This window comes from Pelodiscus sinensis, chromosome 6, assembly GCF_049634645.1.
Source record: "Pelodiscus sinensis isolate JC-2024 chromosome 6, ASM4963464v1, whole genome shotgun sequence".
In the NCBI taxonomy this organism is placed as follows: domain Eukaryota; kingdom Metazoa; phylum Chordata; order Testudines; family Trionychidae; genus Pelodiscus; species Pelodiscus sinensis.
In genome coordinates this window covers 117,907,778-118,484,493 of record NC_134716.1, presented here as the reverse complement: position 1 = coordinate 118,484,493, position 576,716 = coordinate 117,907,778, and the positions used below count along the sequence as shown (strand labels likewise).

At 44.9% G+C, this 576,716-nt stretch overlaps 3 protein-coding genes and 2 long non-coding RNA genes across 15 annotated transcripts; 3 read left to right on the top strand and 2 right to left on the bottom strand.

The window, feature by feature from the left end:
• The first annotated feature begins 25,916 nt into the window (after window positions 1-25,916).
• On the top strand, window positions 25,917-138,770 carry ARK2C (arkadia (RNF111) C-terminal like ring finger ubiquitin ligase 2C). 2 transcript variants are annotated; one of them, XM_006136768.4, is made up of 8 exons: window positions 25,917-26,205; window positions 109,553-109,862; window positions 116,889-117,014; window positions 122,469-122,598; window positions 126,962-127,066; window positions 127,969-128,064; window positions 130,365-130,471; window positions 133,091-138,770. In XM_006136768.4, the coding sequence occupies exons 1-8, from the start codon at window positions 26,145-26,147 to the stop codon at window positions 133,206-133,208; spliced, it is 1,053 nt and encodes a 350-aa protein (XP_006136830.2). In that variant the 5' UTR covers window positions 25,917-26,144; the 3' UTR covers window positions 133,209-138,770. The 2 variants fall into 2 exon arrangements, with proteins under 2 accessions (XP_006136830.2, XP_075788843.1); XM_075932728.1 differs by lacking the exon at window positions 25,917-26,205 and adding an exon at window positions 54,824-55,084.
• A 14,519-nt stretch (window positions 138,771-153,289) lies between these two features.
• LOXHD1 (lipoxygenase homology PLAT domains 1) lies at window positions 153,290-441,701 on the bottom strand. 3 transcript variants are annotated; one of them, XM_025178253.2, is made up of 46 exons: window positions 441,469-441,701; window positions 439,276-439,434; window positions 436,352-436,479; window positions 434,815-434,958; window positions 428,105-428,278; window positions 426,763-426,958; window positions 360,587-360,701; window positions 346,328-346,408; window positions 344,700-344,884; window positions 324,616-324,714; window positions 322,511-322,659; window positions 314,143-314,266; window positions 310,364-310,614; window positions 309,187-309,322; window positions 305,569-305,729; window positions 303,645-303,731; window positions 299,069-299,204; window positions 288,830-288,984; window positions 284,615-284,775; window positions 274,944-275,020; window positions 273,482-273,678; window positions 272,912-273,104; window positions 271,111-271,271; window positions 264,389-264,689; window positions 262,255-262,409; window positions 260,536-260,669; window positions 258,586-258,734; window positions 255,655-255,759; window positions 254,250-254,378; window positions 252,809-252,973; window positions 244,324-244,505; window positions 240,107-240,223; window positions 222,257-222,419; window positions 218,215-218,369; window positions 215,686-215,895; window positions 212,732-212,855; window positions 210,590-210,798; window positions 204,623-204,808; window positions 199,419-199,546; window positions 191,226-191,343; window positions 181,140-181,317; window positions 172,326-172,511; window positions 163,645-163,815; window positions 162,578-162,716; window positions 161,291-161,452; window positions 153,290-153,985 (listed from the first exon to the last, which is right to left on the bottom strand). In XM_025178253.2, the coding sequence occupies exons 1-46, from the start codon at window positions 441,611-441,613 to the stop codon at window positions 153,505-153,507; spliced, it is 7,461 nt and encodes a 2,486-aa protein (XP_025034038.2). In that variant the 5' UTR covers window positions 441,614-441,701; the 3' UTR covers window positions 153,290-153,504. The 3 variants fall into 3 exon arrangements, with proteins under 3 accessions (XP_025034038.2, XP_075788841.1, XP_075788842.1); XM_075932726.1 differs by lacking the exons at window positions 258,586-258,734; window positions 264,389-264,689; window positions 271,111-271,271; ... (20 more) ...; window positions 439,276-439,434; window positions 441,469-441,701 and having other exon boundaries at window positions 153,297-153,985; window positions 262,255-262,390; XM_075932727.1 differs by lacking the exons at window positions 258,586-258,734; window positions 260,536-260,669; window positions 262,255-262,409; ... (22 more) ...; window positions 439,276-439,434; window positions 441,469-441,701 and adding an exon at window positions 257,586-257,700 and having other exon boundaries at window positions 153,297-153,985.
• On the top strand, window positions 262,435-294,151 carry LOC142829993 (uncharacterized). The gene is made up of 3 exons (XR_012904994.1): window positions 262,435-262,654; window positions 263,282-263,414; window positions 293,701-294,151. It is a non-coding gene; the product is annotated as an uncharacterized LOC142829993 (long non-coding RNA).
• Window positions 441,702-461,054: 19,353 nt separating the features above from the next.
• Window positions 461,055-558,429, bottom strand: ST8SIA5 (ST8 alpha-N-acetyl-neuraminide alpha-2,8-sialyltransferase 5). Of its 8 annotated transcripts, XM_075932720.1 has the most exons (12): window positions 558,272-558,424; window positions 531,064-531,129; window positions 529,234-529,342; window positions 526,225-526,927; window positions 503,325-503,432; window positions 486,615-486,707; window positions 483,742-483,801; window positions 481,850-481,936; window positions 480,292-480,436; window positions 473,776-473,888; window positions 465,260-465,352; window positions 461,055-464,386 (listed from the first exon to the last, which is right to left on the bottom strand). In XM_075932720.1, the coding sequence occupies exons 4-12, from the start codon at window positions 526,353-526,355 to the stop codon at window positions 463,918-463,920; spliced, it is 1,299 nt and encodes a 432-aa protein (XP_075788835.1). In that variant the 5' UTR covers window positions 526,356-526,927; window positions 529,234-529,342; window positions 531,064-531,129; window positions 558,272-558,424; the 3' UTR covers window positions 461,055-463,917. The 8 variants fall into 8 exon arrangements, with proteins under 8 accessions (XP_075788835.1, XP_075788838.1, XP_075788837.1 ...); XM_075932723.1 differs by lacking the exons at window positions 529,234-529,342; window positions 531,064-531,129 and adding an exon at window positions 544,995-545,122; XM_075932722.1 differs by lacking the exon at window positions 529,234-529,342.
• LOC142829992 (uncharacterized) lies at window positions 509,084-529,384 on the top strand. The gene is made up of 3 exons (XR_012904993.1): window positions 509,084-509,220; window positions 510,514-510,561; window positions 529,247-529,384. It is a non-coding gene; the product is annotated as an uncharacterized LOC142829992 (long non-coding RNA).
• Window positions 558,430-576,716: the final 18,287 nt, after the last annotated feature.

The window sequence follows — 576,716 nt, the reverse complement described above, 5'->3', positions numbered from 1 at the left end:
AATATTTTGATTTCAAAACTAAGACTGGCTGCTGAAGGATGATTTCTGTGAGTCAGATCCAGTTTATTTTTAAGCCAGGGACAGGCGGCAAAAGAAGCCGTTTATAATAAGCAATTACAAAGCCAGCATTCAAAACAGACCTATGAGCCGGTGAATAGTCCCTCAAAGACAGCTGCAAGCTCACTAACGTATCCCAGTGTTCAGGGAACATAAAGAAATGAGATTCGGAGTTGTGAGAAAGGGCTGGGCAATCTATTGGAAATCTGTTCCAACAAAGTATCCACTTTCAGCCGTATAGAGAGCCTTTCTGTGCAGCCTTTCTATTTACTCTTTGTCTTCCTCTGGAGAGATCAGTTCCTGGAGGATGGATCCCTTTGGTGTGTCATACAATCTCCCTCTTTCCCTCCCCCACCTCCATTACCCAACCAAAAGCTGTACCCCCACTTCATAAATGGGCAGACAGAGCAGACAGTGCCTTGAATTTGCACTACTGCTTTTTCCCTTCCCAGCCTGGAACAGGTGGGGAGCTTCCAAGAGAGAAGGGAGAGAAGCACGTGAAATAGCAGGGAAGAGTTTTGCTTCGTTCCTGCTCCTTTCGGCAGGGAGAATGTGGCTTTCCTAGCACTGCTCGGAGGAAGCTGCTTCCCCCCTGTAAAAGGGTTTGTCCTGGGATACCCCCCCATTTCTTCTCTACTTTTGTTTTATACAAACCCATACAGAAGGGGAGAGGGAATGTGCTGTAAACTGCAGATTAGCTTCTTCCTGCCTGGGGATATGCTGATCTTCCATGTACCAAGAGCCCTGCTGTCTTTTCAGGGTGGCATTTACACCACACCCAGGCCTGCAGGGGGGCGGGAGGGAGTTAGCACGAAGCTGCATCACACCCGGAGGAGCCCTGGAGGGAGGTGATTGGGGTGGCAGCAACACTCTCTCCACATGCTGCTCTGTGTGCACTCCCCCGCCCCCCCCCCCCCCATGCTGACTACATGCTGAGGTGGCAGGGGGAGGGGTTATGACCATGCTTTCCCACTCCCAGGCCTCCTTTTTGGTGACTCCCTCCCAGGAAGATGGAGGTGTGTGGGGGGGGGGAGGGGGGGAGATCAAAGCGTCCAGATGCTTCACAGGGTTGCTATTGCAGGAAGCTCCTGCTAGGCCCACAGGGAGCTGCTTGCATAGCTGAGCAAGGCCCATCAGGGATCCCTGCCTCAGCCGGACTGGAGCTTTCATTTCAGATCAAGGGAAAGTCTCTGGGGAGAGCACAGCGTGTGCATCTCTTCAGGCGCACGCTGCATGAGAATGGCAGCAGGCTGGGCTTGGGAATGCTCTGCATTTAAAGATGCTGGGCCACAGAACCGAAGTCTATTCATTAACAGGCCTCTCATCTGTTGTCCTGCTTTTTCCCTTGCTCCCTGCCATGGTACCCCCATTCTTAGGGAGTGTCCCACAGGTACAGGGTGGGTGACTGGAGGAAGAGCTGCTCTCCTAGCCACTCAGGGTGTCGTGAACTGGCACAGCATGTGCGTCTGGAACTCCTCTGGTGGCCTGAAGGCAACTGGGAGTAGGTGTAGCTCTGTGGCACCCGCACAGAATGCAGTAGAGCCAAACGCTGCTGCCCTCCCAAGCTAGTGTATCTCACATGCGCACAGCTGCTCTGGCTGGCACAGAGGGCTGTAAATTCCATGCCCCTCCTCTAGAAGGGGAAAGCCCATACTTATAGCTTGGATAGCATCTTGCAGTCCTGTTGGCTGAAACATACCGAGATGTTTTTGTTCCATTTCATTTTTTAGCGTTAGACTGAGTGTTAAGAAATTCACGTGAACTTAAGATGATCCCCTACCAGGCAAGTTACAGCTGGCAGGGATGTGTGTCTTGGGTAGCACTCCTGTGTTTGTAATTTTTACTTTTCTGTGACTGACTTGTACCAAGCAGACGTGGACTGGGTCCAAGCATGCCCTTGTTATGTTGAAATGACAATAGGTTCCTCACATCATTTTAGAAACCCTGATCCATTCCATGGGGGATAATTGCTGAGGCAAAATATGGAGTAATATATTTTATATGGTTATAAAATTGTATTTTCTATGGTTCCCAAGGAAGATCCATTACTGCGCTAGAAAAGAAGTATAGGGTATTTTTTCTTAGTAATTGGCCTTTTAAGAATACGTTTAATAACAAGCGAATGATAATACAGGTCACAGGAAGTGGGAAAGCAATATATGAGGACTAGGAGGCAACATCCGTTTCATAGGGCAGCCATACTCACGTGCCTTGAAAAGGCAAAAAGATGACACCAGTTGAAAATATCAAATATATAAGCTGCAGAATCATGATGTGGATTCATCAGTTAGGGTATGTCTACTCCTCCTGCAATGAAGTGTAATGGTAGTTCGAATTAGGAGCTTTAATTTGAACTACCTAGCCTGTGCCGCGTGTAGCAGCAGGCAGGTACAGGCAGTCCCCGACTTACGCGGATCCGACTTATGTCGGATGCGCACTTACGAACGGGGCTTTCTCGCCCCGGAGGTCAAGGTGGCGGATTGCTACCTGCGAGCTCCGGGGCGAGAAAGCCCCGTTCGTAAGCTGCTCCGGTGCCCCTGGTCTGCTGGAGACCGTCTCCAGCAGACCAGGGGCACCGGGCGGGTTCCCGCGCTTCTGAGGCTTTGCCAGAGCAAAGCCTCAGAAGCACGGGGAACCGCCGCTGCTGCCGCTTCAGTCCGGGTGTCTGTGGTCTGCTGGGGACCGTCCCCAGCAGACCACAGGCACCGGGACTGAAGCGGCAGCAGCGGTGGTTCCCTGCGCCTCTGAGGCTTTGCTCTGGCAAAGCCTCAGAGGCACGGGACCCCCCCGCGGCTGCGGCTTCAGTCCGGGTGCCTGTGGTCTGCTGGGGACCGTCCCCAGCAGACCACAGGCACTGGGACTGAAGCTGCAGCCGCGGCGGGGTCCTGCGCCTCTGAGGCTTTGCCAGAGCAAAGCCTCAGAGGCGCGGCACCCCGCTGCCGCTCTGCTCCCCGTGTCCCTGGTCTGCTGGGGGGGGGGGCGCAGCTAGTGTGCCCCCCCCCAGCAGACCAGGCTTTTGTTTTGGACCCTGGGGCAGAGCAGCTGGGGCGCTGCCGATTGGTCCTGCAGCGCCGCTCTGGGCACTACTGGACCAACCCGGCAGCACCCCAGCTGCTCTGCCCCAGGTCCTGATTCAGCCGCTGCTGGTCAGTTTCAGCAGCGGCTGAATCAGGACGCCTGGGGCAGAGCAGCTGGGGTGCTGCTGGGTTGGTCCAGTAGCACCGAGGAGCGGCGCTACTGGAGCAACCCAGCAGCACCCCAGCTGCTCTGCCCCAGGTGTCCCCAAGTCAGCTTCTGCTGAAACTGACCAGCGCTGACTACAGGAAGCCCGAGGCAGAGTTGCTCTGCCCCGGGCTTCTTGGAATCAGCTGCTGATCAGTTTCAGCAGCAGCTGACTTGGGGACGCCTGGGGTTCTTAAGTTGATTCTGTATGTAAGTCAGAACTGGCGGTCAGTTTCAGCAGTGTCTGAATCTGGACGCCAGTTCCGACTTACATACAGATTCAACTTAAGAACAAACCTACAGTCCCTATCTTGTACGTAACCCAGGGACTGCCTGTAGTTCAAACTATGGGGCATTTAAAAATGGCGACGCCCGGGAACATGCAAATAAAGCCCGGGATATTTAAATCCTGGGCTTCATTTGCAAGTTCGAATGAATACATTAGCCACCGTAGTTTGAACCTGAACTATTATGAGGTTCTCAGAAGTTCCCTACCTCTCAAACCCCATCTTCCAATCTCTAATAGGGTATGTCTACACTAGCCACCCTAGTGTAGACATACCCTTAGAGATTGGAAGATGGGGTTTAAGAGGTAGGGAACTTCTGAGAACCTCCAAATAGTTCAGAAAGTAGTTTGAGGCCACTGACTTTCCCACCCGTTGTTAAAATCAGTTTTATTTTCCACTGGGGTAGGTGATTCAACTGAGGAGAACAGGTTTTTCAGGTTAATGAGAAACTAGTGTGGTGTAATAGGGATAGACTAAAACAACCGAAAGCAAGGTTGTTGGCACAATGCTGCTATTATGTATTTGATCTGATTGAAATTTTTAGAACAACTTTTTCTCTAAAACAATGGCCTTTTTTGAATTGCACCAAAGTGTTTCTTCCACTCTTTCATTAAATTGGAAAATGAAAAGTTCAGTCTTGTTTTAGTAGTCTTTAATTTATTGTTGCTCCTCTTTTGCCTTCTCCCCTCCACCTTTTTAGTGACAAGAAGAAAGGGGAAATAAAATGAAAAGTAAAAGTGAATAGTGTTGCAAAAAATCAAAACCAAAATTATTCTTTTTTTAAACACGTGGAACAAACAATTCCTCAAACTCTTCCATAACATGTCTTTTTTCCTCATGTTTTAATCATCTCTGCTTTCATGGTGCTGCTGCATTTTTTTAGTTGATTCCCCTCCCCCCCCTTATAATGCCAGCAGTTTTCAATCACTTTTTCATTCCATTCTCTCCTCCGTTTACAGCCTAATTTTTCATGGTATATTTTCCTCTTCTTAGTCAGTTCCCCAAGTGGAATGTGGCCCTTCTCTTTCCCTTTGAATAGTCAAGTCTGAATTAAACCCATTCCATTTGATAGTTTGAAGTTGGCAAAGCAAGCTTATTCATCCTGCGATTGCTCCTCACCATAAGATAATCAAGACATAAGGGGAGGGGGCTGTTATGACTGGTAACACTGAATTATAGCATTGGATACTATTGAAGAATTTGTTGCTCAAAGAGTAGTTCAAGATCAGAGGATAATCAAATATTAGCCAGTTATCTACCAGAAAGGGAAAGACTCATATATAGTAACCATTAGCATTTCATCAAATATGCCCCACTCAAACATCACATGGCTTTAAACTACTTTTCCCTCTAAATTGACTTGTTCTTTTGTCCTTGTCCAAGATCTACAAAACAAGCCAAGTCTGAGCAAAATTGACTCTGCTAGTTAGGAGTATTGACTCAATGAAACATGAGAAATGGGTTGGAGGATTTTGCTCAAACTTTCAAAAACAATTCTCTACTGGTTTGGTAAAGTGGAAAACATTTCAGCTTCAAATAAATATCTGAGCACTTGAGGGGAAAGGAGGAAGGAAGACTCAGATTGGAAGCTGGTGTCACAACCATGACTTGGTTACCAGATCAGATATCAAGCCAGGGGTTGGAGTCAGATTCTTAGCTCAACTCCCAATTCTGAGTTGACATGAGGCAGGAAGCAGGAAAGCCAGGCAAGAAATCAAAGTCCAATGTGCCATCCAGACAGGAATTCATGTGGTTGCACGGACAATTTTTTGCGCCTCTTTCTTACTTAAATAGCACAGCCCATCCAGCTGGCAGGGTGCTCTTCTGGTGAGGACGCCCATGAGTGGAGATTGGTGGGGGTAGGATTCCATTAGCCACTCCAAAAAACATATCTACGCTATAAAATTGAGTCAACCTAGTTTGTCGCTGTACAACTGCTGCAGTAGTAAGTAGTTACATCTTCTGTGCATGTCTATGCTTTGTGCCCTGCGTTGCTGGTGCGCATCTTCACCAGGAGCACTTCCTTCCATTCAACAGTCTGTGTGGGGCATTGTGGGACAGCCTCTGAAAGCCAGCAGCAGTTCAGGTACGCAATGCAGTGTCTACAGTGACACGGTGTCCACCTAACTACATCAACATTGACTTTGCCTCTTCTGAAAGTGGAGTAATTCAGTCGGTGTAGCAGGCGAGTTAAGTAGTGTATTCCTTTTCAGTTGGGTCAAGGTAAGCTTCTGTAGGTCAGCCTAATTCTGTAGTGTAGCAGCCCACTCTTTACTTTTGAGACACCTGGTGGCAGCTGGAAGTCAAAGGTTGCCTAGGAATCCATAGAGTAGGGTTAGAGATCCCTGGATCCTCTCAGATAGACTGCTGGGCTATGTCTACACTTGCGGCTTCTTGCGCAAGAAATATGCAAATGAGGCTAAGCATGCAATATCGCCGAGCCTCATTTGCATACCTAATGAGCTGCCATTTTTGCAGAAGAGGCTCTTGCGCCAGAAGGAGCTGTCTCCCCGGCCCCTTCTTGCGCAAGAAATACCCTCTTGCGCAATGCCATTATTCCTGAAAATAATCAGCATAGCGGCATTGTGCAAAGGGTTTTTCTTGCGCAAGAAGGGGCAGTGAAGACAGCTCCCTTTGGCGCAAGAGCCTCTTGTGCAAAATGGCGGCTCATTAGGTATGCAAATGAGGCTCGGTGACATTCCACACTTAGCCTCATTTGCATATTTCTCACGCAAGAAGCCGCGAGTGTAGACATAGCCTCGGAGTTTTGAGGTAATACAAGGATAGCAGCCACCACCTTTAAATACAACGCAACAACAATTCTGGAGTCAAAGTAAAGAATTCAATATCTAATTAAAATTAGAAAGGAATTTTAGGTAGGGAGAATGTAATAATGCACACAAGAATTTGGACAGTCTTTCTAGAGTGGCACTTCTATTGCAAACATGATAAGGGATGTATAATTACTTTGTGGCCTGTTAGGACTTTGGGGTGTTATAGTGTGGTATTGTATCAAGAGGTCCTGAGGCACTTTGTGAAACATCCACAACAACTGAGTAATGTCATGCACAAGTGCTGTGCTAGCAGCTGCAATCTTCACTTGGAAATCAGAATTAAAGAGTAGTAGCTCCCCAGATGTTTTATGACACAGGTGCTCCTTGTGATATTGCAAAATGCTTAAAGCAATGGCTAGCCAATGTTTCACCGGCACAAACAGAGGTGACAAGTAAATGAACATCACATTACTGCAGCTGGTGTTTAGGGTTGTAATGGAGTGACCAGATCAGAGAAAGCTCAGATTAAGATTCCAAAGATGTTTATAGGTCTGGAAGTTAATTTGGAATAAAACTGCCAAGGGTGTTCCCCACTTTGGCATTCAGAGTACGGAAGACAGGGGCCCACAAGAGACCTTAAAAACACCTTGCCTCTATAGGCTTCTGCTTAAAAACTCCCCAAGCTCACAGATTCCCTGGCCTGGGAAGATAAGCTGCCACCACCAAGTGAAACCCCTTTCATCTTGAACCGAGGAAGAAAGCACTTGGACTTGTTCCAGAGGGGTACCTCCATGCTCTTTTACCACAAGAGAGCTTGGGGTGTGGGGAGAGAAAACAAACTGAAATCTCTGATAGCTGACATCTCAGTCTTACACATGCAGGTACAGACCTCCTATTACCTTCCAGGACACAAGAACCAAATCATTGCCTTAAAGGTGCTTTTATTAACAAAACAAAGCTATGCTTAATAAAGCATACAGGCAGTCCCCGGGTTACGTACAAGATAGGGACTGTAGGTTTGTTCTTAAGTTGAATCTGTATGTAAGTCGGAACTGGCGTCAGCCGCTGCTGAAACTGATCAGTTTCAACAGCGGCTGAATCTGGACGCCAGTTATGACTTACATACGTATTCAACTTAAGAAACCCAGGCGTCCCCAAGTCAGCTGCTGCTGAAACTGATCAGCGGCTGATTCCAGGAAGCCCGGGGCAGAGCAACTCTGCCTCGGGCTTCCTGTAGTCAGCCCCTGGTCAGTTTCAGCAGCGGCTGACTTGGGGACGCCTGGGGCAGATCAGCAGGGGTGCTGCTGGGTTGCTCCAGTAGTGCCACTCCTCGGCTCCCCCCCCAGCAGACCAGGGAGATGTGGAGCAGCTTTTCTCACCCCGGAGGACGGGGGCGGCGGGACTGCAGCACATCTGGGCGTCCCGCCGCTTCAGTCCTCCAGGGCGAGAAAAGCCCCGTTCGTAACTGCGAATCCGACATAAGTCGGATCCGCGTAACTCGGGGACTGCCTGTACTTGGTTGCTAGGTGTGTTAAAGCAACTAAGAACAGATTAAAACATCAAGAATTATATCCTTGGGATTCAGCTTAATACAGTGTGGCTACGTCTAGACTTGCATGATTTTCCGCAAATGCTTTTAACGAAAAAGTTTTCCATTAAAAGCATTTGCGGAAAAGAGCGTCTAGATTGGCACGGATACTTTTCCGCAAAAGCACTTTTTGCGGAAAAGCGTTTGTGCCAATCTAGATGCGCTTTTCCGCAAAAAAGCCCCGATCGCCATTTTCGTGATCGGGGCTTTTTTGCGCAAAACAAATCTGACCTGTCTACACTGGCCCTTTTGCACAAAAGGTTTTGCGCAAATGGATTTTTGCCCGAACGGGAGCAGCATAGTATTTCCGCAAGAAGCACTGATTTCTTACATTATATTGTCAGTGTTCTTGCAGAAATTCAAGCGGCCAGTGTAGACGGGTGGCAAGTTTTTCCGCAAAAGCAGCTACTTTTGTGGAAAAACTTGTCAGTCTAGACACAGCCTGTATGAGGTGGATGTGGGTGGAGGCACATAGATTTAAGACTATTCACTGTTTTTTACACAGAGAACAACAAAACAAAGAAAATAACCTAATCAGGTCTAAATAGGGAATGAAATGTCTATTAACTTACGGATTCGTGCTGTAATAAGATGAAGACCTAAAACAAAAGTCCATGTAGCACAGGCCTGGTTTGAGGCCTAGCTAACAATGGACAACACTTGGCTAATATAAAGCAAAGCTAAGCTGTGAGCAAGAGGCAGGCCCCTGCTCTCAGAACGTGGCAGGAACAGGGCTGAGAGTGTAAAACACTAATTGGTAATTGGCCCAGGTGCAGAACAGTAATTGGTACTAGGTGCCAACCATAAAACAGTAATTGGTATTGGTCGTAAGTTGAAAGCATATGGTACCAGCAGCTCATTAAAAAGACCTTGGTACCCACACTTGCCACAGATACAGACCCAGGTTTAGGAAAGGGTCTACAATGACAGCATGATGGATAGAGATGATTTAATCAAACCATGAGGTACAAGGTGACGGATGGTATCTCAGTAGTGTCAAGGCGTGGTAACCTGACAACATCAAAGGGTGGTAAGCTGACCCATCAGGAGCAATGTGTAACTTGTTTGCACCTGTATGTAAAGTGGTGTCTTGAGAGGTGGGGGAGGGGGAGGAGGGACAGTCTTTGTCTGACCGAGAAGGCCGTGGGGGTCTCCCGCTGAGTCAGTCCATTGTTCGGGGTACATATGCGCAGAGGTTCAACAGTGTCTACTGACAACTCTTGCTGTACTTTGCTTAACAATAAACCTGGCTGGGTGCCTTCAATCCTTATCTGATTTGTGGTCTTTGGGGGCTCTCTTGGGGGTCTGCTGTGGTGACTAAGTGCGTAAATCAACACAGCACACATCACTGAGCACACATGCAAGCAGCCTTCTGGTTATCATCATCAATGGAGCCGGAGACCTGTCAGGACACCACAACGGTAAAGCCTGACTAACTATATTGCTGACCTTACAACATATGCTTTAAGGTCCAATCTATTTCCATGCCCAGTATTCATTGTAGGTATGGTAGTTCTGCCTGGTTCAATTCATTTTGTTCCTCCAACTCCTGGCTTAAAACCTCACACAAAGAGCAGCAGCAGGTTACTGTTCCATTCCATGGAATCTCTTCTATTTCAAATTTCAACGCCTTCTCCCTTTTCCCATTGGGTCTCCTGGCTCCTGGCCAACACCCCCTCGCTACCTGGCTGTGTCTACATTGGCACCCTTTTCCGGAAAAGGGATGCTAATGAGACACTTCGGAATTGTAAATGCCGCGGGGATTTAAATTTTCCCCGTGCATTTGCATGAACATGGCTGCCGCTTTTTTCCAGCTCGGGGCTTTGCCGGAAAAAAGCGCCAGTCTAGACAGGGATCTTGCGGACAATAAACCCTTTTCCGGAAGATTCCTTATTCCTGATTTTAAGTAGGAATAAGGGATCTTCCGGAAAAGATCCCTGTCTAGACTGGCGCTTTTTTCCGGCAAAGCCCCGAGCGGGAGAAAAGCGGCAGCCATGTTCATGTAAATGCCACGGGGAAAATTTAAATCCCCTCGGCATTTGCAATTCCGAAGTGTCTCATTAGCATCCCTTTTCCGGAAAAGGGTGCCAATGTAGACACAGCCCCTGAGTTTAGCCTTTCGTTACCGAATGGTGGCCAGCACAGTGGAGCCAAAAGTGGCTATGTATTTACATGTGAGATAAGACATCATGGAAACATGATAAATGAGTACATTCTAAATACACCATGGCTATGTCTACACGGGCATGAATTTCCGAAAATGCTTTTAACGGAAAAGTTTTCCGTTAAAAGCATTTTTTGGAAAAGCACGTCTAGATTGGCAGGATGCTTTTCCGCAAAAGCACTTTTTGCGGAAAAGCGTCCGTGGCCAATCTAGACGCAGTTTTCTGCAAAATAGCCCCGATCGCCATTTTCGCAATCGGGGCATTTTTGCGGAAAACAGTACTAAGCTGTCTACACTGGCCCTTTTGGGCAAAAGTCTTTCAGAAAAAGACTTTTGCCCGAATGGGAGCAGTATAGTTTTTCCGGAAAAGCACTGATGATTTTACATTAGATCGTCAGTACTTTTCCGGAAATTCAAGTGGCCAGCGTAGACAGCTGGCAAGTTTTTCGGGAAAAGCTGCTGATTTTCTGGAAAAACTGGCCAGTCTAGACACAGCCCATGGCTGATGCTCCTCTCTTGTACAACAAAGTAATGTCTTTGAAGCTAGTAGAGCTTTGAATGAAAGTAGACCTGAATCTGCTCTCATAGTAAGCTCCATTGGGAATGCTGCTACAGGTTGAACCTCTCTAGTCTGGCACCCTCAGGACCTGCTGCTGCTGAACCAGAGAATTTGCCTGACCGCAGGAGGTCAATACAGTCTAGCAGCATTCCCACCACTTCCACTGCTTCTTGGGCTCTTAGAAGACATTTAGGGGTAAGTCAGAGCTAACTAACAGCACAGAACACTCCAACCACCGCCAGTCTGGCTGGTGAGCCTTGCCCACATGCTCAGGGTTTAGCTGATCGCCATAGTTGGGGTCAGGAAGGAATTTTCCTCCAGGGTAGATTGGCAGAGGCCCTGGAGGTTTTTCGCCTTCCTCTGTAGCATGGGGCACCGATCACAGCTGGAGGATTCTCTGCAACTTGGGGCCTTCAAAGTATTTGAAGGCTTCAATATCTGAGATATCGGTGAGAGGATTATTCTAAGAGGGGTGGGTGAGATTCTGTGGCCTGCACTGTGCAGGGGGTCAGACTAGATGATCATAATGGTTCCTTCTGACCTTAAAGTCTATGAGTCTATGAGTCAGTCCTGGCTCTCAAACTTTATGGGATTGTGGGAAACATGGCCACACTCATAATAAGAGGACAGCCAGATAACTAAAATCATACTGGACCATCCATGGATGATGCCGGGCCAGGGAGTGCTGGACTAGAGAGATTCAGCCTGTAGTAGCAATTTGTACTAGGCATGGGTGTAGCACTGCTGCAGACCAGTAGTGCTATATGGCAGAAGGAAACACTGAACTCCACATTAGAAAGAAGAAGGAAGGGACCAAGATCTGGCTGGCAGTGCTCTTTAAATGGTAAAGCACAGACTTCATTGCCACAGAGGCAAACAGTTCAAATCCTGAACCGTAATCCAGCTGAACACATTTAACTGGGGGGTAAGAGGCAAGTGATTGTAGTGGCTAAGGAGATGCTGAAGCCTTGATATTGACTGCACAGAGGCAGCAAAAGGAGTATTATGGCTAATTTTAACATAAATCTGTGCCTTTGGCATCTGAATGAAATGTAAAGCCAAAGATCAAATTGCATAGGGAAAGCATGCACAGATTAAAAGCAGAGGACCGAGGACAGAGCCCTGTGAAATACCCAAGACAACTGATTCACAAGCAAAGATGAAGCTGTTGAGACATATGAACTGTTTGTGATAGGCCTGCAAAGGGGAAAAAAAAAAGTTCCACTCAAGCTAACAGATGTCATCAGTCATTTGAGGAGAATCAAATGTTCAGATATGTCAAAAGCACCTGTGAACGATGACAAGAACGACAAATGTGGAAGGCTGCTTGCTAGCAGGAGTTAGAAAGAGGCTGTTGACAATCTGAACTAGGGCACTCCTGGGGATTTTGCAGTGCTCGACCACCAGTCCTGTAACCAGACTGTTAAATGATTGTAGAAAAAAAAATTGTTAGCACTGGTAGGCCCCTGCCAAGATTGGGGTCCCAACATGCTGTGCACACAGAATGAAAGCTGGTGCTTGTCCCGAAGATCTTGCCATCAAAAGAAACATGATTAATAGGTGGGGAAACTTAGGCACAAAGAGGCAAGTGGCTTTTTGCAAGGTTATACAGCACATCCGTGCCACAGGCAGGAACGGAACCCAGCCTCCTGCATACCAGGCAGCCTGCCTCCCAACCAGACGGGGTTAGTCAGAAAGGTGAGATACTAGTCTCATTCATGGCTGTTGTAAGCAGGTAAATCTCTACTGGTTTCAATGGAGCTGTCTCCACTAAAACCAGGTGCAACTGAATTTCCAGCAGGGCAGAAACCTGAAAATACTGTAACTCTCTTCAAAAGTTTCAGCACATTGCAGCCTAAGAAGGATCAGCTAATGGTGAATAAACGTCATGTAACCATCTGCATTTTCAGATAATTCTTTGGTAGCTTGTGTGTTGTCTTTTCACACCTTCATTCGTTTTGGTTTCTTTGAGCATTCTCTTAAGTCAGTGCCCCTCTGGCATGTTTACCATAAAGAGATCAAATTCCAAAGGAAACTGATGGCATCTCTTAAGTAATGAACTCACTGCTCAGGGTGTAAAATGAACTAGCCTCACTTGAGTGAAATGAATCACCTGCATTTCTAATCAGTTTGCAGCCTGACCCTGGACCAGGATTACTCCACAGTAAGATCTTCTTTGTGATTAAAGAATGGGGGAAATCAGGTTGAGCTTCCCTTCTAAAATTTAAGGCCAGGCTCTTAAATTCAATTTACCTTAGAGCCAGTACTCAAATCCTCCTCCAAGGCCAGTGGGCACCATTCCCCCAGAGGGCTGTGGGGTCTCTGTGTAATTTCTCCTCTGCACGTCCCTTGGCTCTGCCTGTCACTCCCTCAGGCAATTAAAAACCTGCTAGGAGGAAAAGGGGGCTTCCTTCTGGCAGCTCCATGCAGCTGCCAGCACATCCCAGTGGCCACAGGGCAGTTGAGAGCTCCTGCTGCAGAACACTAAAAGATTATTACAAATCTGCAGCCCCCAAGAAATGTTAGGATGGTCTTTATGCTCCATGTGTTGGTCACTCAGAACTTCATAGCAACAGCAAGCGATAATACGATCCAAATGTTCCTGTTCCAAAAGGTCTCCGGCTGCCCACACAATCTTCCAGGGATTACAGGGAGAGGAGACCTGAATTTCTAATGTAACAAATAAATACACATGATGAGGTAACTTTAGTTTTTGTTTTTATTAAAGGGCCCTCTTTAGCTCCTCCTTGTATCTCTTAAAACCCCCCGACTCTTTCAGGACTTCTTTATACATCACAAAAAGGGGACAATTTTTATTTTAATTTCCTGTTCCCTTCACCTTTAACATACAGGGATTCAAAGGAAGAGCAGCTACCTGACTCTAACCATCAGTGAGGTGCTGACTGCTGCAATGCTAGGTTCCCCACTGGTGTGTTTTTCTGACCAGAAACTGGGTGAACTTTAAAAGAGTCAGCCTCCCTCTCTCTGAATTTAACAGCCATAAAAAGGCAAACAAGGGCTTGCCAGCAGTTGTCTCTACAGTAGTCAGATCAGCTTAATCCATTTCATGCTGGGAGATGGCATTTGCATTAGTGCTAAGGTCCAGCATGCTGCTGCCACATAGCAGGGTGCAAAAAGAGTTAATCAGATGCTGGTTGCAAATTCCTATTTTCATTCAGATCAGAAAAATTAAAATAATCCAGATTAATAGTACATATATAGTCTGAGACCTACTGCTTAAATCTTTCAGATGTACCCAGATGTATGCTATGGATAAACTAAACCTGGATTAAACAGGCCTCCCACTGATGTGAAAATGAGAGTATTGGTGCAAGTTAGGACAGAGCAAATCCCAGAAAACAATATAGTGCTCGTGCACGCACACACACACACACACACGCACACATACACACACACACACAGAGAGAGAGTAATGGCCTGATGAAGGTAAAGAATTGAAAGTAAAGTAAACGGGACTAGTAAAGTTCTTTGTTTTATCATTCATGCAAACTATAACCCAGAATGCTTTACAGAGCTAAATAAGACAAAGCACACAAATCCTAAATACTACAGTTCACTTGCTTAGTGCCTTTTTATCAAAGACTTCAAAGTGTTTTACAAACATTTATTAATCAACTCTCAACCCCAAATGGTGGATGTTGTTATCCCTATTTTACAGGTACAAAAATTAAATCATGAAGGTTAAGTGACTTGACCAAGGTTACACAGCAAATCAGTGCTATGGCTGGGAACAGAACATAGGGTCTTCCCTCAACCAGTTATTAGACTTCCTCTTGTGACAGCTGACTTTATACACCTGGGCCCTACAGTCAGCCTTCCTCTCTGCCTTTAGAGCTGGGGGAAAATTGGACTTTCCAGTACTAGGAAATTCTAGTATTTTGACACTTGTTTCCAATCTGAATTGTGATAAAAAACTGTATTTGACTTTATGGACCGGAATGGACCAACAAATTTAGTTTCAGAAACATCAAAATGGTTTGGATTAACATTGAATTGCATTCACCTGAGCCACCCCCTGCCTGATACATCTTGCAGTTCAGCTGTCTTGTGCCTCCCTTTTTTATTCTGCAATCTGCCCTCTCCGGCTGGACCATCCTTCCCATGGTGGACCATAGTCATGGGACATCTGTGATGCGGATGACAGGGCACAGATGTTGCTGCAGCATGAAGAAGGCTGTTGGCTCAACTATGAGCAATTAAACACTTTCTGTTGGGATATGACGTGCACCTTAGAGGTAATCAATGGGCTATCAATGTAAGGATGTAAGTGGAAGGCCAAGGAACAGGAAGTAATGGCAGCTGACAGGATGAGCTTGATCTGAGGAGTGAAGGCTGCAAGGAAGCCTCCCTTTGCTGTAAGCCTGGTACATTGTAAGAAAAAGAATACATAGGCACCTTGGCAAAAGACACCAGCTGGTGTGGGGTTGTGACCATGAGATGTGAGACTACATGAAATGGCCAGGTAGTGAAATACAAGAGCAAGAGAAATGCTCGGGCAATGCACCACAGTGGTTCAGCTCCTGGAACAGGTAGTCCAGTGAAGGTGTGCAACCCGCAGAGAATAACGGGTACATGAGGCAACTCATGTAATAAAAGTCTGTTCTACCTCCCATGGTTACAATCTCAGCATATGATGGGGATGGGGGAAACAAAAACCAAACAGGTGGCTATAAATAAAGAATACTTCTATGCAGAGAGCAAGGTAACAGTGAAAGAACTGTTTATGTAACCATCGCTTGGGCAGATTTGAACCTGGGACCTCTGGAGCCTAGTGGCAGAGTCTCTACAGCTGGAGGTATAAGGCCAGCTAGTGCTCAGCTTAGGTCCGTGGTCACCAACCGGTCGCTCGCGAGCGACTGGTCGATCTCGACGCCTCGACCAGTCGCTCGCGAGGCGTCCTGTCAGCCCCGCCCCCATTTCCCTCCCGCCCCCCAGAAGCCCCACTACTTACCTCCAGAGAAGACGGAGGTAGTGTCGGCTTCCGGCGCGCTGGGGTTTGGCGCGGGGAGGGGGTTGGCGCCGGGACAAGCGCCCGCGGGGCTTCCCTGCGCGGTTGGCTTCCTGGGCGGGCACACGCGCGAGGCTTTCCTGCACGGGGGGTGGGGTTTGGCCCCTGGGCAGGCGCCCGCGCGTGCGAGGCTTTCCTGCACGGGGGGTTGGCCCCAGGGCAGGTGAGCGCGCGCGGGGCTTCCCTGCGCGGGTGGGAGGGTCGGCTCCCTGGGCAGGCGCGCGCGATGCTTTCCTGCACGGGGGTGGGGTTTGGCCCCTGGGCAGGCGCGCGTGCAGGACTTCCCGGGGGGGGTCGGCCCCGGGGCAGGCACGCGCTGGTTTCCGGGGGGGGGGGAAATGCTGGGAGGAGGAAGATGCAGGGGACTCTCTGCCTCCACTGGCACCCCACTCCCCTGTCCCCACTCCCCTGTCCCCTACTACAGAATGCTGTTCTCTGTCCCCACTCCCCAAACTCTGTCCCCAGCTACAGAACTGTCCCCACTCCCCTGTCCCCACTCCCCGAATTCTGTCCCCATTCGCGTCCCCACTCCCCGAATTCTGTCCCCATTCGCGTCCCCACTCCCCAAATTCTGTCCCCATTCGCATCCCCACTCCCCGAATTCTGTCCCCACTGGCACTCTGTCCTGTGCTGCAGAATCCTGTCCTCTGCCCTCCCAGCACCCTGTTCCCTCTCCCCTGCCCCCAGCCACAGTACTCCATCCCCACAAACTGTATAAGGGGATAGCAAGTGATGGACAGGAGGAGAATAGAGAGGGCGGGGCTTCAAGGAAGGGGCGGGGCTTCAAGGAAGGGGAGGGGCTTCAAGGAAGGGGCGGGGCGGTAGATCTTCGCCTGTTCTGAGATTTAAAAAGTGATCTTGGGTGTAAAAAGGTTGGAGACCACTGGCTTAGGTTGTAGAGCTCCCTTGTTCTTATCTCTTGCTGTAAGTGATCTAAGTGCCACTACATGGGACAGTGTACCATACTAGGACTGTGTCTAGACTACACCTCTCTGTCAACAGAGAGATGTAGGTTAGGCATGTTGAAATTGCTAATGAAGCAGGGATTTAAATATCCCACGCTTCATTAGCATAAACATGGCCACCTCTTTTTTTCGAAATGGAGCTTTTTCGAAAAGAAAACAGCAGTCTAGATGCGGATCTGTTGAAAACAAACCCTTTTTCGACAGATCCTGTAAACCTCATTTTTGGAGGAATACAGGGTCTGTCAAGAAAGGATTTATTTTCGACAGATCCACATCTAGACTGCTGGGTTTTTTCGAAAAAGCTCTGTTTAGAAAAAAAGCGGCAGCCATGTTTATGCTAATGGAGCACGGGATATTTAAATCCCTGCTTCATTATCAATTTCGACGTGCCTAATCTACATCTCTCTGTCGACAGAGGGATGCAGTCTAGATGTAGCCTCTGTGCGTGGGTTACATTTGCATAATAAGCAACGTTATCAGCCTAATCATTGTCCAGTGGACTTGGGTCAGCAAGCCCTCTGGACGTGGATCTTCGGACCTTGCCGGGGTGTGTGTGTGTGTGTGGTCAGAGACCAAGTCCCACCGTGACTCCATTCCAAGCCTTCTGATCCTGCTGTGTGGACACGGGTCAATCCACAGATCAGTCACAAGGGCTGCATAGTGCAGAACGGATGTTAGCAGAGCGGTGAGACACAGATCCAGGTTTACAGCGTAGCGTGGATGCTCAAACATGGGCTTGGAAGCAACAGAGTCCCCAATCCTGTGTCCCACAGACAGGCCCCAGGGACCAGAGATTCAAGGAGCTTCCGGGTACCACCCAAGCCCCAGGCCCATGTGAGTGCTAGAGTGCTGCTCTGAGGGCCGAAGGAGGGGCATGCCGTGGTCTGGCCGGTGCTAAAGGCTGACTGCCCTCAGCCCTGCCCCTTCCTCCCTTGGTTCCACTTCTTCCGGGGTCACAGAGCCAGCCTCTCCCCGGTGGCTATCGGCCCCACTGCCCACAGACTTAGGTTTACAGTGCAGAATAGATTTATGTCCAAGGATTGTGGGCAAGAAAATGGATAGACAAAATGAGGGAGGAAGGCTGGCAATAGAGCATTTGGATTCACCAGTAGATGCCAGCGCACGGCACAATGGAGCAAAATCTTTTTTTTTTTTGTACTTACTTAGCAACCAGATGCAGCTGATGACCAGGATCTTTTATTCCTTTGTATCACCATAGAGCCCGGGAGCAGACATGGACCCGAACCCCGTTACAGTAGGTACTGTCCCAAACAGCCTACACACAAACTGTGTCTTTAAGGAAGGGAGGAAAGGAGCAAATGCAAGTAAAGACATGCATGCTCAGGTGGGGGAATCTGCACCACTCTGGGTCATGAAGCGCGATCACATTGTCATTGTCCCCACCCCATCAGAGCCGTTTGCTTGGTTCTTTCTCTCCCTTCGCCTACGCAGCTGAGTGGCCTAGGCAGAGCAACATCCTCTGGTATCCCATTAACTCTGTGTCCCCTCTCCCAGCAGGGTCTGCCTCATGCGGGAACTTCATCCTCCCTTTGTTCTTTTCTCCCTGGAGTCCTGTGGTGTGGCTCCCCATCCACCAGCATTTTGTCTCCCATTCGCATTCCTGAGGCATGTCTGAACTTGTCCCTCCTGGGCCTCCTTTTTCTGGGAGTCTGCCTGTATAAGAAATCTGCCCTTTCCCACTTCAGTGGCGTCCAAGAAGATTTCACGAGGATACAAACACATAGACCATGACAACTCATGTGGTCAGATGTGTTCCCCAGGCACTACTGCAGGCCAGTATAAACAGGAGCAGGGCTACAGCATGACAAATAGAAGGAAGCATTTAGCTGTATAGCTAATAACAAAGGGCTAGAGACAGATCAAGATTAAATTGGAAAAAGAGACAGAGGGGGAAGAATGGAAGAAGGCCGATCCAGATGGTTGGGTCTGCAGAAGAATGATATTCATGCAGCACTAGTGACTGACTTGAGCCTTGTTTACATGGGAAGCTTTTACCAGTTTTACTGTGGTAGTTATGTAGGTAAAACTCTAGTTCTACTAATATAACCCCCTTATGGATGCCGATCCAGGGCAATCGTGGCTTTTTTGGCATAGCTTGAACCTCTTCCCAAAAGTCATAAAGCTAAACCAAACTAAAGGCACTCAGCCTTGGTCTGTGTTAAAAACGTAGGTCAGCCTAGCTATAGAGTGGTGGCACGTCATGGTCTCCTGCCTCCTGCACTTCCATAGTAGCCCGAACAGACTCCACCAGCCAGTAGAATTGAGGGAGTTTATTGCTTCTCCAGGATACAGCACAGCACAGATGTAATCTGGTTACAGGAACTGTGGCTAGGAGGCCTTAGTGCTTCCCCTTGAGATGGGGGGTGGCTGGGCCCTACAATCCCAGCCCCCTCCCTAGCTCCTTCTCCCCTGCTTCCCAGACAGAAACTAAAGACCGTCCCTTCCAGCCCTGCCCCCAGCCAGGGGTGGCATTCCACCTTCCTTTGTTCCTCTCCCTGTCCCATCAGCTACTCAGCTGGGCCATGGTACAGACAGCAGCCAGTGGGGGTCACCCACAGCCCAAGCCTAGCAACCAGCAAGGTACCCACACTATGTCACATAGCACTCAGGGGTATGAAAACTGACCCCTCTTCCCAGCCGTAGTTAAACCTACTTAGCCCGGGTAGAGATATCGCAAGGCCGAAGGAAGCATTCTTCTGTTACCCTAGCTACGGCGCCTTCACCGGCAGGAGAAACCCACCTGTCGTCACACACTGACGCCATTGCAGCATTGCAAGTGGGGTCAAGCAAACCCTGAGTCTACCCTTCTTCCATGTGTTCCCTCCTCCCCACGCACCCTCCCCCATTTGGGGAACAGCAGAGAGCCATCAGAAAGAGGTGGGCTAAACTGGACAATCTGTTCCAGGATAGTGCTTCTGTGCTTTCCCTTGGTGCCTGCTTCCTCCATGAGGAAATAGGGCAAAGCCAGTTTTCATTCTCTTCAACACTTCCAGGCCTGGGCAGTGGTTGAAGGTATGGCAGAGGGAGGCACGCCCCAGCCTGGAGCATGTGGAGGAAGGACGATGCACAACCCCACCCTCCCCCACCCGTAGCATGGGGAGGGCGGGCGCTCTGGGGCAGCAACACTCCGCCCCCACTTCGCCTACAGTTCTGGGGGTGGAGTGTGGGCGTGGCCAGGCTGACGGTTTGGGAAAGCAATGCCTTCTCCTGCTTAGCATACCTGCTGCCCATGCTCCCAGGCATCTCTTCAGTGACCAGGTCAGCCTGGAGAGGCAGGATGTGGAAAAGAAGGGAAATAGATTTGGTCATTTGTGCCCATCATAGTTTCTATTCTTACAAACTTCCTGTTTTCTAGAGTAAAAAATGATCTGAGAAAAGGCTGAGTAAACAAGGACAATCTCTGCCTATGAGGTCAAACTGTGTGAAGAGCAGGAATTTGAAAGTTGTAACAATACCAAGCCCCCCAGCAACCCACAATGGTAGTTCGGTTTTTAGGATGATACTTAGGGAGGATTTCCTCTTCTTACCCTCCATTCCATGGCTACTAATTAAATGATAGTCCCCCCTTCTCCTCCCATACCTACTGCTTCCAAACTGCTGGGTCATTATAAATTACTGGGTGCTTCTTCAATGTGTTCTTACTGACATTTCAGGAGGGATCTCTGCTTGGTTTTTCCCATCTGGGATAGACTGGAACCATTTCAGGTCAACAATGTGCCAATTAATAAGTCCTCAAAGTAAAGAGGACATCAACACAATAGAGCATAATTGTGTATTGTGCTAAGAATTCATGATTTTTTTTAAACCTACACCCTCTTTAGAGTTTGTTCTTGCTCTCACTGAAGTCTGTGACAGTACTCCCATTGTCTTCTACAAGGACAGGATCAGAACCTTTATTTTATATGTTTTCTAGTTATAAAACATCCTAAGCAATTGTCAATGGTAACAGCCTAGACAGTGGGTGTTTTGTTAAAGTTATTACCATTGTGTGGGGGAGACTGATGCTATTTTAAGGGCTGATATACATATAGGCTGCGTCTAGACTGGCAAGTTTTTGCGCAAAAACTTGCCAGCTGTCTACACTGGCCACTTGATTTTGGGCAAAACCACTGACGTTCTACTGTCCGAAATCAGTGCTTCTTACGCAAATGCTTTGACGTTCCCGTTCGGGCAAAAGCTCTTTTCCAGAAATGTTTTTGCACAAGAGGGCCAGTGTAGACAGCTAAAAACTGTTTTGCGCAAAAACGCCCCAATGGCAAAAATGGCGATCGGGACTTTCTTGCGCAAAACCGCGTCTAGATTGGCACGGACGCTCTTTTCGGCAAAAAGTGCTTTTGCGGAAAAGCGTTCATGCCAATCTAGACGCTCTTTTCCACAAATGCTTTTAACGGAAAAACTTTTCCGTTAAAAGCATTTGCGGAAAATCATGCCAGTCTAGACGTAGCCATATTGTTGATAGGGGAAAAATTGTGTTTTCTCTTTCCACATATAATATCCTTCAGATGATATAATATGATTTGCATAGGAAATAAACCCATGAGCTCAACCACAAAAAACTATATTTAGGAAAGAATAAAGGTTTTTCCTAAATCAACAACAGAACAGAACTGTAATTCAAAATTAAAGCTGAAAATCCAGATGGACACTTTGGCCTTACGTTGCTGTTGTATTAGTTCCCTCCTCTTCCCAACCTCCTCCATCCCACTCTTCCTCCCTGTGCCTGGGGGCGAATTCAGGACAGAATAGATGCCTAGTTTTTTTTCAGTGCTGAAAGTCTGTGCTTTTGTGTGTTTTAAATGAAAGCTGAAATGCCAATACAGCTTAAATGCTATTTAAAAATACATGTATCATAGTTAAATGGCACATTTGCAGGGATGTTTTTGATGATTCAGGAAGGGATGTTTTGCCTGTGGAAGGCTGGTACAAACCAATCAGATTAGCTCGCCCATTTTTAAAGGTTGGCTTTGATTATGTGAAGGGGCAGAAATATATCCCTTGACATATAAATACATTCAGAATAATGTTGTGCATGTGTAAGTTTTCCTGAGTGTGTATCCACTGAATTCAGTTAATTTTATTAACAAGACAAGCTAGGTGATGTAATACCTTTCATTGGACTGCTTCTATTGATGAAAGAGATAAGTTTTCGAGCTACACAAAGCACTTCAGACCAGAATGTCTCCTGGGACCAATACAGCTAGAATACCATTGCAAAAAACAATGACACATTTTATTGGCACCATAAGGGAAACAAGTGACAGTCAAATTAAATACTATACAGAATCATCAAGTATGTACCATGTTTCTAAACCATGGCCAAAGTTGTCTGGCTAAAGTTAGCTAGCTCCTTATCTCTGGACCCCTAAAGAAGGTCCTGATTCTCCAAGCAAGTCTGTGTGGGTGAGGGCCTGCAGACTGTGGAGCCCCATTGAAATCAGTTAAAGGAAGAAGGATGGTCCCCAGGATTGGGATGCTCATCTAGAACTTGGGAGACACAAGTACAAGTCATTGCAGACTCCCTGTGTGATGGGGGGGTCAAGCCGCTTCCCAGTGCTGCTGCAAAATGCAGATAACACTTCCCTCCAGACAGGAATGTGATGAGGATAACTACCGTAAGGACCTCAGACACTACAGTAATAGCATCCTTGTGTTAGAGATAGAATGGGGCTTCAAGGGGGGGGTCAAAAAGTCACTTACAGGTTATTGGCATAACCTCTGAAACATGCGCCCCTCCAATGGAGAGAGGAGCAAAGCTGTGACGGAAATATGACTGGTGCTGTAGGAGGTAGAAAGAGATTTAGATGGGAGTTTGCTCGTCTTTGTGTAGCTACCCTCACCCTCTTTAATTCATCCCTGAAGGTAATAAAAAGTGGGCAAAACACAGTGGAGAAGCAGCGCACATGCAGATTTGTGGCTAAGCACCCAGAAAGTTAATTCTGCTTGAGGGAGCCGTGACTACCGAATGCCTCCCTGTGACTGCCCCTGTAGAGACACAGAGCAGCATGGCTGCTGGGCCCGTCATGCCACCATGACGGGGGGAGGGAGGGAGTAGAGGAATTGCTCCATTCAGCTGGGCAGGAGCCATCCAGTTGGGGGGCAGCTTACTTATGGATCCCAAATCCTCCAATGTCTGTTTTAGCCCCACCCACTTGACACCTTCTAGTCCTGCCAATGGAGCCATGGGGTTTCTGCATATTAATATATTTCCTTCTGAGTACTTTTTGCTGGAAGGAAGCATGTGGACTAGTATTACTCAGGCTGGGATTGAAATGACACGCCAGTGAAGAGGCATTTTTTGCATTTATCTTGTAGCTCTCAATTGCTTTTGCTGTTAGTGAGGTAAAACCAGGAGCACAATACATGGTTTTAGATATCGATCAGTAGGAGGAACGGAACTGTCCTAGTTTTACTCTCCTCTGCTGTTGGAAATGTCCTTGTGTGTACGTACTACTTGCTTACAGAATTGCTGAAGGGTTTTTTTCCCAGGGTTTTGCTCCATTATATATATTCTTGAATTAGAGGTGATCTTGTTCCAACATAGTGACTAGTTTGATTTGTACGGTCACACAGCATCAATGATAATGGTTTTTGACTCGGTCAAAAATGTCAGTTGGTTTTCACAGATTTTTTTTTAAACGAGGTGTGATTTTTTTTTTGTAGCTGATGCAGTTTTTGCAGAAAAACTGAAGCCAAATATGATTTTTTAAAAATGAAAATGTTGGGATGGGGAGGGGGTTGGTTTAAAATGTTCAGTTTTCCAGGAGAGAGGGGGAAAGAGAGAGAGAGAGAGAGAAAGAGAGGGGCATGTTTGTATTTGATTGGGAAAACTGGGAAATGGATTTGTTTGGGTGTAGGTGGAAGGCCCTTTTCAACCAGCTTGAAGTGGCTTGTATTTATCTAGTGGTTTCTTTATATAGTGGGGTCCATAGAAGTTTTTCTGTTTGCTTGTTTTTTGCAGTGCTTATATGTAGCTGATCTGATACTTCATGATGCATTTATTATGAGGTTCAAGAGTGTATAATTTAGGATGGTGTCTATTTTGTATGTTCTTTCCGTGTGTCTTTACATTTCCCAGATTTTACCATTCTATATTGCTACTTTTTGTTCCTTTTCACTGGGATTATGTTCTTTCCAAGTCTCTTCAATTAGTTCCACTAGCATCAGATTTTATGAAGGAAAAAATAACTTTTTTCTGCTATAGCCTCAGTCAAAGTTATGTGCCCTGTTTCTTTAAATTGGTATCAGGAAACCAGACCACAGAAGGACTGGGAAAAAGCTCTAGCTTGAGGCAAAGAGGGAAGAAAAAGGAAACCAAATAGCGTTGGGGGGGCGAATACAGTTGTCCTTATTTTCATAACTTTCCTGGTTCAGTATTAGAAGAAATTAAGAAAGGAACTACATTGTCACATGACCAATAATTTATGCTTCTGTAGTATGTTGTGGTATGCGTAACACAGAATGGCCTCCAAACAGATTTCAGGCAGTATTTTCAAATGGAGATTTCCTTCATTTTCTTGCTGTTTTATGGCAATTCCAAACCATAGTTCTTACCATTTTTGTCTTGTTCAGTAGAATATTATTTTCCTGAGAGAGCAGAGCTACACAGTGACACACACACACACACACACATGCACATTGTGTGAGTATAGGGTATATGATATGTAGTGTGCATGTTGTGTACCACTGTCTAGATGCAGGCATAGTGTACTTATTTGTGCCCTCTCTGTGTGGGTTCATGCCTGTGTGTGTGCATGCACTTCTGTATATATTTGTGTAGACTATGTATAGACTGTGTTTATGCCTCATTGTGTGTCTTTATATGTACCTGTCTGTGCCTTTATGGAGAATACCTGTAGAATTCAACAGGAATTAAACCAAAAGAGATACTTCATTGGATTTTACAGAAACTACTTTGAAAAGCCACATGATTTAATAAAGTCTCAAAGGGGTAGCAGTGTATAACTTTTAAAACGAGTAGTCCTTTGGCACCTTCAATACTAGCGCTCTCTCTCTCTTTCTCTTTATATATATATAATCATGAGCTTTCATGGACAAAACCCTTCAGATGAGATGATCTTCTGAAGAAGTGGATTTTGCCCACAAAAGCCCATGAAAATATATACATATTTTTGTGAGTCTCTAAGGGTACGTCTATATCTCAGGGCTAAAGCAGAAATAAACTACACAACTTGAGCTATGTCAATTATGAAGCTTAAGTCGAAATAGCTTATTTTGGCTTTGGGCGCTGTCTACACAGCAGGAAGTCCGAGAAAAGGAACTCTTCCTCCAACTTCCCTTATTCCTTGTAAAAATGTTACAGGAATCTGAGTAAGAAGTCCTCCAGCTCAACATTATTTTATTATGTTGAAATAACTGCTTGTAGTGAGATGTGGACTATGTTATTCCCAAATAACTCTGCTGTGTAGGCGTACCCTAAGGTGCTACAGGACTATTTTTAGGATTTAATAAAGACATTTCTGGAGTCTCCAACCATTCTTCAGAGCTCCATAGTACGGTTACCATTCTCTCAGCTTTTATAGGAGTTTTTCATAAGAGTAGTAGTACATGCGTTTGTGTCTGTGTTCATATGTTGGGTGTGTCGTGTCTGTATACTTGTGGATCTCTTGATGTATGCATAGTGTGTGTGTGTGGGCGTGTGCGTGCCTATCAGTGTTTGGGGGGAGGGTGTCTTTGTGGACTGTTACATACAAATGCCTGCAAGTGTGTGTCTGTATACAGGCTGCAAGTGTGAGTTTGTATATAGGGGTGGGTGAGCCAGATTTGTAAAGGTATTAAAGTGCCTTGTTGCCTCTTTAGGCACCTAAATACCTCACACAGTCTGGCTCTGCATGCTTACAAATGCATGTTTCTCTCTGCCTCCTGCACACACCATTTTCTGGGACTCGGCTCTGGAGCGGGTGTGCTTTCTGTTCATCTCTGTGTCTCTGGATCCCCCCATGTGTCTCTGTGGGTGCACACGCCTGCCTCTGTGGTGTAGGGTGTGGTGTCTGGTGTGCGCCTGGCGGGGGTGCGTGTCTCTATGACCGCGGGGGTGAAATCCCAGCCTTCCAGACCCTGGCCCTAATTTGTTTCCATCTCCTTGTTTGGAGGCAGCTTAGCCAGCAGGGCGCAAGGCAGGCTCCAGCCCAGCCCCTGATTGGGTCTCCTCCCTGTCACAGAGACCCAGGCTGGAGATAATAATAATTAAAAAAAAAAAAAAAAAAAACCCCACACACAGCAAGAAAGAACCCACCACCCCCTCCTCCCAGGCCTCCCTCCCATTGGCTGCCCGTCCCTTTGTGTGCCAGGCAGCTGCAGCCCCAGCTCCACATTTGAATGTATATAGGGGATTCGAAGGGACCATTTCCATGGGCCATCTGTCTCCCAGCCAGCAGCAGCCTCGGCCGTCAGCAGCGCCGCTACCCCTGCCACCTCCCGCGAGGAGCCGCACAACAAAGGGAGCGCAGCCGCCGGCAGGATGGTTTTAGTGCACGTCGGCTATCTTGTTCTTCCAGTGTTTGGCTCTGTACGAAACAGAGGTATCGCTTTATCCTTCGGGGCTTATTCTCGGGGCGGCGGGGGCGCTGGGGAAAGGCACGATCCTTTGGTTGATCTGCAGGGTACCGTCCCCTCTCCCCCCCCCCCCCCTCCCTGCCCAGCTACCCTTGTCTCTGTTGTTTGCGGATCAGACGGGGCGGGGAGGAACGAAAGCCCGAAAGGATCCGAGCGGTGGGACGATTTCAGATTTTTCTCCCATGGATTCTGAGAGCCTCCTTCCTTTCACTCGGATCCCCTCCCCCACCTGATAAAAATCGAGATCTCCGGGGAAAAGCCAAGCCTGGCTCTGCCTCTGTGCCCAGGTGGGGTCGGGAGCGAAATAATTTTTTTTTTTTTAAATTTTGTGCATTCAGGTGGTAGGAGTTTTATGTTGGGTGTGGGGCGTGTGCTCTGTTTAACCACTGTTCTGTGCTTCTATTATTATTTATTTACAAGCTGAGGTCTCTTCATAGCTTATCTCTTCCCTCCCCCGCTCTCTTGTGAGCCGAGAGCATGTTCACCCTTTTTTAATCCCCCCCCCCTTTTTTTTGTCTCTTGCTGTTTCTTCTGTAATGGACTAAAATAGCCTTGGAATGAGCGGGCCGTTTTTTAAGGGGCCTTTTATTTATTTTTCTTGTTGGACTTTCACCCTTCCACTCCCCCTTTGCCCCTTTCCTGCAATGTGTCCTCCTCTCTTTTGGGATTCTAATTGTAACCTTGATTATGGAGAGCAGCATATCAATCCACAGCAGACCTCAGCTCCATGGTGCACTTTTTGCTCAGAGATATTTTTTTTCAGAAAAGCAGCATGATTTGGGTTTTTTTAAACAGATATTTTAATATGGGATGTGTATGGCCATCGCATATTTTTTCCACCTTCCCATCCACCCACCCCACATTCTGCTACAGACAATGAACTTAAACCTTTTCCCCACCCCCTTTCTCCTTCATTCCTTCCATTTTCTTTCTATCAAAATCAGGATGCATTAAAAACCATTAATATTTCTAAATCAGCCTTTCTGTCTCCTTGCATTTCTTCCCATGGAAATGTACTCCCAGCCTGACCTCCCAGCCCCTTTTGGCCTATTGTTGGTTTAGACCCTATAGCTTTATTTCCATATAAAATGCATTTCCTCTTAAAGATGATGCACTGCTGTAATTCCCATTGAGATCTTGATCACGGGGGAGGGGGACCCAGTAAAAGATGGGTTAAAATCGAGCACAATTAGACTCCTCGGAGCAGAATCTGATCTGAGTTTACATTGCTCTAAATCCAGAGTAAGTCCACTGACTTCAGTGCACGGATGGCTTCAGATGCATTGATTTATCCTCAGTGTCACTAAGATCAGAATCTGGTCTTTCTTTCCTGCTGTTGCCCAACCGCTTTAAAATTTATTTCCCTTTACAGTATGTGTTCATATAACCCAGGTTGAACATAGTGGCATTGTTAACTGCAGTCTCTATTGTGATGATGGGATGATGACATTTTGCATTTATCAAATCTTTATTTTTTTTCTTCATTGTGTAGCACAGTGAATGGTCAACTTGCTGCTGTGTGCTGTAGCCCTCTGCCTCTGCATTTAGCTGTATTGTGACACCCCTCTCTTAACCATTTCCTGTATCCATCTGAGGAAAGCATTGATATTTAAGCTGCAGTATCCCCTCTCTATGGGCTGTCTGTCAATTTCCAAAAAGGCTTAGATTGATGAGACTCCACTGTAACACTCTCATCTGTGCAATTATTCTTATTTGAGAATGTCTAAGATTTTTTTTTACTAGGAATACATTAAAATAATTAAGACTGATGTTAAGCCCCAAAGTATAATTATCCCGATTAAATCATTATCATCATTAATTACACTGATTTTTTTAATACCATTACAGGATGCAATTTAATGTTTTCAATTTCAAATTAGTTTTAGTGAGGGGGAGGGATTTTCTGCTTTTCTCCCCCAAATTTACATTTCATTTTGAGCTCTTTCATTTTACTTAAATCTGAACATATCCACAGAGAAACTGTAAAGGGGCTGATAATACATGAGCCATAAAAAGGAGCCATAAAAGACCCTTGTGATAGAGGATACTAATGCTTAAACCTGAAGTCCTAAACCACAGTTTTCTTGTAAAACTATTAGACAGACTGTAAGCTTAAATCTGCTCTTTTTAATTTCATTGTAGTAGTGTAGAAAATAGGCCATTTCAGAATAGCTGTAGATAATAACAGCCATTTTTGTATCTTCATCTTGTTTAGCTAAGTACATTGCACTGTAAATTCCTGTTAAGTGGATTCATTTTGCTTTAGTTGGTGGATGCAGTATCTTATGAGTTTTTCCCCCCCCCAGTTATTTAGACAACCATTAGTTTTCCATCTAGAATGTGCTTATGACAAATTACAGTCAATCATAAGTAAAAACAATAATAAAATCTGCAGTTAAATTTGCCTTAATTTTAAAAAAGACTTTGAAAAATAGCTGCAGAATAAGATCTGTGAATAAGTGGGGACACTAAAGCATATGAATGTCTGAATATTCCTCCACCTTGAGTGTTAACAAGGATTATTCGAAGACTTTGTCATACAAAGGGGTACTGCATCTTTGTACATTATATATCACACATACTCTTGGCCAAAATTACACCACTTTCAACAGCTGGCCTCCATCTGTTTCTTTGAAAGCTGAAACATCCAGTATATACAATTGCCTGTTATAGAAATGATCTAAACACTTTATTTAGTGTGTGTAAATTGGACATAAACCTCTGATCAATTAACACTACTCCAAAGAAGCATATTAAATGGCAATTTTAATGAAATTATTTTTTTTTAAAAGAGACTACTGGCAAAATGGTTTTCCATTAAACAGGGATAACATTTTCTGCTGTGCTAAATTACTTCCTGTTCTTATTTTGTGGGTAATTTTCTGTATCAAATATCCTTTGGTTGTGTATCTTCACCTTTTTTCTTGTACTAAAACTAAAGCATGGTCTGTATTTTTTTACATTACCTAGTTTCTGATGTAAATCTCTCTGTAGAGACATACCCTGCTGAAATGTAATGTGCTGTAGCCTATACATCTGCTCATTGTATGCTGCTTTTGTTCTGTTGCCCCTCCATAGCATGGTGGGCCTTGCCTTTTTGTATTGTGTGCATGACATTGTTACACACAATTCCACTAATACTAATATACAATCTCTCAATAAAGAAACTAGTTTTCCTATATTAACCTAGTGTGCTTTTTCTATTGCTGTTTTCCCATTTATTGTTGTATCCTGCTGTTTAGATTTTTTCCTTGCTTTCCCCATTGTAAGATTTGAGTGGATGAATTTTTCAATACTACAGATATGGGAGTCTATAATATTTCTATCCCATATCTATATTCAGCATTAGTCTGTGTATATCTGATGCACAGATACACATCCTATATTATCACTCTACCTATGTATAGTCCTATTTTATTTCAGAAGGGGAAAAAAAATAACTGTATGAACACACCCACACTCATTAATTATCACAAGTGATTATGCTATTTACTGCATTTTTATTACAAGGTTACACACTGGTGATGATATTAGTCCAGTAATGAGAGGTGCAATGCCAAGATGGATGAAGGGAAAAGACATTTTATATGTGGCTGGCTTTATTAGCAAGAAGTAAATGAATTTGAAAAAAAAATCCCCCCTCCTTTTTATAACCCTGCCCTTTTGAATATGACTGTCTTACCCACCATCTGGTAGGAGAGGAGTCTTTAGTGCCTAGGTACTGTGATGACTGGCACACTATAAATACCTTAGACAGCTGGAGAACTAAAGTAGTAAATGTGTCCAAGATGCTAAGGTTGTAACTACACTTCCTGCTTTAAGTATAGTGTGAAAACTTGAGGTCCACTCTCTTGAATATCTGATTTGACTAACAAGTTAAATATTTACTTAGAAACTAAAGTAAATAAACATGTGCTTTGCAATATAGGTAAGCTCACAGAAAATTTTGAATTAGCTCACACTTAAGTCAGTAGGGGAGTTTATTGCAGAGGTAATGAAATAATAATACAGATCACCCATCTTTGGTATCTCACCAGAGCCCATTAAGAGAACTATTTTCCAGATGTGCAAGAGAGCATTATTACATAATTTAAAATTGATTACATTGTAGTACTCAGGTGCCCCTACAATGGACAAAATAAAGTCAGGGCTTCCAAAAACATTTTTTTTCACTCACTGCATTTCAAAAGAAGATGGAGAAATGCTGGTTTGAGTTATTTGTCTGTAAAATAGAGCAAAACCTCAGTAGTTGACAGTTACACCCATCATTTCAGAGCAAGACAAGTAATCTTACATTTGCCCCATAGAAAGTCATGTTAGAAACAAATGAAATCAAGGGATTAAAGCAATCCATGTTACCTAAACAGTTGTCATTTGAAGAAACTCATCATTTTGCAAGGCAGTGCCTCTTCACTTTTTCCTAGCTATATCCTGAGTTTTTTTTTCCTTCTCCATGTTCCTTTTCCATGCACCTTAGTAATTGTTTGGCCATCATGTCCCTCCTGTATGACCACACACAATATATTTCTCTGCTTCCCCCTTTTGGATGTACTGTATGCTTTGGCCCTTTGGTCTCTGCTTGAGCCTATTCCAGATTTGAAAGCTTAGCTGTTTGCTGTGACACGTAAATGTACACATATGTAAGTAGGGAAGATGTGCTTTTTTTTTTTCCTTCTAAGCTTGCATGAAGAGAGACATGCATGCCTGTTGGAGCTGGTCATTCTGTTACATGATTTTCCCCCCAGTACAATTACATTTTGTTTATAGTTTCAGATAGTTTAAAAAAAAAAAACCCCACAAAAGCAACCAACCAACAAATCAAACCCATCTCCCCAAATCCTACATTTCCAATCCTTGCTAAACAGAAATATTCAAGCAGCTGTCCCTTTGTTACAGCTAGCGGTTTCATCATTACAAACCACAAGTTCCTATTTTTCAAATTAGGCTAATATAGATCAAAATTGTTTGATCATTACCTTTTGAGAATAGTTTAGTAATCTAATAATACTGAAAGCTGCTGGGTTAATGGGAACTCATGCTAAGCACTTCATCAGCTGCATCATGTTTTGACCTATCTTGTTAGAAACACATTCTTAGGAGAGAGAATATTTCTGCCCTCTTCTCCCAACACTTTGCTAGTAAACAGTCACAAGGCTTCCATAGTTCATAATTCATCTAATGCATCCACTGTTTAATAATTTATACCTTTGACACGATAATTCAGAAGAGACACCTGGACACGAGACAGCCATATTTTTTATTTCAGTAACACGGTGGGAAAGTTGGAGACAAATAACGGGTCAGGGCTGCTGTGTGTGTGAAGGGACACACAATGGTTCATTAAAAGTGTATTTTTCTCTCAGATGCCACTATGCAGTAATGGGCTGCTTTTAAATAACATCTTTCTATAAGAGGGGGAATGATTATCCAGACCATGGACATAACTGGGATGGATTCGTATGCATCATAAGGTGTTTTTACACTGCGCTGGCAGCTTTAAAAGGATCCTAAATAATTTATTCTCACTTTAAGCCCCTTTATGCTGCAAGAGAAGTTTAAAAAAGACTCAGGTCCATCTGACCCCCCTCTCCTGAACCAAGCTGAGGTGCTTGTCTTACTATAATCTGTCTGGGTCTGGTTTTTTCTTTGTGGGGGGAGGGAGCGGGTTGATTTGTTTCAGAAATAAACATACGGGGCCAAAATCTATTCTCCTTTACTGTGGCATAAATCTGGAATCGCTCCTGCAAAGCTTAATGGATTCAAACTGGATTTACTCTAAGAGCAGAATTGGGCCCATGTTAAATGCCATGTTTAAAAACTAATGACCCTACCTCCAAGAGAAACCAGAGAATAAATGAATTTGTGAGAGGCATGTGGTAAAAGCCAATCCCTGGCCTAATGAAGCATGAGTCGAGTGGTTTGGGTTCACTCCTGCCAGGTGCTGCTGAGTCTCTCCTAGAGGCTGCTGAGCTTCCTGTCTCATGTGGATTTCAAAGAGAGCTGTGTATCCTCACAACCTCTGAAAACCAGGACTCTTTGATTTAGGTTCCTAACTGGATGTACCTGCCAAATTGGTTTTAGGCACTGAATTTCATGCTGATAGGCTTAGTGACTATAACATTTAAAACCCCACAGACAGATCCAGATTATATCAGTAAATACAATTGTTTAATAAATACCAGTTTTTGTAATGTTAACAAAGCCCAATGCATTGCACCAGACATGTTTCACTTAGCTGCATCATCTGCATATGTGCCTAAGAATCTCTCAAGGCATGTCTACACAGCAGGGCTAAAGTCGAATTAAGCTATGCAACTTCAGCTACGTTAATTGCATAGCTTAAGTTGAAATAGCTTAATTTGGCTGTTGGAGCTGTCTACACAGCAGGAAGTCGAAGGAGGAACACTCTTCCTTCGACTTCCCTTGCTCCTTGGCTACATCTAGATTGCATCCGTTTTTCGTAAAAGGGATGCAAATTAGACGTATTGCAATTGCTAATGAAGTGGGGATTTAAATCTCCCCTGCTTCATTTGCATAAACATGGCTGCTGCTTTTTTTCAGCTCGGAGCTTTGCCGGAAAAAAGCGCCAGTCTAGACGGGGATCTTTCGGAAAATAAAGCCTTTTCCGAAAGAGCCCTTATCCCTCTTAAAATAAGGGTTAAGGGATCTTTCTGAAAAGGCTTTATTTTCCGAAAGATCTGCGTCTAGACTGGCGCTTTTTTCTGGCAAAGCTCCGTGCCAAAAAAAAGCGTCAGCCATTTTTATGCTAATGAAGCGGGGGAGATTTAAATCCCCGCTTCATTAGCAATTGCAATACGTCTAATTTGCATCCCTTTTACGAAAAAGGGATGCAATCTAGACGTAGCCCTTGTGAAATGAGGGTTACAGGAGTCAGAGTAAGAAGTCCTCCAGCTTGATGTAATTTTGAAATAAAGGCTTGTAGTGTAGACACGCACTATGTTATTTCAAAATAATGTCAGTATCCTCAGTGCCACCTGGCCCCTGTCAGACTGCATGTGATGTTACTCTGGTTAGCTGCATGCTAGCTGCTACAGCAATCATTTATCTCCACAGCAAATGAAGGCCTGAGTCCTCAATCACATGAACAGCATCATCAGATTTTTGTCCATTTCAGCAATTTTTTGGGTGCTGAACATAGGGGAAAACGTAAGACACAAGGAATCAGTGGGAGCATATGGCCCCTTCTCTTAAACTCCCGTGTACCTCACATGAAAACATTCACTGTAATGCCACGAAGAACATGCAAAACATTTAGGGCCAGCTCCTCCCACCTTCCTTGTCATGGAAAGAGTGGAAAGGCCCACTCCTTTAGCTAAACGTTGCAATAGTACGACTTACGACTGTGAGTCAGCCCGCCACAATTGTCCCCCACTTCTGCACCAGCCCCTCCAGGCCAACTCTGTGTGTGTTTAGAGCTCTGTGATTTTGGGGGATGTGGAGAGCTGGAGCGAGAGGATCTGTATCGTGCCACTCTCTCCACAATCAGCTTTTTCCTAAGTCCGCTGTAATGCAGCTTCTGCTACTTTATCTTAAGCAGACTCTCATTCCATGCTGTCAGCACCTCGTCCCCAAGGACTTTTGGCTTAGTCACAGTCAGGGACTCAATGGAACATAGCTCCTGAGGGAGTTTGAAGGGGGCCCAAGGATGGGCAGAGAGGGATGAGGCCTCCGTTTACATGCCCTGTCTCTCTGTGGATGACCTGGATCTCAGATTGTCCATAGGCTGAGGAGGACCACACCTCCTGAACACACTGCCTGAAAGATGCTGAGTTTCCCACCTCATTTTGACTTTCCCAACATTTGTCTGTGTGTGTGTGTGAGGGAAAGAACGAGGTGTAAGTGTAGTGAAGAGATCATACTGCTGTCTGGATGTCTGACAGGCCTCGGTCCATTTACATGTGTACTCCAGGGATGGCCCCCAACCAGGCACATCAGCTGAGTTCATGTTGTATTATTCATACAAACAAGGTAGCCATTTAACAGCATCTGCTCCATGGCCTATAGCAAAAAATAAATGTACCTGATGCTGAGGAGACCTGCCCCAGCAAACTCACCTTACAACTCTAGATCTTCAAACTGCAGTCCATGGCAGGAAGGGCTGCTTAATATCTTCTCAAACCATTCCTGCTAACTAAACGCATCCCAATTCTAGTAAAGTCTTTGCTCTGGTCAGGCCCGGCCCTGGGGCAAGATGGGCAAGGCAAATGCCTTGGGCCCATGCTTTTCAGGGCCCCGCGCTACTAAGTATTCACCATCCACTGGCTGGGCCCAGGGCTTTGCTCCAAGCGTCCTGCCTTGGGCCCCGCAAACCCTTTGGCCAGGCCTGGCTCTGGTTTCAAGTCACCCTGGTTAAAACAACTTCTCCCCAACTCCAGTCACGCAGGACTTCATCTGTCCTCAGCGATGTGTGTCCTAGGGGTAGCTGTGTGTGTCTATCTGAGGGATGAATTAGGTTTATGTAATTTCAGTGTGTGTGGCGGAGAATGGCACCTACGTAACTCAGAGGCAGAAAAAACTTCACTTATGTCCACACTGCAATCGTGTTCTTTTGAAAAAACAAAACAAAAGACCAGAGGGGTTTTTCCGACATTGGTAAACCTCTTTCTACAAGGAAGAAGGCTTTTGGTGAAAGCTCTTTTGGAAAACGGTGTGAGTGGACGGGGAAGAGGGAGTTCTTTCGAAAGAAGAGGAAAGAGGAAAAAGCACAGGTGCCTTGGTGGCCACTCCATCCATAGTAATCACAGCTGAAATGCGAGATAGTGTCCATTCAGTGTGGACGCTATCTTTCAAAAGAGCAGATCGCTTTTTTGATGTGCTTTTGCAGTGTAGACGCTCTCTTTTGAAAGAAGTTTTTTTGGATAAATTCTTCCGGAAAAGCTTCTTCTGAAAGAAGCCTGTAGACTACATGTGGCCTGAGAAGGGAGAGCAAAGTCTGCTCTATAGCCTTAGCTAAAAGGCAGCTGGCATTTAGCTTTTGGATAGAGGCTCACGCTCTAAGCTCTAGACATCTTAGGCACAATCCCACCTGCCAATGACCTGGGTCTGTTGGGTTTACAAATGGGGGCCCATCCAGGATGAATTGCTTGGAGGTCTTTGAAGCTCAGGACGCTTCCTTAGCCAAGGGAAGTATGTAAGACAGGCACCGAGACCCCTGCAAAGTCTGCTTTGGGAACAGGCAGCTGGCTTTTAGATCATGCCCTGCCAAAGACTGGAGTTTGTGGGCATTACACCTGCAAAACTGGGATGAGTATCTGACCCAGAGTCTTGCTGTCAGGCAGGAAGAAATAAGCCAAAGCTTGCTTTGTGTGATTGCTAAGAGAATCATCTGCTTTGCCATATCTACAACTAAGGATTGCCGCATTTCCTCCCAAAGGCCAACTGTTTCTGAAATTGCATCAAATGGGGCTCTGCAGGGAAAGTGCCAACCCCGGGGTCTGCAGATGTGTTTCCAAAAAATGGATGAGAAACTAAACTGACCTTTGGATGCCAAGTCTGATGCTGCTGGGTAACTGTCTTGACTCCGGTGAAGTTACTTTGGGAGGAAGAGCAGAATCAGGCCCTATTGGCTGATTCCAGTGGTCTGTACTCAGTCCTCCATAGTTCGGTTAAACCCCTACGATAGCCAATGAACCCAATTCCTCTCTTTGCTGTGCTGCTTTGTGCTGCAGTGTGGGTGTGACAGACCCCTAAAGCGTAGGGGGTTAACTGGTGTTAGGATGATCCCCACTATAGGCTGAGCTGGTGACTAGAAGGGAAGAGGTCTGGCTGTTCTTAGCAAGCTTCTGAAACTCACACAGGGCAGCTGCTAAGCCAGCCCTGATTTGGGGGAATGCAAAGGTAGCTGAAAGGCCCCTCTCCAATCCGCCCAGCTGCCCATGGTGTGCCGCATGCTCCTAGGCGGCTGCTGCAGACCGAGGTCACTGTCAGTGGGAATTTGGCACCTGTGCCGATGACAACTTTGGGCTTGATATAATAAACATAATGGAGTGGCAGTAGGTGATGTCTGATGATAAGGATGTTGCTTAATTTAGATTTATCTTATGCTCACTTAGACCATTTGCTGTGACTTTAGTAATCACAATGCAATTACAGGCTGGATCTCCCTTGGGACCTGATCAGTCCTGAAGGAGGGAGTTGGCTGGACGTGGGGAGATCAGCGCCCTGGCAGGACTCCTGGCCACTGGTCCCCCTGCTGCCAGACTCCAGTTGCTGGGGCTTTCCGGTCCAGGAACCTCCATGGTTCTGCCAGACCGCGGATGTTGCCAGACCAGAGTCCCAGTTTAGAGAGGTTCAACTTGTCCTGAGATTCTTGACATTTGCAATACTCTCCAAGCATTAGTCCTGCTATTACCAGTCTTCTCGGGGTTGGGCTATGCGGAGGAAGCAGTGCATGAACAAAGGCTACATGGACTAGATTCTGATCTCAGTTATCCCCTGTGACTTCCTACTATGAATGGTGCTACGCTGGGCTTAGACTGACTGCCCAGTCCTGGCATCCTTCCCTAAGCTATTGGAGTTCTTTTCTTTTCTCCTCATGCCCACCATGAAAGGTGGATCACTGTCTTTAGTTAGCACTCATCTAGACTGTAATGGGCTCCAACTGCTTATCATTCTCATGCCCTTTTTGGCAATATGTCAAGTCTGAGTTAATTGCCATTTCCTGGGGAGATTTTGCTTGCATGCTAAGAGCCAGTTTATTAAGCAAGGTTTTCCAAAACTGCTAAGAATACATTTTATCAAGTCACTGTGCACTGTTTAATAAGGGCCATAATTCAAGGAGCCATCCCATAAACATGTTAAAGGAGAGTGATTGGTGTTCCTAATAACCATCTGGGTTGTTGAAACTGCCCTAGAATTATCCCTTCTCAGCTGCCTAAAGGCTTCCAGGCTGCTTCCTTAATAATATGGCATGTGTATCAATCTAGATATAGTGTTAGTGAAAGGTGCCAAACAAGCAGTTCTGAAGGATGCTGCAGGACATGTACTGCACAGGTTGTTGCAGCAAAGTGGGCTAACCTGTTAATGTGGAGGAATGACCTCTAAAGACCGAAGGTGTAATTTAGGGTATGTCTACACGGGAAAAAAATGACCCTTGGCAGTGCGACTAAGGCCTCATCTACACTACGCTCCCCCCAAGTCGATATAATATACACAACTTCAGCTATGTGAATAGCGTAGCTGAACTCGACATACTGACTGCAGAATCTTCCATGTAGTAAGGTCTGTGGCTATGCTTTACTGTCGACTCTGCCTACTCTTCTTGTCCTGGTGGAGGACTGGAGTCAATGGGAAAGCACTCGCTGGTTGATTTATCGCATCTAAGCAGACGTGATAAACTGACCACGGGTGGATCAATCACTGCAGCATTGATCCATTGTGTAGTGAAGAGGCTGGTACTATGGGGCTCAAAATAACAGTATAGACATTTGGGCTTAGGGAAACTTGGTGAAGGGGGTGGGCTTCAAAATCCACTTGAACATCAAGGGTGCATCTACACTGCACCATAGGCCGAAATAAGATATGCAATTTGAGCTACGCAAATTGTGTATCTTATTTTGATGTTATTTTGAAATAGCTTATTTCGAAATTTGGCGCCGCCTATACAGCATTTATTTCAAAATAAATCACTATTCCAAAACGTCCCTTACTCCTCGTAGAATGAAGTTTATAGGGACGTTGGAATAGTGAGCCTGTTATATTTCGAAATCATGGGCGTGCTCAAAAGACACAGAATAGCTATTTCGGGATACCTCCTGTCCCCTGAAATAGCATTGTAGTGTAGATGTAGCCCTACACTGCTATTTTGAGCCCTGTAGCACAAGTCAGAATCGGTTGACCCAGGCTCTGAGCCTAGCTGCCCTGGTAGTTTTGTGTTGTTTTGAAGTCTAGATATTTCTGAGTCCCCATCCCATCTCTGACCTTTGTGCTACGACTGCCATTTGTCAGGGTGGATTTTATGCTGTGGAGGCAAGGAACTGGAATGAAATCAACTAACTCATTTCCCATAGGCCATCAGATGATAGTAACAACTTTTGATTAGTAATGACCTGGGCTAGATTCTAAGTCTCTAACAGGTGACCTGGAGGAGAAAGACTCTGTACCTCATTACCAATTCCATGAGCCATCCGGCTCCCAACAGAGCTGTATTTTCTTTTATTCCAAACAGATCAGTTCAAAGCGTTCCCGAAAGGATTATGAAATTCACTCTGCAGTTCATGCTGTTCAGATCTTAAAGTATTGCCTTCCCAACTGCTGTGTTCAAGCGCTCTCAAGAGAAATCTTGCTATGGATGGGGAGAATGCACAATTCTGCCCTCCGATACTTTTTTCAGACATGTTACCGTGTCATTCTGACTCCCTCTACTCAACCAAGCTATTAGGGAATACTACATTTAAACATTCATCACAGAGCGGCATGCATTTATAGTCAGTCCATCTGGGCTTGTGGGCTTTGGTACTAGGCTTTGACTATTAAAATAATTGCAAGTCGAAGGTTCCTTTTTTTTCCCTGGGGGACTTCTAAAATGAACAGATACTATGCTTTGCCAGCAGAGAAAAATAAATCCCTCTCGCACTTGGAAAGCCTCATTTGGGAAGTCTAAGTAGGAGAATACACTAGAAATATGTGAACAGCACGCCCTGATGCATGAAGTGCTGTAACCTAGTCTGTCTGGGGATCTGCCACAGAATCTCACAGTCTGATCACTCCAGAAACATTAAAGTTCACGGCTTCATTCACCATCACCCTAAACTTTGCTGCTTAAATAAGCAAGCCCCTTTGCAATTAAAAAAATTAATTGTGTGATCAATTGCTCTGATAAACAATAATAGAATACCATTTATTCAAATATTTTTGGATGTATTCTACATTTCAAATATATTGATTTTAATTACCAAACAGAATGCAAAATGTACAATGCTCCCTTTATATTTATGATTGATTACAAATGTTTGTACTGAAAAATATATATTTTCCATTCACCTAATACAAATACTGTACTGCAATCTTTTTACCATGAAAGTTTAACTTACAAATCTAGAATTATGTATAAAACCCCCTGCATTAAAAATAAAACACTGTAAAACTTTGGCGCCTACAAAGTCTACTCAGTCCTATTTCTTGTTCAACCAATTGCTCAAACAAGTTTATTTACATTTGCTGGAGATAATGTTGCCTGTTTCTTGTTCACAGTGTCACCTGAAAGTGAGAACATGCACATGGCACTGTTATATATGGCAACACAAGATATTTACATGCCAGATGCACTAAAGAATTATGTGTCTCATCATGCTTCAACCACCATTCTAGAGGACATGTGTCCCATACTTATGGAGGATTCTGCTCAAAGCAGTGTGAACCACACATGTTCATTTTCATCATCGGACTCATATGCTACCAGCAGAAGACTGATTTCCTTTTTTTTTTTTTTTTTGGGTGGTTCACCTTCTGTAGTTTCCACATCAGAGTGTTGCTCTTTTAAGACTTCTGAAAGCATGTTTCACACTTCATCCCTCTCAGGTTTTGGAAGGCACTCCAGATTCTTAAACCTTGGATTGAGTGCTCTAATTATCTTCAGAAATTTCACACTGGCATGTTGTGTTTTGTCAAATCTGCAGCAAAAATGTTCTTAAAACAAATGTGTCCCAAGTCATAATCCCAGACTCCTTTAACATGTACTATATGGCAGAATGCAGGTGAAACAGAGAGGGAGACATCCAATTCTACCCATGAGGAATTCAGTCACAAATTTAATTATCACAATTTTTTTAATGAGCATCATCAGCATGGAAGGATGTCACCTGGAATGGTGGTGAAAGCAGGAAGGGGTATCTGGCACGTAAATACTTTGCAATGCCAGCTACAGAAGTCCCAGGCAAACGCCTGTTTCCACTTTCTCATGACATTGAATATAAAAAACGAGCAACATTATGTCCTGAAAATGTAAACAAACTTGTTTGTCTTTGTGATTGGTTAAACAAAAAGTAGGACTGAGTGGACTTGTAGGCTCTACATTTTTGCATTGTCTTGCTTTTTAGTGGAGTATGTAACCAAAAAAATCTACATTTGTACGTTGCATTTTCACATTAAAGAGATTGCACTTCAATACTTGTTCGAGATGAAATGAAAAATGAGTTTTTATTTATCATTTCTACAGTGCAAATATTTGTAATTAAAAACAATGTGAAGTGAGCAGTGTACACTTTGTATTCTGTATTCTTTGTATTCTGTGAAATCAGTATATTTGAAAATGTACAAAAAGACCCAAAATATTTAAACAACTTCAATTGAGATTCTCTTGTTTAGAAGTGTGATTAAAACTGTGATTAATCACGATTCATTTTTCTGAGTTAATGGCATGAGTTAACTGTGGTTAATCAACAGCCTGAATAATGTTTGTTGGGTAGCAAAAGTTAGTTCAATGCTGAGATGTATTGATGAGCATGCCTAAGGAAGCCCTCAGTGTAGCCACACAACGGCTACGTCTAGACTACATCCCTTTTTCGGAAAAGGGATGTAAATTAGATGTATCGCAATTGCTAATGAAGAGGGGATTTAAATCTCCCCCGCTTCATTAGCATAAACATGGCTGCCGCTTTAATTCGGCACAGAGCTTTGCCGGAAAAAAGCGCCAGTCTAGATGCGGATCTTGTGGAAAATAAAGCCTTTTCTGAAAGGGATAAGGGATCTTTCAGAAAAGGCTTTATTTTCTGCAAGATCCGCATCTAGACTGGCACTTTTTTCCGGCAAAGCTCAGTGCCGAATAAAAGCGGCAGCCATGTTTATGCTACTGAAGCGGGGGAGATTTAAATCCCCACTTCATTAGCAATTGCGATACGTCTAATTTACATCCCTTTTCCGAAAAAGGGATGTAGTCTAGATGTAGCCAACATGTATAGCACAAGAGTCCCCCTTTTCTACCAATGGATTTTACTCTGATCTGTCAGGGCAAGAGGGGAGTTCTGTTTCAAGATCCGTCCAGTCCTTTGCTTTTCTGCAGAGACTGGCCAACAGAAAGACATATAAAGACGGTGTACAACTGAACCAGAGCCACCTGTTCACTTTCTGGAGGGCACCCAACAGCTATCTAGAGAAATGACTCTCGTGACTGACTTAAGCTGGCTTTAAACCAGCAACCTAGAAGTGAAAAGCTCTGAATGTCTTTGCCAGCCACTCCTGATTGCTTTATTAGTGTTGATCTATGCTTCATTAGTCAGAACTTTCTCTGTACTCTGATGCTTTTCTAATTTAATTTTAAAATAATTTCTTTATCTTCTCTGGAAAGCAAAACATTTCCACTATTTTCTTAGAGGCTTCAGCTTATATGCCGATAACATCGTGTTCTCTCCATAGTACTCCAGTGAGCCTGGGAAGCTGCAGACCATATGGGCTTCCGGAAGTTTACAATATGATTTACTGTCAGTCCCCTCCCCGCTAATTGCAGCCCTCAGAGACTACAAGTCCCAGAATGCCCATCTCCAAATCAATCCCAGTGGAGATTGCTTCTACCAAGATGGAGCACTCTGGAGTTTTGCAGGCATCCAAAGCTATGCTGAGAATGAGCGCAGCTGCCACCCAGCTCCACTTCTACAAGTTCAGGGCCATCTGCAGTTTCTTAGCAAGTTGCAAAGGAATCCTTGTGCTGGGTTAGGGTTGGATGTCGCTGATGTAATATTCTTACAAGACATGCTCTTTTGCAGGAGGGCCCTGAGCACCTTCTGTCTGTCTGCTAAATGTCCCCAGCCAAGGCCCCGGTGTGAATCAAGAATATTAAATCAAACATTTGGGCATGTCCTGGGATTTTGCTAATGCTCTCAGTGGAAGTGACCTCCCTTGCCAGCTAGTAGCACCACAAGTAAGAGCCACAGCATTGCCAGCTCTTTTGCTTTTAGTGGAAGTCTCACAATATTTGCTGTTTTCCAGAGTACCCTGCTCCTGTGACCAGGTGATCTGGTGAGAATCTCAGCTTTTATTTTAATAAAAAGTTATTTCTAGCCCTCAGGGCAGTGGAGACAACCTTGAATCCGTGACCCAACGGTTCCCTAAAGCCTCAAAAACTGGAAGGCAAATAAAAAAAATTACGGTTGATCATTTTATATATATTTTTTAAATCTCAGAATTTGAGCGGGGAGGGAGAAGACTGGCTTATGAATGTGTGTGGTTGGCCATACTGAGGCCAGGTTCAAATGCATGGATAAGGCAGAAGGGTCTAGCAGTGAGTTTTCCCCTCTTCCTGGGACAGCTTGCATGAAACATGGTTCCAAGCAGCCTCTTACTTTGTGTGTGCTTAATTACTTGCTCTCCGCTCTCTCCTATGCAGGGAGGCCAACAGGTGTGAAGGTGTGTGGGATGGAGGGGAGGGGCGGCTCCGTGCTTCTGGAAGGGATGGGGTCTTGGGCGAAAGGGGCAGAGCTGGGAACAGCCAGTCCTCAGCACTGCCTTCGGTTTTCTGTTGCTTCCTCCCCCCTCCCTGAGCTCCCAGCCAGCCCTGAGAGCTGCCCAGAGCATGCCATGTGATGCTCTAGTGGTGATTTAAAGGGCCCAGGGTTCTAGCCATCGCTACTCCAGTGGTGGCCAGAGCTCTGCCCCCTTTGATTGCCCATTGGTGGGTCTGTTCCCATGGAAGACCCCCAGCTTGATTCCTGCTCTCTGTAGTCTGCTCCTAAGAGGGAGGGAGAGCACTTGGGTCCTTCCCCTCCAGAACAAACAGACACACAACAAACTTTTCTGAGCCTGGTCGCCGTTAGCTACAGAGAATCTTTATCACAGACTCCCCTTCCACTGTAGGTGCGGAGTGTAACCAGCCAGGCTGCACACACAGCCGGAGTTTCCAGAATTGGAGTTACGCTGGTGATAGGTAGAAACAATCCTCACGCCCCAGAAGCATCTACGCCCAGATCTACCAAGGGACCCAGCTCCCCTCCCCGGGGAATCCACAGACTCTGAGATAGGCACTCACGCTCCCTATACCCCACACGGGGAGAGACAGACAGGTCCTGAAAATGGCATTCACAAAGCCAGCACATTAGGCGAGGCGTTGGCTAAGCTACCTAAGATCAGGGGTGGATCTCCAGCCATCCCCTCTTGCAGAGGTAGGCACTCCTGTCTGGGATCTGCACTCTCTCCCGAAGTCAGGCACCTAAGCTGTTGCTTGCAAGAACAGCATTGGCACACCCCTAACCAGAGCCACCCCTACGGGGGTGCAGGGCCTGGGTCAACTCTTCCCCCACAGGCCCTGCCCCCGCTCCGTCCCCATCATGCCCCTGTTCTGCCTCTTCACCCACTGTCCTGCGCTACTCAAACTCAGGGATAACTGGGGAGCAGGTTACACCCCTCACTCCCCAAACCGGGGGTGCCAGTGGCTTGGTCTGCTTCACCCTGCCGCCTCTCAGCCCACTGCACCTTGCTTCTCTGTGGTGGCAGGAAGCAGAGCACCCTGGAGCTGGGCTCTCTGCTTCTGGCTGCCATGGAGAAGCCGAGCACAGCAAGCTGGGAGAGGGACGGGGGCGGAGAAGGTTGCCGGGCTGCTCCTGATCCTGCCACTGTAGTGAGTGTGGGGAGAGGCTTGGTGATGCAGCTGCCGCAGGGCACCCCAATGCATGGGATCTGGGGCAGCCTCTTCAAACCATGCCTATAAACGGGACAGCTCTGCCCCTAACTGTCAAGGGAGGCTGGGGAGAAAAAAGGACCTCTAAAATAAGTTAGCTCAGGGGTCAGGACACTCACCCAGAGAGTGAGCAGTATTAGGGCCTGCCTGCAGAGCAGGGCTTTGAACATAGGTTTCCCACTTTTCAGCAGAATACTCTAACCACTGCACTGCCACTTCCCTGCTGCAAGAGGCAATACCCTTAGGTGCATCTGTCTGATCCTGGGTGAGGTGCTGCAGTGGTCATATGACCTTTTTCCCAGCATGCCTTTCTGGGTGCTAGCCCTTTAAACTTTTCAGACACAGACAGCTGCAGCTCTAGTATGGCCATTTTGTTGCCTGCTGAGGATCTCTCTTGCTTCAGCTGGTAAGCTTCCCTCCTTCCTGTCATGGTCTCCCTTCCTCACATGTTTACTATGTAGGACTTGGTCTTCTCCTGCGGTAATCGTTAATTCTGTAGAGCTAACTGTATTGTGGTAGGGTTCCAATATACCAAGGACGCTTTGCCACCTGCCTAAAAGCACTTTTACTTTGGATTTAAAAAAACCAGGAGCATGAAAATATGAAAGTGAAGACTCTTAAGAGAGAGCACAGTGTGTGTGTCTCTGGTTTTGGGCTGCAGTAATGCTGAGGCCAGGCTGGATTCGAGGGGCAGTGTATGGAAAACAAAGCACAACTGTTTAAAATGGCATTGTTGCGCTTTGGGAAGGGTTTTTGCATTTCGTGCACCATTTCCTAGTTCACTCTGGGCAGTCCCAGTGGCCCGCCCAATTTCTGCAATTTGGGCTTGGCTTTTCCCTGCAATCTTGTGCAGCCATTTGCACCTGTGGCAAATGAGTGCGCTATGCTACTACGGGGGAATGTGAGTAGAGAACTCCCGTTCGGTAATGTTTTATGCCATGTGGCACAGGTGTAAATCAGCACACAAGCTGAAAGATAATGGAGAATCAAGCCATTTCTGTTCAGAATCATATAATTATAGACTGTCCTGGGAAGAATAGCTGAGTGGTTTGAGCACTAGCCTGCTAAACCTGGGGATGTGGGCACAATCCTTGAGGGGGCCATTTAGGGATCTGGGGCAAATCTATCAGGGTCAGGGGTGGCCCTAGACTAGCTGCCAGCAACTGGTGCTCTAGGCAAACCATGCAATCGGTGCCCCCACCTCCAAACCCCTCAATGATATTGCGCCACCATTTGGTGCCCCATTTAACTTGGCGCCCTAGGCAACCGCCTAGTTTGCCTATATGGACAGACCGCCCCAGACTCAGGGATGGTACTTGGTCCTGTCGTGAGGGCAGGGGATTGGACTTGATGACCTCTCAAGGTTCCTTCCAGTTCTATGAGATAGGTGTATCTCCGTATATTTAATTAATCCTAGGGCTGGAAGAGACCTCAGGAAGTCATTGAGTCCAGCCCCCTGCCCAAAGCAGGACCAACCCCAACTCAATTATCCCAGCCAGGGCTTTGTCAAGCTGGGACTTAAAAATCTCTAGGGATGGAGAGTCCATCACCACCTCCCATTCCAGTGCTTCACCATCCTCCTAATGAAATAGTTTTTTCTAATATCCAGACTTGATCCTTTTCTAATATTCAAGGGCTGAACCTTCTGGGATTTTTTAGACTGTGTCTACACTGATGCGATTTCGTGCAAAAGTGGCTGCTCTTGTGCAAAAACTTGCTGCCTGTCTACACTGGCCGCATATTATTGCGCAAGTAAACTGACGTTCTAATGTATAAAATCAGGGCTTCTTGTGCCATAACTCTGATGCTGCCGCTGAGGAATAGCCCTCTTGCACAAGAGCTCTTCCAGAAGAGGCCAGTGTAGACAGGCAACATGAATTTCTTGCGCAAGAAAGCCCTATGGTTAAAATGGCCACCAGAGCTTTCTTGCGCAAGAGAGCGTCTACACTGGCATGGATGCTCTTGCGCAAAAGCACATCTCTTGCGCAAAAGCACATGCCAGTGTAGATGCTCTCTTCTGGAAGAGTTTTTGCAGAAGAACTCTTCCGCAAAAGAGTTTTTGCGTGAGAACACACCAGTGTAGACGTAGCCCCAGGGTGTTAAGTGGCTGCATGGATTCCATGCTAGTTTTAAATCTGTCCTGTATGTTATAGAAGGTACAAATTCATACAGACTCAAGTGTGGGTCATGGAATGGACAGCATGGCTTGTGTTGGGCACACAGTCAGGCTACATCTACGCTGCAGGCTTTGGTCTTGCACAAGAGAGCGTCCACACCGCCATGTGCTTTTGCGCAAGAGCACCCATGGCAGTGTGAACGCTCTCTTGCTCAAGAAAGCTCTGATGGCCGTTTTAGCCATAGAGGTTTCTTGCACAAGAAATCCCTGTTGCCTGTCCACACTGCCTTCTTGTGAAAGAGCTCTTGCGCAAGAGGGCTTATTCCTTGTGGGGAGAAGAATAACTCTTTGCACAAGAAGTCCTGGTTTCCGACGCTTTACTGTAAATGTACTTGCGCAAGAACGCGCATGCAGTGTAGACACTCTGCAAGTTTTTGCGCAAGAACGACTGTTCTTGTGCAAAAAGCCTGCAGTGTAGACATAGCCTCAGGGTATGTCTTCTACACAGCCAAGAAAAAACCCAGCACGCTGAATCTCACAGCTCGGGTCAGTTGACTTGGGCTTGCAGGGCTCGGGCTGGGTGGCAAAAATAGCAGTGTGGCTGGTCCCACACAACCTGGAGCCGAGGCTCTGAAACTGTGCAAAGGGGCTGGAGCCTGTGCTGGGAATGTTTACACTGCTGTTTTGAGCCCTGTGAGCCAGAGTCAAGTGACCTGGGCTCCGAAACTGGGTGCTGCAAGGTTTTCTCTGCAGCGTAGGCACAACCCCAGTAACCTGTGCCAGTTCTAGATGAGGTTCCAAATTTCATCAGCATAATGACCGGAAAGGACTAGGCATGTGAATGGTTAAAAGGTTAACCAGTAAGCCTCAGACTTAATGGGTGAGGCTTACTGGTTATGGTTAACTGGTGGGGGCTGGAGTGGCCCCCAGGGGCCCACTGTGGGCGTGGGGCACTCCAGGCCAGGTAAGACAGTACTTATTTATGGGGGGGATGCTCTAGCCTGGCTGTGGTGAGCGGGGGGGGGGGGGGGGGCTGGACCAGGCCCCCTGTCTGCCCCCATTTAATTGGTTATCTAGTTAAACATAACATTTAACTGGTTAACTAATTAAATGAGATTTTACATCCCTAGAAAGGAGAAGAGTGTGTCTTGTGCATGTATTAGTTAAGCAAAGGCACGGCCAATGGGCCAGCTGTGAAACAGCCCAGAGGTCATGAAAATACAGAGGACAGGAAATGCAAAGTCATGTGGTACAAGTGTCACTGCAGAGGAGGTTTTTGTCAGTCATCTGGGAGAAAACATAAAATTGCTGCCAATAAAGTTTGCAGTTGAGACAAAGGTTGGCCAGCAAGTGAGTAATGAAGAGGACGAGTGGATCAAGCTGTTACACCACTCAAGCTTGCAGTGTGATACTCCTCAACCCCATCTCCAGCCCTGCAGAGTCACTGCCCAGCCATGCCCCGCAAAGTATGACACCAGTTGAGCTAGATGTAATCAAACAACCTGCGCTTTAATACAAAAGTGAGACAGCTAGGACCAAGAATGAGGGTTTCACTTCCAGACTGGGAACTGGGGGAGGGAGGAGTGTGTCATGAGAGGCAGGGGTTCTGAAAGTGACTCAGGAGTCCAGTAAACATGAGCTCCCAGTGCAATTGTGGTGAAAAGTGACAATGTGATCCTTGGATGTGTAAAGGGGAATATTGAGCAGGATTGGGGACGTGGCGTTCCCTACGGATGTGGCGCTGGTGAGGCAGTTATTGGAATACTGTCTCTAGTTCCAGTCCCATGTTTTAAAACGAACGTTGAAAAAACAGCAGGTTTAGAGAAGGTTACAAGAATTTTTCAGTGGCAGGAAAACACACGTTGTAGTGGGAGGCTTACGGAACTCAATCTGTTCAGCTTATTGAAAAGAAGGTCAAGGGGTGATTTGATCAATGGTCTGTAAGTACCTACTCAGGAGGATGGTTTCTGATACCATCACTCTCTTCAATCTATCAGAGAAAGGCAGAACAAGATCCAGTAGATGAGAGCTGAAGCTAGAAAAATTCCAACTGGAAACAAGGTGCAAAATGTTAACAGTGAGGGTAATTAAGCATTGGGACAGCTTCCCAAGCTGTGGACTTGATTCTTTATCAATTGGAGTCTTTTAATCAATAGCAGATGTCTTTCTAACAGGCGTTCTTTAGTTCCACCACAAATTAACGGCTTGATGCAGGAATTGCTGGAAGAATTCTATGGCCTATGTGATGTGGGAAGTCAGATCAAATGAACATAATGGTTCCTTCTGCCTTAATATGTATGGAAATTGTTTTAGGAAAGAACAACAAAGCTAGTGTACAAGGACATGTATTTGAGAAGCACCCAAATAGGGGAGAAAGAGGAGTTGCTGACAGCATAGATCCACCCTGTGACTAAGCCAGGACATGACCACTGCCAGTTGAACATTAACGATCAGTACTGGTTTGAGGGCAGTGTTCCCTCTAAGCTGTGCACTCATATGGTTGCTCAGGAAAGATTTAGATGCCACACGGCTGATTCACAAAATGCTCACAGCTAGATTTTTTTTGTATCTATTGGTACACATTCACACATGCCTTGGTGCACAAAAGCAATTATTCTGCACATGGGTGGAAAAATCCTCACTTGGATAGAAAAGATTAGTGGGAACATTAGTTGAGGAATCTGAAGGGTACCCTGCTAGTCAGTTAGTATAAAGCAGCACTTAGTGGTCAGCGCATGGGACTGACAGCCAGGAACAACTGATTTTCTGTATTACTTCTGCCGCTGACTTGCTGTGTGACCTTGGGCAAATCACTCGAGCCCAATATTAAAAAAAAAATCTTGGCACTGGAAAAAGTTCAGAAAAGGACAACAAAAATGATTAGGGATACAGAACAGCTGCCATATGAGGAGAGATTAATAAGACTGGGACTTTTCAGCTCAGAAAAGAGGAGACTAAAGGGGAATGATAGATATTTATAAAATCATGACTGGGGTGGTGAAAATGAATGAAGAAAAGTTATTTACTTGTTCACATAACAAAGCACTAGGGATCACCAAATGAAATTAATAGGTAAGCCGGCTTAAAACAAACAAAAGGCAGTATTTATTCACACAACACACAGTCAAGCTGTGGAACTACTTGCCAGAGGATATTGTGTAGGCTGGGACTTTAACAGGGTTCAAAAAAGGTGTATCCAAAAAGATACATTCATGGATGATAGATCTACCAATGGCTATTAGCCAGGATGGACAGGAATGGTGTCCCTAGCCTCTGTTTGTTAGAAGCTGGGAATGGGTGATAGAGGAGGGATCACTTGATGATTACCTGTTCTGTTCATTCCCTCTGTGGCACCTGGCATTGGTCACTGTTGGAAGACAGGATAATGGGCTAGATGGGCCAGCATGGCCATTCTTATGTTCTTATTCAAAATACCAATGCTAAAATTTGCATGGAGCTTTGTGCATGCAGAGGGCTTTGGGTGTGTGTGATTCAGTGTTATATTCACACACCTCAATACCTGTGCATACCAATCTCAGACTTGTGTACTCTTATTGTTCGAAAACTGGACATGCACAAAAGTGTGTGGGGACTTTAACATGGGCACTTTTGAAAATGTTGGGCCTTAACCTCTCTGCCCATTTCTACTTGTGTAAAATGGGGGTGGCTATGGGAATTCCCTAATTCTCATGCAGCACTTGCAAGAGCAGCCAAATGCTGTTGCTGTTTTTGTCATGCTTTCTAGAGTGGTTCACCATGATGAGTGCCAGTCTCAGGGCAGGCTGTGATAAAGTAGGACAGGTACCCCAACTGGGTGGCATGTTCTACCTCTAGATTTCACCAACCCAGTAACAAATGTAAGATCCAGAAGCACACTAACAGTCTTACCATGGAGTCAGAAACAGTCCCCTTGGGCATGTGGCCACAGGGGCAGATGACCGTTTTGCGGGGCCCAGGGCAGCATAATCTTGTGGGGCCCCCCTTTGCCCCGGCGCATGCGTGGGGCTTTTTGAAGCGCGGGGCCCGGGGCGGCCACCCCGCTCACCCTGCCGTATATCCGCCCCTGTGTGGCCAGCCAGGCAAGCTGGACTTAGTGATAGTTGGTTGCCATAAATCAAAGACCACAAAAAATTCAGGTGGCTCCTGGTCCCAAGAAACTAGTCCCTTACCTCAGGTCAATTTGTACCTTAGATCTCATACCAAAGACAGTGCTTGTACCCAGGCCTGTAGTAAAGGGTTTATTAATCAAGGGTACATCTACACTGTGGTGCTATTTCGAGATACTTCCAGTATCCCAAAATGGCGTTTTCCGTGTCTTAACAGCATGCCCATTATTTTGAAATATCTTAAATATCTTTCAAAATAACGAGCTTGCTGTTCTGATGTCCTGGTAAACCTTGTTCCATGAGGATTAAGGATTAATAGACAATTTCAAATTAAGCTTGAAATAAACTACATCATTTGTGTAGCTCAAAGTGTATATGTACCCCAAGAAAAAGCAATGAGAGATATTTAGAGGTTAAAGCAGGTAACACATATACACAAATAAGTTATAGTCTATGATTCTGAAAGGTGAAAGAATTGTAAGCAATGAATGTCTTTTAGGGCTAACCCAGGTTGACCCTAAGGATCTCTGCTTCTGTTTCCTCGCTCCAGCCCTGTGAGAGACCAAATAGCAAAGGGGGAGAGAGAGCAATTTTTCTCGTGTTTCTGTTTTATCCCCTTTTTCCAGCATTCAAGCTGATGGGATGGACATTCTTTCACATAACACCAGTGTTCCCTGTAAACTGATTGCTTGGGTGGCCACCCAGGAGAGATTCAAATGCTGCCCAGCTAATTAGCAGAGCGCCCACAGCTAGCAGCGTGTGTTTCTACTGGTGGTTCAGAGTAGGGATGTAAAGGAGTAGTCAACTATACTATTAACCAATAAGCCTAGGTTGACTTCTCTCATTCCCGCCGCCCCTTGTTGCCTCTGTAAAAGCCAGTTCCCCTTCTGCTGGCTTGGTGGTGCCCCAGGGACCCCCTGGGGACGGAGGCTGCTCCGTGAGAGACTTGGACCCTCTGTAGACACTCCACACTGCCAGCTCTGTTTCGGAAGCAGCAGCACGGGGCAGCAGACAGCCGGTCCATGAGGGGAGCTGGTTTTTAAACTGGCTCCCCTCTCAGGCCGGTTCCTGCCTGGCACCCCACACTGCTGCCTCGGATAGAGAGGCAGCAGAACGGGATGGTAGGGGGCTCCCCGGGAGTGGGTTCAGGAGCACACTAGTTGCCAGCACTGCACCCAGGGACTGTAGAATAGTTGACTAACCACTGAGAATTCATGCAGTTACTTGACTATTCTATTACCTGTTATCTAACATTCCTAGTTCAGAGCTGGCATTTTTACAGTAATAAAGCAAATCACACATATCCCCTTATAGCACAGGATACAGACATTACAAGCGAAATTAACGCAACTTACTGGCATTCTGTAGAATGGCAATACTAAGCACATTCTTACAGATCTGACTCCTGTCTTGAAGAATTCTAACATCAAGGTGAGCTGATCTGGTTTCCAGCTATGAGTTTGTCAGTGTTCATCTGACACCCGCAGTTTTGGCAAGAGCTGTCACAATTGTATTAACCAGTGTCATGGCAACCAACACATGTAAATGTTGTGCATGACGTGGTCTGTGTAGACCCCTCTGGTGTGCTTTTGAAACAGGGTCTCATCGGACCATTAAGGTCTAGATGGATCAATTAATGCGCAGCATATAAATGCACTTTAGAAGTCCCACCCCAGAAAAGCACATTACCCCATTGCATAGACAAGTCCAAATACTTGATTTTAGACCTGCTGACCTTGTTGTTACCATACAAAAAGAGCTGAACAGACTGCCCATGCTCCAAAACATAGGAAAAGCTGAACTCGGAGAGACAGAGACCTTTGAGACCATAGAGAGATGGATGATCCAGCGGTTAGGATTCTAGCTAGATACTGGGCCCTGTCACGTGGTCTCTCTGTTCCTTGTGTGAAAACTGAGGAGAGTTGTGCTTTACCTCACAGGGATCTTGTGAGAATTATTATACTAAGGATTGTGCAGTGCTTTAGCATTGTGGTAATGGGGCCCATATAAGTCCTATAGATGGGTAGTTTGTATTTATTTAGAAATGGTCCTGACTAGCTTTAAAAATCTGATCTGGATTAAAATTGCAGCTGTTGCCAGGTTTTCTCTAGCCTCACCGGGGTAAGTTCTCCCCAGTGTTATGTCCTGGCCATTCCTGTTGTTTTTGACAGAAGGCTGTATTCTGACTTCTCTTATAGCACCCATCCAGAGCCACTCCACTGAAGTCAAGATCAATGGAGTTATTCTGGATTTCTATCCACGTCACTAGGAACAGAATTTGGGTCTGCCTCATTTCTTCTTCCACCGGCAGTGCTGATTAAGGAGCTATTTTTGGCAGTCAAAACAACAGTCCATTAAAGAACTGGGCCTACCTTGCAAAGCAGAGTCCCAAGCAGACTGGCCGGATTTGCAAAATGACATGTACATCTTGTGCACACACATTGTATAGTGAGGGCCTTATCTGCTCAGGAAGAATTTAAAGTTATTTAGCTGTTCGGAAGGTCCCCCATGAAAGGGAGAGTGGGAGGCAAAATGAGAGCATTTTTGTTGATAAGAACTGGCAGCCCTGGAGGAATCAAGTTCATTAGACTCTCATATGGAGAGGCCATTTGACTATTCACTCAAATGCTTGGCTGATTTGATAAAGCTGAGGCATCTGTTTTGGTTGGGATAGATTTTGATAAACAGCTTCCTTGTGTATCTAATCTAATGCACAAGCGCTTTCTAACAGCTTCCTAAAGGAAATCTAGGGTTCCATTGAGCTCCTCTACGCGAATAGCCTTGACCCTTGCAACTGGGGTTTTCCCGATCTTTGAGAGGCAAAATGCCACCAAGCATGGATTACTATTTTCTAACCAAATCCACCGACAAATTTTGTTGCTGCTCTCGGTGACCTCTTTGTTAGCAGATCATGATTTCCTTTGTGGGCCATTAACTTCAGTAAAGCAGTGAGCAGTTGCTAGTTTCCCTCGGAGGGCCCAGGGGAAACCACCGAGGTGTGTCAATATTAGTTTCAGTGCAAACAGCAAAGTGGTTTAGGTTTTTGGGTTTTTTTTAATTGTTTTGTTTTCATTTGGGACTGAATGAGAAGGCAAGTAAATAAATTCTGATAGAAAAAAGTTGAGCCATAGACACACCATCTGAGAGTTAGCGTATTCTTTTTATTTTCAAGGGTCCTACATCTGTACTTCCGCCTTTGTACCCACCATTGCTTGCAGGTAAAATTTCGTTCAAACTAGGGATGTGAAATCCCATTTCATTGGTTAACTGGTTAAACATTACATTTGGAGGGAGGGACAGCTTAGTGGTTTGAGCCTGCTAAACCCAGGGTTGTGAGTTCAATCCGTGCTGAGGCCATTTAGGAATTTGGGGCAAATATTTGTCAGGGATGGTACTTGGTCCTGCTGTGAGGGCAGGGGACTGGACTCAATGACCTTTCAAGGTCCCTTCCAGTTCTAGGAGATAGGCAATCTCCATTAATTTAATTTATTTAATCGGTTAACCAATTGAACAGGGGGATGGCCAGGCGCAGAAGCGTCCCCTCCTTCCTGCACAGATAAGGGCAGCTACGAGGCTGGAACAGGCAGGGAGAGGGGCTGCTTTAGCCCCTACCAGTTAACCATAAGTAGTAAACCTAGTTCAAATATGTGAAGGCACGGCTAATGGCATTTAGACCTGTTTTGTGGGCACAGGAAGGTATTTAAGGGATTTTGCCTGAGCTCCTCACAAAGGCACAAGGGAAAGGAAAAGGGCAAGGATTTGGGAAAAAATGACAGTTCTTAAGCTCCACAGAACAGAAGGCTTTGCTTTTTGCTGGCACCTGTATTAAAGCCAGGCATTGCAGAAAAGGCAGGGTGACCTAGGCAGGAGGAGGGGTCATGACTTCATGTCTTCACTGCAGAGCTAGCCCAGGTGATATGCTCTGAGGTTTGAGAATTCAGGGGAGCAGCCACACTGCAAGCCCCTCCTCTAGCTAGTGTCTTCACTGGTGCTGTCGCCCCCGGGTGTTGCTAGGACTGTAGGCTCACATCCCATGGTTCTTGGTGCTGCAGTAAAGTGAGCTGCTCTATGAAGTGTGGGAGAAGAACTTGTCTACCCTTCTGGGTACAAGAGGGGAATTGTGGGAAGGCGCCAGAGGACGTTCAGCGCTTGAGTGACTTAGCCTGCATCCTAACGAGCAGGCTACTGGCCCAAGTAAAAGTACAGTGTAGGTGACTGGTGCCTCTCGGGGGATGGGAGAGCAAGGGTTACAGGGAGGGCCACCTAGAGAACAAGGAGGGGGCATGAGGAGGCACCCCATTTAGCAATTAAAATTTTTTGGGGACACAGGTGGGCCATGCACTTCCTGAGTAATACCACGAATCACCTGTGAGTACAGGGGCTGTCGCTCACCCCCCTAATAGGCTCAGGTAGCCTGGGATAAAAGCACCACGTAACTCCGGTTAGAGGTTTTGTGTATGGACTGGAGAGGTGTTGGGAGTAGCACCCAAATGGGAGCCCAAGATTATCTTTGCAGTGAAGACAGACCCTGGGAACTCCAGGTAGTGTGATGCCTGCTTATTTGCACACACTTTTTACATTTATTTGATTGCTCGCTCAAAATGGAGCGAGAGGAGGCTTGTTTTAAAAGGCCTGTCTCTTGTGGGAAAGCGGAAGATTTACTATCAGCTAAAGAAACAACTATTGGGAAGGGGAGGTGAGAGTGGGAGAAAAGAAAGAGCACTTACAACTGGCATTGCAGCCCAAGGCACGTGCTTCTAGTTAGTACTAAATTTAACTTGCATAAGCTTTAGGCATGTACCGTGAGGCCGCACATCCACTCCCTCCTGTTTCCTTTTCTCCAGCAATGTGAGAGGGCAGTGGGAAAAAGTAAAATGCGAGCCGCCTTCCATGGCTAGAGGGGGAAGATGGTGTTTTGATTGGGTCATTGGACTTGGGAGGATGGAGACCTGCGATTCTGTTCCTGACTCTGCTTGTGGCTTGATGTGTCCCCTTGGGTGAGTCACTTCCTCTTGCTTCAGTTTCCCCGGCTGCAAGATGGAAATAACACTTAGCGCAGCTGCTCCGCTGGAAAGGTGGCAGTTGCTTAAAAATTGTTACCTAAGTTTTTCCTCGGCTTCTGCATACCCATGACAGGGACTGCCTAGGATACTGAAAATCCTGAGGTCTCTGAAGTAAGTTATTACAGGCAATCACTGCCTGTACTTTCAGGGGTGGCAGGTTTGCAGACATTTTGGTGGATCCCAGCGCTTGGCACTGAGACCTCGCCTCCCCCCCTCGGCCGCAGGACTACACATCCTGGCAGCTGCGGGGAGAGGCTGGAAGCCGCTCTAATCCTATTGCACTGCAGGTGGTGGTGGCAGGACTCCCTGGGGCATTTTAAATCGCTGGGGGTGGCAGGCAGAGCAGGGAGTCATGTTGGGGGAGTACGTGGGGTGGCAGAGGGACCACGAGACCCAGGGAAGAGGGAGCACAGATAGCGAGTTTTGGTGGAGCCCAGTCCTGGGCCAGGAATATTCCTGGTGTCCGGGCACCACGGGCCCATGTAACTTTCACTGCCTATGTATACTTTCTGGGGTTATTGTGAGGGGGAATTCACGAATGCCTCTAAAATGCTTTGAAACCCGCCTTCTCATTCTGTCTATCTCATTTCTAGGCTTGTGAGGGAAAGTAGCATTGGTTTATAGAAAAGAAAGGAACCTAGTGCTTCCCCTCCTGCATAGCTCTTGAGAAGAGGCAAAGCTGCCTCAGTGTTATTCTGGCAGCTTATCATTTCCCTTTGTGTAAGTGTTAGGAATGGATCTGTAGCAAAATCTTGATCCAAAATAGAGGGGAGTTCAGATCCAGGATTTTGGTGAAACCCACTAAGGAAATAGGGCTGGTTATGACCTATACCTCCCATCGGAACATCCCTAAAGGGATCATGTCAGGGTTTTGCAGGTGGCCCATGTCTCATAGGTATATCTTATCCGAGGCTGCACTTTAACCGCACACCTGTCCTGCAACATTTGCCAGAGGTGATCGTTTTCAACAGAAGCTGCCTTTGGAGCCCAAGTTCCTGTGAGAAGTCATGGTGAAAAAGAGCTCTGGCTCCTAAATGAAGCTCTCACAATGCAGTATCCGAAAACAAGACCTCAGATTCTAATCTTGGACATAGCAGCATCAATCCAGAATAAACATCCGCTCTGGATTTATGCTGTTGTAAGTGAGATCAGAATCTGACCCAGGATGTTTTTTAAAAAAATCAGTCTTATCCCAGCTGTAGTCTAGAAGTGCTTCACCATCTCTCTCATCAGCTGTCGTCTAAAAGTGCTTTACAAGAGTTGGGAGATGCCGAATTAGTCTTTAGGAATCCCATCCTATGCTCAACTCTCCCCTGCCATGTGGTGCATTACTGATGGAATGTGCTCCCAAGAGTCCAAGCAAGAACTTCTAAAGCTCGGAGTGATCTTGAAGATAATCAGCCCCCTTCAGAAGGTACGTCTGTCAAAGTCAGTGAGTTACCAACGATTTCCACATTCACTGAGCTGCAAACATTGTGACTCGTTTGCCTGGCAGGAAAAGAGCTGTGAAATCTATGCAGATTCCTCCTCCTCTTGTTGTTCCTGCTAAATCCACATTTTTTTTAGCATGGCCTTTAATAGAAATCACTTAATAACATTTATAAACTCACTTATAATAAGCATTCATTAGTCATCACAGTGATGATCCTAGGCAAGAAATTTGTAATTTGACGTCAGAAGGGAGATTAAGAGACTGCTGGAGCCTTGGGAAATGGCTTCATTCTATAGTAGAATTACAGTGGTTGGTGGATGCGGCTAATATGATGTATAATTCGCTTCAGCTGCTCAGGGAGATGAGTGATTATTTTATATATTTAGCAGAAAATCAGGGCATTTTAAAATCGTGAATGGTTTTATATTCTCTGCACGCTGCAGTATTATGAATCATGAGTCTATAAACAATTTATCTCCCGCATGCTCGGTTTTTCATGCTGAAACCTAAAGGGCTAGATTTTTATTACCTTTGCTACATCTGAGTAGTATTCTACTCTATGAATAGACTCAGTGAAACCAACAGGGTCATTCATAGGGCCAGGTTCTATACAGTGTGGGTAAAAAAACCCTTGAAAATCAATGAATGGTCCTGCAACACCTTAGGCTAAGTCTACACTGCACAGTTATTTTGGAATAAGCTATTCTGGAATAGTTATTCCAAAATAGCTTATTTTGAAATGGCACTTCTACACTGCAGGGAAGCCTCAAAATTTGTCCGAGGCAGGCTTCCCTATTGTAGGCGTGCTATCTTGATTTAGAGTCCCTGGAGGAATAGCCCTGGTGAGGGGCTATTTCAAAATAGCAGAAGTGGAGCATCTACACAGCCCCCATTCCGAAATAACTATTTTGGAACAGGTGTTATTCTTCGTAGAATGAGGTTTACAGAAGTCGGAATAAGTGATCTGTTGTTTCAAAATTATTTCCAAATAACGGAATTGCTGTGTAGACGCTCGCATAGTTATTTCAGAAGAACAGCCATTATTCTGAAATACCTTTGTTGTGTAGACATGCCCTTAGTGACTAACAAAAAATATATAGACAGTAACATGAGCTTTTTGTGGGCACAACCCACTTCTTTAGATGACAAATAACGTGAGTAAAGATAGCAGAATCAGGCTTAGTGTGCATTAGGTTTGACCATGCCTGAAGTTAAGCATTTTTCTCTCCCACTGAGATCCCATAGTTGATGGGTGTTCCAGCATCATGGATTTAGGACCTGAAGTTAATGGGATTTTTACTTCTTCAAAGGGAGCAGGGGTAGACGCTGAGCAGGCAACAACGGACCTGTTTCAGAAACTGGCTGCTTTAGCTCACTTGATGACTGGAGAAAGTACTTTATGTGTCTGTGGTGGCTATGTAGCACATCACGGATGTGCTAAGGCAGAAGCTGTACTGGAAGAAGCCTTATCTTGAACAGATGTTATTTATGACAGCCCACAAATCTCTAGGAATCAAGATAAGGAGAGGGTTTGTTTGCTGTGTAGGGATATTGGGGAAACTGCATGTAATTTACAGGAATCTCTGATGGGTCTACAGCATTGCAGAAGGCAAAGCCTCTGTCTGTCTTTATTTATGAAGCAATGTTGGGTGAGGGGTGGTATTTTGAAAAGACATACAACTCTTTGATTCTGAGGGATTTGTATAGCACCTAGCCTCTTTGCCTGTCGCTTTGTAACAGCAGGAAGGTTTTGTATGAACTGAAATCATTTAGAAATTATTATTCTTTGGCTATGACATGTGAATTTGAGTGAAGTGCTGACAGCCTTTGGTCAAGTCTACACTAGACCTGGAATGTTGGCTTAAGGTACACAAAGGGAGCTGGAGTTGACATACCTGAAGTTGAGCTTGGCGCCATCTTCACAGTGGGAGGCCAATGGGAGCAAATGCTCCTGTTGGGTTCCCTTATACCTCATGACTGCGAAGAGAACCATCACCGACTGGAGGCACCTGCAGTGTTCAATGTAGGGCGTTTTAACTAGACCCAATACATCGAATGACAGAAGATCGATCTCCAATGCGTCAGTATAAACGTAGCCTTGGACATTCTTTTTTTGATCCACAATGGGGAGTAGCATGCAAAGTAACAGTGCCCAGTAATGACCTGATATGACAATCTCTCAGAAAGAGAAAGTAGTTCAGCCGCAATGTCGCATTCAGTCTTTGATCACTTCTGAGCCTGCCAAATATCAGGTAAAGGGAGTCAGATTAGATGATCCTGGTGGGCCCCCTCCTAGTTCTATACTGAGGTGCTTGGCATGCCTATTGGCTAGTGACACTTATCATAGAATCCTAGAACTAGAAAGGACCTTGAGAGGTCATCGAGTCCAGTCCCCTGTCCTCACACTAGGACCAAGCTCCATCTAGATCATCCCTGACAGATGTCTGTCTAACCTGGTCTTAAATATCTTCAGTGTTAGAGATTCCAACACCCCCCTAAGCAACTTATTCCAGTGTTTAACCATCCTGACCATTAGGAAATTTTTCCTAATGTCCAACCTAAAACTCACTTGCTGCAGTTTAAGCTCATAGCTTCTTGTCCTATTCTTGGAGGCCAAGGAGAACAATTTTTCTCCCTTCTCCTTGTAACACCCTTGTAGATACTTGAAAACCGCTATCATGTCCCCTCTCAGTCCTCTCTTTTCTAAACTAAACAAGCCCAAGTCTTTCAGTCTTCCTTCATAGGTCATGTTTTCTAAACCTTTAATCATTTTTGTTGCTCTTCTCTGGACCTTCTCCAGTTTCACCAAATCTTTCTTGAAATGTTGTGCCCTGAACTGGACACATTACTCCAACTGAGGCCTAATCAGCGCAGACTAGAGCAGAAGAATTACTTCTCATGTCTTGCTCACAACACTCCTGTTAATGCATCCCAGAATCATGTTTGCTTTTTTTTTTTAACAGTGTCTCGCTGTTGACTCATATTTAGCTTGTGATCCTCTATGACCCTTTCTGCACTACTCCTTCTGAGACAATCAATTCCCATTCTGTATGTGTGAAACTCCACTCCTAAGTGGAGTTCTTTGCATTTGTCCTATTTACCTCAGACCATTTCTTCATTTTGTCCAGATCATTTTGAATTATGACACTGTCTTCCAAAGCACTTGTAAGCCCTCCCAGCTTGGTATCATCTGCATATTTAACAAGTGTACTCTCTATGTCATCATCTAAATCGTTGGTGAAGATATCAAACTGAACTGGTCCCAAAACAGACCCCTGTGGAACCTCACTTGTTATGCCCTTCCAACATCACTGTGAACCATTAATAACTACTCTCTGAGAACAGCTAGTTATGCGCCCACCTGATAGTAGCCCCATCTAGGTTATATTTCCCTAATTTATTGATTAGGAGGTTATGTGAGACTGTATCAAATGCTTTACTAAAGTCTAGGTATACCATGTCCACTGCTTCTCCCTTATCCACAAGACTTGTTATCCTATCAAAGAAAGCTATCAGATTGCTTTGACATGATTTGTTCTTTACAAATCCATGCTGGCTATTACCTATCACCTTATTAACATCCAAGTGTTTGCAGATAGATTCCTTAATTACTTGCTCCACTATCTGGCACAGATGTTAAACTGACTGGTCTGTAGTTTCCTGGCTTGTTCTTATTTCCCTTTTTATAGATGGGCACTATATTTGCCCTTTTCCAGTCTTCTGGAATATCTTCCGACTTCCATGACTTTTCAAATATCTAAAGGCTCAGATACCTCCTCTAGCAGCTCCTTGGGTATTCTAGAAGCAGTTCATCAGGCCCTGGTGACTTGAAGCCATCTAACTTTTCTAAGTAATTTTTATCTTCTAAATCTACCCCCTTCATACTAACATTCACTATGTTAGGCATCCCATCACGATAAATCTTCTTGACGAATACCAAAACAAAGACATCATTAAGCACCTCTGCCATTTCCAAGTTTCCTGTTATCATTGCTTCCTCTTCACTGAGCAATAGGTTTATCCTGTCCTTGGTCTTCCTCTTGCTTCTAATATATTTGTAGAATGTCTTCTTGTAACCCTTTTTGTCTCTAGTTACATTTAGCTTGCTTTGTGTCTTTGCCTTTCTAACCTTGCCCCTGCATACCTGTGTTGTTTGCTTATATTAATCCTTTGAAATTTGATCTAGTTTCCATTTTTTTTATGAGACTCCTTTTTGACTTTTAGATCACATCCAGATCTCCTTGTTAAGCCAAGGTGGTCTCCTGCCATACTTTCTATCTTTCCTATGCAGTGGAATAGTTTGCTTTTGGACCCGTAATAATGTCCCTTTGGGTATGTCTACACTACAGTGTTATTTTTAAACATCGTATTTCGAAATAGTTATTTTGAAATAGCTTATTTCAAAATAACGCGTCTAGACACAAAATGCATTTCAAAATAGTGTTTTGCTATTTCAAAATAGTGCATACACACTGATAGGACGCTGAATCGCATTTAAGGTCATCCAGAACCAGTTCTGGCAGGGCATCAGGTCAGGAGTTCCCTTGTGTGGCTGCTGCCTGAGGCTATCTGAGACCTGTGCTTAAAGGGACCCCTCCCGGTTCTAAGATTCTAAGATTTCCCTGCTTGCCGGTTCTAAGGTTTCCCTGCTTGCTTGCCTACCTCTCTGAGGGAGAGCAAAGCTTTTTTTTCTCTGTGTGCTCTGGTTGCCCTCACTCAGGACACCACAGCACTCTGCAGCATGGAGCCAGAGCCGCCCCTGGGCACTCTGGTGCTTCTCCTGGACGTATTGCTTTGAGCCTGGCAGCATGTTCTGCAGGCAGTAACAGTATCCCTGGTCTGCCCCATTGGGGGCTTGTGTCTCATTCCTCCCTCATGTCCTTCCATTTACCCCTCCCTAATCCCCCTTCCTGCTGTCCAATAAAAGACACGTGTTCATAACAACAAAGCCTCTTTATTGAACAAAATTGGGGTGGGGGGAAGTGAAACTGAGGTGAGACTGGGAAAGAAGGTGAGAGAGGGGAGGAGGGAGGGTGGAAGAGAGGAGGGGGAAACCTGGGAGGAGGGAGCTGGCAGGGGGAGGCAAGAGGAGGAAGGGGAAGGAGAAGCTCAGGAGTCAGGGTTATGGTTCTTGCCAGCCCAACTGTCTCCCAGCACCGTGGGTGTGGAGGCCTCGGCATCCCTGGAGGTGTGGGGAGTGGGAGGAGGAGCAGTAGCTGGGGAGGCAGCAGAGGCTGGAGGAGCAGGAGGCAGCAAGCTCTGCCCCAGGGTCGATGACCACCTAGGGGGCACGGACTGTCCCGCTCTCCAGGATGCAGTCCACGGCATCAAAATAGGGGCAGGGGTCTGGGTCTGCCCCTGGTTGGGAGCTGCCCCCGTGGCCCTGGCATATGCCTGCTGCAGCTCCTTTGTTTTCATGCAAACCTGTTCCTGGGTTCACATGTGGCCTTTGGTGGCCAGGCTGGCAGCCATCTGCCTGTAGACGGCTGCGTTCCTCCATTTAATGAGGAGATCATGGACATTAGAGGCATCCCCCCCAAACCTGAATTAGGTCCCTGATCTCCGCACTGGACCAGGCAGGCACCTGCCTTTTCCGGCCTCTGGCAGGCTCCTGGGAGCTGGCAGACTGGTCCTGGGGAGTGGTGGAGGGCTGGCTGGCACTGGCTGCCTGGCTTATGCTGGGGACACTGGGTCAGGGACAGCAACTGCTGGCTCTGGGCTGGCAGGCTTGGAGCTGGCACAGGCCCTGTGGCCAGAGTCTACCCCTTTAAGGACTCTGGGGAGGGTGGGAGGGAGAAGAGTTTTCTTGGTTGTGCCCAGAATGGCCACCAGGGCATCCTGGGAAGGGCTGGAGGCCTCCTATTGTGAAATAAGCATCTACACAGCGCTTATTTTGAAATAGCAATTCCTTGTGGAATGAGGTTTACCAATTTCGGAAAAAGCCCTCCGCTTTCGATTTAATTTCGAAATAGCGGTTTGGCTGTTTAGACGCTGGTAAAGTTATTTTGAAATAACGGCTGTTATTTTGAAATGACTTTGCTGTGTCGACATACCCTTTGAAAAATTGCCAGCCGACTTCAGTTGTTTTTACTCTGTCTTGTTTTCCATGGGACCTTACCTACCAGCTCTCTGAGTTTACTGAGTTTTTCCTCAGCTTCTATGAATTTATGATCGGGAGTTCCTTGGATAATGCAAAACTGAGGCTAGCAAAATGCCTCCATCATTCTAGCTACCATCACTCAGAGAGGAGGAGTTCCTACAGGGATAGAAAATGCCCCTTCCGTTGCCTTAGTCTTCATCTCCACTATGGGATTACAACCGCTCAGCTATGCCACTGTAAATAAGCTGCTGTCCTACCTGTGATGTAGGCAGGGCCTGCACCAGGGCGATGTGGCAGGAGGGGAAGCACGAGGGGACACGTGTCCTCAAATGCCAGGGGCAGGAGGAGTAAGGGGATGGCCAGCAGCCAGCGGGGCCAGAGATTCTGGGGCTACGTCTACACTGGCGGGTTTTTGTGCAAGAACGGCTATTCTTCCGCAGAGTGTCCACACTGCCCACCCATTCTTGCACAAGAAGATTTACAGTAAAGCGTAGTAGGAGAGGGCTTCTTGCACAAGAGCTATGCTCTTTTCTAACAGGTGTAAGCTCTCTTGTGCAAGAGCTCTTGTGCAAGAGGGCAGTGTGGACGCGCGGCAGGGATTTTTTGTGCAAGAAAGCCCTATGGCTAAAATGGCCATCAGAGCTCTCTTGCGCAAGAGAGCATCCATACTGTCATGGGAGCTCTTGTGCAAAAGCACATCTAGCACATGGCAGTGTGGACGTGTTCTTGTGCAAGACTTCTTGCAGGAGAACCTTTGCGCAAGATGTTCTTGCGCAAGAAGCCGCCAGTGTAGATATAGCCCAGGTGTCCAGAGGGACTAGCAGAGAGGAATCTGGCACCCTCAACAGGGGTCCGGCTCTCCCGCACTCATCAGCAGTGGTGGGGGAAGCAGAGTAACATGGCTGCAGCTTGGTCAGCTTTCCTGGCCCTTTGCCCAGGGGGGACCGTCCCCCCACTTGATGGCAGGAAGTGGCGAGTCGCAGCTGGGGCAGAGACTGAGTAAGGGCCGCATTGCCCTGCTTTTGCCGCCACTGGCAGTGAGCACAGGAGGGCCTGGCCCTAGTAGTCTAGGAGTGCATTGCTTGTGGGGAGGCCCTGGAGGAAGCGATGGAGTGGGGGTGGAGCAAGGGCAGGGAAGAGGAGGGCACAGGGGGGAGCGGGGCAGGAAAGGGGCAGGGCAGGGAGAGGCAGGGCTTCGAGTGGAAGAGGATTGTCTCAACCCTTCCCTAGGCTGGGAAGGGCAGTCACATGGCCAGTGTCCCCTCCATGTTTCCCCTCAACCAGTCACCCCTGGCCTATACTGTTGTACCCTGTGGGCTGGTCTACACTAGAAAATTTGATTGACCCAACTACATTACTTAGGAGTGTGAAAAGTCCACACCTTCATCAACAGAGTTAAGCTGACCTAAGTCCATGCATAGACAGTGAGAGGCCGACAGAAGAATTCTTCCATCACTCTAGCTACTGCCTATTGGGGAGGTGGGTTACCTCCGCCCATGGGAGATCTCCTCTTGTTGGTGTAGGCAGGGTGGTTTTGCTAGGAAATGGGTCAAGATCATGTAAGCTACTGACTAGTCACAGCATCATAACTCCCTTGTAGTCTACTAAGCTAAGAATTTCAACTGAGATGCAGAAGGTTCTATAGCCCATTACTCATCCTAGTCTGCGTTTGACTTATGCATTTAATATATTAATGATTGGCCACCTACGCCTCCAAGGTGAAACATTCACTTCTTCGCCTACACTCGCGAGGTGAAACGTGGCAGCTGTTTACCGGCGAACAGGAATATTGCACAGCAGTTGAGACAGGAAGTGACTAACACACTGTAGCCAAATGAAACAGCCAGGGAAACGTTTAGGAAAAGAGCATATAAGAATTTAGAACCTAAACTCCATAACACAGGGCTTCACAGTATCAAGTCAGTTCTGTACAAATACAGAAAGACGAATGCTACCTACTGAACTACTATTTTCTGTATCTCTTAGATGTTCCTTGGAGAAATCTCAGCCTAATCCTGACTAACTACAGGCTCACAGCAGAAAATAGCATCTCTGTTATGTATTGATAACAGATGTGGCTTCCCTTAGAGCAAACCGTTCCCCTTAACAGTCTGCCTTAAAACTGTAGGCTGCCAACAGCTATCTTACATGAGTCTATCTGGAAAAAAAAAAGACAGCTTATTGGTGACGTGCAGCTGATGTTCTTTAAATTACTCCAGAATTCGGAGTGTAACAGTTGCTACAGCTATGTTTCCTTCACTGTGATCTGACTGTAATATCATTTGGTGCAGTGGTTGTGTTTGTTTTACAAACAATAAGTCCTTTTGGCTCTCCCAAGACTACACTGAATCTCAGACTGGGGCAAAGAGTGTAAACATTATTATTACCCCCTCTAAAAAACATTCTAAACTCATGTCATCTCCCCGAAATCACGAGACGTTTAAAAATGGCATTTGTTTAGAAGTCATGACAATTTATTTTCTTTCTGGATTTTGAGTCTTTAGAGTTCACTTGCGCCGCGTTTCCATGTATTTCTCTGTGACCTGGAGGGTCAGACACTTACTTTTTTAAAAGCCGAGATTCTTACATAGTCACATGCATCTGGGAGCTGAAACTTTAGGAAAAATGTTGATATGGTGCTGCCCGTACTTGCAGTTTTAATTATCGATGTTTAATTAACACCAGACTCACCTATGTAAAGTGCTCAGACTTCTGCCAGTGCCATGTATGTGGACATGGGCCTTATTTTGTTATGATGAATAATAACATATTTTGAGACCCAACCACACAGGACTATGTAATTTGGAAATGGAAGTCACAGAAGGCAATGAAAAAGACCCTAAAACATATTTAAAACCTCACCGTTTTTAAGCCCATCTTGTGGGGTTTTTTTGAGGACCTGACTCATGACAGAATTGGCAAGACTTAGTTCAGTGCCACTGACTTCCAAATTAAAGGAACTTAGAGGTATAGGAATTTGGGGAATGGGTAAGTCTATTCATCTGCCAGCTCCAACTTTGATCTAGCACAGCTCCAGGCCAGGGGAAAGATTTCCGTACAACCCCTCCCTTTTCAGACATGCTCTCTTCTTCACTGAGCTTTCCCCCTTGGTTTCTTCATGGACTGCAGCCATCAGCTACAGCCACCGGGGCTGGAGTTTTACATTTGTTGCTAATAGTTACCAACATCGGGCAGTTTAAAGATCAGCAGCCAAATTCACCCCTGAAGGCAGCTAACTGACATTAGAGATGACTCAGGATTGGGATGCCGGAACCAGAATCCTTTGGCACTTTGGAGAAGTTCAGAACCAAACTGGGTAGCCGGGGCCCTTTGTAATTTATTATGATGATTTGTATCGTGGTAGCACCTAGGAGACCCAATCATGGACAAATTGTACAAGCAGGGCTGCCGACGGGGAAAGGGGAGGGAGGCAAAGGGGACAAGTTTCCCCTGGGCCCAGAGATTTAAAAGGACCCAAGTTCCAGGTTGCTGCTATCGTGGCTGCAGCAGTAGCTTGAACCTTTTAAAATCACCACTGGAGCCCCTCGTATTGCTGTTCAGGCAGGGCTGGGGGCTGGCTGCTCTTAGCCCCACCCCTTCTGCCCAAGACCCCGCCCCTTCTGGAGGACCCAGACCCAAGCTCCACAGCCCTCATTGCCCAAGGCCCGGTGAAGTCTGTCGCCAGCCCCATGTCCAAGCATCAGCGATTATACAAACATATAACAGAGACAGACCCTGTCCCACAGAGCAAGCGCTGGCTTTGTGTGCAAATGATATTGCTCATTGCTGGCTGACACAAAAAGGGGACAAAAGGCCTACGAATGGTAGAGCTAACCGGCCTTTATATTAGCTGACGTGATTAGGGTCTCATGCATGTGGGGCTCAAGGATCAGCACTCTCCTCCGCTTAGCACCTGGGAAGCATGTACAGGTGGACCTCCCTGGTCAGGCACCCTTGGGACCTGAGTGGTCCTGGAGGAGGGATTTTGCAGGACCAGAGGTCATTTTTGTCTCCCTCCCAGCAGCCCCCCCATCTCGGCTTCACTCCTTTTATGGCCTCCTGATGTGTGACCATCGCTGGTGCCCTGATACGGCATCCCACGGCCCCGCTGCTGGGGCTCTCAGCTTTGCCGCGACAAATCACTGACCCGCCGCTTGTGCTCCTGGCTCTTCCAGCTTGCAGTCCCACTGCCAGACCTGCTGCTCAGCCACCGGGGTTCCCAACCCAGCCAGACCTACTGGGGCAGCACCAGCCCCACTGCCAGGGCTCCTGGCCCCGCCAGCCCTACTGCGGCAACCCCACAGTCCTGCCGTCAAGGCTCCTAGCCCCATAGAAGCAGACCGTTCCACTGGAGCCTGCTGGCGTTCTGGCTGCTCTGCCGTGGGCTCAGCCAAACTCGCGTGGCAGGGCTCCTAGCCACTGGCCTTTCTGCAGCCAACCTGGTTGAGTTCCTGCTCCCTGCAGGGCTCCTGCCTCTGATCCTTCTCTCTGTCTCTTTGCTCTAGCAACATTCGTGGTCCGTCCTGAGAGTCCTGGTTCAGAGGTTCAACCTGTATATGAGATATGTAATAACAACATCTGTTCTTGGGAGCACACTGATGTGCTAGACCAGTGGTGTGCAACCTGTGGGTCATTACCCCCAACAGGTCGCGGATATCTTCGCGGGGGGTCACGATGCTTAGATGTTGGCGGACCCTAAGTGTGGTGCTTAGATCCGGCTGGCTGGTGGCTGGGCCCGGCCATGTGGCGCCTAGATCTGGCTAGCCGGGGGATGGGCCCAGCAGTTGGCGGCCCCCGTGGCGCAAGGGTCGCAGATCAAAAAAGGTTGCGCACCACTGTGCTAGACCATCTGTAGTAATAATACTTACCACCCTTCAACCAGAGCTCCAAAGCACTTAATGAGAAAAGGAGCCTCCACAAGTATGTGGTAGAACCTAGTCTCCCCATGTTTACGTTGTGTACCACATCTACTGAATCAATACTCCACCTACCTCTGCCTGGACTTCAGTTGATAATCTAAGGCTTTGTTCTGCAAACGGGTTGAAAAATTTCTGTCAAAACTGTTTTTCAACAGAAAATTGGGGGTTATGACACAAGGCATTTTTTGTAACGCATGTCTACTTTCCACAGAAAATTATTATTGTTGTTGTTGCTGTCAAAATCTGTCAGCTGAAAACGTGCATATTTTAACTGAAAAAGGGATTGTAATTTGCTCATTATTCCCCATTTTCTTCTGTGGACAGGTTGGACCTCCCTGGTCCTGCACTCTTGGGGCCTCAGTGGTCCTGAAGGAGGGATTTTGCCAGACTGAGGGGTCATTTCTGCCCCCCTCCCACCGGCCCCCCAACCTGGCTCTGTTCCTTGTCCAGCCTCCTGGTGGGCTCCCCACGTCTGGCCTGCCCTGCCATGGCAACCCACAGTCCCACTGCTGGGGCTCTCAGCTTTGCCGTGGCAAACCACTGCCCTGTGGCCCGTGCTCCCATACCGGCTTTGGCAGCACTGGCCCCGCCAGCTCACAGTCCTGCCACTGGGAGTCCTACCCTCCCCTCCGCCGCCAAGGTTTCTAACCCTGTCAGCCCTCCCAGGGCAGCACCAGCTCCACTGCCAGGGCTTCTGGCTTTGCCAGTTCTGCTGTAGCAGCCCCGCGGTCCTGCTTCTGGGGCTCCTGGCCCCACCACAGCAAACCGCTGCCCTGCCGGAGCCTGCTAGCATTCCAGCCACCCTGCCACTGGCTCAGCCGGACTCCCGTGGCAGGGCTTCCAGCCACTGGCCTCCCTGTAGCCAGCCTGTCTGGGTTCCTGGCCCCTGCAGGGCTCCTGCCTCTGGCCCTCCACTGGGTCTCTTTGCCCAGCAACATCCATGGTCCTACTAGACCCTGAGTGTTGCCGGACCAGGAAGTCCCAGTTGAGAGAGATTCAACCTGACCTGGGATTCTCCAGGTGGACTACATTTCCCATAAGGCATCATTGCTAGGAACTTCATTATGTCTGAGCTTCTCATCACCAAGAGGATACGCCTTGGTGCAGTGTGGGAGATATAGTCCAGCTGGACATGAGGCACAAATCTGTAAATCCCATTTTCAGTCAAACTATTTCTGATGTGACTGTGTGAGAATCTCAGCTTTCTGCTTAAATCTTAGGTCTCTCACCCTTGTAGTGCAGAGAAATGCACGAGTATGTCATCTAACTGCATTGAAAAACTCCAAATTGCAGCAGATAAATAAAAAAGAAAACCAAATGTGGTGTTTCTATAAAAATCTCCCAATTTCAAAGCCATACTCATGATTTTGGAGGATCCGATTCATGATTTTTTTAATGCTTGCTGCTGGCAGTAGTCTTTATATTCTTAGCACTATTTTCTCAACTGCTCAGAGCACATGTTCAGTCTCAGCCTGGTAGGGCTATTGCTCCTTTCCCTATGCACACTTGTGCACTCAAAGTGCTTACCTATTCAGAAAGCAAGCCTCTAGGTTCCAAACAGTAATCCCACAACTCTGGAACTAGAGCTGTTGTTCTTGCGCTCAGCCTAGGGTTTTTCGGCCTTTTTTCTGAAACAACTTCACTTACGTCCACACTGCAATTGCGTTCTTTTGAAAAAAAAAAATCTAAAGAACAGAGGGTTTTTTCCGACATTGGTAAACTGCTTTCTACGACGAAGAAGCCTTTTGGAAAAAGACATGTGTGGATGGGGACGAGGGAGTTCTTTCAAAAGAAGAGGAAAGAGGAAAAAGCACAGGTGCCCTGTGGTCACTCTGTCCATAGTAATCACAGATTAAATGCGAGATAACATCCACACTGAATGGACACTGTCTTTTGAAAAAGCAGATTGCCTGCAGTCTAGACCTAGCCCCAGTATTAAGAAACAAAACGAGTCCCACTGCGATGCAACCTGGGTGACAGTTAGAATTGTTCCTCATAAGTGTCTTTCCCCTATAAGAAGCTGAATGCATCTTGATGTCTGTTCCTTAACAAATCACAATTGTCTCTGACTGATTAACAGACAGAAACATGTCTTAAACACCTCTTGCTGTGTATTGCTTTCCTTTAGGCACTGCAACAAGAAAGCCCTTCCAGAGGATAAGAATGGCAGCCCACAGGGAATGTCCTGTGGGTCTCTCAAGAACATAGCTCATTGCCAGGAGAGACTGCCAACAGGCCAGAGTTACTTGTTCAGGCTATTCCAAATTCTTAGGTATACCTACGGCCCCCATCACAGTAGCATGTTAGCTCCTCATAATCATGTAATTTATTTATTCTCACCCCACGTCTGTGAAATAGGGAAGAGCTATTATCCCCATTTTACAAGAATTGAGACCAAGAGAGGTCTAGCAACATGTCCAAGATCATAGACAACATCTATGGCAGAGTAGATAACCTCCAGAGTCCCACACTAGTGCTCTAACCATTGGGTCAGCCACTCTTTACTGCTGCCTTCTTCATTCAACCTTTTCCATGACAATTTTCAAGGCTTGGAGCCTTAACATACTGATGACAACATCTGATGCTTTAGGCTTGTGATGGTCCACAGAGATGAGATTCAGTGGCAAAATTGCTGTTGGCTCAATAGGGCTGGAGTTTCACCCACACATTTTAATTTCAGACATTCATGCCGATGACCGCTAATGTCCAGATTTTCAAAAGAATTCAGCTCTTATTTAGGCACCAAAATAAGAGGCCAGAATTTTCAGGCGAGCCGAGCCCATGATGTGTTGAGCTCTTATGACAAGAGTTTCAAAAGGGCCACAGCATGTGAGGGGCTGTATTAACAATTGGCCCACCATTGTGGATGTAGATTACTTCAAAATCTGCCATTAATTCCAAATGAGATACTCCACTGTGTTTTACAGTGGAGTGTATTTTTGAAAAACACAACATGAGTTGGTATAAACCCTGCACATTACACTTGAAACATTTCTTTATCTTTGTTATGAGACTACTTGATTGATGACCTAAGTTGTTATCTGAAATGCAGACCTCTCCTAGTCTGCTTAGCTGCCTGAAAAGCCCAGGCCACAAACTTAACTGCTTTAAAGAAAGAATTCTCGGAGCTGGATGAAGGAGAATCTTGTGCAACCAAGACGTTCTTCTCATGAGAACCGTTAGGATACGTCTACACAGCAATGTTATTTCGGAATAACTGATGTTATTACATCGTCTGTGTCTATACTACAAGCAGCTGCTTCGACATAATGTTAAAATAATGGCGAGCTGGGGGACTTCTTACTCCAACTCCTGCAACCCTTATTTTATGAGGAGTAAGGGAAGTCGGAGGAAGAGTGCTCTTTCTCGGACTTCCTGCTCTGTAGACGGCTCCAAAAGCCAAAATAAGCTATTTCGACTTAAGCTATGCAATTGACGTAGCTCAAGTTGTGTAGCTTAATTCAGCTTTACCCTTATGGTGTAGACCTGCCCTCATTGTCTATTGGTGTTTTTTACCTTCTTGTGATGTACACGTTCAGCCTTCCCGGTCTGGCACCCTTGGGACCTGACCAGTCTTTAACCAGGGAATTTGCCAGACCAGAGGAGGCCAATGCTCACTTCCAGCTCTGCTTTTCTACAGCTGCTGAGGATTCTGCTTTGTCCTCACTGCCCTGCTTTCCCCTGGCCATCAGGGACTCTGCACTCTCCCAGCTGCTTTCCCCCAGTTGCTCTGCTACCAGTGGCAACTCCACTGCTGTCAGGGGCTCTGCTTTCCCCCGGCTACCAGGGGCTTCACCTTTTCCTGGCTACCAGAGGCTCTGCTCTCATGGCCCCCTAGTCTGGCAATGGTCTTGGCCAATGTTCCCTCTAATTTTTTTTCCATCCAAGTGCAGAATAAATTTTATCTGCACCAAGGCATATGCAGGCATGCACCACCAGAACAACCTGGCTGTGATCCAGTATATCTGGTCCTATGTTCCTAGGCAGGAATTTTTCCACTTAATATAGCAACCCAAATACTAACTTCTAGTTAAAGACAACTTTTTCCAGAAACCAGCCCCATCCAACTAACTTGCACATTAATGGAATTAGATATTGGCATGCCACTTGTTAACAACGTTTGTGGAAAACTGCCTCTACTTCAGTGTTTCTTAACTGATGGGCTTGCTAGCGAGTGGAATCTGTGATAATTGTATGGTCACAGTGAAGTGATGTAACGCACTGGTCAGTGTTGTTACAGGTGCCCCTTTTTGCCTGATCCCTAGACGATGTGAGCCTGTGAGAGGCCTCTTTAGACTTCTCTAGCTCAAACTGTAGCAGCTTGCGCTTCGAACTGTGGTGAGCCCTGGTGTCTGTTGACAGCACTGGTGGCTGCAGTGCTGTGATTGAACATAGCTCTATGATTATGCTGGCCAGAAAGAGGGGAAAACAGTTGCCCTAGAGCAGTGGTTCTCAAATGTGGGTCAGGACCCCAAAGTGGGTTGTGACCCCATTTTAATGGGGTTGCCAGAACAGGCTTAGACATGTTGGGGCCCAGGGTCAGAGCTGAAGCCGAAGCCCAAGCCCCACTGTCGAAGGGCTTCGGCCCTGGGTGGTGGGGCTGAGGTTACAGGCATCTTGCTGGGCATTCCCAACTGGACAATGGGAGCAGGGCTTTGAATTAGGTTTCTGTGCTTCCTTCCGGGTCATGTAATTTTTGTTGCCAGAAGGGGGCCATGGTGCAATGAAGTCTGAGAAGCCTGTCCTAGTGTAATCATGCTGCAGAAGGCTAAGGCGTATCTAAGGGAATGTCACTTGTGGCCAGTTCTATGTTAGACCTGGAAGGTGGGCCTAAGGTATGTATTCTACGTAGCTGTAGTCAGCTTATTTTAAGCCAAGCTTGGCGCCATCCCCACCGCAGGAGGCCAACAGGAGCAAATGTTTCTGTCGGCTTCCCTTGCTCCTCGCAACTGTCAGGAGTGCAGGTGCTGACTGGAGCGGCCCTCAGCATTCGATTTATGGGTCTTAACTAGACCCACTAAATCAAATGCTAGAACATTGACCTCCAGTGCCGCGAGTGAAGACATGCCCTAAATGGAGTTACTGTTTCACAGGAGAACTTACAAAGGGTTCACAGAGCGGAGAAGCGAGGCAACTCTTAGGTCAGTACAACATTTACATTGAGTGATAAGACAAAAGTAGGGCAGTAAAAATAAATTCTCAAAACAATAAAAGAATTTGATGCGCATGATTGCTCCTTGCCAGCTCATAATGGTTACAGCCATGCGTGCAAAGTGTCATCTGTCATGTCATTTTTTGTGTCTCGCATTGTACTTAACGATGTCAAACTTGCGAAAAGTTCTGCTCCATCTCAAGGTCGGCAGTAGGCTTGAGAAACACATGAAAATGAAAGATAAAACTCTACATGTAGTACACGCACCAATAAGAGCCACAGTCCAATGATACATCATTTCCATTACCGTTCGCACCATTGATTGATGGGCCTTTCTGTAGGGGATGAGAGCTGTAATTCACCTTCATCCCTATCTTGGTTCTTTGACTGTTCTCTTCTCTATGTCTTGTATGATAAAATGCACCATGATTTCCAAAACAGCTCATACGAAATGATGACTTTGCAGCAAGTTAAGAGTAACAATACCTTTTCATGCATGCAACTCACCTCCCTTCAGTATGTCTTTGCTGCAGCCAGAGGTGTGACAGCAGCATGCGCAGACAGCCCCAAACTAGCTTTGATCTAGCTAACTCAGGTAGCAGTAGTCGTGAAACTCAGTGAGGATCTGTTTAGAACTCGGGTGTGTTCTCTAGTGGAGGCTAGCCCATGCTGCGGTGGTTTCATTACTATTGTTATCTGAGATAGCTACACCAAGCCAGCTCAGATGTGTCTACTGATGTGCAGTCAGACATCTGATTGCAGTGTAGACATGCCCTAAATCAGGGATGCTGGAACAATGTGTATAGCAGGGGGTGCTGAGCAGTGTTCCCTGTAAGCTGAGTGCTTGGGCGGCCACCCAATGGAGATTTGAATGCTGCCCATCTGATTAGCGGAGCACTCAGAGCCAGCAGCACATGTTTCTACTGGTGGTGCACATGTCTGGTGCACACCACCAAATTTATTCCATACGTGGATAAAAAAAATTAGAGGGAACATTGGTGCTGAGGGCCATTGAACCAAACTGTAATCCCTGTATACAATGGAGACCACTTCAAACCAGGAGGTGCGGCATCATTCCCTGGAGCTCTAGTTCCAGCATCCAGGCCCTAAGTCTGATTGTAATAGTGTCTTCTGAGTTTACACACAATATCGTGTGACCTCTGTGGTACTGCCAACCTCAAGTTCAAAACTCATAACTCAGGGCCCCAAAATTATGAGGTTGGCTTAAAAATCATCTGATTTTAGAAAAGGATAGATTTGGAGATGGTCACTGTGTGCCTTCTGGTTTTCGAGGTCCTGAGGGTTCACTTTTTCAAGCTCTTTTCTGCTTTGGAGGATAGAGTCATACTTCAAAATGATCTGGAAAAACAGGAGAAATGGTCTGAGGTCAATAGGATGAAGTTTAATAAGGACAAATGCAAAATACTACACTTGGGAAGGAACAATCAGTTTCACACATACAGAATGGGAAGTGACTGTCTAGGAAGGAGTACAGCAGAAAAGGATCTAGGAGTCATAGTAGGCCACAGGCTAAATATGAGTCAACAGTGTGATGCGGTTGCAAAGAAAGCCAACATGATTCTGGGATGCATGTTGTGAGCAAGACACGAGAAATCATTCTTCTGCTCTACTCTGAGCTGATTATGCCTCAATTGGAGTATTGTGTCCAGTTCTGGGCACCCCATTTCAAGAAGGATGTGGAGAAGGTCCAGAGAAGAATAACAAGAATAATTAAAAGTCTAGAGAATGTGACCTACGAAGGAAGAATGAAAGAATTGGGCTTGTTTAGTTTGGAAATGAGACTGAGAGGGGACATGCAACTGTTTTTCAGGTATCTAAAAGGGTGTTACAAGGAGGAGGGAGAAAATTGTTCTCTTTGGCCTTTGAGGATAGGACAAGAAGCAATGGGCTTAAACTGCAGCAAGGGCGGTTTAGGTTGGACATTAGGAAAAACTTCCTGTCAGGGTGGTTAAATACTGGAATAAGTTGCCTAGGGACGTTGTGGAATCTCCATCTCTGGAGATATTTAAGAGCAGGTTGGATAGACATCTATCAGGATGGTCTAGACGGTGCTGTGAGGGCAGGGGACTGGATTCGATGACCTCTTGAGGTCTCTTCCAGTTTTAGTGTTCTGTGATTCAATGATTCTGTGAAAACTGCACGACTGACAACCTTACTTCTTGTGGAAGGGATGACTCTCTTAATATATAAATGTGCATCACTGGAAGGAATATTTGTAGTAGCACCCAAGACTAGTTAAAAGTCAGGGACTGGGGAAGAAGGAATGAATTCTCTTTTTCTGATTTCTGTTCATAGGTTGCACTCCTTCCATGTGTGAAACTGCTACAGACATCTGTAACGTACCAAGGTCTTGAAATCACACAGCATATGCAAGAGAGACCCACAATTTTAAGAAGAAAATCAGTGTTATGGATTAATTAAGTTTGCCTAAGATGAAGTAATATTATTACATCATAATATCTGGCTTTACTCAGTATCTGCCAAACCAAATAATCCCAGAGCTCTTAACGCTTTACTTACAGCTCCACTGTGATAAAGCCATTTCTGGGTTGACGGGTGGCAGCTAACTAATACAATAAACAACAAAGGGGGAGGGAAACTTTGGCCAAGCGCTTTGAGCAAGCCTCCATGCCTAAGAAAAGAGCCCAAAGGATCTTGAATTGCCATGGGTTTAGTTAGCAGATCTACTCACAGTACAATGCATGGAATTCAGAATGCTTCAAGCTTGCACGGTTTGAATCTATGTTTCCAAGGAGTTTAGGTATTTATAGCTTGAAATTAAGACCACTAAGTTGTTGGCCTTCAGCTGAAGTGTTGATATCAGTTCTGTTAGGCTATGTCTACACAGCAGCGTTAAATGACATAGTCTGCATCTACACACAAGCAGTTATTTTGACATAAATGTTGAAAAAATGCTCAGCAGGAGGACTTCTTTCTGGATAACAGGTACTGGCAGATATAAAGCAGAGATCTGAAATTTTGCAGGGTTGTAGGTACTAAATTTTATCTGTATCCACATCCACACCAACGGATACCAAGCAGATAGCTGCAGATTTGCAGAGCCTGTAGAGCTCTAAACGTAATTCCATAAGTACTTGAGCAGGAAATTGACTGATTTGTCAACAAAATGGAATTTTCTTGTTCATTTTTTTATCGTTGCTAATAGACAAGTAGATTGGGGCCTGATACAAAATGTGGATTTAGGTTTGGATCTGTATTTTAACATGCATACTCCAGGAACTGGAGGTATTCAGTTTTGGGCTACCATTTTGGCCCATTGCAGATAAAAGGCTTAACTGATGTAGGTCAAATGATCTCAAAATCTTCCGTTTTGGAGATATCTGGTCAAACCCATCTTTTAATGAAACAACATCTTCCGGGATTGAATCAGAGTATATCTAGTTATACATTTTCTTGTTCACATTCCATATTCTAATGAAGTCACATTCCAATGGGTCTGACATGCCAGTGCTAGTGATGGCAGGGTGAGGCATTACATCACTTGTAATATTAAATGTCTGCCATTGCAAGGGAAATTTGAGAAACTGACTATACGAGCCAAATTCTGCTCTTGCTTATGTGGGTGTAAATCTGGAGTAACTCCTCTGAAGTCCTGATTCTAGTCTCACACTGGTTTGATTCTATGGTAGCTCCATCGTGTTCCCCTTGCTCTGAACAGGAAGAACAGACTTTCTGCCCTAGAGATGTTGCTTGGAAGTGGATCTAAACCAGAGCTGAAACTTGTAAAATATTTTATGTCTGTACTTGGGTGCGGGGGGCAAGGTAGGGGGATGAAAAGCCCTATAAAGTACTCCTGAAATTGACATGCAATGTAAGTATCCGATATTATTATAGTATTATTTCATCTGGTACAAAATTATCCACTTTGAGCTATGGCATTATTTGCATTGCAAGTGACTTATTACATATATAGTACCTGGTTTTTCCACAAGGAGAGTTTCCTTCTGAAGGGCAGCACAGCTCGTAATTACACAGTTAATTTGAACAGATTTATTTTTGTCTTGCCTTTTTGTATCAGATGCATACTGCTCATGGTGCAAGCGTGCACATGCACGCGCATGCACGCGCACACACACAAACATGCACACACAAAAGCTGCTACTGTTTGAATAAAAGGAAAACCTTTGTAAGTCAGACCTATAATATATGTCGTTCTGATCACCTCCATTAGGCTACGTCTAGACAGCAGCGCTATTTTGGGATACCAGAAGTATCCCGAAATAGCTATTCTGTGTCTTTAAATGCACCTGTTATTTCAAAGTGTATTCTGGTGTCCCTGTAACCCTCATTCCACAAGGATTAACGGACGTTTCAAAATAAGCTATTTCGAAATTACATTGACATAAGCTACGCAATTTGCATAGCACAAATTGCGTAGCTTATTTCGAGGTAAGGGTGCAGTGTAGACACACCTTTAGAGGGTAAGGGGCACACATGCAGTGCCAGTTTGCTGTATGGCTACAATATTTTCCACACAAGGATGTAACATGTTGGCAGACGTTAGTTTATTTAGCTTCACAAATCCTCCGTGAGGTAGGTCAGTATTATCAGTCCCTCATCAGAGCTGTCACCGAGAAATAGTCTGTGTCTTTACCAAAGCAACCCTTTAAACAGAGCCAGGAATTGAACCTTTAGTCTTCTTTTCAGCCACTGCATTCACTCCCACCTCACCTAGACATGCTGTTCCTAAAGTGTTTCCTGATGTTAGCCCCTCTCAGGAGGGAGCGTTGGTCTGGAAGGGCCAGCAAATGTTTGTGCAGTTGGGTGATGTACCTGATGGGTTTACTGCACAGCACACTGTAGTGTAGGGTTGGGATTAGTCAGCGGAGAGTGCTGTGTAGGCCCCTGGGATCACTTAGCACGGACTAAGCCACAAGTAGAATATCTTTCACAATTAGTTTCATGAGCTTTTATTCCCCAAAGCAAGATGAAGATTTTTGTTGACATGAACTCTGCTTTCCTCTCCCAGTCAGACATTTCTTGTGTTTCAGAGGCAAAAAATGTACTTGAGGAGATTCAAGTGACCTGTTGTGATTTAAGCACTGCGCTTTCTTCCTTCTTTCTTAGGCTGACTCAAATGGGGCCCAAGCTCAGGGTGAACAATTACCGTCTTAAAGGGACGGTGTCAAGATCTTTAGCCCAGAATTGCAACAGTCTGTGGTAAAGACATCTAAGTGCTCAGAGGAAATACAGCCTCATTCCAATCCTCTGCAGTGTTGCCTCTCGTTGTCAGTTTTTGTCCTGAACTAACTATGAATGCTGTACATATTTTACATCCTAGGCACAAATAAAAGCATGTGCATGTGTTTGTGGAGGTAGCAGAGTTGGATAATGCATTAGCCTTCTACCTTCAGATCACAAGAGAAAATGGGTCAGATTCATCCCTGTTGTAAGACCTTTGACCACCGTGGGATTATACTGAGGAAGAATTAGGCCCCATGAGTTTGGCTTCTGTCTCATCCTTCCCTAATTTATTAACATCATTTAAAAAAATCCAGTGTAAGGACTGATGATTTTGCTGGAATGATGGACTGTTGCTGCTCCAGGCCTGGAGCTCAATTTGGGGCCAGACTGACTGAGGGGCTGTGTCAGTGCTCTGTACAGGCTCACAACAGGAGCGAGGAGTGGGGTTGTTAGTCTGAAGTGATGTATCTGTGCATGGGTGTCTAGGCACTAAGAGGAATACTAAGGGGTGAGAATGGGGGGAGGGGAGGGAGAATTGCAGTCAGACCTAGCAAAACAAATTACACTTAAAAGCCTCCTCACCCCTCAAGAAAAACTTGGTGCAGGGCAAGGAGTGAGCAGGTGCCAGGTTTTATTGGTCTATTGGCCTTTTGGTGCCGAACTATGCATGTAAGATGGCATTTGTAGAAGGTCTTAGGGGTGGTCTGACTCCATTCCCACTGTGAAACTTCAGTTGACTTCACTGAGAGTAAAATCCAGCCATTGCTGAGTGCTTTTGAAACTCTCACTCTTAAGCTACAGCTGCCTTTTTTTTAAATGGCTGCCTACTGTGATTCTTTCAAAAAGAGTTTTCCAGCATTTGTTCCAAGGGGCCTTGCACAGACAGGTTTCAAGGGATGAATTTGTTCAGCCTTGCAAGAAAAAAAAAGTCAGTTGAGAGGTGACTTAATCATGCTTTACAACTTCTTGATGGGTTCACACGAGGATCTAGGATAAGGCTCATTCATACCACAAAGTAAAAGAGTCACATGAGGTCAGGAATTAAAACTGAGGGGGAGCTTTAGGCTGGATTGCAAGCAGGGATTTTTATTTCAAAGGTGGATGATCAATAGGTGAAAAAGCTGCCAGGGAGCTAGGTAGCATAAAGCAATCGAAGCTCATGAGAGCTACTACTCGGAGAGACACACTCTAGAGATCTGCCCAGAGAATGGTAGAGAGCCAAGCTTTGGAGTTCTGTTCTTGGCTCTGACACTGCCATCCTGTGTGACTTTGGACAAGTCATGGCACTTCTGTGCCTCAGTCTTTCCATCTGTAAAATAGAGCTAATAATATCAGCCTCACAGGGATGAATTTATTAATGGCTCTGGAAGATGAAGGTGCTGATTATTATTCTGGAAATGCTTATATCTCTAAGAAGCATGGTAGAAGTGTTGTGTGGTAAGAGCTGAGAAAGGTTGGCGCTCTAGGGCTCTTTATCTTCAGATACTCCCTGCTGCTCTGTATCCTTAAAAACATGAGAGTAAAGGATGTGTAGCAATGTCCGGGCCACTCCTGCTCCTGTTGAAGTAAGTGCAAGGTCTACTATTGACTGCAAGAGTCACTCTGGCCACCTGGGAAAAACATTTTTCATTATCGCATCTCACACATTGCAAATAGGTTTTGTGTTGTTTTATAGGAAATGTATTATGCAGGTGATTAATATGAGAATTTGAAATGAAATTCTTAGTGCAGGACTGAAGTTCTTCATAAAACTTTGTTTCCAGTTCAGTTGTGATCAGAAAAGTTCAGTTAGGATCAAAACAGCACCTTCTTATTCACTGGACCTTATTTTTGTGGATATTGAGGTTTTATCTCATTCCTCTGCAGATAAAACCAAGTTTTTGCTCCTATTAGAACTGTGGAGATAAAACTGATCTGGAAAACCCTGCTGGGTTCTACTCTACTTTATGCATGGCCAGCAAAATTGTCCCCTACGTTCTGATTGCAGAATCTCTTTTGACAATGATACTTTGCGTCCACGCAGCCTCTTTCCTCCAAGGATCTCCAAGTACTTTACAAACACCATAGTAGAGAAACATACCTTTTTACTAGATACTGTCAGAAAAAGGGGGTTTCAATTTTTGCAGAAAATTTCAGGTTTTTTGAAAATGTCAGCCAAAAAAGGGAGTTACGGTTTTTCAATGAAAATTTGCAATGCTCTGTGGAAAGCAGACACTTTTCTTTTTGCTTAATTGAAAACTCAATTTTCTGTTCTCCTCCCCCCCCCCCCCAAAAAAGGTGTAGACAAAATTTTGACCAGGCCTAGCTATTATACCGATTTTTATCAGTGGCTAGTTTAACACATAAGTCAGGAGGTAGCCCAAGACCAACACTGTATCAATGGCTGATTTAACAATAGAACCCAGTTATTTTGGTACCTCATCAAGTTAGTCTGGCCTTCAGATTAACTTCGTATGTGCAATTTTCCAGTCTTCATCTTCCTGATCCAAGATTTAGTTTGTAATGCTGGCAGGTACAGGACCAATGTCGCTGTGCTGTCTCACAGCAGCAGAGAATTTGGCTCATAATGTTTATTTTAGTGGGCAAATCAGATCTGAAGTAATTGAAAGGGAATGAATATGAGATGCTGTGATGCTATTTTAACAGTCATTTTAATGAACATGACTGCACTTCTAAATTGACTTCGCTATTTTTTTTTAATTACAAAAATGAAAGGGCTGCCTTCAGGTTGGAGCTGGTAGCTGAGTGCTTTTATAAGAACATATTTTGTGGAGGGCAAAGGGATAATATTTACAAAGCATGTAGGCAACAACACAATAATTGTGCCGACAGGGTAAGTGGATGATCTTACCATCTGAATTACAGGGTTCTTAGTTGCTTTGATGGATGCTTTAGCGTTTTTGTTTTTTCAAAATGTATGTTTTTAAAAAAAATGTCACTGAAATGGTAGAGTCAAAATCAGGATTTGTTATTCTATGCTAGAATATTCTATGCTAGAATACCTGGGACCTGATTTTGATCACACTGCAGTTGAGTGACTCCTGTTTTACAATGCAATGCAATACAATGCAATGACCCTCTAACTTTTCTTGTTATAGTGGTTAATTTTAAGGAGAATTTCTCCATGCTCCTATATAAAATCACAGCCTGATGCTGTGCTGATCTGATATAAAGCTATGTCCCGTGCTGTATTGATGCACTTTTCAGTTTGAAGTCATCAAGTTAAAGCCACTGTTTCCACTTTGATGCTCCTCTCTGGTGTTATGCACATAAGAGCAGTTCCATTCCTCCATCAACATGTGGCACTAGCTCTTTCTACCTTCTGTATAATAGGGAGTCAAAACCCATTCCCCTCATGCTGGTTAACTAAAGTTCAACCATGCCTTTAGGGTGGCAAAATGCTCAGCTTTTAAAGGGCTATACCAGAATTCCCATCTCTGAACAGTGTGGCTGGGATCATGTAGCTGCAACATCTCTGAAGACCATGTCTCTCTGGCTGCAGAGTTGCAAGTTGCCCCAGGACTTGGGGACAGTTGGGGTTGTAAACAAGGCAAGCAGAGTTAACCCCTTTAGGGTTTAATCACACTTAATCTGCACATGTCAGTTACACCTAGGATGGGAGAGTGAACTGCAGCAACGCTTTGATTGGATGCGAAGGGAGCACATGGCTCTCACAGTCAGTGTTGTGGGCAATCAGCACGCACCTCAGTTCATGTGCTGTTGTTTTATGTCTGTGTCATTCTAGTCATACCGCGAGGAAAAAACGACACGCACGAAAACCAGCGGAATCTGGCAACCCCGCAGCTGGGCAAGAGTAAACAAAATGCGTGGCAGACCACACATCAAACCCCTATGGGCAGCAGGTTGCCCAACACTGCTCTACAATCCCTCCTCCATCATCGACTCAGTGGTGATAAGCATCAGCCAGCAGGAATCATATCATCATAGCATACTAGAACTGGAAGAAACAAAATACAGGACGATGTAGCACTTTAAAGACTAACAAGATGGTTTGTTAGATGATGAGCTTTCGTGGGCCAGACCCACTTCCTCAGATCAAATAGTGGAAGAAAATAGTCACAGCCATATATACCAAAGGATACAATTAAAAAAAATGAACACATATGAAAAGGACATATCACATTTCAGAACAGAAGGGGGATGCGGGGGGAAGGAAGGTAAATGTCTGTGAGTTAATGATATTAGAGGTGGGGAAAGGTAGATGTCTATCACACAGCTACATTTCTATCACTAGAACTGGAAGAGACCTCAAGAGCTCATCAAGTCCAGTCTACTGCCCTCATGGCAGGACCAAGCACTGTCTAGATCAGGGGTGTCCAACCAGTTAGAGATGAAGAGCCAAAATAGTGGGGGATAGAGTGCAAAGAGCCTCGTATTATGTATTTATTTTTATATATCTATATATTGAAAGATAGATAGATAAAGTACACAAAAAGTAGTGATAAAAATAACATTACAGGATGTTTCGGACAAAAACCAATAATAAAGTCTTTAGTCACTTAAAAAATTCACAGCCAGTCCATAGATCTTCAGAGAACTTGACAAGGAACAAACATCAAATTTAAAAAAACCCAACTCTTTAAAAATACAGTAATATTTTCTCACTTAAAAAAAAAAAAAAAAAAAAAAAGGAAAAAAAAAAAGCATCCCCACCATGTATTTTAAATTTAACACTACTGCCCTATTATGTCCTGTTAGTTATTTAAAATTAAACTGAACTGAGAAGTAAATTAGCACAATTTGAAGTGCCTGTTTCACTCCAGCTTGTTGATCTCTGGTATGGTTTCCTCATTTTTTTTTTACTTATGAAGATTATGGCTTTTTTATAGTTCTAAAAATCCAGGTCTGTCCCAGACTGCAAATATGACAGGTTCAAAAACAATAAGGGAGCGACTCATATCTCAGAATAATTGCTTCAGCCTGGCAAACAGTAGCCTTTGAAGTTTCTTTAAAGAATCACAGTGTAAACCAGCAAAAGTGACGAGGAGTCCTGTGGCACCTTATAGACTCACAGATTTATTGGAGCTTAAGCTTTCATGGGCAAAGACCCACTTTGTCAGATGCATGTAAACCAGGTATAAGCTGATACTATTTTTTAGCTGGAATTTAAATATGACATCTGTGTTGGCTGCCTTATTCTGCATCCATGAAGACTTTGAGTTTAAGGTACTTCAGCCTCCCCCCACTCTAACCCAGTGCCCCACTCCTCTCCCCCAGAGCCAGGTACCTCCAGCCTCCCGCTCTAACCTAATCCTCTTCCTCTCCCTCAGAACCAGGCATTCCCAGCCCCCCTCTCTAATCCAATGCCTCCCCCCTCCCCCAGAGCCAGGCATTTCCAGACTCCAAGCTCTAACCCAATGCCCTCCTCCTCTCCAGAACCAGGCCTCCCCACCCCCCCGCTCTAACCCAATCCCCCTTCTCTCCTCTCCCCGACAGCCAGGCAACCCTCTGCTCTAACCCAATCCCGTCCCCTCCCACAGAGCCAAGCACCTCCCCTCCACTCTAACCTAATGCCTGGGTCCCAGAGCCGCCGCTGCTGCCACGCACTTCTCCCTCCAGGCCATGCGCAGAGCGGCCGTCCGTGAGCAGTCTGGGCGCTCGGCTCAGAAGCAGCAGGAGCCGCTTTTCCTTAATCAAAGGGCCACATGCAGCTCGAGAGCCGTGGGTTGGTCACCCCTGGTCTAGATCATACCTGATAATGTCTGTCTAACCTGCTCTTTGATATCTCCAGTGATGGAGATTCCACAACCTCCCTAGGCAATTTATTCCAGTGTTTAACCACCCTGACAGTTAGGAAGTTTTCCTGCTGTCCAACCTGAATCTCCCTTGCTGCAGTTTAAGCCCATTGCTTCTTGTTCTATCCTCAGAGGCCAAGGAGAACAGTTTCCTCCCCTCCTCTTTGTAACATCCTTTTAGATACTTAAAAGTTGCTATCACGTCTCCTCTCAGTCTTCTCTCTTCCAAACTCAACAAGCCCAATTCTTTCACTCTTCCCTCATAGGTTATGCTTTCTAGACTTTTAACTCATTTTGTTGATCTTATCTGGACCCTCTCCAATTTCTCCACAGCTTTCTTGAAACGTGGTGCCCAGAACTGGACACAGTACTCCAATTGAAGCCTAATTAGCGCAAAGTAGAGCAGAAGAAAGGCTTATCTTGAAAGACTTTCCCTTGGCATCAGCCCAATTCTCTTACTGAGAATTCCCCCCAAAACCATGAGGTGCAGTGGCCTTTGGTGGCGTAGGAAGGTGCCGTTTGAACATCCCTTAGCCAGGGAAGAATTCAACAGAAAATACATGTTTTTTCCCACCTGAGACTGCAGATGCTCAGACGTGAGGCATGTCACTCTGAACCTGCCACTGAACACTCAGCAAATCTAGGGGAGCAGCCAGATCTTTTCTGAGTGTGAAGGGCAGCATGGGCGAAAAGCTAGAGATGAGCGGGGGAAGTAGAAAAAATGGACATTTGCAGCTGGCATGACAGTGTGTTGCAAGAAACAGAGCGGGCTGGAAAATGGGACTTTCTTTTAAAAAAATATAGGCTTCCCGCTTTTGCTGCAAAAGTTTTAATTTTGAAATTGACTCAGATCCAGTGATAAATGTTAATAGTAATATCACACTCATGCTGTTTATTATTCATATCATTTCACTGCTTATTTCTGGAATACTAGCCACCGTCAAGATCAAAGCAGTGTTGGATAGATGCTGTGCAAACACATAGTAAGAGACAGTCCTTGCTCATAAGGTCATAAATTCTAAATAGACAAGGGAGATAAATAGAGCTCTGCATGGATACAGAATGGGTATCTGCATCCGCATTTGCAAAAATGATCTGCAGATATCCTCTACGGGTGTGGATACTCCTAGATATAAAGCAGATATCTGTACATTTGCAGGATTCTGAATACAAAATTGGTATCTGTTTCCATGGTTGTGGCTATCCGTATCAACCCAAGGATATATAGTGGATATCTGTGGATTTGCAAGGCTCTGGAGACAAAGGATGTGGAGGAGGAAACAAAGGTGCTGCATCACATAGCTGGCTAGTCTTTTTTTTATCTGTCTTTGTACAGCATCTAGTACAATGATGTTCTAGTCCAGGACTAGGTAATGGTGCAACTATGGTAATACAAATGATACACTGCAGTAATACAAATAATCATAAGCCAGGAGTAGAATTCAGGTCGCCTGACTCTCAGTCCAGTGATCTAGCTACTAGACCATACAGCCTCTTACACATTGACTTATTTCTTTTTTCTGTGCAGCAGCCAACCATAGTAGAAAGAAAAAAATCTCTAACCTCCATTACAAAATGAAGTACAGATATATAATAGTATTGCAGGGAGTAAGACTGGAAAGCTGAGACTGAAGGGCCCAGCTGAAATCCATTTCTCTTGTTTTGTCTTTCAATTGATACTCAGACAGATTTGTCACAGGTCGGAATCATTTCAGATGAGATTTCTTGGCAGATGAATGGACTTTTTGAATCAATTCTGCAATCCCCTGTGTCAGCAGGGTGCCAATCATTGAATGCCGGAGCTAACTGAACTGCCCCGTTTTTCTCTCAGGATCATTAGGAGGTTATAGACTGTTCATTATATGGAAGTTGAATCTAGCTGCCTGTTAATGGAATCAAGCTACTTGACCTTAAAGCTGTGATTGATATTTAATTTGAAGTTGCTATGGTCTCCGAACACTGGCAACGGAAAGAGCCATGCAGAAACTGAGCTCCAAAGACACTGAAATTAAACTAAATTAACTAAATTAAAGTAATTGACAAAGTCCTTGGGACAGAGAGGTTACATTCAGAGCTAAAGGCAGTGTATCTTTCTCCTTAAATCCATTGCATATCCTACATGAGGGGCTGTAACTGCTTGCATACCAGAGTGATCAGAGTGATATAATTGGTCAGTCTTTGGGTTTACTGCAAATTGGTCAGTCTTTGGGTTTATTGCAAATTTACTGTAAATTATACAGTAATAGCCCCATGTCTCTCTGTTTGGGATATTTTACCATGTTATGTAAAGGCCCACAACCAGTAATCTATTTGTCCTTACAGCACCCTGTAGGGAAGTGTTGTTCATGGGTGGCGGGTGAAGGCCCAGCTGGGAAAGAAACCCCAGCCCTGCTCCTTCTGCCCCATCCCTGGAGCCCATCCCTGCCTACCCCCGTCCAATCAGTCCTACTCTGTAATCACCAGGATCTCCTTTAGGGCCTTTTAAAAAAAATCAGTGTTGTATTGACTACCTTCCAGTCATCTGGTACAGAGACCAATTTCAGTGATAGGCATGCTCAAAGCCACCTGACTCCTGATGCTCCACATAGTAACAGGCTACTTCTCCTGGGAGGCCTGGGAGAGGTACCTAGTGCCAGACCTGAAGGCCCAGACCTATGTGAGTTATGCTCTTTAGTACCTTTGTGGCTCTCACTCTAAAACATTACTCCTCTCCTGTGTATTTTACTTCTAGCTAGCTTAGACTGCTTCCCACTGATCATACCAGCTTCTGAGAATCCTTTTCTGAGTCCAGTCTGCACTGAGAAGTTATATCAGCCTAATGTATCAGTCAGTGGCATGGAAAACTCACACCCCTGACGGCTTTAGCTATGCAACATCCACCCCTGGTGCAGAAGCAGCCACATCAACAGAAGAGGGCTTCTGCCAGTAAAGCTAAATTTGGGGAAGATGGCATTCTTTCGCTGACAGAAAAGCCCCTTTCTGCTGATATGGGGTGGTCTGCACTATGGGGCTACTCATCGCAAAAACATACTCTTTGGCATGTCTCTCTCTTCACACAATGCACAAGGTGCCTACCTCAGAATGTCACTAGGTAGCAGGACACCTGGGAGCTGCAACATCAAAGCCCCCTTTGTGAATCAAGGCCTGAGGGACTGAGACACCCAAGCTTGTGGCAGAAGTCTACAGCAGAACAAGGGACTGAAGCTAGCTCTCCAGTGTCCTACACTAGCACCCTAAGCACCCATGCCCTCCTTCCTTCCACCTAGTGGCACCAAGGCCACTTACAGAGAGAATGAGTCTGCTCTACAGCCTTACCTGAGAGCTGGCTGACTTTTAGCTCATGCACTAAGCTCCCAGCTTAGATTCTGCCTGTTGGGGGGGGTGGGGGGGGGGGGGGGGTGCACATGCATTTTCATGTGCTTGCAGCATGAGTCCTCTTACATCTGAGGCTGCAGAAGCAACAGGTGGTTGGGAAGCAATGCCAGGATGGATGCACCGCTGCACTGGGTGAAACAACTCCTGGCATAAGTTTGTAATATGCTCTGGGATCTTTCAGGCAGAAAGTCTCTAGGGGAGATCCTATGTCTGCAGAAATTGCTTCAGCATTGAAGTGTTCAATACTTGTAGAAAAACATAACTCGGAGTCTCTAACTGCTATCATCGTGGGGAAACCACTAGATGGCATGAAGGCACCAGTAGCCTTCCCATGTGACGTGCTGCCCACGAAAGCTCATGATACCATCTATTTGTTTTGTTAGTCTTTAAAGTGCTACTGGACTATCTGTTGTTTTTTAAGTTTAATATTGTGTATGTTAGCGCTAAGGGTATCCAGACCCTGGCTGTTGGTATGCGCCCCTCTGTCATGAGTACTGTGTTGGCATGATCTGGCTGGCGCACCTAGACATTAGTCAGTTCTGTAGATCAGAGTATGGAGCTATTTATCCATCGTTCAGTCAAAACTTTACCTTCTCCAAGTGACGGATGTTTTCCTTCTTATGTAGGTCAGTCAAGCTAGTTCCTAAATGTATGGAAATTGTTGTCTTCCCACTCATCGCCAAGACTTGGTATGGTAGCCAACTCAATACCAACAACCTAATGTTTGTTGTGAAACAGAAGGAGACTGAACAGAGTGAGATGGGTCTGGGGCAGAAAGACCATGTCCCTGGCTCTGCCACTATGTTGGGGTATGTCTACACTACCACCCTCGTTCGAACTAGGGTGGTTAATGTAGGCAACCGGAGTTGCAAATGAAGCCCGGGATTTGAATTTCCCGGGCTTCATTTGCATGTTGCCAGGCGCCGCCATTTTTAAATGCCGGCTAGTTCGGACTCCGTGCCCGCAGCTACACGCGGCACAGACTAGGTAGTTCGGATTAGGCTTCCTATTCCGAACTACCTGTACACCTCGTTCCACAATATGAGGGGCTTATGAAAAAGGAAAAAAAAACCTGACTCCATTTCACATTTTATCAAAATCAGTTGATAAATAAAGGTGATGGGGGGGAAAAAAGAAGATCCTCTCTACAGATATTTTCATTCAAATGTGACAAAAATATACACATCTGGCTACATAAATACCCAGACCCTTCACTAATTGTTCATTATCGAGAGGTGGGAGGCCAGTACTGAGAGAAAATGATAACTGCACTTGTAAAATTAGGATTTCTCTGAGCAAGTTGGCTATCTATGTCCTAAAACAGACTTTTATTGGCCAGCTGCTACTGGTAAAATTCTGAGCATGCTTTTATAACTTATTTAAATACATAAATAATCTCGCTGCCAATAAAATCATGGGACAATATGAGGTCGGAGATGGCAGTGTCGTGAAGCAATCCTGCCAAGCTCATACTCCTATGGGACTGGTACTTGAAGTGACATCATGTATAGCGTCCCCCTGAGTGGTAATAGCTGAAGGCTGCCATCTTTTGTTTATGGTCTGGCAACCTCAGTCATGTATTTCACCTAAGTTTCTTCATTTTTAAAAAATGTTGGTGTGTTCTGTCTTTCTTTGAGCTGTACATCCGTACCATTGTGTACTGAGCTTTCTGCTTCATGGGCTATCCATATGTCACATGATTGAGTTTTCAGGTGATTGTTTTTTGGACTTGGGTCGAGTGAATCCTGAGGAGAATAAATTTGTGCTGCCTTCCCCCCGTCAGTTTTGGAAACCTTCAGGCTGTGTCTACACTGGGCCACTTATTCCGGAAAAGCAGCCGCTTTTCCGGAATAAGCTGCGAGCTGTCTACACTGGCCCCTTGAATTTCCGGAAAAGCCGTGACGATTTACTGTAAGAAATCAGCTGCTTTTCCGGAAAAACTATGCTGCTCCCGCTCAGGCAAAAGTCCTTTTTCCGGAAAACTGTTCTGGAAAAGGGCCAGTGTAGATAGCACAGTAGTCTTTTCTGGAAAAAAGCCCCGATCGCAAAAATGATGATCGAGGCTTTTTTCTGGAAAAGCGCGTCTACATTGGCCATGGACGCTTTTCCGGAAAAAGGGCTAAAACTGTTCCGTTTTAAGCATTTCCGGAAAAAGGTGCCAGTGTAGACACAGCCCCTCTGTACTTTTCTAGGATGGCAAAAGACAATTTATAGTGAAAATTTTATAGTGAAAATTAAATTGGAATAAACACTTGTGATTATATTTTATATAGAGTCCGGATAAGCTTTTTATTTCCCTAAAAAAACACAAAACCCACCAACAGTGTTTCATTTATTCATAAGAAAAAAAGGATAATTTTCCTCATTCATAGTGTAAAACAGATCATATATCCTCTTGTTCTCCTATGAGAACATAAAGCTGTCGTGATTAGTTATTCAATATCCTTTCTGAGAAACTAATAATTTCATTTTTTTTATGGTATGAGGCCACTTACACTTGAATAGTTTAGGGCCTCAGAATGTCATAATCCGGCCCTGGCAGAACTCCTGGTTCCAACCTTGGTGCAGGAATCAAAATCTCAAAAATATTAAATAAATTCACAAATGAAACAGAAAGGTCATAACAGTACAAGGCAGGTGGCCATGTACGGCAGCTACAAACCTCTATTAAACATCAACCAAAGATTAACCTATCGACTATAAAAGGCAAAGAGCTATCACAATTGCCAGGCTTTGAATTCCTATGGTCACGTATTCAGACAATCCGCTTCTGAAAACTGACCCTGACTACCTTCCAAAAGGAGGAACTTCAGGAAAAGCCACTTCAAGGGGAAGGGTCACATGGTATGAGAAATGTATCAAGCCATGTCTACACTAGATGGAAAATTGCTGTTGTGATCAATTTCGTGGGTCTTATAAAGCAGGGGTGGGAAACCTTTCTTGGGTCGGGGGGGGGGGGGGGTGCTGACCCACAGAAAAATTAGTGGGGGCCACACACAAGAGAAAAAAAAACCCCAAAAAACCACAACAAAACCCTTTACTGACATGGCCCCGACTGAGAAGAGAGACACTCCCAAAATCCCCCCCATGCACCAGAGCCTCAGGGGGCCCAGGCTAGTCAATTTTGTGTGTTCCAGCCCTGCGGAGGGTTGGCATGGAGGGACAGGGCGGGTGCACCAGTGTGGACTCCTCAATACTGGGGAGAGAGTTCTAAGCTTTGGGGGCCGGATTCAGGCAAACCAGGGGGCACACCCAACCTGTGGACCTTAGGTTCCTCATCCCTGGAGTAAGGGAAGCCTATGGGAGTGTTTGCTTCCATCGGCCTCCCGCTGTGGAGATGGTGGAGAAACTTGAAACAAGGTACATCGACTCCAGCTACATAATTAACATAGCTGAAGTTGCGTATCTTGATGTGACCTTCTTTAGCGTAAACCTGTCCGAAGTAAATTTGGAAGAGCAAGGGATCATGGGTATAGCAATTTCTGGAAGGGCTAGGATTGGTGAAATGAGTTCCGCCAGTTTGTCCCGAAAGAATCCTGCCTATTGAAATCCTGGCATGGTGGGCGGAGCTCACCACCACAAAAGACGTACCTCCTGACGTTGAGGGAGGAGCCACAGGATTGGCAGACTAGAACTAAGAGTGTAGCGTAGGCCCTTATCAATGGCAGGTTGAAACTTTCTAATGTTTGTTGGCAGGGGCTCCAGGTAGGTCACACAAGCTGTTGAGATAAGCTAATGACCTGCTTGGATATCTATGGAGTGAGCCATTTGTAGCAGCATGTTTCAATCTGGAATGAATATTTTCCTTTTGTTTTGCTGCCTTGGTTCGCCGCATCCTTGCAAGGAGGGCATAATAACCTCAGGCGCGGAGCTTGCTCTTTCTTTTAAACCAGAACTCAAGGGCTTCCCCTAAACCAGGATGGGATCCAAAACTTGCACTCAGCACAAATGCGCTACACTGGCTCACCTTTCTCCAGTCAGTTGCTTTGGTTCCTACAGGGCTGCTTGTGTGACTGAGGTGAGTGGGATCAGGCCTTTGGAGTGAATCATAGAGCTGGAAGAGCCCTCAGGAGGTCACTAAGTCCAGCCCCCTGCCCAAAGCAGGACCAATCCCAACCCAAAGCAGGACCATATTGCAACTGGCTTTCCTACTCTGACGAGCAGAGAGTTGGGCTTTAGAGCTGTCTTCAGAAAGCGTCACCTTGTGCTTTCCATTCAAATCCCTGCCTGTTCGCCAGTGAGGGGGAGGGCAGAGGCATTTGGTGCCACATCCTTGGGTCCAGCAGTGATGGCAGAATTTCCTCTAAGCCAGGAAAGATGTTTCACACAGATGGAGGGGGTGGGGGAGTACAAATGAGCAAGAGAAGGATCTGAACCCGAACCAGGCCTCTCCAAACTTTGAAGCAATTCATACTATTGTTTATTTGTGTTATATCCAGAACAGAATTTCATGGCTGGTCCTTAACTCCATGGCAGAACCCAAACTTTGTCGGCATTTAGATTTGTATCCAACCGTTGCCCTATCTCTGCACCTGAATGAGTGATATTGAGCAATCCGGGCATCTCTGTATCATCCCAATGTAATGGATGGGGAAAGAGAGGCAAAGAGACTTTGCCATAGTCACACAGTGAGTCTGAGTCAAGATTAGTGCCTGGCTCAGAAACCAAACTGTCTCTCTAGTTGTTATTGTTTATTGAGTGCGCAAGCCATGCAGCTGTTTCTGTACAAATCTATCGATTGACTCTCTTGCTGTTTCAATTAGAGCACGGTCCAGCAAGCAGTGATGGAATATCCTGAGCAGGTACAAGTGTGAGACAGTGTAGCATCCTAGCAGAAGTCCTCCTTCAGAAAGGGGCTGTATGTAAGAATTCTCCAAAGAAGGATTTTTAAGTAGGAGAAAGGAGGTCATTTTGTGCACAAGATCATTTAATTACTACTTTTACCAGTGATGGAAGGAAGTAATAGCATTTGGATCCAGCTGTGGATTTCAAATCCTTGTACCTTGGTGGTGGTTGGATTCAAGGATTAGCTTTGGACCATCACAGACTAGCCACAGAATTCAGAGCGGGATCAAAGGTCAGATTCAGAATGCCCCAAGTTTGGTGTTTTTCATTTCAAGGCTTTGGTTTTGTGCCCACCTCCAGCTTGCACAGAGGTTTGAGTTGGCATGCCTACAGCACTTTCTATCCAAGTACTATTATCACTAATAATAGTGGTAATTAATGTGTGCATGGTTGTAGGAGTGTCATTAAAGGTCTCGTTAGAGCTTCAGCAGTGCCAACTGGCCTTTCAAGCACTGCACAGCAAACCAAATGTCAGAAAACCATTTATTGAATTCCCCTTCTAAAACAACTGGTAGCAGCTTACTGCTGCTTGTCAAATTCTGAAACATTCACAGGCACAAGTCAGCACATTTTATGTTCCCAGGGGTATGGCAGGGAAAGGACTAAGATCTAATGCTTCCCCTTTGTGTGTGTGCTTCTTCACTTTATTGTGTCATTCTGTGAAGGCAGGTTTGCTAAAAAGTTTCTCTCTCATTCCTGAAACTTTTTCAAGTGTAGGATGAAATCCCTTCCCTTAGTTTATTTTTCTGTAGCTCACTTGGAGAAAGACAATAAGGATAAAGTGGTTGAGACACAGGCCATGTCGACACTAGGAAACTATTTTGAAATAACAAAATTTCACTTAATAATTCCCGATTTCACAAAATCTAAATAGCGTGTCCCCACTATGGGGAAGCCTCGAAATTAGTCTGAGGCAGGCTCCGTTAATATGGATACACTACCTCGACTTAGAGCCACAGGAAGCACTGGGGAGCAATTAGTTTGAATTATTCAGGGAAGTAGTATTTTGAAATAGCAGCCCCGGAGCGTCCACACTCATGCTATTTTGAAATAACTCTTTTGAAATAAGCATTATTCTCTGAGAAAAGCAGGAGTACAGATTTAAAAAATAAGCGGACCTTTATTTTGAAATAACAGATGGTAATGTGAACTCTTTGCTTATTAATTCAACCTAAGGGAGGTTCTTTCAAAATAACTCCCTAGTGTAGACCAGGGTACAGTAAACTATATCCCATGCTTGAAAATGCACTTAATACCTTTGTGCTCTGTATACCCCAAGATACATTCCTGTGATGTTCACTATCTTTTCTAAGCACATTATTTAAAACAGAACCAAAAGAATGTTCTTGTCACTTAGTTCCATGGAGGTTTAGCCCAACTAATAATTATTAATAGAAAGAAGAAGAAGAAAAAAAGACAGAAAGATAAACAGGTTGTCCAAAAGGCAGGGTATTGTGATTAATAAACTGAGCAGCCATGAAGAGACACAGGGTATGAGCAGTATTTTACATGGATGGGTCAGAGCATGCTGGTTCCAACCAATCCTCATGCAGTTTTTGTAGCACTTTATATGTTAATTGGAGAAATATGTATGATTGTTGAGAGAACATTTCTGAGCTCTGGAGTTTTGCCTTGCATTCTGCAAAAGCTTTGTTCAATGTTTTCATTCATTGGTTTGTTATTTACAGGCTGATGTCATGCTGCAAATAGGAAACTGTTAGAATGAGTGCATGGAAGAGATTGGCCATACAGGCAGAATGACTGGTCGATAGCCAGATCTTCAAAACTGGCTTGCAAATTGGCGCACTCACATTTATGCACATGTGCTTTGGAGGTGTTCATTTTGGGGCCTATAGAATGTGGGTTGATGTACATAGTTGACATTTGAGTGAGCAAATCATGTCCAACTGTGTGCAAATCTTAGTCTGGGGATGTGCAAAAGGGGCTTGCCCAAAAAATTATGCATGCAAGTTTAGGTGCTGAAAACGGTGTTGTCCTGAGAACACTCCCCTGCAAGCGTTGATGTAAAAGACTGATGAATGCAGTGGGAATGCATGCCACTGGTAGAGAGCAGGAGGGGAAGAAAGTCAAGCCATTCATTTAAAACATCTGTTGTTTAGGGGGCTGGCTAGCTCAGGGATTTAGTAGCGTGATCTGGAATTTCTGAATCTCTCGGTGGCTGCTTTAAATCAGGAGCGGCTGAAAGCTGTTACCTTCTGATGCTAAAATGAATTGAGGTTCTTGTTTCCACAGCAAACAGGTGTCCAAATCAAAAATCTGTAGCCTGACTGGAAGCCATCTCATCAAACACAACCATGACTGAATTGCATGCTGTCTGAACTACCTTTTGGCCTTGGGAGTGGTTGTTAATTTTGGAACTTGGACTCTCAGGGTGAAATGTTGGCTCTGCTGAAGACTCTCCCGTTAATGTCAATAGGGCCAAGTTTTCACCCCTGGATTAACACAAGCTGCTGATCAGCTAGAAATGCTGCTGAGGTGATTTTTCAAAGAGACAGGTATAGTCTCTGTGTACTTTCACGTTGGGGAGTATACAGCCGGTCCCTGAGTTGTGAACGGTCGACTTACGACCGTTTGCAGTTACGACTGAAACTGTCATAAATGGCGGACCCCGAGTTACGAACGCGATTCGCGCTTCCGAACAGTGCAGTCGTGTGTAACTCAATGGGGTCTGATTTACAAACAAACCGAGTTACGACCAATTGCTTGGTCCGTAACCGATTCGTAAGTTGGAGAGAGGCTGTAATTTCCAGCTCATGAACATGTATGCAGTGTTAGCTATGATTGAAGTATGATAGGAGTGTTATGCTGTGGGAAGGGCAGTGACACACAGAATACCGGTAAATAATATAAATCCCTCCAGATTATGATGGAGGTCTGTCAATTGGACTATGTGAATAAGCTTACATGGCTGCCATATCTATTCTGTCAGTAAAGAGATTTCAATCTGTTGGTACCTGTCCGTTCAGTCCACTTTTTAAAAAACCCTTCTCTAAACTGCACACTTGGGGGGAAATTTGTTATATCCACAAACTGAAAAATTAGTTAAGAAAGAGTTCATCTTCCTGGTGTGTTTCAAAGGAGTATAATTTCAAGGGCCAGATACTCAGCGAGCATAGATAACATGGTTCCCCTGAACAGAGAACATAGCTCCCCTGAAGTCTATGCAGCAGTGCCAAAGTTTCTCAGCTGAGGTTCTGCCTGATAATGCTAGGAAATCTGGAAATGAACAGTTAAAGGATTCACTCCATTCTGTTAAAAGCTGATAAAAAGTGCACTGCAAATAATCCTCTCTCTGAAGCCCAATTTTTATTGGTCCTTTAAGGCCTATGAATAATGCTGCATGTTCTTGTGTGCCACCTACTGGCAAACTACTGTTCACTGACTCAATACTCAGTACCGAGTTCTGGTTTAAAACTGGAAATGATGTTTTTGTAGGAAATTCTGACACATACAACTTGGTTCCAAATTAGAATGGAAAAAACAACATTCCAAAATCTCCCCTGGAAGAAAAATTCCAAAATATTTCAATTGAGGAACAGTGAAATATTTTGATTGATTTGGGGTCAAGTTGAATATTATAATAATATGTATATTAAAATACTATAATAATATAATAATAAATACAGTATTACTATAATATTAACAAGAATAGTTTACTATATAAATAAACAAAATTAATCTAAACATTTTGTCATTGCCAATTCTAAATATTACTGACATTCCCATGGGAAAAGTAGAGAAATCAGCATAGTCTATAGGATTGAAAATGGTCTCATTGAACTTTGTTTAACCATATATACAGACCTCTCCTTTTGTAGAACACTCTTGTAACATGATTCCCAGTGCCAAAGAATCCTTTATCACTTTATCTCATTGTTCCCAATTTACACTGCTCAAAATTAACTTCATGCCTATGCTTGATCTTCAATGGAAACATGCTGTGAGAGTGGACTATCAGTTTTATACATTGTCTATTACATAAATAATAAAGATTTAGAAAGGAATTAAATCCTCCAGACATTTTTAGAATTCTATACATTCTGTGGTCAAGGTAGAATATTGTTACACATGTCAATGAAATGATTGGTCGGTGTTAGGACCTATGTTGACTGTAGAGGACCAGTGTGTTATGAGACTGCCCCATTTACCGCTTTGTATTTTAACTTGTTGTGTAGCAATGAATGTTTAATCCCTATCGTATGTTATGACTTAGCATGTGCTAGTATTTAGCATGTGCTAGTGTTTATAGTACTTGTACTGGTATAGTACTGATTCTTTGCATAGAAAATGGGATTCTAGGATCTTGTAGTCATATGTTGTGAATGTTGCACTGATGTTTATACATTCTAGGACACACGATGATTTTATATTGAGATCTTGGACACAAGCAGGTGCCTGTGAAGTTCTCAGTGGAGGGAATCAACTGAATTCCTAACTGTACATTTCTAGACATGACTGCTAGTCCATGCCCCCCATAAATTGGGTGTACTTGATACAGAAGATACTGAGGGTGATAAACAAGCCAGGGGACCCTTCCCCCAATGCACTCCATCCCTGGGGAAAATAGTGTTGGCTGTCCGGCTGCTCCAAGAGTAGGCAGGACTCAAGCAGTACAGTCACTTTCCTGAGTAGAACCACAGTAGCTATCAGAGGGTCAGTGGACACTGTCCCTGAGCAACCTTCCCATAGCTCAGGTAGGATATAGCGTCACTGTTAGAGGAGGAGCTGGAGACTGACTTGTCCATGACTTTCAGTGACTCAGTTTAGCGATGTGGAGCAGAGTTTGCTTATCTGATACATGGGCATCAGACCTAGTCCCTAGGGTAATCTGAAGTGGAAATAACTGTTTGCATAGCACAATGAGATAATAATTGTGAGGCCAAAGGACTAGATCAGCTAGTCTGAGTTGCTGCATAACACAGGCCAAAGAATTTCACTCATGTACCTAAACATTGAGCCCAATTACAGTAAAACTTCAGTGGTCCGGCATCCAATGGTCCGGCACTCCTGATGGTCCAGCACCATCTGGAACCCGGAAGTGCTCCGGGCAGCCGGACAATTGGAGCTGCTCTGCCCCCGGCTTCCCCGATTCGGCCGCTGCTGAAACTGACCAGCGGCTGACTCGGAGAAGCCGGGGGCAGAGCAGCTGGAGTGCTGCCGGGTTGGTCCCATAGCGTTGCCCCTCAGCGCTGCGGGACCAACCTGGCAGCACCCCAGCTGCTCTGCCTCAGGCATCCCCAAGTCAGCCGCTGCTGAAACTGACCAGCGGCTGACTCCAGGAAGCCTGGGGCAGAGCAGCTGGGGTGCTGCCGAGTTGGTCCCGCAGCGCCGAGGGGCGCATCCCCCCCACTGCACCCCAGACCGCTCATAGCCCCCCCTTCCTGTAGTCTGGCATATCTGATAATCCGGGTTACACTAAGCACTTATAACTAATTGCCATTGTGGGTGGTTATGGCTCTATACTAAGTTTGGTTATTCACAATAGCCTGCTGGATGCTCATCAGACTTTTTTCATGGAGACTGGTTTGGTTTGTGTTTTTGGCACAATTCTCAGAATTTCCTAAATGAAATGGCAATGCTGTTGTAAAAGACACTGAAATCTAGAGAGAATGACTTCCCACCCTGAACCTCACACCTCCATGTGTACTGACTGTTGCAGAATCTCCCCTCTGTACTCAGTTTCCTGTTTTGTAACTTGAAGTAAATGGGCATATCAACGATATAGCATCCATGGGTATGTCTGTTATGGGTACTTTTATGCAATATAATCTCCCATTTCAGATCACTGAATGAATTTGGGCTTTCTTATAAGGATACATTTACAGATAGTTTGCAAAAGATTAAGATGTGATTAATGGATGTTATAAAATAGTATTAATCAGTACTAAAGTTCGACAGATTGCTTGCAACACACTTGCTGATGTATTAAGCCCCATATATAGCCTATATTATTCATATCTGTAATGTACTGCTAACTCTAGTAATCATTATTAATGTATGACATAATCAATATTAATTTATAACTACAGGTTAAAACTCTATAATCTGATACCCTCAGGACCCAGCTGGTACCAACCCAGAGAATTTGCCGGACTATAGGAGGTCAATATAGTTTATATATCACCAACACTTCCACTGCTTATGGGGCTCTTAGAAGATATTTAGGGGTAAATTAGAGCTAAATTACAGCACAGAACACTGAGAGCCTGTAAACAAACTTTATGGGACAACAGGAAACTTGGCCACACACATAAGTGGACATCCAGCTAACTAAAAACATGCTGGACCACAGGTGCAGCCTGACCCGAGGGTACTGGATTAGAAAGATTCAACTTGTATTTCTAAATAGAAGCTTCATATAAAATGTGAGTGTTTCTAGGATAACAAACCCAAACTGGAGTGAAATCACAGTCTCTCATGGTTGCTGACTTCCTAGTGTAACCTGGCAATAGTTTTGTTTAAAGACTTCCAAGCTACATAGCATCTCTGACTCAATCAGCTTTGCCTAGACTGGTGCTTTAAGAAACAACCTTCAGAATATAGCTGTAATGACTGTAGCTGTCTATGCCAGTCTTATCTGGGCTTTTTTATTTATTTACTTGTGGAGTGGGGGAGATTTTGAGTTGGAGTTTAAACAACAGCAAAGGGCCAATATCAAGATATGTAGCAGACTTCTTTGAAGCTGCCAGCTCCCATCGGGTCTGCCTTTCCAATCTGAGCAGATTGTGAGAGACAAATGAAGATCTTTTGCAGCTCCAAAATCTGTCTGTGACTGTGTCCTGTGAGTCAGAACTCACCAGAAGCTGCCATTTCCCCATCCTCTGTGAGTGTGATCTAACAGAGATGTATAAATAGGACTTCAACTCCCTCCACCCTCCCTCACTATGGTCATGCACACTCAGCACTCTCGCTCACCCACAGGCTGCTAATGTCTCCTTACACTGGCCATGGTTCTTTATCCAAGGGGGGAAAATATCACATGCATCATGGGCAGTTTTAACAATATAAAATGGATTTTTGTTTTCCTTTCAAATGCATCCCAGTGGCAGTGTTCCTTGGGCTGCATTTATTATAACTTCTTTGGGATGCTTATTTTCAATTAAAAACTAAGGGCCTGGTCATGAAACTCTTACTCATACGAATAGCCCTTCTCAGCGTAGCGCCATTGCATTCAAAAGAATTGTTCATGTGGACTAACCTGAATTTTGGACTTCATTTCTTTTTGGAAGCTTGAAACACCTATGTCTGTGTTGGGAATATTAGCTATGGATTTTACATCACAAGCACTGATGATTTTTTTTTTAAATATGCACGTTATGCATCCCATAATTTTATGAACACTGTGAATAGAATATTGGTGGTTTAAAACAAACAAAAGGAAGTTTTTCATCACTCAGTGCACGGTCAACCTGTGGAACTCCTTGGCAGAGGATGTGGTGAAGGCTAGAACTTTAACAGGGTTCAAAAAAGAGCTAGATAGATCCATGGAAGTTAGGTCCTTCAGTGGCTAATAGTCAGGATGGGTAGGAATGGTATCCCTAGCCTCTGTTTCTCTGGAAGTCGGTGATAGGAGAGCGATCATGTGAGGATAAACTGTTGTGATACCTCCCTCTGGGGCATCTGGTATTGGCCACTGTCGGCAGAAAGGATGGACTTTAGTCTGACCCAGTATGGCCGTTCTTATGTTTTTATGGTGCATGGTAATAAAATGTGCATATTGTTCTTTCCGTGTAAATGTTGGCATATGGAAAAACTTGACACAGTCTCAAGTTTGCATATGCACAATCAGACTGGGAGTGGCTAGCTCACTACAAAAAGTAATTGTCCTCCTTTTGGCATTCTCATTTTCTCATCAGTTGTTGGGAGTGGGCCTCATCCACCCTGCTCAAATTGGCTTTGTTAGCACTGGTCTTCCGCATAGTTAGCGCTCCCATCTTTTCGTGTGTATATGTCCATGCCAAACTGAAGCTTCCACTCCATGCATCTGATGAAGTGGGCTTCAGCCCAGGGAACCTTATGCCCAAATAAATTCATTAGTCTTCAAGGTACCACAGGACTCCTCCTTGGAATATGGAGGAGTACATGGATTTGAGCCTGCAAAACCTGAGTAATCCCATTGACTTCAGTGAGAGAAGGGTTGTAGAACTGAAGCATGTACTAGCACTATTAATCAAACTGTCTCACGGTGCTTTGTAAACATCCATTAATTAGTCCTCACAAAATCCTCCTTAGTTAAGTATTTCTTCATTTAACAGGTGGGGAAATTGAGGCACAGAGCAGTTACTTGCCTCAGGGGGACACAGTCAATCAGAGTCAGGGCCAGGGATAAAGTCCAGAATTCCTTATTCCTACACCTCTGCTTTAGTCAGCAAACTGTCTTCCCAGGTTGTGTTGCTATGACACTTGCTTTGTACCAAAATGTGTGGCAGGGAAAGTAGTAGAGGCAAATCAGACGCTTCCCAATTAGGGCGTCCTTTGATTCTGCAGCAAAACTAATCCTTAGCACTGTTGCTCCATGACAACTGCAGGTGCTCAGCGGCTGAGCTAGCTGCACTGAGAAAATACAACAGCAACAGAGCAGCATTAGAGAGCATTGTGGTATCCGATCATCAGTGTAGACAGCAATGCCATCAATGGAGTGTGAACGTTTGTGTAGTGGAGCCGGTTGTGCCAAAAGAAGTGGAATAATTAGTTAGCAGTACTCAGATTTTGCACCAATGTAAATTAATGAAATGCTGGGTTCCCCCCAATCTCCTACAAATGCCTTCAGTTAGCCTTGACTTGGAGATTGTTGCTGGGACAAGACCTGATTCATTTGTTGTTGGTATTTCTGTTGCTATCTTACTATTCTGCCCTTCCCTTCCAGGGAGCCCAAAGCATCATTCTAGGATTTGTGAATCCATCTCCCACACCTCAGGGAGAGAAATATCATTATCCCCATTTCACAGGTGAAAAAACAGAGGCACAGAGAGTGGCAATCTCACCTACATCTAGAGACTCAGATAGGCCTGTGTGACAAGTGCAAGGCTGGTTTTACCCTTCAGACTAGAGATTTAAAATCTACGGATGTTTAGTTTAATCAACTAGTTGATGGATTTTCCATTGACTAGTTGATTTGTTGATAATTGAGGGAGCCACAATAGGGTTAGCTCAGCATAGCATCTGTAACTGGGCGTGAGCTGAGAATCAGGTGATCACCTGATTCCCGGCTCACGCCCGGTTCCCGCTACCATCTTGGCTGTTTTGTTGCAGGGTAGACACACTCTCTGAGCCCCAGTGGGATCCTCACACCACGTGGAGACAGGCCCCTCCATTTCACCTGTGGGGCTCAGTCTGGTCAGTGTCCTTAACACATACCTCGATCCAGGCAAAAAGGTGGGGAGAGGAGCTGCTCTGGTCTATAACCCTTAGGTCAGTGGTTAGGGTACTCACTCCTGAGAACATAAGAATGGTCATACTGGGTCAGACCAAAGGTCCATCCAGCCCAGTATCCTGTCTGCCAACAGTGGCCAATGCCAGGTGCCCCAGAGGGAGTGAACTGCACAGGTACTGATCAAGCGATTTCTCTCCTGCCATCCATCTCCACCCTCTGACAAACAGATGCTAGGGACACCATTCCTTACCCATCCTGGCTAATAGTCATTAATGGACTTAACCTCCATGAATTTATCTAGTTCTCTTTTAAATCCTGTTATAGTCCTAGCCTTCACAACCTCCTCAGGCAAGGAGTTCCACAGATTGACTATGTGCTGTATAAAGAAGAACTTCCGTTTATTTGTTTTAAACCTGCTACCCATTAATTTCATTTGGTGGCTCCTAGTTCTTATATTATGGGAACAAGTAAATAACGTTTCCTTATTCTCTTTCTCCATTCCTGTCATGATTTTATAGACTTCTATCATATCCCCCCTTAGTCTCCTCTTTTCCAAACTGAAAAGTCCCAGTCTCTTTCATCTCTCCTTATATGGGACCCGTTCCAAACCCCTAATCATTTTAGTTGCCCTTCTCTGAACCTTTTCTAATGCCAATATATCTTTTTTGAGATGAGGAGACCATATCTGTACGCAGTATTCAAGATGTGGGCGTACCATGGATTTATATAAAGGCAATAAGATATTCTCTGTCTTATTCTCTATCCCTTGTTTAACAATTCCTAACATCCTGTTTGCTTTTTTGACTGCCGCTGCACACTGCGTGGACGTCTTCAGAGAACAATCCATGATGAATCCAACATCTCTTTCCTGATTAGTTGTAGCTAAATTAGCCCCCGTCATATTGTATGTATAGTTGGGGTTATTTTTTCCAATGTGTATTACTTTACATTTAACCACATTAAATTTCATTTGCCGTTTTGTTGCCCAATCACTTAGTTTTGTGAGATCTTTTTGAAGGTCTTCACAGTCTGCTTTAGTCTTAACTACCTGGAGCAGTTTAGTATCATCTGCAAACTTTGCCACCTCGCTGTTTACCCCTTTCTCCAGATCATTTATGAAGAAGTTGAATAGGATTGGTCCTCGGACTGACCCTTGGGGAACACCACTAGTTACCCCTCTCCATTCTGAAAATTTACTCCTACCCTTTGTTTCCTGTCGTTTAACCAGTTCTCAATCCATGAAGGGATCTTCCCTGTTATCCCATCACAACTTTGGTGAGGGACCTTGTCAAAGGCTTCCTGGAAATCTAAGTACATTATATCTACTGGATCCCCCTTGTCCACATGTTTGTTGACCCCTTCAAAGAACTCTAAGGGTATGTCTGCACTACCACCCTAGTTCGAACTAGGGTGGTAATGTAGGCAACCGGAGTTGCAAATGAAGCCTGGGATTTGATTTTCCCGGGCTTCATTTGCATCTCGCCGGGTGCCGCCATTTTTAAATGTCCGCTAGTGCGGACTCCGTGCCGCGCGGCTACACACGGCATGGACTAGGTAGTTCGGACTAGGCTTCCTAGTCCGAACTACCGTTACTCCTCGTTTCACGAGGAAGCCTAGTCCAAACTACCTAGTCCGTGCCGTGTGTAGCCGCGCGGCACGGAGTCCGCACTAGCGGACATTTAAAAATGGCGGCGCCCGTCTTTATGCAAATGAAGCCCGGGAAATTCAAATCCCGGGCTTCATTTGCAACTCCGGTTGCCTACATTACCACCCTAGTTCGAACTAGGGTGGTAGTGTAGACATACCCTAATAGATTAGTAAGACATGATTTCCCTTTACAGAAACTCTGACTTTTGCCCAACAAATTACGCCCTTCTATGTGTCTGACAATTTTATTCTTTACTATTGTTTCAGCTAATTTGCCTGGTACTGACGTTAGATTTACTCGTCTATAATTGCCAGGATCGCATCTAGAGCCTTTTTAAATATAGGTGTCATCTTAGCTATCTTACAGTCAATGGGTACAGAAGCTGATTTAAAGGATAGGTTACAAATCATACTTAATAGTTACACAATTTCACATTTGAGTTTTCAGAACTCTTGGGTGAATGCCATCTGGTCCCGGTGACTTGTTATTGTTAAGTTTATTAATTATTTCCAAAACCTCCTCTAATGACACTTTAATCTGTGACAATTCCTAGGATTTGTCACCTACAAAGGACGGGTAAGGTTTGGGAATCTCTCTCAAATCCTTAGCCATGAAGACTGGAGCAAAGAATTCATTTAGTTTCTCTGTAATGACTTTATCGTCTTTCAATGCTCTTTTTGTATCTCGATCGTCCAGCGGCCCCACGGGTTGTTTAGCAGGCTTCCTGCTTCTGATGTGCTTAAAAAAACATTTTATTATTACCTTTTGAGTTTTTGGCTGGCTGTTTGGTTCCATACCCCTCCTACCTAATGAACAAAGGGATTTAAACATCCATCCCCTGCTTCTCAGGTGAGTGCTATGGCTACCGAACAAATGGGTTGCTGTTCTGTTGCACATAAATAATGACATATGTGTTGGGTCAGAGAGTATGAGTGAGGCTCTAGAGTCCCATGGGTGGGGCTTTCTCCTTGTTATCATTAATAAAGCTATTACATAAGCCCATGCCTAACACCTGTGCCATGGGCCAGCCAGCTGTCTGAGGTATCTGGATCAGGTGTTTAAGTAGCGTCTCCATCTGCCTGACTGGCTTTGTCTGGTGACCTGACAAGCCTATTTTGTTTTTCAGATTAAATACAAGGGGAGGACCCAACATCCCAACCCGAGTCCCAAGTGGCCTGGTGCTTCCAGTCCAACTGGTGTGATTTTCCTCCCCCTCCCCTTCCTTTTTGACTGTCTGCCACAAGTTCTCACATGGCCCCCACTATAGTATGTGAGCCCCTCACAGGCTTCAATGTGTGTATTTTCTCAACCCCCCTGTGAGGCAGGGAACTGTGAGTGTCTCCATTGTAGGCTTAGCAGCCTAATGCTTAATTGCTACCCTGCGGCATTCTCAGCCCCGAGCTAGTTGCCCAGGCTCTGTGTCCAGTGCCTGAGGAGAACGAGGCACTTAAGGGAAGGGATCCTGAGAACAAACCCACTGAAGAAGTTGCTGCCTGTGCTAGCCAGCAGTGCAATGCCGAGGGGAAGGGGTGTAGCTGAATCTTAGATGATTCACGCAGTGTGTCTGGCTGGCAGGCCAGAGATCAGTGTCTCTGTCTGCTCAGGGGTCTCAGCAGCAAACCCTGTGCAGGAGTGAGGGAGTTAAGCCAGGTCAGCATGTAAGTAGCTCATGCCCCAGTCTCTGTGTCTGTGCCCACGTTTTCTCTACATTCCCTGTTCCCCAGCTGCTGCGCTTCTGCCCCCAACCTAAAGGTAGCCTCTGCCCAACCCTCCTGCTGCAGTGTTTGCCAAAAGTGGCGAGGAGTCCTGTGGCACCTTATAGACTAACTGAGTTAGTGTTTGCCAAGTTTCAGGTGTTCAGCGCACTCCGAGCGGACCTACAGGATCATGCCCCCCTGTGAGCCAGGCATTCCCCTGCCTCTTGGGAATGCCTCTGCGGCTTTGGGGCCTCTGCGGCTTTGGCTTGATCTAGAGGTCTGAGCAGCTGGTTAGCTGTGGGATGGTGTGAGAGCTTAGGTGGTTTTGCAAGTGCCCCCTGGTGGGAACTTGGGTGCCCAGGGGACTTAGGCACTTGCAGTGTTAGGAGGCAGCTGAGCAGCAGTTTTGAAAATGTCCATCAGGCCCCTAATACCTTGTGGGCTCTGGCTTCAAGTGATTTGCCCCAGCTCAGAGAGAAACAGGAGCTTGATCCCAGGCCTCCTAAGTCTTTGCTTGCGTCTGCTCACTAAGCACAGCAGCTAGGGTGCATGATGTAGCCACTTCCTACAGCTGTGGAAGAGGGTTTCCTATTGTAGGTGTAGTTAGGTGGATTTACTGCCGTGACATCCTCACAGGTCTCTGGTTCCGTCGATGATGGTAACCAGAAGGCTGCTTGTGTGTGTGCTCAATGATGTGGGCCCAATGACCACAGCAGACCCTTATAGGGCCCCCAAAGACCACAAACCAGATAAGGCTTGAAGGTGCCAGGCCAGGTTTATTATTAAGCTAAGAACTGTAACAGTTGTCAGTACACTTTACTGAACCACTACACACGTGTACATGCCACAATGAAATGACTCAATCAGTGGGAAATTTCCACTGCCCCCCAGTCATACAAAGACTGACCCCCCCCCCAAGACACCACCTTATATACAGGTACAAACAAATCACACCTCATTACTGACGTTGTCAGGTTGCCACCCTCTGACACTACTTAGATACCACCCATCACCCTGTACCCTGTGGTTTGATTAGATCATCTCTATCCATCATTCTGTCATTTTAGACCCTTTCTTGAACCTGGGTCTGTATCTGTGAGGAGTGGGTACCAAGGTCTTTTTTAATGAGCTAGTGATATTCTGTGCTTTCCACTTATGACTAGTACCAATTAGTGCCCCTCAGTAGTGTGGAGGGATGGCTGTCCCAGCACCTCCCCTTCCACTTGAGGCCCCGCTTTTTCCAGGGGTGCAGAGCTGGCCCTCTCTACACCCTGCCCAGGGGCTCATGGAAGCTGTGGGCTCCCCTGAATAGCTATATTCACCTAACTTTTAAATTCAGACTGAGCCTCAGTTGGCAACAAGGTGGGGTGTCAGTCTACCCTGCACTAGCATGTCTTGCACTAAATGTCTGTCTGAACCCTGCTGCTTTGAAACAAAGCACTTAGTATGTTTGTTAGACAGCCCTGTCGGCTACAGTCCTAACCACTGGACTCACCTTCCTTTCTGCTGAGTATCTGGATAAGCACTTCGATTCAAGGCTGTTTTCCTGAGCCATACCAAATCTTTGCATTGTGTTCGTTCTACTTTAGCCTGAGCTAGCTCAGGGCCAAATCGCCACATTTGGCTTCCACACGGTCACACAGCCATAACGTGGTGCAGGATGCAGCCTGCCCTCGGATGTTGGAAAGGGGAAGTTATGAAATGTCGAGGACTTTGTGATGAGCCAATGCACAAGGACAAGGAGACTGAATTTGAGCAATTGCAAAAGGAAAGACAGGAAAGGAAGGGGAGAAGATAGTCAAGCCATTACGCTGACAGGTCGCATGCAGGCAGTGTAATTTATGCAGGCCTAGCCCAGAGATTTCTTATCCTTCTAGTGCTCAGCCTTTATCAGCTAAATGGGACCTGGTGCCTCTGGCTAAGTTGTGATATCTTATCTCCTGCGCTGGCATAGCAGAATGTATTGTTTTCAGTAGACTGCTGATCCAATATCCCTTCAAGGTACTATTTAAATATCATAGTCTGATGAGGAAAATATGGATAAGAGGCAAAAGGGGCAAACGGGGGGAGGGGGGGAGAGAAAAAAAAACACAAAGTGCTAGTAATCTGGAACCTCCTTTCACGGCTCAGAGACATCAGAGGAGTACTAGGAGTTCCAGTTTAGGGAGGCACATAAATAAACTGGACACAGTGAGGTGGGTTTTGTATCCAGCTGGTAGAGAAATGTGGGGCAAAAGCTGTTTTTCCAGATTTGTATCCGGTCACAAGCAGCAGCAACAGCAGCACATCATCTCTCAGCGAGCTAAGCGTATGTGTTACCATTTTCCCAGTCCGTCTGGAAAATAAGGACCAGATCCAAAGGCCATTGAAGTCAGTGGGAATGGTGCAGTCAATGTCAGTGGGCTTTGGAGCATGCCCTAAGAAAGCAGCTGTTAATGCAGAGACCAGTCCTGTAGGCTAAGAGCTGGCCAGTTTCTCACTGTAAGCTCCCTGCATGCCTATCAGGAGATCAAAATGCATTCATGGAGAATAAAGTCTTTTGTGGTTGGTCCATTCAGGGGCTCAGATCTCCCATTCACCTCAAGATAAATATAAGGCCCTCTGTGACTTGACACAGGTAGTATCTGAATCACCCTTCCCCCCCCCCCCCCCCCCTTTAATCCTAGAACTGCATCTCCTTTTTGCAAATTCCTACTGCAGGCAGGTTATGCTGAGCACGGCACATGAAGGATGCAATTAGTGGCTTTTGAGTTTGATTTGCACATTTTCCAGCATCATCTTTGCAGTACAAATGTCCTAGAAGCTCAAGAGCAATGTGTCTGTGGTATGGAGCACTGTCTGTCTCAGGACGTGGGCTGTACGAAGTACATTTAACTAGAGCTCTTTCTGAGGACTTCTGCAAAGAGAGTTTGGTCCAGCAAGACCCATTACTGTATAAATCTGGGGTTTGTTTTATTTGCTTTTTGGGTGCTGAGCCTTTTGGGTGAATTTGATTCAGTCTGAGGGCTTTAAGCTGAGATTTTCATGAGCTAACTAGGTGCCAGGAACCAGGGCTTGACAAAAAACAGTAGCGTAGTTTTGCAGAAATGAGTTTTTGCCCATGTCTCATTTAGGGAACACGGAGTTCAGTTTATTCATTACCTTTTTTTGATAAAACCGTGAGCATTGGCAACAGGGATAATATCACCTACCTACACACGTGTTGTGAGGCCAGATGCAAGCAATGTTTGATGGAAAGCACCACAGAAGGGCAAATGATTAGGTTTTTTTGTCTCTGATACTGATATGGCCCCCAATACAGTTGTGTCTGAGCATCACACGATATTTAGTGCACCTAGGTAGGGAAATGCTATTATCTCTATTGTACAGATGGGGATTGAGACAAAGCGAAACTTAGAGCTTGTCCTATGTGGGACATTAGTGAATCTACAGTGCAATAGCTTGCCAGGCTGTCATGTGCTACGTGGCAAAGGATGCAAGTGTGTACTAGAAGGGGAGTATGGTCAGAATTCACTTTAGATTAACACTCTGGCTGGCAGTGCACCAACATTCCATGTAGACAAGTTCTAGGTGACTTGCTTAAGATGATGTGGGAAGTCGGTTGTAGAGAAGGAAACTGAACACTGGTGTCTGTTGGACAATTACTAGAATTAACTGTGGTCCACATGAGAGAGAAGGACGGGGTCTGTATCAGGTTGCACCTAGTTTATTGTTAGTTTAGGCAATATCTTGCAGATGTGACTGAAAAGCTATATGAGAACCAGGCCTCCCAAGATGAAACAAACAAGCTGGATGTCATTGGTGTAAGGTTTCACATGGGCCAAACGGGAGAGATGGCCTTAGGCTTCGAGGATAAGAGATTCTATATTTTCGGCTTTCATCTGCACCGGAAGATTTATCCTAATAAACCTCTGAGGTTATTACAAAGATTCATCTTGCCGCATGATACACATTTAAAAAATAAGTCATTTGTGTGATGTCATTGCTGCCTTTTAATTTCCTACATGAAGATGTTTTTTTTCAGTGGGTGTGTAATGTGCAGCCAAGAGGGCAGCTATTATGAAGGCAAAAATGCTAAGGAAATAAGTATTTATGTGCTGGATCAGACCAACGGCCCGGGTAGGCCAAGATCTGATCTCAGATAGCAGCCAATGCAACATGCTTCCAAGAAAAGATGTAAAACTTCCACCGTGGACATTGATGGCATGTGGAAATGCACCACATTTCTTCTGAACGCCCAGGAGTTTGTGACTGGCCTGTGGTGAAAGGAGGGGGGTTTGTATGCTTTAGAGATTTCACGTCCAGCTTCATGGAGTTATCCAGCTTGGGCACACACAATGCAACTGCTGTCTTTTGTGGAGGCATGTTTGGAAACACTGGTCACAGGTGTGCAGATGACTTTGATCATTAATGCTAAGAGGGGGAAGACATTTATTAGGCTATATGATCGGTTTGCCCCCAGGCCTTGGCCCTGATGGGGTATTCTAGAGCAGTGTTTCTCAACCTTTTTTTATAAAGTACCCCTTAACAATAAGTACCCCCAGTACCTAGAGTTTTCAGACACACAATTTTTTTGTCTACCATTTCAACACATTTGTTTAAACAACTTAATCGTAGCCGGGCGGGCGCTGACATTTTTGGGTGTAAAAAGTACAAAAATAATAAAATGCTGTAAAACTTAAAAATTCAGTTTTCTCCAAGTTTCAGTTTTGTTGATGCACCCCCCAGACTTCTCTCGAGTATGCCTAAGGGTACTCGTACCCCTGGTTGAGGAATACTGTTCTAGAGGGAGTCCTGTTGCATAGCCTTTGTGGCTGTATGTGCATGCCTCTGTGATAGACTTGCTTTTCTTTTGCAGGTGCTCCTTTTCAAAGGTCTCAGCATCCTCATGCTACCTCCTGCCGGCACTTCCATCTGGGCCCCCAACCTCAGATCTCGGCTGATTTTCCTCTCCCTCACCCTGTCCAGCCACAGCCAGGCCTGAACCCTCACATGGCGACAGCTCACCAGCATAACGGCCCGCTACACCAGCCCCTCCCACCTTTGCCAGCCCTGCCGTTTCAGGATGTGACAGGACCCTCCTTCCTACCTCAAGCGCTACACCAGCAATACCTCCTCCAGCAGCAGCTCCTTGAGGCCCAGCAGCGTAGGCTCATGCCTCATCCCAGGTAAGTGACTTTTCCATCAAGAAATAGGGCAGCCAGCTATAAGCCAAACTAACCCACCCCAGCCAGCCCATGGCTTTCAAAGACGATATCTCTTCTTCTGTACGAGACCTAGCAAGACAAGCTTAGCTCTAGAACAGCTGGGGCTGCCGCTCAGTGCTGTCAGTAAGGCTCACACACATTTAAATCAGGGCTGAATTTGGCTCTCTATCCTGTGCAAGGAGTGCAGGGAAACAAAGAGCTTGAGGTCAAAGTAGACTTGTCCAGTTCGATGTCAAAGGATGTTCTACACGGGTCTGACCTGCTGGAGGGGATATATACAAGGAATGTGAATGGTTAACTGGTTACCCAGCAAGCATCACCCTTAATGGGTGATTCTTGCCAGGTATTAGGGATGTAATACTGCAGTCAATTAACCAATAAGTAAAAACGTATAGGTTAATGCTATAGACTACATGCATTCTCCTCCTAGGGTTGCCAGGTGTCCGGTATTCATCTAGACAGTCCAGTATTTTTGCCTCCTGTCTGGTGGAAAAAAATTCAGAAAATACCGGACGCCTAAGATGTCCGGTATTTTCTGAATCCCCCCCCCCCCCCCCCCCCCCCGGCTAGGAGGCAAAAATGCCAGGCACCTGGTAACCCTACAAACAGCGGCGGATTTAGGGCAGAGCGAGCGGGGCGGCTGCCCCGGGCCCCGCGCTTCCCGAGGTCCTGTGCATGCGCTGTGGCACCACGGCGCATGCGCCGTGTCAAAGGCGGGGCCCCGCAAAATTTTGCTGCCCAGGGCCCTGCGGTGCTGCCCTGAGCCCCGCGGCACTCTTATCCGCCCCTGCCTACAAACACTCAGAACCCGGCCTCCCCACTCAAGTCACGCCCCGGTCCTCAACACCCCCAGTCCTCCCTACTCTAGACCCTATATTTACCTGGTTCCGCAAGGCTGCTGCCACAAAATGGCTGCCGGCAAAAAGACCAAGGGGAAGCAATGACTCCCCTGGGTCTTAGTGCTCAATTGTTCCCCTGTTCCTATCTCTGCACTCTTAAAGGGGACTTGCTGTTTTAATTCTGCTTTATTTTATTTATATATATATATAATATTTTGCTCAACAGCTTTGGTCTCCCCCCCCTTTTTTTTCCTGGTGTTTTTTTGGGGGGGTAGCGGCAGCAGCACAGGGTGACAGGCAGCCATTCTGTGAGGGGAGCTGGTTTTTAAACTAACTTCCCTCACAGACCAGCTCCCGCCTGGCACCCCATGGAGTGGCAGAGAGTTCCTCAGGAGTGAGGCTGGAATGCACTGGCTGCTGGATCTGCCCTCAGGTACTGTAGAATAGTTGACTAACCGATAAGAATTCAGGAGGTTACTCAACTATTCAATTAATTGATATTTAACATCCCTACCGGTACTGGTTAATTGGTAACCAGGAGCAGCCCCCACATGTGGCCTGCCATGGGCAGAGGGCTGCTCCAGCCCTGCAGGGGTTGGGAGCTCCCCCCTGTATGGGGAAGTTGTGAGCAGAAGCTGGCCACCCCGCATGCGGAGGGGGGCTGGGAGCAGGAGCCAGCTGCCGTGTGTGTGTGTGTGTGTGTGTGTGTGTGTGTGTGTGTGTGTGTGTGTTGGGCGGAGCATAAGATGACCTCCTCTGTGCTTGGCGCTGCCCGCTACTGCTGCCCACCCCCTGCATGGGTTCCTACTTAACCGGTTAACCTTAGTTTTAACCGGTTAACTGATTAACTGGGTTTTTATATCCCTAGTATATACCCATGGCCTGCATTTTAGATGTAGACGTTGATGAAGCATCTCAGATTAGGATGGAAGGATGTCCCTGTCCTCTTAGGTTCTAAAAAGGGGTTTGGACAAAGAGTATCCGGGGGCAACATCTTTCACTAGCTTCCTATGACATTTGGGGTGTGTCTAGACTACATGCCTCCTTCGACGGAGGCATGTAGATTAGCCAGATCGGAAGAGGGAAATGAAGCCGCGATTAAAATAATCGCGGCTTCATTTAAATTTAAATGGCTGCCCCGATCTGCCGATCAGCTGTTTGTCGGCAGATCGGGGCAGTCTGGACGCGATGCGCCGACAAAGAAGCCTTTCTTCATCGGCACAGGTAAACCTGGTTTCACGAGGCTTACCTGTGCCGATGAAGAAAGGCTTCTTTGTCGGCGCGTCGCGTCCAGACTGCCCCGATCTGCCGACAAACAGCTGATCGGCAGATCGGTGCAGCCATTTAAATTTAAATGAAGCCGCGATTATTTTAATCGCGGCTTCATTTCCCTCTTCCGATCTGGCTAATTTACATGCCTCCGTCGAAGGAGGCATGTAGTCTAGACACACCCTTGGTTTCTAACTGCTGGTGCCACAGATTCAGCCAGCACTAAAGCTGTGGTTGCTCAGGGTCGGGTCATCACGAGGGAGAGAGTCTGCAGCCCAGATGTTCAACTTCTGTAGCACCTAGGCCACTGCATGGAGAACCTCAGTGCCAGCACCTAGATCCAATGAGATATGTAGAGGCGCAGCTGTTCTGAAAATCAGCCACGAGAGATTTTTTTTTTCAACTTACAAACAGTAAGAGAGGAGTTCACAGTTTTGATTATGTAGGAAGAAATCACGGAGCGGTTTCTTACAGAAGACACCTGACTGATCTGCCCCCAGTGCTCAGAAAACTCAGACTTGTGAAGGAAACACATTAAGCATATACACTATATCGCCGTGTTTAATAATGATGCCTAAAAGCTTGTGGGATATTGGAGTAGGCGAAAGTTACACGAAGATAATGGGGAAAACATTTGGCTTCTTAATTATAAAACCGTTGGGGACATGAATTTCAAAGTACAAAGACAGAGTCTTCTCTCAGACTAGGGTAACTCAACTGAAGCCACTGGAAGTATGGGTGCAATCAGTAACTATACATAATGTATACTGGGCAACAGAGAAAATGAGTAGTTTGCCTGAGAACTATGAACATTTGTTGAAGATTTCATAACCATGAAAGAGACTGTATCATACATTCTGGATCTGTTCAGTTATACATGCATGTTGTGGGAAGACAGAAGATCATCATTCTGGATTTAGGCTTGATGGTGATAATCTAGTTACAGGCAAAGTAAATGCTTCTGATTTTGAAGAACATTCACTCAAGAAAGGCAACTTGGCTTCAAACTGGACTGATGACTGAAGATAATTTTAACTCAACGGAGATGGAAGTCGATGTCTAGACTGCATGTCTTGAGAGAGTGGTTTGTATAAAATATAGGAAGGGGAGACCTATTTGAAAACGTATGGAAACCATTTGTGGGTTATACCAATGGATCAGGAATTCGAGTATGAAACTTTGCAATGAGGCTGTGTTTGGAAGGATTGATATGGAGTGAAACGTTCCTCCTTTCCATATGTTTTCTTCCTTCAAGAGGTTTTCTTTTACTTTACTTGTGCATATTTTGTTTTGCACAGGTTAGTTCTTTAAGTGGGTTCAAGGCAGTGGTTCTCAAACTTTTTGGCCTGTGGCCCACCTGGCTCAATGCAAACCTTTTCCATGGACCACCAATTGCTAGTGAAAACTCACCATTAATTACATAATTACACCCGTGCCATTTTGCTAGTGCTGCAGCTAGGGAGAGCGGTTTAATTTAATATTTTCTTTCTTACTGGTTAAGTTATCAAACAAATTAAGCACTTTAACTTCTCATGTTAGCTATCAGACTTCATTTTAAATAAAGTAAAATACTAATTTATATCCAACACAAAAGGTTTTAATGTTTTCTTTATTTGTGACAGCGGTGGGGAAACTTTTTTGTAACGGAGGGCACAGAAAAATCAGTTTGGGACCACACAAGTGAAAAGCAAGAAAAAAAACCCTCCAAAGCTCCCCAACCCTCACTGATCTGGCCCCCAACTAAGATACCTCATTCCTCTGGCGCTGCCAACCCCCTGGGTCGAGGGAAAGGGACACAGAAGACTGAGGTTCAGGGCTTCCTATGGGCTGGATTTACTCCTCTGAGGTTTTGTGGACCACCCCCCCCAGGCTCTGAGGTGGGGACAAAATTAGGGGTTCAGTGTGCAGGACAGGGTTGCCAGTGAGTGGGAGAGGGGTGAGAGTGCAGGATCTGGGCAGGAGGTGGGGTACAGGAGTGGGGTGAGGGTGCGAGGGTTGGGTGGAAGGTGGGGTGCAGGAGTAGGCTGGAAGTAGAGTGTCTGCCCAGGGGCGAGGGTGCAGGAGTGGGCTGGGCGAAGGGTATCTGGCCAGGGGGAGAATGCAGGAGCAGGGTGAGGCTAGGATGTTTGACCAGGGGGAAAGGTGCAGGAGCCCGCTGGGGATGAGATGTCTGGCTGGGGGGGAAGGTACAGAAACAGGCTGGGGTTGTGGGGTCTTGGGGCGGTGCAGGAGCACAGTCGGGGTGTGGGGTTGGCATGAGGAGGCGGGTGGGGGGGCACTTACTTGCTTTTGCACCCCAGGCCTCTCCCAGGCATTGTGTTTTAGGCATAGCCTTCTGCTGCTCCTATTGGCCTGTCAGTGCCACACTCAGCAAGGCGGCCCCAACTCACTCTGCTCTCCCCTGGCGTCTCTCATAGGGAGGGAGCAGGACCATCGCTGCACTCATTGGAGGGAAGCAGAGCGACACGGCTGGGGAGCAGAGCAAGGGCAGGGAAGAGACTGCCAACGAGTGTGGGGGAGGGTGGGCCCCATTGCTGGCCCCAGAACCCTATACCTGCTAGTCCTCCTAGCCGCATCAGTTGTGGGAAGAGGCAGGCTGGGAGTGGAGCAAGGGCGGGAAAGAGGTGGAGCAAGGGCAAAGTAGGAGCAGGGAGGAGGTGGAGCTTGTAAACTAAGAAATGTGGATAAAGTGCTGGACAGCGACCAAGGAGACCTGGTTTCCTTTACTTTTGGCTTTGCCAGTGACCTTACATGGGATTTTTGGGGAAGTCCCATCACCTCTCTGCCTGTGCTGCCCTTCCCTCTCATCCTGTCCACATCTTGTCTGTTTAGTCTGTAACCCCTTAAAAGGGGTGTCCATTTCCATCACTGCTCTTTTGTCGCCTTATTTACTACTAGCAGAAATACCCGGTGTCACCCGGGGAAAATCTAGTAAAAGGTGTGATGAATGAACTATGTCAATGACATTAACATAACATATTGTATTGGAAATACTTTTCTCATATATATTACTGTAAGAAATTAACATAGCTAGTACTTTTTCTGTTATCATAAGGAAAGGATCTCGTAGTTGCAGTTTGTGTGACATGCTTAAAAGAAGAGTCCAGAAAATGCCTATGATCAGGTGCTACTAAAAGCTAATTAGTGGCCCAATTGCGGCTCTGGGGGCCCAATTGGGGCTCTGGGGGAACTGATTTTGAGATATAACCAATCCAATGATTGAAGTTAGGAAATAGGAGTATCTGTGGAACATTTTGTGTTTCTATGCTCAGGTGCTACTAAAAGCTAATTATCAGTGGGCCCAATTAGGTCTCTGGGGGAACCAGGAGAACCGATTTCAAGATATAACCAATCTAGTAATTTAAGTTAGGAAATCAGTAGTATCTGTGAAAAATTTGGGGTTTCTAGCTCTTACCATTTTGGAGATCTTTTGGGACAAACAAACTTTCAGAAATATTTATAAGATTATGTGCTTAGACTGTGACATAAAAATAAAATTTCATAAAAGAACAAGATCTTTTCCATGTCTAATTTAAAGAAAACATTAGATATTGGCACAGAGAGTACACTGATAAAGTTTGCAGATTATACCAACGCGGGAGGGGTTGCAAGTGTTTTGGAGGACTGGGTCAAAATTCAAAATGATCTGGATAAACTAGAGAAATGGTCCGAGGTAAATAGGATGAAGTTTAATAAGGAAAAATACAAAGTACTCCAGTTAGGAAGGAACAATCTGCTTCACACATACAGAATGGGAAGTCATTGTCTAGGAAGGAGTACTGCAGAAAGGGATCTAGCAACCATAGTGGACCACAAGCTAAATATGGCTACGTCTACACTGAATTGCTTTTCTGGGATACTGTCCAAGGAGTGCATCTGCTTTTTCAAAAATATTTTCAAAAAAAGTGGACGTGCTCTGTCTCCATCCCAGTAAACCTCATTTTATGAGGAAGAAGGAATATGTCGAAAGAAGACTTTTTTTCCAAAATTTGGCGCTATGTAGATGCACCAAATTTCGGAAAAGCCTCTTTTGACGGTAAAGAGGAAAAAGAAGCAGAAAAATTGTTTCTTTTTTCGATTTATCTTAGCAGTGTAGACCTAGCCTATGAGTCAATAGTGTGACACTGTTGCAAAAAAAGCAAACATGATTCTGGGATGAATTAATAGGAGTGTTGTGAGAGAGAAACGAAAAGTCATTCTTCAGATCTACTCTACGCTGATTAGGCCTCAATGAGAGTGTTGTGTTCAGTTCTGGGCACCACATTTCAAGAAAGACGTGGTGAAATTGGAGAGGGTCCAGAGAAGAGCAACAAAAATGTTTAAAGGCCTAGAAAACATGAGCTATGAGGGAAGACTGAAAGAATTGGGCTTGTTTAGTTTGGAAAAGAGACGCCAGAGGGGACATGATAGCAGTTTTTAAGTACCTAAAAGGCTATTACAAAGAGGGAGAAAAATTATTCTCCTTATCCTCTGATAGGATAAGAAGCAATGGGCTTAAATTGTAGCAAGGGAGGTTTAAATATGACATTAGGAAAAACTTCCTAAAGAGTGTTTAAACACTGGGATAAATTGCCAAGGGAGGTTGTGGAATTTTTATCATTGGAGATATTTAAGAGCAGGTTAGATAAATATCTATCAGGGATGATTTAGCTAGTGCTTTCCCCCTCTCTGAGGGCGGGGAACTGGACTTGACCTTTTGAATTCTCTTCCAGTTCTAGTGTTCTACGAGTCTATGGAAGGAAGGAAGAGGCATTTGGTGAGGGAGCTCTAGGTGCACAATATTTCAGCTGGCAGTCTGCCGATATTGTACCCCTCTGACAGCATTTGGCCCTGTCCTTCTCACCTCTAAACCCTCTTGCCCTTCTCTACACCCCTGCAGGCGGACTCAGGAGCGCATGTCTGTTCAACCTCATCGGTTACATCCGGGCTTTGACTTCAGCCATCAACTGCAAACTCCTCAACCCATGGGGCCCCAGCCCAGGTATTTAGCTGAAGGCACAGACTGGTAAGTTTTTTATTTCCCCTGGTATTTTGGATGATGCATAAAACCAAAGCTATAAGCAGATGTGGTCATGGAAGATCATGGCCCCTGGATACCATGGGGAAATGTTTATACTTTGACTTATTATAGTAAATGAAAGATAACCTTCCCGTTATAACATAATAAAACGTTGCACTTGTATAGCAAGTAGGGGTGTTGCTGGAGAATTCTGCCCAGAGATGTAATCGAATAAGGGACTGGAAATAGAAGAAAAGCCGCCTACAGTACCTGGGATTCCCAGGCAGTCTCTCATCCAAGCGCCCAAGGTTAGTGTAGCTTGCGAGGTCAGCTGAGATCAGGTGCATTCAGTCAGGTGTGGCCTTGGAAGCTGTGTAGTGCATGAGGCAGGGATTGGAGGAAGAGGATGGAGGGTCTTATGGTGAAAGCCGAGGGAGGTTGTGGAATCTCCATCTCTGGAAATATTTAAGAGCAGGTTGGACAGACACCTGCCAGGGATGATTTGGAAGATGCTTCATCCTGCTGTGAGAGCAGGGGACTGGACTTGACAACCTCTTGAGGTCTCTTCCAGTTCTAGCGTTCCTTGACTCTATGAATGCTGCCCTGGAGAACTGGAGTCGACCTTGCCTCTGTGGCTGACCTATTGTGCTGCACTGGGAGGCAATTCATTTAAGCCCAGCTGTTTGCAGGAGATTATTTGTGTGCTCTCCATCTGCTGGGTGCCTGGGGCAAGGGTGCCAGAGCCTTCCCAAAAGTGGGAGGTGAGGACTTCCACCTCTGAACCCCACCCTCCTCTTCCCCTGACCCCAGCCAAGTGGATAGCTGATGTGGAACCAAGAGCTGCCCCCTGCAGGGGGGAGGTGGGAGCTGAAAGCAGCCCCGTACCCATGTCCCTACTCCCTGGGGCTCCTGCCCAGGGCAGCAGGAGGGTCCACAGCTCCTCACAGCTGCTCATGCATCTATTCCTATGACCTGGCTGCAGCTCCAAGGCCCCTCCCCTGGCTAGAGCTGGGCCAGGGACAGCTATGCAGACAGCAGTGGGGAGCTGGTGCAGAGTTGTGGATCTTTTACCTACCCTGGGCTGGGTGGAGAGCTGGGGGTGGGGGGGGGGGGCAAGGGCACAGGTTTGGGGGCTGCTCTCAGGCCCCCTGCACTGCAGGCAGCTGGAGGGTCCACACAGCTCCCAACCACAACTGCCCGGGCTCCATGGTTGGGCTCCTCTCGGGACTGACTGTGGGTGGAGAAGAGAAGGAGAAGAGGACAGGGTGAGGTGCACTGTCCTATCTGAGACCATCTACAGTGAGAATAATCAGTCTGGTCTCCTGCCTTAGCTAATAGCCAGCTGGCATTGAGCTTATGCTGTAGAGGCTCATGCACTAAGCTCCAGAGGTCCCATGTTTGATTCTACCTATCGGCATTACACCAGGCCTGCCTATTTTCAAAAAGTGGGAGGGTACAGCCCCCTGACCTCACCTCCCCGGTTCCGGTGCCAACGGCCTGGTGTCTGATTTGTGGAAATGCTGAGCGCTCACAGCTGAAACTGAAGTCAGTGCAACATGTAAAGTGCTGTGCAGTGCTAAGTATTCTGACACATTAGGCACTAGATGTCTCCAGTTGGGCGCCCAAAACTAGTAGATACATTTGACTTTAATCTCTTTGTATCCCAGGTCTCCTTCTGTAAAATGGGGATAGTCGTACTGCTCATCTCTGAGGGGTGTTCTGAAAATGAAATAATCCCTACTTGTGAAGATACTGTAGCGATGAAAACCACAAAAACCAAATCCCACAAGGAAATGAATAGTTCTGTTTTCAGGAAATGGTTCGAATAGCATGCCGTACAAAAGGCACACGTATTGCATAGCTGCTCAGTAAGTGAGCACCGCCCATTCTACACACTGAATGTGCTGGGAATGCTGCAAAAAATATAATATGTGATCGTGTCATGAAAGACTGGATCATAAATTACATATTCACAGAAGGGATGAATTAAGGTTGCATAGGTGACCTGAAATGCTGGCATTTCCTAGTGTGTGACCTTTGTAACCTTGAAGTTCAATATAAATGTGGTCTGATTCATCTGTCACTTTTTCTCAAGCTTTCCCTTTGAAACTAGTGAGGGCAGAATTTGGCCCACTATGCCCTGATAAGTGCTTTGGATTCTCTCTGAATGGAATCTCTCTCTCTCTCTTTTCTCTCTCTCTCTTGTGATAATTATGTTCATTATAACGGACCACCATAACCTCCTGATTTTGCCTTGGTTGTTCAGTAGTTTCATAAAACCGAAGGAGTGGCTGTCAGAAAATCCTATATGTGTGTGTATACGTTTGGGTGAATCACATCCCCTCAGGGTGCTTGTACTAGTCTACCCAGTGACAGATATAAAAACATTCCTGTAACCTATTAATACATCAGTGGAGCTTGCGTTCACTTGAAGGTAAGGGAGTGTATTTTTACATGAAAACGGCATGGGTGGAATTGCTGAAAGTGATCAGAGATTTCCAACAGCCATATCTTTATTAAAACCCCTTTGATTCCACAAATTGGCCTGTGAATATGCATTTAGTGAACACAATCTAACCTATTATCCTGGCTCTAATCCTTCAATTATTATTTCCAAGTGAGATGAGTCCTACCAGCATTGCAGGAAGATGTGAATCTGTGATGTCTGAGCATCAAAAGGTTGCACCAATACTGGCTTGTGCTAGAATAGTGTTGCTGGTGATGATTTTTGCTTTCTCCAGCTACTTTGTCATATTTATTCATTTTAAAAAAATGCTCAAAAAAAATCCAATATGGTCTGTTAATTGGGATCCTCCTGCCTGTGAACCAACATCAGGTAGTAGGCCTGATCTTTTTAAAGTTAGGTGTGCAATTGTATGGTTAATTTGTTGATGCCATTGTAATGCTGCAGTAATGTGGGTAAATTATGTAATTATACAGAGAAGTGATGTGCACTTGAGAGCATGCCTTGTCCTATGAATAGGGTACACATCTCTGAGCCAAAAGACCAGGGCTCTATTTCTGACTCTCTGAGTGGCAGGCTGTATACAGACAGACAATTAATATTACCTTGGTGTGTGTCTGTTTCTTTTGCCCTGTATATAGGCTGTGAGATCTTCAGGGCAGAGAGAGCATCTCAGTGTGTGTTTATACAGCTCCTGGCAGAATCGGGCCATGATCTCATTTAGGGCCTCTAAGCGCTAAAGTGACGTCCGTTATAATAAATGGCGGAGGGAAGGGGATTTGACATGTTTGGGGTGGACCTGTCATGAAACCATTTGTTTGCTGTTCCTTACTTAACTTCAGCTTCCTCACAGCACCATGGTATATGGGCCTAAGGATTTAGGGAAGATTAGCAAACCATTCTTTGGGATACATGCTTAACTCAGACTACAGTTATGCTATGAGCGAGGATTGTGATTGCCCTGCAGCCTGAGTATAAGAACATCCCAGTCTGAGCCTCTTCCTGCAGTTCCCATTGGCTGGGGATGGCAATCCACAGCCAATGGGAGCTGCAGTCACCAGTACCTGTGGAGGTGCAGGTAAATGTAGTGACAGCAGCCTGCCAGGGGCTAACCCTGGCAAACTGACCCTGTTTTAGTGTCTACCCCGTCTTAGACCCTCCTGCGAAGACATCCGTGCAAACAGCTTCCTGCACTTACTCCAGGTTCCTACGGCTACAGTTAGGCATCGATGCAGCAGTCTGCCAGGGCAGATGTCATTGCATGAATGGAGCCTTAGATTATAATAAGCTCCTTGAAAGCAAAGAGTCATTACCCTCTCTGTATAGCATCATGAATACCTGTGAAACTATTATGCATATGTAACTAGTATCAGAGTCACGAATAGACCACTGGACTACACTGTTTCTCCCTAAACAATGAGAAGTCCTGTGGCACCTTATAAACTAAAGTTGTGTCTACACTGGCGTGATCTTCGCAAAATCGGCCGCTCTTCCGCAAAAACTTGCTGCCTGTCTACACTGTCCGTGTGTTCTTGCGCAAGTAAACTGACGTTCTAATGTATGAAATCAGGGCTTCTTGTGCGAGAACTCTGATGCTCCCGCTCAGGGATAAGACCTTTTGCGCAACTGTTCTTGCGCAAGAGGCCAGTGTAGACAGGCAACGTGAATTTCTTGCACAAGAAAGCCCTATGGTTAAATGGCCATCAGAGCTTTCTTGCACAAGAGAGCGTCTACACTGGCACAGATGCTCTTGTGCAAAAACACATCTCTTACGCAAAAGCACGTGCCAGTGTAGACACTCTCTTCTGGAAGAGTTTTTGCACAAGAACTCTTCCACAAAAGAGTTCTTGTGCAAGAAGCTGCCAGTGTAGACGTATAACAGATTTATTGGAGCAAAAGCTTTTGTGGGCAAAGACCCACTTGGTCAGATGCATGTAGTGGAAATTCCAGAGGCAGGTATAAATATACAGGCACCGATTAGGTTCAGGTATGTGCCATCTCACGTGTGCTGTGAACCCCTGTGCTCTCCTAAGCAGAGCAGCAGTGGGTGAGATCAGCCCTCCAGTAGGGACTCTCCAGTGACTACACAGGTGTGGCAGAAAGCACTGTAGAAGGGTAGTTTAGTCAGCATTGGACTGTTGCCCTTGTGAGCTGTTGGGCAGCTCTGTTCTGTGAGCTGGGCCAGCTTTTGAATACTGTATAAATTCCAGCTCCATGATTTCATGGTGATGTGAAAGCTCCCATGGTCATAATTGACCAACGCCTAATGATGTTCTGGCTTCCTTCCAGTTTGAGTGATTGATATGCTGCCTACCTAAAATTCTCCTTGTAGTGTCAATTCTTCTCTCCCTGTGCCACTGTTATTAAATAGATACCTGGTTTCACATTCAAAGTGGCTACATTTTAGTGGCAGGTGAGGCATCTCCCATGTCTGTAAGGTGTATAAGCAAAGTATGAGTAGTTTTAATAAAAAAAAATACAGTGGAAGGGGCATATTCTGTAGCCAGTAGAATTCAGATTTACATTGGCATGAAAGAGCAAAATCTGGCCTGTTCTGAACCAGTTGATTCACATCCATCATATCCTGGAGGACTAATATGGTTAGACAATTATTCTTCTTCCAGCTATGAAGCCTGTGGGCCTATTTCTCTACTGCCCTGAACATATGAAAATCGGGACTCTTACCACCACTATGCACCCACCTTGACTAGGTGTAAATGACTTGTACAAAGAGCAAGGCAGTGTAGAGTTAGACCTAGTTCTTCTCTCTTACATTGTTATAAATGTGGGGTGACTCCTGCCCTCACTGGCCTCATTCAGGATTTGAGCCATGGCTGTTGAGAACGGGATCTAAGGAACCGCGTGCTCAGAATGGGAGAGCATGCTATGAATTTTACCTGGCTCTGTGTACGGGCTCAGAAATAACGTGTGGCATTTAAAAGGAAGATTGGATTTGCATTTTCTGCATGTATGTATTTTTGGTTTTATTCTTACAGGGACCTTAGTGTTGATGCTGGACTGACGCATGCCCAGTTCCAGGTCAGGCCAGTCCCCCAGCACTATCAACATTACTTAGCTACGTCTAGAATGCACCATTTCCCCAGAAACACATCATCAGCGCAGATGGTAAGTGAAACGCTTTGGCTGGAATATGTTTTATGCATTGTCTGCCAGAAGGCAATCAAAATAGAGGCTGTTGTCTTTCCATCACCTGTCTTCTAAGAGTGGGAGGAAGTCTGCCAGAGAGGCTCAGACTGAATCATTGTACTCATCGGCCAGGAAGAGTAACTAGGATGAATTCTGTTACCTTCAGTGGAGCTACACCAATTTTACACTAGCCAGTCCACAAAATTTAGACATAATGGAAAAGATTTGGAATGAACAGTGGATACTAGGGTAAATTCTGCTACCAGGTAAACCACTGTAAATCCAAAGTAACTTCACTGAAGTCCAGTTATTCCAAATTCATATTAGTTTAGCTGTGAGCAGAATTTGAGTCATTGGTGCTGGGACTCATTTAGACTAAACACTGTTTACATTATTCTGGCAATGGAAAGTGACTTGGAAGTGGATTTAAATGTAATTTAATTTCTTTTTAGTGCCAGAGTAGCTTGAAGGGACTTTAGGAGGTCAGACGAGATGATCATGATGGTCCCTTCTGACCTTGAAAACTGATTTTATGAGAATCATTCCCATTGTATTTCATCCCACTCAAAAGGGTCCTTGACACAAATCTTTAAAACCTATTCCTATTTAAATTTTAAAGGAGACCAGCAGCACAACGAGTACAGAGTTTCTGGGGTTTTTTTTTTGAGGTATTACTAATATAACACTTATAAAAATTTAAAAAACAACGAATAGTCTAGTAGCACCTTAAAGACTGACAAAACATGTAGATGGGATCATGAGCTTTTGTGGGCAAAACCCATTTCCTGGATTTTGCCCACAGAAGCTCATGATCCCATCTACATGTTTTGTCAGGCTTTAAGGTGCTATTAGACTGTTCGTTGATTTAAAAAAAATGTCCAGTTACAGACTAACTCAGCTCCCCCTCTGAAGCTTTTTAACACTTAGTCTACACTAGGTTGTTTTTGTTTTGTTTTGTTCAGAAAAGGCAGTGCAAATGAAGTGCTCATTAGCATTTTCTCGCACTTCATTTGCATAATGTCTTCCAATGCTTTTTGTACAAAAGCTAGCAGTGTAGACGGATCCATTTTGCGCAAACCCCCCCTTTTGCACAAGATCCTTATGCCTCAAAAAAGGAGGTATACAGATCTTGCGCAAAAGGTTTTTTTGGTGCAAAACGGATCCATCTACACTGCTAGTTTTTGCGCAAAAAACCTCTTGTGCAAAAAGCATTGGAAGAGATTATGCCAACTAAGCGTGAAAAAATGCTAATGAGCGTTTCATTTGCATTGCTTTTTCCACAAAATAACCCCTAGTGTAGACATAGCCTTATAGTATGCTAAAACTAAATGCATTACAAGAATCTAATTTAGTTTTCATCATTTATGGTCTTAATGGTATGAGTTCAAAATTGATCAGTCCGATCCTCTCCCACCCCCCAATCATGTTCTTAAAAACAAATGTTCTTCTGGGTCCATCTCCTGATTCATGACTCTTTAAGAAATCCCTCCTCCCCTGTTTGTGTGTGATGGTTTCAAGATGGAAATTCAAGATGAAATTTTAATAACTGGGAATCTGTTATCCTTTATGGGTGGTTTGTAAATCTTAACATCAACACTATGCTGTTTGTAATTCTCTGCTCTTTACTTGACGTGGATGATGACCAGTTTCACGTGGGTGATGTCTACACTAGAGACTACTGCAGCATATCTGTCTCACTGCAGCTGTAAGATTCCACATGTAGCCACTCTATGCCGACAGGAGAACACTCTCTTGTTGGCATAATTAAATCACCCCCAATGAACGGAGGCAGCTACATCTGTGGGAGAGCGTCTCCCACTGACACAGAGCTGTTCACACCAGTGCTTCTGTTGGTTTAACTTATGTTGACCAGGGATGTGTTTTTTCACAGCCCTGACTGACAAAGATTTTACCAACTAGTGCTAGTGTAGCTATAGCCTTGGCAACAGTCAACAAATCCTGTGTGTAAGGGGGAAGTGGTAGATGTGGTATATCTAGACTTTAGTAAGGCATTTGATACAGTCTTGCATGACCGTCACATTAAAAAACTAGGGAAATATAACCTAAATCAGGGGGAGGTAGGATACAGCTGGAGCCGGATCCACCAGGACCCTCAGGCACAGAGCAGCCCCAAACTGCTTGGTTTCTGGCCAGTAGGCACAGAGGGTACATCTACGCTAGCCCCCTTGTTCGAACTAGGGAGACTAATGAGGGCGACCGAAATTGCAAATGAAGCGCAGGATTTAAATATTCTGCACTTCATTAACATGTTCCCGAGCGGTCGCCGTTTTGGAAACTGAATAGCCCGGAATAACTGCCCACATCTACACGCGGCAGAGAAATGGGAGTTCGAAGTAAACCCCTTAACTCGAATTAGCTGTTTAAACCTCATTCCACAAGGAATAACAGCTAATTCAAGTTAGAAGTTTACTCACCCCCTCCCACAGCCCAATTCCCTGCTCCCAGCTACCACCCCAGGTCACCTCCCAAGCCCTCTGTACCTCTTTCCCCATCTTTAGGTCACAACTCCCTCCTAGACCCTGCACCCACTCTTACATCCCTCCCCAGACCAAAATCCTCTCCTGCACACCAAGCCCCTACCCCTGATCACAGACATTCTGCCCTCCTTCACCCAAGTTCCCTCTCGGACCCCACACCATCTCCTGCACCCCAGTTCCCTACCCTGAGCTGCCTTCTGCACCCCCTCCATAGAAAAATGTGGCCACTGCCCACTTACTAAAATCTAGGAGTGGTCCCCCACATCAAAAATTATTGCCCAATCCTGACCTAGATGAATCTGGTATAAGGTGGGTGCACAATGTGTCAGGTAACCATTCCCCAACAGTAGTTATCAGTGGTTCACACTCATATTAGAAGGGCATAATGCGCGAAGTTCTACAGGGGTCAGTTCTGTTCAATAACTTCATTAATTATTTAGATAATGGTGTTTGGAATACACTTGTACAGTTTGCAGATAATTCCAAATTGGGAGGGGTTGCAAATGCTTTGGAGAATAGGTTTATAGTTCAAAATGATCAGGAGAAATGGGAGAAATAGTCTGAAGTAAATAGGATGAAGTTCAAAGTACTCCACTTAGGGAGGAACAATTAGTTTCAAACATATACAAAATGGGAAGCGACTGTCTAGGAAGGAGTACTGCAGAAAGGGATCTATGGGTTACAGCAAACCACAACTAAAGGTAACAGTGTGACACTGTTGCAAAAAAAGCTAGCATCATTTTAGGATGTATTAACAGGAGTGTTGCAAACAAGACACGAGAAATAATTCTTCCACTCTACTCTGTGCTGATTGGTTCAGTTGTGGGCACCACATTTCAGGAAGGATGTGGAGAAATTGTTAAAAAGTCCAGAAAAGAGCAACAAAAATGTTTAAAGGTCTAAAAAACATGACCTATGAAGAAGATTAAAAGAATTTGGTTTGTTTAGTCTGGAAAATAGAAGACTGAGAGGGGACATAATAACAGCTTTCAAGTACCTAAAAGGGGGAAGAAGAAAAATTGTTCTCCTTGTCCTCTGATGATAGGTCAAGAGGCAATGGGTTTAAATTGCAGCAAGGGAGGTTTAGGTTGGACATTAGAAAAAAAACTTCCTAGCTGTCAGAGTGGTTAAGCTCTGAAATCTATTGCTAGTGGTTTGTAGAATCTCCATCACTGGAGATCTTTAAGAGCCGATTTAGAGAAACACCTGTCAGGGATGGTCTTGGTGTTGGTCGTGTCATGAATGCAGGGGACTGGACTTGATGACTTCTTGAGGTTCCTTCCAGTTCTATGATTCTCTCTTGCTAGCAGGATGTTGTGTTTTGGATGTTGACCCAGTTTTCCGTATCGTGTGCATCTTGTGATGCATCTGATGAGGTTTTTGTTTGTTTTTTTTTCCTTTAAAGGTCCCAGCTCCTAGAATCAAGTCACTAGATAAGAACCCAAGCTCTCCTCTTTAAAATTCTCGGTTTCTAGTTCTCCTAGTTTAAACAAAAAAAATTCAAGGTGACCCGAAGGCTGCCTGAATGGTTAAAAACCAGAGGACAAATAAAGAGAACCCCAAATGTATTGTTGGATTAATTTTAAACTGATAAGTGATTTTTGAATGTCTAGGCAATACTGTGTCCAGTATTGTAAATGTACTCTGAGTAAATATGATTACTAAAACCCCTATGATTTCTTTGTTTAAAAAATCTTCATTTTGGGCTTAAAACTAGTAGTCACTCTGCTTTGAGGTTTTTCCCCTATAAAAAAATGTGATTTGAAGAAGGCAGGCACCTAAAGGATGTGTAGATTATGTGTTAATACAGGTGATTTGTCTCTCTCCCTACCCACCCCTCACAGGTTGTTCATGAAATCAGAAACTACCCTTACCCTCAGCTTCAGTTACTTGCTCTTCAGGGACTGAATCCAAACAGGCACACATCTGCTGTAAGGGAAAGTTATGAGGTAGGTACCTTCTGGTTTAAAAGATTGTTTAACCCGCTTTTGCGTCCCCTGGAACCTGTGTAAGTCCTGTCATAAACTTTTTAACATTGTTGTCTCTAGAACAGCTGTTCCAAACTGAAGCCTACGTGGCTCGTTAAATAGATGCTGTTAAGTTCCCATTGAAAGCTCCTTGAAGTTGATGGAATGACGGGGGAGGGGAGAGGGAACGTTGGATCAGGCTCTTCGTTATTAGCACACACATCCAGGTGTGGTGCACACAACAGCTGAGTACACAGAATTTACAGATGCACTTACAGGCCAGCAGTTATTTAAAACTTTGACCCAGCTTATACCCTGTCTGGAAAACAGATGGTGACATTAACTCTTATTTGGCAAAATATTGCTGTCCAGATTATTTTAAAACATGTGATTTTAATATCAATTCGGGTGGCGATGAAGTCTAGCAATTACAGTAAGAGACGATTGGTTTCCGGACTCCTGGGTGCTATTTTTGACGCTGGTTCAGTGCAAGGCCATAAACACATCACTTAATTTCTGTTTTCTTTTTCCTGTCTGGAGACAAGACTCCATCTACTCCACAGGGGTGAACTGAGAATTAACTAATGTTTTATAAATCACTAATTGGTAGAGAATAGCCTGACAGAAAACTGTTGTTTCAAACACCCTGAACTTGTGAGTGTCGGAAATCCACATCTGGATTCTCGGGCCCATGTCTGTTAATTGGAGATTCTTTGAGAAAAGACCTCATGAAAGCACAACACAGTATTAACATGAGCGTGCATTTTCTGTGAATAAATGGTAAGAAAAGAACCTTACATTCCATGTTCATTGCAAAGCAGAATGAACCGGCAGGGATTGTCTTGGGAGATTGTCATATGCCTTGTGGATGTTTTCTGCTTAAGGAACTGCTGCAGCTGGAAGACAGATTAGGCAGCGTGAACCAGGGAGCTGTGCAGAACACCATCGAGAGATTCACTTTCCCACACAAATATAAAAAGGTGAGAAATCAGCCAGGGTTAAGTCTATAGGCAACTCTCCCAGAAGGCCTGACTTGTGCTTCCTAGAGAAATGAGTGTAGCTGCTAAAAAACACATGTAACAATGCTTGTCTCAGGATTACTCATGGATAGGAAATGGGAAGAAATTCGATGGAGGCCCAAACCAAAGCCTCAAAACCAGGTGGGAGGAATTTGAAATCCAGAGTCGCCTTGGTCCATCCCATGTATTGTGTGGACCGTAGGCTGACGTGCCAGTGTAGTTCAGTCGGATGGGCCTCAACCTTCTCCCATTCAACAGCCCTAGTTTTCCTTCACTGACTTGTAGACACTTGCTAAGAAAGTGTCTTACATGTGTGCAAGTGCATGTAAACTCTTGTCATTTCTGCACGCACATGATAGTGCCTGTGTAACACCGGCAGACCCTTGTCCTCTGTGGGTGGATTTGAACCTGGGACCTTTGTGCATGAGCCTCTATCACATGAGCTAAAAGACAACTGGCTCTTAGTTAGGCTGTGGAGCAGACTCATCATTCTCTCTGTAAATGGCCTCGGTACTACTATAGGGTTCAGTGCCCCATACCCAGTAGGTGTGTAGGTTACACCTGCAGCTTACACACATGTAGGCAAAGCTGTGGGTGTATGTTTTTGTCCCTTTTGAGTCCAAGTCCCTCACCAGCAAGACTCACACCGTGAAAAGAGACTCTGTGCTCTCCTTTTGGAGGAAGTAACATCTCCAGATTTTATGCTCAAAATGCCAGGAGGTCACTTTACTTTTGATCTATGAGGGAGGAAGAAGGAAAGTGGGGCCTGAGACTTTGACTCTGTTTTCCTTTCTGGGCTGTGTTCAGGCCTGCTGATGGGGAGTGGGGGAGAGGGAAGGGGCAACTGCCCCAGGGCCTGGCAATACAAAAGGGCCTGGAGCGTCCCTGTAAATCACTGCCAGAGCGCCATAAGGCTGTCACCTCAGCCCTGCCCCTTCCATGTGAGGCCCCACCCCTTCCAAGGGCACAGAGCAGGCCCTTCCCCCCCCCCCCCCCACCTTACCCAGGGGCCCACTGAGGCTCAGGGAGGCCGTCTGTCCCATTGGCTGGGTTCCTCTCTCAAGGAAAGGGAATGTGAGTAGAACTGGAAAACAATGGGAAAAGCTCATGGGCTGAATTCTACTTTCACTTAGGGTGCATCTATAGGGCACCCTTACCTCGAAATACACTTATTTTGATGTTATTTTTAAATAGCTTTTTTTGAAATTTGGCACTGTCTATGCAGTGCCCAATTTTGAAATGAGGCACTATTCCGAAACGTCCCTTGTTCCTCGTTACAGGGATGTCAGAATAATGAGCCCGTTATATTTCGATATAACGGGCTTGCTCTTAAGACGCAGAGTAGCTATTTCAGGATACCGTCTTTGAAATGCGCCCGTTATTTCGAAATATTTTTCAAAATAACAGGCGCGCTCTTCTGGCATCCCTGTAGCCCTTGTTCCATGAGGCTTAAGGGATGTTTTGAAATAACACGTTATTTTGAAATTTGGCACTGTGTAGACGCACTAAATTTCTAAATAAACTATTTTGAAATACAATCGAAATAAGATATGCAATTTCCATAGGGCAAATTGCATATCTTATTTCGAGTTTAGGGCACTATGTAGACACTCCATTAAAGGCACTTTTCTATCTGTACAGTGCCTAGTACAATGGGGCTGGGGTTGTTGACATTAGCCCAAGACAAATAACAGTTGCCACTCCAGAGTGATTGTGGTACCAACGTATTTTCATTAGTATGGAAGTTACTGCAGTGAATGCTATTGTGTAGAAAGTCACGCTTCTAAAGTCTACAGGAAACCACTATAGCTGGGGCAAGTATGTGCGTGCGGATATCTCCTGGGATATCCAAGTGCAGCATCTGTGGAAATTCTGTTGATATATCAGAGGGTTGATCTGACATTGTTACTGTTCACTGGAAATGCTCAAGAAGATGTGAAGGCTTCAGCACCTACGAATTAATTGTGATGTTAATCATGACGTTAATGTCTGTGACTTGAGTCATGGAACTCATGAGGAAGTGGCTTGTGGGCTCTTTTGGGACACCGACATTATTCCGACTGCCTCTCCTCTCCTGGTACGATTTGACAGTTGGTGCATGAGTAGGAACTGGCCTCCATCTTGCTGTCGATTTTGGGCGAGGTGGGTGGTGGGTCCATGCATTGACTATTCAGATTCGCTGGCTGCAGAGGCTTTCCGGAACATTAGAGAACAGAGTCTCTGCTTTTGTTCATTATGTTACATCTTTACCTTTGTCACAGAGAAGACCGCAGGAAGGCAAAGCTGAGAAGGAGGATGGGGAGGAGTCCGACACGGATGAGAAATGCACAATCTGCCTGTCTATGCTTGAAGACGGAGAAGACGTGAGGTATAATCTTCCCCACCGAGATTTCTGGCTCGTAGATGCCTCCTTCCTTACTCCCATTCATTTCCTGCTTGGTTTGGATTTTATTTTATTGGAAATCATTCACTGCTTCGTGTGTCTGTTTTTAAGACCAGGCCACCAGCGTTATTCTGACTACTCAGAGCTCCCTTTGGCTGTGTCTACACTGGGCCACTTATTCCAGAAAATCAGCCGCTTTTCCGGAATAAGCTGCGAGCTGTCTATACTGGCCCTTGAATTTCCGGAAAAGCAACGACGCTCTACTGTACAAAATCAGCCGCTATTCCGGAAAAGCTATGCTGCTCCCGCTCGGGCATAAGTCCTTATTCCGGAACACTGTCCTGGAAAAGGGCCAGTGTAGACAGCCCAGTAGTCTTTTCCGGAAAAAAGCCCCGATAGCGAAAATGACGATCAGGGCTCTTTTCCGGAAAAGCGCGTCTACATTGGTCACAGATGCTTTTCCGGAAAAAGGGCTTTTTCGGAAAAGCAGCCTGCCAATGTAGACGCTCTTTTTCCGGAAATACTTATAACGAAAACTATTCTGTTTTAAGCATTTCCGGAAATTCATGCCAGTGTAGACACAGCCTCTGAGTATTCAGAGCGCAGGGTCTATAGTTATCAGCACACAAATCCAGGTGTGGGGCATTAGGATTCTCTCAAAGTCCATTTTATAAACAGTGGCTAAAGGGTGCTATGCTGCAACACTAAGGCAAAGCTGTCAGCAGTGCCCTCTGCTTTTGGTCACCTCCTTCTGGGTCCCTGTGTTTTTAGGCCCATGGCACTGCAGATTTTAGTGCCACTCAGTATTGGTGTGGCAGCAGGTGCCACCTTGTTAGGTTGCTAACTCAGCGGCCAGTCATCCAGTTTTGGTCTGTATGCAAATCTCCATAGTTGCAGGGTGTTTACATCTGCATTTTGGACTCAACCCATTCTGGTGGGAGGGGCTATTGGCAAATCTAGATTTCCAGTCCAGGGACGCTTGGATCTGGGGTTTGTTTCTGGTTCTGCTTTAGTCCAGCTGCGCAGGACATGAGTATTTGTGAGGCTTGAGGAGACTGGCAACCAGAGTTTTAGGAACCCTAAATCGAGTGCCCAAAATTAGAAGCTGGATCGTGGCCACTTAACAAATTTGGGGGTTGTTGGTATAAAGTTCCAGCTGCTATGAGCCAGAATGGCAACACAACCTGCTGCAGACAGCACGGAACGGCTGTGACCTTCCGTTGTGCCCTGAAGTCACCAACCTGCAATAAGCTTTACTTTGGCTGTGCTTGTCATTGAGGTCCTATCTTGTGTCCCAGCACAACTTTCATACAGCACCGATGAGACTGAATATTCAGGGCCTGCTTCTGTTCTCCCAGCAAGATGGCTGCAGAACCCTCACTTCAGCGGCATAAAGGCTGTGGAAACCTGGGTCCAATCACGGCCAACGTGTCAGCACAGCCCTTTGCTGGGGAGCGGTGCAGAGCTGCGCTGAATGCAGAAGGGAAGAGATTGCAACTCCTAAGTCGGGGGTGGGAAACGTTTTCTCGTTTGGGGACCACTGGCCCACAGAAAAATCAGTCAAGCAAAAACCCCCCCAAACAAACCCTCACTGACGTGCCCCTGACTGAGAAGGAGAAAGACCCTCCCCGCATTCCCCTCACACACCAGAGCCTGGGGGGCTCAGATTTTGTGTATTTCAGCCCCCCTGGGATGTACAAGGGGGCTGGAGAGCCAGCACAGGCTCCCCAATGCTGGGGGAGGGGACCCTGAGCCTTGAGGGCCAGATCCAGGCAAGCCGGGGTCTGAACCTGGCCCCTGGGTCTTCGCTTTCCCCACCCCTGTCCTAAGTAATGAGCTTGATGGACTCAAGAAAGGGGTAGCCTGCATCTGTAGGTAATCCCAGTCCAAGCTGCAGGAAGCCATGGCGCTCTGGCTTCTCCCTCTCCCCACCACATACTTTTTCTGGGGTGCTGTGCACCTTCAATGATCCCATGGAGGGAGCAGTCGCTGCCATCCTCCATACACCAGGGTCATACAAGGCCACATGCGCAGGAGTTAAAGGTATTGGCCCTTTGCTTTTTTTTTTAACCCTAATTTTCTTATCTATAAGATGAACAGATGTGTGTGGGACACTTTGAAAATCTTAGAATTCAGGTGCTGGGTGCAGCCGGTGGCTGTTGGTGCTAGGGCTGTGTGTGCAAGGCAGTGTAGTGTGGCCATGCTTAAACAATACTGAACTGCAACCAACAGGCCAGAAATGTGACCAGCGCAGGCTGTTAACCATTGGAACAACTTGCCCAGAGATGGGGTGAATTTTTCTATCCCTCATCCCATCCAGCCTGGGCTAGCTTTCTGAAAGAGTGGCCATAGCTTGAACAAAAGATGTGGGCTTGATGCAGAAATTCCCGGGTGAGGTTCTTTGTTTTGGGTTATGCAGGAGATCAGACTAGATGCTTGTAACGGCCCCACCAGGCCTTGAAATCTGTGAATGTACAAAACCTACTAAGTGCAGAATGCTGGACACTGTCCCTCACTGTGTCCTATATTGTGTTTGTGCCTTTTCCACCCGCCTCACGCACATCACGGCCCCCGCTGTAACAGGCATGTAATTCTCTCTTGCAGGCGTTTACCCTGTATGCATCTATTTCACCAAGTGTGTGTGGATCAGTGGCTAGCAACCAGCAAGAAGTGCCCGATTTGCAGAGTGGACATTGAAACACAACTTGGCTCGGACAGCTGAAAGAACCAATGTGACGCACCATTTTCCTTACCAGGTCATATGGCCATAAGCCCTTGCAGCAAAATTTTGCCTTCTGAGCCATTTGATTTAGAGGAAAAAGTCTGCAAGCACATTAGCGAAAAGGAGGAAAAGGTGGTTCAATATCTAGTGGTAGGAGAGGTCCTCACAGCCATATTGGTCTAATGCATGGGAGCTGGTATTCCCACAGCTAGAAGGCCCTGTGCTGCAGAAGATTTAGTATCGAACATGAAGGAACTAGTGTGTGGTTAGTCTGGCCTGTCAATCCTGAGTGTCACAAGGATTGTATATATACCTCTCGAATAAGTAGACACATGTTAGGGGGTCTTTAGCTATTTCTGTGGACAGCAACTGGAGCATGTTAGCTTAAGAAATGTTGTGTTTGGTGCCCTAGTCATCTTGTGGTGGACATGTCGCTGTTAACCTAATTTGCACCAAATATTTTTTTCATAGATTCCTTATTTTGGTGCCTGACTGAAATGTGGCGGAGGGGGACACAAAAGTTCAATCTTCCCACCTTTAGGGGAAAAAAATAGAGGTGAAAAAAGCAAATCCCTGTTTGCAGTTAGAAGGATCGTGCTCTTTGCCTCGTCTGTGTTGGTTTCTTTGATTATGTTTACAGTGTGTTACCAATTGGAGATGCCTAAAAATAATAATTGGAATGAAATGAACAAAATGGTAGAGAGAAGTTTTGTTCTTGCTTATCTGCTGGTGCTGGACATTTTATATAGGGCAGGATCCTAGGATTATATCTGCCACTATAGTTTAATGAGGAATCTTGGGGTGCAGTAGCGACGGAGGGCCACTCGGCATTTTAGTATTGTGATTTTTTCCTATCACCATCTCATCTTCTAGGGCAATTGCAAAGCCACTGTAATCTGTTGGGCCCTGATGCCCATGGGAACTGCAGGTTGTTCCGCATTTCTCCAAGACCAGGCCCAGACCCCCACCTCCAGAGGAGGATGGATCAGATGCTAACCTTACACCACACCTGTGGTGAAAGATCCATTGTCTGCCTGCTGGAGAAAGAGAACCTATTGAACGGGTCAGAGTCATTAGACCCTGCAGGTGTTCTTTGGAGGACTAATTGGCCTAGCAATACGCTTGCAATGTGATGAAAAATGCATTCTTCCATCTCTCCAAAACAAAAGCACCAACCATATTCTCTGCTAAATCAGGCATCCACTCCGGGGAAAATTGAACATGCCTTTCTTACAATTAAATTCCTAATCGCATGGTCTTCTTTGGCCAGCAGGCTAAAAAACTTCAAGTGACCTAATTAAACACCCCGGAGCTGTGCTGCCATCTAACCTCCTTTTCAGGCTCCCAGAGGGAAGGGAGAAAAAAGATTGATTCAAGGTGCATCCTGCGCTAAATTCCTTTCTCCTGTTCTTTCCTTTATGATTACACGAAATAGCAACTTTTCGCAGTAAGAATGAGAGGAGATTACAGCTCCGGGGGCATGCTGAAGGTTTTTTATAAAATCCACCTTTTTTTCTTCATCCCTAGCTGTGGAAAATCGCAGATCGTTGTTCTAATGACAAGAGGCAGGGGAGAATAACAGGCTAGTTTAGTCGTATTGCACATAAAAATTGCTGACAACATGAAAGTGTCAGTACAGGAAGGGAATTTAGATATATGGGATAATTTACTACTTGGCCTGAATTTTAAAATATAGAAGTGTACGTATATACAAGCACACAGCCATACCGATATATATATGGTATGATCGCTAAAATGAAACAGATGCTCATTTGGCAGGCTCAGTTATAATTATGAGAAAAATAAAGGTTAAAAGTAATCAGTGACGTGCCAAAATAATGGAGCTTTCTGAGCCACATTCCTTTTGTAATAAATATTTCAGATTATTTGCCATGAGAGACATTGAATTAAGTGCATGTTGACTCTTTACTCAGTCTTCTTTATCTGACAGCCCCCTGGAGGTTTGGAATCAACAGCCAATATTCTCCAGGCTTTTAATACATTTTTCATGTACTAGGAGAGCAAAAAAGTGGCTAGAGGATTTTTAATCAGACACACGTATTTAAAATGCTTATATGGAGGAGGATTTCTCATTCCCACGAGTGCCCATTTCATAGGCGTTAAGTAATGGTCTGTAAGTGAAGAGGAACATAAATTACACTTCCTAGGAGAGATCATAGAATTCCTGCGAGCTGTAATTGGAAAGTGCTGACCTCCCAGATGCCCATGATATATTTTCTTCCAGTCTGGAGTATAAAGTTAATGATAGGGCCAGGAGTGACTGCATCAGCATGCACATGGGAGATGCTCTCCAATTCACTGCAGTAATTTCTCCCAGGGTCGCCATCTCTTCAGCAGATCTGTCGTGCTAGGCACAGGTAAGTGGTGTGGGGAGGAGGGAAAGCTAATAACTTACAGTGGCAGGTGAAGAAGACGGGCCCTGTAAATATTTATTCAGAATCCCTGTTCTCGTCTAGTGTGCGTGTGATGAGAGCAGTGTTTGGGAGAGGTGTATGTGTGTGTTGGGGGGGGGGGGGGGGGAGAGAAAGGATTGGGGCAGGTAACCACCTTGCTAAACTCTGCTCTGAAAAATTCTAGCATGGTTTAACTTTGCCTCAGGATGACAGTAGGCACACGTGGTTGTTTCTCTTCTATTGGGTTGAACTGGATGGTGTGAGCCCTTAGACTAGAAGGACTGAGTACCTAGGGCAATAAACTGCCTGGGCCTCTCTCCAGCAGCAGCAGATTCGTATGTCATTAAAAAATAATATGAAGGAGCAAAACAAGATGTTGCTCTTTAGATGCACTGTAACCCACGCTGTCCATCATGCGTTCTAGCCTGGTCCTGCCAGAGCTCAGCATGTCCAGGGAGGGGCTGAGGATCCTCTAATGGAGTGAATGGGAATTGTGGCTATTCAGCACCTTGCAGAAGGTGCTCAGAACCTTCCAAGACTAGGGTCTTACTTGGAATGAACCATTCAGTGGGAAGGAAAAGGAGCCATTCAGGCCCATGCTTGGAATGAACTGTTCAGCGGGGAGGAAATGAGCTCTTCCAACCCGTGTTTTACGTCTATGCGAAAGTATTATTATTTGCCTAATGAACAAGCACAGTTTTTAAAAAGGTGAAGAAAGCACCAAACTTCCATGGTCCGTGTGAGTGAGTGATACAGTGGCACGCGAGCGCTTGTAACGTCTGAAATTTGCATTTGGTGTGTCCGGCTCCCTCGTCTTTAAATAGCTTGTATGAGTAGAATGAGCTACTAGAGTGATTTTTTCAAAACAAAACAAATCTCTAGAAACAAAACATAGTTTACAGGGTTTTGTGAGTTTAAATGCCTTATATTTAACAATCATAATTTATGACTAACTTGTAGATATTGTGGGTTCTTATTTAATTATTTTTATAGTTGTTTTTGCATTTTTAATTATAATTTATTTATTTAGAAATTAATACTAATTTTTTTTATTACTCCTATTACCTCATTTTTGCATTGTTTCTGGGAATGGAATGCTTTGCATGCATCGGTACTTAAAAAGATATTAAACCTGGGGGGGGGAGGGAGGGAGGGAAAGCTTATCATGTCAAAAGAAAAATCAGGGTGTGTGATTACAAACTGTATTACTGTGGTGCTGTTTGTTACCTTGGATACATTCCATAAAAATGCAAACCTTTGATTCTGTATGCTGTGACCTAGTGGAAAACTGCAATATAGTGACTGTGTTTAGCACATATATATAAATATTATTTGCACTCATAATCAAACTATGGTGATCCTTTCACTCATGCCCGTCAGCACTGGAGGAAAACAGCACTCCTCAGAGCCAAAGAATTCACAAGCCCCATGGAGGGTCTTCAATGGGAGTTCTTTGCTCAGAGAGCTGGCAGGACCAGGACCATTGTAACACAATATAGACACAGAAGGTGAAAGCAAATTAGCTCAGTGCAGGTGATTCCCTTTAGCCAATGAGCCCCGACAGGCCGTATTCCTCTTGGTTATGCCGTGGTCACCGGCGATTGCCAACTGTAGCTCCACAGGTGGCAGCGCAGATTCCAATGTTTCCTCCTGTACATAGAAGAGGCAGTCGGTCCTACAGCCCTTACGCAGCTGTTTGCATGAGAGAGGCGGCAGGGCAGAAGTGTGGCTGCTAGGTCTCGGATGCCACGGTGCAGGAGCTGCTATGTTCTTATTTGTGTTACGGTACCGCCTGAAGTCCCCTGCATTGAAACGGGTCTTGTGCTAGGCATTGTACATGCACATAGTGAAAGGGAGACCCTGCTCCAAATTTCTTACCATCTAAATGGACATGACCAGCGGCGCTGACAGCCTCCGTGGCCCTTGGGCAAGGTGGGGGGAAGCCAGGCTCCGCACTCCCAGAAGGGGTGGGGCCTTGGGTGGAAGGAGAAGAGCCAGGGGCAGCCAGCCTGGAGCATTTCCCAGCTTGGAGCAAGGCACCCTTTCCAGGCCCTTAGCGCTGCCCAGAGTGCATGGTGTGGTGCTCCAGTTCTGATTTAAAGGAGCCAGGGCTTGCTGCAGTAGCAGCGGTGGTGGCAGCAGCAAGACCTGGGCCTCTTTGAATTGCTGGACCTCAGGGCTACTGTCTCCCCCCCCCCCCCCCCCCATTGGCAACTGTCCCCCTCCATCGGCAAGCCTGGACATGACCGACAAAGGGAAACAGGCTCACAGATCTATTTTTTCCTCTGTCTTCGATCACAGGCTGGCCTTCCATGTTCCCCTTTAATCGAAATTTTCATGGGCTTTCTCCTTCCCACGGTGTCTCTTGTCTGGCGTCCATTTGCACGTGTGAAGAGGTTGTCCATTTGAAGAGGTTGTTAGGTCGTATACTGAACAATCTGGCCAACTAAGCATTTCAATGAGGCTGGGTTAAAACATAGGGCCTGCCCTTCGTGCTGGTCAAACTCTGCTTCTAAGTGTACAGCCCGACCTGGCGACTGGTCCCATGTGTTGAAGGCCCTTGAAGACCGGAAGCTCGTCAGGGAAGTGGAGAGCGATTGGGCCCTAGAACCACACAGCGACACAGGCAGACCCCCTCCGCATTTCCATTATGGAGGTGCTGAGTCCAAGTCTGGGTGGAATTTGAATGCTGGTTAATGAAGGGCACTTTTTGGACAGATCACTCCATTGTTGTGCTGCCAGTGGGGGGAAGTTGCTGTTGCTCTGAAGCCCCGTAGTGGAAGGTGCAAGTGCACACATCACAGACACTGGCCTCATAAACAACCATGCGTCCAGCGAAGGATATGCACTAAGTAACTCCCCCTCCCCTGTAATTTTATTGTCTCCCCTTTTTCAATTCCAGAGGGGTATCCGTGTTAGTCTGTAACTAAAAAAAAACTCAAAAAACCCAACAATGGTCCTGTAGCACCTTAGAGACTAACCAAAAAAATATAGATAGTATCACGAGCTTTTATGGGCACAACCCACTTCTTCAGTCATCTCTGTATTTTTTGGTTGGTCTCTAAGGTGCTACAGGTATTTTTTAAGAGAAGTGGTTGAGACTTTGACCGCTTAGGCCAGACTCTAGGGTGTAACTTTTCACAAGGCTGAGGACACCTGCACAATTTGCATCCTCATTTGCATACACAGTAAAATAGCTGGGTGCAAGGCCTCCGCATAGTACTCAAGAGGTCATTGCAACCATGCAAGTACACATTTTTCAGGTGTAGATGGAAAATCTCTGTCTAGAAAACATGGCCCCAGATGTTTGATTTAATTGGTGCACTCAGAGTAGAGTGGAAGCCACTTAAAAATTGCCAATTATTTCACTAGCTGTCTCCTGTTGTATGTAGAGCTATGGCAACTGCTGGCAAATGTTGCTGTTTTAACGACAACCACTGTATAACCTACCCCGGTTTGCTAGCTACATTACAGAAATAATGGTCTGGCATCATTCCACTTGAAATCTTTACTCCTTAGGAGTAACTCAGTGTAATCAATGCAAATGATGTTTGGTTGAAATTTGTCATGCAGGCATTTTGCTAAGCAGGGGGACACACGTAGGTGTCTTGTGAATTAGAGAAGTCAGTCGATATACATAAAGATGATAATTCTAGCTGACTGTTGGTTTTCTGTGCAACTGATGAGTTTAATTATTTTTTAATCGTAGAATCCTGCCGGGGACTTACATAGACCGGTTCATCACCAGTACAATTTCCAAATAAAAAGACCACCTTGCACCCCAAAACTTCACTGCAGTTAGAAAAAAGGGGATTCATGAACCTGAACCACTGAGTTGTTTAGCATCATTTGTATTTTGCGTGCATGCAGACACACTGTGTGACAGACCCATCACCATACGCTATCGTGGCCCTGAGGGCTCTGTTGAGCAAGATGTTTCTACCCTTGAGTTGCTGTTCCACTCCCTAAACTGCAGATTAGCAAAAATTTCATCCCATTCCTAGCTGCCATTCGCAGGTGTCAAATCAAACAGTGTAGCCCCCTCACCCCCAACCCACCACTTCCTTTTCCAGGTGAAGGTGCCAGGTGAAGGAGCTGTGCTGCTCTTCCAGACAGTGCAGGGCATATTCCAGTAGGGGGCATCGCAGCAGCAGCAGCAAGGCCAGTAAATCGCTTACCATAGCAGGGCAAAGAGGAGCACTTTTAAACAGGCCTGGTCTGTAACAAGCAAACAGGTGGCTAAGGAGGCTGAAGCACTCGCTGTGACATGTTAAGCTTGGGCCATAGCTGCTATGTCCATGATTCGCGGTTCAACGACACGAGACTCTCTGTGAGAAAATAATTGAGAAATTATCCCTGCTGTGAGCTAATTTTCCCCGTAGGTTATTTCAACCTGACTTTATTTCGGGCAGGAGACCGCCAAACGGCAACTATTTTAATCACCGTCTTTTGGTCCTTTAAAGGTGCTGCTTAGCTTGCTTTGTCATTGTGATTTAAACATGTCCACCACCACCTCGCACGTTCTTTAACATGCACATGCCATCAGGTGGATCTGTTTTTGTGTTTCCTACAGGCCTTGTCGGAATATAACAGGGATAACTAGCACAATGAGTGGACAAAAAAACACACACATACAAAAATCACCTCCTTTAATGGCTTGGGCAAGTGAAAGGATTTTCCACATTTTTTTTGTACTCCTACTGCTGTTCTGTTGTGCTGTGCAACATTTTGCTACATAGACTATTTTATAGAAGAAAGCTAGACAAAATATTTATTATTAATATTAAAGCAATAGTGCATTGAAGAAAAGAAGAGACATTAGAAATTGTGTAAATGCTTAGATTCACTTTTGGTGGATTTTTGTACTTTATTTATAACTAATAAAATGAATTGCATTGCTAACTACATCCTAGGCCTACGTGGAAGTTGTTTATTTCTGGTAGGTTTCTTTCGTTTGTGACTCATTCACTCTCCTGCTTTTGTATCTTTACTTTTCTCACCTATTGTATTTCAGACTTGCACCCCCTGTTAAACAACTGGGGTGCGTCTAGACTGGCAAGATTTTGCGCAAAAGCAACTGCTTTTGCGCAAAAACTTGCCAGCTGTCCACACTGGCTGCTTGAATTTGCGCAAGAGCACTGACTTTGTAATGTACAAAATCAGTGCTTCTTGTGCAAATACTTTCCCACTCCCACTCGGGAAAAAGCCTCTTGCGCAAGAATACTTGCTCAAGAGGGACAGTGTAGACAGGGAAAAATTGTTTTGCGCAAAAAAGACCCGATGGCTAAAATGGCGATCGGGGTTTTCTTGCGCAAAATCGCGTCTAGACTGGCCACGGATGCTTTTGCGCAAAAGCAAATCTTTTGCGCAAAGGCACTTGCCAATCTAGCTGTGCTTTTGTGGAAATACTTTTAGGGTCTGCAGAGGCTATACCAGAATTAACCACCCTGGGGAATGGCCAGGACATCCGTCTTATCCTGCAGAAAACAGCAAGTGAGCCTTTAAAAAGTGTCCTAAGGAAACAAGGTGGAGTGGATTTCCTCTCTCATTGTTCCATGTACCAAGAAGTTCTGAAGTCTTTGCATTTTGGGGGACAGAGCGAGGGAGTTAAAAAAATACTTTTTTTTGGACCCACTTCATCAGATGCATCTGACAAAGTGGGTCTTTGCCCACGAAAGCTTATGCTCCAATAAATCTGTTGATCTATAAGATGCCACAGGACTTTTTGTCGCTTTTGCAGATTCAGACTAACACAGCTACTCCTCTGATACTTGACACTTTTCTTTTGTTAGCTTTGGAAATACCAGGAAAGTCTCATCTCTGACTCATTGGCAGTGATCGATGCAACCTGCCTTTGGACTCAGGTCCTGTATGTAGAGATCACACTGGTGGAAATACATCAGGGCTGCGTCTAGACTGGAATGATTTTCTGGAAATACTTTTAATGGAAAAGTTTTCCGTTAAAAGCATTTTCTGAACAGAGCATCTAGATTGGCACGAACGCTTTTCCGCAAAAGCACTTTTTGCGGAAAAGCGTCCGTGCTAATCTAGACGTGTTTTTCCGCAAAAAAGCCCCGATCGCCATTTTTGCGATTGGGGCTTTTTTGCAGAAAACAAATCTGAGCTGTCTACACTGGCCCTTTTGCTCAAAAGCTTTGCGCAAAAGGGATTTTTGCCTGAACGGGAGCAGAAGAACATTTCCGCAAGAAGCACTGATTTCTTACAGTAGGAAGTCAGTGCTTTTGCGGAAATTCAAGCGGCCAGTGTAGACAGCTGCCAAGTTTTCCGGAAAAGTGGCTGATTTTCTGGAAAAACTGGCCAGTCTAGACACAGCCCTATTGTTTTAAACCATATGAAGTTCAACGTTCTCGCTAGAGGAGAGCTTTGAAAAGACTGCCAAAAATGAGGCAAAATAGCTTCATGGTGCTTGATCTGAACCTCTCGGTTTGCTCTGAGGAGACCTTACCAAAGGCCTTGGAAAGGGTAATAGTATTGGGAGAGCTCAGTTTAGATCACAATCATTTTATCTTTAAAGCATCAGCAACAAAACCTAATCCCCGCCGCTTTTAGAGGCCCAGCCAATAACACCCTACTGCCCAATTACAGAACATAGAAACAAACAAGCGGTGGTGATGAAATATCTCAACCCATTACGTTAGGGTAGAAAGGGACAAATTCCTAGCATCATCTGGCCCCAACACTGGAACTTTGAGTGACAAACTTTTTGGGATCGTATAAAATGAATTTGGTTCTTTTGTGTCTTTTTAGCATCATGCAGCAGATTAAAGGGCCTGTTTGGACAACTTTATTGGGAAGACAAGTAGCCTGCTGGCCTGCTGCTGGTTTCTCTTATGCAGTCCAACATGGGTATAAAATGCTGACAAATGAAAATGACAACACTTTGCACCCACTGTCTCAGGTTTTTGAAGCCAGAAAGAATAATTATGATCACCAGTGCGTCTATACCACTAGCGTTATTCCCAAATAACAATGTGAGCGTCGACACAGCAATTCCATTATTTTGAAATAATATCAAAATAACAGGCAGCTTCTTCCGACTTCTGTAAACCTCATTCCATGAGAAATGACTCCTCTTCCGAAATAGCTATTTTGAAATAGCTGCAGTGTGGACGCCCCACTGCTGCTATTTCAAAATAGCTCCTCATCAGGGACATTCTAAGTAATTTCTCCCCAGTGCTTCCTGGCGCTCTAAATTGAGATAGCGCGTCCACATTAGGGGAGCCTGCCTCAGACAAATTTTGAGGCTTCTCTGTATTGTGGACGCTCTATTTTGAAATAAGCTATTTTGGAATATATCTTCTGGAATAGCTTATTCTGAAATAAGCATACAGTGTAGACGTACCCGAAGAGAAGTAATAGAGAGGTAGCCATGTTAGTCTGATCTAGCTAAAACAATAGGAAAAACTATGTAGCACTTTAAAGACTAATAAGATGATTTAATAGGTGATGAGCTTTCATGATCTGAGGAAGTGGGTCTGGCCTACAAAAGCTCATCACCTATTAAACCATCTTGTTAGTCTTTATAGTGCTACATAGTTTTTCCTTCTGTTTTACCAAAGAGAAGTAGCCACTCCTGTATCTTAGGTAGCACAGGAGTTTTAATGAACCTGTCAGTTACAACAGTTTTCAGTCTAATTTCACGTTTAAGGCCAAAGAACTCTTGGAAACTCCTTTTTCACCAAACAGCACCTTCCTAGCCAGGGCTCATCGAATACAAGGCTGCTGAAGAGGAAGCATTAGAGAATATTTTCATTATCAAATGAAGCCAGATGCAGCACAATTGGCCTCATTTGTTGGCTGCCATTCAAGCAGTGGTTGTAATTTTTAACTTGTCAGAGTCTACACAAGAAAATGTGCCTGTCCCTCATTAAGGAGTAAATAATTAGAAAGCAATAGGGTAAAGGAAGGAAGGAAGAAGAGTTACACAGCTGAGCAATTTACAGGTCCAACAGGAAGACCTTCAGCCGGTGTAAATTGTCCCAGCTCCTTTAAAGTAAATGGTACTTGGACAATTTAGCTCAGCTGTGGATCTGTTCCTAGCTTTGCAAAGAATGTATTCATTTTAGCTACAAACTGCAAATCCCTACACTGGAAAAATTCCATTGAACCTTATTACTTTCATAGCATTAGTTGTTGTAGCAACTGAATAAATAGCTCCCTAGAGATGCGATAGTGTCTACCTCTGGTTTTCTATAAAACTAAATTTTAAGGCTGCTTTGAAAAATATTTTTCTTGCCACAACTGTCCTATTTCCTCACAGCAAGATTGGTGACCCTTGATATTAACAGACTCCCAACTGGCTTTTTATTAGCAAACTATTGCCTGTAGTTTACAGCAGCTATTAGGCTGCCTTCAGTACAGATAAAACCTGCATGTGATTACCTCTGTCCACAGCAACAGGTGTGTTCTGTGCCAAGAGTGAGGTTTTATGGCTCTCATTTGGGAACTATGCATCACCTTGGCAACGTAATACTTGTTGACTTAGCTGATGTTATTGAAATCAGTGAACTAAGCAGCCATTTTTCTTTCCAAAGTATTTGGGCAATTTTGGGGTATATACATATGTACAGGGGGAATGACATTGGCTAGAGCCAGCATAATGGGGATGGAAGTGATGGAAGGCAAGTTGCTGTGTCCCATCCCCTCCTTAGATGTATGCACCCCCTTCCTAACCAGCAACTCTTATGTACAGAGCTCTGCGTGGATACAAAAATGGTATCCGCATCCTCAGCTATAAAAATGAGCCACGGATATCTGCATCCATGTCTGCAGTGGTACATACCTGCAAATATAAAGCGAATATCTGCAAATTTGCAGGGGTCTAGAGAAAAAATGTGTAGCCACATCTATCTCCAAAAAAATAAGCCATGGATATCTGCAGCCACGTGCACAGATGTAGATACCTGTGCATATAAAGTGGAGATTTGTGGATTTGCAGGGCTTTACTTATGCACTGGGATTTTCATGGGACTAGCTAGTCTTTAGTCCCTTAGGCTATGTCTACACTGCAATGCTATTTCAGGATACCAGAGTATCCCAAAAGAGCTATATCTTCACAGCAAGTCCGTTATTTCAGGCTCGCTATTCCGACATCTCTGTAAACCTCATTCCACAAGGAGTAAGGGACATTTTGGAATAGTGCTTTTTAAAAAATTTGGTGCTGTGTAGACAGCGCCAAATGACAAAATAAGTTATTTCAAAATAGCATTGAAATAAGATATGCAATTTGCGTAGCTCAAATTGTGTATCTTATTTTGAGTTACAGTGCAGTGTAGATGCCCCCATAGGGGCCAGTACCAGATTCTTTAAAAGCAGATGTCCTAAACCTGCAATGGCAGTTATGTCACAATCTGGCCAGGGGAAACACACTTCATTAGAGGTTGGGTTAGACTCTGAAGTATGAGGATTTATATTTCTTCCTCTGCCTTTGGAATTTATAGACGTTGCAGTAAAGATGCATAAAAGAAAGTCGCTTTCACTTGTAGCACTTTTGCATTTGTCACAAAACAGCCACAGGGAGACTGAAAATTAGCTAATTTGATCCAGGACTAAATGTCACCATTCTGGTTAAGGGCCACAATTATAGGCGGCTTAGTCCACCACTGTCCAGTGTGGAGGTCCCCCTCTTCCCCTCCCACCCTCCTATGTCCTCTAATGCAGATGCTACTGGTCACCTGCCAGTGGACTGGATGGTTCAGTGAGCTTATCGTTTCCAGTGTTCATTAAAACCATGACAAAGTCATGCTCAAAGGCCGGTTTTCTTTGGGGGAAAGTTTCTGTCAAACTTTTCACAGAATTGGCATCCATTTTGGCCCTTGCGGTACTTCTGTATGGCCACATCTCCATACTGCCAGATATGTATAACTGGTCTTCCCAAAACACTCTTTGGGGGAGGGAAGTAGAATCATAGGGTGGAGGAGACCTCAGGAGGTCATTGAGTCCAGCCCCCTGCCCAAAGCAGGACCAATCCCAACTAAATCATCCCAGCCAGGGCTTTGTCAAGCCGAGACTTAAAAATCTCTAGGGATGGAGATTCCACCACCTCCCTAGGGAACCCATTCCAGTGTTTCACCACCCTCCTAGGGAAATAGTTTCTCCTAATATCCATCCTATACTCCCCCATTGCAACTTGAGATCATTGCTCCTTATTCTGCCATCGGTCACCACTGAGAAGAGCCTCTCTCCATCCTCTTTGGAACCACCCTGCAGGTAGTATATGAGAAATGCTACAGACGGGAAACTGAGTAACAGGGAATTAAATGACTTTCTCATGGTCAACACGGGCCATCTGTGGCGGAGCTGGAATGAGCTCATCTGATTCCCTGCTTACCTTACCTGGGATTGCCCGGTATGCACATGAGCACACAGCTAGGAGCTGGCCTCATGGGCCTGCTGAATTTATAAAGCAAGACATTGGTATTACAGCATGTTTAACCAAATCCTTACAGTTGTCTATTCTGTGAAACAATGGGCAGCGTTGAGGAAGCTTGTACTGCTGCTGCCTGCTGTGTTCCACCACTTTGGGGAATTGGGCATCAGTCACCTTGCACAATCTGTTGTTCTTGTGAAAGGTTTCAGACAAAGCATCCATTCACAACATCCTGGAACTGCAGCCTGCTTGCTTTAAGCGCTTGGCTGCCTGATCATCTCCAGTGGCTAGGAAGTTTTGCTTTATTTTTCCCCCCATAGTATTTATAGCTGCTCTAGACTAGCAGAACACTACCTACCATCGAATTATTATCCAAAGTATGCTAGATTAAATTCGGTCACATAGGAAAGCACAAAGTCAAACTGGATGACCACTGTGGTTCCTTCTGGCTTTAAAAAAATTTCTATGAATTAAAATCTATGACCTTCCAAACTCAGATCAGGAATCCATGGTGGGAGGCCCAGCATAAACACATTGAGAGGGATGATCCTCTCCCAAAGAGGTTACAATCTTAAACATACAATGGAGAAAAGGGGTAGTATCTCCATTTTAAAAATGGGGAATTCACAGCCAGCGAAATTTAAGTGAGTTGCCCAAGGTCATCCAACAAATCTGTAGCAGAGTTCAATATAGATCACCTGAGTTCTAGGTCAGTGCCTTAACTCAGGTTGTCAGGGTCTGAACTGGGAAATGAGCTTTTTCCCATGAAATTACTTAGGGCCAGTCTACACTGCAGGACAAAAGTCAAACTAGGAGACTTAACTTCATCTACATCAATTGCACAACTGAAGTCAAAATACCTTAATTCGGCTTGTGTCGCAGTCTACACAGCAGGACTTCTAAGGAAGAACACTCTTCCTTCAACTGCCCTTACTCCTCGTGAAATGAGGGTTACAGGACTTGGCATAAGCAATCCTCCATTTCAACATTATTTCAAAATAACGGTTTGCTATGTAGACATATCCCAGAGACATTCTCTGGCAAAGTGGATATTTGTCTACTAGCTTTCTTCTAATTAAAAAAAAAAAATTCCCCCTTGTCGCAAACCACCATCGTGTATATCTGTTTAAAAGCCACACTGTATTGTCGCAGTGCCATTGGTCTGCCCGCAGGGCCAGGCTAAAACTCAGTTCTCAGCGATGTTTTATTTTACCCCCCAGTTCCTTGGTGAAAGTGACACTTCCATTATTTTTGGAAGAGACCATACATGAGCATCTTTTTATGCTACACCTGGGCTGTGTCTAGACTGGCAAGTTTTTCCGCAAAATCATCTGCTTTTGCGGAAACACTTACCAGCTGTCTACACTGGCTGCTTGAATTTCCGCAAAAGCACTGACGGTCTCATGTAAGATTGTCAGTGCTTTTGCAGAAATACTATGCTGCTCCCCTTCGGGCAAAAGTCTTTTTCCGAAAAACTTTTGGGCAAAAGGGCCAGTGTAGACAGCAGAGAGTTGTTTTCCGCAAAAAAGCCCCGATCGCGAAAATGGCGATTGGGGCTTGTTTGCAGAAAAGCGCGTCTAGCTTGGCCACGGATGCTTTTCCGCAAAAAGTGCTTTTGTGGAAAAGTGTCCTGCCAATCTAGACGCACTTTTCCAAAAATGCTTTTAACAGAAGACTTTTCCGTTAAAAGCATTTCCAGAAAATCATGCCAGTGTAGATGTAGACATGGCGTGCGTCAAAAAACATAGTTGAGTTATTTAAGGATGAGCAGGCCATAAAGTAGGTGTATGGTGCTGAATAAGTGACCAGAAGATTTTTTTTAATCTTTTTTTTTTTTTTTTAAACAAATAAAGCAGGCAGCATGTCCATTACACTGGGCCAAAATATTCCCATTATCAGGTCTGAGCCTCCAGGGCGCGCTCAGCGCCCGTCCATTGCAATGCCCAGCATTTTGTAGCATCTGGCTTGTAGCCGGAGGGCATAATGACAGTTGTAGACAGCTTCGGGGAGTCAATTACTATTATTAGTCCCATAAGTGAGTACTTGATCAGTTATGAAGTTGGTTATTAGGTAGATTTCAACAACCCGCTGTTCTCCAAAAACCACTATTTACCAGAAAGGAGTGAATTGATTTAAGCAATTGCCTGCTAACTAGTACAGAGTAGACATGGGGCTGAAAATGCTTGAAGACATGCACCAGACGGAGCTGGCTACACTGCCCCTTTTTGCGCAAGAAAAATGCTTTTGCGCAATGCTGCTACGCTGATTATTTTCAGGAATAATGGCATTGCACAAGGGGGGGGGGGTTGCACAAGAAGGGGCAGTGTAGACAGCACCTTCTGGTGCAAAAGCCTCTTTTGCCAAAATGGCGGCTCATTAGGTATACAAATGAGGCTCAGCAATATGTCACGCTTAGCTGCATTTGCATATTTCTCACACAAGAAGCCACGATTGTAGACATAGCCCGGTAGTGTGAAATTTTCCCAGGGCATTGTAGCTTGTAAGGTCCGGTGCTATTCCTTAGGATGAGGCCCCATACTAGAAGAAAAATAACTCAGATACCAAAAATGTACCATTTAGTAGGCTCAAAGATGGGCCATATGGTAACTTCTGTACTCTTGCTACTGACTCTAAGAGGAAGGATGGTCCTGTGCTTAAGGTATTGGCCCAGGCTGTAGGAGCTAGGGGTTCACTTAAGAGTCTCAGTGGGTTGGTAGAGCTGGACCTTAGCCTCTCTGTGCCTCAGTTTCCTGTTTGTAAACTGTTTCCATAGCTCCGAGGGGTGTAGGTACCTAAAATGTCTATGTAGCTACAAGCAATATAATGAGGCTGCCCAGGAGGATGGATCCTGCCTCTGGTGTGGTAAAGATAAAGTGTGTGTGTGTGGGGGGGGAGAAGTGGGGAGATGCTCTAGCACAGTGTTGGGCACCCTGGGGCCCACCCGTGGCTCATCAGAGTAAGCTGCTAGTGGGTTGCCAGACAGGATGTTTACCTTTGTGTTCCTAGACAACAGGAGCCGTAAGGAAAGCGACTGTCAGGAAATCATAGAATCCTAGGACTGGAAGGGACCTCGAGAGGACATCGAGTCCAGTCCCCTGCCCTCATGGCAGGACCAAATACTGTCTAGATCATCCCTGATAGACAGTTATCTAATCTACTCTTAAATATTTCCACAGATGGAGATTCCACAACCTCTCTGGGCAATTTATTCCAGTGTTTGACCACCCTGACAGTTAGGAACTTTTTCCTAATCTAAACATCCCTTGCTGCAATTTAAGCCCATTGCTTCTTGTCCTATCCTCAGAGGCCAAGATGAACAAGTTTTCTCCCTCCTCCTTGTGACACCCTTTTAGACACCTGAAAACGGCTATCATGTCCCCCCTCAATCTTCTCTTTTCTAAACTAAACAAACCCAATTCTTTCAGCCGTCCTTCATAGGTCGTGTTCTCGAGACCTTTAATCATTCTCGTTGCTCTTCTCTGGACCCTCTCCAATTTCTCCACATCCTTCTTGAATTGCGCTGCTCAGAACTGGACACAATACTCCAACTGAGGCCTAACCAGCGCAGAGTAGAGCAGAAGAATGACTTCTCATGTCTTGCTCACCACACACCTGTTAATGCATCCCAGAATCATGTTTGCTTTTTTTGCAACAGCATCACGCTGTTGACTCATATTCAGCGTGTGGTCCACTGTGACCTCTAGATCCCTTTCTGCCGTACTCCTTCCTAGACAGTCGCTTCCCATTCTGGGTCCGGGCTCCATGCTGCTTCCTGCAGCTCCCGTTGGCTGGGAATGGCAAACTGTGGCCCCCAGGAGCTGAGGGTTGTTGTACCTGCAGACACCAGGAAACCAACCTCTCTGATGGCCTGGCAGCAGCTAAGCCTGACGACGGGCGTGCGGCCTGCAGGTTACCGACAACGGCTCGAGCTCATTATATACTCTGAAGAGACACTGTGCTTTGGCTGTGCTGAATGTTTCCTCACCACCTTCAGAGGGGTGACCAAGTTAGTCTGTAACAGGAAAAACTTAAAACACAACAAATAGTCTAGTGGCACCGTAAAGACTAACAAAAAATGTAGCTGGTGTCATGAGCTTTCATGTGTACAACTTGCTTCTTCAGCTGACCGGAGTGAAGTGTGTTGTTCCCACAAAAGCTCATGATATCAGCTACATGTTTTCTTAGTCTAGTAGCACCTTAAAGACTATTTGTTGTTTTTCAAGTATTGCCTCACCAGTTATCAGCAATTCCATGCAAAGCAAATCCATGTGGCTCTTTGTCCTACACACTGAAATTCATTCATTATTCCCAGGATTTAATCTGCCTTTCAATTCCCTCCCCTCCCCACATCCTGCAGGGAGGGAGAGCAGAGCATGGTAACCCAAGGTGGCAGGATGTGTTTAAGAGCAGAACCCTGAGGTAAAGGAAAAGCTGAGCCTACATGCTTCATTTGGAGAGGGCCAGAAGATGTTTCATAGGATGCGCTGTGCCAGGCTAGTAGAAGGGCTGAGGCCCTTGTGGGCCGGGCCAGGATGCAAGGAAGTAGGGATTTATAGGATCCTCTCTTTTCCCCCACAGCCCCCCCCTTTGGTACTCTGCAGGCCTCTGATTCCATAAGGAGTTGTCAGCTTGTGTAACTCTCTGATGAGCAAATCATGATTAATGTGGGCAGTTTTCGCCAGCTAAGGTGACCATATTTCCCTATGCTGAATGTGGGACAGCGGGTAAAATTACTCATATTAAATCGAGATGAGTGGCAATCAATCAGAACGATGCAGTACAAACATTCAAATTAACATCAACCTGACAGCGCCCCCATTAAAAAAGAAATACTGCCTCACTGGAGGCGTTTATCTTCTTATCTTTAAAGCTTTAGCAGTGACACTGTGAGGGGTGACACATACACGCCTACCCCTGCCCCACACGCACAGGAAGAGGGGTCTCTCTCGTTCAATCACACCCTCGCTCATCCACTCCTCTGGGTGGGTAGGGGGTGCCCAACCTACCTGACCCTCCCTGGCCAGCGCGCTCTGCCCTCCATGCCTGACTAGGCCCCTGGATGACCCCACCTCTCCTAGTACCAGGTGCCACACCTCCCCAAGGCAACACATGAGAGGGGCGCATGCAGGGTCACATATCCCCCCTCTTCTGTCAGGGGTCACAGCAGACTGTGCTAGCAGCAGCCTTTTGGCACCATGCGGGAGGAAAGGGATGGGCAGTGCTTCCAGCCACAGGGGAGGAGGCGGGGGAAAGGGCTGCTGCAGCCTATGTCTTCGTAGTGCTCATCTCTTCTTACATCCCCCTCCCCCTGTGGCTAGAAGCGGCTTGTTCCTTCCTGCCCACAGTGTCAAACTCCTCCAGGCTGCTGATGGCCAATCCAATCACACCCATAACCCAGCCAATTCCCCTGCACCCCACTTCCCCCAGCTACAGCCTGGGCAGGAAGGGGGTTCAGCCTTAAGGATGCGTTTGTGCCAGGCCTAGGGAACCTGGCTGCAGTGAGCTTGGGCAGAGAGCTGGCTTAGCAGGGGAGGGTGCCTAAGGAACAGAGCAGTGCGGTGCCCCCTGAGAGCAGCCCCCAGGGCACATGGGCGGGTGACTGTATGGAGGGCTCCTAAGCAGCTTTGGGGCATGAACAGGATGGCAATTGTGCCTCCTCCCCCCCCCCCCATGTTAGAGCTTAACCGAGGGGTTGAGAGGCTTCCCCGTGCCAGCGCTGTGCAGGTGATGGCTCTTCCTGGCCAGTGCCCCTGGCCAGCGAGTCTTGGGCTCTTCCTGGGTGCCTGCTCAGCCAGAGACAATGGGGGGAAGGGCCCAGCGTGCGGCCAAGCTGTTGGTGAGCTGAGCACCCACCACATAGCACTGGGAGCAGCATGTGCCCTTGCCATGTATGTGTGTGGGCAGAAGCATATGGCGGAGCAGCAGTGGGGGTTTGGGGGTGGAAAGGGGCAAAGCAGGGAGAGGAGACGGATGGGGGGGGTGTACAGAGCCAAAGGGTGGGCAGCAGAGGCTATACATAACTGGCTGCTGCCTGGCACCTGCCTGTACTCACCAGTCTCCTCAGCAAACACTGTCCGGAAAAAGGCCAGGTAGAGGGGCAGGGCCGTGCTAGCTGAGAGCTGGCATGCAGTGTAGGGCTGTGCTGATGGACCAGCAGTGTCAGTGGCCAGCCTCATGCACTACATCTTTGTCCCATCACCAGACTTGCACCCCCCCCATCATTGGCCACTGGACCCCCTCCGCCCCCGCCAGTCCCTACTGGAGGGTGGGCAGCTGATGAGTAGTGATCTGACCAACAGCAGAGCCCACCAGGAAGTAGAGGCCAATTGGCTCACTTGTAATAGAAAAGGCAGGATGCCAGCAGAAGGGCTTACACATGGGACTCTCCCCTTAAAAATGGGACGTCCGGTCACTCTGCCCCCATTTCCTGAGTGGGAACTGAAGAGGCATGGGCTAGCAGAGAGGCCTGTGGAAGCACAGCCCCTCCCACTGGGCCAGAGGATGGCCAGGAAGCAGTGCATGGAGCAGACTGGATGGACGCCTGCCTGGGATCGGCAGGTTTTTTTGAAGTTGGAACCCTTCCTCAGCTGGGCAGCCCAGTCGCACGTGCTCACCTAGCTTGGGAGCGGGGCAGCCACAGAGGTGAATGGAGGCATCCCAGGGAAGCACAGTGGCGGGTGTCGCCTTTTTGACTCTGTCCATGAAACTATCATAGGGTACATCTAGACTACATGCCTCTGTTGCCAGAGGCATGTAGATTAGGCTACCCGACATAGTAAAATGAAGCGGCGATTTAAATAATCGCCGCTTCATTTAAATTTACATGGCTGCCGCGCTGAGCCGACAAACAGCTGATCAGCTGTTTGTCGGCTCAGCGCGATAGTCTGGACGCGTGGGTGTCTACATCAAAGGTATTTGTCGACCACCCAGCTGATCAGCTGCTTGTCGGCTCAGCGCGGCAGCCATGTAAATTTAAATGAAGCGGCTGACTTTTAGTGACAGTGGGGAGGAGAGAGCGAGAGCGAGAGCGAGAGCGATTTGCTGTACAGCCTTAGCTGAGAGCTAGTTAAGTGATGGAGGCTCATGTATTAAGCTCCAGAGGCCTCAGGTTTGGTTCTGCGTGTGGGTGTTACACTAGTACAACCTCCTTTACTTAGGGGATCCAGCCCACTTCTCAGTTGGAATTTCCAGCCTTGGTAGCTGAGCAACCCTGTCCTCCCACCCCTTGAGCCAGGAGGTAAGCAGAGTTGGTATGGACAAGAAGTGGACCAGAAACATTGTCCATTCAGATTTAAAAAGTATGCTTATTTTTTAGAAAATGTTAATCCAGGGTGTACACATTCCTACTGAAATCCTTTCAATATAAAATTCCATATTTTAAAACGTAAAACATGATACAAAATGATGTAAGAAGTGAGTAAGAAAAACCCATTTTCTGTTAATATAAATGTCCCCGCTGCAGCTCCTTTTACTAGCTGCAGATGCATCCCTGCTAATATCTTGGAAATAGCTCCCTCGAGATCAAACCATCTCCTCTATTCTGGTCCAGCCACTTCCCACAAGGGAAAATCGTGGTCACTCCAGTAGCTGAATTGGTGATCTCCACCCTTTCCACTAACCAACCGGTTGCTAGGCCACTGTTGTCGTGTTCAATCTGTACTTTTTTCAACTCCCCCAAATCCAGGGTTTCCAGAGAAAACCTATTAGTTTTGCCACGTTCAAAGAGGTTCCGTAACTTCTGCTTGAGAGCACGTTTGCCCGAATCTCCATTTTTTCCAAAGATGGTGATGAAGACATTGGCATCAGTCCCGGCTCCTTTTTCAGACCCTGTAACCACAATGATCTCATATTTGACTGGCACCAAGCTCCGGGCTTTGCTGGCAAAACTCTCTGTGACCTTGGCACACTCGAAGACTTTGTAGTCAGCTCTCTTGCTCCTCAGTGGAATTTTTGCATTGCACTGGAAAAAGTATCTGCCAAAGAAAGGTAACAGTCCATTAATGATAGGGCCTTATGCTTTATACTATGGTATAATAGGGACAGGTGATTTTACCGAGTCACATGCTACTAATGGTTCAGCTTTGCATTTAGAATGAGAAGAACATATTGTTTCTTGTAGATTCCCTGGAAACACAAGTGTAAATCAGAGAAGGTCACTTCAACCCTTCTACATTTTGGCATTAGCCAGATTAACACACCCTCCATTGACTATGCTGAGCTGAAACATGTGGCTTGAGTTACACAGAATGTGTATCAGCACTTACAGTTTTTCTGAAGTTCAGAAGTTTGGCAGCAGCTGATTTCCCCAAACTGTAGCAATTTCTACTGCCCTCTTGCCTTCATACAGCCTTGGCTCCACTCTTTAGTCAGAGTGCAGGAACCTCATTTTACTTGTACGTTACTGGAATTTTTGGCACGGGTGGTGCGTAATGGACGCCAGGGAAGGCTAAGCCTCCTCAAACCTCATGCTGCCATGCAGGAGGGGCAGTGGTGGATTTGGGACCCCCTGAAAACTCACCCCCTGTTGCAGCCCTGGAGCCATGGAAGGGGCACAGAGCTTTTCCAGTCTCAGGACAGTGGGGCAGGGAAGGAGTGACGGGCACGGCCATGGCTGCACTAGGTGGTGTTATGGAGAAAAAAGGTGGAATGGGGTGGGGCCATGGGCGGGTTGGGATCTGAAGGGGCACAACACTTCACACTTGGCTGGAGAGCAATATCACAGTCCCCAGTGAGCATAAGAACATAAACATAAGAACGGCCATCCTGGGTCAGACCAAAGGTCCATCTAGACCAATAGCCTGTCTGCCGACAGTGGCCAGCACCAAGTGCCCCACAGGGGGTGGACCGAAGACAATGATCAAGCGATTTGTCTCCTGCCATCCCTCTCCAGCCTCTGACAAACAGAGGCCAGGGACACCATTTCTGTCCCCTGGCTAATAGCCTTTTATGGACCTAACCTCCATGAATTTATCCAGCTTCTCTTTAAACTGAGCTCAATCCCATCTGGGGCCAAGGGAGGGGCCAAAGGGTCATTGGGGGTGGAGGAGGGTGGCTGAGAGCAGTGAGTGGGAGTGGGGCTGCATCCTGCAGAGGTGGGCCCAGGGCCAGAAGACACGGGGGCTGGCCTCCCCAAGGGGAAGCTTCAGCTACTGTCCATGTTTTTTCGATCTTATGGACTGATTCTCAATGCCGTTGTAGTGCTACGGCAACTCTTAAAGTAACAACCTTAAATACTGGTTTAATGAGAGTTTTCAAATCCTCTGCTTTCAAGCAGATGATTTAACCTACTTCATTTTTCTCAGCTGCACCTTGAGATTTCCCACCTTTTACATGTAGCAAAGGGAAGGGGCTTCCTAGCTGAATAGCCCCTCTTTGGATTTCCAGGTTGAAAGCCTGTTGTGAGGCAGCCATGTTGCAGGTTCAGTGTTGCTCTCTGGTAGGCCAGGCACCCCTGAGAGGATTATTGAGGGAGCTGAGTAATGACAGGAAGGACTGTGCTAGTACATCTCAGCCAGGTCTACACTAAGGGAGAAAATCGACTGAAGATACGCAACTCCAGCTATGAGAAGTTCTGCGTCATTCCCACTGTGGGAGGTTGAAGAGAGAAACTCTCCTGTCAGCTTCCCTTACTCCTTGCAACCCCATGGAGTACCGGGTTGATGGGAGTGCCATCTGCAGTCAATTTAGCAGGTCCTTACTAGACCTGCTAAATCAAACCCCGAAAAAATGATCTCCAGAGCATCAATCTCTGGATAAGTATAGATAAGGCCTTAGCTAGGCATTACAACTAAAGATCAAAAATGACAGACCAGGCTGCTCCCTATGCCTAAACCCCTTTAAAAATATCTTTCGGGCAGTGTCCTTGATCTTGCTGCTGAAGTCACTTTAAAGTCCTAATTTCATAGATTTTAAGGCCAGAAGGGCTCATTGTGATCATCATATTTGGCTTCCTGCATCACAGAGACTATAGCTCCTTGTCCAGTTAAATTCTCACCTAGCAACTCCTGCATCAAGCCCATGACTTCTATTTGAGCTACAACCACTGGCGTGCATACGGGGTGTGCCGGGTGTGCCCAGGCACACCCTAATGTCTTAGGGTTGCCAGGTGTCTGGTTTTCTACTGAACAGGCCCGTTTTTTGGGGCTCTGTCCAGTAAAAAAATCCAGAAAATACCAGACGTGCAATGTCCGGTATTTTCTGGTTTTCCGACTGGGCACCCGGAAGCCTGGTGGGGGGAGTGGCTGGGAGATGGGGCATGATCGGTGCTGGGATCCCTGGTTGCATGTGAGGAGGAGGGGCAGCCCTGTCCGTGCTCCTGTGCGCTGGTCAAGCACGTGGTGGAGCCGCAGCCAGACTGACTCGCACTTCGCCTGGACTGTGCGGGGGGCGGGAGTGCTCTGGGATCTGCACTGCCTGGATCAGTCCCGCTCCCCACTGGCTGATACGCTCCTTCTCCCCCAACTCCCTCCTTGCTGGCTGGTTGGTTCTCCCCCACTTCTCCTCCGATCTTCCATGGCCAGCCCCGCTGCACCCGCCACCAGCCCTGCTCCCAGTGGCCAGTTCTCCGCTCCTCTCCCGGTCAGCCCTGCTGTACCCAACCCCCACCCCTGCTGCCAGCTCTACCTCCTGCCGGCTGGTTCCTCCTCCCGATCTTCCCCGGCCAGCCCCGCTGCACCCCCTGCCAGCGCTGCTTCCGGCGGCCAGTTCTCCGCTCCTCCTGAGCTCCTCCGGCCAGCCCCGATCCGCCCTCCCCCCTGCCCCAAATGACTAGGCCTGCTTCCCGTCAGCTGCCCCCCCCAATCTCCTCCAGCCAGCCTCCGACCCCCTCCATGCCAGCTCTGCTTCCCGGCCTCCCCCTTCCTTCCGGCCAGCTCCGCCCTCCTAGCCGGTCCCTCCTCCCCCTCCCCATGAAGTGTGTGCAGTATTTTTTTTAAGACTACCTGGTAACTCTATAATGTTTCAAAAAAAAAAAAAAAAGTGGCTTTGCATTTTAATTTAATCGCATGATACGCTCGTTTCGTTTTAAAGTATGGATTGCTGTACTATGCAAGAAGAGCTGAATTGCACATGTAAAAAACAAACTAAGAAGCACAATGTCTCATACTTAAGTTGTATTTTTTAAGTAAAGTTTAGTTGTTAATCTAAAAAAAATTAAGTTTAGTTAAGTTTTAGTTTCTTTAGTTTGTTTGATGAATAAAAATAATGTCCTTTAGGACTGAGTATTCAATAAATGTTCGCCTTTAAAAAAAAAATTCCCTGGGTTCACACCCTAATGAAATGTGCTGCGCATGCCTATGGCTACAACATTGCTTTCAAAAAAACATCCCGTGAGTTAAAGAATTCAAGTGATAGAGAATGCAACGCCTCTCACGGTAACTGATATCACTCCACTTATGCCAGACTTGAGTGTGGTCCACTGGTCATCTTATTTGCCTATCAAGTGTCATGTACACTCACAGAGCTATAAAATGGCCACTCCTGGAGAGCCCAGCAGGCTGCTGCTTCTTGATTTAAAACAAACAAACAATCTCAGGGTTTTCAAAGTTAGGTGCATCACCTATGCTATCATGTATGAAGGTGAAGTTTAGCAATTGCCACCATCAGTGGGGACAGCAAGGAAAGTGCCAGAGGGGAAGGAGAAAAGCGGATATATTATGGCTGGGTGAGAAATAGTGCGTGTCCCTTTCTCTTCCTGTAGAACTCTCAGCTCATCCCGAGCAGACAAAGGAAACAGCAAGTACTAAAATCATATGTACCAGATGCTGAAAATCCATCACTCCACTGGGATGCCCCTGGTGATGTACGGGAAGCACATAACATATTCATAAATTAGTGTGCATCTGGCAATCAGCCAGAGGTTTGAACATTGTGCTTTTAATGATGTATTTTATTTGAAGTGATGCAAGTTGTTTCCAACTGTGTTTCCTCCCTCTCCAGTCCAAATGGCAGCAGGCACTCCCTGAAGGAATTCAGATGGATTGCATTATGCATGGATAAAATTAAGAACCGAAGAAAGGGCTTCTTCAATGCCACAGTGTTTAAGTGCCACATTTCTGAAGGCCTTACACCATTTCTAAGCATCGGAAACCACAGACATACTTGCCCATGTTTGGAAAGAAGATTTGTATCTGGGAGGGTCTTACTTAGGGGAGGAGCCATATACCCCGGGGGTGTGCTTTTTTAACTCTCTCACAACTGCAGCGTTGCCAGCTCTTGTGATTTTTTCCTTTGGCTATGTCTAGACTGCAAGCCTCTTTCGAAAGAGGCTCTTTCGAAAGCATCTTTTGAAAGAGCCTCTTTCGAAAGAGAGCGTCTAGACTGCACGGAGAAATTTCGAAAAAGCGGCTTGCTTTTTCGAAAGAAAGCATCCAGTGAGTCTGGATGCTCTCTTTCGAATAAGCCCTATTTACATTGAAGAACGCCTTCTTTCGAAAGAGGAACTTTCGAAAGAAGGCGTTCTTCCTCGTAAATTGAGGTTTACCGCCATCGAAAGAAAAGCCGCGTTCTTTAGAATTAATTTCGAAAGAACGCGGCTTGAGTCTGGACGCAGGGGAAGTTTTTTCGAAAAAAGGCTACTTTTTTTCGAAAAAACCCCTGAGTCTGGACACAGCCTTTGTGAGTTTTGTGATATTTTGAGTTTTCCTTAAAACCTTGGCTTGGGGAATTGTATCATTAGGTATCAATTTCTTTCTTTCTTTCTTTCTTTCTTTCTTTCTTTCTTTCTTTCTTTCTTTCTTTCTTTCTTTCTTTCTTTCACAAGCACATCTAGATTTGCTTTCACTTTCAAAAGAAGATATGCAAATGTGGTGTGAATTTGCATATCTTCTTCTGTTTGCTTTTTTGAAAGAGGTTCTTTCGAAAAAGAAAGTATTCTAGACATAGTTCTTTTGAGAAAAAAACCCCTTTTTCGAAAGAACCGTTCTTCCTAAAAAAAAAATGAGGTTTACATGGCTCAAAGTTGCAGAAAATAGCTAGAAAACAATTGTATGCCAATGGCTCTAAAATTAAAGGGCAAAGAAAAAGAACCCAAACGTACTATTCTTTAAAAATCATGACTGTTAAGCTAATCTTTTAATTTTGTCTGGTTTCTTGGGGAGAGGGGAGGAGAAAAACAAGGGGTTCCAGTCATCATTTTGTAACATCTGGGATAGGCAATACTGAAGGATCAACCCTGCAATGTGTCTGTAGACACCATTCAAGAAGGCAGGGTTCTGGGCAAGCACTGAGCAGAACAGGCTGCATCTCATAGTAGAATCGTGTTGCTGCACTATTGAAATGTTTAAATCAAAGGCTTGAATTGTGCTTTAAGAAGACTTCCTACCCCTTTGTGGGGCCACATTGGTTTCAGTGAGGGTCTTCGGATGCACAGTAGCCTGGGGGCTGTGATTGCAGGGTTGAGCATTAAGAGTCATAGGTTTTCCCTGATTGCAAGACTAGAATGTGGCTGGCTGAATTTTCACTCTGCAAATATTAACCCGGCCCTTCTACAGGCTGATTTGATTTAGCTGTTGATTAATTTGCTGGAAGAGACACTTAACATCAAAATCTCACTTCAAGGACTTCTTTTTAAACACTAAACTGTCTCAGCAGGAATGAAGCCCTTCAAGTTAAGTACTTTAATGGTAGTGGAAATATCACAGAGAAAAAAAAAGGAATCGGTTAATATTTTGGATGTGCTTGCTTAGCTATTTTTGCTCTAGATTGACAGCTATTAGGCATTTGCTTTTTGGATGACCAGTTCTTTTCCCGCTTACTCTCCATGCTAGTAGCTCATTAGTTCTGCTTGAACATTGCCACTTCCAAATGAAGGACACAGGCTGATGAGCCCAGGGAGTTGAAGTGCTAAGAGATTAGCCAATCACACAAGAACATCAAGGAGATCTGAAGTCTCTTGAAAATCCTGGAAGGTTTCTGCCATCTCCAAACCAAAGAATAAAAATGTCTTTTGGTTTTTGTGACCTTTGTGACTCCCTGCTGAAGAGCCCACAAAAGGAGTAGTGAGCAGCAAGGGTGGATCTTCCAGGCATGCCTAGAAAGGCCGCATGAAAACAGCCAATCAGAGCCCAGAAGGTTCAAATAAAGGACACTCTAGGGCCTGAGCAACTCCATTCCTGGGGTGGATCAGAGGGGCAAAGTAGGTATTTCCACAACCAAAGGAGCTTACAGGATAGCTAGGGTCTGTTGCTGGCTGCATTTTGCTTAGCTAGGTTTGCAAGCAGAGAGAGGCCCTAAGACCTGAATGCTGAGATATGAGTGAAGCTAAAAGTGTCCAGGTAGGAAGAAGCCCAGGAAAGATGCAGCAGCTAACTGAAATCAGCATGTGATGGCAATTCACAGGGTTGGAAACTGGTATAGTGGGCAGATCCAGTTCCGCTCCCGGTTAAAAGCAAAGGGGGCAGGACTGAGTTAGAAGCCCAAATAAACGACTGAAGCCACCATTAAGGGCAAAGACACTGTTTATCTGCCTGATGACGTATACCCCAGAAGGTGTTCATCTGGACTTACTGACTTGGTTAGAGAGCCAAACCACAGAAGACCTGCCAAGCAAGGCTATCAATAATGCATACAGCAGCAGGAGGCTCTCCCCTGCTCAAGTTTTGTAGATGACTCACAAGGTGCTTTTGGATCCAAGGATTCATACTGGAGCAATCCCAAAATGCAAAGGGAATCAAATCTGAGGTTCAGGAAGCTTTCTCCCATATTGACTATTGACTTGTCTGTATGTAACTTTCACAGAGGTAGTTTAGGGGCCAATCTTTGAAAAGTGGCCCACAGAATCTAAGGGTATGTCTACACTACCACCCTAGTTCGAACCATGGAAACTATGCATACAAAATAATCTTGTCTGCCCTTAGTTTTTAAAACATACTAAGAATTTTTAACATGTATGGTTAGGAAAGTTTGAATATGCTATACAAGTTGAACCTCATCCATGGTCCAGCATGATTTTAGTTAGCCAGATGTACACTTATCATGGATGTGGCCAAGTTTTCCGCAGTCCCATAAAGTTTGTTTACAGCCACCAGTCCTGGCTGTGTTCTGTGCTGTTATTTAGCTCTAATTTACCCCTAAATGTCTTCTAAGAGCACAGTAAGCAGTAAGAACTAAATTCTCTGGTGCAGCACTGGTCAGATCCCGAGAATGCCGGACTAGAGAGGATGAACCTATACCTCAGAAATATGATGACAGTACTATTTAAATCCCCAATGCCAGTCTGTCTTTAGCCCCTGGAGTTCTTTCTTGCACATGCTACATCTGTTCTGAAGGAAATGACTTACTTGTTGCAAAGTTCCATTTCTGTTATGATTATTTCTTGGACATGCCAGTACGCATCAGCTTTTGTGGTTGACTTCTTTCCTTCTTTTGGACAGTGACCAACACAGATGGCTGCAATATCACCAACATGCTTTGAAGAAAACAGAAATTTATCTGTTGCTCCCCTGCAGGAAACATAGAAGAGTTTCAATTAACATCTCGGAGACTGGCATTGACTTGTGCCATGCTGCCATTAAGTAATTTAGGCATGGCTTTGAAAGATATAAAACAAACCTTCATTTAAAATCATTTGATTTAACCCATAATTATTTGACACAAAGTATAATTTCTGTATTTAAATTCAGGATTTTTCTTGATTAGGGTGACACTTTAAATTACTACGACTGGACCTTCCAGGGCATGTTTTAGCTACGTCACATCCAAAATCAATTTGCCTTGTTATAGAGAAAGCTCAAGAATGGCTCATTTCCCCCTAAAACTTTCATTTTTTTCTTGACAGATATTGTATCTACCAATCATAGCTGCCTTTAAAATCACTAGTGAAACTACTCTGCCTGCGTCTAGACTGTTCTCAAGATGAACTTTTCAGAACAATGTAGCACTATCAAACATTGGTCCAACTCTTCTATAGTGTATCTTTAATTGCACCTTAGTGGACTAAACTACTAGCTCTTCCAGTTGTCTGCCTCCAACAGTAGACAATGCTTAGTATATCAGAGAAGGTATCTCCTCCTAGCCCTATTATAACCCTGGTCAACTGTGCAAACAGAGGGGTTTCCTTCTTGACCACGACATACAATATGCTTAATCCCTGAAATATGAGAGCTAAATTGCTAACTGTGCCAAACCACTTCATGACAGGAACACAGCATAGTATAACAGATGGAGGTTTTCTCTTATCTTGGCTGTTTGCTGTTGAACCACTGATGTTTAAAATAGATACCTGCACACTGATGTCATTAATATTAGAGTCTGTTTTGCAAGGAACTCTCTTGCGTTTAAGTTTCAGGTGTGATCATGTGAAAGACATGTGCACACATGCATGCATGTGTCCAATCAGCAGATGGACATTTCTGCTCATTCTTAAACTTGGCTTCCAGAAGCAAACATTGCATCTTTCTTCCAATTTTCTGCCTGTTGTACTTTTTGAAAGAGAAAGTGAGAAATGGCCTGATGCTCTTAATGCCAGACCATGGATTCCCCAGAAGGAGGGACGAGGGGTCTTTGTAAGAGAGACACAGCATGTGACATTTCCTTCCTGCTCACTCCTCAAGGCCTATGCTACTTACCTTGTGAATTTCCTTTTTTTGGAGGAGTTTTCCAGAAGGAATTCTTTGGAGCGGCCCTTCTTTCCTTCTAAGATGATCCAGATGTTTTCCTTGGTTTCTGCATCCTCTGTGTTACTCGTCCTTGTGGCAATCTCATAGGCTTCCAAGGCAAAAACAAAGCACAGGTTAAGCAGCCAGAGCAGAGGAGATGTCATTAATGACTGTGGCCAAAGAGAGACTTGTCTACTGGACAGTCACTTTGGCCTTCAGATAATTTCTTCATGTGTCTTATGCTAAACTACAAAGCACTGGCAAACTACACACCAGCAATGAAAGCCTTGCAGATTTTGAAATCTATGGGAGCTTTGCCATTGATGCCTGTGGGGGACCAACATTTCATCTCAAGGAAGGAATAAACAGAAAGCCTATTAGACTTATATGACCAGTGAGTGGGAGAGCATGGAGCTGCTCTTGAGAGGCTCTGTTCTTTTAGAGAACTCAAAGGGCAGCTGTGAGCCATTGTTCCTCTGTGGGGGTTGATCTGGTACCCTCTCTTGCTCCATGTGGCTATGAGGATGCTAGGGAGGTCAGAGAGGAGACGGGGCTGCAGTGCATTCAGAACACTGGCGACATCTGTAGCTCCATCTTGTCCCACCTGGCGAGATAACCTTGTGCCTAGGTGAATGTGCCGTTTGGGTGAGCGCTAACTGGAGGCAATGCCCTCCAGGCTGAGATCATCTTGGTGGGTTGTGGAAGCAGTGGGGGAGCTTGTGGAATTCACAGGGACTGAGGGAGTGTGTATGAGAAAGGGTAGGGGCTTGGTATTAGGCCATGGGCAACTCCTAAATACCCAGGCAGTGGCTGTAGCCAAGAGTTCTCTCTTCCATCTCTGCCTGGCAGAATGACACATTTTGTCACAATTACCCATTCCTTGGCCACCGCCCAACTACATCAGCCTCAGTGGGCTTCTCCCTCATAAATCTTCTCTCATGAAAAGGCGGTGCTGTGTTTCTACAGGCACTGAGGTAAGACTGAGATGTACCAAGTGCCAGTCACTTATGACCCTCAGCGGGAAGCCTCTGACTTACAGGTGCGCTCCTTTAGTTCCAGGATGTCATTATTGGCACAAGCCAAGTCTCTTATGAGCTGTCCGTCATCTTCGCCTTTTGCCAGCCAGCGATCACACTGGAAGCGGAACGTCTTATCCAGGGTGTCATCTTTCACTTCAATGTATTCCAAGTGCCAGCCGGGTCCGACTCCTTTTAGGTGAAAAATAAAAAAATACATAATGCTTGGGTAGGGGACATATTCATCTCCAGAAGGAACCTGTGGGCTCTGAAAAGGTATATCCACAGCAAAAAGGTCCATCAGTGGATCTGGTGCTTTGCAGAAGCAGGGAAGACCAGGTTATGAAGCTTATCCCATAAGGACCATGTTCTGATCCTCTTACTCTGGTTGAGCAGCACTTTACCCAGACCTAGTTCTAAGCTCCTGCGAGCTGCCCTGCAGTGATCATTTAAGTAGCTTTTCTCAAACTGGGGACCCGAAAGAAGGGGTATTGTTTGCATGTGTGTGAGTGGGGGAGGGGGGGGGAGGAGCGGAGAGACATGAGAAAAATATAGGGTTTCATGTGTAACACTGACAGGCACAATCGAACCTGGGCCCCCAGGAACTTAGTGTATGAGCCTCAACTGCAGTGGTCTCCAACTTTTTTAACCACAAGATCACTTTTTCAATTTAAGTGCAATGTAAGATCTACCTCAAACCCAAATACCCTTGCCCCCTTCCTTCCCACCCCTTCTTTGAGGCCCTGCCCCTGCTCCATGCCCTCTCCGAGGCCTCACCATGCTCACTCCATCCTCCTTTCTCCCCCTCCTCGCTCACTTTCATTGGGTTTCGGATAAGGGGTTGGGGTGCAGGCTCTGGAACAGCAATAACCACAAGGATAATTACTCCAGACACAACAGGTTAGGCATTGTAGAACTCACTACTCAAAGAATTAAATGTAAGACAAGAGAGAAATGAATATTATGAAATGCACACACCAGTCACAAACCAAAAATAACCCACTTTGCAAGCAGTAAAAGAAGTAACTTCAACTCCCCCCTCCCATGCAGTGTGTGTTTCTGAGAATGACAGAGATTTGCATTGCCAAGCTCCCTCCATCCCCTTCTCCCTGTGTGGAGATGGGGTACAGGAGTTTGGGGAGGAGGTACTCCCTGATATCAGCAACCCCCTTTTCTCCCTCCCACACCCAGCACAGCAAGCAGGAGGCTCCCAGAAGGGCAGCTCATGGCAGAGGGCAGGAGCAGCATGACAGTGGGTTGAGAGGCAACTGAAGAGCAGCACATGCTAGCTCCGTGGCCAAACCAGTCAGGATCACATGTCAGGGGCTCCAAAAGCTACCAGTAGAGCCGGATCTACTGGTTGGTGACCCCTGCTCTACTGCATGAGCTAAAAGCCAGCTGGCTGGTAGCTCAGGCTGTAGAGCAGACTCATTATCCTCTCTGTAAGTGGTCTTGGTGCCAATAGGTGGGACAGTGCACCACATTCACAAGGAGTGGGTGACATACTTTCCCTAGCTAAGGAAGCATGATCTGAGCTTCAGAGACACCCCAGTTGAAATCCTGGACTAGCCCCCCACTTGTTACAGGTGGCACCGAACCTGGGACCTCTGGAGCTTAGTGCAGGGTTTTCAAACTTTTTTTCTCATGATCCAGTTGAAGACAATTGTTGATGCTCGTGACCCAACATAATGTGACTGGAGTGTGGGCTCTGGGGCGGGACTGAGGGTGAGAGCTTTGGGCTGTAGGAGGGGGCCCCAGCTTTGGGAGGGTCAGGGCTGGGCCAGGAGGAGCTCCCGGTCAGCAATGGTGCTAAAGCAGCTTCCAGCCTCTCTTGGCACTGCAGACCATGTTGCACCCAGAAGCAGCCAGCAGCAGCAAAAAATGAGGCGTACAGGATCTTTCGAAAAAGGGTTTTTTTTTTTCCAAAAGAATCGCATCTGGACAGCAGTTTTACATTCAAAAAGCCCTTTTTCGGAAGACCGTGGGCCACCATTATGCTAATGAAGCATGGAAAATTGAAATCCCGGCTTCATTTGCAATTTCGATCAGTCTAATTTACAGCCCTCTTTCGAAAGAGGGATATAGTTTAGACATAGGCAAACAGACCTGTTCCTGTATTCTTTGAATACCTAAAACTGATGTCAAGAGGACCCTGGGATACCCAAGTGCTGGGATCGGGGCCAGTACACTGTATGAAAGCCCAGAACGACTCTGTTGACATGTTAGGGATGAACGCAGGCCAATATGGGTATCTCTGCTGCAGTTTTGTAAGATGTTAAGTACTAAGGGTATGGCTACACTACCACCCTAGTTCAAACTAGGGTGGTTAATGTAGTCAATCGAAGTTGCAAATGAAGCCCGGGATTTAAATATCCCGGGCTTCATTTGCATCTTGCCGGGCGCCACCATTTTTAAATCCCCGGTAGTTCGGCTCCGTGCCCACAGCTACACGCGGCACGGAGTAGGTAGTTCGAATTAGGCTAATTCAAACTACCGTTACACGAGGAGTAACGGTAGTTCGAATTAGAAAGCCTAATTCGAACTACCTACTCCGTGCCGCGTGTAGCCGCGGGCACGGAGTCCGAACTACCGGGGATTTAAAAATGGCGGCGCCTGGCAAGATGCAAATGAAGCCCGGGATATTTAAATCCCGGGCTTCATTTGCAACTTTGATTGACTACATTAACCACCCTAGTTAGAACTAGGGTGGTAGTGTAGACATACCCTAAGTGACTGACCACACATTGCTTTTTTTGTGCACAATCTTACTCTTAAAAATAGTCCAGGGCCATGCTGTGCCTTTGTCAAACATGATTTTTTCTGATCTCCATAACAAGCGTTGATTGCCCAGATCAATGTTTTAAACAAAAGGTACTTAATTCCGTGCTTGTTCTGCTACCATTGAAATCCCCAGCAGCAAATCCTAAAAAAGCCCATGGCTATGCCACGTAGGCTTCCTGCATGGTCCCACTGCTGGAAGTGACATTTTCAATAGCATGCTAAACATTTCCAATGTAATTAGAGGAGGAGAGCAGCTTTGGGGAAAACAAGACTCACTTTTCTGGCTTGACTCTGGCAGTGGTATAATTTAGTGTCATGTAGGGAAATGTATTATCTCTTTCAAGCCTCTTTATCCACAAGGAGCAGTTCAGTTTTTCTATCTATTTTCGGGGGGGGGGGGGGGAGGAGAGGGAGAGTAAGGTTGCTGGAGATGGCAAGTGTGAGGAGGGTTGGGGCTCTGGTATCCATTTCTGTGTAGGTCTGAGCTGGATGTTTCTCCACGCACTTGGAAAGAATCTGCAGCTACAGAAGAAGACATGACTACTTAGTGTATGGGGCAGGGATCATTTTTCCATTATGCCTGGGCAGTGCCTACCCCTGTAGGGTCTGATTTCCAGATGCTACCACAATGCAAATAGCTCCCATGGGAACGAAAAGACAGCTCCTTCAATCTGAAGCGGTAGGTTCCTTGTGTGGGCTAGTCGCAGGGGCAGCAGATATCATAGGCAGGAGAAGGCTTTGCCTTCTCAAACTGCCAGCCTGGCCCTGCCCACACTCCACCCCCAGAACACCTACAGTAGGCACTCCGGGGTGGGGGAGACTGGGGCTGTGTGCTGCCCTCTCTCTCCAGAGTGTTGGGGGGTGGGTTGGGCTGCACGCCACCTCATCGCCCCATGGTGCAGAGGGGCGGGGCCTGAGCAGAAGAGGTGGGGTTGGAGCAGGGATGGTGAGCTTGCCTCCCTCAGCCCTACCCTCACTCACCGACCCATGGCTAGTCGTTATTGGGCAAAACCAGAACCCTCCCTATTTCTGGCCCCCAAATCATTTGGCAATGCACATCCTGAGCAACTGAGGTTCACTGGCATTCAGACTAATGGCTGCCACTGGAGGGGGACAGAGCACCACACCGCACCAGCATGGGTGACAATAGCACTAACAGGCTGAGGTATCTGGGTAGCAACCCCTAATCCTTGTTTAAAACCGATTCCTTTAGGACAGTGACTGGGTTATGTTAACACCTTTGACTCTTTGGGCCCATTTATTCCCAAATTAACAGGGCAGCTCACACTACACTGTTTCATACTGAGGAGAGAAAAAAACTAGATGCCTCTGCTAGCTTTTGTCAAGCAGTGAGTTTATCTTGTATACTGCTCTTAGAAACAGGAGTATTTTTATTCTCCACTGCCTATAAAATTTGGGCATCACTGAATTTGACTCAGGTCAAACCTAACAATAAACACTATGCAGCACTGAGACGGAAAATCTTACCTCTGAAAGATGCCTGTGCAAAAACACTTTACTACTCTGGGTGAATATGTAACAGTGTTTTGAGGATGCTAAAGATATTCTTGTGATTGAAGCATATTTCATGTTTTATTGAGGAGCACTTTATGTAAGAGCACTTAGCATGGGTTAAGAGTAATTTGTAGGCAAGAATAACAGATGAAGTTCATAGTAAAGATATGCTTTTAAAGAACAGATAACTTTATAGCTACTGTATGGGATAGTGTGTTACTTTAACCTTATGGGGCAGAGAGAAAGAGAGAGAGTTCTGATATTACAGCAAGGAGCTAAATTAGATAGACATGAGTAACCATGTAGCATTATTATGCGAGCCTTGTCCTACTTGCCTCAATTTATTCCCTTAAATCTTTTTTTGTATCCTATCTAAAATCCAGATTATAAACACTCTGGGAAAGGATCATTGTTTTCTATTTGTTCTCTAAAACCCATAGCACATTTTTGTGATAGACAGATGCAAGGAAGGGGTCTTTTCCCAGCTGTGAATAAAAAGAGAACATGAGAACAGCCATACTGGGTCAGACCAATGGTCCATACAGCCCAGTATCCTGTCTGCCGACCGCGGCCAATACCAGATGCCCCAGAGGGAGGAAGCACAAGAGGTAATCCTCACATGATCCCTCCCCTGTCACACACCTCCAGAGAAACAGAGGCTATGGACACTGAAATAGGAGCTCATTTTGTTCACTCACGTCTATGTGATGAATCTCAAGAAACATTTAAGCAAGCTGATTTTAAAAAAAAACCAACAGGAAATAAAACTGGACATTGACAGATGTGCAGAATTTGTGGACTACCATCAGAAGTTTTCAACAAGGATTTCAAAAAGGTGGAGTTTGAAATTTGAACAATTTTTTAATAAGGCTTGGAGAATCCTTCATTTTCTTTTAATAATCTGGTGCTTCTCCTGGACATGTTGCTTTGAGCCTGGCAGCATGTTCTGCTGGCAGTAACAGTCTCCCTGGTGTGCCCCACTGGGGGCTTGTGCCTCATTCCTCCCTCACGTCCTTCCACTTACCCCTCCCTAACTCCCCTTCCTGCTGTACAATAAAAGACACGTGTTCATTACAACAAAGCCTCTTTATTGAACAAAGCTGGGGTGGCGGCGGCGGGGGGGAATGAAACTGAGGTGAGACTGGGAAAGAAGGTGGGAGAGGGGAGGAGGGAGGGTAGGAGAGGGAGGGGGAAACCTGGGAGGAGGGAGCTGGCAGGGGGAAAAGGGGGGAGGAGAGGCTCGGGGCTCAGGGTTGGGGGTCTTGCAGGCCCAACTGTCTCCCAGCACTGCGGGTGTGGGGGCCTTAGCATCTCTAGGGGTGTGGGAAGGGTGGAGATGAAGAAGCGGGAGGGGGAGAAGGAGTGGGAGGAGGAGCGGTAGCTGGGGAGGCAGCAGAGCCTGGAGCAGCAGGAGGCAGCAAGCTCTGCCCCAGGGTCGATGATCATCTGGGGGGCACAAACCATCCTGCCCCCCAGGATGCAGTCCACGGCATCAAAATAGGGGCAGGGGTCTGGGTCTTCCCCTGGTTGGGAGCTGCCCCCTGTGACTCTGGCATACGCCTGCCGCAGCTCCTTTATTTTCATACAAACCTGCTCCTGCCCCTCTGCCAATCCCCCTGCAGAGATCATGGATGTTGGAGACATCTCTCCAAACCTGAATTAGGTCCCTGATCTCTGCACTGGACCAGGCAGGCGCCCGCCTTTTCCAACCCCTGGCAGGCTCCTGGGAGCTGGCAGACTGGTCCTGGGGAGCAGTGGAGGGTTGGCTGTCACTGGGCTGCCTGGCTCATGCTGGGGCCACTGGGTCAGGTACAGAGACTGCTGGCTCTGGGCTGGCAGGCTTGAAGCTGGCACAGGGATTCCGGGGAGGTGGGGAGGGAGAGGAGTTTTTTTTGGTTGTGCCCAGAGTGGCCACCAGGGCATCCTGGGAAGGACTGGAGGCCTCCTATTGTGAAATAAGCATCTACATAGCACTTATTTTGAAATAGCTATTTTGAATTTGGCATTATTCCTCATGGAATGAGGTTTACTAAATTTGAAATAAGCCTTCCGCTATTTCGAATTAATTTCGAAATAGCGGTTTGGCTGTGTACACGCTAGGACAGTTATTTTGAAATAACGGCTGTTATTTCGAAATAACTTAGCTGTGTAGACATACCCTTACAGACTAACTTGGCTACCTCTCTGAAGCTTTTGAATATGCATAATCATCAGCCTCCTTCCCCAGGCTGTTGTTATATAGCACTGTGCGGGAGGACTACCCTCAGTTCCTTCTCTGCTATGAAACTCCATGGCAGAGAAGTCTGAAGCAGAGGGAAAGCACAGCAAATACTGGAACACCTGTAGGGACATGAATCTTGAAGAACTACAGTTACTGCACAGAGTGAGTAACCATTTCTTCTTCTGCTTTGAGTACTGTCCATAGGGGTGTCAAGTATCAGAGGGGTAGCCGTGTTAGTCTGAATCAGCAAAAGCGGCGAGGAGTCCTGTGGCACCTTATAGACTAACAGAAGTGTTGGAGCATAAGCTTTCGTGGGCAAAGACCCACTTCATCAGATGCATGTCCATAGGGGTGGTTCCACTCCAGGTGACTACTGAGCACTTCCCTCTAAGATGGTGAAAAAACTAACTCCAAGTTGAATCCAATATGGAAGAAAGCAGAGCTGAGCCGAACACAGTATCAGAAACAGGGTTGTAAATTATTACATAGACATCCAAGAAGTGCCCTTACTTATTTCAATCATCAGCACATTTTTGAGTAATGCCACAGAAGTGTCATACTGTGAATACGTATGTCTGAAGGTGTTTGACTATTACAAGATTTGTAGTGAGAATTTATGCAATCAGATGTCCGCTTGGAAAGTCTTTGATTACAGATTGCAGATATTTTCTAGCTATCTGCAAGCAAGACAAACAGTTGGAGAGGGGGAGGGGTCTTTCTAAAGAGTTTGTCCTATTCAGATAAAAGACCAGGGTTTTCCTGGTGTCAAGGAAGCACAGCAATGTTTCTGATTAGGTAGGGGAGGTTTAGGGGTGGAAGACTGGCATAGGATGGTAAGCATGGAACTCCGAAGAAATGTTAGGTAAAAATCTGAGTGGAGATGCAACCTGATCTTGTTTTAAAAAGATACCATGGGCCTCGATTTACCCAACCTGTTGCACCAATCAGGAATGCTATTTTCATTCATGCAACTAACATGACTTTCTAAAATGGGGAGGATTCTAAAAGGATTATTTTACTTTAATTCCATGTAGGTCACAATCTTCCCCATTGGCTGTGCGTTGCCCATAAGAAGAGAGAAAATAAGAGAATTCCTCATTGGATTCATTTACATGTGCTGCTATCAATGAAAACGAAGTGTGAATGCGAGATCTTCCTTTTGAGATGAGAAACTCAATTATTAGCCATGAAAATGCAGTCACAGTGGCCATGGCCATGTCTTCTTGGATAGTTTCCTAACATGCTACTTGGCATCTGAATACGTTCCCTAATGAATAGAGCCACACAGAGTGCTCTGCTTCCCAAGGGTATGTCTATACAGCAGGGCTAACTAACAGGGCTATGTTAGTTGCATATCTTAAGTCAAAATAGCTTAATTTGGCTTTTGGTGTTATCTACACAGTAGGAAGTTGAAGGAAGAACACTCTTTCATCAACTTCCCTTCCTCTTCGAGAAATGAGGGTTACCACGAGTTGGAGTAAGAAGTCCTGCAGTTCGACATTATTTCGAAATAAAGGCTTGTAGTACAGATGTGCACTGTGGCATGGCTTGTAGTATAGAACGCTGCTGTGTAGACGTACCCTAACTGATTAAAGATTTCAAACAGTAAAAGGCAAAGCACTGGCAAATAATTTAGTGATTTTAATCAAGACAGATACAGACATGCTTATGGTAAATGTTTGTATCGTCCAAAGCTCAATGCATTACTCTGCGCTACATTACTTAGTTGTTTGTTAGTGTCTGCCTGTTGCAGTTAAATAGCTGGAATGTGGTACTGTCACGTTACTAAAGTTCTCCATTAACCAAGCCATGTTGCTAGGACGACAGAGGCAGGATGTCTGGCACTTTGCAGAATATCAACCCAACTACAGAGATTGTTATTGGTATGACGGTAAAACTCCTAAGTCCTCACCGAGAGAGGATCCCCGTTGTGCTAGGCGCTGTACAAACGTATGGTAAGAGAGAGTCCTTTCCCTGAAGAGAGCCCAACTAAACAGACAAGACAAAGACTGGCAAGGGAAACAGTGGTCCAGAGAGGTGAAGGGACCTGCTGCAGTTCACACAGTGGGTTAGCAGCCGAGCGGGGATTAGGACTCTAAATCCATGCCAAATCCACTAGACCAGCTGCCTCTCCTCACTCAACCCATCCCACCCTTCACCAACCCATGCACATCACACTAGTTACCTTTATTGTCGTGCCAGACTCGCACTTTACACAGGTCTCCAAGGCTCAGCATGTCAGGAAAATTGAAAACATCCATCTGGTTCCTTTCAAACTTGTTCGACTTGGTCGACTCCTTCAGAGCCAGAGTCCCGCTGTCCCCGTTCTCCCCAAACATAATCAAGTACACATTGGCGTCGGTACCAGCTCCTGGAAGAAGATGGCAAAACACAACCCAGTAGCTGCTACGGTGTTGCCGAATGATCACCAAACTAATCAAAGTGGTGACAGACTAAAAGGGACTGGGAACCTTGCTCTAATGAGCAAATCTCTTAGGGCAAAGCTGACAATTAGAACACATTCTTGCATGATTCTGTTGGACCAGAAAAGAGAGTCTGCACAACAGGCAGGTAAAAAGCAAATACTTTTAACTTCTCCCCCACAAATTTAGTGTGAGTGGCAAGTCATTATATGTAAATTGTCATGATAATAATGATAATACCCCTACCTCTCATATTCCACATTTCATCCACAGCTCTCAAAGCATGCTACGAAAGGAGATCGGTATCATTATCCCTATTTTGTAGATGGGGAAACTGAGGCACAGGAAAGTGAAGTGAACTGACTTGCCCAAAATCACCCATCAGCTGCCTGGCAGGACTGGAAACAGAATCCAGGTCTTCCTAGTCCCCGACCAGTAGTCCCTTCTAACATGCTGGGTGACTGTACCAGAGTAATACAGGAAGAACCTGGCTGTGTCAGCCAATGCAGCCATGCAGTTCTAGTATTTGGTCCTGCCATGAGGGCAGGGGACTGGACTCGATGACCTCTCGAGGTCCCTTCCAGTCCTAGTATTCTATGATTCTATGATTCATGGGACAGCCTGGGCTCTCCCAAATCGCATGCCACGATAACATGGGCCATTGGGAGCCATGCCAAGCACCACCACAGGCCGAAGTACACAGCTGCAAAGGAGGCAGGCAGCACTAGGGCTCAGCACACAGGCTCTTTAAAGAAGGGCAGGGAAGCCGAGAGTAAGAGATTTGTATCATCTTTGCTTAAAGAGTAGCATGCCCAACAACGTGGAAAAATTAGTGGTCAAGGAACTAATATACATTGGGATGCTGCATGTGGGGCTTGTAGGCTGGCTTGGACACCTCCCCCCTCACTGCCATAGGCCTCTCATGGCCTGCCAGAGCCCCTTCCCACTGTGCCATCTCCCTCGCCTGGTCCCAAACATGCTCCCAGGTGGGACACAGCAGCTCCTGCTCCATGGGCGGACACTCTAGCTACGGCCCACCGTGCTGCTGCTCTTCTCAGCATGTGGCTTGCGAGCAGGGAGTGTTCCTCATTTCTGGCCAAATCCTGATGTCCCTCCCAGAATTCCAGCTCCTCTGCTTTCCCCATGCTTCAGCTCAATGCCCACCATCTGCTTTGTTCAAGTGCCCTCAGTCTCTCCCCCGGCAGCACTGCCATTCACCTTCCTCCAATCTGTCTCTATCCTCCTCCTCTGCCTCGTCTACATTGCACGGTGTCTACACACAGCTGTGCTTATTTAACAGATATACTGTGAGTGAGATTTTCAATGGGAGCAGAATTGGGTCAATACTGAGTGCCTTTGAAAATCTCGCCTATTATGTGTCTCTCCTACAGCCCGCTCCAGCACCATCTAAGATAGCCTGTATACCAACCTGTTACCCAGTGTGGAATTTCCCTGGAGCATGAGTAATGTTCCCTCTCTCTTTTTCCATCCATGTGTGGAATAATTTTTATGTGCACCAAGTGCAGCTGATCACCCCCAGTAGAAATATATGCTGTTGGCACTGCATCTCTTTGCTAATCTGGGTGGCATGTGCATCTCTCCTGGGTAGACACCCAAACACTAAGCATGAATGAAATTATGAGCATTTTATCATTTTGCCTGGCACCTTCTATAATTCCTCCAGGAACTGGGAAATGTTTCATTATTGTCTGATTTTTTCTGACATAATAAAGCCCAAGTTCACAGAATCAAAATTTCTTTTCTGAGCTTGGACTTTTATTGGCTATATAAGAGCGAAGGGGCCTTCTAATTCTGGCAACTCAGATCGTGACTATCAACCCGTTTGCTGGCTGCAAAAGAAACTCAGCCTCTGCCACTCTTCTCTAAACCCCTCCATTTTTCAGATTTCAGAGGCCTCAAGCCAATTGTTGTACAAGAATGTTGCAAACCCAGCAGCCGCACAATAATTTTTGTCCAGCTTTGCTCAAGTGCCAAGGGGAAAATATCAAGAACCTGGAAAGCTTGTGACAAAATAAGTTTCACAGCAGAAAATGCATTATACTTCATTCCCCCAAATGTGCATTAACCACATCCATCTTTACAAGAAGACAGACACGGAGTAAAAGTGACTCACTTTCACACACAAGGAAGTCAAAGACAAGTCTCACAATCACATGGCATTTTGCTTATGTTAAATCGGGACTAATTTTCAGCAGTTTCCCTGAGAAAAAGTTAAGGAAGGAAGGAAAGCACCAGGGATTCATGCAGTTCATTGGCAGTACCTTTCATGCCGCTAAAACTTGCTGAGGTGATGAACAAAGCAGAATAAAGTCTACTTTCTTATAAGAAGCAGGTGCCCAATTAATGCAAGGTCTCCAAAAGCACAGAACCAACTGGCTTCTAGCAAAACCTTCATGGCAGGAAGCAGCTTATGAAGGCCTCATGCTGTGACAGTTACCTCACAAGCAATTAGCATGAGATGGGAAAGAAAAGAACAGAAATTGCTGAATCAATGAGCATTTCACCTAGCTGACTTTTTTTCCCCCCCTTGAAACATCCAGGCACTCTTAGGAGCTGCAGCAAATTTGCCATGGATTTGACATACAAAACAAAGAGGTGGAGTCAGTGTCGTGCTCTTCGTGGTAGAAGCCAGAATGGGTCTTTTCCTCTTTCAGATGCTGTTTCAGTTTAATCAGACTTTGACCTGATCCAAAGTCCACTGACATCGGTGTGAGTCTTGCCTTGAACTGAATTGGGCTTTGGATCAGGAACTAAGAAACAGACTAATCACCCGATATTAGGTGACCTTAAACTGTAGCTGAACTTACAACAATATAAATGGACCTTATACAGTAGGGATATTAATATTTACCTGTCAGCTGTATTATTTAATGGGTTTTGAAGACAGAGAGTGCAATATTTATTATCAAACCATAGAATCATAGAATGCTAGAACTGGAAGGGACCTCAAGAGGTCATCAAGTCCGGTCCCCTGACCTCACTGCAGAACTCAGCACCGTCTAGATCAGTGTTTCTGAAAGTGTTCTGTGGAGTCACTCTCAGAAACACATTAACTGGTCACTTCGGTTTGTGTATTTATGGCTCCCATTGGCTCCGTTTCATCCTTTGCAGCCAAAGGGAACTGTGGGGAGTGATGGACTGGCCTACGCAGCTTCCCGTGGCTCCCCTTGGCTGCAAAGGATGAAATGGAGCCAAAAGGAGCCACGAGGCTCTGTGGCTGCAGCGCCAGTAAATAAACAAACTGGGGTGGCCAGTTAATGTGCTTCTGAGAGTGATTCCGTGGAACACTTTCAGAAACACTGATCTAGATCATCCCTGATAGATGTTTGTCGAACCTATTCTTAAATATCTCCAGTTATGGATTCCACAACCTCCCTGGGCAATCTATCCCAATGTTTAACTACCCTGACAGGAAGTTTTTCCTAATGCCCAACCTAAACCTTCCCTGATGTAATTTAAGCCCATTGCTTCTTGTCCTATCCTCAGAGGTTAAGGAGAACAATTTTTGTCCCTCTTCCTTGAGACACCCTTTTAGGTACTTGGAAGCTGCTATCATGTCCCCTCTCAGTCTTCTCTTTTCCAAACTAAACAAGCCCAATTCTTTCATAGCTCATGTTCTCTAGACCTTTAATAATTTTTATTACTCTTCTCTGGACTCTCTCCAATTTGTCCACATCTTTCTTGAAATGTGGTGCTCAGAACTGGACACAATACTCCAACTGAGACCTAATCAGCACAGAGTAGAGTGGAAAAATGATTTCTCGTGTCTTACTCACAACACTCCTGTTAATGCATCCCAGAATCATGTTTGCTTTTTTTGCAACAATGTCACACTGTTGACTCATACTTAGTTTGTGGTCCACTAAGCCCCCTATATCCCTTTCTGCAGGACTCTTTCCTAGACAATCACTTCCCATTTTACATGCGTGAAACTGATTGTTCCTTCCTAAGTGGAGCACTTTGCATTCGTCTTTATTAAACTTCATCCTATTGACCTCAGACCATTTCTTCAGTTTGTCTAGATCATTTTGAATGCTGACCCTATCCGCCGCAGCACTTGCAACCCCTCCCAGCTTGGGATCATCTGCAAACTTTATAAGCCTGCTCTTTAAGTCAGCTGTTCCCAACCGCTGAACTGTGGACCTCTGGCTGCCGGGCTGCGGCGACTCTGGGGGCTGGAGTTGGGGTGCCCTGCTCTCGCTGCCATTGTTGGGAGAGGCGTATCCTACCCCAGCTAGTGCAGGCAGGAGCAGGGTCTCCTCCTGGTCACAGAAGAGCATCCCCCTGCATGTGGAGCCGCTCTATGCGTACCTCATGCTGCACAAGGAAGTGCTCTAGCTTGGCGGAGACCCTGCCGCGACCCGGTGCTGGTTGGCATAGGCGGGGCAGGACATTCCTCTCCCTACAGCCGCAGTGGGCGGGGATGTGCTGGGCAGTGTTCCCCAGCTTCAGCCATCAGAGCTTGCGCGACGCAAGCAGAAATGCAGGGCTAGGTGAGGGGGTCAGGGCAGGCACTGGGGGCTCGTGCTGGGAGGCTCTGGAGGCTGAGCTAGCAGTGGGGTGGAGAGGGTTATGGGAGAGTGCTGGAATTAGGGAACTCTGGTGACAGGGCTACTATTGGGGGCAGGCACTGGGGGAGGCTCTGGGGAGTTAGGTGCAGTGGGGTGCTGGAAACAGGAGACTGGTACCCAGGGGTCTGATAGTGGTGGGCACTAAGGGATGGAGGGCTGGCACTGAGGCATTTGGGATGGGGGGCTGGCACTGGGGGGCTCTGAAGGTAGAAGGCTGGCACTGGGGGAGTTGGGTGCAGGGGACTCTTGGGTCAGTGGCTGGTGCTGGGGGGTAGTGGAGGAGTAGAGGGCTCTAGGGGTTAGGGCTGGCACTGGGGGATCTGGGGGTTGGGATTTTCACAGCCTGGTAGATTTAAATTTGCATATTTATATATGCATCATTTGCATAATGAATATGCAAATATGCAAATAACATGATTCCAGTCCCCCAAAAGTTTGTGAATGCGTTTGTCAGTCCCGGTTATCAAAAAGGTTGGGAACCACTGCTCTAAGCCATTATTAGTTCAGGATCTTTATTTCTGCAGTGCCACATATTTGATGGATACCAATAAAAGAGAGAAACATGATTTAAATCAAGTTTACTAAGGAGAAAGAATGGTTTTGAGAAACCAGCTACTGTTTCCAGCTACAGTGCTGTCATATCTTGAATTAAATAGTTTAAACCCGAGTCAGTAAAAAGTAATGGCTCTTGCCATGTTTTTTTTCCTCTCTACTGACTCCCTTCCCAAAACTCCCGCTCCAATATTCTCAAGTAAAAAATGCCTATACTCGCTGCCTAGTATGGCACTTCTGAATCAAACAGACCCATCATTACCTTGGGCAAGTCTCGTAAAGACAAATTTTCAAAAGTTTCTTTAATTTTGAATTCCTTCATTGTTTGGGTCCCAAATACACCCTTCAGTAGCTGCATCTAAAATTGGGAGTATTCTGCACCTCTGAAAGGCCAGCTGAAGTTTTCCAAGGTTTCCATCTGATGTGCTGGGAGACCTGCTTTTTCAAAACCCAAACCACTTATTTAGGTACCCGCAAGAGGACTTAGGGTAATTAACCCCAAACAGACATGCCAGTATTTGCAAAAAAGGATGCCTCTAGATAGGGTCCTGACATCATAAAAACACCCACATCTTCTTAAAAGGTCACTTATAGCTAGCACCCAGAGGCATCCAGTGAGTGTATTACTGTATCAGAATTCTAAGGCTCTTAGAACAGGCCCTTGTAAACTATTATTCCTGCATTCGTGCCCGGGACTGGTATCCTATCGGCTTTAGGGACCAATTCAAGATGTTGGTTTTAAGGGACAGTCCGATATAACCTGGGACCTGACTGCTTTAGAGATGCCTTCTCTTCCTCTCTGCCTTCATGCTGATGCTTGACAGCTGAAGTACTTCTACAGCACCTAGATTTGACTGGAGTCACGTCATTTACAGTTGAGGATCGTCACTTGCAACAAGGGCGCTAGAATCATCTCAATTTCTTGAGCACAGCCTAATTTTGATGACTTTCAGAGCACAGTAGAAGGCTTACCTTTTACTTGAAGCATTTTCTTGAGCCTGAATGGCAGCACTAGGATATTTTAAAGGGTGAGTAGTAAGGTGGCTTGTAAGTGCTACTGCCTAAATTAATCAGCATAGTTTGTGTTATTATTTAAATTACTCAAACCCATCCAGGGCTGTGAAGATGGATGCAGAAAATAACTTTATAATAAGAAATCAATGGGCCTGATTCTGCTCTCCTTTACACCAATGAGTTGAGAGGAGTTACTCCTGGTTTACATCAGTGTGACAGTGGCAGATGCACCATGCTCATTATATCTAGCAAGGAATTTATTACACGGAAAGAAGAGCTTGTCCTAAAGACAAGTGGTAACCACAAAAAATGCAAGGCAAACTAGTGGTGGTTGACAACTTGAACCCTTTCCAAATACGTTGGCTAAAACGCAGCATCCTGCCAGCCCAGTGTATAATCTGATCCAAACAAACTCATTGTCATTGTCATCTGTTCTCTCCCACCGGCTGTCACAGCTCATAATGAAATAAAATGTTTCATCATAATGCCCATCACCCTTCATTCAACATGAGATGAGTCTGCCACTGCTGCTGTCATCTCCCAGATTGCTCTCCTTCCCATTCCCCTTACTGTTGTGAGCCAAGGCTGAACTGCAGAAAAAGTTCACACTGTGATTAGTGCTCCCTCATATTTTTCTTACAATATGTGGAGTAAATTTTTTTATGTGCACCAAGGCATGTGCAAATGTGCACCACCAATAGAAATACATGCAGCCAGCTGTGGGTGGCTGTGGGCACTCTTCCAATCAGTGGAGCAGCACCTGAATCTCTCCTGGGTGGCTGCCCAAGTGCTCAGCTTATAGGGAACACTGACTGTGATCATACTATTTATTAGGGGAGGGGGAAAATGTTAGGCACACAAACACATTCCCCCCACTCTCGTTTTTAGTGCTTCACTATATGTTACCAACATTTTGTAGCAAGGTTGGTCCCAGGTTATTAGAGAGATGAGGTGGGGGAGGTAATCTCTTTTATTGGACCAACATCTGTTGGTGAGAGACACAAGCTTTTGAACTACACAGAGATCCTCTTCATAAAAGATATCTCTCACACGCTTTGTCTCTCTACGGCTGTGTCTACATTGGCACCCTTTTTCGGAAAAGGGATGCTAATGAGACCAGTCGGAATTGCAAATGCCGTGGGGGATTTAAATATCCCCCGCGGCATTTGCATGAACATGGCTGCCGCTTTTTTCCGGCTCGGGGTTTTGCCGGAGAAAAGCGCCAGTCTAGACGCTTGAAAGTAGGAATAAGGGATCTTCCGGAAAAGGCTTTATTTTCCGCAAGATCCCGTCTAGACTGGCGCTTTTCTCCGGCAAAACCCCGAGCCGGAAAAAAGCGGCAGCCATGTTCATGCAAATGCCGCGGGAGATGTTTAAATCCCCCGCGGCATTTGCAATTCCGACTGGTCTCATTAGCATCCCTTTTCCGGAAAAGGGTGCCAATGTAGACACAGCCTACATGTTTTAAGGCAGCAAAATGGTGAGATGTCACTAAGACACCTTAGAAATATAGAATCAGAGAACACTAGAACTGGAAGGGACCTCGAGAGGTCATCAAGTCCAGTCCCCTGCTCTCACGGCAGGACCAAGTACTGTCTAGATCATCCCTGAGGGTATGTCTACATTGCCACCCTACTCCTCATTGCAGGAGGAGCAACGGATATTTAAATCCCGGGCTTCATTTGCAAGTTTGAATGCCTACATTAGCCACCCTAGTTCAAACTAGGGTGGCAGTGTAGACATACCCTGACAGGTGTCTGTTTAACCTGATCTTAAATATCTCCAGTGATGGAGATTCCACAACCCCCGTAAATAATTTATTCCAGTGTTTCACCACCCTGATAGGCAGTAAGTTTTTCTTGATGTCCAACCTACACCTCCCTTGCTGCAATTGAAGCCCATTGCTCCTTGTCCTATCCTCAGAGGTCAAGGAGAACAATTTTTCCCCCTTCTCCTTATAACACCTTGTCAAAGGAGATCTTTATATTCAGGTGCTTGGCCTACTATGAGTACAGGGAATTGGACTTGATGACTACTGAAGGTTCCTTCCAGTTCTAGGGTTCTCTGATTCACAAAACCATCCTGGTGTACATAACAGCAGGACCTGATCAAGAAAGAATCAATGGCAGTGGCAATATGTCTAGCAATTGTTGCCTATTGACTCTTTAATGGGAAAGAAGTTGCAGTCAAATACAGACCTAGAGTTTGCTCTGTAGCAGATTTCCTGTTCTTCCCCAAGTATTGTTGAGTTCCTGTAATAAAGACAACCCTATCCTCCAGGAATTTCAAGGTGCCAGGACTGTAGGACTAAACTCTGCCCTCAGAAATTGAATAATTTCCACTGAAATAGGAGACTGTATCTGTAAGTAAAATATGAGTGTAGCTCTAGAAAAACAGAAATAGCCAACATGACCCTACCTCCAATATCACTGGTTTTAACCTGAACTGTGTACGTTGTATTCTCCATCATCTGCTCTTCATTGATCACCGCCGGCAACTCACACACAAGAGTTCCCTTGGTATTTTTGAGCTTGGACAGCCATTCGCTGTATGTAAATGTGGTCAGTTCTTGATTTGATAGGTTCTTCATAATGATCTGGGGAAACAAAGGAATTTCAGTCACAGTGAAAATAAGGGCAGAGGTCAGGCTTAGAAGTAGCACAGTGCAGTTGAGGGAGAACACACTGTTTGGTGTAATGCTGGCCACCGACCCGATGGAAAAGCAAAGGAAGAACTGGAGAGGTATTCCAGAGGACACCAAACAAAAATCCAACAGGGTTTTTTAATGGCTTAACCAAAGTGGCCTCAAAATGGCACTGACTCCAGTATAGGCCAGTGATGGAATTTCAGCAGTTTTTAACCATTGTTTCGGGCTGTGATAAATAGGTTAAAATGTGTTTAAAATGCTACTGCCTACTTTGGAGTGGGGCAAGGCATATAACAGTGTGTATGACTAACTGGCAGAAGCAGAGAGTACACAGAAGCGAAGCAGAACATCCGGAAGTGCTGCATGGTTGCATGAGCTCTGTGCAAGAGGGGGTATCTGGGGATACGCCCGGAGCTGTGAGTCAGAGGTGCTTGGCATGGTGCTGCCTGATCAGCATGTGGCGCTGTTGGCAAACTGGAGAGATTAAAAAAATCAAATGTTCCTGGAAAAAAGAAGCTCATGCAGTAATTTATCTCCAATGCAAAATGCACCCAAGCTCTGTGATCCTGCGCCCCACATACGCACGACGGCACCATTGTGAGTCACATCATCTCCTGACAAAAAGCTCACAGCAAAATACCTGGTGCAGGAGCAGCCACACAACCCAGGCCTGCCAATGGATCCACCAACCCAGGCCTGCCAATGGGAAGTGGAGCGAAGAGGGAAACTGCCCTGGGGTCTGATGATTCAAAAGGGCCTGTGACTCCAAGCCACCACTGCTGCCAATGAGAGGGGTGTGTGCCTGAACCACAGGCCTCTCTTGGAAAGGGGACCTAAATTCATGCTAGAAGATGTCACCAACCACTACTAACCATCCCGCTCTTGGAGTGTGGCAGCGACAGACTTTCCTGTGGTGTATGAGATAGGCCCCTGCCTCCCTGACCAGAGAAGGAAGGTAGTGGTGGGATCTGCCTTACAATGTTTTGCGTAGTGGTTGGAGGACTCATTAGATCAGTTCTATCCACTGCTACAGGGGGAGAATGGATTTGAATAGGAGTCTCGTGGTGCTCTAACCACTCTACTGTGGGCAAGGCTGATACCTCAATTTCTCCTCTTGAAGCTTCATCAGTGTCAATGCTGGCTAGGCCCCTAGTGCCTGTGAGGAGCAGGGCCTCAGTGCCCATGTTTTAAGCCCAATGATATTCTCATTGCTTTGGGATCAGAAGGGTTAGGAGGATCCTGGCACTGAGGTAGGGCTACTTTTGTTTGTTCTCTATTGTTTTTTATTGGGCTGCTGGCTTGCCAATGCCAGAGGGGCAGCGCATTGTGTCTCAGCACAGCCCCGGGAGATTCCAATGGGAATCTTTTATGTTTTTACATCTATTAGGATTTTGATGGGAATTTCTGTATCCCTATAAGAGGGTGGACTTCTCCTTTAAGGTTCAGGAGGCCTGAGACTAGTCAGTGTCCACCCTGCCCCGCCCACCATAGTTAACTGCGTAACTGGTCACTTGACAGCCTGAAATTCCTGGGACTCCAGGACTAATAAAAGTCTGTTTGTAGAAGGAGCCAACAAATGTTGGGGCAAAATTTGAATTTTTTCCCCGCAGTTCTCTCCCTCCCCCCCCCCCCAGCTTCCTCAAGCATTTAACCCCTTGCTGCATGGGCCCAAAGCTAAAAACAGTGTTGTGCTCTGTCATGATCATGAGGGTTAGCCAGCAGCCTGGGGACTAAGGGGTTAACTATGTCCCTTACCTAAGCCCAGTAGAGTCAGCCAATAGGAATGTAGGTAGGAATTTCAAATTGGGACAAAGGAATTTTTGATTTTTCCTTCCTTTCTCCCTGGGCAGTTTTTCTCTAGCTACTGAGGGGGACAGACATGTCTCCCTCTCCAAGAAAAGACCCTTCTTCACTATCTGTAAGTATGGTAAAGTTTAGATAAATCCATTAGGTTTTATTGTTTTATGGTTTGGGAATGGAAATCTGATGTCTGTGCATTTAAAAATGGGTTTTTCTCTCTTTTGCAACTAAGCTCTTGGCCCATAGTGGATTCCTCCCCATGATTATATTAATTTGTGAATTTTCCATCTAGTCATTATGCTTGCAATAGGAATATTGTGTTGATACTAAAAGTTCTTTCTCTTTTCTTTTTATTAACTGGGTATTGGTTTATTGGTTAATTTTTGTGTCCTAGTTTTTACTTTAGGGGTGAAATTTCCCAAGTGATCTCTCCTCTGATTTTTCTTATCATTACTCGGGTGGTGGCAGCGGATTTTATCCACAAAATCTAGGTTTTTAAGATTTTGGGGGGAAGTTTTATACCCAAACCTGGAAAGATAAGATTTTGGGGTACTTTTGTGGGCCCCCACTTCTGCATTTATTGTGCCAGAGTGGGGAAGGATCCTTGACATGCCCACACAGGTCTCTTGTCTGCGGAACTGGGGACTACATTTGTAAAATTCCATGCTAATGTAGAGTGGTATAGAAATAATAGTCAATAATAGCAGCTATTGTGCAAAATGCTATGCATCCAGATCTTGATCCCATTAACATTTTAAGTCTTGGTTTTAAATCAATTTTAAAATATTTAAAGTCATTATTTTAAATCAGTTTGCATATTTAATGCCGTTTGGATTTTAAGTATCAGGTTATTTATTCCACTGAGATTCTGAATGGGGTTACATTGTATTCCAAATAGAGAAAAAGAATGATGACAAAAAGATATCTTTTCTGCTTGTAAATCAAGGGGCTTGACTATGTAAATTTTTGAAGACAATTCATGCATTTTAACTGGTATTAATATACTTTTATTTCTAGAAAGCTAAAAGCAGCATAAATTATGCTCAGCTAACTGTTTACAAAAAGACCAAAGAGAATTAAAAAGAACATGTATTGTTATTTCAACAGAACAAGGAAACTGAGACTATCCCGTGGCTAATCGGAGCAACAAATGGTTAATTATGGGGCTGATTGCTTAATCTAGCTCCTCATTTCACCATGCTAGTTAGCACTAACTGTGAACCATCTGTCTAAGATTTTAGCACTACCCCCACTTGTATTTCATTATGTGGTTTTAATAGACATTGCTAAGAGAAATGGTTCAGATCAGTTTTCATGTGATACTAAGCTACATAATTTTTCAAAATCAGAATTCAAATCAGGGTTTAAAGTGGCTCTCTCCTCCCATTTTATGGATCATTCATGTCCTGATTCACTTGTTGTTAATATCATGTACTTTTGCCTCAGGGAAAAAAATTAATAAATAAACTTCCAAAAATTGCACTATTGCTAACAGAGAAGTTCAGCTTTTTCAACTTTTTTCCTCTCTCCTGTATTTTTGTACTAAAAAGGAGAGAAGAAATAACATTTTCAAAAGCTCCCAAGTGACTTAGGATCCCAACCCCTTCTGTTTTAGGAATGGTTCTCTGCCAGTCGTGGGTAGGGCTGACAAGGGAGCAACTGCTGTATTCTGCTTTGCATGTTCTATGTTTTCCTTTCTGCCAGGAGACAGTAAAGATTTCCGGTACATGAAATGCAAGCTGGTGTCCATACTGGAAGAGAAGTATCAACACTGTGTAGTTTCTGAAAAAATAATCAAGTCTACTCTCTCCACGGAAAGCCTTCCCCCTGTGGAGTCTGTGGCAGTAATTTCTTGGACCATCAGATTCAGAAATTACTGCCACAGACTCTACAAGGGGAAGGCTTGCCATGGAGAGAGTAGAAACCAAAGAAGATGGGCAATTTGAGACCAATAGGGAAGAAAGAGAAACGGGTGGCTTTCAATGCAGGTAGAAGTACTGAATTATCATGAGATACTTAATGAGCCAACTATTTGTATTCCAAATAGAGAAAAAGAATGATGACAGGATGGAACAGAAAGCTACAGGAGATGTATATTCAATGGATATTTTGTGATATGATCTGAAGCAATGAAAGATTCCTCAGTTGTCCCAAGAAGACAAGCAATCATCATTGACTCCATATTAAGAAAAGTGGGCAAATAAGTCAGCAAGGGACTTCTTAAGCCTGATCTACACAATATGGGAAGACTGAAGTAAGATACGCAACTCCAGCTACATAAATTATCTAGCTGCAGTTCCTGTGTCTTACATCACATTTCTGTGCCATTCACACAGTGGGAGGCTGATAGGAGTAAACACTTCAGTCGGCTTCCCTTATTCCTTGTGAGGAGCAGGTGCATTGGCACCAATGAAGGCACCTTATGAGTTCAATCTAGCAGGTCTATGCTACTACACCAGCCACACTGAACTCCAGAAGATCAACCGCGGCAGCTGATTTACCATATAGTATAGATGTGCCTTTAGTTGGAGCACCCAGAGGAGTGTTAAATTAACAATCAAAGGAGAGCATGTAATGAACACATTGACCTGATGTGGAAAATAATATGAATAGAAGAACATTTTCAGTTGCCTGCATACTCATCCTAGGAATCTGGGCAATAAACAATTAGTATTGGAAATTCTTGATGTGGGGAAGAAATATGGTACTATTGAAACCTTTTGGGACACATTATTATAATGTTAAAATCATTATATTGTTACAACCTGTTTAGGAAGGAGAGAGTGGATGAAAAAGATGGCACTCTACATTAAAGATACCATTAATTGTTTTAGAGTTATAGATATCTCAAAAGCACAGGGTCTTGAATGCATATAAATCAATGCTCTAATTAACAAACTTAGGGAAAGATACCATTGGAGTTATGTTGCAGACCACTAAATCAAATTATAGAATGAGATGCATTACTCCTTAAGCACCTCTCTGTAATGTATGCGAAAGGAAAATTATGTTTTCACATCCTCAGTTTGAAAACATGTTGGAGGTGTCAGGCAGTCAGTGATAAAACAGCTTAGTGTTTCTAAAAATTACAGTTGCTAATGTTTTAATAGAAAATGCACCTAACCTAAGATGACTCTATTTTGGATCTCACTAATGTAGATAAAGAATAATTAATCACTGGACTTGAAGCTGGTGGTTGCCAAGGGACCAGTGATCATGACCTAATTACATCTCATATGGGCAAACAGACGACAGTTCTAAATAGTAGTTCTTCAAAAGGGTTAATTTCCTCAAACTCAAGGAAATTAACAAAATTGATTGGGAGGAAAAGTTTAGAAAGAAAAAATGGGCATGAAAATTGGGCGTTGTTGACAAGAGGGTATTAGCTAAAAAGCTACAAGCAAGAAAGAGAACAACTTTGGTTAAAAGAATATCCTCTTTAAGTGGTGAAGGCAGCAATTAGAAAAAAGCCTGACACACAACAAACAATAAAAAGGAGGGGTACAGTAGATAGCAATCAATATAAATTAGAAGTTATTTTGTGCAGCATATTGTTAAGGGAAGCAAGTCGGGCAAAGGAAAATAAAAAGTTTTTTAAAAAGTATATTAGGAATTAAAGAAACCCCAACATAAGTATAGGACCTTTACTAATGGAGATGGAAAATATGTTAATAATGATTTTGAAAAGGTAGAAGTGTTCAATAAATATTTCTGTTCTATACAGTAATTCCTCATTTAACACTATAGAGGCGTTTCTGAATGTGTTCATGCTAAGGGAAAACGTGATTTGCGGGATCAATTTTCCAATTAAATATAACGGAAAAGGTGGGGGTTGCATTTCAGGTGGTGGTGGCAAAGTCAATTTTTTGTTGGTGCTCAGTCATCAATGTCAACATTAGACATCTAGCAACACAAGATAACTAGCAACACAAGTCGCCGCGGTTTGATAAAACACAAAGATGAACACGTGAGGGAGCGGAGGAGCGCTGCGACCACGTGTATTCATCCGCTCATGTGTATTATCACTGTTTTCACCAACTTACACTGCCACACGAAGTAGTCCGCCACTTGATTATTTTCGTGTTATTTCGGGGATGGTCGTATTATTCAAAAAATGTTCCCTAAAAAAAAAATCGTGCTATTGCAAAAACATGTTAAGCGAGCACGTGTTAAACAAGAAATTACTGTATTTGGAAAGAAGCAGGCTGATGTATCTGTATCATATGGGGAAAAGGAAGCAATTCCCAATCCATTAGCAATGAAGTATAACTTTAATTTGGAATTAGGCATGTCACCAGTTTAGGCACTTTGAATATCACATTAGGCAGCTATCTGCATTTTGCCTAAATATCTTTGGAAATCTGGCCCATAGAAACCAAAGACTCTTAGAAACTTAACCTTAGAAAGTGAAGTCTCAATGAAAATTTCACCTAACCTTCCTTTTCCCATTAAAGAATGAAAAGGAAAATTCAGAATATTTATGCTTGACATGCTTTGGGGGAAACTGTAGAGAGAGGGTAAGGGCTCTGCTCTTTTTGAATCTGCTCACTCCAAGCAACAGAAATGACCCTACAATAAAAACTGTGGCAATCTCAATTAGGATTCAAATGTAGAACAACTTTCCGGTGTCCTGAAACAATGACCATTGGGCTATAAATACTCCCCAACCACAGTACGGCAGAGGAAGAAACAGAATAGTAAATAATCTGGGCTACATTACGAGTTTTCTCAGCAAAAATATGCTAATGAGGGACTCATTTGCATGAGTCGTGATCTCTTTTGCATATTTTCTGCCGATCCGTTTTTGCACTGGGGTTTTTGCGCATAAACAAGCAGTGTGGACATTTTCTCTTTGTGCAAAAATCCCTTTTTCCGCAAGATACTTATGCCCCATAAAAGGAGGTTTATCAATCTTGTGGAAAAAAGGGGGTTTTGCACAAAAAGATGACATCCATGCTGCTTGTTTTTGCGCAAAAACCCCAGCGCAAAAACGGATTGGCAGAAAATATGCAAATGAAATCACGACTCATGCAAATGAGTCCCTCATTAGCATATTTTTTGCCGAGAAAACTCGTAGTGTAGATGTAGCTCTGGTGTCTCAAGGCATGTCTACACCATAAATTTGGTCAACCTAATTTAGGTTGATTTACTATCCCCTCCTTCAGTTGGTGATGCACATCCTCACTTAGGGTGTCTAGACTACAGGGTTCTGTCGACAAAAGTGGACTTTTGTTGACAAAACTATACCTGCGTCTACACTGCTGCTGAGTTCTGTCAACATAACATTGGCAGAACTCAGCAATTTTGTCGATGGCTGTAAACCTCATTCTACGAGGAATAACACCTTTTGTCGACAGAGTTCTGTCGACAGAAGGCGTTATTGCATCTACACTGTCATGTCGACAAAGTGGCTTGCTTTGTCAACAGAACTGGATGTAGTCTAGACACCCTTTGTTGACAGAAGCTTTGTCGACAGTATCTGCTCTTTGAATATCACCCCCTTTTTGCATTAGATCCTTATGTCTCTCCGAGAGAGGCATAAGGATCTTGCAAAAAAGGGTTTTTATGCACAAAATGAATACGTCCACACTGCTTGTTTTTGCGCAAAAACCTCATGTGCAAAACGCATCGGAAGAGATTATGCAAATGAAGCATGACAAAATGCTAATCAGCGCTTCATTTGGCAAAAAAGTATAGTGTAGACATAGTCCGAGTGGGTATCCCGGCAGGCACAGCCTGGATGGGCACAATCCAGCAGGGAGCTGGGGGCAGTCAGACTCTAACTGCCCAGTATGGAGCCCTGAAGTTGGCAAGACAGCCAAGAGCCTATATAAGTAATGTGTACACAGCGTCACTGTAACTACACCAACACAACCCCTACGCCTCTCATAGAAGTGGAATTTATATGCTGGTGTAGCAGGGCACTTACATCAATGCTGCAAAACTATAGTTGTACCCTGACATAAGTAAGGCAACCTAAGCTGCCTTAGACTAACTTAACTGTGTTGTGTAGAACACCTCTCTCAGACATTTCAAGAGCGGCACTAGAAAACAATACAAACACCAGCCAAACCTAGAAACAGTGCTGTGCTGCTGCTGAAGAGGTACACTGCAATCTCTAAATGTGACTTGTCACAACTTCATTTCATGGGGAACATTCTCTGGCTTTGAAGCATTTGAATTTTGGTGTTACTTATCTGTGGCATGCTAGGGTATAGGTGTAGCTTCTTATCGGCTGAGTAGCACGACTCTGACACTTACAGCCTACACAGGACAGAGGCAAGCACATGCCTTATTCCATGCTGAATGAAGAATGCCTTCAAATGCTCATTACCCTGCATTAGGAAGAAGCAGCTTGTGCCTCGTGAAGTATTTGTTGTCAGTGATACATTCAGTGATGGCCAGTCAACCTGTGGAACTCCTTGCCAGAGGATGTGGTGAAGACTAGGACTTTAACAGGGTTAAAAAAAGAGCTAGATAGATTCATGGAGGTTAGGTCTTTCAATGGCTATTAGCCAGGATGGGGAGGAATGGTGTCCCTAGCCTCTGTTTGTCTGGAAACGAATGACAGGAGAGAGATCATGTGAGGATTACCTGTTGTGTTCCCTCCCTCTAGGGCATCTGGCATTGGCCGCTGTCAGCAGACAGGATACTGGACTAGATAGACTTTTGGTATGACCGTTCTTATGACCCTTCCTACATCCCATACCTGGAAACCCGGTTGGAGTGTTGCCCCATATGTTTGTTATTCCCTTTCTGCAGTGCTCCTGCGTGGCACCTGATACATGTGTGTGTATTAAGAAAGGACACATCCTACAGTTGCCCTTTATGTTTAAGCAATGATTCATAACTGAGAAAATATAGCAAGAGTAACAATTATTGTAGGGCCTACAAGCAGGACACTATAGTCTACTCATTTTAGTACAATTCATACAGATCTGCTGGATCCACAGACAATGGACGTGCATTAGCAATGCTGTTTGGGCATGAAATGAAAATGGCTGCAGTCAGAATATTAGTTCCACTGGAATCACAAGGGAGAAAATAATCTGTAGTTGCCATATGAAAAAAGGAAAAAAAATTGCATGGGGAAGGGAGATGCATTCCAATTTTACAGGATTTATAGCTGCCCAGAACTGTCTTCTTAAAATGTACCACCCAGTCCAGCTGGTTCTATTTACCAACACTTGCTAGTGAATGATAATTTCCTCAATACAGACAGAGCAGCTCAGTTTTTCTAGGAGCTCATACTACATCATACTGTCTGTAACATATTGCAGGTGCATTGGCACTGAACCGGAGTTCTTTCCTAGTGAGGGAGACAGATGCTTAACAGGAGAGTGCCCATTTGGGTAAAATTATACATTGCATTTGTCTCCCTCACACACCTCCCCCCCCATCTCGTTGGTCCCAGGTCCTGCCAGGATAAGAACTCAGAAACTGAGGCTACATCTAGACTGCAGGCTTCTTTCGGAAGAAGCTTTTCTGGAAGAGATCTTCCAAAAAAACTTTTTCCGAAGAGAGCGTCCACACTGCCAAATCGCATTGAAAAAGCGATCTGCTTTTTTGACAGAGAGCATCCACACTGAATGGATGCTATCTCGCATTTCAGCGGTGATTACTATGGACAGAGTGGCCACCAGGGCACCTGTGCATTTTCTTTTTTCCTCTTCTTGAGAAAGAACTCCCTCTTCACCGTCCATACATGTCTTTTTCTGAAAGAGGTTTTTTGGAAAAAGGCTTCTTCCTTGTAGAAAGATGTTTACCAATGTCAAAAAAAACCCCTCTGTCCTTTCGGGGTTTTTCTGAAAGAATGTGATTGCCGTGTGGATATAAGTGACGTTTTTCTTGGAAAACAGCTGTTTTTCCGACAAAACTCTGTAGTGTAGACATAGCCAGAGTCACAGTGGTGGCCAGGACTCGTGGGGACTTTTAATAGTCAGTTTCCAAGGCAACTGCCCCTTTCCTTCCCCATTTTGGCAGGCCTACCCCCCCATTAGGACTTGGGACCTCAACAAAGTTAAGATTATATGTACAGCATGAAGTAAGCATACTACCTTTTCCAGGAACCAGTCTGGGCGTGACCCCTTTCCATCCGTCCGGATCCTCATCTTCCTGAGTGGCGCAATATCTGCAATCTCCATGATAAACGTGTCCTCCTGACCTCGCTCGAATCTGGAGAAATTAAAAGATCGTGTTTTCTTGGGCTGATGAAGTCACCATCTTCTGTGCCTGCAACAGCTCCAACTGTGTCAGCAACTTCAGCAAAAATGGTTGTAAATCACCCTTCTATGTGCACTGCTCTAGACTTGGTTTTTCTAGTCTGGTTATTGCATACTAGCATGGTTCGTGCCCTACCCATTTAAAGGGACTTGGAAAAGAGGAGACTAAGGGGGCGGGGGGGGGGGGGTATGATAAAGGTCTATAAAATCATGACTGGTGTGGAAAAAGGGAATAAGGAAAAGTAATTTACTTCTTCCCACAATATAAAAACTAGGGGTCACCAAATGAATTTAATAGGCAGCATGTTTAAAACAAACAAAAGGAAGTTTTTCTTCACACTGCGCACAGTCAACCTGTGGAACTCCTTGCCAGTGCATGTGGTGAAGGCTAGGACTTTATCAGGGTTCAAAAAGGGCTAGATAGATTCGTGGAGGTTAGGTCCATCAATGGCCATTAGCCAGGATGGGTAGGAACGGTGTCCCTAGCCTGTTTCTCTGGAAATGGCTGATAGGGGTGGGATCACGTGATCACTTTGTGTTCCCTCCCTCTGGGGCATCTGGTATTGGCCACAGTAGGCAGACAGGATACTGGGCTCAATGGACCTTTGGTCTGACCCAGGATGGCCGTTCTTATGCTCAATTTGGAAAGGGATTATTTTCCCCTGAGAATCCATCAACACTGTTAGTTGCCCAAGCTCATCTACAGCATTGCCCAGCTTGTAACACAGACTTTGTTTACACACGTGTACATTCAAATTGTGTTACTAGTGGAGATGGGGCCAAACTGCAAACCCCACCTTTTTAAGCCTTTGAATCTGGAACTGGGGTTTGCAGAATGAGTCCACCTGTTATCCTGGGGGCAGGCTGGTGTTTGGAAACTCGGCCTGCAGCCAGGGCTTGTATTCTGCCCTGCTGTTGCACCATGGGGAGAGGAAGGCAGAGGGAACATTGGCCCTTGCTGTTCAGGAGCAACAGGGGAAAAGAGGACCAACCAACAAGCTGGAATGTTGCATCTTGAATGACAGTGTGTCCCCAGCTGCTTAGTCTCTCTGCTGAGAGTGAGAAATCTCGGCCAAACTGAAGTCAATAGGATGTTAGCTTTTAATTGCAGAAAGGCCTATGTCTCACCCATAGTCAGAGGCATGTGTTATTGGGGGCATCCCCCAGGACCACCCTTTACTATCCCGCACAGGGTGGTTGAATTGCTACAGACCAACAAGAAAATAGCCAGCCACTGTTCACTAGCTAGCACGGCAGTTGGAGGCAGGAGTATTTGCACAAACTACCCCCCAAAACATCTAAAGAAAACCCCAGTGGAATGACCAGCTACCTCCCTGACTCTTCTGCTTATGTGATACATGGTCTTCTACTTTGTCCATCATTGACAAGTTTGGATGGTGAGCTTTTCGGTGTAACCCACCTTTTGGGGTGTGGTGCACTGTCTTATCTAGTGGCACTGAGACAACTTACAGAGAGAATAATGAGTCTGTTCCACAGCCTTAGCTAAAAGCCAGCTGGATTTTAGCTCATGTGATAGAGGCTCATGCACTAAGCTCCAGAGATCCCAGGTTTGGTTCTGTCTGCAGATATCAGGGGTCTGTCAGTGTTACATTTGGACCTAGCTTTATGCACTGTGGGTGCTACCTCAATCTAAATAATATATAGGAATGGCACCCCATTCCTGGTAGTTGTCTGTACCAGCTACTAGCTGTGTAACTCTGATAGAAGGGAAAAATTGCTTTTCAGCCTCTAGTCAGATTACACCCTGTAGAATAAATCTGATTATCTTTGAACCATTATCTCAGGCTGCATAGTAACAGATGCTACCAATGGGTTTGGCATGAGCTGCTAAATTTTGATCCAGACCATAATGTCCCCAGATTTACAGAACCATTAGGTGTGGGGGTTTGATTTAGGTCCATTTCTAGTTATTAATGGTTACAAATTACCTCGCTCTCACTCTTTTGAAAACTTGTGCCATGTTCTTTGCCTCACTGCTTTTCTGTGGTAGTGAATTCCAAGGCTAACTACACCCTGCTCAAAATAATATTTCCTTTTATGCCTTAAGTGGAGGCTCCAGTTTCTAACTTTACAAGACAAAATGAAAAGTAGCAAACCTTCACTTTTCATTATGGACATCGCTGTTAGTAACGCTTTATGTCAGTTTTGTCCTTTCCAGGTGAAATAACTCTAGTCTAAGCAGTCTCTCATCATTCTGTTCTTTCAACCTGCCGTCAGCAGTCAATATCTTGTTCAGAACCAGTAGGTTTCATATCCAATTCATTACACTATAGGGAAACAATAAGGCGATGGACTGAAGGACCTAATTTATATGAGTATGAACGTAGGAATTCTAAATCTGAATAATAACTGAGAGTGGGGGGAATACTGGAGGAGATAAAGTATTTGGCAAAATGCCTTCTTCGAGACACTGAACCATTTGTCTGCAGGATTTCATTAAGTTTTCCTATCCATGCCTTCACTTATAAATATTTCTATTGGCTTGAGGCCTTGGCACTAACTGTAATGTAACTAAACTAGCCTTAAATCTGTGACAGGTAAGAGAGTTGTTTCTCTGTAAGGTGGCGAGCTCCTGTCAGTGAGCAGGTATTGAATGGCCCCAATAGAGAGGAAGTGTCTCTTTTAACAATTTTGTATGCAATACCTTCTTCTCCCTCTCTCTCTGTCTGTCCGGTTGTTTGATGGCTACAGTCCGGATGTTTCCATATGGGGCTTGAATCCATGGAAATGTGTGTTGTGAATTGCTGGCTCGAGAGACAACAGGAAATACAAGGACACAGGCAATGTACACGCTGGGAAAAGTGCCCTTCTGCCTCGGGTATTAAGGGCAGCCATGCCAGCACAAGGAATGGGCAGGTGACAATCAATCTTGGGTGAGGAGTGAGGGCCTGCAATTGGGCCTGGAGCTCCTAGCTAACAGCAGTGGGCAGAATGACATTGCCAGGACTGCTCTTCAGACCACTTGTAGTGCCCAGCCAGGGATTGCTCAGTGTGTATGGCCCCAGAACCAATCCCTTCCCTACCTGCCTTGTTCTCAGCCTGGCTCCAGCCCTGTTCCTGCCTTGCTCCTACCCTGGCTCCAGTACAACTCCAGCCCTACTCCTGGGTCCTGACTCTTGGCTCCGACTCCAGGATCTTGACTCTAGCGCTAGGCTTGGCAGCTGCTACTCTGAGTCCTAGACAAGAATGCCCGTAGCCTGCTCTGTGACACCTTGTAGCAGAGCAGAGTTACAGGGTGTGTGAAGCTGCTTTACATATTGCACATATTAGCAGTTATTCTGTAGGAGCCAGGTACAGCAGGCTGCTTCAGTTGCTGGCCACGGACAGCTGGCTGCGTCAGTGGCTTTTCACTATGGCCAGGTCTACACTAGACCCAGAAAGTCGGGTTAAGGTATGCAACTCCAGCTACCTGAAATACGTCGCTGGAGTCAGCTGACCTTAAGCCAAGCGTGGCGCCGTCTTCTCCCACCAGCAAACACTCCCACCAGCTTCCCTTACTCCTCGCAACTGTGAGTACAAGCAGTGGCCGGAGTGGGTCTTAACTTTGTGCTTGAAGCATCTAGAAGAGAGTCACCGGAAAGACCAGTGCAGGATCTATCCCGGGTTTCACCCTTAAACACTGAAAGACAGAGACCAGCGTCTCAAGTTCTGCTGATGGAAGCTGAGCTCTGGCCCCAGGCCGACCATGGATTGGGGTATCCCACGCCTATCGCCTCCTCCTCAGTGCAGAGCGTTCTGGCACTATTATTCTGGGAACTGGCACCAAGAAAGGACTCCTCATCAGACTCTCGGCACAGTCCTGGCTCCTTCCACGTGTGGTCGGTGGGCAGGTGCCAGTCTCCATCGCCAGTTCCTCAGAAGAAAAATAAGCCAAAGGGAGGCCACTCTCCCCTTCGCTAAAATGAAGGCATCAGCCAATATGGGACTCCTGTTGGCCCAGAGTCCTTCAGCACTTCACCCGTGAGGGTCGCATTGATTCCTGGTCCTGTTGCTGTTGACTCATCGGGCCCTTGGAGTCAGCATATGCAGCCCCCTTCAGCCATGGAGGCATCTGAGGCAGCACAAGACTTGTTGCATCTGACGGCACCGTTTTCCCCTCCCAGGGGGGATGAACCGCCGGCACCGGCCTGCCCTGTGATCCAAAGAAGGGGGAAGCTGGGCATGCTGTTGCGGGGCTCACCATCTCCACGGTGCCATCAGGTGCCCACAGCTCAGGAGCAGGAGCCTCGTTGGTCCCTTGGCTCCCAGCACTTGCTGCCATGCAGCACAGCTCCTCCGTGGTCTTCGTTTTTGCAGACCTCGGAGTCAGAGTCTGAGCCCTGTCATTTGGACAGGAGTAGGAGCAGGAGGTCGAGGTTGTGGCAGGACCGGCACATCTACACAGCCCTACAGCTGTCATGGTGGCAACACCAGATGCAGTGGCTCTTATGGACACCAAAGCCTGGGGTCGCGCTAGGCAGCAGCATCGGTTGCATCAGCTAGCTACCCGTGTACTGCCATTTGCCCTTTAGGAAGCTCCAGCTTCAGTGCTGTCCAAGCACTGCAGCCAGCCACAGCAACTTCTCCAGTACTATCCACACTGACAATTTCTGCATCAGCATTGACAGCTCCATTACTGACAGCTCTGGCCCCTATAACTTCAGCACTGGGAAGGGCACAGCACCATCTGTTTTGGCACCAGCCTCGGAATCCCAGACAGCATGAGGCCCCTGGGATGTGGAGAGAAGGGAGCAGCCCCCCCTTATGGGGATCTCTTCCTTTTCCTCCCTAGATGAAGTGTTGGGCAGGCACTTCTGTAGCCCCAGCCCTGAAGGGCTACAGATTTTTGCAGCAGTTGCTGCAGCAGGTCACCCAGGGCCTGGGCAGTCAGGCCGAGAAAGAAGGGGAGGATGCAGATTCCCTAGCGGATATCCTTACCCCTGCCAGATTTGCACATCTCGCTCTCTCTCAGAAAGACCATTTCCAACCCAAAGAACACTTTGTGGCAGACCCCAGCCTCCGACAGCCAAGCACAATGAACGATGCTATTCTGTGGCCTCCACGGGCTAGAAGCACCTCTACATGCCCCTTTCACGAGGTTCCCTGGTCATGGATGCTGCTAACCAGTAAGAGTGCCAGAGCTACCAGGAGAACAGTGGGGGACGGGGGGAGGGTGGTGGTGAAAAGAAGTGACCTTCTCAGGAGAGAGATCTATTCCATTGGCAGTTTGCAGCTCCGCATGTCTAATCCACAGGCACTGCTACAATACATGGGGGGCAGTGGCAAAATTAGCTGAGGAAGATAAGCTCATGTCCTGAGCATCCCTGTAGGCCACTGTGGCTGGGGCTGATGTGGCTACTTGGGTGATGGCTAGTGGGGTTGCTATGGAAAGGGGCTCCAGGTCTCAGCTCTGCCATGCAAGATCCAGCCGACCATTCAAGCCCTCCCTTTTGCAGGATTGATTTTCTGAAAAGGCAGATAAAAGACTTCGCAGCCTAATAGACTCAGGAGTCACCCACAAGTCGCTGCACCACCACTCTGCTGCCACACAGCAGAAGCCACAACACGGTCCCCAGTTCTACCAGCCACAGAACCGACAGGGAGGTTCCCAGGGAAGGAACAGGAGTGGCAGAAAGAGAAGGTAAGACAGACCTGCCAATTGTAGGGAATTGTAAGGGCAACAGGCAAGGGAAACTCACCTGCCAATGCTCTTAGGTTAAAATCTGCTGATTATGCTTGGAAACAAACGATTAGCTGGGTGTCTCCACGTGGAGCCAAAAGCTATGAAGTTGGTAGCCTGCATGCTCAGAAGGGCATGTGTCTGCTCTGCTGGGTTGGGTTGTTTGAAGACATTGCAGAGATTTTAGGCAGTGGTAAATGCATTAGTTTCCACATAGTGAAATACAGGAATGCTTCAAGGTCATTTGAATACACTTGCCCACATAACTATTCCTTATTGGCATCTGCCAATTTAACATCTCTTCATCCCAAAGGGCTGCTTGCTGCCACTTGCTCCCCTGCCATGACCCAGCTGAGCGGTGCAGCGCTCGGCCGAACTGCCAGGGAGGGAGGAGAAGGGGGGCGGGGCGCTGATGTACACGGCCAGGAGGCGTATCCGTGTACGTCAGTGTCAGCGTCAGCGTTACAGACGCACAGACACTGGGCTATAATATATATGATAAGCTTTCCGTAGGCAAAGACCCACTTCGTCAGATGCATGACTGCATCACCTCTCCGCATGCCAAAAGTTCTAACTGGTCCTTATTCAGCTGCCAAACCTCCTGCATCCCCTCTGATAACTTCGGCCATGCAACTGTGTGATGTCAAGGACAACAAGGAATAAATATCACAGGGGCTACAGCAATAATTATAATGTTCAATTTCCACTTGAATTAAAAAAGCCCATCTGTTTTTAATATTTATAAAAACTGTCACAATTTCCAGGCTGCCACACTAGAATGCTGCAGAATCTGATGTTCTAGCAGGGCATTTCACTCCAGTTTGCTATCGGAGACCCCAGACTGTTGCTCACAGTCTAATAGCATGTTAACTGGCTGAATTGTGATTCTGTGTGTCGCATGCTGTGTATCGCATGTATTCGTGCAAATAAGAACTCTGTAGGCGGTGATGTACACAGCCGAGTACATCACCGCCCCCCTTCTCCTCCCGCTGTGGCACTCAGCTGAGTGCTGCGCCCCTCAGCCGGGCCGCCGGGGGAGCCAGCAGTGCAAGGGGCTGTTTGGGCTCCCCTGGGGTGGGAGGGGAAGGGAGGGGGAGAGAAAGAAAAAGACGGAGAGAGAGGCAGGAGGTGGAGGAGAGCTGAGAGAGTGGGGGGAGGCAGTAAGAAGAGGAAGGGTATGTCCACACTACCCCGCTAGTTTGAACTAGTGGGGTAATGTAGGCATACCGCACTTGCAAATGAAGCCCGGGATTTGAATTTCCCGGGTTTCATTTGCATAAGCCGGACGCCGCCATTTTTAAATCCCGGCTGGTTCGAACCCCGTGCCGCGCGGCTACACGGGGCACGAACTAGGTAGTTCGAACTAGGCTTCCTAGTTCGAACTACCGTTACTCCTCATTCCACGAGGAGTAATGGTAGTTTGAACTAGGCTTCCTAGTTCGAACTACCTAGTTCGTGCCCCGTGTAGCCGCGCGGCACGGGGTTCGAACCAGCCGGGATTTAAAAATGGCGGCACCCGGCTTATGCAAATGAAGCCCGAGAAATTCAAATCCCGGGCTTCATTTGCAAGTGCGGTATGCCTACATTACCCCACTAGTTCGAACTAGCGGGGTAGTGTAGACATACCCAGAGAGACAGAGTGAGAGAGCTCACGAGAGAAGACCTGAAAATCCCGTTTTATGACAGGCTAATTGGCTAGTGCTCCAATAAATCTGTTCGTCCATAAGGTGCCACAGGACTCCTCGTCACTTTTGCAGATTCAGACTAACACGGCTAGCCCTCTGATATGTTAGCTGTGTCTATGAAAGTGACCACTGTTATGGGTGGGTCAGTCCACACCTCTCATAAATACTGTACCTGACTGTCAGCAGAGTTACTGTGTTGGTGTGCACTCAATTCATGTTTATATATTTTCTTCACAACAATGAAAGATCATTTAAAAACCCCTACATTTTAGATTTTTCTGCCATGGTGGATTCCACATCAAACACTGCCATTATGGTATCATGGAACACAAAACCCTGGCTGTAGCTGACACAAGACTTTACTGTTTGCAATTTTCTTCAGAATGTCTAGTTTTAACTGCACAGAAGCAGGAAAAACTCCAAGATTTGTGCACATGCTGAAGGATGATGTATTATCTGTTGCACAGTGCAGTTCTTCCTACGGATCAGTTAGGTCCAATAACACAATTTGGAAATGGAGTCTTCCCCTCCATCATTAAAGTCAATGACAATTTTGCTATTGATGTGAGTGGAAGCCAGATCAGGATCCTAACTGTTTAAATTTGAAAGCTGTGCTTTGTTGTTGCCTATTTTTAAGGAACAAAAGAGGATGAGACACGGTACCTCTCTCCATTTTTTTCCAGCTGCATTTCCTCAGTGTTCCCGCTGGATCCAAAAAGAGTCATGTAAATATTGGTATCAGTTCCAGCATTTTGGATGTCTCCAGTCACAACTGTAACTTCATATAGAATCTGGCAAGGATTGAAACAATCATGAAGTGTCTCACTGCAAACAGCTGTTCTTGATTCAAACAAAAGCCTAAGCAAACAGCTAGTCAGGCTCTGCAGTCTGTCTGCTTCTTTACATGTCGTCATCATTGCATACATAATACCTTTAATACCAGCTCCTTTTATACAGATATTTTCTATTGCAAAGCTACTGCCCATTTTCCTTTTTCATTGACTAACCTTTCTTAGAGGTTTAGACAGCCCACACAATTTGTCTGAGTATTAGTACTGCCCACATACATGCATTGGAAGTGACAGCCAGTGGATGAACTGCAGAGGCAGGTGATAAATACCAATGATCATACAGCTTGGTCTGTTTCATCGGTACTCTGCCTGCAAATCCATCTCCCTCTAGACTGTATGGCTACGTCTACACTGGCATGATTTTCCGGAAATGCTTTTAACAGAAAAGTTTTCCGTTAAAAGCATGTTCGGAAAAGAGCATCTAGATTGGCAGGACGCTTTTCCACAAAAGCACTTTTTGCGGAAAAGCGTCCGTGGCCAATCTAGACGCGCTTTTCCGCAAAAAAGCCCTCATCGCCATTTTCGCAATCGGGGCTTTTTTGCGGAAAAGAAATCTCTGCTGTCTACACTGGCCCTTTTGCGCAAAAGTCTTTCGGGAAAAGACTTTTGCCCGAACGGGAGCAGCATAGTATTTCCGCAAGAAGCACTGATTTTTTACAGCAGGAAGTCAGTGCTTTTGTGGAAATTCAAGCGGCCAGTGTAGACAGCTGGCAAGTTTTTCCGGAAAAGCTGCTGATTTTCCGGAAAAACTGGCCATTCTAGACACAGCCTTTCAGTATTCCAGGCCCCGCCACCCCTCAAGCAACTTCAAACTCCTGCCCCTTTAAAAAAAATCAGCTGCTTCCCCAATGCTGCTACTTTGATTTCCAGAGTGGACAATATTCAGTTCTGTTTCCAAGATAGGGTTAAATCCTAACATGTGTCTTGTCACACTGCATGGCAAGAATTAGGTGCCTTAGACATGGACAAGTGATGATTCCCAGTTTCCCAGTGAGATACACAGTACTTGCATCTAGCCCTGAAAGGTCCCAAGATATCAGACTTTAAAGTTATGCCAACTTATGCATAGGAAAGCTGCTTGGGGTCATTTTCATCATATTAGCGTAACTTTATTTTCTTTCTCTGAGACCTGAATAGTTGGACTCACAGGCTGTGTCTAGACTGGCAAGTTGTTCCGCAAAATCATCTGCTTTTGCGGAAAAACTTGCCAGCTGTCTACACTGGCCACTTGAATTTCTGCAAAAGCACTGACGATCTCATGTAAGATTGTCAGTGCTTTTCCGGAAATACTATGCTGCTCCTGTTAGGGCAAAAGTCTTTTTCCGAAAGACTTTTGTGCAAAAGGGCCAATGTAGACAGCAGAGATTTCTTTTCCGCAAAAAAGCCCCGATCGCGAAAATGGCGATCGGGGCTTTTTTGCGGAAAAGCGCATCTAGATTGGCCACAGATGCTTTTCTGCAAAAAGTGCTTTTGCGGAAAAGCGTCCTGCCAATCTAGATGCGATTTTCCGAAAATGCTTTTAACGGAAAACTTTTCTGTTAAAAGCATTTCCGGAAAATCATGCCAGTGTAGACGTAGCCACAGAGTAAAATATTTCAAAAGCACCTAAGTGATTTGGGTACCTGAGTCCCAGTGCTCCGTGGAACTTTGAATAAAAAGAATTTAAATGACTTAGAAGTCCCTCGGCAAGTCAACAGGACTAACTTAGAGTACGTCTACACATCAGGGCAACAGTTGAATTAAGATACAGGCAGTCCCCGACTTACGCGGATCCGACTTATGTCGGATCCGCACTTACGAACGGGGCTTTCTCGCCCCGGAGGTCGAGGTAGCAGATTGCTACCTGTGAGCTCCGGGGCAAGAAAGCCCCGTTCGTAAGCTGCTCCGGTGCCCCTGGTCTGCTGGAGACGGTCTCCAGCAGACCAGGGGCACCGGGCGGGTTCCCGCGCTTCTGAGGCTTTGCCAGAGCAAAGCCTCAGAAGCGCGGGAACCCGCCGCTGCTGCCGCTTCAGTCCCATGCCTGTGGTCTGCTGACCACAGGCACCGCGACTGAAGCGGCAGCAGCTGCGGTTCCCTGCGCTTCTGAGGCTTTGCTCTGGCAAAGCCTCAGAAGCGCGGGAACCCGCCCGCTGCTGCCGCTTGAGTCCCGGTGCCAGAGCAAAGCCTCAGAGGCGCGGCACCCCGCTGCCGCTGCGGCTCTGCTCCCCGTGTCCCTGGTCTGCTGGGGGGGGGGGGGGCGCGGCTAGTGTGTCCCCCCCCAGCAGACCAGGCTTTTGTTTTGAACCCTGGAGCAGAGCAGCTGGGGCGCTGCGGATTGGTCCTGCAGCGCCCGCTCTGGGCACTACTGGACCAACCCGGCAGCACCCCAGCTGCTCTGCCCCAGGTCCTGATTCAGCCGCTGCTGGTCAGTTTCAGCAGTGGCTGAATCAGGACGCCTGGGGCAGAGCAGCTGGGGTGCTGCTGGGTTGGTCCAGTAGCGCCGAGGAGCGGTGCTACTGAAGCAACCCAGCAGCACCCCAGCTGCTCTGCCCCAGGCGTCCCCAAGTCAGCCGCTGCTGAAACTGACCAGCGCTGACTACAGGAAGCCCGAGGCAGAGTTGCTCTGCCCCAGGCTTCCTGGAATCAGCGCTCATCAGTTTCAGCAGCAGCTGACTTGGGGAAGCTTGGGGTTCTTAAGTTGAATCTGTATGTAAGTCAGAACTGGCGGTCAGTTTCAGCAGCGGCTGAATCTGGACGCCAGTTCCGACTTACATACAGATTCAACTTAAGAACAAACCTACAGTCCCTATCTTGTACGTAACCCGGGGACTGCCTGTACTTAACTTCAGCTATGTCAATTGCATAGCTGAAGTTGAAATAGCTTAATTCGGCTTTTGGCACTATCTACACAGCAGGAAGTCCAAGGAAGAAAACTTATCCTTCGACTTCCCTTACTCCTCGTGAAATGAGGGTTACATGAGTTGGAGTCAGAAGTCCTCCAGCTTGACATTATTTTGAAATAATGGCTTGCTGTGCAGGCGCACACTATGTTTTTTCGAAATAACGTCAGTTATTCCAAAATAAGACTGTGTGTAGACATATCCTAAGTTACTTAGACACTTATGTAGATATTATCTGTGGTAACTAAGACACTTGGGTTTATCAGCAAAAGGATATCAAAACCAGTCCTAATACACGGTCTTAATTGTCTGATATGTTGAGTAGGTTTTATAGGCATCAGTCATGGACGCCACATTATTCAAGAGTGTCAAAGGAATAGGAGGAAAAACAAATTAAAGCTGATACATTTAAATTATTCTGCAGGCTATGCAAGAAGTGAAGAAAAATCATACCATCAATTTTCCAAAAACAGCAAGGAGTCCAATGGCACTTTAAAAACTAACAAATTAATTAGGATATTAGGGCATAAGTTTTTGTGAGCTACAACACAGTTCCTCAGATGCTGAAGAGAAAAGAAAAAAAGAGCAAGGGATGCAGAGGTGGGAGTGTGATATCAATGCTAGTTAAATCAGAGTGGATGTAGCTCATCTCAAACAGTGATGAGAAGGTGAGAGTAAATGGGAAATTAATTATCACTCATGTCACACTCCCATCTCTGTATTCCCTTCCTTTTTTTTTTCTTTTCTCTTCAGAATCTGAGCAAGTGAGTTGTAGCTCACGGAAGCTTACGCCCTAAATATGTTAGTTGTTAAAGTGCCATCGGACTCCTTGTCGTTTTTGCTGAAACAGACTTTCACGGCTATCCCTCTGAAACTTTTCCAAAAACAGTGAAGGGAACCAACGCTAACAAATTTAGCGTTACTGATCCAAGTCATTTTATAAGGAAAGACTGGACAAAATATGTTAAGAACTGTTTGAAAAGTGAAACATACACTTCAGTTTTTGAACGCTCAGCTCAAAGACACCATCCCTGATTTTCCTCAAGTCTTCCAGCAATATTCTGACAAAACATCACATAAGAGATTTCTGGTGGGTGGAATTCCTTTCGGCAAACTTAAGGAGGTCGTGAGCCACACTGGGCTCTTAATTAGTATCAATATTCATTTATGGATGATGCGTTAGAGGAAGAATCTGGTATGAGTCTTTGAAAGGTGTTCAAGGTGGAAGTTAAAGAATCGATGGAATGTTTCAGCAAAAGTCGATCTTAGTGCCCAACGTCTCCTTTCTGAGTGCATTAGGTTCTACCGCTGAAGGCTGTGTGTATTGGTTGAGTGTCTGTCAGCTAGTAAAAATTTTTATTGCACTTCTGTTTGTCTGGGGTACATAAAAGATTTTATGAGTAAATCTCATTTAGTTGGAAGTCAGGAGCAACGTATGAAATTACTGTTCTGCTAGCAAGGTAATCTAGCTGTGAATATAGATTTACCAATAGAGATTTCAGACCAACACTGTATTATTGTCTCACTTGTCAACATAATTGTCTGCTAGTATTTCCATTATGAATCTTATTTCCAAGGACTGCATAATTCAAGCTTTTTAAAATTTGTATTGGACTAAAATACAGCACACATCTCATATTGAATGTTTGTATACATATAGCAGGTTTTGTCTTTCCTTTTTAATTTGGTACTTGATTCAGAGATAAGCAAACAGATACAAATCTCGTGGTTTCCAGGTACTCTTTTTTTAACTGAGCACATTAAAAACAAACAAACAAACAAACAAACACCCCAAACCCACAAACTGTATACAGAAACAAACACATATAAAGGCACATGTTACTTTGTTAACTTTGAAATGATCTCTCAGGCATACAAAATAGGAGATTTTTTTTTAGAACCGTAAGTATATATAGTGCTTTACAACAGATAATGGTACTAAGCAAAAATTCTAAATAAATAATAAATATACCTTTTAAAAGAAACTGAAACCTCATGTACAATGTACAGTACAATAGTTTACAAAGATATTCACTGTAGTTATGTCATAATCTGTGACCACATATGGCCCACAAACATTTATTTAAATGTAAGTTTTAATTTAATTGTTAAAGATGAAAAAGATCTTAGCACATACCTTGTGGCCAATGTTAATACAATCTGCATCCAGGATGTTGAAGACACGTGACGTGAGTCCATCTCCTCGGTCCCTGGCCAGCCAGCATTTACAGACAAAGGTATACATGACCCCTTTCGTGGGCACAATGAGTGTTAGCTCTTCCACCAGCCAGGAGCTCTCTGGTGTGGCACCATCATGACCCAACTATGACATTCAGACAGATAAAAACATCGATTGTTCAAGGAAATAGAGAACTATCCAAGAATCCTAAAAGGCATGATCAAACCAGATGTTTTAAGAGGTAATTACAGGCAAAGCCACCATGTACTGCTAGAAATGCAGCCATCACGAGGATGGAACACAGCAGCTGTAAAACATAGCATTTCTACACAGAAGGAAGGGTGTCAGGATCCATTGCTGTTAATACTAGTGAAGGTGCTCAGGTATCATGCTGATAGGCATGGTTTTAAAACCTACACAATGTGTTTGGGGGGGGGAGGGGATATTAAATTGGCAAGAAACTATTGCTCACATTAAAACATGGTCAAGAAACTCCCCTATGGGTCCAAAAAATAAAATCCCTCTTACTGCATCACCCCCATCCACCAACAATAAAAGCCATGACCGGCCACTTATGGCTCCTCTTACTGGGAATTTTATTTGCTGCCATTCCTCAGGTACAGAATGGCCTCAGCAGACCCCATCAGCCCACATCCGCCCATCTGCATATCAATATCGATATAGATATAGTTTCCCTCTTTCCTAGCCTTGGTATGTGGCTCATTTTCTTGAGCTGTAAGCTCTTCAGGGAAGGAACAATGTCTGCTTCTGTCTTTTGTATAGGACTTAACACAATTGGGCATGAGTGTTGATCAGAGTCTCTAATTGCTACTGTGTAATACATTTAAAAAGGATCTTTCCATAGCCTAGGAATTGGAAGGCCTGGGTCCAGTTCTCTGCTCTGCCATAGACTTTGTCTCATCTCTCTGCCTTAGTTCCCCAACTGTAAAATGAGGCTAATGGTCCTTTCACAGCTCCAGGTATATTGTGAGGATAAATACACTGAGGGGATGTCTACCCTGCAATTAACACATCCCTGGCTCCCGGAGTCTGGGGCAGCTAACTGGAGCTTATAGGGCTGCAGAGCTAAAAATAGCAATGTAGACATCTGGGCCTGGGCTCTGAGACCATTTCCTTCAAAGGGCTCTGGCTCTGGCCTGTCCTGGACATCTACATTATAATATTATAGCCACCCCCCACCTGAGCCCTGAAAGTCAGAGTCAGCTGACTTGGGCCAGCCATAGCCATGCTGCAGTCTAGACATACCATCAGATACTATGGTGATGGGCCATCTGCATACCTTAGCTAGACAGCTAAAAGCTGGTGCTTAAAGCAACACAGTAACTCCAGCATGTTGCTGGGTGTTGGTTCAGTACAGTACTGGCTCATATTTAGTGATCATCATTCTTCAGCGCCTTGAAGGGTCTCCCAGCCTTAGTTTATGAAATCTGACAGTATCACAGCCAGAGATGGTACAACTGCCTCAATTGCTAATACTTGAAACTCCTCTCCCAGAACATGTGTGTGTTACTGTTAAATAACTTGGGAGATTAATCTTAGCATATCTGTATCAGCATAATTATGTATCCCAATCACCAAAAGAGAACTTCTCTCTGTCAGTCATTCTAATGAACAATCTGTTCACAAAAGGCTGGAAAAAAGAGCTGCCTACAGTTCATTATTTTCAAAGCAAAAGTTATGCATCATTAAGAGATACAGAACCCACAGCTCTCAATTTTTACAAATTATTTTCAGAACCACTCTAGTAACTGGTTTTTTTTGTTTATTAATTATTATTATTATTATTATTATTTTAAAGAGTAACTGTTCCATTGAGGATGACAGGTCTGTGGCATCTTTCTCCACCCAAAAACAAATGATCGTTTTATCTGACAGTCTGAGGCATCACTCTGATTAGGAATATTATTACAATGCTAATGCCTGTGCAGCTGCAGAAAATTAGAGCTAACCATTAGGGAAATTCAAGTCTACAGTGGATGCAATATTTCTCAGATTCCGAGGGTGTGAGAGGAATGGGAATACAGCACTTGCTTTTCCACACTCTCCCTGCCATTTCTTTAAATCTGTTGTAAGATGCCAGGAATGAGGATGGTGAGGAAGTCCTAGAAAGCTGGGACAGAGTAGCTCTAGGGGAAATTCTTTTGAGACTCTTGTGACAGTCTGCTGCTCATCTCAATTCCTTACAAGTATCCCACAAGGCTTCACTCTGGGACATCTTTTGACAGCAGCATTTCAAAGCAGCTATTAACTCCCCTGATAGCTCTGATGTGGCATCATGAGGTCCCTTGCATTCAGGGCTACTGTTGCAAACCCAGAAGACCTGCAGACTTTCATGGGGGCCAGAGCTGCATTACCCAATAGGCAGACTAAGCGCATGCTTAGGGTACCAGCAAAGCAGGGGCAAAAAAAAAAAAAAAAAAAAAGATTTTACTGTATAGTATTGTTTTTATTTTGAATTACATATGGGGGGGGGCACCATAATCTTTTTAGTGCTTAGGGCCTCTAAAGGTCTTAATCCGGCCCTGATGGGGGCCTTAGAACAATGTCTAAAACCTGAGTTAAAATTCAGTCCAGTGCTGAGTAACTGCGACAGCACAGTCTCAGTGAGGCATTCAGAACATAACTCTGGGATTCTTTAATTTTGAATTATGTTAGCAGGTTACTTTTAAGCCAGCAGGAACAGTAAATAGTTGTCATATTCCTTTTCAACATGATTCATGAAATAAGCCACACCAATGTATTGCATGGTTTTAAGTCAGTATCATACCAGAGGGCAGTCTGAACATAGAGCCATAATGATCACCAATGGAAGATTGATGATATATCTGGCTGGGATGCTGAGTGGAGCCTAAAGAAATAGAATTTCAGAGATATTTGGGTGCCTAACCCCACAGACTCCTTTGAAAAGCCTCGTCACTGTTGTAATTTCTCAGAATCTGAAGTTTCCTAGGCCCTTTACAACACAGATAATAAGGTCAGCAGCCTTCCTTTAGCAGCCTGCAGTCAAATTTCAGATGTGACACAACAGGATAAACCAAAACAACAAAAGGAAGAGAACAGACAAATGTCACAGCAAAGAGGTTACAGCATCTTGCCAGATCAAGTTCTTACTCAGCAAGGACCAGCGCCCAGCACAGAGGAGCTCAACTCTTTCTTGTACGTATCATGTCAGAAATGAATCTTGGGGAGGGCTAGTTGCCTGTCATATCAGCTCAGGAAAGACATCCCATGTATACAGGAAAACATGGATTTTTAAATAATGCTGTGATTCTCTTTGACAGTCGGAATCTAAGACACTGGGCTATTGTTCTTTATTAGGAGAAGATAATGAAGAAACATTTGAGAAAGCACTATTGGTTGAACCTCTCCAGTCTTGCACACTCTTGTCCAGCAACATCCGTGATCTGACGTGATTTTAGTTAGCCAGATGTCCACTTATTATGGGTGTGGCCAAGTTTCCCGCAGTCCCATAAAGTTTGTTTTCAGCCACCAGCCCTGGATCTCAGTGTTCTGTGCTGTTATTTAGCTCTAATTTAACCCTAAATGTCTTCTAAGAGCCCAGTAAGCAGTGGGAGTGTTGGGAATGCTGCTAGACAATGTTGAGCTCTTGCGGTCTGGCAAATTCTCTGGTTCGGCACCAGTCTGGTCCCGAGGGTACCGGTCTAGAGAGGTTCAACCTATATTCAATTTTCACCAAATGCCTGCCTGTGATATCCTGTAGTTACTAAGTGCCCACGTTATTTTTATCTCAATGTGTAAATTAAAATCATTAAAAAGTTTTAGAGATGTAGGCAAAGCAGGCAGCAAAAGACGCCTCTGATATCCCTCAAATCTTTGTTCTTTTTATCTTTATTGAAAGCAGAATTAAAATGCATTATTACAGATTGCATCCCAGTGCAGATATTACTATCCTTGCAAAGCCAGTTGAACAGAGTACAGAGGCTATCCCAGCATTTTCTGCACTACACAATGTTATTTCTGCTCATGATTTTATGCCTATAACTGCTCATGTTCTGTTAATAACAAGCTAATGCCAACTCCAAATACCTAGATGTTCCTCACCTCCACCAAATAGATAGCTAGCAGTCTTCTTCCCCTAAAGATCACAATACTGCACAAGAAAAATAAGCATACATGCCACGGCAGCCAGGACAGATTGGCCCATGAATGTCATAGCTGCGATGCAGATTAATCAGAAGACATGTTCCAGACACAGGGGACATCATGAAATGGCACATAACCATGAATGGGTAGCTATCAAAATGGAGAATCAAAGCACATTAAGAAGAACAAGTGGGAAAATGAATAGGAGGATGGATAGGATAATGATAAGGCCGATTGGGGAATTGGGAGCCCAAGTGGCTAGAGGCTAGTTTCTAAGCTGTGTTATTTCTGGACTTTTATTCTTCTTCCTCTCTCTCAATTTCACCATCACATTTCTTTTCCCCCTTTCCTTTTTATTTCTGTTATTTTCTTCCCTCTCCCTGCCCATCTCTCTTCTCACCATGCCCAGACTTCACACTTTCTGTTCTAGTTCCCCATCCCCTCTCTTTTGCCCATCATTCCTGCCCACTTCTTTCTCTCTCTTTCCCCAAACTCCTGACTGTCTCTTCTTTCATTTTTAACAGTTTGGTAGAGCCCAATACTTGCTCAGCTTACCCACTCAGGTCAGGGTTATATTAGCATATGCACATACACGGGGTGAGTGGGGGAGGTAGAAGAGTTGTGCACTTGTTTAACTTTGAAAATCTGAACCAAAAAAGCTTGGGTACAAATTGGCCCAGAGTTAATAACTAGGCACTTAGAGTGCATTAAGAAAATGGCTTGATAATAAACTAAAAGCTATTGGAAAGCACAGCTCAAGGTGTCAGCATGCATTGCTGGAATGAAAGTTAATGGAATCATTTCACTGTTCTATCATTACCTGCTGCAACCGGGTAGGCAAAGTCAGAGATTTTCAATTTGTTTAGGAGTTCTCACTCTTTTTATATTTCTTTCATTCCTCTTTCACTGGATAACAAATTTAAAAAAGGCTTTGCAGCACATCTGGGAGGATAACAGCAACAGCTGGAATACACTGACTATTGAAATCCTTAGTCCCTATGGGTTTCAGCTACAGAAAGCCTGCAGTACTTGTGGGACTTGGGTAGATTTTCTCAAGGTAGTAGTGGCCATGTGGAGTGAGAACGACACATATCTTGAAGTTTCATACTCAGTAATGGGGAGTTTATGCAAATTCTGGTCTCCCTGAGCCATAGTATGAAAAAAAAGAAAAGAAAAAAGTTCCTTTTGTAGGTTTTCTGATCTGTGCATAGTGCTTATGAGCCATGATTAATTCTCTTTGTGAGGTCCTCTAAGCTGTAAAAACAATTTCCATGTTTAGCTAGAAAATTATGCAAGATGCTTTCCTCGTTGGAGGCAGCTTATAAAAACCCAGCTAGAAGCACAGCAAAAATCAGCAAGGGAAAAGGCAAATAGAAAATTGGACCATGGAAGTTTTTACTGGATCTGTGGATAAATTGTAACTGCACTGGATTAAAAAAATTATATTTGAAGATGTTAAAACAGCCATCTGATGGAAGAGCAATTGCCGTTTTGTTAGAGATGGGGCAAAACTGGAACATCAGTTCCAAAGCCATTTAAATGTTGCAGATTTTGAACTTGCCCTCTAAAGTCTTGGTTCAAAGTCAAATTCAAAACCAGGAGGGATTTATTTGCTGAGTCTGATTAAGGTGTAGTTGAAACCTTGTGAGAGAACAAGAGAGAAACCAGTTTCTATCCTTTTTGGATTCAGACACCTTCGCTTTTGCCCATCTATAATTATATCTGAACATAGTCTTAGAGAACATAGGTGAAATATGCTTCATTCAGACTCCCAAGAATCACTCTTCATTCACACCATACCTCCAATTTTTTGATCTCCCCAACATCTAATCCCATAACAGAGAACTTCTCCACTGAGCCATCAGCAAATTCTTTCTTGTCTTTGGGAAGATCTAGCCATAGCCTGCCTGTTTGCACTTTCTGAGGACCCATAATGATGGTGTAGACTCGGCTGTCGGTGCTAGAATCATATTCTGTGCCGGTACTGATGATGAGGTGGTACGGAATCACTGCAATCGACAATGTTCCATTAATCAGAAAACATGTAGAGACACACAAGGGTAGCAACATCTCAAGTACCAATGGGCTGATCCTGAAAGATGCTGAGTAATCTCACTTCCTGAGGTGCACATCACTTTGCAGGATTGGGCTGTGAATATATGCTGAGAAATTTTGCCATACACACACACACACAGGGCCAAATTCTGCACTGGTTCGCCTCCCATGCAACTTCATTCACTTTAGTAAGGTCACACAGGGTGCATGTCAGGGCAGAGTTTTTCTATGTAGAGCAGGGGTGTCCAAACTTTTTTCAAAGAGGGCCAGATTTGATGAAGTGAACATGCGTGAGGGCCGACCATTTTGCCTGACATTCTTTGAACCATTAAAATTAAATGCAAATTAACTATTTTATGCAAAGTTTATTGCAAATGGCATACTTTTCATTTTGTCACATGGATGACAAATCTAAACAGGTGTTAAATCACTCTGCCTTTCATACCTGAAGGCCAGATGAAAAAAAAAATCCAGGAAGCTGAAATATATGTCAGGAACATTGTAAAGTACATTACATATTATTGGTAATAAAGGTTGTCTGTCAACTTTTAAGTTAAAAAAATATGAACAGGAACATAACACCAAGTATACATGTTGTGTCCAAATATATTTATAACTGATTTAGACCAACTGACATTAACTGAGATTTTACAATGTATTCATCTCAATACATATGGATTCGTTGGGGGCCATAAAAGATAGATATTGCCAAATTACCTGAGGGGCCGTATTAAACCGGAACACGGGCCGCAATTTGCCCGCGGGCCGGACTTTGGACATGCCTGATGTAGAGTAAGGGGCTGATTTTGATTTACATTAAGGGACCTTAGTGTCAATGAGACTCGGGTGCTACATCAGAGGTGGGCAATAATTTTTGACCAGGGGCCACTTCAGAAATTTTTAAAGTGGCCCTGGGATGCCACGGAAGGGGCGGGGCCTTAGGCAGAAGAGGCAGGGCCAGGAAACGTCCATGCTTCCCCTTCCACAGACCCTGATTAGTTTGAGGGTGGGGGAGCAGGCAAAATCTTTGCCCCCTCCCCAGAGAGAACCGCCAGCAGTTCTGAACAGCTGGAGGTTCACTCTTGTCGCCCATGCCCCTGGCAGTGGGAGGAGACTTCTTGTGCTCCCTCCTGCTGCCCCCAGGTCAATCAGGGCCTGAGGAGGGGGAGTACATGAAGTCTCTCACTCCCTGCCCCTGCCCTGCAAGGAAGTGCTGTGCTTAGAGTCAAGCTTGCAGAACTTGTTTTCACATAAATTGATGGACTCAGCCTCCAGGTTCTAGCACCTAGATTTAGGCAGGAGGGAAAGCAGAAGTCTGCAGGCAGAGGAAGTGTTTCGTACCACGTAGATTATTCATTTGCGATGGTGAAGGCCACCATAACAATAGCAGTACACAAACAGATCCAAGCATCGATCAAGCCTGGTTCTATGGAGCTTATGAGATCCCATAGGATCACAGTCCCAAGTGGTATGACCGCAGGAGAAACAGAACAATTTATCTTTATCACTACAGTAGCGTGTAGCTCGAAATAAGCTACACACTATGAGCTACGCAAATCGCAGAGCTTATTTCAAGATAGCCTATTTTGAAATTTGGCTAATTTTGGAATACAGCGCTATTCCATTGAGTCCCCTAATCCTTGTGCACTGAGGCTTACGAGACAAGAATAACAAGCCCATTATTTTGAATGTATTTCGAAATAACGGGCTTGCTGTTAAGACGCTCAGAACTCTATCTTGGAATAACAGACGTTACCCCAAAATAGTGCTGCTGTGTAGATGTACCTTTTCTGCCCTACTTTGGTCTTCACCAGTATCAACACATTGGCCAAAGAGCTCAAATCTAGAACATACCCGTGCATCCAGACACACACACTGGTCTCTTACATGAGCCTTCCTTTGCAGAGCCGTTCAAGCTGGGTTTCTTCTTATTCTTCACATTTGCATTGCTATCTTGGCTCTTCAAGCTGAGAGAGGAACCACCTAGACTGCTCCGTTTCCCATCATAGCCCTAATGGGAACACACGTATATGATGACAATCAGGCTCAGTGTTCACAGCATTGCCAGCTGTTCCTGCATGCTTCAAAGAGCAACATTACAAGAAATCCCTCTGGTTCACCCGAGTTTTTGCTGAGAACAGCTTTCCTAAGCATGACTCCTCATCATTTACTACAGCTCCTCCATTGATTTTACTGTAATGACCTTAATTCCACCATTTCCCTGAGTGCTATAATGAAGGCAACTTGCATGCGCTTAATGTACCTAATGAAAAATTGATTGTGACTCATCCACCCAACATGTCAGAGCAGAGCCAGATTAACTCTTGTGGGGCCAGGGGGCTAGCAGGTTTTGTGAGGCCCCCTAGGCTGTGGCACGGGGCCAAAAATGAGGGATTATTGTGCAGGAGGGAGCTGGTGAGGGTGTGGGGTTTGGGTGGAAGGGCGGGAGTAGAAGCCGGCTGGGGGTGGAGGGCAGTGTCTGGGTAGGAGGGAGGGTGCAAGGGCAGGATACAGGTGTGGGGTTTGGGTGAGAGGTAGGGTGCAGGAGCGGGGTAGGGGTATGGGTTCTGGGCAGTGAGTAGGGTGCAGGAGTGAGCTGGGGGGGAGGGTATGGGGTCTTGGTAGGAAGTAGGATGTAGGAGTTGGCTGGGAGTAGGGTGCAGGAGCAGTTTGGGGGGTGTGGAGTCTGGGCAGGAGGTAGAGTGTGGGAGGGGGCAAGGGATTGGGGTGCTTACTTGGCACAGCTCCCTGGGAAACAGGTGGTTCCGTGCAACCCTGCGCTTGCAGGCACTTCTCCCCGCCTCTCCCACTGGCCAGTGGGTGCAGCGGGGGGGGGGGGGGTAGGTGTGCCTGCAGACAAGCACCACTAGTGGTGATGCACATGGCTCCAGCCAGGTGGGGGGAGAGGGAATGGCAGCACGCAGACCTGCTTCCTCTCCCCGCTTTGATAATCCGGCTCTGTGTGAGAGCAATGACCACAGACAAGGCAGACACCTAGAGCAGCTCCAGATTTTCTTAACAAGATGTAGCTGTTGAAGAGTCAAAGGTCAAACAAATGCCACGAAGCTGAATGGCCCCGAATGCTAACCCTGTTATGTTTTTAGCGCACTTACTGAGGATGGATTTTGTGCCATAGCCCAGTTAACACAAGAACCCTTTCCCACAACCACTTCATTTCTTATCTACTAAATCTTGTTTCATTGAGAAGGAATTAATATGAGCAATTGGGTGGGTGTGACCACAAGAACTCAGAAGACTCTGCTGGGAACTGTAATTATATTAGATGCAAGGTACCAGTATAATCCCTGGTGCAACCCTACTTACCTCTCTGACGCTATACCCAGGGTGAGTTTGGCTCTGTTTGTTAATGATAATTTAATAGTAACTTTCAATTAAAATGTAACTGTGGTTTGTAAAGCAAAGCCCCGAAACACAACAGACTTTAATCAGCTGCAGTGCTGTGCCTTCCTGTGTAAAGGCAAGAAGTGCCTATTAACTTAATCCTGCTTGCTAATTTTAATTAATACATGTACTTTGAATTCTAATTAGCTCTATTATACTGATTAAACAATGCATATGGAGCTTTTCCAGGTGTGTTTTTAGTGTGGATGGGTGCAGGGGGAGGGGCTATGCAACCCAGAATTTTGGATTGAGAACTCCAGGAAGAGAGAAATCTATTTCTTATCCTCTGGGCAGGGACAGCACAGGCAGCAACAGTACATAATTCCCTACATCGCCTTGCCAATACACTTGGACCTGGATCTGAAGAGGGTAAGTCTCCATGAATCGTTCAGTCCTTGGCCTGTTCACTGAGACTGCAAACAATAGGGCTACGTCTACACTGGCCCCTTTTCCGGAAGGGGCATGTTAATTTCAGAAGCCGTAATAGGGAAATCCGCGGGGGATTTAAATATCCCCCGCGGCATTTAAATAAAAATGTCCGCCGCTTTTTTCCGGCTTTTAAAAAAAGAGCGTCTACACTGAAGTAGGAATAAGATCCTCCGGAAAAGGGCGCTTTTTCCGGAGGATTGGGGCCAGTGTAGACGCTCTTTTCCGGCTTTTTTAAAAGCCGGAAAAAAGCAGCGGACATTTTTATTTAAATGCCGCGGGGGATATTTAAATCCCCCGCGGATTTCCCTACGACGACTGCTGAAATTTACATGCCCCTTCCGGAAAAGGGGCCAATGTAGACGTAGCCTAGAAGTCAGGAACAGGACACCAGAGAGAGAACCATCAATTCATTTTACATAGACCAAAAACAGCCTGTGGGGTGATCCATTAAGATCAGTAATGAACTGCAACCAGAAGAAAGGCCTTGCATCTCATTTTTATCAGCAGTAACATAGCAGAGCTTAGACACCCTGGTCAGGATCATTGTGTTACCACCATGAGACAGATTTGAACCTGGAACCTTTGGAGTTTAGTGTAGGAGCCTGGACAGCTTGAGTTATAAAGCCAGCTGGCTCTCAGTTTAGGCTGTAGTGCTCCTTTGTTCTTATCTCTCATTCTAAGTGGTCTAAGTGCCACTACGTGGGACAGTGAACTACACTAGGGCCACGTCTAGATTACATCCCTCTGTCGACATGAGGTTTACAGGATCTTTTGAAAAAGTCTGCCATTTTCAAAAGAACCACGTCTAGACCGTGGTTTTACTTTCAAAATGGTGCTTGTTTGAAAGAGCGCCATGATGCGATTATGCAAATGAAGTGGGGGATATTTTAATCTCTGCTTCATTTGCACTTTCGAAGTGCCTCATTTACATCCCTCTGTTGACAGAGGGATGTGATCTAGACGGAGCCTAGGTGTGTGAGTTACAATTGTATTAGGTGTTGTTACTGTACCTGCTCGTAAAGTGTCCGTTCTATCCTTTTGTCCTCCTTCTTTGTAGAAAGCCAGCGTTCACATAGGAAGAGGTACAATTCTTCTGTGGTTTCATCCAGAATCTCTACTTTTTCCAGGTACCAGTCAGCATTCAGCATGGTATTGTCATGACGAATCTTGATCTTGTATATAATGCCAAGGTCCACAGCCTGTATTGTGAACTTATCCTCCTACAGGATGTTTAATAGCAATAATTTTTGTTAATAGTGGTTGTTCAACAGCTAATGTATAGCATGGAATACACTTCATGTGTTAACCCAGCCTTACTGGACAGTATTTGATTAAAGTTGTAGCAGAGTTGTCTGTAAAAGATTCTGTCCTAGGAAGGAGAGGTTTAAAATGTGGTTGTGCAGTGAGAGTGACAATGTAAAAAGTCGCTCTCTTACTCAGAGTGAACAGATGTGCCGAGCACGTGGAATTGTATCTGCAGACTTTAGTGCCAAAAGTATGATTTTACTATTTACTTCTGTTCGTTCTTCAATGACAACAGAGCTAAGAAAAAGTGAGCTGGATTCTCCTTGGGTTAACACAACAACCCAACTGTTAACTACATTTCAATTGCAGCTCCAAATTCTGCTCTCATTTATACCTATGCCCTGGAGACGATGGAGCAAATTCTGCACTTGGTTATTATGCATCTACAATTGCTAGTGAAGTTAGCAGGAAAGTCATCTCTTAGGCTATGTCTACGCTGCAGGCTTCTTGCGCAAGAACTGTTTTGCGCAAGAGTTCTTGTGCAAAAGTTCTTACTCAAGAGTGTGTCCACACTGCCATGTCCTTTTGCGTAAGAGTGTCCATGCCAGTGTGGACGCTCTCTTGCACAAGAAAGTTTTGATGGCCATTTTAGCCATAGGGGTTTCTTGCTCAAGAAACCCCTGTTGCTCGTCCACACTGCCTTCTGGCGCAAGAGGGCTTATTTCTCGTGAGGAGAGGAATAACTCTTGCGCAAGAAGCCCTCTCTTCTGATGCTTTACTGTAAATTTACTTGCGCAAGAACATGAGTGCAGTGCTGACGTTCCACAAGCTTTTGCGCAAGAATGGCTGTTCTTCTGCAAACAGCCTGCAGTGTAGACATAGCCTCAGGGTATGACTACACAGGAAAGAAAACCCCACAGCTCTGAGTCTTAGTGCACAGACCAAATGGATGGAGCTTACAAGGCTGAAACTGTGGGGCTAAAAATAGCAGAGCGGAGATTCCCACTTAGGCTGTTGACAGACCTTAAAACCCAGAGAGGAAAGAAAGTCTCAGAATCCTGGCTCCAAACCTCACCTGAATATCCATACTCCTATTTTAACCCCACAGCCTGAGCCTACAAGCCCAAGTTATTGTACCCAGGCTCTGCGACTTGATAAGCAGGTTTTTCTTTGCAGTGTAGCCATATACTCAGATACAAGATAGTCTGCAAGGCTGGCTGTTGATAACTTTTAAACTGAGCACATGTGATCTGGAACTAATGGACTGACAAATTTGGAACACCATGTTGCCATTTTACTTCTCTTCTCAGAGGAGAATTACACTTTAAGAGCTTACAAAAAATGTGTCATAAGATGATGCCCCAAGATGAATGATAATGCATCTCATGGTCAGACTCACCAAAGCTGCCCTCCCTCAGAGGAGATAGAAATCAGCTTCTTAGCGGCTCGAGGGATGGTAACCATGTTTTCAATTATTAGTGCGTCCAGAGCTTACATTGTAATGAAAGAGGTGCCAGGGATCTAGCAGTTGTTTTACTTTTGTAACTGATGCAGCAAGCCCAGAGGTGCCAGGGCTACCAACTGCCAAGCCCAGAGGAGCCAGGGCTACCAACTGCCAAGCCCAGAGGAGCCAGGGCTATGAACTGCCAAGCCCAGAAGTGCCTAGGCTTAGCACTGGATGCTTCTAATTTTGCAACTGAAATTTAGGAGGCTTGATATGGGCCAGAACAGCCCTATCTCAGGCCTGTTCTACACTGGAGCAGAAGGTGGACCTGGGTTATGCAACTCCAGCTACGTTAATTGGGTAGCTGGAGTCAACATCTCTTAAAACACCATCCACACAGCAGGAGGCCGGTGGGAGTACAAGCTCCTGTCACCTTCTCTTATTTCTCACAGAACTATAAGTACTAGATGCTGGCAGGGGCTGCCCTCAGCATGCACTTTATGGGTCTACATCAGACCTACAAAATTGAACACTAGAAGATTGACCTCTGGAGGGTTGATCTTTTCGCGAGTGTAGACATGCCTCCAGGAACTCCAAAGAAAGAAAGATCTACCCATCTCAAGGTTTGCTATAAAGCCTATTGCAGTACACAAGCACCAACATTAAACTGAAAATGTAACATTTTAAGAGGTAAGAAACATGATCATTTGTATCAGGATTGTCAGACATCAGTTTTGATCATCCTTACAGACTAGTTCTTCTAACTAGAGAAAGGCAGTTGCAACATTTTTTCATCATTCTGCTTAAAGCCTACAATAGAGAAAGTGTGATCGGTCAGTTTCATCTGTACCTTTGCTCTTTCAAACTTGTTGGTATTAGTTTCAGACTTGCTGAGTTTTTTCTCCCCGGTGTCCCCAAGGTCTCCATATATAGTCAGGAAAACATTTGCATCTGTCCCAGCACCATAGACATCTCCAGTGAACACAGAAATCTTGTATGTATGAACTGTATAAAGAAACAAATGTCTAAATATGTTTTGGCATCAGATGAATTCTCAGAGCCTAATTCTATATGCCAAGAACATTGTAAGAAGTGCCAAGCACCTAAGAACTTCCATCTAGTTAATGTCTCCACTGTGCTTTGAACACAGAATGTGCAATTAAAGATCCTAGTATCCTTATTATTACTGGCTTCATTTAATATCAATGGGAGTTGAGTAAACTCAGCGTCTTTCAAGTTTAGGATTCTGAATCTGTTCTCCACTGCACATGAGAGGGATAAGTGGTCTGGAGTTGTGGATTCTTAATATGGTACTCTGTCATTCACAATGAAGCTTTAGGGCTTTCAATATGCAATTACCACCAGAGTTAATAGGACTTACCTGTATAAATTCCTTATACTGAGAGAAGACAACAGACTCTGGAATCTTCTTTCTTGGACAATATTTAATTAAAGACATGTTGGAGCTCTACTGTTTAAATATCTTCTTTGCTATGCTCGCTTAACAGTGATCCAATGAAATCTCATAAAAATCTTTAGGAACGGGCTTTTCTAATGTGTTAAAAGCAGCTCTCTCTGTGTATCTGCTCCACCCCATTTACATGAGAACAAACTGTGACTGAAAGAATGTTCCCTGGAAATGCAATTAGCAGCTAACAGATTTTTGCTCACATTAGTGCCATGCAACCCCAAAGAGAATCTCACTGGCAGCTTTCCATGTTACTCCCACATGATTCAAACATGAGAAGGGGAAAAAGCTGTACTTGTTATTGGCAGCACAAAAACTTGGGGGATGCAGAGTTACCATGTTTGCTTGTGGGATTCTTCTTTGTACATTAAATAGCATCGCAGAAAAGTGGTTTTTCTTGTTTATGTTTTGGGGTTATGCTATTTTTAAAGCCCTTTCACACTTAGCTCTCAGAATAATACAAGGGCTGCTCCATCTTCCACTGTAATCTGTAGAAAAACACCATGTGATTGCAGTGGGAGATGGATCAGGCTCATTTAACTCTGAGAACATTGGTTAGGTTTGCTGCAATTTCACTTTTTCTGCTTTGTTTTCTCACTAACCACAGAGAGCATTATGCTGCAGGAGGTGCTGTAACAAAAAATACCTTGATGGCTTGTGGTTATCAAAGATACTCTGGCATTTTTCATAAGATTAGAGGTGTGAACTATGGTGGGCTGGCCAAATTCCAAGTGGGAAGTAAATTGCAATGTACCTATTTAAATTCCACCTGCATTTTCAACTGAATAAAATACTTTTCATGACGCTATGTCCTAAACTGTGGAGTAGAATTGCTATACTCAATTAAAAAGTACTATTAAGCCAAGAAATAGCTGTATGTTAATACTGGATGCAGTGGTTCTGTCTTTTCATGTGGTCTATGTAATCAGTTTATTAAATGTAACTCTTTGCATATAATTTCAGGAGCTCTTCAGGACAGAATGCACTACTGTAGCAATGGAAGCTCTTACTTCTTTATTATTTATATTGGGCTAGTGCCACAAATCAGCTATAAAGACAATTCAGAAGATACACTCCCTGCCTTAAAATATTTAATATTGTAAGGACTTGTCTTCACTAGAAGGTAACCTGCTGTTAGTTAACATCTGGTAACTTATGAGGTAAAATCCTAATGAAGACAAGGTAGTTTATAATTGTAATATGAGTTAGCAGATCCAGATGAACCCCAGACGCCTGTCTTGTCCTCACATTGACCTGCTAGCTCATCTTATAACTAAAAAAGGCTGTAAGGTGTGCCTACATCAGAGCTATGACTACACTACAAGTTTTCTTGGCAAAAAATATGCTAATGAGGGACTCATTTGCATCAGTTGCGATCTCATTTGCGTATTTTCTGTCGATCTGTTTTTGTGCTGGGGTTTTTGTGCAAAAACAAGAAGTGTGGACATTTTCTTTTTGTGCAAAAACCCCTTTTCCCACAAGATCGGTAAACATCCACACTGTTTGTTTTTGTGCAAAAACCCCAGCACAAAAACGGATCAGCAGAAAATACGCAAAGGAGATCGCGTAGTGTAGATGTAGCCTAAGTGCACAGGCAGAATGGCATAGTGTAAATACAAATCAGGCTGTGAAAGAGAGGGATGACTTCCATGATGGAATCGCTGTTACTTGAACTCTGAAAGATGATGGCAAGTGATACTGGCAGTTCAATTCCATTAGCTCCAAATAGGACACGAGAGGGGTAAGAATCTCCCTTTAGGGTAGAGGTAACTAAATGTTGAGTCAAGGAGATGTTGCAGAGAAATTCTTAGCATCATCCAAGTTCAAGGGAGAAGTTAGGACTGAAATTTGTATTGCGTTGTTATTATTGAAATTGGAAAGCCAAACATCAGGAAGAGGGTAAATCTGGATGTAGTATAGGATTTGTATTCTCTGTTCAGAGCTGGGAAAAAACTCAACTTACTTACAGAGGGATTGAATAAGGAGTGGGTAGCTGCCCTGCAGACCAGGTCTGGGAAGGTGTTATGTACTTAAGAGGCAGTGTGAAAGAAAGTCCAAAGAGACAATTGTGGGAAAAAAGTTGCAAATGAGGCCTCAAGGCTGGTAGGACAGGTGGAGCAGAAGGGGTGGAGGACAATACAACAGGAGATGCGAACAAATAACTAGAGATGTTTGCAGGGCCTGGAAGAGAAAATGTTGGAAACTTGTGTCTAAAGGGGAGTCAGCAGAGAAATGTAAAGCATGTGTGTGAGATATAATCAGAAGAGCAACCAGGGAAGATGATTTTAGTGGCTGTGTTTGCAAGGACTGAATGGGAGCATGCTGGGCATCAAAGAAGCCAGAGAACAGGAAGTTATAGTAATCCAGATAGGAGATACTAAGAACATAAAAACAGACAAACTGTGTCAGACCAAAGGTCCATCTACCCCAGTCACCTCTCTTCCAAAAGTGGCCAATGCCAGGTACCTCAAGGGAATGAACAGAATGGATAATCATCAAGTGATCTTGCTCATTCCCAGCTTCTGACAAACAGAAGCAAGGGACACCATTCTTGCTCATCCTGGCTAATAGCCATTGATACACCTATCCTATATGAATTTATCTAGCTCTTTTTGGAACCCTATTATAGTTTTGGCCTTCACAACATCCTCTGGCAAGGAGTTCCACAACTTGACTATGCATAGTGTGAAGAACTATTTCCTTTTGTTTTTAAACCAGCTACCTATTAATTGCATTTGGTAACACCTAATTATTATATTATGGAAAGGAATAAATAACTCTTCTTTATTCATTTTTTCTACACCAATCATGATTTTATAGACTTCTATCGTATCTTCTCTTGGACATCTTTTTTCCAGGTCCCAGTCTTATTAATCTCTCCTCACATGGCAGGTGTTCAACAGCCTTAATCATTTTGTTTTCTGAACTTTTTCCAATGCCAATATATCTTTTTTGGGATGAGTTGACCACATCCTCACATGGTATTTAAAATGTGGCTGTACCATGGATTTATGTAGAAGCAAAAAAATATTATCTGTCTTATTCTCAATCTCTTTCTTAATGATTCCCAACATTCTGTTTGCTTTTTTGCCTGCCACTGTGCACTGAGTGGATGTTTTCAGAGAATTATTCACAATGACTCCAAGATCTCTCTCTTGAGTGGTAACTTCTAATTTAGTCTAATTCCAATTTAGTATAGTTGGAAATTATGTTTTCCAATATACATTATTTTGCATTTATCAACACTGAATTTCATCGGCCATTTTGTTGCCCAGTCACCTAGCTTTTTCACTTAAAATAATGCAGCTTAATGACTCAATGATCATAACTGCAAATAAGCAACCTTGAGTAACATGTATCTACCTCAACTACATATTCAGATGGCTTATTCCCAAGGATCAAGGTGGCATGGAATTTTACTTACTTTCCAGTGGTTCTTCAACTTCCTCTTCTATTTGCTTTAGTGTCCCATCTTTCGTGAGTTTTTCAGTCAAGATATCAGATGGTACAAGTTCTCTGACAATCTCGCCATCATCTTCAGATTTTGCAAGCCACCTTTGACATGGAAATGTGACTGTTTCCGAACCCTGGTGTAATATGACAATGCCACATTCTTTTTTAGAGGGAGAGCTGCAGTCAGTTGCTTCTCAGCACAACTGCCTTGGACACAACCACTAATTTGCAAGCACAGTGAATTGCATTATGTTTATATGAACAGATTTAAAATGGTGTTAAGTGCAACAATCAGACCACACAAGTATGCAATATATCAGAATAAATTACAAAATGGTTTTTACCAAAGGTAGATCGTGCCAAACCAACCTGATCTCCTTTTTTGAGAAAGTAACAGATTTTTTAGATAAAAGGAAATCAGTGGATCTAATCTACCTCGATTTTAGTAAGTCATTTGATACAGTACCACATAGGGAATTATTGGTTAAATTGGAAAAGATGGGGATCAATATGAAAATTGAGAGGTGGATAAGCAACTGGTTAAAGGGAAGACTACAGCGGGTCATATTGAAAGGTGAACTGTCAGGTTGGAGGGAGGTTACTAGTGGAGTTCCTCAGGGATCAGTTTTGGGACCAATCTTATTTAATCTTTTTATTACTGACCTTGGCACCAAAAGTGGAAGTGTCCTAATAAAGTTTGTGGATGACATAAAGTTGGGAGGTATTGCCAATTCAGAAAAAGGATCGGGATATCATACAGGAAGTTCTGGATGATCTTGTAAATTGGAGTGATAGCAATAGGATGAAATTTAATAGTGAGAAGTGTAAGGTTATGCATTTAGGGATTAATAATAAGAATTTTAGTTATAAGCTTGGGACACATCAGTTGGAAGTAACGGAAGAGGAGAAGGACCTTGGAGTCCTGGTTGATCATAGGATGACTATGAGCCGTCATTGTGACATGGCCGTGAAAAAGGCTAATACGGTCTTGGGATGTATTAGGCGAGGTATTTCCAGTAGGGATAAGGAGGTGTTAGTGCCGTTATAAAAGTCATTGGTGAAACCTCATTTGGAATACTGTGTGCAGTTCTGGTCTCCCATGTTTAAGAAGGATGAATTCAAACTGGAACAGGTACAAAGAAGGGCCACTAGGATGATCCGAGGAATGGAAAACCTACCTTATGAAAGGAGACTCAAGGAGCTTGGCTTGTTTACCTTAACCAAAAGAAGGCTGAGGGGGGACATGATTGCTCTCTTTAAATATATTAGAGGGATAAATACCAGGGAGGGAGAGGAATTATTTAAGCTCAATACCAATGTGGACACAAGAACAAATGGATATAAGCTGGCTAGTAGGAAGTTTAGACTTGAAATTAGACAAAGGTTTCTAACCATTAGAGGAGTGAAGTTCTGGAACAGCCTTCCAAGGGAATTAGAGGTGGCAAAACACCTATCTGGCTTCAAGATTAAGCTAGATGGGTTCATGAAGGAGATGGTTTGATGAGATAACATGATCTTGGTAACTAATTGACCTTTCCCTATCAGCGGTAAATAGGCCAATGGAGGGATGATAGGAGTTACTATAGAGAACTTTTCCTGGCTGTCTGGCTGGTGAGTTTTGCCCACATGCTCAGGGTTCAGCTGATTGCCATATCTGGGGTCGGGAAGGAATTTTACTCCAGGGTAGATTGGCAGAGGTCCTGGAGGTTTTTTGCCTTCCTCTGCAGCATGGGGCACGGATCACTGCTGTAGGATTCTCTGCATCTTGGGGTCTTTAAACCATTTGAGGACTTCAATATCTGAGATATAGGTGAGAGGATTATTCTAGGAGTGGGTGGGTGAGATTCTGTGGCCTGAATTGTGCAGGGGATCAGACTAGATGATCATAATGGTCCCTTCTGACCTTAAAGTCTATGGGTAGGTCTACCCTACAAAGTTAATTCGAAATAACAGCAGTTATTTTGAATTAACTTTAATAGCATCTACACAGGCAAACCTGTTTTTGTGTATAGATGCGTTATTCCGAATTAGTTTAATTCGAATTAACTATTTCGAATTAAGTTAATTTGAAATAGCACTTTAGTGTAGACATACGCTATGAGTCTATGAGAACAAAGTACCCTTTTAGGTTAAAAATAAACAACCCCCTTTCCATTATTTGGTATCAAAAGCTAAACTGTTCTCAAATGTAGTGTAGTCTGCATTATTTAGTGCTTTGGTTAATCTCATAATGCAGAGTACACTACTCCACTAGTTAATAGGGGATTGACTATAAAATCTAATAAGTATTCTTCCTCTATAACTCCACAGAAGTTTCAGTGCTTCATCCTGAAAACCCTTATTCCCGATAGCATTCTCCCCCTGAAGACATGGGTTTGTAGAACCCTGAAACCCTTTCCCAATCCTTATTCAGACAATACTCTCCTTAAAGTCAGTAGTTTTGAGAAATACTTCAGGATTTTGCTGAAGTCAAAACTTCATGATTTTGCCCTATAATACAATGACTCAAACACTCTCAAGCTAATCCCCATGAGGACATTAAGAAAAAAAAGTGAAATAATTTATCCTTTGATTTGACTTTATGTTAGGAGAAACAAGCATGATTTTCACAGGAAGATTGTGGAAGAGCTTGGACTTGAACTAAACTTGCTAGAATCACAAGCTAATGCCCTAACCACTGGATTTTCCTTTCTCTCCAGAGGCAGGGGGATACACCTCAAATTTATATTCAAATGATTCCGCATGCATTCCCACTCATTTCAAGATTGTTGTGTAGAACAGTGATTCTTGCTTCTAAAACCCTCAGTGGACTTGCTTCCGATTGCAGAGTCTCAAGTGTCTGATCTCAATTACCCTCTTCCTTGCATAAAATAATTTGCCTTTCTGGGACTCGGATAAGTAGTTCACCGAATATAACAGTAATTTCCTCGGTTTGGTAGAGCTCCTTGGGAAATGCGATGGTGTTATGTGTGAGCACCTATGTCAAGTAGTTCATGAAGAAGCAGTGGATCATTACAGCTGCAAAACAATTCAAAATAAATGGATTGACCTACTGGCTAGGCACGTGCTTGATAACATATTGTGGCGGCTCAGCAAAATGAAGTACTACTGTGTGATAATGGACTGCCCTCCCAACATTAGTCACAGTGAAAAGATGTCAGCTACAGTAAAAACTGTTGATGACAAGGATGGCTGTATCCAAGTGAAGGAAAACTATCTGTTTGCGGTCAGTAGACAATTCTACTGAAAAAAACCCTATCAGAGTTGTTTTGAACAAGAATAAAATAAAGCTTCAGGACTGCCAAGGCCAGGCTACTACAATGGTGCAAACATGAAGAAAAGAAACAGTGGATCCAGACAAGGATCTTTGTGCTGAATCCAAAAGATTTCTTCATGCCTGTGGCTCCTATTCACTCAAACTGGTTCTGTCAGATGCAGCAACATCCTTTTCAGATTCAGACCTGACCTACACCAGGGGGCAATGTCAAAGTAAGGTACACAACTCCAGCTATGTAAATAGTGTAGCTGGAGCTGATGAACCTTAGGTCAAGTTACTGAGGTCTCTCCCCTGCAGGTGGTAAACGGGAGAAATTCTCTCGTTGATTTCCCCTTATTCTTCTGGCTCCAGTGGAGTACCAGAATAGATGAGAGCATGATCAGTGGTTGATTAGGTGGGTCTTTACTAGATCTGCTAAATCAAACCCTGCAGCGCTAATCTCCCGGTAAGTGTAGACAAGGCCTTGGTATCTGTCTGAAATAATGCAAAGTATATACATCCTGTTTTCAGCATCAGCCATCAGGTGGGAAGATCCTCAAGGACAATGTTACAAATATGACCATGAGGCTACATTGACTGTCTAAGGCCAGGGAGTGACTAAGTGACTGAAGTTTATGACACTCTGATAGACCTGGCACACAGAAAGCTGAGACCAGAATCTGACATGATAACGACCTTTATGTCAAATTGGACATCATCCTCTGTCACATTTTGCCAGATGAGAAGCAATCTCCACTTCAAGTTCTTAATTCCTTCATGATGCAGCCCTCAAGGACACATTTCCTAATGTGAACTTTGAAGATTTTGACTTTTTTTGAATTTGACTTTTCCTTATATGAGCTTTGACGATTCTGCTTATACTGCCGGTCACAGTCATGAGTGGTGAGTGCAGCTTTTCAAAGCTCAGGCTCATTAAAACATATTTCCAATTAATGATGGCCAAAGAGACGTTAAAAACAATGAGTAGTCCTGTGGCACCTTAGGAACTAACAAATATATATATATAGTATCATGAGCTTTCATGGGTAAAACTCATTTCATCTGATTGACATCAGTTGTTATTTTATTGCTTGAAAATGTCATTAGCTGGGCTTTGAATCTCTCTGATGCGGTGCTTCAGTACATGAATACAAAGGCGAAAAAAGTGACCTTTTGAACTAGACAATGAGGGTTAACATTGTAAGGCTGTTATCTACTGTAACACTAATGCCGGTGCACCCATTGTGAGTGCACAGTTCTATTTCTTGAGGTTAGTATATTTTGATTATTCTGAAAATTAAAAAGTTTCCCAAAGCTTAAAGAAAACAATTTTCATTTGCCTATATGTGGCATGGATAAATACAGGCTTATGGATCCTAGCAAGCAATGTATCATCCAGTATGACAGGGATAAATCATGCATGCAAATTGTGCATCAAAGTCGTGAAATGGACTACAAATGCAATAAAAAATAAGGTACTGAAACTTTTAACAAATGGGGTGAGGGTGCTAGAGACACTCCTTGTCTGGGTGTCATTTGGTGGAGAGCCAGCCCCGCTTTCCCCTATCATCCTCTGCTACAGTGCTGTCATTCTTTTTATGTTTCCTGACACTGCCTTCTCCTCTGCAGCGCCTGTCATTGAGAATGACCTTCCTCTCACTACAAATCTTAGCCAAAAACGTGATTTCTCCCTTGTATATTCCTTTTCTTTCCCCTCACTGTTCCTCTCACAGCTGTTATTTAACCCTGTACTTGCCAAAGTTAACTCACACATTTTGTACCATGGTTTGTATGAAAGACAGTACAGGCAGTCCCCGGGTTACATGGATCCGACTTACATCGGATCCTTACTTACAAATGGGGTGAGGCAATCCCGCACTAGCTGCTTCCCCCCAGCAGATCAGGGAGACGCGGAGCGGCTTTTCTCAGCAGACACCTCAGCTTGAGAATAAAGGACTGAGGCAAGTGAGGTGTGGGAGAATAAAACTGAGCTCTGGAGAAATGTTTGGCTAGAGTTTCCCCTACAATATGTACCAGTTCCGACTTACATACAGATTCAACTTAAGAACAAACCTACAGTCCCTATCTTGTACGTAACCCGGGGACTGCCTGTATACATATTCTGCTTTTGGTTATTACAAATCTTTACTTCCATAAGTTCTTATTTACATTAGGCCTAGGACGTAGGAGGAAGTGGCATGTGGAAGGAACTTCCATCTTGAACAATCTTTTCTTGTCTTTTTCCTTTGGCAAGAGTCAGTATGAAAGGATTTAGACTTCTTAAATCCCTCAAAATTGCATTTTTCAAACTCATTCATGGTCAGCTCTGTTCTAGTTCCTTCACTCTCAGCTCTACAATCCTTCTGTAGGTTTGTCTGCACATTGGATATAATCCCACCCTTGCAATCATTTTGTTTCCAACTGGTGGAAGGTGGCAACTTGCTAGGATCATATAAGAATATTGTCGTTTGTGACACAAATTAAAACAACAGATATGAAGAATACACCATAACTGCTGACATGGAAAGTGAATCAGTCTCCTCTCCTCTCAGCTGTTTTTTATTGCCCAAAGAGAAGCCTCTGAAGATGATGAAATCTCTGTGATACAAACTAATCTGACTTATGACTTCTATCAATGAACCTCTTACTTTCAAGTGAGGACCTAGACAGATACAAATATTCACCCATTGAGTGCCATTGTCATCCTCCTGCAGTGTCAGCAAATTGTTCATTCCATTTTATAGGAGGCCTGCATAGCTTTGGTTTTGTCACCTCCTATTTTAAATCCTATTTAGATTATGAAGATTGTTGCAGCACTTCCTAAAGACTGTATCATCTCCATACTCAAGATCCTCTTAATAGCTCAAGAGGCAGCTATCTGTAGCTACTGATTTACTTTGTCAAAGCAGCTGCCTCCCTCTTCAAGGATACGTCTACACAGCAGTGTTATTTAAGATTAACTGATGTTATTCCGAAATAACATAGTCCACGTCTACACTACAAGCAGTTATTTCAACATAATGTCAAAATAATGTTGAGCTAGAGGACTTCTTACTCTGATTCCTGTAATCCTCATTTCATAAGGAATAAGGGAAGTCGAAGGATGAGGGCTCTTCCTCGGACTTCCTGCTGTGTAGATAGTGCCAAAAGCTGAAATAAGCTATTTCAACATAAGCAATGCAATTGACATAGCTGAAGTTGCGTAGCTTATTTCCGCTTTAGCCCTGCTGTGTAGACATGCCCCAACTGACCTAATATAGCAATGAAGTTGCTTGAGGTTTCCTAAATTACTTGGCTGCTTAAACTGCGGTGATAAGAGCATCAGGAATTTTGCTGCCCACCTTGATCTATATCACCTCCCCTTTCCTTGTAGATGGGGGGAGAAGAAATAGAAGATTTCAAAGGTGGGGAAGCAGTCTCATAGGATATGAGCTTCAGACCACTGCTTCTTGATTTATCACTTCCCTTTTCTCTGTCCAAGGAGAGTAGAGGGATCTCCAAGACGGAAAAGCAACCTCACAGACTATGAGTGGCAGACAGCTGCTTCCCTGCCTTTCAGATCCTATAGAGCCCAGTGGAGATACAAAATCTGCATCCACATCTGATCCAAAAAAATAGCTAGCCTTGGATTTGTACAGCTCTACCACAAAATGACTGCACTCTAGGAAATGAAGCCAGCATGTTCTATGTTCCAAACCATTCATTACAACTAGAAATACCAGCTGACTTGGTTTCCCCCGGTTATAGTCTAGTGTCAATGGGAAGGCAGAGATGACATTGTGTAATTGTTCCTCTGAATTGGCATTTCCTATTACAGTTACAGCTTGATGACTGAAGGAGCATACGGTTGCTTTAAATTTTAACTGATCCTAAATGCTGATGGTTGTTATCATGGTGGGTTGTATTTGCCTGGTCATTGTCATGAACATTATATATTAGGTTACGTGGTATTTTGGGGACTCTAGCTTAAAAGCTTGCATGATGGAAATAAAGTAGTCACGGAAGTGTTAACTGTACTTTAACCCCTGGTCTCCGTGTCATTGCTGCAATTTCCATTGGAGCAGACTTGTTAGCGATCGTATTATTATTACAGTGTTGTGAAGTGTATTATTTTATGGTAACGGCTGTAAAATCGCATTGCAGTTACAAATGGGATTTGTTTCATCAGCGTTTGATTTTTTTGGCTCTGAGCTATAGCCATGATGACAGTCTGCTAAACTCAGTGCCTCATCCGTCTGAGTTGTAGCAAATGAAATGTAATTATCAGCTATAATTGACATGCACAAGCAGAGCTCGACTGATATGCAACCAGCTTAGTTTCCTACCCCAGTGCTTGCAATGTACTCTAAAAGTTACTGACCTCATTTTTTTTCCTCTGCAACATACAGATACATCTTAACAGTCTAATCAGGTAGCAGAGCTTTTAGAAGCTTTGGCAGCATATTGCTATCCTGTGGCAGGTCATAATATCCTGCGGCTGATTACAGCGGCATCATGCAGCGCTCTGCTTTCTTCTTTGTCACATGCCAGAGTCAAAGCTCAGCACAGTTGTGGATCTCTCGGCTTTATCTTAGGTTGTGGGGCTTTTTCGCTCAGTCTTCTCACTTAACATCTTGTAAATGCTGGTTTAACTGTTGCCTGGCTGCTTGGTTTAAAATCCACCTCCACGCCTGGGGCAACCAGACACTGAGCAGGTAGAGGTGTCCAAAGTGCTGAGTCAAACATGTGGATCTGAAAAGCGGGCAAGAAGCATGTTTTCCCTTCCTTCTGGTGCTCTTGAAGCTCCCCATAGAGTCAAACACCCATTTCTTGTACTCAGTTAGAACTGGTGCCATCACCAACTTGTGTTGTAGCCCAGTCGGGTCTCACAAGTTAAACAGAAGCAGGAGGGGAAATCCAGGAGGTAACATCTGTGGGCTTCTAGCAGCTATATTGATTATTCAGTAGATGGTGCTTCTCTGTTTCAGTAAACACTATATCAATCACCGGATCAATATCAGAGGCCTACTCTCCACCAGGAAAGGTTTGCAGGTGGAGCGATACCAGCAAACTCTTCTATTGAAGATGCAGGTCCTACCACCAAGAGAGTTCTTTCAAGCCCTGATTGTACACGTTCCCCGAGTGAAATACGTTATATGGCAAAAGCACGTTTATGCCATGCTAAGCAAAATGCCAGTTGCAACTGATACGCCAAGACGGCATGGAAGCAGAGGCAAGCATGAGAGCAAGAGAAGGAAATTAGTAGGTGTGTAGAATGGCAGAGCGGGAGGAGCACAGGCATCAGGTGGAAATATGAGGATATAGGCAGTGATGGAGTTATGCATAGGGTAACTAGAAGAAGATGATGTGGCCCTGAACTTGAAGAAAGTTTGAGGAAACCAGTGGAGTAATCCAAAGAGGGGAGGGGAACCAAACAGCACTGTGTGTGAAAGTCCAGGTGCCGGAGGGGAGAGTAGAGTGTTTGAAGGTGATGGATAAAGGGAAAGACAACAGAAGGTTGTAAACATGGTTGTTTACTTTGGATGGGCAGGCACTAGTGTGGAATTAGTGGCGGGGGGAACTGGTTCCCAACTGTAAGGCAAATCTGCAGCCAAGCCAGTACTTCTTGCTCAGCTGCCCCTCCAACAAACACTGGCACACTTCTACATTGAGTGTGCCAGGTAATAGCCTGGTTCCTCTGGAACCTTCTCCTCAGATTCTGGCTGCTCTTCTCCCCACACTTCCTGATATTGTTATCAGCCTACAGTGTCAGCAGGTTGTTCATTTCCAGTCAGCCCAGTCTTAATCCTGAACCCACATCTGGCTTCATCCTCCACTCCAACCACTAGGCCCGGTTATCAGGAAGCATTACCCGATAGCTTGCACAGGCTCCACTATAATGATGGAGTGGCCCTGGCAGTCACATCCCTATTACCAAACCTTCCAAACAAATTAGCCTGCTGCAGTTAGAGTGCGCCTTCCTCTGATGGCAGGTCCAGACTCCTCCAGGGCTCTCCGGCCCACCCATGACAGAAATCCCAGTTCAGACTCTGAAAATCTCCTGGCTGCAACAGTTTGATGGCAACCACACATTCTGAGGGGTTGGCAATCACGGCTGCTTGATATTTCTGATAAGGCCACTGATGACCAGATGAAAGGTGGGGCTGGTTATCAGTCTGTAACTGCCACCAGGTGGATTTGAACCTAGAACCTCTGGAGCTTAGTACAGCAGCTTCTACAGCTTGAGCTATAAAGGCAGCTAGCACTCAACCTAGGTTGTAGAGATCTCTTGCTCTTATCTGTTACTGTGATCTAAGTGCCACCGCATGGGACAGTGAACCACACTAGGGCTATGGCTACACAGAGTCCCTCTTTAGCAAAAGCCTACGCAAATGAAGCACAGATTAGCTAATTGCCATGCTTCATTTGCATAATTAATTAGAGCCATTTTTGCTCTAGAGGTTTTTGCGCAGGAGCTGTTATTCCTGAAAAAATGAGGAAGAATGGCTTTTGTGCAAGAGGGCGGTTTTGCACAAAAAAGGCTTTTAATTAATTATGCAAATGAAGCACAGAAATATGCTAATCTGCACTTCATTTGTATAGGCTTTTGCAGAAGAGGGAAGCTGTGTAGACATAGCCTAGGTGTGTGTGTTACAAGTCTACTGTCTAGAGAAACTGTAGATTGGGCCTTATCCATCTTGAAATGGGCTAACCCAAAGCTGACCCACTTAGAACCATAGAATACTAAAACTGGAAGGGACCTCTAGAGAACATCAAGTCCAATCCCTTGCCCTTATGGCAGGACCAAACACCATCTAGAATTCAGTGGTCCCCAACCTTTCAGGGCTGCTGGGCACCCGGGGGCGGGGCTGCTCACACACCGGGCATCCGGGGACGGGGCCGCCCATGCGTCGTGCACCCGGGGCCAACTCCGCGCATGTGCTGTGCGCCTGGGACCAGCACCATGCATGTGCCACACGCCCGGGACAGGGCCGGCCCAGATCATTTGGCGGGCACACATAAATGCCCTGGTGGGTGCCATGGTGCCCACAGGCACCACGTTGACGACCACTGGTCTAGATCATCCCTGATAGATGTCTGTCTAACCTGCTCTTAAATATCTCCAGTGATGGATATTCTATCATCTCCGTAGGCAATTTATACCAGTACCTAACCACCCTGACAGTTAGGAATTTTTTCTTCTGTCCAACCTAAACCTCCCTTGCTGCAGTTTAAGCCCATTGCTTCTTGCCCTGTCAGCAGCCAAGAAGAACAATTTTCCCGTCTCCTCCCTGTGATACCCTTTTAGATACCTGAAAACCATCATGTTCCCTCTCAGTCATCTCTTTTTCAGACTAAACAAGCCCAGTTTCTTCAGCCTTCCCTCACAGCTTCCCTCCTAGTTTTCTAGACCTTTAATCATTTTAATTGCTCTTTGCTGGACCTTCTCCAATTTCTCCACATCTTTCTTGAAATGTGATCCCCGGAACTGGACACAATACTCCAATTGAGGCCTAATTAGTGCAGAGTAGAGCGGAAGAATGACTTCTCATGTCTTGCTCACAACACTCCTGTTAATGCAACCCAGAATCATGTTTGCTTTTTTGCAACAGTGTCACACTGTTGACCAGGGCTGGCCTTAAGCTGATTTGGCCAATTCAGCTGAATCGGGCCCCGCGCTCTGCACCTGGAAGTCGGCTCCCAAGGCTCGGCTCCCCCTTACCTGCGCTGCACACACTGCAGGCTGCTGCCACCGTGCGTGCTGTTTGCAGGTGGGTGGGGAGACACCTGGGCATGACATAATGTCACACCCGGGATCTGAAAACTAAAAAGTGCCACGCCGCCACGGCGCACGTGGTTCACAGTCTGGCCCCACAGAAGGTAGGGGACCAGAAGCGGCAGCAGGAGCTGTGGGAGGGGCTTGTATGGGGTGGGAGAGGAAGGGGCTTGTACGGAGGGGGAGGGGTTTGTACGGGGTGGGGAGAAAGGAAGAGGCTTGTGCAGAGGGGGAGGGGGAAGAAAGGGGAAGGTACCAAGAGACAGGCTGGAGGAGAGACAAATGCCAGGGGGCCAAATACAGACAATGAGGGAAAGGGCAGGAGGGGAGGTGTCAGTTGGAGGGGGGACAGGGTGATGAGGGCAGAGAAGAGGAGAGGGGAAGGGCATTGGGGGCTGGAGGAGAAGGTGCTGGGAGAAAGATTGAAAGAAGGGGTGGGCATGAGAGGTGGAGATGGAGCAAGGCATGTATGAGGGCAGAGGCATAAGAGGAATGGGGGCAGAGAGTGGTGAGGGGGTGGGCAACAGAGAAAAAGAGGGCAAAGAGGGCAGGGGCAGTGAGGGAAAGGAGAGGCATGAGGAGGGTGCAGGGCTAAGGGAAGGTGCAGGTGCCAGGGGATTCTGGGCGTGAAGCAGAAGGGCAGACACCTGCAGGGTAGGGACCAGCACCAAAGGAGAGAGGCAGGGCAGGTGTACAGAGGGAGGTGTTAGAAGAGAAGTAGCTCACATGATCAGAGTGGGGTACTGGAGGAGTGGGCACAGGGGGGAGAGAAGGGCTGGTGGAGGGCGGCAGGTCGCAGTAGGGCTGAGGGCAGTGAGAAGGGCAGGAGTCAGGACAGCAGAGGAGGGTGAGGAGTTGGGGGGCAGCAGGCACCAGGGGAGATGATGGAGCAAGGAGAGGAGACATGGCAGCAGAGAGAAAAGGGAAAGGTTTATAAAATATTTATTAATAACTTGGTATGCTGCCCACAGCCAGTTTGTTTGCACTCCACGGTGCAGTTTGGGTTTATGTGGGGATCAACATATGGCCGGACAGCGGGAGCCAAAACAAAAAAGTAGTCAGTGTAATGATCTTCTGTTGATATGTGTTTTAGTAGTTACATTCTTGGACTGTCATTGCTCATGAAAAGTGCTGTCACATGGGTAGAAATCGGGTAAATATTGCATTTTATTAATATCAGCAGAACTGACTTAAATGGGGCCTGTGTGTTGTGTAGTCTTGCCTTAATCTTTGTATTCATGATTGTCAGTGTGAGAGAAGCTATTTGTATATATTTTCTTGCATATGCAAACACACTTAAGTTGAGACCCTGAGCATGTTCTGTAAGTATCAGTGTGGCCCCTGGGGCTTCCAAAGTTGAGTTGTCCTAGCTCATCCCTGACAGGTGTCTGTCTAACCTGGTCTTAAATATCTGCAATTTAAGTCCATTGCTTCTCATCCTAACCTCAGAGGCCAAGCAGAACAATTTTTCTTCCTCCTCCTTATGATACTCTTTTAAATACTTGAAAGTTGCTTTCATGTCCCTTTTCGGTCTTCTCTTTTCCAAGGTAAACAAGGCCAATTTCTTCAGCCTTGCCTCATATCTCATGTTCTCTAGACCTTTCCTCATTTGTGTTGATTTTCTCTGGACTTTCTCCAGTTTCTCCACTTTTCTTGAAATGTGGCACCCAGAACTAGACATGATACTCCAGCTGGGGCCTAATGTAGATGGCTCATTCTCTGCCTAGGGGACATGAGACTGGGCGGGTTAATTTCTAATCCTCCTGTTTATTCCTTTCCTAAGCCAGGAGGGCACAGTAGTTCTGATGGGGGTTGGAGAGGGGATGGAAGCCAGATCCAAGATCAATGAGCCCTGGCAAGTGGGCCCATTGAAAGGAGACTGGGCCTGTAGATGTCTTGGGGGTCAGCAGCGAGGGCCTGCTTTGGGAAGCCCCCTCTTTGGAGGTGAATGGGGCAGCATTGAGACACCACCCAGAAGCAGGCGCCACAGACACAAACTTCAGATTCATGGGACGGCTCTCACAGATCTTGCACATGCATAAGATGATAGATCTGCAGGAGGGGGGGCAGTGGCGTAGTGAGGGGGCCGGAGGGGTCAGTGGCCCCTGGGAGAAAAATAATATAAAATTTAGCTAAAAATAGATGTCACATGTTTTTAAAAGGAATACCATATCTCCTGCCTTTTGTCTCTTTAGGTCCCCAGTTAAAATTTTCAAAAGCACATGAGTGACTAAAGCCATTTTTGATAATTGGACTTGGAAATCTAAGCTCAGATTTTCAAAAGTAATTAAGCTCCTAAAGAGACAGTTGCCAATTCAGATCTTCAAAGATATCTATCTGATCTTTACACACCTTTGAAAATCCGGTCATACGTGTCTTAGTCAGTTCCGAACGTGAGATGTAGGAGCCCAGTCCTAATTCGTTCAAGCTTTTTTTTTTTTTTTTTTTAATTTTAATTTGAACATTTATCTACACTAATTCCCCTGCTTTCTCTTTCACTGTCCAATAAAGGCATGGATCAAAATTATAGGTGCTTTGTGAATATGCTGACTTGAGAGTAGAAAGTTTTCATATTGTCATATATGATTCCTGGTAACCCATCTCAAATATGAAAAACTACATTGATACCTGTTCATATCAGGAGCTGTTGAATTCAATTCACCATTTGCAGTATCTCATTAGGATGTTTAGTGGAGAAGATATTATTTTTTTTATTTATTTATAGTGTGGGGAAAGCATGGGCTCACACGAATTCCTCCATTCTTTTACCATGAGTCTCAAAACATTTGGTGTTTTTCTAAAGGCCTGGAGTGAGTTGATTATGTAGGAATCTCAGCTTTCATTTAAAAAAAGTTCTCTATACTTCTGGGCCTTACAGCTAACGGAGGAAAGCTTTAAAACATGAACCCTAAATACCCAAGAAACAAAAGGCCAATAAAAATCCAACATGTTTTATTTTTAAAATATCTTATGATCTGTGGACCATTCTCATAACTTTGTGTAGGCATTCCTTGTGATTTTTGGCTTGGCAATACTAGTCTTTGATTGGTGAATTTAGAGAGGTCTCTCCCTTCAGTTTCCCTTTCCACTCTCCTTTTTTGTCACAGGTCATCAGAGAATCATAGAGACAATGGAGAGTAGGGTGAGTCCATGACTATGGATAATGACTGGACAGGGTGACTAACTATTATCAGTCAGTGGCCTGAATGAGCTATCTACTGCCATCTGTTAATCAACTGTAGGAAAAGGCTTCATGAGCAGACCTTATTTATATAGACATACCTACTTTGCCACAGAGATCAGTAGACACATTTGCTGTGTCAAGGTGCTCAATTTTGGCTCTTTTGGGTCGAAATTCACTTAAGACTTGGAGCTGAGAGAATGAAATGTTGTAATCCATATTGTATGATTAAAAGGTAAAAGACCTGAACTTAATATGACCTGGCTTAGGGTCTACCATAACTTGAACACTAAGCAGAGGATAGTGAGTCATATCTAAGTGAAAATCACAGAAGATGGAAACAGTTTTATTTGTGGTGGTGTAGAGTCTATTTGGGAATCCTCAATTATATCTGACACTTTACGTCCAGGCTCCATCTAGACCACATCCCTTTTTCAGAAAAGGGATGTAAATTAGACATATCGCAATTGCTAATGAAGCGGGGATTTAAATCTCCCGCGCTTCATTAGCATAAAAACGGCTGCTGCTTTTTTTTGGCACAGAGCTTTGTCGGAGAAAAGCGCCAGTCTAGACGCTGATCTTCCAAGGGATAAGGAATCTTTCGGAAAAGGCTTTATTTTTCGAAAGATCAGCGTCTAGACTGGCGCTTCATTAGCAATTGCGATACATCTAATTTACATCCCTTTTCCGAAAAAGGGATGTAGTCTAGATGTAGCCCCAGTGTTTAAGGGCAGAGCTGACTAGAATCAATTGAGAATCCTTGTCTTGTCTCAGTGATCACTTGAGCAAAAATCATTGATAAAATCTTGTGTAGACTGACCTTGGACTCAACATGCAGGCAATATGTGTTGAAGGGCAGTGCAAAGGAGGCAATGGTGGTGAGGTACCATATTACCTAGTGAAATCAGTGGTGCTGAAATCACTAAGGACTGGCATTTGACCACAGAATTGACACTTTCTTAACAAAGACTCCATTTTTGCTATTTAAAAAGTAAATCAATGCTACAGAAAACTGAAACGCTCTCTGGTAACTTTTTAAAAATCAAACTTTAAACTTTATTGAAAAGATTGCAATTGAAAATATTTGACCTTCACTTAAGGCAACTGATTTAATTTTGTGTAAAATTTTGCATCATAAAGGATGGCATTTTTTTTGAAAAATGTTCAACTATATTGATATACATTTTGATCAGATCTACTTCTGATGTGATATTTGTGTGTGGTTGTGGTTTGTCGTGTGGGTGCTTTTTTTTATTTTTTTGCTCAACAAAAAATCCTGGGGGGGGGGGGGGAGCCCGTCAAAACTGTTCGAATTGGGCCCCACACTTCCTAAAGCTGGCCCTGCTGTTGACTCATATTTAGCATGTGGTCCACTATGGCTGCTTCTCCTTCCTAGACAGTCACTTCCCATTCTGAATGTGTGAGACTGATTGTTCCTTGTTAAGTGGAGTACTTTGCATTTGTCCTTTTAACTTCATCCTATTTACCACTTCTCCAGCTTGTCCAGATCATTTTGAATTATGACCCTATCCTCCAAAGCAGTTGCAACTCCTACCTTCTTGGTATCATCTGCAAACTTAATAAGCGTACCCTCTATGCCAATATCTAAATCGTTGACAAAGATATTGAACAGAATCGGTCCCAAAACAGACCCCTGCGGGGGCTCGTGGCAGTGCCTGCACCATGGCCACAACCGACAGGAATTAGTGCATGTGCGGGGCCTATTGAAGAGCGGGGCCCGGGGCAGCCTCCCCGCTCGCCCTGCCCTATATCCATCGCTCCCTGCAGCACACCACTTGTTATGTCCTTCGAGCAGGATTGTGAACTATTAATAACTACTCTCTGAGAATGGTTATCCAGCCAGTTATGCACTCACCTAATAGTAGCTCCATCTAAATTATATTTGCCTAGTTTATTGATAAGAAAGTCATGCAAGACCATAACAAATGCCTTACTAAAGTCTAGGTATACCATGTCCACCCCTTCTCCCTTATCCACAATACTTGTTATTCTATCAAAGAAAGCTATCGGATTGGTTTGATGCAAAGCCGGCCCAAGGTATGGGCTGACCGGGCTACCGCCCGGGGCGCCCTATTGTAGGGGGTGCTGCGTGGGGCTGTCAGGCTGGGCAGGGGCGGCACCGCGCATGCTCCATGCACCCGGGGACGGGGCCACACATGCGCTGTGTGCCCAGGGGCGGGGCCACGCATGTGCCGCGTGCCCGAGGGCAGGGCCACGCATGCGCCAGGTGCCCAAAGGTGGGGAGGTGTCGTGCGCCTGGGGACGGGGTCGTGCATGCGTCGCACAAATGTCCCAGGGCGCACAAATGGCTCGGGCCATCCCTGGTTTGATGTGATTTGTTCTTTACCTATTATCTTATCTTCCAGTTGTTTGCAGATGAATTCCTTAATTACCTGCTTCATTTGAGGAATTAATTCATTTCTTCTGGTTAGCATTCAGCGCCCCCCTAACAAGCTCATACTGAAGCAGCCCTACAGTTCCTCACCAGGGTTCATGACCTCTTTCCCACTTCTGGCACCTGGCAGCCCACTCCTGGTACCTGGCTGCTGATATGGCCTTGAATAGGTGTCTCAAGTCTCAGTTTTGTTGGAGATTTAATGATGCTGTAAAGGATGAGCTGGCTTGGGTTGAGTTGCTATCCTACATGGAGATCTGCATTAGGATAAAGAACTGGCCGCTTAAGTGCCACCCGGAGAGGAAAGAATTGGTCACCCATTCCTAGGTTAGTATTGTGGGACTTTGATTAGTTCCAGACTATGAGTCATTCTCACACTTGTTCCTTAAAGGGACCGAGGCAGCTGTGCTCATTCCCACTGGCAGTTTTAGTACCCAAGGGACTATATTTGTGGAAACGTAGGCACCTAGGTTACTTGGGTGGCTACTGAATGGGGAAATCTGAGGGTCTGAAATTTGGACGTGGGTGCTGAAAGTGCAGTTATGTTTCTACATCCTTTTGCGGATTTAGGCCTGATTATAAAGAGCTTCCTTTCTGGCTCAGGAATATAATGGTATCTGGAACAAACCTGAAAGGTTCCCCAGTCAGAAATGGAGTATTATATATCGTGGGAAAGTATCTGCCCTGTGCCTCACAAGAGGTGCATCAGAGAAGCAGCTGCCCAGAGGTCGTGAGGCTCGTTGAAAACTGGGTAAGGATTCCAGGCTTGTGAGGGCTGGTTCATCTTCCTGGCATAAATTAGGAACTCCCAAAGGCTGCTCAAATTTACTACAGGCACCTCCGGTACAGCCAGTGGCAGAACCACATCTCAGATCATCCCACAATCTCTGTGATCTTGCATATTACGCTCTAGTCTAAAGTGAGCCCGGATACCTGTATTCTAGTCAACAAGTGCATTGAGAATGGGGAAGGGGAAAGGGTTAAGCTTTTATTTTTAGCGGAGTTGTAGAATCAACATTTGAAGAATTAACCACCATAATAAATGTTTTCCCCAGGGTTCCCCAAGCTCTTGCAACTTCATTAGCTAGCATAGTTCTCCAGGGAGTCATTTTTCACTCTTAATCGTTCTTGGTATTACTGAAGTGCAGCATTGGGAAGCGGAAACAGCTGCCAGTGGAAGCATTCCACCAAGTCCAACAATTTGATGCTTACCTTCCCATTTGGCAAAAGCCTCCGTATCTCCACCCGATCTAAATGCCATCCAGAGTTAAGCCCTCCGCCTTTGTGCCCAATACGAATCTTCTCAATAGTGTCTCCAACATCCTCCAGCTACAGAAACAAAGAAAAGATTCTGAGCAATAGGTGGCAGCCTCAATTCCAGAGCAAAAGCCATGAGTCCCTGATTCATTACCTATTTTCTTATTAAGTTCCTAAAGGGGCAAATATTAGTCTCTCTGTAACATTCATATGCATGAGGAATGAGGGACTCCACTCTAATTTATTCTGAAATAAGTGTATCCACAGGGTTGTGCATTATATTATTGGTACACGATTACAAGAGGAGATGGAGGGCCTTGAGATTAAAGGACAAGATTCAGAGCCCAGAAATCTGCTCTCTCTTTCTTGCTTAGCCACAGAATACATTTGCCACTTTCAGTACATCACACAGACCAATATTTTAAAGAGACACTAATTTTCTGGGTACCCCTTTAGCCACTTACATTCTGAAAATAAGGCTGTAAACATAGTTGCACCAAAATAATTTAATTGGTTTGGATTCACTCCTTTTATTATTTTGACGCATGCTTGAGTGTAGATCAGCTCTGACTGAACGCCTCCTTTTCACATGGGGGAGGCCTGTTTCACTAGCTTTTTCCCTAAGGGTATGTCTACACTGCACGCTTATTTTGAAATCAGCTATTCTGGAATAGTTATTCCAAAATAGCTTATTTTGAAATAGCACATCTATAGTACAGGGAAGCCTCAAAATTAGTCTGAGGCAGATTTCCCTAATGTAGACGTGCTATCTCGATTTAGAGCCCCAGGAGGCACTGGGGAGAAATGATTTAGTATGGCCCTGGTGAGGGGCTATTTCGAAATAGCAGCAGTGGGGCATCTACCCACGCCTTATTTCGAAATAACTATTTTGGAATAGGCCTTATTCCTCAAAGAATGAGGTTTACAGATTTCGGAATAAGCTGTCCATTATTTCAAAATTATTTCGAAATAACGGAATGGCTGTGTAGATGCACGTATTATTATTTTGAAATAATGGAACGGCTGTGTAGACCCTCACATTGTTATTTTGAAATAACACTAGTTATCTCAAAATAATGGTGCCGTGTAGATGCACCCTAAGTGATTTATATGCCAAATATTTTTTGATCTTGCAAATGTTAAAAGTTTGTCAATTGCTGGTATCAGTTCAGGCCCTGGGGAGTTCCCCCACTGCTTGTTCCCAGCATGACAAGACTGTTGTGTACTGAAGCACAGTTAGTCTAATTTTAGGAGAGACTGAGAATTAGAATCAACTGGTTGCTGCAGTTTAGGGCGGTGAGAGAAGCCTGCATGAGGTCTGCATTCCCTAAACCTGATTTGACTATAGAAAGCGCTATCAGTTGCTTACTAGCATACAAATTAAAATTCTCTGAATTCATCCAAAAACATTAATATAGGTGAAATGATGTTATTCTTTCTCTGTTCAGCCTGAATGGCCATCCTTCAGTGAGGCATTCAATCTATAAGCAGCAGTGAGGTGACATGTGACTGTAAAGATGGGTATTAAAAAAAGATGTTTTTATTGCACCGCTTTAGGCACCTCCAGAAAATCACCACTCAGAACTGTGGCTGATAGGGGTTTTTTAATGCTCCTATTGCCTCTTCTGCCGAATACCAAACAGAACGGGCAATAAAAACTACTAAAACAAAAAAGCAATTCTCAGCTCTATATTTTCTAAAATCCCAACATTGTTTTCAAGCTCTACTGAGCTTCAAATTATGGCTCCTTGCAAGCAGATGAAAGAAGAATATATTTTGCTAGCTTTTTGTTGTTTAGTGAAGAAAACATAATTTTGGGGGACCACTTAATATATCTTTCTCTACATTCATAGAACAAACTGCATTTTCATGTGCTTCATCTACACATTTTCATGTCCCGGCTTCTTCTAAATGGAAAATAAATCATAAGGATTACAACAATAAAATAATGCACATTTCAAGATTTATACACGTGGACTGATTAATGGCAAATTCTATCATGGACAACTCCAGGTAAGTTACACACAAGTTTTGTTTGATATAAGCTGTAAAGAGAAGGATTTATTGTGAATTGTAACCTTGAGATGAAAACATTTTAATTTGTTTTAAAATGTTCATTCTAAATTTTGATCTTTATTATGTAAAAAATAACACCAAAAAAAAAAAAAAAAAACCCCACAGGAAGGTTTTATGTGTCTCTGGAACTCAGTGTCTGTCATACCCCGTGAATGAAAATATTGAATAGAAATAAGGGTCAGATTTTTAAAACACCTCCTTAACTTTCAATATTTCCCAATTAATAATTTTGTGTATATATTGGCTTCAAGTAAGATTTTGCTATGAATCCAGCATTGCATGTGCAAAGTTAGCCATAAAACTGGTCAATGTATGCACATATATGTATCTTTTGTATGCACTAAGGCTGGGGTGGGCAATAATTTTAGAAGGGGGGGTCACTTCACAAAGTTCAGAAGTGGCCTTAGGCCACCCCAGAAGGGGCAGAGCCTTGGGTGGAAGGGGTGGGGCTAGGACATTTCCCGTGCTCCCTCATCCACAGATCCTGATTGGTTTGGGGGTGGGGAAGTGCCCCCTAGCAGCCTCTCCGGTGCCTAGAAAGAATCCTCAGTTGTTCTGAACAGCTGACGGTTCCCTCTAAGCACCGTGCACCCCTGGCGGCAGAAGGAGATTTTGCTCACTCCCTCTACCCTTAGGTCAATCAAGGCCTGGGGGCAGAGGGAGTGCGTGAAGTCTCTTGCCCTTTGCCCCCACGCTGCAAGGGGTGTGCAATGCCTAGAGTGAACTACCAGGTGGTTCCCTCTGGTGCCACCCAACTCTGGCGGAGGGAGGAGACTTTGTGTGCTTCCCCATCCCCAGGTCTCATTGGCCTGGGGCTGGGGGAGTGGCAGGGTGGCCGCAGGCCAGACCAACCAGCTTGGTGGGCCGGATTCAGCCCGTGGAGGCTCTCTTGCCCACCCCTGCACTAAGGTATATGATTGCAAATTCATCAGAAATATGTTAAGGCTCTTTGAATACTTAGTCACACATATTTGGAAATCATAGCTCCTGAGCACGGTAACAGGTCCTCTATCCATGGAGGAAACACAGAGACTATGACAATAAGCCCATAATACCACAAATGGGTAGTATTCACATCTCAGCTATATTCCTACACAAGCATTAGGTATTATGGACAAACTTTCCAAAAGTGCCTTCTGAAAGTGTGCCCATACAATGGTGCTTACAGATCCCCCCATTTGTACATGCAATTTCACTCATTACCTTTGACAATCTAGTGCTTAGTGTTTTCTTTTACAATATTGGAGGGACCGAGAGAGCGAGTAAGTGAGAATATGTGTGTGTGCGCCAGAGAGAGAGAGAGAGTGAGAAGAGAAATTATAATTGATTAAATGTTCTGCAATGGCAGGTGTTGCTACTTATCTATCTTATGTTGCTCCTATGACTGTATCTGTGCACCTTACAATGATTGAAATGCATTTATCCTTGTAACATGCTGTGAGATAGGGCTATAATCCTCATTTCATACAAGGGGGTCTGAAGTGCAAAGACACATGGTGATTTGCCTGGGATCACAGAGGAAGCTTGTAGTACAACTGAAAGCCGAAACCAGGACTAGGCTAAATTTCTTAACCGCTAGACCATCCTTCCTTCCCTCTACAGGATCAGCACAAGTCTCCTGTGAAGACAGTGCCAAGGAGCAGAATTAGGCAAGTAACTGATTTTTTGGTTCAGGGGACATTCCAGAAAACAAAAAAACAAAAAGTCTATTCAGGCTGAATTCCATCTAAAATGTTGAGACATTCTGGTGAATGCAGAAAGTCTGCTTCAGTTCTATTCTGGAAGAGGGATTTGAACCCAGAAGAGAGATTCAAGCACAGCTCTCCACATGGGTGCGTTGATCACAGGGATAAAGCTTACAAGTGTCAAGCAGCACAACCATCTCTTCCTCCTCTGGCTAGTTCACAAATAGTTTCTGGTCACCAAAAAATGAATCTTTTGTCCAGAATTAGTCATCCAAAAACTCTGACCCTGCTCTCATGAAAAGTCTTTTTTCATTTTTTTCCATATCCCCACTGTTTTTCTCTCCACTTTGTGTCTCTAAACCCCCCACTCAGCCATTGCACCGGCAAAAGAGCAAATATTTTTTATTTTACCTCCACAATGAACTGATCCACCGAGTTCCTCTCAAAGCACATCCTTTGTTCTCTCTTGTTCTGACACAGGGACTTCTGTTGACTGCAAACTCCATTACTTCCATAGAGAACAACGAAAACATCTGCATCAGTGCCAGCTCCAAAGACGTCACTGGTGTAAATGGTGATCTCATAAGGGACAACTAAGTTAAGTAGAAGAAAACAAAAAACAAACCATGGTCTGTGAATAAAGAGCAAGGCTTCCTATTGGAAAAGTCTACAATTCATTTTAGAATTTAACAAGCTCAAACCGAGATTGGAAATGTCAATATTTACAGAACATAATTAGGAATTGTACACACAGAAATCATGTACAATTGACTCTTACATTAAATTGCAAGCCATGAAGCTGGATTCTGATCTCAGTTACTCCAGCATAAATCTGGAGAACTCCATTTACATAAATGAAGCCAACAGAGTTACTCTAAATTCATACTGATTTACTGAGGTTGGAATCAGACCCGTTGGATTTAATCCTGGGAGACAAAAGTGCTCTGAATACTTACACTGCAAAGCCATTGATAGATACATGGATCTCCCACAGTACATTGAGTAACTCAGAAAACTAGCAAGTTTGAACTAACTGGAGTCAATATGAAAAATTCTATTTTGGACTATTTGAAGTATTTTAAGTATTAGATTGTGGAGGAAACATTAATCAGTGAGGAGGAAAATGTGAACCTGTCTCTCGCTTTAAATAACTAGTCTCCATTTCACTGTTTCATTTAATGTTCTTTTCAGGCCAGATTCTCCAATGTCCTGAAAAAGTCACCTATAGTAGTACAAAGCAGGCATAAAATGCTATCAGATCAGAGTTGTGACTATACAAGCTGCAGGACGACAGTGAATTGGGACCTTTGTTCTGTCCTTGTTCTTATATTGGACTCTAGAATTTACTGTTGCCTTTAATCCCATATTTCTTGGAGTTCTTTCTTATTCTTATTCCTTTTCATAGTCCAGCACATAGGGAACTTGCCTCGGGGCCACAAGACCTGGACAGATTCCTGGCTCTGCCACTGATTTGTTACATAACCTGGAACAAGAAACGTTCCCTTTCTGTGTCTCAGTTTCCCAACGTGGAGAGATCTACTCTCTTTTGTTCGCTATCTTGAGGGATTAAAAGTGCCCTACAAGAGCTCAGCATGAATATTATTTGTTTTATTCCACATGATCCAAGGCCTCTTTGCAGTTCTTGAATCCTAAATGGAGATCATCTCTCTGCTGACTCACACTCGTGATGCTACTGGTCTTCATTAAAGTTTGGAGAATTTGGCCCATACATTTACCATGGGCTTCCATTTCTTCTATCTCTTCTCAGTCATTCTGGTTGGCCTTCTGTTCTCTTTCATTTATCTGTCCTGAAATCCCACTTCAACCCTTCTCTTCCTTTTTCCACATCTTTTTGAGCTGCTTATAACCGTGTGCTCTCCCACACTCATTCCATTTGAATATTCTTTGTTATTCTTTATGCCACAGTTCAGTGAGTTCTAGGCCTCAGCATCCTAGATCAGAGCAGATGGCATATTTCTGGCACTCCTTCTATTATTGCTGAGGTAACTGTGATTATGCATATCAGAACATAATCATTCATTAACTATCCAGGCTTTCTAAACACAGCTCTCAGGAGAAGAGAGATGAAGGAGTCTGATTTGAGAGACAATCAGCCTGAAGGTACTTAATATTCTTTTTTTTGCCAGAACCAATGGAATCTATTTGCCTGTGCTGCAGATAAACTGAAATAGTTTCCTGCAATATGTAAAAATAAAGAAATGATCCTGGAGACCAAAATCACCTGCTATGTGCTATGAATTAGAAATGACCTGGACTGCTCAAGTCTGTTATGCTTATTCTTTTAATTTGAATATTAACATCAGCTTCAAACTGAATCAGCAAAATAGCACATGAGCAAGGTCACTAGCAGTACAGCACTCAGCTGTCAGAATCCCCTTTCGTTTCGTGGTACCCGATAGACACTGTTTTAACTGGCACAACAATGACCTGTTTTCATCCTCCATGCTCAGGGATGAAAGACATAGACTTATAGAAGATCATAGCTGACTGGGGTTGCAAGAGACCTCCTAAGATCATCTAGTCCAATTCCCCTCCACCCCCCTTCAAAACAGGACCAACCCCAACCAAATCATGCCAGACAGGGATTTGTCAAAACAGATCTTAAAAACTTCCAAGGATGGAGATTCCACCACCTCCCCAGGTGACCCATTCTAGTGCTCCACTACCCTCCCAGGGTACATCTACACAGCAGCATTATTTTGGAATAACTGAGTGCGTGTCTACACAGTAAGCCATTATTTCAAGATAATTTCAAGATGGAGGACTTCTTACTCCCACTCTCAAGGTTCCTTCCAGTTCTAGTATTCTATGATTCTATGATTCTTTTCGGAAGACTAAATAAGCCCAGTTCCCTGAGCCTATCCTCATAAGTAATGTATTCCAGCCCCCTAATCATTTTTGTTGCCTTCTGCTCGACTGTCTCCAATTTGTCCATATCCTTTTTGTAGTGAGGGGCCCAAAACTGGACACAATACTACAGATGTGGCCTCACCAATGCCAAATAGAGGGGAATAATCACTTCCCTCAATCTGCTGGCAGTGATCCTATTAGTGCAGCCCAATATGCCTTTAGAATTCTTGTTAACAATGATACACTGTTGATTCATATACAGCAGCATTTCCCAGGCCTCAGTGTGGCTGGCGGGAGGGGGGCGGAGCGGACTGGGAGGAGGTGTGCATGTGTGGGGGGGAAACTGGCCACCGGGAAGCAGGGTTGGGGGCAGCGGGGCTGTCCAGCAGAGATCAGGGTGGGTGGGCAGTGGAAGCAGGGCTGGCCGGGGGAGATCGGGAGTAGGAGGCCAGGGGAACCAGCTGCCAGAAGCAGGGCTGGATGAGGGCAACGTGGCTGGTTAAGGAAGATCGGGAGGAGAAGCGGGGGAGAACTGGCCGGCTGGGAGGGGAGTGGGGCTGGTCAGAGGGGTAGTAAGGGGAAGCAGGGCTGGCCAGGGAAGATCGGTGGAGGATGGGGGATGGGGGGAACTGGCTGCTAGAAGCAGGGCTGGATGGGGGAGATCGAGAGAAGTGGGGCGGGGGAGCGAATTGGCCCGTGGGAAACGGGACTGACCCAGGCACACGAGTGAGTCCGGCCCTGGGGATTCCATTTTGCCCCCCTCCCCCAATACCTTCCCTCGAATAGTTGTGAACTGCCTGGCTGGTAGACACACTCATGCAGCATGAGCACATCTACCAGCCAGGCAGTTCGCAGCTATGGGCTGATACACCTAATAATAATAAAACTTACCTAATTAGAAAATACCAAACATTTTATATGTCCGGTATTTTCTCAATTTGCTTCCCAGACAGAGCCCTCAAATACCTGACTCTCCGGTACAAAACTGGACACGTGGCAACCCTACCCCTCCTTGCACCCTCCCTCCTAGCCAGATACCCCCCCAATCTGCTCCTGCTCCCGCCTCCTGGTGTGTCCATGCGGCGCCGGGTCTCCCAAGCCCTGGCCCAGGCTGGGTGGAGGATGCAGCCAGGTGAAACACTGAAAATTTATTCATTTTTAATTCTTTTTTTTAAAATGCATTTATATTTTGGGGCTGCAAAAAACAGTACTGGAAAAAAACAGGTTTCAATTAAAGTAAAAAGTTTGGGAAACCCTGGTCTAGGCAGCTTTCTATCATCCATTTAACCAATTCCCTTAACTTGCTGGCAAGAATATTGTGGGCGACTGTATCAAAAGCTTTGCTAAAGCTCATACTGGGGGCTCTGGGAGGACCAGAAACAACCTATTTGAATATTTATCATTTGCTTAATGAATATGCAAATATGCAAATGAATGTTACCGGTCCTCCAAAAGCTTGTGAATGGATTTACTGGTCCCTGTGCCAAAAAGTTTGGAAACCCCTGATATACAGCTTCTCGTCTGTTGTCATTCTCCAGGTCCTTTTCTGGACTACTACTGCTCTGCTAGTTGGTCCCCAGCCTGTAGCATTGCTTGGAGTCTTCCATCCTAAGTGTAGGACTCTGTACTTGTCTTTGTTGAATCTCATCAGATTGCTTGTGGCCCAGGCTTCCAATCTGTCTACATCACCCTGATCCCTATCCCTTCCGTCCAGCAGATCCATCTCTCTCCTCAGCTTATTGTCATTCACAAACTTGCTAAGAGTCCAAAACAAAAACAAACCATCATCTGGGCTATTAATGAAGATGTTGAACAAAACACGCCAGACCATTTTAGTGGCAATCTGAAATCACCAGGTTAATGATTGGGAAATTAGAATATTGTGAATAGTACAATGTATATATTTAAGCAAAGGACTAAGTAGGTTTGGTTCTAGAATCTTGCAAGTCTCCTGCTACATAGCCCTGATTGCTGGTTGCAGATGCTGAAAAAGGGCTGCTGACACAAATTAACTTTGAACATACTGTACATCAGGGCTACATAACTTTGGAATACCTGGGGGCAATAATGATACTCATAGCACATGCCAAGGGTGACAACTTAAGTGTGGTTGCATATACATGCAAATATATGCAAATAGCTTCTTTCACACTGATGGCCATGAATACAAAGATTAAGGCAAGACCATACAACACACAGGCCCCATTTACATCAGTTCTGCTGATACTAATAAAATGCAATATTTACTCGATTTCCACCCATATGACAGCACTTTGAATGAGCAATGACAGTTTAGGAATGTAACTACTAAAACACATATCAACAGAAGACCATTATATTGACTACTTTTTTGTATTGGCTCTCACCCGCGGGCTGCAAACAAACAGGCTGCAGGCCACATGCGGCCCACAGGCTATGTGTTGATTAGCTCTGCTGTACATGAAGAGCTGGCATTCCAGATACTCTTAAGATATGTAATACCCCCTAATAATTTACCCACTCAAGTTAGGTATCAAGAATTTAACACCGCAGCTCAGGAGAAACACAGTGAGAAGCAAAACCATAGTATTATGAGTGACAGTCACTCCTCTGAAGTACATGGACTACGCATTGCATAAGTCCCATAAGGCGGAAGTGTGACACTGTTGATCCTTAGGGCTGAAGTGTGATCTATGTGTGGAGAGGCCTTGCTATGTATTAAAATTCACCCCGTGTGTTATTCCAAACCCAGGGACAGTTGTGTCTGACAGCAGACTGAGTGCACAAGGGATGGTGGGGGGAAGGATACAAGCATCATCCTTTCTTCCACCCCTATTGTTTTATGTAGAAATAAAATGACAATATGTTTGTAAGACAGGGAACACCATGGTCAGTGAATATAAGAACGGCAATACTGGGTCACACCAAATGTCCATCCAACCCAGTATCCTGTCTTTCGACAGTGGCCAATGCCAGGTGCCCCAAAAGGAGTGAACAGAACAGGGAAACATCAAGTGATCTCTCTCTTGGCATCCATTTCCACCCTATGACAGAGGCAAGGGACACCATTCCTACTCATCCTGGCTAATAATCATTAATGCACCTAACCTCCAGGAATTTATCTAGTTCTTTGAACCCTGATAAAGTCCTGCTCTTCACAACATCCTCTGGCAAGGAGTTCCACAGGTTGACTGTGTGCTGCATGAAGAAAAACTTCTTTTTGTTTGTTTTAAACCTGCTATCTATTGATTTAACTTGGTGCCCCCCAGATCTTATGTTATGGGAACAAGTAAATAACTTTTCCTTATTCACTTTTTCCACACCAGTCATGATTTTATATACCTCTATCATATCCCCCCTTAGTATCCTATTTTCTAAACTGAAAAGTCCAAGTCTTTTTAATCTCTCTTCATATGGGACCCTTTCCAAACCTCTAATAATTTTTTTGCTCTTTTCTGAACCTTTCCCAGTGCCAAGAAACTTTTTTTGAGATGAGGTGACCACATCTGTATGCAATATTCAAGATGTGGGTGTACCATGGTTTTATATAGAGGCAATAAGATATTCTCTGTCTTATTCTCTATTCCTTTTTTAATGATTCCTAACATTCTGTTTGCTTTTTTGACTGTTGCTACACATCGAGTGGATGTTTTCAGAGAACTATCCACAATGACTCCAATATCTCTCTCTTGAGTAGTTTTAGCCAAATTAGTCCCCATCATATTGTATGTATAGCTGGGATTATTTTTTCCAATGTGCATTACTTTACATTTATCAACATTAAATTTTATTTGCTATTTTGTTGCCCAGTCACATTGTTTTGTGAAATCTTTTTGAAGCTCTTCACAGTCTGCTTTGGTCTTAACTATCTTGAGCAGTTTAGTATCAAATTTTGCCACTTCACTGTTTACCCCTTTCTCCAGTTCATTTATAAAAATGGTTAAATAAGATTGGTCCCAGTATGGACCACTAGTTACCTCTCTCCACTTGGAAAACTTACCATTTATTACTACCCTTTGTTTCCTGTCTTTTAACCAGTTATCAATCCATGAGAGGACTTTCCCTCTTATCCCACTACAGCTAACTCTACTTAACAGCCTTTGGTGAGGGTCAACTATTGTTAAAAGCTTTGTGGCAATCTAAGTACACTATATCTACTGGATGCTCCTTGTCCACGTTTGTTGATCCCCTCAAAGAACTCTAGTAGATTAGTAAGGCATGGTTTCCCTTTACAGAAACCATGTTGACTTTTCCCCAACAAATTATGTTCATCTATGCGTCTGACAATTTTATTCTTTACTATAGTTTCAACTACAGCCTGTCCTCGAGTTATGAACGAGTTATGGACCAAACACTTGCCATAACTCGAAATGTTTGTAACTCAGACCCTATTGAGTTATATTGCGACTGCGCTGTTCGTAAGCGTGGGTCGCGTTCATAACTCGAGGACCGCTTTTATGACCGCTCAATGGGAGTTTTGGTTGTAAATGCGAATGGTCGTAAATCGACCGTTTGCAACTCAGGGACCGGCTGTAATTTGCCTGGTACTGCTATTAGACTTACTGATTTGTAATTGCTAGGATCACCTATAGAGACCTTTTTAAATATTGGTGTTACCTTAGCTATCTTCCAGTCATTAGGTACAGAAGCTGATTTAAAGGATAGGTTAAAAACCATAGTTAATAGTTCTGCAATTTCTCATTTGAGTTCTTTCAGAACTCTTGGATGAATGCCATCTCGTCCAGGTGACGGGTTACTGTTAAATTTTTCAGTTTGTCCCAAAATCTCCTCTAATGACACCTCAATCTGGAACAATTCCTCAGATCTGTCACCTAAAAAGAATGGCTCAGGTTTGGCCATCTCTCTAACATCCTCAGCTGTGAAGACCAAAGCAAAGAATTCATTTCGTTTCTCTGAAATGACCTTATCATCTTTGAATGCTCCTTTAGTATTTCGATCGTCCAGTGGCTCCACTGGTTGTTTAGCAGGCTTCCTGCTTCTGATGTATTTAAAAAAATATTTTGCTATTACTTTTTGAGTTTTTGGCTAGCTGCTCTTCAAATTCCTTTTTAGGTTTTCTTATTATATTTTTACTCTTAACTTGACAGAGATTATGTTCCTTTCTATTTTTGTCACTAAGATTTAACTTCTATTTTTTAAACTATGCCTTTTTATCTCTCACTGCTTCTTTTACTTGTTGTTAAGCCATGGTGGTACTTTTTTGGTTCTCTTGAATGTATACCCTTAATTTAAAAAACACAGTAAATTGGGCTTCTATTATGGTGTATTTGAAAAGTTTCCATGCAGCTTGCAGGGATTTTACTTTTGACACTGTACCTTTTAATTTCTGTTTACCGTAACTAAACCCCTCATTTTTGTGTAGTTCCCCTTTCTGAAATTAAATGCTGCAGCATTGGGCTGAGTGCAGAGGAGGAAAAGGAATGGGGGAGGGACACCAAAGATTATTTTTGCCGCTAACTGGTGGATAGTATGAAGAGGGGACAGTGAAATCAGGGTGGCCAGAGAGGAGGATAGTCCAGATAAGAAAAAATGATGGCATGAACCAGGGTTTGGGCAGGGGAGAGAAGGAAGAATCCATAAACCTATGGTGGCTCTTTGGTCTCCTTTACTGTCATATGTGAGTGCCTCATAGTTTTTAAGTGCCTTGTAGTTTTTAAGGTTAGTTATCCTGATAACAATCCTGTGAAGAAGAGAAGTCCTATTGTCCACATTTTACAGATGGAGAACTGAGGCACACTAACAGGCAAAGTAGCTTGGCCCATGTCACATGAGAAGTCTGTGGCAGGGCAAGGAATAGATCTCCATTTCCAAGGCTGGCACCTTAAGTACTGGAACGTCTTTCCTAATAAAGGAAAGAGTAGATTTTTAAAAATGCCATGGATGCAGAAGTGACAAGAGCCCCCAAGTTGTGAATGAGTGACAAACAGAGCAATGGATTCCCACCTCCCTGAAATAAGGAAACGGATAGGAAGGGGGCTTAGAGATGAGCCATTCAATGTCTGAGAGGAAGCAGCACTCTACATACATGGAACATATTCTTTTGTCTGCAGTTTTGCAGGGAAGAGATCTCTCTCAATGGCTCCATCGTCCTCTGATTTATCCAGCCAACGGCCACAAGGGAACTTCAGGCATTGTCCGAGTGATGGAGCATCAATTTCCACCCATGCTAGAAACCAGCCAGGGGAGCCACCTAGAAGAAGAGGTGACACTCAAAGTGAATAGCGTGTTTCACCAGCAAAGTGCTTTACAGATGTGAACTAATTAACCTCCCCAAGAGGCCTCTGAAAGAGGTGAGTGTTATCCTGTGTGTTACAAAAAATAGTCATTCAGAGCAGGCAGGTTACTGCTGCCTGACTTGCCCAAAGTCCCAGAGGGAATTAAAACCAGGGCCAGAACACAGGCAGAGCTCAGAGGCCAGGCAGTGCTGGACTATCACCATTCGACTCTCAAACACCTTTGTTTCTTTTACCAGAACTTGAAGCCATTTTTTTAAAATGGCAAGAGGTTTGGGTGCGTCACATTCTGAATGTCCAGTGTGCCACTAAATGGGCCACATTATCTGATGCTAAGTCCACACTGGCACTATACAGCATGTAGCTTTCTGGCTCAGGGGTGTGAAAAAACACCTGTTCCTCCCCCCACCCCAGCGCAGCAAGTTACAGCACTGTAAAGTGCCAGAGTGAACCAGGCTATAGTCCTGAGACCAGCGCTTTCCACACTACTAGCTACTCCCCCCGTGGAGGTGGTTTACATAGAGGCGGGGAGAGTTCTCTCCCAGCGTTCGTGCTGTGGCCACACTTCCAGTTTAAAGCTCTGCTGTGGCTGAGCTTTACATTGTTCAGTGTAGAGAAAGCCAGAGGGAGGCTTTGCAGCACTTTCTCAAAATCAAGCCCCTTTAAAATGTCTGAAATTAGGTATTCAAAACTGGAGGCACTTATAACCACCAGCCACTTTTGAAAACTTGGGCCATTTGTGTGATGTTATCACCTGGGCTTTATTATTTAGGGATCCCATTTTGAAAGCTAGATCATTTTAAAACATAGCAGTCAGGTAGGAATGCCCGGAATATCAGCCACAAGGTGGTTATAAAGCCAGACAGAGGATTGGCATCACCCCTTTTATAGAAAAATAGATTTGTACAGAAATACCCTTGCAAGGTTCACTTTTCTTGATCTGCCTTTCCAGACTAGCATCTACTCCTCCTGCTATAATATTATTGCCTACAATACAATGCAAAAACTGTTGTCCTTCAGCACCATTTACATGGTTTTACACATTGTTTGCTGCTGTACCATGTCTACATTAACTGTAAGCGCCATGGGCAAAGGGCCTATTTGTCTGCAAAGCACCAAGCATGATGATAATGTCCAGCATGTTAATAAATACCTGATGAAATTCGTATTCCCAAATATAACCTCCCCCATGTGGAAAAAGGAAAGCCATGTTATTATAACAGGTCATCTTACCTTTATTATCATGGCCAATCTTTATTTTTTTCAGGTCTCCAATGTCCACAGATTCCACTGTAAACTCATCTAACTTCCCTCGTTCAAATTTGTTCTTGTTCGTTTTGGAGGCCTTTAGATTGATTATCCCTGTTGGTTGCAGCACATACAGACATTGTTTATCCACTGTCCCAGTGATACTCAGACCTCAGTATCACAGTCGTGGGAATTCATCGTTTCATTTACTTTGTGTATGTGTATCTATAGATTTCTACGTATAATTATTCTCACAGTAATTGACAGACCAAGGTTATTATTTTATCAACTGCAATTGGCTAACAACTTAGTAAAAGCATCTTGATTGAGAGTCACTGAACCAAACTGTAAAACTTGCATATGATGGAAACCACTTCAAGCCTGGGGGTGTGGCAGCATCCCCTACATCCCTACTTTCAGCACTTAGGCTGACTGGTTAATAACTTGGGTTGGTTAATAATTACATCACAAGTGCTTTAATATCATGTGCTGTAAAGAGCCACAGGAGACATATTAAAGAACAACTTGTAGCTCATTAGCTGCTCTCTGAGCATCACTGGGACAGTGGATAAAAATCAGTAATTTGGGATTGTAAACAGGAACTAGGGGTTTGGCTGCAGTGTAATTAATGGTCTCTCCCCCCTGGAGATTTGGCTTCAAAACTGTCCTCTGTCACACTGAACACTAGATTTTCAATTGTATCAAAACTACCCAAAATACACATAATTTCTCGCTTCAGTTGAGATGTCTCCCTTCAATGCTGCAGCAAATACGCTGTTGAAGGTCCAGCAAAAGGTGTGTTCTGAGTTGTGTAAGGGGACTTGCCCTACACTTCTCTTCACCGTCTGTCACTTTCACAGATCCTAAACTTCGCTACATATGCATTGCGTCAGTCCCAACAGGGTTTGCTCATCAACAGATCAAATATTTCTGCAACGTCTCAGCAGTTGAAGGCGAGCCTGGTTTCCAGAGTGGGCTGATTCCTTGCTGGGATACAAATGAGTTGACCCAGACCAATGTATTGTATTCCTAGCCTTTGTTTTACTCTATGATCTCAACAATTCGGCTGCTATAGTAAAAAAAAAAAATTTTTTTTTAAGTGGTGCCGTAAAATCTACAGATGGTATAAATTATCCTAGCTTTATTTTAGTCCATGGAACTGCAGTGATTTGCAGGAGCTGAGGCTCCTAGTACCTAAAATGCTAAATAACACTGACTTTCATGTTAAGCATAAAGACATACGGCAATAATATGACATCATCTTAACTAAAAACAAATACTGTATTGAGACAAGCAAAAATCCCCCCTCTCTTTGGTCATTTCAGTCAGTTATACCAATGACATGGACACCATCTCTTTCATTCATACAGGCGCTGTACTTGGTTCTTACCTGTGTCATCTTTATTTCCATAAAGAATGATGAAGACATTGGCATCTGTCCCAGAGTTTTTCTTGTCCCCGGTTTTCACTTTCACAGTGTAAGTAGTTGATTTAGCTGTCAAAAAGCATTTCTTAATTTGAGAGTGTGAACACTGAGCTGCTAGTAATTCTATTTCTTCCTGTTTCATTGCATGTGTTATTTATTTATTTTGGACAGTCAGATTGCATTCCTAAAGCTCTGACAATAATCCCTGTCTGCTCTACTGATATTTGCTAGGTTGAAACAGGACTGCTAGACTGCGTGATCCTTGACCACTCTTCATTCATCAATGCTTTCTCCATCTTTACAGAGGAGAGGGCTGTTCAGACTTCCCATTTCTCTCTTGGGAGTCTCTTGTGCTTCTCAGATTCATTCTCTGTTGCAATCTACATTAATATAGCGCCAGATTTTATATATACAGACAGCTTTCACTAGGTAGATGTATATAGTTTTCCACAAAACTGTCATCTAAAAAGGATGGCAAACTCTTAAGAACCATGGAAATTCCTAGAAGTTGTTTCCACACAACTACAAATTACCAAGTCAAGGTTGTCAAAAATGGGTGCTTAAAGTTAGATTCCTCCATCCATATTTCGGCACCTAAAGGAGGGTCTTGATTTTCAAAAGTGATGAGCAGCCAGAAACTCCCACTGAAGTTAATGGGACCTGCTGCATGCTCAACATTTTTTAAAAATTACCCCACTTGTTCAGCTGTCTAAATATGGATGTAGAAGCTTAGCTTAAGGCTCTCAACTCCCATTGGAGTCAGTGGAAGCCCAGGACACCCAGTACCATGCAGGATCAGGTCCTTGAGGCTGAGCATGGAACAAATTGCCTAGAGGGGTTGTGGAATCTCCATCATTAGAGATATTTAAGAGCGGGTTAGACAGACATCTGTCAGGGATGATTTAGATGATGCTGGGTCTTGCCAGGGGACTTGCTGACCCTCTCGAGGTCCCTTCTAATTCAAGTATTCTAGGAATCTATGATCATGTCATTATTCAGTCATCAGTGTGGGCAATCAAGCACACTAGATGCAAGGTAGTTTCAGGAAGATAAATGTAAGCAGAGCTGGCACGAGGCATAAACAGATTACACAATTGCACATGTCCCTGAGATGTTAAAGGGAGCTGCCATGTGCTTTTTTTAGTGTGTGTATGTGTCGGGCAGGAGAGGGGAGAGGAGAATATTCCTGCTTACAGCCTGTGACCAGGCATCCGCTCTTCTGTTCGTCCATCCCCTTGTCCCCACCTTTCTGTGCGCCCCTCCACCCCACCCTAAGTCTCAGTGTCTCGAAATCGGCCCTTTGGCCAGGTCCAGTCTGCGGCTGGTATAGTCCGACCTGGTACTGCGGCTGATGTGCCCCTCTGCCGTTCAGTCTTTAGACACCCCTCCTCGAGGGTCGCAGGGAAAAGGGGGGCCCGGGCCCGCCCCCTCTCACGGGCCCCAGCCCAGGGCCCTAAGGACACGGACTAGTCTCGTAGTCCAGTCCGACTGGCGGGGGTTTCCACCGTAACGCGTCAGTCCTCAGGCTCCTCTGCCCACCCTGGGCTACTTCCTCTCCCCGCATCCGGCCCTTGAGCAGGAGCAATGTCCCCCTCTCGGGTCTGCCTCCCCTCCCCGGGTCCAAATTTCACGGGCAACCTCCGACTGTGCCCTTCCTCTCCTCACCGCCCTCCCCTTACTACACTCCTTCTGGGGTTTTAAATCTCCTGGGCGGGCACTCTGCCTCTATGTCGGAGCTCCATCCCACCCTTTGGTGTACCGACGGCGGTGACGTCACTCTACGTCCGCCCGGCGTCCACTCCTCTCCTGTGCAGCCACGTATCCCCTGCGGCTGAGTGCCATGTGCGCTTTTGGCAGCCACTGAACAGCTGGCGCACCACCTATACCGTACCCACCTGGCCACGAGACAGACGGCGCTTGGAGGATCTCCAGTGCAGGGCGGCTCTGCCCCATCACACAGCCCCTAATAGGTAGAGTACTGAATGAAAGATAAATCTTCAAGCTCTTTCCCTTGATAGCAACAAAGCTCTGATTTTAGTCCTGGTTAGTTTCATATCCAAACTTGCACCCATTGCTAGCTAACACTACTAACTGGCTATGGTATTAATGCTGGCTGCGCATTCCAGTTCAGAGGTATTGCACTCACACCTTTGCAAGAGAAAGGGAGAGACTGAAACTGACAAGGAACCCTACAGATGTTTGCCATCCAAGGAAAGAGTGTCATCTTTTTACTCTCAGCACATCGGGTTCAAAGTGAGCATAGGTCATGGAAATGGGAGGAGTGTGTGTGTATTCAATGCCCAGTGTATTTCATACTTTATTCACACTTAATCTCATGATCCAGGAGGGGAATTTTTCATGGCCTACCAAATACTCTAGGGCTGTGTCTAGACTGGCAAGTTTTTCCGCAAAATCATCTGCTTTTGCGGAAAAACTTGCCAGCTGTCTACATTGGCCGATTGAATTTCCGGAAAAGCACTGACGATTTCATGTAAAATCATCAGTGCTTTTCCGGAAAAACTATGCTGCTCCCGTTCGGGCAAAAGTCTTTTTCCGAAAGACTTTTGCACAAAAGGGCCAGTGTAGACAGCATAGTACTGTTTTCCGCAAAAAAGCCCCGATCGTGAAAAAGGCGATTGGGGCTTTTTTGTGGAAAACCGCGTCTAGATTGGCCACGGACGCTTTTCCGCAAAAAGTGCTTTTGCGGAAAAGCATCCTGCCAATCTAGACGCGCTTTTCCGAAAATGCTTTTAACGGAAAACTTTTCCATTAAAAGCATTTTCGGAAATTCATGCCAGTGTAGACGTAGCCTAGTTGATAATGCTCTTAGAGCTATTAATAACTTGGCTGCCTTTGCCTTTTACATGTTGAAAGAAACACAAGACAGATGAGAACCTTTTTGTTCCAGGCCCAGAGATGCAAGAGATTGGTTATCATTGTCCGAATCTTTCTTTATAAATGCTTCATCCACCGGGACCAGCTCCCTGGCAATTTGACCGTCATCTTCCTCAACTGCCAGCCACCGCTGGCATGGGAAGTAATACCTGCAAGAATAACAAGGGCACACAGGACTTTTCATCTTCAGAGCACTTCGCAGCCATGAGCAACAGTAATTAGCAAAGATAAGAGGCAAGTTAACAAAGAGTAACAGTACTCAAAGCTGAAAAGCATAAATGCGTCTCCTTCCTCAACTTGTGTTCCCTTTGTGTGAACTTAATCTGGGCCTGACGACTGATGTCTGCTGATAGGTACTAGCGTTAAGATGTTAATCCCACCTGGCTCATTTAATTGTACAGCCCAGAAGCAGATAAATAACGCAAGAGATAATAAGTTTCAGAGGGGTAGCCATGTTAGTCTGTAATTGAATAAACTTTAAAAGCAACAAATAGCCCTGCAGCACCTTAGAGACTAACAAAAAATGTAGATGGTATCACGAGCTTCCATTGGCACAACCCACTTCACAGTCTCACAGCTAAATAAAATACAGGACTACGTAGCACTTGAAAGACTAACAAGATGGTTTATTAGATGATGAGCTTTCATGGGCCAGACCCACTTCCTCAGATCAAATAGTGGAAGAAAATAGTCACAACCATATATACCAAAGGATACACTTAAAAAAATGAACACATATGGAAAGGACAAATCAAATTTCAGAACAGAAGGGAGATGCGGGGGGGGGGGGGGGAGGGGAGTAAATGTCTGTGAGCTAATGATATTAGAGGTGATAATTGGGGAAGCTATCTTTGTAATGGGTAAGATAACTAGAGTCTTTTTTTAAGACCCCAGCGTAAAGTGTCGAATTTTAGCATGAATAACAGTTCAGAGGATTCTCTTTCAAGTGCAGTCTTAAAAGGCTTTTGAAGCAGGATGCAGGTAATTAAGTCGTTGAGACAATGTCCTTTCTGGTTGAAATGGCAAGAAACTGTTTTTTCTTTGTGATCCTGTCTAATATCTGTTTTGTGGGCATTGATCCTTTGGCGAAGTGTCTGAGACGTTTGTCCAATGTACATAGCAGACGGACACTTTCGGCACATGATAGCATAAATTATATTTCTGGATGCGCAGGAATATGTGTTCTTTTTGTCCTTTTTTGATTTGTCCTTTTCATATGTGTTCATTTTTTTAATTGTATCCTTTGGTATATATGGTTGTGACTATTTTCTTCCACTATTTGATCTGAGGAAGTGGGTCTGGCCCACGAAAGCTCATCATCTAATAAACCATCTTGTTAGTCTTTAAAGTGCTACATAGTCCTGTATTTTGTTTCAGCTACACCAGACTAACACGGCTACATTTCTATCACTATTTCACAGCTAAATATACTTCTTATTTACAAACAACGGAGTGAGTCTTGAGTTCCTCACTCCGGTTCCAGCAAAGCACTGGTCAGTAAGCAAGGGAGTAGCATCAGGAATTTCCTTCAAGTGGAGCATGTCCCTCCTGGAAGAAATGGTAGATTCTGCTTCCAAAGGTCATTGGTCCCTGAGTTCCACTTTGATCTCAGACGATCTCAGGGGATTTCCCACAGCCCAAAGCTATCAATATGGAACACTGCTGCCTCATCACTGTCTCTAAGCCCCTTTTCGTAGCTCTCTGGAGCTCCCTGTCAGTTTGACACCATTAGAGCTGGGCTCCTAGGGTTGCTTGCATCTGTAACTTTCCACAGGAGCTCCCAACAGCATCATTATTTTAGCATTCTAAGAGGATCACCCAATCTGGATTCGTGACCACGTGTAACACAGTCATGATGTTCTTTGTATTTCTAAGGCTTTAAATTTATCTGACCAGAAGTCTGAATCCCATGCATCCAATCGCATGAATGGAGAGCAGCAATCGGCTCACCTGGTGTCGTCCTTGAGATCAACAATCTCCACTCTGTCCAGGAACCAGGCTGGGTTGCTGCTGGAGTTGTCATGACGAATCCGCAGTTTCTTCAGTACTCCCAGATCAATGGCTTTGATGGTGAATATATCTTCCTGCAAGAGCAGGAGCAGAGGCAGACTTTTGTTTCTCATCTGAGACTACAGGGAGTCAGTGCCCTGACCAGGATACTTTTTCCATTTTTTAAAAAAAGTGCAAACTCTAGCTTTCTCAGATACTAAAATCATATGATCACCAGCTTCAATCTGTCCCTCCTAACTCTCAGGGTAGCTCTACACCAGGCAGCTTTTAATGACAAGGCTATGTCAACACAGCCCTGTCGCTAGAAGTTGGTAAATAACGAATAGTCCTGTGGCACCTTAGGGTATGTCTACACTACCCTCCTACTTCGACTACCCTCCTACTACTCCTACTTCCTACTAGGAAGTCTAGTTTGAACTACCTAGTTCGTGCCCCGTGTAGCCGCGCTGCACGGGGTTCGAACGAGCGGGGATTTAAAAATGGCAGCGCCCGCTTATGCAAATGAAGCCCGGGAAATTCAAATCCCGGGCTTCATTTGCAATTGCGGTATGCCTACATTACCCCGCTAGTTCGAACTAGCGGGGGAGTGTAGACATACCCTCAGAGACTAACAAATATACATATAGTATCAGGAGCTTTCATGGGCAAAACCCACTTCTTCAGATGCGATGATGCTTGTAAATCCTTTTTGCTGGCATTTTTGGAACAAGCAGGGTTTGTTTGTTTGTTTGTTTTTTTTGTCAGCAGGAGAATGCTTTTGCCAACAAAGCAGCATGCGCATGTGCACTTGCCATGACAAAACCTTGTTGTTCACAGAGGGGTGGGCTTCAGCACCTGTGAACGACAAAAGTTTTGACCAACAAGTGCAACTGTAGACACAACTGAATCTTTCCAAAGTCCTCATCTCTTCTTGGAACCCACTTTGCAATGAAACATTTGAAACTAGATGCAAAGGCCTTTTAAGTCCATGGAAAATCTCCTTGGGACTTAAGTATTTCTTTTGGTGGAAGCTACTGAAGAAGTTTTCCCTTTGTCATTTGCAGAGTCCATAAAATGTATCCATTAACAACAACAATTTGAAAATACATCCCTTATTGTCATGCTATTTAGAAATCTTAATGCAATTAGCTTGTTGATAGACTTTGGGCTTCCTTTGCTACCAAAAGCATAAGGTGTGATGTCTGTTTCTTGGAATTCCTCCCACTTAAGAATGATGCTCAGATTATAGTCTTATTAGATCTGATTTTATAATCCATAGTAAACAGATTATGTGGTTAATTTAGCCTCTTTGCTTGTTGCAAGTTGCTGGCTAGCAGCTCACCAGCATTTTTCAGTTGTTTTCATTGTTCAACATTATTCTCTGAATAACACTTGCTAATGGCAGTTGCTCGGTTGATTTTTTACAAGCAATTCCACATCAACCTACACTCTTTTAATCATTACTGGGCACATCGGTCACCTGATACTGTTTTTGCATTCTGACCAGATGAGTGTAACTTTTAGGATCAGTTTTTTAATTCAACCAGACGTTCAAACTTTTAATTCAAAAAAGAGTCTGAGGTTTACTGGGACATAGCAAAGAAGGACCAGCAGCTTGGGATCAAGGATGGAGGATCATACTTACCTTTCACTTGTTGGAGTGATTAATTAATGCCTTACCTGGCCCTTCTCAAACTTGTTCAGGTGGTTGGACCTTTTCAGCTGGCGCTCACCAGTGTCTCCTCCTCCTTCGCCATAGATGTTCAAGAAGACATTCGCATCAGTCCCAGCTCCCCATACATTCCCAGTGATGACATGAACCTCATAGGTGTTCTCTGAAAGTGAAGTTGCATGGAAGAGCTGACATAAGAACGCAGGAGCTGTTATGCTGGATCAGACCAGTGGTCCATTGTGACAACGTGATGGCCTAAAAGCACAAGCATGGCCAGCCCCATTATGATGAGGTTTGCTCCAAGTTGTGGTCCAGATAGGGCACATGATGGAGAGGGATCAACTGTCTGTCATGTCATTGCCTGCCAGAAACTATATAAAGGAGTGTTTCTGGATCATTCTGGAAGAGGTAAGACCCTGAAGGAAGTCCCTTCACAGGATCTGGCAGCAGGCCAGGCTAGCAAGGAAGAAGGGTGTGTCTTGTGTCCTCATGGCTTGGGACCAAATGTTCTGAATAGTTTGCTCTTGTTTCCCCATCGTTTTGTAGTAATAAAGCTATCTCTAAGGAAAGGGCCTTCAAAGGAACTCTTAGTCAAGCTTTATTTTAACCTTCCCTAGCCAAGGTATTTCCTCACTTGCTTACACCCATCTAGTGTAATATTCAGTCTCCAACAGTGGCTAACACTAGATGGTCCCCCCAGAGGAAGTTTCAAGAAACCACTAGTGGACTTCTGTGGAATAACCCAGCCGTTAAGGAAGTTTCTTCCAACCCCCCAGGTTTGCTTCTGCTGTGAAGCACGAGAGTTTAGACCTTATTTTTTACCCTCTTTCTTGTAATGTCATACATTCTTGCTGTGCATATCAATTCTGAATCTGGGTTTTTTAACCCCCTCAGCTCCCCCCCACACACACACCGTTAGTCTCGATGGCATGTTGTAGCAGTAAACACCACAGGTTAATTACACACTAACTCCTGGGAGAATTCTATGCCACTGTGCATGCACCAAATTAATTCAGATTTTTTTTCTCTTTGCAGAGTACAGATTGTGCTGGAGAGGGGCTGCAATTGTATCTTTCACACACCAGGAGCTGTGGCACCAGAAGAGAGAGCAGCCAGCCAGTGGAAGGAGAGGTTGGGGAAGTGGCTGCATTCCTCACAGCAGGGCCAGGTGAGGAAACATGGGACAGAGTGGGGCACACTGAGCTACAGGAGAGTAGCAGACTGGGGTTTAGAGGGGATACTGAGAGGGGCATATGAGAGCTAGTAGGGTGACAGCATCGAGCCAGGGCTGCATGAGGGTGGGAGAGAGGGGTTGCAGGGACACATGGGAACAGGAAGTAGGTGGGGTTCAGGGACACACAGGGGCAGAGAAGGACTGTTGCTGGGATATATGGGGACAGGGGCAAATGTGACTAACTGAAAGGGAGAGAAAGGGAGAGACTCAAGGTCAGCCAGGCAGTGCACAGGGAAGGCTCCCCCACTCTGGAACAATCCCTCCATCCTTCACAAAAAACCCGCTGTTTCATACTTTTCCCACCCACACCCATCAGCCTTCTGGGCTCAGTCCTGGCTCCTTCCCTCTGCCTCACTTCTTCCATTACCCTGGACTCTCCCCAGCGTTTGCTCGCTTCTGAGGGGCGCAGGAAATATGTTTCTGTATTGCAGTTTAAATAAATTATTCGAAGCTCTGTATCAATATGACTGGTAAGAAATCTAATTGTCAAACATGCCCGTATTGTCACAGACATACCTGCTGAGAGGTATATTAAAATCAAAATAATTGAAACAGGTGAGATTATATTATGTTACTTTGACAAATAAAATATGCCTAATTTTACAGAATATTAAAATAGTGTGTGCAGAATTTTTTATTTTGTTGCAGAGTTCCCCTGTACATGCGGCATGAAAAATGTTTTTGCTCATTGTTAAATTTGCAGTTTTTCCATTTCACTGGAGGGTCAGGATGGCATAGGAGCCTGGCAGAAACTTGGTCTTTAATGTATTCGGCGTACACAAAGGGGTAGCAATGAGGAGATTTATATGACTTTTTGGTATTTCCAGACTTTGGAGTGCTTAACTATGTACTGCTCACTTAAGGTAATTTTTGCATTGATTGACACATATTTACTGTGTAAAATTTACCCTCAAGTCCAGATCCATCCTCAGGTATCAGCTCCACAATTAGCTCCTTATCTTCTTCACTGGTAGCCAGCCAACGGTGAGCCATGAATGTACAGACTTCCATCACTTCTTCTGGCTTGGAGTCCTCCTCCTCTTCCTCACTGGATTTCTTTTTCTTCTTCTTTTTCTTTTTATCTGTCTCCTTCACCTTCGTCACCATCCATTTAAGTGTGACACTTTCCAGGAACCAGCCATCCCCAATGCCTTTCCCATCATGTCCAATTCGAAGCTTGTAGATCTTACCAACATCTGTAGCCTCTACCTGCCACCAAAGAAAAGATCAAGGCCCGAAAGAAGATAGAATAATTCACACATAACCGATGATGGTACTTAAATCTCAACATAGATCATTACACCCAAAGCCATTACCTCATTATTACCTTGACTGTAAGATGTGAGGCTCAAGTCATTCCTTTCCCCAGATCCCACTTTCAACTGCATTGAGTGTTCTTTTTCATTTCCTGTTCTAAATTATTGTATTGTTCGCTTTTACCAAACTGCATCTTAAACAGACTGAGTGACTCGCACAAGGGCATACAGAACATCTATGATATCTACTGGGGACCGATCCTGCCCCTCCTGATCTCACCAACACTGTTGCTGGGCCTTTGTGAAATTATCGTGCTAACCATTGAATTCATCTCTATGAGTCTGCAACCTTCTTGGAGTGTGGACTTTGCGCTGTTTTTATGTGGGGAGTTAGGTGATTAGTAAAATACTGTATATACAGATGATGCTCCTTAAATGCATATTAGCAATGCAATATGGTGAACCAGTCAAGGTGGAAGGCTATTCTAGTTGAGAAGATGCTGAACTAGCATGCAAGAGACTAGGTTTCAATTCCTAACTCTGCCAAAAAATTCTTGGGAGACCTTGGGCAAGTATTTTAATCTATCCTGTGCCTCAGTTCCCCATAACACTTCCCTACCTCACGATGATAAACTCCATTAAGACTGTACCATGCTCAGACTTTGCAGTCATGGAGGCTATACACACGGGAGTAGATGTAGATCTCACTAGTCGGTAAAGCTGATAGGAGAATGGGCACCAAGTTGTTTTAGATTTGCCCCCGCCAGAACAGGGTTTCTCAGCCTGTGGGTTGTGACCCAAAGTCAAGTCACCAAGGGGCTGGCCAGGACAAACTGGAGCTAATTGGTATTGCAATCTCATGTGATAGGTAGCAATTTCACTCACACAAATTTGGCCTGGCTGTCCCCCTGTCAGGAAGAGTGAGCCAACTCTGAATGGATCTGCAACTCCAGAGGGCATAACATCCAGTGTGGGATGCCAAACCCTGTGAGCCTCATGGGACAAGAGCTGGGAGGGAGTGGTTGGTGTTTGTTTGCATGGGGTGCAACAGGTCACTCTGGGATATGTCAGGGGACAGGTATTTTGGAGATTCTTGCTGCTCCTCCTGACCTGTCCTGTCTTCCACCAAGGTAAGAAGAACACCTTGCTGCTTTGGGTCACAGATAACATATTCTTCAGTTAAGTACTAGTTCCCCGGTACCACCTCCACAGCTGGGCAACACACCCTTTGTCATACTACCCATCCTGGCCCTTAGATCTTCCCTCGTTGTACCCCTGGAACCTTCAGCCCCAAACCAACCCATTTTACCCCCATGATCCTGAATCCTCATCACCCTTCTACCCCCACAAGGCTGTGTTGTTTTGGGGAGTGTTTTGGCACTCTGCCCCTCCTCCAGACAGCTCTGACTCCATAGCCTGTCTCAGCACCCCAATGCACTTCCATTTCCTTCCTTACTACACTACCAGGCCTCCAATCTCCACGTTTCACCTCCAGGCTGCCCAATCCCCCTCCCCAACCTCATCTTTAGGCCATATAAGGGAACAATACTTTGCGGGGTGTCTGGTTTGCCAGTCCTCTCCCCAGTGTCCCAAGAAGTTCACATCTGGTTGTTTGTAGCTGTAATCTTAGCTCCAAGCTCTACCACTCTTGATGGAGCCCTGCAGAGAGGTTGGTGGGTGGGCGTCCGTTCTGGGGTGTCCAGGGGATCTCTGGGTTATGAAAGGTCATCAAGATACATGTGCCATGAGCCCAAAAAGTTTGAGAACCATTACATTAGACAGAGTTTCTCAGCTTGGTGGCCCCATAACTAATTGACACTTGTAGTTTTGGTGGGGGTTTTGTGCTGATATGTAGTTTAAATGCTATGAACCCAGTGCTTATTTTCCTTTTCCGGCTTTAATTTGGCCTTTTTTACATAGATGTCTTCAGCCTAGAAGTATTTTTATCAGATCAAAACAATCATTAATTGCAAAAGAGATGTTTATCAGGAAACTGAAATCAATCCACCTAACCCAGCATAGAGAAAAGGGTCTCTTTTGCAGCCTTTCTGTTCATATGAATCTAGCACTCTCTGTGCTTGATGGCACGTCTCATTAACATGCAGCTCACAGTCTTATTCCTTCCCATATCTTTCTGTAAACATTAATGATGGGAAAGATACAGATCCTTAATCTCCTAAAGCTTCAAACTTGTACCTCATGTACATGGAAAACTGCAGAAAATGGGTTACACATTAAACTTAAGGCTTCCAAATTGTGTAAGCATTTAATAGGAAACAATCATGACTATGTAAATAGAGTGATCTACATAGAAGATTTATAACAATCAGTGAGATTTAATATGTCAGGGAAGCTCATTTACTTTAGAAATACATGAATGCATGGCTGGTATTTGAAATGTTATAATAAATGATACATGCAGTGTTGTAGCTATGCTGGTCCCAGGATATTAGAGAGTCAAGCGGGCTGAGGTAATATATTTTATTGAATGAACTTTGGGTGGCAAGATACAAGCTTTTGAGTTTACACAGAGCTTTTCTTTGGGTCTGGGGAACAAACTCAGAATGCCACAGATAAATACAAGGTGGAACAGAATGCTTAGCTTAAGTAGTTAACCCTTGAAATTCATGGACCTGTGTAGCTCAAAAGCTTGTGTCTCTGACCACTAGAAATTAGTCTTCTAAAATATATTGCCACCCCTCCTTTCTCCCTATAACAAATGACAGGCATTTATAAAGTGCTGGTCATTCAAGGCTCTCTAAACTTTCAAACTGTGTGTTTTGAAGATGAAGAATGCAGGCTGAAGGGGGTTAACCGAGCTAGGCAAACACACAAAGCAAGGCAGAGGCAGACCCTAAAATGAAATGCACATTACTACCTCAGGGAGGCCGAGTGACCTAGTGACTAGAGTAATGGATTTTTTTTTTCAAGTTGTATTTCTGGCTCTGCTTCTGGGTGACCTAAGGAAATCACTTTAGCTTCTCTGTGCCTACATCTCCCCATCTGTACAATGGGCATCATGATACCAACATCTATAAAGTGCTCTGAGATCTGCTGAGGAAGAATATTAGGCATAATGTGACAATGGTAAAGAATCACCGAACACGTTTATTTCTCAACCCTTAACAGAGAACTTTACTAGAACAAAGCAAATGTTGTATCCCTTATTCTGCTTCATGATAGGACTTATGTTTATACAAGGGGTCTCCAAGCTTTTTAAGCACAAGATCACTTTTTGAATTTAAGTCAGTCCAAGATCTTCCTCAAACCCAAATACCCCTGCCCCACCCCTTCTCTGAGGCCCAGTCCCTGCTCCACCCCTTGCCAATTCCCACCTTCCTCACTCTGTGAAGACGGGGTACAGTAGAGGGGGACAGAGTGACATCAGTGTCCCCCTGCCTCTGTCTCCCCTACTCTGCATAACAAGCAGGAGGCTCTCAGGCAGCTGTGAGACTCTGGGCAGGAGCAGCAGGACAGTGTGGGGAAGGCCATCTGAAGGGCTGGTACTTGATAGCCTCCCAGACAGACCAGTCAGGATCACCTGTCAGAGGCTCCAAGATCTAACAGCAGATCCTTATCTACTGGTTGGTGACCATGGGCTTATACCCTTCCCCACCTACCCTACCCTTCTGCCCGGCTTCCTTCAATAGACTTAAAAAAATAGCCTCTTCCTGACTGAGGGTATGTCTACACTATCCCGCTAGTTCAAACTAGCGGGGTAATGTATGCATACCGAACGTGCTAATGAAGCCCGGGATTTGAATTTCCCGGGCTTCATTAGCATAAAGCCGGCTCCGCCATTTTTAAAAGCCGGCTTGTTCGAACCCCGTGCCGCGCAGCTACATGCGGCACGGGCTAGATAGTTCGAACTACGTAGTTGTTCCGAACTATCTGTACGCCTCGTGGAATGAGGTGTACAGATAGTTCGGAACAACTACGTAGTTTGAACTATCTAGCCCGTGCCGCGTGTAGCCGCGCGGCACGGGGTTCGAACAAGCCGGCTTTTAAAAATGGCGGAGCCGGCTTTATGCTAATGAAGCCCGGGAAATTCAAATCCCAGGCTTCATTAGCACGTTCGGTATGCATACATTACCCCGCTAGTTCGAACTAGCGGGGTAGTGTAGACATACCCTGAGCTCCTTGCGCTAACCAGTGGACCATGCTGCCTCCCTCTTATGAGGTATAAAGAAGTCATTAATTACCCGTCTCATTGAGGCTGGACCCAGGACTTCTTAATGTTGTCGTTTCCTTCCTTTAAAAATGTTTAGCCCTCCGTTGCATGACCTGTTTCAGCCCTGCCCTGAGTTGCAGCCTTGTGCTCAGAACAGCACAGGGACTGCAACTGAGTTGCCCTCACCTCCTGTGGACTATGCCCCAGTGCATCAGCACCCCCTTTGGCCAGATGTCTGAATCTCTATCAACCTATTCTAGAGGCAAGGGCATTAATTTCTGTCCGGCTGGGGTGTACGGGCCCCCTTCTCTCCATGTTTGGCAAAGGTTATCTGTCCTTGTCCTCAAGAGGCCTGGAACTCCATTTGGTTGCTAGGGAAACTGGTCCACCCATGCCACTGGGTTCCAGGTCAAGGCCCTGAACCCAGGCATGCAGAATCAGTCCTCAGTCATTCTCCTGTTGAGCCCTGAGCTCCTTCTTTCCTCCCTTGGTTCTGTAGGCTTCTGCACCCTGTGGCTTTAGTTGGCTCTTCTTTGGGTTGTTGTCACCCAGGGGATGCTTCTCACCAACTTGCCTGCAGGAACTTATCCCTGCCTGGCTTGCTCCTCTGGCAGCTGCCCTACCGCTCAGCTCTTTTATGCTCCCAGGTGCTACGAAGTGGTCAATCTGCACAGACTGGCAGTACTTGCACTAACTCTTTGGTTGCCAGGCCCAAGTGGCCCCATGACACCTTTCCAGGGACAGTGCTTTTATTAAAAAAAGCAGGCTGGGTGGGAGCTATGCAGAATGGGAAGCATAGGTGGGTGGTTAAGGCACTTACCTAGTATTTAAATGGCTCAGGTTCAATTCCCTATGCCACTTAATCTTTCTATGCTTCAGTTCTCCATCTGCAAATAGGGATATTAGCACTGCCCTTCCAAACCCAGGTAGTGGAGGATACACCATAGAGGCACCATGTGGTACTCAAATACAATAACATGAGGGCAATGCACCTTTAACAAATAAAGTACAGAAGAGCATATGTTGCACCCCTTAAAAACAGCATGCTTTGGGGGATGATGTAGTTCTACGCCTCTGCTAACACTATGAGCATACATGGAGAACTCTTTCCTATGGAACAAGTGTAATACTTTCAGTAGCAAGGCTTGGCAGGAGAGAACCAATAACCGGTATCTCTATTGCAAGTGCCATGTCTGATCAATGGCACATTCTAAAGTAAGCATGACACTATGACATACATGTTTTCTTCGATTAAATACAAAAACTTATTTAAAACATAAGACGGGGTGGGGAACGTTTTTGGGGTTGGAGGTCACTGATCCACAGAAAAATCAGTAGGGGGCTGAACACAAGTAAGAAGCAAAAACAAAAACAAACAAACAAACAAACAAACAAGAAAAACCCATCTCGTGGCCCCCGACTGAAAAGGAGAAAGACATGCCCCACCTTACTTTGCACACCAGAGCCTGGGGGGGCCCAGCCTAGTGGATTCTGTGTGCTCCAGCCTCCAGTGGAGCAGTGGGTGGGCAGACTGGAGCACCAGTGTGGGTTCCCCAGTGCTGGGGAGAGTCTGAGCCTCAAGGGCTGGATCCAGGCAAGTTGGGAGCTGCATCTGGCCTCCGGGACTACGGCTCCCCAACCCTGAGATAAGGGACAATGCCACTAGGTCTAAGCCAAAATATAGGGTTACAAATGTTTTGCAAAGCCTAAATGAACTTTTTTTTTCTCTTAGGCTACGTCTAGACTTCATTGTTAAATCAGAAAAAGATACGCAATGTACGTAAATTGCGTATCTTTTTTCGATTTACCTTTGAAAAAGGCTCTTGCAAAATCTGGCACATCTACACGGTGCCAAATTGTGAAAGAAAGTGCTCTTTTGAGCCATCCCTTATTCCTCATAGAACAAGGTTTACAGGGATGGCGAAAGAGCACGTCTGTTCTTTCGAAAAAAAATTCAAAAAACCGGACACGTTCCTTGGACACGGCATTGCTTTTTTGGATACCGAAATGCAGTCTAGATGTAGCCTTCCAGTGCCTGCATCCCAAATACTAGGGCATGGGAACCTGAAAGTGAAACTAGCTTATCTTTTGTGAAGCCCAAAAGCCAATAGTGCAGGAAAAACAAGCGTTCTTTTGCTGTTTTGTTATTTTGGTTCTTCTTCCTTTCCCTTCAAGTAAAGAGTAAAGGTTGCTTTCATCATACCTTGAAAATATCTGTTGCTCCCCTCTCGAAGTTGTTTGACCTGCTTTTCAAGGTGATTACCTCGCTTTTGCCAGTTTCGCCATAAAGCTGCATGAAGACATTGGCATTGGTGCCTGCTCCCCGCACGTCCCCCGTAACTATAGACACCTCGTAATTTACCACTGTTCCAAAAGAAAAAATAAATGTAACGGAGGCATTAATACACACATTTCCTGCGTTTAAATCTGGAGGGGGGTTGCTAATGGTGATGCGCATCAAATTGTTCTGAAATGAAAATTAATTATTGTCTATAATGCACATAGGATATTTTTACCATGTAGAAAAAATTTAATGGATCCACAGATAATGCCTCTCAACAGGCTAAGGTACCTCCTAGAAATGTCTCTGACACAGGCTGCTTTGGTAAAAGCACCTGAAAAATGTGTCTAATAAAGTAGCTTTAAAAATCTACAGCTCTACAAACATTAATGAAGCGTTATTAGTTGTCTAATGTTCTAATTTTAGAAGTAGCCAAACTCAGTACAGACATTGGTATGAATCATCTAGTGCAGTGGATCTAGTGCTCTGCGACCCCCTTCTGACAACAAAAATTACTACAGGGCGAGAAAGAGGAGCCCAAGTCTAAGCTCAAGTCCCACTGTCCCCAGGTGGAAGCCCTGAGTCCAATAGTGGATGGTAAAAATATTCTCAATCAGACCACTGACTTTCAGGTCAAGTGAATGTCCCAACTCAAAGTTAGAGGTCTGCAAAAATGGGGGCTTTTAAAATAGAATCTTATTGCAACATTAACTACGGCGATGTTCATGCAGTAGTGGGAAGGGTGCTAAGTGGAGCAATTAGTTTAATTGAAAACTAATGCACTCATGTCAGTCAAAACCAGAATGGATCTTCATCTGCATCTATCAGAAATCTTCTCTCCTCTAGAGAGACTGGAGCTGGAAATTCAGATGCTGTTGCAAGCCAAGACTGTGATGAACTGAAAGAGATGTGTGAGGATGCCACTCTGCAATGGCCTGGTAGCTGCAGGTCAGCAAAGAGATACCTTGAAGTTGCAGCAAGAGAAACACAGCATCTGGTTCCACCAAGTGCGGTCATAGCCTAGGTTCTTCCTAAAATCCAAGAAGTTGAGATGGAGGGGGCCTATTACATCACGGCTGTGTCTACACGGCACCCCTTTTCCGGAAAAGGGATGCAGATTAGACACTTCGGAATTGCAAATTCAAGTAGGAATAAAAGATCCTCCGGAAAAGGGTTTATTTTCCGGAGAATCACGTCTAGACTGGCGCTTTTCTCCGGCTTATCCCCAAGCTGGAAAAAAGCGGCAGCCACGTAAATGCAAATGCCGCGGGAGATATTTAAATCCCCCGCGGATTTGCAATTCCGACTGATCTCATTAGCATCCCTTTTCCGGAAAGGGATGCCAATGTAGACACAGCCCACCTCAGGAATAACCCTGTGAGTGCAAGAATCAACCCTAATGTGTTTATTCTTGTGTTTTTTCATTTTTTCTACTGTGGTGATAAATGACCACAGCAACAGGGCTTTATCATTGCACAGTGTGCTGCTACCACTGCATATCACTCTGACCAATACCATATCATTGTTTCCTTGTCTTTATGTCGGTATCCATCTGTTATCTCTTGTCTTATACATAGATTGCAAGCACCATAGGGGACAGACCATCTTTTTGTGTTTGTACAGATCCAAGCACAGTGGGGCCATGCTACATCCCTGTGCATCCTACATCTTACAGTAATACAGATAATACTTAATAACAACAACAAAGGCTTTTTCCCCTCACATTTCTCAATGGACACAATCTCACTGGGGTAGAGTTCCACCTCCACTTTCCCATCAGCCTCGTCTTTGTCAAGCCATCTGTTGCATGGGAACATGTACTGCCGTCCATGGACAGGAACTGTGATCTGGACACTAGCCAGGAACCAACCAGATCGGAGCCCTACATTATCATGTCCAATCAAAAGTCGGTTGATCTTGAAAAGGAAAAAAGCAAAAAGGGGTGGGGAGAACAAGGAAGGCAATAGCTTAATAAAATAAAAATCGACTTTTACTGTATGCCCCATTCTTTCACTATGCGCATGCAAACCATTTCTATACCAATCAGCTTGTGCTATTACATATGCTATTTGGACAATTAGGCAGGCAGAGAGGGGACATTCCCTTGCATGTGCAAACCGACATCCCTGAAAAATCTCTGGTTGCAATTTGCTGCAGCCAATTTGAAAATGTGATTTGTAATATTTTATCCAAAGGTCAGATTCTTTCACAATTCAGCAAGCAGTTCCCTTGGTGCCATGCTGCACACAAAGCCCTGGCATAAAATACTGACTTCCTTGTGATTAAGTCTTACCTTTCCAATATCCAGCGTCTCTAAAACAAACTCATCCACTCGTCCACGTTCAAAGTAATTGCCTAGGTCATTATCAGAAACTAACAGAGGCTCCTTGCTGGTGTTTCCTTTTTCACCATATAGTTTGATAAAAACTTTAGAATCTGAGCTGGCTCCAGGAACATCTCCTGTCTTTATACTGATGTGATAGCTGACATCTAAAGAGAGATTAATGTACACAATACAGACACATGATGCACTGCCAAAGCTCACCCTGGATCACTGAAGGTTGCTGCACACTTGAACAGAGCACAAGCATGAATGAAACAGGCTTAGACACATTTGCATCGGAGGCTTTCCCAAAGCAGCAGACTGGAAGGAGCTCTTAAACCTATGAGATATGTTCACCAGCAATACAAGTGGGGTATGTCTAGACTACATCCCTCTGTCTCCAGAGGGATGTAAATTAGACATATCAAAATTGCTAATGAAGTGAGGATTTAAATATCCCACGCTTCATTAGAATAAAAATGGCCGCCACTTTTTGCCGACACGGCACTTTGCCGGCAAAAAGCAGCAGTCTAGATGGGGATCAGTCAACAAGGAAAGCCTTTTACGACCAATCCCTTATGCCTCATACAACGAAGTTTACAGGATTGGTCAGAAAAGGCTTTCCTTATCAACCGATCCCCATCTAGACTGCCGCTTTTTGCTGGCAAAGTGCCGCATCGGCAAAAAGCGGCAGCCATTTTTATTCTAATGAAGCGTGGCATATTTAAATCCTCGCTTCATTAGCAATTTCGGTTTGTCTAGCGACAGAGGGATGTAGTCTAGACATACCTGTGGTGAAAAATATAACAGATCTATAAATAGCCTGATAATGTCTGATGATGGACTCATAGAGTTAGATTATTACCAAAACATGAAAAATTAAACTCTGTTAGAAATGGAAGTCGTTTTTTCTACTTTATGCTTATTGCTTCATTTTAGCCCCTCTTTGTTGTTGTTTGTTGTTGAAGTTGCAAACTAATTACTAGAGATATGTTTTCATTCTTCATTTAGCAATGTTTTAGGAAATCACACTGCTGGTGCCTTATAATCCCAACAAGGGAAGCTTGTTGTCTTTCTCTCTTTTTTGGGGGTGGGGGGAAGAGGGGGCAATTGGCTGAAATTTTGTGTTATTCAGTGGAACTCACCCAGCAGAGGAAGCAAACGTTTAAGGATCCAAGTCTGCATTCACACAAAACCAAGCCGGTCTTAACATTTTCAGAAAATTCTTTCCATTACACAAAAACATTGCACTCATCCTCGTGTATGTGAATGAATCCCATTCATAAATTAGGATTTAAACATCAGAGGTTCCCTGACCTCCTCCCGTGCACATTTTTAGACGTTATTGGTAAAAATATTGTTGTTTTTCTGTTGATTTAAAAATAAAGAGACTGCCCAATCCAAAGCCTTCTCCCTCCCAGACCAAACTCACTTTTCAGTATCGGTGAATTCCCAGCTGGTACTAACTCTCGAACAATCTGACCATCATCCTCATTTTTGTCAAGCCACCTGGTTTGCAAATAAAAGTAAGTTATCTCCTAATATTTACCACATTCAAGGGTTTAAAGGTCCAGACAAATACAGTATATATCACATAGTAATACTGTGCAGATAAAGGGACATGTTTAGGCAGCTATCCATCTGTGAAGAACATGAGTCCTTTTCCTCAGGAGTGTGATCTAATGTTGCAGCGGTCAGTCACAAATTAGTCTAAGTTCTGTAAGAGCTAATATTTTCAAAAGGCCCAGCTTCTATCTGCAGCACCAGTAGAGGTGCAGCTATTGTGACTCGCAGCTGCATTTAAACAAAGGTGCAAATTCAGCAGATACAATTCATTCCTGCAGAGAGGAAAGCTGGGTCTTTTGAAAATCTTGCCCATCATCTGGAAATTCTTACAGTCTTTTATTCTGATAATAATATCAAATCAGACTATTTGCCTCCCTTCTGATGACTGCCGGTTTTCATCCTATGCTTTCAAAGGGTAACCAGGAGACACTTCTGCACCAGGCAAGAGCTAAATTATATTATGGCACCTTGCCTCTCCATTCTAGAGCTGGATGTGCTGTGGAAGCAGCAGACTTCACCCTGGAGAGCTAACACAGGAGGGAGGGAGGGAGGGAGGGAGGAATTTATTTGCACTGCAACATTCACGTAAGAGCAAATCATTAGGCTACTTAGGAAGACACATGAAGGAGCTCCATTGGTTGAAACAGAACTATGGACACCATCTCTGTAGAGATGGGTGCAGAGAAAATTGAGGAAAAGTTGTTGCTGATCCTTAAAACTTAAAAGGAAGAGCTGTTTCCCTGAACCCTAATGAGGAAGATATTACAGCCAATAGGGGGGGAAATATTATAATCATTTCAATACAGGTGAGGTATTGACAGAGCTTCCCATTTTCCTGATCAGAAGACGGTAGCACAAATTATTTCAAAGTGTTAGGTGGTTGATTAAAAACCCTGCTAGAGAAAGGAGTTTGATCATTGTCAGTGGGGTAGCCACATTAGTCTGTTTCAACAAAAGCAAAAAGGAGTCTTGTGGCACCTTAAAGACTAAAAATTTTATTTGGGCATTAGCTCTCATGCCCCCCAAAACTTCAAAAACAGTGCTGTGGTGTGAAATTGCAGAGCTGGAATTCATGTGAAAACTTGACACGATCAGACTGGGTCTGATAGAGACTGGGACTGGCTGGGAATGGGTAGCTCATCCAAAAAGTTATTTTCTCCCCTTTTGCTATTCTCAGCTTCTCATCAACTGTTGGGAATGGGCCACATCCACTCTGACTGAATTGGCCTCATTAGACCTGGTCCTCTCCATATTAATGTGACACTCCCATCTTTGTATGCACATACTAGAAGACTTACCTGGCATTGCCTGGGTCTGGCCCTGGAGTTGTGGGAGGCCATGCAGGCCTCTGTCTGGGACTCCCTGTGGCTGGCCTGAGGGTGCAGGGGCTTCAGAGGCTGCCTGCTGACATTCCTGGGGCCCAGGGGACAGTGGGAGGAGGGTGCACAGGTCCCAGAGTTTGGCCCAGGAGGGAGGGGAGAGTCATGTAGGTTGGCTGGGCACAGTCTTGCTGGGCAACTTGGTGGTGCTGGGGGTGGGGAGGAGGCTGTGGCTCCTGCAGGGAGGGCCTGGACTCTGCTGCCCAGTCCCAGTGGTGTCCCCGGGAGTGGGGGGGGGGCTGCAACAGTGAGGCCAGTGTGGCTTTTCCCCACCTCCTGGTCCAGCGCTGCGGCTGAGGCCTGGGGGGAAAGAGTTTGGAGCTGGGTGGCAACTTACCCAGGCTTGTGGCAAGCAACATGGTGAACCCCCGTCCCGAGCTGACTGCTCCCTTCCTGGTGCATCTGCCCCCACTTATCATTCTGCAGTATAGCTGTCCCCGCGCTCAGAGTCCAGGCACAACTCTTTTTCCTGGCATAACCAAATCCTGAACTTGCTTTAAGTTAGGATAAGAGGAAGCTGCCTACCAAATGTGGTGGTCCTGGCTCTTAGGCTACATCTAGACTACCAGCCTCTTTTGAAAGAAGCTTTTTCAAAAGAATCTTTCAAAAAAGCCTCTTTCAAAAGAAAGCGTCTAGACTACAAGCAGATTTTTTGAAAAAGCCTCTTTCGAAAGAGGCTTGTAGTCTAGACGTAGCCTAAGAGCTAGGATCACCACATTTGGTTGGCAGTCTGGATGCTCTCTTTCGAAAAAGCCCTGTTTGCATTCAAGAATGCCTTTTTTCGAAAAAAGGCGTTCTTCCTAGTAAAATGGGGTTTACCGTGGTTGAAAAAACTGCTGTGTTCTTTTGATTTAATTTCGAAAGAATGCGGTGGCAGTCTAGATGCAGGGAAAGTTCTTTCGAAAAAAGTCCACTTTTTCGAAAAAACCCTGTAGTCTAGACACACCCTTACTGTTTAGGCGGAGCTCTTGAACAAACAGACTGGAAGACAGAGACAGATGGATGGACTCACAGACAGATGCACTAATCTCTAAGGTGATTAGATAGATAGATAGATAGATAGATAGATAGATAGATAGATAGATAGATAGATAGATAGATAGATAGATAGATCTCCGTCAAATTGAAGTTTCCACTTCATACATCTGATGAAGTGAGCTCCAGCCCACGGAAACTTATGCCCAAAGAAAATTGTTAGTCTTTAAGGTGCCACAGGACTCCTTGTTGAGTTTGAGAAGATAGTGCTGTTGAGAAATGCCAGACTGATAGCCCCTGGAGGCTGAAATCTTCTTTATTCACTGGACAAGTGCAGTGCAGAAGCAGAACACGTTTCCCTAGGCTGTTCTCCATTAATATGCTCCATCTTCACCCATCACACAAAGGAAGAGGGGAGTTCAGTCTCCACCATCCTTCAGCTTTGCTGTTGAGACAGCCAACAAGGAAGCCAATTAGAGCTGACTGAGGCAATGGTTTTGGTATGTGGACAAATGTCAGCTAACACTTAGATGGAGGCCATCTTCCCATTTCTCATAAGCCCAACAGTCCTCAAGCTGTATCACCTTTAAAGTCACCACTACCTGGATTTAAATGATGACCTAAAAGCAATCCAGAGCCAACAATCAAATCCTGAGCTACCGACCCCCTTTCCCATGAGTTTTGAAAGTTTTTTTTAATGTGACAAGTTCTAATGTCATCCATTTGAAATAGAAAGAGAGAATCTCCTTCCTCCACCCACCTCTGCACACAGAAATAATATCAGCACAGGTGCTATGCAGAAGAAACAGCAGTATGCAGGGACATCAAACATAAAGTAAAGAACACAGAGCTGGCAAAAGCACCAGGAATACTTGGTAGCCCAGAATATTTAAGGGGACCATGAAATAACCACCAGGGTTTTGCAATAACACTAAGTGCACGGCACCATGCAGAAATATTACACATGTAATGCCATTCCCGCACTAAACTTTTGTTGGTTGTCGGGTATGTAAACTACCCAGTATTCTTCCCTTTCACTCTGTAAAACATGTGGCCATGTGCATTGGAAAGGTTTAGAGGTTATCATGTTTGACGTTCTCCCTCAGTGGTGAGTGAGAGGGACTGTAGGGACATAAAAGTGCAGCCAGATGTGCTGGAGAATGAGAGATTGTTGTAAAGAACTGAGCCAAGTGTGGAATGTATGGAGGACACAAGAAGAATGTGTCAAGGCATGTGTCTTAAGGAAGGAAATTTTTGTATTAGTCATTGGTTTGGCTTTTTTTTTTACCTGTTGGAACTGATCCTTAGTACCTGTGTGTCGTGTAGTTCTTGATGTTGATTCAGGGGTCCCATCCTTGGACAGGTATCCAACAACTAGGGATTGAGTCATCACAAGAGTCAAGATGCCTCTGCATACCTGGAACTTAAATGGGGGTGTCCCCAGAAAACAGGACTTATTTTTTGCCTGTCCCACAGTCCTCTCGATTCAAAATGCCTTTCAGGAAGAGAGAAGCCCCTGAGATGGCCAACTTTATACCAGCTGATTTTTGTGCAAATCGAGCATCAGTCATGTGGCATGCTGTTGCTGGTGTATATGTTGTTGTTTTTGTATCCTTTGCTGTGGCTGGCACAATCACCCAATATGATGTGAATACAAGGGCACTTCCTGAGGTACGGTAAGAGAATCAAAATGTCTCCCATGAGAAACAGAGCTTTGGGTACAGAAGGGCAAATGTTAACTGCTTCTTTGGTGTAGAAGGGAGCGCCACAAGGGAATTCATGACGGGAAACTTTTTTGGAGAAGAGCTTCACTCTTTGCTGGGGACTACTGATGAACAAGCAAGAAAGAATTTAAATCGGGTGTGGAAAGCTTGCTACAGACTGGTGAAAAGAAAGATGGATGTAGATCATCAAGAGAAATGACTTAAGGAAGGTACTATTAACCAATCGTTGCCTTTGTGTTGGCCAAGAGAATAGCAGGCCATGGCAAGGACACAAGCAGAGAAAGATGAAGACTTCTGAGTAATGACAGATGAGTGATTTTTGATTTGCAGCACATTTTTGTTTCTCCTTTTCCTTGCAACGTTTTATTCTAACATTGTTCCACTGAAGTCACAATATAACACTGTAAAGCACTTGTATCTCTAAACGTACATCAAGCTCAAGGTACCTCCCATGCTCAGTAGCAGGTATGCAAGAATTTTGGAGGGACAAAAGAATTCTATGTACAATGAATGAGGTTTAGAATGATGTCAACTGGGTTATATATATCCACAAAGCATGAATGGATTGACATGTTCTAAACACATCAGACCATGTAAAATAATCACTTGACTTAACAGCCAAAGTACTTGCTGTACAAAGTGTGTGTGGAAGCACTTCGTTTGCAATGCAAAATCAACAATAATCCCTAGTTAGTTTATATACATCTGTCTAGATGTTTCTAATATACACATACCTCACTCAGGTTCTACTCTGAGCTGCATACACTCAATCAGACTAAACTGATATTCTATAATCCCGTATTACATAAATATTTACAAAAGGCACAAACGTGAAAACTACAAGGAGTTCAGAGATTTTGGTTGGGTTTGAACACTTATCCAAAAGAAATATCACAAATATTCACATGTGGGTTTCTAAAGATGAGCTAGAAATATCAAGCAATATCCCCAACTAGTATAAAATCAATTCAATGGTGGTATAATGATCTATACCAGTTGAGGACTGGGCCTAATGTGAGATTGGGCTGTCTTTGATTTCTATTTCATTTCTGCATGGGGTGTTATGAAGGCCTGGTCTCCACACTGCAGAAGGTTGAATTAAGATACTCAGCTCCAGATACATTAATCACATAATTGGAGTCAACATATCTTAAATTATATTTCCGCACTGTCCATACAGCGGGAGGTCAATGGGAGCAAATGCTTCCATCTGCTTCTCTTACTCTTCGTGAGGAGCAGGAGTATCGGTGTCGATGGTGGGGTGTCCTCTGAATTAAAGTTAGAGGGTCTTCACTAGACCCGCTTATTCAAACCTTGGAAGATCAACCATGACAGTGTTGATCTTCTGCATACTGAAGATGTGGCTTTAGTGGATATCAGCCATTCTGTTCCTGATCTTGCACAGAGCCCCAAAGTGAAAGTAAAAAACCAAAGTTTTGATCCTCAAAATACCTTTAGTCCTAAGAATGGGAAAAGTGGCTCTTATTTGAGTCAATCTTTTCACCAATCCCTTTTATTGTTAGAGCTATTTATGTTTTATAGCACCCAAACTGCAAAGCACTTACAATATACAGATGGCTTCAGTCATTGCACCAAATGGCTCAGTGATTTACGTTGAAAAAAACTGAATTATTCTAATGTCAGAAAGTTGTAAAAGAGTTCAAAGCATCTGAATCGCGTGCTAGCACTCTGTAGAGACAAAATGGGTGAGGTAATATCTTTCATTAGACCAATTTCTTTTGGTGTGAGAGACAAGCTTTTGAGCTTGCTCAGAGCATACTTCTTGGAAATGTACTTTAAAGGGGCATTTTAATACACTGATTCTGAGAATAACAACAGCAACTATTTTAGTAGTTTAAAGCACAGGACTGGGAGACATTGCTCCAGGAGTCTATTCCCGGCTCTGCTGCAAATGCACTGTTAATCCATTTAGCTTCTCTGTACCTCAATTTGCTAATAATCCTCGTAGGATTGTTGTGATTTAATTAGCGGAAGTTTCTACAGTGCTACACAAATGATTATTGTTAAAAGCTTTTAATTAAAAAAAAACGTAGCCACATGCTTGCACATGTAAATGAGAAGAACAAAACAGACTTCAGTGAGTTATATGGGAGGGAAATCCACATGGCTTCAGACATCATGAGAACCGGCCTCCTACAACAGAATTATTTCCTATATCTCAGGACATCCAGATCTGTGGGATAAGGTTTGGCATTTTCTGAACCAGTCTGATCGATTCCTGTTGGGAAAAGGTATTTTGTGGTCTGGCTGCGGTGGAGCACAGCAGAAGTGGCTGAGCTCAGAGCATGTTCCTGGAGCAGTCCTAGGTAACAGGTCATGCAGAAAGCAAATGACTTCCTCTGGAGTTTGTCAATGGGCTGCATGTGACAACAGAAGGTGATGGAGGCACAAAAGAGAAGGGTGATAAGTACAACAACATATCCACCGGCTGACAACAAACTGATTGAGACAGATGCTTCCCCTGCCCTTTCTGAATGGCAGTTTCTAACTTCTCACTCCCACTTGCTTGCCATGGTTCTCTAAGGAAGGGCTGCTCCTCCTAGCCAAGTTTGTAGAACTATCTGTACCCTGGAGGAGCAGGCCTCCGTGAATCATCTCCAGAGCAGCAAGGGAGCTGGAGGTATCCCTGGCCAGCAGGAGTGGAAGCATCCAAACACTGCGGGTCATGGACGAGTTCATTCCTTCTTACGGAGGATGCAGTGGATGAGCACCTTAGCCTTCAGATACTTCCGGCCTCCACAACAACTTCAGACTATCATTTGGCTCCACTTTCTCATTAGCCCGCCAAAGTCACAGGCACGAGAGACAGTGGTAGGAACAGTCTCCGCTTACTCCCATTCTGTTGGTCATGTGACCATTTCCATCGGAGAGGAACAGATAATGGTGGCACAAGGACAGGAAAACAGGCCATGTGGGCGACAACGGTCTCACTTGGACAACAGGTCATGGAAAACTCCAGAAGAGTAGAATCCAGTGATTCATGACGTGAAGGCTAAGGCCAGACCTACACTATCCAAGAAAGTTCACTTAAGATATGCAACACTATCTATGAGAATAGCATAGCTGGAATTGACGTACCTTAAGCCAAATTTCTGCTGCGTTCCCATTTTGGGAGGTCAACAGGAGAAACTCTCCCATCAACTTTCCTTACTCTTCGTGACCCCATGAAGTACCGGGGTCGATGGGGATGCCATCAGCAGTTGATTTAGTGGGTCCTTACTAGACCTGTTAAATCATACTCCAGAAGATTCATCTCCAGAGTGTTGATTATGGAGTAAGTGAAGACAAGCCCTGAATGTACAAGCTGGATATTCTAGAACAGGGGTCAGCAACTTACAGCACATGTGCCCTAAGTGGGCCAGAGCTGGGGCCCACTTGTCGGGTGGTGGCAGCCCCGGCCAGGGTGGGGGCTGATCCTGCCTGGCTGGAGCTTCCCTGCCTGTGGTGCGTCAGGCCCCACAGAGCTAGAGAAATCCACTAACGGTAAGTAGTAAGTATCATCCAGTAAGGGTGATGTTATCCATTCACATCCCTGTTTTGAAGAGGAGTTTAATAGTTAGTCATTATTGTTTTATATTGATTTGCATGGGGGGGGGCTAGGTTGGTTTTTGTTTTAAACCACCTTTTTTGAGCTTTTAAAAGATTTTAAGAAGTATTATTTTTTGTATTTCATAGGAATATCTATAATTATTTTTAAAATTTTATTTTAATGATAATGTTTATTGTTTTAGTTGCTTTATTATTGACAAAGGGATTTGGGTTTCTCTTTTTATTTTTATGTATTTTATGTTTAATATTAATCACTTAATATAAAAAAAAGTGAAACTGTGAAAGCATCAGAGGAAAAGCCGGGTCAGAGCCCAGGGCAGGAGACTAAGTGGGCCGTGCAGTGGAGAAAGCCCCTTCCCCCTCCTGGGAGAGCGGCAGAACCCCGGTTAGGAGGGTTAAATCTTGGCACGCAACTTCAGAAAGGTTGCTGGCCCCTGTTCTAGAATTAGGTCTTCATTTCCAACCTCTTGTTTATGGTAGCTATTTTTATGGTTAATGAAATATTTTTTTCCACAACTGGATGATGTGACAAGTGCTTTAGTGCTTAAAAGGATCTTCACCCTCAAGGTGGATGAAAGCCATTAATTAAATGGCTCCAATCAAGAGGTTATTCAGAAGTAGCCATTAATGTGACTTAGAAGTAGCCTATGACTTGTAAGGATCTCTGAAGATACTGAGTTTTCAGTGGGGACATTTCATGTCTAAGTCAATGTCTGTCTGGTTACCATACTGTGCATTGACTTACCAAATGGGTACTAAAAATGGCAACATCATAACATGATGGATTTTTTATGGAAAATGGGGTTCTATTTTTTCACAGTGAACATGATATTGCATTTCATGTCAAATTCTACGACACTGGCAAGTTCGCTCTGCTCTATGTTATGTGATGTGTCTTTAGTAATTTAGTGAGTCTAATTCTAAGCTCACATTGTTTTACGCTGACTTCAGGGAAGTAATTGCTGATTATACTGACATGAGATCAGAACTGGATCTGGTGACTTTACAGTTGTTGGCAATCTGAGAATAATCATATCAGTATATAAAATACTACCAGTCCTGTGGGAAGAATGCACCTTATTTAAAAAAATACTGGAATTCATTGATATTCAGTGGGATTCACCCTGCAAGGCATAAAACCCTCTGCAAAGAAATGTAGGATTTGAAGGACCCAGGACTCTCTGTTAAAGCTGTGTTCTGCTGTGTTTTGACCTTGCCATTGATTATTTGCACTCTCCACATTGAGGCAGATACTAGTTAGCACGTGTATGTCTGATGTGAAAATGAGCTCCAATGGAAGCTTCAGCTACAGCACTTTCTTTTTGGCCACTTATTATCTTGAGGAAAGAGAAGAATACATTTGTAACTTGCCTGGGTGGCAGAGTTATGGCCCTTTTCTCTATGATTCCCACCTGTCTTTGTGCAATGGGCACTGCTGTTCAAGTGGCGAGTTTTCAGGACAGCATCTTATCAATTTTGCATGCTCCCAACAAGAGACTAGCATGCGACAGCTCTCTGGATCATGGGACAGGCATGTGGGGACTGAGGAAGGCCCCACATCTGCAACCAAACTAGAAGACTGCTGTAGCAACAAGTGTTCCTACTGCAGGAGGTTGCATTAACATGGTATTCATCATTGCAAGGTTGAATTTTGTCGCTGGGAAATCCTCACCACCCTGGGTTAATCATCATCTTCTTCGGATTGCCTATTTATTAGGAGAGGGCAATATTCTACTTAGTCTCCCACTCCCACATTTTGCCTTCAGACCAAGCAAAGAGATTCTCAGTAGGATTTAGATGACTTCAGAATATTCCAGGCCTGGAACAGTAATTAGATTCTTGAAAGTGGGACAAATCAGTCAATCATTTGAGAGCATCATTTCCGGTACCTGTAGCATGGGAATTCCACAGCCTGGCTTTCTGGCTGCCCTTCTTCCCTCACTATCACTTTGTCAAGGTACCAGCCACTGCTTCCTCCTTTGCCATCATGCCCTATCCTCACCCTCCTCACCTGCTTCAGAGTCACTGCTTCAATGTAGAACTCATCGGCCTTTTGCAGGGAGAGAAAGAAACAAGATTAGGCAACATCACTCGTAAGAAACAACATTAAACATAAGCATGGATTACTGCAATCAACCAACCCCAGAACAGCAAGGTGTAGAAGGTCCCTCAGAAGCTGCTGAATGGATTAAGTTCAAGTTAATTTAACAAAGAATTAACTTGAACATCTGGGCTAGACTCATAGGCGGCTAGAGATTTTGGGTGCTTACTCCCACTCATGGTCTCATACCTCATCCTAGTAGAAAGGACCTGGGGAAACCCATATTTGATCTCTGCTCTGCTCAGACTTCCTGGGGGAGCTAAGGTAAGTCTCTCTGTGCCTCAGTTCTCCAACTATAAACTCAGATGATACTTCCTGACCCAAGAGGGGCACTATGAAGATAAACATATTTAAAGTTTGGGAGGTATTGTACAGACACTTCAGGAACAGCCATATAAATACTTTAACAGACTCATACACAGAAAGGACCACTGTAGTTTACCATGCAATTACAAGTATTCCTTGTTAAGCAGCAGAAAATTGGAGGAAACAGTGCTGTGATGCATTTGTCTCCTCTGTCTACAGAAAGCCCCAAAATGCTGTTGCTGGTGGCATGTTTTCCTGAGGCTATGTCTACACTATGAGTTTTCTCGGCAAAAAATATGCTAATGAGGGACTAATTTGCATGAGTTGCAATCTCATTTGCATTTTTCTGCCCATCCGTTTTTGCGCAAAAACAAGCAGTGTGGACGTTCTCTTTTTGCACAAACCCACTTTTCCTGCAAGGTCCTTAAGGATCTTGCAGAAAAAGGGGGTTTTGCGCAAAAAGAAAACATCCACAAAGGATCTTGCGGAAAAAGGGTTTTTTGCACAAAAAGAAAATGTTCACACTGCTTGTTTTTGCACAAAAACCCCTAGCGCAAAAACGGATTGGCAGAAACTATGCAAATGAGATCGCGACTCATGCAAATGAGTCCCTCGTTAGCATATTTTTTGCCCAGAAAAAAAATAGTGTAGACGTAGCCTGAATGTCTAGAGCGAGGGTGACAAATGTTTCCAACTAAACAAGATTATTATAGAAATATCAGCTATTACTTTAAAAATATGTTTTTAAAGTCTTCAGCAAAACTGTTCTTTCAAAAAGGGCAGCAAAACCATACTCCTGAACTTTTAGATGTTAAAAATAATGGATGAGCTTGTATCAGCAAAAATTATTTACATAATAAAGGGTTGTAGAATCAGAACCGATAAGTATCTATTCTCTGATCAAAACCTAGCAGAGTCAACCTAACTTAACAAAGTTGGCTGTACTGGGCCTGATTCTGAGCTCACTAACCATACATTGGTGTAAATAAATGAGCACTTAACATACTCTGGTGGAAAATAAGCCAATGAAATTGCCCCGTATATAAACTAAACTGGTTTAACCCTGGATTGAATCAGTTTAGCAGTAAACTACCCACTTGAGCTAAACTAATACAAGTGAGGGATTGAACCGGTTTAAATGCATGTAGATTAGAGGTTTCCAGTTTTTTATTTTGTTTGTTTTTTATTAATTTTTATTTGTAATTGATTGATTAGTTGATTTAAATTGATTTAGTGCGTTTTTAAAATGAACAAGTTCTGCTGGTCAAAGTTAAGCCCTGTGTAGCTTTCACTCACTAGCTCACCCCACCAAAAGAGCAATTATTCAATCAATGCATCTCAGGTTAGTCTGGCTGCTATTACAGCACAAGCAGGATTTCTAACATTTATTTTTTCTATTATCCACTATTTCTTTCATGCAAATTGCCATAAGAATCATTTTTACAAGACAGAAGCTAGCAATTATCTGTTTTTAAAATATGTTTGTCTGAAATGAACAAAGATGATTGTAGGGAATAATTTTACCCCTACAATGATGATGATTATTATGATTATTTTGGAACAACCCAGAAACAGACTTCCAAACTAGCAGAAGAATGAGCCTTGCTTTGCTATCATTTGGTAAGTGGTAGCTTTTCTTACAGATGAAAAAATTGTTACATTGTAGACAAACTGGAAAAAAACTCATCTCATATTTATAAAATTCCTTTTACATTTTGGGCCTTCTTTCCAAAACTGGGTCTATAAATAGTGCCTGATTTTCACTGCCTATATTACACTTGCAAAATGTATTTTCACTGCCTATATTACACTTGCAAAATGCAGTTTTCATGCGCAGCTATGCAGCCAGCCACCATGCACATGCAAACTGTGCACACAAATACAGGCTTTGAAGACGCAGTAAGGGCCCAGTCCTGCATCCTGATAGTCCCCCAAACTCAATGACTTCTAAGAATGCCAGTGGGAGTTTGGAAACTCTAGAAATATAAAATCAGGTCCCATCTGTGAATGTATATTTTGCAGGTGCAGTTTTGCAAAATCTCACATTCTTATTTGCATTTTCTTGACACTTACAATTTTTAATTAAAAATGACTTTAAAAGCATTCTACACACAAATGGGAAATGTGAGTGATTCTGTGATCAGATGCTCACATTCTTCTTAGAGATGCATGACTGACTTTTAACAGCTTAAATTGAAAACCAGAAATCCAAAGTGCATTGCTTGCAATGGCCATAGCTACTATTAAGCCTTTCTGTTATTTCATGTTTTCCACATACTCAGGGCACAGTCTCCACCCCTGGCCATTTCACAGGAAAGCACAGGATATTCTGGCAAGAAAATAACGGTATGAATAATACATGAAAATTAGGTGTAGCAATGCAAGTGGGGTGGAAAAAAGAATGAACACTCAGGCTAGGTCTACTCTACAGAGTTTTTGCACAAAAACACCTGTTTTTGCTCAAAAGCTCATGGAGCATCCACACCTCAAGCGCGTTTTTGCACAAGTAAAACGAAAGAACAGAGGGCTTTTTCAGGCATAGATATTCCTCATTCTACGAAGAATAACTCCTTTTTGTGAAAGAGTTCTTTCAGTCAGTGTGGACGCTCTCTTGTGCAAGAAATTTTTGCAGAAGATCTCTGTAGTCTAGACATAGTCTCAGAGGAAACATTTTACTGAAGAAATAAGGTGCAAATGCTACCAGGAAAGGTAATTCCTTTTTTTACCTGAATCAGGCTCACTCACCAAAGGGCCAGGCTCTCTCTTGACCTACTGTGGGTATTATGCTAATTGCCCTTTTCCTTGGGGGGGCTGAGAAGGAATTTTTCCCCTTAGCGCCAGACTGGCCAAGGCAGATTGTTTTTTTTTCCCCACATTCCCCCAGAGGGTCTGAGACCATTCCGGATGGAGCAGGGAGTTAGGGAATAATAGCACTACTTAGTATGTGAGAGTTGTGGTGGATGTCCAGGGCAGATCTCAGGAGGGAAGGGACATACAGTAGTTACTGGATGAAATGGACTGGAAAAGGATATGCTGGAAAGTGTTCCTAAGGGTGCTGAATAAAGGGGACATGGATTCCTATGTCTCATACAATGGGGATCTGGACGCACTCTTCTTTTACAGCTCTCTTACCCTTCTTATAAGAGGAGGGTGGTGGGGTCCCAGCAGCAGGATAGCTGGGACCTATGTGGCGATCCGATAGAAATGAATAAGGAAAGGATGATGACCTGCACTGTATAATTTGTTACCAAGTATGCCCAGAGGGGCTAAGTGAATAAAATTACAGCCAAATGAATCACATCCATTGCCTCTTGTCTGTCTTCTGGTGTGGCCAGCCAATGCACAGACATATGCTGCCAAGCAAAGGGAACGTCTCCCTCGGCCCATCCTCCTCACTATACCCTTTCTCTGCTCTGCTTTCAGGGCACCTCTGCCATGCACATGATTTTCACTCACTCCCATTGTCCCAAGAAACATCGGTGCTAAGCTTGCAGCTGAATCTCCTTGAGGCTGCAGCTGCTCCTATGTTTCAGAGCAACATGTAGCTCCTGGGAGATCAACAGCGCTTAACACTAGGAATGAAACTCCCCCAAACCCGCTTCCCAAAGGAGCCAGCATTCTCTCAGCGAGTTGCCAACCGTCACACATTCTAAGCAGCATGTTCAGACAGGTTTCAAGGGCCATGGTGCCAACTTACACTGCCTTTCTCAAATTTATTCATGGTGTTTATGCTATTGTACAGGATACGCTCTCCCGTATCTCCCTGGTCCCCAATGAGGTTGACAAAGACGTTGGCATCTGTCCCGCTTCCACTGACTGTCCCAGTGCAAACAGTGACCCGGTACTTTATCACTATGAAGACACAAATGAATAAAGCAAGTTCAGAATGCGATTTTTATTGTAATTGAAATGTATATATCATATTAATTCCAAACACTCTGATTCCCAGCTTGAATTTTCAGGCAGTAATTGTGCTGATGTATTGGCTTTTACTTGGAAGCGCTGAGAAGACACACATGAGCTAGAAAGACCCGCATACTGTCACAACAGATTTTCAGAACTAGACGAAGAGAGGTGCAAGCGAACTTATTCACTTGCATGCAGCACAATTGCTATTGAGCTACTTTGGCACTTTGCAAGAGTTTGCAAATCGATTCTTGCAACAACCTCTGAGAGGCAGGTAAACAACATCATCTGCACGGAACAATAATAAAGGGGCAAAGCAGCCCATTTTATGTAGCCATACAGGAGATTAAGGCTGGGTCTACACTAGTGCGGAAAGTCAACTTATGATACCCAACTCCAGCTATATTAATTACATAGCTAGAGTCGACGTATCTTAAATTGCTGTCCACAGAGCAGGAGGGTGACGGGAGCAAACATTCCCATTGGCTTCCCCTACTCCTGGTGAGGAGCCGGAGTACCAGAGCTGACGGAGGAGCCCTCTGAGTTTTATTTAGCATGTCTTACCATGGCTCTCCAACTCTAGGCTGAGTTACATTGGCAGGCAAATGCCTTTGTACACTTGTCCTGAAGATAATTAGGATATACTGGAACAGGATACTACCCTCCGAGAGGCTCTGGGAGACAGACCCATAGTCTTCTATAGACAACCACCTAACCTCAGAATGATTCTTACCAACAACCACAGGACATACCACAATAATACCAACCCTGGAACTTTCCCTTGCAACAAACCCCGGTGCCAGCTTTGTCCACATATTTACACTGCTGACACCATTATTGGACCTAACCATGCCAGTTACAAGATCAAGAACACATATTCCTGTTCATCCAGAAATATAATTTATGCCATCATGTGCCTAAAGTGTCCGTCTGCTATGTACATTGGACAAACTTCTCAGATACTTCTCCAAAGAATCAATGCATATAAAACAGACATCAAGCTCTCTCACAGAGAGAAAACTGTTTCTTGCCATTTTAACCAGACTGACCATTCTCTCAATGACCTTAAAACATGCATAATGCTTCAAAGAGATTTTAACTCCAGACTTCAAAGAGAAGCCTCAGAACTGTCATTCATGCTTAAATTTGACACTTGGCGTACGGGTCTTAACAAAGATGCTAATTATCTCACCCATTACAAAGATAGCTTCCCCAATTATCACCCCTAATGTCATTACCTCACAGATACTAACCTTCCCTCCTCACCCCTCCTCTGTTCTTAAAACCTTATTCATCATTTTTATATGTGTTCACTTTTTTTTTTATTGTATCACTTTGGTATATATGGTTGTGCCAATTTTCTTCCACATATTGATCTGAGGAAGTGGGTCTGTCCCACAAAAGCTCATCTAATAAACCATCTTGCTAGTCTTTGAAGTGCTGTATAGTCCTGTCTTTTGTCTCCAGGGCTGTCAATCTATTCAAATGAAACTGCAATTTTTCTGCAAAGACCATATCAGGGGTCCAGAAGATTGCAGAGATTCCAGAAGATTGGAAAAGGACAAATATAGTGCCCATCCTTAAAAAGGGAAATAAGAACAACCCAGGAAACTATAGACCAGTTAGTTTAACTTCAGTACCAGGAAAGATAATTGAGCAAGTAATTAAGGAATTTATCTGCAAACACCTGGAAGATAATAAGGTGATAGGGAACAGCCAGCATGGATTTGTAAAGAACAAATCATGTCAAACCAATCTGATAGCTTTCTTTGATAGGATAACAAGTCTTATGGATAAGAGAGAAGAGGTGGACATGGTATACCTAGACTTTAGTAAGTCATCTGATATGGTCTCGCATGATATTCTTATCAATAAACTAGGCAAATACAACTTAGATGGGGCTACTATAAGGTGAGTACATAACTAGCTGGATAACCATTCTCAGACAGTAGTTATTAACAGTTCACAATTCTGCTCAAAGGGCATAAAAAGTGGGGTTCCGGAGGGGTCTGTTTTGGGACCGATTCTGTTCAATAACTTCATCAATGATTTAGATATTGGCATGGAGAGTAAGCTTATTAAATTTGCAGATGATACCAAGCTGGGAGGGGTTGCAACTGTTTTGGAGGATAGGGTCATAATTCAAAATGATCCGGACAAACTTGAGAAATGGTCTGAGGTCAATAGGATAAAGTTTAATAAGGACAAATGCATAGGACTCCACTTAGGAAGGAACAATCAGTCTTACACATACAGAATGAGAAGTGACTGTCTAGGAAGGAGTACTGCAGAAAGGGATCTTGGGGTCATAGTGAACCACAAGCTAAATATGAGTCAACAGTGTGACACTGATGCAAAAAAGCAAACATGAATCTGGGATCTATTAACAGGGGTGTTGTGAGCAAGACTCAAGAAGTCATTCTTCAGCTTTACTCTGCACTAATTAGGCCTCAATTGGAGTATTGTGTCCAATTCTGGGCACCACATTTCAAGAAAGATGTGGATAAATTGGAGAAGGTCCAAAGAAGAGCAACAAGAGTGATTAAAGGTCTAGAGAACATGAACTGTAAAGGAAGACTGAAAGAATTGGGCTTGTTTAGTTTGGAAAGGAGAAGACTGGGAGGGGACAAGATAGAGGTTTTCAAGTATCTAAAAGGGCATCACAAGGAGGAGGAAGAAAAATAGTTCTCCTTGGTCTCTCATGACAGGACAAGAAACAATGGGCTGACACTGCAGCAAGGGTGGCTTAGGTTGGATATTAGGAAAAACTTCCTAACTATCAGGGGGTATGTCTACACTACAAAGTTAATTCGAACTAACAGACGTTAGTTCGAATTAACTTTGATAGGCGCTACACTAGGGCTCCGCTAGTTCGAACTTAATTCGAACTAGCGGAGCGCTTAATTCGAACTAGGTAAACCTCATTTTACGAGGACTAACGCCTAGTTCGAATTAGCTAGTTCGAATTAAGGGCTGTGTAGCCACTTAATTCAAACTAGTGGGAGGCTAGCCCTCCCCAGCTTTCCCTGGTGGCCACTCTGGGCACCACCAGGGAAACTCGTCTGCCCCCCTCCCGGCCCCGGAGCCCTTAAAGGGGCACGGGCTGGCTACGGTGCCAGGTGCCAGGTGCAAGCCTGCCAGCACCCAGCCAGCAGACCCTGCACCTGGCATGGGTCGAGTCAGCCACCCGCTGCCACCCAGCCCTCCGCCTCTGTCCGGGTCCGCAAGAGGCAGGCGCCCGCCTGGTCTAGTGCGGAGATCGTGGACCTCATCCACGACCTCCGCACTAGGCACAGGAAAGTGGCCATCTAGGGCAGGATAGCTGCCAGCCTGGCCACCCAGGAGCAGGTGTGCATGAAAATCAAGGTGGTCCACTGAGACCCCCGACCCTGAGCTTAGAATGGCCGTACTGGGTCAGACCAAAGGTCCATCTGTCAACAGCAGCCAACACTAGGGACCCTGGAGGGGATGGACCGAAGACAATGACCAAGCCATTTGTCTCGTGCCATCCATCTCCAGCCTTCCACAAACAGAGGCCAGGGACACCATAACTTTATCTAACTTCTCTTTAAACTCTGTTCTAGTTCTAGCCTTCTCCTTGCTGCAGGAGGCTGTGAAGGCTAGAACTAGAACAGAGTTTAAAGGGAAGTGAGATCAAGTCATGGAGGTTGGGTCCATGGAGTGCTATTAGCCAGGGGGTAGGAGTGGTGTCCCTGGCCAAGGTTTGTGGAAGGCTGGAGAGGGATGGCACTTTCCTGTGCCTAGTGTGAAGGTCGTGGACGAGGTCCACGATGTCCGCACTAGCCCAGGCAGGTGCCCACCTCTTGCGCTCCCGGGCAAGCTCCCAGGAGCCGCCAGCCTGGTCCTGGGAAGAGGGGGAGGGCTGAGGGGCATCGGGTGGCTGGCTCGAGCCGTGCCAGGTGCAGGGTCTGCTGGCTGGGTGCTGGCAGGCTTGCACCTGGCACGGGCACCTGTAGCCAGCCCGTGCCCCTTTAAGGTGTCTGGGGCCGGGAGGGGGGCATACGAGTTTCCCTGGTGTTGGCCAGAGTGGCCACCAGGGAAACCTGGGAAGGGCTAGCCTCCCACTAGTTCGAATTAAGGGGCTACCCACCCCTTAATTCGAACTAGTAAATTCGAACTAGGCTTAATCCTCGTGGAATGAGGATTACCTAGTTCGAACTAAGCGCTCCGTTAGTTCGAATTAAATTCGAACTAGCGGAGCGATAGTGTAGCGCCTATGAAAGTTAGTTCGAACTAACGTCCGTTAGTTCGAACTAACTTTGTAGTGTAGACATACCCTTAGAGAGGTTGGGAGGCCCCAGATCATGGCACTCACATGGGAAGGGAACATGGGCTGACAGGTGCCCCGTCTCCATTCTGCCCATCACTAACTCTCATGTCCATGTCTTCTCCCACTGCTCCTATCCCCAACCCCTCACCAATCAACCTGATCTCACAGCCCCACTCCCCCATTCCCATCTACTTTTCTACTCTTATCATCCTTCCCCTCAACCAGTATCGACTTGCTTTGTTTCTTTTCTTTTCTCAAAAATAGTTTCAGCACCATCTGAATATTCTGCTGTCCCTCTCCCCTCCCTCCCTCCATACATTCCATTGACAGAAGTAGATTTGGAGTAATATGCCTATCTTCTTTTATTTCAGATTTCTGCCCTGGGCTGGATTTGAACTCACCGTACCGTAAGGCAGTGTTCAGAGTAAATAACTGTAACATATGCTCAGAGTCACCCATCTATTGTGATGGAGATGTAATTTTCTAGAAAGTTAGCCTCTCCCTTTTTACCTACTCAGTGTGCTCCACTAAACACGGGCATGCCTAAATGAAGAAGAAAACTCTTTTTCCAATAACATTTTGATTTTATGTTCCCCCAAATGGCCAGTGGATGCCATGAACTCTGTTGTGGCCACCCTTGGGTGTTTGAGATCCTGGTGCGATTATTTGAGTACTGGTTTGACCTCCATCTATGAGCAAAAAAACTTTCCAGAATGTGTCAACTTTAAGACAAACTCGGGGGTTTTTTTTTCTGTATCTCAGGACGCCTTTGATCAAATAGCCCCAAACATAGCTCACTGACCATATCCTGTGCTCTCATAAAGCATACAAATTTTAAGGTAATCTGATTTACCACATGGATTTTAGAGCACATAGAAGAGTCAGGTTTTAAACTGAAAGAAGGTTTTGACCTTCACTATAGCAGAACAAGTACTGCTAAAATTTATTCATCTATATAGAAACACAGGAAAGGGGTTAAAACAACAGAAGTCTAACATGTATTGTCTAACCTCAATTTAGCATCTACCTCATGCAGTTGGATAGGTCGCTTAACGTACGCAACTCCAGCTACGTAAAATAGAGTCGTATCTAGAGTCAGCTTACCTTAAGCCAAACTTGGCGCCATCTTCACAGTGCAGGGCTGATGGAAGCAAACACTCCTGTCAGCTTCCCTTACTCCTCATGGCTGTGAGGAGTACCAGTGCAGAACAGAGCTGACCTCAGCATTCAATTTAGCGGGTCTTAATTAGACGCACTAAATTGAATGTCAGAAGATTGATCTCTGGTGCGGTAATTGGAAACAGGGCCTTAGCCTTGGTTCCCCTAGCCTTGTTTTCCTGAGGATCAAGTTGCAGCCTGCTTTTCTGTAGATCATCTGTTTCCCTGACTCCTCAGAAGATCAGCTTTTTAACTACTTTCTAGCATTTTGTTTGAGGGATCATGATTAAAAGTCCCTTAAACCAGAATCTCCTCCTTCCCTACTTCATAGAACAGCCAGATCCTGATTTCACATTAGTGGAGGTAAACCTGAAAGGCGTTACAATTTATCACCTTGATTGTCTATTCCAATACAGCAGTGTTTCTCAAAGTGATCCATGAAACCACTCAGAAACCTGCCAACTGGCTGCTCCACTGTGTTTATTTACCAGCTCCGCAGCTACACAGCCTTGTGGCTCCCATTGGCTTTGGTTCGACAAGGGAGTCGTGGGAAGCAGCGTGACCTGGGCTGCCCCTTCCCATGGCTCCTCTTCGCTGCAAAAGGTAAACCAGAGCCAATGGGAGCCGTGAGGCTCCATTTCTGTGGAGCCGGTAAATAAATACACCAGAGTGGCCAGTTAGCAGGTTTCTCAGAGTGGTTTCCCGGACCACTTTGAGAAACCCTGGAATACAGGCTACTGGGGCGCTCTACAGCTATTGAGTTCTGATTTCTGCAAAGCTAACTAAAGCTGGTTTAACTTTTTGTTACCTATTAACCATCAAACAAAATAACCACCAAGCCCACAAATATAACATTCCTAACATTAACACAGATAACACTAACCTTCTTCCCAAGGCCCAAAAACTCAGCTGTACTAATGTTCACCTTGTGGTATCTTGCAACTGAGGACCTCAAAGCATTTTATCACAGAAACATAGAAATGTAGGACTGGAAGTGACCTCAAGATGTCATCCAGTCCACCCCTCAGGGGGTGAGGAAGGATTCTGTGTGTCTTAAGTATTCCTGACAGCTGTTTGTCTAACCCAATTTTAATGACAGGAATTCTGCACCCAGCCTAGGTAACTTGTTCCAGTGCTAACCTATCTATACAGTTAAGAAGGTTCTCTCCCCTCCCCCCAATATCTAACTTAAATCTCTCTCTTGCTGCAAAGTGAGCTGATTCCTTCCTATCCTTCCCTTAGTGGATATGAAGGACAAATTATCATGATCGTATTCTTAAGAACCTGCTACATAATAGAAAACTGTTACCAAGTTTCCCTTCAGCTTTCTCTTCTCCAAACGGGTGCATCTACACTGCACTTATAGTTTGAAATAAGCTACGAAATTTGAGCTACGCAATTTGCGTAGCTTATTTTGAGTTAATTTCTAAATAGAGAGCTATTCCAAAATGTCATAGAATCATAGAGCTGGAAGAGACCTCAGAAGGTCATCAAGTCTAGCCCCCTGCTCTAGGCAGGACCAATTCCAACTAAATCAACCCGGCCAAGGCTTTGTCAAACCGAGACTTAAACACCTCTAGGGATGGAGACTCCACTACTTCCCTAGGTAACCCATTCCAGTGCTTCACCACCCTCCTAGTGAAATAGTTTTTCCTAATATCCAACCTGGACTTCTCCCACCACAACTTGAGACCATTGCTCCTTGTTCTGCCATCTGTCACTATCAAGAACAGCCTCTCTCCATCCTCTTTGGAACTTCCCTTCAGGAAGTTGAAGGCTGCTATCAAATCCCCCCTCACTCTTCGCTTCTGCAGACTAAACAGACCCAAGTCCCTCAGCCTCTCCTCATAAGTCATATACTCCAGCCCCCTAATCATTTTGGTTGCCCTCCGCTGGACCCTCTCCAATGTGTCCACATCCTTTTTGTAGTGGGGGGCCCAGAACTGGACACAATACTCCAGATGTGGCCTCACCAAAGCCGAATAAAGGGGAATAATGACATCTCTGGATCTGCTGGCAATGCTCCTCTTAATGCAACCTAATATGCCATTAGCCTTCTTGGATACAAGGGCACATTGTTGACTCATATCTAGCTTCTCATCCACTGTAACCCCCAGATCCTTTTCTGCAGAACTACTACTTAACCGGTTGGTCCCCAGCCTGTAACTATGCTTGGGATTCTTCCGTCCCAAGTGCAGGACTCTACACTTGTCCTTGTCATCAGATTTCTTGTGGCCCAATCCTCCAATTTGTCTAAGTCATTCTGGACCCTGTCTCTGCCCTTAAGCATATCTACCTTTCCCCCCAGCTTAGTGTCATCTGCAAACTTGCTGAGGGTGCAATCCATCCCCTCATCCATATTATTAATAAAGATTTTGAACAAAACCGGTCCTAGAACCGAACCTTCGGGCACTCCACTAGAAATGTCCCTCAATCCTCGTGGAACAAGGTTTACAGGGACGTCGGAATAGTGTGCCCATTATTTGGAAAGATATTTAAAAATAACGGGTGTGTTGTCAAGACACAGAAAACACTATTTTGGGATACCAGAAGATCCTTAAATAGCGCCACTGTCTAGTCACACCCAACATGTCTAATTCTTTCAATGCATCCTAATAGGTCATGTTTTCTAACCCTCTTTCAGTTTTTGTTGCTTTCCTTTATTTAGTCATCACATTTTTCTTGCAGTATGGTGCCCACAACTGGGCACAGTACTCCAGGTGAGGCCTCACCAATGCTGACTAAACTGAAACAATCACTTTCTATGTCTTAAATATGATATTCCTGTTAATACATTTCAGAATGACATCTGAATTTTCACAGCAGCAGCATGTTGTTGACTCATACTGAATTTGTGATCCATCGTACCCCCAAATCTTTTTCTGCTTTACTGCCGCCTCACCAGTTGTATTTGTGCACTGGATTTTTCTTAACTAATATTTTTCATTTAATCACATAGTGTCTTACTAATTTCAGACCAATTCTTCAATTTATCATAATCCTTTTGAATCCTAATCCTGTCCTCCAAGTGCTTGCAATACCTCCCAAATTGATGATGTCCACAATCTAGCCTGTGGACAATTTGGCTCTGGTGAGGCCACATCTGGAGTATTGTGTTCAATTCTGGGCCCCCCACTATAGAAAGGACACACTGGAGAAGGTCCAGTGGAGGGCAATGAAAATGATTAGGGGGCTGGAGCCCATGACCTATGAGGAGAGGCTGAGGGATTTGGGTTTGTTTAGTCCACAGAAGAGAAGAGTGAGGGGGGATTTGATAGCAGCCTTCAACTTCCTGAAGGGAGGTTCCAAAGAGGATGGAGACCGTCTGTTCACAGTAGTGATGGATGGCAGAACAAGGAGCAATGGGCTCAAGTTATTGTGGGAGATGTCTAGGTTGGATATTAGGAAAAACTATTTCACTAGGAGGGTGGTGAAGCACTGGAATGGGTTGTGTAGAGAGGTGGTGGAATCTCCATCCCTAGAGGTTTTTAAGTCTCGGCTTCACAAAGCCCTGGATGGGTTGATTTAGTTGGGATTGGTCCTGCCTTGGTCAGGGAGCTGGACTTGATGACCTCCTGCGGTCTCTTCCAGCTCTATGATTCTATGATACCTAAGTGAATGGTGGAACTAAAATGGCTTCATCAGGTGCTCCTGAACAAGTAAATGAATGCATTTTAACTCAGGCCTCCTCCTCATAGTGATTAAAAATAAATTTCAAAAACAGTGTGGCATTTGAATAGCATTTGCAATTACAATTATTCTTCATCATCGGGGAGCACTCAGCTGTTTACAGATCACTGAGTTCCTAGGAATTGCCACATGAGATCAGACTCATGGGCCAAGTAGTCCAGTGTTCTACCTCCAACACTGACCAGTAGCACATGCTACCGAGATGCAGGTAGGTGCAGAAACCCACACAGCAAGGAGATGGGAGATAATCTACCTCTACCCCATACAGGAAATATTTGCTAGGCACATTTAATGCTTTTAAGATACCGTTGAGATGTTGTACTTAATGATTCAGTCCTAAAAGCAATAACAAGGAATTCTTCTTGAATAAACAGAGTCCTATTAAGCTCCTTAATTAAAGCTACAGGTGATAAACTTTTGATTACTTGCACATAATGAAAGGTGCCCATTTTCTCATGTGTGTGAGGCCATACAATATAGTGTATACCCTTTCTGTGTATATATCTTTATGCAGCTTTTTAGATCCCATTTCTGTGAAGTATTTAAATGTTTTTATACACATATTTAAATCTTGTATTTTCCATTTAAAAATGGACTGGGAAAACTGCATGAGTAGAAAGAAAATATGATTTAAGGAACAACTGTGTTCTGGCCTGACCTTTCTGATTGTTGTTAAGTCTGCTCAAAACAGAACCTAGAAATTCAAATACTTTATGAAGTTAATGGTGTAAAACTAAAATCCTGTAGAAGAATCAGTGCCAAAGAAAAAAAAAGAGAGAGCGAGAGTAGCTAATTGAGTTCCACAGGTCTATCTGTGCATCACGTAATCCAAGAGGATTTATTTCTATTCAGTCACCAAGCAAGTCTCTATAAGGTGTCCTTGATGCTTACCTGGCATGACTTCAGTCACGAGAGGTCCCTCAGCAGGCACTTCCCTGATGATCTCATTATCGTCTTCATTGACATCCAGCCAACGGCCACATTTGAACGTATATTTCTCCTTCGTCAGTGTCTTCAGCAGAGTTATCTTAATTAAACCAAAACAGCACCTGAGTTTGCAGGCTTAAAAACAAAAATGGCAAGCTCCCAATAAACTCTGTGGGGGGAGGAAGGGTAGGTCAGAGCCATGAAGGCATAAATATCAACATTTAGAGAACCATTCAGGTTATGCTTTTCACTGTGACATCTGAGCACCTACCAGAATTAGGACACTAAAAGGGTGTGTCTAGACTACTGAGTTTTTTAAAAAAAAAACTTCACCTGCATCTAGATTGCCGTCACATTCTTTTGAAATTAAATCGAAAGAACGCGGCGGTTTTTTCAAAATCAGTAAACCTACTTTTACCAGGAAGAACGCCTTTTTTCGAAAGAGCTCTTTTGAAAAAAGGCATTCTTGAACGCAAACAGGGCTTTTTCAAAAGAGAGCATCCAGATTGCCTGGGTGCTCTCTTTCGAAAAAGCAGATTGCTTTTTCAAAACCCTTGTGGCTGTCTAGATGATCTCTTTCGAAAGAGGCTTGTAGTCTAGATGTACCCTAAACAAGGAGATGAATGTCTGTCAGATCTGATTCCTTTTCACTCCTTCCCTTCTCCACCCACCCCAAGGCAAAACTGTTGTTCAAACTCATCTGCCCTCCACTCAAAAAGTAACTTAGAACAAAGTTTTGATCAACTTATTGCTATTCAGATTTACTTATGTGCTTATACTATGCCCAGTGCTGTACTATGTACAGATAACACACCAATAATCCATGCCCCAGGGAGGTTGCAAGTTCAAACAGAAAGACACAGAACAGTCAGGGCACACTGATGGGATGACTGGAATCGACTGGGAATGACTGGGATTTTTGTTTAAATGTACTAGGAGTTGTATATCACAAAAAAGTGAGTCTGTTGGGGAACTATAAACTGTGGCACTGTGTGACGGGGTGTGCAAACCCCGCACCGAGACAGACACGATTCAAATTAGGGATGTAAGAGTGTAGTCGATTAAAAGATTAACCGATAAGCAAAAGCTGGTAGGACCCAGACCCAGCATGAGCCAGGACTGAGCTGTGCTGCCAGCCTGCCAGCTCCTACTACATTTTAAATGGAGAGCTGCAGCGGCACTAGGTCCTGGACCCGATGTGAGCCAGGTTGCCTGCCCACCCAGCTCTTACCTAATACCCTCTAAATGCAGAGCCTCAGCGGGGGTAGGTCCCGCACACAACGCAAGCTGTGGCTGAATGCTTTAACTGCCTTCCCTTATCGACTAATCGTGTAGTCCACAAAAATTCTATCGACAACACGATTAGCAAATTACCCACTTCTTATCCCCAGTTCAAACCCTGTGGGCAAAGGAAGTCCCATCCCTCCACCCAGACTGGACATGCTCCAAGCGCTGGAGCAGTATAAAGGGGAGTAGCTCAGCTCGATCTGGGCTAGAGGCTGGAGAGGAAGGACCCGCTATAGGAGCTCCAGAGGTAGCCCAGCCAGAGACCGCATCGAGCTGCCAGAGCTGGAGGAGCATCAGGGTGAGGCTGGCGCAGTGGAACCAGAGGACCCAGAGATTACGTGGAGCAGCCCAATGCGGGATGTGGTAGAAAGTGACCCCCGGAGGGTGAGTGAGTGGTATCTCCCACCCGAGTGTTGCGGTGGGATTCCCTTCAGACCAAGTGGTGGATCACTCCCACACTGATGGGGCCCTAGGTCGGGACCCAATGGAGTAGGGCGAGCCTGGGCCCCCTTACCAGGGCTGCTGCCCCCAAACCAGTGAGACTCTAACCATTAGGATGTGCTGCCCTGAACCAAGGGCTGTGTTACTGACTCTAACCATTAGACTGTGCTGCCCTGAACCAAGGGCTGTGTTACTGACTCTAACCATTAGACTGTGCTGCCCTGAACCAAGGGCTGTGTTACTGACTCTAACCATTAGGCTGTGCTACCCTGTGAAGAAATGGGTATGCTGACAACTTAGGCCACTAGGCCTCTGCACTTCAGGGTGATGGACTAAAGTGGGTAACCTGTGTGCCCGGGGGGCTCTGCTGCTGGCCTTGTGCCCAGGGCTTTGGTCCCATCCTCAGTTGGGGGTGGGGGTGGACAGGAGTAAGGGGCCTCAGCACCCCACTTTTAAAAATGTTCCCACACTACTAATCAGAGCTGCCTGATAGGGGTTACTCAAGAGCTTCCATTCCTAAAGGAGGGAGCATTCTGCAGGGAGCCCGTTCAATCTGATATAAAAATGATATATTCCCACCAGCCTCACTTATTGCTCGCAGCAGGCAGCGAAGAACAAACTGGAGTCCCTCTGACACCGACAAAGAGGGGACTCCTCCTCAGTAGGGCACCCTTCGCTCCCTCCGGAGTAAAAATGACAGCAAGTGAAGGCTGACAAAGTACAAATAACTCTGGATGTCTCTTGAGACCCAGCATGCATCTGTAACACTTCACCCTTTACTAGCTCGCCTAGATCCTGCCTCTGCCTGTGCAGCTTCCTCAGCATGGAAGAGGCCAGAATCCAGCCTCATTGCATTAGAGACACTAAAGAATAAACAATGTGCCATTGTAAACTGGTAAGTAGTGATTTATCATCACTGTTATTTACAGCTGGAGTGTGAAATTGATGGTTTTTGAAGCACGAGCTTCCAAGCTATCCAGAGCTGGGCTGGTGGCCTACTGACAGCATGCTGCATTTTTCAGCTGCAAGGATAAAGCTTAAGGATGAACTCCATGCCTCCAGACTTAGGCAAAGTCTGACAGCATCATAATCAGTGTCAAAGGAATGGAGAAATAAACCAGATCCTACTTCACAAGAACACTTTCCTGCTGGCTAAGTAACAAAGAGAACTGGTGCTGGCTGAATGAGAGAAATAAGAAACGAGTAAAGATTTTTAAGTAGGTTATCATGTATGTCCCCCACACAGGATGAAGGATCACTATAGTACAATCTCCACTGTTTCCTTCAATCAAGATATAAATGACTTAAGGAACAGGGCTTCCAGGGTTGTCCATTGGGAGATTGTCACACCCTCCCAGATCTCACTGTTAGGAATCATTTTCTTTCTGATCAGCCAAAACAGGCTGTAAAGGCACTTGCTTGCTGACCCTGCTGCGTAAAATGATGTGTCTGAGAGCTCCAGGAATATCCATGCATACAGCAGGCAAGGACAGGGAGGAAGGATGCACTCTTCAGGCTGTTGGTTGCTGCCATTTTCCATCCCTCTCGTCTCCTCCAGTGACTGCCCTCGACAGGATATCAGACCACTGGTGTCCTGCCCCTATTACTGTTGCTGGGCTTACTTATCACAGTCAATGCGTCTAGTTCAGGGGCGAGGAACCTTTTTTGGGCTGGCGGCCACTGACCCACAGAAAAATCAGGTGGGGGCTGCACACAAGTGAGAAGGAAAACAAACAATAAACCAACCAAACAAAAAAACAAAACAAACCCTCACGGCCTGAGGTGAGCCTGGGGGCCCCTGACTGAGAAAGACACTCCCCACATTTCCCTTCACACACCAGAGCCTATGGAGGCCCAGGCTAGTAAATGTTGTGTGTTCCAGTCCCACAGTAGGGTGCTGGGGGGAGGCGGGAGTGGCTAGAATCAGCACGAACTCCCCAGTGCTGGTGGAGGGGAACCCTGAGTCTCGGGGGCTGGATCCAGCAAAGCTGGGGGCTGCATCCAGCTAAGGTTCTGCACCCCAGGACCTCTGACTTGGGGTAAGGATCAAAATCCTACCAGGCCACAGGATTCTGATACGCACTATGCACAGCATTTTTCTTGCTCCAGACCTCCAGCATCAGGGCCAACGTTCCCCAGGTGGAGGAGGGCTGCATAGGACTCAGTGTGGGGACAATTGACAAGCTTATCTGTTCACTGCTGAGCACTGGGGGTCACTCCAGTCTCCCCTCCCGCTGTCAGGACCTAGTGCAGCATCAGCAGTAGTGCCCAGTTCTGAGGGTGGAGCTTCCGCGCAACCCAACAGCACAAGTGGCTGGGCTGCATGGTGGGTGGGAGGGGGAGGAGCTGACATGGAGCTGTGGACAGGAGGAATCCTCTCCCACAGGCTGGGAAACACCAAAAGGAATCACTCGCTAGCCACTACTGTAGTGCAGTATAAAGGTTGTGTGTGTCCCTGCAGAACCTACATCTCTGCTCAGACACAGACAATAGTCAGTGGGCCTATGTAGGAGTCCGTTCACAAGGCATGCTCCCTCTTCTCCCCATGGCAAAAGGATGTAGGGATCCCCAGTGTAGCTGTACTCGGTGATATGCCAGGGGTGTGCACTTTTCAGGCAACCTCCCCAGAACCCGATCTTCACCATTGCCCAGCAGAACCACGCACTGTTGTAAACGGAGAAACCAATTCAGGCTCCTAAGACCAGTGGCTCATTAACACAGCAAATTGTTTGGAACACGTAGAGGATGACTTACCCCATTGAGAGTGGACTTGGCTTTTCCAGGTGCAACTTACCTTTTCCTATCATCTCACCTTGTCTAGATGCCAGCCAGCAAAAGGGCTCCTCTTCTCATGCCATATCCGGAGCTTATAAAATGTGCCCAGATCAGGGAGCTCAATCTACACAAACAAACATACCCAACATGGCACATGACATAACTCGGCAAGGCACATGTATTGCTCTTAAAACCTATAATACACAGGTTCTAATGAGGGTCAAAAAAAGAGTAAGAACAGGCGATGAGAGTGAATTATGCTAGAAAGATAACACACTCTGCACCACAGAGACAGTCTGATAAATTTCATGAAAGTCAGGTAGGTCATGTGCATGGAGTAGAATCTGCTGCCTTAGGTGAAGTTCTGCCTTAGAATACTGACAGGAACCCACATACCTCTTTGCACACCTGACTCTAGGGCAGTGGCTCTCAGCCTTTCCAGATTACTATATCCTTTTGGGAGCCTGATTCTCTTGCCTTCCACCCATGTTTTCCTCCCTGAAGCATGACGTTCTTACAAAATCAGATGAAAACATACAAAAATGTCACAGCACACTATTACTGGAAAATAGCCGAGGTTCTCGTTTTTGCCATATAATTATACAATAAATCAACTGGAATAGAACTATTCTACTTACATGTCAGAGTATAGTCTACAGAGCAGCAGAAACAAGTCATGGTCTGTATGAAATTTTGGTTTGGATTGACTTTGCTAGTGCAATTTATGTGGCATGTTATAAAACTAGGCAAACACCTAGATGAGTTGATGAATCCCCTGGAAGACCCCCCGTATACCCCGCAGGAATATGCATCCCCTGGTTGAGTACCACTGCTCTAGAGCCCCAACATCAGAGCTGATATTTCCAAGTTGAGGAGCACTGCACAGGAACCGATGTGGAGACCATCATTGGCCTGAGCCATTCACTGTTGAGTACAGTGTGCTCTCTGAATAAGTCATGTGAATAAGGGCTGTCGGCTATAATATTTGGAGCACCTTATTCTCACAGCATTATTCTGGTAGGAATCTTCCTCAACTGATCCCCAAACAAAGCTTCCAAAACTCATGCACCTCTCCTTCTCTGAGACAGCTACAGCTTCAGATAGCTAGATAGAGGAATTATTGTTATGAACAGGGTAGTTAATCAGAACCCATAACTAAGCTTTAGGGACATGTCATCACCTGTCAAATGCAAGCAGCTCAAGAAATTAGGGGTAGCAGAATAGCCTATAATGGACCCTAACTCTGCAGGCAGCATTGGCATGAGCACTGATCATTTTTGGAGGGACATGTCCAAAGAGACTGAACATGTGGCCAGGGCAAAACTATATCCTATGTGCAAAGGGAGCTTTGTCTTCTGCTTGTTCTTTGTAGAGCCTAGAGGACTTTGAGGGCACTGTACACACAAATAAACTATCCCATTAATTCTAGTGTCCACGACAGTCAGCCTTGTGCGAGCACCAAGAGGCTAGCATTGCATGTCATGAGGCTACACTGCTCTTCCTCAGGTTCTAGCAAGAGCCATTAGTGAGGCTCTGTGATTGTTCCTGCCTTCTGCAGGCATAATGGAGCATCTCCTCCAAAGGCATACATGGGTGCAACATATGCACTGGAGTCAATGGAGCTGAGACAGTTTACATCACCTGAGGACAGAGCCCGCCTACTCCAGGAATTCTAGAGAGAATTTAATACATTCTACCCCATTACCTCAAGTCACCATCCCCTGAAGTACCTTAAGCCCTATTTTAAGAACTAGGGCCAGACCCTCAGCTGGTGTAAATCTTTGTGTTTCCACTGAAGTTAATGGAAATATATCTATTTACATCACCCAAGGATTTGTTCAGGGCTTAAAGTGGGTTTAAGTGGTGAATAGGCCTGGGACTTCTGGCCTTCTATAGAGGGGTGAAATTTGCCATAAAAGAACCACAGTCGAGTCCTTCCACCACAAATGCAGGGTTCTGACCATGAACTTGTCAGTCTGTCCAGCTTCGAAGTTGTCCGAATTGTTGTCCAGTTTCATTTCATCTGACTTCCCCTTGTCTCCGTAAATCTGGAGGAAGATGCTGGCATCTGTCCCTGCATTCTTAATGTCACTTGTCCAGATCCAAAGTGACCAGGGATTTTCTACAAAGAAGAGCCAAACCATTTTATAAACAACACAGAAAATAAAAGTATCGACACTCATTGGCAAACGCATGCCTATAACTTCACACCAAGACAAAAGGAGGCTTGGCATTTATGTGAGAAAAATTCAGGATTTTTTATTCTCTCAGACATATAAGTGATCAAGTATCTATAGTCATATAGGAATAACATTCTACACCCTGAAAGTGTGTGCTTTTGCACTAATGTAATTTGTAAAGTCATGTGTATAAAAAAGCCAAAACTGGCTGAGAACTTAAAAACTGGACAGCAACAGACCAAAAATGCTCCGAGGCATGCGTCAGTTTGTATCACTTCACACTGACTTAACAGACAATCTAGGCTTCAGAGTGATGTGTGGGGTTATTTTGTATGCTGGTTGTCTTGTGTGTATGGTTATCTTGTTTTGTACGTGGGTTGTGTCGCGCTGGTAGAGTTGTACTGATTTGTGTGAATAGCAAATAAGCGGTGCCTACTGAGGTGAGGGTCTATGTGAGTTTGAGGCAAAAGTATGTGAAGGATGTTATTTTACATAGGTTGTGGTATGTTAGGAGAGCTTTGTGGACCTGTGCATGTGATGAGTGGAGAAAAGGTGCGTGCTGCAGTGAGGGGTTATATGTGTTTGGGGTTTGTGTATGCTGGTTGTGTTGTTATGCAAATAATTGTGTCCATGTGTGGCCAGGTGGGTTGTACTGGGAGATTTGTGGTGACTGTGTGTGTGGTAGTTGGGCTAAGAAATCCATTATCTGTTCAGTCTCCCTCAACCAATGAAATTGTTGCACACAAATTAGCTGCAAAGTAAAGGTAGTGATTGGTTGAGTTAACATGGCCTGTTATATACCCATCCCTTACTGTAGTATATAGTTGCATAGGTGTAATTTGTAAGGTCAAATTAGCAGAAAACCTAAGAACTGGAGAGTGACTGACTTCATAACCCAGTAATTATTTGGTTGCCAAGGAAGTAAAGAGGTCAAAGAAAAACAAACCAAGCACAGAGTTTGGATAGATCTGTCAGAAGAGATTAGGAATCCCCAAGCATTTGCTACATCTTTGCAGATCTTAGTGGCTCTGTAAATTTGAAGCCTTCAGGCTTTACCCTACGCATCACCTCTCTAAACCTCCCTCCATATCCAGTGACATTGTGGACATTTGGTTCACAAGGAAGTTCTCATAAGTAGGCTTAGGTAAGCCAAGAGTCTTCGAAGTATAAGCACCAAAGGCAGACAGGAATCATTTGGTGCAAAAGGTTCGAGAATGAAATAAGAGTTGGTTGTACAGCAAGAAAAGCTCCTGACATCTATAAATCCGTGGAATACTCTTAAAAAAGCAGTGCAAGCAAGTGTGTAATGTGGACATTAAAAATGAGTTTGAACAACACTCCAAAAACCATACAGTTGAGAATAATTCTGTACTAGCAAACTGATGGGCAGGATGACATAATAGGTTTTCCCCATCTCCAGCTTCTACCATTCTTTAATATGGCATTTAAAGGGCACAGATTTCTCAAGGCTAATGTTTTCCGCCCATCTCACATACAATGGCAACCAGGGAATTACCCTGTCAATAAAAATCAGAGTTGATAATATGGCAGTTAAAGGTCATAAATGCTTTAGTTAAATGGACTGTATCAGAGACATAATGTGATGATAACATCAAATAACATGTAGATAAACTTAGTTTAAACAGAACTGCTGCTTACACAGGACAAACTAGAATCCACAGAGGCATCCTGATGAAATAGAATTTAATTTTGCCAATTAAAATATTTTGCTTACATGTACATTCTAATACAAGCAGGACAGCAGGAATTCTCTGCTTGTTGCAAACACACCAAACAAGCCTTGAACCATATTGCTATCATATCACCCTCTACTACTGTATATTCCGGCGTATAAGACGACTTTTTATGCGAAAAAACATCCCCCAAAAATCGGGGGTCGTCTTATACGCCGGGTATACAGGTAGTCCCCGACTTGCAGGTATGAATGGGGCTTTTCTCGCCCCGGAGGACACAGACTGCGGGACCTCGCGGTCCCGCCGCCCCTGTACTCCGGGGCGAGAAAAGCTGCTCCGCGTCTCCCTGGTCTGCAGACCAGGAAGACGCGGAGCAAAGCTGCGGAGGGGCTCCGGCAGCAGGGCAGCCCAGGCGCGCCTGGGATGCCCCGCTGCCGGCTTCCCCCGAGGCTTTGCAAAGCCGCAGAGGGGCTCGGGCAGCGGGGCAGCCCAGGCGCGCCGCGGCTGTCCCGCTACCGGCGTCCTCAGAGGCTTTGCTCCCGGTGTCCCTGGTCTGCTGGAGACGGTCCCCAGCAGACCAGAGGCACCGGGAGCAAAGCCAAATCGGCGGCAGGGTGCCGCGCTTCTGAGGCTTTGCTCTGGCAAAGCCTCAGAAGCGTGGCACCCCGCCGCCGCTTTGGCTTTGCTCCCAGTGCCCCTGGTCTGCTGGAGACGGTCCCCAGCAGACCAGAGGCACCGGGAGCGAAGCCGCAGCAGCGGCGGGGTCCCGCGCCTCCCCGGCTTTGCTCCCGGTGTCCCTGGTCTGCTGGAGACGGTCCCAGGGACACCAGGAGCAAAGCTGGGGAGGCGGAGGGGCGCTGGGGCGCTGCCGGTTGGCCTCTTAAGGGGGGGTAGTCTTATACGGCGAGTATAAGACGAAAACCTATCTTTTAACTAATAAATTAGGGGGTCGTCTTATACGCCCAGTCGCCTTATACGCCGGAAAATACGGTAGATGGAATGGAACACCTATCCAAATGCATTTAAGAATGCTTCCCTCTAACACAAAAGGACCAATTGCTTAACTTTGCTACCTGGAGAGGCACATTCTGCAGTTGGTCAAGATGACAAAACACTGTTGGACTTTTTACTCACATCCCACTCACCCCACATGAAGAAATAAGGTTTGTACACTGTGTAAAGTCAACAGTGACAGAGCTCTGGAGAAAAACAGTTCTTGCGCAAGAAGCCTGCAGTGTAGACGTAGCCTAAAAGTTTAATTTCTTGAAACCCCCAAACTCATGTCTGCCTGAATGTCTCCAATTGGAATTAAATCAAGACCTGAAAACTTTGATCACTGCATTACCGAGGCCTCTGCCTGGCAGAAGACACTACAGCTGTGTCTAGACTGGCAAGTTTTTCCGGAAAATCAGCAGCTTTTCTGGAAAAACTTGCCAGCTGTCTACACTGGCCGCTTTTTTGCGGAAAAGCCCGTCTAGATTGGCCACGGAAGCTTTTCCGCAAAAAGTGCTTTTGCGGAAAAGCATCCTGCCAATCTAGACGCGCTTTTCCGAAAATGCTTTTAACGGAAAAGTTTTCCATTAAAAGCATTTCCGCAAAATCATGCCAGTCTAGATGTAGCCTACCTGTTTTGTGTCAGGATAGATAGCATATAAATCTGAAGGCAGAAGAAACCCTCTTGTGCCCTGTCTGCCACGATACATACTCTTTAGTCTTTTCTGACGCAGGGAGACCATTTCATAGAGCTCCCGTTCTATCAGTCCATCTCCTTCATCTTCGTCCAGCCATTTCCCACAAGGAAAGGTTTGTTCAATGCCAGTGAATGGGCAATAAACCACCACCTAAGAAAAGAAGCCCAGGAAAGTCCAGTTATCCATTTCCTTTCACTAACAGCCGGATTAGAAGTGTTTGAAACCTGCCCGAGCTCATGCAACAACTGAGCAAGGAGATGTGAGTCCTCAGTGAAAAGTGAGGCTCTTTGGGAAGTCATCAGAAAAAAAGACCAGTCAATTTTCTGTCCAATTGTGAGTGCAACAAGTGGTTTCTGCCCTCCTGCTCCCCAGAAGAACCTCCTTAGGGGGCATTAACCAAGCAGAGACCAAACACCACTTTAGAGCTTGGAGGGAGAAACGGGTCACCTGCTCATCCCCCACAGGCTTGGGCATGGGAAGAGAGGTTGTAGGATGTACCACACAAGTCAATGGCTGTTGCACGTAGCTTTCATTTTCAAGTCGACAGCCTACGAGGACGGATGGCCTGGCAGCCACTTTTCAGAGACTGGCAGGAGATCCAAGTTATACAAATGATTCAGGTGCCTCCGCTGCTTAACTACATCACTTTCCCGGGAATCCACATGACCTTCCAAGCTTGGAGTGAGAGCTGAACATCTCATGGCAGAACAGTTAGAGATGGGCACAGACACAAATCCCCAAACCTGAGAAGCCCAAATGTTGACTCTAACAAACTGATGCAGTTGACCCTTTTGTCTGTTGTGGGCCCAACCAAAACTAAGATCACAACAGCTCCAGAACTTGGGTAACTTTGACTCTGGATTCTAACTTTGAATGCAACACAAAATTGAATTTCGGCAAACCATGCTATGCAAACATCTCACAGTGCTTCAGCGCTGAGCGGAAAATAATGTCTAACTTTGTGACAGCAAATGAGCAACTGACCCAATTAATGAGGGATTGATTTATGCATCTAATGGATATTAGTGGCAATCAGTCTCGTAGCATGCATTATGCATAGAATTGACTTAGTACACTGGAGATACTGTAATCTAAATAAAAGTAGAATATTTAAACTGATTTGGTTGTCCTGGGCAGATTGCAAATGAGAAATAATTTGACAGCTGCCTAAAGACATTGACCTGTTCTCACCTTCTCACAAAACCAGCCAGAACTGACACCGCAGTTATCATGCCCAATTGTGACTCTGCTCAGGGGGCTGAGAAGAGCTGCTATCTCAATGTTAAATAGATCTGTCCTGGCCCGTTCAAATTCACCTCCTTCCAAGAAAATCTTCCCACTGTTCCTTAACCCTTTAGAACCATGCAGGATGATGTGGACCTTGGAGTTAGTGCCGGCCCCTCTGACATCCCCGGTCATGACAGCAACATTGTAAACGATACCTGCGGGGTTCACAAAGGAATGAGAGTCAGTTTGAAAGAAAACAAAAGTGTGAAAGTAACTCTTTTTGACTTGACTTGGAATGTGGTTCATTGCTGCATTGATTTCCTGCAGGGTGTTTTGTTTTCACTCTCCATGCAGGGCACTGTAAATAAGATCGTTTTTTCATGCCATAGAGTGTTCAGAGAAACACACAGCTAAATCTTATATAACTTTGTATATTCCAACAGGTGCACGCATATGCAATAGCCTCTCTGCTACAAGGTGCCAGAACAAAAACGCCCTGAGCTGAAATTCAGGGGTTCTGACATTCTTGCTATAACAGTTAAGTTAAATGAAAAATACTGAACATCTTCAGAGTTTTCACAAGGCAGGCCCAGAGATTACTCCCACTTGAACAGTTAGATGGAAGCAAAGTTGTCAACACCAGTGTTTTCAAATGGGTGCCTAACGTCAAGGGCCTAGCAGGGGGGCTGACAGACTTGCAGAAGCCCTGGCCAATTTGGGGGGAGGGGCGGAAAGGGTATGGCCTTGGGGAAAAGGGGAGAGGGCAGGGACAGCCAGCCCTCAACACCACCTGGAGCGCACTGTGCAGGCCCTCCCAGCCCGTAGAGCTACCTAGAGCACACAGTATGGCACTCCAATGGCAATTTAAAGGGCCCAGGGATTTGGCGACCACTCAGGTCTCTTTGGATTGCCAGGTCCTGGGCAACTGTCCCTTTGTCCAGCCCTTCCCCATTGGCGGGCTTGGTGCCTAGACCCATATTTAGTTGCCTAAGTAAGAGGGGCCTGCTTTTCAGAGGAGCTGAGTATGAGAGGCACCAGATGAAGCGAAGTGGAAATACAAATCCTCAGTGCCACTGAAAGTCAGCTCCAGGATATTCAACTAGATCAGTGCCTCTCAATCTTTCCAGACTAATGTACCCCCTTCAGGAGTCTGATTTGTTTCCCCTCACTTAAAACAGCTTCATTACAAAATCAGACATAAAAACAGAAAGCAGTGTCGCAGCACACTATTGCTGAAAAAATTCTGACTTTCTCATTTTTACTCTATAATTATAAAATAAATCAATTGCAACACGAATACTGTACACACATTTCCGTGTATAATATATCGAGCAGTATAAATGAGTCATTGCCTGTATGCATTTTTAGTTTGTACTGACTTCATTAGTGCTTTTTATGTAGCCTGTTGTAAAACTAGGCAAATGTCAAGATGAGTTGATGTACCTCCTGGAAGTCCTCTGTGTAGCCCCAGGGCTACATGTATCCCTGGCTGAGAACCACTGAACTAGATGAACCACTCCTCTGATCCAGCATAACAATTTCTACATCCATTGAAAACTCTGAAAATTTAGCCTTGAAGACCTCAATGTCACAGAGAGGGTCAACGGCAGAGCCGGGATTATTAGAATTTAGGCATTCCTGGCTCCCACACATGTATTCAGGCCAATCTTTTATTAATAAGTAAGGAATCATTTTGACTATCACAAGAATGTTGAAAGGTGCATTTATCAACATTTATGCATCAGCCCAGCAGTCCCTGCTCAGGTCAAACAACTTCAACTTCAAGGATGAATTGTATCTAAGTAGGGACTTCAGAATCATGTCTTTTTCAAAGTTACATTCACAGTTGTACGTAGTCACATCCTATGCAAGTGGTTCATTTTTATCAAACTTTAAGAGCACAGATTATGTATGGAATGAGTTAATTCCAACTATATTGAATGGCAGCAGGATCAGAGAAAGCTTTATTAAAGAGGACAGGTATTATAGCTGTAAGATTGTATTTTTAAGGACACATACGTAATGAAACAATAATTCTACATCCCCAGTAGGTTTCACATGGAGCTCGCTGGGATGAATTCTAGGCTCTCAAGTGGTTGCAGGTAGTGATATGCAGCTAAGAACCTCGGCAACATGCAGAAATATTATTAGTATGCTCTTGATGTTCCTCTCTATACGAACAAAGAAATATAGGCAATGCTACCAACAGAATCAGAATCGTCCCATTGACCAGCAGTAATTTGCCGTACTGACACTATGCTTAGATGTCCTCAGGCAATGATAAAACATGTGTTTGCCTGTGTTCTGATTAAGTTAGACAATCATAAAGTCAATACACTTGAACCTCTTTAATCTGGCAACTCTAGGGGAAAAAGTTTATGCCAGATTAAAGATTGCATGGGGCCAAGAAGGGCGCTGCAGGGTCTGGGTATGAGGGGTAGAGGTGGGGCACTTACCTGCTGCCCACTCCCAGGTGCAGATGTGGCTCTGTGCTCCCTCCCACTCCCAAGCACCACAGCTATGGGAAAAGCCTCAGGGGAAGTAGCTCTGCATGCTGCCATTCCCCCAGCGATGGAGATGGAGAGTGGCAACATGCAGAGCCTCTTCCTTAACTGTAGCATGGGGGTTCCCAGATTAGGGACACCCATTGTAGTGAGGTTTATGTGTCTTGGAGTTTGGAACTGCACCTAATGTGTTGCAAAAGAAGATTCCGCTTCCCAGCCAATAGTATCAAATATAAAATGGATCAAGCAGCTGCACGTTGGTAGCTTTTTCACCAGTAGCACTGATAAAATGATTAAGCTACTTGGCATTAGCTGCCCACACTCTGAAGGCTGACAGCTCACACATACACTGGATCCTTCTTCCATTAGCCATCAGCTTGGGGAACGGCTTACATAGGTGCTTTATGATCCAGGCCAATGGACACGTCGTACAACTACTGCGCATTATGAGCTGGGCATTGGAGAACTGACATACCTCAGATGTTTGGTCCACAGCAGGTCATGACAAATCACAGACGGACATGTTACCTTCTAAACAAGGCATGGCTAGAGATCTCCACTAGAGATACAAGCGAGTAGTTGAGTAGTCTCCTAGCCTAGGCTTATCACTTTCCCATCCCCACACTAGTTGCCTCTGATACAGAGGCAGCAAGAGGGGGGAAGCAGAAGCCAGTGCAGGGGAAAGCCAGTTTAAAAGCCGGTTCCCCCCCATCATTGTCTTTGCAGCTTCGCCTGCCCCACCCCTGCTCCTACTGCTGCCTCTATCGGGGATTGCTCAGTCCCAGCTCATGCTGAGTCCGGGATCTACTCCCCCACTGCACCTCTGTAGTTTAAATGTAGTAAGAGCCAGGCTCTTAGTACATTTAAACTGCAGAGCCACAGCAGAGGTGGCTCCTAGACCCAGCGCAAGCCAGGTCTGGGGGAGCCCTCCCTTACTGACTAATCATGTAATCGATAAACATTTTATCAACTACACGATTAGTGGATTACCCACCTCTGAACAGCCTTAATCTCCACACAGCACAGGTCCCTATGGACCAAGGATCATGAAGGAATGGACACTGCCTCTCCAATCCTAACCTGCTAGTCAGCTATGTGGATGACCATGCTGGAGGCAGATATTCACTTGTCACACTCCATTTTTTTGGATGGAATTTTATTTCTATTTAAACCTGGAGCTTTGCATCCTCTCCAATTCTCCTTGCCCCCGTACCCCAGACTCTGGAGAGCTGCCTTTACCTGTGGCCTCACTTCCTCCCACAAGAATGTCCCGCTGGATTTTCCCATCATCTTCGTCCAATGCAAACCAGCGTCCAACTGGGAATTCGTACACTGATTTATTGCCAATGTCTTCAATGATCACCTAGGAGAAGAGGATCTGGTTTATATGACGGAGATGAGAGCAAAGCTACGGGAGGCGTTACACAGAGAGATGAAAAACAGCAGCGAGGTGCAGCATTTCAGTGGCCCATTCTGCTTTCACCGACGTGAAATACAATTCCTAGAGAACAAAATGGAACCATCCCTTCCACAGTTGTGGCTGACAAAGAGCCGTAGCCAATGAGCCCCTACATCATCTTTTAATGTGGGTATTATGCTTAGTGAACTTTGTCAGAATCTGCTCCCTCCTAGAGAGCCAGCTGCCCTAGAGAGCATCCAAGTGGCCTGCTTTACACTTCTGTAGAGTTTGCTTTTTGCCGCCTCTCGATCCTCACGCTGGATGGCAGCTAAACTGGAAACCCCATGACAACGCCTTTTTCAAAAAAAATTTCATAGATTTTAAGGCCAGGCAAGACCATTAGATCTAGTCTGGCCTCTGCATAACACAGGCTAGAGAATTTCACCCAGTTACTGAAATAGCAGCTTCCTGCTTTCACAGTTCAGCATCCTGTCTCTGCAATGCAGAACAGTGAGTGAACCTATTGCAGAAACAGCTGCTAGTTAGAACAGAAGAGCTCTCCTGGGTCAGGACAATGATCCATCTAGTGCAGATCCTGTCTTGCACCACTGCCCAAAGCCCAGATGTTTCAGAGGAAATGAACAGAATCCGTAATCATCAAGTGATCCCTCCCAAGTGGCAAATAAAGACTACGGACTTTCAAAGTATGGTTTTGCATCCTAGCTAGTAGCCATTGCAGTTTCTTGTCCTTTTGCTGAAGTATCTTGGACTACCAGAGGCAGGATACTAGACTAGAGGAACCATTCGTCTGAACAGCTATGACTATTTCTATGTCCTATGCTTCAAAACACTGCAACTTTCCTTAGCATTATTGCACCATTATAGGAGAACAGATTTTCTGCTGTATGTGAAAAATATCTCTCTCCACTCATATTGGTGGTGAATGTCTTTGTAAAGAAGATTTGCTGTCTAGGCTAGAATGTTTATTTCCCTCAGCCTTCGAGGCCAGAAGGACAGAGTCCGAGAAATATTTATGCCAAAATCCAGACACCAGTGACTCCCGGATTTAGCAATCATTGAAGATTTATTTGTAGCTGGAACTGCCAACTGGCTCCAGATCTAACAGCATCATTCTGAACCTGGAATGGAGCTTGTCTCCAGACTCTGCGTGGTACTGCACATCTGAGAAATCAGACAACAGTGGGGCACTGGAGCCTAAAAATACTGCTCCACTAAGGTACATGTGAACTGAGCACATAGGCATCCACGGGGAAAAATCAGTGGCTGCTGAGCACCCACCAGTAGCCAACTTCCCCCACCTTTCTGCCCTCCCCCCACACCTCTCATCCATTGGTGATCCTGAGGACCAACTCCTCACCCGCTGACCCAGTGCTTCCCGAGCATCATGAACAGCTGATTCATGGTGTTCAAGAAGCTCCAGGACGGAAGGGGAGAAGTGGGGATGGGGCACACTCAGGGGAGGAGGCGGGGAAGAAGCAAGCAGAGGAGGGGGGTTGGAGGAAGGGTGAAACGGAAGGGACAGGGGTGGAGCAGGGGCCGGGCTTGAGGGAAGGATAGGAATGGGACAGGGCCTGGGGCAGATGTGGGGGGGAGGGGTTAAGCACCCCCCAGCTAGAGGGAAAATTGGCGTCTATGTCTATACTAACAGTGCCCAGTAGCCATCACAATAGGTGTATCAATGGTTAGGAACCATCTCTCATAGACTAATACTTTTTTATGTTTCACTTTAAGGTCTTTACCCACATTTCATTTTATGTTTAGAGCTGGCAGCTAGCTCACTCTGAGCCTAAACAACTAGGCCACAACATCCAGCACTCCACAAGTGGGAGAGGCCCTACCAGAGCTATTTAACACATGTGTCTGGGTCTGACAGAGCTGAGCTCTCTTTACTAGCCGTAGAACATACTGGGGAAAAGGGAGCACCAGGAGAAAGACAAACTCTGTTAGGTTTTACCCTGCACCTCCAAACCCGGGGCTGCCGACATTTTGGCTGAGTTTCATGTCAAACTCACAGTCCATAATCTACTTTGTTGCTATTCCCAACTATCTTCCCAGTTACTGCTCTGCCCCTTGTCACCTCCCCTGTGTCTGTGACATCACAGATCTAAATGAAGTCGGTCTAAAGCCTGTCATGCAGGGACTATTTATAGTATCCTAATGAGGCTCTTTTTCTTCTGGTCTGTTCCCACTTATCAGAGGGATTCCCCGGGGCTCTGTTCCTTATTTTCTCTGTTTCCACTGAGCAGTTTAAATGGCACACTTGGGTTTCGGTCACAGTAATGATATTAAAGAGTGAGATAAGACTTGCATTTCTTGTCATGTCACCTAGGCTTCAAAAATACTGTGTCAGAGCCTCTGCTGGGGTCAATCAGTAAATCAACTCTACGCGAGGTTGTGGGGAATGTACATGAAATTTCTTTACTTACTTTATAACCTGGAGAGGTAGTGAGACACCCACAGTTCAGCTTGCCTGACATTATAAGCCCATGATTTCAGTGGCTTATAACTTTGTCACATTTTAACAGTTTGGGCTAAAATTTTCTATGCTGCGTGTCTGTTCTTTTTCTTTGAAATGTTAGCAAAAATGGTTTAGTTATTTCAGATAATAGGGAAATATTTATTTTGCCATTTAAAAATAGTCATATGACCATTTTATTGGGGAACTCTAGCATCACCATGCTTTGGTGCAGAGACTTGCAATTTGGGAGGCGCGGTGACCTTTATGTCACAAATGTGCCTTTTGCTATGTCCATGGAAAACCGTCCACATTTGGCCATGTTATAATAGTTTGCACAGTTTCAGTTCCCACCCTTCCATTGTGCTGACCGTGAGTTGGGGTTGTGTAGTTAAGGAGACTGTTGTCTGTTAGACCCCCCTACTCCAGTTGCAGAAAGTGAATAGTAAATGAGGAACAGGATGAGAAAGGCTGATCTCATGATTAAAGCAGTTGAAGGCTTCTCAGGAGAACTGGATTTTCGCTCTGCCTTTGCCACAGAGTGCCTGAGAGATGCTGCGGAAATCGTTTTAATCAATGGCCACTAATTGTGTGTTCCTCCTTTTCTGGATGCCCAGCTGAGGACAACAAGAATCTGGTTTGCAGCAGTTCTGAGCACTCACAGCTACCTTTGAAATCAATGGAAGCTGTGCTTTGAAGATATAAGGACTGTATCATGCTAAATACTCTAAAAAGATCAGGCCCTACATAGCTAATAGTGGATACCCAAAATTAGTGGACACTTTGCACTAAAGGATATATAAGGATAACTGGTTACCCGGTTGTTCAGTAAGTATTAGCCTTATTAGCAGGCCTTCCCTATAACTGGTTAACCAGAGGGCTGAGCCTGGCCAGAGCAGCCCCCCACCCATGGTTTGGCTAGGCTGGAGCAGCCCTGCCCGTGCATGACCAGGTTGGGGGAGCCTCCTGTCCACAGTGGGCTAGCCAGCAGAATCACAGCTGTGGGGCTCCTTTCTGGAGCAGCCCCTGCCAAGAGACCTCAGCTGCTCTGTACCAGACATCCATGGTGAAATGATTATAGGAGTAAAATTATATCATTTAACCACTAACTTTTAAAATGAGTATTTACATCCCTGCTTTTGACCTGAATCTCTCTTCTCATTTCCCCAGTGGTAACATGGGGGTAATAGTGCTCCCCTTCCTCACCGAGGTGTTGTGAAGATAAATGTATTAACATTTGGGAAACACGCCAATCCTAGTGACGAATGCCATAGACTAGCTGTTGAGGAAATTCATAACTCTGTATTAAGAGCAGGATTTGACTTGTGACAAGGAGGATTAACAAATTATTGAATGGTTGGTCATTAGCTGAGCAGTGTCCATCCTGTGTAAAGAAAGGGACAGGGGTGTTATGGGAAAAACAGCATGTGACCATGTAATTAAAGACTACCATAGAATCAAAGAGCCTCAACCCCTTGTCCCATGGCTCACCCTCAAGAGCATCCAGCCCTTCGTGCACTCCTTCAAACAAGCACCATCTGACAGGTTTAACAAACATGTTCTGCAATCCTAGCTTAGCTTGAATTCAATGTGATGGACTCAGATATCCGTATTATCATTCAACTCTGTAGGAAGGACTCTGGGGGAGACTTCTTTACATTGGAGCTGCGAAGGCATGGTTCAGTTCTTTGCTTCCTGGATCACATACCTATTCAACTCTCTTTTAGCCATAGGAACATGGAGGTTACTGAAATCCATTGGCTTTGGATCTGAACCTGCATAAACAATTTCCAGCAGGATGCAGAAGAACCTCTACTGGACCAATTACCCCCAGCTCCCTGTTAATGTGCAAAACTGAATTCAGAATTCATTACTCCTAAATCATCTCTCTCAAACCGGAGTGTAATCTCATCTATCTGTGACTGTGTCCTGTGAAAACAATTCTAACCCTCATTTTACAGCATAGTCCAATGTCTGCATGTTCACTGTACCTTTTCTACTATTGAACCCACCTTTTACCTCTCCCCTACTAAGACGAGCTTCCCATCCTGACCTTGCTGACTAAGAAAAATCATTAATCCTTCATAAAAACTATTTGCATAGCTGCAGGCAGTTAACCTCTTCACGCTTCCGACTGCTTTTCTCCAAAGAGAACTTGCTGAGTTCACATAACATTAATTCACAGCGCTTCTTTTTTTTTTTCTTGATCTTTAATCATATTTCTTGCTCGCCTCTGAACTCCCGCACACTTTAGACCTAAATAGGTCAGAACAATTATCTGACTTGTTTTACATGTGATATTCCTAGTAATGCAACTCGATATAATACAGTCATTGTCTTTTTGCCAATGGTTCAGACACTGATTCCTTCCACTCTCTAGGGGGTCCTCATCAGGTCCTGCTGATGTCAATCTATTCAAGTTATCTAAATACTCTTTAACCTTTTTCTGCCTGAGAGGAGAGAAACAGGAGTTTGAACTCAATGAATTACGTGTGTTTATAATCTGTTATAAAACACGCTGCAGGGAACTTCTAAGGAATGACTTGATTGAACTGGGACCATTGTTATTGTCTCATTTCCAGTTTCACTGGGCATCTACCTTTCTAACCTTTAACTTTCCTCTGCAAGGGCTCAATCCTACAAAGGTTGAGCACCTCTGTGATAGAGGAACCTGCCAAACTGTCCCTACAGCCAGCAACCAATGGATGAAAGGTCTGCCCAGCTTCAGCATCTTGAATTACAATGAGCTGTCTGACTGGAGACTTAACTCTGTCAAGCTAACAGGACGCACGCACACTGCTGGCACTTAGCAAATAAAATGATACTAATAACTGGGGCATGCCAGCCTTTCTGCAATCCTTGCTGTGGGAAGAGATAGCAGTGAACCATACTGCATGACCCCAAGGTAAAGGCTAAGTCAGAGAGACAGAGAAATTGGCCTCGAGGTCAAGGCATTGAATTGACACATAGGAGATCTAGCCCCATTTCCTCCATAGACCTCCTGAGCAAGTTGTTTAATCTTCAAATTTGGGAATCATCATACTTCCTCTTCCTTAGCCTTTGGCTGTCTATTTAGACCAATAGCTCCTTTAAAAAAGAAAAAGGGTCTGTCTCTGGGCATGATCATGGTGCAAACAACAACAGAGAAGGTTGTGGTGGTGACGCTTTGAAAGGAGACATCACTATTTTATTAACATTTCTTTCCTCTGCGTTTTACATTTATCCATGATTCCAAAATGGTGCATATTATTGTAAGATAAGACTAGCCAATTAGCCCATCATAAGACAGGATTTTCAGGTTTTCTCTCCTGAGCTCTCTCACTCTGTCTCTCTCTTTCTCCTCCTACTACCTCCCCACCCCCAGCTCTCCTCTGCCTCCTGCCTCTCTCTCCATCTCTTTCTTTCTCTTCTCCCCCTCCTGCCTCTCACTCTCCCTTTCTCTTCTCCTCCTCCTCCTGCCTCTCTCTCCCTTCCGTCTTTCCCCACCCCCTTCCCCTTCCCTCCCGCCGTGGCGCTTGGCTGAGTGCTGCCTGCTCAGCTGGGCTGCCGCGAGGGAGGGGGGCGGGGCGGTGACATACACGGCCCTGCCCCCTTCCTGTCCCACTGGGGCTCAGCTGAGCAGCGCAGCACCAGTGCCACTCAGCTGGGTTGCGGCCGGGGAGCAAGTGGCGGCAAGCGGCCGTTTGCGGTCCGGCTGCGGCCGTTTGTGGTCCGGCTACGGCCAGTGACTACACCGCACCCCTCGCCAGGTCTGCTTCCCACCCTCCTCCTCCCGTCCAGCCCCACAGCCCCCGATCCGCCCCCCCCAGCTCTGCTTCCCACCCCCTTCCTCCTGTCCAGCCCCACAGCCCCCGATCCGCCCCCCCCAGCTCTGCTTCCCACCCCCTTCCTCCCGTCCAGCCCCACAGCCCCCGATCCGCCCCCCCCCAGCTCTGCTTCCCACCCCCTTCCTCCCATCCAGCCCCACAGCCCCCGATCCGCCCCCCCCAGCTCGGCTTCCCATCCCCTCTTCCTGCCGGCCAGCCCCATGTTCCCCCGGACACTCCCCGCCATCACTGCTTCCCTCCCCCCTTCCTCCAGGCCCCCCCATTCTCCCCTCCAGCCCCAGAACCCCCCGATCCTCCCCCAGCTCTGCTTCCCACCCCCCTTCCGGCCATCCCCGCCCCCTTCCCCTCCCTGCGTGGCGTCCCGCCCCCCCCCTTCCCTTCCCCCTGTGGCACGCTGCCGCCAGGCCCATCTGAGCAGTGCTGAGCTGGGCCCCAGCGGGGGGGAGGGCAAGCAGCTTTTTGGTGGTAAGCGGCAAGCAGCAGGCAGCAAGCTCAGCTGGGAGCGTGGACCCCAAACGGCCACTTGCCGCCGCTTGCTCCCCTGCCGGGGCACAGCTGAGCGGCGCAGCGCTCGGCCAAACTGCCACGGAGGGAGAGGAAGGGAGGCAGGGTGCTGACGTACACGGCCAGGAGGTGTAGCCGTGTACATCAGCGTTACAGACCCACAGACAATGGGCAACTATATATATAATGTGAGAATAATTCAAATTCCCAAGGTATTATGGTAGTTCTGTTGCAGGTTGTCAAACAAGCATTAAACTAACATGTGCTTTTATCATTGGATCACAGTTAAGTAGATGAGCTTCTTAATAAGGGCATAATTGAACTAATCAAAAAGTTTAAAGAGTGAATTGTGTGGGCTATAATGCTTGGCTTAGGTCTAATTACTGTGATACTCATTGCCACATAATTTCAGTGTTAATCAGAATCTTTTTAATATATTTACAATCCTAGTCTTGCATCTCATCTGAAAAATGACACCATCTAGTACAGCGCTCCATAAAGATCATTTTGGGGAGCTGGTTCAGTAATAACTCAGCAGCAAATATGCCATCTCCTGCATCACCAACACCATGTCCTGCAGCACCTACCACAGGTGTTCCTTGAAGATCTCATACACCAGGATTATAGATATGCCTGGAATTGCTGAAAATGAATCAGGGTGAATCTGCAGATAGAACATGGATCATTCTACATAACTTTCTGACATGGAAACCTACAATTCCCACTGACAAGAGCTCACCTTCTGGAATGGTACCTGTGTCGGGCTCTGCAGGAGTTGGATCCTCTTGTAACAAAAGGACTCTGATATAGCATGGAGGATTTCTGTTATTCTGCCCAAATGTGATATACTCACTGCATGGTCATGGTTTCTATATTGTAAGAAGTTGAGGCATTTGATTCATTTGCTCTACCCCAAATTAAATTAATTTCGGCGAGAGTGTGTGGCTGGAAAGGGAAAAGTGTTTGGAAGCAGGGATTTGGCTAAGGAGGTAGACAGGAGGGTGGCCTAAGGGAAGGGGCAGGGCAGGGGTCACAACAAGAGTCTGTGGATTAGACAGTTGGAAACCCCACTGGGCAGGCATGTGGGAGCCCTGGCCATGTTGCTGGGCACCTACCAGCGCAGGTGCAGCACGGCCCAAATGTCAGGTGGGCCACATCCGTGTGGGCGTGGCTAGTGTGTGCATGGGAGCCTAGTGACACTCTGCCCTGGGGTCCGCAACTGTGGACTCAGCAGGCCTGTGCCTGATTCACACTTCTCTGAGTAACAAAAAAAAACCCCTGAATTACCGAATTAACAGTGAGTGCTTGGGTCTGTTGGTATCGAACCAGCGGGTGGATGAAAAGTGAGACATCTTGGTCCCTGGGCATCCTGCATTAACTGACTCCTACGGAATAACTAACCTTGTCCAGGAACCAGCCAGCAGAGCCACCCTTGTTATTATGGCCGATGGTCATTTTCCGTAATTTTCCCAAATTGGGAGCATCAAGGGTGAACTTGTCCTCTGCTCCCTTTTCAAAGTTGTCCTTGTCATTGTCCAATCTCCTCTCTCCTACGCAAAACAAAAGCAAATGAGGTGGGTAAAAAATTGATCATAGTATCAGGACATATTTATGCATTTAAAAAAAATCTATCTCCAGTAATGCTACCTTCTGACTAAATCAACCAGTCCTGGGCACTGCTTCTAGTCAGTGTGGGCAGTAGAAGACAGGGAACCTTATAGGCCAATGAGACAGCACCATTCCTTCAGCACACAAAAAAGTGGGAGAGCAGGAAGTGGGGTTTGCGGGCAGATCCCCACAAGCCAGGGCTGGAGGACTGAAGGCAGGAGAGCTGCAGAGGGAGTTAACTGCTGGCTTTCAAGTGGGAGAGCTGGAGCCCAGGGCTGGAGAGGGCAGAAGGCAAGGAAGCAGAGGATGGATTTACCAATGGACATCTCTGAGCTGAAGCCAGTGGGCAGAAGGGCTCCCAGAAGAGCAGTGGGAAGGGTTCCCACTGGAAAGAGTGGGGCTGTTCCTCACCTGAAAGGGCTGAAAGTAGAGTGGGTGTCCTGGCAAAAGGACAGGAGAGATGGGATGAAGATCCCAGGTGTGGCTGGAGATGCAAGAGTATGGTACGGAGGGACTCACAGCAGAGAGGCTTAGGGGATTCCCAGGGGAAAGAACAGCATTTTAAGGACTACATATCCACTGGGTGTGAGAAGTAAACTATGTTTGGGATTCTTACTGGCATTATTTACACTATGTGTTGGTAATTAACTGACTGTAAGGAGAAGTACCAATTAAGCAGGTGACTCTCTATGAAAGGGAAACTGAGGCAGGCACATCTGCTATGCCAGAACTTGCTGTAGGAGGCTGCTGCAGGTGAGGTCGCCTTATAACATTTACTTACATCACTCAGAAGTTTTCAAACATACATGACTAAGTGGCTTTTATATTTTCTCCATTGCTACATTTCAAAGAGTTATGCTTTGAAAAGTCTATTCAACCATTTAAATTATTTTGAGGGTACAGACAAACTTAAGAATTCCACATTTTTAATACCTCAAAGCTCAGGGACATTTGGATCCTAGATTTTGCTGCGGAATACTATAGAGAGAGGAATTATTCCCAAATTTAGGATCTAATTTTGGATTTTGAACACTTCTGAACATAGAAGAGTTTGCTTTTATAGAACAGTGTTCATGTATTGAACAGAGATGACACCAGTCATGATGTGCAGTTATTACTATAAAAACCCATAGAATTTAATAGGGAATAAAATCCTTTCACCACATGTTTCTGAACCATTTCATAGAATATCATTCTCTATTTAATGCTCTATAGAAGAGGAAACTATAGAAAAGACTTCACTTTTTACTGAAGTCTTGAAGGCTTTTTTGTAAGGGTATGTGCTGGGGCTAAGTGTGGGCCCATCTCTAATTATTATTCTGATCTTATAGATAAAACATAATGTTTACTAAAATCAAGTCCATAGTGTCCTGTTTTGTTACAGCCTCTGTTTCATGAAATAAATGCAGCTTAGCAGTTGATTTTAATTTAATGCCGATACAAACAGTGACATGATCATGCTTTAAATGGACAGTGATTCAATCTTAGTCCACAAAGTCTGAAATCATATGCAAGGACAAAGCTCTTTTCTCAGCTTCATAAAAGGAATTGCTAACATGCTGCTCTCCCTTCATGAATTGGTATCATGCTGACATCGGATATTTTAGTGGATTATTTAGTGCCTTACACACACCCGGGTGTCTATACCAGGAATCTTTGCAGGAGATGATGCAGTGGTAGAAAAGCCTGAACCTTGTTCATATTCCAGCTGTTCTGCTCTTGCACCTGCTGAAAATTATGGGCCTGAAAAACCCTAAACTAGATAGGCCATTTGTGGTCCTTTCACAAAGCCAAATCATTTTGCATTTTCCAGATTGTGCGGCTTGTTGTTCAGATTTCAGGCTCGCCTTGGGCAGAGCAGGGAAAAGTATTTTAGGAAATGATTTGCATTTGAATACCTGTGTCTCCATTCTCGCCAAAGATATTAATGAAGACATCTGCATCTGTTCCACTGCCGCTAATGTCTCCAGTAAACACTCTGACCACGTACTTGTTAACTGCAAAGAGAGGGAGAAATGCCCATCAGATGAAGAATAAAAGACATGGATCAACATAAAATGTACTGATACATACAAGACCTGCCACTGTGGGTGCAACAGGCCTGGAGAGCATTTGGCCAATATGTGATGCTAGGAGCCACTGTTCATAATGGTTAGTACACAAAATGGTAGCTGTTGCAAGAGACCAAGTGACATACCGATAGCACTGAAGTCGGGGGAGTTATGCCATTATGGGGCTCAGAATTTCACAGCCTTTTCCTGGCGGTTTTAACACTGCCACTATAAGAAGAGCCAGAATGCCAACACATACAAGAACATCTCAATAAAGAAGAAAAAGCCAAAGCTTGGCCAAGGCAATTGAAACACTCCTCAAACCTTTACCAGAATTAATCCTACCTTGATACTGTCTGATACTGTCTCAAACCCAAGGGCTGCATCTAGACTGGCATGATTTTGCGCAAATACTTTTAACGGAAAAGTTTTTCCGTTAAAAGTATTTGCGCAAGAGAGCGTCTATACTGGCATGTGCCTTTGCGCAAAAGATTTGCTTTTGCACAAAAGCATCCGTGCCAGTGTAGACGCTCTCTTGCACAAGAAAGCTCCGATGGCCATTTTAGCCATTGGGCTTTCTTCCGCTAGAAATTAACGTTCCTGTCTACACTGGCCCTCTTGCGCAAGTATTCTTTGCAAGGAATCTGGCAGAAGGGGTGGAGCCAGGCCTCCCCGCCCCCCACCCCAGCAGCATATTTGCAAGGAGTACCCCACGTGGTGCCCCAGTGGCAATTTATCGAACCCCTGACTCCAGCCATCACCGCTGCCACAATAGCAGCAGCCGGGAGTCCTGGACCCCTTTGCATTTCTGGGCCCGGGGGCAGCTTCCCCCTTTGCACACACCCCATTGGCAGGCCTGCTAGTGCCTTAAGCAGTGGATCAGCTTCTCTGCCTCTATGGAAAGCGTACAAACCATTCCTGGAAGGTGTTTGCCATGGGCAGATCTCAGCGACCTTTGATGTCCACTTCTCAGAGCGCTTCTCATTCAGTTCTTTGGCTTTTTTACTAGAAGTCTGAGCAAGGGTCACAAGTGGTGCAAATTGTGATGCTGACATATGGCCATCACACAGTCCCAGGTCTACGGTAGCCTTGTTTTTCTCCAACATCAATGATACGTGACGCCCAACCACCTGCTCAGGTTTAGATTTGACCCCTCCAAATCTGAACTCCCCACTGCAGCTATCCTTGCAACATAGCAAGAGGGAACAACAACAGATCAAGAAGAAAGAACTCTAAACCGAAGAAGCACAAAGACTTGAAGAGATCTCATTCCATCACTCCCTTCAGTTAAAAAAATCCTGCTGCTTTCTAGGATATAAAAAAGCCATAAATAAATGAAAGTATCAAGCACAGTACCTTTGACATTGCAGTGCTAACCTACTATAGCATATGTGGTGGCACTAAGAAGCCCAAAAATTACTTATGTCAATAAGAAGTATGAATATTTCCATTTCCCATGCTCTCAAATCAAGGGATGCGATGGGATTATTCAGACATGACCAAGGTTAGTCCCACTGATATATGTGGGCAAATGCCCCCTGATTTCAATAGGAGGAAATTTAGGACAATGTTGAGCAATTTTAAAACCCCCACTCTACATTAGTCGACTGACTGTATTGTTGCAGTGCTCATCTTTCTTTATACTAGGTGGCAAGCTCTATATTTGAGACATGAGTGAATAACATACAGCTAATAATGCATTCAGTGATGGTTCTCTCTCCACAAAACACCCTACAATTACTTGTACATTTTCATTATTTTATGTTATTTGCCAAATATTTCCTGGTCTAGAGACTGCTCCTGGGTGGTTTGCTACAAGTCTTCAATACTCCTATTTTGAGGTGTGCTAAGGAGCTTTTGTTGAACATGTAGGAAATGCAACTGCAGAACTGCAAATTTGGCAAGAGGGTTGCATGGCAACTATAGTACCTGTCACAACTGCTTTTTTCAACAGACTAAAATCAAGTTGGCAGCTGAAGAGCCCCTGTCACAAATGCAGCCTCACAAAATAAAATCATACACCCAAAATAATAAATAACAAGACGGGGCAGAGCCTGACTCTCGGTAGGGAGGACTCCTGAAGACATTTGCCAGTACAGATAATGCAGCAGCAAGAGATGCAAACCCCAGAGAGTTCTCCTCTCTAATAGCCAAAGATAGAGCGAGGACTGTGTAAAGCTTTGATCTTGCCAGTGAACTGCTGTGCCCACATGTTATTCACAGCATTATTAGAATTTGAGTTCCCAATCTGAGGGAGGAGGATGCATGCTGTGACCCTAAGAGTGTCCCAGTGCCAGAGGCCAAGGGGCTCTGGTATCAGGTACAAGTTGAACCTCTTTAGCCTGGCCCCCTCTGGATCTGACTGGTGCCAAACCAGAGAATTTACTGAACCATGAGAGGTCAATATTGTCTAGCAGCATTGCAGACACTTCCACTGCTTACTGGGCTCTTAGAAGACATTTGGGGTAAATTAGAGCTAAATAACAGCCCAGAACACTGAGAGCCAGGACTGGTGGCTGTAAACAAACTTTATGGGAGCGCAAGAAACTTGGCCACATGGAGAAGTAGTCTGCCTAACTAAAAATGAAGCTGGACCACGGATGTTGCCGGACCAATGAGTGCTGATTTAGAGAAGCTAAGCTCCCCATTCCCTGGCAGGAAACCTGCTGTCAGAACCTCAGCTGGAGCAGAGCAGCAACCCTGAGGGCCCATCACAGGTAGGGCTGGCTCCCTGTTGTGGAGCTGCTAAAGAAATTGACATTCTTTTTAGGTTCGTGGCTGCTATTCAGTAAATAGCTGACAAATGTGTTTCAGACACATCCTACTTCAGCTTTTCTGGAACCTGGAGCTTTCAGTTATTTCCCCAGGTACCTGCATGTTCACAGTAACTACTGCACAGCCCTTGTAACTTGCAAGTGTACATCCTAAGCATGTATAACGCCAACCGTCCTCTTCTTTAGCTGTGGAGTCAGATATGCTGCACACTTACAGGCATTCTGGCTTCCACTGGAACACTTCACCCAGCAAAGTGGCACTCACATAGCAGCCCCCAGGAAGGTTGCATGGATGCTATCCCTGGAAAGTAATGGGGTGGCACTGACTGACATGGGTGTACTGAAGAAGCAGGAGGTGTGGTAGTTAAGTGTTTTATTGCCTGGGATGTTCCTAACACACTCATGTTCAGCTGTCAACAGCCAAGCAAACTGACTGGTAATTCCACCTGGCATTAGCTTGAGCTATCTAGCATTAAAGAGATCGGGGTTGTTTTTTTATGGAGCCGAAGGGTCGTGTGACTGTTGGCACCAGACTGGGGTTCAACTCAATTCCCAACTGTACCATGGCCCTTCTATAAAACACTCCTCTCTATAAAAAACTACATATCTATTACTCATCTCTCTTTGGGTCTCAGGGCATCTGTTTGCCATGTGTCAGATGAAGATAACGATCCCCCTTCTCCCCATCTTGTCTAGTTAAACTGTACACTTTGGGGCAAGAACTGTCCCTTACGATGGACTATATTCTTAGAGCCCAGTGCGGAGACAAAATTTGTGTCCCCATCCATAACCATATCTGCAAAAATGAGCTGCAAATAGCCACATCTACACCTGCAGATATCTGCAGATATAAAGCAGAGATCCACAAATTTGCAGGGCTCTATATATCTGCCGCTAAATGCAATGAAGCCCTGATCTTGGTTGGGGCTTTTCAGCCCCATGGAACAAGAAAGAAATACATATCACAGGTTTCATTTACTCCATAGCATCCCGGCTTGTTCTAAACTACTCTTACTTCCAGGCAGCCATTGCTATGGACAACCTATGGCTACATCCCAGGCTGTTCAGAAATTTAAAACCACTTCCTTATTTTCCTTTCAACTTAAAATCCACTTGCAATTGGGTGTTGACCAGCTTGATGCCCTTTAAGCTTTGCCACGCTATTCTGCTTAGCTGTCAGTTACCCATTGGATGTACGCTGTCTGGCTCCTGAAATTCCCTCAGAGGGAATTTCATCAGTACCGTTTTTTAAAAACAGAAAGTGCTGGGGGAGGGGGGGAGGGCTACAGTTTTGGCTAATCTTATTTCAGCCACTAGATGGCACCATCAAGCATAAATTGCCACACTCGTCTACTCTGATAAACAGGGAGGATCATGCTTCATTACTTAACACTATCCTCTCCCATGGAGTTCGGTGAACTTCTCTATGATAAATTTCAGACTAGCTTCCTTGTGCATGACCTGCAATGTGGCAGATTACCAGCAGGGCATCAAACAATCAAGCAATGGCACAGCCGTCGGATATGTCACACGCTGAGTAAAAACCAGAGACCGAACTCTGGGCAGCGCTGCGATTAACTAGCTAGATGAGTTCCAATCATTTAAATTCCACTTTACAAACACAGCTATGGGAGTTGTCTTTGAAAATGTATCCCCACATTGGTGAACAATGACTGCTACTCCACTGAGCGTCTGGGATCCATAAAGACGCAGTGAGGTATGCAAAAAAGAGCCAGTCTATTGCCTCTGATTTGCTGGCACTCTGGCTTTATTTCAGCCCTAGAAATTGGATCATAACTAATCTCAAAAGCAGAATGATTCAGAAGAAGGAAACATGGGCTTGAGGCCCAGGCACTAGCCTGTGACTCGGATGATGGGGGTTCAAGTCCTAGCTTTGTTGTAGAGTCTTTATGTGACCTTCAGAAAGTCACTTTCTCTCTGTGTCCCAGAGTCACAAAGGGATTTAGGCACTTCAGCACTGAAATGGCAACACCTTTCAGGCGCCGTGCCTAGATCATCACAGGAACACACAGCGATTCACAAAGCCTGAGCCAGGCACGTCGGCTCCCTCTACAATGAATGGATGGAGACAGACAGGCGCCTTAGCCTGAGATTGGGAAAAGCTAACGCATGCTACCTACACTAGCTAATGGAAGATGCCAGTGGGAGAGGTATGTGCTAAGCTCCAACCTGCTTTCATAGACAGGTGCCTAAGTCTGGGCTGCAGGGAGCTTCCTCTTTCCACTAGTTACAAAGGAGCTGGAGGTAGATAGGCTTTTGGCCACCTAACGTGTGCATGGGCCCTGATCCAACAGACATGCTCCGAGGTTGCTCAGATTTAAATAAACAGCTGGGGGGGGAGGGTGGAGAGAAGGAGAAGGAGGGCCATCTCCCTTATCACTCCTAGGGCAGTGCTTAGGGTCTGATGATAAGAAAGGATCTGAACAGGGAGCTGGCCACTTCTCAGGTGAATGCTTCTGCTACTGAGCTATGGATATTCACATGTGGGTTTCCCTCAGTCTCTATGTTGAAGCTGTTAATTGGGCCAGAGGTAGACTAGATATCCCAGTGGTTGGGGGATTCACCTGAGCGGTAGCTGATCCCTGTTCCAATGTCTTCTCTCACCAAGCAGAGGACATGAGTGATCACCACAGGGCATGGGAGGGCTCTATCCACTGGGCTCCATGTTATAAGTCACGCATACAGAATGGGAAGTGGCTATCTAGGAGGGAGTACTGCAGAAAGGGATCAAGGGGGTCATAGTGGACCACGAACTAAATATGAGTCAACAGTGTGACACTGTTGCAAAAAAAGCAAACATGATTCTGGGATGCATTAACAGGAGTGTTGTGAGCAAGACACGAGAAGTCATTCTTCCACTCTACACTGAACTGATCAGGCTCACTTGGAGTACTGTGTCCAGTTCTGGGCACCACATTTCAAGAAAGATGTAGACAAATTGGAGAGAGTCCAGAGAAGAGTAATAAAAATTATTAAAGGCCTAGAGAACATGAGCTATGGGGGAAGACTGAAAGAATTGGGCTTGTTTAGTTTGGAAAAGAGAAGACTGAGAGGGGACATGATAGCAGCTTCCAAGTACCTAAAAGGGTGTCACAAGGAAGAGGGACAAAAATTGTTCTCCTTAACCTCTGATGATAGGACAAGAAGCAATGGGCTTAAATTGCATCAGGGAAGGTTTAGGTTGGGCATTAGGAAAAACTTCCTGTCAGGGTAGTTAAACATTGGGGCTTTTTTCCGGCTCGGGGTTTTGCTGAAAGTAGGAATAAGGGATCTTCCGGAAAAGGGCTTATTTTCCGCAAGATCCCGTCTAGACTGGTGCTTTTCTCCGGCAAAACCCCGAGCCGGAAAAAAGCGGCAGCCATGTTCATGCAAATGCCGTGGGGGATATTTAAATCCCCCACGGCATTTGCAATTCCGAAGTATCTCATTAGCATCCCTTTTATGGAAAAAGGTGCCAGTGTAGACACAGCCTGGGATAAATTGCCCAGGGAGATTGTGGAATCCACAACTGGAGATATTTAAGAATAGGTTCGACAAACCACCACTGAACATCAATCTGACCTACCAGATCCCCCCTACCAACACCAAAGGAAAAATAATTCTATATGGACTCCCCCTGACGGTCGGAATTACAATCTGGATTTCTATATACACAGCTTCCGCAACAACGCACAGACTGACATTATTCGCAAACGACAACAAGCGACACACAATCTTAGCCGCGCTGAACACCATGCCATCCAGAGTCTCAAAAACAACCTGGACATTGTAATCAAACCAGCTGACAAAGGGGGTGCTGTGGTCATTATGAATAAGGCCGACTATAACCAGGAGGCAACCAGACAACTCTCGAACACCACATTTTACAAACCTCTCCCCTCTGACCCCACCTTGGACTACCAAAAGAAACTACACTGTCTCCTTAAAAGCCTCCCCACAGCTACTCGGGAACAAATCCTCACAGAATCACCTTCTGACCCCCGACCAGGATTGTTCTATCTACTTCCCAAGATCCATAAACCTGGGCACCCCGGACGTCCCATCATCTCTGGTATTGGCACGCTCACTACTGGTCTATCCAGCTATGTAGACACTCTTCTCAAACCCTTCGTAACCAATACCCCCAGCTATCTCCGAGACACTACTGACTTCCTAAGGAAACTACAAAACATCGATAACCTCCCCAATAATACCATCCTTGCCACCATGGATGTAGAAGCTCTATATACCAACATCCCACATGAAGACGGATTACAAGCAATTAGAAACACTATCCCAGAGGACACTACTGCCAACCTGATAGCAGACCTATGTAACTTTGTTCTCACCCACAATTATTTCCAGTTTGAGAACAACTTATACCTCCAGATCAGCGGCACAGCCATGGGTACACGCATGGCCCCACAGTATGCTAACATCTTTATGGCTGACCTAGAACAACGTTTCCTCAACTCCCGTCCCCTTTCACCCCTCCTCTACCTACGGTACATCGATGACATCTTTATGATCTGGACACATGGCCAAGAAACACTGGAGATATTCCACAGAGATTTCAACAACCTACACCCCACCATCAACCTCAGCCTGGACCATTCTACACGAGAGATCCACTTCCTGGACACCACCGTACAAATCAACAATGGAAAATTAGACACCACTCTCTACAGAAAACCCACCGACTCATACAGTTACCTACATGCATCCAGCTCCCATCCAGAACACACCACACGATCCATCGTCTATAGCCAAGCCCTTCGATACAACCGCATCTGCTCTAACCCCACTGACAGAGACCAGAAGCTTCAGGATCTCTACCAAGCATTTATAAATCTCAACTACCCACCCAGAGAAATAAAAAAGCAAATTGAAAGAGCCAGACGAATACCTAGAAACCATCTACTTCAAGACAGACCCAAGAAAACCAACAATAGAACACCACTTGTCATCACCTACAACCCCCAACTTAAACCTGTCCAACACATTATCAATAAACTACAGCCTATATTGGAACAGGATACCATACTCAAAGAGGCTCTGGGAGACAGACCCATAGTCTCCTATAGACAACCACCTAACCTCAAGATGATTCTTACCAACCACCACAGGACATACCACACTAATACCAACCCTGGTACCTTCCCTTGCAACAAACCCCGTTGCCAGCTTTGTCCACATATTCATTCTGCTGATACCATTATTGGACCTAACCAAGTGAGTTATAAGATCAAGAACACATATTCCTGCGCATCCAGAAATATAATCTATGCTATCATGTGCCGAAAGTGTCCGTCTGCTATGTACATTGGACAAACATCTCAGACACTTCGCCAAAGGATTAATGCCCACAAAACAGATATCAGACAAGATCACAAAGAGAAAACAGTTTCTTGCCACTTTAACCAGAAAGGACACTCTCTAAATGACTTAGCCACCTGCATTCTGCTACAAAGACCTTTTACATCTGCACTTGAAAGGGAATCCTCTGAACTGTCATTCATGTTAAAATTCGACACTTGCCAACAAGGACTTAACAAGTCTTTGAACTTTCTCACCCATTACCAAGACAGTTTCCCCAATTATCACCTGTGATACCATTAACTCACAAACATCCCACTCTCCCTACCTTTAATATCAGCAATTCACAGACACTTACCTTCCTTCCTCCCCCTTCCCACCCCCCCGCATCCCCCTTCTGTTCTGCAATGTGATTTGTCCTTTTCATATTTGTTCATTTTTTTTAATTGTATCCTTTGGTATATATGGTTGTGACTACTTTCTTCCACTATTTGATCTGAGGAAGTGGGTCTGGCCCACGAAAGCTCATCATCTAATAAACCATCTTGTTAGTCTTTAAAGTGCTACATTGTCCTGCATTTTGCTTCAACTACCCCAGACTAACACGGCTACATTTCTATCACTATCTATCAGGGATGATCTAGATCAGTGTCTCTGAAAGTGTTCCACTCTGGTGGCCTCTGAGCATGTCTAACAGACTGGGCCTCGCATGCAAGTTAAGCAGAGAGGTGCCTACCATTCCACAGTGGCTGACACATTGCCAGCAGTAGCCCTGGGCCCCGGGGAACCGTCCTCCAGCCCCTGAAGTTGATGGGTCTGCTACCTGCCCTTGATTTGTGATTCACTTTGTGACTTAGACAGGAGATAGGTGTCCGAACAACCTGAATAAGGCTGCAGTACACATACTCAGAGGCAGAAACATAGGCACCTGGGGAACTTGTACCACAAAAGTTAATGTGCCCAGCAAGATCAGGCACCCTCAAGGTTTGGAGGCAGCCCAGGAGGGATTTTATGGGAGCAACACCCAAAATTGGGACATTGGTACCTAAGTCTGGGGCTTAGGTTTGTGCATCCCACCCTCTGAGCCACAGTAGCTTCTTGTGAAGGAGATGGTTCCCCGCTGAGTATGCGCCAGAGGAGCCCTGCAGCAGGCAGAATGAGACAAGACTGCAAGAACCACGAACAATCGTCATTCAAGTCAAGGGAAAGGCTCCCCTTGAGCTCAGCAGGAGTTGGTTGAGTCTCCCAGAGAGAGATGCTCATAGGTGCTGGAATGGGGGAGTATGTGTGTGGGTGGGTGCTATTCCATCCCCTGTCTTCAAGTAGTTTCCATCTCAAACAGAGTTTAGAGTGTGGTTCAATGGTTCTCAGTGCCCCCACTATACAAGTTGTTCCAGCACCGCTGGAAATGCTTGGCTTTTAGCTGCATAAAACCATGGCACACCATCCAATAATCTTTTCCCCTCGTGTCCCACCAAGAAAAAATGTGGAAGCCACCAGATCAGCAGGTCATTTCTGTGCCTCAGAATAATTATTCCTGTCAAGAGAAATTGACGACAGTCCTTTGCAATGAACAGCAGCTTTCATAGTCTGTGAATAGCGTCTCCAACTGGATATTTGCACTGGGAACTCAGGCTGCTTGTGTATTCACTGGAGGTACAAGAGCATTTGGAGGACAGGGAATGTTTATGAAGAGTTCAATGATGCTTTCCTGTTAACTGAATTCGACCATGAGTGGAGACTATCACTGTTTCAAAATGCAGTGTTACTAGGGAAGAAACTCCAGAGAGCATTTCCAATGCTTTACGGTACATATATTTAGAAACAGCTGCAGAGTCTGAAGCAAGCCTGAAACAAAGCTAATTAGTCTCCAAAGTTTTTTGCTCCGAGTATGCTCCAGAGGAATCAAGATGATTGCTATTAAGGCACAAAACATTCCTGTAAGAAAAAAGGAAAAGGAAAATGATTGTTTCCTCTATTGAGTATTATGATTATTCTCCTTTTTCCCAGTAAATCCTTGTGTTTAATTCAGCTGTTCATTCCAACTGGGAAGGGTTGCAAGTGCTTTGGAGGATAGGATTAAAATTCAAAATGATCTGGACAAACTGGAGAAATGGTGTAAAATAAATAGGATGAAATTCAATAAGGACACATGCAAAGTACTCTACTTTGGAAGGAATAGCTGGTTGTACGCATACTAAATTTGGAAATGATTACTTAGGAAGAGAATTGCAGAAAGCGATCTAAGGGTCACAAGCTACATTTCTGGAAAGATGTAGACAAACTGGAAAAAGTCCAGAGAAGAATAACAAAAATGATTAAGGATCTAACAAACATGACCTATGAGGGGAGATTGAAAAAACTGAGTTTGTTTAGTCTGAAAAAGAGAAGACCAAGAGAAGATTTGATAACTATTTTCAAGTACCTAAAAGGTTGTTAGAAGGATGAGGGCAAACATTTATTCTTCTTAACCTCTGAGAATAAGATAAGAAGCAATGGGCTTAAATTGCAGCAAGGGAGGTTTAAGTTAGACATGAGGAGAAACTTCCTTACTGCCAGGTTGGTTACTGATTATGGACTCAGTCCCTATCTCCCTGGTTGATCTCACTACTTTCACTTTACACACAAGCATGCCGGGAAATAGATATGCAAGCATGTGAAGAAGTCACAGACCCATTCAATCTGTGACCATGTCCTTTCAGTTTGGGCAACCGAACTTCAATAATTTACTATTGCAGGAATATTGGCAACATTTTTAATCAGAATTTTCACATACAGAAACTCACTCAGAGGATTAACATTACATTCCCATCCATAATGATTCAGTTTCTTGCTTCCAGATGTGTTCTTTTAGGGAAGGCAAATTTAGTCAGCTGTATTACTTAGACGAAGTCACAAGTATGGATAATCTTTTTTGACAATGGTCAATTTTTGCCAAATAATAAAAATAATTATATAAACCAGTGAGCAACTCCTGGTGCTTTTAACTTTAAAGATAATATACACATAAAATTATGATGGCTGCTTTCTCTCCCAAGTTTCTGATGAACAATGCATTATATCTGCTTCCTAGCAAGAAGAATGACATGTTCATTCAATAGCCCTTTAGATTTCGAATGCATAATACCGCTCCATTGTAACCTAATTTATTATTAATAAGCTGGATAAGACTAAACTTTTCCCAGAGAAAGAGTTATCACTAATTAAGCAAATGGAACAGTTGGATGGTTTGAGCTCACACACAGGATACAGTCATAATTTTGTTCTATTCTAAATATGTGGTCTTGTCAGGGTTTGCATAAACTGTTATCTGAAATATTTATAGCCCATTGTGTATGACCTTTAGCAACTTTGGAGTGTTAACAGCCTAGGAGCAAGTTGGAGATTAGTCTTTGGTTTCTGAACCTATTTAGAATAGCCAAGTTGGCAGGACTTTGTGAAAATGTTATTATCTATAATTCAGTATTCACTTAAACTACACAAAGTCTGTTTCTAGGTGCTTATGTTTTTGTATTGGTTTTAAGGCTTAGAAAAGTAAAAGGCCCTTCTGAAAATTAATTTATTTGTTTTCTCTTTGTAAAAGAATGTTCTTACAGGGTTTATCTAGAATAGAAAAAGAGGTCTGCGTTAGGTTATGGTCTGCTAACATGCCCTAGATAATGCAGGCCTAATACCAACCTTATCCTTAATATCCTAGATGAGTGGAAAGCCTATGACAGACCGTGACCAGCTAAATTGAGGTTAAAATGATTAACCTGTGGCTTCACAAGTGGAAAAATCATGATCATATCATGTTTAACTAGCATATTAAAAAATCCCAGTCACTTTTCTTAATCTAGACAAAACCAGAGTGAAAAGGCAAAAAGTTTTGGATTGATCGCCATGAAGCAGAAAGACAATGGGAGTCCCATCTTCTCTCTACCAATATTTCTTTGTCCTAATGTGGATGGACCTCTTAGAGACTGCCAACTGGTTTCAATGTCGGTCTTCATTTTTTTTATGTGGACTCCCTAGGAACCATGTGGCTGCTCCATCCACTTTAGGAGGTCTGGACACAGTTTTTTCCAGAGTCTCCCAGTGTTGCTCTGAGCATCACCTGAACAGGGAAGAGAACATGAGCCATGGAAATAGTTCCAAAGCCAGGTGAAAGGCTCCTATCACTTCCAATGCAGGCTGGGAAGTGAAGGTGCTCCTGTGTTTTGTTTGGCAATGCTTATCTTCAATCCAGAAGAGTTCCAAACACTGGCGCTTTTGCAGTACACCTAGACCCATTTCCTAAAGAGGGTTTGATCCTAAGCCATTGACTTCAGAGAAGGCCTTTTATGCAAAGGTCCACTTGCAGTCATACAACCCTAAGAATTCATAAAGGAAAGGGAAATAATAAAACTGAACAAAATCCCATCCTTGTAATTAATATCTATGCTGTGAATTAACCCAGGCTACCAACAGCAGCCTTTGGGTAAAAAAAAGAATGTGTGGTACCATAATTGTCAAAGGACCATGGGCATATGGCACTGTGTTTATGGATCAGAGATCTGGGAGAGGATAAAAAAAGTTCTGACAGACACATTAAATGTGACATATTTTCCTTGAGGCCATGCCTATCCTGCAAAATTAAGTTGAGCTAACTTACATCGGCACATAGTCACCAAAGTAATCTCATTCCTTGTGTCTATCCGCACTTCGCTCCTTATGTTTTAGGGTGAAAGAATCTGATACACTACTGCACACTGGAGACCAACTGGCTAAGCAGCAGTTTTGCAGAAAAGGACCTGGGAGTTACAATAGACAAGAGACTGGATATGAGTTAACAGTGTGTAGGCAAGAAGGCTAATGGCATATTGGGCTGCATTAATAGGAGTATTGCCAGCAGATGGAGGGAAGTGATTATTCCCCTCTATTCATCACTGGTGAGACCACATCTTGAGTATTAGAACATAAGAACGGCTGTACTGGGTCAGACCAAAGGTCCATCTAGCCCAGTAGCCTGTCTGCTGACAGTGGCCAGCACCAGGTGCCCCAGAGAGGATGGACCGAAGACAATGATCAAGCGATTTGTCTCCTGCCATCCTTCTCCAGCCTCTGACAAACAGAGGCCAGGAACACCATTTCTATCCACTGGCTAATAGCCTTTTATGGACCTAACCTCCATGAAATTATCTAGCTTCTTTTTAAACTCTGTTATAGTCCTAGCCCTCGCAGCCTCCTCTGGCAAGGAGTTCCACAGGTTGACTACACGCTATGTGAAGAAGAACTTAATTTTAAACCGCTACCCATTAATTTAATTTAGTGTCCTCTAGTTCTTCTATTATGGGAACTAATAAATAACTTTTCTTTATCCACCCTCTCCACACCACAGAGAGTCCAGCAGAAGGCAACAAAAATGATTAGAGGCCTGGGGTATATTACTTATGAGGAGAGGCTAAGGGAAGTGGGCTTATTTAGTCTAAGAAGAGAAGAGTGAGGGGGAATTTGATAGCAGCCTTCAACTTCCTGAAGAGAGGTTCCAAAGAGGATGGAGAGAAGCTGTTCTCAGTAGTGACAGATGACACAACAAGCAATGGTCTCAAGTTGCAGTGGGAGAGGTCAAGGTTGGATATTAGGAAACACTATTTCCCTAGGAGGGTGGTGAAGCACTGGAATGGGTTCCCCAGGGAGGTGGTAAAATCTCCATCCCTAGAGGTTTTTAAGGCCCGGCTTGACAAAGCCCTGGCTGGGATGATTGAGTTGGGGCTGGTCCTGCTTCAAGCAAGAGGTCGGACAACATGGCCTCCTGAAGTCTCTTCCCTGCCTAATCTTCTGAGATTCTGTTTGTATGTATGCTGGTGTGAGCAAGGGGCTGGAACAATTGTTATAGTGGGGGCACTGAGAGCTGTTGAACCAAACTGGAAGCCCTATATATAATGGAAACCACTTCAAGCCAGGGGGTGCTGCAACACCCAGACTCCTAGTTTCAGCACCTCTTTGTAGATAAGTAGATGCAGGGCAGAGTGAGGCGAGAGGATAGTGGGAAGCACAAGGGAGAAAAGGGGCTATGTGAATGGGGGCAGAACTGCAATAACTGGTTTACCTGGGCTGCTCTGATTCACTAACTGCTCCACTTTCAGAGGACTCTGTCAGGTGGTTCAGCCTCAATGTTTAGGGGAAGGTCACTGGAAGTTTTATGTTTTGTTTAGTTTCAGTTTTTAAAAGCCCACTCTTCATAGAATCATAGAACACTAGAACTGGAAGGGACCTCGATAGGTCATTGAGTTCAGCCCCCTGCCCTCACGGCAGGACCCAGTACTGTCTAGATCATCCCTGATAGATGTCTGTCTAACCTGCTCTTAAATATCTCCAGAGATAGAGATTCCACGACCTCCCTCGGCAACTCATTCCTGTGTTTTCATTTTTTCTAAGCCCTCGCTTCAATTGTAGCAGCTATTTCAATCGATCTATCCAGGTTCTTGTATTGGTGATTGTAGGGATTTATAACTGGAACCGGGCAGAATTTGCCAGTGCATGAGAACCAGGGGTCAAAAACTAACTATAAGCTGACCAGTCTCTTCATTGTTCAAGCTGAGTGAGACACGGCAAATAAACATAGAGCATAGCCATTTGCTTTGTAACAGTCCTTCAGCTTTTAATAATCTGTAAAGGTGCGTCTACACAGCAGGGTGTAAATCGAAATAAGCTACGCAAATTGAGCTATGTCAATTGTGTGGCTTATTTCAAAATAGCTTATTTCGAAATTAGGAGTGTCTACACAGCTCTTATTTCGAAATAGATCACTCTTCCTCCAACTTCCCTGATTCCTCAGACAATGAGGCTTACAGGAGTCCGAGTAAGAAGTCCTCCAGTTTGACAGTATTTTGACATTATTTCAAAATAACTGCCTGCTGTGTAGATGCGGACTAAGTTATTTTGAAACTAGCTGGAGTTACCCGGCGTTGCTCGGGAAGGTGGAGCATTGTTGAAATAGAAGTTGACAGTTGATATAACTGAGGTGAGGAGCCTGAGGGGAGAGAGGGGGAAGGGAGCCACGTGCCTGATGCCGGCGCCTGAGCCCGCCCTCTGCTTCCTTGTCCCTCTGCCAGCCTTAGTAAGTGACTGTCCCCACCACTTCCCCCGGGAAGCCGCTTCTCCCTGCACCACCAAGCTCCGTGCAGCCCCGGGGAGAGGCATTGGTCTCTCATCTCTTCCCTCCCACAGTACCTTAAAACCTTCTCCTGGGTGAAAGGTTATCCCATGCAAAGTTTGGTTGTGGTAGCACTTATAGTGTCCAAGTTATTAGTGCACAAACATACAAACATTCTCCTTTATGTATTAGATATCACAGGGTATTTCAAAATAATGTTGCTGTGTAGACATACCCTTAAAAAGAGAAGTAAGACAGACTTACTCTGGAAGAGTGTTTTTAAGATCTAACCACATTTAAATCAATGCAAACAAAAGAAACCGGATGCATCATATTGGACGTTATGAGTCTGGGAGCTGCTCAGCTCAGGATCAAGGAGGTGAAAGCTCTATAGGTCCCACTGCATTCTGGCTGGACTTCTGAGTTTGTAAAAGCAAAGGGGAAATCCTCTTCCCTCTCCCCTCAGTGCAGAAAACTATTTGGAGGGGTAAAGTGTGACATAAGTGGTACACAGACCTATGCACAGGGGAGAACTCAGTGCAGAATGATCACCTCTGCAAGCCACAGCCAGTTGTTTACAGTAAGGATGTGACAACCACACCACATACAGCTTAAGGAAACACTCTATAGAAAACCACAGGGGGTGTGTCTAAACTACATGGCTCCATCGATGGAGCCACGTAGATTAGGCTGATCGGCAAAGGGAAATGAAGCCACAATTTAAATAATCGCAGCTTCATTTAAATGTAAATGGCTGTCGTGCTGAGCCGACAAACAGCTGATCAGCTGTTTGTCGGCTCAGCACGGCAGCCATTTAAATTTAAATGAAGCCGCGATCATTTAAATCACGACTTTATTTCCCTTTGCCGAACAAACAAATCTACATGGCTCCATCGACGGAGCCACGTAGTTTAGACATACCCTGGGATTCCTCAAAAATCACGACAGTTTCCCCATCATAGTGAATTTGTTTCTACAATCCAGATCTCCTACAAATCACAGAAAACCTGCACTTCTTAGCAGTCACCCATGATTTCATGACTGAGAAATAAAACATTGATAGTGAATGGTGAGGGAGACCTCCAGACAAATATCATAGGAGGGATCCTGTTGAATATGTTGTGTGAATGGAGGCAGAGAAAAACAAGGCTAAGAAACTGCATACCAGAGGGGAATTTATCAGGTTACTACTACAGTTGTAGGTGAAGAGAAGAGCCAGAAAGCCCCGTCTTCAGCATCTGTTCACAAAGAAGGACTAAGGGCTCCCAAGAGGGGAAAAAAGACGCAAGAAAAAAAGAGTAGAAGGAACTGGAAAATTCATCAGAGACAAGAATGCCTGCCATGTACTCTGTCAGTCAGAGCATGGCTTTTGTCAGGAATAAGTAATCTTTAGCTAAACACACAACCTGTGCACATAATTATTCATTTGCCTAGTAGTTGGGAAAATACCAATGAGCCAGAATTAAATGTCTCTGTTTCATCCTTTTGAGATTTAAAAAAAAAAAAGATGACACTTAGGGCAAGCAGCCTGTGTGTACAGTGGGAATCATACTACAGTCTCATTTCAGACCTTCATAATTCAGTGAAACTAAATGAATTCAGATAAATTTACATTCGTATTTGACTGGCTGACAGTTCTCTTCAGCAGCCTGTGAATGCTTATCTTTCATTAATTATGGTTCAAAGGAAATTGCAACCTAAGATGGCTGAGTTAGTCCTCTTCTGTTACAAATTCATACCTAGTGCCTGGAAGGCCTCCAATCCTTCCCTCATTTCAGTCTCATCTCTAGACTGAATCCAACTCCCCAGGTGCATCTGGACAATTGTGTTGCTTACAGCTGCAGAATTTCAAAGGATGATTTTTTAGCAGATAAAATAAACTAAATAGATGACATGATGGCAAATATTTCTGTAGAAATGTCTACAGCCTCTCTCCTTTTGCCTGTACAAGCTTCTTGGGACAATGTATGTTATTTACATCCATCTTGTATGTACCACACTGAACACTGTGGTCGGCCAGCACAGAATACAAAATCACTTCACTAGACTGATACGAACATGGCATCTACTGATTTCAGTAGAGCTATACTGATTTACACCAGCTGTGGTCTGTGAACCTTTCCCAGCCCTCTTGATTGTGTAAGTCCACATAAGCAGACAGACCTTTGAAGAGGGTGCAGGAAATCACACCCTTAAATTTGAATCACTCACCCCAAAAAGGAACAATAATGAATTTAAAGACACAGTTGTATCGTGTAAAGGATCACTAAGAAATAACATGGGCAATTTGCTTGCCTTTGAGGATTCTCTTTTTGACTGAGCCCTGCTTCGAATCACATGCTACCTCCCCCCAATCCCTCTAGTTTCACGAACTCTTCTATTTCACAGACTAAATGGAATATAGAAGCAGCAAAACGTAGCAGAGCACACAGCCGCACTGGGATGTATGCAGTCTGGGTGGGTTTGGGGCTGTGTGCCTCCAGACGCTAGCTCATTCAGACCTGGGAGGGTCCTGCTCTTATACATGTCTGCTGCGCACATTTTCCCCCCTAAAAGTGCAGAATAATTGGGCACGCATTCACTTCTGTGTATTAAAAGACATTTCGTATCTCTATCGGGCCTGACAATCTCCTGTAGAGGGACACAGCTCATTAGAAGATACAAATCTGTAAGGACACGGTGCAAGGACAATCAGTGTTAGATTATCTCTACCAGGTCACTTCCGATAGAACCCTGGGCACCTTAACAGTAATAATTAGCACTTAAAAGGTGCTGTGAAGAGGTGCTGTCCCTGCATGCCCCACAAGTCATGCTGTGGCAGCCCTGCCTCAGTTTCCCTAATAAACTCTGCCAGGCACAGCAAGTTATGGATGTGGCTTTGCTATCCTGCCCAGCCACTGGAAGAGTTCAACACTGCAGCTGGGAGCCACCCAGCCCCAGCAGACAGACTCACGTTAATTAGCTCCAATTAGTGTGCTAAAAATAGCAGCATGATTACTGGGCTCTGGTAGCAGCTCAGACCCTGGAGCCACCTGACCCCTCCTGGGTTTGAACTCAGCTGGCCAGCTCGAGTCTGTGTCAGAGCCCCAATGTCTGCACTGCTGCTTTTAATGTGCTCGCTCCCATCTGCCTGCCCAGGCCGGGAGGCACCTCGCTGCTGTATAAACATATCCCAAGCCAAGGTTCAACATAACCCCAAACCAAAAGACTCTTTGGCCCCGCTGGACTCAGCTGGCAGCCCCCTTCCTTTCAGGCAGGCCCCAGCTGCAGCAGCTCGCCCTAAGACCCGCCACCTGGTAAAGGCCAGACTAACAGCTGGTGCCAGACCTACCCTCTCTCAGGGAGACCCCAGGCTGCCTGAAGTCTGCTCCCCGCATGGCATAGGAGCTGTCAGCCTGCTTGGCCACCCTGTCTGGCCCCACCTGAGACGGCTCTGGCCTTTTAGCTACCCGCTCCCAGCCTGACAGCTCAAGCAGGTGAAGTGAATGAGGCTGCTCATTAATCGGTCCTGACCAATGTGGGGTTCACATACCCCCTGCCACGCACCTCTCATGGGAGGATCTCAAAGCACTTTATGAAGGTGGTGTAAGTATTATCCCAATTTTACATATGTGGAAATGGAGGCACACAAAGGCCCAATGGATAGTGCCGGAGCAAGAAGTTCATTACTTACCCACTGAAGTGGTTTGGTATATAAGAGAAGCACAGTCTTCCCCCACCCACAGTCCAAGCACTGTGCATTTGCCCTTCTCTCACAGCCAATCTAAGGGGAGAGAGGCTAATTCAATCTCCATGCCCAAATTTAGACTGCCCTGGCATACTCACCGGCGATGTTCAGCTTGAGGTTCCTCATTGCCATTTGGAGAGGAGCTACTGACACACACAACCTCGTTCAACTTTCACCTCTTGGGATCAGGCCTGATCCTGACTCATGTTACACACATTGGCTGTGTCTAGTGTCATCTGATTTTGCGGAAAAACTTGCCAGCTGTCTACACTAGCCGCTTGAATTTCCGCAAAAGCACTGACAATCTCATGTAAAATCATCAGTGCTTTTCCGGAAATACTATGCTGCTCCTGTTCGGGCAAAAGTCTTTTTCCGAAAGACTTTTGTGCAAAAGGGCCAATGTAGACAGCACAGTACTGTTTTCCGCAAAAAAGCCCTGATCGCGAAAATGGCAATCAGGGCTTTTTTGCGGAAAACCGTGTCTAGATTGGCCACAGACGCTTTTTCGCAAAAAGTGCTTTTGCGGAAAAGCATCCTGCCAATCTAGACGCGATTTTTCCGAAAATGCTTTTAACGGAAAACTTTTCCGTTAAAAGCATTTTCGGAAAATCATGCCAGTGTAGACGTAGCCATTGTGTGCCACCCCCTGGCATACACACTGAGGTCAGCGTGGGAGCACATGTCTGGTTTGCAAGCTGTGCTGGCCTCGTTTCAATATCATTAAGTTAAAACACTCTGAAAAATAGGCACCCCTTCAGTAGTGAGGTCACACACATTGTGCTCAAGGCAATCCAAGAACTGGTGCAGAATTACAAGGAAGAGGCTGCTGTTGATAGAAAGGCAGTTTGTAGAATGCTACCAGACTTTGGAAATGCTTCATATGCATGCACAGAACTGAGGCCATCTTTCTTCCAATGATGTGTCATTAGACTGGGACGATACATGCTCTTCTACTGTCTGTGAACCACATCTGTCGGCTTCTCCTCAGAACGCTTACCTTTGGGCACATCCATGGGGTTTAGGCTGCCAATCAGATCTCTGACATAAAGTCCATCCCCCTCATCCTTGCTCAGCCAGTTGTTGCAAGAAAAGTAAAACCGGAGGTGAGGCCTATTCATGTCAGTGACTACTACACGGTCCAGGAACCAGCTTGCGTTCATTCCCGTGTTGTCATGCTCAATTCTACAGCACAAAAAAGGAACAAAATATGCCCAAGGGTTTTAGTTTGGTGGGTTGATTTTGGACAGTGACTGGCATGTTGATTCAGTGGCACATTTCATATTAGGCAGGGTCAGAGGAGTGGCAACAAATGGGGAAGTGATGGGTGGCAAATGCCCCCCAGGTTTTGGCAGTTGCTCAAAATTCCATAGGTCACAGAGTCAAGGAGGCAGCAGGTTTAAAACAAGCATAAAGAAGTTTTTCTTCACTCAGCGCACAGTCAACCTGTGGAACTCCTTGCCAGAGGATGCGGTGAAGGCTAGAACTTTAACAGGGTTCAAAAAAGAGCTAGATAGATTCATGGAGGTTAGGTCCATCAATGGCTATTAGTCAGGATGGGTAGGAATGGTGTCCCTAACCTTTGTTTCTCTGGAAGTGGGAGACAGGGGAGGGATCACATGAGGTTTACCTGTTGTGATCCCTCTCTTTGGAGCATCTGGTATTGGCCACTGTCAGCAGACAGGCTACTGGGCTAGATGGACCTTTGGTCTGACCCAGTATGGCCGTTCTTATGTTCTTAAGAAGGAACAATGGCCTGATCACTTTTAAGCAGCAGTCCCATGCTACAGCAGGATGGCTGCTACCAGACTGGATGCTGCCAATTTTCCCAACTGGATGCATTCATGGCAATAGCACCTAGTTGGGAAAGCTGGCGAACCAAGACATCACACAGATCTGATGGAGAGTGGGGCTGGCCACGTGGTGTTGTAACTGACCCATGGAGAGTACGGCAGAATGAGAACTCCCAGTGACACTGGCTCGTGTTCTGTGGGGGTTACTGATCTATAAAGCAGGAGGCCGAACCTTGGTAATAAGAGACTGAATCAACTGATTGGATACAATATTATTGTAACAAACATGTACAGAGTGAGGTCTTTTCTGAAAGCCAATGACATGCTGGTGATTATGATCATTGTGAAATGCACATATTAACATAATAGGATGAATTATAAATAATTGTGGATGTTATGTTTTGAAGTTTCTGAGAGAACAAAGCAAGGAACAGTTCTCCTCTAGAAAGGGGCTGAGCCAACACAATTAGTACTATTATTACTTGTAGTGCAGTAATTCAGCACAGAGAAACAAGTAATCAATGCAAAACATCATTTGCCTCAATGGAACAAAGATACAGGCCTAAATCCTCTCCAATGATTACAGTGTCATTGAATATGGCAGATATACAATCTATATTAGGGAACATTGATATTTATTGTGATACTGTAGGTAATAGCACACTTCAGTTCCAGTCTTTGCCAGCAGATAAGCTGTTTCCACCTGTTAACTTCACCTTGATAGCAGTATATTCTTCAACCATGAATAAAACATTCAAACTCTAAAACTTTATGGCCTGTCATTTGTTTAGCATCTTGCTGTACTATGTCTAGTAGTGATCATATTATACGATACCTTATCTTCTTTATTTGTCCAACATTGTTGGTTTTTATTCGGAACACATCTGTTTTACTTCTCTCAAAGGCAGTCCTACTCCTGTAATATACACATACCAAAACACATGTTAAGAAAATAGTTACTGTGTCAGCAAATACATCATCACAGACCCATCAAGGATCAGAGTTTAAAAATTAAGGACCCTCATTTCTGTTATTGTTACTTTTCAATATCCTCATTCCTTTGGAAAGGTCTGAATGTACTGGGATTTTTTTTTTAACGTTTCCATTCTTAACAGGTCTGGACATCTTGACAGATCTGGAGATACAAACTCAGAATCCAAAATGCCAGCTTTAGAAGAAATGCAATGTTGTGCCAAATGGATGCCAATCTGGGGTCATATTCTAAATCAGCTAAAGAGTATCTTTCACAAATTAAACAACCACCAGTATAGAAAAGAGCTGCAGTAAGAGTGGTTTGCTATTTTGCAAATGACTTTCAGAGATCACAAAACAATCTTTTGTGAGGACATTTTTACACCACTCCATTCATCTGTAAAATTCCAGGCTATTGCCAGTATCTCTTCTCCTGTTCTTGAATTCATCTAAAATTACCCGGGTAGATACTAAAATACAACACTGGGGAAAGGTGTAGGGCCTGGTTCTCTATCAGACTACGTCTACGCTACAGGCTTCTTGCACAAAGAAGCTTTTTGTGGAACAGATCACACTACAAAAGCTCATTGGAAAAGCAATGCGCTTTTGAGCAAGAGAGCATCTAGACTGCATAGACACTCTCTCGAAAGAAAGCTCTGATGGCTATTCACAGAATAGCCACCAGAACACCTGTGCTTTTTTCGATTGGCTCTTTTTGTGCAAAACACCCCAGTTGCCCGTCCACACACACACTTGGAGGAATGTGTAGAAAGAGGAATGGCTACACCGCAAAAACCCCTCTGTTCTTTTGATTTACTGTAAATTTACTTGTGCAAAAACGCACTTGAGGTGTGGACGCTCCACGGGTTTTTGCAGAAAAACCCTGTAGTGTAGACGTAGCCTCAGTTTGCACCTTGTGTTGTCATACAGACTAGAGTGAATCGCACATTCAGAATGATGGTAGATTTTTTTTTCCACAGACTTTGCTTTGGCCTGGATAACTAGGCAAGGGAGAAAGCATCAGCGAAACAGGCACCTTGCCTTACAGAAGCCTCTTCTCATTTCTCTGCTGTCTGGGGCAGATGTGATGGATGAGAGACCAGGGAGTTCAAAGAACTATATTGAAAACATGCCAGACTAGTATGGACTTTTGGGGCAATACATGAATTTCCTGGGGATCCTTAGTGAGGGGTTAATGCAAATCCCCCAAATTCCAATTATGCAAAAATCCAGCGTGTTGAAGCCACCACTTGAGAAGAGGGTCATAGTCTGCTAATTGACTATTCCAGAAGGCCAGGATCAAGTGATATTATAAAGAAATGCCTGATCTACCCCATCTCTGTTCTGGTTTGGGATTTAAATGGATGAACTTGTTCCCACCGAGAAATTCAGTTGTGGGTTTGACTGACTAATCCTTACCAGAGTCCCAGTTTGAAGTTGGGGTGACCACTGGTGAGCTTTTCAGCCTGAGTAAATGCTTTTCTGTTTTAACGTGCACTCTCTCTGTGTCATGCTTTTCCTTAAGAGCAGATGCAGATAAAGCTTTCCTGGGGGCCCCTTTCTACCCCTTCCACTTCTGGCCTTGCCCCCATTCTGCCCCCTTCTGCCTCTGGCCCCACACATAGCCAGACACCCAACTCTATCAGAACCAGGTGTGGCAGCGACTGATCTAAACCAGTGTCTGGAGGCAGTGATGGACTGGAAGAAGTCAAATAAGCTGAAATTGAATCCAGATAAGACTGAGGGCTTTGGATCAGGAGGCCATCTGTTTGGGAATGTGGCATGGCACCTGTTCCAGTCAGGGTTAAGCTCGCCTGAAAGAACAGATACGCAGCTTGGGAGGAACATTTGAGAACCAGATTTCCTCGGTGGCCAGGAGTGCTTTAGGGCAACTTTGGCTGATCCGCCATCTGAGACTCTTCCTGAATAAGCATGACTTGGTCTCAGTGATCCACGTTCTTGTTATATCCCGATTGAATTATTGCAATGTGCTTTATGTGGGGCTGCCTCTGAAGAGCCTTCGGAAACTTCACCTGGTCCAAAATAAGTTTTAACTAATACCCGTTATACGGAGCACATTATGCCGGTGCTTCGGCAGCTTCACTGGCTTCTGGTATGTTTCTGGGCACAATTTAAGGTCTTGGTTATGACTTATAAAGCCCTAAACGGGTTGGGTCTGGAGTATCTGAAGGACCGTCTTCTCCCCTATTAGGCAGGGACCCATGCAGCCCCAGGAACCCCACTGAGGAGGGAGTGAGACATGATTCCCATCTCACCCAACGGAGGTGATGGCTCGGAGCCGGAAAACTGAAGTGGATGCCTTTCATGACCTCAGAGAGGGAATTCACGTGTCCTGAAATTGTGACAGTAGGTAAACAGGATAGTCCAGTGGCTAGGACACTGAGGCCAGATCTATACTAGACCCAGAAGGTAGGCTTATGGAATGCAACTCCAGCTATGAAAATAGCATAGCTGGAGTTGACATATCTTAAGCTGAGCTTGGTGCCGTCTTCAAAGCAGGAAGCCAACAGGTGCAAATACTCCCATTGGCTTCCCTTACTACTCATGACTGTAAGGAGTACCAGTGTTGACAGGAGACACCCTCTGCATTTGATTTAGCATGTCTTTCCTAGACCTGCTAAATCGAACGCCAGAAGATTGATCTCCAGTGCGGTAAGTATAGACATGGCCTGAGAGTCAGGGCATCTGGGTTTCATTTCCCACTCTCCCAACTAAGAGTGGGGACTGGAAGTCAATTCATCCTTCTGTGTGTATCTGTTATCCATACACACACAGTTCCTTTGCTGAAGGCAGACAAACTTGTTATAGGCCTGCAAATCCGTGGATATCTGCTTTATATCTATGGGTATCTGCAGCCACAGATGTAAATGTAGATATCTGCAGATCATTTTTGCAGATATGAATGAGGATACAAATTTTGTATCCATGCAGGGCTCTATGCTCAATTTGTACAGTGCCTAACACAAGATGGTACCATTTGAGATTCAGAACGCTAGGTACCACCTTACTACTAATGAACAGATCCAACAAAAAGCCATCCTCCACCAAAACAAAACAAAACAAAAACTCACAGCACATCACCAGTTTCAGTAGCAAGCAACTCATTCTCAAAAGTCAATGAATATAAATAATCTGAGCAACAGCCTCCAGGTGTACTCAGACCTTTCTCCTCACCACGCTAGGATATGGGCATGCCTCCATGTAAAGGTGGTTTGTTTTATATTCTGCAAGCACCTGGGTAGATTTCATCCCCAGTACTGACATCGAGCATATTGTGCTAGCCATTGTTGTTACAGAAAAGAGTTAACCTTACCAGAACACTATGGCAAGAGACAATTAAACCCAGAGCTTCCCTCAACTACAGCTTGGCTGTCAAACTGAAAACAATCAGCAAGTGCAAGGCAATTAGTTTGCTAGTGGTGAATGAACATGGTAATGATAGCAGCGTCTTCCTGCTCATAACCTGCAGATCGGTACTGTACTGCAGATTCCCAAAGTACTACAGCCGTGATGAAAGTATCAACTGCAGTTAATTGTCCAAAAGCTTTCAGCCCACTAATTTGAATTGCTGCTGATTTACAGCATTCATGTAACACTAATGTCTGAAAGCTGATATTAAGCTTCCATGTGACTTCATTATGTTTGTGACACCAGCACACTTGTGCAGTTTCAAGATGCAGAAAGAAAACTCAGCATATACTCAGCAAAGAGCATGTGTCTGAGCTCACTGCCTCAAATAGTTTCAGAGTGTATGTATCACTTGTCTAGAAGGTGCTCGTGGAGGGATCTGGAGGCAAACTGCTGGAAACATGTAATTGTAAACTGTGACTGGAATCCAATGAGCATTTAAAGTCTCCCTGCCCTTCCACTGAATGTAAAACGTCAACAAAATGAAATTGAATGCTTAGCAAAAAACAAATAGTCTTTGTACTTAGTAGTGTTGCTTACATACAGTGCAGGAAAAATACAATTGGCAAACTAATTTGTATAAAATTACAAAAACTAAAAAGGAAAAGGAGAAATTATAGTGTGCATCTGCTCCAGACCCATCAATACTGGAAGTGACAGCGAAAAATTCCAAGACCTATTATCACTAAGGAATTTGACACTATAGGATAATGTAATCATGGGAGACTGTAATTGCCAAGATCTCTAGTGCTAAATAAAGTAGAGGAAAACTTGAATTGAAAAGTTCAGCTCCAGATTTCTGAGGTGTTCATATATGAGGTTGTAGACATGACTAGACATTAACAAAGTATTTGACATGACATCTCACATAATTTCTCTTGAAACATTAATTCACATTAGCTTGGGATTACAAGTGCTAGGTTTCAGGCTGGGTTTTATTTCTCATTTCTAGTAATGATCTGGAAATTGTGGATTTGACTTTAACAGCTCTACAGAGTAATAGAGTGGGTAACAGAATATAAAAACTAGAGCTGAGTGAATAATTCACAATTAATAGCACATGAAACAATTTTCACTAATGAGTAGAATATGAAATTCTCAAATATATCTGTTATCCAAAGGAATTCATTCAAATAAATCCAATGCCTCTCTCACACAGCAGTTCAGGCCAGATCAGTGGTTCTCAAGCATGTTAGAGACAAGATACAGCTTCACTCCCCTTTTGTTGAACCAACTTCTATTAGTGAGAGAGAGAAGCTTTGGAGATTACAACAGTCCTGCTAATACATCCCAGAATGATGTGTACTTCTTTTGCAACAATATTACATTATTCATTCATTTTAGCTAGTGATCCACTATAATGTGTCGTCATTCTGCTGACAAAATGATAAAACAGAAATCTATTGAAAGTACCGCATATGGCTGATGAACAACAGAAAACATCCCAGACAGGAAATGTACCAGCTGAAAAGTGTACCAAGTACAAGCATCAGGGATGCTGGAACACAGGGGGAAGGTGACAGAGGAAGGGGACCATAGTCCCCTGACTTTTAAAGGTGGGAGGACATTTTACCAGCCATAAAGGTGAGCAATGGGGGTGGGAGAAGAAGGATGGAGAGCAGTGAGTGGGGGTGGGTGTTGGGGAGAAAAAAGGCAGTATGGGAGCAGGGCCTCAGAGGGAGAGACAGGTGGAGGTGGAGGCTTGGGGTTTCAGAGAGGAATTGGTAGCACAAGAGCGGAAGGGAAGCATTGGAATAGATTGGGGGGAGGGGACAGGAGCTGGGGTGGCACAGTGGTGGGGCAGGAAGAAGGCCTATGTTTGGGGCACTGATGGCCCTCCTCTTTCAGGGAGTTTCCATCAGCATCTATATGATAAAGTGATAATTTCCCCTTTGCTAGGAATAATCCATTATCAGATGGCTGGGGTCTAATAAATTGTTTAAACAAAGCATTTAAGTGCCACAGCCTGGCTTCTGCCCAATAATATAATGGTGAGTTTACAAAGATGTAATTCTGTGCCAGCAAAGTGTGTGAGAACACAGAGGACAGGTGGTGCCCAGTAGGGCATGATAGCCCACCACGAGGCTAAATCTCAGCTAGCTCAGAAATTGTTTGAAAGCCAACAGAGAGCTTGCCAATAATTCATTTAAGAAACCAGTTCAATGCCTTGGCTAGACATGCTCAAAAAGCAAATGCAAGAATTCAGCCCTTAAGTCTTAGTTGCCAAATGTGTTCTATACGTGGCTGCAGCAGTTGGCACAGGTGCTGAAAGTAAGTAGCACATGCTAAAGGCCATAGAGAGAATCCAGCAAACCAAGTGTGGTAATTGCCTGGTGCTAACTGGCACATAACAAATGTGATAGTTTTATATCCTAACCCTCAGAAACATGGGAATGACATCTTAAGGTAACAAATAAATGTTCTATCACCCTTGCAGCTGCATTGAAACCCAGCAAGTGAATGTTCACATTACATATTCTAACAACCTTAACTTTGACTCACTACATGTTTATGAGTTCTTTCGGTGTATGACTTGTGAATCAGAGTTGAGGTTGTCATTGTAATGTGAATTTTTATGCTGACATTTTTTGTTGTGAAATGAATGAATAAACTGTACGGCTGTGTCTAGACTGGCCAGGTTTTCCAGAAAATCAGCCGCTTTTCCGGAAAAACTTGCCAGCTGTCTACACTGGCCGCTTGAATTTCCGCAAAAGCACTGACTTCCTACTGTAAGAAATCAGTGCTTTTTGTGGAAATACTATGCTGCTCCCGTTCAGGCAAAAGTCCCTTTTGCGCAAAACTTTTGCACAAAAGGGCCAGTGTAGACAGCTCAGATTTGTTTTCCACAAAAAAGCCCCGATCGCGAAAATGGCAATCGGGGCTTTTTTGCGCAAAAGCGCGTCTAGATTGGCTACGGATGTCTTTTCGCAAAAAGTGCTTTTGTGGAAAAGCGTCCATGCCAATCTAGACGCTCTTTTCCAAAAATGCTTTTAACGGAAAACTTTTCCGTTAAAAGCATTTCCGGAAAATCATGCCAGTCTAGACGTAGCCTACAAGTATATGAGACTTGTGTCACTTTAAGTCATGATTTCCTAACTTTTAAGAGCTGGGGGGGTTAATGATGATGTTTTTGTTTTGTATATTGGTTATTATTTGCTGTAGAAATAGGATCTATGCTTAACTTTGGCCAACATTTCCCCATTATAAGACCCCATTTTCAGTTTCTTATAACTTTGCAAAACTTTAATCCTTGGAGCCAAAATTTTCTAAAACAGCTATAAGTTTCAGGGTGGAATGTTTTTGAATATTTCAGCATAAACTTTTCAATAATTTCTGCAAATAAGATCGGGGGGAAAATACCATGTTAAAAATATTCTTACAAATTTGGTAGAACATTCCCCTTTATATTAGTGAACTGTGTTATGTTACTCCCATGAACATACACACAAATTTGGCAAAGTCTATAACCCTTTGAAAAATCTGTTTGCACATGCTCAACAGAAACTTCTTAGCATTTAGCTGCTAAATTCTCAAAAGATTCTATCTGTATTTAGAATGTGTCTGCCCAGGGCTTCAAAGCTCAAGCCAGACTTGCCTTGCAATTGAAACTCCCAGTTCCTGCTTACTGAATTAAAAGGTGTTATTATAATGAGTATGCACAAGAGGGCTCAAATTAATTTTTGAGTTACTACACAAATTTACCATTTTTTCATGTAGCTGTTGATGTATAACAATAGACTAACAGAAGGCTGCGTATGAAAGAGAGCATGAATGTTATTTTAAAAATGATATATATATAAATTCCAGACTGAGTTGTCATTTACACCAGTATTAATCTGCACCACCTCATTAACTCTGCAGAACACAACAGAATTGCAATCGTATGAAATGATAGCACAATTTGAGTCATTAAAAGAAAAATGTGTCAATCAAGTCCCTTTTCTTGGTGTTTCTAAGCCAACTGGAGATTGGAGAATTCTTCTAGCTATGCTTTTCATGGGCCATGCAAAATAGGTTTTCTTATTTTAAGACTAACAAATGTATTTGGGCACAAGCTTCCACAGGCATTGTCAGATGGAAGTGGGTTCCAGCCCACAAAAGTTTATGCCCAAATAAATGTGTTAATCATTAAGGTGCCAGAGGACTCCTTGTTGTTTTCGCTAAAACAGATGAACATGGCTAGCCCTCCGAAAGACTTTCTATGTTAATGTATTTACTGAAGTTAACTTCCTTCCTTCCCTATATTTTTGATTTATTATACAGTTATTAAACAAAAACCAAGGGTAAAATTCTGGCCTGATTGAAGTCAGTGGCTAAATTTCCATTGATTTCAATGGGAGTAAGATTTCCCCCTAGATCCTCTAGTGATATAATTCCGTATAGTTCCATTGACTTCTGTAGCTCTATAGGCTACGTCTACATTGCGCTTTCTTGCACAAGATCATATGCAAATGAGCCACCATTTTTGCACAAGGGGCTTTTGCACAAGAAGGAGCCGTCTACACGGCTCCTTCTTGCACAAAACCCCCTTCTTGTGCAAGAGCCGTTCTGCCGCTTATTTTCAAGCAGAACGGCTCTTGCGCAAGAGGGGTTTTTTGCGCAAGAAGGAGCAGTGTAGACTTCTCCTTCTTGTGCAAAAGCCCCTTGCACAAAAATGGTGACTCATTTGCATATGTTCTTGCACAAGAAAGTGCAATGCAGACGTAGCCATAGAGTTTTCATCAACTGAGCATTGGGCACCAATATCTAGATATTCCTGATTTCATCTTTACTTGACTGAATTATGAATTAGAAAAACCTTGTGTGATGATCATTCAAGTCCAGATAGAAGAGTTAGCCAATTTGAAAGCTGCAGCATGTTGTTTTAAAAAAAAAAATCCACAGTACCTTCAATCTCATTAATATTACAACAACCTTGCTATCATTTACCAATCCGCTGTTATCCGGGGATAGTGCTTACACCTTTGCTTGAAGTTGCAGTAATTGCTAAACCACTTTTAAAATTAAATACTTTTAGAAAAATATACATGAATATTTATTCCACTTGTCATAAACAGGATGGGTAAGTGTGAGATTGCATTTCAATGAATACATATAACACAGCTAGCTGAACACTGGGGTATGATATGTGCAGGGGTAGCAGCATTGCTACCCAAATTATGTGATGTGCTTAATCTGCCCTATCTCATCACTCTCAGCCCAAGAGCGGCAGAGCCACAGTGCCACAAATCATGGGAAAAGGTGGCTAAGAAAGAGGAAAATCAGCAGAGCCTCTTCGGAATTCTATCTATGGTGCAGAGGATGCCACTGGGAACAGGGAACATCTGCAGAACTGCCACGGGATGCAAGGCCAGGCTACACAGGCAAGAGAACGGTCAGGATTCTGTGAGGCACAGCAGGGGAGTGCTGACTCTGAATCAGACCCCGGGTGCAAACCCATGGAAACCCATCTAAAGACAAACGTCAGTGTCCTTGTGCTAGAGCAGGGGTGGGCAATCAAACAGCGGTGGTACAACAGGATTAGCTCCTGGTAGGTCGGCACTGCTGTATTTACCTGCACCTCCACAGGTACTGGTGATCACAGCTTCTGTTGACCAGGGACCACTGTTCTCAGCCATTGGTAGTGGCAGGAAGTGGTGCAGACTGGGATACCACTTCCCGTACCTCCCATTGGTCAAGAATGACAGTCTGCAGCCAATAGGAGCTGCAATCGTCTGTACAGGTAAATATAGTGATGGGGGCCTGTCAGGGACTAGCCCTGGTGAACCAGATCCATCCCATGGGCCTGTATTTGCCCATCCCTCTTCTACAGTTTGGTTGAACTGCACTGGATACAGGACTGCACTTTGGAGGCAAAGTGGTCTTCTCCTGTGTAGCTTTTTGGTTGTGGGCATGGCTTGGGGCTGTGAAAACTAAACACCCTCCGTGTTGCTCCAGCCTTCTCCCAGCTGTCCAGTGTTCTGCTCATTACCCTAGCCATGACATACTATGCTGGGGCTCTGAGACCAGTAGCACAAAGCCATTACACTCATTCCAGGACACCTGCACATTTTCTTTATACCAGATCCACCAAATTTACAATGGCTTTCTGCTGGAAAAGTGCAAAAGACCTGTAGGAGAAAAAAAAATGTGACCTAGTATATTGAAGTCCTTAGACACTATTTAACCTTATTTAATGGGCTCAAAAAAGTCCTCTTTCATTATACTGGAAAGAGTCTGGAAGCTTCAGTTCCCAGAATTCAGGTTTATGACAAGTCAGTATGACAATTCATGTATGTTTTTACAGTTACCTTATTGTTGGACAAAAGGTTAAAAAAACACATGATATTTCATCAGCTTGTCATGCCTCGTCATAATTTTACTCTGAAGTTATGTGTGCATGACTAAAAGGTCTGAAATGTCATGTATTTCACTACCAGCACACAATCACAAAGAAAAAACCCACCTCTGTGCTAACCAGAAGCTGAAATGGTAGTTCCTTCATTAGGAAATGCATGGTATTTTATCGTACCATCTATGCCATAAAATAAACACATATAAAATGTCATGCATTTGCAATAATTTCACCAGTGAACTCTATATAAACTTCTAGTTGGAAGATGCATGAAATTCCATCCTTTTGCCATATTCATAAAGTTAAATAAAACATTTATGAGCAGTCTGACTACTCCATTTGCTCACTTCATACTGAGGAGAAACATTTAGTTAACTAAGCAATAGGATACCCACCTATATCTGGAATTATTTCCTCTTATTTTTGCCTGATAAATCACCACAAAGCTTTAAGCATTCACTCACAGGTGCTGAAATTTTAGCTGACATGTAGGAAAGCATGAGTAGAAAAAATAGAGTAGAAATGGTCAGCTCCCAGGGAACCAAATTTTAAGAACCTTAGAATGCAAATGGTTTGTTTGGTGTGACTTGTTCTCATTTCCAGCCATCTTAGCCCTCTGCTTTCCCCTGTAACCAGGGTGAAGTTGATAATGCTAGCTGCCCTCACAATGTGCTTGAACAGTCATTATGCCAATGCTAAAGTAAAATCACTACCTTCTCTTCTCTCTTTCAAGACAACACATGGTGTGGGAAGGAAAAATCATTAACTAAAGTGTCAGTGAAATTGACCTACACACATTTGTAACTCATTTAAGATCACCGATTAAAACATGGCCAGGATGTTTTTACTGGGATAGCCTCACTTCCCCTTTCAAGAGCATGCAATATTTTTAGTGTGTTTTGGAGTCTTTCCAAGGCCACCAGCAGAACAACATTTAAGTGCAACTTAAGGGTATATCTCTATAGCAAAAAAAGGACCCATTGCTGGCTGGCCCATGTCAGCTAATTCCAGACAGCAGCAGTTGGGCTAGGGCTGTAAAACTAGTATAAACATTCAGGGTCAGACTGGAGTCTTGGCTCTGGGGCCCCTCCCCACTTGGGATTCCTGAGCTCAGGTTCTAGCCTAAGTCTGAAGATTTTACACCGTCATTGTACAGCCCCAGACAGAAAGCCCAAGCGAGCCGAGTCTTTAGCTGCTCTGTAGACATACCCAAAAGCACTTCCTCACATAAAAGCTGACCAGGATAAAACTCACTGAAAACCAGGTGTTTTTAATGGCCTTACCAATGACCCTAAGGCAGATAGGAGTGCTGCAATGTGAAAGTAGCAGAGTTCACTGAGTAGGGGAGCAGATGGGGAGTCAGAAGAACCAGGTTCTGCTCCTTCTGCCATGCACCTGCCCTGTGAACTTGAGCAAGTCACCCTGTAGCTGCGTGCCTCAGTTTCCCCACTTGTAAAATGGAGCAAATGATACCTACCTTGTAAAGTACTTTGAGATCTACGGATAAGAGATAGGTTGTATTAGGAGTTTAACATAAATATATATATGCAGCAAGTTCTCACAGCTGTTGCTAATGATGGCTGGAATAGTAAAAATGAAACTAAAAACCTCTGTGAGTAGTGATTTCAGGATATCAAATATGGCAAACAGGTCTGAAATTACATGTATTTTCGTTACCATTCCCATATCATTTTTCTTTACAGATTCTCATGTTTGAGTTGCTTCACTGGGAAGAGAAGCTCTTTTGAGGATAAAATTTAAAATAGTTGCAGGTACCTCTTGTCAGTGCTGTAGAAATGGAGAAAATGTGAAGTTACCATATGACGTTAACAGAGAGTTAGTATTTTCTGAAACACATTTGCAACACTAAACTAGAAAACAATGATAGATAAGACCTATGATCCCCACTAGATTCTACAGGTAAAAGAAATTAATATTTTTCTATGAAAACATTGCTCTGCCAAAGGGGAAGTTAAACACTGTCGCGCAATAATATTTTAATATTTCAGACAATTTTGTTATCAGCACGTTAGTCTGAGCAGATGCAGCTAACACATAGCTCTATCAAGCTGTTGGACTCAGAGGAATCTCTTCTGGACCAATGTTGATTCTGAATCAAGTGAAGTCCTCAGAAAATCAAACAGATTTGTTCTCCTCAGAGTCAGTAATTTTCAAAAAGGGCAAACAGAGCACAGTTTCCTTGGGGTTTTAAAATCCAAATGATATTTGTTGTTTAAAAAAATATGATCATGTGAACAGCGAACTAGACTGCAAGGCAGGAATTCTGGGTTCTGTCCCAACTCAGCCACTAACTTACTGTGTATGCCTTTGGGCAAGTCACTTCAACTCCCTGTACCTCAGTTTCCCCAGCCATGTGTGTTATCTATTCAGAGTGCAAGTTTTCTGAGTCAAGGACTGTCTCACTGCACTTGCATAACCCACTGATGAGTGTATGTTACAGGTCCCTATCTGTGCCGATCCACCAATGATAGGAGTCTGTTACAGGGCTAGTTATAGGGCTTAGATTCCTTAGCTCAAGCTATATCAATCAACTCATGGTTTAACCTTGGATACCCTAGTTTCAGCCCCTGGTGCTAGTCAAGATAGCAGCCATTACACTTTGTACAAAGCTTCACAAAAGGGATCCGCATTCTCAGTTTGAGAGACTGAGTAATACAAGAAAAATATGTAAAACAGTTTTTTCAAAACAATAGACTAAGGATGGGAGCAATTTTGCATGTGCAACCCTGTGCACAGAACGCCCAAGTTAGTGACACAAATTTCAATCCCCACCCTCAGATTCCTATGTAACAAAACCTAGATTGGTCAAAGAGCTTTCTCAGGAGCCTGTGGGGTACCAGATATTGCACTAGATTTCTCTCTCCTCTGAGAAAGAGCCTGTGGGAGATAAATGAATATTACCAACAGGACCAGGGAAAGCCAGGCATATTTCAAACAAAACTCTAGTCTCACAAGCTTGTTGTGCCATAAGGAAAGCTCCGTAATGTTTTTAATTGTAAATTAATAACGTCTGGAGCATGAAGACCCCCGCAGCGACTTTCCTGTCTGTTCTTAGCATGTTCCAACCTTCCATAGCCTAAGGACAGATCCCATAAAGCAGAAATAGGCTGATTTTTTTTAAAAATAGTAGTATTCTGAAATGTTTTCTTTATGCACAGAGCTAGCCGGTTAGCAGGTGTCCCCTGACACATCCATATCAAAATCAATGGACTCAGACCAGAAGAAGATCTGGCCTCCCATTTCCCTCCTGCACCAGCTCTTCTTTTGGACTTGTTCCAGGCAGTTGCCTTGATCTCTAGGCCAGAGTGTTAACCCTTTACATTCCATGCCCCAGACAAAGGGTCTGGATTATAACTGTCAATGGCAAAGGTCAACATTTTCTATCCCGGGTGGCTTGAGATAGGCTCTTGCATCCATCATTAGGCATCCTTTTCAAAGGTGCTGCAGCTCCTCATGATTGCACGGGAAGTTGTTGGTGGTCAGAACAATTATGAAAAACAGGCTGCCTACATAGGTGACTATAGATAGAATCAGACGCCTACCCTGAGTCACCCAGGTAGGAAAATATTGACCTCTTTAATTTCAATACTGTGATAAAGGAGGCAGGATGCACCAAGAACCCTGCTAGTGTTACCATGACAGATGTATGGAATGGCGTGTCAAAGAGATGTAGGCACTCAAGACAGATCTGCAAGGCAAGGAGTGCTCACCATTCCAGTCTAACATCTTGAAAAGGAGAGTGTTCTGCAAATTGCAGGGTTGGACCTTACAAAGTATTGTCTGCAGCGCTTTACCCATGAGGGGTTGCAGCGCACTGGAGTGAGTCATACCCAAAAGCATGTACAGGCAGTCCCCGGGTTACATACAAGATAGGGACTGTAGGTTTGTTCTTAAGTTGAATTTGTATGTAAGTCGGAACTGGTACATATTGTAGGGGAAACTCTAGCCAAACATTTCTCCAGAGCTCAGTTTTATTCTCCCACACCTCACTTCCCTCAGTCCTTTATTCTCAAGCTGAGGTGTCTGCTGAGAAAAGCCGCTCCACGTCTCCCTGGTCTGCTGGGGTGGAGGGGTGCTAGCTTCGCGTCTCTCTGGTCTGCTGGGGGGAAGCAGCTAGTGCGGGGTTGCCTCACCCTGTTTGTAAGTAGGGATCCGATGTAAGTCGGATCCATGTAACCCGGGGACTGCCTGTATATGCATTTTGTTCACAAAATCTGCAAATATTTAGGCGATGTTCCAGCTGCATCTACCAGCAAAATACTGTTGTTTTAACAAAAGCAGTAAAAATATAAAATGCCGAGCGGCCCTTAGAGATACACAGTTCTCTCTAATACTCACTTGCTAGTGAGATGAGTCTTTGGAGTGATCCCAAATTCTCCAAAGAGAGTAACAAAGATATTGGCATCAGTTCCTGCTCCTCTTACATCTCCAGTCACAGTCACCACCTCATAAACTATGGAAGAAGAAAAAAAATCAAGGCAACAGATTGTGTTTCAGAGGACCCACTGTACTTACAAACAAACAAACTGAAATACAGATTACTCAGAGACGACCTCACCTAACTACTGAAATGCATCCATCTCTGGCATGGAACACAATCATTGCTTAATGCTACTGGCTAGTACTTTTCCAATTTAAATTGTTGTAGACAGTTATATAGGCAGACAAAATTTACTGAGATTGGAACTGGGCAGGACAGAGCTATCTCAAACAAAATTAACCTCTGTGTGAATATGCATGCATGTGTACATATATTTATATACACAAGGTGATGTAGTTACAGCTGAAATGGGAAGTCCTATGTTAACACTGAGAATGTAAATAGTGTCTGGCTATGTAATAATTATTATATATTCTATTATTGCACAGTTCTGTGGCTGCATTACACACCTAAAAAAGAAACTACCCATTCACCAGTACTGTTCACACTGGGCAGCAATAATAGTCATCTGCTATCATCTATTTTAACACACCAGCAGGGGAAAAACTCATTCATAGTTGTAGTCCCAAGTCTATGAGATAGTTGGCTGGGAGGAGGGTGGGGCGAGGAGGAATGAGATAGTTTAAACCAAGTCCTGATGGACTGCAACTCTGCAATACCAACAACACTGCAATGGTCTAGCTCAAATATTCCCACTGCAGGAGACGGGCTGATCACATGGTTCTGGCTTCCCCTCTTTATTTCAAGCTGCTCCGTTGCATTAAAGGCTAGCTAGAAATACCCAAATACTTTCCTAGTATCATCCATCACTGAAAGCGATTGTTGAAGCTGCCACGGTGATCTCGCATGACCCTAAGCAGGGCAGGGTGTGGGCTACATGACAATCTATTAAAACCTGGCTAGTGCACTACAAAAGTCTGAGAATTCCCAGGTGAGGTGCCTTATACAAGTGCTCAGAGAAAAGTAGGGTTGTACATTAACCGCACAGCATGAAAAGGAAACCCATAGCATGCACTCCATTCTTTTGGCTCTACAGAGCAAGGTTTCACTTTCAGCTTCCTCCAGCTTGCACAGCCATGTTGGTCATGGGTACAAACTGAGAATGACTGGGCATGCTGCTAAAGGACAGAGCATTTAGTCACATTTCCAACCAATGGAAATGAATGTATAAATTACCTTCTCCTTCCCCGGGCCATTCACCACTATTTTATGGTTTTCAGTTTTGTATTAGCTCTAGTAGAGAAAAATCAACATTCCCCCAGAAAATAACTCAGAATTAGGCAGAGGCCCTTCCCAACAATGATCTCAGACCTTATAATACTTAGCACGTACAGTCAGTAGCATGTAAGATCTTCCAAAGACCTTACAAGCAAGAGTTATTTACGAAGGTCAGATATTATCCCCGTTTCGCAAAGCGGGAAATGGAAGCCAGGAAATCATGAGGTTTGCCTCAGTCACACACAGAGGCAGGGAGCTCGCTGGGAGCAGACCCCAGAGCTCTAGTGCCCACTCTAAGCACCAACCATTACGTCCTGTTCTACAGCGAGAAAAGCCATGAGCAGCACCTTGGAGAGATGTTTAACAGCAATAGAGGCAGCACAACACATGCTGGGCACAGGCAGGGAGGCCAACAATAAAAGAACTCTCCCAAGTGAGGTCTGGTCTACTCTACGCAGATAGGACAACTTAAGTCAGCCTAATTATGTCAGTGTCTACACGGCAATGTAAGTGCTCTACCGCACCAACATATAACCCTGCCTCCATGAGAGGTGTAGGGCTTATATCAGTGTCGTTAGAGTGATACAGTGTCTGTATAGACCCTGCCTTGCTCACATGAGCGTGACGGGTTTGGTCGCAGGGACCTCGTAGGCACCCCTCAGCTCTGTCTTGCTGAGCTAGGCTCTCCCACCTCCTCCAGCAGTGACTCAGAGGTAGCCCTCTGCAGTATAATACAGACACTGAGATCATCTCAGCCCTGGGAGGCTCAGTAAAGGAACTTACCTCAGCACCCAAATGCCTGGCCTCAAGGGGAACTGAACCCCAGATTAGGAATGTAAATGAGTAGTCGAGTCAACTACTCGACTACTCGCTTCCCCCCCCCACACACAACCTTGCTGCCTCTCTATCCCCTTCCCCCCCCCCCCAACTCCCAGCAACCATACTAGGAGGTAAAAGAAGAGGCCTGATCCCAGGCCACATACTGGACACTTCCTCTCCTGGAGTACGTCTAGACTACATGGCTCCATCGACGGAGCCATGTAGATTTGTTTATTTGGCAAAGGGAAATGAAGCCGCGATTTAAATAATCGCAGCTTCATTTCAATTTAAATGGCTGCCCCGCTCTGCCGATCAGCTGTTTGTCGGCAGATCAGGGCAGTCTGGATGCTCCCCTGCCGACATGAAAGCCCTTTGTCGCCCTCCCCGGTAAACCTCATCCCACGAGGCATAAGGGGGAGGTCAACAAAGGGCTTTCAGGTCGGCGTGGGAACGGCCAGTCTGCCCCGATCTGCCGACAAACAGCTGATCATCAGCTGGTCGGCAGAGCGTGGCAGCCATTTAAATTTAAATGAAGCCGTGATTATTTAAATCGCGGCTTCATTTCCCTCTGCCGATCAGCCTCATCTACATGGCTCCATCGACGGAGCCATGTAGTTTAGACACACCCCTGCAGACAATTGAGTAGACGCTACTGAGGGGCGCTCACAAGAAGGGCTAGCAGCTTCTTTTGTATCAGCCTGCTGCACCCTGATTGGCTGCAGCAGAGACTGCAACTCTGTTTTGCTGGGAGGACCTCTCTTCTGCTTGTGTTGCTGGGCAGGATGCGGAAAGGCCTCCAGCAGGAATTTCAGGGCCTTGTCCACCCCATCACACCACCTCTTAACATCCATACCCCAGATAAATCCATCTTAATATGTATAAAGTTTTATATGAGGTGAGCTCATTTTGTGCACCCTCTTTCTCAGGGTAAAGAAAGCTATGCATTCCTACTGGCTCTCCCCCAGATAACTATTATTTACACTGGGTTTATAAAGAAACAAAAGTGATTTTATTATAACTTTTGCTTTCCGTGAGGAATAATGCTCATCTCAAAATAGTTATTTCACAAGAGCAGTAGTGTGGATGCTCCACTGCTGCTATTTCAAAATAACTACTCCCCAGAGTCATTCAAAAGTAATTACCCCCCAGTGCTTCCCGGAGCTCTAAGCTGAGGTAGCGCATCCTCATTAAGGGAGCCTGCCTCAGACTAATGTCACGGCTTCTCCGTAGTGTGGACACGCCATTCCGAAATAGTTATTTTGGGAGTTATTATTTCAAAATAATTTCCTAGTGCAGATATGCCCTGAGTTGTTCCCTGCATTCATCTTGGACAGGGTAGCCAGAGAGACTAATGATCTAAATTACCTCACACCTCACTATACGTAGGATTTGGATAAGGTGGGAGACCATTGTTTCAGTTTGACTTCCTCCCAGCTACTCATGGAAAAGTACATGATTTAAGATGAATTCCAGGATCAGGTGGCATGGTCACATGTCTCTCCAAAACCCGCCTCCATATTTCGCATGCTCACCCACATATCCACAGGAAGGCTAAGCTTCATTGTCTCTCTGCTAGGGCCATACACGGGGCAGGAGGGGAGGATTGAAGGACTCAGGATAACTCCCCATCTGTCCCAGGCCCCACCATGCCCTGCCTGGTGCTGGCAGCAGCAGTCGGGCCCACCCTACGCTTACCGGTGGCGGCAGGAAGTGGACTGATCCAGCCCCAGCCTTCTCTGCCACATGGCTCCGCTTCCTGCTGCTGGTGAGTGCGGGGGGTGGGGTGGTCACACCCCTTCTCCAATCCCCCACCCCAAACAACATGGGCATGAATTAATTATACCAGCAGGAGAGCTCTCTCCAATTGGCAGAGAACAGCTACACAGGAGACCTTACAGTAGCACTGGTACAGCTGTGCCACTGTAAGGTCAGGAGTGTAGCCATAGCATCGGTATCTTTCCTTCCCTACTCCCTTTGGCCTGGCTTGCAGTCCAAGGGCTGACCCTGTCACTGTATGCGGCTGATGTGCAAGTTGTGAAGAATTCTGTAAAAGACCCTGTTCTGTAAAACTCCCCTTCCCATGCAGAAACACAGCAACATCTGGTCTCTTGCTTTTATTAAAGTGATGGCATTCTGAGACGCCATGTGAGTGTACTTCCCCGGTTATTTGAGACACAGACCTACGAAAGGACAATGCACAGCTTTTACTCAGCTGCTGCAACAAATTACACACCTTAAGATACCAGCGTTACATCAAGAAGAAGCATGTGTTCTGTCAAAATGTCAGTGGCTGTTTAGTTTCTTACTGCATGACTAGTGAAGTATTCAGGAGTTGTTACAAATTATATGTTGCCAACAATATAAGTTATACTTGTCCACATCTCCCTCACTAAGGACCCTCCTCTTTTGTGTCCCTGAATGGGACTGCTGTGCATTTCATCTCCATTTATGGGCATAATTGACAGACGGCACAGTGGCAGAGGGTGGCTGCTGTGGAATAGATAATCTAAGTTGATTTTTCTCCACTTTCATGATTTCCTAGTTATGAGACCATAAGATAGCAAAGAAAAATAAAATTAAAAAAAGCTTCTATGCTTCCTGCAATGCCAGTGCCAGGACACACAACTTTGTGAATACATATAGGTGTGTGTTATACACGCAGAAGACATTTGATTCACGTAGCAGAACACAGGCAGGGTTGATTTCTTGGCAGTGCATGTGTCCACGATTAGTAGGGAAAGAATTTTAGCATGGAGCGTACAAAAAGATGCAAATGAACTCTGCTTGGGGAACATATGATATTACTATAAAAACACTGCTAAGTACCAAACACCATGAATATTCCACAAAGGGACAAAATGGAAACAAGGGGAAATGGGAGCCAGGCAGAATCTGCAATGTCAGAAGGTCAATTCCATACTGTACTATGGGTAGAGAGAGACAATTGCCATGCCCATCTCTCACACTACAGCCAGTACACACAGCTGCCTGAGGAAAAGATGTGACAAGAATTGCCTGTCATGAAATCATCATCATGAGAACAGGGACATGAAGCTTCCCTTGAAATGAGAGTCCAACGCTATCCGACACCCTTTGACACAAGAGTGGTTCAGACCTTAGGCTGACTTTATTAATTTTTATTTTTTAATATATTTGAACCATCATTGCAAAAATCACTAGTCTTGGTTGGCCACTGCTTGGTATCCTGTGTAGTCAAGTGTCAATGAGGAAGTGGATGGAAAGGGATGCAATTCTCATGGGATAGCCTTTTACAGCCACTTTGCACTCGCTCTCCACAGATGTATGTGGCTACAAGTGGCACAAGTCTGCTCTTCAGTCAATTGGCTACTCTGGCATTGGAGAATGTACCCAGTTCTCGTGACTCCAAAGCATAAACATCAAGTACTTTACGACCTGACACAATACTATTGAATTAGCTGAAAACCTTGAGGCAGGAGCCACACTAAGGGTTGAATTTAATATACAGCTTTCAATTTTGCCCTATCAGTGCTACAGCTCTGTAGAGGTAGATTAATGAGGTGCTAGAAAAAAAGACTCAGGTTAAACACTTGAATTTATTTTATCTTTCCCTCTACTTCCCTCCTACGTGAAGCTCATGCTCTTTGTCATCAAGGACATTTTCAAACTCTTTCCAAGTCATACCAACAATGCTCCAGTTTGGTACAGGATTTTATTAGTGAGCGAAATGAAGCACGCAGCCAGGCCCCCGGACAAGGTGCAGACTCCGTGCTCCTAGAAGAGGTGGAGTCTCAGGTGGAAGGGGCAGGGTCTGGACCTCCTCAGCCCTCAATACTGCCTGCAGTGTGTTGCACAGCACCCCTGCCTCCCCAGGCAGTCCTAAGAACTGCCAGGGTCTGGAGCTCTGGACACTACTGCTGCTGCAGTAGTGGCAGTGGCTAGGAGCCCCCTCCCCAGATCCTTTTGAATTGCGGGTGCAACAGTCCTCTCTCCCCACCCTTGTCAGTGGCCCTGACTGTGCCCTAAATAATTTGTCCAGGTCAATTCAGGAAATCAGCCCAAGAGCCATTATAAAACTCAGGAATGGCCGCTGGTGCCTAGTCTTGCGCTCCGATCTTGCTTGCGCTCTCTCAGTTGGACTCAGATAAAGGCAATGTCCATCTCCCCAAGAGGCGTGCCCAGCCATCACTAGTGCAGACTATCCTGTTCCAATTATCACGTCAATTACTGAGTGCTTCAATAATCGCAAGTGAAGCCTGCTTCAAACTCCGTGGCATCTGGTGGATATTGAATCCCCAGCTGGGGCCATGGTTAAGCTCACTAGTGTGATGTCTTAAGAAATGCTGATGAAAGTCTTATGTCAGATGCATCATCGCTTATTGACAGATATGGGTAATGCCCGTCTACAAGGCATGAAATATTAATGGGTATAACATAGGCTAAAGGGAATGAATGCCCCTGTTTCGTGATATATTACAGACACTTGACTGCTTCTTATGAGCAGGCGCAATCCCTGATTTGAAAAATAGTATACAATTAAGGGAAACGATCGACACAGACTTCTTTGCCAAAGTTTAGCATCCAAAACGTATTCCTTTTACAGGGGGATGTGGAAAGTGTTAACTCAATGTATACAGATACCCTGTGGTATTACTGGTACAACTTGCACCCAGTCACTACTCCTGCAGGAAGAGGGCAGTTAATATTAACCCAGCCATTTTCAGGTGTCAGACAGAAGGAAACACCTGTTTCCAAAGCCGTTGTTGAAACAACCATAATGTTTCAGAGAAGATGCCAGCTTGAGACTGCTGGAGACTGAAGTCCTCTAGCCAACAGCAGTAGCGCTTCCACAGCACCAGCCTGGAGGGAACATCTCCAGGCAGAGTGGATAGTTAGTTCATGGCTCCAGTCTCCGGTGACACTGCCAACACAGGCACCGATGAGCATCAAGAGGGAGGGTGATTTTAGGACTTGAACTGAACTAAAACAAACAATTTATTTCCCAGAAGTTAATGAAAGGTCATAGGACGGTTTTGTTCCCTGTTGACCACAGTTAGTTTAGCCTAGAGATGAGAGGCTGAAATAAGCAGTTAACCTACCTTGATGGGCATGGACAGCTAGCCAGGAAAAACTGCACAGCAGAACTAAGCTGATCTGCCAAAGCACAGCGTACAAGTGGCAGCTGTGGGTAAAGCCAATTTTATACTTCACGAATAGGGAAAATGAACAGTATCGCTACATGCATTCTCCTCATGGAAGCTTCTGCCTCTTCTAGTCTATCATGAACTTACCCCAGCTTCTCCTCCTTCAAATCCCTCCCCATAACATGTTTCTTCTGAGAGGCCTGCAAACCTTAGCCCTAAATCTAGGGGTTTATTTGCACAAATGCCTAGAGTATTTCTACATGGCAAAGAAAACCCCATAGTTGGTCCATGCCAGATGTCTCAGGCTTTCAAGGCTGGGTCTGTGTAGACTTCCAGGCTCAGGATAGAGACAGGATGCAAAGGTGTGAAGGTCTCAGATTTGGTGCTGCAGCCCAACTCCTGAAGTCTACACCATAGAACAGCCCCTCATTCCAAACCCAAGCTGATAGGCATGAGCCGGGCATGGGTTTTTCTTTGCTGTATAGACATAGTGCAAGAGTATGTCTACGCTGCCTCACCCTTCAGATTACAGGGATGTGAACAGCAGTGTGCACCAAAGTGCTGTGCTGAGACGCCTAAGTGTGGACTCCACTAAAGGGTTCCTAGTTCATATTAATTTAGTCCCCTTCAACCTCTACATGAATGAAATAAAAGGCTCCTAGTTTACATGTCCATCTTGTCCACACGGGAGAGTTATAGTGCAGCTCTTTGATGCATGCTGCTCTCCACCACCTTGTGATTCAAACTGCAGAAAAGTGTAGACAAGCCCTTAATTCATGGCAAACTGGGATGTAAATCTACCCCTCTCCTCCAGCCTGCTGCACACTAAGTATGTGGGTAGTCAGTGTTACCATGCATCAAAAGTTCCATAGTACTTTTTGATCTCCTCTGCTTTGAAATTTAGAATAAATTAAAGCACACCAGGGAACTTCTAGTGTGCGGCAGAGCCCTGCACAGGATTATTTTTTTAATCCTGGTCCACAATGTGCTTTCTTAGTCCTGCCAGCTTCTTTATTGTTTCTTGCATTTTTATCCCACTTCCACCTGCTAAAGCCTCACACCCTGCAAATCCTGAAAAAAAAAGATAGCTTTCCCCATACTAACATGAAAAAAAAAGGGTTGGTTAATTAATATATAATTCAAACACAGTTTTTACCACTAAAATAATAGAACAAATCTTGCTTAAATCATGTACAAATATTTTAAAGTCTTGTTAAAATAGACACCAAATCTCTTTATAAAGCCTCACTTAAATGTAAGTATTAAGATATTAATTTTTTAAAAAGAAAAGCGTGATTTATACTCCTGAAATCCTATGTATGACAAACTGACGAGAGATTTAGTATTTTCCTGCAAATTACAACAGTCTGGAGTCTTTTGCCCACCCAATCCTGCTGCAAAAAAAATACATTTCACTCACTCCCACTCTTATGACAGCGAGTCCTGTGGGTTCCTGGAATCCCTGTCCTGCTGCAGGGCATTAGTGTGTGGCAACAGGATCCAAATGAATTGTTAGCATGTGGCAGGGGTAAGTTTCATACCCCACTTTGGAGTGAACTGAGGCCTGGTCTATACTAGAACCTTAGCCTTAAATAAGCCCTTCACCTATGGCTAGGGTTGCCAAGTGTCTGGCTTTGAACTGGACAGTCCAGTATTTGAGCTTTCTGTTTGGGAAATAAATTGAGAAAATATAAATGAGAAAATATAAATGTCCGGTATTTTCTAAATAATAAGTAATGTAGACTGTGATATAATGTCAAGTGTGTCCGGTATTTTTGTTGAAACCATATGGCAACCCTACCTCACGCTGAATTTGTAAGCAGTGCGTCCACACTACAAAGCCTATTATTCCGGAATAAGTGGCCGTGGAATTTGAACTATGTAGTCCTGCTTTTCACGAGGCATAACTGAATTTGCACGTCCAAAATAACATTACTGTGGATACTCCAGGGCTGCTAATTCAAACTAACCGGCCTCCAAGAGGCCTCCTGCAGCTCTCCAGAGTGCTTCTGGGGGCTCTGAGTCTGAGGTAGTACATCCCCATGAATGGAGCCTGCCTCAGACGCCATTCGATTCTTCCCTAAAGTGAGGACGTGGAACTTCAAATTCGTAAAATCTGATGCCCTGAAGTCGAATTTAGTAAATCTGAAATAATCTCCTAGTGTAGACATAGCCTGTGTTTGGGTATGGAAGCCCACCATCCTGCAAATCACAGTCCTTTCAGAATGGCTCACAGCTAAGAGTCACTCCCTCAGGCAGACTGCAAGAAACACAGCAGCAGACTCACTGATGTGGGGAGGAGAGGGCAAAGGGAACAGCTGCCTGGGGTCTGATGATTCAAAAGGGCCCAGGACTCCAGGCCCCATAAATCACCACCAGACCCTGCGCACCACGCTCCAGGTAGTGCTGAAGGCTGCCTAGGGTAGGCTAGCCCCAGCCCTGCCCCTTCTAGGGGTGCAGAGCTGGGCCCTCCCTTCCTTCTCCTGCCATGCCTAGGGGCCTGGCACGTCTGTGGGGCCCCCTGCATGGAACACTGCAAAAGAGCTTCTGTAGTACCACACAGGTTAACAAGAAGCTGAAACACAGTCCTCTTTTTAGCATGCAATTTTGGGAGCCGCCACTACAGAAAGGATGTGGACAAATTGGAAAGAGCCCTGTAAACCTTGTTTCATGAGGAATAAGGGCTCTTCCGAAAGAGGAGGTTTTTCTGAAAAAGCCTCTTCTGAAAAAACAATCGGAAAAAGGTGAACAAATTGCAGAGAGCAAATTGCGTGTCTTTTTCCGATAAAGTTGTGTAGTGTAGACGTAACCTTAGTGAACATTATAAATGTATTCCATACATGAATGGGGAAAAAAAATCTGCAGATGGATGTAAAAATTAGACAGAGCACTGCATAGGACTGAGATCTTCCCGGTAGTTCAGCAGACTATCGATATCAGAATCAGGCATCAGGTTTCTTTTTTATAGCCAAAGCTGGCTGGTAAGCTGACAGGCAACTTCGTCACGTGGGCTGCTTAGATTAAAAGCTTATGCTGACAGTCCTTGATCATTATTCAATGGGCCATTAAAGAGGGATGCCCTTTGCAACCACTATTTAAACTACCGAGAAAGTTTATGGGTAGTTTACAACATGGAATCACAAGTTTCAAAGCCAGATGAGGATAATAAACAATTTGCACCTTCTCTATCAACTTCATATAACATGAGCTCTCTAATTCAGTGGTCCCCAAACTTTTGGGACTGCCAGGCGCCTGGCGGCGGAGTTACTCACATGCCGGGCACCTGGGGGCGGGGCCGTGCATGTGCCTGGGGGCGGGGCCACCCATATGGGCCTCACTCCTGGGGCTGGCGCCGGCACCACTCCTGTGCCACGCGCCCAAGGGTGGGGCTGCCCATATGCCGTGCGCCGGGGCTGGAACAGCCCATGTGCCGCATGCCCGGGGGCCTGCCCATGTGCTGCATTCCCAGGGCCGGCGCCACCCTGTGCCACATGCCCACGGGCCAGCACCGCCCATAAGCCGCGCACCCGAGGCCGGCACAGTCCTTGCACTGTGCACCCGGGGGTAGGGCCACTCGAATGCTGTGCACTGAGAGGTGGGGCCACCCATGTGCTGCGCACCCAGCGTCGACACTGCCCATATGCCATGCACCCAGGGGGCTGGCACTGCCCAGGCGCTGTACGCCTGGGCTGGCCCCACTCACTCGGCGGGCTCACAGAAATGGCCTAGCAGGCACCATGGCGCCCTCGGGCACTTCATTGGGGACTACTGCTCTAATTGACTTTTTCCTCCTTCCCCTCGTCCCTTTTTCCCTTCCTTCTCCCCCCGCCATCCCCTATTTATTTAGGAACTGGACCTTTAATAACGCCATTCATCCGAAGAAGTGGGTTTTGCCCATGAAAGCTCATTACACCATCCTCATATTTTGTTAGTCTTTAAAGTGCTACCAGACTATTTGTTGTTTTTTAAGTTTTTCCTGTCACAGACTAACTCGGCTACCCCACTGAAGATAATAATGAGGTTACTTCCCAACCTTCATTTAAATGTTAATATCCCTTTTGACCCAGAGACAATAAAGAGAATAGTAATATAGCATTACAAGACATGAAAAGGATTTAGCATCTACAAAGTAAATTTGTTCCTTTTATAGGACATAGGTAAACAGAGACAAATACACGTTAGCATCTACCCTTTATTTCTTATCAATACAAGTGAATGGGTTAGAGGTTGCTAGCCTAATTAACATTGCTTTGAAGTTTCAGGGGGTAGCCAAGTTAGTCTGTACAGGATAAACTTAAATAACAACAAATGGTCTGGTAGCACATTATAGACTAACAAAACATGTAGATGGTATCATGAGCTCCGGTCATCTGAAGAAGTGAGCTGTGCCCACGAACGCTCATGATACCATCTACATGTTTTGTTAGTCTATAAAGTGCTACCAGACTATTTGTTGTTTTTTAAGTTTAACATTGCTTTGATATCCAAACACAAGTGAATTCTCCTGATTACAATAGCTAAGATGTCAAGGGTTATATACAGGTTAGCTGGTTTGCCAGCATAGCATAGTCTAGGGAAGAAATCATGAGAAAGGAACAAAACCCTTGGGAATCCAAACTGTGTTGATGTAACAAGCTTTTGAGATCCATAGAACTCTTCCGCAGGTCTGGAAAAGGTAGAAGAGTGTCACAGAGAGATATATTTCCAGTGCTACAATGATCTCCTCCCCCCAAACAAACATACATTTCAAGATCCATAGTCCTCCACATATGCCTGTCACAACATCTGATGCACCTCATTCGCTGCATCAAATTCCCCAACAACCACTAGGTGGGTGAAACCAGAAAATCAATAGGCTCCCTAATGAACTCACAGAAACATCTGTGTAACATCTGTGTATCTGTGTAACACTGAGCTCCTGCAGCTATTCTCTTCCATCACTCATCTTGCATTCTCCATTCAAACTGGGCCTTGCTAGTAGGCACTTAAGCCTATCTTTCTTTGGGAAGCAGGTGGCTTAATTCTGCCATTCACCAAACACTTTCTGCTTGTCACTAAAGAGTTTGGATATGTCCCCGTTGTCCTTGTTAAACCAATCCTGGCGTACCCTTTTGTTTGGGCCCAACACCGACTTTACTGTGTCCATAATCACACCTTTAAACTAGTTCTTTTTTCAGCTGGCTTGCCAGTGAATGGTGAGCATGAAAAGAGTTTGTTACCCAGTGACTGCGGAAACCTGATTGTTGAGGTGCTCAATCTTTGCTATGTTGCAGGCTGTTCTGCTGAACTTGGGATACTTGCGCTGTGAAGAGACTATGTACAGGCTGAGCACTCTCCCATCCCCCGTCTGTCCAGCCTTCTGTGCCATGCGCAGCTCCAGGCATGCTGACATCGCAGATGTCTCATTGGCAGATGATACTGGAGTTGATCCAGTGTCACTGTTCAGATGATAGATGCAGCCACGTTGTTTTATTATATTTATCATTTTGCCTGAAGATGGTGTTCGTGATGAGCAGACTGTTCTGCACATTTTCCCAAAAGGAGGAATCCATTCATGTCCTCTCCAATCTCCTCCGTCACTATCAACTCCAACCAGGATGAGCCTGTCATAGGCAGGGGCTGATCTGAGGGTGGATTCCTGCTCAGAATAGAACTACGCCTTGCTTTCCTCTGTGCTGCTCAGTGTAGGCTCTGGTGACAGTGGCATGCAGTGAAAGGCTCTAGGGAAACTGAAGTTTCATGAGACGTTCACTCAGGACAACAGAGAGGTCAGAAACTTGTTTCAGGAAAAATGTTCTGACTGCAAATCCAATTCCACGGATCCCATTTTCATCCTCTGCTTTTCCTTTCCAGAAGAAAGCGCAGTCACCTCCTAGCTCTTTGATGGAGCACTCTCAGACCAGTCTAGTCTGACTCAGTGCTGCAATATCAACATTGTAGCAGGCAAGTTCTCTGGAAACCAGAGCGGTACTTCTCTGAGTCCTTTGTGCCTCTCCTCCATCCAGAAAGGTGCAGATGTTCCACGATCCTAAAATCTTCTTTGTTGTTTATTGACCGCCAACCGCAGTAGTCTGGCCAGATTTTACAGGGAAGACAATGTTTAAGGCAGCTTTTCTACCCCCTACCTTTAAAAAAGATGAGCCGCGCTATTCTAGAAAGTTTTGCTCAGTCGCTTAGGATCCTGAAACTTCCCTGCAGCCCTAGGGATGGAGCTGAATGACCACTTGTCCCAAGGCTACCTGGGTATGTCTACACTACCACCCTAGTTCGAACTAGGGTAGTAATGTAGGCATACCGCAGTTGCAAATGAAGCCCGGGATTTGAATTTCCCGGGCTTCATTTGCATAAGCCGGCCGGCGCTATTTTTAAATGCTGGCTTGTTCGAACCCCGTGCCGCGCGGCTACACGCGGCATGGGCTAGATAGTTCAAACTAGCAAGCCATTCCGAACTATCTGTACGCCTCATGGAACGAGGTGTACAGATAGTTCGGAATGGCTTGCTAGTTCGAACTATCTAGCCTGTGCCGTGTGTAGCCGCGCGGCACGGGGTTCGAAGAAGCCGGCATTTAAAAATGGCGCCGGCCGGCTTATGCAAATGAAGCCCGGGAAATTCAAATCCCGGGCTTCATTTGCAACTGCGGTATGCCTACATTACCCCGCTAGTTCGAACTAGCGGGGTAGTGTAGACATACCTCCTGAGATGATGTTGATCAGATGCCATGTATGAGAAGTAAAACCTGTGCAGGAAATTTTGTAATGAGAAAGCCATTGCACGGGGGCAATCAGATTCCAGCAGCACAAAGAATCATTATGTTTGGGGACTTGTGTAGTTGCAGTGGGTCATCAGAATATCTTCACCTGCTGTGCCTAATCATGGGACACATGAGGATATTAGGGAGGGAAAGTACGTTTGTCCGATGAACACGTCATGTTCTGTAATGCGTAGTTCATCTGCTTTGGTCTTTTCCCCTTGGTGAGACAGGGAAATTGCCTTTTTTCTAGCATGCAAGGTCTGCTATGGAAGACTGGGCCATGTAAATCAATTTGTAATTCAATGGCCATGAATGCAGTTAAGCCATGCTCTGTGTCCTGTGATCACAGATATGTTAATTTCCCCACTTCATTTTGAAAGGCTTTTTGCAACATGTGTTAACTCCTTGGCTGTGTCTACACTACATGCCTCTGTCGGCAGAGGCATGTAGATTAGGGTTGTAGGCAAAGGTAAATGAAGCCGAGATTTAAATGATCGCGGCTTCATTTACGTTTACATGGCTGCCGCGCTGAGCCGACAAACAGCTGATCAGCTGTTTGTCGGCTCGCCGCTAGTCTGGACATTCCCCCTGTCGACATCAAAGCCCTTTGTCGGCAGCCCCGTTATTCCTCGTGGAATGAGGTTTACCGGGGCTGCCGACAAAGGGCTTTGATGGCGACAGGGGGAACATCCAGACTAGAGGCGAGCCGACAAACAGCTGATCAGCTGTTTGTCGGCTCAGCGCGGCAGCCATGTAAATGTAAATGAAGCCGCGATCATTTACCTTTGCTGAATAAACAAATTACATGCCTCTGCCAACAGAGGCATGTAGTGTAGACGTACCCCTTATGCTTAACAACCTCATGTTTAGTGGTGACACTTATTGCCTTTCCTAGACTTGAAGAAGATCTATGGATCTCAAAAGCTTATCTTCCTCGCTTAGAGTGTATCTACACAGAACAGTTATTTCGGAATGTCTACATAGCAATTCCGTTATGTCTACACAGCAATTCCATTATTTTCAAATAATTTCAAAATAACAGACAACTTATTTAAAAATCTGTAAACCTCATTTCAGAAGGAATAACGCTTATTTCAAAATAGCTATTCCGGAACAGCAGTAATGTGAACACTCTGCTGCTATTTCGAAAAGCTCCTCCGCAGGGCAATTCAAAGTAAGTACTCCCTAGTGCCTCCTGGGGCTCTGAATCATGGTAGCATGTCCACATTAGGGAAGCCTGCCTCAGACTAATTTTGAGGCTTTCCTGTAGTATAGATGTGCTATTTTGAAATAAGCTATTTCAGAAAAAAATTCTGAAATAGCTTATTTCAAAATAAGAGTGCTATTTAGACATACTCTCACAGAAGTTGGTCCAATGCAAAATATTACCTCACCTACTCAGTCTCTTCGGAAATAACATGATATTATTATACTGGTATTGTTCACAAAAAAAGGCTCCAAATGAGATTGGGGGTCCATTGTACAGATGGTGCCTGTCCTCAACAATTTACAATATAAATTACTAAGAGAAAAAAAGATGTGAGGAGAGAAATATGTTGTAAATATCCCTGTTTAATCACAGCAATTAAACAGGGATATTTCCCTTCTTTTGAATACTGATAATTTAATCTATAAACTCCTCTGGGCATATATCTTCTTATTTCTATGTGAAACACGTAGCACCTTGGCAATATTGAAGCATCAATGATATTCAGACTTGCCCTACTAGGCTGTGTCTACATTGGCACCCCTTTCCAGAAAAGGGATGCTAATGAGACACTTCGGAATTGCAAATCCACTGGGGATTTAAATATCCCCCACAGCATTTGCATGAACATGGCTGCTGCTTTTTTCCATCTCGGGGTTATGCCGGAGAAAAGCGCCAGTCTAGACGCGATCTTTCGGAAAATAAACCCTTTTCCGGAAGATCTCTTATTCCTACTTGAAAGGGTAAAGGAGAGGAGATTATAGGCAATTCTGTACGTTCAAGACTAGTGAGGGCAAAAGTCGAGGAAAACATTAGAATACTGACACTGTTTAGACCCTTGGAAATATGTCAGTTTTATTGAAGATGAGTAGTTTTATGTCAGTAGCTAAAGTCTCTTGTACTTTCCTCTATTTCCAATAGAGATTTCCTTGAATATTGAAATATTCACTTAGGGCTGAATCCTGGACGATGCGGATAATTCTGACCCCATTCTAGCAAAATAGTTAACCATGTGCTTATCTTTCAGCTTATGAACAGAGTCTCAGAAATTCACCTAAAGCATTGGCAACATTTTATGGGGCCAGCACTGCACAATAAAGACCACTGCACTCTGCACATATTAATTGAAGAGTCACAAACGTAGCATTTCACAAGAATGTCATAATTCACGACTAATTTATGAGCTATAGAGTAGGCTCTTGGAAATCACTTTTCAACAAGGCCATTCATGCCTTAACCTTGAGCGGAAATATCACTGTCAGATGCAAAATGAACCAAATTCTGGTCTCATTTACTCTAGCATAAATCCTTGATTTCAGTGGATATTCTTTGGTGTTGCTGGGAACCCATTTTGGCCCTGTATTCATAAAAGACTGCATGTTCCCTATAAGAACTAGCAAAAGCAGCATTTGAATCCTGTTGTGGGTGCCAAATTAATTATTCATAGAAGGAGCTTTTTTCTTCATGAGTCTCTGGCCCAGTTGTGCTCTGTTATCTATTTGTTCTGTTCAAGCATTATATGAAGAACAACAAAATTAATAATGTCTCAGTGGATTCTGTGAGACATCCCTGACAAAGACCAGGCAGGATTGTTGTATTCTGCATCCCATTTAGCAGCAGTACGGAAGCCATTCTCTTGAGCCCTAAAGCGCAGCATAGTACTGAAAAACAAACCCAGAGCAAAGCAGAATCTTGCATGTTCTTGCAGGCAAGGACTGATACCATTTGTAATGTTTGATCAGCCATTGCAAAGCCAAAGTTCCTTTCTGATGCACTGCATGAGGCTGGTATTGATTCATCTCAGGCTCTTGCTTTGAGTAAAAAGCACCATCTCCTCAGCACAGCTAAAACACAGACATCTTGGTGCTTCTTGAAACAACAACGTTGAATTAGCTTAGAAATTGACATATTTGTTATTTGAGTTGAAAATGCACTGAAGGAAAATGCCATGCCCTGGGGGAAAAGCATTTGGCTTGGTCTGCTGCCTGAGAAAACCTGGTCCACTTCTTTCACTATCTGTCACACACAGCGAAATGCCTGACAGGGCATGGTGCTATCTGTGTATGGTGTGTCCATAAAGTAGCTTTAGAAATTACTGCCTAGCAGGAAATGTGCAATCAGTTTTACAACGTGGTCACATAAAGTGAGACTGATTTTTATCAGCAGCCCAAAGCTGCTCCACAACATGTCCCACAAAAATCCATCTGTAAGCAACTTCTTCCAAGCATGTGTGAGACTCCCAACATTTGGCTATTGGAGTGTTCAGTTTCAAGTCTCTGGGGCAGTCAGTCAATTTCATTTGGCTGACTCTCCTCCGCACAAGTTTTGTTGCTTCTAAAAGTCAGGGTAGTCGATCTACAATCTTCATTCTCCATTCTTCTAGAACAGGCAGTCATGGAACAGAGCAGGGATACTCGCCTCTAACCTCTTTCGTAACAAAGACCTAAGTCTATGTCTAGACTGCAGGCTTCTTTTGGAAGAGATCTTCCAAAAAAAACTTCTTCCAAAAGAGAGCGTCCACACGGAATGGATGCTATCTCGCATGTAAGCTGTAATTACTATGGGCGGAGTGGCCACCAGGACACCTGTGCTTTTTCTTCTTTTCTCTTCTTTCAAAATAATTCCCTCTTCCCCATCCACACATGCCTTTTTCCGAAAAAGCTCTTTCAGAAAAAGGCTTCTTCCTCATACAAAGAGGTTTACCAAGGTCAGAAAAATCCCTCTGGTCTTTTGATTTACTTTCGGAAGAACATGATTACAGTGTGGATGTAACTCAGGTTTTGTCAGAAAAATGCAAGTAGGTCCATCTTGGCCCTGAATGAAGCAGGAGTCCTATGGGGAAAAATGTATGTGAACACATAATTTAAGACTATCTTATTGTGCATACACATGAATTAGGTTGTGTGGCTAACCTTATTCCTGGCATTTTCTGTTGAGTGTTTGACTTTTCAAATTTTTAACATTCTTTTAGGGTATGTCTACACTTCAGAGTTTTTCCAGAAACACAGACATATTTTTGGAAAAACTATACTTACGTCCACACTGCTAGTGCATTCCTTCAACAGAAAGTCAAAAGAATGGAGGGGCTTTTCCGGTGGCGGGAAACCTCATTCTACGAGGAAGAAGCCTTTTTCCAGAAAATCTTTTTCAGAAAAAGGTGTGTGTGGATGTGGAAGAGAGTGTTTTTTCAAAAGAAGAGGCCTCCAAGAAAAAGCACAGGTGCCTTGGTGGCCACTCCATCTACAGTAATTACAACTTAAATGTGAGATAGAGTCCACATTGATTGGACACTATCTTTTGAAAAAGCAGATTGCTTTCTCGTTGCGTTTTTGCTGTGTGGACGCTCTCTTTCGAAAGAAGTTTTTCCAGAAGATCTCTTCTGGAAAAGCTTCTTCCAAAAGAAGCCTGCAGTCTAGATGTAGGCTCTGTGTAGCTTTTTTGTATGCAACATATCCTGGGTTTTCCAAAATGGAAATGGAAAAAAAAAAACAGAAATCCCATCATTGGAACCATACCAACTCCCATGTGATTATTCAGCAGACTTTAGATCCACATGGCCATGTGAGCAGGTTTAGCTAACAGAACAACAGATAACAGTAGTAGGTTGTCATCCTCTATGTATACCAGTCACTGAAGGGAGACCAGCCACATATTTAGTCAGTGGGTTTCACAGATATCTGCTGATAGCAAAAGTTCTGAGTAGAGTGTTTTCTAGTGGCTACAGACCCTTCTGTTGCCCTGTTCCTCGCCTCCCCAGCCTCAACCTTTCTCCTTCCATCTCCTTGATCTACTCTCTAGTCCTCATGAGTCACCTGTTTGCAGTTTTCTCCAACCTCTCTGGTCTCTACCCCTAGTCTCCATGTTTGCTGCTACCCTCCTCACCTTCTGAGGCCTGTTTCCTTATGTGTTTGCATTCTAAGTATATTTCCTCTTTCTCCTTCTCACTGTCTGGGTGCCAGAAATGGGAACACTGAGCTTTCAGGAGAGATAGACTCCCTCCTCTCAGCTCTGGTACCCCCCCAGCATGGTGTCAGCCCAGAGCCTCCATTGCAGGAAAAAACCTGTTCAACCCCCCCACAACAATGGTCAGAAGCATACTCACTGCAGAGAATCTTCAGAGAATGTAGCTGACAAACTCTAACAAGTTTTTACTGAGCACGTACAAAAGATGATTTGCAGGGGTTCATAATTTGGCCAAATGTGGGCAGATTTTCATGGGAACTGCATAAATCAGATCCCTGGAACACCAGAATAACCCCACCCACATCCCACCGCCAAACTCCCATCCAAATTTCATGTCTCTGTTCTATCCCATGGGGGTGCTAGAACGTCTCAATGAAAAGGCTGTAAAGATTCTTAACATAGGCAAAGCAATATGTATTCCCCTATCCTTTTTCAGAGAAACAGCTGGATTGTTTGTTCTGACAGTTTTCAAAAACATTCAGCCTCAGGCTGAATGGCAAGAACATTTCTGCCCAAAAGGTTTAGCAAAGTTACAAGCATCTGAAAACTGAATCTTATAATGGACTCCACCCCCTGCCCTGAGTCCCCCCACACCGCCCAGCCCCCGCCTTACTCCTGCACCCCACTTCCTGCCCAGAGCCTCCCACACACCCAACTCCCTGCTCTGAGCCCCACCCCACCTCCTAACTCCCTGCCTTTACAACCATTTAAATAAAGCATGTACATTTTCCTTTTTCTTTAAAAAAAAAAAAAAAAACAAACTTTACTACAGTTAAGAACCCAAGCAACTTCGTGTTCATCTGCTAGTTATGATACAAACATCTACCAAGTGAAGTGACCCCGCCACATTAATACTGCAAAATAAATTTGGATCTGAATTTGAAAGTGTGCAGAAGAATGAAGCACATGAAAGACTTGATGACCACACACAGCAGATGACAGAAATATTGAGCCATTCGTCTGTAATATCTGCCTATGAAGTCACACCGCAGAGGTGAATTAATGAACAAAGTATCTTCCTTTGTTCTATTATTATTTGTCCGCAACCTGTTTTTAAATAAATATCACCTTACAGGTGATGGATTGACACCAATCTCGCAATCTCTTGCCATAAGATACTTTTGGAAAGGCAAGCAGGCACAGCAGTTGGGGGCCCTGGGACCATGTTAGCAAGGACTAATCTGCTTAACGTGTCCTGTCAGCACTGCCAGAGCTGAATGGAAATGCACCCTCTAGCAGGAATGGAATATACCACTTGCCAGAGTCTGGCCTCTCTCATTCTGAAGGGAACACAAACTGAAGGCATCAGGATCTCAGACTAGCAACATCTGGAGAAAGACTTAACCTGCAGGCTGATAACAATAAACAAACGTCACTAACAGTGGCAATAATGCCACAAAGACAAAAACCTAATTGGACAGAAGACATGTTGTGAATCTATCTGGTGCCTGTGTCCTGATCGCTCTCAAAATGCCTGACAGATGAAGCCAAATCATAAATTAGAGCAGCATTATTCATTTGAGTCCTACCAACTCCACGGTGAATCTCTGCTTTTCTTAGGGCTGGTGGAAATGAATAGCTCTACCCAAGGATGCACAAGATTCCAAGTCAGAACTAGAATAAAAACCCAGTTAGTCCAGCTGTCTGGTTATTCCAGTAGGCTCCAGTAACTCAGACACAGTCCACATTTGCCATCCGCAAAATGGGATCAGTTACTATTACTTACTTCTTAACTTAATCATAGTCACAAGGTAGGTGCTCAGAGACTACAGTGATGGGCAACATTATAGAAAGCTAGAGAGAAGATCTGCAAAGTAGCAGTAAGTGACAGAGATGGGAATGGAATTCCTAACTGCCTGGCTTCCAAACCGGTCTTAACACATCCGGCCCATGTTGCTTCAAAGCAGCTAATCATGGGGGTTTCACACAGGTATGTGTCATTTATCTCCAGATCCCAATGTGGTTGATCACATGGTACTTGCTCTCCTCTTTGATTCCAGCTGCTAAATTGACTTAAAAAGAAGGCTAAAATTATTCTGATTTCTTTGCTAATGTTTTTTTCCCCCCATGTATGAAATTTCTGTAGTTGCTAAAAGTGATCACAAAAATGTGAGGGCAGGTGCTTATAAGTAAATCTCTCTCTTAAGTTCTGGTCCACTCCGAGGAAAAGTTTTGAGTGCCAGATGGCTGGATTAGATTTCTCAATGAATCTCTCTCTTGGCAGTCCTGTTTAAGAATTTGCATTCCCTGGGATAAAAGCGTACACAGTAACTGGCCAGTTCTGAAGACTGACGGACTGTAAAGAAGCCTCTGTTTAAAGAAGTTCACGATAGATCACTTTATCTAGTCAAGCCTTCTTACAAATGACCATTTTACCAAGAAGTCACCATGGACAAATCCAGGGCTATAATGATAATATGAATTTCTACAGCAGCTTCCAACTACAGAGCTTCAGGAAACATTTTTAAAATGCTTCTCTAAAACATGCTAAAATAAATAGCTAAAGTCCGCACTTTGATGATTTCTGTTGATGCGGTTGGGAGAGAGGAGAAGTCGTCAGACATGACAATTGTATACAGGGCTCTGGGAGCTTCAGAAACACAAAAGATTGTGAGGGTCATGAGAAGGCTCACAAAGTATTTAATGGGATCCAACCCAATCCCTATACACTATAATAGATACAGAAGAGGCTTATCATTAGCATACAAAGGAGATTTACATAACCCCCTTTCTGTTGAGACAAGATGTACATCACAGGGACGTTTAATATGAGTTCCAGCTCCTTAGAGAGAAAAATCAGGATTGCTGCTGAGCATGCCAATGAGATGCAAGAGCTGTCAAAAATATCAATGAAGTTTCAACAGAAATCCACCCACGGAGCGAGATGCTCATGATGAACGAAGTAGAACGGCTTGGGCAACTGCTGAACATGCACAGACTCAGAAAATCCAACAGACTAATGGAAACCAGCAGGGGCCGGGCAGGACATGAGAGGACCCACCCGCTGTTAGTGCCTGCTTGTGAGGAAGCTAACAGGACCGGATACAACACAGCCAGGAAGGCAAAGTAGCCTGGGTGAAAGTTAGGATCCTGAACTGCTTGAGATGGAAGTGGGTTCAAATTCCAGCACTACGCACAAACCATCGAACCAAACCCAGGCGCATTCACAGGCACAAGCTGAAGCTTTTGGCCTTTCCGAGCCACTCTACTGCTCTGCCCACAGAAGCAGAGGGCATCCTATGTGCCCTGCCGCAGATCTGCAGGGTCCACTGGAGGTTTCTCCAACAAGCAAGCGCTCTTTCAGATTCCCCATGATCCCTGGCACTGGCACGACCGTCTCTTTCAGTCAAGCAGCTGGCTGCAGAGGAAGAGGGCATGTTTAGTTTGCTGTCCTGTGTGCACGTAAGGGGCCGGGGTGCAGGCAAGCAGGCAATCCTCTTACTGCAGGCCAATGCAGAATCTTGTTCAGTTTTCATAGAATCATAGAATCATAGAATAATAGGACTGGAAGGGACCTCAAGAGGTCATCGAGTCCAGCCCCCTGCCCTCAACGCAGGACCAAGTTCCGTCTACACCATCCCTGACAGATGTCTATCTAACCTGTTCTTAAATATCTCCAGAGAGGGAGATTCCACCACCTCCCTTGGCAATTTATTCCAATATTTGACCACACTGACAGTTAGGAATTTTTTCCTGATGTCCAATCTAAACCTCCCCTGCTGCACTTTAAGCCCATTACTCCTTGTCCTGTCCTCAGAAACCAAGAGGAACAAATTTTCTCCTTCCTCCTTGTGACACCCTTTAAGATATTTGAAAACCGCTATCATGTCCCCCCTTAATCTTCTTTTTTCCAAACTAAACAAGCCCAATTCATGAAGCCTGTCTTCATAGGTCATGTTCTCTAAACCTTTAATCATTCTTGTCGCTCTTCTCTGTACCCTTTCCAATTTCTCCACATCTTTCTTGAAATGTGGTGCCCAGAACTGGACACAGTACTCCAGCTGAGGCCTAACTAGTGCAGAGTAGAGCGGCAGAATGACTTCACGAGTTTTGCTTACAACACACCTGTTGATACAACCTAGAATCATATTTGCTTTTTTTGCAACAGCATCACACTGTTGACTCATATTCAACTTGTGGTCCACTATGACCCCTAGATCCCTTTCCGCCATGCTCCTTCCTAGACAGTCGCTTCCTATCTTGTATGTATGGAACTGATTGTTCCTTCCTAAGTGGAGCACTTTGCATTTCTCTTTATTAAACCTCATCCTGTTTACCTCTGACCATTTCTCTAACTTGCTAAGGTCATTTTGAATTATGTCCCTATCCTCCAAAGAAGTTGCAATCCCACCCAGTTTGGTATCATCTGCAAACTTAATAAGCGTACTCTCTATCCCAATATCTACATCATTGATGAAGATATTGAACAGTACGGGTCCCAAAACAGACCCTTGAGGTACTCCACTTGTTATCCCTTTCCAGCAGGATTTAGAACCATTAACAACAACTCTCTGACTACGGTTATCCAGCCAATTATGCACCCACCTTATCGTGGCCCTATCTAAGTTATATTTGCCTAGTTTATCAATAAGATTATCATGCGAGACCGTATCAAATGCCTTACTAAAGTCTAGGTATATGACATCCACCGTTTCTCCCTTATCCACAAGGCTCGTTATCCTATCAAAGAAAGCTATCAGATTAGTTTGGCATGACTTGTTCTTCACAAACCCATGCTGGCTATTCCCTATCACTTTATTACCTTCCAAGTGTTTGCATATGATTTCCTTAATTACCTGCTCCATTATCTTCCCTGGGACAGACGTTAAACTGACCGGTCTGTAGTTTCCTGGGTTGTTCTTATTCCCCTTTTTATAGATGGGCACAATATTTGCCCTTTTCCAGTCTTCTGGAATCTCCCCTGTCTGCCATGATTTTTCAAAGATCATAGCTAAAGGCTCAGATACCTCCTCTATCAGCTCCTTGAGTATCCTGGGATGCATTTCATCAGGACCTGGTGACTTGCTGACATCTAACTTTCCTAAGTGATTTTATCTAACTGGCATTTACATTGCCACCATGTATCCCACCCCAGAGTGTGCACTCCTCTGGATTCAGCATCCCAGACGCTTTCTTGCATGGACACGCTTGAACATCAGAAGCTGGAGTGAGACAGCACTGCGCAGATTCTGTGTGTGTCAGTCCAGGCAGCGACAACTGTAAAATTCCTCTGCCACTGGAGCAGGTCCCTAACAACCGCCAGCAGCTCTGGTTTTCTGGACAGTTCACTCTGCCTCTCTTTGGACCCAGAGTCAGTTTGTCCTCTGGCCACAGTTCCTCACAGTACCTTCTAGCCAGGCACTTATCAGTCACAGGCACAGCCAGGGTCTCTCCCCTTCAGGGGCAATCATCAACAGCCTCTGAAGCAGCCTGTAGATCCAAGCCCCAGCAGGCTCTCAGTAGCAGGCTCTTGAACTGGAAAAGGCTTCACACCAGCAATCTGGCTCCTCTCTCCAAACTGGAGTCCCCACAAGTCTCTCCTGCACTGCCTGGAAGAGAGCAACAGTTTGCCTCCTTTTTCTCAAGCCATCATGGGAGTTGTAGTCTCTAGGGCTAGACTGCAGCACCAAGGATCTTCCAATAGAAGTCAGAGGCTCCTATAGTAAAGGGAGCCTACATTAGTAAATAAGGGTATGTCTACACTACCACCCTAGTTCGAACTAGGGTGGTAATGTAGGCAACCGGAGTTGCAAATGAAGCCCGGGATTTGAATTTCCGGGCTTCATTTGCATGTTGCCGGGCGCCGCCATTTTTAAATGTCCGCTGGTTCGGACTCCGTGCCCGTGGCTACACTCGGCACGAACTAGGTAGTTCGGATTAGGCTTCCTATTCTGAACTACCTGTACATCTCATTCCACATTCCACAAGGAGTACAGGTAGTTCGGAATAGGAAGCCTAATCCGAACTACCTAGTTCGTGCCGCGTGTAGCCGCGGGCACGGAGTCCAAACCAGCGGACATTTAAAAATGGCGGCGCCCGGCAACATGCAAATGAAGCCCGGGAAATTCAAATCCCGGGCTTCATTTGCAACTCCGGTTGCCTACATTACCACCCTAGTTCGAACTAGGGTGGTAGTGTAGACATACCCTCACTTAGTTAACATTGGGATTTCAGGCTATGTCCACACTGGAAGGCTTGGCAACAAAAGTGCTACTGGCATGCAAAAGTCACCAAAAGTGAAAACCCATTTCTCTGTCTCCCATAGTCAAAATTTCATGGTCACACAGATACCACCCTGTCCACAGATACAGCAAAGCAATGTGGGTAAGCATCCCACAGTGCTGAAGGAAGAGCTGCTCTGTGAGCTCTTCATGGGGAGGAATGTCAAAGCCACACAGCTGTCTCTCCAGCCCCCCCCCCCCCCCCCCCCCCCCCCCCCTGCAGCAGCAGTTTGCCTGCCACTGTGTTCCTAGCAAGGCAGAACAGGCAAATTCTAATGTTTTGTTCTTTGTTTCTTCCCAAACACTGGGTTTCTAGCAGGGCAGAAAAGGAAGGAGCACTCCTATGATTTGATCTTTGTTTGTTCTCCCAACAGAGCAACTCGCTTAAATGTCAGATATTTCCCCAGAGCTTTGAAAGGGGAGGAGCACATGCCTGTAGGGCAGCAGAGATCACAAAACACTGAGAACATCCCTCAGGGCAGGCATTCTGGGATACTGTTGGGAGCCAGTTCTCTTAACAAAACAAACAGAAGAGTCCACTCTGGCTCTTTGTCGACAACAAAGGGAAGGGAAAAGACAAAAGTCTCTCACAAGGGTGGAAGTTTCTTGTTGCCAAAACAGCATGTTTTTCCTGACAAAAGTCGCATTGCCGTGTAAACACTCTTTTGGTTTTGTCACCAAAAGGCAGGTTTTGACAATAAAACATGTCAATATAGACAAGGCCTTAGTTAACATTGAGGGTGCAGGAAGAGACAATAGCTGCAATACAGTTAAACAGGGCAGTTATCTCAGCTACAATTTCCTCATGTGCTGCATCACCCTGCCACTTTATGCCTTGTGTTTCCCTGCTCCTTGCAATTGGATTCCCCTTGTTTTTTAATCACCAGTCAAATGTAACAAAAGGAAGGAATCTCTCCACCTAGTCACTAATAACATTAAGAAGTCACCACATGCAACAGACACTACCAATCCACACCTTATAAAATATTTATTCCACCTCTCTTCTTTTTTTATAAGGCAGCCTTGCACACTGTGAATCAAGATGCAGTGCTGTTGTCTGCTTGCTAGCATCAAAGTTAGCCAGCATGCTGGTAGTCTGGAGAGACAGAAGGGTTTGTACAAATCTTAGAAATCCCACAAAGAGAACATCACACCTTTCAGTCAATGCTACTGCCATCCAAAAGCAGGAATGAAGATTTCATCACATCGTGAGAAAAAGGAACTTGTCGGCTTAGAACAAAAAGGCATTGAATGTAGCGGCAACAGCACAAGGCGCTGAAAAAGGATGAAACTCTTCATAAATCAAGCATCAAAAGGATTATAGGATTTCAGAATTCTTTCAAGTAGTTTGGAGGATGTAGCTGCAGTTAGTATCTGCCAGACAGCTTCCTACTGTTTATGCTGCTGGTGCTAACAAGCACAAATTATTCTCTCTACAAGCAAAAATTAAGCCAAATTTCTCTTGAACTACCCCTCCACATGTGGAGTAATAAAGAATGGACATTTGTGCTGATTCCATGTTTTCCCCCACTTTTTCCTTAGCTCTCTCTCACACACGTTTTGATAAAGACCTGGAAAGCTGCCTTTTGGGAGAGTGGAAACTTCCTTGAAGACCTACTAGAACCAACAGACTGATGGTATCATAAACCTACAATTAAAAATCCAAATCTGAACTATTAAAAGGTGCTTCAAGAAAGACATCACCAAAAGAGGGCTAAGATATTCACTTGCATAGTGTTTTCTAGAGTTTCTGCCCAGGGCAACACTGCAGTGATGATATAGAAACACCAGCACATAGTTTTACTATGTTATGGATTTAAAATGTCACTAAATCCAACTGACTCTGAGTAAACTAATCCAGGGCTCAGTCTTGGAGCTCTTGCTAAACATGAGTAGCCCCACTAAACTTATTGAGAGCACTTGTGAGAAGAAGAGTCCTAGGACTGCAGCTTCAATCTGTATCAGCCACAAATTAGCAGGCTTAATGCAGGAATGACTGGGTGACATTTTTTTTTTTTTGCTTGCATCATACAGGAAGTCAGACAAGACAATTTCCATGGTACTTTGAGCCATAAATAAATCTTTGCATGTCTAAATACAAAAAGAATAGCAATTATTGTTACTAATTATTGTTAACCAGTTAAAGAAACTGGTTTGAAGGAAGATGCATTGGCAAAATAAATGATGTGTATTTCCTAACCCATGATAATAAAACCTACTTTTCTCAGAATTAGATGTAATGATTTGTCTACAGGGCCATCCTTAGGGGAGTGTGGAGCCTGGGACCAACACACCCCTCCATCCCAGGCCCTGCCCCCCTCCTCCCAGCCCTACTCCGCCCCTGCCCTGCCCCCACTCCACTTCTTCCCCCAAGCTCTACCCCTGCTCGGCTCCCCCCTGCTCCTGTTCCACTCTTTCCTCCAAACCCCCTGCACCCGAGCAAAGTGCCCCTGGCACTGACAGCAAGGGTTGGGCTCCCCCACACCCACTGCAGTGGTAGGAATCGGAGCAATCCATCCCCATCCCATGCTGCTCGCCCTGGCCCAACTCCCAGCCGTGGCTCTAAAGGGAGTGGGGCAGGCTGGGGCTGGGTTGCTCCACATCCCACCACCATGCTGAAGTGGACCATCCTGGCTGGGAGATGGTGGATCAAAACAGGTTACTGGGTTGCTTCACTTCCTACCGCCACTGGAGAGTGTGAGGGCGGGTATGACCCCTGCTGCTGGCACCAGGCCCCATGGTAATCCCCCAGGCCACCCTGGGCCCTACGGGGCTCCAAAGTGCAGGGCCAGGGATGGCAGACCTGAACCGTTCTATGGACAGGGCAGCTCTGTTTGTCTGTTTCAAACAGTGCCATATAAAACACTGCTCCAGGAGTCACCACCCAACCTCACTCTGTGCTTCAAATAACAATTAATACTTGGAATGGATGCAGTTTGGAGGATCTCTAAGTGTAGGGAGTAAATACTAGCATCCCGGTTTAACAAATGGGGAAAGTGAAGCACAGAGATTCAGAGACTTGCCTGTGATCTCCAGAACAATCCGTTGCCCAGCTATTGGAATAGATAATGGACAACTAGTGCATGCACTTCTCTGTTCTGTTCCTATGTCTTTGATCTATATATAAACTTGCTTTAGCTGTGAGCACCCTCTCATTTACTGAAGGTTGCCTGTTGAAACATGTCAGGTGCTGGAGATGTGTTATGGGTCACCACTGCTCACTTTGTAGCACTCTGCTCTGTCAGCCACAAGCTTGTGGGGTCACGTCACACTCACTGAACTGGGTTTAAATCCAATATTAACACTTCAGCACAGTGTTAGGGGGATAAGTCAAGCTGCTACCCTTCAGATGAAATGCTAACCTGAGGTCTTTCATGGAAGCTAAAGAGCCCATGCTCCTGTCCAGAAGAGCTTAAGAATTTCCCCAGCACTCAGATCAACAATTCCTCTTCAAATAAAACAGGTTCTAGCATCCTAGGCAGATTGGAACTACAGATGAGCACTTAATAACTGACCCATTGTATGTTACCTGCAATGTTAGTATCCAGTGTGTTGTTTTATCCTGTCTGACAAGTGCTATAGAAAACCAAGGGATAATTTACCATGCGAACATAATGTTTTTGAAAGTTCAGCCATGCTGTCTCTAGACTTGTTTGGTTACTTGGACAGCTGTGAATACACTAATCATAATAATCTCAAGGTCACCTTTTGCTCCCCCTCACCTGTTTGGGGAAATCACTGTTGTCTATCCCCACATTATTTGACTGGAAGCTCTTTGGAGCAGGGATTATCTTTTTGTTATATGTATATACACTGTCCTAGCACAATGAGAGTCTGATCCCCACCCGATGCTCTAGGTGCAACATAATATAATTGTTTTTTTACATTGAGAACAACTCTTTCATTACTGAATTATATGACCACAAACAGAAGATTTAACACATACCCCATCACACCATTAGCTTATTGAAATTTCCATGTGAAAAATCCATATTCCACTTTTTAAATTAAGAATTCCCCATGCAGGAATGACAAGCACTCTATCTGTTAGGAGAGATACCCAAAGATATCTCTAGAGCTAAACAAGTAACATCCATATTGCAAGCTAAGCAGCATCAAGAGCCAGCTCAAAGAGAGAGATTAGAGAGGACCACATTCACCTTTTTTCTTGTTGTACTCATCTTCTGTTTCATTGGCAGAATCTGAGTGATAATCCCGCAGCTCCTGTTCATATACCTCTGCAAAGCTCAACTCTTTTTTTCCTTTCTTGGATTTGTCACCTTTCCCCTTCTTCTTGTCCAATTTCTCCTCCTCCTTGCCTTTTTTGGCCTTTTTCTTCTGTTTTTTTGCATCCGCATCCTCATCCTCATCATCGCTGGTGTTTTCACATCCCTTGTCCTTCTTTTTCTTCTTCTTCACCTCCCCATCATCTAATCCCTCCTTGGTCTTTGTTTTCTTCTTTTCAAAGGCCTCAGTGGAAGAGGATTTTTTCTTCTTTTTGTCACGGATTTCATCTTCCTTCTCCTCCTCCTCCTCTGTGGCTTTATTCTTCTTACTCTTCTCTTTCATGTCATTATTGTTCTCCTCCTCACTGGTTTAATACTACTCACATACTACTATCACCTCTCCTGGATCTCTGCTACTCTTCCCTTAAGACTTTACCTTCCAATTTGTTCCCTTTTGATTGATTTCCCTAACTCCTTGTTTCTTTTCCCTTTTATATCTGTGACTGGGATCCTCTAACTCTTCAGCGTCTGCGTTTCTTCCCTGCTCACCAGCTAAACTTCAGTATATTGTAAGCTTGCTTTTCTTTCTTGAACCACTGATCTCATTAGCAATTAGTCTGCCTTCTTCTTCTTCTAATGCCTCCTGTCTCTCCTCCACCTCTTTGACCCATGCACCTTCCTCTTTGTCCTTTCCTTGTCTTTGGGGTTTTCTTCTTTTTCGGTAACATTATTTATTCATGGGTCCATGGTAAGAACTTTCAATTTTCGTCCCTAGAGGAGAATCATATAACAATCTGGGGCTATGGTATCAGAACTAGCCAATCAAGGAAATGGAACTTTGGAGAATAGGTCAGGTGGGGCATATGACAACACTCTTCCTTGTCTTTAGCACACATGCAAGCTTAGAAGGGGGAAAGTATGCTTCTCTCACTTCACTGCCTGCAGCAGTTTCAGAAACCTCATGAAAAATTACTTACTGATACTAAGTTCATGTGCCCACAAGATAGACAGCCAGGTGAAAAAGGAGACCCATCCAGCTACCTTACCTTACTGGTCTGCATTTCCTCTCCATTATTCATGGTGTCAAGATCAATTTACAGATAAGAGAGGTCTCAATTTTACATGGATTTTTTTGACCATTCCAGATATCATGACAATAGTGACCAGGAAAAGCAGCACAGGTGCCCTCCACATGGAGCCTTTTGCAGCATCGTAAACCAGTCCAGGATCCCATTACTCTGTTCCCTAGATTGCCGTGCCATATTTCTAATCAAATTAACATTAATATTCAGCAACTTAACTAGAGTGGGTGAATGAAAATGCTTTGTTTGCTCTGCAGTGCCCTTGTAATGACCTAACTTGGCCAAACCCAATGGAGCAAATGAACTAGTTTAGCAACAGTACATGAGCCGCTCAGGTTGCTTTCATGGACAAACGCTGCTACAGTGGGTTCAAGTTTGAGAACCACCGCAGTAGGCACATTGAGGTACAAAGAGTTAAAATGTTATAAATTGATAAATGTCACATGACAAAATATATAAAGTCAAGATGGTTTAATGATCAAATCAGACCTGTTTTTACTATGGATTCACAAGTTAATTTGTAACCAGGCTAATTCAAAAGTTTATAATAATATAGGTTGAACCGGATTAGAGAGGTTCAACCTGTACTACATTTTACTTTAAATTCTCAAACCACAGTTTTCTTACTTTGCCTATCTGTAAATTTTGCTGATTGTCAATTATTAATTTAAAATAAATTTTAAAAATTATAGCCGGTCCCCGAGTTGCGAACGGTCGACTTTTGACCATTTGCATTTACGACTGAAGCTGTCGTAAATGGCAGACCCTGAGTTACGAACACGATCCGCGCTTACGAACAGCGTGGTCACGTGCAACTCTATAGGGTCCGACTTACGAACAAACCGAGTTACAGACCAATTGCTTGGTCATAAGTCAGGGAGAGGCTGTATTAATTTTCTGTATGTAAGGTGGAATTGACATTTGCTAACATAAAAATGTAATCATTCAAGCCCACTTCTAAAAGTGCAAATCATGACATCATTCCAGACAGCAAGGCTATTTTAAAATCTATTCCCTAATACAGTACACAAGAAGACAACAAATAACATCAGTTCGCATGAATGTGAGTCACAGTCACGAATGGATGATTTAAGGTCTGGCTGCAGATGTAAAAAGAAAGAAAAAAATCTGATCTCGTCTTGTGTAAATATGCTTTTATTGGACTTGTCATAGAAAATTTGCAATTTAATTTAAAAAATTATTATATGGAAAACTATTTTCAATTTCTATGGTATAGTTGTTGCTGTATGTAACCAAGCTTGCAAGTTATATGGGCACTAAATCATGCTAACGAAAGGAGCAGGAGCTAAATTTATGACAAGTAGGACGCTAGCATGATAGGATCATAATAAGGAGTCACCCGCTACCATCTGCTATAGTGAAGAGAGGACATGCTGAATTCCTGCAGCATCGGTGGTTTATCAAATTATGAATTAAATGTGAAATTCATGATACAATATACAATACACAGAAATTCATGATACAATATTAACTAGTGCTTGGTAAATCATTTTTATTTTCAGTATTAACAAATAAAACAATGAAACACAAACAGATATATAGCCTGGTTCAGCTTCAGTGTAACTCTATTTATTGCCACAGAGTTGCACTGAGGGTGACTTTGGTCCACCAGCAGGTTATGTACACAGCAGGCAATCATTTATGCTGCCAAAGACTTCTCCCACTGGAGTACAATGAAGATGTGTTTTTTCTTTGTCATGAAATCTGATCTGGTCCACAGTTCCAGCCACCTCCAGAATGTTTCTTATCTGTAAGGTGATCCTCACTACCCGCCTTGTAATTGTTACAGCATGTCATGTAAACAAATATTTGGGGCTTTTAAATACGTAGCTCCTACAATTGGTGCACTACAGTGATCATGGCAAACCCAAGTGGAAAGAGAAGCATGTGCCAATGCAATTATGCACTCATCCTGACAGCAGCTCTGAGTTCTATTGTCATGATTGGGCAGAATTGCTTCTTATGGCTCAAATTACTTTCAAAATAAGCACTGTGCAATATTAAAATAATTTTTAAAAAACTCATCTGTGGTAAATTGGACTTTTTATTAGCCCATCGAGAACAGGAAACCAGCATGAATTGAACAAAAGATCTGTTGGGGGAAAAGTCTAGTTGGGAAAACATCAGTTCACACCAACTAACTATTGTGCATGCAGTAGATTAGCAGACAACAGGTGAACCATTTAAATGGATTTTTCATACGTTGGGGAGGGAAGGGGGTTGGGAGGGAAATACTGCCAGAAGACAGCAGAAGAGGGAGAAGAAAAAGAGTGGGGATCCTGTACTGAGAGGGGAAGGGGAAAAGACAAAGAGGCTGGTGCAAGTAGGATAAATCTGTTCCCAGGCAATTGGCCCACTTACGTGGATATGCCATTTACCAGATGCCCATGAAGTATAGCATCTCCATCAACTTAGACTTACTGGGAAAGGCACTGGACTCTTTGATGGGTCTATTACTGAACAGATGCATTAAATGTCATAGCCTCGCTGGAAGCTATCACTGAATAATGTCCTTTAATATAGAGAGTACTGACAAAACGGAGAATAATGGGTTTCAAAGGTTTAAACAATCTGACTAACAGTCACTTTCCCTATAATAGTTCAGCTTTCACTTGCTGAGCTCTTGGTACATCATCATCTCACTAGAAATTTCAAGACTCTTTTCTTCCTCGCGAAGGAGAAAAAAGTCACAAGCCCATGTCCCTTCCCTCCCCTGTGCAGTCACCTTTAACAACAAGGGGATAGACCAGCAGTGGACAACCACGAACAGTGAGTGGGTTGCAAGTATGGCCCTCCTTCATCTCAGTGAGCTAAGGCAACCCACGAGCCCCTTGTCGGCCCATCGTCCTCTATGTGCCTCTTGTGCACTGGGACACCGGAGCCCTCATATTTCCTTCTCCTCCCCCTCCTTCCCAGCACATTCAGAGCATTGCAAAGCACCTGATTCACGCTCCGTCCTGCTCCTTCCCCTCCCTCCTGGAGCTTGAACAGACATGAACAGCTGATTCACAGTGTTCCAGCTCTGGGAGGGAGGGGGAGGAGGAGGAGTGGGAATGAAGTGCAAATTAGCAGATTCATGGTGTTCCGAAAGTGCTGGGAAGGAGAGGAGTGGGAGTAGGAAGTAAGAAAGTGCAGGGTTCCAGTGCTCCAGTGTGCAAGAGGTGCATGGGGGAAGAGGGGCAGACATGGAGTCCACAGACTGCAGGTGGAGCCCCGGGGGGGGGGGGGTCCATGTGGCCCACGGGCCTCAGGTTGCCCATCACTGGGGTACTGCCATAAATCAGTATAGCTTCACTGGTGGTAATGGAACTGTTCTAAACAACTCCACTGGCACCTGAACCCAGGAATGCAATTCTGTACCCCTAAATGGAGTAGGGATTGCCCAAATTTTCACTGATGAGCAATTGTTTAGCATATGCAATATGTGCATTATCTAAATGATAATGAAGTTTCTACTCAGATTTATTCCCTGACGAACTGACACATCAGTACATGTATGTGCAGGCACAAACATCTCTCTTTAAAATGAACATTGTGTCTGTGTAGACTCAAGACCAAAAAGAAACCCCTCAAAACCACAGGATATCCGAATAATAAAATCTCATGTCTTTTGGAATCTCATGACTTACAGATTTGAGCCCTTCGTCGGGCTATCTATTTAGGTGCCTCAAGGTGGATTCATCAGTTCCAGGCTAAAAAAGTTTAGATCTCAGGGTTTGTGCAAGGAACTAAATGATTTATAGTCATTCCTTCTGGCTACTCCTACTTTCACCCTTCTTGTCAACATCTTTAGCAGGTCTCTGGACTTCGCTAACCCTGCCTGGATGTGTGTTTTCTCCAAGCTTCTTCTTAGGCAGTGATGGTGCTTTCTTGAAAACCACTCCCAGCCTTTCTTCTCCAGTCCTTTTGCCTGTCATCTTTACAGCAGGTGACATCTCTCTACTTCAGACAGGCGTCTCCCCTCAGCCCTCTTTCTGAGCTGGGATTCTTTGCTCAGGCCTCTTGCCTGAGCTTCCTCCTTCAGGAAGGGGGTGCCCCTTAGCCTTCTTCTCAGCCATGGTGCCTTGGAATAGTCAGCAGCAAGACTTTTGCCAGTTCCCTTCAGCTGAACCCCCTCTCCCATTAGCCTTTCCCTCTGAAGGGATAAGCCAATCAGGCTTTTCCTGTGAGTGTCTGCTGACTGAGAGGGAGGAGTCAGCCTTTTTGCGGACCCCTTACTCCCACTTCATCCCCCGACTGGTTTGGTAGGAGAAGAGCTTTGTCCTACCCAACCTGCTAGATTCCTGGACCCAAGCCTGGAAAGAAGAAATATCTGTCTTTTCCCCAGCTGCTTATTAATGAGATGGCTTTCTCTCTCTCCCTAGCCCTAGTCCTCCTCAGATCCTTGTATATCTTTATTGGGCCATTCAAGATCCTTAAAGATCCATGCCAGCTGTGGAAGAGGGCTGACCAGTAGACATTCCTGCCCTTCATGGCAGGCCACCATATCATACGTGTTAAGTAACACAACTAACATCTCTCACTTGTTGTTTGTGCTCTCATCCTCACCCCAGAGGAGACGCCTGTACAGTGGTGTCTTTTTCTGGTTTTTTTTGTTGTTGTTGTTGCTGGTCGGTGACTAGACCCGTTGCTACATATTTATGTTAGAGAAGGCACAGTCAAAGAAGTGCATCTAGTACTTGAAACGGAAGGTGTTTTGCTTTATGATGGTCCTTCGTTCCTGTGGGAGTTCATCTTGCAGTCACAGATCAACCCCCAAGAAAGCTTTGTCTCCCGCGCAGGTGAACTCTTGTTGGAGAACATTCCAGTGTGCCAGAGAAGTGAAATAGTTGATCACAGACTTCGTCGTGGCGCTTTAGGCAGTCCTTGAGATCAATGGTTCTCAGCCTCGGGTATGTGTATCCCTGGCAGTATGCAGAGGCCTTCCAGAAGTTACTCTGATCATCTAGATCCGTGGTCCCCAACACGGTGCCCGCAGGCGCCATGGCGCCCGCGGGGGCATTTGCATGCGCCCGCCAGGTGCTCGGGGCTGGCCTGGCCCCAGGCACATGGCGCACGGCGCTTGGCGGGGGGAGCGCCGGCCTCGAGTGCGCGGCGCTTGCGGGGAGAGGGGGAGCGCCGGCCCCGGGCGCACGGCGCTTGCGGGGGGAAGGGGGAGCGCCGGCCCCGGGCACGCGGCGCTTGCGGGGGGAAGGGGGAGCGCCGGCCCCGGGCGCGTGGCACTTGCGGGGGGAAGGACGGCCCCGGGCATGCGGCTATGGGGGGGCCCCGCCCCCGGGCGTCCGGCAGGCGAACGGCCACGCCCCCTGGCGCCCGACAACCTGAAAAGGTTGGGGACCACTGATCTAGATCAATGTTTCTCAGCCTTGGGGGGTCATGGGACAGGCTTAGGGGGTTACAAGTGCCAGGGTGGCATTAGTGGGTACCAAGCGTGGTAATTGCCTAAGGCTCCAGACAAGGCTTACCAGTGAAAAACGGAAACAAAAGACAGAACTATGTAGCACTTCAAAGACTAACAAAATGGTTTATTAGGTGATGAGCTTTCGTGGGCCAGACCCACTTCCTCAGATCAATATGTGGAAGAAAATCAGCACAACCATATATACCAAAGTGATACAATCAAAAAAATGAACGCATGTGAAACTGACAAATCAAATTTTAGAACAGAATGGAGGTGAGGGGGGACGGTTAGTGTCTGTGAGGTAATGACATAGGGGTGATAATTGGGGAAGCTATCTTTGCAATGCGTGAGATAATTAGAGTCTTTGTTTAAACCCATACATAAAGTGTCAAATTTAAGCATGAATGACAATTCTGAAGCTTCTCGTTGAAGTCTGGAGTTAAAGTCTCTTTGAAACAATATGCATGTTTTAAGGTTATTGATGGAATGGTCATTCTGGCTGAAATGGCAAGAAACAGCTTTCTCTCTCTGAGAGAGTCTTATGTCTGTTCTGTGTGCATTGATTCTTTGGCGAAGTGCACACAAAACAGACATAAGACTCTCTCACAGACAGAAAGCTATTGCTTGCCATTTCAGCCAGACTGACCATTCCCTCAATGACCTTAAAACATGCATATTGCTTCAAAGAGACTTTAACTCTAAGCTTCAGAATAGTCATTCATGCTTAAATTTGACACTTTATGTATGGGTTTAAACAAAGACTCTAATGATCTTACCCATCACAAAGATAGCTTCCCCAATTATCACTCCAATGTCATTACCTCACAGAAACTTGCCCTATTATCACCCCTATGACAATACCTCACAGACACTAACCTTCCCTCCCTCACCCCCACTCTGTTCTAAAATTTGATTTGTCAGTTTCACATGTGTTCATTTTTTTGATTGTATCACTTTGGTATATATGGTTGTGCTGATTTTCTTCCACATTTAGTCATTCTTCCGCTCTACTCTGCGCTGGTTAAGCCTCAATTGGAGTCTTGTGTACAGTTCTGGGCACTGCATTTCAAGAAAGATGTGGAGAAATTGGAGAGGGTCCAGCGAAGAGCAACGAGAATGATTAAAGGTCTAGAGAACATGTCCTATGAGGGAAGGCTGAAGGAATTAGGTATGTTTAGTTTAGAAAAGAGAAGATTGAGGGGGGACATGATAGCAGTTTTCAGATATCTAAAAGGATGTCATAAGGAGGAGGGAGAAAACTTGTTCATCTTGGCCTCTGGGGATAGAACAAGAAGCAATGGGCTTAGACTGCAGCAAGGGAGGTTTAGGTTGGACATTAGGAAAAAGTTCCTAACTGTCCGGGTGGTCAAACACTGGAATAAATTGCCCAGGGAGGTTGTAGAATCTCCATCTGTGGAAATATTTAAGAGTAGGTTAGATAAATGTCTATCAGGGATGGTCTAGACAGTATTTGGTCCTGCCATGAGGGCAGGGGACTGGACTCGATGACCTCTCGATGTCCCTTCCAGTCCTAGTATTCTATGATTCTATATTGATCTAAGGAAGTGGATCTGGCCCACGAAAACTCATCACCTAATAAACCATCTTGTTAGTCTTTAAAGTGCTACATACTTCTGTCTTTTGTTTCAGCTAGACCAGACTAATACGGCTGCATCTCTATCACTATTCTACAGTGAAAAACAGGTTCAAGTGATAGAAATGTAGCCGTGTTAGTCTGGGGTAGTTGAAGCAAAATGCAGGACAATGTAGCACTTTAAAGACTAACAAGATGGTTTATTAGATGATGAGCTTTCGTGGGCCAGACCCACTTCCTCAGATCAAATAGTGGAAGAAAGTAGTCACAACCATATATACCAAAGGATACAATTAAAAAAATGAACAAATATGAAAAGGACAAATCACATTGCAGAACAGAAGGGGAATGCGGGGGGGTGGGAAGGGGGAGGAAGGAAGGTAAGTGTCTGTGAATTGCTGATATTAAAGGTAGGGAGAGTGGGATGTTTGTGAGTTAATGGTATTACAGGTGATAATTGGGGAAACTGTCTTGGTAATGGGTGAGAAAGTTCAAAGTCTTGTTAAGTCCTTGTTGGCAAGTGTCGAATTTTAACATAAATGACAGTTCAGAGGATTCCCTTTCAAGTGCAGATGTAAAAGGTCCCACCCCCCCGCATTCCCCTTCTGTTCTGCAATGTGATTTGTCCTTTTCATATTTGTTCATTTTTTTAATTGTATCCTTTGGTATATATGGTTGTGACTACTTTCTTCCACTATTTGATCTGAGGAAGTGGGTCTGGCCCACGAAAGCTCATCATCTAATAAACCATCTTGTTAGTCTTTAAAGTGCTACATTGTCCTGCATTTAGGTTCAAGTGGTGCACTGAAATGTATGTACACTATATTCCTGTTGAATTTTTTAAAATCAAATGGAAAAAAGGAGAATGTAAGCAATTTGTCAGTAATAACATTCTGTGGCACTTTTGTGCTTTTTGCAGTTCTTTGGTTAACAAGGAACCAACTAAAAATGATGTGGCTTATCCGTGGTAAATGGTGGACAGTAACAAACATTCTCATAAGGAACAAACAAAGTGACCTAAGGTGCATATACACAGTATCCTTGCCTCAAAAGAAGCTACAAAATGTGTGCTGTGCAAATTGTGTAGCTTATTTCGTTGCTATTTCAAAATAGCTTATTTCATAATTTGGCTCCGTTTACACAGTGCCAAATTTCAAAATAACTTGCTATTCCAAAATTCCCCTTAACCCTTGTGGAATGAGGGTTACCAGGATGTCGGATTAAGCCACCCGTTATTTTGAAATCTATTTTGAAATAACGGGCTGCTTCAATAGACACAAAATAGCTTATTTTGGGATACTTCTGGCATCCTGAAATAGCTCTGGAGTATAGACATATCCCTACTAACAACAGGAAAAGAATAAGAAATGCACTGGACAGAGCATTGCAAAGAGTTGGTAAACAGAGAGCTGCCTAAAGAGGAAGCAAATATTTAGGAGGCAGAAAAAGATCTTGATGTCAACACAGACACCCCATCTAATGAAGAGATCGTTCAAGCCATCAAAGCCTTAATAAAGGGGACAACACCTAGCAAGGATAAGTTGAATGCAGAACTGTTCAAAATAAATCCTGAGTTAGCAGCAGCTACCCTGGCCCCCTCTATTTACATCAGTCTGCGAAAAGAAAAAGTGCGAGAGAAGTGGACCAATTGGTTTATAGGAAGAGACTAAGAGGGGATATAATATAGGTCTATAAAATCATGACTGGTGTGGAAAAAGTGAATAAGGAAAAGTTATTTACTTATTCCCACAATATAGGTACTAGGGGTCACCAAATGAAATTAATAGGCAGTAGGTTTTAAACAAACAAAAGGAAGTGTTTCTTCACTCAGCGCACAGTCAACCTGTGGAACTCCTTGCCAGAGGATGTGGTGAAGGCTAGAACTTTAACAGGATTCAAAAAAGAGCTAGATAGATTAATGGAAGTTAGGTCCATCAATTCCAGGGAAAGGGAGACTGTGACTAGGGAACCCCTAAAGATCTATAGGTGCCACAACAACCCATAGGATGCTCCAAGTTACCCTGAGCTCTGGATTAGCCACTCTCCCCATCCTAGGATTGGGGAAATGAAAAGGTATCTTAAAATCACCTTTATTCCCTCTCCCAACTGTGCTCTATTCCTCTTGGTCTCCACTGAGAGCTAGCCTTAAGAATGGGCTCAGTACGAAGGTAACTGGGCAAAATTTAACTTTCTGTGAGAGGCAGGAGGTCAGAATAGATGGTCTATTGGCCCCTCCTGGTGTTAAGCTCTGTGGATCTATGAATTTATAGTGTGATTGTTTCACAGGATTTGAGACCTTTTAGTTGATGGATACAGATTGTTGTCAGTTCCGTAAGTTGCACATGTTAAATGTGTTGCTGCTCTCATTGACCTCATAGATAGTGCTACCCCTCATTTTCTGGAGACTAGTATGGCTCACATCTCTCTATGGTAGCTCTTAATGTAGGGCATTGGCCTGTGGATCCTGCACAATTTTGATACCCATTGGTTATCCATGCCCACCCACATCACCACCCACCCCTTGGTCCACTCAAATACATAGAGCACCACTCTGCAGCTTCCTCCTACAACTTGCAACAAAACTATAGTGGTTCACACGTGTTATGGGTCTTTTGTACACAGCTGGGGCTAGGGTAGCGTTTTCTCCATCCCTGGAAAATGTCTAGTAAATACACTTGCAGGCCAGCATATCCGTATGCCCGGGTTAGAGATCTGATGCATGCTTTTGTTTCAGTGAAGGAAAGGAAAAAATTCAAGAGATTCTCTAGTCCTCTAGTTCCCCTTCCCTATGCATGCAGTGCTGCGACATGGGATTAACATACTGTGGGGGGTGACTTTTGTGTGAGGTGTTCATCAAAATATAGATTGTACTGCATTGCTTTCATGTACTGCACATCTGAGAACAGGATATGAAATGTAGTGGGAGATTTTATTTCTCCTCACTCTCAGCCCAGCTGCTCATGTTTTGGGAGAAAAATACCTTTGTCGGAAGGAAATGTATTTATATTATATTTCTCCTCCAAGAGCAGTTCTGGATTTTCAGGTTTGGCCTAGTTTGTCAACCATTGGTGTCATTTAGTTACCTCAGGAAAAGACGCATTTTAAAAAAAGGTTTAATCTTTCTCCTTAGCTCTTTGTTTTCACATATATGGATACAACGTCCCCTGCTGGTAATATGTGATTTAACAAAAGTGAGACTTTGTCAGAACATTGTTTAAAGGAACAATGTACCTCAGATCATTTTTAACGGAACAGCATGCCTCTTTCCTATTAATGGTAGGCCAGACAGTTTTCCTCAGTTCCCACCACATGCACAGCTATCTCTGCCTTTTGCTTTACATAAGTATGAATATTTTATGAAGCCTAAGTAAGCCCTACAACACTTCTGTGTACTGGTGCTGGAACAATTTTTATATTGGGGGTGCTGACGTTGGAAACCATATATCTGGGTTGTTATTACTACTTAAAATCCAAGGGTGTAGCAACATGGCCACTATTAGCATCTATGCCTCAGCAAGGTAACTGTTCTTAAACCCATTTTACAAGTAGGGGAACTAAAACACACTGGCATGATTTTCCGAAAATGCTTTTAACGGAAAACTTTTCCGTTAAAAGCATTTTCAGAAAAGCACGTATAGATTGGCAGGATGATTTTCCGCAACAGCACTTTTTTCGGAAAAGCGTCCATGGCCAATCTAGACGTGGTTTTCCGCAAAAAAGCTCCGATCGCCATTTTCGCGATCGGGGCTTTTTTGCAGAAAAGAGTACTGTGCTGTCTACACTGGCCCTTTTGCGCAAAAGTCTTTCAGAAAAAGACTTTTGCCCGAACGGGAGCAGCATAGTATTTCCGGAAAAGCACTGACGATCTTACATGAGATCGTCAGTGCTCTTCCAGAAATTCAAGCGGCCAGTGTAGACAGCTGGCAAGTTTTTCCGCAAAATCATCTGATTTTGCGGAAAAACTTGCCAGTCTAGACACAGCCAGAGAGATTAAGTGATTCTCCCCTGAACTATGAGGACAGCATCATCAGTGAATTCCGTGATTAGCATCTTTTTTACTTAGGTCTTTGTCTTAAGCTGGGACAGGTTCAAGAGTTTTCCATCCAATCTCATGTGGAAATACAATTCATCTTTCACATCCTTAAAACACACTGCTCAAGAGTACCAAGAAGAAGAGCCTGAAGCGAATAGAAGCACAAGCACATACTTGCTTCACTGTATTTTTCATCTTAAAGCTGTCTGAAATGGACCCTCAAAGCGGACAGTTGCTCTCATGTTGCTGTGGAATGAACAGATCAAACTTAACAGGGTCGGTGGGCAACCAATCTTTTCCAATACTGGAAATAGACCTGCTCTGCTGATAGTGTTGAATGCTTTGGTCTGGTCAACAAAGCCAATGTACGATGGTCAGTTTTGCTCTCAGCAATTTTCTTGAAGTTGATGCCAAGAAAATATCATGTCTATAGTTAATCTTCCAGATTTGATTCCATATTTTGATTCAGGCTAGACAAGATTCGCCAGCTGTCTGAGGCACACTCATGACTTTTGTGACAGCTTTTTCTGTTACAGTTAGCAGCGAGATACCTCTGTTGTTGTTGCAGTCACCCTTGTCACCTTTATTTTTAAACAAAGTGATGATATCTGTGTCATGCCTCTCTTGTGATACCTCATCCCTTTTCAGCATATAAGTACCACCTGATAAAGACATGGCAATAGGCTGTCTTTCCCACACCGAAGGATTTCTGCAGGGATGCCATTTTTTCCACAAGCCTTGCCACTTGATAGCAAATCAATGCCCTGGTTTAGCTCTTCTGGAGCTAACACCCACCTCTGGCATGACCCATAGAATTGGAATTTGGTCCAGCAATTCCTGGTGTTTCTTCCTTATGTGAAGAGCTCTGACTATGTTCAGCCCAATGAGACCACTGCTTGCCTTTATCTGTAATGATGTCACCACTGTGCAATCTGAGAGGTGCAACCTTGTTTTCTTCTAGCGTTTTCTTCACTCTCTCATGCACGACTTTGAGATTTCCCCATCTGAGGCTGTGTGTATCACTTCACAGAGCTAGACCCAGTAATGATTTGCACAGCAGATGCTACAGACTAGAGCAATTGCAGTACACTTAAGCATGTAACTTTCTATGCCTATTTTTGAAACTATTAGCCACAGGTGAGCTGATGGCCATTCTCCTTTGGCACAGATGGCTACACACTTCTGCAGGCTTCAGTCTACCCAGGAGAGAGCAATGGTTTAACAGTAATACATCCTCATCACCACCACATCCCTAGATTCCTATCGCCACCATCACATACATAGATACTGCTTTGTACCCAGCCTGAAAAATGCCTTTTGAGCTAAGGAAGCATGACACCTATTGTGCCGAGGTTCTGAGAGTTTGAGTCAGTTTGCCAGAGGTGACAGAGAGACAGTGGTCACACTGGGAAGAAATGTCAGATGTCTGGATCCCCAATATACCTCTACACTGCACTCTCCCTTCTGTTGTCATTGCTTGCTCACATGGGTCTGCACATAACTATTACATTCCTAGGCAGGCCCGACTCGTAGGGTTGCCGTGAAGCCCAGCAATTCGAAGGGGCCTAGGGATCCCAGCTGCTGCTACTGCTGTAGCAGAAGCAGCTAGTGTCCTGAATCCTTTTAACTCACCACCAGAACACCGTGCTGTGTGTTATAGGCTGCACTAAGGGCTGGGGGGATGTGCTGCACTACAGGTGGAGCTGAGGGCTGCCTGGAGACTGGCATGGCATGCTCCAGGCAGGACTCAGGGCCGTCTGCCGCCAACTCCGCCCCTTCTGCCCAAAGCCCTGCCCTTTCTGGGCACGCCGACCTGGCCCTCCCCCTCACACACACCTTGCCCAGGGGTCCGCAGTGGCTATAGGTGCCCCTGTTCCAAAACTGAGAGGGAGCATGACTCCAGGTATCTGCAGCACAGGAAGAGCCTGAGAGGTGCACTGGTTACTATGCACACAACTGCTCATCGCTAACTACTCCCATTTTAAAAGCTACAATCCTAGGCAAGAACAACATCAAAAAACTGAAAGCACGATACTAAACCCCTTCACAAGAACCAGCGTGTAATGTTGGTGAACACACACTCTCCTCTGTTTGAGTTTTAGCTGTTTAATTCACAAGATTTAAACTAGGCTCAGAGAAGCAATTAGCAACAATTAAAAATAGATTGAACAGTGATTATGGCTTATCATGTGTCCTCAGAAAGTCATCAGTACGTGCATTGCCCACGCACTCTCAGTGGGGTACAAGAAGCTAAGCTATACTTATTTCTACAGGAGAAATGCACCCTTTTGCATATATAGCCCGTTTCCAACATGGCAAAAACCAGTGCAGATATAAGGTTCCAAATAAACAATACACTGGAATTGCCCCTCACTCCCCAAAGGCCACGCATGGAAATATTCAAAAGCATCACTAGCCCCTGAGGCCCAGCAGGGCGAAATGATGCTGCTTCCGGCTTCCTTTGTGCCTGCAAGGAATGAAGTTACTCTGCTGAACTTATGAAACCCCAATCTGTGGCCACCAGCCTGCTGAAGGGGGTGGGGAAGAGGCAACTGTCTCAAGTCCTGCAATTCAAAAAGTCCTGGGACTTCCGGCTGCTGCCGCCACTGCGGCAGCAGCAGCCAGAGCTCCGGGCCTGTTAAATCGCGGGTGGAACGCCACGCCGGGCACTCAGGGCAGCACCAAGATCCCGGAGGCTCTGAGGGCTGGCTGCCCCCAGCCCTATCCCTTCTGCCCAAGGCGCCACCCCTTCTGAGAGCATGGAGCTGGCTTCCCCACACCTTGCCCAAGGGCCTGACAGGGCTGTTGGCTCCCCCTGTGTGGCCATAGGAATAAATGTGATTTCACCACACACACGTTCTGGCTCCACTGCAAGTCCGCGTAGAAGGAGAAGTTGGGAGCCCAGCCCCCATTTGCACTCTCTGGTGCAGCAGACAGGGCACTAGACTGAGATGGTGAGGTCAACTGAATGACTAAAACATGTTAATCTCTCTGTGCGCTCATTTTCCTGCATCATAGAATCATAGAACCATAGAGCTTGAAGAGACCTCAGGAGGTCATCAAGTCCAGCCCCCTGCTCTAGGCAGGACCAATCCCAACTAAATCAACCCAACCAGGGCTTTGTCAAGCCGAGACTTAAACACCTCTAGGGATGGAGACTCCACTACTTCCCTAGGGAACCCATTCCAGTGCTTCACCACCCTCCTAGTGAAATAGTTTTTCCTAATATCCAACCTGGACCTTTCCCACCACAACTTGAGACCATTGCTCCTTGTTCTGCCATCCATCACTACTGAGAACAGCCTCTCTCCAGCCTCTTTGGAACCTCCCTTCAGGAAGTTGAAGGCTGCTATCAAATCCCCCCTCACTCCTCTCTTATGCAGACTAAACAGACCCAATTCCCTCAGCCTCTCCTCGTAGGTCATATGCTCCAGCCCCCTAATCATTTTGGTTGCCGTCCGCTGGACCCTCTCCAATGCGTCCACATCCAGAACTGGACACAACACTCCAGATGTGGCCTCACCAGAGCTGAATAATGTGGAAGCATCGGTAATGTGGAACTCATTGCACCTGTCCTGTTCTGTGCAGGGCTTTGCGATGCTCATGTACAATGAATGCATTTCTGTTAATTAGCCCCTGAAGCACCCAAGCTTGCATCAGAACCAGTCCTGCCAACGGAGGGGAAGGGGACAGTTGCCCTGGGGCCTGGAAATTCAAAGAGGCCTAGAACTCCCAGCCACCGCCATTACTAAAATTGCCACCAGAGTGCCCCTCTGTGCGCTCTGCCTGGCCCCAATGGCTGGGGGAGGACACTGCCACATGCCAGGTGGCACTGTGGGCTGGCTGTCCCACCCCCACCCCTTCAACCCTAGGCCCTGCCCCTTCCGGGAACTCAGCCTTGACCCCCACACACCTTGCCCAGGGGCCCATGGAGGCTGTCAGTGCTCCTGATCAAAACATCCTGGGCTCTGGGGCATCTGGAATCTGAGCTGTGTGACCTGGACTCCCATGTGATATGAATGTTTGCCACAAGTTGGAAGTCCTCTTTTCCTGTGCACTTTGCACCTCATCGTTGGTTTTTCTGTTCTTTCCATGACAGCTGTTCTGATGCTTTAGCAGTTTTGGGTGGGAAGTGTTATGGTGTCAAAGCAATATGCAAAGGGGTGCTTGGGGCATGGTTAGACACATTCAGAAATTGTCACATTCATGTGTGTCAGCAGCTCACAATGCCACTCCAGCCTGTGCACTCAGGTTCCTCATGAGCAGATGTCTAGCGCCTCCTGGGGGAGCAAAGATGCAGTGAAAAAAGGAGACGTGAAGGGTGAAATCCAGCCCTCTGCTGTGCCTGTGTTTTCTGTGTGCAATTTCACCTTGAATGACGAATGGTGGATGTAGCACAGGTCAATATTAATGCAGGGCCCACAAAAATGTGCTTTCATTGTCATTTTACAAGGGTATGACAACAAAAGCTCAAGGGGCCAGGTATGCCAACCTTTGACTGTCCTCACTACTGAGCAATTTGCTCATAGCTGACAGGGTGAGTATACTGAGGGAGGATAATCACATGGCACTTCCTAGCAACCAAACACCATTCTTGGACTGCAATTCATGACAGTGCTTCACCTGTAAATTAACAATAAAGACTCTCCTTAAAACATATCCATTAATGGCATTCATTAGGTAGCTGGTTGGTAATTTAATTACTGGAGCACTCGATGTAGAGGAGATAACAGGCCAAAAGATGGTATTGTCAACATGGTAAAACCTATTTCATTTAATGTAAGAGAGAGGTGGAGAAGTCAAGCATGAAGGTCAAAGCACAACCAAGGAAATTAGATACAGCAGATAAGAAGTAAATTATCTAGGTGATTCCATTATCTTTATTGCTCAGAGAACCACTGTCCAAGAAATATGGGATTGCTTTTATGGTTAATGAGCAAATGCCTTGAGCCGGTGTGATATTTTAAAGTTTGAGGTTCCTCTGGGTAAAGACTGTATAGAGGATGTGCACAAAAATCTATAGTTTTATCATTTTAGGGATTTTTATTAAAGAGAAAATTGTACCACAGAATATTTTAAGGGAGGTTTAACCTTAGCAAGATATGGAGCAAGTTAAATGATTTTTACAAACAAAATCATTTATGCCCATTGAAATGATTATTGAAATTAAGTGTTACAATAGAAAAAAACACCCACTTCATCATTCAGGACATAGACAGAAGTAAATATGCAGTAGTCTGGCTCAGTAGCAGGCTACTGACAGATTATATGTCAAATCAGCTAGTGCAATTCAACATAGGACCATTTTCTTAAATGGGCCTACAGCAATTGAAACCAATTAGAGATCAGAATTTATGACTTTAAAAAAATAAAATACCCTATGTGTCACTTTCATGTCACAAAAGCCATGGCCATGACAAAAATAAAGCCTTCATAATGCTACCTAGTATCACTATGTTTTTCTTCCAAATATCTCAAAGCAGTTTCCAAATATTAAATAACCGTTACAAGAGCCCTCCGAGAAGGGAAATGTTACTTCCGCTTTACAGATAGGGAAACCAAGGCACATGGCAATGTAAGTACCTGCCTTATATTACTTAGCAAATCAGTGGTTGAGTCAAGAGCGAAAATGTCCTGACTCACAGTCCCCTACTTCTACTTTCTGATTTTGTTACTTCCTGAGGTTAAGATTGCATAGCGGGTTCATGTAGTACACTCTTATTTCTAAAGGCCAAGGGAAAGCAACGTTAAGGCATTAGGGATGTGAACGAGTAGTTGACTAGTCGATAAACCAATAAGCTTAGGCTTATCGTATGCTAGGCTAACATTTTGAGGAGTACAGGATCTTTTGAAACGGGGCATTTCTGTCCAAAATGCCCCGTCTAAACTGCCGGGTTTTTTCAAAAAGCCCCGTTTCGAAAAAAAGCGGCGGCTGCCATTATGCAAATGAAGCGCAGGCTATTTAAATCCCACGCTTCATTTGCACTTTTGATATGTCTAATTTATATCCCTCTGTCGACAGAGGGGTGTAGTTTAGATGTAGCCACTATTTCAATTTTGTTATATCTGGAGTTATTAAAAATTGATTTTAGTTATTTCACAATAGTTTCCTAGTGTAGACATGCACATAGAGAAAGGTCTTAAGGTCAAGAGATGTGTATGGGCTGCTTTGAAGCCTTTACTTGGGCAGAGAAACTTCATTGTTGGATCTACAAGAATTATCTGTTCAAAGATTATATTTAGATACTGTAAAAATAGGTTTTTACAAAATATAAAATCAATTTATAATTTTTCATTTGAAAAATTTGATTGAAAACATGTTTCATTGAACAAAAGTTTTTCTGCTGTGTTTGCAGCTTTTAACCTGAGAGTGAAATTCACTAGACCCAAAAGTGAAACTAATAACCCTGTGCATTTTCCAATATGACAGATAAACAAAAAAGTTTTAAATAGCATGATTGGTGAAAGTTACATTTTTGAAAGTGCCCCTTTTAATTGTCTGTAGTTTTATCTGTAAACTGAGTATTAGTATTTGTTGTGGGGTAGGAGATTGTTTTAATATTGTTAGCTTGACAGTGTATATCTAAAATTTCCCAACTTACCATGAATATGCAAGATAAAAGAGTAACAAATAAGGGAAATGTAGCCTTTTAAATTCAGAATAAATCACTGTTGGGTACATCACATCTTTTTATTAAATCAGGAATCAACCTCTCTAGCTGAAGCTGAGGTTAACTTTTTTAGCTATTAGCTCTAACACCTACTAATTACAAAAGAAGAAAAGTTATCTGTTTCCAAACAGAATCAAGGTTTATTGAACACAAAATAGTCATTTAGCCTTTTCAAATTCCACAACAACAGTATGGTCTCATTTTGCATGTAAAAGAGCTTCTGTGATTCAGGCTGTTAATTACCTGACAAATTCAAAATTCCCCCAAATCTCTCTCAGCATTGCTTAGTCTGACAATAACTGCAAATGAAAATAAAAAATAACAGCCATTTTCAATGTTTGGTTTGTTAAAATAACTTTGTAATGAGATTTAAATGTAAATAACTTAGTCACAGAAAATACAAAAATACATAACAGAAAGCCCATGGTACTGACAGGCCCATTCCTGCCAATATTTACTACCAGGTATAGTGCTTACTACTTTGAAACCAATGAGACCACATCCACGAATGTTTGCAGAATCAGGCCAATAACTGATCGCGTGATCATTAAATCAATAGGGTATGTCTACGTTTGGAGCTGTGGGAATGATTCCCAGTTAGAGGCAACTTACTCGTGTACTTGGGGTGGCTAGCTCATGCTGCTGTGTCTAGGCTCTATTTTTAGCCCACTAGCTCATTGAGAGTTAGTTAGAATGCATCTTCTCAAGCTTGAAATCATGCCCCCAGCTTGAAGTGCAGACATACCCACAGTCTCTGACCTTCCTCTTCCGTTAGTGTAAATTAAGAGTAACTCCATTGAACTCAGTGGAGTTATATCAGGATATGTGAGGTCAGAATGAGGTCTATAACACTCAGGCTACGTCTACACTGGCCCCTTTTCCGGAAGGGGCATGTAAATTTCACTAGTCGTCGTAGGGAAATCCGCGGGGGATTTAAATATCCCCCGCGGCATTTAAATAAAAATGTCCGCCGCTTTTTTCCGGCTTTTAAAAAAGCCGGAAAAGAGCGTCTAGACTGGCCCCGATCCTCCGGAAAAAGTGCCCTTTTCCGGAGGCTCTTATTCTTACTTTGAAGTAGGAATAAGAGCCTCCGGAAAAGGGCGCTTTTTCCGGAGGATCGGGGCCAGTCTAGACGCTCTTTTCCGGCTTTTTTAAAAGCCGGAAAAAAGCGGCGGACATTTTTATTTAAATGCCGCGGGGGATATTTAAATCCCCCGCGGATTTCCCTACGACGACTGCTGAAATTTACATGCCCCTTCCGGAAAAGGGGCCAGTGTAGACGTAGCCTCAATGTCTCAGGACTACAGGCTATGACTTTAGAATGGCAATTTAGGGCTTTTCACAGTGCACAACATGCCTGTGTAGTTGGCTGGTTTCGCTTTCCTCATTAACAAACAAAGCACCATAAAACTGCGGAGTTTAACATAGCAGAGGGAAACTGTATATTTTTACTCTTGACATTTGTTTGTTTTTTTCACACTATGCTGATTGCTCTAGCACAGCACTGAAACATGGTAGAATGAGCAATGTTTTCACTGCTCCACAGGGCACCAAAAACCTGGGTAGCCTCCTCTCCTTCTCTCATCTAGCAGTCCATCCTCACAGAAAAGATAAAACCCTCCACTCTTCTTAGTTTTGCAGTATTAATCAATTTCCTTTTCTGGAAGCCATCACATTGTAAAACACGATTGCACATCGCCATCCTCCAGCCTCTGACTGCAGCCCCCTCCGCCTGCATCTGCCAAGCCCTGCAGCACGGGGTCAGTAACAGTTATAGGGAACAGTGCTGAGCACTTCAGAGAAGACACTCTGGGGGCAGGAGGTTCTCTGCAATTTCTCAGCAAAAATGGCCAAATCAATCATTCTGGCTTTATCACAATGAAGCCTCCTAAGCCTTCTCTCTCCTGGCAGCAACATGTTATCTTTAAGGATGCCACATAATCGGCATCAGACAAACCTCTGCATATTTATACCTAGATAATGAAAAAACTTATTATTCTTATTTCTTATCTGTGCTCAGCATAGTAGCACCTAGAGTCCCCAGCCAAAATTGTGTCCCCACGGTGCCCCAACCTGGGCAAACACACAGAAAGGAAAATTTCCAGTCTAAATAAACTAGACTAAAAAGATGGAGGGGGCTGGAGAACCAGCGGCTCAAAGATGCGTGAAGTGACTCACCGAAGGTCATGCAGCAGGTCAGTGGCAGACTTGGGAATAAAACCCAGGTGTCCAGACTCTCATTTCTAGGTATGATCTGCTAGCTCCTACGCACCTCTCCATGGCTGCTGTAGCTCCAGCGGGCACAGTCGGAGGAGGGGTGCATGTCCCCCAGCTAGGGCAGGTCCAGGTTTGTCTGCCCCCCTAAAATCCCCCACCAGAGTGAGGAATGCAGCAAACTGTGCACTTTCCCCTTCCTCTGTGATCAATCATAAAATGATACAATGCTAGGACTGGAAGGGACCTCGAGAGATCATCAAATCCAGTCCCCGCCCTCATTGCCGGACCCAGCTGTCTAGACCATCCCTGATAGACATTTATCTAACCTACTCTTAAATATCTCCAGAGATGGAGATTCCCTAGGCAATTTATTCCAGTGTTTAACCACCCTGACAGAAAGTTTTTCCTAATGTCCAACCTAAATCTCACTTGCTGCAACAAGACTTGCTTCTTGTTCTATCCTCAGAGGCCAAGAAGAACAATTTTTCTCCCTCCTCCTTGCGACACCCATTTAAATACCTGAAAACTGCTACCATGTCCCTCTCAATCTTCTCTTTTCCAAACTAAACAAGCCCAATTCTTTCAGTCTTCCTTCACAGGTCATGTTCTCTAGACCTTTAATCATTCTTGTTGCTCTTCTCTGGACCTTCTCCAATTTCTCCACATCTTTCTTGAAATGTGGTGCCCAGAACGGGACACAATACTCCTATTGAGGCCTAATCAGTGCAGAATAGAACAGAAGAATGACTTCTCGTGTCTTGCTTACAACACTCCTGTTAATGGATCCCAGATTCATGTTTGCTTTTTTTGCAACAGTGTCACACTGTTGATTCATGTTTAACTTGTGGTCCACTATGACCCCTAGATCTCTTTCTGCAGTACTCCTCCCTAGACACTTCCCATTCTATATGTGTTAAATTGATTTGTTCCTTCCTACATGGAGCACTTTGCATTTGTCCTTATTAAACTTCATCCTGTTTACCTCAGACCATTACTCTAGTTTGTCCAGATCATTTTGAATTTTGACCCTGTCCGCCAAAGCACTTGCAACCCCTCCTAACTTGGTATCATCTGCACAGGGTAGCCGTATTAATCTGTATCTGTAAAAACAACAAGTGGTCCAGTGGCATCTTAAAGACTTACTGATTTTTTTTTGGTCTCAGAGGGGTACCTATGGGTATGTCTACACTACAACGTTAATTCGAACTCCCTCCATGATGTCTGCACTAGCCCAGGTGGGTGCCCGCCTCTTGCGGTCCCGGGCAAGCTCCCGGGAACCGCCAGCCTGGTCCCAGGAAGAGGGGGAGCACTGGGGGGCATTGGGCGGGTGGCTCGATCCGTGCCAGGTGCAGGGTCTGCTGGCTGGGTGCTGGCACTCTTGCACCTGGCACGGGCACCGTAGCCAGCCCGTGCCCCTTTAAGGAGTCCGGGGCCGGGAGGGGGGCAGACGAGTTTCCCTGGTGTTAGCCAGAGTGGCCACCAGGGAAACCTGGGGAGGGCTAGCCTCCCACTAGATCGAATTAAGGGTCTACACACCCCTTAATTCAAACTAGCTAGTTGGAACTAGGCTTAATCCTCGTAAAATGAGGTTTTCCTAGTTCGAACTAAGCACTCTGCTAGTTCGATTTAAATTCGAACTAGCGGAGCGCTAGTGTAGCGCCTATTAAAGTTAATTCGAACTAACGTCTGTTAGTTCGAATTAACTTTGTAGTGTAGATATACCCTATGTTATTCTGTAATTTTAAAACAACAAGTAGTCCTGTGGCACCTTAGAGACTAACAAATATAAACTTTCATGGGTCAAAAATCACTTCATTCAATGCATGGAGTGAATCTGATATATGTGGTGAAGTCGTTTTGAGCCACAAAAGCTTATTCCTGAATAAAGACTCCTTGTTATTCCTATGTGGTGTTTTCCATCCATTGATCTTCTCTGTTAAGTAATGGTCAGTTTGTTTGCACCACACTTTGAAAAAGGAACATGTTATCTTACAGCTTCAGTTGTTAGCACACTAGATTAGCCACTGATCAGCAATACAGCAGATAATTTGCCCAACAGTCATATTTTTCTCAACATAATATATTCTTTTGGATAGGCCTGCCAATATCTCCCTTTCTTTTACCCTTTTTTGCCCCAGCCAACGATGGCAGCAACCCTGCTTCCAAACAAAGGCTGAATGTAACCCCTGTTAGAACTGACGCAGAAAGCTGCCGGAAGAAGCCATGTGCAGTGCACAAGAAGTTTCATTGGTCCTCCAACATTCAGAAACTATTCTACCTATTCCTTAGGGCCCTCTGCTGGCACCTTACCTATGAACTATTTACCTGTATGCAGATCCAGCAGTCCCATAACATCCCTCTCAATGCCACTGAGGATCAAAGGAAGGCCACTCTAGAGCAGGGGGGCTCAAACTGTGGCTCAAGACCCATAGGTGGGTCACAACTCAGTTTTCATGCATTGCCAGGACTGACTTAAGACTTGCTGGGGCCCAGGGCTTAAGCCAAAGCCTGCGCCACATCGCCCAGGGCTGAAGCCAAAGGCTGGAGGCTTCAGTCCTGAGTGGCAGAGCTCAGGTTACAGTTCCCCCTGCCTATCGCTGAAGCCTTTGGCTGCAGCTTTAGGACATTGCTGGGACAGTGGGGCTTGGTTCTGCCTCCTACCCCCACTCAGGGGCAGAAATTAGACCGGCTCAGGCTTTGCATCATCTGGGGTGGCGTAGTAATTGTCAGACGGGGGTCATGGTGCAATGTAATTTGAGAATTCCTGCTCTAGAGAAATGCTAGGACAGGTGCTCTCTCTCTTTAGGGACTAGTAATACTGCCTTGAAAGCACTCCCCAGCCTGGACTGTCCTATCACAGAAGCTTGTACTTTCTCTGTGCAAACGCTAAATATTCTGCCTCTGGCTGGCTGGCCGACCTTTGCATCGGCAGTTTTCTCTGCTGAAGAGCTCACCATTCAACAGGCAGCTTTATTTCTTACTTACGCAGATTTTCTGGGCCAACATTCTCTCTCTCAGCTGGAATATTCTCCTGGGATCCTTTGTTTGGGGGAGATTTAATGCGGCTTTGCAGCACAGACCAGCAAACCAGGGTGGACTGGGAATGAAATTCAGGGAACTTGCAGTCTTCTCCATTCATATTATCTTAATCTCTCGGTCAGGGGAAAAATCAAGGTGAGTGATAATCATATTCACAGAACTGCTGTTTTTAGAAAACTTTTGCCACATGGAGGTTGAATTAGAGACACTGTTAAAAGCTGTCAAAAAACAGGAAGGCAAAAAGAAAATTATCCTGAAAAAGGATAAAAGTAAAATACTTGTAGCTGTACTTGTCTGGATCAAGTAAAATAAACAGGAAAGTTTCCATTCAGCCTACATAGAATGAAGAAGCTCGCAGGATTACACGGATTCAAACCCAAACCCAAGAAATATTAATACCTCTTATCTGTCTGTGCAATGGATTTACTTTAAGGTTGTCAGATTTGATGTAGATATTGCCGGCAGTAGCTGCCACCTGGTCTATCTTATCTGAATGTGGATGTAAGTAGCTGTAAGCATGCAAATTGCTTCCCAGAACACGCAGGGAACTCGGTCACGTGAAATTACTCCCCAGTTTAATAATGTGCTGATATGCCTCAGCAGCATGTCCATGAACATGGCAATAAATATGTGGCCATGAAAACGCTTCAAGCTCCCGACAGTGAACAAGGAACTAGAAATCTGAGTCTCCTCACATGCCACGAATAAATTAGTTGCCTGGTCCATGCCAGCCTTTATTATTAAACCATATTATTTCTTCCATCCTAAGTGTGGCTGCATCTGATTTCTCCCCTGGACAGAAGAACCTCCTTTAACACTGCTCTGCTCTCATTTGGCCATCTCGGATTGCTGATGGGCAATACAATCCACTTCCTGTCTCCTTTTCCTCCTGTAAATCACAGAGCAAAGACATCACTTCCTTCAGCACATGTGCTGGAGGGAAGGACATCCACTGACATTCCTTGTTTCAGGTGCCCAATAGGTCGTGAAGAAGCAAGGCAGCTGCTTTGGGGTGAATACAATACACAGGCTGGAGGGGATGGTTGTGCTGCTGTCTTCTGTTAAATTGAATCAGAACTGCTCTAGTTGTTCTGGTGCCCTCTAGTCTAGCATATGGCATTCAGAGAATATAAAACCTCTGTTTACTGACTTCTCTGTCTACAGCAGCAGAGACCTGTATTTGGAACCAGATGGTCCCAAGTCCTGTTCCTCGTGTAGCCCAGGTGCTATTTAGCTGACTACACTGAGTGAGCAATTACAGATTTGTTACACTTGCTGGGTATCTGAGTGCAAGCCAGCCAGTGTCTATGCAATAGAAATTACAGTTTCAGCCCACAAGCTCTGGATCTAGATCCCAAGGCACCTCACTCAAAACCTGCCCTAGAGAAGACTACTGAATTTCCCCTTAACATTTGTTCCATCACCAGTTTGCTTTGCAGTCAGAAATAGTTTGAGTACAATTTCCTCTCTGCTCCATATTAAAGGGCTCTGTGGACTGCAAACAACTGGTGATTCTTCAAGCTGTTAGCACCCAACGGTTGGGTGCCTGCTTAAAACTTTATCCACGATATCATCTCAAGGCGGATTTCACAAGATGCTGAACGGACATTATGTCAGTAAATAGCTGGACTCCAGAAATAAGAGCAGAGCGATATAGTTACATGTATTTGCCTTTAGCCAGGAGAAAAGCACAGCGCAACAATGGCAACCGGGGATTCTAATGTCACAGACAAGAGCATTGGAGCGCACACGCACAAATGCTTTAAAGAAAAAAAAATGCAAGGAGTAACTCAATCCTACCAGGCCTTCCTTTGCAAAGGCTTCGAGCTGAACCCAGAATAGAAAGGAACAACATGAAGTAACATGGTAGAGGTGCAATACCAAATAGTTTAAATAATTTGCTATGTAAAATTTAGAGGGCATCTTTACGAGGACAAGATAAAATGGAAGTGCTCACACCATCTCTTCCAGAAGACAGACAGGAAGATACTAAGTCATAGACTATGGATTCTCTCCTCTGCCACATATAGGCTGTGTCTACACTGGCCACATAACCCGTAATAGCTATGGAAATGAGAGAAGTCAGAATAGGGAAATGCGTGGGGGATTTAAATATCCCCCGCGGGATTTAAATAAACATGGCCGCCGCTTTTTTCTGGCTTGGGGAAAAGCCGGAAAATAGCGTCCAGACTGGCGCGATCCTCCGGAATAAAGCCCTATTCCGGAGGATCTCTTATTCCTACCTGCAAGTGTAGACACAGCCATAATGATTGGACTAGGGAGGCAAACTAAGGCCAACTACATCTTGGTGTGCTCTAATGGGTCAGGGCTCAATTCTTGAAGGCGCTGAGCACTTCGATTGGATTGAGCTTTAGCGTGTGATCCATTCTCAGCACATAATCAGACCCACACGGTGACACCTTGGCCTTGCTGACATCAATGGCATAACTCCCATTTAAATCAATGGGGCCAAAAATTCACCCCTTGAGTTCAACAGAACCTCAAGCGTTTTGCTTGATCAGGACTCAATGCTCAGTCTCTTGAAGGATCAAGCCTTGGGGTAGACAACCAAGAGATAACTTGTTTAACCCAGTCACATCAATGCTCAATTCTCCAATGTGGACAAGCTCTAAGACATAATTATTTGGTCAAGCTCTTGATTGACCATTAGTAATATTAGGAATAGAATGCTTTGTTATGGCATGTCTACACAGCAGGGAAAAAGTTGTATTAAGCTACGCAACTTCAGCTATGTCAATTGCATAGCTGAAGTCGAAATAGCTTAATTCTGCTTTTGGCGCTGTCTACATAGCAGGAGCACTCTTCCTTCAACTTCTCTCATTCCTCGTAAAACGAGGGTTACAGGAATTGGAGTAAGATGTCTTCCAGCTCGCCATTATTTCGAAATAAAGGCTTGCTGTGTAGGTACACTCTTTGTTATTTTGGAATAACGTCAGTTATTTTAAAATAACACTGCTGTGTAAACAGAGCCTTAAAGAACAGCATGGGATAGGGAAGGCAGCAAGGTGCCTGCAATGAGTATAGATAACAAAATATTGTGCAAAAATCAATGCTTAGCTGGGAAAGAAGTAAATAAATCATGCTGCTTTTTTGAGATGATACCTCACATTTTACCATGAGAATCTACAAAATGGAACAATTCAAATAACTATATTGGCTCAATCACTGTTTTTAAATGCTTAATGAGCCTTTTCACTTACAAATAAAAAGGAAATAAAAGGAAATAAAAACAACAAGGCACCTTCAACCCTTATTTATTGACTCCGGCCAGAACTTTCAGTAATCACAAGTGGGGTCAGATTTTCTTCACCACTTCATTTGAAAAAGCAAACAATAAAGATGCTTGTTTTATACAGTACTCTAGTAGCCTATGCTCCTAGCAGCAATGCGAATTTATAGTAATTAAAAACATATGGTACTATCAAAACAGTCTCTCTTTTTAATCCTGAATTCTTAACCTATTATTATTATTATTACTTGCATTAAACTTATTAATTTGCTTCCTTTAAGAATTAGCAACAATAGGGGAATGCCAACTGGGCTCTGCTACAGTGAAATATTTTATACTAATGTAGGACTAGTCCTATAGATATGCATTTTTTTAATCTCATCTGTTGTTTTTTCCCCAGGGAGTAATTTGTTGGGATTCAAAAAACAAACAAGATCACCCCACAAATTTGGGATTACTTTTGGTAATGTTTATCTGATTGCAACTGTTGATATTAGACTAGAGGTAAATGAATGCAAGCGATTTAAGGCATTTCTTTGCAATCTCTAGGTAAGAGCTTTGTTCACATATAGTAACTGCTTTCTTCTGACAGTGATAAAAAGATAACTTCATATGGCAAATTTTTGTGGAATATTAGATTCTGAAACAAAACCACATTACAATCTAAAGAATACTCCAAAATTGGTTTTACAGGTGGCTATAGTTTAAGAAACATTTAACACAAAAGACAAAATGTTATCCTACCAGTACGTGCGCTAGAAGACTGAAGTCTCTTTCTCCACCACATTGCAATTTATCTGACGCGGGTCTTGTCCACTTCGTTAATTCAGATCTTGGTGCTGGACAGATTGTTTAACCAAACCATTTGAGAAAGGAAGCTTTCTTCATGTTATCTAAGACATGGCTTTGTCAGCAAAAGAGCTTGAATGATCCAGCAAGGAGAGAAGTCAAGAGGTACCAGCTATCACTTCTAGTATTTAAGTGCCAGCGTCAGCCAACTGAGAGCCCTTTCAGACTTAATGAGTGCTTTAAAAAAATATGAAGCCGGCAGGACCTATCAACCTCCGCTAGATGGAGGGAAGATGATAAAAGTGAAAACTAAGAGGAATCGCTAATGGCATTTTGTACAGAGATTCTGCCCTTTCCCCCTACTTTCCTCATCATCTCAGCTTTTCATTAGCTGCTTTGTAAAAGTTCTCTAAAGGGGAACTTCAATACAATTAATATATAGAGGGGTTTTGCTGAATGTTTAGAGGTTTTTATTAATAAGGGGGAAATTCAGGGGTTTTGCCATTCTGTACTGACATTAAAGGAATCTATCAAGATACAAACCAAGGATTTGTTTGAAAAATCCTTACCTCTATAGCTAAGATAGAAGAGCTGTAAGAAGCTGTTTTGCTCTTCAGCCTGTATGTTCATGTACATTTTCCTCTGTCTGGACACTGAGCTACCATTTCTACGTTAGGATGTAAGCAGTTTCACTTTTAAATTCTTCTGTTGTAGCACAGTGGTTCTGTCATTCTGTGGAACCACATTGAAAAAAGACCATCTCATAGACTCACCCCTCTCCTTCCTTCTTGAGCAGCAAACCAAAGTCTGGATTTTCAGAGGTTCTCCACCTTGGCTTAACTTTATCATCACTGACGTCAATGGGCAGTGTACTACTGATTCCAATGGGAGCAGAGTCAGGCAAGTGCCAAAGCCCTTAAAACAATCTCACAGTGCATTTTTGGAGCAATAACAGTTGTGGACAATTTAGGATCCAAAGACACCACTTGTGATACAATGCTGTTCTCTCTGGTGCCACATCCCGCCAGATAGGTTGGTGCTTACAATAAAGTGTTTTAATTCACATTAACAAAAACATGAAAAGCATCATTTCTATTGAGCCAACTTCATCACTAGCATAACTCTAGTATAAACCATAGAGTTCCACTAGGAATTAACTGAGACCATTAAGTTTTCTAAAATCTTTTTTAGAAGAACTACATTTGGGATTAAAAAACACTTGACAGAATCTGTCTAAAACTCTGGTTTTGTCAATCCTATGCTAAAGAGTGTTTAAAGTAGCAATAATACTTGGCACTTAATACAAGATTCTTAAATTCAATTTACAAATATTTCAAGTATCTAAAGAGCACCAATCACAATATCTAGGTACATTAATGGATGAAGACACACAACATTCCCATTAAATAAATTTTATTATCCTAATTTTATAGATGGGAAAAGAGAGGCATAAAGAAGAAGTCCAATATTGCACTGCCAGAATTCTTTACTTACAAGCTGTGCTCTAACTAGAAAATGACTCCGCTTGTACAGAATTACAAAGCTATATGTTAAACTGATTTCAGGTTCAATAAAGATCATGGCAAATAATAATTCACAGCTGAAATTGCAGTGATTGAATAAGGATTTATTGTGTTATTTTAAAAGATCTGTATGTGTCAGCAAAACAGCAACAGAAACTAAGTCATCAGTAGTATTCCCTGCACTTAGAAGGTAGTGTGCTCATTTGGAGAGATGGAAAAAAATAGTGATGAAATGAGAACCAATGAAAAACTTTACTGACAAAAAATCTGGTTTTTGTCCATGTCTTTGAGGTTTCACATGCCACTGAACTGCTTGGCTGGAACCAGAAAGGAAAACACATAGATACTATGACACAGGCTAATCTCTTAAATTACTGAAATTGAATATCATGAAACTTATCATAGGGGTTTCAAAGAAAAGCCATATGAAGAACACTGGAAATATCATCAGAGTCTATTATCCAAGCTAATTTGATTAGACCCTGCTAAGCACTGGGGGATTATCCAAACTTTTTAGTGCATGGTTGGGGTTAAGGTTTCTTCAGGAGACATATTCATTTAGACATTGAGGAGGGAGATCTGTGCCTCTGTGAAGTTTAGTATTTGCTACCAGTCTATGCATGTTAGGTGCTGTGTAGTTATTACTGTTTCTATAGGAAAATTTCTAAAAACTCCACAGAGGATGATATTATAATACCCCTAATACAACAAGCACTTGAGGTGTTATTGTTCCATCAATAAAAGGCAACTATTCCAGAGACAATTTATCATAATGAGACAACTAAGTGGGGACATGATAGTCGTCTATAAAATCATGAATGGTGTGGAGAATGTGAACAAGGAAGGGTTATTTTCCCCTTCACAACAACCAATGATATTAATAGACTTAAAACAAGCAGAAGGAAGTACTTCTACACACCATGCATAGTCAACAGGTGGAACTGGTTGCCAGGGAATGGTGTGAAAGCCAAAAGTATAACAGGGTTCAAAAAACTAGGTAAGTTCATGGAAAAGAGATTGTGGCTGTTAGCCAAGATGATTAGGGATTCAATCCCATGCTCTGAGGGGTCCCTAAATCTTTCTTAAAAGCTGGGAATGGACAACTGGACATTATTGATCATTTAGTAATTGCCCTGTTCATTTCATTCCCTCTAAAGTATCTGGCACTGGCCACTGTTGGAAGGAAGGATACTGGGCCAGATAGACCATTGGCTTAACTCAGTATGGCCATTCCTGTGTTCTTTATGCTTTAATGTTATGCTCAACAACTGCCAGGAAATATTACTACAGGGCAGGAGGATGACACCTGTCAACTCCATTAGGGAGCCACAGTTGAATGCTCACTGGTTTGCAGCACATGATAGGACTGTCTTTAGTTTGTCCCTAGAAGGTGCTGCTGAAAGATGCAGTATTTTATAAAAATCAGATCCCAATTACTTCACTTCTATTGTACAATATGCATGATTATAAAAACAGAGGCATACTGTGCATACCCTTTTCTGCTTTCATTATACATATTTAAAGGTTATGTATTTAATTAGTAACAGACTATTCCCCTATTTCTGCCCCGTATTATATGCATCACTGATTTATTAATCTGATTACTCCTTTATCTCAGAGTGGATCAGATTCATTATTTGTGTGTATATAAGAAACACTACACAACAGAGTGTTCAATTATTATGATGTAGCCTCGCCCCTGGTTCACATGAAACACTAAATTAAATTGCAAGGTAAAAAGATACCTAAAGTCAGGCTTTTGGGGAGGGCAGAAATTTTCATAAGTTTTATAGCACACATCCCGTTGATTTTCATGGCTTCATAGCCTTAACTCTGAGATTTTCAAAAGGATCTTAAGGGAGTTATATCCCTGTCATGACTTGGGAAATGTGTCTGTCTGTAAAACTTAAGAAGTTTGCATGTTATTATGAAGTCATTACTATGAACACTGCTGTAATATGGAAAACGTCTATGTTTGTGTATCCACCAGAGACTGACATGGCCTATAGTTAATACATACACAGCAGAGTAGGAATAAGACAGTTGTACCTTGTCCAGTCAATGGATACACTAAGAAGACTGGCTGAAGCTAGGTGAATTCACTTCCTACAGCTTGTCAGTGAGGGGCTGGGTTTCCAGGCTTAGCAGCAGAACAAAGGGACCAGGTGTTAGTGGTGGGACAGAGAAACCAGAGGGACTCTCTAGGACAGGCACAGGGAGTGTTGGGCAAGAGAGAGGAAAGGACAGAGCAGCCAGAGTCAGAAACCAAGCTGGGGAAAGAGCATCTTTCTGTGTCAGGACACCAGATAGACACTGCAGCAGAAGGTCTCTGCATGGCCCCAGACAACTCTGAGCCCAGTCCAAAGAAGATGGTGTGGTGGAGAAGCTGAGGCAGGGGAACATGTGCAGTACTTATTATTTTTGTACCTGTGTATTTCTTGTGTCTAAGTGATATTAAAGTCATTTGTAAAGCCTGCGAGTTACCAGTTACACTGGCCACATACCTCTTGAGGCAGCAAACCATGGGCCCATAATACTCACATAGCTGGAGTTCTGGGAGAAGGTGCAGGGAGGGAATTTGAGGGTTCAGCACCAGGAGATAGGCCAACGGTCCCCAAACTCTGGGGGAACACAGAGGAATGTCTGGGGGCATGGTGGGGCTTGGGCCATCTCCCACAATAGAGTGGCGAGGGGACACCACCAAGCCCCACTTGGTCCACAACTCTGCTCCAGCCTCTGGCTGCAGCTGTTGCCCCAGCTCCTCTCAGCTGCCGGCTCCTGGCAGCCAGCTCTCTGGGTCACAGCTGGGCTGTGATTCCACTCCCAGACCAGGGGGAGAGGAGGGCACAAACATTCTGTTACTGCAGGGGTGTCCAAACATTTTTCAAAGAGGGCCAGATTTGATGAAGTGAACATGCGTGAGGGCCGACCATTTTGCCTGACATTCTTTGAACCATTAAAATTAAATGCAAATTAACTATTTTATGCAAAGTTTATTGCAAACGGCATACTTTTCATTTCATCACATGGATGGCAAATCTAAACAGGTGTTAAATCACTCTGCTTTTCATATCTGAAGGCCAGATGAAAAAAAATCCAGGAAGCTGAAATATATGTCAGGAACATTGTAAAGTACATTACATATTATTGGTAATAAAGGTTGTCTGTCAACTTTTAAGTTCAAAAAATATGAACAGGAACATAACACCAAGTATACATGTTGTGTCCAAATATATTTATAACTGATTTAGACCAACTGACATTAACTGAGATTTTACAATGTATTCATCTCAATACATATGGATTCGTTGGGGGCCATAAAAGATAGATATTGCCAAATTACCTGTGGGGCCGTATTAAACCGGAACACGGGCCGCAATTGGCCCGCGGGCCGGACTTTGGACATGCCTGTGTTACTGGAAGGGGGAAAGTTTGGGGACCACTAGGCTAGGAGAGGGGCACATGGCTGCAGCTCTCCGGAGACAATCTGTACCTCAGGTGTGTATACAGGGATCCTCAGACAGGGTCAGTGCAGGGGTTCAGCAGCTAGGTCCCCTCACAGCATTCTGGGGAGCAGCCAAGCAGGGGCACTCAGCTGGACCTGTGAGAGTTCCCACCTCCCACTGAACGTCAATGGGATTCAAGTGCCTAATTACCTGAGATTCTTTTGAAAGTCCCAGCCTTATAAAAGCACTCTGCTGCCTCCCACTTTGGAAAATGTGGTAGCCCAAGAGATGCTGTACATTTCTACAGTGCTGCCAACACCTGCTCCAAGAGCGCTTGCAGCCCTGGACAATAACCTTTAAATACTTACCCCCAATTAATAAATAAAGCCAGGAAATGCCTATTTATAGTCAGTGCACTGAAGCTGACCTGACAGCCAATTAAGGTTCATAATAACAAGCCTTGTTCACAATGGGAACCCTGACTCCGCCCTTTCTGATTTTCCTTTGTTAAAATGTAAAAAGAAAGCAGGCAAGATCACATCTGCTGGCCGAAGGAGGTGCAAATTACACCTTCCAGGCTTGCCTGGTCAGTGCCATCTACAGGGGATTCACTTCTGAGGCATGTAGGCACCACTTTTAACACTGCCTTCCCCTTCCTGGGCAGTTTGGGGTTCTGCAGAGGTCCCCATGACAGCCTGCCCCCAGAGATTGCTGAGTTCATGTGTCAAATCAGATCATGCCCTAGATGTCTTCATGGGCACTGGAACAATGTTTACAGTTTGGCTACATCTAAACTGGCATGATTTTCCGCAAATGCTTTTAACGGAAAAGCATTTGCAGAAAAGAGCGTCTAGATTGGCACGGACGCTTTTCCGCAAAAGCACTTTTTGCGGAAAAGCATCCCTGGTCAAACTAGACGTGCTTTTGTGCAAAAAAGCCCCGATTGCCATTTTCGCGATCGGGGCTTTTTTGCGTAAAACAAATCTGAGCTGTCTACACTGGCCCTTTTGCTCAAAAGGGACTTTTGCCCGAACGGGAGCAGCATAGTATTTCCGCAAGAAGCACTGATTTCAGACAGTAGAAAGTCAGTGTTCTTGCTGAAATTCAAGTGGCCAGTGTAGATAGCTGGCAAGTTTTTCCGCAAAAGCAGCTGCTTTTGTGGAAAAACTTGCAAGTCTAGACACAGCCTTTGGGTGCTGAAAGCCATCACACAAAACTTTAAACCCTTCCTGGGATTAAGCCATGCAGCCAGTTGCTACTACTTGAAGCCCCGGACTGCAGCCAATGACTGGCAGGTAAGTAGTCACAGCTAGTAGTCAGAGCAGGCATTGGTAACCAGGAATCAGAGTCCAGAGTCAGATGCCATAGCCAAAGTCAGAGGTCAGAAATCAGCTCTTAGAATCAGAACCCGATTGCCTGGAGCAAGGGTGGGAACAAATAGGCACAGTCACAGACATGGGTAAATGCTGAATTGCAGCTGCTTCTGGGCTTAAGAGACAATCTATTAACCAATCAAGTAGTCTATGAGGCCAGCTGCACATATATAGGAAGCTTGGAGACTGGCCTGAGCCTTTTCCCAACATTTGCACCTGCCTCAATACTGCTTCTGGCAGCCTTTCCACCGCAGACAGACCTGGTGTGAATCCGCCCCACCACATGTCAATATTGCCAGAAAAATAAGATGTGACGCACCCAGGCAAAGTACAGTTAAACTGACTTCCTCCCACCCCCCTTTACTCACTTCACTGTGAATAAAAAACTAGGCAAAATGCTGAGAGTCACAGCTGGCGTCTGACCTTTAGCACAGATGTTATTCAAGCACTTAGAGCCGCATCAAAATAAACTGCAATCGTACCGCTTTCGATAGCAATCTCATCAGACTTCCCAAGCTAAGCAGGGCTGGGTGGGGTGCATGTGTGGGAATATCCAACTCAGTCTATAAACATCTGAGATCTGCTAGGCACTGCAGAAAGCTGTGTTAGTGATTCAATAGCTGGCACTAAATAAGTGGCTTGGTTTTCAAAGGTGGTCTGCCTATGCAACTCCCCTTGATTTACAGGCGTCCTGGGAAAAACGGAAGATGGGGAGGCTCAATACCTCTGAAAGTCTAGTCCCAGGCCCACTGACAGCAGGGAGCAAAGGGGCAAATGTCCTGCAGGCTGCAGCATTTAAATTGCCACCTGAGGGCTGCACCGCACACTCTGGGCAGTTCTGAAGGCTGACTGCCCCCACCACGCCCCTTCTGCCAAAGGCTCCGCCCTTTCTGGGAGCACTGAGCTCCCCCACACCCACCTTGCCAAGGGGTCTGGCAAGTCCATTGGCTCCCCTGTCCAGCAATTTGATAAGCGACAAACGTTTCATGACTGTGACCTAAGTGACTTGCCCAAGACCATACAGGAAGCTCTGGCAGAGCCAATAATAGAATGCTCATTCATTTTCTTGAGACCAGGTGGGTGAGGTAATCTCTTTTATCAGGCCAGCTTCTGTTGGTGAGAGACAAACTTTCAAGCCTACATAGAGCTCTCAAGCCCTGAAAAAAAAGCTCTGTAAGCTCGACAGCTTGTCTCTCTCACCAACAGAAGCTGGTCCAATAAAAGATAAAACCTCACCCACCTTGCCTCTCTAATAGCCCATGACCAACACAGCTACAGCATCATTGTACACATTCACTTTCTTAACGATAGTTTCACTTGCTTCCTTGTGGTGGTTCTGAGTTTGTATAGATCACCTGGGAGATTGTTATGGTTACTATGCCCAGGCACTGGGAGTGTGTGTGCAAATTAAATAGAACAAAACCCCATAAAGTTTACTGAGCAGTTTTAACAAAACAAACCACATTAGGGAAGAGAATAAGCTTGTTATCTGTTTTCCAGGTAGTAAATTTGCTACTGCTGTTCTGTGTTTTTACGAAGAAACACACTGATGGGGTCCAGAAGCCGACATTTTCAGTCAGAATAACAATTATGTATTTAAGCCTAGTTAACTCCGTATCCTTTGCCTGGGTTCACAGATTCTATAGCAACCCACGTGGATACACACAACTCAGGAAAATCAGTGTGTCAGTTCACAAGAAGAAGTACATGCATGAGTTGCCTCTCACTCACAGATTGGAATTAAATAATAGTGCAGTCAATAGTGCTTAGATTGCCAGATACAAACATGGCACTAAATCAAGCAGGCAATAAACTTTCACAACGAATATAATATGTCCTGTACATAAGCTGCACACAGCAACAGATTTCAGGCTAATGTGCAAGGCAGCTGCATTATATTTCACATTACCTTTCCCATGCGCGCAGTTAGATATAGATAACTGGTGGAGTGTTGATAAAATGAATGTATCCCTGCTACGTGCTTACATGAAATATTACTACCAAGAAACTGAACATTGCACATTGGGGTGTACCTGGGCACTGGCAGAAAGAACCATGAAAGAATTCCTCCCTGCAGCTTGCAGAAAGGGCAGTATGTGGCTTACCTGTATGATCAGGTTTTCCATCCGGAACAGTGAGTTTGCCTTTGCCTGTGGGCATAAAGGTGCGGCTGATCTGGCAGTCAGTGTGATACAATGATAACCACTGTCGACATAGGAAGCGCCATATCTTCTCACGGCTTGCACTGGTCACAGTTATCTCCTCCACGTACCAGGCATGCTGCTTCTCTAGACCATCATGCTTAGACAGAAACAGTCAAAGCCTTAAAAAAATGAGATTACAGGGATGCAAGGTCTATGCGTACATCTGCATGCCAGAATGTCCCTATACTACCCATGCATACACATACGCTAATCTTAACACCTATGGAACACACCACAAGACTTAACATTTCATTTAGATATTTTCTAACCAATGGATGGGGACTTGTTAGGGCTTGAAATTTGGCAGGGTCAGGAATGTATCTTTTACCATTGTTGGGAAAAATATCCAAATTTCTCGGAGTTGTAAGCCCCTGAAAGTCACAATTCACATATGAATGTTGCTGAATTTTTGTTAAAGGCTGGCAGGTAAAGTCTCCGAACATTCCATCTGCACAAGGTATTCTCCATCTCTATAGAGCTCCTATGGGTTGACTGGGCTTCACATGTGTCACTCCCACAGAGCTCCAACCCAGAACTTCAGGAGCGGTGCAAGATTTTTCCTGCAATTGCTCCTCCCCATTTCTTCTTCTCGTGTCCTTGTCATAAATGATAAGCTGAGGGACAGAAGCAGGAGGAGGGCTAGGACAACTAAGACAGGCACAGAAGGATCTATAGCCACTAAAACTCACTTGGAATTAATCCAGGATCCTTGATTCTTTACATTCCTCCCTTGTGTAGCAAATACTTATGAAAAACACTCAAAATGTGTGTTGGTTCCCCCTTTAGTTGCTTGTCCCCATAGAAGATAACAACCTTCTACTGCTGCTAGTAACTCCATCAAGTCAAGTGACGGTGGCTAGTGCTACGGAGATCAGAGTCACAGTTTTGCAACTTATCTCGATCACAAGGTTTCTGTCACTGCTATACCTTGTCTCCTAATTTGTAAGATTGATTTGCTGTTCCCATGCAGGACTTCTTAAATCTGTAGCCTTACATGTTGATATTATCATGATAACACTCAGCTTTTATCATCTTTTCATACCTTTGCATACCATGCATAGAAGCTGTGAGCCACAATTTATTTTTCCTCCAACTCATCTCTGGTCTATCAAGCTGTAATTTCATTTAGCTTTGTATTTAATTATGTGATCTTCAATTTAAAATGTTGTATATAAGTGACACATTCAGAGTTATAAAATCATATATATTTCCTCCTCTAAGCAAAATCACAAAAAATTGTTACCTCCAGGGTGATGTTTTTGATTTCTCCAATTTCTGGACCATGAATTTTAAAGGTGTTAATTGACCCTTTGGAGAATTTAAATACAGTTGTTTGTTGAGATATAGTAGATCCAGTTTTCTTATATAAACGTGTTTTGCTGAGTTTCCCTTTAGAGCCCATCATCTTAAGAAATACCTAAGAAACGTATAATAAATAACCCTATATTAATAACATTGTCACATTAAAATATATAACATGTTATTTTCCAGCAAGATATGGTAAGCAGGTAAATAATTCACTGATTTAAACACTGATTTGCATCTCACTTATACTGGTTTCACAGCAGTGTAACTATAGATTTCACTGTGAGGGCTTTTTCCTGGATTTGCTTAGTGTATATGAGATTACAATCTAGACCTAAGTGTCTCTAGTAAGTGCACTCTAACACCTGAGTGAGGAATAGTTTAGCCACTGATTTCACATGGAAGAGACTATAAATAATATGTACACGTTATAAAGTCACAATATTTAAACCTGTTTCATATCACCTACTTCCCAGCAATACATGTCTGACCTATGTGAATTGGTCAGTCCCTTTGTGTTTACTCTTATGTTATGTGTCAACTACATCTTATTTTTGTAAATATGAAAATAGGCAATCATTGTCATGGCTTCTGGGAACAGAATATATATTTTAATAGATTTATTTAAGAACGTGTTTCTTAACTTTTAAAAGAAAAAAAAACTATATTTGATCCAACGCCAACCATGGAAAATTCTGGCCTAGAATGAATTGGTTTGAGAAAGTTATGAACAACTGAAACTCAGGTGAAAGGGAAGAGGCAGACTGGAAGCTTCAGATTATACATAGTCACAACTACTCCTACTATAGAATGACCAAAAGTGACTGGTACCAAAATATATCCTACCAAGAACATGGCTGTTATAAACTTCATACCAGTATGTTAAATACTGTCTAGTAAACACTTAGTCTAAAATTATCTCCCATATTGTTAATACACTGAAAGCTAAATTTATGGTAAAAATGTTGCTATTAAGTTGAATTATAAAGGTAGCTTTTTAGTAATAATGAAAAAAAATAATAATCATACAATTTAAAGCAGGAGATGTAAGGCAGGTCTAGATATAAAATTTTGTAGTGGAATGCAGCTATGCCACCGGAGCACTTCAGTGAAGACCTTATCTATGCTAACATGAGAGCTTTCCCCATCAGTACAGGTATATGGCTTCCCCAAGAGGCAGAAGCTGTGTGGATGGGAGAATTCTCCCATCAAACTAGTGCAGTCTACATCCTCGTGGAATGAGGAGTAACGGTAGTTCAAATTAGGATCTTTAATTTGAACTACCTACTCCATGCCACGTGTGGCCGCGGGCACGGAATTTGGACTAAGGGGGATTTAAAAATGGTGGCACCCAGGAACATGCAAATGAAGCCTGGGATATTTAAATCCCAGGCTTCATTTGCAACTCCACTTGCCCTAATTACCCTACCTAGCTCAAACTAACGAGCTAGTGTAGACATACCCTCACAGAGGTGTTGCGGTTTACCTACTTTAGCTCTGTAAAGCTCTTTGAAATGCTCAAGTGGAAAGTGTTATGTAACTGCAAAGCATGAGGGTTTTTTTTAATTTTTGTGTACTATTAATATATTTTTTTTAAAAATACTGTTAAAAAAATCACCCATTGCCTCTTAGCCTCTAAATCAGATGTTAATTCAACTAGAAAACAAGAGACATTCTATTAAGCTGCTGATCATGTAAATAGCTTAACTCTGTACGAATGTAGTGTTAACACAGCCAATGTGGATCCTCACATGACCAGCAGGATTATAGCCTAAGTTAATTTCTGCTTTCAGTCCTCACACACGTCTTTTTCTGCTTCAAGAAAAAATATTTCAGGAAATGTATTGACTATGTTACCCTTGTCTAATCACAATCATCCAGTCAATTATATCATTTAAATGCATGAGTGCCAAGAATATCAAAGACTTTAGTTCTGAAGTCTAAAAATAGCATTCAGAAGCAGAGAGAGAGAAGAAAAATAACAGGAAAGATAGTAGTGAGAAAAATGCTAAAGATCCCTATGACACATAAATTAAGATTAAAGGAGTTATTAAGAGTTAAATAGACACTAATTTATGAGTAAAAATATATTATGAGCAGTGATAGGTATGCAACAGATTAAAGACCTGACTTTCAAAAACGTGAGCACACAATCACATGTTAAAAATGAGTGCTTAATATGCATATGTAATTACTACCAATAAGCATGCAAATAGAATAATTGGGTAAAAATTTCAGAAGATTCCAAGTCCCATTTATTTTCAATAGGATTTAGAATACAAAGGATTTGTCTACATTTGTAACTGTAACAGCAGCACAGATGTAGAGCTAGAACAACACTGGTATAGCACTTCAGTGTAGACAATACCTTTACTGACAGAACATCTCCTGTTGGCATAGATAATCTACCGCTTTCAAGTTCTTTTAGAACAAAAGAGCTTGGGATACGTCAGGGGTGGGTTCAAGTGTTTACCCCTGGTGTTTTAGGGATAAAAATCACTTGATGGTGGCAGCGATTCCCCAAAATCTGTGTATTATGATTCTGGGCGGAAATTGTTGTACCACTATCTGTAGCGGCAAAGGGTTGGGGTTTTTTCTGAGCTCTTTGCAGGCCTCCCCCCACCCCTGCATTCAGAGTGCCAGAGTGGGGGGCAGCCCTGTTAAAAGAGCTTGAAAAAAGAAAAAAGAGGAATTGTCACATTACTGGATTTTAAGGGGAGCAGCCAGATAACTGCTGCACCCGGGGCGGAGGGGGGGGGGTGTTTGCCCCAAAAGTGCATGCATAGGGGGCCATGCGAGGAGTCAGATGAAAGCTTGTGTTCTACTGATTCTGTGTATGCTCTTCATGTACTTGTATAATATCTGTATGTAGAGTTATAAACATGTACTCTGCAAGGAATGCTCAGCCAATGGCTAGGCTAATTAGCAAGGAGCCAATGAATCTCTAGGTGACAATACACATCTCAGAAATGTGACTGATACCTAAGGGCTACCAGCATGGAACACAGGGATAGGCCACTGACCAGGTGACCAGCTGAAGCCAAGAAGATGCCAGGAGAGGGATATAAGTGCCATGTGGCACCCTCCATTCTGGTTTTCAGCTCAGCTCTTGATCCAACAGGCAGCATTGCAGGGAACCATAAGCTGGAAAGAACTGTGGACCCATCCTGAAGTACACCAGAATCTTTTAAGCTAGCAGTTATAACATCTCTGCTAAGAGCCTGCATCGAGCACTGGGTGATTCGATGCATGTAATGTATTATCCTATAACAGCCTTACTCTCATGCTTTTCTTCCTGTTAGTAATAAACCTTTAGATTTTAGATTCTAAAGGATTGGCTCAGCGTGATCTTGAGGGTAAGATCCAGAGTGTAAATTAACCTGGGAACTGTGGCTGGTTTCTTGCAAGAACCTGTTAAGATTGGGTTCTATAACCCCTCACCTGTGTGTAGACCTGGGACTGATTGGGGCACAGGGAGAGCTGGGGTGTTGGAGGGGTTTTGCTCATGGGGCTTCTGGCTGGCCAGGCTAGCAGCTGAAGCTCTCTGTGTGGCTGGTTTGTGGCCTATTTGGGAAGGGCCTCCAGTCAGGGGTGTAAGGAGACCCTATTTTGAGCAATCCACCTTAAGCGGACGCCCACAGCTGTGCCCTAACCCGGTCCGATCCGCAGCAGGAATACAAGCTGCAGACTCCAGTAGCTGACCTCTCAGTCTGAGGCATGCAGATACACACAGACAGAGAGACTTTCCAGGACACTTTCCAGGACATAAGAATCAAATCATCACCTTAAAAAAAGTGATTTTTATTACAAAACAAAAAGATAAACTTGATAAAGCATACCTGGTTGCGAGATGTTACAGAGCAACTAAGGAAAACAAATTAAAACACAGAGAAAAGTCTCTGGGCACAATGCTAGGTGGTAAATGGGGAGGGGAGGCATAGATTCACACAGAGCAGTTCAAACCAAACTACAAAATAAAGAAAACATACCCTGAACGCGACTAGATTAACTTTTCCCTTTTACTTACTTCCCATCTTCTCTTTATTCAATCCACTGCCATTCCCCCAAATTCCTTGAAGTCATGGTAGTCCTGCCTGGGTTTAAATCATTCTGTGTCTCTCAACTCCTTGTTTTTTTCTCCCACACAAAGAAAGCAGGCAAGGAATCTCTATCCAATTCAAATTTCAACCCTCTATCTCAATTGGTTCTTCCAACCCTTGGCCAACACTTTTGCTAGTTACCTGAGTTTAACCCCTTAATCACCGGGTGCTGGTCAGCACTCCTCCTGTCCATTACAACCCACCTGACAAGCAATAGCTAGGCTGATGGAAGAATTCTTCCATTGACTTAGGCCATGTCTCCATTTACTGGAGGATCGAGGCTCTGGCAATTGATCTTCCAGGGTTCAATTTAGTGGGTCTAATAAAGATCCACTAAACCAAACACTAAGGGCACAAGTACTCCTCGTCACGAGGAGTAAGGGAAGCCAATTAGAGTGTTTCTCCCATCGACCTCCTACTGAGGAGACAGTGCCGAGCTCAGCTTAAGGTACGTTGACTCCAGCTACATTATTTACACAGCTGGAATTGTGTACTTTAAGCCGACCTCTCCCCTCAGTGTAGTCCTGACCCTGGTGTTGTTTACACAGGGATTTCAGGTGACTTAACTATATGGCTCAGAGGTCTGAATTTTTCATACACTCGAGTAATGCAACTATGCTGACCTAAATTCCTAGTGTAGACCAAGCCTAAGTATCCAACGCTCTTTTGGACATCAGATTTGGGCATTTTGGGGAATTTTACCTTTAATACACCCAGTTACTGAGATCCAATTTGATATTGCATGTATTTTTGAAAATCAGGCACTTTTTCTTTTGAACCTTTTAAAACTATGACAGGGTTCTTTGGTGGCATTAGTGAAAAGCTGACATTCTTTTAGCCAAGGTGGTTCATGACAGGTATAGAGAAATTGAATAAGGAAAAGTTATTTACTTGTTCCTATAACATAAGAACTGGGGGTCATCAAATGAAATTAATAGGTAGCAGGTATAAAACAAACAAAAAGAAGTTTTTCTTCATGCTGCGCACAATCAACCTATGGAACTCCTTGCCAGAGGATATTGTGAAGATCAGGACTTGAACAGGGTTCAAAAAGGAACTAGATACATTAATGTAGGTTAGGTACATCGATGGCTATTAGCCAGAATGGGTAGGAATGGTATTTCTAGACTCTGTTTACCAGAAGATGGGAATGGGCAACAGGGTGGATCATTTGACGATTCCCTGTTCTGTTCATATCCTCTGGAGCATCTGGCATTGACCACTGTTGGAAGACGGGATACTGGGCTAGATGGACTTTTGGTCTGACCCAGTCTGGCCTTTCTCATGTAAGGACTACTGATAGGAGCTGCACTCACAACTGTGTGAGCCAGAGAGGGGAACCACATAGCTCTCTTTTATGCTCATCCCTTCAAAGGATTTAAAATGTGGTGTACTTGTACACAGTAAGCAATATTTAGCCTAATATATCCCACTCTTAATTAGATTATTGTTATAGGAGATGGGGAGAGGCAGTTTTCTTTTTAAGACACAGGCCCAAGTTACATTCCCAATCCATCAAAGGCTTCCTCTGTCACTCCAGGGAAGTCTCTCAGAGAAAGATTTTCAAAAACTGGTGCTTAAAGTTAGGCTCCCAATATTTAGACATTGAAATAAGTGACCTGATTTTCAAAAGAGATAGGGACCGATCAACTCCCATTGATCTCTGGTGGATCTGTGGTTGCGTGGTCCTTCTTGGGGGGGGGCGGGGAGGGAATCAAGCCCTTAAATCTTCTATTCCTCCATTCCTCCCTTCCCTCCTCATCTCTCCCACCCCTCCAAAAGTATGTTATAAGGTGCAGTTCATTAATGTTGTAAAATTGAGATCACAGAACGGAAAGGCAACACAGAAGTGCTAGACTCGCAGTGGTCTCCAACCTTTTTACACCCAAGATCACTTTTTAAGTCTCAGAACAGGTGAAGATCTACTGTCCCACCCCTTCCTTGAAGCCCCGCCTACATTACATGAGGAAATCTAATGTAAATGTACTGCGCAGGTGCGCAGTTCAGAGAGGGCTCAAGAGCTACTCTTAGAGCCCCTGAGATCTACTGGTAGATCGCGATCTACTTGTTGGTGACCATGGTGCTAGAGTATTCAATTATTGGGGCCCACTCTGCACTGCCAATGAGGAAGCTGTTAAGCTCAGCAGAGAGCTCAAAAGCTGCTCAAAGGTAATGAATTGATGAGTTCCAGAGGGAATCTTGCTTGGTCTTCTTATGCAGAGTTTATGTCTAGTATACTGGGCTTAAAAAGAAACAACAAAACTAATACTGGTTTATATTAGTGGAGATCAGAAACCTTGTTTTAATGGTTTCTGAAAGACCCATCTTAGAAACAGGTATGAATTACAGCCACATTAGTATGAAGAAGCATCACAGAAAATACCTCTTTGTATTTTGAAACTGACCAGTAATTGATTTTTAAATAGCTAAAGTTTTATAGACAATATAAATCAAAATTGGATTTGGGGATTATTTTTTCCAGTATTGCTAAATATAAAAAGAAATGAGCCTATCAGTTTGGAAACCTTGACATTTAAAATATTCTTACCCTGGCATCAGTTCCCGAACCTCTCTTATCTCCAGTCTTCACAGTGACTTTATAAATCACCTTGTTGTGCACTGCAGAACTGGATCTGTTGCTAGTGCTCTTGGACCGGGATGCACTTTGGTGGTGTTTCTTCCCATGATCAGACTTCAGAAATTAAAAAAAAAAAAAAAAAAGAGGGAAAAGAGGGAAAAGAAATTATTTCTGAGAATCCTTCTGGGTTTTGGTGTTTGGAGGTTTTTTGGGAGGGGAAGGAGGGAAACCAGGGCTTTTTTATTATTGGGTTGTGGGTTGTTGTTGCTGGTTTTCAGTTGAGGAGGAATGGAGCTTGTTTTGTATACACAAATAAAGCAAGTTGGTTTTTTTAACATTTGGAATCTTTGGCATAAATTAATTCCTACTCTCTCCTAACTGTCTAATAAATTATGTGATACAGTACAAAATCTAATGCTAAATATAATGACAAAGCCCCATTATTATTATTTTACAAAATCAACTGTAAGAGAATGGTACTGACATGCAGATGGGATGTACGACATTCTGACTACTTGTGACTATCAAAGATCTCACAGAACATTTTTGCAATAGCCTAAATGTAGGGTTCATCTAGGGTGCGTCTAGACTATAGGGTTTTTATGAAAAAAAAAAGTGGCCTTTTTTTGAAAAAACTTCCCCTGCATCTAGACTGCCACCGTGTTCTTTCTAAATTAAATCAAAAGAATGCGGCAGTTTTTTCAACCACAGTAAACTCATTTTACGAGGAAGAACGCCTTTTTTTTGAAAATGCTCTTTCAAAAAAAGGAGTTCTTGAATGCAAACAGGCTTTTTCAAAAGAGAGCATCCAGACTGCCTGGGTGCTCTCTTTCGAAAAAGCGGCTCGCTTTTTCGAAAGAAGTGGTTGCAGTCTAGACGCTCTCTTTCGAAAGAGGCTTGTAGTCTAGATGTACCCCTAGACTACATGGAACGGTCAAAAGAAGATATGCAAATTCTGCAGGACTTTGCATATCTTCTTCGAATCGCACTTTTGAAAGCAGAACTTGCAAAAGCGAAAGTAGTTTAGATGTGGCTTTTTCGGAAACCCCCCCTCTTTTGTCGAAAAGCCGCAGAAAAGCCACATCTAAACTACTTTTACTTTCAAAAGCGTTATAGGAAGAAGATATGCAAATTCCTGCGGAATTTGCATATCCTCTTTCGACTGTTCCTGGTAGTCTAGATAAGCCGTGTCTTGATGATCTTCCAATTTAATAATCACATTCTGCTTGCTTAAAGTCCTCCTAAAGTTTGGACACTATATTATTTTACTATCCATCTTCCAGTGTTATGCAATGTTATTGCCTTCATTAAACATTTTACCTAAAAGAAGCTGCATTTCAGCAATGTATGGAGAGACTGTTATATTTGTATATATTATATGCACACAGCTGATAAGAGCTTTAGAATTCTTCAGGATGAAAGGTTAACTAAATGCATAATATTATTCCTACTAGCATGGAACAGAAAAATAAACTGAAATAAAATAGTATGTACAATTGATACTCACCTGCAATCCAAACTTTCTAGCATAGTAGTCAAACAAGTGAGGATCATTCATTGGACTATACTGTGGCAGCACATCAACACAACCTTTTCTATACTTATGACCACTCAATCCAGCACTTAAGGTTCGTGCTACAGAATCAGAATAAATAAAAGGCATTTTACAAAAAGTATAGAAGAACATTTCTTCATGTCATTACATAGGTTACTAGTTTAGGATACTACCGCAGCAGTATTACATTTGATGACATATTTGTATCTGGATTACATGAAGATAGTAAATGGGACTTTTTTAAAGAATTACAAAGAACAAATTGCACATAGTTCCTTTAATCTCTCTTCTGCTACTATTTTTTCATCTGTTGGTATTATTACTGCATCTATAAAATGGCTAGTTAATGGAAATTAAGAAATACTGAAGAGTAATTATAGCGATAAGGAACATTCACATCCTATTTTGTCTTTCTAGTTATAATATTCTCTTTTTTGCAGAAGTTGGATTCTGTAGCCACAGCATTTGGTGACAGGAGAAACAAATTTTAAAGAGTTTTCCAGAGACAAGGTGAATGAAATAATAACTTTTACTAGACCAATTTCTGTTAAAAGCTATTACAAGCTTTCCAGTCAGTCTACACTGCACAGTTATTTCAGAATAAGCTAGTCTGGAATAGTTATTCCGAAATATCTTATTTTGAAATAGTACGTCTACACTGCAGGGAAGCCTCAAAATTAGTCCAAGGCGGGCTTCGTTAATGTAGACGTGCTATCTCAATTTAGAGCCCCTGGAGGAATAACTTAGAATGGCCCTAGTAAGGGGCTATTTCAAAATAGCAGAAGTGGAGCATCTACACACGCCTTATTTAGAAATAGCTATTCTATTCTTCATAGAATGAGGTTTACAAAAGTCAGAATAAGCCGTTTTATTTAACAGAATTGCTGTGTAGATGCTCGCATAGTTATTTCGGAATAAGAGCTATTATTCCAAAATAACTTTGCTGTGTAGACACGCCCATACAGAGCTCTTCCTCAGCTGAAGAACAGCTCCATGTCGCTCAAAAGCTTGTCTCTCTTATCAGAACAACTTGGTTCTATAAAAGATATTACCTCATGCATCTTATCTCTCAAATATCATGGGACCAATACTGCATACACAAAATTTTCCAGACATTTAATGTGAGAATGATTGGGTTCACTTTCCCCAAAGATATTAAATCTCCTTATGATAAAGATGAAGCTTCCTATTCATAGAACTAATTAATTTACAAATCCAAAGCTCATCAGCCATCTCAATTAAAATTTGCACTGCACAGGATTAAAATAACATATATCACATAGGATGAACTGTACACAAGCTGCAAAGGGCCTGGTCTCCCAATGAGAAGTGAATGTATTTAGCACCTCCCAAGACTGAGCCCTAACCACATAAACTATACAGGCTTTCAAGAGGATTGATAAATATTTTAAAAAAGAAAAGGCAAAAACCATAGAAATCAAAAGTTATAGCAAAGTCAGGGGGGTATATAATATGTCTCAGCCGGCTCTTCGCAACAAGAGCTCAGAAGCAGCTAACATCATGCCTGAGAATTCATTGCTAAAGGAATGTCTACTCTAAATAATGCAGAAGGATTAACAGCAGAGGTGAAAGTAAGCTGGTATGGCCCAGTACGCTGTATGGGCAAGAAAGTGGCTAAGAAGGCTATGAGTATCAGAAAGACAACATAGCACCCCCCAGGCCCTCCACAGAGCTGCCTCTCCTCCATCTCCATCAATACAGCAGCAGCTCCGCAGAAGAACAGAGCTGGAGTTGGGGGGAATGCAGCGATACGGCAGAAGAGCTGCCGGGGTTCTTTTCCTTTCCTCATTGCCTGCCCCTCTCAGCAGGCAAAGGAGCAGAATCCCAGCCTTGTCCGCTAACAGGGCTGATGCTCTATGGAGCTGGAGGAGAGGCAGGGAGGGGTTGGGGCTTCTGCTCCTTTTCCTGCTGGCTAGGGCAGAGTGGGAAAGCAGTGATACTGCTGGCAGCTCCTTCTCCCACCAGGATTGAGATGGGATGGGAAGGGTAGAGAGTGGGGGCCCATGGCTGGGACAGAGTCATGTACGGATTCACATGGTGGATTTGTGTGGGGCCCCCATTAGCTGGTGTGCCACCCCATGCCAGGAAGAAAATTTTACTTTCACCCTAGTTAACAGGTAAGCTGGCTTTACAGTCTGGGGGAATAATAGTTGTTGGTCTACTATAGAAATTCCCACCTTAGAGGCAGGGATCGAGTATTTGCATACGGCTTCTTTGCTATTAAAGTGATGGGCACAGTACAAAAACTTGAGTAGAATGAACTAAGTGCAGCTCATGGTCCACCTCCCGTTACAAATCTGTAGTCTTCTAAGAACTTGCTCAGTTATCAGTACACCATTTTCCATAGCAACTCCACTAACGTGCCAAGAAAAATGCCACAGGGGAGTCTGGGGCACACTGAAGGCAAAGCAATTGCAACTGACTGAAAATGTGCATAGTATTAAAATGTCTGAGACCCCACGACCCACTGTACTGCTTCAGGAGTGTGGCTACTTGGTACAAAATGTTTCGAAGAAGTGGGTCTGCCCCACGAAAGGGCATCACAAAATAAACTTTAAAGTGCTACATATGTTTTCCTTTTGTTTTACCAAAATCAGACTAACACGGCTACCTCTCTATTACTAAATCCTTCTGGGCACCTTTGTCTTATTTGGATATATGTCACAGACAGTGGTGCAAGCAGGATTTAGTTTATTTAATAATAAGAACATTGAAACCCACAGTCAAAACTGCATCTTTTCCAAAGATATTTAGTATATTTAACTCTTAACACCTCATTCAGGTTGTTCTAGCCAGGGTATCACAAGATCATTACTATTTTTACTGCGTCAGCAGACACAGAAATATCTGCTTACCTGCAAAAGGTGCTTTTCTGCTCAGCACAGATTCAACAGGCCTGTGATTCAAAGTTACTCTGTATTTCTGGAGGGACTTGGTTGAAGTTTCTGATTTGTTGCGTGGGTCGTTCCAAATAGGTTTGTTCCGCAGAGGTGAAACATCTCTGAACTGGAATCCTAATCAGAATCAAATAGTCATCAGTACTGTGTGGCAACAACTTCTCAAAGTAACAGATGACATTCCTCACCTCAAAGAGTTTGTAATCTAAAAAGCATTGTAGGCTTTGGTGACAGAAGTGAGCCCTTCAGAGAGACGTGTGCAGAGAGGGTGTGGTTTGGTGAGCTTGGACTAGAAGGTACTGTGTGTGTAACACACACACACATATCAGTGTGAGTTACCATGTTTCCCTCTGTGTCTAATCCACAGAAGACATGAATCTGATAGAGTCCCCCAGCTACAGAGCCCAGCTGTTCTGATAAAGCTGTCAAGAGCCACCTGTTTTGCTCTGGGAGTTCCCCTGTGTAGTCCCTAATGTGGTGGCTGCAGTCTTAGCCAATACAAACTGGGCCATGTATAACCCAGCCTTACACAGCCTGGCTCTCTTTTCCCCTGTAGTGATGGGTGTATAACAGCCTTTACGCTCACAGATCTCTAGACTTTTTAGCGCAGGCAGTAGAGGCTCCAGTTTTTAGATTCAGTGCTGAAGGCTGGAATGTCATCACCTTGGTAATACTGTTCGGACTGCTAGTGCTTCTGTCCTTGGACTGGCAGATAATGCTAATTCAGCAGACCACCATGTAACTCATAAAGAACAATTATAGGCCCAGTTTGGTGACAAAGGCACTCGGCCATGTCCATTGCCTTCAAGACACACTCTGAGTGCCCTGGCTCCATGTCACAGGTACACTAACATTTGAGTGCCCAGTGACAAGGTGTGACTAAGTCAGTAGCAAGAGTATCTGCTATCCCCTAGGGTGCACAAAGAATTGAGGTGAGATGCTCCAACTTTATAGACTAAAACAAACAACTGGGATACACAGCTTACGTACCGCCTTATGTATTTCACGACATCTCTTTGTTCCTGATATATCAGACCTATTTATTGCTCTGTCACACCATCTTATCTTGTACTAGATTGGGGTGTATCTGTACTAGCCTTCTGAACTGTATTTACAGAAATATCTGGTGTGTTATTTTGCCAAGGCCAGACTTACTCAGCAGAAGAAGTACCTGTCAGTTGTAGGACCCATGTTAATGAGGCTAATTTAAGCTCACCTTGCTCAACTTGTATATTTGCCTCATTAACATGGGTCCTAAAATTGACAGGTACCTCTGCTGTTATATATATCTTGGTTTCTGTTCTTTCCCGTCCAGCTCTTCTAATGAAGTGGGTTTTACCCATGAAAGCTCATGATCGTATATATTTTTGTTAGTCTCTAAGGTGCAACAGAACTACTTGTTGTTTTCACACAGATCAAATATTTTGTGCATACTTAAATGGCCAGGTATGCATCTCACTGGTTAGCTACACCTGCAAATACACAAGTTGAACATGCTCTCTTTGTAAATGAATGCACAATTCAGTGGACTTTAAGAAGAGTTGCGGTAGTTCTGCTTTATTTTTTCCTACATAAACCCAGTGTAAGTAATTGTTACTTGGGGAAGGCAAGGAGTCTGTGCATCTCTCTCTTTACCCTGAGAAAGGGGGAGAACTTTATACAGCATAAGATGGATTTATCTGGGGTTCAGGTCCCACTGAGGCTGTGAATTTGGGTGCTGATGCAAGTCCTCTTAGCTGAGCTTTCCCAGAGCTGAGCTGATCTCAGTGTCTGTGTTATACTGCAGAGGGCTGTGACCCCATCTCTGAGTCACTGCTGGAGGATGTCAGAGGACCAGGGTCAGCAAGACAGAATTAAGAGGGGCTCAGGAGGAAAGGAAGATGGGCTCAGTGGGATTTCTGCACATCACGTGACAGTCCGCAGGGCATCTCTGTGACCGAACTCATCACAAGAAGGATGCTTACACTATAAGGGATCTGCTTTTCTTGTTGTATGGGTTCACTTGCAAAAGTTTCCAGTGTGCACTGACAGACAAACTCAACTTTAAGACTCTATCAGTTGCAACTTGTGTTCCTCAGCCACAGCATAAACCAAAAAATTGCAATGACAGCATGTAGCAATTACTGGAGAGACTCTATTGCACACTCTTACCTGTGGACGGTCGTATCCGTGGTGCAGTGTCACTGGGATAGGGGTCTCTGGGCCTCGTGCTCTCAAATACACACTGTGCTGTTTGGGGATGCAAAATCCCGGTCACTGAAGGAGAGGAGTTATAATACTGCGTTTGGGTTGGCATTTTCAGTCAGCGTCTAGTTGATCATGAGCAACAGGGCCAGCAAATCTTGACAGGGACTGGGTCCTGTTAAATTCCTCAGGAGTCAGTACCTCTCCTGCATTAGTGAAATAGCAAGAACAACATGTAAACCAAGTATTCAGAATGGTATTACCAGCATACACAATGGAAGGTATCTGTAAAGAAACGCATACATAGGCACCAGAATGAGGGGTTGTAGATGCACCCCATGCCCTTTGGGGGCATATGTTGTGTGTGTTGCAAACACATCTACCACCACGTTTTGATAGAAAGGGTTTAGATACACCTAGCACCATGATGGCAGAAGGGAGTTTTTCCTAAACTAGGCAACCTTATTTGGAGGCAGGGGATATACCATTGCAAAACATTCTGTCTGGGGGGAGGGGTACAGATACACCTGTCCGGGGGGAGGAAGGGGTACAGACATGCTCTCAGAGGGAGAGGAGTACAGAGACACCTGTCTGAGGGCAGGGGTTCAAACACACCTATTGTAGGGAGGGATTCAGACACACCTGTCTGGGTGAAGGGGTGCAGACACAGCTGTCAGGGGGGAGGGTGCAGACACACCTTTCCACGGGGAGAGGGGGTGCAGATACACATGTCGGGAGGGAAAGGGGTGCAGACAACTGCCCTGGGAGGAGAGGGGTGCAGACACACCTGTCCACGGGGAGGGGGGGTGCAGACACGCCTGCCCGGGGAGGAGAAGAGTGCAGACACGCCTGCCCAGGGGGAGGATGCAGACACACCTGTCCAGGGGGAGGAGAGGGGTGCAGACACACTTGTCGGGGGGAGGGGGGTGCAGACACACCTGTCCGGGGGGGGAGGGTGCAGACACACCTGTCCGGGGGGAGGGGGGTGCAGACACGCCTGCCCGGGGAGGAGAGGGGTGCAGACACACCTGTCCAGGGAGAGAGGGGTGCAGACACACCTGTCCAGGGGGAGGAGAGGGGTGCAGACACACTTGTCGGGGGGAGGGGGTGCAGACACACCTGTCCGGGGGGAGGGGGTGCAGACACACCTGTCCAGGGGGAGAGGGGTGCAGACACACTTGTCGGGGGGAGGGGGTGCAGACACACCTGTCCGGGGGGAGGGGGTGCAGACACACCTGTCCAGGGGGAGAGGGGTGCAGACACACCTGTCCGGGGGGAGGAGGGTGCAGACACACCTGTCCAGGGGGAGGGGGGTGCAGACACACCTGTCCAGGGGAGGGGGTGCAGACACACCTGTCCGGGGGGAGGAGGGTGCAGACACACCTGTCCGGGGGGGGAGGGTGCAGACACACCTGTCCAGGGGAGGGGGTGCAGACACACCTGTCCGGGGGGAGGAGGGTGCAGACACACCTGTCCGGGGGGGGAGGGTGCAGACACACCTGTCCAGGGGGAGGGGGGTGCAGACACACCTGTCCGAGGGCGGCAGCGGCGCGCGGGAGCTAGCCCCAGGCCGGATTGCTCGCTGAGCTGCGGCTGCTGGAGAAGTTGCTAAGGACGCTGCTGGGCGGGGCCGGAGCGGGCCGCAGAAGGCAGAGGACCGGGCCGGGGCGGTCTCTGCTTCGGGGGCGCTCCCGGCACAAGCCTCCCCCCTCTTCAGTGCAAGAATAAGGCGAGTTTGCCGGCAGCTTGCTCCAGTGGCTCCAGCTGCACAGCTTCCCCGCGCGGGGCTGTTGCACTAGGGGGGCAGCTGCGATGCAATCTCTCCTTTCTTTTATATGCATTAGCATCATGCCCAGAAGCCTTGGACACGGTCCCACGGAAACAGCCAGGAGAGTTGAACTGCGGGTTCTGTGGGGCTGGGGAGCATCTTTGAGCATCTTTTTGTTCTAGGTGTGTAAAGTGCCCTGCACAAAAGCAACTCTGATTATTTGAGGAGGCCTCTAAACTCAACTAAAATGCAAATACTTAGTTATGCCCACACTCCAGATCCCAAATTTGCTGCTGAGCCAGACGTGGTCTTCCAGATATTGACAGCAAAAAGAGGAAATTCAAAATACACTTTTTCTGGTTTCTTTATACATCTTTAAAAAACAACACAGGCCTCAAATCCTTCCCATCCCCTCTGTAGATCACTTTCCTATATTTTGTGTTATGAATGAAGTTATTGTGACACATCAAAGAAATTGTGGGAATTATTATTATTAAGATATTACAACACTAATTTCACAATAAATTCCTTTATTGAAGCCAAACGCCAAATGGTATTTACATAACTGCTCTAAATGTGCCTAAATAGGCACCATCATAAGCAATTTGCTGTACCAAAACAGTAACAAAACATTGAAACTCTGGACTGCTTACCTCCATATTGCTCAGCAGGTATTAGCCATAAATCCTTTGTGATAAGAGTTTTTGCCTCAGCTGCCCAGAATGCCCTATTACACTTTCAATTGGAAATCTACAGGAAAACCTCAGAAAGGGTTTAAATTCACCAAGATTATAGTTTGCTTCATTGAAGATAAAATGGGTGGTGATGGTATCAGGAACCTTTAAAATGCTTAAAACAGTAATTAAATCTCTAGATACAAATTTAAGAATACTTTAAATTAGAAAATATAGTAATGGCAACTATAGGGTTCTGTAAGGTGGTGGGAAATCCCATCGGAATGAATGGGAGCCCATAGAAACAATAGGGATGATGCAATTAAGGCAAATTATTGCATCCCTTCCTGTGGAGAATGACTCAGCAAAATCCCATACAGATACATTGTAGCCCATAGAAACAAATAGACCATCCAGACAGGAAACAACCAGGGTTCATCTAAAGATCAGCTGAAAAACCTCAGAGGAATACATTGAACCCATAAAGATACATGACACAGGATAGGAGCTTTCTATACATTTGACTAATGAACTTGTGCTAATTAGCAATCAACACATGCTAATTCCTGTGAGTTAATTAGTTGAGCTTGAGTGACACATGTCAGTGGACATACCATCAATTAGCATATACAAATTCCTGAAAGCTGATTGGCTGATTTACAATAATAAATTAATAGCTAATGAGCAGTAATTGTATCTAAAGGCGACAACCAGAAGGCTACATCTGGTACAGGATGGGGGTCCGAAGAAGAATGGAATGCTTCTAGACACCTGGAAGAAAGAAGATGTATAAGGCGCTGTGAGGCAACCACACCCAGAGAATCTTTTGGGTAAGAAAGCTAACTATTGCCTTCCAGCAGCAGAGTAGCTAGCTACCTATTGTCACCAGCATCACCATCGGTCTCAAAGCAGCTACTACAGCAGTAGCAGCATCACAAGCAATGACTTTTAGTAAATCACTAATACCGTCATTCCCTGGCAGCGACAGCACCTTGCCTGCGCTCACTAGCCTCCGTCCCTGGCAGCGACAGCATCTCGCCCGCACTCGGTAGCCTCTTTCTCTGGCAGCTATCACACCAGTGGCATGAGTCCTCTCAGCATACTGAGGTTGCCTGTGTCAATGGCTATTTCTGCCACTCTACCAGTAGGAAGCCACCGTAGGCTTCTATATCTGCTACCTGGGGAGGAACTTCCCCTCCGTGAAAGCCACTACCACTGCAGCTACACTACCACCACAGCCACCACGTGTGACAATCTCTACCTGCTAACACAGCAGAAGGAGCTTTGTAAGACGGCTGAAAGGGATTTTTAAGAAGGCTTCTCTGTTTATTTTCTTCTATTTTAACATCCTAGAGCATGTAGGTTTCAAGTATAAATAAAACTGGATGTCTGTGGTCTGCGATCGCTCCCTACACATTCAATAATTGCCAGGCCAATGCTCAGGAGCGATGTATGGGGGAGGCATGAAGGGGCACGTGCCCACCTCCAATGCTAAAAACGACGTTGAGACAGCTCACCATTAGTTGCAGTCTTAATCCAGTGAAGATTTACAGCCACCTTTCCCCCATGGACTTTTCTCCCTGTCTTTTCCACTCCCCCTTGCTGACCAACATTTCTCTCATTGCTCATGGGTTCACACAGGCCCTAACATTTGAGATAACTCTGGTACGATGGTAGGTAGTACTGTCAGCTCTTTTTTAAAACAGATTCTCCTTGTCTTATGTCAGACCATCAGCAGCCACCCGTATCAGTCAAAAGGCTTCCTTTTTAGAAATTTCCCCTTAGTTCCTTAGTTACTCTTTGAACTAGACATCCTCCCTACTTCTTTCCTTCTGGCCTGACAACTCATTATATTCTAGGCCTTTCTTTTCGTTGGTAGTTAGAGCTTTTCTTTACAACTTTCCCCACAACAACCCTCTCTTGTATTCTTTAATCTCTACGGGAAAGAATTAATGGACACATCAGATATCTGAAAAGGGAATACACAAAAACCTGTTGGAGATCATTTTAATCTTCCTGGACACTCATCGATGGATCTCCAAGTTGCCATTTTGTTTCAATCCAATTTCACAAGCCAAATACACAGGGAAGGATTGGAACTCAACTTCATTCACAAGTTTAATTCTTATGCAAATGGTCTGTACAGTGATATAGGATGGCTGGTACACTATCTTCCACCTTTTAAAGATTTGACCAAACAAACAATGGAGGTGCTAATGGTTCTTAACAGCGTCTTGTAACTATTTGAACTCTCTACTCACTGTCTCTCTTTTTCTTTTTCCTCTCTCCTTTTTCCTTCTCCCTCCTCCCCTTCCCTTATTTATTCTTGGATCTGGCCTTTAATACTCCAGCCATCTAAAGAAGTGGGTTTTGCCCACGAAAGCTCATAATACCATTTACATGTTTTGTTAGTCTTTAAGATGCTACTAGACTATTTGTTGTTTTTTACATTTTTCGTGTTACAGACTAACTCAGCTACCCTTCTGAAGCTTGTATGCTTTAGTTCAGCCCCATCACTAAACCATGGATACCACAGTGATGGGAACTCTAGGAACATGAAAATAATTATATCTTATCTCCCCTGTTCTGCTCATTTCCCATGGCAAGCTTCTCCTTCCCCTCCGTGATGCAAAGCATATTTCCATAGGATCATCTGCATATAAATAAATGGGAATGCCCTTATTTCATGTTCTGTTGTGGTCTGTTCTAGATCAATTCTTCACTTCTTCTGCCCCGATTGTGTAGCTGAATGCCTTCCAGTAGTGCATTAAAAAATGTGATTAACATTTGTTGTGTTGCTGGTTCTCTTCCTCAGCTTCCCCCAGGGGAGAATGTGTGTACAGCAAAGTGTTTTGGGCAGAGATTTGGTTGTGAGGTTTGTTTGCTTTTTAACATACATGCAGTTATGATTTTATGTGTGAGAAGGCAGGTCAAAGAAGCACGCTTTGCGCTTGGAGTGAAAATCAGAGAAGTATGAGATGGCCCTTCGCTCCTGAGGAAGTTTGTTAGGCTGTGTAGGACCAACCTCCCAAGAAAGCTCTGTGGTTGCACAGACAAGCTTTATCGTGATGTCTGAAAGCTCAATTGTGCCTGAGGAGTATAAGGGTGCATCTAGACTGGCAAGATTTTGCTGCGCAAAAACTTGCCAGCTGTCTACACTGGCCGCTTGAATTTGCGCAAGAGCACTGACTTTGTAATGTACAAAATTAGTGCTTCTTGTGCAAATACTTTCACACTCCCACTCAGGGATAAGCCCTCTTGCACAAGAATACTTGCGCAAGAGGGCCAGTGTAGACAGACACCTTAATTTTTTGCGCAAGAAAGCCCGATGGCTAAAGCCTTTTTGCGCAAAAGCATCCTTGCCAATCTAGACGCTCTTTTGCGGAAATACTTTTAATGGAAAAACGTTTCCGTTAAAAGTATTTCAGCAAAATCATGTCAGTCTAGATGCAGCCTAAGGGTACGTCTACACTACAGCGCTAGTTCGAACTAACTTAGTTCGAATTAGTTAATTCGAACTAAGCTAATTCGAACTAATGCGTCTAGTTCAAATTAGCGTTTTGCTAATTCGAACTAGCAAGTCTACATTGAGTGGACTCTGAACAGGGCTTAAGGATGGCTGGAAGCAGTGCCGGCAGGGCATAAGAGGAGGACTTAGAGCATGGAGATGCTGTCTCAGGCTAGCCGCTTAAAGGGTCCCGACCCCCACCCCGGACACACAGTTCTAAGGGGTGCCCCGCTTGCCAAGAAGTTCTGGCTTGGAGTGCCCGGAGTACCCACACTGGGCACATCACACCACTCGGCCATCAGCCCGGCTGCACTTGCCGCAGGCTTCCATCTGGGGAGATGTTCAGCTTAGAAAAGAGGAGACGGAGGGGGGACAGGTTAGAGGTCTCTAAAAGCAGGGGTTGGGTGGAGAGGGTGCATTCAGAAAAGTTCTTCATGAGTTCCCATAAAGAAGGAGTAGAGGACACCAAAGGAAAGGAATGGGTAGCAGGCTTCAAACTAGTAAGAGAAAGTTGTTCTTCACAAAGCAAATAGTTAACCTGTGGAACTCCTTGCTGCAGGAGGCTGTGAAGGCTACAACTAGAACAGAGTTTAAAGGGAAGTAACATCAAGTCATGGAGGTTGGGTCCATGGAGTAGTCTTAGCCAGGGGGTAGGAGTGGTGTCCCTGCCCAAAGTTTGTGGAAGGCTGGAGAGGGATGGCACGAGACAAATGGCTTGGTCACTGTCTTTGGTCCATCCCCTCCAGGGTCCCTAGGGTTGGCCGCTGTCGGCAGACAGGCTCCTGGGCTAGATGGACCTTTGGTCTGACCCAGTACGGCCATTGTAAGCTCAGGGCTCAGGGTCGGGGGTCTCAGTGGACCCCCTTGATTTTCATGCTCACCTGCTCCTGGGTGGCCAGGCTGGCAGCTCTCCTGCCCTAGCTGGCCACTTTCCTGTGCCTAGTGCGGAGATCGTGGACGAGGTCCACGATGTCCGCACTAGCCCAGGAAGGTGCCCGCCTCTTGCGGTCCAGGGCAAGCTCCCGGGAGCCGCCAGCCTGGTCCCGGGAAGAGGGGGTGGGCTGGGGGACATCGGGTGGGTGGCTCTGTGCCGTGCCAGGTGCAGGGTCTGCCGGCTGGGTGCTGGCAGGCTTGCACCTGGCATGGGCACCGTAGCCAGCCCGTGCCCCTTTAAGGGGTCCGGGGCCGGGAGGGGGGCAATAGAGTTTCCCTGGTGTTGGCCGGAGTGGCCACCAGGGAAATCTGGGGAGGGCTAGCCTCCCACTAGTTCGAATTAAGGGGCTACACACCCCTTAATTCGAACTAGCTAGTTCGAACTAGGCTTAATCCTCGTAAAATGAGGTTTACCTAGTTCGAACTAAGCGCTCCGCTAGTTCGATTCAAATTCGAACTAGCGGAGCGCTAGTGTAGCGCCTATTAAAGTTAGTTCGAACTAACGTCCGTTAGTTCGAACTAACTTTGTAGTGTAGACATACCCTAAGTGTTTACTGCAGTCTTCCCTCCAGCGCTCTGCCTACCTAAAAGATCACCTGGGGCATGTCTACACTGCCACCCTAGTTCGAACTAGGGTGGCTAATGTAGGCATTCGAACTTGCAAATGAAGCACGGGATTTAAATATCCCGGTCTTCATTTGTATGTTCCTGGGTGCCACCATTTTTAAATGCCCCGTAGTTCGAACTGCCTGCCCGCGGCTATATGCGGCACGGACTAGGTAGTTCGAATTAAAGCTCCTAATTTGAACTACCGTTATTCCTCCTGCGAGGAGGTTTAATGGTAGTTCGAATTAGGAGCTTTAATTCGAACTACCTAGTCCGTGCCGCTTATAGCCGTGGGCATGCAGTTCGAACTACGGGGCAGTTAAAAATGGCGGCACCCAGGAACTTGCAAATGAAGACCGGGATATTTAAATCCCAGGCTTCATTTGCAAGTTCGAATGCCTACATTAGCCACCCTAGTTCGAACTAGGGTGGCAGTGTAGACATGCCCCAGGTGATCTTTTAGGTAGGCAGGGCCTACGCACTTTGTTTTAAAATAAAAACAAAGATCTTAGCATGGACGAGATATTCTAAGGGAAGCTCATGCAGAGAGAGGAGGGCAGGTCTGATTGTGCCCATGGTAACCCATGTCGCTAAGGAAACATACTGCGGTGTTTTGTGATAATTGGAGTTTCTTAAGGGCTGCAGGTGCATGTCCAGGTGCATGTCCAGGGAGAGGGGGAGCTGACAAAGATGTGTAAAACCGAGGCCAGGTCATCACCCACCAGTATGCGACAGTCTCCCGTATCTAATGAAAGAGGGAAGAGTGTCATTGCCACGGCTCTCTTGCACAAACTGGGAAGGGAATAGGTTGAATTCAGAGGTCTTAGTCCAAGACTCCTTAAAAGTGCTTGGTACAGCTTGATGAGTGACTGTCTTGAACTCTGGGGAAGTTGGGGGAATTCCGGGTTGGTGGGTATATCCAGATCAGATCCATGCTGTTTGAGAAGCTTTCCAGATCTATTCCATGAAGTAGGGTGACAGCTCTTCCCAGCAATTGGCACTAGGGCTGTGAGCCCTCAGGACTGATGGAGCAGTCTGTTCCTAGAGCAAAGGTGGGCATACTGGCAGCATGGTGACATAATGGCAATAATAATAATACTAGTCAAGGCTAAGGCCAGGAAGAGGGGGAGGGTGTCCGGCCTCAGACATCCATTCCCTTGAAATAAATTGTCTGTCTTGTCGGGACATCCGCACTGTCCTTATCAGCACTGGGAGCAAGGGGGAATTGCTAATGAGTAGCGGGCGAGAGTTAGCACTGTAAAATGCCCTCTAATCATTTAGAAATTATTAGAAATGTGGAAAAGGAGCAGGAGCTGCAGAAGCAGGGGCTGAGGCCCTAGAAGGCAGCATAACCTTTTGGGAGTTCTGTTCCTGGTGGGCATTTCTATGCTGGGAGACGAGCTACAGCAGGGGTGGGGAACCTAATGCTCGGGGGCCAGATATAGCCCCCAGCTTGCCTAGATACAGATCCTGAGGCTCTGGGCTCTGCCCCAGCATTGGGGAGCCCACAAAGGCATTCCAGCCCCCCATCACGGGGCTGCAGCATGCATAATCTACTAGGCTAGGCCCCAGTAGGCTCTGGCGTGTGAGAGGAATGTGGGGAGTGTGTTTCTCCTTCTCAGCTGGAGGTCCTATCAGTGAGGGTTCGGTTGTTGTTATTTTTCCCCCTTCTCACTTGTGTGCAGCCCCCGACTGATTTTTCTGGGGGTCAGCGGCTCCGGGCCCAAAAATGGTTCCCCAGCCCTGAGCTACAGCCTCACGCTCACATTTAGGAAACCTCTCACTGACAATTTTTTCTAAAGTGAACGGTTTCCAGTTCCCCACCGCTGCAGTGTCCCCACCGGCAGGAGATGGGAGGGAATGGCTGGAGGAGCTGGAACCTGGTGCCCAAGGGACTGGGGCTCTCAAGCTGCTTCCAGTGGAGCTGGTGGTGGGCAAAACCAGCTGATCCATGCTGGTGGAAGGAGAGGGAGGAGTCTGATCTGAATCCATCCGTTGAGACAATAAGTTCGTTGCCCATTGAAGGAGACGAAGGATGGCATGCACTGCTACGGAGGGTAACACTGCGTTCCTGCAATGTGAAGGAAATGAGCCATTTCTCGATTGTCGGCTTAGCTGAATATTCTGCAACACACTAGACTGCAATTATATCAGACAGAGTAAGTTTGTCTGCTCGTTCTTTCCCTTGCCACGTTTCCTCTTCTTGATTGACTAATCACCAACCATAATGACAAGCAGCTGGAGGAAGGAAGCACACCCATCAGTTTTAATGTCAGCAAGAATGAGCACTAATTCCTCCAGTCGTATTCATCTCGAAGCTACATCTCCAAAGCAATTTCAGTCTCCTTCATAGCGGAACAGTTAACTCTAAGAGGGCAGCATTTCTCTCACCAGTCCCTAGTTTCAGCTGCTTGTACACTGGAGCAATAGAAAATAGGAATGTAATAGGATAATCATTTACAGGATTAACTGTTAAGCCTGGGCTTGTCAGTTGCCATGAACAGTTACATGAAGGCTTCCACCCCTCACTTCTGGGGAGCCCACAGCATCAGACAGCAGCCACCTCCTTGGGAGTAGGGGAGGAGCTGGGAGCCGGTATGCATCAGGAGCGGGATTAAAAGCCAACTCCTGGTGCACACCGGGTCCTGGGGAGCTGTCTGCCACCTTGCACTGCTGCAGGTGGTAGCTGGCTCCCCAGGAACAAGGTGGGATCCAGGAGCCAGTACCCGCTGGGAGCCGGCTTAAAAGCTAGCTCCCAGCACACACCAGCTCCTGGGGAGCTGGCTGCCACCCTGGGCTGCAGGTACATGTAACTGCTGTCATTTTCAGTGGTTACACAATTACCCGCTCTTTAACATCCCTAATAGAAACCCCCAGGCATGGAAAATTTCTGACTTCCAGGAAAATTAAGGGCTTCCTATATGGTTTTCTGTATTCTCACAAACCCATGAAAACTGGTGTTTTAATTCTTTTGGTTCTGAAAAGATCATGGAAACCAGCGGTGGAGAACCTAAGGCCTGGGGGCTGGATGCAAACCCCAGCCTGCCTGAATCCAGCCCCCAAGGCTTGGGGCTCTCCCCTGCCCCCTCATCTGCACTGGGGAGCCCAGGGTGGTGCTCCAGTCCCCCCACTGTCCACCCACAGGGCTGGAGAACACACAATCTACTAGTCTAGGCTCTGGTGTGCAAGGTGGGGGGGGAGGGATGTAGGGAGTATCTTTCTGCTTCCTAGTTGTGGGTTGCCTCAGTGAGGGTTTTGTTTTGGAGGTTTGTTTTTTTTTTTTTTTTTTGCTTCTCACTTGTGTGCAGCCCCCGACTGATTTTTTTTTTCCTGTGGGTCAGCAGCCCCCAACCAAGAAAGGTTCCCCACCCCTGATGTAAACAGATGCACCACAGCTTGTAAATCTGCAGCCAGCCAGAATGAATCAGTAGCATCTAAAGATGTGTAAGATCCCTCTGTTCATTGCTTTAGGGTAATCTCTTTTTGGCCTGATTAGAATAGTTTTAAATAAAGCAAACATTGTTAACCATTTCACTGCTAATCACTGTATCATAAAATGCCCAACTAACATGCTTACCCACTTGGGCTACGTCCACACAGCTTCCTTCTTCTGCAAAAACCTATGCAAATGAAGCACAGATTAGCATATTGCCACGCTTCATTTGCATAATTAATTTTGACCGTTTTTGTGCAAAAAGATGCCATCTACACAACACCTTTTTGTGCAAAAAACCCCTCTTGCACAAGAGCCATTCTTCCTCATTTTTTAGGAAGAACGGCTCCTGTGCAAGAGGGGTTTTTGGTGCAAAACCGGCTAATTAATTATGCAAATGAAGTGTGACAATATGCTAATCCACGCTTCATTTGCATAGGCTTTTGCAGAAGAAGGAAGCTGTGTAGACATAGCCTAAATGTGCATTACACAGCTCTCCCCACTCAACTGGAACAATTTTGCTTGGTCCCCCATGCGAAGTAGCATTTAGAATGAACTTGTGGGCTGCAACATTGCTTCCTTAATGTCACTTAACCCCTGTGATGGGATTTTTAGACTTTTCAGTACAGATAACAGAAATCACACCTGCAGGAGTTATTAGGCTTAACATAAACAAACTGAACAAGATGGTGCCTAGAAACAGCAGTGATGGGAGTACTATTAGAGCAGAGATAGAAAGAGCTAGAAAGATACAGAAGCTGACAATTTCCAGGTGAGAGCTTTTAGTGTCCCTGTGCTGGAAGTTCTCAGGTTAATAATTCCCACCTTCAAGGATCAGAATGAGGTCAAGACTTTGATATAGTTTCAATGTATAAGGGCATCACTATAGCATCTGTATGTGAAGTTTGCAACACAATGTCAGATTCCTCTCTGCAAAGTTATCCTCAGTAACAGCATCTGTAGAATATCCTGAGGAAAGTTTCTCTTACAACCAAGTAACAACCAAGAATGAATTGCATCTAGGAAATTGTCTAGAATAAGAAAGTGAAGAGTCCGGTCCTTTTGCAGACAGAAATGATGTTACTCAATTTGGTGTAAGGAACCTGGATACATGGGGACAAATTCATTAGAAATACATAGATCGGAGTGAATTGCAGATCAAAGCATTTTAAGATTTCAGTTTAATACTGCAGGATTTACCATTCAGGTACAATCATTGGATTCTCAGATGGTGTAAATTGAACTAGCTGAATTGACTTCACTTTCTATTTACAAGCTGGTTTATACCAGCTGAGGTCTGGCCCTCTGTTTTTCAGAGACAATGAACTGTAAAAGACACAAATTAGTACGGAAGCACAAAAAGAAGTGGCACAAAGTTTGCTTTTCCAATGAAATTGTTAGACTGTTTATTTCATAGTTAAATTATCTTTCAAACACAGTGACACAGATGAAAAAAATACCCTGATTACTCTTTTAGTTATGGCTTACATCAATTGATAGGCTTCTATCACAACCATAATATAGCTAACAAGAACAATAAGCAAAAATTACAAGGTGGAAGATTTCAGTAAACCGTGTGTCAATGAACATGAGATCATTAACAAATCGGCATGAAACTAAGGAGACTCTGAATTCCCCCCCCCCCACCTAAAATTGCCAAAAAACCAAAATATTTATTTTAGTAATAGCCCAAGTTCCATCAGTACGAACACAGACATTTGCTCCAGTGACTTGGAGCACCTCCATCAGATGAAAATGGAGGATGTAAAACCATAATTTTTCCCTCTCTTTTTCAACTTTGTGAAGGCCTCTTTTGAATACAGTACAATTTACATTTGTTGAACAAATGGTGAGAGACCTTGTGATTTACAATAAGGGGGACACAGGAAAGAAGCAAAAAATAAATCACTATCTTCTGTTTAGGTATAGAAGTAAGCAGCTTTCTTCATCACTAAATAAACAGACCATCACATGTACATAAGTGTGTACCACATCTTATAACACAAGGTGGTGTAATAGACAAGAGTGAGTTTAGTCCTGCTTGCTTCTAACCATTAATGTTGGCATCACCCATGGTGCACACAAATTGTATGGACTAGTGAACACACTTCAGTTCCTTGTCCATTTTAGTGCAGTTCAACAGGATCCAAGTACCAAGATAAAGCCAACATATTACCTTCTTTCCTTGCACAAATTAGTAATACTAATTTGTAATTATCCTGCATGCTGACTCCTATTTCAATGACCGGTGTTATTAAGAATAATGCACATCAGCTCACCTAAAGATCAAACATCAAGAACATTTATGGCTTTCTAAAGGGAAACTCAGACATATCAAAGCATGATCATTTATGTACAAGCTTCCAACCCTGTGTGCTTTCAACCAGTTTTGTTCTTCCTCTAGTCTCTCAGTAAGACACTTCCCTGCATTCTTTATGTACCTCAGACACTCAGTGTGAGGTTCGCAAGGCATGCAGTATCTGGCCCCTAAATGTGAACATTAGTGGACGTTTGGATTTCTTCCAGGGTTACTGAAAAGCACTTTCCTAAGAACAGTTACTGTTGCTTTTGAACATGCAAATGACACACTAATACCACATGGCTTCATCTACATTAAAAGGACCACAGTGTGATAGGTTTTGCCTGAAAGTTTAAATAACAAGGTGTGGGCCCTATCTCCCCTTTGAGCCAATGGCAAAACTCACAATGACCTCAAAAGGAGCAGGTTTGGGTCCTCATCCTGACTAGTTAATATCACCAAGAAATGCCACAAAGCTACTTAAAGAAAACATAGACCTATCCCTTTTCTCAAGATGTGTAGTTAGTGCACATACACAGTTGTGTATGGAAGTCTCATTAATAACTGATGCTCCTGTGATTTTTTTTGTATGGCAATTTACGTTGCTTCAGTCAAATGCTTTGCATAGATTATTTAAAATGTAACACTTCTCAGATATAACTATGAAGGTGCAGATATTGGGGGAGCAGGGCAGGGAGGGAAACAACTTTTTTGCATCCAGTTAGGATTTTATTCCTGTTTATGCATGTACACAATTAAAAACACAATATTGCTACTGCACACTATCTGTAATTTATAAAAAACCTCATTTTCTATTAAAACAACTCTCTGACAAACAAAGGGCTGATCCTGCCATTCACACTCACAGCCCAACCCTCTGAACCTTTGGGGTCCAAAGCACACTGAAGTCAATTAGTATCTTGCTAATAATTCATTGGGCTCTGGATTGGGCCCTAAACACACTGAACATCTGCTTAGAAATGGAGCTTAATTCACAAATCAGAAGATACCTCCGTTGACTCCAAAATTCCATGAAAAATACTGCAATATGCCCCTTCACCCCAGTAAAGGATGTGGGATTTTGTAACAGTGGGATTTTTGCTCACTAGATAAAAGAGTTCTCTGTACACTGAGATGGAAACCAGATAGAAAAGGGACTTCTTCAGGGTTAATAATAGAGGTGGGCAAATAACAGGTTGTTTGGTTCACTACCAATTCTGAAAAATATCAGAAAAAAATATTAGTTTTATATTAAAATCTAAATATTTTGGCTTGGATCATTTTTTAATGTTTTGGATTCAAAATATGAAATTAAAGGAAATTTGAAAAAAAATGTTGTTTTAAACCAAAACATCAGAATGTTTTGTTTTGAAAATGTCAGAATGAAACATTTTTATTTTTTTTCCCAGATTGTTTTTAGGTTTGTTTTCTGACTAAAACAGTTTGGTGACATTGTCACAAATTCACAAACGGCTTCAGTGTCACTGAATTTGCATTTTTGTGGAAAATTTTCAGTCAAAAAATTACATCCAGATCCAACTACAAGCTATTCAGAAGAGCAGCTCCCTTCTTTTTAAAGACAGGGTTCTGATGGCAAATAGCAAGGCCTCATAAGAGTCCCAGAAGGAAGAAAGCCTCCTGCTACTTGTCCTAGCACCTCTCATTCATGACCTTCTCCTACTTATGCAAAGAAATGATTCTAGCAGAGACAGCTGCATCACTCACTACCGTATAAAATCTAACACTGGCAATATTACGTGGTCAGCGATATTATCGACCAGCCTATTCACTCTCTTGTCAATGTTCTGATTGATTTAATGAACCATCCGATCAGTGTAAATTATTCACGAAACACTGAGTTTGTGGCCCTTTCTTACTTCATCTACTCATGCCAGGCAGTGGTGAAAATAACTTACAAGTTCTATCCTATTGCATCCAGGTCCCTGCCAGTTCTTTACATAGCTCTCCATCAGCTTTTGCTGCAACTCAGCCAGCTCTTGCCGGAGCTGCGCTCCTGGGCGCACCTACTTACTTTCACTTGTGACCCCAGGTGAATTACTCCTTTCTTCCACCAAGACTTACTGGGGGGAATCTATGTGAGACTGTGGGGGAATGACTTCTGCCTCCCACCCCTAAATTGAGCAGCAACTATGCAGCAATTACTTACAGCTTCCAAGATGTAATTCCACAGTAATGCAGCCTCTGTGCATACTGGTGGCTACTGCCTGTCACACTCTTCCCTTTTGTGAAACAAGACAGAACTATGTAGCACTTTAAAACTGTCCATGAAAAATACTGCAATATGCCCCTTTATCTGTCTTTTGTTTCAGCTAGGCCAGACTAACATGGCTGCATCTCTATCCCTATTCCCTATGTGGGTTTTCTAGCCAATGAGCTGGCCTGATCAGATGCTCCCATGGCAACCCTTCAAGGAGCACTGCTCTATGACAGGCCAGAAGGGGAGAGCACATCTACCCAGCCTGTGGTAGTGAGCCTCCCATGCTAAGAATAACAATATAGACACAGCAGCTCAAGGGCTTCATAACCAGAGCTCCAGTCTGAAGCACCCTTCCAAGCACTGTCAACACAGCCATTTTTAGAGTGCAAGCATGAGCCCACTAACCCAAACCTGCAGAACCGGCTGGCAGGCGTGCTGCCATGAAGTGCATGAACATAGTGTCTCCCTGTGCGGTCTGGGACCTGACTTTCCTCTACCCCAGTTGTGCTGTAATACATAATACTAATACCCCTCAGCCTGCCTGGACCAACAGCAAGGGCTGAACGTGAGCTCTGTAGAGCTATAAGCAAGAGGCTGTATTACTTATGCTAAATGATTAACTCGTCTAGCTGGAAGCTCTAGCTGATTCATGAACCTCTTCATGGGCGGCAGGTGAACCCTTATTTTGGGGAGGCAAGCCCGCCAGCCCTGCTCCGTCTGCCCCCACAAGCCAGAGCCCCAAAGCCTTCTGCCATAAAAGGAAAAACCTCAGGGTTCCTCCAGACCAGAGGATCCCCAACTGGCCTGCCCCAGCCACATAAGGCCATGCCACTGCCCCCTCCCCTAGCACCATACCGAGCTGCTCCCCTGGCCTGTGAACACCAGGCCAGCCCCAGTGTCTGACTGAGCCAGCAACCTCCCTGAGCACTGGAATATCCCTAGTGCCATCAGCAGGGCCAGGCCAAGCCGTCAGGTGAGCTGTGAGGACCTTCTGGGATAGAGGAAGCAGTGGGGTTCCTGAGGAAGAGGGGGGCACCACAGCCCAGTTGTCTGGCAGAGGGGTCGGCAGCAGTGTCTTGCGTTCCCTGGCTTATTATTCCCACTGCCCATGAACCTCTTCATGGAACAGCCATTAAACATGGAGCAATCCCATCCCCTCTTCTTGCCCTACACCATGTACATTGCTATCCAGTGTGAGCCTGTGTTCTCCAGGTACTATCATCACTTCGCATCATGTTTTGAGGTTCATCTACTACAGCTTTTCTCTGAGTGTCCTGTGGATAATATCAGTATCCAGGGACAAACTCCTAATATTATCTCCCCCCCTCCCATTCCTGTCTCCATTTTTCACATTAACCTTCAAAAGTGATGCTGTAGAGCTGGACAAGTCCCTGCTTTGGTGCCAAAGACCTGCTGCCTTTCCTGTCTGACATTTCAGAAATGGACCAGGTGCTTCATCAACTCCTCCTCTGGCTGGCACCACAGTGTGCAGCACACCATCCCTTCTTTCCTTAAAAGAGCATTGATGACCATTGGTTAGCACCCAGATAAACCTCCTTTTTAAAAAGCCTTTTAAAAAAGAATGCATTAGCGCTGGATATTGAGTGCCTGGATGAAGGAGAAGGGAAGCAAAATACCATCCAATCTGATCAACTTCCTGGTTTCATGAAGATATTTTCCTAAGCTTACCAGAACTTGAACAGGGTAAGAAATTAGGGTATTAGAAAAGGGTGGTGGGGCTCTCCATAAAGTTCTTCTTTTCCTACCTTTGATTAAGCTGCATCTACAGCATCAGGCAGGGTGACTATGCCATAAACTGTGTAACATTTCCACTGTGCCTCTGAGAAGTGTTGTTTCCCTCCATTATATTTCATTGCATCCTGGGAAAGAGTGGAACAGCATTGCATGGTTTCACCCCACCCAACCTGACAGCTGCTCTATGCAGCTAGACCCTTTCAGCTGCACAGAGCCCACTGAAGTCATGGTGGGAATGCAGGCATCTGACTTTATGGTGCCTAATGGAGAATCATGGCCCAAGATGAGAATTGGGCTAAAGTTTCTACTTGGGACATTTTAAAATCTGCATTCATTTTTCAAGAGTCAACCTTTGGAGCAACACTCTGCAAAACATAAGGCCAGGTAAACAAACTCCAGGAAATAGCATACATGTTATTTCATAGGCTAATTAGCTACAATAGGAGGGGGGGTAGATTTACACAGTTTATGTATGACTGTAGATATCTAATTCTACAGAACTATGTACAGTTTAAGAAAAAGCTTCATACATGTATTTGGGGCCTATTTCTGTAGTCCCTACACAAACAAAATTCCCATTTACTTTGATGGGAATTTTGTCTGGATAAACATTGCAAGACCTTTGGTGCTGATGTGTAAATATCTTGCATATATATTTTAAATGGCTTAAAAAGAGTAATTATAGAATCATAATCCATTTCTAAATACAGTAAAACTGCATCTATTACAGTGTAACCCAGGTTGAGGTATGATAATTAGTTATATAAAGCAAACGGAAGGAAAGGCCTGTTACCCTGTAGTTATGTTTTCCATTATTCCCTTTCCTGTCTTAAAAATTGACAAACTTTCTTATAACAAAAAGGCAGATTTATGTAACCCACACACCTGTTGGGTGTGGTGCACTGTGCCATCCAGTGGCACCAAGACTAATTACAAAGAGAATAAGGATTCTGCTCTACAGCCTTAGTTAATAACCAGCTGGCTTTTAGATCATTCAGTAGAGGCTCATGCACTAAGCTCCGAAGGTCCCAGATTCAATTCTACCTGTCGGTGTTACATTTGCACCATTTTCTCCCCACTTATAGATGCTTTTCCAAATCTTTCCTTGTTATAAGTATCTGTCATGATATACCAGACCCTTCTCAGTCACTGTTGCTCACATGAACCTTTAAAGCAAAGAAATATCCTCAGCAAATAAAGTAGCCTTAGCAAAAGGTTCAACAAAGAAATATTGAGCCAAATGCTGATGTCATTATTCAATCCATATGCAGGCAGAATTAGCCAAAGCTGAGTTAGGGATTCAGGATCATTCTTATTACAAAGCTTAACCCATAACAAAAGGGAATGTTGCCTAGAGATCTAGGCAAGGCACTGTGCACCAGTTCTAATCCTAGCTTTGACACTGACTCATTTTGTGATCATGCATCTAATTTACCTCTGCCTCAAGTTTCTCCAAGTGTAAAATGAGGATGTTAATACTTAGCAACCTCAGCAGGGCATGGTGAGGATAAGCTAGTTGGTGTTTGTGTAACACTTTAAGGATGATAATTGTTATGCACATTCTAATAATAATAATGACTTTTATTTAACACTTTTCCTCTTAGGCTCTCAAGGTGTTTTGTGAACTATAGATAACCACTATTATCCCTATTTCACAGATAGAGAAACCAAGGCCCAGACGTTAAAATGACTTCTGTAAGATCACTCAGCAAGTTAGCATCAGCAGTGGCAATAAAACTCAGGCCTCTTAATCCCACAAAAATGCCCTAGCCACTTGTCCACATTGCTCTGTAAATAATACTTTTTACCATCAAGGCCCTATTCATGCATACATTAGTTTAGGCAACACACCAAAGATGCAAACTTTTTGCATATTAAATAAAGGAAAACCATTCCATGTACTCAGGCATTCATCCACTCATCTATTCTGTGCTTAGTATTTTATGCTTGTTAAATACAAATTAATGCTTGCTCAAATGTAATATACCTTTTGTGCCTACAGCATGACAACAAAAATACAAGACTCTGAAGCACTGGCATATCTTCTGTGTCACTTGATATTTTCCCCTGTGATCTTTCCCATGAGCCTAGAAATGCTATAATCAAATTTAGGGATGGGTATTACATAGTCAACAGGCTACAGACTTTTAACTATCACAGTATTTCCTGATCTAAACAAAGGGAGGTATGGTGACCTCTTCAACAGCTGAAGCAAAATGCAGGACAATGTAGCACTTTAAAGACTAACAAGATGGTTTATTAGATGATGAGCTTTCGTGGGCCAGAGCCACTTCCTCAGATCACTTCCTTTTGATCTGAGGAAGTGGGTCTGGCCCACGAAAGCTCATCATCTAATAAACCATCTTGTTAGTCTTTAAAGTGCTACATTGTCCTGCATTTTGCTTCAGCTACCCCAGACTAACACGGCTACATTTCTATCACTCTTCAACAGCATTCTGGTCACTGCTGTTACACAGAGTTGTTAATGAAGACCACAGTACTTCTCTTCCTTTTAGATTTGTTTTATGTTTGGTTTATAATGGAAATAATTATGATAGACATAAGGACTGGGAGGACTCTGAAACGAAATTTCAAGAGAGTGAACTAATATCTTGCAAGAAATGCTTCTGGGATCTTTATATTGTAACACCCTAGACCCTGATTTGAACTCAAACCCTACCCAAAACTTTATATCTGATCCTACTGTAGTCCCGTAAATGTGCACTGCTCTTTGCATGCCAGTTAAGGCATGTTTCCTCACTGAAGGTTTCAAAACTAAATAAGACAAAGACATTGGACAATAATTCAGGTGAGGAAGATGAGAAAGTGTGTTGTTTGAAGAGGTGATGTTGGAGGAAGAGAGAGAGGACAACAAAAGTGTCTCAGGTCAGGTAAATGAGGCACGAAGGTGAGAGAACTATCAAGATATAGGAAGCCGTGTCAAAAGTTTGGGAAGTGCATGGGCAGAGGAGCGGGACAGGGAGAAAGACGAGATGTAAGATAAAGGTGGGGCAAGATTATAGCAGGCTGTCTAGTGGACTGAATTTCATGTAGCAAAAGACAGAGAACCAATGGAGGATCTTACAAAAAGACCAATATGACAGAACTGGGAGACAGAAAGAAGGCTGGAAAGAAGAGGTGAGAAGTTACAGTAAAATAGATGAAAGAGAACCAGCAAGTACATTAGTAATGGTGGGGTAAAGAAGGGGCAAATACTGTTGATAATCAAGAAGCTGAATTTAGACAATTTGGTGAGAGCTTGGCTATAGAGGGAATAAGAAGATCCCTCTACACTAAGATCGTTGCTTGGGAAGATAGGAAGGAGAGTGTAGTTGTCAATGGAGAGACAGAATTAGGGCTGCTACTATTAGAAACAATAGGAGTTTGTGTTTGCCTTCCAGTGGGCCTTTAGCCATGGATGAATGGAGGTAAGAAGGATTAGGTACTAAACTGATAAAAATATGATAATAGCCATGGAGAGAGAGGACTATGGATTAAAGCCAAACAGCAGGAGAAAGATCTCAGGGTTAGGAAAAGGAAGAAGGGAAGGAAATCGTGTTGAAATAGTGCAGAGAAGGAAGAGATCTTGTCAGATTTGATTTTGGAAAAGGATGGCTAAATAATCCTTGTCTGGATCCGACTTTCGCCTCCTTAGCCAATCTCTAATAGGGATGAAGAATCAGAATACCCTGAAGCCATTAAAAACTCTGGGATGTGTGGTATTAGCTCTCTACTATAAGCCATTAAAATAAGTACTGGAACTAAATCAATCTGTCCACCAGATTAAACAAATTTCATGAAGTCTGGACTAACTTGGCATCAAACTGACATCAACAGATCAAGAGTTCGATCTCAGCAGATCCAGTAACAATAAACATAAGGGTTCTTGCTCTACTATGTCTTTTAATCTCTCTTTAATCACACCTTTGTTTTTTCAATGGGTAAGTACTTTCTAGTCTGCCAAAATGGCATTTCCCATGTTGCTAGATGAGGTGTGGCTAGTTCAGAGCCCACCCTCCATGTTATTTAGAGACTTTCAAAACACTGAGCCAGATTTGATTATACATGTTTTCCAAATTACTGATACTATCTGAGAGGTGGCTAAACATAATTTCAGATTAAGGGCTTGTCTATACCTCAAATTTTTGCCACTTCAGTTATGCCAAGTTGAAGTAGAAAAAGTTCCTAGTGTGACATACCTGTAACGGTATGAAAGTGCTTATACTGGCATAGTTGATTTCTGTGTAAGAACTGAAATAAGCTACACTAGTATAAGGCATCTTTTACAAAACTGCAGCTACTCTAGGGCTTTTACCATCATAACTTTGGCCAGGTCTAAATTAAAGGGGAAAGTCAAATCAAGATACGCAACACCAGCTATGTTAATTATGTAGCTGGAGTCGACATACCTTGTGTTAAGTAGAGTCAGAAGTCCATAGCTGGTGACTGCAGAAGCAAACACAAACCATTAGCTTTTTTTTGCTAAAGGGAAAGTGAGTCAGGCTATGAGAAAGAAAACCTGTTTGGGGAAGGGAAGAAGTGTAAGACACAAGGAAAACCAAAGAAGAGATCTGACAAGACTGATGCAGTCATTTTACTGGGAATTGCAGTTTAATCACCTGTTCTATCGTACCTGGATTCTCACGGATGTTCTAACCTGACCATGAGATACTACATCGACCTACTTCGTGGATGTGATGTGCCATTACACAATAAAGATCATCGCTTATACCTCTTCCCTTACAACTGCAATAATGTTTAAAGAATATGTTTTAAATCCCTAATGCAAGAGAACAGCAGGTTCAATAAAATCAACAATGTCCAGTTGTTTATGATTCAAAACACCTATCTACTGCCCTGCAGTATATGTTAAAATTCACCTTACCCAGTGGGTTCAGTTTGGTGCTTTTCCTGAAAGTGAAATGATAGCTACACTAATGTGCTCTGTATATCTCTAAAATCTATTGAAAATGTGCTTCTTGGTTTGATTTCCAGGGCAGTGTATTTCCTATGATGGACAAATTTCACTTCACCCAGATCACGTAACCCTAACCCCGCTAGCAGGAAGGATGCTGGAATCCCAGCTTCTATGGGACACAATGCCTTGAGAAATTGATTCAAACAATTATTGCATAATTTCAGGATGTAATAAAACTCTTCTACACTAAACATAGACACTGAGTTCCTGTCACGCTTTTACATCAGAGGACAAATCATCACCATCAACAGCAACTGCAAGTCCCTGTATGAACCCGCAGGATCCCCTTGCTGTGCATGTGGAGGAAGTTGAAGATTTCGGAGGGCATTGCATGGAAGCCAGGGCGAGGTTTGACATTGTCATAGTAATGGTGAGTTATAAAAATCCCTGAGGGGTTCATGGGAAAAGCCCAAAAGCCAAAAAGGTGGACCTCTTCACAGAGCTCCAGAGCAGCAGTCACGAGAATCAATCCCGTGCTAATCCGCTTGGCACGCACCCCCTGACTGAGCCAGTAGCGTGAAACATTGATGAGATACTGAGGGTGGAAATAGTAGACAGCTTGCTGAGATTCAAAATCATCCAGCACGTATTTGACCCGGATAGAGACATCCGTGTTGCGGGTGTTGTAGAAAGCAGGCAGCAACACGGATGCATTTTCATAAACCTGCAGCACCTCGTAGAAAGGCTTCCTCCATTTCTCCAGCTTATGGAATCTAAAGAAAAAAGGATGCAAGTGAGGATCAGGTTGTAAGGTTCAATGTGACTTAAACAAACAGCTTTCAATAAAAATTCCTTGACACAATGAAACACCCCTAATCTTAATCAGCAGGGCTGCTTGAAACATTTCTTTTGAAATGATGTTTCAGTAACAAACAGAAAATGCATTTAGCTCTGTAGCAGGTAGGAAATTTGTCAGTAAAGTTTTGGTAAGAAAAAGGGGAGGGGAGAGAGAAAAAATAATGAAAATATAAATTTTTCCCAACCAGTAAATCCTTTGACTAGAGGACAAAAAATAAGTAAAAATGTCCACAAGAATATCATCACTTATTTTTTCCATGAAAACTTATGTGGAAAACTTTACATTTTGATTTTTTTTTATCATTGCATTCAATATGCATTAACATACATCAGTACCGGGGATTATACAAGCATTAATATCACCTCAGAGCAGAAATTTTAATTAAATATCTAAAATGTACAGTTAAAAGAAGCCTGTATCTGTTGGGGCCAAATCCCATTCACATAACTCTTACTGAATGGATTCCTTGAGTGAGGCAAGCAGGATGCACCCGTAAGACCCCAGTCCTGCAAGCATGTAAGCATGCGATCAACACTATGCATGTGAGTGGTCCCTTTGATTCAATGGCAACACACAAAGCCCTTCTTAACTTTAAAGACTTGCTGCTAATTTCAATGGGACGTAAGCATGTGCTTATATGCTTTGGCCAGAATGTTGCCTATTATATGATCGATCCTTTAGGTCTTGACTCACTGCAGACAGATTTTGTGTGACACTGATGTTTGTCCGGTTTGCAAAGACACAGAAGGAAATTCTAAAACGGGTTAAAAAAAATAAATGAATTGACCTTTCAGTAATAATGCTGGGATTGACTGTCACGACGTCTGTCTTTACACCAACATCTACTGTATATTTTTCAGATATAGGTGGTAAATTGCATCTAAAGGAAAGAAGCAAAAAGCACGTTCAAGAATGCCTTGCAGCTGTTCAGGATGAGAATATCGAACTGTGTTTAAACATTTGTTATAAACAGAAAAATTAGAAGTAGACTGTGAATTAAGCATTATGGTACACATAATCTGATGGAGTGTGGCATATTGGTCCTGCCTTAGGGTATATCTAGACTGCATCCTTCTGTCTGCAGGGGGATGCAGATTAGGCAGGTCAACATTGCAAATGAGGCAGGTATTTAAATATCCTGTGCCTAATTTGCATAAAATGGCCACCGCGTTTTGCTGACTCAGCACTTTGTCGGCAAAAAGCAGCAGTCTAGAGAGGGATCTGTCAAGAAAGAAAGCCTTTTCCTGTACACCTCTTTGCAGGAGGCATAAGGGATCTGTCAGAAAAGGCTTTCTTTCTCGACAGATCCCCCTCTAGACTGCTGCTTTTTGCTGACAATGTGCTGAGTCAGCAAAACGCGGTGGCCATTTTTATGCAAATTAGGCACCGGATATTTAAATCCCTGCCTCATTTGCAATATCGACCTACCTAATCTGCATCCCTCCGCCGACTGAGGGATGCAGTCTAGACATACCCTTAGTGTGGTGGGGAGATGCGGTCCTGTCCAGCCATATATTACTATGATTCTAAAATAAACTGATGCTTCAGCTGCATGCTGCAGGTCATAAATTGTTAATGTCAGTGTTTGTAAAAACAATATTCACGCCTCCTCGCTCATGTGTATGCAAAATCTGTGCACGCCCGGTAGCAACGTCCATTGCTTGTTAATAGCGTTTTCCTCTTCTCAATTCCTTGGCTTTGAATTCGATTATATTTATGGCCTGAAATATTTGGAGGAGCCTGCAAGAAAAACTAATCTCTAAGCCTGCAGGATTACTCAAGTATCAGCCTCTGTATTGTGGATACTTAAAACATTTTATCCCAAAGCTAAAATGTAAATTTAGGTAACACTGGAATTTACACACTTAATGCCTTCTGTTACCATAGCATAGGAGCAACTCCAAATCTTATTTGTATGTATGCTCACAGCACCTCCTGAGGCAAGGCAGTGCTGTTATCCCCATAGACAGATGGGAAATGGAGGTATTAAGGGTATGTCCACAGGCAATGTTAGCCCAGGCTCAAATTCAGGCTCAAAAAGAACTCCCCCATCCATCCACACACAAATCATGCTAATCCAGGGCTCAGACCAAGGGTACTAGGGCCTTGACCAGGGTTCAAGCCCTACTGCCTTGCAGTGTAGATGCAGCCCCTGGAAGTCCACCAAAAAGTATCCCACAATCTCACAGACCAACTTCCTTTGTCCTGGCTATCCAAGAATCCTCAATCTACTCTATAGAAGCCAGAAGTAGCCACCCTTAGTGCACATCAGCAGTTCAGTAAACCAGCATTAACCCATTCTCAACATTGTCTTCTCATCACCAAGCAGCTGCCATCACACCCTCAGAGAGCCTCCGATGCAATGGAGACAGACCCGACCAAGCCTTTGGCAAAGCCCAGTGCTTTGTAGTCATGGGAGCACAGACTGGTTTTGGGACCTCTCCGGTGCATGGCCAGCAGAACTGTGGACGTCAGTAAGAGGACCTGGAATAACCACACACAGCAGCAAGCAGCAAAGAGGCTGCAGCTTTCCAAATATGATCAGTGCAGGGTTAAGCAGCACAAGAGCGAGGTCTATAAAATCATGAGTAGTGTGGAGAGGGCTGATAAAGAAAAGTTATTTATTCGTTCCCATAATAGAAGAACTAGAGGACACCAAATGAAATTAATGGGGAGCAGGTTTAAAACTAATAAAAGGAAGTTCTTCTTCACACAGCGTGTTGTCAACCTGTGGAACTCCTTGCCAGAGGAGGCTGTGAGGGCTAGGACTATAATAGAGTTTAAAGAGAAGCTGGATAAATTCATGGAGGTTAGGTCCATAAAAGGCTATTAGCCAGGGGATAAAATGGTGTCCTTGGCCTCTGTTTGTCAGAGGCTGGAGAGGGATGGCAGGAGACAAATCGCTTGATCATTGTCTTCGGTCCACCCTCTCTGGGGTACCTGGTGTTGGCCACTGTCGGTAGACAGGATACTGGGCTAGATGGACCTTTGCTCTGACCCAGTACGGCCGTTCTTATGTTCTTATGTTCTAAAAGCAGGGACCAAAACGGCCCCTGGGAAACTCACCAAAATCATGCCAGTCAGGCATGATACATGGGAAGGTAGGTGCCCTGCTGGCCCCAGAATCCACCAGGAGGACTGCTGGGAGCCAGCAGCAGAGACCAAATAGAAACAATGAAGTCACTCTTGCTGAAACTGGTTCCACAGCAAACTTTGCAGCAGGAACATTAGTAGCACATTCTGCATCTCTGCTCATAGGAACTGTGAGATGCTCCACCCTGCCCTAGGAAGAGCCTGCAGCAGACATAGACAGGACAGAAGTCATCGCTAAGCTCGGTAAATTTCTGGCTTCATTTTAATGTTTATTAATACAGTAATGGGAGAGATTTCCAGTCTATGAGCCACTGGGAAAGTTATGAGAAGCCCCAGCAAGCAGCGTGTATCAGCTAATGGTGGATTGTGTACCAGAGGTGTGGCTGCTCCACTACCAACAACACTATGGAGTTCAGAAGGCAAGTGGGACATGGAAGCAGAAAAGAACCCATTCCAAGTGCATCTTCACTGGAAAGGCACAGATTTTTGCTATGGACATTTTTTGTCTCTTAAAATAATAACCTTAAATGTCCATGCCTGTGAAGTTTGTGTCTCTGTAACCATGCTGTGGTCCACTGAGATGCCTGAAAACAGGGAATGCTGTTTGTGTGGGTTTAGGGAAAAGTGTTCCATTCACAAATCAGTCAATTTCACTTGGAGGTAATCCATGCAATCCATAGGTAACAAAACCATTTCTTCCCAGTATGAGTGTGGTTTGACATTTTCTCCACTTGCAGGAGGGAGGAGGAAGGCTGTGGAGTTCTGCATGTGTCCATTCAGTCACAATCAGCGAATCCATACCCCCTCGCAAGTGCCCCACAAGCACATTCATCTTCCATTGGGCCATGCAAGTCCAGCATTAACCCATTCATTGTCTTCTCATCACCAAGCAGCTGCCATAACGCCCTCAGTAGTAGTGTGGGAGCACAAAGCGTCCCTGACTGCTGTTGACCCCGCTGCAGCACTTTCTGTCCGTGTGCACCAATGCATCAGCCCTTTGCTGCCACTCAGGGGGAAATGGCTCACCTCTGGCATCACATGGACCGTGAAGAGCACAGCAAGCCACAGTACTGCAGACAGCATTGATGATGCTGGCATCCAAACAGGTCTGTAGACATCCCAAATGGGATATCAATCTGCCAAAAGCACAGTCAGCAGCCATTCTACATCTGCTGAGTGTGTCATTCCACTGTCTTTTGCCAGGCACTTTGAAATCAACGTGCAGTTTCATACGCCAAGGCAAAAGGAGGTACCCAGGATCTCCCGGAACAACAATGGGGACAGTTACTCCACTGATGATCATGTCATTTGGTAGGAACAGTATCCCAGCCTGTCCATGAATGTAACTCCTGATCACTGGCATCTTGAGCTTTTCCAGTACAACCCACACTGACATTCAAAAATCACCTTTGGGTGTGCGCAAGGGGCTGCATAACAGGAAAGTAGTACCCTTTCTGGTTTGTGTGCTCCTCAAGGAAAGCAATCTATGAGCACATAAGCCCCATCAATGGCCCTACTCCAGTCTGGAAACCCCATTCTCTCAAAACCAGCAATGTAATGCCTGCCACTTTGGGATAAACCACATGCCCGATTGTCTCCAAAACTTCCATGACCACGTTACTCACTTTTCCACTCCAAACTGGATTGCAACAGACCTGTAGTAGTCTGGGGTAGCCAGCTTCCAGATGGCTATATCAATCCACTTCTGGCCTACCACGTGTCTTTATGCTGGGAAAGTCACTTGCAAAGCTCCAAAAGTGTGCAAAAGTTCAGAGCCCGTGACTGGTCATCCCAGGTCTATATAAAATGTGATCCCACCAATCTGTGGTTGTGGATTCTACTTCAGAAGCTCTGGTCTGCTCAGGGAGCATCAGAGGCTACACAGAGTATATTGAGAAGCCATCAGTCACTTCAAGTCTGCCATGCCTGCTTGCTCTTCCTCTTCCTGCTCCCTTTATGGGTCTCAAGAAGCTGCCAAAATGGGCACCAGCATCTCACAGAAGTGTTGCCTGTTTCCTGACAAAGAGCAAAAGTGCAAGCAAGAGAAGTTCTTCACAAAGTGTCTCACCCATGTTGCTGGCTTGAGTAGCAGGAAGCCCACTGACCCAAATGACTGCTTGGCAGGTTGTTCAAACTTCTTGCAATGTGCTGCATGGATCATTTTCTTGGTGCAACATGGTCAAAGGGCTAGGGGGCCTAGGGAGTCTGGGATTTGGCTGGTTTGACTCAGTTTGGCTTGCTATGGTATAGACGTCAGAGTCCCAGGTTTAGGGCCTGTGTTAAAAAATTCTTAATCACAATAAACGATCAGGATAGACACTCAAGTCCTGGGTTTTCTAACCCAGGGTCAGTTGACTTGAGTCCCATTAACCCTGGGATTACATTGTAGTATAGACATACCTCAAAGACAGGGTTGTTGTTTTTTTACAGTATTGAGGTACTGAAAGAGGCAGATAGAGCCCTAGTGAGTTTTTCAAAAGTACCTCAATACCTTTACAAAGATGACCCTAAGTGTCTTGCTCAAGATCACACAGGAAGACAGTGTGGAGCAGGGATCTGAGCTTGGCTCTTCCAAGTCTTTCCTATCAGGGCACAAGCTTTTAATGTTTAGGATTCTGAAATTAGAAGTCTTATGTGGTTCCAGTAAGATCTGAGGCTGTTTAACAAGATGACGGTATTGACACTTTGGAGGGAATGTATTTTAAGATAATAATTCATACATTCATGCTACAGGTTGAACCTCTATAGTTCAGCACCATCAGGACCTGACTGGTTCCAAACCAGAAAATGTTCTGGACCATGGGAGGTCAATATTGTCTAGCAGCATTACCAACACTTCCACTGCTTAGTGGGCTGTTAGAGGACATTTAGGGGTAAGTTGGAGCTAAACAACAGCACAGAACTAGGACTAGTTGCTGTAAACAAACTTTATGGGACTGTGGGAAACTTGGCCATGCCCATGAAAAGCGGACATCCAGCTAACTGAAATCATTCCGGATGACAGATGTTTCCAGCCCAGAGAGGTTCAACCTGTAGTGTCAATATCATTTCAGAGTCTAACATCATTGTCTATCCCTCAGCCATGGGAGGATTGCTAGGAGATATTTCTTCTTCTAGTTTGTCCAACCTAGTTTTAAATTTCTCCAGTAAGCTGAGTTCTACTAGTTCCCTTAGGATCTTACTCTATAGCCTCTGAAACCTCACTTTAGGAAGATTCCCCAAATATTCAGCCTCAATTTTTAATTTTCTTAATTACCCAACTAGTAGCAAGTATCAGTGCAGAGACATATCAGGGTAAATTCTGTGCTGAATTATAAAACATCTTATACAAATAATGGAGTCAGCTTAAACCAACAATATTTTTTGTGCAAGAATCATAAAAACATTCCCTGCCAAGGATCTACTCCAAATGGGTCTGATGAAACAATGAGTAGTCCTGTGGCACCTTAAAGACTAAGCAATTTATTTGGGCATCAGCTTTTGTGGGCAAAGACACAGATACAGTGAATGCAGATGAATCTGACAAAGAGGTCTTTGCCCATGAAAGCTTATGCCTGAATAAATCTGTTCATTTTAAGATGCCACAGAACTCCTCATTATTTTATCAGCGACAGACTACCAGGACTACCTCTAATACTTGTCAAAACTTGTTTAATGTGTTTCAGTGTAGTTTGCCTATTTGGTCAGTAGGTGGAGCTAGGCAACAGTAACTGGTGGTAAATGGAAATTACATATATAGTCTGAAATAAAATCCATTCTGGTCTATATTTGTTTTATAGACGGGGAACGATTTCTAAACATAAGCCTCCCAGACAGTGTTAAAAGAGGCTTTAACATCATTACCACTGACTTCTGCAGAGTTCTTTGGCTGTCCTTCAATGTATTTTTGAGCAGTTTTTATGGCAAAGTGAGATGATAACGATCCCCTAGTGCAGCAGTATGGCATCAATTCAGGAAAACATGCCTATTCAGGACTGAACTTCGGCACATGCTTAACTTCAACGTCAAAGTCAGCAGGACTTAAACATGTTAAATCCTGTTTTGAACAGACTTTTAGACTTGAGCATGTGCAGAAGTGCATTTCTTAGCCAAGGCCTATCTTTCTTTCTGCCACTTTCTTGGCATGAAAATCCTACAATTGCTTCCACTGAAATTTAGTCACTTTTTGGCATGGTCCTTCTTTTGATTTGATCAGCCCCTCTGGGATCTAATCATTGGTATCAAAATAAACCCAACTTCCACTTTTTATCTTAATCCGCTTCCATCTCTCTGGACAGGTGCAGGCCAAACACTGGCAATGGAAAGTCACCGTGCAACAGAAATGTCAACATTCTGAATGAGATCACAGAAAATAAGAGTAAAAAAAAGAATCACAATAATAAAAAAAAGATTATTACAACCAAAAGTGGTGTTATGCAAACACTAATTTTATGCTTTCTACTGTGCATACTACCATTCACCTGATCATGGTTGGCAAGCTGAATTCATAACAAGATCAGCCGCTTATTTCAATAAAAGTGACAGGAACAGTCTTGATCAATACAAGCAGGTGGGACTCTGTATGAAATCTGTTTTGGTTACCCCCTGTGCCCAGAAGAATATAGCAAAAATAGAAACTAGCCCAAAAAACCAAAGAAAATTATTAGCGGCATAGGGGAATGGATTAAAAAGTGGTTAGTTTGGGGAGGCTACAAAAGGTGACATAACAGAGGGATCTAAAATAACAAATAGTGAAAAGAAAACTCATAGGGCATTTCTATTTATGCTTTGACACCGAACGAAATTAAAAGGCAATCAGCCAGAATATGATCTCATTTTCATCGTAAATCAGTGTAACTCATTGACTTTGTTGTAACTAAGATCACAATCCAGTCCAATAAAGGTAAAAATGTAAAAAAGAATATTTTATGCAACACAATAATTAATCTGTGGAACTCACTGGCACAAAATATAAGCCAGACAAAGAGGTTAATAGGATGCATAGAATCACAGATTAGGGTTAGAAGAGATCTCAGGAGGTCATCCAGTCCAACCCCCTGCTTAAAGTAGGGCCAATCCCAACTAAACCAGGGCTTTGTCAAGCTGGAACTTAAAAACCTCTAAGGATGGAGATTCCCCCACCTCCCTAGGTAACCCATCCCAGTGCTTCATCACCCTCCTAGTGAAATAGTTTATTCCTCGTATCCAACCTAGACCTTCCCCACTGTAACTTGAGACCATTGCGCCTCATTGTGTCATTTGTTACCACTGAGAACAACCTCTCGCCATCCTCTTTGGAACCCTCCTTCAGGTAACTGAAGGCTGCTATCAACCCCCTCCCCCCTTCACTTTTCTCTGCTGCCGACTAAATACGCTGATTTCCCTCAGCCTTTCCTTCTAAGTCACGTGCACCAATCTGTCAATCATTTTGTTGCCCTCTGCTAGACTCGCTCTTATTTGTCCTCATCCTTTCTCTAGTGGGAGGCCCAAAACCGGACACAATACTCCAGTTGAAGCAGCGAGGAGTCCTGTGGCACCTTATAGACTAACTGAAGTGTAGAAGCATAAGCTTTCGTGGGCAAAGACCCACTTTGTCAGATGCATGCAATCTGGTACAATACTCCAGTTGTCACCTCACCAGGGCCAAACAGAGGGGAAAATCACTTCTGTAAGCAGTGCTCCCAAAAATGCATCCCAAAATACCATTAGCCTTCTATGATTGGAAAGAGACTAAGAGGGTGAGATCATATCTTTCATAATAACGAACTTCTGCTGGGGGAAGGAGACAGACACAACGGTCAGAAGAGCTTTTTGTTTCTGGCTTTTCCAGTAGCAGAAGTGAGTCCAATAAAAGATATCCTCTCACCCACTTTGTCATCCTGAGGTCCACACAGCTACAATACTGAATACACTGATATAAATAATAAATATAGCTCTCCCCACCCCCGAGTTATTGTAAGGAGGATGAAAATGTGTAGGGATATCAGCCCTCAGGACATAAATCAGCAATTAACTGTGTGGAGTTAGGAAGAAATTACCCCCACATACATGTCATTTCATAATTGCCTATTAGGTGGTGTTTTCTTCAAAACCCTCAGGCCTTTGTCAGAGACAGGGAAGTTCTTTAGCTGGACCGAGAGACCCAATCTTGAAAATTCTATATTTCGAATATGTGCGCTCTTTTATTTGGGACTATACAATGCTAAAAGAACGGTATGATAGGACGATTACCGAAATACGAAATCTGCACTGTCAATCTCCCGTCCACATCTGCTGTCCTTGAGAATCCCTCCATTCCCAACCACAGCACATTTCTTAAATTGGGAGCGATAGTACGGCATGTCCTACAGCAAAACAAGAACAAACCAGTCACATTCCTGACACATGCAGGTATCAGCAGTTCCCTTTTCTGCAACTGTATCTAGAAAGAAAATCAGATGGGTGGAATAATAATAATAATAAATAATTAATAGGCAATTACCATTGGTCCTTCCCTAGGGTCCGCCTTATACTTGCTTATATGAACTGACATGACCATTGTCATTATAGTTAGAGATGCTTTGGGCAACTAGTTCAGGGGGAGGAAAAAAAGTAAGAACACCTGACTCTTTAGGCAATATCTAGAACTGAATGTGTAAGCTTCCATAATGTGAGAGATGGTCTTTCACTTTTAATTTCCAGGTGGAGACCAAAACCATAAATTCAATCTATCATAGGCATTATACTATCAATTGCCTAAGAAATACTGCTCTTCTGATACTGCTGTTCTGATTTTAAGTGCCAGAAAATCTGCTCCTGTGAAATACCCAGTCTCATTTAGAAGATGGGAGAATGTTTGGGATGTTCATCAGAACTGAACCTGAATTCTGAATTTTACTTCCTGTAGTAGCAGCAATGTAATTATTATTTACTACAGCAGAACTGAACTGCAGAGTAATGAACCAACCCATTGACCACACACCACATTTGGAACTAGAAGTACACAATCAGGGAGAAAGGGAAGGGAAGGGAAGGAAAGGGAAGGGAAGGGAGACATTACTATGTCAAACATACATTATTAAAACCACCACCACACCCCAAAAGGACAGTTTTTAAAAAAAAACTTTCAAAAGGTAAGGAAACTGTTTTTGTGTTGTGTGTCATATAGATTAAGATGTTCGAAAGCAGCATTTTCCTTCTGCATAGTAAAGTTTCGAGGCTGTATTAAGTGAAGGTTCAGGTGTAAACATGTGAAAGAACCATAATGTTCAATGTTACAACCATTTCAGAGTTATGAGCAATCTCCATTCCTGAGCTGTTCATATCTCTGAGGTTCTTCTGTATTTGTATTCAGGGCAGTGACAGAGGCCCTTATGTGCGATTTGGCCCTGTTGTTCTAAGGCCTCTACAGCCATAACACAAAGATGGGCCTTACCCTATAAATCTTACCATTTAAGACTCCAATCCTTCAAAGATTTATATATCTGCTTCACTTTAAACACCGTGGCCCATTGGAATCAATGGAAGTGAGCAGCCTAAGTGACTTTGAGGATATGGGCCTGTAAATCATCCCACTGGAGTTAATACATCTACTCAAACAAAGATATGCACATGCATAAGCCTTTGCAGGGCTAGTACCTAAGCAGCAAACATCTCTTCTATATCTTAAAGGACAAAATTCTGCTCTCAGATGAATGTATGAAGGAGCCCACTGAAGTTAATGGGCATTATAATCACATATCCAAGGACAGAATTAGGCCTGTAGGGTGTGAGAAGTATGAGGGAAAGCGCAGGAGAGCTGACACCCTATGAATATGTAGACGTGCTTATATAAGCATGAGAATGCTCCTATTGGACCATACATATTTTATAAGTAATTGCATAATGAAAAATACATCCAGATGGAATAGTAAATGTGAAATGCAGTTCTAGGGGACTATTTATAGCACACTTCACATGTTGCTCATAAGGTATGAGGCTGAAGGCCATACAAGACAACTGTCCATCTGAGAAAAGCAAGAATAACCTCATAAACATGCATTGTTGGGCTGTATTGTTACTCTTATGGAGGAGAATTTCCTAGAAATGAGGCAAGAGTGGGGAAGGGTTTTAGCAAACATTTATCCAAATTTAAATGTAAATTTGATTTGACTGTTTTCCACGGATCTACAAGCCCCACTAATGACTCGCAAAACAAATAGGAATTTTCAGCTCAGTATTCACAGAAAGCTGACCGTGAATTGTCCCTTAGATTGTGAAATGCGCAGTTCAAAATTTGTGCAGTGCTGGTTAGTTACACACATCACACAGAATTATTGATGGTTCCTGGTTAGATTGCTGATGCAACAAACCAACACAGGCCCTGATTCAGCAAAGTACAGTAGACTTCCGATAATCCGGAACCTATGGGATTTAGGTGGTGCCAGATTATCAAATATGCTGGACTATCAGGAGGTACTATAAGCTGGTTATATATATACTGTATACATTATATACTGTATATAAAGTGTTCTTAGCCCTTTTTATTGTACATACTGTATACAGTATACTGTAACGTTTTAGTTTTTTTAAGCCTTTTTTACCCTTTTTGCTCAGTTCAGCTGCTGCCGCTGTTACCTTGTGATTCATTTTTTGCCGAAGCTCACTCACTAGGCTCTTGCCATTTTGATGCCAGACTATCAGGAGTTCCGGACTATTGGATGCCGACTATTGGAATTTTACTGTATTGCTTAAATGCACGCTTAAATTTAAGCATATACCTTCATGTCCTTGGTTTTAATGGTTTTATTCATGTGTTTAGAATTTGTCATGTTCTTATATGCTCAAAGCAATAGGGATTGGATTCCTTATCTGCTTAACTTTAAGCATATATTTAACTGTTTTGCTAATATGGAGCCTTACTGGGTAAAAATCAATCCTTCCTTTTACAATGGGCCATCACCACACAAGTCTCAGGTAAACCTAGGACTTAAATGGTATTTAAACAGAAATGGATATTTGACAGGTGAAATTGAAAAGGTAATCGAGGAGTTTTTAACTAAGATTCTCAGGAAAAGCCAACAGGAGCAGAGGAGAGGAGCACAAGGTTCAGACAGAGACATCTCGTGAGGAGGATTTAATGTAGGGGATACTCAACATAAGATGAGAGGATAGAAGTTGATAAAGTACAGGCTGGGACTAAAGACAAATAGCCAAACAAAAAGGAATCCCATTCAAGTACATCACATGAAGGCAGACAACAACATTTATAACTGCTTGTACACAAATGAATGAAGTCAAAATACTTGGATAGGTGAACCTCAGTGTCTGGTATTACATGAGAATATTGATATAATAGGCATTACAGATACTTGGTGGAATTATGATAACCAATGGAACATGATCATTTCACAGTACAAAACACATAGGAATGACAGAGCAAGTTGTGATGGTGGGAGAAAGAAAGCATAAAATCAAATACAGAACAATCTTAAGACAGGCCTGCTGATGGGAAGGTGAAAGGGGGAGTTGCCCCAGGGCCCAGAGATTCAAAGGAGCATGAGGCAACAATAGTGGTCAGAGCCCTGGGCCCCTCTGAATTGCCGCTGGAGTGCTACACCAGGCACTCTGCATGATTCTGAGGGCTGGGGGTGGTGATGTACCACAGTCCTAGCAGTGCTGAGAGCCCACCCACTCCAGGGGGTGTGGAGCTGGGAGGCCCCCATCACCTTGCCCTAGAGCTCATGGTGAATAATCTCTCTCTATATATAAAAAAGTTTTTCCTGCTGGGCAACAGAATGATGTCATCATACTCTCTTACTCTGTCTGTGAAAGCTGCCGGGAGAGGGTGGTTGGTGAGTCTAGTGAGCAGCAGGCGCATCCCCCGAGTACATAATAATACTAAAAGTATAGCAACAGGAACATCTTACTGACCGCCTGACCAGGATGGTGACATTGACTGTGAAATACTCAGAGGGTATGTCTACACTACCCCGCTAGTTCGAACTAGGGTGGTAATGTAGGCATACCGCACTTGCAAATGAAGCCCGGGATTTGAATTTCCCGGGCTTCATTTGCATAAGCCGGCCGGCGCCATTTTTAAATGCCGGCTTGTTCGAACCCCGTGCCGCGCGGCTACACGCGGCACGGGCTAGATAGTTCGAACTAGCGAGTGGAACGAGGCATACAGATAGTGCGGAATGGCTTGCTAGTTCGAACTATCTAGCCCGTGCCGCGTGTAGCCGCGCGGCACGGGGTTCGAACAAGCCGGCATTTAAAAATGGCGCCGGCTGGCTTATGCAAATGAAGCCCGAGAAATTCAAATCCCGGGCTTCATTTGCAAGTGCGGTATGCCTACATTACCCCGCTAGTTCGAACTAGCGGGGTAGTGTAGACATACCCAGAGAGATTAGAGAGGCTACAAACACACAAAACACATAATAAGGTGCGGGTTTCAAATATCCCCATATTGACTGGGTTCATGTCACCTCAGGACAAGACGCAGAGATAACATGTCTAGACACCTGGCTTAGCACCCAGTGTCTTGGCTGTCTCCCTGCGCACCGCGGGATCTGCTGGTAGCTCTGCATCTGGGGTCCTGGCTGCTGCCCCATGCACTAGGGCTTTGCTCCTCGTGTCAGCTGGGGTGGGAGGTGGGCGAAAAGGACACAGGTAAGGGCAGAGTGTCAGCCCTCCCACTCTTAAAGACGTCTCCATGCTACTGGTCACCAGTACCAGACGGTATTCACCCAAGCGTTCTGAAGGAAATCAGAAATTAAAGTGCAGCACTTCCAAATGTGGTATGTAAGCTATCGCTTACATCAGCCTTGTACCAGATTACTAGAGGACAGCTAATGTGACACCTTTAAAAAAAAAAAAAAAAAGCTTCAGAGACAATTCTGGCATTTACAAGCCATCAAATCTAACTTCAGTACCATTCAGACTGGTTGAAAATATAGTAAAGAACAGAATTATTAGACACACATGGCATGTCTACACTACATGGGAGATTGACACTGCCGCAGTCAATCTCATGAGGTTCGATTTAGCAGGTGTAATATAGACCTGCTAGATCGAACACAGTGGGTGCCTCGGTCACCATCAGCACTGCTACTCCTCACAAGGAGTACGTGAAGCCAATGGGAGGATTTGCTTCCGTTGACCTCCTACTCTATGGACAGGGTATTTGCGTAGCTGGAGTTGTGTATCTTACTGCAACCTTCCCCTGTAGCATAAACCAGGCCATAGGTGCACATGATTTGTTGGAGAAGAGTCAACACGGCTTTTGTAAATGCCTCGTCTATCCATAAGAATTTTCTGAGGAAGTTAACTAATATGTAGAGAAGAGTGATCCAGCTGGGATTGGTCCTGCCTAGAGCAGGGGGCTGGACTTGCTGACCTCCTGAGGTCTCTTCCAGCTCTATGATTCTATGAGTCTATATTGCGTACTTGGATTTTCAGGAAGCCTTTGACAAGGTCCCACACCAAAGGCTCTTAACCAAAGTAAGCTGCCCTAGGATAAAAGGGAAGGCCCTTGTGGATCAGTAACTGGTTAAAGACAGGAAACAAAGGGTAGGAATAAATGGATGATTTTCACAGGGGAGAATAAATAGCAAGGTCCCCCAAAGATCTATATTAAGCCTGGGTGTGCTGGCCAACATATTAATAAATGATCTAGAAAAGGGGTAAACAGTGAGATGGCAAAGTCTGCAGACAATACAAAATTACTCAAGTTAATGAAGTCCAAAGCAAAGTGTGAAGAGTTACAAAGGAATCTCACAAAACCAGGACACTAGACAACAAAATGGTAGCTGAAATTCATTACTGATAAGTTGAAAATAAGGGGGGATAGGCTAGAGGTCTATAAAACCATGAATGGTATGGAGAAAGGGAATAAGGAAATCTCATTTATTGCTTTACATACACAAACAGGGGGCACCCAATGAAATTTATGGGGTACAGGTTTAAAAGAAACAAAAAGGACTTCTTCACACAACACACAGCCCACTTGCAGAACCGATTGTTAGTTGACGTTGTGAAGGACAAAATTGGAGCTGCATTCCAACACAAATCAGATACGTTCATGGAGGCTACATCCCTCAGAGGATATTAATCAAGATGGTCAGGGACAAAGCCACATGATCTGGGTGACACTAAATTTCTGACTGCCAGAAGCTGGAGCTGGACACTTGCAGATGGATCTCTTGATAACTGCCCTGTTCTACTCATTCTCACTGAAGTATCTGGTGCCAGCCTTTGTCATAAGACAGGATACTGCACTAGATGGTCTAGAGCACCCACGGAAAAAAAATAGCAGGTGCTTAGCACCCACTGGTAGCCCAGATTCCCCCCTGCACCCCAGCACCTCCTACCCAAAAGTGGCCTCCATTGAGCAACTCCTCCCCCTCCTCTCAGTGCTTCCTGTCAGCTGCAATCAGCTGTATTGCAGTGTGCAGAAGGCGCTCGGAAGGAGGAGGAGGAGGGGCAGTAGAGCACACTTGGGGAAGGGGGCAGAAAGAAGTGGGGAAGAGATGGGGTAGAGGTGGAGACTTGGGGAGACAGAGTGAGGGAGGGGCAGGGCCTGAGGTGGAGCCAGCTGGAGCAGATGACAACTAGATAATGGAATAATCAAAAGGAAGATTGTATGTGAAATAAAGATGCTGGTAAATCGAACAAGGATGTTTGCAAAAATTGCATAATGTTGGTTAAAGGCTGATTACTATATATAACTGTGTAATGCAGCAGCTACAGTGTGCAGTTTTAGCAAATGGACACAGACATGTAACGCACCTTTGGAAACATTCTGAAGATTTCTTGATTGATATGGAAGATTCCACTAGTATCCACTTCATATTTCAGCTTAGATCCCAAGGGAGTATTTTTCTGTGTGGTGAACAGAAAGGCAGGGGCATTGCAACATCTTGACAAAGTAGACCTGCCAAATGAACAATAGGTGAACAAGTTTACATGAACCAACAACATGGGTTAAAGCAGTTTTTCTTAAACTTTTTAAGACCAAGGAACACCAAACAATATTTTTTTTATGAGGAACCCCAAAGATTTTTTGTTGAGAGAAAAAAAAAGGTTGGGGGAAAAGGGGCTGGAGAAAAGTTATTGAGAAAAAAAGGTCACCTGCCCCTTTAAGGGCATCCATTTTGAATTCTGTTCTCTCTGGCACACCTCCAACTACCTTGCGGCACACCGGTATGCCACGGAACACAGTGTAAGAAACATTGGGTTAAAGCTAAGGGTTACCACGAGTATTGATACACACAGAAATTGCAGTCCCAATGATGTTATGGTTAATGTGCTACTCTCACCCTAGTTTAAATATACAGAGGAGTGAGTGCTGCATGCCAAAATGGGATCAATTTCTTGGTTCATGTCTTCCATTTAATGCCTTTTCTACTTTTGTCTATGCAACAGAAATCACTGAATTACTCCCAGTGTGATCCCAGAGCATGTTTTGTTTTCGAGCCAGTGCACATATCTCTGATGCTACCATATCCACAGTGATGGATAGATGTGCCCAAAGTTAAAACAACGCTTTGGCTTCATCCAGATATTGGCCATACAAGACTGTGTTCCAAAGCTGGCTTCTGAAATCACTGTAGATGAACTTCAGCAAGGACATAAAATAGAGTGTTCTAGGGATAAATGGCAGAACTCTCTGGAGACCAGAAGCTGAGGAGGCCAGAGAATTGCAATTGAGAAAGCTAGTAAGGAAAGCTAATCAACGGAAAGAGCTCTGAATACAGAACAAACTATCAAGATTTTTATTCTGAAGACCAGAGGGCCAGATTCTTGGCTGGGGTAAAGCAGTGTCATTAGTGAAGTCAGCCTACTGGCAAGCAGTCATTTACACCAGCTGAGAATTTGGTCAGCACTCTTGACACAAGGAGCATCATAATTAACTACGGGTTTATAACTGGAGCACGGCAGTAGGAGGCAGGACTCCAGTGTTCCAGTCTGTGGTTGACTTCCTGTGACCTTCCACAATCTCTCTGTGGACACACTGTGCCCCTCTCTCTTCTCTCTGACACATGATGGGGTGGGGCTTGAGCATAAATTTCCCATCTTCCACACAGAGGAGAGTCTTAGGTGTTTCTAGAGCTTACTTGCACCCACACCCTTCTGTGATCCCTGACTTTTTAAAAAATCACACAACCAATACCTACTTAAAACCATTGGTCTCCCAATTATAACAAACAGTAAAAAGTAATGGCCTCTTCATGTTTACTTAGTCTTTCATAACCATTGATATGTGATGACCTCACTCCTTTACAATCGATTACATTGAAACTCACCCCTTTTAGTTTCTAGTCTCATTAACAGAACCCCTTCTTACTTGAATAGGTTGGCTTCTGTCACATTCATCTCCCATTTGCACATCTGTAGGCTCTTCCACCTGTCGAACAATTCCGTTTGCTTCACCCTAAAGACAAAGACAAACACTTCTGAGTGTACTTTTATTAAATTCACTTGTCTCCATGCATAACACTGCACTGATGATCAATGAAAGGGTTATTTGATAAGAAGAGATATCTAAGCCACATAAAAGCTCTCTGTCTAAAATGTAATTCCTATTTCATTAGGAGAGTGGTGAAGCACTGGGATGGGTTACCTAGGGAGGTGGTGAAATCTCCATCCCTAGAGGTGTTTAAGTCAAGGCTTGACAAAGCCCTGGCTGGAATGATTGAGTTGGGGTTGGTCCTCCTTGTAGCAGGAGGTTGGACATGATGACTTCCTGAGGTCTCTTCCCGCCCTAGGATTCTATGTATGATCAAAAGCATCCCTGTATTCACACCATGCACGTTGTAATGATCTTTGTGCAAAATACACCTTCTGCGGTATCATTTTTAAAAAACCTAACCCCACACCGATTGTCAGTATTCTTTTGTAGTGGATGTACCAAATGTCTATGAAGCATTATGAACATAAACTGAAATTATGACGACAATTTGGGGAGTGGCTAACCCAATTTCTCAAGGACAGAAGACAAGCTGATGATGCTAGTCAGATGTCCACATTGATTGACTATTACCTGTCAAGTGACCATTCTTTGCCTACAAAGGGAGGCGGGAACAAAACAGTCTGCATTTTAGCAAAGAACAACATGGAACCTTGTTCACCACAAGACTCCATGTCTTCACCTTCTCAACTGGAAAGAACTTTATCTCAGGCTAACTCTCAGACAAATGCATTGGAAAGGGTGACTGGACTATAAAAGTGAGGGGCAAAACAATCCCATCTTATCTCTCTCACCTCAAATGACAAAATGCCCTTTGACTTTGAGGGGACATCTTGATCTGAGAATTTGGTCAGCCCTGTTGCTGGGAACATGTAGTAAGGATTTTACCTTGAACCAAGTCTGGTTTATTAAGTTTTTAGCTGCTAGGAAGCACTTTAACTTTTTTGCTCTTGTAACTATTTGTACACGGATGGCTTATACTTGGACTCACTTAAAATCGCTCTCTTAATAGTTAAACAAACTTGTTTTATTTTTAATCTATAACTAATCCAGGATTGTGTGTAAACTGAAATGTTTGGTAACTCCAGTTAAAACTGCAAACTGTTGACTTTACAGGGGCAATGGACCTTTAATATCTGAACTGCCCTGGAAAGGGCTGAACAATGCTGAACACACGCTTTGGGGGAAATGAGGGACTGGGAGTATGTTGGGGTCACCTGCAAGTAGTGAGCAAGGCTTCTGAAAGCCAGCATGTGATTGGTTGTTGCTGACAGGCTTCTGGGATCAGATTTTCTAGGGCAGGACTGCACAGACACTGTGGGTGTAACCTGCATGCTGGCAAGGTGTTTGTGAGTGGCCCAGCTTGAGAACGACAACACTAAAGCATTGTGAAGCACAACCCCTCACAGATTCGGATTGCACCCTGGAATGTGACATTATGGTTCTTCTTATTGTTATTATTTCTACTACAGTACTGCCTACAAGTCCACAGCCAGTACACTACACTAGAAGCTGCACAAACATATTCCCTGCACCCAAAAGCTTACAGTCTAAATAAACAAGGCAGGCAAAGGGTAGCAGAAGAAAGAGAAGCATGGAGAAGGGAAGTGACTTGTCTAAGGTCATGTAGAAATCAGTACAAAAGATGAGGAGAGTCCAGCACTGTCTGAGTCTGGTCTCCTATCTACTAGACCACAAGTGTTATACGTTTACATTAAAGACAGACCCGGAAGCCTGATTAAGCAGTGGCAGTTAGTGTGAAGACATACATCCTTTTATGTCTGTTTCTTCTAATCACACTTCTACTTTCAGATTCTCTTCCTTGGACTCTGGAAGAAACCCGGAGAAATAGACGTTTAAAAAAAAACAAGGTGATCTCTTGTGTGTGATTTTCGGAATTCCACTTGCACTGATTGCGAATTTATGTACTCACAGAGATTAGATCTTGGAATTTCAATGGGCCTAAGGAAATTCGGTGCCCAGTTTCTTTGGCTCCTTTGAAAATTCCATGCTTAAAGTATGAGGCCATAAGTTCTTCTCAAAGGCCTTGTCCACACAAGGAGAAGTCAGCCATTAGATAGCTGTACCTTTCCAAGCCCCTAGTCTACATGTAAAACCATTATAAACTGTGATTTCCACCATTACAACTTAACCCTGCTGGAAACTGGCAGAACACATTATTATTATTGGTTATTTATCTTGCTGTAGCATCTAGGAATCTAGTCATAGACTGGAACCCTTTGCGCTAGGCATTGTACAAACAAAGAATAAAAAGAGAGCCCTTGTGCCAAACAGTTTAAATCTAAGGCCAGGTCTACTCTGGGAGAGAAATTCAACTTAAGATACATAACTCCAGCTCTGAGAATAGTGTAGCTGGAGTCGACATACCTTTAATCAAATTTCTGCAGTGGCCCCACTGCAGGAGGTTGACAGGAAAAACTCTCCTATCAACTTCCCTTACTCCTTGCAATCCCATGGAATATTGGGATCAACAGGGGTGTCATCAGTATTTGATTTAGTGGAGGCTTACTAGACCCACTAAATTGAACCACAAAAGATTGATCTCTGAGTAAGTACAGACAAGGCCTAAGTAAGTTGTCCTGAGGCCAAATGAAATGGATAGATGATTTGCTTATCTACACTAAGGACATGTCCCCATTTGAGCTGGGATTCCCAGTTTGCATAGACAGACCCGCACTAGTTGTACTCAATCTAGAACCTAAAATAGCATTATGTACATAGGTGAACGGCTGTTGGCTTGGGCCAGTTGTCAGAGTATGTACACAGGAATCAGATGGGGCTATATTTGGAGTGGCTATCTTGAGGAGCCACTTGTATCACTACAGACAAGTCTAAAGTCTACACAAGCTGGGAATCACACCTTCCAGCTCCAATACAGATGTACCCTCAGTGATGCATTGGGGTAGCTATACCAGTGGCTAGCCACTGAATGTGGCAATCAGGGCATGCCCTCAATGCAACCAATGCCTAACACCCAACAACTACTCTTGAATCTAATGGGAAAAGCCCCCATTGACTTCAAGGGAGGTTGGATCAAGCCCCTACTGCACCTTTTTCCCGGCTGTATTGTTGTTAGTGCTTTATCCAATCTAGTTTTATTTGTCTCCAGTGATGGGACTCTTTCCACTTCCCTTAGGGAAACTTACTCCACAGATTTTTTTTCTGAAATCTTAAATTTTCCTTTGTTTAATTTCACGCCATGCACCTTGATGTACTGTAATGCATGGTTTCTGCCTCAAAACCTTGCTTCTCTGCTGACTGTCCCTGCACCACAGCCGGGCAGATCACAGATCATTCTGCAGCTGGGCAGATCACAGCCTCATCATTGTGGCATCTCTGCAAGCTTCAGTAAGTAAAAAAAGTGTTTTTAACACGGGGAACCAAGAGAACATGTTTAAGAGTTGGGGAAGTTCTTACTGCTCAGCTATTTCATGGAGCAGAACATAAATTAGCCTCCTACTAAGAGTCTGAGTCAGGTTGCTCTGTAGATTTGACATGAGAAGATTCTTTTATGTCTTTTGGGGAAAGGAAGAGAATTTCAGCAGTCAGCATCATGGGACTAACCTAAAACTCTAGAAGTTGCTCCTACCAATCTAGATAAGTTCATATGTGGTCTTCCACATCTGGACCTAAATATTATGGGGATTCACAAATACCTTGATAGACTAGATATGTGATACTCCCTTTCAGACTTTGATGAAGTTTGAGGTCTCTTTGAGGAGGCTGGATGTTGGTGTGTTTGAGAGCTTTGAATGTTACCTATGCTGATTTTCAGTAAAATAATAAGGGTCTATTAAGAGTAGCTTTATATTTAACACTGGCATAAGTTAGAGCTTTCCAGAGTGTGGAAGGCACTCTTAAAGAACTAGGTCATACAGTACCTTCTGTAGCCCATTGGAGCACGCTAATTTGGAAATCTTCCATTATCCCTGAGGGATAAATTTGGGAAAAAAGAATATTCCACAAGCACAATAGAAGAACCCAGCACGGCTAACAGATCTTTGCTAGATTAAACAACTCACAGTACCACAGTAAATACTAAAATAATATAATTATAACTGCACATCCAAAACTAATTCTATCCCATTAAATGGGAGTCCACTGAGTGCGACTGGATAAAATATAGAGAGGGGATTTGGATCAATTGACTGTTGGGATGTAAACAGGTAATGGGTAACTGAGGTAACCCATGGGACTGGCAGCCACCAACCAGCAGCTGAACCCTGTGGTTAACCATGTAACCAACAGAGTTTTTATCAGTTACACAGTTCATCTTTTTATATATATTTTTACATCTCTAATCAACAGAATCATGCTTTGTGGCCGGATTGCCTAAATTACTTGACAAATGGAAACACACATGATATGATTCAGTAGAAGGGCCTAAATAGACTATTACAGATAAAAACATAGGCTCCTTTGATTAATCAGTGTAACATTAATCAAAAGTGAATGTAAAGAACCCCACAGTCTCCACTGAGAATCAAATTCTTACTCCCCATTGCTTTGACCTGGAAGCTCAAAATCCCCTGCTCTTTCAAGATGTATGCCTGACTCACACATCTTTAATCCCTCATTATACATGTGTTTCTAACCCGTCTGAGCAATTGCTCATACTTACATAGAGAGCACTTTCACCTCAATGATATCCTGTCTTAATTCCAGGCATTTTGTGGAGTTGTACTCAAAAGGCCCTTCATAAAACTCAAAGTACCTAAAGAAGAGCAAAGACAAAAATAACGGTTACAAAAAGATTCTAGATTCTGAAACATAGGTTTATGTATCAAGGGAAGCATGCCTGAAACCAGTAGCAGTATTCCCTGTCTCATTTAAGACTGCAAGGTCTGGCCCCAGGACAAAGCAAAGTTATTATGCAAAAGCAAAACACTGGTATAATGAGTATCTGCAAAATGCCAGTTGGGCCAAGTGTCCCTGTCCCATTGGAAAGTCCAATGCTGATGGTCAAATTGTCAAGAAAGAGCCCCCGCCACCATTTTCTATTTAGCCAATTTACCCATTTGGCCAGGTATTTAAAAAACTCAGCTCTTAGTCAGAAGTCCAAGATTTTTCAAGCAGTCAGTACCCAATAGCGCTGGGAACAAAAGCTGCTGGTAAGTGATAAGTATCTTTGGCTGTGTCTAGACTACATGGCTCCATTGATGGAGCCATGTAGATGAGGGTTGTAGGCAAAGGGAAATGAAGCCGCGATTTAAATAATCACGGCTTCATTTAAATTTACATGGCTGCCGCGCTGAGCCGACAAACAGCTGATCAGCTGTTTGCCGGCTCAGCGCGCTAGTCTGGATGCTCCCGCGCCGACCTGAAAGCCCTTTATCGACATCCCCATTATGCCTCGTAGGATGAGGTTTACCGGGGATGTCAATAAAAGGCTTTCATTTCGACAGGGGAGCATCCAGACTAGCGCGCTGAGCCGACAAACAGCTGATCAGCTGTTTGTCGGCTCAGCGCAGCAGCCATGTAAATTTAAATGAAACTGCGATTATTTAAATCGCGGCTTCATTTCCCTTTGCCAAAAAAACAAATCTACATGGCTCCATCGACGGAGCCATGTAGTCTAGACGTACCCTTTGAAAATCCATCAGCCTTCATTTAGATACCTAACTAGTTTCAAAGAACTTTTTGAAGATCTGCCCCTCATATCTTTTTTTAGGGTGAAATCTACAAATTCTATCTGCGAGGAATAGTATATTGAGTTTGGTTCTTCTTGTCAATATCACAATTTTAAGCAGTTGACCTTTTCTTGGAAGGTTCTTAGTACACATTTTTATCTAAGCCCCTTTAATTTATAAAATGATGATTTAAGTGGTATGAAGTGGATTTAATCATTTAAATGGATTTACTAATCTACATCACAATAAAACTAATAATCCAGTTTTTTATGAAAACAGACAGGAACACCTTGCTCTCTCAGTTAAACCTACCTACTGTATCCATTGGGCTGGGATGAAAGGCCAAATGAAATTTAAGTTCCGATATTCAAATTAGACAGCAGAGGGAGCCCATGCTGTCTACCAAATTTCATGAAAACATATTAGAATAACTAAACGAATAATGATTTTAAACCAAGCTCCCTATCTGCCTAAATAATTAAGTAACATTTCATCACTAAAAGTCTGTAAATCAAGATTGGTTATCTTTTAGAAGATATATAGCCTAAACAAAAGCTGTAGGATTAATGCAGAAATTACTGGCCTGTGTCATACAGGAGGTCAGACCAGATTGTCATAATGTTCTCTTCTGACTTTAAACTCTATGAATCTATAAATACAGATTTCATTTGCTTTGTATTTTGTATGTTCTGTAATGGAAAAAAATACAAGGGTTTTCCATTTTGTGGTTATACATTGGGAATGAAACCAGAATGTGGGTTGATCCCTAACACATTTAAAACATTTTTAATTAAACTGGCATCAAAATACTGGGTTTCCAATAACTATTTCTTTGAAAAATTCATGGGAAAAGTGACTTCTCTTAGCAGTCCAAGCATGCAGTTAATAATAAGTGCCTTAATTCTGGGAGTTCATCTTGGGACATCTAATTTGGAGAAGTAATGAGCACTCAGAGTCCCCAAAGAAGTCAACTGAAGGTAAGTGTATCCATGACTTTGTCCATAGTCAAAGTTACTCCAGTTTAACTTTACCGATTTAACAGCTGATATGATTAAACCTGTGCAAATCTTTTGTGGACACTCTGGCTACCTCCAGACTGCATCCCTCTGCCTACAGAGGGATGCAAATCAAGCACTTTGAAAGTGCAAACGAGCCTGGGATTTAAATATCCTGGACTTCATTTGCATATTCACGTTCGGGCACTGTGCCGATCAAGCGCCCTTTCGAAAGTGAAAGTAAAGTCTAGCCACGGCTCTGCCGACAATGGGAAGCTTTTTCCGCAGATCCTGTACTCTTCAAAAAATGAGGAACCAAAAATGTAGTGACAGCTGGGTCATCCGCAGGATTTGCACTCAGTCCCTCCTGCTAGCCACTGCTTAAGCTAAAGAACCAACCTCAAAGATAGGAGCAGACTCACAATGCTCTTTATATGATTGGAGCAATAGAGGGAGACAAAGAGCCACATGGTATTCATGTTGCTACTTATATATACAGCAAGGTCCTACCCCGTCCTTTCAATGGGTATGAACGTGAGCCACCCTTTTCTCTCATTGGTTTCTGCCATCTCTTTGTTTCATTCTCTCAAGGCAATGCTGGTACCACTGTGGAGGGCAGAAGGAGTGAAAAATAGCAGCAACTATAAACTGAGAGTCTGAGAGTACAGCTAGACTGTGTGTGGGGGGTTCGGGATACCAGAGGTATCCCCAAAAAACTCCACCGCATCCAGGGAATGCATTTGCTCTTCTGCTTTTTTTGTAGAAGAGCAAACGCACTCTTTCGGAAGCTCCTGTATTCCTCGGTCCACGAGGAAGAAGGGAGCTCTCAAAAGAGGGGCTTTTTTCCCCAAATTTGGCCCAGTCTAGATGGGCCAAATTTCAGAAAAGCTTCTTTTGACAAAATATCAGAAAAAGATATGCAAAACGAGGAGCACATTTTGCGTATTTTTTTCCAATAGATCCTCGCAGTCTAGCCATACCCTGATTCACCTCTAACTTCCTTTGACACTAGATTTACAACAGGGCAGCTCCATTAAATTCACTGGAGTCACTCCTTACTTAAATTACTGTGTGCAAGAGGCGTGTGCAACCCTGAATATGCACATTTCACTCCATAGCTAGAGGGTGAAATGCAATACCATGTAGACGTCCACTCCAAGGTAGTGGACCCACCTAGTCCATAGTGGGTTATTGTGAGATGTAAGGAGTTGGCCAGGTGCTAGCCTTGTGCACAGGGCTGAATATCACCCCGAATTAACAGAATATAAAGAAAGGCCAGGTCTGCACTAAAGCAGAAGGTCCAATTAAGACACGTGACTCCAGCTATCTTAATTACATAGCTGGAGTTGACGTATTTTAATTCGAGTTTCCCCACCATCCCCACAGTGGGAGGTCAATGGGAGTATACGCAGGAGCAAAAGTACCAGCCCACCAACAGGGGCTCCCTTTTAGTTCTATTTAGTGGGTCTTTACTAGACCCGCTAAATTGAGCTTCGGAAGATTGATCACGGCAGCATCAATCCTCCCCTAGTGAAGAGATGGCCTAAGTCCCTGGGAACCAAAAGAAGTTGTTAAAATCCAGATGAACTTTCTTCTTTCCTGTGCTGTTCACTGTCAACCTCCTAAAGTAGAGAGCCCCAGCTCCAATGTCAAACAGCTCACATTACCATATGGCAATCCACGGGGGGGCGGGGAGAGAAGCTGGCTTCTCTTACTGCTGCCAGAAAGGGAGAGCACACTTTACAAGCTAGGTATGAAATGTCCTGAGTCCCAGAGAACCCCCTGGATCATTTCCTGTTTACACAAACAGTCCTGCCAAAAGCTGAGAAGAGAACGGATGTTATATAAACTGGGGGCAAAGGGGTGGGGGAAGGGATTATATTAAACTAAACAGTGCCTACAGGATGAAAAGTAATAGTGCTATATTTATAACAGAGGAACGCCACTGAACAACATTTTGAGAGATGAGAGGGCCATATTGTGATCCCCTTGTTTTCACTGACCAGCCCCCCACTTCTCAGATAGCCCCATTACTTTCAATGGGATACTGTGAGAAAAAGGGAATTGCAGCCTGGCTCCTTGGGCTGGCTCCTACATAGGCAACTTGTGAACATATTTCCTGAGGGGGGAGGAAGAGCTGAGCCCTTCCGGCACTCACTCCATACTGGGAACTCCTGGCCCACAGAGCCAGGCCCAGTTCTCTGCGACAGCCCTTTGCTCTAGCTGCTCACAGATTTGTCTCCTACCATCAACTGTTACTTAATCAGCACATCTGCAGGCAGGCGGAGCCCTCCCCAGCAACCTCCTGGGCCTCCTACTGCCAGACAGGGGGCCTCAGGAGAAGTCTTCTCTGCCCCAGGCTCACCTCCCCCACCCCCACCACCTAAGGATCCTCCTCACTTTTTCAGCCAGGACTCTCCTTCCCCTCCCCCCACCATCACCTCAGGATGTCCCACTTTCCATCCCCAGGAAGTGCCACTCAGGAACCAGCACCCCCTGCCTGGCTCTAGGTCCACCTGCCAGGAATACCCTGTGCTGCTCCTTCCCTGGTGCTACCAGACAGAAACAGATTTGGGGGGCTGAGGCCTCTTTTGCTGCATATAGCCGCCCACCTATAGGGTTACCAGATGATTGAAACAAAAATACCGAACCCTCGCCCCCCCCCCAAAAAAAAACACCGGGGGGGAAAAAAGACTCCAAGACTTATTAAGCAAAAATATATGTATATTAAATTAAAACAGCATGTCCTTTACTCAGGTACAGGGGAGAGGTTGAGCACTAAGACCCAGGGGAGTCATTGCTTCCTCTTGGTCTTTTTGCCAGCAGCCATTTTGTGCCAGCAGTCTTGAGGAACCAGGTAAGCATGGGGCCTGTGGTTGGAGGGCTGGAGGTGTTGGGGGCTGGGTGGGGCTCAGGGGAGCGGGGTAGAGGCTGGGCACCGAGTGTTTGTAGAGTTGCCAGGTGCCAAGCATTTTCACCTCTTGGACGGGGGAAAAAAATCAGAAAATACCGGACATCTCAGGTGTCCGTTATTTTCTGAATTTTTTTACTGGACAGGAGGCAAAAATTCCGGACTGTCCTGGTGAATACCAGACACCTGGCACCCTAACCACCTATGAAAAGGGTCTCACTGACATGCCTGGAGCCTGAAGTCCTCTGCTCAGCTTCACAGGGGGTACGTCACAGGCAAGGGCAGCCAAAGCTTCCCGATGCTACCCTGACAGTGTGCTTCTGTGCCTAACCTGGAGGGACCACCTGGAAGAGGGAAAAGGTGGCTACTCCCCATGCCAATCCAACCATTCATCTCTTGAGTGAGGCTGCCAGAAACGTGCCAATTGTGATTTAGAAGTTGGTACAGCAGGAACTCATCTAAAACCTGCTCATCTCACATAAATCCATGAATAACCATCACATGATGCTTGGGTCACTGTTGCCCTGATCTGGATTTGAACAATCAACCCAGAAAGGAAGCTCTCTAGCCCCAGATTATCTAGTCCTCAAGGCCAAGCGGTAACCATGTTAAAGGAGCACTGAAATGGTATCTATTAAATGAATATTAAAGTCCTGTTTGCCTCTCTTGCTCTCCAGGACCATTTGCTCGATTGATTTGCTTTTACAACTCTCCCCACCCAGTTGCATCCTCTCAGATAGATTAATAGAGGCAGATAGGCCTCTTCCTTCCGAACTGCTGTGTGTGGTGCTTTCCCAGGAGAGGCCCTGTACTTTCACCCACTCACTGTATTACAAGTGCAGGTTCTGCCTATTAACTCCCACTCTAAATTATGCAGTTCCTGGGAACTGATGGGGCACTAGGCTTTTAAGTAGTATAATTTGCACAAATCGGTACCATGACAGAAATCTGTCCTCTCTGTTCTCTTCGTTAGTCTAACCTTGACAGACAGGTAAGAAATAAGAGTGGGATACATTTTATTTTGTTTCAGGCTACTGATTACTCTGGTGGACAGTCTCAGTGACAGACACTGTCAACCGCAATCCCTTTTGCCCCTCGGGCTCAGTGTTCTAACTTCTCAAGAACAATGATCATTCTTCCAATAATTAAGACACGTTTTTACAAGGCATTCCCAGAATATCACCTCTCTCTACTTAATCTCTTTTCCTCATCTCTGGAAACCCGAGTAATTTATGTCATCATCCTGCACTGACCACCAATCAACTGAAAATACACACCAATGCAAAAATATACACACTGACACAAAAATACGTGACTCTTCACGTAAATCCAAAATGGTGCTAATGATAGCAAAACATATAGCCCACATGCAGAAAGAGACAAACATACTTAGTTAGACTTTCTCATAGTGGTACCCTATACCCCATACAGCCCACGTGCACAAAAAGACAAACACACTTAGTTAGATTTTCTCATAGTGGTACCCTTTAATCTTTGTTTACATACTACTGTATGTACATTCCATTCACTTTTGGTTGTCTAATATCTGATGCCTATTTCTAGCATCAAAACTTAGGTCATAAGGCCACACCCATTGCTACAAGTGCAGAAAGAGGATTCTCTGCTTATGACTCTCAGTAGTGAAATGAAATGTGATTTGCACTGTGGTCTTCCAGCTCTGACTAGCTGAGGCTTTCTTCCTCTCTAACCTGCATTTCTCCACCACGCTTTCATTTATAGCTGTGCATCTTATGAGTTTACTACCCAGAGAAGGAATTGACATCACACTCATGCATTAGGTGCAGTAACTCTGCACTCTTCGATCAACTGCACTTAAGTTACCTCTTCTTCTTGACCTCCAAGAGCTCCTTGATCCTGCTCCAGTTATTATGTCTGCAACCTCAGCACAAACTGCAATATGCAACTATACTATATGATTAGGGACTTAACAAATTCACAGCTGTGAAAAACAGGTTACAGACTATGAAATCTGATCTCCCCTGTGAAACATGCCTATTGCGGGTGTCATCAGTCAGGTGTCCCGATGGGTTCCCAACAGGTCTTCTACTCCATCAATGATGATAAACTTTTGGCTTCATGCGTGCATGTGTGTGTGCAACCCCTGTCTAACATGTTAACCATGCATAATTAATAAACACAGACTCTGAAAGAGCCCCCAGACACCACAAATCAGATAAGGATTGAAAACACCTAGCTAGATTTATTGCCAAGCGAAGCACAATAATAGTCGTCAGTGAACGGACTCCCCTCTACGCTACTACACATACGTACACCGTGACAATGGACTAACGCCCAACTAAATGCTCTGGATTTTAGCTTCCTGCTATGGTCAGCTGACGACCATGCTTTAGGGGGCACTTTTATACAGAGGTACAAACAAGTGACACATCACTCCTGACGTATCAGGTTGCTACCTTCTGACGTTACCTAGATTCACCCGTTACCTTGTACATGGGGTTGGGCCACAATTTATCATGCTCTCAGTTCAGACCCTATCCTGAACCAGGGTCAGTCTGTCCTTGATATCTGTAGAGTGTTTATTGGTAGCAAGATGTTTCTTAACGAGGTGTTCTGTTACAACCCCTCTGGAATGTGCTTACAGTCTGTGCCTGGCACCTTTTGGAGTTTTTTATGCTTGACCCTGCTTGTACTATTTCTTGTTAGCCAAGCCTCTTTCCTGCTTGCAGTTTCACTGAGCAAAAGTCTTGCTCACTAGATTTCAGGCCTGCTGGTTTTATGTCAGGGTATGTCTACACTACAAAGTTAAGTCGAACTAACAGCCGTTAGTTCGAATTAACTTTAATAGCGGCTATACATACAAACCGCTAGGTCGAATGTAAATCGAACTAGCGGAGCGCTTAATTCGAACTAGTTAAACCTCATTCTACAAGGAGTAATGCCTAGTTCGAATTAAGTAGTTCGAATTAAGTGGCTACACAGCCCTTAATTCGAAGTAGCTGGAGGCTAGCCCTTCCCAGGTTCCCCCTGGTGGCCACTCTGGGCCAAAACAGGAAAATTCCTCTCCTCTCCTCTCCCCCAGCCCCAGGGCCCTTAATGGGGTAGACCCTGGCCAGACGGCACTTGCCTAAGCCAGCCCTGCCAGCAGTCTCTGCCCCTGACCCAGTGGCCCCAGAATGATCCAGGGAGCCAGTGACAGCCAACCGTCCCCCGCCCAGTCCCCCAGCACCCAGGGGCCAGCCAGGGGCCATAGATGGCACGAGCCCTCCTGGACTAGTGTGGAGGTCATGGACCTCATTGTGGTTTGGGGGCAGGCCCCCAACATCCATGATCTCCACACTAAGAGGAGGAACGCGGCCATCTACGGCTGCATAGTGGCCACCATGGCCCGAAAGGGACACAGGCACACCCAGGAGCAGGTGCACCTGAAAGTTAAGCAGCTACAGCAGGCGTATGCCAGGGCCACCAGGGGCGGTGCCGCAGCAGAAGCTGCCACCTGCCCCTACTTCCCCGCCCTCGACCAACTCTTGGGGGGCGGGGTGGTCCGTGCCAGTCCAGGAGGCAGCGAGCCAGGACCGGAGGGCCCTGACCTGGGCACACCGAAGGGGCCACCACCAGCTGTTCCGGCTCAGGAGTCAGCAGGGTCGTCCAGGGAGGCCATACCAGGTACGTGCCAGCACTGTCCCCTGCCCGTGGGGGAGGCAGGGAGGGAGACCAGGGACTGCGCATGTGGGCCATGCCACCCTTGGGCAGGTGGCTCCAGCTGCGTGACACCCAGGGGCAGTGGCCCAATAGGCACATGCATGTGTGAAGAGACCTGACACGCTCCTGACCCCGGGGCGGGACCCAGCAGGATGCCCTCCCTTCACACACACCCTCTACACAGAGGCAGGGGACATCTCCCCCCACCCCAGCCACACTATGCACAGCACAGGGGCCTGGGTGCGGTCTTGGGGCAGCTCCCAGTCCCAGGGAGAGCCAGACATCCTGACCATGGCCTCTGTGCATGCACAGCGGTTCTGACAGTGCAGGGCACAGTCGCCCTCACGTCGTGGGAGAGGGGCTGGGCATCATCCACTGTGTCCCCAGGGAGAACTGACCATTTCTCTTCTTTCTCTACAGCTGCACCAGCTGCTCGTGCAGGGCGCACCACCCCGCCCGGGACATGCTCCCGCACCCACGGCCTGCTCCGAATCACCACCATGCAGCAGGAGTTCTGGGGCCAGCATCTGGGGGCCCCGCAAGCCCTGCACCGCACCGTTGAGTCCTGGATGCGGGAAGACCGCAGCTCTGCCGGGAGCAGCTGGCTAAGGACCGAGCCAGAAACGCTAACCTGCAGGCCCTGCTGCAGAGCATGGTGCCCCGTGCCAGTCCTGCGCCTGCTGCCCCCCCAACTACTGTCCCTCCTCCCCCTCCTGACCCCCCCATCTCTTCCTCCTCAACCTCCTCCTCAATATCCACACCCCCCACCTCAACCTCCGCACCCTCCACCCCATCCCTCCGGGGACGCCGAGGCCCCCTCCCTTGCCATGCTGGGAGGCATTTGGCCCGGAGAGACCCCCATCCCAATCCCTGAGTTTCCCCTCCCCTTTCTTCCCCCTTCCAGCACCTCCTCCCAGTTTTCCCGCTCCCCTCTGCCTCCCCTTTCTCCTGCCCTCTCCCACCTCCTTTCCCCCATCTCCCCACAGTTTCATTCCCCCTCCCCAGTTGTGTTGAATAAAGAGAGTTGTTATTTTTGAAAATATGTGTCTTTTATTTGACATCAGGAAGTGGGGGCTAGGGAAGGGTAAGTGCAAGGACGAGAGGGAGGAATGGGACACAACCCCCCGTGGGGTAGACCAGGGAGACTGTTAGTGCTCCTCAGGGTGGAAGCTCTCCCGCAGGGCCCCCTGGATCCTGACATCCCTTTGATGGTCCTCCCAGATGGCAGCCTGCAGACAGTGCAGCCAGGCTGCCGGCAAGGTGTCCACAAGACGCAGCAGAGTCCCATGGAGCAGGTCTGGTTCCATGTGGCAGAGTGCCGTGGTGTCCAGAGTGAGGGCAAGCAGAGCACTCCGAGACACAAATGCTTTGCTGTCCCTCAGCGAGGTGGACCAGACCAACAGGCAGAGAAACCTGAGAACTGTCTGACCGGGATGGGGGGTCGGGTCCCTTTAAGCTCAATCCTCGGCTAGCCTGAGACAGCAGCTCCACGCTCTAAGCCCTAACCTGATGCCCTGCCGGCACTGCTTCCGGCCAGCCTTAACTTCGGGTCAGGGTCCACTCAATGTGGACATACTAGTTCGAATTAGCAAAATGCTAATTTGAATTAGATTTTAGGTCTAGATGCACTAGTTCGAATTATCTTCTTATTTTGAATTAACTAATTCGAATTAAGTTAGTTCAAATTAGTGCTGTAGTGTAGACATACCCTTACACACTCTCATCTTACTACAGCAAGAGCTGAAGGCTCCTACCATGCTCTAGGCTCCAGCTTCTAGTCCTAGCTAGGCTGGTGAGGGACAGGACTTCCTCTTCCCCTGCAGGGGCTGCTCCCAGGTCTGGGTCAGAGCTACCTCTGGGAACCTCCCGCAGCTATGCAAAACTCCACGGCTGCTGGGTCGGAGCCCAGCTCTGAAGGCAGCGAAGAAGTGACGACCCACCCATACACTGCACCCTCATTACTGCTGTGCATAGACAGATATATTATTGGTATACATCATGTAGCTCTGCATTAGTCACAGGTGTCTTCGTTTTATATAATTATTATAATATCTCTATACATTGGTATAAATATTTACATAGGGGCTACGTCTACACTGGCCCCTTTTCCGGAAGGGGCATGTAAATTTCACTAGTCGTCGTAGGGAAATCCGCGGGGGATTTAAATATCCCCCGCGGCATTTAAATAAAAATGTCTGCCGCTTTTTTCCGGCTTTTAAAAAAGCCGGAAAAGAGCGTCTAGACTGGCCCCGATCCTCCGGAAAAAGTGCCCTTTTCCGGAGGCTCTTATTCCTACTTCAAAGTGCAATAACTTTGAAGCCGGAAAAAAGCGGCGGACATTTTTATTTAAATGCCGCGGGGGATATTTAAATCCCCCGCGCATTTCCCTACGACGACTAGTGAAATTTACATGCCCCTTCTGGAAAAGGGGCCAGTGTAGACGTAGCCATACATTTTACAAGAGGTGATACTCTATGATAAACTACAGTCTATGCGATAAATCACATTTACCTTTGATAACCTTATCTACTTTACGCTCACTAGACACTTCTCCAGAGACTTCTATCTGGACTTCTATCTAGAATTAAAATCAGCACACCTCACACCAATGTAATTTAGGCGGCAAGTGTTACCTACCAGCCCTGTGCTCTTGGGGAGCCAGGGAGTGAAATTCATGGAAAACCATTCTTCTCCCTTTCCCCTAGGCTTCTGCTAGAATTAGACAAAGCAATGAACAGGCCAGAGAAGACACACCTAAACTAATTAAGGAAACATCTCAGCCTCATCTGCATTGAAGATAGAACAGAGGGACATCTCATTAGCATACAGAACGGAGACCAGCTCTTCCAAGGCAGGAACCTCAGTGAACTATGGGCTACCGAAAGCAGAGAAGCACTGCCTGATGGGAAATCTCTGCTCCGGATGCTAATGAACCTAGGCCTGCTCACATCCAAATTAGTCATTATCAGACCAATTCTAGTAACAATCCTATTGGCATCCAAAATACTGAAACTGCCCAGTTGCATTGTGAGCTCGTTCAAGAAATATCACCCATAACCAGGTGTGATCAGTCTCTATTGTCTCGCCTCTGTTTCTCTTTGAACTATTGTCCTATCCCTAGAAAAACTCCTATCCTGGCTAAGAAAAACTGTTCTGATACCTGGATTTAAAGTACATCAGTTTAATTGAGACTTCATCTCTTGTCTGATCATGCTGGGGGCTCTGCTCTGCTCATCTCCTGCCCTCTGGACCCCCGGCTCCCATCATCATCTGGAAACCCTAGTCAGTGCAATCTCCACAGAGTGGTGAAATCTCTCTCTCTCTTCCTCGCCTCCCCACCCCCGCCCCCCGGCAACTACCTCTCTAAGCATAGCCTCCTGACCCTGCCCTGTGTAAACTGTTATAACATTTGTAATCAGTTTCAATTTAGATTTAATATTGTAACGCTTTTCACTACTTAGAAATAAATAACTTTCATTGTTAAGCTGGTTGCTTCTCTCTCTTTTTCTTTCTCTTTCACTCACTCCTCCTCAAGGGCAAGACCGGACGGAGGCATGGGCGAGCCAGGCAGTTGCCCAGAGTGCCAACCCATGGGCGGGCGCCTGATAGCAGCTGTAAGGAGTGTGCAGCGTCCCTTACAGCTGCCATCAGGAGCCGCGCACCCGGCTCTCTGCGCACCCGGCTCTGCGCGCACGGGCGGGCCTGCACATGTGCCCTGCACCCGGGGGCGGCGCCGCACGCCCGGGCCCAAGGCGCCAAAAGGGCTCGGGCCGGCCCTGCTCAAGGGGTGTGGTTTTGGCTTCCCATTCGCTCTGTAACAACGTTTCTTGTACCCAAGCTAATGATCCCTGTAGTGCCCAAAATCTTGGGGGGTTGCTCATCGTGCGGTTTACCAGTGAATGATTGTGGTGTGAAAGTGGGGACAAGGGGGGCTGAACCTGGGGGCTTATGAGGATGGCAGCTTAAAGTGCTGTTTAATCCAGCCCAGTGAGTCCAACGGCTCATGAGGGTGCAGTGTGGCATTGCTGTTAACCCAGCCTGCTGAATCCAGGGACGTATGAGAGGTCAGCTTGTGAGTGCTGAGTACCCAGTCCTCTCAGACTTGCTCTGTTACTGGGTGTGAATGTCTGCGTGTGTTGCTGATGTGGGAAGAACCCCATCCTGAGGAACCTAGTTCCTGCAGAACTCCAGTGGGAGCGGGAATTGGCAGCAGGGAGAATTCAGCTCCATATGAGAGCACAAGAAAGCACAAGCAGCATGCTGATATGTAAGCGGGGGAATGGTCCTGCTATTGTGGAGAACTTTCCTGGCTTCTATACCACCCCGGTGAAATGGACCAGCGAAAGGATCTGAGTCCCCACTCCCACTTCCTTTATCCTACAGCCTCCCTGATCCTGAGGGCTCCCCCTCCTCTCTCCTGAGTAGCAGAGTCCTCGAAACCCCAACAAGGCTGGGCCCAGGTTTCCTGGGGCTTAATCCCCGACCTTGTAGTCATTAGGGGCAGGAGTTAGGGTGTCCCCACTCCGAGGTGCTCTCTTTACACTGCAGGCTTTCTTGGCCCGGTGATCATTTCATAAGGTTCTAAGCAAATACAATTTATTAAACATCAACTGATTAAAGAGAAAAGAATAAGGAAAAAATGAGAATGGTTAAATGAGAACACTCAGCCCTGCCCTGTAGCACGGGGACATCAAAACAGCAGCCTGCAGAGTGTAAGGACAGTTCACAGTCTCTTCCTTATAGGCCCCTTAGAGGCCCTGGATGTGCTGCAGGGGGGCTGCAGGCTGGACACGCTTGCTCTGGCAGTGACCACACAGCCTCAAGCTCTAAGTGGCCAGACCCCTCTCCCAGTCTGGCCTGCTGGGCCTCTTGGCTGGTGATATCTCCCTGCCCAGAGCCTCTCCCCACACTTTGCTGGTCCCAGCTGCTCACCACACCCAGCTGTAGGCTGTGCTGCCTTGCCAGTCTCCAGCTCCTTGCGTTGCTTCTCTGTCCCTTTTGGCTTCTCTGAGCACTGCCAGTCTGCTGCTCAACACAGGGTCTGCGCTCCTTGAGCTGTGTGTGCCTGGCTCTGTTGCTGCAAAACTGCCTCTCCACACAGCTTGCACTCCTTGGGCTGTCTGTCTGGCTCTGTTGCTGCAGAACTTCTTCTGCACACAGCTTGCACTGCTCTTAGCTGTCTCTCAGCTCTCTCCTTGCTCAGAGAGACCCAGAACAATCCCAGCTCACAGAGGGGATGGGGCCTGGCCTCTTGCTTTCCTCACTGCCCTGTCCAACCTGCCAATCAGGTTGAGCTGGAGTGTTGGCTGCTTTCCATTGTCTCTGGGTGTCTGTCAGTCTCAGGGCCCTGATTTCTCATGAATCCTTCCCCTTTTGATACTGGGAGCTGGCAAACCAAAAACTCCCACAGAGTTTTAGTAAGGGGCTAACAGTCCCCTTACAGATTTACCTCGCCCCAGCCCCATAATAGTAACCCTAATAAATGAGCATATCCAAGAGTATTGGGCAAATCTGGTAACACAAGTTCCATACTTGGTAGAAAGAATGAATTGTTGTTGTGGAAGACATTTTTAAATAAAATATCAGCAGTTTAAAGATGCTCAGAGTTTTGGAGTGTTTGTTCATTACACTTCCCAGGGATTTATCCAAAGGACAAATGAGGTAGGTCAAAGGGGAAATGATAAATACAATTATCACATAGCTCTGCTATTCACCAGATGGTTTCTCCTCCAGGTATTTCATTCATATGGTTCTGATTTTCAATTTACAGTAATATATTATGTGGGTCTAAGATTAAGAGAGAAATTTAACCACAACACAAAATCCTAATCTCCCAACTCAATGAACATTCACACAGGCACTTGTCACTGGACTTCCGAGGGGTTTGAAATCCAGATCTGAATTGCACATTTACAGCCTCTTTGTATAACAGACTAATCTCAACTAGACACTCCTGAACTTTTGGGAGAATAAGCAGGTTGAAAACAACATCCTGATTCTTAATCTCAAACCTGTTTTCTTTGTAAATACTTTGAACAACATAGTCAAGAGTTCTTGCTCTTCAACCCCACAAAAAGGGATAGTCCAATTGTATCTATAAAGCAGTGGTTCTTAACCTGGGATGCATGCACCCCCTGGCAGTGCGAGATGACCTTTCTGGGGATGCAAGACATGCCAGATTTTTATGATATATCTTAGGTTTAAAGAACTGACCTACTTCAATGATTTTTAATAAGGGGTGAGAAAACATATTTTGATAACCAAAGGGGTGCAGGCTGCAGTAAGGTTAAGAACCACTGTTATAAAGGGTGCTCAGACAAGGGAAATCACTACCTTTAATCATAATCAGTAAGAAGATCTCTTTGTGTCTCATGCTTTTTCTCCTATGCCAAGTGCCCAGACTGAAGACTTTGAGTATGTGGATTCTAAATATATATGCAGAAAATATAAACAAGATCAATACGACAAATGAAATTTAAAAATATGTCAATCAACTATTTTAGTCCATGGGCTAAAAATACAGTTGTGTGGGTTCTCTTCAGAAGGCCCCCTTGTCTAGCTAAACAGAACGAGCATCTGGTAGCACTGATAGCTCCGGGATCCTAACAGGCATTGGAGAGCTGCGTTGGTTAAGTGTGACTGTATGATTTTGGCGGACCAGCCCTTGTACTTCTGTTTGCCTTTGAAATTCTGACAGCTCCCTAGTGGTAGTGGGGCACAGTTACTGAAATACTCTATGATGATATTTCACACACAGTTTAATTTATCCAGACACTTTAGCCATGCATTTATACCCAGGAAATAGAGCAAGCTTGGCTTTTTTAATCGTTATTACATTTTTCACTTACCTGTGTTTCTAAGAGCATCCCATCTATACACTGTACCTGATGCTGCAAGATGTTCAGCAGCCTTAATTCCCTTTGCAGTCAATAGAGTCACCATGGCTACGTCTAGACTGGCATGATTTTCCGGAAATGCTTTTAACGGAAAAGTTTTTCCGTTAAAAGCATTTTCAGAAAAGAGCATCTAGATTGGCACGGACGCTTTTCTGCAAAAGCACTTTTTGCGGAAAAGCGTCTGTGCCAATCTAGATGCACTTTTTCGCAAAAAAGCCCTGATTGCCATTTTCACGATCGGGGCTTTTTTGCGGAAAACAAATCTGTGCTGTCTACACTGGCCCTTTTGCGCAAAAGTTTTGCGCAAAAGGACTTTTGCCCGAATGGGAGCAGCATAGTATTTCCGCAAGAACACTGACAATCTTACATGAGATCGTCAGTGCTTTTGCGGAAATTCAAGTGGCCAGTGTAGACAGCTGGCAAGTTTTTCCGGAAAAGCGGCTGATTTTCCGGAAAAACTGGCCAGTCTAGACACAGCCTATCTGTATAACCATACAAGCCCAACAGCACTACATACATAAACCTTGATTGCTTGAGCTAAATAACTAAGGTCTCTCGCTGGGTCATTCATCTCTTATACGGCCCACTTCTGAGGGTGGGGAGAATGACACAGACCACATTCCCATGAGGACACACACAACATTGACTCCAGTCCTGCAACTGAGTCTGAGCAGGTGCATCCAAGGGGCTCTGCATGGGCATACGGGTTGCTCCATGTGAACCTGAAAGCAGAGCTGGAGCCCAAATTGATGAAATCATTTTATAATGTCGACTTGTCTTTCGGATTGGTTTTAGCAAACAACTAGAACACAATGGGAGCAAAATAGGGCACTAGCATGTCTTCTGTAAAAGTTAAAACAGCACCTCTAGGGTAAATCTTTTGGGGATTTCAACTGGGGTTTCTTTAAGGAAAAAAGAATTTTCAAAATAGAGTCAAATAAAGGGAACAGTAACATCTTGGCAGAATGACTGTTTGTCTATTAGGCACCCTCACAATTCTACTATAGGGAATTACAATTTATGCATAAATATGGAGGGCTAGATTCATCACTATGCTCTGGCTGCCTTGCATCACCAGCAACACCCGGAGTGGCCTGGTGAATCCAGCCCCTGTTATATATGCAGAGACCTCCCCCTCCCCACACACACACTTTGTCCAAAGAGATCTACATCAAGTGGCGTTCTCCCCTCCCCAGTCATTCTCTTGTGTGTTGGTACCTGGTGCCTGTGTCACTGCCACTCTTCAGTGCTCCATCATCCGTGAAATTAAAGGTCCCGGTCCAATTTGCCAATTCCTCTCCACTCTGCCAGCTAAACTGCAGCCCTCTAATAAGAAAATGAGGCAGTTGATATTTCATGTCATGCATCTGATTACTTCTTTCTGCATCCTTGTTCCATTGTTTTCTTGATACCCGCAGATATAAGACATTCACCAAAAGGGGGAGGGGCTAAATTAAAAAATTAAAATGTCAAGAGCCATGACGGGTTGTTTTATTATTGTTAATAGTCATGGCTTGAGCTTTCACTTTGCTCAGCCTGGTTTCACTAAATACAAAACCAAAACCTGTGGAATTAAAAGGCCAAATTGTCCAAAATAAGCTACTGGAGAGTGCATGCAAAATAAGTGTACATGGATCAAGTAGGTAATTTCGTACAGAGACAAATGGAGGCATGTGAAACCACAGGACTGCATGTGCAAAGAGCTTTGAAACTGGGCTCAGTTTGCAGTTTGGAGCGACAGGTTTAGCGAGGATGGAATTTAGATGTTGCCTCTGATTTGCGGGCTCTGCTGCAGAAAGGCTTGAGAATGCCTTCTGTGTCATTATTTGTGACATCTGATTGCGTGCAACACTGACATGGTGTTGTTCCCATTCTCTGACTGGAGAACTGAAGGGTTATAAACAAATACAAGCCCTAGAAGCAGCTAGTGGTGCCAACTCTCATCATGACATTGGGCAGTTTTCACAAAGCCCCAGCTCTAGTGAACCATGGACATACATGATAACCTCAGTTTCCATTTAAACTAAAAATGTTTCTGGACCTTGTGGTTCTGGAGGAAGGCTTGAGAATGTGATTTGATAACTCCCAAAAGAGTCAAAAGCCACAGCCCAAGAACCACTTTAAAAACAACTGATGATTTTTAAGCCAGTCCTATGCTGTTGGGCTGTGTCCAGACTCAGGGGTTTTTTCGAAAAAAGTAGCCTAGACTGCAGCCGCGTTCTTTCGAAATTAAATCGAAAGAACGCGGCTTTTCTTTCGATGGCGGTAAACCTCAATTTACGAGGAAGAACGCCTTCTTTCGAAAGTTTGTCTTTCAAAAGAAGGCGTTCTTGAATGTAAATAGGGCTTCTTCGAAAGAGAGCATCCAGACTCACTGGATGCTTTCTTTCGAAAAAGCAAGCCGCTTTTTCGAAAGTTCAACGTGCAGTCTAGACGCTCTCTTTCGAAAGTATCTTTCGAAAGAGCCTCTTTCGAAAGAGGCTTGCAGTCTAGACATAGCCTTGGGCACCTCACTCATGATTTTTGAACACTTGGGGGTGACCATACTGTTTCCCCAGTGAAAGTTATTGACCAGCATGACCTTGCAGAAGCTGAGCTGTGTTGCAGCAAAGGAACAAGTTGTTCTGCTGTTTTATCAGGAAACTGGCAGATTTACCCAGCATTACTCGGGTCTTTAATGGATTTGCAGGAGTAGAGGGGTTGGAAAATAAAAGGAAAATGTGCATGCTTTAGTTATATGATTGTAATTTTTAAAAAGGAAGAAAAAAGTTTGTATTAATAAAAGACGGAAAGGGATTCAAACATTAGATAGAGTTTATTGGGAGACAATATTTGGAGATTTTTTGTCTTTCACTAGAATAAACAGGCTTTGTGCATTTCCCACTTTCGATGTAGCAACACATATATAGTTGCCCATGTTCAAAGCAATCCTTTCTCAAATCCCCCATGAGGCAGCTGGTCTGGAGGAGGTGCTCCGGGGGCAGGTCCCAGACTGCCCTTCCTTCTGCCCTGAAGCTGGTTCGGGGGGCACAGGAAGGTTTCAGGGGTCAGCCCCAACCCCCAGCTGCGCTGGTCCAGGGAGAGTGGGGGACAAGACTCCACACACACCCTGGCCTACAGCCTGTCCACAGGGTAGAAAGGCACTCCATGGACAGTCCCAGTCTCCAGCTGCACCCGCAGCCCTGCAGCCTGCCCAGCAGGGGGCAGTGCTCCAGGGGCTGGTCCTGACCTCCAGTGCCATCCTCTCCCCCTCCTCCCACCTATAGCCTGTCCATGGTAGGGCAAAGCTCTGGGGACTGTGCTTCCCAGCTCCAGGATGGTCCCTGAGGGTCAGAGGCAGGGGGGCTGGTTGGCAGCACTTTTGGAGCAGAGGGGCACTGACTTGTCTGGTGATATGCAGAGTCCTGACCCCAAGTGGCCCCTCTTCTGGTACAACTATCCCCAGTGGTCACTCTGCAATGTAGCTGTCTCCCCATACTCGCTGCCCCCTGTGGCCACTGCGCTGTATAGCATCCCTCCTCTCTGCCCTCTCCCTTTCCATATTCTGGAAAATATTCCCAGTCCAGGCACTTCCCATTTTCCTGGTACAACCAAACCCCAACCTTGCTTTAAGGTAGAATCGGCACAGCAAATGTGGTGGTCCTAACTCTTACTGTTTAGGAGGAGTTCTTGGACAAACAGACTCACAGACAGACAGATGCACAAACTCTCTATAATATATATTTAGAGAGAGACTTACGGGCATTTATTTAAATGGGGGGTGTAGTTTGTTGTTTTTGTTTTGTTGTGTTGCAATTTGACGGACTGGGTGATCCAACTTTGTCCTTTTACCAGTGTGATTCATAGTTGTTATCTGCATAGGAAGTAAATTAGGAAGGAAGAACTGCCTGAGACATTTAAATGAAGGGTTTTCTTCCTTCAACAGGAAAAGAGTGGGCACAACTCTAGTTGTTCTCTGGGCCTGCCACCCTGTACAGTAAAAGTTGTGTTACCCAGCACTTTACCAATGGGAGAGCTACCGACACCAGCATTGGAACGGCCCTAGGCTCTTGCAAGGGCATCAGCACTGCGGGTAAGGCTGCTGGATGCAATACGTGGGGCAAGGAAGGAGAAGGAGGTTTGCCGCTTGTCTCCAACTGGACCCTGCCTCAGCCAGCTGGAGCCGTGGGGGCAGGGTGCAAAGTGGTATCCTCAGCACAGAACGAGTCCCCCACAGAGGTGCGCGCCTGCGCGGGTGCACACAAAGAATTTGAAGCCCACCCACCTCCTGGAAGGTAAGGTGCTGGTGATGCAGTGAGACAACCACCATGCAGCCCTGGCCGTAGCTCCAGCCTTTTAGGGTTGGAGCTATGACCAGGGTTGCATGGTGGCTGCCCAGCTGCTGGAACCTCGGAGCAGGCAGCTGCGGCAGGGGGCTGCTCGGTCTGTGGGGTCAGGTATTGGGGCTGCTCTGCTGGCAGGGGCCAGGGCTGCTCCTGCGGACGGGGTTACTCCAGTGGCCGGTGCTGTGTGGCAGGCAGCTTGGTCTGCTCGGCAGGGGGCTGCTCCAGCAGCTGTTGTGAGGGCTGGGACCACCTGGAGGGCAGCAGCGGGGGCTGGCGCTGCTCCAACCGGGGTCTGGGGCTGCTCCAGGGGTCTGCTCCAGCCCTTCCCCAGAGCTGGAGTTGTGGTCAAGGCTGCATTGTGGCTGTCTGGCTGCTCCCTGGGCAGGCCACATGGTGGTGGTGGAGAGGGCACTGCTGAAGCTGGAACCGGGCTGCTGTGTAGCAGCTGCTCCCGAGGCCTGGATTGGAGCTGGGCTGTGGTGCGGCTTCTCCTGGGGCTGGGGCCCCCTGCATCCCTCTTCCCCTTTCCCGCACCTCTCTTCCCCTCTCAGAGCCCCCTCTCCCTCAAGCACTCTGCTGGCTCCCCCCTGCACATTACTGCCCCGTCCCCAGCACCTCACTCCCTGCAAACCCTGGGTATTGGCGTCACCTTCCTTCCCACAAGGAGCAGCCCCGGAGGGGGAAGTGGGGTTGGGGACACCTCTCAGCTTCTCCCCATGATGTGGGGAGTGCTACCTGGGAGCAGTGCTTAGGGTCTCTGCACTGGGAGAGTCTCTGAGGGAGCTCCACTGATGGGTGCCACAGTGGCACCCATCCAAACAGACTCACATCACCTCATTATTGGCGCATAAGACAAAACTCATTCGGCTCATGGATGGGAAATCTGAGAGGGAACGCTGCCCCACAGGCATGTCCTGCAGCCTGCGCTCCCCAGTTCAGAAGCTAGGGACAGTTGAATTGCACACATACAGAATGGGAAATGACTGCCTAGGAAGGAATAATGCAGAAAGGGATTGAGGAGTCAAACTACATATTAGTCAACAACGTAACAGTGTTGCAAAAAATCCAAACATCATTCTGGACTGTATTAGCAAGAGTGTTATAAGCAAGACACGAGAAGTAATTCTTCTGCTGCTAATCCGTGTTGATTAGGCTTCAACGTGAGTATTGTGTCCATTTCTGGGCACCACATTTCAGGAAAGATGTGGCGAAATTAGAGAAAATCCAGAGAAGAGCAACTAAAATAATTAAAGGTCTAAAAAACATGACCTATGAGGGAAGACTGAAAGAACTGGGATTGTTTAGTCAGGAAAAGAGAAGACAGAGAGGCCACATCATAACAACTTACAAGTGTCTAAGAGGCTTTTATAAGGAGGAGGGTGAAAAATTATTCTCCTTAACCTCTGATGATAAAACAAGAAGCAATGGGCTTAAACTGAAATAAATGAGGTTCAGGTTGGACAACAGGAAAAATGCCCTAACTGTCAGGGTAGTTAACCACTGGGATAAATTGCCTAGGGAGGTTGTGGAATCTGCATCATTGGAGATTTTTAAGAGCAGGTTAGATGAACATCTGTCAGGGATGATCTAGATGGTGCTTGTTCCTGTCTTGAATGCAGAGGATTGGACCTGATGAGCTCTTGAGGTTCTTTCCATTCCTATGATTCTATAAACAGCCATTCTCCAAACGTCTGTGGAAACAAAAGCCCATCTGTGCAAATAGCAAATAAGGAGGGAAACAAATATGTTCGAACCAAACAGCCACGAGGGGTTAAAAGAAATGCTCACAAGCCTGATCTTAAAACATTTGGCAACTTCAACCGCTCGCTTCACTTTATGTGCAACAAAGTGTTTACTTTGTGAACCCACTAACAGGTATTGTTTCAGTAGTTCTACTCGGTTAGCTTGGCAACTAGCCTCCACACGGCTACCTTGATTATGAGTCTCTTGTAGGACACATCTGCGTGGCCACTGTCCACTTCCCAATCTATCCACTGTGTACACTAGCCCACAATGGAGTTTGAGCTGCAGGGAATCATGTGACTTTCATGTAACTTTTGCTTTCCACGCTGCTCTAGTTGGAATTACTATGCCAAGAGAGTCTGATATAGTACTTAAAGGGTCTGATGCCAGCATGCTGCTAATTATTTCATATACTCATAATATATTATCGATAGAGTATCCATCATGCAGCTATCTTACTGCTCGTTGCAGTGATTATTATTAATTTGTTTGGCACTACAGTCCAAAGGCAACAGTCAGGATCAGATTCCCAGTGTGCTAGACACCATATTTTCCCTACACTAACAGGTGATGGCAGCCACAGCCAAAATATAAATACAAAACCCTTTACGAAATGATAAAATGTCATTCCCTCTGTAACAATAACTGTTTACATACAACTTTGAATAAAGACCAACAGCCTCTAACGAGCTGAATACATCCCGTTGACCTTCCAAAGTGAAAACAGGAATATTTAGCCAGTGCAAAAGTATATGCTGAATAACCATGAAATAGGGATCTAAAATCCAGTTAAGTTAACCAGATAATTATGTTTAATGGGCTAGAGCGGCCCTGGCTGAGCTAGAGTGGCTCTCCCCGCCCCCCCCCCTCCCCCCCCCGTGACCGAGCTGGATTGCGCTCTTCCCCTACCAGCTCAGCCACGGGTTGCTCCAGCTGGGCTGAAGTGACCCCAACCATGGTGGGCCCGGGGTGGAGCAAAAGAACACTTCACAAATCAGCATTAGTGATTTTGTTGCTTATCGTCTTAGTGACTGGAATGGGAAAAGGTAAGATAAGTCACTGGGTCTGAAAGGTGCAACAAGGGAGAAATGAAATGGGGGGAGGGAGGGAAGGAGGGAAAAACAAAGAGAGGAAAAGAAACAAGAAAAGAGGGTGGGGAATGAAGAGGAAGTGAAGGCAGAAATAGTGGCCTGAAGCAGGGTTGCCTGGCCTCCACGGACCCAGAGCGGGAGGAACCCTTCACAGAGCCCTTTTGGTGGAGCCAGGCCATACTCACCCATCCCACCAGAAATCAGTGGGTAGGACAGGAAATATAAAAGGTGATTCTGAAGGCTCAGTTGGGATACTTACCGCTGGAGAAGCTTCCTATTTGCTCCCCAGCTGGGAGACTGCTGCCGACCCCGGTGCAGCTGGGTACTGGCCAAAGCCGCTGGAGCTGTACACCGACCTGACCACGGAGAAGTTGCCACCACTACCCCAGGCCTACTATCTGGGCGATCTGAACTAGCCTCTGCAGGGCCAAGTGCACCCCAAGGGGGAGGTCAGGAGAGGTCTAAATCAGTCGACCTCAGTCTCACTGCAGCACCATTTGTGGAAGTCAGCGTGTTGTGACCCGGTGGCCAATCCCTGCTGACACAGTGAAAGTGGGTGGGCCTGCACTCCCTGGGGTGGCAGTTTTCCCCTTTTGAGGCCAAGGAGTCAGCAATTGGCCATGAGCCAGAGCCAAGATGCCTGAAGCCAGAGGCAACTTGTGAGGAAGATGCCAAAGGGGGCACTGGCAAGGTCCCCCCACCCCAGCCCAGGGAAGGTCTGGAACAACCTCCCTCCTCCCAAGCTCTGCCTCTCCCCACCCGTTCTCCACCCCTGTCCCACCCTTGCTCCACCTCTATCCTGCCTCTTCCCCCAACAGAGGTGGAACAGGGGACTAGTGAGGCCGGAGGGCCAGCACTGGCAAAAAAAGTCTACCACCCCACCTGCACCCATAACCCTGTTATAATTTGGGCCTTTCCACCATCCCCTAGCAAAGAGTTCCACAGGTTGACAATGAAGAAATATTTTTTTTTGTTGTTGTTTTACATCTGCTGCCTATAAATTTCATTGGTTGAACCTCTTGTGGTATATTAATGAAGGAGCAAATATCATTTCCTTATTCTATTTTTCCACACCATTCATGATTTTCTAGACCTCTAATATATCTCCCCACCTTTTAGTCATTTCTTTTCCTAGTTTAAATGTCCCAGTCTTGTTAATCTCTCCTCATATGGAAGCTGTTCCCTACCCCTAATCATTTCTGTTTTCTATTCTGTGCCAATTCCAAATCCAATATATCTTTTTTTTAGATGGGGAGACCAGATCGGCATGCATTATTCAAGATGTGAGGCAATATGGTATTTTCTGTCTTCTTATCTATTCCTTTCCTAATGATTCCCAATATTCTGTTAGCCTTTTAGACTGCCACTGCACATTTAGAAGATGTTTTCAGGGAACTATCCACAATGACTCTAAGATCACTCGAGTGGTAACAGCTATTTTAGACCCCATTATTTTTGTATGTATAGTTAGGATTATATTTTTCCATGTGCTTTACTTTGTATTAATCAATACTGAATTCCCTCTGCCCTTGTGCTGCCTAGTCATCTAGTTTTATAAGATACCTCTGCAACCCTTTACAGTCAGCTTTGGGACTTTACTATTTTGAGTAGTTTTCTATCATCTGCAAATTTTGTCACCTCACTATTTACCCCTTTTCCAGGATCATTTGAGTAAGTTGAACAGAAGTGGTCCAAATGCAGCTCCCTGGAACACCCCACTATTTACTCATGATCATCTAATGATCCTTCAATTGTAAGGTTGCCAGGTGTTCGGTTTCGAACCAGTCAGTCCAGTATTTGAGCTTTCTGTTCGGGAAACGAATTGAGAAAATATAACTGAGAAAATATAAATGTCTGGTATTTTCTAAATAAGATGTAATGTAGATTGTGATGTAATGTGAAGTGTATCCAGTATTTTTGGTGAAACCATCTGGCAACCCTCAACTGCTTGAATGCTCAGCCTTTTGCTGTCTTAATCACACTGCCTCCCTCTGTTTATAAACAAATTTCCTGCCCCAAACCCAGGAGCAAGTTGTAGTTAAGAGCTGCCTCCGGAGCTAATGTCTGTGCTATAAGCAGACCTTAAATATGAAATGCAGGGGTTCAGGCTTTGGGAGAGGGGAGAGTACAGACCCTTTCAGGCCCCTCCCACAAACGGTGCCCTTGGAAACTCTCTCTCAAGCAGTGCTGTGTCTCTTCTCTCTTTCCCAGGCGACATGACCAGAGGCTGCCTGAGAGTGATGTGATATAATCCTTTGCTCCTCCTTCTCCTCCATGGTGTGCACATGACCCTAATGCACCCCCACACATCACCTATGCCTAAACCCCTTGCTGCTTGGTCTAAACAAAATTTTTGTTGCCCTGCACTGACTGATGGCCAGCAAACTTTATAACTATTTGCTGCTCAGTTCTGACTACAGCCCCAAGACAGAGACCCACTGCCCCACCCTCTTTGAAGGCCTGGGCTACCTACCTGCTTGTCTGCTCGACCCTGAATACATGCCCGGGCTGTAGTTTCTTGCTGTGCCACTAATTCCCCACAGGAGATGACACCCCCATATGTAGTGAGGTGGACTGATCTCCCACAGACTCTGAGTGGAAGGAACCCCACTGCTTATAGGCCTACCCTGAACCACTACAGAGCCTAAATCTTCATTGGGACAGAGAATAAGCTATTCAAAAACAGCCTCCTAAGATAAGTCTACACTTTTCAGGACCTGCAGTTGATAGATTTATGACCATAAAATACCATTTACCTTTAAATGAGCACATTTGCGCACTGCATGATTTTGAACATGACAATAAAAATTTCAAACAAACAACAATGATAATTAAGACCTTAGTTACCACATCAATGCCATATCTTGCCCTTAATTTTTGTGAACAATCTCTTTGATATGAGAGGCTGTGGCTTGAGGGGGGTGCATGATCCTAATTTAGATGCCAGTTCACAGGCTATAATTAACTATAGAGTTTGATCCTCCCGACAGAATGAGTTTCACAAACTTGCACTAGGAAGTACTCACAAGTCAGTTCCCTTAAACAAAGAAGACTTGAAGTTTTCAGACCAGCAAATGTCAATAGCAACGTTTTGGCGTTAATCAGTAGCTACAAGGAATGAGCCAGCGTGTGGTTGAATGAACACTGAAGTAATGTGAAAATAATGGGAAAACAGAAAATTAACCCGGCTGCATAACTCCAGAGGGCCCATCAAGAGTGAAGTCAGAAACAGCAGGGAGCCTAGCAAAAGGCCCCTTGCAAAAATCCAGACAAGAAACAACTATTGCTTCAACTGAGGTTTTAGTAGCAGCTGATCCCACACATGATCTGGTGAGGGGTAACACTGAAGAAAGAAGAAAATCCCTCCCCTGACAGCATGAGAAATCATTATGTTTCATACTTCTTCCAATGTCCTTCTCTCTCTCTCTCTCTTCCCACCCCCTTTCACTGTCTTTACTCTCTTCATTCTTACCTTTACTCCTTGCTTATCTTCTACATGCGTCTTATCCCCTATTCAAGGCAGAATTATCTAGTAGTCAGACACTGACAATGGAAACCAGAGAGCTCTGCCATGGACTCACCTGTAGCCTGAGGAAAGTCACTTAACCTCTCTGTACCTCAGTTTCCAAGAATTTAAAATGGGAATCATAAAATCTACCCTGCAGGGAGCAGGGTTGGTGAGTCAATCATTAATGTTCATAATATGCCCTTTGAAAGGTGTAACTTGTATTCCTGGCTCATTAACAGATTCCCCATGTGATCTCAGACAAGTCACGTGGTTGATCGTTCTGACTTCTGTCCCACATCTGTAAATTAAGAAGAATGCCTGCCTAGTTCACAAGGCTGCTGTGAGGATAAACTAATTAATGACTGGGCTGCTTGAATACTGTGGAGATAAGGGTTAAAGAAAAAACCATGGAAATAAATAAGGGAGAAGGACTTTCTTGAAGGGGTGGATTGAAGCAGATTTAGAGAAGTGATTATTCCCCTTATTTGGCATTGGTGAAGCCATATGTGAATTATTGCATCCAATTCTGGGATGTGGACTCATTGGTGAGAGTCCAGCAGAGGCAACAAAAAATAGATTAGAGGACTGGAGCACATGACTTAGGAGGCGAGGTGACAGATTTGCATTTATTTAGTCGACAGAAGAAAAGAGTGAAAGGGGATTTGACAGCAGACTTCAACTTCCTGAAGAGGGGTTTCCAAAGAGGCTGGAGAGAGGCTGTTCACAGTAGTGACGGATGGCAGAACAAGGAGCAATGGTCTCAAGCTACTGTGGGGGAGGTCTAGGTTGGATATTATGAAAAACGATTTCACTAGGAGGGTGGGGAAGCACTGGAATGGGTTTCCTAGAGAGGTGGTAGAATCTCCATCCCTAGACATTTTTAAGTCCCACCTTAATAAAGCCCTGGCTGGGATGATTTAGCTGAGATTGGTCCTGCTTTTAGCATGGGTTGGAATTGATGACCTCCTGAGGTCTCTTCCAACCTGATGGCTGTGTCTACACTGGGCCACTTATTCCGGAAAAGCAGTCGCTTTTCCGGAATAAGCTGCGAGCTGTCTACACTGGCCCCTTGAATTTCCGGAAAAGCACTGACGATCTACTGTAAGAAATCAGCTGCTTTTCCAGAAAAAACTATGCTGCTCCCGCTCGGGCAAAAGTCCTTTTTCCGGAAAACTGTTCCGGAAAAGGGCCAGTGTAGACAGCCCAGTAATGTTTTCCGGAAAAAAGCCCCGATCGCGAAAATGACAATCGGGGTTTTTTTCTGGAAAAGCGCGTCTACATTGGCCACGGACGCTTTTCCGGAAAAAGTGCTTTTCCGGAAAAGCATCGTGCCAATGTAGACGCTCTTTTTCCGGAAATACTTATAACAGAAAACTGTTCCGTTTTAAGCATTTCCGGAAAAAGGTGCCAGTGTAGACACAGCCTATATGTCTAAGAAGTGGGAGAGAAAGGGAATTTTGCTAGATGGGAGGATAGAATGGTAAAAGATGAAGAATGGAGAGTGAAGACAGGAGACAATGGAGACAGCAACAAGGTAAGAGAATTGGGAGGTGAGCAAAGATCAAGATTTGCTTTTCATATGGGGCAATTTTGTTGTGTGTGATACCCTGTATCACATTCGCTTAGTTTCTCATTGTGCTTGTGTTGGGGAAGGGAAGCTATCAGAGGAGCTTGGAAATAATTTAATTCCTAGAAGATCAGAGAATCACAGAATACTATAATTGGTAGGGACCTTGAGAGATCGAATCCAGTGCACTGCCCTCACAACAGCACCGTTTTAGATCATCCCTGACAGATGCCTCTTTAACCAGCTCTTAAATAGCTCCAGTGATGGAGATTTCACACCTCCCTAGGCACTTTATTCCAGTGTTTAATAACCCTGACAAGAAGTTTTTCCCAATGTCCAACTTAAACCTCTCTTGCTGCAACTTAAGCCCATTGCTTCTTGTCCTATCATCAGAAGCCAAGGAGAATAATCTTTCTCCCTCCTCCTTGAAACACCCTTATTATATATGTGAAAACATCTATCATGTCCCTTCTCAGTCTTCTCTTTTCTAAATGAAACAGGCCCAAGTCTTTCAGTCTTTCCTCATAGGTCATGTTTTCTAGACCTTTAATAATTTTTCTTGCTTTTCTCTGGACCTTCTCCAATTTCTCCACATCTTCCTTCAAATGTGGTGCCCAGAACTGGACACAAAACTCCAACTGGGGCCTAATCAGTGCAAAGTAGAGCAGAAGAATTACTCCTTGTGTCTTGCTCACAACACTCCGGTTAATGCATCCCAGAATCATGTTGGCTTTTTTTGCAACAGTGTCACACTGTTGATTCATGTTTAACTTGTAGTCCACTATGACCCCTAGATCCCTTTCTGCAGTACTCCTCCCTAGACAGTCACTTCCCATTCTATATGTGGTTAATTATTAGGGACATGTTCTCTCAAACCACAACTGTACGAACCACAAGGAAATCCCATGTAGTGCATTGACAGAGTCCCCAAATGCATGGAGGTCTCACACAGAGGTTTCCACTTGCTCGAAAGGATAACAAAGGTACCATTTAAATTCAGCCTAATCCCCTGCTCCTACGAAATTTGAGCCATACCGATAGGCTCTTTTCCCACCCTCCATGCATAAAAGAAGACGGTGTGAGCTGTTCCTGGCACCAGCAGGACAAACCAAGCACTTGGTTGCCCAAGGTTTTCAGGTGGGCCCTGAGAAATGCTGGCCATGATCACCACTGTTCTTACGAAAATGTGTTGAGCCTTGCAAGTGTGCAAGCAGAGTAGACTGGGCCTGACTTTTACAGTTTTATCTGCAAGGAATAATTTGGGCTAATGTGAAACTTAAAAAGAGAAAGTGTGAGGACAGTGAATGTCAAGGTAGAAAATTACTGAGGCATAAGGGAAAGGCTGAATGGACTAGAATGGTTTCAAGCAGCAGAGGGCAAGGATGTGCTGGGGAAATGGGAAGCTAAATCCACAGTATGCCTAAGGGTTCTATGGGCTACTGAGCAATAAGTGCCCTCGAAATAGAAAATAAAAAAGGCCATGCAAAAAGCAATCAAGGATAAGATAAAGCCATAATTAAAGTAAAAATTACAAAGCTTTATACATGGATTAGGACTGGCCAGATCCCTGAGTAAAGTAAAACAGTTTAAAGACATTCAGGAAAATAAAACCAGGTCAAGAAGAAAAGGAAGTTGCCTGTGCAAGGAGAATATCTGTACCTGTAACGGGGGAGACGAGTGACTATTGATCTCTGTTATGTGACAGGGGCATTAACTTTAGGTCCAATTCCTAGTCACTTGACCTGCATGAGGGTGAGAAAGGCTAATATTCCTGTCACACAGTGATTGCTGCTCCAATGGGCAGTGTGGCCCAGATCTTCAAAGCAATTTAGGTGCCTAACTTTCAATGATTTCGATTACGATCTGGGCCTACAAGCCCCCACAGTATTGTCAATTCCCTGCCTTCAGAAAATCACAAGTGCCTCAAAATTAAGAGCTTCAGAGGTGTAGCCAAGTTAGTCTAACTGGAAAAAACACAAAAAATAGTCTTGCAGCACCATAAAGACTAACAAAACATGTAGATGGTATCATGCATTTCTATGGGCACAACCCACCTCACAGATGTGTATTGCGCCCACAGAAGCGCATGATAATATCTACATGTTTTGTTAAGTCTTTAAGGTGCTGCTAGACTATTCATTGTTTAAGTTTTTCAAAATTAAGAGACTGGCTTCAAGATCGGAAGAAAAGAATAGATGTGGGTTCTTTTTCATTGTCAACTGGTATCTGAGCACAGTGTCCATGTTTTCAAACTTTTCTCTGCCACCATGAGAATGAGTAGCTCCATTTTTTTCCTTCAGTGAAAGCTGAGATTTCTGTATAATCACTCGCTTGCAAGGAACAGGCTTTCAGGAAAAAAGCCTAATGCAGTGAGATGCATGAAAAAAATTACACAAGTTGGCAATACTGGTTAACATTGACAACCAATATATTCCCTCTAATCTTTTCCATCCATGAGAGGATTTTTTCCCATCCATGTGCAAAATAATGTTTTAATGTGCACCGAGACAGATGCAAATGTGCACCATCAATAGAAACAAAAAACTCAGTTAATTATCTAGGCAGCATTTGATTCTCTTCTAAGTGGCCGCTCAAGCACACAACTTATCGGGTTGTTGGCAACCCCACACATCCAAATATAAACATGAAGCGAATGTAGGGTGGGCTGTGGGGGGCAGGGATGAGGGGAGAGAGAGAGGGACTAGTAATAAGAGGGCAGAATGGAGAGGGGCCAAATGACAGCAGTCCAACCACAAGGATCAGGACAGGGTCAGTGAATCCTGCACTTTTGCAAGTGCGGTGAAGAGCGATTTTTGACCCTGTCCACACACAGTGCGGTGAGACAACTTCCAGCTAAAGGCTCAAAATATACATTTTAATTTTTTTCTCTATTTTTGAAAATATATATATTATTTTAAGCCACTGTCATGATACTAGGAGGGCTTAGCTAATGGTTTTTGAATGCTTGGGAGCTCCAATATAGTAGCACCAGACTGCCATTAGTTACATGCCTGCAACTCCAGCTGGCTTCAGACAGGTTTGCAGGCAAACAACAAAGAATGGGCAGAATTTTCCCATATTTATACAGCCCTTCAGTTTCAGTTTTTACAAAATGTTGCCAACATTTCCCAAGTTCTACAAAAGCTACTATTTGGTTTTGAAGGTTTGCCTGAATTTTAAACCACTCCAATACATGAATATACTGATTATGTTGAGAAAACACAATACCTGACACTAGCTAGATGTTATTTCTGTTAATAACAAATTAGTCTGAGAGCATGTCTACTGTGGCAGGGTGCTAGTCAGGATGCCTTTAGTCAGTTCCGGCCACTCCAGCCCCAATGAAGGGGAACAGATTGAGGCTGGGTGAATAGCTGTGTGCCTGCCTGGTAACTGACTGTACCTGCCAGCTTCATTAGCCCAGAGCTACAAAGGCTGGGAGGAAGCCAGAGAAGGGAGGAGGGGAATCAGACAGGCCAGCTTCCTACTCTATTGCTGGGCAGGCCTGTTGTAGACAAAGTAGCCGTGAAACTGTATTTATTTGGGAATTGGTGAAACCTACCAAAAATAAAGAGCGTAGGTGTTGCAACAAACTGAAGTGTCCATGACTCATTGAAGGGGGGGCCCAAGGAACCAAATACCTGGGGGCGCAGTGTGAGCCCCATTACAGTGCAGTACAAAATTAAAGTTGACTGCCATGGTAATTACATCACGTGTGTGTGTGTGTGTGTGTGTGTGTGTGTGTGTGTGTGTGTGTGTGTGTGTGTGCGCTTTGCTCCTTGTGTCAGCAGCATACATTCTCACCAGGAGCACTTGCACCAACTGAACAGTGTGGGGCATTCTGGGATAGCGACTCTACACGGCTTGTGGAGGTGAAGTTAAATCCGGAGAGCCAGGGGGCCCACAAGCTTGGCAGGCCCCTAGGCAAGGTGAGAGGCCCTGCTCCCAGAAGCGGTGGGACATCGGGCAGCGGGGGTAGGGCTGGGGCAGCCAGCCCTCAAAGCCACTCAGAGCGCACCGCACCACACCCTCTCCCAGCCCACAGAGTCTCCTGGAGCCGTGGGAGCATCCTGTGCAGCACTCCGGTGGCGATTTAAAGGGGCCTGAATGCAGTTTGCCGCCAGTACTGTAGGACTGGCGGCAGCAGCCAGGAGGGCCCTTTTGAATCTCCAGGCAAAGAGGGCAACTACCTTCTTTGCCCTCATCGTTAGCGGGCCTAGTAGAGTGGGCCAGCCACATCAGCAGGAGCAAAATATTAATGTATTTATAGAGTGAGGTCAAGATAAGCATCCACCCAACTCTGTAGCATGAGACCAAGGCCCAGGATAAACCTGAGGCTGTCTGGTAAAGTAAGGCAATCCAGGCTGCTGATTGGGGGGAGGGCAAAAGGAACAGCTGCCCCAGGGCCCTGCAATTTAAAAGGGCCTAGTGCTCCCAGCTGCCACTGCTGTTACCACAGCTGCAGCCGGAGCTCTGGGCCCTTTTAAATCACTGCCAAAGCCCAGCATGAAACTGATTTTACTTTTCTCTGTGTGATCCTTTGTTTCTGTCCTGATGTTCCCCCAATATTAAACCTGCTGCTATCCAGAAAGAGGTGCACTTAATTCTTTGCACCCATTTTCATTGTCATTTAAAAAAAATAAACAAACACTGATCAATTCAATTTTACACAAAGTAAAAAATCAAAAGTGAAGGAAAGGCCTGGCAGATTTATTAAGAAAAGGACAGAAAAGGAGCCATTTGAGTGGACACAGGATTGACTTTGAAAACAAGAGCAGAAGCAGTTAACAGACACAGCAGGGACCTACTGGAGTATGATAAGGAAAAGAAGTTGGTTTTCATTTGTTCCCTATGTTACTCAATAAGCTGAAGATCTGAGCATGCCTCCAGGTATCAAAATGCGCTGCTGTAACAAAGCTGTAGTTGCCAGTGTATAAAGAAAAAGACCCAAAAGTGAAATTACTTTAAAGGTCATGGGTAGGTACTGTGAGTGGTTATGCAGTTAGGCAATGCACTGCGTAAGATAATAGGCTGTTGATTTACTTTATTTATAGCCCTATCAGGACAGTACACTGAACAGAAGAAGGTTCGGAAGAGTGACCCTCATCCCAGTACAGCCAGTGAGAATTTTGCCACTGACTCCAACGGGAGCAGGATTTCACCCGAAGACAGGCACAGCTGTACTGAGGTCTTTCTGCTTTTATCTCCTTTTTAACAGCAAACAGGGACTGATGAGTCAGAAAAAACACTGGACCACGCCACTAGTTAGCAGGGGCAGAATTTTTTGCTTTGTGACATTTTCACAGGAAAAATTAAGTTGTGCCTGACAAAGAAGCTGTGAAGATGTGCAGATTTATGCAGAGTTTTAACATGTGATTCAGGGACTTGTGATGCCTCTTTCTTTAGTTGGTGCATGAAGGAGGAAGCATTACGTAATGCATGAATGAAAAGGTGGTATGGGGAATGCCCGCAGGAAATGACTTTTGAGGAAGTTCCACACAGCCCACCTGCCATAGTCTACCCTGTTCGACTTTGCTCCTTGGACTGTGCCCTTCACTGTGATATTTGAGCACTTAGAACACAGTTGTAGAATCATCCATTGTTTGGTAACCAATTGGTAACCAACTGGAGTTCACCAACCAATTGGAGTTCACCATTTTTAAATGAGCAAGTAACTAACATCCCATCAGCAGAGAATAGAGTACTTCCGCAGCAGCAAGGCTATCATGAAAATGGAGTTTTCACTTATATTCTACTTCCGTATACACAGCTACTTATAACTTTGAAAAGGAAAGATGCTGTTTTTAGTAACCAATCACATAAAATCACTGCTACAGGATGATTGTAAAATGAGACCATTTTTGTGATAATACTTTTTTACTTATCTAGCAACTTTCACACAAGGTTCACAAAGCAATTTAGAAAAGGGGCAAAGTATTATTATCCCACAATGTCAGCATTCTTCAGCATAATTATGCTAGTTTCCTGTGTTTGTTTTCTGCCCCAACGTATTTTTTTCCCCAAGATGCATAACGATTGATTAGGCTGATAGTCATAGAAAGTAGATCTCTGAAAGCACAAAATTATTTCCCCCTTACTGTATTTTCTCTCATGCTTTGCTCAAAAAGGTCTCCAACTTAGTGAATTGTTTGAGCATCAGAAATTAAGTTTTTCATCTGTCAGAAATTGTTCAGATACTTTCTTTAAGCTCAGATAACTCAAACAGCTTTGTTTTGAAACTTAATAGTAATACTTAACCTGTGTTCCCTGTAAGCTGTGTACTTGTGCAGCTGTTCAGGAGAGATCCAAATTCTGCCCAGCCGATTAGCAGAGAACACACACTAGGTTTGTGTTTCTAGTGATGGCGCACAATGAAAGAAATGTATTCCGCACATGGATGAAAAAACATCTGTACGTTGGATGCAAAAGATTAGCGGGAATGTTGTAGTTAGCCCTTCCTTACTGCATTCCATCTACAAAATACTTTACAGATGTTACTTAATTCATTACAAACTAAAGCACTTTGTAATTTCACAGAGCTCTGAATGAGAAGTGCTTACGACCTAGCTGAAGATCTGGGGTTTGAAATGATGATAACGATGGAATCGTGATAGCTGCAGAGCAAATCAGTGTAGCTCCAGTGATGGAATTTATTTTTCAAGTAGGAATAAGAAATCCTCCGGAAAAGGCTTTATTTTCCAGAGAATAACGTCTAGACTGGCGCTTTTCTCCAGCTTTTCCCCAAGCCGGAAAAAAGCGGCAGCTATGTTAAATGCAAATCCCGCGGGGGATATTTAAATCCCCCGCGGAATTTGCAATTGCGATGTGCTACATTTCCGGAAGGGATGCCAGTGTAGACACAGCCTAAGAGTTAGGTTGACTTAACTATTGCACTCATCCGTGTGGATTTTTCACACTGCTGAACGGCACAACTGAGTCAACCTAACTTTTTAGGGAATACTTGGCCTTAAAAAATACAGTGGGACAGAACTGCGTAACTTAAAGCGAAAAACTAACTAACATGTAAAACTTTGTTGCGCCCTCCTGCAATCTCCAATGTCATAGCAGAACGTTGTTTCACATCCCAATAGGTAATTTGCAAGGAGCCTGTGATGTAGGATGTTAGTTGGCAGTATTTCATTTTACCAAGGAAATATTTCCCTTCTGGCTAGGAAAGTTCTCTAGTGGACAGAGATCTGACACATTCATTGAGTTCAAGCAGGTCAATCCATTTCTCGGTTTCACTTTTCCAGATTTCACAGATGTGCATAATAATTTCCTCATGTGGGTGCCGTGAGAGGTAGGAAACTGATGTTAGAGTTGTAGTCCTGGGATGCAAGAGACTAGAGGTGTGTCAATGATGGTGTAGTCTTACATTAAGAGTGTGATTTTTTTAAATACTAGGTGCCAGTATCTACATGAAGGTGAGATTTTATGTGAACTTAGAATGCAGAAAGCCTTTAGTGCACACTCTCTGAATGGGAAAACTGACTGTTACTTGTTCACCAGATGGTTGTTCACTCATGTTCTTTAATAAACTTTAAACATTATTCTGGTTAGCTGCATACAGTTCAGAGGGCCAAATCTGGTCCTGCATTTGAGCCCCGCTCAGTGAGGAAATCAGGACATTCGAGGGCTGGCATCTGGTGGAATCTATGCCATGGGCAGGCCCAGCTTTAGGGAAAGGCGAGCAAGGCAGTTGCCTTGGGCCCTGCACCTTCAGGACCCCGCGCTACCCGGTGCCCGCCCACTCACTGCCCTGGCTGGAAGCCGCCCGGTCACATGGTGCAACCAACCACAACATGCTGCCTTGGTCCCGGCAAACTCTTTGGTTGGGCCTGGCCACAGGCTGAGGGGTGATAACAGGTGGCCCCTTTCGACATCTTGACAGGAGTGGGGAGTTCACCACACACACTAGGAGAAGGTCCTACCAGCCTCTTAATGAGCTCTGCTTGGAACTCACAAAGGGGCCGGATCTCAGCTGAGAATCAGACTCAAAATGAAAAGAAATACCAATGCCCAGTGTTGAATCAACAGCACAAACACAGAGCAAGCTGTTGTTCTGGATACAGATAAGAATCCCCAGGATTTAACCTACTTCAGCCGCTCAAGGGAAGGGCATTTTTAATCATATCACATAAACCCTGCAATAAAAATAATTACCCCAGAGATCAGTATTAAAGAAGCCTAATTGAGTCTGACGTTATCACCCTTCTACTAGGATTTCATAGCCTCCACTCCCACCTGGACCTGCTGCCAGACCCTTTCTGGTTTGAAATTTTCCAACATTTGGTTAGACTTTAACAGGATCATGTAAGATACGTGGCTGAACCTTGCTTGCCTTAGTGGCGCAAGCAGATCCATTGCCCTTAATGGAACTACCTTGGGGATTACAGTGAACAGGATGTGGCCTTCAAATATTTTAGTAAGAAATGGGGAGGGCGGAAAGGAGGCAAGAAGGGGCTATTACTTAGCATATGCCTGGTTTTTGTGTCTGCAGGTCTGATCCAGAGCCTGTTGAGGTCCACAGGAATTTTTCCGTAGATATATCAGGGATCTCTGGATCAGGCCTAAGAGCTCACATCATGTCCCATTCTTCTTTGACATTCTCCCAGGACTCTGTTCCTTCCTGTCACCATCTCTGAGCCAAAGCTCACAGTTCCTGTTTGGGCAAAAACTTCCACTGTGTGCAATGGGAATTCAGCCCAAGTAAGGACTGCCAGAGCTGGCTGCTTGATGTTAATCCATGCACCTGTTTTCCTGCCCCCCACCTCCTGTTTATGTTACTAGAATTTCAGCATCTTGAGAGGGGGGAGGAAAAGAAGGGAGGGCTCCTGGCGTAAATCTGAACCATCCCTTGCATCTCTGTGGCCTCTGCCAGGCCACAAGTTACCTCTCACTGAGTTCCTCCCATGTTGTGTGACCTCTTCCCTCACCAAGTCTATCTACCATTGCTCCACAGGGAAGGGGCTTTGGGAGCAGGACCATGCGTGGAGCACAGAACTGGCTAGGCTCCATGTGGAGATCCATACAGCTGGGAGCGGAGTTAACTTCCTCTGCTCCCTTCAGTATATGCTACCATGCTTACACCCTATGGGTCGCAAATATGGGTCGCCATTACATTTCAAAAGGGTGGCCGAGTGTCTCCCCAGGTGGCTCTGCCCTCCCTCCTCCCCCTGTTTTTGAATTGCTTTGGGTCATCAGGTCTTCTTGGATTGTCAAAATGGGTCCCCATCTGGTAAGGGTTGCGAACCACTGGCCTAGGAGCTGCAGGGACATGCCAGCCACTTAAAGAAGCAGGGCGGGACAGGCAAGCCTGCCTTAGCCTGGCTGCGCCACCAGACTTCCCAAAAACATCCCCAGATTCTTTTGCAGCCATCGGGCCCAATTCTGGGAGACTTCGGCAACACCAGGAGACTTGGCAGCCCTAGTGGGGGGGGGGGATGCAGTATATCTCTTCTACACACTGCTGTGGGGAGTGTGCAGTGTAGATGTACCCTCCGTCAGTTCAGCCCTACAAACCCTTCCTGCCTGGCAGGCCCCTTCCAATTCCTACCGGCCTCTCGCCAAGATGACTCGATCTGGCCCTAGTTTATATTTATGCTTGAAAGAATCATACACTTAGTCAGAGTAATTCGGGTCAAGCTCTAGGCTTCCCCAACTACTCTGGGGAATTTCTTTCTGCTACCTTGGGAAAAGCACAGGCGGCCTGTTAGTGCGGCACACAGTGAGTCCTTGCGCAGGCTGTCGTAAAGCCAGCAGCATATTGAATCATAGTGAGGAACTTGGCCTCACGTTCAGCCAGCGTCCTCAAGCTCCAGTTTGGCAGGCAGGGCTGCAACTATAAATATCCCACTTCCTCCTCATAAAGATATTATTAACCCACCCCCCCATCTCAAGAGTGTTATCAGGAGGCGCAAGATATAAAGGATCGGACCAACTTTTAAGCCTGAGCAATGAAGGACATGGTGCAGAAGGACTGTAATGAGAGAAGCTAAGCTAAGGATACCAGCAAATGGCCCAGTGAGCAAACTACTGGAGAGCTGTACTTTTATTTACTCGCTGATGGCTGAGAATAGAAGACAGCTTCCAAAAACTTACATTTTTTCAATGTCTGGTGCATTTACCCAAATAGCGTAAACAACTGCCAGGCCACAAGCATAATTCACTGCAGAACAGTGAGGAAGTAACAAACATCACAGTGACTATCCTTCCCTCTACTAGCTAAGGGCTCGATCCCACCAGGTGCTGGGTTTCCTGACTTCACTGGAAGATGAGGACCCTCACCCCACCTTAATACGGTGTCCTGAGTACTTTCTCCCACACACTGAAATAAAATGTTAATGTGGTATTGGGGGGGGGACAAATACTATTATTAAAAACCAAAGAAACAAACCACTAGAAGCCTCAGCTAAGCTTAACATGAGTATTTCACTAGGAGGGTGGTGAAGCCCTGGAATGGGTTATCTAGGGAGGTAGGGGAATCTCCATCCCTAGAGATTTTTAAGTCCCACCTTGACAAAGCCCTGGCTGGGATGATTTAGTTGGGAGTGGTCTTGCTTCTAGCAGGGGGTAAGACTTGATGACCTCCTGAGGTCTCTTCCAACCCTGTGATTCTATGTGCTAACCTACGCTTACAAAACTTGTGGCATCTTGTTGCTTCAGTTTTTGTGAGAGCAATCACCAGAGCGGGACGGACTAAAACAACAGAAGCAGTTTCTCTTAGCAAGTTAGAACTTGAGTCAAGTTTTGACCTTTCTTGCATCCTTTGCAACCCCACTAAAATCAGAGAAACACAACATATAAATCAGGACAGAGTTTAGCTGAAAGAGAACATTCGGCAGATGAATTTTAGGTGCATTGTCTCACTGTAATTCGGTTTGTTTTAATATGGTTATTTTTCTACATTATTCACTCACATTTAGGGTTTGATTTTTCCACTGCCCTGCCCCTTCTGTTATTGTTGCATCTGTGTGAGAGGAAATTTCTCATCTGGTAGTGTTTAAAATGCACTTTGCATATACAAATGATTACTGAAGATGCAAGGCAGGGGAGAAGCAAACCATTAATCTCTTCTTGCCAATTACTCTTAAAATTAAAATATAAAAACTCCCGTAGCAGTCACATGTTATTGAAGCGCGGTTGCTTAGATTGGTGTAGTAGGAATATTACCCTTTATAAATCAAACCACCACAAATATTTTTAAATAGATCCTTCAAGGTTCAGATAAACGCTTGGCACTCCCAGCTGGTGTTTTGTCGTGACATGAACAGGAAACATCAAATGAAACGCACCATTTTCAGGCAGAAGACTGGTGTGATTTTGGGGAGACACCACCAATTCAGTCACCCTATCCTTCTCCCAAATGAACACAAATACTGGTCATGGACCAACAAACTGAGCCTTTTGTCATGCCGACCACTCACACTGCTATAGCCATGTATGTTTCTGGGAATACATTTGCATTTATTTCACAAAAGCATTAAACTTTTATAACCAAAGCGCTGTCCCACTTCATTCTTCCCAGCCAGTTTTGCCCTGGCACACGTAGAGTGACAGAACTATGTGGCCTAGTATACATGGTATCAATCAAGGCAAATTTTGGTACCTTGTGTCTGATCGTCAGCTAGTGTAAGCCAGCATAGGTCCTGCAAAGTCAGCAAAACTACTGATTTGCACCAACGGAACATTTCAAATACTTACACTTCATCTCTTACCTAGCGGCCGCTTTTGTTAATAAGCCCAAAAAATTGCTACCGCGGCCATACCCGTTCCCCCACACTTCTTGCCAGGATATTCATGCTCTTAGTGCGCGACTGGATTCCCGTTTGCACCAGTGGCCACAATTCTGTCTGCTGAGCTAGAACTTCAGCAACCCCCTTACCTCTTGAGATAGTTTCTCCCATACAGGATCTGCTGCAGCAAAGTGACCACAGCAAAGGCGCAGATGAAGATGAAGAACAAAGTTCTGTTTCCCAGCAAGTCCCTGCTTGAGGAGGGGTCACTGTATCCCATCCTTGAGAAAAAGCTTCCTTAAGCTTGGTTGGGTAGAATTCAGTCCATTGGAGCGTTCATGCTCCTTTCACTGGAAGGCAGCAGGGCACATTTGCTAGCTTTTCTGTGAGGAATCCAAGGACAACGTATCCCATTGTTCAGTCCTCCTGCCCTCGTCTTGCCCCTTTTGGTCAACTAAAGAACTGTGCGCAATCGCTCGTTTCCACTGTAAAGTTTCCAGGAGCATCTGATGTGGGGAACATCTAAAAATCATCTATTCATAGCGCTCTCAGGCAGAGCAGTTTGTGCTGGGTGAGAGGCAGTCTGCAGCCTCTCTCCAAAACCCACTGCTAACAATTATCTACTTCAGTCCCGTTTTGATATTCCAGATGGGAGACGCTGCAAATAAAACAGAAAAACTGCAGCCAGTGGAAAACAGAGGGCTCCCGCAACCTGCTTCGGCAGCACATAGTCATCAGCTCTTCTTTGCTTCTGCTCAGTGATTCCAGCAAAATGCACTTGGAGGGAGACGTGACTGGGGTATACTATTATCGAGCGAGTGTGTAATGATCATGAGGATTTCATTCAGCCCCCTGCAAAAAAACAGCAGCAGCAATCCAGTTAGGCAATCATCAAAAGCTGCATTTTATTTAACAAGGGGAGGGGTAGATAATGCCTTTGATACGGTAACGTTCGCATACAGCATGCAGTGCCTTCAGTCACTGCTGCTCTCTATTTGGGTTTCTATGTTTTTTCCTGGTTATTCCTCCAGAGTAAGCATAAGCAAGGTCACTGTGCATCTCTTCAAGGACAGAGCTCTCCGTTCCTGCCTGCTGATTTATTGCAGGCTTTGGGTAGCCTCACAACCGCAGATGGGAATATTGACTTTCAATGCAATCTTGAAGCACTATTCATTTAAAGAGATAAATATGCCGATTGTTCCCCTACCATGAACAGTTCTCTTGTTATAGGGTAAAATAGCAAGACCTTGTCTCCAGCCATAGGTGACTGGTGCCTGCAGGGGGAGAGGGAGCAGGGAGGGCCATGAGGGGGCACCCCATTTAGCACTTAATTTTGGCAGGGGCACAGCATGGGGGAGGGGGTGCACCTCCCAAGTGCTACCAGGAGTCACTTACGTCTACAGCCTTTAGAATGGATATTGAGCATTCTAGTTGCTGGCAGGGGAGTGATCCTGCTTTCATCAGAGTCAATGGGAATTTTGTCACTGTTTTCAGAGGAAGCAGGAACAGATCCTGAAAACATTGACCTATCAAAGCTTTATCCACAAATACAATAGCTCAGTTGGGAGGTCATGTTACCTTCATAACACATGGGGGAGAGGGGGAGAGAATCTTCGGGAAAAAATTGCGAAGTCCTTTGTAAAACAAGAATTTAATATGAATAAACCTGCAAACCATTAAATCAATGTCCAGCGTGCCTTTATTCCAGCTGTTCAAACCAACATGCCCAATCCTGGATGGCGTCAGAGCTGGCACTGTGCCGGGGTGGGGGTAAACATAGCACCAGGAGCAAGCAGCAGTACAGGTAGCATAAAGCTATCTGCCTCAGGGCTATTCCTTGGGATTATACAGAGCCATTTTAGGGCAAGGCACATAGATTCATACAATTAGGTTGTTCCTCCACCCCAGTCAATGTTCCCATGTGGGATGTTAGTGAAAGACATAGTTGTTACAATCTAGGTCTTGTCTGAAGTGCCTTTCTATACTGACAAGTAGTTTTCTAGAAATGGGACAGCAGGGTCATGTTCAATCTCTCTCATTGACTCTACCAAAACACGATCCATTTATGAAACAGAAAAACACCATCTTGTTAACGGTCAGCCTAGCAAATTCAGCTGAAAGTCCAGATCTGCTCTTAGAACCATAAACAATTAGGTTTAGAAGGGACACTGAAGGTCATCTGGTCCAACCCCCTACTCAAAGCAGGACCAACCCCAACTAAATCATCCCAGCCAGGACTTTGACAAGCCTGGCCTTAAAAACCACTAGGGATGGAGATTCCACCACTTCCCTAGGAAACTCATTCCAGTGCTTCACCAACCTTCAAGGGAAATAGTTTTTCCTAATATCCAACCTAGACCTCCCCCACTGTAACTTGAGACCAATGCTCCTCGTTCTGCCATCTGTCACCTCTGAGAATAGCTTCTCTCCATCCTCTTTGGAATCTCCCTTCTGGTCATTGAAGGCTGGTATCAAATCCCCCCTCGCTCTTCTCTTCTGCAGACTAATTAAGCCCAAATCCCTCAGCCTGTCCTCATAAGTCATGTGCTCCAGCCCCCTAATCATTTTCATTGCCCTCCGCTGGACCCTCTCCAATTGGTCCACATCCTTTCTGTAGCGGCAGCTCACACTTCACCACCACGAAAGATTTGGCATTCAGTACACAAGGCCCAATCTCTTTAGTTTAAAATTCTTTCATGATGCACAAGGTGCCATTCAGTCCAGTACACTTTCCCACAGCTGTACTGAAATATCAGTGGGAGGAAACAAAGTCAAAACTTCATTTAGTGAATGCAGTAATTATTAGGGTGTAAACTCTCTGTGCCAAGAACCAACTTTATCCTGAATTGATACAACATCAACCACCATTAGGTCCAGACTAGTGTTCCCTCTAAGCTGCTCATCAGCACAGCTTCACAAGCGATTAATCAGCCCTGCCCAGTCAGTCAGCTCTGTACATGTCTAATTAATCACCCAAGAAGCTGTGCTGCCAAGCAGCTTAGCGGGAACACTGGTCCAGACCATGGCATCTAAGCACGGTCACAATCCAAATAAATAGATTAATACAGTGAAAGCTTTCTTATCCAACATGCATGGGGAATAAGGGTTTCCGGTGAATTGAATATGCCGGATAACAAAGCTTATTGCTCTGTCCTCACCCTTTACTGGCAGATCCAGCTCCTGGAAGTGAAAGGCATGATGAGGAGGGAGGAGGCCCCTGATGATGATGTCAGCAAGCAGATCCAGCTGTCAGAAGCCCTGCAACAGCTGGGGAGACAGGCAGGAGTCAGGAGCAGGTGTGGATGGGAGCAATGCTGGTTCAAGTTTTCTGGTTAATGGAGTTTGCTGGCTAACAATGCTTTCACGGCAATATTAATAAACTAAGATTTTATTACAAATTCACATGGGAGTGACTATTGTCCTCTGTTCATTTTCACCCTTTAAAGCAAATTAGCCACTTACTTTGGTCAGAAAAATTAATAAGAATGTATTCGTTCATATCACACTGAGAGGAATGGACACACTGACGGCTGCATAATGAAACCCAGCCACAGTGGGATTCCCGTCTGCCATAGTTTGCACTCATGGAACTGAATATGGTCCTTCTAAAGATGTAAGCCCTTAAGTGCATATAATATGACAGTTGTTTTATACCAAGATCCCCTGTGAGTTCCTTCACGTCTAGCTGGGATCTAGCTAGCATGCTGTCCCTGTTCAGCAGTAATGGAAGGGAACAGCCTGAGTTCCAGGCTCAGAGACCATATGATAGGATATGGACAGATCTGCCTATGAAACTTAAAAGAAAGACTCTGAAAGGCATGAAAGAGGGGGGAGGTGCTCATCTCCGCTTTACTTTGACGTGGAGTTGGGTGTCAAATGGTTCTTTTGTACCTTTGAAATTTTTGACTGAGAATCCTGGTTCTCTTTGGAGCAAATGCTGCTCTGTTACACTTAAATATGACTATTGACTACACCACATGTACCAGAGCAGAATTTGGACACAGATGTATTTTAAGGGCTAATGTATCTCAACACCAACCAGTGAGGTGATACCCTGTGATCCTACAGATCTTACAGTGAGTAGCATTAGAATAAAAATCACCCTATAACATATTGCACTGTCCCAAACTGGTTAGCTGCAACAACTCTCTCCCCTTAGTGTCAACATGTGCACCACCATCCTGAGAAGTTTGGATACCGGTGTTTTGCCCCCTTCATTTGCTGAATCAGAGTTAACTAGAAAATGTGACACTTGAGGACAACGTGTGAATTTTTTACATTCCCAGGAGAATTATGTCCCTGAAGCAGTGACCAGAGTATGAGGAAATATCTAAAAAAGTGAGATGTTTCCTGTTACAAGTATAATCTTGCGCTAATAGGCTGTGTCTACATAGGCATGATTTTGCCAAAAGCACCTGCTTTTGCACAAAAACATGCTGCCTATCTACACTGGCGGGGAGTTCTTGCACAAGAACAGTGATGTTCTAATGTGTGAAATCAGTGCTTCTTGCGCAAGAACTATGATGCTCCCGCTCAGGGATAAGCACTCTTGCGCAACTGTTCTTGCGCAAGAGGCCAGTGTAGACAGGCAACATGAATTTCTTGCGCAAGAAAGCCCGATGGCTAAAATGGCCATCAGAGCTTTCTTGCGCAAGAGAGCGTCTACACTGGCACGGATGCTTTTGCGCAAAAGCACATGCCAGTGTAGATGCTCTCTTGCGCAAATACTTGAACGCAAAAACTCTGCGTTAAAAGTATTTGCGCAAAATCTTGCCAATGTAGATGTAGCCATACTGTCCCCAGTAATATGTATAAAGGAAATTTATACTCATTGTCTTCAAACCAGCACTACAATGTATCAGAGAAAACAGAAGAAGAAAGGTCATAGTAGGTGAGATCAAAGATCATCTAGCCTAGTACCCTGTCTTCCCACCATGGCTAATGCCAGGTGCCGCAAGGGAATGAACAGAATAGAAAATTATCATCACCTGTTGCCCATTCCCAGGTTCTGGCAAAACAGAGGCTAGAGACACTATCCCTGAAGAAACACCTCTCTGCAAGAACCAAGAAATACAAAATCAATTATCACATTTTCAAATGCGCCTGCAATATTTGCTGGAGCATCCACGTAGGTGCAAAAAAACCCCAACACACGTGTATGGCACGATTGCCCATTAGCACTCTTTGTTTCAGAGAGGCCCCTTGAAAATCTGGCTTTTCATATGTGATCATCTTTCTAATCTTCCTACTCCTGGGATGAGTCAAATTAAACAGATTTTTTTTAATTATTTTAAACTAGATGGGAGCAAGCATCTGACACAGAAATTGGCTATCAGGGATGCAAGATGGGGTCACAGTACTTTGCATCATGTATATCACTGGAAATAAAAGCCATGTTGCATGCAACAGTGTTTTTGGAGGGCTATAGTGTGATCTAGACTATGCCACATTAGCTAGGCATGGGATAGTCTAGTTAATGTTTCCCAGCCAAAAAACAGGCATGCAGGAAACCTCTCTCACGACACGGATATGGATAAACACATGCAACACAATACTGCAGCACAGACAGCACAATGTTGCAACGTGTAAGAGTCAGGAATATAACTATACTTTGTCAGGCAAACATTGCTCTAAAAATTCAGTCTCCTAGTGCTTTACTGACACAAATTAATAAAACCCCAAAATACCCCTATAAAATTGGTATGCATTTGATTTCCATTTTACAATACAGTAGGTGAAACTGAGACCCAGAGAGGTTGTCACTTGCCCAAGGTTGCAAAGTGAGTCAGTGGTGGAGCTTGGAAAGAGCCCAAGAGTTCGGATTCTCAATCCAGTACTCTAATATTTCTTTCTTCCAATTAAATTGCGGGGCTATCTAATTCCGTGAAACCCCCCACTTATCTGATGTTAAAAACTACAAATATTGTGGCAACGTCACACCTCTTGTAATTCTAGGTACACACCACTCTGATGCCTATACATACTATTAGGCTGCAAGAGGCAGCCTCTCTCTCTCACACATACTGCTGGCCCATATTGTGGTATGTGACATGTTTGCTAAATATGGTCAGGGATAATCCATTGTGAAAAATTCTTTCAGATTACACAGTAAGACTCTGGGTTCCTTAGCACAAACATGAATGTGCTTCAGACAATGACATAGAGAGCCCATTGTTTGCTTAGAAGCCAGAATGAAGCAAAATTGAATTAACCAAAAAAAATAGTGATATCTAATCCCCAAAACTGGGGGAGATCTTCATTGAAAGCTGGTTCTGTGAGCCTGAAGTCTGCAAGCCCACACTACGCAATGAGAGAGATATTTGTAAAAGGACAGAAACTGGTAAGAATCCTATTGGTGAACCAAAATTTCCCTTTCTTCATCAGACATCATAAAGTAAATTGGTAAATTGCAGCATATTTCTGAGTGCAAACAGGACTGAAAGATCCACACTGTCTAGTCTGCCTTTTGATTTTAGTGGGTCTATATTTGTAGAGCTCATTGAGGATTTTTGTATCCATCCCTCTACCAAATCTTTAACTCATAGGGTATGTCTACACTTGCACTCTAGTTCAAACTAGAGATGCAAATACAGGCATTCAAAATTGCTAATGAAGCGGGAATTTAAATATCCCACGCTTCATTAGCATGATCTCACCGGTGCGCTAGTTCGAATCACAGCTGATTCGAATCAGGAAATGCGCGCCAGGACGCAGTAGTTCGAACCAAACCCCTTGGTTTGAACTAATGATACTCCTCATTTTTTTGTAGGAGTTACTCCATTTTTTTTTATTTTAAATCAAATTAAAGGAAATTTCTAACCAAAAGGTCATTTTAAACTAATATATATATATATGGAAATGTTTAATTTCCAATATATCAAAACAAGATGTCAATTTTTCCTCAGATTTTTTCTGGGGGCGGGGAGGTGTCACAAAATGTAACCTGATTCTGTCCTGCCCTGAAATGTTTACATACCACTTCCTTCCTGTTATTAAATACTTTCCCACTCATATAGCACCTTGTAAATGTAGCTCTTTAAGTACTTCACAGAGCTAAGCATTATAAATTGCCATGTGGCCAATAGAAAACATTGCAGATAAAGGTAAGCATGATAAAATCTCACATAAATTATGTGTTACAAATAAGAAAAGCCACTTTTATATTAAATCATATGATTCAGTTCTTGAACTTATGAAGTCCTACTGATATGGACCTAACCTTTGCAAAATGACTGGGACTTACGACGCCTCTGGTTTTGGGATTCCAACTTGGGTCGCAATAAAGGCCTGATTTTCAGAATGACTTCTCAAGATGGGCTCTCAAAAAATTGTGCCACCCAAAATTTCTAGCTGCTGATTAAACTTTAGGCCACAGAGCCTGATTTCCACAACCCTGACTACCCACAGCACCAAATGGAGTCAGTGAGAGCTGCTGATACGCACCATCTCAGAAAAATCTGACCCTTGTTACTTACACAGCACTGACATAGATTACAAAATACTGGTCCCATTCAGGTTTTGCATGGCAGCCCCAAGATTTGGCTCAAAAGAAAAGCCATGAGCCATTGCATGAGACACTGAATGTTCCTGATGTTTCAGAACACCAGGATCTTGCTCCTGCTCTCTACTGCATACAGCCACAGCAGGATTAGCAGCCCTAGGTTTAAACCTGGCGGTACTGGAATCAATAGCCAAACTCCCATTGACTTCATTGGGCCAGGATTTCACTGCTCTGGTCAATTTCGGGTGATGTACCCGAGGTTTGCTTTTCCATTAGGTACAGTATTACTAGTATGCTGAGCAGGAATCTCCTGGACTAAGAAGAGGGACTACTGCTAGAATCACACCTGGTCTAAGAGCAAAATGCCCTTTGTGTATTTGTTTTACTGTTATTGTAAATGTGCTTCTCCTTGCATATGCATGTGCGTTGTTGTAGCAATGACATATTTCAATCAGAAGGATAGATATACCTAAACCACAACATGGAAGGATAGATTTAGCTGACAAGAACAACTAAGATTTGGACTTGGAAAACACTCTGCTATGACAGTGAACAACAATACTTGATAAGCGGATGGGGGAGAAATAGTAGTTTCTCTTCTCCCTTTTTACAGATTCCTCTGTATTGCCGATGAAGTAATTGAATTATCTGATAACAATCTGATGTTGTGCAGTTATGCACGAGAGAGAAGAAGAGATCAGAAATGATGGGAAAAGTCACCACTGTCCGAAGTGTTTCATGGTTCAGAATTAATTTTGCATTTGTAGGACAAGATTAATCAAAATGAATATATTCATTAGCTTCTTGTTATATATATTTCCACAGTTGTCCCACTGTACTTCAGCTTTAGCTACTGTTCGTTTAATAAAAACTCTTCTGCAGGGCACTCCCAGCTCATTCATTCGTAATCAGATATTGAAAACAGCAAGTGTTGATCTTTGACCAGCAGTTCATGCTAGTTAATTTTCTAGGCTAAGCTGATATATATTTTAAAAGCCTGAATATTGTTATTTTAATGAATCAATCTCACTCCCTAAATTATTTCAGTCCAAGGCTCAAATTCAATTTAAAAAATTCTCCCTCTGGCTTTCATTGACGTCAAACACCTCACCCTTGGAAAAAAAGAAAAAGTTTCCCTCAACTTGTGGTTTTCTGCTTAGCAGACTAAGGGAAGATATGATAGAGGTCTATAAAATCATGACGGGGGTAGAGAAATAAACAAGGAACAGTTATTTACTTGTTCCCATGACTAGGGATTACCAAATGAAATTAATAGGTAGCAGGTTTAAAACAAAACAAACAAAAAAAGGAAGATTTTCTTCACCTGTGCTAACAGCCAGCTAGCATTCAACTAAGGCTGTCGAGCAGGGGCGGGCAATAATCAGCCCATGGGCCAGACCACCACTTCCTGCAGCTCCCATTGGCTGGAAGCAGTGGACCGCAACCATCAGGAGCTGCAAGTGGCCATACCCATACTCCACCCCCAGAACGCCTGCTGAAGGCATTCTGGGGGCGGAGTATTGCTGCCCCCAGGGCCCACCCTCCTGGTGCTCCGGGGCTGGTGAGGCCAGGCCTGGCCACGTCACACCCCCTTTTCCTTCCCCCACGCCTTGCCTCCTCCCACCCCCGGTGCTGGAGAGGGTGGGCTGGGTTCGGCAGGGCCACGCAGTGCGGTGCGCCTTCCACCGGGGCTGGGGCGAGCGCACGTCCGTTCCCCTCCTCTCCCCTCCCCGTAGTTGGAAGGGAGGAGCACCCTGCCTCCCGGGGGCAGGAAGGGGCGAGACCTAGCAGAAGGGGTGGGACTGGGGGCTTGCCTCCCCCATCCCTACCTTCCCCGACCACCCATGTGGATTACATCTATACACTGTGATAATCCAGCAAATTTCATCTACCCATAGAGTCACCCTGATCTTCAGTGTCCACTTTGGGAACTAAACTAAAGATACAGCCTGAACTAATGAAGTCGTCTCAAGCTGAAGCTAGTAGTTCTTAGATTTCCTGTTCCAGTCGGGGGCCTGACCCGGTCAAATGCTGGTACTAGTGTCCTCAATGCTCAGATCAATGTGGCTGCTGGGTCAAACATACCAGAAGTATTTAGGCTCCTCACATCAGAAGCCACCTTGGAGGATCCAGGCCTCCCTCACTAAAGCAGTTGTGGCCAGACCTGAAATCTCGGGTCCGGGCTAATCTCTGAGGTTTCTTGAGTTTTCTTTATCCCATAGAACCCAGCACTGCACATCCCACTACAGCGTGTCTCCCACAGATCACTGTAATTCCGGTCCAATGCTTCCTGCATGGAGCGGTGTGGTAACAACTCCTCAACGACTGTTTAGACAGCAGGGAAGCCTGCAACATGCCATTTGTTTAAATAATTGAGACTGGGTTTAGCTGTAGGATTTGTTGTGGTTGTTTTGTTTTTTTTTCCAGGCATGACAAAGGCAGAAGATGACGTGATCACAAGAACAAACGATAACCACAACCCCTTATTAATCCAAGATGCAGGAAAGCGGGGGCTGCATTTGGCCTACGGGATGCAGTGCTGCATAAGCAGGCATTACAGACATGTCTTTGACAAGGACAAGCATCCCCGGGAGAGCTGCAATTGGAGCAGAGAGAAACAATGTGTGTCATTTTGCCATGAGTTTTTGCAGAATGTGCCCGTGTCTTTAAGCATGTGCATGATCATCATTAATCATAGCATTATTTAAACTTTGCTTTCAATCAGCCCTTGACATTCTCTTCCAGCTGCATGCATATTTCCTCTGGAGTTAAAAGGTCTGTGGGTGTTTTTCACTGCAGAGTAGGTGGGAAGGTGTATGGGGGACACTGTAATTCAGCCACTTTAAATCACTTTAAACTGAAACTTCATAATAAACCACACATCAGTCAGCCTGAGGAGCAGTTTCCAATCCATTAAGCCTTATTTTAGCATCAAGGAAGCAAATCATTTTTTAAAAATTTTTCTTGGCACTTTGATACTTTCTTGTCAAGCTGTTGCTAGAAAGGGCTTGCTGGTAACAAATGAAATTGCTGGGGCATTTTGAAGGGGTTTTGTGGACTGGATCTTTTTTCCCTTGCTGTAAAATGACCATCAACAAAAAAACAGCAGAAAAACACACACACAAATAACCTGCAAGAATGCAATGCTTGAAAGGCAGTCAGAGGAGCTGCACATTGCAAAGCGCTGTAGGAGAATGATGGAATTCTAGCTGAGCCCCCCTGACTCTCACAAAAGGAGTGGTTATAGGGGTGGATTGTCTGGCCCTCCAACCCAAACCAGTCTCCACCTTTCTGAAGTCTGAGTATCCGCACCGGTGCAAGATCCCACCTGTATGAGTTGTCTATGGGCAACCTGCCCTCTTCTCCATCCCTACATAGTGGAACTACACCTATGGTCATTTTGGCCCTACATATGGTGAAATGGATTGACTTGCTCTACACGAGTTGGTCACTAGATATCTCTGTATAGAGGTCCAGACAGGCTGGGATGCTTGGTAAACAAGGATTGTTACCAAACCTGCAGAAAACAAGCAGAAACTGGGCTTGTTTCAGGTTGTGGCGGGGTCACTAGCCCCGCATCCTGAAGCCTGGTCCTTTAAATGCAGGCCCAGCGGCCTCGTCCTTTATGAGATCCCCCTCTCCTTCCGGGATCTGGGAGGAAGGCATAGGTGGGCCCGGGCCCTCCCTCTCCACCGGGCCCCAACCCAGGGCCCTCCTAGCTGCAGAGGCTGGTCTGGCGGCAGCAGTGGTGTTAGCAGGTATGGCGTCGGGGTCAGCAGTGGCTGGTGCAGCGACCGTGTCTAGGCGTAGCCAGTGTTGTGGCTGCTCGGCCCGGGGCTAGTAGCGGCGCGGGCAGCTGGTCCAGCCTCTCTTGCTCTGGCTGCTGAGGCCATGGCTCTGGTGCTCGGGCAGGAGCTCCTTCCCCTCCGGAGGTCAGTCCCAACTGAGCAGCTCTGCAGCCTTTTATACCTAGGCTGCACAGGGAGCATGCCCAGCAGGGCTGCGAGGGAGAGGTGTATTTTACCCAATAGGCCTGCTCCCCTTCCCCTTGTCTAGTGCGGGGTTGGCAAGCCCTGTCACAGGGTACGTCTACACTACAGCGCTAATTCGAACTAACTTAGTTCGAATTAGTTAATTCGAACTAAGCTAATTCGAACTAACGCATCTAGAACTAAAAACTAGTTCGAATTAGGGTTTTGCTAATTCGAACTAGCGCGTCCACATTAAGTGGACCCTGAACCGAGGTTAAGGATGGCCGGAAGCAGTGCCGGCAGGGCATCAGAGGAGGACTTAGAGCGTGGAGCTGCTGTCTCAGGCTAGCGGAGGGCTGTGCTTAAAGGGTCCCGACCCCCACCCCGGACAGACAGTTCTCAGGGGTGCCCTGCTTGCAAAGCAGTCCTGGCTTGGATTGCCCGGAGTACCCACACTGGGCACATCATAGCACTCGACCATCAGACCGGCTGCACTTGCCGCAGGCTGCCATCTGGGGAGAGGGGGAAATTGGGGGGCTGCAGGAGAGCTTCCACCCCCAGAAGCCCGCAGAGTCAGCCCAGTCCTCCCCATCGGGGGCGCGTACCCCATTCCTCCCTCACCTCCTTCCACTTACCCTTCCCTAGCCCCTCTTCTTGATGTACAAAATAAAGGACAATTGTGTTCAAAAATGGAATCTGTCTTTATTGAACAAAACTGGGGGAAACTGGGAAAAGGAGGTGGGAGAGGGGAAGAGAGAGGCTGGGAGAGGGGAGGGCAACTAAAATGATCAGGGGCTGGGAACAGGTCCCATATGAAGAGAGGCTAAAGAGACTGGGACTTTTCAGCTTAGAAAAGAGGAGACGGAGGGGGGACAGGATAGAGGTCTCTAAAAGCAGGAGTTGGGTGGAGAGGGTGCATACAGAAAAGTTCTTCATTAGTTCCCATAAAGAAGGACTAGAGGACACCAAAGGAAAGGAATGGGTAGCAGGCTTCAAACTAGTAACAGAAAGTTCTTCTTCACAAAGCAAAGAGTCAACCTGTGGAACTCCTTGCTGCAGGAGGCTGTGAAGGCTAGAACTGGAACAGAGTTTAAAGGGACGTGAGATCAAGTCATGGAGGTTGGGTCCATGGAGTGGTATTAGCCAGGGGGTAGGAGTGGTGTCCCTGCCCAAGGTTTGTGGAAGGCTGGAGAGGGATGGCACGAGACAAATGGCTTGGTCAGTGTCTTCGGTCCATCCCCTCCAGGGTCCCTAGGGTTGGCCGCTGTCGGCAGACAGGCTACTGGGCTAGATGGACCTTTGGTCTGACCCAGTACGGCCATTGTAAGCTCAGGGCTCAGGGTCGGGGGTCTCAGTGGACCACCTTGATTTTCATGCACACCTGCTCCTGGGTGGCCAGGCTGGCAGCTATCCTGCCCAAGCCGGCCACTTTCCTGTGCCTAGTGCGGAGGTCGTGGACGAGGTCCACGATGTCCGCACTAGCCCAGGTGGGTGCCCGCCTCTTGCGGTCCCGGGCAAGCTCCCGGGAGCCGCCAGCCTGGTCCCGGGAAGAGGGGGAGGGCTGGGGGGCATCGGGTGGGTGGCTCGATCCGTGCCAGGTGCAGGGTCTGTTGGCTGGGTGCTGGCAGGCTTGCACCTGGCACGGGCACCGTAGCCAACCCGTGCCCCTTTAAGGGGTCCGGGGCCGGGAGGGGGGCATACGAGTTTCCCTGGTGTTGGCCAGAGTGGCCACCAGGGAAACCTGGGGAGGGCTAGCCTCCCACTAGTTCGAATTAAGGGGCTACCCACCCCTTAATTCGAACTAGTAAATTCGAACTAGGCTTAATCCTCGTGGAATGAGGATTACCTAGTTCAAACTAAGCGCTCCGTTAGTTCGAATTAAATTCAAACTAACGGAGCGCTAGTGTAGCGCCTATGAAAGTTAGTTCGAACTAACGTCCGTTAGTTCGAACTAACTTTGTAGTGTAGACATACCCACACAGTCTCACTTGGATTAGACACGTTGGCTACTTTTTTTGCTTGTCAGGCTTTTAAAGTTGCTGGCAGCTTGTTGATTTTTGGGGGGGTAGGGGACATATGGGGGACAAGGGGATAAGGAGAAGGGAGACAAAGGGGAGTAAGGATTAAGGTCAACAGTCATAGACTGCATGCCAGGGATCCAGTCACAAAGTGTTGGTGTTCTTTCAGGGACTGGCTTGTTTTGGCCTTGTTTTGAAATGGGATTAGCTGGGGTGTTGGTTTATAAAAGCAGGAGCACTTATTCACAGCATGGAATGTGGCTACAGAAAAAAGCAGCATGGAAGTCTGTTGTATGGGTCTATGCATTTAGTGCTTGGAATAAATGACTCCAGATTAAATATCAGCATACTGAGGGAGGGGAGGATCTGGGTCCCAGCCCACACAGGTAGATATTTCTCATCCTTTTAATCCCAAATGGCAGAGTTCAGTTCCTAGTGTTGATAGCACCTAAATATTTTCAAAATGACACTGTGGGTTTCAGCTCTATGAGGGTATGTCTACACTGCCAAGTTAATTCGAAATAACAGCCGTTATTACAAATTAACTTTAATAGCGTCTATACGTGCAAACCGCTATTTCGAAATTAATTCAAAATAGCGGTGCACTTAATTCGGATTTGGTAAACCTCATTCTACAAGGAGTAATGTCAAATTAGAAATAGCTATTTCGAATTAAGTGCTGTGTAGACACTTAATTCGAAATAAGTGGCTTTTAGCCCTTCCCAGGCAGCCCTGGTGGCCACTCTGGGCACAACCAGGAAAACTTACTCTCCTCTCTCCCAGCCCCAGAGCCATTAAAGGGGTAGACTCTGGCCACCCTGCCTGTGCCAGCTCCAAGCCTGCCAGCCCAGAGCCAGCAGTGGCCACCAGCAAGCCCCTGACCCAGTGGCCCCAAAACATCAGCCAGCCCTCCACCGCTCCCCAGGAGCAGTCTGCCAGCTCGCAGGAGCCTGCCAGGGGCTGGAGAAGGCGGGTACCTTCCTGGTCCAGGGTGGAGATCATGGACTTTATTCAAGTTTGGGGGGGATGCCCCCAACGTCCGTGAACTCCACACTAGTCGGAGGAATGAGACCGTCTATGGAATATTCTATTCACAACACCTGTAGCTAAGGATGTGAGGGTATGTCTACACTACAGTGTTATTTTGAAATATCTTATTTCAAAATAGTTAATTCGAAATAAGTTATTTCGAAATAACACGTCTACACACAAAATGCATTTTGAAATAGCGTTTTGCTATTTTGAAATAGCGCATCCACGCTGAGTGGACACTGAATCACATTTAAGGCCGGCTGGAACCAGGTCCGGCAGGGCATCAGGTTAGGAGTTACCTTGTGTGGCTGCTGCCTAAGGCTATCTGAGGCCTGTGCTTAAAGGGACCTCCACCCCGGACATCCGGTTCTCAGCTTTCCCTGCTTGCTTGCCTACCTCGATGAGGGGCAGCAAAGCAGTCCTGTCTTGGAGTGCCCTGAGTGCCCGCGGGACACCACAGCTTTTGGCCACATGGAGCCAGAGCTGCCCCAGGCACTCTGGTGCTTCTCGTGGACGCGTTGCTGCGTGCCTGGCTTCACTTTCTGCAGGCTGCCATCTGGGATGTCCATTGGGGGGCTGTCAGTATCCCAGGAGGCCCTGCGGGAGAGATTCCACCCTGAGGAGCCCTCAGAGCCTCGCTGGTCTGCCCCACTGGGGGCTTGTGCCTCATTCCTCCCTCATGTCCTTCCACTTACCCCTCCCTAACGTCAAATAAAATATACGTATTGTCATGAGCACAAACTCTCTTTATTTAACAAAACTGGGGCAGGGAATGAAACTCTGGGGAGACTGGGAAAAGGAGGTGGGAGAGGAGAGGAGAGAGGGTGGGAGAGGAGAGGGGGAAACCTGGAAGGGGGAAGCAAGGGAAAGAAGGGGGAGGGGAAGCTCAGGGGTCTCACCGGACCAACTTGATTTTCATGCGAACCTGCTCCTGGGTTCACGTGTGGCCTTTGGTGGCCAGGCTGGCAGCTATCCTGCCATAGACAGCCGCATTCCTCCATCTAGTGCAGAGATCATGGATGTTGGGGGCATCCCCCTCAAACCTGAATAAGGTCCATGATCTCCACCCTGGACCAGGCAGGCGCCCGCCTTTTCCAGCCCCTGGCAGGCTCCTGGGAGCTGGCAGACTGCTCCTGGGGAGCGGTGGAGGGCTGGCTGGCACTGGCTTGCTGGCTTATGTTTTGGGGCCACTGGGTCAGGGGTAGTAACTGCTGGCTCTGGGCTGGAAGGCTTGAGTCAACCCCTTTAAGAGCTCCGGGGAGGGTGGGAGGGAGAGGAGTGTTTTTGGTTGAGGCTGGAGTGGCCACCAGGGCACCCTGGGAAGGCTGGAGGCCCCCTATTTCAATATGTGTGTCTACACAGTGCTTATTTTGAAATAGCTGTTTCGAATTTGGCCTTATTCCTCGTGGAATACGATTTACCAAATTTAAAATAAGCGCTCTGCTATTTCGAATTAATTCGAAATAGCGGTTTTGCTGTGTAGACGCTAGGAAAGTTATTTCGAAATAACAGCTGTTATTTTGAAATAACTTTGTTGTATAGACATACCCTGAATGACTAGTCAACAGGCTGATTTTGCGGAAAAACTGGCCAGTCTAGACACAGCCCTTATGTATAGCCTCTGAATTTAACTCAGAGACTGTAAAGGAAGCGTCAGTTGTGATGGCAGCCTGCTTTGTCCTTGGACAAAGAAAGAGCACATCTCTGTTCTCAAAAGCACTGAAACCATCCCTGTCCCATCTTCCTGGCCATAGTTTCATAGTTTCCATGACACCTGGCCAGGTAGTGAATTTGTTTAAATGGTCACTGACTTTATAAGAACAAACCCCCACTGGAGCTGCAGCCTTGAATCTGCACTGCCTCATTTCCTAATTACGCAGGGCTTGGCTTTTGCCATGGCCTTTGCAGTTCACATTTCTACAGCAATGGAATCTCCCCCCCTCCCGTGCTCACCGCAGAACTGAGCTGCAGAATCTCAAGCTTTTTAAATGAAAATCAGTCCTGTTTCTAACCCTCACAGTGAAGACAAACTTGAAAATGAGCAGAAACCCTTTCAGGGATGCCTTCCGGAGGCCATATCTACGCTGTGGGTGCAACAAGCACAACTATGGCACCACTACTGTGTCGCTGTAGCACAGACACTTCCTGCAGCCATGGAAGGGATTTTCATCCATCGACCTAACTGCATGTACTGCGGGGGTTAGGTCAGCGTAGCTATGGTGCTCGTGGGTGCAGATTTTTCACCCCTCTGTGAGCCATAGGTCTGCTAACCTCACTTTTAAGTAGCAACATTAGCCCTAGGAAACCTGAACTGGGTTGTTACCAGCAAAACCAAAGGATGGCAATTCGAATATCAACCCTGTTTCAGAGCCGATTGTTTTAGCAAAAATGTCCAACTCATGTGCTTATTCCAACCCCCCAAATTGTCCCCCACATTTCCCCAAGGTCCAAGAGCACCAGTCAACCTTACTTTGCATTCAGCACCTCTTTGAAGGGGAAGAAGACCTAATTGTCACCTACCAACTGCTAACAAGAAGGATGGTTCAGTCCTTTAGGTGCTAGTCAGAGACCTGGGCTTTGCCAGACTTCCTGTATGACCTTGGTCTTGTCATTTATTCTCCATCTGTGCCTCAGTTTCCCACCTGTAAGTGGGGATAATCGCACTGCCCCACTTCAGAAGCATCCAGTGTCAATAACTACATTAAAGATTGTGAAGTGCTCAGACACAACTCACGGAGTGCCTCAGATAAAATCTTCCACTTGACACATTAAAACCTGAGAATGGGGTAAAACTAATTTACTAGCCAAACCAACAGCACTGGGGTTACAACTCTTTCCATATTTATTGGCTGAAGGCATCAGTAATTTAATTTCAGGCCGTTTCCACAGAATTTCCAGGCTGCGGTGCCAAAGTGCCCTAGAAGCCTGGAACATTGCCACAGAATTTGGATTAAGCTTTCCACAAAGTATATGGGTCTATCTTTCAGGCTCCATCATAGATGGTAGTCAGCAGTGGATTAAAGGATTGTCATATGGATCAACGCAGCCTGGCCCTATGATTAATTCTCCCTCATTCCTTGTAAATTTTGTCCATTATCAATTCCCCTGCAGCTACGAGTTAAACAGACAAACAAAACTAGGAATCCCATGTTCGTCAACTTTTTTTTATTTTGTTTTACTAAGCAACTCATGCAGGAGTAGATTTGGGGTCTTGGATTTTATATTTACTTGGTACAGCCAAAAATGGGAGGTGAAACAGGTACTTTCACCTACCCTCTCCCACCGTATTAGAATGTAGGATATAACTGAAATTAAGAAAATAATCCAATTAAAACCGGTAAAAGGAAATAGACAACACACAGCCTTTGGAACTCACTACAAAGTCAAGTGTTTATCAAATTGGTTTGGGTATGTCTTTGAATTAAAAACAACAACAAAAATGTTACTCAGCGCTTAAATCAACCACAGGCTGCTTTTGGGCAGATTATTCTGTAACTATATGTTACAGAGTTTTCTTGCACCTCTCTCTGAAACATCTTGTGCTGACCAATGGTAGAGACAGGATATGGAACCAGATGAAGCACTGGTTTGATCTGGCATGGCAATGCTAGGATTGCTCTAGATAAAGCTTAATCCTAATTCTGTCTAATCTAAATTTTATTCCATGCCTGTCACTGTGACACACATGAGCACCTAATTCATCTCTGGAGACAGCCACCATATGAAGCTCTGGAGACATGGGGGATTGGGAGATTGTTATGAAAAGGGAGGAAATTGGGATAACATCAGGGCTCTGAAGAGGACATGGGACAATGAATACAAACTCACAATGAGAAAGGAGGTTTGGGGAATCTTGGAAGAACCACTCCTTTTTAAAGTCATACCTACACCAAATTGGTTAAGTCCTACTCCTGGAGTTTAAACCGTAAACACCATTTTTGCTGTGTAGGTTGCTAACATCTGCACACCCAGACTACACTTCCCTAGTGCTCAGCTTGTTCTGAATCCTTCAGAAAGAGAAATTAAAATGCCAGCTGCTAACGAATGGAATTGTCACTCTCTGTACAGTTTGGATGTTGTAATAGAAACGGATGCTCTAATAATAAACACTTGATGAGTGAGGGGCTGCCAAATTTCAATGGAGTTATGCCAGGGGCAAATCTGGCCCACAGCGTTTAACGCACACATCTCGTATAAAATTGAACAATTGGGCCAGATTCCATGCTTCCACTGACTTGGGGCCCAAATCAATTGCTATTTCAATCAATGGGAGCCTGTCCATTGAGTTTCATGGTGGTTGGATAGAGGTAGCACACTCTGGATCATTACATTATGTCAATTCAGGAACCAATTTGGGTTTCTGCATCCCAACTTGCATGTGCAAGCTTAATACATACCACAGCCATTGCAGGCCTTATCCTGCTTCCTGTGAAGTCAGTGGTATAGAAGCAGGAAAAGAGAACCTCAGTCCAGCAAAGCACCAAGTCCCAGTATCCTCCAGTGACATCTACCAGATCTGAAGGCTCTGAAAAATGCCCACAATGCACTCAGCATCTTTCAGAACCAATATCCAGAAAGATCATTTCAGACCACCTGGGGGTTTTTTTCTATTTTTTTTTTAACAGCAGTGATAAAAGCATTGACTGATTATTTTAATTAGTTTTCTAATATTTCCCCAGGGACTTCTCCTGCAGCTGCCTTTGCCTTCGCCCATCTGGATGGGGGAAGGGGAAGCTCGTACAAAAGCCAGCTCCCCCAGAGTGGAAAGGACTTTCCTTTGCAGCTGCCTCAGTGGCGGTGTGGGAATTTTAGAAACTGGTGGATTTGCAGCCAATGTTCCTTGAAATAGAAGAGTTGCTCCTGCTCCTATTGGATTCAATGGCAAGCTTCATTGACTTCAGTGGCTATGAAATTGGCCCAGACAGGCCTTTTTCTGGGAATGCTGCTTTGCTATAAACACACCTAGTAGCTTGTCTGAAAAAATACTTACAAAAAAAGTTTGTAAAACTGGAAGGGTTTTTTTTTCCTGGAATACTTTGAGAGAAATGTTTATGGCTTTCCAACTAATCTCTTTTTTGGAGGGAGGGGAAGATGGAGGATTTCTTGCAACTGTCAGCTTGAGAAGGTGCACATTGTTAAGAAAATCTTGGGTAGATTTGGAGAGAAAGATTTTATTTCATAGAGGAATAAGGGATCTTTCGGAAAAGGCTTTATTTTCCACAAGATCAGCGTCTAGACCGGCGCTTTTTTCTGGCAAAGCTCCGTGCCGAAAAAAAGCAGCAGCCATTTTTATGCTAATGAAGCGGGGGAGATTTAAATCCCCGCTTCATTAGCAATTGCGATACATCTAATTTACATCCCTTTTACGAAAAAGGGATGTAGTCTAGACGTAGCCACAATGTTACAGCATCAGAGGGGTAGCCGTGTTAGTCTGAATCTGCAAAAGTGGTGAGGAGTCCTGTGGCATCTTAGATTAACAGACGTGTTGGAGCATAAGCTTTCATGGGCAAAGACCCACTTTGTCAGATGCATGTACAGCATCTGATGAAGTGGGTCTTTGCCCGTGAAAGCTTATGCTCCAACACGTCTGTTAGTCTATAAGGTGCCACAGGACTCCTCGCCAATGTGACAGCAGTGCAACTGGAAATCAATGTGGAGCAGATAGAATTTTAACCCACTTGTTTTTCTGCAACAATTCTTGCTGCAGAAAACACATTTGAAAGCAAAACTGGGTTTTGCTGGATTCCAAATGGTGGCTCTTAAGCAAGTGAACATTTGAGGTCTCTGTTCCAACAGCTCGAAAGCACATTATGGCCTGGGATACACTCACATGAGAAGCTAATCTCTTCCCACTCTATGCTGCTGCAGCTGTGATCAGCAGAGGGACCTGAACTGAACCGCTTCCATTAAAAAAACAAAATCTGACATCAGGGCGTTTCTTTGGAGAGGGGGGCGGAGCTCCTTGAAATTCACTCCCTGACGCAGTCTGAAATTGCCCAAATCAGTTGACCTTCAGAACGTGTTATTTTCCCCAACCTTTTGTGTGTGCAGAGGATTGTTATCTATGTTTGGAAGCTTTCGCTCCTTTTCTTTGCCTGAGTTTGGGCAGAGTGCACCATTTATTATCTGTCATATTTTAATTATATATTTTAACATGTTGCAGAGATGCCTGCAGCCCTGGTGAGGAACTTTTAGAAATGTTTTCTATAAATCTAGATAAGTATCACAGAGACCGTGCATCTTTCTGACCAAACGTCCATATATAAGCTCCTCTTCCTCAGCATCTTCCCTCGTTCCTTCCCTATCTCAGCCCTCTCTTAGCAGCCTCTTTAAACCAGAACTTGTCTCCTCAGCCCGTCTTCCATAGCTGCAAACTAACAGTCTTCTACCTCTGCCACATAGGCTGTGCCCTGCAGCACTGCTTCCATGACATCTTTGGAAGGTGCCATAGCGCTCACCTCAGCTCCGGAATAACCTGAGATACTGTGAAATGATACTTCATCAGATGAAGTGGGGTTTATATATTTGTTAGTCTCTAAGGTGCCATAGGACTACTCATTGTTTTTAAAGTTACAGGCTAACAAGGCTTTCTGAGATGCCAGGGACCTTTTAGACATATAAAAAGACATTTTAGGCCATTTTCTTAATGGCTCAGCATTAGGTCTGCGTATTTTGGCTCATGGTAAATAAAGAATCCAGGTTTACCACTAGAGGGATATAAAATATAGCCCTGATGAAAAAGAAAAGTGTAACCCCCATCTACAACATCTTCTGTAGCGCATGCGGCATTTGCAGACCATAAGATGGTGGGGCAATAAACACTTTATTCGTCCATGTTTGGGGTGTCCTGAATAAGTGTCTTGTGGCTTCCTCGCTCATGACAAAGGCAACCATTCCCAGAAACTGCTGGGGAACCCGTCACCCATCAAATGTACTTGTAGACAGACATTTACAAAGCTGGAGCTGATTTTCCAGCATCCAGTCTGGTCAGCTAGAGATGATAAAAAGGATAGGTGGTCTAGCAGTGTACAGATGGCATCATGGCCTCATTTGCACCCCCTTTGGGGCTGAATGCGGCTGTGCTATGGCCTGCCTCAGTTTCCCCCTCTCAAGAAGGTCACAATGAGATCATGTCAGAAACCCAGTCAAGGAGAAGCCAAACATTCTGCAGTACAGCAGTATATATCCCTTCAATAAAGCCTTCTGAAAGGAAGACTCCTACATAGGTCTAAAGCAGTGGTCCCCAACGCGGTGCCCACGGGCACCATGGCGCCTGCTGGGGCATTTGTGTGCGCCCGCCGACAATCTGGGCCGGCCCCGCCCCCAGCGTGCGGCGCACTGGAGGCGCCGGCCCCAGGCACACGACACGCACCAGCGCCTGGTGCTCAGCACTCGGGCGGCCCCAGCCCTGGGGCACATGCGGGCGCGTGACGCCGGTGCCGGCCCCAGGCGCATGGCTCGGGCGGCGGCGCCGGCCCCGGACCCATGACACAAGGCGCTCGGGCGGCCACAGCCCTGGGGCACATGCCGGCGCCGGGTGCAAGGGCATCCCCGCCCCTGGCGTGCCCCAGGACGCGCAGCCCCCACCCCCGGCGCGTGAGTGGCCCCGCCCCCGGGCGCCCGGGAGCCTCTAAAGGTTGGGGACCACTGGTCTAAAGGCTCTTACTTCAGAGCCCAGATAAAACTTAAAAGTCCCTGTCAAGGATTCTTCCCCACTCTGGCACGATAAATGCAGAAGTGGGGGCCCTCAAAAGTACCCCAAAACCTTATCTGTCCAGGCTTTGGTATAAAACTTCCCCCCCAAAATCTTAAAAACCTAGATTTTGAAGATAAAAATCCTCTGCCACCACCCAAGAAACCAGGGAGAGACCCCTTGGGAAATCTCAGCCCCAAAAGTAAAACCAGGACACAAAAATTAACCAATACCAGGTTAATAAAAAGAAAAGAGAAAGAACTTTTATTATCACCACAATATTCCTGTTGCAAGCATAATGACTAGATGGAAGAGTCACAAATTAATATACTCATGGGGGGATTCCACCATGGGCCAAAACTTAGTTACAAAGTAGAGGAAAACCCATTTTTAAATGCAAACATCAGCTTCCCATTCCCAAACCATAAAACAATAAAAACGGATTTATCTAAACTTTACCCTACTTACAGATAGTGAAGAGTCTTTTCTTGGAGGGAGACAGTGTCTGTCCCCCTCAGTAGCTGGAGAGAAACTGCCCAGAGACAGAGGAGGGAAAAACCCAAAAATTCCTTTGTGTCAGTTTGAAATCCCTATCTGCATTTTTATTGGCTGAACAGATACCTGGCTAGGTAAAGTTAACCCCTTAGTCCCCAGGTTGCTGTCCATGCCTCATGGTCATGACAGTCCCCAAACCAGTATCTGGGTTACAGTGTCAGTCCTTTCTGCTGTAAAGACTTAGGCATCTCCACTTCCTGGAAGTCTCTCCAGTCTCTCTCATTCTTGGTCAGGGCGTGACACTGGCAGACCAGGTGCCAGCTCACACCAAGGCCACCGGGCCTTACTGAATGCTGAGAAATGTATAGCTGGAAACTAGCCTGTAACAATTTGTCACTCACCACTGGTCTCTCCAGAAATTAGCTCAGCATGGGAGTGCCCTCCTCTGGCTGGTGTCTCGCCCGTTGTTACCTTTTATCTGCTCTCCACTGCCTTGCATCAGGACCCAAATCCCTCCCAGACCACGGAGACATTCCCTCAGGGTACTGTCCTGTGGCAGTAGCCCCACACTTTGGGGTTCTCCACCTGAGGAAAGCCCAAACCCATGTACCAGGGTGAGTATTAATTTTCCCACGGAGGCTACTTAATGAATTTTGATACATGGTCATGGATCAGCTCCCCCACAGAAGGGGCGGGGCCTATGGAAGAAGGGGCGGGGCCTATGGCAGAAGGGGCGGGGCTGGGGACTAGCCTCCCCCCAGAGTTATGTGGGCCAGATGCTTTGAATTAAAACCACGGAAAAGGGCTCCCGGCTCTGCCCCTACCATGCTGCCTGGGGTTGCTACCACTATTTAAAAGGCTCACAGCTCCAGCCCCTGCCTGGGTAGTATCACTACTGTGCCCCATGAGCTATCTAAATAGGGTTCTACTGCCTGATCCACCGCCTGGAAATTCGGTGACACAGGCAGCAGGATATAAATAGAAAGCAGCCAGATGCAATCCATGGGCCGGATCTGGCCCCCAGGCCACATCTCACCTAGCCCTGAACCCACCTTGCCTCAGTGACCCACTGCCGGTCATCATTTTGCCCTGGCTCCAGGGGCAAAAAGCAGTCTGAAATGGCTACTCATCATAGGCAAGAGGTTGTGGACCTGCTGCCTTTGCCCTGGTATGCTTTGGACTCCTGTCATTGGGCTTCACTCTGGAATTACCCAGGCCAAAGCTCTTCTGGCTCACCCTTTCTTTCCCCAGCACTGGTCTATCCTGGTACCTCACTAGCAGGCTGCTAGAGCCTTCTCCCACCAGAGCTGGAGCAAGAGTGTATTCCCCCGCTCCAGGAACCCTTCTTATAAGGGCCTACCTGGGTCCTGATTGGCTGTTGCTAGCCTCACTCTAATTGGCTCCCAGGACAGCCCAGTGCTATTTTTAACCCGTTTTATCCTGGAACAGGGTGATTGCCCCACTACACAGTCTGACTCACCTAAGTATTGGCACTGTTAAAATAGGTATCACATGTATAACAATGTGTTTAGACTTTATTAAGCCTATAAACTGCTTAATGAATTAATCTCTCTTAAGCATAACCTTATGAAGTAGGATACAGATATGTTTTTGCACTGTAATTATAAAAATGTTTACTATGAGACTGGAACCCCTCCCCCCACGCTCAGGAGGAAAGCATTACCAAGGGTACGTCTAAACTACATGCCTCCGTCGACGGAGGCATGTAGATTAGCCAGATCGGCAGAGGGAAATGAAGCTGCGATTAAAATAATCGCGGCTTCATTTAAATTTAAATGGCTGCCCCGCTCTGCCGATCAGCTGTTTGTCGGCAGATCGGGGCAGTCTGGACGCAACGCGCCGACAAAGAAGCCTTTCTTGATCGGCACAGGTATGCCTCGTGAAACCAGGTTTACCTGGCCGATCAAGAAAGGCTTCTTTGTTGGCGCGTCGCGTCCAGACTGCCCCGATCTGCCGACAAACAGCTGATCGGCAGAGCAGGGCAGCCATTTAAATTTAAATGAAGCCGCAATTATTTTAATCGCGGCTTCATTTCCCTCTGCCGATCTGGCTAATCTATATGCCTCCGTCGACGGAGGCATGTAGTTTAGACGTACCCCAAATGGAAACACCAGTTCACCACAAGAGGTGACATCTCCAGCCCAACAAAAGAAGGCCTATAGATATCCTTTGTGGAACATCAGTGGATATTATTTTCCCCATATCCATGAAGGAGAGACATTCACACACACTCATTCCATCACAGTTTCAACACTAAAGGAAGGGAATAAAAGAATGCCTGTCCAAGAGGAATTATTATCATTGTGCTTCTTCAAATTCAGAGAAGCCAACATTTATAAGCATAAGCAAGGGATCCCCAAGTTTCTTGATTTGGGTTCGCTCTAGAGAACATATAGCGCTTGCATATTATAGCAGCTTCTATTACCTTTTGGAACCTAAGACATGTTTGCCTGCTTTAACCTTATAAATGACTCATTTCTTTTTCTTTATTAAGAAACTTTTAGCTCGTATTATAGGATTGGCTACAAGTGTTGTCCGTGGTTTGAGGTCTACAGGACAATTGACCTGGGGCAAGTGACTGGTCCTTTGGGACTGGAAATAAACTGAATATTGTGATTTTTTTGGTGTAAGGGACCATCTCTCACAAAGGCAGGACTTGTCTGGGTGGCAGGATAGAACAGAATGCCCACTAGAACTGTCTGTGATGCTAAGTTCAGACTGTTCTAGTGCTTGAGGAGTTCACTTGTTACATGGTTGTGAAATCTAATTGTAAAACATACAACCAATTTGAGGTTTGTGTCTGTTCATTGAAGGTCTGCCTTGAGGCTAGCACTCCCTCCCATGAGCTACTCCAGAGAGCCTGACTGAGCTATCCTCAGGCCTCCCTGCCTGCAAAGTTCTGAAGTCTTTCCTCTACTTTATCAAGGCCCCACCATCTAGAAAGTTTTTGCCTACTTCAAACTCCCTGCCTCAGGGGCTTCATTTAACTGATCGGTCCTAAGCCTTTGATTAGACCCAGATGTCATGGCCAGGTCACAAGTGGCCAGACCTGCTAGCCAGAAACACAGGTGTCAGCCGGGTCAATATACCGAGAGATTGGAAACTGAAGTCAAAACCATGAAGCAGATACTAGGAAATCAAGCTGCACAATCGGAGCAGGAAGCACACAGTCCAGAACAGAGTGAAGTGTGGTTGTTCAAACAGCGCCCGGTTCCCAGTGTTGGCTCAAGTAGGGCCAGCAGGCCAATCAGCTGCTCTGGAACTCCACCAATAAGACTGCAGGGGTGGGGCCTCAAACTGGGACTAGGTTTTATGGGTCCTGAGACAGCATTATCAGCTTTCCAGATGGAGGGCTGGAGTGTGGCTGATCGTATGATCCGTGGGGCTCCAGGTTTAGACTTGAGTTGGTTCATGCCCATCAGGGAACACTGTCAGTGGCAGGCTGGGCATCTGGCTCCGTTAAGAGGCCAGCCTCATGACAGGTGGTTACATCAAAAGGACAGAAAGCAGAGGCACCGATTCACTGCGTGGCCTTGGCCAGGGCACTTGACGTCTCTGTGTATGTCTACATGGTCCACAGCAGTGAGCCTCCCATCCCGAGTCAACACCCTTGGGGATGTGGGGCTAGGGCTACCATGCTAAAAACAGCTGTGTAGACCCTGCAGTGCTGGCTCGGAAGCCTGGGGAGAGGAACGGGGTTCAGAGCCCAAGCTGCACCTGAAAAGTGCTGCTCACACAGCTATCTGTCGACCCAGGCTCAGTGTCTTTGGCTGTGGAGATGTGTCAGCCCAGCTGGGAATCTGGGGGGGAAAATCCAAGTGCCCCCAAGAACTTGGTGCTGAGGCTTAGCTAAGCTTTTCTGGGTAACACAATTACAAATCCCAGGACCCAAAATAACAACAGTGATGCAGAAAGGCTCTGGCATCTTCACCAAGGAGCCTTGTTTGTGCCAGCCAGTAATCCAGGAGAGTGCTCTTAATGGAATCAGATTGCTTTCCTTCTATTAATGCCATTTAAGGTCACCTTGAAGGATACAAACTCGCCTATATTTTCCAGCCTCAGATTCTGGCAGTGCATTCATGCCAGCAGCCAAAGGAGAAAAACATCTGAGAGTTTCAGGGGATAAAAAATAAACACAATAATGAGATGGAAATATTAAAAATAGAGTCTAACATTGATATGGCCATAACAATACCCGGAAAGCAATTGTTGGAAAACAAGCAAATGAGGAGCTTTGCTAAGGAAATTAAATGCCATCTAGTGGAAGTAGAAGAGAAGTCCGGCTCTGCAAAGGGCACATACATCAAAGATAACCTTAGGCAAACAGCCCCACTGCAATGCTCTTATCTGCACTGCGGATCTCTGCTGCTTGTGCTGCATTTCTCCAGCATGAAGACCCAACTATGGTGCCAATCGGGAGCCATATGGCCACAGATATCAGCGATCACAGCTCCTGTCGGCCACGGATTGCCGTTCCTGGCCAATGGGAGCTGCGGGAAGCTGTGTCCCGATCCATGCTGCTTCCCATCACTCCCATTGGCTGAGAATGGTGATCTGCTGCCAATGGGAGCGATGATTGCCGGTACCCGTGGAAGTGTAAGTAAATATAGCAGCAGCAGCCCACTAGGGCTACGTCTAAACTGGAAGCCTCTTTCGAAAGAGGCTTTTTCGAAAGTATCTTTCGAAAAAGCCTCTTTCGAAAAAGAGCATCTAGACTGCAACCAGTACTTTCGAAAAAGCAAGCCGCTTTTTCGAAAGACAGCACCCAGGCAGTCTGGATGCTCTCTTTCGAAAATGCCCTGTTTGCATTCAAGAATGCCTTTTTTCGAAAGAGCACTTTCGAAAAAAGGCGTTCTTCCTCGTGAAATGAGATTTACCGCCGTCGAAAGAAAAGACGTGTTCTTTCGATTTAATTTCGAAAGAACGCGGCTGTAGTCTAGACGCAAGTGAAGTTTTTTCGAAAAAAGGCTACTTTTTTCGAAAAAACCCTTGAGTCTGGACACAGCCTAGGAGCTAGCACTGGAGAACTGCTGACATGTTATTGCCTACCCTTGATTTACAGCATTTAGTGTTCCCTCAACAATACTTATGATCTGATCCACAGCTCACCAAAATCAGTGGGGAAGCTGCCATCGACTTCCCTGCACTTTGAATCAGTGCTATATGGTGCATGAACCTCTACTCCCAGACATCTTTGTAGCTCATTTGACTCCCAGTCTGTAAGTGAGAAGCACCTCAGGCATCCAAGTGCTCCATAAACATTAAGGCTACGTCTAAACTGGCATGATTTTCCGGAAATGCTTTTAACGGAAAAGTTTTCTGTTAAAAGCATTTTCGGAAAAGCACGTCTAGATTGGTAGGACGCTTTTCCGCAAAAGCACTTTTTGCAGAAAAGCGTCCGTGGCCAATCTAGACGCGCTTTTCCGCAAAAAAGCCCCGATCGCCATTTTCGCGATTGGGGCTTTTTTGCGGTAAACAAATCTCTGCTGTCTACACTGGCTCTTTTGCGCAAAAGTTTTTCGGAAAAAGACTTTTGCCTGAACGGGAGCAGCATAGTATTTCCGCAAAAGCACTGACAATCTTACATGAGATCGTCAGTGCTTTTGCGGAAATTCAAGCAGCCAGTGTAGACAGCTGGCAAGTTTTTCCGCAAAAGCAGATGATTTTGTGGAAAAACTTGCCAGTCTAGACACAGCCTAACAGATTAATCGTCCCAGTACTACATGTGCTATGATTTCCCATCTATGGAATGGGAACAAAGCAAGATGTCAAGAGGTGAAATTAATTGCTCAAGCCATAGTGAAGCCGCAATAGATTCAAGATGAGAGATAATGAGTAGGGCCCTCCCTAATTTAAGGTACATTTTGGTCAATTTCATGGTCACAGGATTTTAAAAATCATACATTTCATTATTTCAGTTATTTAAATCTGAAAGCTCACAGTGTTGTAATTGTAGGGGTCCGGACCCAAAGAGGAGTAGTGTGGGGGTCACAATGTTATTGTAGGGTACAGAAGAGCAATGCAACCCTTATTTCTATGCTGCTACTGGTGGTGGTGCTGCCTTCCGAGCTGGGCAGCTGTAGAGCAGCGACTGCTGGCAGAGAGCCCAGCTCTGAAGGCAAAGTAGTTGCTAACAGCAGCATAAATGAATGGATGATATTGCCTCCCTCACTTCTGCTCTGCTGCCTACACAGCTGAGCCCTCAGCAGCCACCCTACTCTGAAGTAAAGGTGGCAATATCACAGCTCCCCCTAAAATAACCTTGGCCGTGTCCACACTCAGGGGTTCTTTCGAAAAAAGTACCCTTTTTTCGAAAGAACTTCCCCTGCATCCAGACTCAAGCCGCGTTCTTTCGAAATTATTTTGAAAGAACGCGGCTTTTCTTTCGATGGCGGTAAACCTCGTTTCACGAGGAAGAACGCCTTCCTTTGAAAGTTCCTCTTTCGAAGGAAGGCGTTCTTCAATGTAAAGAGGCCGTCTTCGAAAGAGAGCATCCAGACTCGCTGGGTGCTCTCTTTCGAAAAAGCGGATTTCCTCTATCGAAAGATCCGCCTGCAGTCTAGACGCGATCTTTTGAAAGAGGCTCTTTCGAAAGATGCTTTCGAAAGAGCCTCTTTCGAAAGAAGCCTGCAGTCTAGACACAGCCTTCGTGACCTCCCTGCAACTTCATTTTGGGTCAGGACCCCCAATTTGAGAACTGCTGGTCTCCTTTTTGAAATCTGTATAGTATGGGGTAAAAGCACACAAAAGACCAGATTTCGCAGGGGTGGGGGAGAGGGCAGATTTCACATTCTATAATGTGTTTTTCCTAGTCATGAATTTGGTGGAGAAAGCACCCGTTCCAAGCAGACGTCTTGTTTTTCATAATCTTAATTTTGGTTTAAAAAACAAGTCTCTAGCTGTTATGGGTTGTGAAGAAAACCTTGACAATGTGAAGTGAGGGTAGCCCATGCAACCATATCGGTCATACTCAGCCTGAATAAAAACCACAACTCTGAGAGTTGTCAACTACTGTATTCATTTCAGTGGGGTTCTGACTCAGAAGCCAAGAACATGGCAGCATTGGTAACTATGGAAGGAAGCACCACACGGTGAAGGTTATACAAGGTGCTATGAATGACCCTTCATTTGGGCAACAGAAGTCGGAGGGCTTGGGAAATGCTGCTGATTTGCTTCCCCCATTTAAGGAGGAATTAAACAAAAGGAGCCTAGCAAGGGCATCTGAACCCCACGGATGGCAAATCAAGCCCGAAGAAGCCCACAGCACACACAAATGGAGTATCTGAGAGAGGAGCGGACTTTGTGGACAGAGACTGGAATATTACCACTACCTCTGTCCTTCCAGTTTGACCTCTGGAATTCAGAGGGTTCTGGTGCCATGTCCCAAAACACCCTCCCCGCCCTTTGTAAGCACCATTTCCAATGACACAGATATCAGCCACGCGCTTCATGGATCACAGCTGAATCACACACGAGGCTTAATACTCAGAAAGCACTTGGATATCATTTGTGACAAGGTGCTATATACATGCAAATGAGGAGTATTCACATGCTCTTTCATTACAAGGAAAACACCATTTTTTCCTCTAGTTCAGAATTACACTCTTGTGTCTAAAATATAACTGAACGTACATAAAAACAATCCCTTTTTGTTAATTAATATTGTACTAAACAACAACAAAGACGGGCACTGTTATTTGCTCCTTGGAAGCTGCAATTTTCTTCTCAGGTGGCAAGAGAAATTAGGATAGAAAGAAACTAATTAGTACTGAAAGTCAAAGAGACCTACAGTGACCCTGGATTGAAAACACTGGTATTAATGCAAGTACCACACGAGCGTTAGATATGTGTTGCTGTTCATCATGTCTCCTTCATGTGCTGATATGCAGTATGTCCCAAACCGTGCCCTCTGAGTGCTTTTCTGGCCCTGCCCATTCTGTCCATTCCAATACCTGGATTACTTGTCTGCATAATCAGTTTGCAACAGGCTGTGATCATGTCTGAGTGCTGTCAAACTGCCTCTTTTTGCCACTGTCCTGGCATGGGCTCCTGGCTGCTGTTGGTGCCCTTGCCTGCTTCCCTTTGAGGAGGGGTTATGTGCCAAACATGCTGCCCTTTTTTGACCAACGAGCTTTTTGGCAAATCTCAGATGAAATACACCCCAGTGCCAAGAAATAGCACAAGCCTATGCATAACCAAGGGCTATTTAATTCCTCAAAATAGGGCTAAGGAGGGGCATGAGTAACATGTAGACTTTCTGCTGATCTTCCACACAGCTGCGAATGCTACCCATTGGGAGGATTAGAACTAATATCTGTTGGTTTCCTCCGGTCTCCCAAGAAAACGTACAGTGCATGGAATGTATTCTTCATGCTGAGTGACACAAGTGCAAAAGTGTCAAGTGGCAGCATACCCTACTGGGGCTTGTCTGCAATATGCTGGTTTCAAAACAATTAGGGATCTGTTGGTTTTACGTCTGTCAGCTTGTTCCTTTATTTTTGTGTTTCGCCAATCCTAGAGAAAGTCAGGGTAACTGGAGCATGTGATTTCAGACAGGTGAAATGCTACTAGCAACCTCTCCTGTGTGTGACTGAAACATTCATTATTGTAATGGGCCCAAACATTTTTAGTAGATTATTTTGAATCCAAGTTCAAAGCATCACTCAGAAACCGAAAATACGATCTGGGAGAAGGTCTCCTCAAGGGATGTCTGTGAGGAATATTCAGCTGTGATTAACTTGATGGCATCTTCACAGTACGCAAAGGTTATCTATCAGCAGAAAAAATAAATGACCCTAAGACATCAAATTCAGTCAAGCCAGTTTCTGGGTCACATGGCATATCACTAAATTTAACTTCTTATTTGTTCATCCCTCATTAAACAATCGTCTTTCATTATGACACCTATTTCCTACTTCTGTTAGCATTCTACACATTTCTACTAGTACCATAAACTATCCTTGGTTAGTTAAGCACTTTGAGATCTTCGGGTGACAAGCCCAGCATGTTACACCTAACACAGCCTTTTACCAGAGTCTTTAGAGGGAGATTTTCAAAGGCACAAAAGAGAGTTCATGTGTAACTCCCATTCACTTTTGTGCCCTTGAAAATCTCCCTCTTGGCACAATGCATTCATCTGGCTGCATCTGATATCTGATTTGTCCTTCACCTTCCTCTGAACACTCTCCTATTTAGATACAAAACATATTTCACTTTAAAATACAGGCGTTCTGTTCTGAAAATGAACCCCTGAGCTGTTTGGAGTGGATCTGTGTTTTCAAAATCCAGGAGGCTTCGGCAGGTCACCAGGAGTCTAAATTTTGTGTAAAGGTTTGAATGAATGGGTCAGAAAGTGCCCCAGAAAACATGATATGTTACCAGCTGCAAGAGCCCCAGACACAACAGTAGAGCAGTAGCAATCAGACTTTCTCCAAACAGACTGGCAGACTATGATTTCTCATTTACCTGCAGTGAGTGTAGAAGCTTTTCTATCATCCCAGATCCCTTCTCTTTCTGCTTCTCCTCCACTGTCAGTCTCCTGTTCCTTAAGCGCTTCAAAGCACCAGGTTTCCCCTCCCTTCACCCCCCTCCTATACGTGTCAAGCCAGATCCAGCCTCTGACTCTGCATCACGGTTATTTGCAACCAATGCACTGTTCCAGCTTCCCCCGATGTCAAATTTCAGTCCGCCCACAAAACACTCCCTTTGCCTTGGTAGTTGTATCAGTAGCTGGAGTGCCCTCCCGCACTGAAATCCTGCCTACGAGGTCAGTGAGGGATAAACGGTGGAATCATGCGGACCTGCTCCGGTAGAAGTCAAAGCGTTTATTAGCTAAAGGATCAGGCTTATGCTGTTCATGAGCTGCTAATACTTCACTCCCTTTTCAGCCGGCTCTGTAATATATGGCCTATTTTTTCAGGAGCGTTTCTTCTCCCTTATGCGGCAACAGCTGCTGGTTTTGCTAGCCTGGCAGCTGGAACCTCTGCTTCACTCATGATGAGCATCTTGCCACCGTTTGAGCTGCTTTTAGTAGCATTTCTCATATCAAACCGGAGTTCCCCTTGAAAGGGAGGTTTGACTCCCTGGCGAAGGGGGAACAAAACTCAAAATCAGTTCAGCCTTTTAAAACTGTTTAAGGCAAGACACAAAGTTTTATTTTGATATTTATTTAGGGCTTGACCTCGTGTGCAAGCAGTCCCTTTCACTTCTTTGGGAATACTTGGGTGAGTCAAGTTTTCTGTGCAGATAAGTGATTGCAGAGGCAAGGTCTTAGCTTAAAAGCTGTCTGGGGCAGAGAGGGTCTTTTAATGTGTGTGTAACCCTTCTGCCAGGAGGAATCCGCAGCAACAAGGGCTGGGTTCAATATCTAAGGCAGGGGTCTCAAACTCCAGGCCTGCAGGCCATCCCCACCTGGAGCAATTGTGCAATCCGGCCTGGGAGTTACAGCAGGCCTGGGTTGGTGGGGGGGGCGGAGGCTGACTGTTACTATTTCCGAAGCCCTATCCCTTCCCACCACCACCCTGCCCTCTCCCCTAATGCATCCTGTCCCCCGAGAGATATGGCTTCAGGGGATTACTGGGAGGTCCTAGCTTCTGCTGCGGTTCCCCCCCACCCCCCCGGTAATCCCTGAAGCCACATCCCTCGGGGGACAAGGTACCATAGGTGGAGAGGGCGGGGTGGTGGCAGGAAGAGGCGGGGTGAACGGTAACAGACAGACAGCCCACCGGCCTGCCGGGACTCGTGGGCTGGATTGCGCAACTGTTCCGACAGGGCCAGGAGTTTGAGACCCCTGATTTAAGGGTTTCTCTTAACAAGAGAGGACTCAACCAACTCGAGCAACCACCCAGTAAATTGCAGGGCAGGGCTCAAAGGCAATACTTCCCCAGTCACAAGCACAGACTCTGCGTCTCACAAGGGAAACGTTTTAATAAAAAGAGGAAAGGAATCCAGAATTCAGTTGGGAAAACAGCTTGGCTATGACTGAAAAGCATAGGCGCGTGCGCAAACACCCGCCCCAGAGTACCCTGGGCAGTGTCCTTTGCCTGTTTCTCACCTTGCGGTGGGAAAGTCTGACAACCCTCATTGGTTTGACACCTCCTTCCCCTCTTCTTCCATTGCTGTCCTGGCTCCCTGAAGGCCCAGAGGTGAGGGGTGCATTCACATGATTACTCCCTCCCCCGCTACCCTGCTTAGGCAGGGGAGCATCAAGCAATGTTCCAGCTGCTGCACTGCCACTGCAGCCGGCTCACAACTCTGCCGTGGCTGCCCGCTGCTGCTGCCGTTGGTCACTCTGTCACCACAAACCACTGTGCCATTGTTCACGCCGCCGCCACTGCCTGCCACCTGCCCATCGCCCACCCTCCTTTGCTCCCCCGTCTCGCTGTTGTGATGGCACCTTTCAAAGTTCCACCCCTCAGCCCGGCTCCCCGTGATTTCAGTGGGGGACCTCGCAGCCCGCACCGTCTCTTTCTCTGCAATACTACCCCACACCGCGGCCACGCCTCAGCCCCTGGCCCTGAGTCATTCCAGTGCTAGCAAGCACTGAACCAAACTAGGACTCTCCATGGAATCCCATCAGCCCAGTCTATAAACAATGACGAGAGAAGAGCCAAATAGCAGTTTAGGCCAAGGCTGGGGGACCTACAGCCCAGGGGCTGGATCCAGCCCCCAGCTTGCCTGGATCTGGCTCCAGAGGCTCCTGCACCCTTTCCTCCTGGCCAGATTTTACCTCCGAATCCTGTATTTTGGCAGTCCCCTCTCACATTTTTGATCCCATCCCCACAGCCTAAGGAGGCCCACAAAATCTACTAGCTCAGGCCCTCTGAGGCTCTGGTGTGCAAGGGGAATGGGGTGAGTGTCTTTCTGCTTCTCAGTCGGAGGCCCTGTGATTTTTTTTTCGCTTCACACTTTTGTGTGTCCCCCCTCCCCTGACACATTTTTCTATGGGACAGCAGCCCCTGACCCCAAAAAAGTTCCCCACCCCTGTTTTAGACAGAGCCCACATACCCCCCAGTAAAACCACCTGTCCCCACACTGTCTCTCTCTTCAGGATTTGTTATCCCTACCCCCTGCTTAGCGAGTGAGGTACAACTTGGGAACACCCCTGAATGAGGACAAGCTAAGTACAGTTCTTCCACTCTTTGCAACAAAGATAATGCTCCTGCATTGCCCCTGCATTGAAATGTAGTAAGTTTGCTAAAGCTAATGTTAAAAAAGTCTAAAATACACAGGTTAAGGAGAGTGTCTGCACATCTGGGTATAGTGCAGATACAAATAATACAAAGTTTGTTTTAAGTCATAAGATACACGTAGCGCAATAGCAGATGAGCCCAGCGTTGCTCAATTCCTTAACTCTTTTGGAGGGGTTGGGATGCAGGAGTCAGGGCAGCGGGTGGGGAGGGGCTCAGGCCAGGGGATGAGGCTGGGGGGGTGAAGGAGTCCAGGCAGGGATTTGGGATGTATGGGGGGCTCTGAGGGCAAAGTTTGGGAATGCAGGGCAGGAGATGGTGGGGTGCAGGAATTAGGGCAGGGGGTGGGGAGGATAGGAATCAGAGCAGGGAGCTGGAGGTGTGGGGGCGTAGAAGTGAGGGTTTGGGTGTGAGGTGGGGCTCAGGGCAAGTGGCTGAGTGGGGGGGATGCAGGAGTGAGGGTTTGGGTGTGAGGTGGGGCTCAGGGCAAGTGGCTGAGTGGGGGAGTGCAGGAGTGAGGGTTTGGGTGTGAGGTGGGGCTCAGGGCAAGTGGCTGAGTGGGGGAGTGCAGGAGTGAGGATTTGGGTGTGAGGTGGGGCTCAGGGCAAGTGGCTGAGTGGGGGAGTGCAGGAGTGAGGGTTTGGGTGTGAGGTGGGGCTCAGGACAAGTGGCTGAGTGGGGGAGTGCAGGAGTGAGGGTTGGGGTGTGCGGTGGGGCTCAGGGCAAGGGGCTGAGTGGGGGAGTGCAGGAGTGAGGGTTGGGGTGTGCGGTGGGGCTCAGGGCAAGGGGCTGAGTGGGGGAGTGCAGGAGTGAGGGTTTGGGTGTGAGGTGGGGCTCAGGGCAAGGGGCTGAGTGGGGGAGTGCAGGAGTGAGGGTTTGGGTGTGCGGTGGGGCTCAGGGCAAGGGGCTGAGTGGGGGAGTGCAGGAGTGAGGGTTTGGGTGTGCGGTGGGGCTCAGGGCAAGGGGCTGAGTGGGGGAGTGCAGGAGTGAGGGTTTGGGTGTGCGGTGGGGCTCAGGGCAAGAGGCTGAGTGGGGGAGTGCAGGAGGGTTTGGGTGTGAGGTGGGGCTCAGGGCAAGGGGCTGAGTGGGGAGGGTGCAGGAGTGAGGGTCCGGGGCAAGGAAGGGCTTGGGGTAGCCCATGAGTGGCTTATGGCAGGAGTTGGGAAGGGAGTTCCAAGCAGGGGGAGGTATCTGGAGGGTTCAAAGGAAGGGGGTGGAGGTGCAGGAGTCAGCAAAGAGGGTTGGTGCTGCAGGACTCGGGGCAGGGGGCCGAGAGGTCAGGCAGGGCTTTCCGGAGCCATCCACGATGGCAAGGGTGGCATTGCTCCGGCAGCAGCTTCTCCTTCTTCATCTGCCACACACACTTCCAGCTGGTTCTGGGGGGAGGGGCTCTAGGAGCCGGCCTGGCCTGCAGGTGACCTCCCACCAGGCATCCTGCTTGCCTGAGGGAGTCGGTGCTCCAGGGGCTGGTCCTGGCCTCTATCTGCCCCCCCTGCCTCAGCCTCTTGCTGGTCTGGGACGGGCCAGGGCTCCACAGGCCAGTAAAAACTCCAGCTGCCGACCTTCCAGACTGCAGCTGCTGGGGAGGAAGGGGTAGGGCTCTATTGGTCAATCCCGGCCTCCAGCTGCCCCCCCCTTCCAGCTGATTTGGTGTGGCGGGGGGCTTCATGGGTCAGCCTTGGCCTCCCCAGCTGTCCCTCCCTGGCATTCTGCTTCTCGCGGTGGGAGGGGATCCATGGGCCAGACCTGGCCTCCAGCTGCCCCTCCCAGATGGTCCAGGAGGGAGGAATGAGGCTCCAGGGACTAGTCCCAGCTTGCAGCTGCCCCCTCTCCCCTCCAGCATTCTGCTTGTCCAAGGGAGAAGCTGGGGCTTTGGGAGCTGGCCCTGGCCTCCACCTGCCCCTCGCCAGCATCCTCCTTGTCCAGGGGAGGGAGCTGGGGCTAATAGGGACTGGCTCTGGAGTTGCCTCCAAGGGGGTGTCTAAGCTATGGTTCCTGGCCCTGGTATCTCTTGGGGAGCTGGTCTGCACTGTCCAGCCCCAGGGGTGGTCCCAGGGGGAAGCTGCAGTGGCAGAGCTGAGGGGCGGTGAAGCTGAGAACTGCCCCTCCTCCATCTGGCAGTGTTTGGGACCAGGATGCTACTTACCTGGTCCAGTAGCTGGCTATGTGGAAGGTCCCATCCCCAACTGGAAGCTTTCATGCTGGTGCATCCACTCCCTTGTGGTCACTCTGTAGAATAGCTTTCTTCTGCGCTCGCTACCCCCAGTGGTCACTGTGCAGTAGAGTCCCTCTGATAAGGTCCCTCCTTTTCCATGTTATGGAAAACAATCCCATTCCAAGCACTTCCCATTTTCCTTGCACAACCAAACCCTGGCCATCCTTTTAAGGGTACAGCTAGACTGCGAGGATCTATCGGAAAAAGATGCACTCCACATTTTGCGTATCTTTTTCCGATACTTTTGTCAGAAGAGGCTTTTCCAAAAAATGGCCCATCTAGACTTAAAGCCTGTGTGGATGCACAATTTTTAATTGTGGACATCCCGGGCTATAAAGTGGATAGCCACAGAGCTCTGCCAGGATCAGCAGCAGCATGTTGGGTCACTACTCACGGGCACCAGCACTCTTGTCTGGGAGCGTGTGAAATGCTTGTACACACTAGTGTGACCAGGGATGGCTCCTGACGCTCATGCTTGCCTCACTGTGGCTACATCTACACTACGAGTTTTCTCGGCCACAAATATGCTAATGAGGGAACCATTTCAATAAGTCGTGATCTCATTTGCATATGTTCTGCCGGTCCGTTTTCGTGGTAGGGGTTTTTGCGCCAAAACAAGCAGTGTAGACGTTTTCTTTTTGCACAAAAACCCCTTTTCCCGCAAGATCCTTATGCCCCCAAAAGGAGGTATATCGATCTTGCGGGAAAAGGGTTTTTTGCGCAAAAATAAAATGTCCACACTGCTTGTTTTTGCACAAAAACCCCTAGTGCAAAAACGGATCGGCAGAAAATATGCAAATGAGATCACAACTCATGCAAATGGCTCCCTCATTAGCATATTTGTGGCAGAGAAAACTCGTAGTGTAGACGTAGCCTGCATGGGGCGGGGAGCAATATAGCCATGCTGGAGGAGTTGCCCAGGCAGGGCACTGGCTCCTGCAAGGGGTGGTCCAATAGTAGTTCCCAGTAGAGCCCTTTGGTTTTGCGGATATACATTTTGTATCTGTGCAGGGCTCGGAGGATAACAAGGGCTACTGGTCTGATCTAGTGTAATTCGCACATTCCATTGTGATCTGAACAGAACTATTAGTCTCCCTCGTTTTGTCTCTCTTTTAATAGACCTTGCTTTTCCAGTATCCTGGAACATCAATCCAGATCATCACTCTGGGATCCAACGATGGATACCTCTCCACTTATCTGGATGTCCCCATTCCGAAGCCCTGCTGAGTTCAGGACACAGGGCAGAGAGACACACAGCAAGGGACTGACTGTCCATCCTCCTGCAATACTATGCCCTGCAGAGCCCACAATTTCTTCATGGAAGGCAGAGTTGCGAGTAATGTAGCTCAGAGTTGAATCACGTCCTTCTTGGTCCTCTCCAAGGCTGACATGATGGGGAATGTTGTGGGACCAAGCCAAAGGCAGCTACATTGCTGGAGCCAGCTGTACCACCTGGGGGCAGAGGGAGCAGCTGATAAGAAGTTGCCCCTTCTGGGGACAGCTCCTTTCTCAGCGTCAGAGAGGTTCCACTTTATGGAAGTCCTTGAAATCCCAATGTCTAGGGTGCCAGATAGGGATGTGTGGCCTCCAAAATTCATGCACTGCCTCTTTGCCCTCCTGACTCCTTCCACCAGTGGGGACACATCAAGAAAACAGTGAGGGAGTTTTTTCTGCATCCTCTCCCTTACCAATCGGATTTTCTTTAGGGAGGGGATCTGACGCATGTGGTATCAGCACCTTTGATTATAGAACAACCATATACACAAGCACAAAGTGAACTTTTATATATGTATTGGAGCCATTAATACTCAGATAGAAAAAAGTGGAAAATTCACAGCTAAGACGAAAACATACGGCACCATATGTCTTCTATCAGCTAAGCACATCAGGGTCCCCTCCCTCCCTGAAGTCATCTTGAAGCACCCTGTTATGATTAGCATAATAAGACATATGCCCCCCGTTCCTCCACCCCTTTACTGTCAATGTCCTTTTATTTAATAAAAAAATTGTCCCAGATTTAAAATGCCATCTTACTCAGAGAAACAGCTAAGTATAGGCTAAGTATGCTCAATTTACTGACATAAAAATAGCCATTCTGGGTCAGACCAAAGGTCCATCAAGCCCAGTAGCCTTTTTTCCAACAGTGGCCAATGCCAGGTGCCCCAAGGGAAGGAACAGAACAAGTAATCATCAAGTGATCCCTCCCTTGTCATCCATTCTCAGCTTCTAGATAACAGAGACTAGGGATACCATCCCTACCTCCTCCTGACTAACAGCAATTGATGGAAATTCATTCTTTCATGAATTTATCTAGCTCTTTTTTGAACACTGCTTCCACAACATCCTCTGGCAAGGAGTTCCACAGGTTGACTGTGCATTGTATGAAGAAATACTTCCTTTTTGGTTTTAAATCTGCTACCTATTAATTTCATGTGGTGACACCTAGTTCTTGTGTTACGGGAAAGAGTAAATAACTCTTAATTCACTTGTTCCACATCTATCATGATTTTATAGACCTCTAGCATCTCTCCTCTTAGTTGTCTCTTTTCAAAGTTTAAAAGTCCCAGTGTTATTAAGCAAATCATTTTTGTTGCATTTTTCTGAACTTTTCCAAAAGCCAAGATATTTTTTTGAGACGAGGTGATCACATCTGCATGCAGTATTCAAGATGTGGATGGTACCGTGGATTTACATAGAGGCAATAAGATATTCTCTGTTTTATTCTCTATCCCTTTCTTATTGATTCCTAACATTCTGTTTGCTTTTTTTCACTTCACATTGAGTGGATGTTTTCAGAGAACTATCCACAAGGACTCCAAGATCTCTTGAGAGGTAACAGCTAATTGAGTCACCATCATTTTATACGTATAGTTAGGATTATGGTTTCTAATATGCATTACTTTGCAGTTATCAACATTAAGTTGATAAACACAAGTCAAAAGGTGCTTCAGATGAGAAATTTGTGTTTTATCAAGGGAAGAGATCCAGTACACGATGTAAAAAATTGTGCAGAGGGTGAGCCAGAGTAATACCACCCTTTGGTGGAGCATGTTCATTTGGCAAACATTCCACAGATGCTCATGCTCTGTTATAAGAGGTTTTTCTTTGTAGCTAACATATAAATTGAGATTTACTAAGCCAGAAAGGAAAATACATCTAAATCTATAATGGTAAGTATTTCTAGACTACGTCTACACTGTGCAGCTATTTCGGGATACTTTCAGTATCCTGAAATAGCTATTCCACGCCTTTTGAGCACACCTGTTATTTCAAAATATTACAGGCTCGCCATTCCGACGTCCCTGTAAACCTCGTTCCACAAAGGTTAAGGGACATTTTGGAATAGCGCTTTATTTTGAAACTTAGCACTGTGTAGACCATGCCAAATTTTGGAATAAGCTATTTCGGAATTACCTCGAAATAAGCTACGCAATTTGCATAGCACAAATTGCATAGTTTCTTTCAAGGTAAGGGTACAGTGTAGCTGCACCCCTAGAGTCTTCTGAACACCAGGGCTACATCTGGACTGGCATGATTTTCTGCAAATGCTTTTAACAGAAAAGTTTTTCCATTAAAAGCGTTTGCGGAAAAGACCGTCTAGATTGGCACAGATACTTTTCCGCAAAAGCACTTTTTGCGGAAAAGCATCTGTGCCAATCTAGACGCGGTTTTGCGCAAGAAAGCCCCGATCGCCATTTTCGCGATCGGGGCTTTTTTGCTCAAAACAATACCGCATTGTCTACACTGGCCCTCTTGCGCAAAAGCATTTGCGCAAGAGGGCTTTTTCCCGAACGGGAGCAGCACAGCATTTCCGCAAGAACACTGACAATCTTACATGAGATCGTCAGTGTTCTTGCGGAAATTCAAGCGGCCAGTGTAGACAGCTGGCAAGTTTTTCCGCAAAAGCAATTGCTTTTGCGGAAAAACTTGCCAGTCTAGATGCAGCCCAGATGTGCAGCATGGCTCCCAGACTTTGGGTGCACATGCTCTAGAAAAATCTGGTTTTCTTTAAAAAAAAAAAAGTCATCATCTCTTTAGTGCAAGCTCTCTGAAATAGAAGCTGCTGGATTAGAAAAGTTAACAGAGTAGTGATTCATAGTTTGTCATATCCTAAACTTTGCGCTTAGAGAAATAAGCTAATATGCTATGAAAAAAAAGTGTCTTGACATGTTACTGTAAAGTGGGGCTTAAGTGAATGTTACATGATAGATAAACTTGTTCTGGGCATCTGCCTCTGTGAAGAAATCCAAGTGAGTGATACGTGATTCGTCAGTACAAAATAACGGTATTTTTCCACTCTCTTATGACATAACCAGGTTGATGAAGGGAAGCTGCTTGGTGCCTGTTCTTGACAACACTGCAAGCGATGCCATAGGGAAAACATGCTTGTTGTGAAAGTGTAGGTCACATTTCTGATTGTGCAGGGAAGAGAGATGAATAGAAATTCACTAGCGCTGAGTGACGAGAGCCCCTTCGTCTTTTTGAAGGACGTTGAGTAAAACGAGCTTGTGGTTAGTTCCAATTACTGTAAATCAAGAGAGTAAAGAGGACTGTGCTTTCCTCAGCAGGAAAGTGTAATGTGGACTGTGCCCGGAAGATTCTGAGTTCTATAGGCAAGACTACACCATCATGCTACATTAGTGCAGGGTCCCTCCTGCAGCTGTGCTGTTGTAGTGCATCTGATGGTGAAGACTCACTCTACTGACGGGAGAACACTTTGTGTCGATGGGAAAGTGTCTTGCGCCAGGGTGGACAGAATGAAACCTGCATTGCTAGATGGTGGGAGAGGGTTTTTTCATACCCCGGAGTGATGTGAGTTAGATCAACTTAGAGCAGGTCTACATGGCCGCTGAAGGTTATTCTTCGCTCAGCTATGTTATTGCTTTGATCACTAGGACATGCCCAACCTCTGTAACATGCCAATGAACAGAGTCTTGAAGATTAAAAGTAAATCGGAAGTCCTGCCAACTCCTTATGGCTATTAAAATTGCCAGGCCTTTCTAAATAGTAGGGTTGTGGGACCCAGAGAGTCCCTCAGTGCCAACTGGCACATCCGACTAAAATCTGCATGATGCCTGGTACATCTCCCATTGCCCCAACACACGTTTGCCATAGTCCATAGCTACACGGTGTCATTGGAGGTGCCGTCTGCAACTGCCCACATGCTGGGCATCAATGCTGTGTGATGGATGGGGCGGGGTTTAGAAGAATTACAGATGTGTGCGGTGAGCTTTGATCCACATCCCCCAGAGCCTCACATACCTCACCTTGCCCAGTGCTCCAGTTAGAACCTCCCTAGTGCCTCTTTCCTGGACAGGACATCTGCTGCCACTAAGTCTTCTTTCCTCTTAATAGCCACCATTTCCACATACAATTCTCAGCGTGTCATGCCCCGCCACAGCAGCTTGGTGTTTGCCCCCTGGTCCTGTGTAACCAGGCTAATGGAGGAGAACTGGGAGTCAGGACCTTGAATTTCTTGTTAACCAGATACGGCCTCAACTGCTTGATTGCCTACCCTAGCATTTCGCAGCCAAGGCTCCGAGGCACCAGAGGGGGAAGGAGAGCACAAGCAGGTTTTAGAGGAAAGGGGGTTAAGCATTAGACTCACCGGGGCCAAGGGCAGGAAGCCTTTTTACATTCCTCACATTTCAAAGCCTGTCCAACTGGCACGTCATTAAATTCATGTAATGCATTACCTGAGAGCTTTGTAACCAGCATGGGAATTGTTTTGTCTTCTTGGTCTTTATGCAACTTAGGCAGGCATTCCTCATTGCGTTCTGATTCTGTGCATGCAAGGTTTAGCCTTTCCCCACTGGGTGTTTCTTGGGAAGAGAGCCTATGGGATCTCTCCATGCCGCTTCATCACATCCTGGTTCTAACAACTGTTCGCTCTCCCATTCTTGGGCTTCTTTTTCATTTAGGTCCATGGTGTGTTAGTGAGCTTCCTCCCACTGATGCTTTTCCCTCCCTCTTCTCAGCTCTCAGCTCAGCTTCCCACCTCTTGTGCTCTTGGTGTCGGGGGTCACTGATGCCTGCAGGGGGAGGGGTGCATGGAGGGTCCCCCAAAAGGGCAGGGATGGGCATGTGGGGGCACCCTGTTTAAGCAACTGAAATTTTGATAGTGGCATGGGGGGTGGTGCACCTCCCACGTGCTATCACGAGTCAGCCACGCTTGGGATTTCTGTCTATTGTGTCTGTTCAAAGTCAGGAAGCTTTCCTAGGGGATGCAGACTCCACCACTATTCATAATTTTTAGAGGTATTTCCCTCCACCTTGTTGGGTTTGTTTGGGGTTTTTTGGTTTGTTTCTGTATGTGTACTTTTGGTTGCTCTCTCAGGCATTACCTGAGCCAATAACTTTGTCTAGGCCAGGATGGCTTTATGCACTGCTTGAAAAACACCTTTTGGGAACATATATCCAATATGCATCTATAATTCTTTACCTACACCCCCATGCATACACTAATAAGAATGACCAGCATGCTACCAGTTTGCATAGTATACCTCCCATGCCACCGTTTAGATGGCAACAGTGGAACAATGAGTGTGCCTGGTCTGATGGGAGTGCTACTATGATGTGCACACAGACAGGTGGCCCTGAGGGGCTGCCTGCATCATAGGATGCTAATTCTGGTGTGCTGGCTTTAGTCCTACATTCTACTTGTCAAAACACCCTTGCACCTCCGAAGCTGATCTCTTCCTGGGGCCTTCTGTTGCTACTCTGGCTTCTGTAATATATTTGCGTTTGTTGAATGTGCCCCATTTGGGACCTGATCCTACACACCTTTCATGGGCAGGTAGTCTGCAGAACTGCAATTTTATCTAGATTTGATACTATCACCTGGGACTTAAAGACATAAGCTGGTTGGTGCATTACAAAGGGGGGAGGTGGAATAGGTGGGTACCAGGAGGAGCTGGCACGGGAGGAGACATGGGGGAGGTGGAATAGAGGGTACCAGGAGAAGCTGGCATAGGAGGGGATATGGAAGAAGGTGGAATAGGTGGGTACTTGGGGGAGCTGGCATGGGAGAGGACATGGGGGAAGGTGGAATAGGTGGGTACCAGGAGCTGGCATAGGAGAGGACACGAGGGAAGGTGGCACAGCTGGGCACCCGGCAGTGGGGTTGGAACAATTTTTATAGCAGGGATGCCGAAAGCCATTGAACAAATCTCTAACTCCAGTGTATCATGGAACCCACTTGACGCCACTAGGTGCAGCCGCATCCCCAGCCCCTGGTATCATGGGAAACTGGCACCACATGAGGGAACACGTGGCACCCACTGCCCATGTGGAGCAGCCCCCAGCACTGCAGGTGGACACACAGCAGCCTCTGCACCTCCAGCATCCCCGTCATGGGCTGGGGGCTGACCAGAGCCCCGGCACCAACTGCGTCCTGTCCAGGAAAGGCGGGCGCCAAGCACGCTGCTGTGTTGCCACCTTCCTAATCACTTCACTCCAGGCCATGTCTGGACCTGTCTACCCCGTCTTGCTCTTGGCTTGGGCAGCAGCTCCTAAAATGCAGCAGCAGCTGGAGGGCACACCCAGAACCATCTGCTGCCATGGTGAGTTGCCCCCCAACCCGCACATGAGCACTGCACAGCCCTCAGGAAGCCATGGGCATCCCTGCAGGGCCTGGCAGAGCTATGTGCCAAGGGGATCGGGCAGCCAGGCTCGGACTGGGGCTGCTGAGTCTGCCTGTGGCCCTGGTGCATATCCTGAACAGGTTAGCCCCCGAGGGTAGGTGTCCAGGGTGGGGCACTTACACACGGCTGATCTGAGCCCCACTGCTCCTTGTGCCAGCTAACACTCTCCCGCCCAGCCTTTCCTCGCCTTCCTTCCCCTCACTCCTGTTAGGAGCTGTTCTGGCTTCACCTCACTCCAAGGTCCTCTTTCCAAGCCTTTCTGTGCCCTGCTGTTTCCACAAAGCTGGCAGGTGTGTGAATTGGGCAGCAAGGAGAAACCCTGTGTGGTTTGCAGGGGAGAGCACGACATGCTGCAACTCAGTTTTGTGTTGGACTTTTTGTCCATCCCTGAGCCACAGGTTTACCCGGGGCTCTGGCCTTAAATAACGGGAGGTGACAGGCACCACTGGAGACCAGATCTGAAAGGAGTTTGGGGGGAAGCATCAGTCAGCAACCATCCTGTACTCAGAACTGTGGTGTCTGAGTCAGAGCCTCTGGGTTTTCTTAGGAAATTGGAAACACTTCAGGGTTGTTTTTGAATGGGTTTACTTTTATTTTGTTGATAAGCCAGCCCCGTCTCTTTAAATAGCACCAGCTGCTCATAAGGTGTCTCAACTCTGCTGAGTATTTTTATCAGAGGGATGGATCTGTAATGAGCTGGTTCTGTCATAAATAAAAGCCATCACCAATTTGCTCTTTTCTTTAATGTTGCTGTTAAGATCTCTCAGTCCTATTTCTGTAACTCGGGAAAGAGGGAATGTGACAAGATGTGCACCTGTTACTGATTTACCCCTCACTTATTTGTGTCGACATCTGCAATAGATTTAGAAGGGTTTGTGTAGTATTTACTTTGCATTACTGTCTGTTCCTGACTTGAAAGTGGGCTGTGGGTCATTCTTCCCCTACAGCGGGGATTTGAACATTTTCAAGAGAAGGGAGGAAGCTTATGATGTGGGGAGGGAGGTTTATTCTGCCCTGGTTCCAGGTGCTGCAGAGAATCGGTGAGAAGCGCTGCTGCGGAATATGCTGCCAAAATGCTGTCACGTCATTGTCAAGGAGCGATTCTATTTTCTGACGATGTGACTGTAAAATTTGTGGGGTTTGTTGAAAATCTGCTGTGTTTTATTAGTGGAAGGGAGAAAAATGCTCTGCACTTTTGGATTGCTTTTTCACCTCCAGCCGATTAAACCCCATCGACCTTGTGGCAAGTTTCACCTAAGTTTTGCCGCAGGATCATGTAGCCATTTCTGATTTTAATGCCTTGTGCTTGTCCTTATTCAAAATCTCTCTCTTTCTAGTTAAGTACACTTGTTTTACTCTTCAATCAAAACTAATCCAGTATTGTGGTTAAACAGGGTTGTTTGGTAACTCCTGGTAAAGTAGCAAACTATTGTATATTGTTCCCTTACAGGGGCAACAGATGCTGATCTGTCCAGGTGAGGGCTGGACAGTGCAGAATTCACAATCTTTAGGGGGAAAATTGGGACTGGAAGTGCATTGAGGTCACCCTGGAAGTGATAACCAAGGCTGCTGGAAACTAGTGTGTGCAGTGTGCTGCTCACAAGCTAGTAGGGTCAGAGTTGCTAGACCATGGCTGTGGCTATATGGTTATGCACAGGTACTCAAGGTGTGACCTGCATGCCGGCAGACTGATTGTGAGCGGCCCAAATTGGAAGCTACAACAGGAAAGCACTGTGAGACACCCCAGGATGCCAAGTGACACAGCCGCTCATGGATTTGGATTGTACCCTGTCATAGTCTAGTAGCTCATTCCATAGTGTTGGGCCTCCAGAAATGGGCTGTCTCCTGCACAGACTCCATCCTTATTGTAGAGAGTTAGTTCCACTGTGCCAGAGGAGCAAAATCATCAGCTAGTCTTTGCCCCCGAGCTTTTGGCAATCATTTAGGTAAGGACCGATACCTTGTCTTCCTTCAATATTCTATGGAGCGCCGAAGTAGAAGCTTGCTGAGATGATGTGCTTCAGCATTCCATACTGGCTGATGTTTCCTGAAGTCTTCGTGCGCTGTTGTAGCCTAGATGAGACGTGAAAATGGCAGGTCCCCATTCCCAAGCTAGGACAGTCTCCTGGGCTGTGTCTACACTGGGCCACTTATTCCGGAAAATCAGCCGCTTTTCTGGAATAAGCTGAGAGCTGTCTACACTGGCCCTTGAATTTCCGGAAAAGCAACGATGCTCTACTGTACAAAATCAGCCGCTATTCCGGAAAAACTATTCTGCTCCCGCTCGGGCATAACTCCTTATTCTGGAACGCTGTTCCGGAAAAGGGCCAGTGTAGACAGCTCAGTAGTCTTTTCCGGAAAAAAGCCCCGATCGCGAAAACGGCAATCGGGGCTCTTTTCCGGAAAAGCGCGTCTACATTGGCCACAGACGCTTTTCCGGAAAAAGGGCTTTTCCGGAAAAGCAGCCTGCCAATGTAGACGCTCCTTTTCCGGAAAAACTAAAAACGGAATAGTATTCCGTTTTAAGCAGTTCCGGAAATTCATGCCAGTGTACACACAGCCCTGCTGTTTGAGAGCTTTGCGTCCATGAGGAATCCAGAAGTTCTTCTAGGCTATGGGCTGAACCGATGAGGCGTGTATGTGACTTCGACCATGGGCGACCAAACCATGTCTGCACACTGTGGTTTTTGTCCTATCTGCTTAACATCCATCTGCTGCAGGTCAGCACCTGCCAGCTGCGGTTCACCATCGAGCTGATCTCATTCAAGCACGGGGACATCTCTGTAGCACTGGTCTGTTTGTGTGTGGTGAAGGATAGCTAAGAATGCAAACGTGGTGCCTGCATGCGCATCCTGGGGCGCATTAGACAAAGAGTAGGAAGGTGACTGCTTCCAGATATGGCATTAATAAGGACATTACACAAATACTGCATCCTGTTCTGGTTTTTAAAGTTCAAAAACATCCTTTTTTTCAATGTTCAGACACTGGCCAGGGATCAGAAAATATCTGTAGAAATTATTTAAGTTCTGGAAAATAAGTCTGATAGTGAAAAGTTTTAATATAACTTTTGAGGCCAAGAGGTGACTTGATCGTAGCTTACACGTACCAATAGAAGGAAGGTATTTCTGAGAGTTAGGTGGCTTTTAATTTTGCAGTATAGGGCATAAGTTCCAGTGGTTGGAAGTGGAAACTAAACAAATCTAGATTAGAAATAAGGGGCAAACTTTTAAAACTGAATGTAATTAACCATTGGAACTACATACTAATGAGTATAGTGGCTTCTCTAGAATCTGAAATCTTTAAATCAAGATAGGATGAGGATATCTTTCCAAAAAAGACATGTTATAGCTCAGACATAGGGTGTGTGTGTGTGAGATGTGGTATTCATTGAGTAAAAGTTCTTTGATCTGAGTTATGCAGAAGGTCAGACTAGATTCTCAGAATGTTCCTTATGGTTTACAAAACTCTCTATAAGTGCATAGATTTTTAAACAAAGTTTTCACAAAACCTGAGTTTTATTCCTGGATCTTCTCATCTGCTTTTGTAACTTGTGCTTTCATCTTTATGCTGATGATTTACAAGCCTACCCATCACTGTCTCCTTCTTCCTGTCCTGTATATCAAACTTTGTATGACTTACATAGCTGAAGATTTAGGGCCAGATTCCCTCCTAGTTTCTTGGTTTGGCCCAGGCAACCCATCTTTATACATTAGGGCTGTGTCTAGGCTGGCAAGTTTTTCTGCAAAAGCAGCTGCTTTTGCAGAAAAACTTGCCAGCTGTCTACACTGGCCACTTGAATTTCCGCAAGAACACTGACTTCCTACTGTCTGAAATCAGTGCTTCTTGCGGAAATACTATGCTGCTCCCGTTCGGGCAAAAGTCCCTTTTGCGCAAAGCTTTTGCGCAAAAGGGCCAGTGTAGACAGCTCAGATTTGTTTTGCGCAAGAAAGCCCCGATCATGAAAATGGTGATCGGGGCTTTTTTGCGGAAAAGCGTCCATGCCAATCTAGACGCTCTTTTCCGCAAATGCTTTTAACGGAAAATTTTTTCCATTAAAAGCATTTGCGGAAAATCATGCCAGTCTAGACGTAGCCCAGGGGTAGGGAACCTTTTTTGGGTCGGGGGCTGTTGGGCCACAGAAAAATCAGTCAGGGGCTGCACACAAGTGAGAAGCAAAAAACCCTCACTGATGTGATTGCTGGCTGAAGAGAAAAACACTCCTCACATTCCCCTCACACACCAGAACCTAGAAGGGGGGGCCAGGCTAGTAGATTTTTTTGTGGGACATGAGGGGGAGGAGGGAACTGGAGCACCAGGGTGGGCTCCCCAATACTGAGAGGGGGCTCTGAGCCTCAAGCCCCTGGGCCTGAAGTTCCCCACCCATTATATATCAAAGAAAAAAAGACAGACTTTTAATGTCTTTGTTTTCTCTCTCTCATCTAGGCCAATTTTAAGAAAATAAGAATGCAATCAGTTATACCTGTGTTATCATAAATGCATTACTGTCACCGAATGCAGCGGCACATAGAAACACAATAATGCATTCTGAGAAGTCAGTTTACCCTGAAAGTTTCAGGAGGACTCTGAGGGCCTGCCCAGGTCCGCTTATACACTCCGCATGTTTAGTAGTAGTGGGAGAACCTGAACTGGACAAGCTATGGAAATCTCCAGATCCGTGGGCCTCCTTTCCTAAAGTAGCTTGCACCCACCACAGCCAAGACCACAGACATTAAGTCAGGGATTTCCATTTTTCCTACCATCCACCTTCTATGGACACATACCCTTGAAATGGAGAGATGCGCCTTGGTTAGTAGACCAGAGGCCTCTCTTCCCTATGCAGCCCTGCTGATGGAAGGGGGGGGCCAGGAAAGGGGACAACTACCCCAGGGCCCAGTGATTCAAAAGGGCCTGGGACTTGCAGCTGCTGCTACTGAGGTAATGGTGAGGTCTGAGCAGTTGCTGAGGACTGGCTGCCTGAGGCCCTGACCCTTCTGGGAATGTGAAGCACCTCCTTCCCCACCTTGCCCAGTGAATCTCCCTGTCCCTGTGTACTCTGTTCTGGGGGACATCTGTGCTCCTGCTCTACACAGAAACATCCCCCAACTGCAGATTTTACACAGAAAAAGGTTTCTGTGAGGAAGCAAAGAAGTTTCACCCGTGCTCATCCTTTTTTTCCCAGCAGCCGCCAGGCTGGTCTTTCAGGCAGCCAAGGGAGAGGTAAATCACTGGGGAGGTGAGGGGGGCAGCGAGAATGGTCACTTCCCCTGACTTGGAAGAAGCTCTGCACCCTGAGGGGTGAGGCTGAATTAGGAGGTGCGTCTCATTGGGGTAAGGGTTTTAGGTGTAGGGGAGGGGAAAGTGAGACTTGGTGGAGGGGACCTGTGGGCAGGGGATACAGCTCCCCATACAGTGATCCCTCCTCCCACATACCCCCACTGAGTCCCTCAAATCCAGGACCCACCACGAAGTCTCCTAAACCCAAATCCCATCTCCTCTGAGCTTCATCCACCATGTCAGGTGTCCCCCACACCTTCCTGCACCCAGAATCCCTACTCCCACAACCAACCCTTCTCCACCATCCCAAGCCTCACACACACCTGGACCTCACCCCAGTGAACCCCAACCAGCTGCACCCTGACTCCCTACCCCACCAAACTCCATTCCTCCAGCACCTAGGCATTCCTCATCACAGTAAGAGACAAGGCTTGATTGTGCTAGGCATTGTACAAATATATAATAGGCAGTCCCTTCCTTGAAGAGCTTGTCCTGTTTTTTGCCATTTCAGATTTCTTTGAGATGGGACTGTATCTCCCTCTGTGTTTTTACAGTACTTAATAGAAAGCTCTCATCCTCCTTGGTGCTTG

Excerpts from the sequence above, each read along its gene's own strand:
- ARK2C (XM_006136768.4), top strand. The coding sequence starts at position 26,145 with ATGGTTTTAGTGCACGTCGGCTATCTTGTTCTTCCAGTGTTTGGCTCT. Across the intron at positions 109,863-116,888 it reads AGGCTCATGCCTCATCCCAG|GCGGACTCAGGAGCGCATGT; the intron begins GTAAGTGACTTT and ends ACACCCCTGCAG. Across the intron at positions 117,015-122,468 it reads TTAGCTGAAGGCACAGACTG|GGACCTTAGTGTTGATGCTG; the intron begins GTAAGTTTTTTA and ends TTATTCTTACAG.
- LOXHD1 (XM_025178253.2), bottom strand. The coding sequence starts at position 441,613 with ATGCCAACCCAAACGCAGTATTATAACTCCTCTCCTTCAGTGACCGGG. Across the intron at positions 434,959-436,351 it reads CTAGAAAGTTTGGATTGCAG|TCTGATCATGGGAAGAAACA; the intron begins GTGAGTATCAAT and ends TAATTTCTGAAG. Across the intron at positions 218,370-222,256 it reads AGTTGAAGAACCACTGGAAA|TTCATACATACAAGATTTCT; the intron begins GTAAGTAAAATT and ends TTCTTTATACAG.
- ST8SIA5 (XM_075932723.1), bottom strand. The coding sequence starts at position 526,355 with ATGGGATACAGTGACCCCTCCTCAAGCAGGGACTTGCTGGGAAACAGA. Across the intron at positions 483,802-486,614 it reads GAGGTGAAAGTGCTCTCTAT|AGTCCAAGGAAGAGAATCTG; the intron begins GTAAGTATGAGC and ends GGTTTCTTCCAG. Across the intron at positions 473,889-480,291 it reads TCTTCAGAATGTTTCCAAAG|GACATGCCGTACTATCGCTC; the intron begins GTGCGTTACATG and ends GTTTTGCTGTAG.